General features: G+C 62.0%; 14 protein-coding genes across 38 annotated transcripts; 2 read left to right on the top strand and 12 right to left on the bottom strand.

Annotated features, from left to right (window-relative positions):
- Nucleotides 1-248: 248 nt before the first annotated feature.
- On the bottom strand, nt 249-101,512 carry NACC2 (NACC family member 2). 5 transcript variants are annotated; one of them, XM_066255709.1, is made up of 6 exons: nt 101,379-101,512; nt 34,476-35,412; nt 5,855-6,019; nt 3,313-3,418; nt 2,810-2,907; nt 249-1,572 (listed from the first exon to the last, which is right to left on the bottom strand). In XM_066255709.1, the coding sequence occupies exons 2-6, from the start codon at nt 35,350-35,352 to the stop codon at nt 1,067-1,069; spliced, it is 1,752 nt and encodes a 583-aa protein (XP_066111806.1). In that variant the 5' UTR covers nt 35,353-35,412; nt 101,379-101,512; the 3' UTR covers nt 249-1,066. The 5 variants fall into 5 exon arrangements, with proteins under 5 accessions (XP_066111806.1, XP_066111809.1, XP_066111805.1 ...); XM_066255712.1 differs by lacking the exon at nt 101,379-101,512 and adding an exon at nt 89,147-89,210; XM_066255708.1 differs by lacking the exon at nt 101,379-101,512 and adding an exon at nt 78,417-79,200.
- TMEM250 (transmembrane protein 250) lies at nt 96,829-101,517 on the bottom strand. Its single transcript, XM_066255713.1, has 2 exons — nt 101,379-101,517; nt 96,829-99,016 (listed from the first exon to the last, which is right to left on the bottom strand). The coding sequence occupies exon 2, from the start codon at nt 98,964-98,966 to the stop codon at nt 98,484-98,486; it is 483 nt and encodes a 160-aa protein (XP_066111810.1). The 5' UTR covers nt 98,967-99,016; nt 101,379-101,517; the 3' UTR covers nt 96,829-98,483.
- A 59,682-nt stretch (nt 101,518-161,199) lies between these two features.
- LHX3 (LIM homeobox 3) lies at nt 161,200-169,426 on the bottom strand. 3 transcript variants are annotated; one of them, XR_010729015.1, is made up of 7 exons: nt 167,363-167,456; nt 164,894-165,065; nt 164,117-164,319; nt 163,340-163,491; nt 163,084-163,255; nt 161,783-162,251; nt 161,200-161,470 (listed from the first exon to the last, which is right to left on the bottom strand). XR_010729015.1 is itself a non-coding variant. In XM_066255772.1 (6 exons), exons 1-6 carry the CDS (start codon nt 169,310-169,312, stop codon nt 161,833-161,835), a joined length of 1,206 nt encoding a protein of 401 aa, XP_066111869.1. In that variant the 5' UTR covers nt 169,313-169,426; the 3' UTR covers nt 161,200-161,832. The 3 variants fall into 3 exon arrangements, 2 of the variants coding, with proteins under 2 accessions (XP_066111869.1, XP_066111868.1); XM_066255772.1 differs by lacking the exon at nt 167,363-167,456 and adding an exon at nt 169,225-169,426 and having other exon boundaries at nt 161,200-162,251; XM_066255771.1 differs by having other exon boundaries at nt 161,200-162,251.
- Nucleotides 169,427-170,861: 1,435 nt separating this feature from the next.
- QSOX2 (quiescin sulfhydryl oxidase 2) lies at nt 170,862-200,019 on the bottom strand. The gene is made up of 12 exons (XM_066255749.1): nt 199,629-200,019; nt 186,526-186,626; nt 184,986-185,034; nt 183,674-183,779; nt 183,428-183,518; nt 182,056-182,201; nt 181,446-181,580; nt 181,125-181,254; nt 179,087-179,209; nt 178,144-178,294; nt 174,896-175,084; nt 170,862-173,261 (listed from the first exon to the last, which is right to left on the bottom strand). The coding sequence occupies exons 1-12, from the start codon at nt 199,963-199,965 to the stop codon at nt 172,756-172,758; spliced, it is 2,064 nt and encodes a 687-aa protein (XP_066111846.1). The 5' UTR covers nt 199,966-200,019; the 3' UTR covers nt 170,862-172,755.
- A 5,939-nt stretch (nt 200,020-205,958) lies between these two features.
- CCDC187 (coiled-coil domain containing 187) lies at nt 205,959-250,436 on the bottom strand. Its single transcript, XM_066254288.1, has 24 exons — nt 250,355-250,436; nt 243,732-244,240; nt 241,151-241,249; nt 238,472-238,564; nt 234,361-234,495; nt 232,468-233,528; nt 232,107-232,201; nt 229,376-229,965; nt 228,898-228,985; nt 225,280-225,392; nt 222,209-222,291; nt 221,698-221,811; nt 220,454-220,575; nt 220,241-220,332; nt 216,821-216,906; nt 216,038-216,165; nt 214,987-215,074; nt 213,918-214,064; nt 212,941-213,104; nt 210,014-210,180; nt 208,966-209,105; nt 208,542-208,654; nt 207,960-208,036; nt 205,959-207,457 (listed from the first exon to the last, which is right to left on the bottom strand). The coding sequence occupies exons 2-24, from the start codon at nt 244,198-244,200 to the stop codon at nt 205,959-205,961; spliced, it is 5,763 nt and encodes a 1,920-aa protein (XP_066110385.1). The 5' UTR covers nt 244,201-244,240; nt 250,355-250,436.
- Nucleotides 250,437-257,172: 6,736 nt separating this feature from the next.
- GPSM1 (G protein signaling modulator 1) lies at nt 257,173-289,581 on the top strand. 7 transcript variants are annotated; one of them, XM_066255747.1, is made up of 14 exons: nt 257,173-257,195; nt 267,953-268,174; nt 268,945-269,080; nt 269,319-269,461; nt 270,777-270,900; nt 271,105-271,220; nt 272,018-272,173; nt 273,138-273,246; nt 274,153-274,276; nt 279,454-279,524; nt 280,286-280,465; nt 285,649-285,805; nt 286,434-286,642; nt 287,101-287,973. In XM_066255747.1, exons 2-14 carry the CDS (start codon nt 267,954-267,956, stop codon nt 287,338-287,340), a joined length of 1,986 nt encoding a protein of 661 aa, XP_066111844.1. In that variant the 5' UTR covers nt 257,173-257,195; nt 267,953; the 3' UTR covers nt 287,341-287,973. The 7 variants fall into 7 exon arrangements, with proteins under 7 accessions (XP_066111844.1, XP_066111842.1, XP_066111841.1 ...); XM_066255745.1 differs by lacking the exon at nt 257,173-257,195 and adding an exon at nt 258,792-259,013; XM_066255744.1 differs by lacking the exons at nt 257,173-257,195; nt 287,101-287,973 and adding exons at nt 259,934-260,115; nt 287,980-289,581.
- Nucleotides 289,582-294,845: 5,264 nt separating this feature from the next.
- DNLZ (DNL-type zinc finger) lies at nt 294,846-297,129 on the bottom strand. The gene is made up of 3 exons (XM_066255781.1): nt 296,837-297,129; nt 296,260-296,399; nt 294,846-295,101 (listed from the first exon to the last, which is right to left on the bottom strand). The coding sequence occupies exons 1-3, from the start codon at nt 297,026-297,028 to the stop codon at nt 294,936-294,938; spliced, it is 498 nt and encodes a 165-aa protein (XP_066111878.1). The 5' UTR covers nt 297,029-297,129; the 3' UTR covers nt 294,846-294,935.
- A 123-nt stretch (nt 297,130-297,252) lies between these two features.
- CARD9 (caspase recruitment domain family member 9) lies at nt 297,253-306,613 on the bottom strand. Of its 2 annotated transcripts, none has more exons than XM_066255752.1 (13): nt 305,399-306,613; nt 303,984-304,176; nt 303,651-303,788; nt 302,763-303,067; nt 302,470-302,649; nt 302,225-302,368; nt 301,831-301,956; nt 300,217-300,408; nt 299,818-299,859; nt 299,433-299,481; nt 298,104-298,180; nt 297,612-297,688; nt 297,253-297,524 (listed from the first exon to the last, which is right to left on the bottom strand). In XM_066255752.1, exons 2-13 carry the CDS (start codon nt 304,165-304,167, stop codon nt 297,425-297,427), a joined length of 1,614 nt encoding a protein of 537 aa, XP_066111849.1. In that variant the 5' UTR covers nt 304,168-304,176; nt 305,399-306,613; the 3' UTR covers nt 297,253-297,424. The 2 variants fall into 2 exon arrangements, with proteins under 2 accessions (XP_066111849.1, XP_066111850.1); XM_066255753.1 differs by lacking the exon at nt 305,399-306,613 and adding an exon at nt 304,826-305,361.
- A 303-nt stretch (nt 306,614-306,916) lies between these two features.
- On the bottom strand, nt 306,917-327,262 carry SNAPC4 (small nuclear RNA activating complex polypeptide 4). Of its 5 annotated transcripts, none has more exons than XM_066255733.1 (24): nt 327,102-327,262; nt 326,201-326,401; nt 325,276-325,337; nt 324,285-324,449; nt 324,050-324,175; nt 323,497-323,575; nt 323,143-323,224; nt 322,256-322,360; nt 322,105-322,177; nt 321,681-321,845; nt 318,983-319,130; nt 318,305-318,411; nt 318,056-318,150; nt 315,440-315,534; nt 314,968-315,047; nt 314,272-314,733; nt 313,429-313,512; nt 313,123-313,345; nt 312,765-312,835; nt 312,317-312,403; nt 311,716-311,743; nt 309,533-311,229; nt 308,217-308,337; nt 306,917-307,347 (listed from the first exon to the last, which is right to left on the bottom strand). In XM_066255733.1, the coding sequence occupies exons 2-23, from the start codon at nt 326,328-326,330 to the stop codon at nt 308,221-308,223; spliced, it is 4,281 nt and encodes a 1,426-aa protein (XP_066111830.1). In that variant the 5' UTR covers nt 326,331-326,401; nt 327,102-327,262; the 3' UTR covers nt 306,917-307,347; nt 308,217-308,220. The 5 variants fall into 5 exon arrangements, with proteins under 5 accessions (XP_066111830.1, XP_066111829.1, XP_066111828.1 ...); XM_066255732.1 differs by having other exon boundaries at nt 326,201-326,339; nt 327,229-327,252; XM_066255731.1 differs by having other exon boundaries at nt 327,229-327,244.
- Nucleotides 327,263-329,076: 1,814 nt separating this feature from the next.
- Nucleotides 329,077-338,814, bottom strand: ENTR1 (endosome associated trafficking regulator 1). 3 transcript variants are annotated; one of them, XM_066255766.1, is made up of 10 exons: nt 338,561-338,814; nt 338,259-338,408; nt 337,524-337,592; nt 335,279-335,394; nt 334,634-335,029; nt 333,457-333,530; nt 332,882-332,993; nt 331,740-331,802; nt 331,201-331,340; nt 329,077-330,088 (listed from the first exon to the last, which is right to left on the bottom strand). In XM_066255766.1, exons 1-10 carry the CDS (start codon nt 338,628-338,630, stop codon nt 329,983-329,985), a joined length of 1,296 nt encoding a protein of 431 aa, XP_066111863.1. In that variant the 5' UTR covers nt 338,631-338,814; the 3' UTR covers nt 329,077-329,982. The 3 variants fall into 3 exon arrangements, with proteins under 3 accessions (XP_066111863.1, XP_066111864.1, XP_066111865.1); XM_066255767.1 differs by lacking the exon at nt 337,524-337,592; XM_066255768.1 differs by lacking the exons at nt 337,524-337,592; nt 338,259-338,408.
- Nucleotides 338,815-338,849: 35 nt separating this feature from the next.
- Nucleotides 338,850-349,537, top strand: PMPCA (peptidase, mitochondrial processing subunit alpha). Of its 2 annotated transcripts, XM_066255754.1 has the most exons (13): nt 338,850-338,969; nt 340,021-340,223; nt 340,580-340,659; nt 340,857-340,939; nt 343,359-343,453; nt 344,042-344,142; nt 344,520-344,783; nt 345,230-345,322; nt 345,399-345,517; nt 345,620-345,710; nt 345,823-345,885; nt 347,506-347,650; nt 348,427-349,537. In XM_066255754.1, the coding sequence occupies exons 1-13, from the start codon at nt 338,899-338,901 to the stop codon at nt 348,594-348,596; spliced, it is 1,578 nt and encodes a 525-aa protein (XP_066111851.1). In that variant the 5' UTR covers nt 338,850-338,898; the 3' UTR covers nt 348,597-349,537. The 2 variants fall into 2 exon arrangements, with proteins under 2 accessions (XP_066111851.1, XP_066111852.1); XM_066255755.1 differs by lacking the exon at nt 338,850-338,969 and having other exon boundaries at nt 340,085-340,223; nt 343,361-343,453.
- A 133-nt stretch (nt 349,538-349,670) lies between these two features.
- INPP5E (inositol polyphosphate-5-phosphatase E) lies at nt 349,671-359,760 on the bottom strand. The gene is given in 12 exon segments (XM_066255750.1): nt 349,671-351,880; nt 352,317-352,453; nt 353,083-353,198; nt 353,320-353,481; nt 353,660-353,767; nt 354,046-354,165; nt 354,265-354,389; nt 355,182-355,279; nt 356,566-356,689; nt 357,940-358,325; nt 358,327-358,979; nt 359,674-359,760. Coding segments are annotated over 11 exon segments (1,953 nt in total). The 5' UTR covers nt 358,771-358,979; nt 359,674-359,760; the 3' UTR covers nt 349,671-351,747.
- A 397-nt stretch (nt 359,761-360,157) lies between these two features.
- Nucleotides 360,158-402,554, bottom strand: SEC16A (SEC16 homolog A, endoplasmic reticulum export factor). 5 transcript variants are annotated; one of them, XM_066255724.1, is made up of 32 exons: nt 402,349-402,554; nt 394,888-397,416; nt 393,793-394,179; nt 391,567-391,703; nt 388,562-388,653; nt 382,697-382,823; nt 382,074-382,272; nt 381,787-381,949; nt 379,786-379,928; nt 379,203-379,264; nt 378,986-379,124; nt 378,373-378,618; nt 376,934-377,031; nt 376,559-376,640; nt 376,274-376,391; nt 375,723-375,834; nt 375,455-375,560; nt 374,718-374,858; nt 373,568-373,681; nt 372,337-372,529; nt 371,683-371,914; nt 371,099-371,186; nt 369,746-369,895; nt 367,009-367,089; nt 366,413-366,472; nt 366,192-366,303; nt 365,296-365,433; nt 365,021-365,115; nt 364,158-364,232; nt 363,262-363,321; nt 362,406-362,483; nt 360,158-361,607 (listed from the first exon to the last, which is right to left on the bottom strand). In XM_066255724.1, the coding sequence occupies exons 2-32, from the start codon at nt 397,345-397,347 to the stop codon at nt 361,539-361,541; spliced, it is 6,357 nt and encodes a 2,118-aa protein (XP_066111821.1). In that variant the 5' UTR covers nt 397,348-397,416; nt 402,349-402,554; the 3' UTR covers nt 360,158-361,538. The 5 variants fall into 5 exon arrangements, with proteins under 5 accessions (XP_066111821.1, XP_066111822.1, XP_066111818.1 ...); XM_066255725.1 differs by lacking the exon at nt 363,262-363,321 and having other exon boundaries at nt 366,192-366,300; nt 371,099-371,181; nt 371,684-371,914; XM_066255721.1 differs by having other exon boundaries at nt 366,192-366,300; nt 371,099-371,181; nt 371,684-371,914; nt 393,793-397,416.
- Nucleotides 402,555-410,072: 7,518 nt separating this feature from the next.
- On the bottom strand, nt 410,073-463,308 carry NOTCH1 (notch receptor 1). Its single transcript, XM_066255719.1, has 34 exons — nt 463,005-463,308; nt 461,185-461,266; nt 444,426-444,691; nt 443,746-444,084; nt 441,154-441,276; nt 439,599-439,832; nt 439,054-439,209; nt 438,531-438,716; nt 438,191-438,304; nt 437,394-437,507; nt 436,580-436,813; nt 435,560-435,670; nt 434,711-434,903; nt 432,947-433,092; nt 432,691-432,804; nt 430,804-430,923; nt 430,367-430,519; nt 428,805-429,033; nt 426,931-427,132; nt 425,882-426,035; nt 425,612-425,796; nt 425,011-425,143; nt 424,479-424,736; nt 424,287-424,399; nt 422,780-423,351; nt 421,784-422,167; nt 420,596-420,744; nt 419,623-419,839; nt 419,352-419,439; nt 419,084-419,249; nt 418,220-418,515; nt 417,017-417,164; nt 416,833-416,930; nt 410,073-413,303 (listed from the first exon to the last, which is right to left on the bottom strand). The coding sequence occupies exons 1-34, from the start codon at nt 463,063-463,065 to the stop codon at nt 411,822-411,824; spliced, it is 7,620 nt and encodes a 2,539-aa protein (XP_066111816.1). The 5' UTR covers nt 463,066-463,308; the 3' UTR covers nt 410,073-411,821.
- Between the last annotated feature and the right edge of the window lie 74,309 nt (nt 463,309-537,617).

Below are 537,617 nucleotides of genomic sequence, written 5' to 3' on the forward strand. Positions count from 1 at the left end.
TGCCCCCTGCTCCGGCCTGTGCCCACCGCCCGCCCACCTGCAGCCTCAGAGTGGGGCGCACTCACTCCCCCTCCACCAGGCTGGCCCTGAGTGGCCTCCACCTCTTCACACACTCTGGCTACACTTCCGGGGACCCCTGGCCCCCAACAGGAGGTGAGTGGGACTTGGCCTGGGGTAGGGGGGACATGATATACAGATGACCTGCCCCCTAAGCCACAGTGGCTAATTTTTTTTTTTGCTCTGATGGGTCTGAAAGTTTCCAAACCATGTAGGAAATAGATCTGAATTTAGACCAAAAAAACCCAACAACAAATGAATAAACAAACATAACCCTAAGAAAGGCTGAGGGCAGGGGCCCCCCCGGGGATGGCCCGGCAGGAGCTGGAGGGGCCAGGCTCATGCACCGAGGGGCCTCAGGGCTGAGAACAGGCACAGCCAGGACCCCCTTCTCCCCTGGCAGGGACAGCAAGGCCCCTCACGGCCCCTCACACAGCCCCCCCACGCATGCTCTGACGCACGCACACGTGGGCGCGTCCTCACACACCCGCACGCCACGGCGGACCCGGAAGGCCTGACCCTCCGTGTCTCAGGAAGAAGGGAAAGCAGAAGAGTTTGGCCCCTGGGGGGGCCCAGCCCTGGCCGTGGCCCCAGGGCGGGCAGGTGGGGTCCTCACGGGTAAGGACCTGGGGCCCCATGCCACAGAGCCCCTGGCTTCGTGCCGGCAGAGAAGCAGGAAGGGAGGAGACTCGGGCAGGGCTGGGCACCGGGGTCTGGCGGCCTCTCGCCTGCCCCCCCTCCCCGAGAAGGGGGGGGAGGAAGCTACACTTTGGGAGACTGACCTCAAGGTATCCACAGGGGCCCTGTGTCCCTCCTCGCAGCCCGGCAGCGGGGGGCCTCATCGTTTTACAGTGTCACGAATGCGTTTGTTTCCTTCGTAGATTTTAAATACAAGCAGAATAAAAATCACATTGTTTTCAGGCAACAGCAGTTCAGTAGGTAAGTGGCTTGATCACATTTTGTTTGTATTAGTAACGCATGCAAGCAGCTAGTACCGGTCCCCGGCCCCCTACAAGGTCCCCGCATAGGAGCCCTCCGGTCTCCTGGCCGCGGGCGTCTGGGGCCGGCTGGAGCTGGCGCTGCCCTGCTCGAAGGGCGGCGGGGGGCTCGGGCCGTCGGGGGGCAGCGGCTCGGGCGCCGCCACCTCTTGGATGACGGAGCCGGCCGCCCCGTCCGCCTCCTCGCCGGCTTCGAAGGCGGGGTTGGCGGCGGCGCCCAGGTCGACGCTCACGGGGTCAGTTCTCAGGGCCACGATGGCGGCGGCGTCGCCGCGCCGCTCGGCGTACAGGCGCTGCTCGAAGACCTGCGCCGCGGCGGGCGGGAACTCGGGCTCGAGGGGCACGCTGGCGGCCGAGGAGCCCATAACCGTGCGATACATCTCCACGCCCTCGGGCAGCATGGACTTGATCTTGGGCAGCCAGCGCTTCCGGACACGGCGGGCATTGGTGCACATGTCCGCCGCGATCACGTTCATCTCGCTCTCCTTGAAGCTGGGCGCGAAGTTCTGGCAGTACACTAGGAGGACAGGGGGGTGGCGGGGTGGGGGGTGGGCGTGAGGGGGCGGCCGCTGCCCGCGGAGCTCCACGGCTGCAGACCCTCTGTCTCCCAAGAGGCCCCGGAGCCAGCTGAGACGGCCCGGACAGGTCGCGGGGTCAGAGCGACCGCTCCTGGGCCTCCGGGGACAGGGGCTGGGTTCTGCTCCCACCGGCACGGAGACCATGTGGCCACCCTGAGCTCTCCAGGCCTCAGCTGGAAGACCACACCACGCTCTGAGCCAGGCTGGCCAGAACATTCAAGGAGCAGAGATGAATGATCAGGGTGGCAGGCAAGGCTGTGGCTCCGGGGTGGACAGCAGGACTCGGGGGCTCTGGCCCTCCCTGACCCCCCCCTGGCTGTGTGGCCTCGGGCCAGCCCCTCAGCATCTCCGGCCCTCACACTTCCTCACTCTGCACCACCACCACCCCCGGGATCCAGGGTCTGGTCAGACAGGCCTGACAGATACCCCTGCCCTGGCCAGAGGAGGAGTCTCAGAAGAGCCCGGCACCCACCCACCCACAGGCTGGGCAAGGAGGGCGGAGGAGGAGGCCGGTGCCCAGCCCGGGGACAGTGAGCAGCCACGGCACCAGCAGCGATAGTAACAAACCCCTTCTCCCACTTCCTCCTCCAGGAGCCACCAGGCCCAGCTCCGTAAGAACAGGGGGTCCGGAGGCAGGTGCCCCGGGCAGCGCCAACCACACCCCTGCCCAGCGTCTTCCTGGAGACCTGACGGGCACCACCCACTTAACTGACTGCCAAGGCCCCTCTTTGCTCTAAAACAGGAGATGTTTTTAAGCAAGAAACTGAGAGAGGGGTCGTGTGCCCACGGCTGCTGGAGGACGCGCACCTGTGGCTCCTTCCGAGATGGGGCTGCAGGACCCAGCGATGGCCGGGCTCCCCTCCCCACCCCCGTGCGCCCAGGAGGGGGAGGAGGCAGAAGCCACCCAGCAGATGGCAAAGGCTCAAAATAACCTCCCAGTGTAAATAAAGGGTTTTTTGTTCAAAGAGGAAAATTAGATCTATTTCACATATGAAAATAGTTCTGCAGCTGAATTCATCACGCTTGGAAACCTACCAAGAACGTTCACACCTCGAGACCTGGGTCCAGAGAGCCGCTTTGTCCTGTCTCCTGACCCGCGTGGCCCGGCCTGGGACCATGGGGCTCCTCCCGACACCCCCCCCTCATGCCCCCCCCCAGAGACGCAGGCCCCCTTACATTTCACAGCGTTGAGGACTCGGCTGTCCAGCGGCTTCCGGCTCGGGTCACTGGTGGACGAGCGGATCCCTGTGCCACAGCTGTTGGCCAGCGTGTTCCTGGCAGGGGAGTGGGGGGGAGGCAGCACAGGTGACCGCAGGGATGGGCTTTCCCGCCCGCGTGCTGGACGGAGGAGCCGAGAGCCCGTGGGCGTGGGGGTGGGGTGGGAAATACACCTGTGGCCTCCCCCGTGGACTGGTGCTCACCCCAGGGAGGGGGTGCAGGTGTGTGTGGGGGGAGCCGGCCCCAGGCCCTTTGGTGGACGGGAGAAAAGAAAGCCCCTTAGGGGAACGGGTGGCTCTGAACCCCCGAGAAGGGAGGAGGGTGGCTCTTCCTTTGTTGGGGGACCCCACGTCCTCCCCACACCTCCCCGGAGCTCGGCTGGCACTGCAGGGTGAGGTCGGACAGGCGAGGGGCCTCCAGGAGCTGACAGCTCAGGCGTCGAGGGGCCACGGGCGGCCTACCTGTCGAAGAAGGTGGCGAGGAGCCTGCGCAGAAGCACCTTGTGCTTCACGCCCGCGCACAGGTGGCAGTTCATCAGCTGGCCGCGCGTGATGTAGACGCCGGAGCCTGCGGCCGGCAGAGAGACCGTGAGGCCAGGGCCGGGCCTCCCCGGGGGCCGGCAGCCGGCAGCGGGCAGCAGGGCTGAGGGGCAGCGGAGGCCTCCTGACTCCAGCGGGCAGGACCCCGGGCCGTGTCACAGCTGCCCTGCAGGCCCCTGCCCAGGCCTGGGGCCGCACTGGGCGCTGAGGCCCAGACCCTGAGGGCGGGGGGCAGCCTCGCTGGTTCCCTTCCAGCCGCAAGGGAACTTCCCTGGCTCAGCAGGGCTCCCAGAACATTCTGTCTTGCCCTGCAGCCCCTGGTTCCCAAATATGAGAGAGAGGGTCACGGAGGTCGGGCTGGCGGTCCATCGGGCCCAGGACAGGCCTCCTCTGGGCAAGGGAGCAGCCAGCCCAGGGACAAGTGCGACCGCCGAACCCACGTCCACCCCGAGAGCCTGCCTGGCAAGGTCCGGACGCCCACCAGGCCGGGAACAAAAGACCAAGACAACAGCTGGCAGGACCCACGGGGAGCTTGGGGACGTCCTCTTACACTGGACATCACCAGGGGGGTGCCCCGACTTTGGAGAAGCAGCAGTGTGAAATCCCGGAAGGACACACACCATCTGAACTTCACAGGGCATGTGCCCAACCCCCTTATCGGGAAAGGGGACAAGGCAGGGGGACCGTCCCCAGCTGAACCATGTTTCTCCCACGAGCTAGGTTTCGAGGGGAGCTGGCAGCTGCTGGTTAAAGAGGTACAGGGGCCAGTTCTGCATGGAGACCACCCTCAGGGTAGCACTGCCCAGCAGCCCCTGGCCATGACATGCCAGGTGTCCCTGAGGTCCTCCTGTCCACCCATCTCCTATCTGCAAAGCCTCAAACTCAACCGCAGAGCAGGCCACCCTGGACCTCCTGCCTCCTTGTCGTGGGAGAGACCTATCCAGGGGGCTGGGCACGGTGGGGCCCTACAACCTAATGATGTCCAGCCAAGTGCCAGGCCAGGGAAGGCGGCTAATCCTCACCCCTCCTGAGCCCCAACACCGACAGACGGGCGTCAGGGACCTGGCAGCTCACAGAGGAACCGGTGTGGAGCCCCGAGGAGGAGGGCGGTGCCCTCCGGGTCCTGGCCAGCCTGTCTGTGGGACCCCTCGTGGACAAGGGCGGGGCCCTCCGGGTCCTGGCCAGCCTGTCTGTGGGACCCCTCGTGGACAAGGGCGGGGCCCTCCGGGTCCTGGCCAGCCTGTCTGTGGGACCCCTCGTGGACAAGGGCGGGGCCCTGCGGGTCCTGGCCAGCCTGTCTGTGGGACTCCTTGTGGGCAAGGGCGGTGCCCTCCGGGTCCTAGACCCCTCGTGGACAAGGGCGGTGCCCTCCGGGTCCTGGCCAGCCTGTCTGTGGGACCCCTCGTGGACAAGGGCGGTGCCCTCCGGGTCCCGGCCAGCCTGTCTGTGGGACCCCTCGTGGACAAGGGCGGTGCCCTGCAGGTCCCGGCCAGCCTGTCTGTGGGACCCCTCGTGGACAAGGGCGGTGCCCTGCGGGTCCTGGCCAGCCTGTCTGTGGGACCCCTCGTGGACAAGGGCGGGGCCCTCCGGGTCCCGGCCAGCCTGTCTGTGGGACCCCTCGTGGACAAGGGCGGTGCCCTGCGGGTCCCGGCCAGCCTGTCTGTGGGACCCCTCGTGGACAAGGGTGGGGCCCTGCGGGTCCTGGCCAGCCTGTCTGTGGGACCCCTCGTGGACAAGGGCGGTGCCCTCCCGGTCCTGGCCAGCCTGTCTGTGGGACCCCTCGTGGACAAGGGCAGGGATCCCAGGAAAGGGCTCCACGTCCACCAGCTAGGATGACAGTACCTCCCATGTCCCCGTTCCCCTCGAATAACCTTAAAATCTAAAAAAACAAATCCCACTGACGAGATCACTATTTCTGACGCCAGCCCTCATGGGCTCTGCCTCAGACGAGTTGTTTCTGTCCCTGCGAGAGGCCCCTCTGAGCCCCCCGCCCCCCAGCAGCAGGCACTCTGGGAGTGAGGAAGGACGGGAGTGGGGCAGGGCGGGGAGGGAGGACGGGGGCGGGGGGGGGGGGAGGACGGGGGTGGGGCGGGGAGGGCGGGGCGGAGGGGCTGGGAAACTGCATTCGGCTTGGGTTTATCTGCGACCTGAATTAAAACACAATCGCTACATTAAAACACAATCGTGGCTGCCCCCCCCTCCACTACCAATCAGAAGTGAGACCAGCCCAGGGGATTCAATTAAAATGCTAAAATAATTCAATTGAATAACTCCTCTTAATGACACATTCTTCTAAAAGGAAATTAGAGGAAATAGAAGATGCTCTTCTTTCTTTTTTCTTTTTCTGGACTGATGGGTGTGATGAGTGCATTCATTGCTCACGCCACCCCCCCTCCCCCCACCAAGGAAAAATCCTCCGAGGGCATCAGCATCGCCCACGAGGGCCGGCGGGGCGGGGCCTCACCTGCCACCAGCTCCAGCTTCTCGCCGGGGTCCCCCTCCGAGTAGAGCTTGGGGTGGCAGCGGTAGCCAATCTGGCTGATGAGGCTGGCGGGCAGGGCCACGAGGTCGCGGCGGATGAGGACGCACGAGCGGCTCTCCAGCGGCACCGGCTCCGGCTTCTCTTGCACTGTGGGCGTAGACCCGGCCGGTCAGGGGCGCTGCGTGCCTGCCGGCCCCCCCACAGGCCTGGGAACAGGCCACCAAGGCCGGGGAGGCCCCTGGGAGGCTGGGGAGGCCCCTGGGGGGCTCCCGCCGGGCAGAGGCCTGCAGACCGGGCAGAGGGGAGGGCGTAGACCTGGCCGGTCAGGGGTGCTGCGTGCCTGCCGGCCCCCCCGCAGGCCTGGGAACAGGCCACCAAGGCCGGGGAGGCCCCTGGGAGGCTGGGGAGGCCTCTGGGGGACTCCTGGGGGGCTCCCACCAGGCAGAGGCCTGCAGACCGGGCAGAGGGGAGGGCGTAGACCCGGCCGATCAGGGGCGCTGCGTGCCCGCCTGTCCCCCCCCCCCCGCAGGCCTGGGAACAGGTCGCCGAGGCCGGGGAGGCTTCTGGGAGGCCCCTAGGGGGCTCCTAGGGGGCTCCCGCCCGGCAGAGGCCTGCAGACCGGGCAGAGGCTGGGCAGAGGGGAGGGCTCGGGGCAAGGAGGTCTCCCTGAGTGGTGAGTGGGGGCCTCCCCAGCGGCTGCAGCCCAGCACCTGGCTGAGAGACAGCTCCTGGTGTGTTTGCCGAGGGGGGGGGGGATAGTCAGGGACCAGAGTGAACCAGCCCTGCAGCTATAATGGGGGGGGGGATGAGGCTCCCTCTGATGTCCCTGAGCCACAGTGGGCACAAGTGCTGCAGGCCAGACATCAAGTAGATGACCCTGCCCTCCCCGCACCCCGGCCGGGCCCTCCACAGGCCTGCCAGTGTCTTTCCCGTGGCCGGGGTGGGAGTTCCCCTCTGGTGCTCCAGGAGGCCTGCCCGGGTCTGCCGGGCACTTGCTGGACACTGACCGCAGCCCTCTGCTGCACCAGGACCTGGAGGCTGAGGGGGTGGGGCTGTGCCAGGCAGTGTGGGGAGGACCCAGCCACACCCAGTTCTCAAGTCACCCCATCTCCCCACCCAGGGGCCCCAAGTCACTCCTCTGCCTGTGCTCTGGGCGCAGCCCCTTGGCAGGGAGGCCCCGGCCCGTCTGAGCGGTCTGAGCCTTCAGGCCAGGCATGGCCCAGGTCCAGGGGGAAGGAGGAAGCCTTCCACTTTAGCAGACGCCCCCTCCCTCCCCAGCTGCAGAGCAAGAGATGGCCACTGTGTGTGTGTGGGGGGGGGCACTTCCCACCAGGATGCTGGGGACACAGCAGGGCGGTGGGGGAATCAGCAGAGAACCATGGAGAATCTTCCAAACCCAGAGTATCACCCAGAGGCTTGGGGGGCACAGGAAAAAAAAACACAAAGAAACCCGATGACATTTTAAAGCTGACTTCCTGCCTGCCCCCCCTCCCCCCCACAGCCACTGCTGCGATCAGACGGCAGGCAGGCAGACGGGCATGGGCAGAGCGCCCGCCGCACCCACCACCCGGGTCCTGTGCTTTCTCTAAACAGCACACGCTGTGTGTCGTCCCCCCCCGGCCTCCGCCCACCCGGCTCCCCGAGAGCCAGAATCCGTCAGATCCAGAGCAGGAGAAGGGCTCGCTGTTCCTGCTGAGCACGTGCCAGTGCCGCGCCAGCTAAAAATACCCAGACCCGAGGGGCGCGCCTGGAAAGGGCCCCGAATCCCTCCCCGCGCCCCAGCCCCTGCCGGACTCCTTTCTGGAACAGGAGGGGCCCCCTCGAGTTGCAGCTCGGTTCTGGAAACCCAGAGAGCTTGTGCCTGGGGCGCGGGGGTGGGACCGCCGGCATGAACCCCGGGGTTTCTGGTTTTGGCCGGGTCACTCCAGACTGACCGCAAGGGTGGGGGGAAGCCCCTGGGTGGGCACTGGGCGGGGTCGGGGGCGTCGCCACCTGCAGACAGCGATGACACTGGAAGTGCCCAGAGCACAGGTTCCCCGTGCTCTCCTGTCACCCCAGGACTGGCCACTGACTGAGGCAGGGCTGCCACCTTCACCATCAAAGGCCCCGTGTTAAGCAGCAACAGGGTCACGGCCCCAAACACCCGGCACGGGCACAGGGAGCAGCAGCACCTGAACGGCCGTGAGCCGTAACTGCGGCCACGTGGGGAAGGTGAGTCACGGTCATCAGGGCCTCGACGGGAACAGCGGCTGACCTAGGCAAACGGGACGGCAGCCTCAGGGGTGGGCAGCGGGTCGCACTGGCTGGAGAACACGCCAGTGTGGTCACAGGACACATGTGTGGACCCTCCAGGGGTTCCAGTGGGGGATCCAGAGGGGTCCCCGTGTGCCTTCAGCCCCTGCTCTCTGGCCTCAGGGACCCTGTGACCCTGCATGGGTCCAGCCAGCAACCAAGGACTAGGACCCGAGGATATTACTCTAGGGAGACGGGCCGACACAAAGGGACAGATGCTGTGTGAGCCACGCATGGGGGGGGCAGAGGAGTCAAATCCAGAGACAAGAGAGTGGAGGGTGGGGGCCGGGGCTGGGGGAGGGGGTGGGGTGAGTGTTTCACCGGGACTGAGGGTCACTTTCACCGGGACTGAGGGTCAGTTTGGAGAAGATGAGAAGGTCCCGGAGAGGACGGTGGTGGCGGCCACACAACAGTGCGAACGGGACTCTCGCGGCCGAGCCGTGCGCTTACAAAGAGGGAAGATGGTCAGTGTGATTTTTAAAGGGTGAACGGGAAGGGTGACAGGTGCCGCCGGTCTGCAGGGTCACGCTGGCCTCCACCTCGAACCTGCTCAACCTCCTGTGGCCGCTGACTCGGAACCGGAAGAAAGCCACGGACCTCCTCCCCCAGCAACACGGACCTCCTCCCCCAGCAACACGCACCTCCTCCCCCAGCAACACGCACTTCCTCCCCCAGCAACACAGACCTCCTCCCCCAGCAACACGCACCTCCTCCCCCAGCAACACGGACCTCCTCCCCCAGCAACACGCACCTCCTCCCCCAGCAACACGGACCTCCTCCCCCAGCAACACGCACCTCCTCCCCCAGCAACACGCACCTCCTCCCCCAGCAACACGCACCTCCTCCCCCAGCAACACGCACCTCCTCCCCCAGCAGCACGGACCTCCTCCCCCAGCAACACGCACCTCCTCCCCCAGCAACACGCACCTCCTCCCCCAGCAGCACGCACCACGGCCCCGGCCCACGGGGGGCACCGTGTCAGAGCCCCCCGCACGGAGAACCCCGTTCCCGTCCCCAGAGGCACAGTGCGCCCCTGGGGAACCACCCGGGTGACACCCTTGAGGCGGCACAGACAGCCCGGGACCCCTGGGAGCCTCACCCACGTGAGTGGAGGCCGAGCAGCAGAGATGGAGGAAAGGGGAACAGGGGAGGTGACACCCACGCCACCGAGGAATCTGCCACATGTTAAAATGGCAGAAGAGGAAAAGGACCCCCTTCCACCCACCCAGCCCTGAATGCTATAGAAAAATACAACTGGAAACCAACCGTGAAGACAAGGGCTGACTCACACTGCCTGACTCCCAGACGGACGCTCAGGAGAGGCAGAGGGAGACCCCGTCCCCGGCCCCGACGGAGACCCACTCGAGCCCGTGCAGCTGACGGGTGACGAAGGCTGCTCACGTCACTCAACGGAGGGGCGACAGCCCCTTCAACACACAGTGCCCCCGGTAACTGCTCCCACACACAAAATACACACAGACACGCCCTCCATCTACCTCACACCTTATACAAAAGCGAGCAGGGAGGGATGACCGGCCTGGACGTAAGTAAGAGACAAAGCAATAAAACTTTTCACCCAAATCAGAGGACAGTCTTTGTGATCTGGGGTTCAGCTAAAAGCTTCGACGTTCACCCAAGAAGCACAACCCATAAAACAACTCGTTGATAAACCGGACTTTATCAAAATGGGAAAACGTCTGTCTGGAAAGGGTGAAAAAAACAAGCTCGCCACAGACTGGAGGACAGACCTGTCAATCAAGGGTCTGATAAAGGGCTTGTATTGAAAACACGGAGCATTCCCAAAACTCAACAGGGAGAAAATAAACAGCCCAGCTTTTAAAAGTGAGCCAAAGATCTGGACAGACATGTTGCCCGAGAAGATCCAGACGGCACACAAGCCCATGTCGGCCACTAGAACAAAGCAACATCAAGCCACAGAGAGACACCATGTGGCACACAGGAGAATGGCTAAGCCTGCAAACCTGAGCACACTAAGTGTGGACAAGGATGCAGGGCAACAAAACCACCGGCCCGGCCAGTGAAAACAGGGGCTGGAATACGGCTAGTTGCTTTCTTAGAAAGTTGCACCTGCACTTCACATGTGACCAGGCAATTTCACTTCCAGGTAATAACCCTGGAGAAATGAGAAATGAAGACTGTCCACCCAGCACCTTGTACAAGAATGTCTGTGTCAGCTCTGACCACAAGTGTCCCAAATGGGAAACGGCCCCAGGCCCTACAACAGGTGACACACAGGGAGACACTCAGACAGCGGGTCACAGGTCAGCGTACGCGGGTGAACTCAGACTTACTCTGCCGCGTGCGAGCAGCCCGTCTCTACTGGCCGAGAGTGGGGTGACTCCTTTGCACGGCGATCTCCGAAAGGCATCATCACTGGCACCGAGAACAGGACCCGTGTCTGCCTGGGACAGAGGTGGATGACCGTGGGGCAGCACAGAGGAGGGCCACCCCGTGAGGACGTCCGTCGGCACTAACACAGCTGTGTCTGCCTGGGACAGAGGTGGGTGACCGTGGGGCAGCACAGAGGAGGGCCACCCCGTGAGGACGTCCGTCGGCACTAACACAGCTGTGTCTGCCTGGGACAGAGGTGGGTGACCGTGGGGCAGCACAGAGGAGGGCCACCCCGTGAGGACGAACGTCGGCACTAACACAGCTGTGTCTGCCTGGGACAGAGGTGGGTGACCGTGGGGCAGCACAGAGGAGGGCCACCCCGTGAGGACGTCCGTCGGCACTAACACAGCTGTGTCTGCCTGGGACAGAGGTGGGTGACCGTGGGGCAGCACAGAGGAGGGCCACCCCGTGAGGACGAACGTCGGCACTAACACAGCTGTGTCTGCCTGGGACAGAGGTGGGTGACCGTGGGGCAGCACAGAGGAGGGCCACCCCGTGAGGACGTCCGTCGGCACTAACACAGCTGTGTCTGCCTGGGACAGAGGTGGGTGACCGTGGGGCAGCACAGAGGAGGGCCACCCCGTGAGGACGAACGTCGGCACTAACACAGCTGTGTCTGCCTGGGACAGAGGTGGGTGACCGTGGGGCAGCACAGAGGAGGGCCACCCCGTGAGGACGTCCGTTGGCACTAACACAGCTGTGTCTGCCTGGGACAGAGGTGGGTGACCGTGGGGCAGCACAGAGGAGGGCCACCCCGTGAGGACGTCCGTCGGCACTAACACAGCTGTGTCTGCCTGGGACAGAGGTGGGTGACCGTGGGGCAGCACAGAGGAGGGCCACCCCGTGAGGACGTCCGTCGGCACTAACACAGCTGTGTCTGCCTGGGACAGAGGTGGGTGACCGTGGGGCAGCACAGAGGAGGGCCACCCCGTGAGGACGTCCGTCGGCACTAACACAGCTGTGTCTGCACCTTAGAACACAGTGGGGGGGGGGCGGCTCCCGCGGGGCGCTCAGGCCTGTGTGGCAGGGACTGGGGGGTCGTGACGGTCATCATTCTGTCCTATATGTGTCAGAAGACAGACATGCCACCACAGTAAAAGTGACACTCTGACAGGCACAAGACGCCTCCCACTTCACGGACGCCGAATTGTGGGACAAAACACATTTAGACAATGATATGTGGCCGGTCGGGTAGGAAATAACAACAGTCTGCCGGGAAACACCAGGAATAGGTGGGAACAGAAAAAATGAGGAGCTATGTGCAAACACCCACGACCCCAGGTCCCCGGGAGCTGAGGCAGGAAGGGGCCGGGCAGCTGCCTGGGGTCCCCGTGCTCGGGGAGGTACAGGGGCACCTGCCGGGGACAACGCAGGGGGAGAGCGGTCAGCCCCTGGACAGCACCCACGGAGCCTGCGGCCAAGGCCATCCCGCACCACGGGCCCCCAGGACCCGCTGACCAGCCAGCCCCCGTGAGACAGCTTAGAACACCGGAACCTCCCTCTGGGCATCTCCCCACCCAACTCAGCCGTCTCCATCCGAGCAGGTGCCACGGCCTGACCACCGCCACCCCGGCCCCAGTGGGTCACGCTGCTCTTGTCTCCTGCCCTGGTCTGGCCCTGGGGACCCTGCTAGTCCCCTAACTGGTCTCCCTGGTCTGGCCCTGGGGGACCCTGCTGGTCCCCTAACTGGTCTCCCTGGTCTAGCCCTGGGGGACCCTGCTGGTCCTCTAACTGGTCTCCCTGGTCTGGCCCTGGGGGACCCTGCTGGTCCCCTAACTGGTCTCCCTGGTCTGGCCCTGGGGGACCCTGCTGGTCCCCTAACTGGTCTCCCTGGTCTGGCCCTGGGGGACCCTGCTGATCCCCTAACTGGTCTCCCTGGTCTGGCCCTGGGGGACCCTGCTGGTCCCCTAACTGGTCTCCCTGGTCTGGCCCTGGGGGACCCTGCTGGTCCCCTAACTGGTCGCCCTGGTCTGGCCCTGGGGGACCCTGCTGGTCCCCTAACTGGTCTCCCTGGTCTGGCCCTGGGGGACCTTGCTGGCCCCCTAACTGGTCTCCAGCCCCCCCACAGTGGTCCCAGCACCTGCTCTTTGTGCTGGTCTGACCACCCTTTCTATTCTGCGTCCTCCTGTGAATTCCTCAGGCTCATCCGGTGCTGTCCTCAGGACGCACGCAGCTTCCCGTCCACCAGGGCTCTGTGCGCACTGGGAGCGTGTTCATGTAAGAAGCCACGCATGTGCGCGCTCTGCACATGGACGAAACACGCAGAGGACGCAGGCGTCCTGGGGCGCCCCTGAGAGCACCTCGGGGGACATCTTCCCACTGCACCATCTCTCCGATTCCACCCGCTCTTCAGAACGAACGGGCCTGACCTGTAAGACCCTCCCCTCCAGAGCCTCCCCGCGGGGGGCGGGGCAGCTCATGCTGGACTCACCCCCGCCAAGGACGGGAAAAGCTGCCTGGACTTGAGGGGCCCCCAGGAGAAGGGGCACCGCAGTGGGCCGAGCGGAATGGGGCCGCAGGGACCCAAGTGTGTGGGTCACGGCCCCCGAGACCGGCCCCGGGTGCGACTTCCCAACTTTGCTTCGACGGGTTAGTCGGCCACGAAGCAGCGTCTGCAGGATGAGCTTCAGAAAACACTGCCAAGACACTCAAAACAGTTAGTCTAGGATCTGGTGTCTCGCGCATCAGACAAGACAAACGCTGGGTTCGGGGACCTGCCAAGGAGGAAGCGCTTTGGGGACCCCCCCCCCCCGCAGCTGAGAGCTGGAAAGGGCTGTGCCCAGGAGCAGGGCCACCAGGAGGCTATGGTCCCCGGCCCTCCGACCGCTGTCCCCAGACCTCAGAATAGGAGCCTGCTTGGAACTCCCAAATGTTTTCCCACAAAGTCGAGCATTCAATACAACGTCACAGGGAATCAGGCCCAACCGATCAGAACCAACTTACAGAGGGTGCTAGACGGACCCTAGGTGACCCGCCCTCCACGACATCCCCAATCCGTGCGAAAGGGAGAACGTCACCAGACAGCTCGGATCCACAAGAGTTCTGGAAACACTCCTCTAGGGAGCAATTGGAAGAGCTGTGAGCTGGGCAAGAGCTCAACTCAACGCAGAAAAAGGGAGGAAATCAGAACACGAAATAGAAGTCCCTGGAGTGGGTGGGACAGGAGCCCCAGGTGAAGGGCGGGGGGTGCATGGTGACTGAGAATGCCTGAGCCGACCAGACACAAAGCCACAGGACAAGGGTCAAGAAATGAGGGCAGGGCCCTGGCCGGTTGGCTCGGTGGTAGAGCATCAGCCTGGTGAAAGGAAGTCCTGGGTTTGATTTCCGGCCAGGGCACACAGGAGAGGCGCCCATCTGCTTCTCCACCCCTCCCCCTCTCCTTCCTCTCTGTCTCTCTCTTCCCCTCCCGCAGCCAAGGCTCCATTGGAGCAAAGTTGGCCCAGGCACTGAGGATGGCTCTGTGGCCTCTGCCTCAGGCACTAGAGTGGCTTCTATTGCAGCGGAGCATTGCCCCCTGGTGGGCATTCCGGGTGGACCCTGGATGCCTCCCTACTTCTAACTTAAAAGAAATACAAATAAAAAAAAAAAAAAAGATAGGAAGGCACGTCGGGGGGAGGGGGGGAGGGCGCAGGAGACGGAATAGACACCGCCGTCTAGGAGCCGGGCTGAGGCCTGAATCTCCAGCCCGCTGACCGTAGTAACACAGACTCACCACAGAACGGGGAACAGCCAGCACAAGACGCTTAGTGACGCAGGAGCGACGAGCTCAGAGGGACAGGCTGGAACGGTGGGACGCATGGAACGGGAGGTAAAGCCCAAAACACGGGTAAGAAAACGGACTGGCCCCCGATCGTCCCGCTAAAACGGAAAGCTGTGGAAACTGGATAAGAAGATACGAAACCCAAGGGACAGCCCCGAAGGAAAGGACAAAGGAAGCTTGAAGGAGACAGAGAAGGACGGGCCAGGTCCCCACCGAGCGCGCGGGGAGCTGTCCCAGAGGGGGGCACGCAGCTTCTGCAGCAGGAGCCACCTGGGGTCACCTCGGGCCGTCACAGAGACCCAGGGACCAAGCCCACAGGAAGACAGAGCAGCGTGTAGTGCAAGCATCCCCAAACTATGGCCCGCGGGCCGCAACAGGCCCCCTGAGGCCATTTATCCGGCCCCCCACCGCACTTCTGGAAGGGGCACCTCTTTCATTGGTGCTCAGTGAGAGGAGCACTGTATGTGGCGGCCCTCCAACGGTCTGAGGGACAGTGAACTGGCCTCATGTGTAAAAAGTTTGGGGACCCCTGGTGAATACACACCCCACCGGGAACCTCAAGTGGCAGGACCAAGGGGGAACGGCAGCCCTGCACCCCAGCTCGGGTCTGCAGCACGCCACCCTCAGCCAGCCCGAGGGGTGACAAGCAGACCAGGACCACGGAGAGGGGACTGAGCTGCCGCTGAGTTCATTAGGCTGAGCAGCACAGCGTCTGTGAGCCTCCACAAATCTCAGAGCAATGACGGTGGTCCGAGTCTACCCTGCAACCACGCGGAATTCAAGTTAGAAATTGATAGCACCCTGGCCTGTCGGCTCAGTGGATAGAGCGTTGGCCTGGCATACAGATGACCCAGGCTCGATTCCTGGTCAGGGCACACAAGAGATGATCTGCTTCTCTCCCCCTCCCTCTCCTGCTTCTCTCCCTCTTCCCCTCTCACACCCAGTGGCTTGGTTGGTCCAAATGTGCCAGCCTCAGGCACTAAAAGTAGCCTGGTTGGTTCCAACATCAGCCCTACACAGAGGTTGCTGGGTGGATATCAGTTGGGATGTATGTGGGAGTCTATCTTTCCTCTTCTCACTTAAAAAAAGTAATAAAAGCCCGACCAAGTGGTGGCATAGTGGACAGAGCATTGGACTGGGACTCGGAGGACCCAGGTTCGAGACCCTGAGGTAGCCAGCTTGAGCGTGGGCTCATCTTGTTTGAGCAAGGCTCACCAGCTTAAGTCCAAGATCACTGCTCGAGCAAGGGGTTACTCGGTCTGCTGAAGGCCCACGGTCAAGGCACATATGAGAAAGCAATCAATGAACAACTAAGGTGCCGTAATGAAAAGTTGGTGCTTCTCATCTCTCTCCCTTCCTGTCTGTCTGTCTCTGTTCCTCTCTCTGACTCTGTCACCAAAAAAAAAAAAAAGTTATAAAAGAAACGTTAAAAATAAAAAGAAATCATAGCAAAAGGATGACCAGGAAATCCACAACATATCTGGAAACGAAGCAAACACAACAGCACACCACCCAGGGGTCAGAACGCAAAGGGCCGGCGCACGAGGAGATTCTGTGAGCTGAGTGATGACGATAAACTGACACGGTGCATGCTGGCTGGGCAGAATCACCACCGCCTGCGATGTGGACAGCCCCATGTGGAAACAGTGTAACAGGCCGAGAAATCCAGGACCCAAAGGAAAGAAGAGCACGCTAAACTCACACAAAGAGGTCAAGTGGAATTAAAACACGGGTCAGCATCTGTCACAGAGAAAACAACAACCCAGGCGGGTCCTTTGAGAAGACGAGCGTGATGGGAAATCCACAGCAAGTCTCAGTGCAGGCCCTGGCTGGCTGGCTCAGCGGGAGAACATCAGCTCAGCATGTGGAAGTCCCAGGTTCAATTCCTGGGGCACAGGAGAAGCGCCCATCTGCTTCTCCACCCCCTCCTGCTTCTCTCCCTCTCTCTCTCCTCCTCCCGCAGCCATGGCTCGGCTGGAGCAAGTCGGCCCCAGGCACTGAGGATGGCTCCATGGCCCACAGCTCAGGTGGTAAAATAGCTCAGTTGCTGAGCAACGGAGCAACGCCCCAGCTGGGCAGAACATCGCCCCCTGGTGGCCATGCCGGGTGGATCTCAGTCGGGCGCATGCGGGAGTCTGTCTCTCTACCTCCCCACCTCTCACTTAAAAGAAAAAGTCTCAGTGAAGAAGCAAGTGGGAAAGGCACAGCAGACGCAGCCCCAACCCTAGGGACACGCCCGAGTCTGTGACCAGGGTCAGCGCTCGCCGAAGAGGCCCCCTCGGCTTCTTTAGGCCGTTCGGGCCACACTGGCTTCTGTTGCATGTTCTTGTTTGTTTCTGCATTCTTTTTTTTCTTTTTTTTAAACAGCTCTTTGGAAACACAAGCAGCAGGCTGAGCTCCGTGGGCTGAGCAGAAACAGGCCATGGGACACACCTGCCCACGCCTTGCACGCCCGTCCCCTGGGGGACAGCAGGGAGACCTCACGAGGATATCGGGGGGACACGCACGCCAGTCCCCCGGGGGACAGCAGGGAGACCTCACGAGGATATCGGGGGGACACGCACGCCAGTCCCCCGGGGGACAGCAGGGAGACCTCACGAGGATATCGGGGGGACACGCACGCCAGTCCCCCGGGGGACAGCAGGGAGACCTCACGAGGATATCGGGGGACACGCATGCCAGTCCCCCGGGGGACAGCAGGGAGACCTCACGAGGATATCGGGGGGACACGCACGCCAGTCCCCTGGGGGACAGCGGGAAGACCTCACGAGGATATCGGGGGGACCTCACAAGGATATCGGGGGGACAGACCTGCCCACGCCTCACATACCCGTCCCCTGGGGGACAGCAGGAAGACCTCACGAGGATATCGGGGAGACACGCAGGCCACAGGACAGACCTGCTCCCGGGGGACAGCAGGGAGACCTCACGAGGATATCGGGGGGACAGCAGGAAGACCTCACGAGAATATCGGGGGGACACGCAGGCCACGGGACACACCTGCCCACGCCTCGCACCCCCGTCCCCCGGGGGACAGCAGGAAGACCTCATGAGGATATCGGGGGGACCTCACGAGGATATTGGGGGGACAGACCTGCCCACGCCTCACATGCCCGTCCCCCGGGGGACAGCAGGAAGACCTCACGAGGATATCGGGGAGACACGCAGGCCACAGGACAGACCTGCTCCCAGGGGACAGCAGGGAGACCTCACGAGGATATCGGAGGGACACGCAGGCCACGGGACACACCTGCCCACGCCTCGCACGCCCGTCCCCCGGGGGACAGCAGGGAGACCTCACGAGGATATCGGGGGGACACGCAGGCCACGGGACACACCTGCCCACGCCTCGCACGCCCGTCCCCCGGGGGACAGCAGGGAGACCTCACGAGGATATGGGGGGGGGGGGACACGCAGGCCGACGAGTCTAGAAACTAGATGAAGCCGACAAGCTCCCGGAGAACCACCACTCACCCAGGAGAACCACCACTCACCCAGGAGAACCACCACTCACCCAGGAGAACCACCACTCACCCAGGAGAATCACCACTCACCCAGGAGAATCACCACTCACCCAGGAGAACCACCACTCACCCAAACCGACCCGGGAAGGAGTGGATGTCTGCACCTGGCGAGGAGCTCAGACCCGCCCCACCTGGCTCCAGCGGGGGTGGCAGGGCGCGGGGGAGGGGGTGTATTCAAACGGTTGTGGAAGAAACAGCGTGATCTTATACACACTCTCCCGGACCCTTTTAAAAGAGAACGTGGAATAATGGTCCATCCACGTGATGAGGCCAGCCGGCCTGGACAACCACTGTGAGACCTTCGTTCCCTTACAGGGAACCCAGAGGGCGTGCCCCCCACCCCCCCACCCCCACTAACATGGTGGAAAAAAATCCTAAAGAAACCATTAGCAAATGAGCAACGTAGGACTCATCCCAAGTGGCTGGGGCCCCTCCCTGCGCCGATCTAACCCAGACCGCGGCCCCAGGCCCTGGTCTGCCCACCCACCTGCCTCCTCTCACACGGGTCTGGGGTGTGCCCACTGGCGCCCACACAGCATGTGCTGTGGTGGGGGCATTCTGCAGGGTTGTGGGTGCCAGGAACACCAGGGGCGCTGTCTGCACAGCTCCCTCAGGTCTGGGCATTTCACCTGCTTTTTCTGCCCGAAGCACATTCCGGGAAATGGACACCTCGGAGGGTGTCACACCTCAGGACTGGCATCTATAATGGGGGTGGGGGAGCCCCACACAAACTAGGAAGCTGGATCTGGAGGTTTGTAAGAAGGATACAAGTCATACCTAGGTTGAATCTGTGCCAGGGATCCAGGGGTTTCTCTCTCTCTCTCTCTTTAATGTTTATTGTATTGACTTTAGAGAGAGGGGCAGGGAGAGAGGGAGAGAGGGAGAGAGGGAGAGAGGCAGGAACATCCGGCTGTTCCTGTGTGCGCCCCGACTGGGGATCAAACCAGCAACCTCTATCTAGGCTTCGGGACGATGCTCTCACCAACTGAACTATCCAGCCAGGGCTGCAAGGGTTCCTTTCTAATTATGATTGTTTGAAAAGCAATCAATGTCGGTGAAACCACGAAGAGCAGCAGAGAAAAGCTATACGACCATGTGGGTGGAGAAAAGGCTTTTGCTAAAACTCAACACCTACCTACTTTGGGGAGAAGGAATTCCCTTAATCTGATCAAGTGTCTCACGGAAGGAGTCCTGAGCAACTATCCTCCTCACAGATGAACGAGGGAAGGCTTCTCCCGAGTCTGGGATGACGGCAGAGGGGAGATCTGGTCGGCACAGTGGAGCCAGGAAGGAAGGAAGAAAGCGAACAATAATGGGGGTAAATAAAAACTGTTACAGTTGCCAGATGAAAATCCGCAATGATAGGCAGGCAAAGAATATGCAGAACACATGAGTGAGTTTATCTAGTGGCCAGATTTCTAAATATATAATCCAGGTTTTTTTTTTAATCCTCTAATGAAAAATTTAAATACCATGTAAATCAAAACAAGAGATGAATCTCTGGGAAGAAATTGAACAGAAGCTATGCAGTGAGGTGGCCGGTTTGATTCCCCGGTCAGGGCACATACAGGAACAGATTGATGTTCCTGTCTTTCTCCCTTCCTCTCCCCCCACTACCCCGTTCTTCTCTCTCTAAAATCAATACAATAAACATTGGGAGAACAAAAAGATGGGCAGAGAGCTACAAAATATTCCTAAGAAGAGCCGGAAAAGATGACAACCAACGGAATACATCCATGCAGAGAGAGAGAGATCGGTCCACCCCAGACTCATCGGCAAGGTAGCACTCCCCCAGCCAAATCCCCGCAGGGACCGTGTGGAATTTGACCAATCCGTTCTGGACGGCATAGAAAAACGCACACACCGTCGCCAAGGCACCGGGAAGTGAGACAAGGCTGAGAGACCGCCGCCACACGGCCCTCGGGGAGGGAGGGTGCATTCCGGCAGAAGTCACGCGTGGCCGACGGCCAGTCCGTACAGAGGGGACCCCCGGCTCAGGGCCACAAGGAAAAGAGGTGGACCCCTGACTAGAAGGTGGTGGATCAATCAGAGAGCTAACGGGGAGAAGCCAGTCTACATCCCCACCTCACACGTTAAAAACCAACTCGCCCTGGCCGGTTGGCTCAGTGGTAGAGCGTCGGCCTGGCGTGCAGAAGTCCCGGGTTCGATTCCCGGCCAGGGCACACAGGAGAAGCACCCATCTGCTTCTCCACCCCTCCCCCTCTCCTTCCTCTCTGTCTCTCTCCTCCCCTCCTGCAGCCGAGGCTCCATTGGAGCAAAGATGGCCCGGGCGCTGGGGATGGCTCCTTGGCCTCTGCCCCAGGCGCTAGAGTGGCTCTGGTCGCGGCAGAGCGACACCCCAGAGGGGCAGAGCATCGCCCCCTGGTGGGCAGAGCGTGCCGGGTGGATCCCAGTCGGGCGCATGCAGGAGTCTGTCTGACTGTCTATCCCCGTTTCCAGCTTCAGAAAAATACAAAAAAATAATAAAAATAAAAATAAATAATAAATAAATTAATTAATTTTTTTAAAAAAAACAACTCCAGGTGACGGCAGAGGGAAACCCCTTCCATGGGTAAACCGGGTGCCAGCGTCTCCACGGGCAGAGGAGAGAAGCGGACGTCAGGGAGACAGGAAGGCAAGGCAGGCACCCGAGGGTGTCGCCTGCTTTTGGAAAAGGAATTTCCTTCATCTGATCACAGGTGTCTCACGGAGGAATTCCTGAGCAAATATCCTACTTCTAGATGAAACACCCTGGGTCGCGGAAGGAGACCACGGCAGTCAACTGTACAGATTCCCAGCTCTGACGGCTCCAGCGGCGAGGCCCCAGCGGCAATCAGCAGCCCTCGCCCCGAGATCTCGGCTTCTAAGCGCCTCTCCCCGCGAGAAGGAAAAGCCAGTTTGATCCTGCAGCCGGGGTGGGGGTGGGGATGGGGGTGGGGGACGGACGGATGGATGGATGGATGGACAGACGGACAGACGACGACACAGAAAGCGCGAGCCTGAACTAGCCTATTGAACGTGGGACACGCTTTCCACTGTAAGCCCCTTACGAACACGAAGTAAATAACAGAGGTCGACGAAGGAACAGCATCGAGAAGCGGGAGGTAGGGGACGCTGGCCCCAAACAAGACGGCTGGTGCATCAACACAGAAGGGACCCTCGGTCAACACTCACTGATGAGGATGCAGTCTCTTCTCCTGAAGGGAAAACAGTAACTTGACCGGGCAGAGGTCACACTCTAATCAAGTGATCAAAGGTGGGCATCGCCCCCGCGGGGCCAGGCCGGTGTCGTGTGCCTCCTGATACGACGCACTCTTTGAGCCGGACGCGGCCAAGCTCCTGCGGAATCCCAGCTGAAACGCGCCGCCCCACCGCCGTCCCCGTCACGAGACGACATCGGACAGACCCAAACACAAGGGCATTCTGCAGAGCAACTGAACCGTGCCCAAGACAGCACCGGGCCAGGGACCGGGGAGGGGGAGGGGGGAGGCTGGGGGACGGCTCTGGAAATGAAGGGACCAAAGAGGACAGCCCAGAGTGCCAGGCGTGGCTCTAGAATTCAACAGCGGGTCCAAAACAGGCAGCGCGAGGGGCCCGCAGGCGGACACCGGAGTGTTTTCACGGGGACCGCCATGCGTCACATCCCAACCCCGAGCTGGAACCCAGCCCACCGCGCGTGGCACAGGGCAGCGAGTCTGTGGAAGAGCATGTCTGTGAGAAATGTGCAGCCTCTGGGGGTCAAGGGGCAAAACAACAACAACAACAACGACAAAACCCCAATACAGGTAAAGAGAAAGACAAACAACAAAGCCAGCGCCACCAGTTCTGACTAGTGAGTGAGTGAAGGCTACACGGGATTCTCTGGACCGGGCCTGAAACATCCCTGTAATGATTGCAAATCAAAGTGCTTTTGTTTTTGTTTTTCACTTAAAGAATACCTAGAGGGGCATCACCATGATCTTCAGGCGAAGAAATTTTTTTTATATTCAGTTAGAGGAGGGGAGGCAGAGACAGACTCCCCGCATGCGCCCCAACTGGGATCCACCCGGCAAATCCACTAGGGGGCGACCCTCTGCACATCTGGGGCTCTTGCTCCACTGCTGAGCAACAGAGCTTATTTTAGTGCCTGAGGCCATGGAGCCATCCTCAGTGCCCGGGGCCAACTCACTCCAATTGAACCATGGCTGCAGGAGGAGAAGAGACATGAGGGGGGGGGGGAGAGGGAGAGAAGCGAGAGGGGGAAGAGTAGAGAAGCAGATGGGTTCTTCTCCTGTGTGCCCTGACTGGGACTCAAACCCAGGACATCCACACACCAGGCCAACACTCTACCACTGAGCAAACTGACCAGGGCCAAAGAAAGATTCCTTTTAAACAAACTGTAAAAGCCGCTACTGATAAAGAGAAAAAAAAAGCCAATAAACTTCACTGTCAAAATTATATTAAGAAAATAAGAGTTGCAGAATGGGGGGGGGGAATATTTATTACACGTGTCTGTCAAGAGGTCTGTGTGGAGTGCACAGACCTTGTGAAACACTGAAAGAAAAGACAGAAAGGTCCCTAGAAAAGTGGGAAACAGCCACTTCCCAGGGAGCCATCCTGATGCTACGGCCATTGCTCATTAAGAAAATTCAAGCCTGGCCTGACCAGGCGGTGGCGCAGTGGATAAAGCGTCGGACCGGGATACGGAAAACCCAGGTTCGAGACCCGAGGTCGCCAGCTTGAGCGAGGGCTCATCTGGTTTGAGCAAAAGCTCATCAGCTTGAGCCCAAGGTCGCTGGCTCGAGCAAGGGGTTACTCACTCTGCTGAAGGCCTGCAGTCAAGGCACATATGAGAGAGCGATCAATGAACAACTAAGGTGTTGCAATGAAAAATTGATGTTTCTTATCTCTCCTTTTCTGTCTGTCTGTCCCTATCTGTGTCTCAGTCACAAAAAAGAAAAAAAAATTTCAAGCCCTGGCATTGTCCTGGTATGTGGAAGTCCTGGGTTTGATTGCCGGCCAGGGCACACAGGAGAAGCGCCCATCTGCTTCTCCACCCCTCCCCCTCTCCTTCCTCTCTGTCTCTCTCTTCTCCTCCCGCAGCCAAGGCTCCATTGGAGCAAAGTTGGCCCGGGCACTGAGGATGGCTCTGTGGCCTCTGCCCCAAGCGCTAAAATGGCTCTGGTTGCAACAGAGCAACACCCCAGATGGGCAGAGCATCGCCCCCTGGTGGGCATGCTGGGTGGATCCCGGTCGGGCGCATGTGGGAGTCTGTCTGACTGCCTCTCTGCTTCTCACTTCAGAAAAATATGAAGAAAAGAAAATTCAAAGCAACACCAGTGAGAGACCCAGGCAGCGAGCTGTAGGTGAGCCACATGACAGTCACGATATGTCCCGCGTCTGGTCAAGAAGCAGCAGCCACGTGGAGCCCCAGGAAGGGCCGTGGAGGAGGAACGCTGGTCAGAAACAGATCGAGACACGACAAAGAACACGGCACTGGCAGGCCACGGCTTCCACCCAGCTGAAATACATGGACCGAAACGTTGTTTTCTTCCATGTAAAAATGGGGACTCAGCCCTGGCCAGTTGGCTCAGTGGTAGAGCGTCGGCCTGGCGTGCATAAGTCCCAGGTTTGATTCCCGGCCAGGGCACACAGGAGAAGTGCCCATCTGCTTCTCCACCCACCCCCCTCTCCTTCCTCTCTGTCTCTCTCTTCCCCTCCCACAGCCAAGGCTCCATTGGAGCAAAGTTGGCCCGGGCGCTGGGGATGGCTCCTTGGCCTCTGCCCCAGGCGCTAGAGTGGCTCTGTTTGCAACAGAGCGATGCCCTGGAGGGGCAGAGCATCGTCCCCTGGTGGGCAGAGCGTCGCCCCCTGGTGGGCATGCCGGATGGATCCCGGTCGGGCGCATGTGGGAGTCTGTCTGACTGTCTCTCCCCATTTCCAGCTTCGGAAAGATACAAAAAAAAAAAAAAAAAAAAGGGGGGGATTCAGTGGGGAAAATGGAAAGGATAAATAAAAACGCAGTGGAGTTACAGAAAAGACTGGCGAGCAAGAAGAGAGAGCAACAGAAACTATTCAATCCAAAACCTGGACAGGGAAAAGGCCACACATGACTAAGGAAACAGGTAGCTCAGCTGGTTAGAGCAGCTCCCTAATACGCCAAGGCTGCAGGTTCGATCCCTGGTCAGGGCACATACAGGAGTCAACCAATGAATGCACGAATAAGCGGAACAACAAGTCAGTGTTTCTCTCTCTCTCTTACAAATCGCTCAATCGGTAAAATTAATAGTAAAGAATAACAAGTAAACAGAGCCGTGGTGGCCTCAGGGACAAAAACGAGTTTAACTGGCGTTTGGGGGAAGGGACACAAAGATATTCAAAGAAATCATACGGTATAAACATTCATGTCTAAAAGGCTCAGCAAACCCGAATCAGGACCAACACAGTTGAAACTACACAAAGTCGCATCACAACCTGAGGTAGAAACAGTCCGTAAAGAAAGACACACAGCCCTGGCCGGTTGGCTCAGCGGTAGAGCGTCAGCCTAGCGTGCGGAGGACCCGGGTTCGATTCCCGGCCAGGGCACACAGGAGAAGCGCCCATTTGCTTCTCCACCCCTCCGCCGTGCTTTCCTCTCTGTCTCTCTCTTCCCCTCCCGCAGCCAAGGCTCCATTGGAGCAAAGATGGCCCGGGCGCTGGGGATGGCTCTGTGGCCTCTGCCTCAGGTGCTAGAGTGGCTCTGGTCGCAACATGGCGACGCCCAGGATGGGCAGAGCATCGCCCCCTGGTGGGCAGAGCGTTGCCACTGGTGGGCGTGCCGGGTGGATCCCGGTCAGGCGCATGCGGGAGTCTGTCTGACTGTCTCTCCCTGTTTCCAGCTTCAGAAAAATGGGAAAAAAAAAAAAAAAAAAAAGAAAGACACACAGCCAGAGAAGAACTGTCATGCCTGACCTGGGGTGGTGCAGTGGATAAAGCGTCGACCTGGAAATGCTGAGGTCGCCGGTTCGAAACCCTGGGCTTGCCTGGTCAAGGCACATATGGGAGTTGATGCTTCCTGCTCCTCCCCCTTCTCTCTCTGTCTCTCTCTCTCTTTCCCTCTCTTTCTCCTTTCTAAAATGAATAAATTTAAAAATATATATATTAAAAAAAAAAAAAAAAAAGAACTGTCATTTCTCGTGAGGACAAAAAAAAGAAGAGAAAAGCAGCCCAGAAGACGAGAACAGGGCAGACGGAAAGCAGAGAGTAACTGTCAGCCCAGAATTCTGTATCCAGCGGAAATGGCCTCCTCCTTCAAGAGGGAAGGTGACCTCTCGTCAGCGTGACGAATTAACTCCATGGAACGTGAATAATCATACTTCCGTCGGGCAGAGACCATTTTACAAAGTGCTCTGAGGACCCTTTGAGTTTCTCAGAACTTATGACGGGTCCACCACGGGGACATGGGGAAAGTCTTGGAGCAGAAGGAAGGTGACACCCGTGTCCACCACCGGGGCGTGGGGAAAGTCTTGGAGCAGGAGGAAGGTGACACCAGAGGGGCACTCCGGTCGAAACGAAGTATACAGAACAAGGTACGTCTCCGGGTAACTGGAAAGGGTTTTCTTTTCCATCGTTTTTAAAAAATCATTTATTTATTTAAAATTTTTTTTTAGAGAGAGAGAGAAACATGGACTTGCTGTCCCATGTGTTTATGTATTCATTGGTTGATTTTTGTATGTGCCCTTGACTGGGGATCAAATCTGCAATCTTGGAGTATCGGGATGACACTTCAACCAACTGAGCTAACCAGCCAGGGCTTTCTTCCATATGATAAATGTCTTCGAAAGAAAATCGGACATCCTGCCTCACCAGGCGGTGGCACAGTGGATAGGGCGTCGGACTGGGATGTGGAGGACCCAGGTTCAAAACCCCGAGGTTGCCGGCTTAAGCGTGGCGGCTCATCTGGCTTGAGCGTGGGGTCGCTGGCTTGAGCATGGGATCATAGACATGACCCCCTGGTCACTGGCTTGAGCCCAAAGGACGCTGGCTTGAAGCCCAAGGTCGCTGGCTAGAGCAAAGGGTCACTCGGTCTGCTTGTAGCCCCCCAGTCAAGGCACACATGAGAAAGCAATCAACGAAGAACTAAGGAGACTAAGGAGCTGCAATGAAGAATTGATGCTTCTCATCTCTCTCCCTTCCTGTCTGTCTGTCCTTCTCTGTCTCTGTCACACACATGCACACAAAAATTGGACATCCTAATTAAAAAAAAAAAAAGATATATCTAACCTTGACCTATACCTTACACCTTATACAAAAATTAACTCAAGATGAGCTATACACTACACAGAACCTGAGCCACAAAACATCTCGAGAGAACACAGGGAAAACCCTCTAATCTTGTTAGGTAAAGACCTAAATATGACACCAAAGAATGCTCTAGAAGAGAAACACCTGAGTGCTTAATTTCATCAAAATTTAAAAACGTCTAGCCCTGGCCAAGTGTTGGCCTGGTGTGTGGATGTCCAAGGTTCAATTCCCGGTCAGGGCACACAGGAGAAGCGCCCATCTGCTTCTCTACCCCTCCCTCTTCTTTCTCCCTCTCTTTCTCTCTCTCTCTCTCTTCTCCTCCCCTCCTGAAGCCATGGCCTGATTGGAGTGAGTTGGCCCCGGGCGCTGAGGATGGCTCCATGGCCTCTGCTTCAGGGGCTCAAAAATGGCTCTGGTTGCAAAGGAGCAACGTCCCAGATGGGCAGAGCATCGTCCCTTAGTGGGCTTGTGGGGTGGATCCCAGTCAGGGCGCATGCAGGAGTCTGTCTCTGCTTCCTCTCCTCTCATTAAAAAAAACAAACAAACTTTAAATTGGCTATAAAAGACACTATTCAGAGAACAAAAACAACTCCAGTCCGGGAGAAAATGTTTACGAATCACATGTCCAACGCAGGACATTGATCTGGAATGTACAAAGAATGCATGATACTTGACAATACTTAATACTGAAACAAAGCAACAACAAAGAAGGGCAAAGACTTAAAGAGGCCCTCGGCCAGAGCAGGTGTACAATGGCAAACCAGCACATTAGATAAGGCAGAAAGACGAAACCCCCGGAAAAGACCACCACCGTAAGAGAGGCTTAAAAACAAAAAGAGGACAAACCCAAGTGTTGGCGAGAACATGGGACAACCTGATGCTGACGTGCGGCTGGTTCTTACACAGTTAAATATACAGTCACCAGAGGACCTGCAATCCCCACTCCTAGGCTAATTTTTCCAGGGGAACGAAGGAAACAGAAGTACGTGCGTCTGGCCTGTGGTGGCGCAGTAGATGGAAGAGTCGCCGAGGTCGCCGGTTCAAAACCCCGGGCTTGCCCGGTCGAGGCGCATACGGCCAGCAATCGGGAGTTGATGTTTCTCACTCATCCCCCTTTCTCTCTCTCTCTATCTCTTCTCTCTAGAATCAATAATTACAATCTTTAAAAACAAAACAAAACTGAAGTATGTGCAACAGCCTGTACACAGGAAGCTCAGAGCAGATGAATGCATAATAACGAAGAGGGAGAAGCGAGCTCACTCTCCTTTAGCTGGCGGACGGACAAACGGGGGGGGGGGGCAGCCATACAACGGAATGCTCCTCGGCAATAAAAAAAGAACGAGCTATGAGTTCACGCTGCAACGCGAACGGGGGGCGCACGCTTTCTGGCACGAAAGGCCACATGCTGCAGTGACTCTGGTTAAGTGACAGGAACCAGAGGGGCGGAGGACAGGAGTCAGCAGGGGAGGGGGGCCGAAGACATGACTAAAAAGGGGCCGATGGGGAGGGGGGTTGGGGCTTTCATGGCGGAGGACACTGTTCTTTCTAGACCTTGATTGCGGAGGTGAGCACATGACTATGGGCGTGTGTTTAGACTCAGAGATCCGACAGACGAGATAAAAACGCCGGTCTCCGCCGCTGCAGGTGGGTTAACAACGTAAAGCAACGGCATCAGCCAAGGCCAGGAGACCCTAGGTGTACGGAGGCCATGAGCGGTTTATTAAGGCCAAAGTCGGTCAGAAATGGGTGCGTTCTACTGAGGACACAAATGTCCACCGCTGGGGCAAGACAGAGGAGAAACCCACCTCGCTCCCTGTCTGCAGTCATACCGTCCGTGATGGAAAACTTCCCGCAGTGAACAACAGAACCGTAGGCCCTGGGGTCTACCAGACACGTGAGGAACAACAAGCATCACAGTGACACCAGGTCCTTCAGAAATAAAGAAGGGCGTCAAGGTCAGCAATGTCCTGACACCAACCCCAGACGAAGATAATGTAAGAAAACCGACACTAACCTGCAGGAACACAGGTGCAAAAGTCTTTTACAAAATATCGACAAGCTGTCCAGAGACACGACTATACGATACCTAGTAACCAAGGGAGTGTGTCCCGGGAATGCACCATACGATATGTAGTAACCAAGGGAGGTGTGTCCTGGGAATGCACGATAGGATACGTAGTAACCAAGGGAGGTGTGTCCCGGGAATGCAACGAGCTTCCACGGTTGAACAGGAGCTGATGTAACACACCATCCACCCGCGAACAAAAGACACTGGATGAAATTCAAGCCTCTTTCGAGGTTTACAAAGAGAACGGGAGAATCTGTGTGGCAGCTCGGAAGTTAAACACGCACCTCTCGTAGGACCCAGCCATGTTCACGCTCAGAAAAATGTCACAGCAGCCCCTGCACACTGTGGGGTGTGTGGGGGATGGTGACAGCGGCCCCTCCCCAGAAACCACCCACTGTGTCTGTTACCACTGGCGGCACGCCCACAGCAAGGGAGAGAACTGAGCCACCAAGGGCACCTAGGACCCATACTCACAACCACGGGATGACTTTCAAGATCCGTAACCGGAAAAAGTGAAAAATAAGACTGTTTTGTAATAATTTCACTCACAAAGCAGAAAGCGGGGGCTGGGGAGGGGGTAGGCAGGGTGGTGAGGACCTAAGTCACTTTTCTTCCCCTATTCAGTGAGAAGTGGGGAGGCAGAGAGACAGACTCCCACATGCGCCCTGACTGGGATCCACCAGGCAAGCCCACCAGGGGGCAATGCTGTGCCCATCTGGGGCACTGTTCCGTTGCTCAGCAACTGAGCTCTTCTTAGTGCCTGAGTCAAAGGCCGTGGTGCCACGCTCAGCGCCCAGGGCCAACTCGCTCCAATAGAGCCATGGCTGCAGGAGGGGAAGAGAGAGATAGAGAAGCGAGAGGGGGAGGGGGAGGGGTGGAGAAGCAGATGGGCACTTCTCCTGTGTGCCCTAACTGGGAATCAAACCTGGGATTCCACACACCGGCCCGACACTCTACCACTGAGCCAACCGGCCAGGGCCACCAGGTCACTTTTAGGGCAGTGAAACATTCTGCGTCACAGCCGCGGCCAGGGCGCCGGACTGATCACAACAAACAAGCCATCGCCGGTGCGCTAGGAATCAGCACATTTTACTGAGCACAAACACTTTCGTAAACAGAAGGGAGAGAAAAGGCAGGACGGGTCCACACAGCCCCGAGTCTCGGGCGCGCTCTGCCAGTGAAAGAAGCCAGACCCTGCTTACGGGACGTCCTAGAACAAACAGCCGAAGGACCGACCGAGTGAGCAAGAGCAGACCCAGCTGCCCGGGCGGGAGGGGGGACGGCGGGGGCGTGTGTGCCTGCAGGGTGATGGGACGGTCTCCCTCTGACGGTGTCTCCCCACAGGGCTCCCACGGAACATTTTACAGCCGTCCCTTTCAGGCACCTGAATCACACCTCAATAAGCTGGTTTCAGAGCTCTCAGGGCCATCAGGGGGTTGAGGGTTCAACGTGACACGGCACAGCTTTCCGGGCACCTGTGTTATGTCAGCAGAGGCTGAGGGGACAAGGGACCCAGGGAGGCCACCCCAGGAGGCTCCCAGGGACAAGCCCCAGATAGCATGGGAGTGCCCGCTGGCCCTCAGGCCCGCCTGGGGCAGCCCCCTGGGTGCCTGGTAGGACAGACACACCAGGACTGGCACCTCCTTCACCCACAGGAGCTGCCGGGGTGTCACTGAAGGGGAAGCTGCGTCCCTGCCCCGGGCCCCACACCACCCCTTCTCCCCTTGGGTCCCACCTGAGCCAGGCCAGAGACAACCGTGTCCCTGCTCCCAGGGCCCCACACGAGGTTGGGCGGGGCTCACAGGGTGACACCCTGGCCCAGGCCAGGAGGCGTGTGGGCTGGCGGGAAGTGGGGTGGCGGGAAGTGGGGTGGCGGGAAGTGGGGTGGCGGGAAGTGGGGTGGCGGGAAGTGGGGTGGCGGGAAGTGGGGTGATTCTAGAACAGATCCCACCTTCTGATCTGTTTTCTGTGGGACCCCAGGTGACAGTCCTTGAGTTGTCAGGCTTGGGCGGGGTGGCCTCCGACAGGCATCCGATCCTGTGGGCGGGGCCGGCAGGAGGGACCACGGCTGCCGACCAGGCCCCCTCCCCTGAGCCTGGGCCGCACCCATAAGATGAGAGGGCAGCAGCACTGACCGCGTAGGCGGCACGGAAAGGAGTCCGGCCCGGGCAGAGTTCGAACACGCTCCCTGCCTCCTGCTCAGCACACAGGAGCAGAGGTGGACCAGGAACACACAGGCTCCCCATGTGCGTCCTGTGTCCGCGCTGGGACAGCCACGCCGCGGCTAAGCCTTCCCGAGGCCCCGGTACCGCAGGCCCGTTCTTAGTCCTGTCCCACGGGGCTGGAGCTCAGTGATGGACACCTGAGTCCCCCGCCCACAGAGCAGCTCACATGGGACAGTGGGTAGACCGGGGAAGCTGCCTATCCCCCGACAGGGAGGGGGAGCAAGACCACCCAGGGCCACCAGCTCACAGGCCACCCAGCTCAGCACCCCTGGGTGGTCCCACTCCCCCCCCCCAAAGGGTTATCTGGGACAGCCCATGGCTGGTGTCTAAATGGCTGGTGTCAAAATAGGGAGGTGTGCCTTTGTCTCAGACCTCCACAGGGGGCAACATCTGCCTCCCATTCAAACATCTGTGGGGAGGGGCCCCACCTGCAGTCCAACCACCACGGAAACGCTGCCCAGAGTGCAGTGTCCTGAAAAGTGGTCAGACCCAGGGGCGGGGCCCTCCCTCCCCCTCCCCCCCGCCCTCCCTCCCCCTCCCCCCGCCCTCCCTCCCCCTCCCCCTCCCCACACAGAAAAGGGAGGGCACCCAGGTGGGTGCTACACCCATGCCACCACGCATGCCTGTTGGCTCAGTTCTCCACCCACAGCCTCACTCCTGGGGGGCCCAGAGGCAGTGATCCCTGCCTCACTGCTACCCTTGCCAACCTTGGCTGGGGTGACAGGCCAGCCAGCCATGATCCAATACTTATTCAGGGCCCTGTTTGCTGTCTGTCTACTCCAATGGGAGGGCAGGGGCCACACCTATCTCGGTCAGCGCCACTCCCAGCCTGTGGGGACAGACGTGCCCCGGTGGCACAGAACCCTCAGGGCCAGACCCCTTACCACCCCGGGGTGGGCGCCTGCCCTCATGCCCCCCCACCCTGGACCAACACTGACCCCCAGGGTCCCATGGCCTCTTGAGCCCCCAGGAGGTCGATCTAGCGCAAGCTGCCCCCTCCCCAGAGGGGGCCGGGCCCGAGCCACGCCCTGCCAAGGGGGGGGGTGCTGAGATGGGGCGGGGAGTCCGACTCAGCCCCCCCCCCCCGCGAACACCCCCCATGGTCAGGGCGCTCCTGACATCAACAGATTAGAAATGACATGACCCACTGTCCTCCAGTGGGGGCCTGGGCACATCGCCGTAATGTCCCCACCAACGACGGACGGTGGGATGACATGGGACCAGGGACAGCCGGAGAAGACACACAGGTGGGAAGGGTTCTGGGCCGCTAGGGTTCAAGAAGCAATCAGCTTGATCAGCAACATTTAGTTCCTTGATTTCCTGAACGGGAGGCCGGCCACACAGGCGCTGCCCTGACTGTCCCCTATGAGGTGAGGGGGCAGATGGGGTCCCTGGTGTCCCTGCTTTCTGCAGCGGGTATCAAAGACCCCTGAGGGCCACTCAGGCCAACCTAGCCCTGGGCAGGGAAGGAAACTGAGGCCGGAGAAGAGAAAAGCCTCTCAAGTGTCCTTAGAATGTTCCAGATTCCACCAACCCAGAGAGCTCTGCCCAGCCCTCGTCGGGGACCCCAGGCTGGGGCAGCAGGCGGCTCGGCCACCAGAGGGGGCACGAGGATGTCCCCAGGCCTGGCCAGGCTGAGGCACAGAGGGAGTCCGGGTCAGGGAGGCCAGCACCCACGGGGGCCAGGTCCCTCCCTGCCCGCCTGCCCCCAGGGCCCCTCCCCCACAACACTCCTCCCAGCACGCCCAGGGCCCGGTGATGCCAGCAACGTCACTGCCAATAACCTAGATTTTAACCAAGAAATCAACCCCCCCTCCCTGCCCCACTTATGGGCTCGCTGAGGAGAAAACCCAGGCTGGATGGAGCATCCTGGGCCAGCTGGAGGCAGGACCGGAACCCACACCCCGCCCCCACCGGCCTCCCAGCCTCCTACAAGCCCGTTCTACCTCCGACATCCCCTGGGAGGTGGGGCAAGGGGGCCTGATGGCCACGGAGCTCCCTCCTGGCCCTCCAGACAGGGGTGCGCCCCTGCAGCCTCAGGCCAGCGGCCCTGGCCGCAGTGGGACTCACACCTCTGCCTGAGTCCTGGGGGTGAGGGCTTCGGTGAGAAGGTCCAGGCACTTCAAGGCCACGGGGCAGATGGGCCTTGTAGCCCTCACCCTGGCCTTTCGATGACCACCGTCCCACTGGCTCCTCAGGAATGCCAAGGACACAGGTGGGGCCACCACTGTGCAGGTGAGAGAGCGCCAGGCTCAGGAGGGGCAGGTGGGCCAGCCCCCAGCAATCAAACACGAGGGTTTGCCATTCTCCTGACTGTGCCATGGCCCCAGGCCACACTGGCTGGAGGGGGCGCTGTGCTGGGAGGACCCCGGGAGATGTGGACGGCCGTGGGCCAGGAGAGGGCAGCCCCTACCCCTGGGCCCTTGGCAGATTCTACCGACTGCTCCCCATGCACACACAGCCCCTCTCACAAAGCCCTGTCCAGCTGGCGGCGTGAAGACTGGGCGCCCTCAGGACACTGCTGTGGTCTGCTCTGGGCCGGTGTGGCCTGCCCCCCAGGGAAGGGGAGACCCCCAGGATCTGCCCAGCCTGGGGCTCCATGTGGCCCTTCCCTCACCTCCCTGGTGGCTGTGGGCCCACGGGCAGGTTCGCAGAGCTCCCTGCAAGGCCTGGGCCCTGGGGGCCCTCGGAAGCGCCAGGCCACTGCCCGCAGGTTTCCCGGTCCCGGAAACACCACAGCCTCGCCTCAGCCACGACCAGAAAACCCAAGTTCAATCGAGGTGGCTGCTGCTAGCGCCCTGCGGGTTCATGCACATAGGACAACACCCACTTCGATAAAGGAATCCCTTCTGGGGAGAGGCACCCCCCAGAGTCCCTGAGAGGGACCCGAGTTGGGCAGACCAGACACAAGCCGTCCAGTCCTTGATGGCTCCTGGGGACCCAGATGTCCCAAGGGCCAGCTCCCTCCGCCCCCTGCCTCCCAGGACCGATGAAGGAGCCCCCACGGGGGGGAGGTGTTGAGGAGGAAATGAGGGAGAAAGAGGGAGGGTTGGCCGCAGGGCACGAGGACATGGCAGGGACAGGAGGAGGAAAGAGCCCCAAACTGCCCCTCGGGGCCCCAGAGCTCTGGGACGTCACTTCCTGCTGGCACGTGTGTCCGGATTCAGTCCACTGGACACGGGCCCCGCATGCAAATCAGGGCAGGCAGCGGGCCCAGGCACACAGCCAGTTTTCGGGGAACACAGAAGACAGGGGGACACCCGATCTGGGGCCCCAACGACGGGACCCTCCGCCCAGCAAATCCTGAGCCGTCTCCAGGGACCGTGATGCAGTCTGCGACACCAGGCGTCTCAAACGAGGGCATCTCGGGTTTGTAGGTCCTGAGTGGGGGGAGCCCTCCCCTTAAGCGGGGGCAGCTCATTCAGTTCAACAGGCGCTTTCTGGCCTGTCCCTTGGTGCTGGGCCCAGGGAGGTGGCAGCAAACGGGACGGGTACAGGGGACTCTCGGGCTTTACTGAGAGGCAAGACTGGGGGGGGGGGGGGGCTAAGGTTAACGGGCCCGCTGGGGTGCTTGTGGAGCCAGGCCCTTCACCGGGGCTGTGAGCAGGTGAGTGGCTGGCTTGGGTCACACAGTACCCTGTGAGCCCTCTCTGGCAGATCCTTGGTCCACTGGGACCCTCGGTCTCTTTGTCCAATGGGAGACAGGGCCCCCTCCTATAGGTTACACTAGCTTCCAGCCGGTTTTACTCAGCTAATCACTTCCCCGCAGCCTCTCATCTCCTCTAGGATCAAGTTTAAAGTCCTTTAGCCGCGGCCCTGCCAACACTGACCTAGGAGGACCAGTCCTGCCTCAGGTCTCAGCTCCTGCTGGCTCACGGAGTCTGGGCTAGGTTAGGGGCTCCCTGCCTGGCACGCCTCCGATGCTGTGGCCTCCCCAAGGTGTCCTGACTTCCCAGCAAGCCCTGGGAGCACCACAGGGAAGGGGGCCAGGTTTGCCCCGGCGCCCACGCAGGGCCCAGAGGCCCGCCCACGCCCGCTGCGGGCGGCCGCGGCGCGTTACCTGCGTAGCTGCCGGTGGCCTTGATGTACATCTGGCCGTACTGCTCCTCCACCATGGTGTCATAGGCCTCATCGTCCTCCTCGTCCTCCTCGTTGTGGTAGGAGGTGGGGCTGTCGGTGGTGGGCAGGCTGCTGGCGCCCGGGCTGGTCCGCTCCCCCTGGGAGTAGGGCACCTGCTGGATGCTGGGGATGAGGGTGGCCAGGCTGGGCACCCCGTAGTAGGAGACCCGGGGCAGCTTGAGAGGGGCCGCGCCGGCCGCCACCGCCGCGCCCGCCGCGCCGTCCCGGGGCCCAGACTCCAGCGGGCGCTTGGCCACCAGGCCCGGGCCGGCGGCCGGCGGCAGCTCCGCGGCTTCGTGCTTCACGCGGGTCAGCAGCGGGATGGGCACGGAGGGGGACACCACGTACGGGGCCGCGGGGGCGGCCGGCTGCAGCGGGTTGCAGGGGCTCTGAGGCTCCGAGCTGGCGTCCTCCATCACGGCGGTCTGCGAGTCGCAGTGGGGCGAGCTCACCTTGAACAGGAGGTCCGTGCCGCGCTCCACGATGTGCTGGATCTGCAGGAAGCCGGCCGTGTACATGACCACGAGCTGCTCGCTGGCCGCCATGGTCAGCCGGCCCGTGTAGCAGAAGGACAGGATCTGCTGGAAGCAGGCGGGCGGCACCGTGCCCGGCAGCTCGAAGGCGCTCTTGCTGTTGCCGCTGAAGAGGTCGCGGAAGTAGAGGCTGCTGGCGGCCAGCACGGCCCGGTGGGCCTTGAAGGCCTGGCCCTTGACCACGATGGACACATCGCAGTAGAGGCCCAGCAGCCGCTGCTCGTTGAGGCAGCCCAGCACCGTGTTCCCGAAGTTGGGGATCTCAATGTGCAGCATCTGAGACATGGCGGGCGGGCTCGCGGGCACTCCGGACTCTCAGCGCGGGAGCGGCCCGAGCGGGCACATCTGTGGGACAGAGAGGGCCCGGGGGCGCCACGGTCAGCTTCCTGGATGCCCAGTGCCCACCCTGGAAGGGCCAAGCCCTGAATGACACCCAAAACACACTCTGCTCCGGTGCAGCCCCCTGCCCGTTTTCCCCAGACCCCCTCCAGCCAGAACTGACCAGAGGTCCCGGGGCAACCTCACTCACACGGGACCCTGGCTGAGCCGATGCTCAGAACGACATAGGATGCTCCAAGCCCAGAGCCCCGTGCCCAGCCAGGAGATGCCCCCCACACCACCCGTGGGCCGCCCCGTGGAGCCCCTGCTCCCCGCCGGGGGAGAGTTTGAGCCCTTGGGCCAGAGACACTCGTCTTAGCAGAAGAGAGGAGAGAGGTCTGCACCACGGCAGGGACAGGACGATGGAACGACGGAACGACGGAACGAGGCCATCAACCCACCGAGCTGGGAGGGGCGAGGGCAGGCATCCGCCGCTCGCTCTAGCACAACTCTTTCCCCAGGAAAAAGTTAGCAGCAGAGAAGCCCCTCGCTGCCCTTCCCCGGGGAGGGGCCAGAACCCAGAGCAGGAGGTGCGGCCCCCCGGGCGCCGCAGAGGGGTCTTTCCCGAGACTCCGGTTTGCTTTTCCTCTTTTTATCTTGGAGCAGCAGCGCAGGGACAGGGGACAGGGGGCAGGGGACAGGGGACAGGGGCGCCCAGGGAAGTGAGAGAGCGGAGGGAACTCCGCAGGCCGGGCTCCGCCACCTGTCCCCCACCCTCTCCTGCGGAGACAGACCTCCAAAGCCAGAGGGGCTCCCGGGTCCCGAGCCGCCTGCCCACCGACCGCTGCGAGCCCCCGGCTTCCAACAGCCACCGGTCCCCAGGGGCGCGTTCCCAGCCCAGGTGACCGGAGGGGTCATGGGGGAGGCTGGGGGCAGGGACTGGCCAGGGGCTGAGGATGCTGCTGGGCGTCCCGGAGCCGGGGACAGGGCTCCAGGTGCCGCTGGTCCCGTGCCCGATTCTGAGAAGAAGAGGGTCCGGGACGGACGGACGGACGGACGAGCCGGAGAGGGCGCAGGCTCAACTCTGCGCAGACAGAGCCGCACAAAGGGCCGCTCTGTCCCGCGGGAGGAAAGTGCCTGCGGCCGCAGAGGCGCGAGGGGGCCGGCGGAGGGAGGGGGGCGCTGCGCGAGGGCGGAGCGCCCGGACCCACCGCAGGAGTTGGGCAGGTGGGCAGCCGTGGCCGGGCGGGCGGGCGGGGGGGGGGGGACCCGCAGTGCCCCCGCTGCGGAGAAGTTGCCGGCAGACCGGGTGGGTCCGACCCAGCAGGGGTGAGGGGGGAGACCTACCTTTGGCTGCTGCCGCTGGTGGCCCCGCACTGCCCGCTCAGCCTGGCAGGGGCAGGCTCCCCCGCTCGCCCGCCTGCCCGCCTGCCCGCCCGTCCGCCCGCCCGCAGCCGCCAGCTGCTCCGGGAATGCAGCAAACAGAGCAGGAGCCCTTGGGGTGGGGAGGGCGAGAGAGCCCGGAGAGGAGGAGGAGGAGGAGGAGGAGGAGGAGGAGGAGGAGGAGGAGGAGGAAGGGGAGGGGAGGAGGGGGAGGGGGGCAGACTCTCGGCGCTGGGCTGGGAGGCCGCGGCTCAGCTGCACCCAGCCCGGCTCTCCCGGGCAGCGCTCGGCATCTCAATGAAGAGGCCGGATGCAGACGGACATCCAGGCTGCTCCTGGGAATGAATAGCGGCCTTTGATTTGGGAGCCCGAGCAAATGCCAGCTCCCGGCCCCAGCTTTTAAAAACAGTGGCGTGCCGGTGCCAGAGGAATGCACGGCTCCCCGGGTGTTGGTACGAGACAGACTTTTGATGACTCACTGCAATGCAAACAAAGATGGCAGAAATACTGTACTGAACGTGGAGAAATGCCTCCCGGTGCCGCGGCCACCGAGACAGCCTGGGAATTTATCGCGCAGTTTTGCATATGAATTGCCCAGTAAACTGCCGCCCCTGCCATCCGGCACAGCCCGGGTGTCAAAGCATTTAAACTATTCCAAACAGTCTGCAGGGCTGGCAAAGCCGCTTGGGCAGGCGGGAGGGCAGGCCGGCGGGGGCGAGGGGGCAGGGGGCCAGGGTGGGGCAGACGAGGCAGAAGTTGGGCAAAGGAGGGGAAGGGGAGATGATGAGAGAAGGAAGCAGGAACTGGAGGGACAGACCCAGGCTGGGTGAGGAGGCGGAGGCTGGTGCCCCCTCCCCCCCCAGCCCCACAGGACCCCAGTGCCCCCTCCCCCCCCAGCCCCACAGGACCCAGTGCCCCCACTTTCTGCTTCCCCTTAGGGGGTCCCAGAGCAGCAGGACCGGCTAGTCCAGCCCAATAACCCCAGTTAACTCACCCCCCCCAAACCCCACCTGGGTCAGAGTTTAAAGAAGAGCAACTCTGTGCAGCAACGAGGAACCCCTCCCCGGCCCCCTCTTCCCGAAGGGGCAGCCGGGCGCTGAGGGACCTGCCTCCACAGCAAAGAACCCACCCCCACTCAGGAGGTGCAGCGGGCTGGGCTGCCCAGGCAGGCCCTCGGCGCCCCAGCCCTGCTTTCCTGGGGAGAGGGCTGTGCTAGGTGCGTGGACACCTCCTTCCAGGCTCAAGCCACCACCTGCCGGTCAGCACGCGGGGCCCTGGGGCAAACCACTGGCCCGCCCAGCCTGCTTCCTCACCTGCCACCAACTGGGGCCCCTAGGAAGAGCGTGTGCTGCATGCAAGAAGGGGCAAGGTCCTGACCAGGGGTGGCCAAGGTCTGGTCCCCTGCAGGGAAGCATCTTTGCGTCACCTGAGGATTAACCCCGGTGGTGGCTGGGGCAGGGAGGGGGCCGGGACAGGCAGCTCGCCTCCCTCCCCCCTCCCCCGAGAGAAAGGGCCCCTGATGCCTCCCCCAGCACAGGCTGCGGGATCAGCTTCCGAGACCAGATAAAAAGCAGCTGAAGGCAGGGCAGGCAGTGGGCACCCACGTGGGGGCCACAGCCGGGAGACACACCAGCAGAGGCTCCTGGGAAGGGGCTCTGTGTGCCCCCTACACTGGGCTAGTGAGTGACAATGGGTGGGGTCACACCAGACAGGGCCTGTGACTGCGGCGGTCACAGAAACGGTCCCAGCTCAGCCACTCTGAGCACCCGGGGGCTGTGCCACTCTGAGCACCCGGGGGCTGTGCCCACCCTCGACGAGAGGGGGCTCTGACCCCCAACGTGCTGCGTGCGGCCCCAATTTCTGCACCAGCCGGGCTTCAGATCCCCTGGCCGGTCCACAGAGCCCAGACCTGGGGCTTCCTCCTCTCGGCTGGGTGATGGGAGCTGCCCTGTGTGGGCAGGTGGGCTGAGCCCAGAGGGGGTACAGGACAGGCTGGGGAGGGAGAGCCCCAGGGCACGGCACACTCGGGCCACAGCCCCCAGGGCCCCGTCCTCTCAGCCCTCAGGAAGCTGTGTCATCCACAGGAGGCCTGTGTTTGCACAGGCAGCCCAGCCAGCCGGTTTTATCCAGAACCGGGACTCCCGGCCCTGAAAAACTTCTGCAGAAGCCCATTCAGGCCCCCCAGACGGGGCTGTCCCTCTAGTGGCCTCCTTTCCTGGGGCCAAGGGAAAGCTCAGTGGCCCCAAGACAAAGGGCTAGGACCTTAGCGTCGAGTGTGAGGGCCCCACAGGCCCACCCAGCCACGAAGAGCGCCACCCTGGGAAGCAGAGCCACCCAGAGACCAAGGGACAGCCAGATCTGTGCGGGACAACCTTGGCCTGAGTTCAGGACGTGGCCGCCCCAGGACACGGCCCACCACTGCCCCAGGACACGGCCCCTCGCCTCCACGGAGCTGTGCCTGCTCTAGCCCTCCCTGGCACAGAGCCGCCACACCTTCAGGCCCCTGCTTCATTGCTTCCTCCTCCAGGAAGCCCACCAGGTGCACTCATGAGCTCAGTGGGCGTGGGTCTGCCCAATGCCTGTAGGCTCTGCTGCTCAGCAACACACAGCACAGTGTGGAGGGGCCCCTAAGGGCCCCTTCACCACCAGGAGCCTCTCAGGGAGCAAACTAGGGTCACCTGAGCCAGATGGGGTGCGGTGTCTTGTGTCATAATGCAGGAGCAGGGCACCCAGCCTTGGGCCAGGGTGCACAGAAGCCCACAAAGGTGCTGTGTGCACTGGCCTGCAGAAGGTCCCTATGGCCCAGGGCTCAGTGGCCGGGTCCTAAACGGAGAGCAGGAAGACAGCGTGAAGCCCTTGTCACCTGTCCCTTCCAACAACATGTCCTGGGTCCCACTGGACACCATCCCCATATGCCAGGTCCGGCCCCAACCATGTCACACCCACATCTTGTGGCTTCAAGCAAATGAGACAGCACCTGCGATGCTCAGGTGTTCAATGGGGGGGTCAGGTGCCCCCTCAAGCAGTTCCTGTAGGGTCCAAGAGATTGATACTATTGGTAAAACCCTTGGTGGGAGCCAGGCACCCTCTCCACCCGGTGAGCTGCTCCTGGCCACCAGTGCCCGTCACCTGCTGTGACCCAGGTGGGAGGGTGGTGATGGTCGAGGCGGGCACCCTCGGCACACCCTGCCTGCTCCCCGCCACCGGCCTCAGCCCTGTATTCCCAGGGTCCCGTGCCCCAGGGCTGGGACTGGACCACTCGCTCGGAGAAGGGGGCCATTATTCTCCTGGAAGGTGACGAGGTTGTCTGGGTCCCCTGGGGACCGAGGACAACTGGCACCGTTGCCGCTGTGTCCTCATGCCACCTGTCCGGGTGAGGCTGGCGCCCCACTGCCCGGCCCATGGGAGCCCGACGCAAGCTGGTTTTAGGTTGCTTTCTTAGAAGCCTCGGCTGGGCCAGGAACAAAGCTGAACTTTAGGAGAAAAGAATAAAATAAAGGCTTGGTTTACGCGCCCAGGGCTGTGAAAGTGGACATGCCAAGGGGCCGAGCCTGAGGCAGCCAGAGAGGCGAGGCCCGCGGGGCGAAGGACGCTGGACGCCGTCTGCCAGGAAGGCCGGCACCTCCCTCACCTCCCCCTGCCTGGGGACGGCGGTGGCCCCAGCCCCGCCAGGCACCCCTGTCCCTTTGTGCCTCTGCTTCCCAAGCGATGCCTCCTCTCCCGTTCCCCAACGCCCACCTGCTGCAGAAGCTTGGGAGGAGCCTGGGTTCCAAGATCCCTGACTCGGTTCCCTGTGGCCATCCTCAAAGCCACTGCGCCCAGAACCCTACCCCTCAGGACGCCCTTTAGAATGGCACCCCCTTTGGGAAGCCTCTGCTGACACCAGAGAGCCGAGTCCGGCACCCACACAGCCTGAGTGGGGTGGGCGCCCTCCGCAGACTCCGAGACCTCCCCCAGAATGAGAAAACGTGAGTGGCCAGGGCAGCGGAGGTGGGGGGTCTCTTCTCTGTGACCCCCCCCCCCGTCTGGACGGCAGGGACACCGGACAGCTCCCCTGGGGCTGTCCCCCGGAGCTGCCCTCTGCCCCAGGTCAGCAGCACAGCACCTACAAGAAGGGAACCGGCCACTGGCCCCAGTAGCACGCATGCGGGGGGGGGGGGTGTCCCACAGAAACCCAGCCAGACTGGCCACCGCGTCCCCCGCCCCCCGCCCACCCCGGATTCTAAACCGCTTCCTGGGGCCAGGGCCCAGCAAGGCACAGGAATGCAGCGTTTGATTCTGCGGGATAGCTACTAGCAAGGGGTAGGGAGGCGAGATACATTAAATTAAATAAAATGATTGTGCAGGATTTAATTTTACCAATCTAATAAGAGGTCTGGACCTGGGCGAAGGCACAGCCATCAAACAGTCCTGCAGTCGGGAGAGAGGAGGGCAGGTGCCCTAGAAACATCCTGGCCGGGGAGAATGGAGCCCCCACCCCACGGGGCCCACACCAACCCACCTCCCCTGCACCCAGCTGGCAGGCCCTGTCCTCAGGGCGGCTCCGAGCCTGGTCGTCCAGGCAGAAGCCAGCCTGGCTGGTACCACCCACAAGTCAGGGGGCTCGGGAGTCTGGGACGAGGCCCCCGAATGGGTGGTCACATCCCCAGAATGGGATGGGGGGGCAGCAGGCTCCTCTGTGAGTCAGCACGAACACACGTGAGGTGAGCACGGGCAGCCTCAGAACGGCCCGGGCCGCTGTGCAGGTTGTTAGAGCAGGCGGGCGGCCGGAGGGAGGGAATGGGGGAGGGGGAGGGGGGGGACTCACTTTGGACAGTGGCCTGCAGAACAATCGCATGCTTTTCCATTACAGAGCAGGCTCCGGTTACCAGCGGCCGGCAGGCTGGCAGGCCGGAGGAGAGCCTGCGCGGACACCCCGTCGCCCGCCCGCTAATGCAGAGCCCAGACCCGAGGGGAGCGGCCGGCCGGAGGTGGGCCTTTCGGGGGGTCAAGGTGCCCGTTTGCATTGCAGCTGCCCAGCTCAGCGCGGGCAGGCCAGGTCCCTGGGGGCTGGGCGAGGCCCAACAGTTCGGGCCTCAGGGTTGCATTAAACTTTTAATGCCTTATAAAGCAGAGCGGGGCCACCGCGGCCTCGGCCTCGCCGCTAATGGAGGGCCAGCTGCCCCGCACGCGGCTCCGCGGGAGGGGGGCAGGGCCTGGGCGGCTGGGAGCTCCTCCCTACGGTACCCAACAACCACCCCAACAACCAGGGAAGGCACCAACTGTGTGCCTGCCTCCCAAACCCCACCCCTCCCTGGGTGCGGGCGGGAAACCGAGGCACGGGGAAGGCGGGCTTCCTGCTGAGGCCTCGGGCCCAGACCCGCACCCCATCACCACCCTCCCCGGGCCCCTGGTTTCAACACCCAGGGCCCCGAACAAGTTTCAGTCGTCGAGAGAGCAAGGGTGGACCCCGCAGGACACGGGGGGCAACTAAGGCCCCAGGCTGCCAAGACTATGCTACAGGGACAAGAATTCCACCCCAGCCTCTGGACCTGGCTGATCTGGGGCCTCCTTGGGTGCAGGAAGAAGGCACTCAGGGTCCTCTGAAACTTCAGGGTCCTGCCTGGAGATCCCACCCGGGCTCGCTGGGCCCCCAGCCTGAGAGGCAGAGGTAAGAGGACTCCAGCGTCCGGCCAGGCACCTGGGCAGCCTCCGCCCCAGACCACAGCCTGGACCGGCTTCAAGCATAAAAGCCGGTTTTAACTGCACTAACAAATGTTTGCCTGGAAGCTTTTTTTTTTTTTTTTTTCCCAAACAGAGAAGGGCAGCATGCCAGAATCCGCAAATTCAGAAATGTGCTTATCAACCCTTCCCTGCCGCCCGGAGGAGAGAGCCACAGACCCAGGGCCCATCCTCAGAGGGACCCCAGCCTCAGCGTCGGGGGGCCCTGCTCTCCAGCGCCCCCAACCCAGCTCCGAGGGCTCAGGGCACGAGGCGGGCAGGGCTTCATCAGATCCACCAGCCACAGGACCGTGGGGCTGGGCATGAGCTGGGGGTCACCCCAACAGATGGGACAGAGGGCCTGAGCCGTGAGCTCTGATGACAGGCCAGTCTAGGGGGTCTCTGCGGCCAGAGACCGGGAGGGGAGACACAGCCTGTGGCTCCTTCTGACATGACACCACCCACCGGGCACAGCCACCTGCCACCGACTTGCCAGCCCCCCCCTCCCCCCCGCCACTCTCAAATATTTTGACTGGAGAGGTGGGTGGTGGCCCAACAAACACGGCTTGAAGCTAGAGAAACAGCCGTGCAGCCACGGAGGGCACTCAGACGACAGGGGGCAGTGGCCCACCCAGGAGCCGGCCCCCACCCAGCCCTCCCCCCCACCCGACTTCGAGCCCCGAGACCCACCAGGTCCACGCGCGCTCGCCGCAAAAAAACGGTTCCAGAAGGTTTCCCAAGAATTAAGAAGTATTTTGCACAGAGCCGACAATCCCTCACCCGTATTTGTAATTTAAATAACGTAAGCTTGAAGAGTGGCTCCCAGGGGCATCGTTTAATAACTTAAAAGCCCGCACGGGCTCCGCATGCCGCCGCACCTCCTCCTCTTCCTCAGTTACAGCTGAGAGGCAGGGTCTCCGCTGTCAACCCCCTGCGCTGGGGGGCACAGGGCGTGGGGGGGCTGGCAGGGACAGCAAGGGCCGCCCAGCCAGAGCGGGCCGCCCAGGAGCTGGACTCCCCTCCTAGGCCCACACAGCACCATGCTCTCCCCTCTGACGGGCCTGTGGGGTCCCAGGGCAGCTGAGGGGGGCAGGGGGCGGGGCCCAGGGAGCCGGTCTCAGGGTCGTGGGCAGAGGGGCGCTGGGGGGCATGCTGGGGCCGGTGCCGGCCACCCAGCTCCTTACAGACAGCCACTCTGCACGCTCACCCTCGTTAATATTCATCGCTCCCCTCATCTGCATACCCTGCCATAAATAGTCGAGGTAAGACAGAAAGCTCCCCTGCATTTCTAATTATGCTTAAAAATCTCATGTAAATCAGGCCGGCACACACACACACACACACACACACACACTAAATCAGCCGCCGGGGTGAGAAGGGGGTGCCAATTACGCAGAGACGGGGTCACAGCTCACCAGCCCCCCAACCCTGGACCGCCGGCGGCAAGGGGGCCGCTGCTGGCGAAGCCCACGTGGCTTGCAGGTGGGCAGCAGGGTCCCAGGCCACACCCACGTCGGCCCTCTAGTAAGAGACAAGTGTGGGCAGGGGACGGGAGACACCCCCAGCACTTCAGGGTGTCTTCAGCCTGTCCCACCGTCTCCCAAGGGTGTCCCTTCTTTGCCTGGGACACCCAGCTACCCACCCACACGGATGTCCGGCTCCCGGGCTCCTTGGTCTCGTGCGGGTCACCACCTGGGCAGGGACTGTCTGTCTCTGTCTTCCTGTCCAGAGGGGCATCTGGAACAACCCCCCTCCCGGTCGGGGGGCAAAGACACCTAGCTACAGTTGTAACCAGGGCCACCCGTGGCAAAGCAGCACCTGGAACTCCCTGGCCTCGTGGCTGGCACCAGTCCCACCCCCTCAAACACACCCCAAACACCCGGAACTGATCCCCCCCCCCCGCAAGGCAGCCAGGACCAGCCTGACTGCAGGTCCAGGAGTCGGACCCCCGGACCGGGCGGCACAGCCCTGCTCCTCCTGGGCGCGGTGGTGGGGCCACCTCGGGGCACCAGCAGGGGAGGCCCGGCCCGAGCGACACGGGGGTGACCCCACTCTCTGCCTCTACAGAGACGCGGAGATGCCTGCCTGCTGCCCGCATCTGCCTGGCACCGCGCCCAGACCTATTTTTAAACCCGTTTACTAGAAATCCCGCAAATTAAAGGAAATACGGATAATGCAGTAAGAATCCTGGGGGCTGAATAAAAAGCTCCACATAATTGTCCCCGCGCTGCAGCGTGAGGACGTGAACCACAAACCCAGATCTCCCCGAAGCCCTGGCGCAGGGAGGTGGTGGAGTGAAGGTGGAGGGAGTCAGGTGGGGAGGGGGGACGCGGGGGGGGGGGGAGCCCTGTGCTCGCGGGAATCTGGGAGTCGGAGGCCATAAAAGGTAATTGCTGACATGAAAAATAAAGACCAGAGAGATACAGCAGCCGACGTGACCGCCGGGGGTGCTGACGGCGTGGAAGGCAGCACCTTCTTTCTGGAAGGACTGCCCAGGCTGCGGGTGGACCCCTCCCCTCCCTCAGAGGCGACTCCTCTGTGGGGCACGGTGGAGGGGCGCCGGTCTGGGACAGGGACCCTGACTCCCACCAGCACGCGGCCACAACCCTGTCCCCAGCATCCAGCCCCACCCTGCTGTTTCCTGGGGCTCCCCAGCGAGCCCGGAGGTGGGGGGCGCAGGCACCCAGTCGCCAGAAACTGAGGCATGGGGAGGGGACCAGACCATGGATTTGCCCGGAACCAGGGGGCTCAGTGCTGGCACCACACAAGAGGACCAGGAGGACCCCCAGGACAAGCTGGTCAACCAAGGTAAAGGGGGGAAAGGCCTTCAGTGGGTCTCCGAGGGCCAGAGGATCAGGCCCAGGCCCACTCACGCGCAACCAGGCCTCAAAGGTGTAGTGGGGACAGAGGATGAGACGGCCGGAGAGGCTCCTGGATGGGAGGCCTCAGAGACGCAGCAGGGTGGGCATTACCCGTAACCCTCGGGAGCTGGAACGTGTCCTCACAGCCCTCGGGCCTCTGGGACCCCAGCCCTCCCCTGCTCGTTCCCACTGGCTGGCCAGCCCCAGACACACTGGACCACCGAGAGCGTGGGGTGGGGCTGCATGCATACATGCATGTGTGTCCCCGGATGCCCCGGCCTGAGCGTACACGGTTCATCCACTGTCCGGAGAACCGCCCTGAGGCACGCTCTCCCGGGCTCTGTCCAGTTCCCTGCAAACTTGTTCATTCTGTCCAGGGGGAGGCAAAGCTGTCTCTGTAGAAAGGACAGCCCCAAGGACCGCAGGGTCTGCCCGGCAGGACACTGGCTGGGTGGACACTGGCTGGGTTTAGGTCTAGCTGGCCCCACCAGCCACCGCCCCACCTGGGGCCCCCGGCACACGCCCACTTATGTCTGTACAGGATCTGCCTTAGCCCCTGTCCGAACGACACTGGATGGGTCCTCACACTGCTCACCCGTGGGGGCAGCTCAGACCGGCAGAGCCCTTCCCCCCAGCCCCACCCCGGGTCTCGTCGCCCCTGGTGAAAGGGGAGGCACAGATCTCGGTCTTGTTTCTGGTTGTCAGACACGTCCGTCAGTCCATTGGACTCCTCTGTAACTGGTGGTTTGGGCCACACCCCTTTTCCGTGGTGAGGACCAACACCGCCAGGCAGGTCTTTGGCCACACGGTCGGGGCACGGAGACCCGGGAGCCAGTGTGTGGGGTGGCAGGGGCTGGGGGCTGGCTGTCCAGTCTGACCACGGGGTGACCAGGGGGGTTGACAAGAGGCATCTTCACTGTCCGGATTGGCCGTGTTAGCTCATCAAGGCAACAACTCACGTCCCCTGCAAAGGAAGCTCGCTCTGGGACGTGGGGAGGCGAGGGGCGTCCTGTGCTCCTTTCCAGCCCGTGGCTGAAGCGGCAGGTTCTCTGTGGGTCCGGACCCCAGAGGAGCCCGTCCTCACACCAAGGGTGGAATGCTTCTCTGCCCCCACGGTTTCCATGACGTACAGAATCTCTTCAAAGAGCTGTGTCCTCAGGGGGGCTGAGAGATTAGAAGCAATCTTATAAACCAAATACATTAAGAATTCCTAGAACCCATAAAGAAACGACCTGACCAGGCGATGGCGCCATAGACAGAGGGCCAGACTGGGACGCAGAGGGCCCAGGTGCGAGACTCCGAGGTCGCAGGCTCGAGTGCGGGCTCATCCGGCTTCAACATGGGCTCATCTGGCTTGAGCGTGGGATCACAGACACGACCCCACAGTCGCTGGTTTGAGCCAGGGGTCACTCACTCTGCTGCAGCCCCCTCGTCAAGGCACATATGAGAACACAATCAGTGAACAATTAAAGAGCCACAAGGGCCCTGGCCGGTTGGCTCAGCGGTAGAGCGTCGGCCTAGCGTGCAGAGGACCCGGGTTCGATTCCCGGCCAGGGCACACAGGAGAAGCGCCCATTTGCTTCTCCACCCCTCCGCCGCGCTTTCCTCTCTGTCTCTCTCTTCCCCTCCCGCAGCCAAGGCTCCATTGGAGCAGAGATGGCCCGGGCGCTGGGCATGGCTCTGTGGCCTCTGCCTCAGGCGCTAGAGTGGCTCTGGTCGCAATATGGCGACGCCCAGGATGGGCAGAGCATCGCCCCCTGGGGGGCAGAGCACCGCCCCTGGTGGGCGTGCCGGGTGGATCCTGGTCGGGCGCATGCAGGAGTCTGTCTGACTGTCTCTCCCTGTTTCCAGCTTCAGAAAAATGAAAAAAAAATAAAAAAATAAAGAGCCACAAGGAAGAACTGATGCGTCTCATCTCTCTTCCTTCCTGTCTGTCTGTCCCTATCTGTCCCTTTCTCTGTCTCTCTCTCTCTGGCTCTATCACACACACACACACACACACACACACACAAAGAACATAGGGAAATAACTTCTAATATTCTAAGGAGCATTTCAGAGGGAAGGGGACTCTTTTTCAGAGAACGCATTAGCTCAGAAAGCACTTCCATAAGGCACCCCAAATCCTGCACAGCCAAGGAGATCCCGGACACACCAGGCTGCTCTGGTGACCTGGGTCAAGCGCACAGCTTGAGGGACACATATATACAGCGACAGAAAATGACCTGACGTTGGGTGACGGGCCCACACACAACACGATCAAACAGTTCACACGCTGCAGAGATGTTCACCTGGAATCTGTGTATTCTTATTGACCCATGTCCCGCTATTCAATTTAACTCTCTAAATAAATTTTTTTTTTTTAAATAACAGAACACAGCTGAAGGTCCTGCCCTGGTTTATAAATCCAGCACGACTCAGTTTCGGGCTCAGGATGTTTTTCTCGTGAGGAGAGAGCTGTCCGCCTGGACCAGGGGTCCCCAAACTACGGCCCGCGGGCCACATGCGGCCCCTTGAGGCCATTTATCCGGCCCCCGCCGCACTTCCGGAAGGGGCACCTCTTTCATTGGTGGTCAATGAAAGGAGCACATTGACCATCTCATTAGCCAAAAGCAAGCCCATTGAAATACTGGTCAGTTTCTTGATTTAAATTTACTTGTTCTTTATTTTAAATATTGTATTTGTTCCTGTTTTGTTTTTTTACTTTAAAATAAGATATGTGCAGTGTGCATAGGGATTTGTTCATAGTTTTTTTTATAGTCCGGCCCTCCAACGGTCTGAGGGACAGTGAACTGGCCCCCTGTGTAAAAAGTTTGGGGACCCCTGGTCTGGACCTTTCACTCTTCATACCGCGTCCCGAGATCAGAGAAGCAGGCTGGCACGGGGTTTCCACGATGCTCAAGATCGTGAACACATCTAGGACGATAGCGTCGCCGCCACCACCGAATACTTCTGACAAACGGCTCTCAAAATGAACCGTGTGAGGCTCGCTCTGCTGCTTGAGGAACCTGTCAGATCGTTCTAACACCTGCCATCTGAAAATAACCACTCGGCGCAGAAAACACCCACCGAACGGGGAACAGGGAGAACCTCCTCGCCTGACAGAGGAACACACGTGCCAGGCCCACAGCTGACAGCATCCTCGGGGCAGAACGAGGTGCTTCCGGGAAGAGCAGGGTCAAGACCGGACCAGCCTGCCCTGCAGTGATTCTAGCGAGGGCAGTTAGGCAAGGAAATGAAATAAAAGACATGGGGTGGGGAGGGAAAAAAGTAAAACTATCTCTATTTGGAGATATGATTTTTTTGGCCTTTATTTATTTTGTGTATGTGTATTTTTCTGAAGTGAGAAGCAGGGAGGCAGTCAGACAGACTCCCGCATGCGCCCGACCGGGATCCACCCAGCATGCCCACCAGGGACGATGCTCTGCCCACCAGGGGGCGAAGCTCTGCCCACCAGGGGGCGATGTTCTGCCCATCCTGGGCGTCGCCATGTTGCGACCAGAGCCACTCTAGCGCCTGAGGCAGAGGCCACAGAGCCATCCCCAGCGCCCGGGCCATCTTTGCTCCAATGGAGCCTTGGCTGCGGGAGGGGAAGAGAGAGACAGAGAGGAAGGAGAGGGGGAGGGTGGAGAAGCAGATGGGTGCTTCTCCTGTGTGCCCTGACCAGGAGTCGAACCCGGGACTTTCATACGCCAGGCTGACACTCTACTCCTGAGCCAACTGGCCAGGGCTTTCAGACGATATGATCTGGTATAAAGAGAAAACTCTAGTCCCTGGCTGGCTAGCAGCTCAGTCGGCGGTCATCCTGAAACGACAAGGTTACAGGTTTGATTCCCGGTCAGGGTACACACAGGAAGCAACCCATGAGTGCACAACTGAGCGAAACAACAAATGAATGCTTCCCTTCCTCCTTCCCCTCTCTCCTTTCCTCTCTCTGTCTCTCCAAAATTCAATCAATCAATAAAAAATAAAGCCCTGGCCAAATAGCCCGGTTGGTTAGTTGGTTGGAGCATTGTCCTGAAGTGCAGAGGTTGCCAGTTCGATCCCCAGTCAGGGCACATACGGGAACAGCTCGATGTTCCTATCTCTCTCTCTCTCTCTTTCTCTCCCTGCCTCTTTCACACACAAAGAAAAAGACAGAAAGAAAGAGAAAGAAAGAAAGAAAACTCTTAAAGAATCCACCAAAAAACTATGAGAACTAATAAACAAGTTCAGCGAGGTCCCAGGATACAAACTCAACATAGAAACATCAAGTGTAATTTCTACACACTTACGATGAACAAGCCAAAAATGAAATTGAGTAAACAATTCCATTTATAATGACATCAGAAAACATAAAACATAAAGAAAAAAAAATCAACCCATAAATGCTTACGAATACATTGAATAAAAGTACAGACAACTTATACAGGGGTCCCTGGATTATGACACAGCTCCGTCCCTACGACAGGGACGTCACCCGACTTTTGGGTTAAGTCGAAACATGCCCTTTCCTAAGTCCCTTACCTATCCTAACACAGTGGTAAAACCATCAGCTAGAACATGACAACATCACTCAGCGACAGAACAAGGACAAGGACACACACATTCTGTACCGGACACTGCCCTGTGTGTTCTTCCGCTGCGCGCAGCCAGACTTCGTTCGCCCACGTCATCTGTAAGTACCACGCTAATGGCGGTGGCCAAAAACACTCACGTTGCAATTTTTTTCATTTTATGGCCATGAGCGTCATAAACTCGAAACGTCTGTCGAGACTGTCGTAACCAGAGGACCCCCCCCCCCCGCTCCGAAAATACAAAAACTTCGTTGAAAGAAACTAAAGATCTAAATACAGTACTTCCCCAGGTATATGATATGCTCCCGTGTCTAAGACGCACCTTAATTTTGGGGGCTGATGTTTGGAAAAAAACAAACAAGTATTACACAAAGTTTATCAAGTCAAGTTTTATTCATCGTAAAATCCATACCACCCCTCATCACTGTCTAAACTGCCGTCCACTAGCTTGTCCTCGTCTGCGTCTGGTGACGAATCCCCGTCTTCAACGAGGGGCGCAAAAACAAGCGCGGAAAATGCGGGAAATGCAAGGGAAAAAAAACTACAACCGCTGTGTAAGACACACCCACTTGTCAGACCCCAAATTTTTCAAGAAAAAGCCTATCTTCGACGTGGGGAAAGGCGGTAAACAGAAAGACACACATACATGCTCGTGGATGAGGGGATCTACTGTTATTGTCAAGAGGGGACTGCCCCCCACATTCACCTGCAGACTCAGCGCACTCCTCATTGAAAACCCCAGCTGGCATCTTCGCGGAAACAGGCGCGCCGACCCTAAAACTCCCACGGAAACGCCAAGGGACCCAGAAGAATAGCCAAAACAATCTTGACCAAGAACGGCTTTGGAGGACTCACACCTCCTGATTTCAGAAGATGCCACGGGGCTGCAGCCATGAGGAGGGACAGGGCGGTACCGGAACCAGGACAGACCCAGATCAATGAGACAGAGGTGACAGTCTAGAAAATACACCAGTCACCTCATTTTTCAACCAGGGTGGCCCAGACCATCCAATGGGAACAGAGCAGGCAGTCTTTTCATCCGCGTGTCAGAGATCGAAGCCGGACCCCTTACCTCACACCAGACGCAAAAAGTCTTTAAAACAAATCAAGGACTTAAACGGGAAGATTAACAACGCTATGCAACTCTCGGAAGGAAACGCAGGGCAGATCTTTGTGGCTTGGGATTCGGCGATGATGCATTCTTAGACGGAGCCACAAAAGCACAAGCAACAAAAGGGGGGAAGATAAACTACCCGCCACCCAAGTGGAGAACCTTCCTGCAGCCGAGGACACACTGTCAAGAACACAAGGGACAAAGAATGAGGAAAAGTATCTCTAAGTCGTATTTCTGAGCAGAGACGTGTGTCTAGAACAGTGGTTCTCAACCTTTCTAATGCCGTGACCCAGCAATACAGTTCCTCATGTTGCGGTGACCCCAAACCAAAAATAATTTTGGTGGCTACTTCATAACTGTAATTTTGCTACAGTTATGATTCGGAATGTAAATACCGGATATGCATTGTGTATTTTCCAATGGCTTTAGGCGACCCCGCTGGGGTCGCGACCCACAGGTTGAGAACCGCTGGTCTAGAACATATATTAAAAAAAAAAAAGGGCCCTGGCCAGTTGGCTCAGCGGTAGAGCATCGGCCTGGCGTGCGGGGGACCCGGGTTCGATTCCCGGCCAGGGCACATAGGAGAAGCGCCCATTTGCTTCTCCACCACCCCCCTCCTTCCTCTCTGTCTCTCTCTTCCCCTCCCGCAGCCGAGGCTCCATTGGAGCAAAGATGGGCCGGGCGCTGGGGATGGCTCCTTGGCCTCTGCCCCAAGTGCTGGAGTGGCTCTGGTTGCGGCAGAGCGACGCCCCAGAGGGGCGGAGCATCGCCCCCTGGTGGGCAGAGCTGGGTGGATCCCGGTCGGGCGCATGCGGGAGTCTGTCTGTCTCTCCTCGTTTACAGCTTCAGACCAAAAAAAAAAAAAAGGCCCTAGTCAGTTGGGTCAGTGGTAGTGTCAGTCAGGTGTGTGGAAGTTCTGGGTTTGATTCCCGGCCATGGCACACAGGAGAAGCGCCCATCTGCTTCTCCACCCCTCCCCCTTATCTCTCTCTCTCTCTCTCCCTCTTTCCCTCCTGCGGCCATGGCTCCATTGGAGCGAGTTGTCCCTGGGCGCTGAGGATGGCTCCGTGGCCTCCACCTCAGGTGCTAAGAAGAGCTCGGTTGCTGAGCAGTGGAGCAGCGGCCCCAGATGGGCAGAGCATCGCCCCTTATTGGGCTTGCTGGATAGATACCAGTCAGGGTGCATGCTGGAGTCTGTCTCTGCCTCCCCTCCTCTCACTGAATTAAAAAAAATAAAAAATAAAAAACTCTGACAACTCAACAATAAATACAAATAACCCGATTTTAAAATGGGCAAGAGAGTGTAGAGGCATCTTTCCAAAGGAGAGACAGAAACGCTCAAAGCACAGGAACCACATGCAACATCATTAGCCCTCGGGGAAATGCAAATCACACAGTGAAATAGCACTTCACACCCACCGGAATGGCTAAAAAAAAAAAGGACAGAATAAAGGTGTCGGTGAAGGTGTGGTGGGGACAGAAGGTGGTGCAGCGGCTTTTAGAAAATAGTCTGGAGGCTCTGGACGGTTGGCTCAGTGGTAGAGCGTTGGCCCGGCGTGTGGAAGTCCCGGGTTCAATTCCCGGCCAAGGCACACAGGCAAAGCACCCATCTGCTTCTCCACCTTTCCCCCTCTCCTTTCTCTCTCTCTCTTCCCCTCCCACAGTCATGGCTTCACTGGTTGAAGTGCATGGTCCTGGGCGCTGAGGACGGCTCCGTGGAGCCTCCACCTCAAGAGTTAAAAATAGCTCAGTTGCCAGCATGGCCCCAGATGGGGGTTGCAATGTGGACCCCAGTTCAGGTGCATGTGGGAGTCTGTCTCACTGTCTCCTCTCCTTGTACTTGGAAAAAAAAAAAGGGGAAGAAGGGAAGAAAGAAAAGAGAAGGAAAGAAAAGGAAAGGAGAAGGAAAGGAGAGGAAAAGCAAACAGTCTGAGGTTCCTCAAAAGGTTAAACACAGTTTCCGTGAGACGTGGCACGTCTAGGCGTGCACCTGATGGCAATGAAGATGTAACACCAGTCCACGTTTACATGCTTGAGTGTTCAGAGCAGCACTATTCACAATGGTCAAACGTGGAAACAATCAGGCCCTGGCCGGTTGGCTCAGTGGTAGAGCATCAGCCCGGCGTGTGGAAGTCCCGGGTTTGATTCCCGGCCAGGGCACACAGGAGAAGCGCCCATCTGCTTCTCCACCCCTCCCCCTCTCCTTCCTCTCTGTCTCTCTCTTCCCCTCCCGCAGCCGAGGCTCCATTGGAGCAAAGATGGCCCGGGCGCTGGGGATGGCTCTGTGGCCTCTGCCTCAGGCGCTAGAACGGCTCTGGTCGCAACAGAGCAACGCCCCAGATGGACAGAGCATCGCCCCCTGGTGGGCGTGCCGGGTGGATCCTGGTTGGGCGCATGCGGGAGTCTGTCTGACTGCCTCCCCGCTTCTCACTTCAGAAAAATACAAAAAAAAAAAAAAAAGTGGAAACAACTCAAGAGTCCATCAATGGGACACGGATAAACAAAATGTGGTCTATCCACACAACATAATCCAGACTTTATAAAAGAATGGAGTGCTGAATCATGCGACAAGACAGCATGGATAAGCCTAAAAAAACATCATGCTACATAAAAGAAGAAAAAAGCCAGACACAAAAGGTGACATGTTATGCGATTCCATTTATACGCAGCGTCCAGAGCAGCGATTTACAGACATAAAGCAGACCAGTGGCGCCTGCAGCTGGGGACAGGGGGGTTGGGGGAAGGACGGAAGATAAAGGGTTTATAAAGCTGATCGTGGTGACGGTCACACAACCCGAGTGGACGGAGAACCACTGACCTGTACACCGGATGGGTGAGCTGGACAGTCTACGGATTATGTCTTTCTTTAAAATTTTTATTTATTGACTTCAGCGAGAGAGGGAGGAGAGGGAGAGAGAGAGACAGGAACATGGAGTTGTTTGACCAGGGATCAAACTAGCAAGTTCTATAGTTCAGACAATGCTACAATCAATTGAGCTATACAGTCAGGGCTTAAATTATATATATATATATATATATATATATTTTTTTTTAGCAAGAGAGAGACAGAGAGAGGGACAGACAGACAGGAAGGGAGAGAGGTAAGAAGCATCAATTCTTCATCGTGGCTCCTTAGTTGTTCATTGATTGCTTTCTCATATGTGCCTTGCCCAGGGGGCTCCAGTAGAGTGAGTGACCCCTTGCTCAAGCCAGTGACCTTGAGCTTCAAGCCTGAGACCTTTGGGCTCAAGCCAGGGAGCGACCATGGGGTCAGGTCTATGAGCCCACACTCACACCAGCGACCTGGGGGTTTCGAACCTGGGTCCTCAGCGTCCCAGGCCGATGCTCTATCCACTGCACCACCGCCTGGTCAGGCAGGAGGCATTTTGTTTCGAGTGAACAGTCTGGCTGTTCCAGAATCTGAAGGCGGACAAGAGAAGCTAAGCCCTCATGTGGCTGCATGGAGAAGCTAGAGGGGTGCAGAGAGGGACCTCTGCCCCCCCACCCCGGTTTCTAACACCTGTTTTAACTGGGGCAACACCTGCTTGGTTTGGGTGCGTTTCTTCATAAAGGAATTACTTTACTATTTCTTTTTTTTTTCTTTTTTTCTTTTTTTTACAGAGAGAGTGAGTCAGAGAGAGAGATGGACAGGGACAGACAGACAGGAATGGAGAGAGATGAGAAGCATCAATCATTAGTTTTTTGTTGTGAGATCTTAGTTGTTCATTGATTGCTTTCTCATATGTGCCTTGACCGCGGGCCTTCAGCAGACCGAGTAACCCCTTGCTGGACCCAGCGACCTTGGGTTCAAGCTGGTGAGCTTTTTGCTCAAACCAGATGAACCCACGCTCAAGCTGGAGACCTCGGGGTCTCAAACCTGGGTCCTCTGCATCCCAGTCCAATGCTCTATCCCCTGCGCCACCGCCTGGTCAGGCTCATAAAGGAATTACTTTAAAAGGGAGGGCCCTGTGTTGTGTTCCTATAATCTAGAGCAGGGGTCCCCAAACTTTTTTCACAGGGGGCCAGTTCACTGTGCCTCAGACCGTTGGAGGGCCGGACTATAAAAAAAACTATGAACAAATCCCTATGCACACTGCACATATCTTATTTTAAAGTAAAAAGACAAAGGCCCTGGCCGGTTGGCTCAGCGGTAGAGCGTCGGCCTAGTGTGCGGAGGACCCGGGTTCGATTCCCGGCCAGGGCACACAGGAGAAGCGCCCATTTGCTTCTCCACCCCTCCGCCGCGCTTTCCTCTCTGTCTCTCTCTTCCCCTCCCGCAGCCAAGGCTCCATTGGAGCAAAGATGGCCCGGGCGCTGGGGATGGCTCTGTGGCCTCTGCCTCAGGCGCTAGAGTGGCTCTGGTCGCAACACGGCGACACCCAGGATGGGCAGAGCATCCCCCCCTGGTGGGCGTGCCGGCTGGATCCCGGTCGGGCGCATGCGGGATTCTGTCTGACTGTCTCCCTGTTTCCAGCTTCAGAAAAAAAAAAGAAAAAAAAAAAAAAAAGTAAAAAGACAAAACTGAAATACAATATTTAAAATAAAGAACAAGTAAATTTAAATCAACAAACTGACCAGTATTTCAATGGGAACTATGCTCCTCTCACTGACCACCAATGAAAGAAGTGCCCCTTCCAGAAGTGCGGCGGGGGCCAGATAAATGGCCTCAAGGGGCCGCATGTGGCCTGCGGGCCGTAGTTTGGGGACCCCTGATAAAGCCTGGTACCTATTCCTCTGGAGCCGAGCGGGCCGGCACAGGGCTGGCAGAGATGTGCCCGGCCCCCGCGGCTGACCCTGCATCTCCCAGAGTGACCGTCCCTGCTTTACACTGACCGTCCCTCCTGGACGTTTTTCTGAAAGTTCCTCACGCCCAAAGCCGTTAAGCTTCCTTACAAAGGTGTTCCTGATTTCTAAGACTACTTAAAATACTCTCTCCTCTCTTTGATTCACGAACAGCCTGGCTAGAACCATTCGTTGTTGTCATTATCAGACGTCCACGGCTCCTCTAATCACGATCCTGACGAAAACCGGCTCCCGCTGTCTGGGGCTTCCCGGGGACCCCGTCCATCGTCAGTGCCTGTCTGCAGCTTCTGATCGGGGGTGCTGGGTTGACTTGATCTGCCCGGAGTGTCCTGTTTCTCAGCTCCGCGGGGAGCGGTGCCCCGGAGCCCGGCCTCCTGGGGTCGAGCCTGGACCAAGTGTGTGAACTGGACCAAGTTCATGGGAACTCAATCCTCACATGTCCTCGCCCTCCACGCTTGTCCCCACTCCGAGGACACGGTGATCACGTCCACAGGCGGTGGCTCTGTGTGACACCCACACAGTCCTCCAGGCTGGCACTGTCGGCTTCCTTGTGAAATGACCAATTCCATCGGGTCATCAACAGGTGGCCGCTGTCCCCTGGGGGCCAGAAAGGGCTCTGTCCACACACAGAAGGACACACGTCTCCCAGGAAGGCTCGTCTCTCAGACAGCTGTCACCCCACGGGCCGCCAGCCGAGGCCCACGCTGACGGCCATGAGAGAGAACCGGGCAGCGCGTTCTGACTGCCAGTGTTCACCCTGGAATCCTGGAAGTGGGGGAGCCTCCCTCTACTTCCTCCCCTCATCTCCAGCCCTCCACGCAGACCGGCTCTGCAAGCCACACGGAGCCTCTGGGGGCCGCGGGGTTTCGGAACACGGGCTGGCGGAGCCCCACGCCGTCTGCGGTGATGTAGCCGTCTCAGCCGTTCCCTGGACACCTGGCCTCTCACACCCTGACACGAACCAGCTGATCGTGCAGCTGAGGACTTGGTGCACTGACCCACAGACGTGACTCGGGCTCCCTGGCGCGGCCCGGAGAGCAACGGGTCACCTCTGGAGCCATCGATGGCGCTTCCTCGCGAGCGGCCCAGAGGGAAGCCGGCCAGCTGCCCCAGCTGCCCCGGGCACCCACCGCCCAGGGCTCCTGCTGCCTGGACGGGTCATTCATCAGACAGAACGCAACAAAACCTGCTTTTTGACACTTTATTTGGAGGTGACTGACAGTCACGGAGGGATGCCACCGTTAGGAGCGATGACCAACACTTGCCCAGACAGCAGAGGGCGGCTCACGCCCTTCCCTGCGTCACGGGGAGGGGGGGCCGGCTAGCAGGCCGCCAGGATGTCATGTGTGACCGGCTATCTGATATGGATCATGTCCCAGACTCGGAGACAGGTTAACGCGTAGGTTGAAGCCCAGAAAGAGATGCAGATGATCTCTGTCCAGTCGCCAAGACAACCCTGAAGGGCACGGCTTCCTGCCCCCGGTGGGGACATGAAGCAATTCCCTGACTAACTGAACAGTCTGCGTCTAGAGCTCTTTCTTCAAGGACTATAAATACTCGGTTCCTCAAACACCCCGAGCCAGCTTTCCTGTCCACACCACGGAATGTTACTCAGCCTTAAAAAGGAAGGAAGTCCTGAACTCCGGTGCCACCTGGCCAGACCTGGAGGACAGGGCTGTGGGGTCCCACTCCTACAGGGTCCCTGGAGGACTCAGACCCATGGAGACAGGGAGCAGATGGTGGGCGCAGGGGCAGGGGGAGAGGAGGGTGGGAGTGAGTGTCCAACGGGGACAGAGGGTCAGCTGGGGGAGAAGGAAAGTCCTGGACAGGACGGTCGGTCGTGGCAGAAGTTGCAGAACAGCGTGAACGGACCCAGTGCCGCTGAGCCGCGGGTGTGCTCGGACAACGTTATATTGTTACATTGCACTTGGCCACGATTTTAAAATGTTAAGGTTACACTGTATCAGACCTACATGGGAAAGGCACAGAGTTAAGCTTCAAGAACGAAAGAGACACGACCCTGACCCTCAGCAAAGTTTCCTCAAACGGCACAGATGCAGCAACGCAGCACCGCCCGACCGTGAAGGGAACTGTGGCTGAACCGTATTGTCATTAAAATCGAGAAATTCCAGGAAGCGGGGCAGGCGGGGAGGAGCTGCCTATGATATCTATTGTAAAAGGCAGTGGGTGGATGGTCAGTGGAGCTGAAGAAGTCTACAAGTCGGTCAAGAAACAGAAAAGTCAGAAAGGACGAGGGAGGGAGGGAGGGAGGTGAAGGCTCATGCGAGGAACCCAGGGAACCAACCTCTAAAGGCACGAACCCACAGGAAGGCGGGCGGGGCACTGGTCGTCCGGGAAACGCAAAGGCGTCGGTATGCCAGTCCCCAGCACACACACTCAGTCCTTCCTGGCACGGGGTATCTAGATCAGCCCTGAAGCCACGACCCAAGCGCTCAGCACAGCAGGTTAGACACTGAGGAAGCAGAAGAGTCCCCGTAGGACGCTCGCCAGAAAACCTTCTGTGACCACATCTGTCCAGGGAGGCACCTGTGCAGCTGTCAGTCACCGGACCAAGCAAAGGTGGCTAATCCCAGCCACGTACATGAGACTCAAGAACAGGAAACTCATCCAGGCACCAGAAAGCAGGCTGGGGGGTGGGCGGGGGCACCTGACCTGTGGTGGCTCAGCGGATAAAGGAACTCTGAGGTCCCCGGTTCGAAACCCTGGGCTTGCCCGGTCAAGGCACATACGAGAAGCAACTGCTACAAGTTGATGCTTCCTGCTCCTCCCCTCCTTTTTTTTCTCTCTCTCTCAAATCAACCAATAAAAATAAAAGTCAATAAACAAAACTTTAAAAAGGCTGGGGGGGGGTGGTGAGGGAGGAAGGTCAGGGGGCCACACCTTAATGTGGACTTGACCTTCCCCCTGGTCGCCTAGGTGTGTTGGTGGCATCAATATAGACAAAACCAGCCTGACCAGGCGGTGGCACAGTGGATAGAGCGTTAGACTGGGACCCGGAATATAGACAAAACCTTGCACTTGGGACCTGCAAACTCTGCTGTACGGGAAGGCAGGTCCAGAACCCAAGGACACATTTAAACGCCTGGTTATACTCCATCCCGCAAGGATGTGCTCCCTTAAAAAAAAAAAAGTTGGGCCTGACCTGTGGTGGCGCAGTGGATAAACCGTCGACCTGGAAATGCCGAGGTTGCCGGTTCGAAACCCTGGGCTTGCCTGGTCAAGGCACATATGGGAGTTGATGCTTCCAGCTCCTCCCCCCTGTCTCTCTTTCCTCTCTCTCTCTCTCCCCCTCTTTCTCTCCTCTCTAAAATGAATAAATAAAAATTAAAAAAAAAAAAAAAATTAAAAAAAAAAAAAAGTTGGGTAAATAACATTGCTCTATCACCGTATTTCCCCATGTATAAGACGTTCCCGCGTAGAAGATGCACCTTAATTTGGGGGCCTGATTTTTCAATTTTTTGAAGGAAAAAAATATCATTACATAAAGTTATTGAAATCAAGTTTTATTCATCATAAAATTCATACAACTCCTCAATGCTGTCAAAACTCCCATCCATGAGCTTGTCCTCCTCTGTGTCTGATGACGAATCACTGTCTTCAACAATGAGCACAAGGGCGAAAAAGCGGGAAATGCAAGTAAAAAAAAAATCTACAACCACTGTACAAGATGCACCCAGTTTTTAGACCCCAAATTTTTCGAAAAAGGGGTGTGTCTTATACATGGGGAAATGCGGTAATAGCTTTTTACCATAAAATGTTCAGCATTGCCTGACCTGTGGCTGGGAAGTGGGTAAAGCGTGGAACTGAAATGCTGAGGTCGCAGGTTCAAAACCCCGGGCTTGCCTGGTCAAGGCACATATGGGAGTTGATGCTTCCTGCTCCTCCCCCCTTCTCTCTCTCTCTCTCTCTCTCCTCTCTCTAAAATGAATAAATAAAATCTAAAACAAAAATGTTCAGTACTGTATCTAAGTGATCCATTCACTAGTTTCCAAAGACAATGATGGGGCCTGGGGGGCGAGCCCACCAACAGGACCCAAGTACACCCCACCCACAGTGAAGCAGCCAGGGGCTGCCCTCAGCCGGGTCCCCCAAACCTCAGTCCCTTCCGCCAGGGGCTGCCCTCAGCGAGTCCCCCAAACCTCAGTCCCTTCAGCCAGGGGCTGCCCTCAGCCGGGTCCCCCAAACCTCAGTCCCTTCAGCCAGGGGCTGCCCTCAGCCGGGTCCCCCAAACCTCAGTCCCTCAGCCAGGGGCTGCCCTCAGCCGAGTCCCCCAAACCTCAGTCCCTCAGCCAGGGGCTGACCTCAGCGAGTCCCCCAAACCTCAGTCCCTTCAACCAGGGGCTGCCCTCAGCCGGGTCCCCCAAACCTCAGTCCCTTCAGCCAGGGGCTGCCCTCAGCGAGTCCCCCAAACCTCAGTCCCTTCCGCCAGGGGCTGCCCTCAGCCGGGTCCCCCAAACCTCAGTCCCTTCAGCCAGGGGCTGCCCTCAGCCGGGTCCCCCAAACCTCAGTCCCTTCCACCAGGGGCTGCCCTCAGCCGAGTCCCCCAAACCTCAGTCCCTCAGCCAGGAGCTGCCCTCAGCGAGTCCCCCAAACCTCAGTCCCTTCAGCCAGGGGCTGCCCTCAGCCGAGTCCCCCAAACCTCAGTCCCTTCAGCCAGGGGCTGCCCTCAGCCGGGTCCCCCAAACCTCAGTCCCTTCAGCCAGGGGCTGCCCTCAGCCGAGTCCCCCAAACCTCAGTCCCTTCAGCCAGGGGCTGCCCTCAGCCGGGTCCCCCAAACCTCAGTCCCTTCAGCCAGGGGCTGCCCTCAGCTGAGTCCCCCAAACCTCAGTCCCTTCAGCCAAGGGCTGATTCCAGGAGAAAAGCAGACACGTGTTGGGGGGTGGGGTTCCCAAAGAACCCCAGGTCTTGTTTCCGTGGCCTGAAGCCCCAGGTTCTCCAGAGCTGTTCCCGTCTGTCTGGAGTTTCAACGAGCCCGGGAGAAATACTGTCAGCCCATCTTAGAAACAGAAATCGAGACTCAGGGAGGGAAGACACTGGCCCCTGGCCCGGCCCGGAACCTGGACTTGAGAGTTCACATGAGACCCGTCCTCCCTCGTCCACAGGCAGGGGACAAAGGGCTCCGGGGTTGGACACAGACACAGGCACACAGGCCAGAGAGGGCGGATGACGGCCCAGGTTCAGGGCCTGGATGTCAGCCACACAGGGGCTCAGCAAAGCCCAGCGGCGAGGGCTGGGGGCTGCCACGGAGGGCAGGTGGGTGAGTGACCGCCTCCTGGTCCTGGTCCTGGTCCTGCAGCCCTGGGGGCCAGAGCACAGCCCGCACCCCCACACACACCAGTCTCCACCTTCCCCAGCCTGCAGGGAACAGCAGGGAAGCTGCAGGGAACAGCAGGGAGGCTGCAGGGGGGGGGCGGGGACTGGGGACCAGCAAGCCTGAGGACCCTCGGCCCCTGCAGCCCAGAGAGCCAAGTGCCACGGCCCCTTGTCATTGTCACTTCACGCGGCAGTCACCAACGGCACTTCTCGCATCCCCTAACGGCTCCCACGGGAGCCCTGAAGGTAAATACGTTAATCTGACTTCAATCATGGCTTTTTAAAACAAAGTGTACACACGACTCGACTTGTTTAGGGTACGGCACCTGGGAATGACTGTCTGGGTGTCTGAGCACCGACCCAGAGCACAAGGGGAGGGGGTGGCGAGGGGGCCGAGAGGCTGCCCCGGGAATGAGGGGGAGACCGGCTCCCCGAACATGAGCTGCCGGGCGACCAGAACGTCGGGAGGCCCAGCCCCGTGGGACCCACCTGGGTGTCCCCCTTGGCCTCTAGGCAGAAGACACCCCCTCAGCACAACGCTGGACCTCGGGGGGTGCCAGGCAGGTGGCGCAGACCCTGTGGGGTCCCCAGCCCAGCGGACCCCTGGCAACCCGCCCTCCTGCCTTCTGGTCGAACTGGAGGAACGTGTGTGCGCGCGCGTGCGTGTGTGTGTGTGTGTGTGTGCGCGTGTGTGTGCGTGTGGGAGGGGGCAGAGAGTGAGGCAGGGGTGGGGGGCCAGGTCCACTCACAGGTGGAGTGGGAAAGCCCTTGGACCACCCGGAGCGGTGGATGCCCTCCTCTGTCCATGGCCCCGTGGGGCTCTTGACAGGGGACCTGCGTGGCCAGCACCCCTCCTGTGTCAGCCACTGCAGCGGCGTTTAAAAAACTCCACATCACCCAGAACACCGCGCCCCCCACCCCCAGACCGGAAGGCACAGAATTCAGCCAACAGAGAGCATGGAGTGATGCTCCTCCTTTCTTACTGGCCCAAGGAGGAGGAGGAGGACCCGGTCAGGAGTCTCCGCTTCAGACACTGGAGAGTGTGTGGGAGAGGTCACCAGCCAGACACCTGCACGGGTCAGCCTGCGGGCGGCACAAACTGGGCTTGCTGCCCCCCCCAGTTCGGTGGGCAGCACCCCGGCTTTCCAAACGGCGCGTTCTGGGTAAGAGGGCTGCGGGCAGTGAGAGGCAAACAGCCCAGGCTTCCAGACTAGCATTAGGCTGACTTTTAAAATTCAGAATGAGTAAGTGGCCACCACCCTGCTGTGCTGTTCATCTCCGAGGACAACACTCTGGGCCCCTGCGCCACACGGGGGAGGGGGGCCCCCCTGGGCTCTCCCCCTCACAAGCAGCTGAGACCTGGCCCCAAAAAAGCCATGTCACCATGTTAGCCTGACTGGGTGGGAGCCGGCGTGAACGGTGGACAGGCCTGGGATGACCAGCCCCCAACGCCAGGCCTTCCAGGAGACAGGGGGACGGCTACTCAGTCATTCCGTGGCTGCTCAGATCAAAGCCGGTGACAGGAGCGCTGAGCCCCAGGTCAGGGATCTCAGATCATCTCAGGGGAGAAAAGAAACCATATGCTCATCCGTGTTCATAAATTCCAGAACTGACCGGGGTCACAGGAAGGAGTTCCCAAGGAGGGAGAGAGCCAACAAAACTCAGAACTGAGCCGGTCAGTCGGCCACTGTGGGACCTGCCATCCCCCTCCCAGCTGCTAGAAACCCAGAGAGAAAGAGCAAAGGGGAGGGGGGTGAGCCCAGGCCAGCCCGCTCCCCAGGGGCTGAGCAGAGGGGGAAGCGGGGTGTGTGTGTGTGTGTGTGTGTGTGTGTGTGCGCGCGCGCGTGCGTGTGTGAGCATGTGAACCTGACCCGTGACCTGCACACCTCACTTCCCAGGGGGCGGAGGGCGCCAGGCCGGCTCAGGCATGGTGCTGGCACCTCCTCCCACCAGTGCGGCTGCACGGGCGGGCGCCATGCTCCCTGCCCGGCCTCCGGAAGGCGGCACCCCGGCGCGCATCCTGGGTCTTCCGCCTCCACCACGGGCTCTAACGAACTCCCTCGCGAGGCTTCTTGGAAATCAGTGACTGTAATGTAATCACAGCTGCCGGGGCCCCGAACAAGCCCGCTCTGTGTCTCCAGTTCAGTTATAATTATTACGAAAGCGCGGTGAAGCCGCCGCGAGGAGGAACAGAAACCTTGAGGGAAGCCCAGAGGGACCCGGGAAGGGGTGGCCCCGCCAGGCGTCCACGCCCTCCCGTCTTCCCGCCCCGCCCCGTCCCGGGACCCCTCCTGCAGTCCCAGGGCTCTGTCGACCGGGCTGCATCTGGCCCAGGTAAGAACGCAGTGCCAGCTGAGGGCAGGGCGAGGGGCAGCTGGTGACCACGGCTGCTCTGGGGGATCCGCTGTCTTTGCCGTGCCCCTGGAGCCCCAAGAAAGCCATCCATCTGTTCTGTGACTCAACCCCCCTGAGCCGTCTCCCTTCTAGGAAGTGAGAGGTATCAGACACTCTCCGAAGACCCTGGGTCATGGCTGACCTGCCATCGGCTTTGGGCCAGCTCCTCATGGAGCCAGACCACCCAGGAAGCCCTGAGGAGAGCAGGGCAGAGGTGGGGCTTCTCTTCAAAAGGACACAAGGGCCTGACCGGTGGTGGCGCAGTAGGTAGAGCATCAACCTGGGATGCTGAGGTCCCAGGTTCAAAACCCCCAGGTCACCGGCATGAGCGCAGGGTCACTGGCTTGAGAGTGGGATCGTCGATGTGATCCCACGGTTGCTGGCTTGAACCCAAGGTCGCCGGCTTGAGCAAGGGGTCACCCGGTCAAGGTGCGTAGAGAAGCAGTCAATGAACAACTCAAGTGCCACAACTACAAACCGATGCTTCTCATCTCTATCCCTTCCCGTCTGTCTGTCTCCCTCCCCTCCACCACCACCAAAAAAAAGGCCACAAGGGGCAGCTGACAGGACCATCCCAAGCCATGGCCTTGTGGCCTTGAGTGGTGGTGGGGCATCTGGGATATGCGTATCCACAGGTCGCCTGACTTCCTGGGGACCTCTGACCAGTGCAAATCCCGCCTTAGGGCACCCTCATCCCTCATCCAGAAAGTCCCGGGCACGGCCCCCAGAGTGGCCTGGAGCCAAGGCAGGACCACGGAACATTCCAGGCTGAAGGAGGAGCAGAAGAGACCCAAGCCTTGAACCTGGCGTACTGCTGGGCACAACCTGTGTCGTGACAGCTGGGCCTGCCTTCCCCGGAGGACACCTTCTGAGACCCTGGGGCTGGACAGAACTGTCACTGTGACTCCCCCCAGAGCAGGAGTGGCCAGCCCTGGAGAACCCCTGGCTCCTGGCGTCCATCCCAATTCCCGGTCAGGCATTCAGAGGCGAGTCTCCCAATGTGGCTGTGACCCCCCCCCCCCCACAGGCCTGGGCTTGGGCGGCTGATGCTGGTCCTGCCCTCCCTTGGGATAAGCCCCACCCCACCCATGCCAGGCAGCGGGGGGGGGAGGATGGAGGAGCAGCCCAACACCCAGAGGCCCCCCCCCAATCAAAACGAGGGACCGAACTCAAGGGGGCTGTGGGGGGGGCTTTCCATTTTCCCTCGCTATTAGGAATCTGAGGAGAGGCCCCACGACCCACATGCTGTCTCACCAGGCCTGGCCCCTGCTGACCTGCCCAGTCCCCAGCCTGATGCTCAGTCCCAGGCGAATGGCACCCCCTCCCTCCAAGGTCTGGGCTGTTTTGGACCCCAGCAGCGGTACGACGCCTCACGCCCTAACCCGCAGCCTGGACGCCGTGGCCCGTTCCGGGACCCCCTCCTCCTCCTGCTAGGTGGGGCTCCGCTCACTGTTTTCTTTACCTCATTGGTCATTTCCCCAAATTTCACGAGCTTACTGTTCTTCTCGGGGTGGGGACGGGGGGGTGAGGACACACAGGAAGGGGGGACTGAGGGCCATGTGACCCGAGTCTCTGCTATACTTTGGGGTTCAGCAGCCCCGGGAGCTCCACGGTGAACACACGCCTCTCCTCCGCAGGGCCCCTCACAGGACACGGACAGGCCGACCAAACTGGGTTATGACAATTAACACAAATTCCGCCTCCTGTCCCCAAACTTACATAACCACAGACGCTGCCTCAGGAAGATCCTCTCGCACCCGGTGGCCCCGTTTCCTGCCCTGCACCCCAGCCCTGCTCCTGGAAACAGAGCTCGCTCTACACTGCCGAGCCTGCAGGGGCCCTCACGCCACGCCCAGGGCTTGTCTGTCTGTCTGTCCGTGCGTCTGGCGGTCCACCCTGCTGGGCAAGCACAGGGCTGAGATCCACGGCCGTGTCTCTACAAGGTCGGCCCCCCGCTGTCAAACAGCCCCCTCCCTCCGGGCCCTAAAGGGTTTCTATGTGTTCCCCCACCACACTGGGGTTGGACAGGGTCTCCCCAAACTCACGTCTACCCAGAATTCAGAATCTGACCTTATTTGGAAATAGAATCTTTCAGAAGTAATTAGGTAAGGATCTCAAAATGAGATCACCCTGGATGCAGGGTGGGCCCCACATCCAGTGATGGGTGTCCTGAGGAGAAGAGGGGAATTTGGACACAGAGGGGAAGCCACCAATGTGACAACGAACGCCGAGCTGGGCGTGACGTGTTGACAAGCCAAGGGGCCCCCGGATGGCCGGCACCCCCGGGGAGCTGGGAGAGGTGGGGGTCCTGTTGTTATAGACACAAAATCAAACTCACACAAAGCATACAAAGGAAACGAACAATGATGTAGGTGTAACCGGTTTACGCCCTCTGAGATAACTCCACCCTCCAATTGCACACCAACACCAGGGGCGAATCAACGTGATGAATCTATTTTACGTCAAAGCCCGCTACGGAAGGCCCGATGACCGAGGCGTCCACGGGCGCACACCCTTTTCTGGTAACTCCATCTGTCCACCTTATCGAGCCCGTGTGTGACCTCTGTGTTTGAACTGGGATAACGTCATCCTAGGGTGCAACCAGTGGCCAAAGCACTTACGTAAGGAGCTGGGGTGGAGATCAAGTCAGCTTTTTTGTTTGTTTGTTTTCTGTGGGGTTTCTTTGTATTTTTCTGTTTGTTGTTTTTTTTGTTTGTTTGTTTTTTACAGAGAGAGTCAGAGATAGGGACAGACAGACAGGAATGGAGAGAGATGAGAAGCATCAATCATCAGTTTTTCGTTGCAACATCTTAGTTGTTCATTGATTGCTTTCTCACATGTGCCTTGACCGTGGGCTACAGCAGACGGAGTAACCCCCTTGCTCAAGCCAGCAACCTTGGGTCCAAGCTGGTGAGCTTTTGCTCAAACCAGATGAGCCCTTGCTCAAGCTGGCGACCTTGGGGTCTCGAACCTGGGTCCTCCGCATCCCAGTCCGATGCTCTATCCACTGCACCACCGCCTGGTCAGGCTCTTTGTATTTTTTTGAAGTGAGAAGCGGGGAGGCAGAGAGACAGACTCCCGCATGCGCCTGACCGGGATCCACCCGGCATGCCCACCAGGGGGCGATGCTCTGCCCATCTGGGGCGTCGCTCTGTTGCAACCAGAGCCATTCTAGCGCCTGAGGCAGAGGCCACAGAGCTATCCTCAGTGCCCGGGCCAACTTTGCTCCAATGGAGCCTCGGCTGCGGGAGGGGAAGAGAGAGACAGAGAGGAAGGAGAGGGGGAGGGGTGGAGAAGCAGATGGGCGCTTCTCCTGTGTGCCCTGGCCGGGAATCGAACCTGGGACTTCCACACGTCGGGCCGACACCTACCACTGAGCCAACCAGCCAGGATCTCAGGTCAGGTCCCTTCTGTTGCTGACAATCACTCTGATCATTCCTCCTGAGGCTACTGGAACCTGTTTATGGTTCTTCAGTTGGGGGTTTGGGAAACCTACCACTTGGCTGACCCTTGGCTGTAATCCCATTACTCCCCCTGTCCCAAACCTGTACTGTAACGAGGAGTGAAGACCTCCTGTGTTTGTGTCCTTTGTCCTGTTTCTTCCCTTGTGTGTAGATTCTGTAGAGGAACCTTACGTTGAGGGGGGGTGCTCCGAATATCGGAGCCTTTATTACCTTCCGAGCCCACGGACGTCCTTGTTCTCGCCCGGGGATGCTACCTGCGCCTTCTTCACAGACACTCCTCTCGCTGTTTTCCTAACCGTCTGTCTCCTTGAAGCTTTTAAGCTCACTCCGCGTCCCCTGGCTTGTGACCCTTATCGGGTCTAACGCTGGACAAGCCTGTCTCCGGGTGCCGCTCAGCCAGCTCCAGATGGGCGCTGTTCTCAGGGGGTGGGCTCCGAGTGCATTTAGTATTTCCACCCGTTGTTTCAACTGTGGGGTTTCCTCTTGCGTCACCTGACGGCCCGGAGCTCACCTCCTGATGGGCGGAGCGTGTCTCCCCCTCGCCCACAGAGTTGGACGAGCAGCCAATCGGTATCACTTGCTTCTCCTGGAATGATCAGCTTTCTCAATCCTGCCGGTTCAGCTCTGTTATAAGAGGCGAACTCTGAAGTTTCTTCTTGTCCATCCTCTTCCTGTTTTTACTGGCTTCCTCCTCACCGGTGAGACCTGCTTGTACCTTCTGTACTATCCTTTGAGCTGTTCCCCTCTCCCTCGATCCTGTCTGCATCAGCCTGTTCTAACGTCCGAACCAATAACCCCGTGACCTGGGCACCGGGTCATCTATCAGCGACTGGGTTGACCTTGAGGGGTGTTTTCAGATCACAGTGGATCTTTTCTGGCACAAGGACTTGGAAACGTTATCTTAGGGTTTCCTCCAGTGGTCCCCCAGGGACTCTCTGAGGTTGTATTCTATGAACGGGATTTTTTTTTCTTAAAAATTCTCCTACGGCCTGACCTGTGGTGGCGCAGTGGATAAAGTGTTGACCTGGAACACTGAGGTCACCGGTTCAAAACCCTGGGCTTCCCTGGTCAAGGCACATATGGGAGTTGATGCTTCCAGCTCCTCCCCCATCTCTCTCTCCTCTCTCTGTCTCTGTCTCCCCCTCTCTCTCCTCTCTAAAATGAATAAATAAAATAAAAATTAAAAAAAAAAATTCTCCTGCCCTGGCTGGTTGGCTCAGCGGTAGAGCATTGGCCTGGTGTGTGGAAGTCTTGGGTTCGATTCCCAGCCAGGACACACAGGAGAAGCACCCATCTGCTTCTCCACCCTTCCCTCTCTCTTTTCTTTCTATCTCTACACCCCCCGCCCCCGCAGCCAAGGCTCCACTGGAGCAAAGTTGGCCCAGGCACTGAGGATGGCTCCATGGCCTCCACCTCAGGTGCTAGAATGGCCCAGTTGCAACAGAGCTATGCCCCAGATGGGCAGAGCATTGCCCCCTGGTGGGCGTGCCGGGTGGATCCCAGTCGGGCGCATGTGGGAGTCTGTCTGCCTCCCCGCTTCTCCAGAAAAATACAAAAAAAAAAAATTCTCCTAAAGAAATTTCTAATACCTCCCATTTCTCAGCGCACTATTTCAAGTTTTCTCCTCAGCCTGTACCTTCCTAATGGACCATAACTTTTCCTGTGTGGATAAGTAAAAAGAAACCCTACTTTTACACCTGGGGGCACCTTCCTTATTCTATTCCAAGCCTGTTTCAGCCTTGGCGTTTCATCTGACTGTGAACGGAGGTTCCGTTTCAAAACAGTCAATATTCCAGACTCCAGCACGTTTCAAATGCGGTATTAAGTTACCATCTGTATTTTCTTTTTTTTTTTATAAAGGTGTTTATATTTTTTATTTTTATTTATTTATTTATTTATTTATTCATTTTAGGGGGGGAGAGAGAGAGAGAAAGAGAAAGAGAGAGAGAGAAGGGGGAGGAGCAGGAAGCATCAACTCCCATATGTGCCTTGACCAGGCAAGCCCAGGGTTTTGAACCGGCAACCTCAGCGTTTCCAGGTTGATGCTTTATCCACTGCGCCACCACAGGTCAGGCACCATCTGTATTTTCAATTTTCAAAATCGGTAATTGTCAATAATCTAGAATCCCATCCTCACCGACGACTGTCGTGTGGCAAACTAGCTCATCGGTTATAATTAAGCTCTAGAGCTGGGTTCGTTAGGTGGTTCACGTCGGACAGTGAGAGTAATTAGGAGTCCACTGAACAGGCAGAGACACTCCTAGCCAGCTCAGGGACGCAGACTTGAATCCACTCACAGCTAAGATGAGTGGCCGGCTCCGTCTAGGTCCTTGCGTCGCGGGGCCCCGACAGAACCTGCTGGGAGAGGCCGCGTGCCTTGTGGTCACTCCAAACGGTCCCGGTGGGCGATGCAGTCTGCGCTGGAGTCTCAGGTGACCAACTTGATCTCCACCACAGCTACTTACCCTTAATTTTCTCTCCGTAAGATGCACTTTTTTCCCCCAAAAGTGGAGGGGAAAATGCCCGTGCATCTTGTGCAGCAAATGTTCATTTTTTTTTTTTTTTAAGCTGCTGTAGGTTCCTGGACGACTAGAAGAGTATTTGAACGTGAAAGTCTCATTTGTTGATAACAGTGCTAACGGCTGTTAACGTTGCCGCTGAGTTTACATTGTTGAAATATTATTGTGGGGCCTTTTATTAAATATTTTAACACAGCATTTGGTTCAGAATATATTTTTTCTTATTTTCCTCCTTAAAATCCTAGGTTCAGGCCCTGGCTGGTTGGCTCAGCAGTAGAGCGTCGGCCCAGCATGTGGAAGTCCCGGGTTTGATTCCCAGCCAGGGCACACAGGAGAAGCGCCTGCTTCTCCACCCCTCCCCCTCTCCTTCCTCTCTGTCTCTCTCTTCCCCTCCTGCAGCCAAGGCTCCATTGGAGCAAAGATGGCCCGGGCGCTGAGGATGGCTCTGTGGCCTCTGCCTCAGGTGCTAGAATGGCTCTGGTCGCAACAGAGTGACGCCCCAGATGGGCAGAGCATCACCCCCTGGTGGGCGTGCCAGGTGGATCCCAGTCAGGCGCATGTGGGAGTCTGTCTGACTGCCTCCCTGCTTCTCACTTCAGAAAAATACAAAAAAGCAAACAAAACAAAAAAAACCCTAGATGCATCTTATGGAGTGAAAAATATGGTATATCTGGTTTGGCCACTTGTCCCATTGTAGGGTTACATTATCCCACTTCAAACATACATCACACATGGGCTTGATAAGGGGGGTCGATGGAGTTATCACAAAAGGGGGTCAACCGGTTGACGCTTTGGGGATCAGGCCCTACTAGGGGGCTTTTACATAAGAGGTAGTCAGTCACGTGACTTCACACCTGGTACTGGAACGCAGTTAAAACACCGGGTGTTAGTTCAAAGGGGCGTAAACAGCCGGCTAGCCCTGCCTCACCCTTCGCTCCCTTTATACATTCCGTGTTCACCTGACGTGACGTTTACCGTAACAGGTCCTCCTCCAGAGTCCCGGGAGGAACCAGCCCTGTCCACAACCTGACTCTCGATCTGTGGCCTCCAGAACTGAGACCAAATGTCTGCTGCCTTAAGCCCACCAAGTTCAAGGTCGCACTCCGCCCCCGGGACACTGATAGCGCCCCTCAGCAAGCCCACAGGTTCACCCCACCCTCCACCACCTCCTCACAGGGAAACAAACATCGCTGACAGACCCCACAGCAAGCCCCAGACCAGCGGTCACAAACTTAGGGGGGCAGCCACCCAGAAGGGGGTGGGCTTGGTGGGGGAGGGGGAAACAGGCCAGGGCAGTGGACAAAAGCAGGCAGCGACCCCTCCTAGCCTTCCAGGCAGGGGGTCTGCACCGAGTCCACAAGGCGGCTTTGGGGGGTCATTGTGGGGATGAGAAGTGGATGCACCCCGTTTCTGCGCCTGCTTCCGACTCACAGTCTGCTCACCCCACTTCACACACGGGGAAACTGAGGCCCAGGGTCCCCAGCAGCACCGGGAAGGGAGGGGTTCCAATCACAAGCTCCGAGTCCTGGCTGTGCGGGCTGTGGGCATTCAGTGGAGGATGGTGTGACGGGTCCTTGCAGGGTCCTGGGTACTGTCAGGACACCATCTGGTCCCGGCGGCCTCCCCAGAGCCATGACCGCCCCCTGGCCAGGCTGCCCCGAGAGCGCAGGACCCTTCCCTCCGCCTGGGACGGGGACAGCCCCGGGCACCAGTGCCCCTGCTCCCTGACCTTGCCGCTCATGGTGACTCGAACAGGAAGTGCAGGTGTGTGACAGGGATGGCAGTTGGCACTGGGGTGTGAGTATCTGGGGACCCACTCGGCTTCTACGGTTGCCGGTGGACACCGTTGCTGAGAACCCATGAACGGTCCTGCTCCACGGGGTCAGCGCTATTTCACCCCAAACGTGCTCTGCTGGTGGGACTGCAGCGCCTCTCAACCAGACCAACTGGGGGCTGCAGGGGACACGGCTTGCAGGAAATGATGGGTAATAAGGGAGCCAGCCACCTTCAGACCCCAACTCCCTGCCCTCTCCCCAGGGGCGGGGACTGTGGACGTGAGACACAGGTGACCCACACAGCCCCTGCTGGGCCCCTGGGGGCTGCCCCAGCCCCTACAAGCTGCAAAACCAGGCAGCAAGTCAGTCAACAGGGTCCTCTGCTGCTCTGGGGGCTCAGTCCCTTCCTCAGGGGCTGAGAGCAAGCGTGGGGAGCTCAGGAGTCCCCGGTCCAGTCCCTGCCAGAGCCCACCATGGAAGCCCCCAGGGGACAGGTGCATGGAGCACCCAGCCCTCATCCTTCTCCGGAGCTTCCGCTGGGCCCACCCTGTACTGACTGACGCCAGAACAAGGGAGGGGACAGACCCCGAGCACTCTCCAGACACACAGCCCAGGGGCCACTGGCTGATGGGCCCCAGGCACAGCACCGTCCCCCCTGTCCCCCCAGGGAGCAGCCTCATGCCCCAGCCCCACTCACATCCCCAGTCCCTGGAGAGGGTTTCCAGCGGGCAATTTGCATAATATTCTTTGCAAGTTAATATCAGCCTCTGATAATGATCTCGGCATAGCGTGGAGCTGAGGCGGCTGTTACAACACTAAGTAATCATATTTTAAATTATGTTTCCCTTTATAGAAAGGTGTTACAAAAACACACAGACACGAAATCTGTCTGTTGCAGCCCCAGTGCCAGCCGCCTGACCAGGGTCCCGGCAGTGCGAGAGCTGTGACAGCAGCACTGGGACCCGATGCGGCAGGCCACCGGCCACCCCCGTGCCCCCACCACACCCCAGGCCCGGCGACCCTTCCCAGAGGGGGCGCTACCCAGATCTGAACCACCACTTGCTCCGGCCACAGTCCAGGGCCAGTCTGTGCAGAGGAGTCCATGGGGCACCCCTTGTCCACTGCTCCGGGGTCCTGACTGCCCTGAGAGTGGGCAAGGGGGGCGCCCCCTCACCGCACCCCTAGTCCAGCCTCATGCTGGAGACCCCAGTGCCCACTTCCACGGGACACATGGGTGACACGGAGTCCTGAGGACTCCAGCAAGCAAGCCTTTAGGCTTGGCCCCCACCGGAGCTGCCATGATGCACCCCAGTTTGGGCAGGGGCTCCCGTCACCCCACTCCACCCCGGCCAACGTCTGGCCCGGGCTAGGCGCCTCTCCCCAGGACGGCAAACTCATCCTGACTCTTACGTCCCCACCCCGACGACAGCCTGTAGCATGTCCCACAGGGGACTCTGGGCCTGCCACATGTCCACACACCCCAGTGTCCCCTGAAGGAACAGTGGGGACAGGGCCCACCTGGACAGAGCAGTGGGCCCCAGTGGGAACCGGAGAGGACCAGGCGGGAGCTGGAGGGGGCTGGGCCCAGGAGCTGGGAGCGCCCCCTCCTCTGGACAGACAAGCAGCCAGCAGGCAACAGGAAAGGCCATGTGCCCCCCTCTCCTGCCTCTGCGTTTAGGAGCCAGGCCACCACTCAACCTCTATTTTCTTAAAAGCTTTCTTTTCTTTTCCCCCCCTTTTTTTATTAAAAAAAATCCAATTATAGCACAAATCTCTCAGCAGGGGTCAGTGTGGAATAAGAATAGCCCCAGTTAATGGACATGACACAGGCAAGATTAATGCCTAAAGGGTTTCAAAAGTTGTATGATGCAGATTTCATTAACATTTTAATTGTAATGTATCTTTTTAATCTTCTCTCACCCTAATGGCTTTATATCCAAAAAAAAAAAAAAAAAGAGGAAAAAAAACTGCTGACAACAACAAAATGTATCAATATACAAAAATTTAACAAAGGCGCTTAGCAGTCCAACGGAAACTAAATTAAATGAGAAAAACTATGTTAACGTTGGGATTTTCTAACAGTACAAAAGTCAGAACGCAGCAAAAACCAGTTACTTCTCCCCCCCCCTTACCCGAGTGGTGAGGGGCAAGGACGGAGCCTGGGGAGGGGGTGCTGAGGGCCGGGGCGGGTACCCCGGAAAGAACGCCCCCCTCGTCCCGTCTCTGCTCTTGATGGGTGGAGGAGATGGGGACTTCCTCCAGAGAGGCCAGCAGCTCCCACCTTCTCCCCACTGGCTGGATGCCAGAAACGACCAGCCAGAGCGGCAGAAGCCCCCGGTCCCGTAGAGATGGGGAAGGGTCTTGTCGGGGGTGTCGTCATAATGGGGGGACACCTTGCGGGGCATGGGCTGGGGCAGCATCCCGCTCCTGAGGTCCACAAGGAGGGGCCCCAGACAGCTCTGGACATCTGGACACGGCAGCCACGTATTACTGCATCCAATTTTTAAAGGTGTTGTCTCTAGAAATACACTTTTAGCCCCCCCCCCCCGTCGACCACGGGCTCAGATTTTTATTTTTCAATCAACAAACACTCCCTAGAGCATCCTGCCTGTGCCGGCTGCTGTCTCTGACCCTTCACCCCAAATCCAGCTCCCTTCGGTACCCACCCCCTCCCCCAGTTCCTGGAGGCCCTCAGGGACCCAGTGTCTGGGCCTGGGACACAGCCCAGCTCCTTGCTCACCCCAGTGACTATATATGGACACTTTCAGGCCCCTTTGGTCCCCGCCCCCAGCCCTGCTGGCTTCCCAGGCGCTGGGGAAGGTGCTGGGTGGGGCCCAGGAGCTCCCGGCCCATCCATGGCCATGTGCCCTCCTGGATGCCAGGGCCTGGGGGGGTGGGGGGGGTGTAAGATTCCTTCAGAGAGACCCAGCGCCAGCTTCTGCTCCCCGCGGGGCCAGAGAAGCCTTCTCTGAGAAGAGTATGTGCTCCCATCCTCCCTAAAGACTGAGGAGCAGCTCCCCTTACAGAAGCGTTGCCCCTCATGGGCTCCAGCTCACTTCCTGGGAGGGGGCACCCCGAGAGGGCCCCCAGGACAAGCCTAACCTTCATGGAGGCCCTGGGTGGGCGAGGCCCTGGGTGGGCGCGGCCTGCTCACCGTCAGCCTCCCAGCCCAGCCTAAGGAAGATACTAAACAGCATCACAAAGCACAGGGCAGGGCTCAGAGAGGGCGAGTCACCCACTTAAAGTCACACAGCCTTGGGCTAGATGTGACCTGGGAGAGACCCGAAGAGGTCCAGCCTAGGCTGCCTCCTGGCCTGGACACAGGTCCAGCCAGCGGCAACTGGGAGGGGGGAGAGGGGGGGCAGAGAGCCCAGGTTCCCTGGAAACGCTCCCAGGCCTGAGCAGCAGTGGGCACCTGCTGTTCCTGTCTTCATGGGTGCTGGTTCCACTCTGAGGATGGAAACCACAGGCCCCCCGGGGGCCGGCCACACTCCAAAGTTCATGTCCCAGATGCTTCCCGACTCCTCTGTGTCCACCTTGTCCCACCCTGAGGAGACCCCCTGCCACAAGGCACCAGCTTCCTCAACTTAAATGTACAAGACAAACAGCAGAAGGCCGGAGGAGGCAGCTGGGCTGCCAGCAAGCAGGCCGCTGCAGGTGACCAGGAGGAAGCCCGGGGCCAGCCCCCGAGCATAGTTTGCTAATGACCTCATCCAGGGCCAGGGCCCTGGCGAGGAGACAGACCGGCTAGCTGGTGAGGATGCCGCCGGCTTCAGAGGTGAGCAGTGCCTCCGGGCCTGGTGAGGCCAGCATCCGTCCCAGCCCGCACCCTGGGGTCCAAGGCTGGGGAGGGTGGGGAAGGACATGACCTCCGGGCTCCAGAGCAGAGAGAGGAAGAAGAAACGGGTGGGGAGGAGGCTGGGAGAGACACAGGCCTCAGCCCGAGGGGCTGTCCATCCTGGCTCGGACCATAAGTTCCAGCCTCCCCAGTGAGTGCCCAGGGCCAGGCACTCGTGTATCCACAGGGTTGATGACGATGGCTTTCACAGCTTAAGTTCCTCTTGGACCTTTACCTCTTAGGTAAAAAAAAAAGGGGGACAGCGAGGACAGAGGGGATGCCGGTAAAGCGTGCCACTCAGGAAACAGCTGCTGCTCAGAGAAGAGTGGCCAGGCAGGGCCTGGCTCCTGGACCCTGCAGGCCAGTGCCCAGGCAGGCTGGGGCAGGGAGAGGCCCCCAGGAGCCAGCCCTAATCAGACCCTGACCCCCTCGCCAGCCCCCAGCCAGAGCCCAGACCCGGCAGACGTGACAAGCTCCCACAGTGGGGCAGGCTTTGAGCAGCTCCTGCCTACCAGGAGCAGCTGCGGGTCTAGTCAGGGGCTGGTGGCACCTGACCCTGCCTTGGGAGATGTCCCCCAATAGTTCACCACAGGGTTTTGCTCCCCCCCCTCAAAGACGAGGCCTTAGAAGCCAGCCCCAAATTCCTCAGCCCTGGGCAGCCCTTGGGGACACCGCCCACAGGAAGGAGGGGGCCAGGCCAGCTCAAGCTTCCCAAGTATGCCCATTACACTGGGGTTGTGCAAAGGCCCCGGTTCTCATAAGAAGCATGCTGGGAGTCTGGAGCAAGGGGCCACGATCTGGGCTGCAGTTCACGCTGGATCCGGATGGGCTGGGCAGACATTCACCGCATTGCCCCCCACACCCAAGGCGGCTCCTTCCACCCTTAACGCCCGAGGGGACAGCACAGGCCACGGAGGGCCCAGAGCAGAGTCAGCTGGAGGGGCAGACTGGGGAGCAGGCCGCCGCAGGGAGGCGAGGACGAGACTTTGCTGACAGGGGTGGAGGTAACGAGGCCTGGGGGGGCTGAGGTCTGACCCTTATCGGTGCCCCGGGGAGGCCTGGGCTGCAGGGACTGTGTCCTGTGCAGCCAGACCCTGGCTCTGTATTCCGGGGCAGCAGAGGCTTCCGAGGAAGAGGTGCTGAGTGGAGCCTTGGGAATATTCTAGAAAGGGTCAATGCCACAGTACGTCCTCTGGCCCATGAGCTACTAGTACTGGGCCCACCCCAGCCCAGGACACAAACCTAGCAAGCAGGACCCTTAACCTGTTATACAAACAATGCATGCTCACATTCTGACTGAAAGACAGGGAGAGGTTTGAAGGATTCTGTACAAAGTCACCCACGAGCCCACCTCCCAGCAAGGACCCCTCTGAGCACAAGACTCTGACCCAGAACCTGGGGGTACCCTTCGCCAACGGCAGCCTGGTGTCCCCCACTCTCCCCTCCCCACACATCCTGCAGGAGGCCTGGCATGGCTCCTGAGTTGAGGGTGGATGGAGGCATCACGGTCAGCAAGGTACCAGACACCACGTCGAGAACCGTCCCCACCCTGGGTATGAACCCCTGACAACAGATCTCTGGCCACTGAGTGGTGACAAGTGATATCTTGCTCTACTTCTGCGCTCCTTCCTGCTGGCTCACGGAGACAGTGGGGGGCCAACCTCTCTTGGGTCTCATCTTCTGTTTCTCTGGCTCAGGCTCCTGGCTAGCTGAGGCGCCACTCAACAGCGGAACGACCCCTAGGGAAATGCCCACAGGCCTGGGGGGCACCACTGAGAGCCAGAGCAAGCGCAGTGGACCACAGGGAGAAGGGAAGGCGGTCTGTGGGAGATGGGAGTGTCCGCTGCCTGCTGCCAAGGCTCGTTTTCTTATCTGTAAAATGGGGCCAACGATGGAGGCTGCCTCTCTTGGGGTCCCTACCGACACCCCGGTGCACAGAGCTGTGCTGAGTACTACTGCAGTCCCTACTGGCATCATCTGGGTGAAACGGAGGGGGTGGGGAGGGGACCACTGCAGACCAGACAGAGGGCTGCAGGAAGCAGGAGGGGGCACAGCTGAGGGGGCGGGCACAGGGGGTGTGCTGGGGCATGTGCTCAGAAAGACAGGCTTTACCTTTACCGGGTGGTGGGGAGGGCAGGAAGCATGCTGCCTCCTGCCTCCCCCGCCCAGCCCCCACCCCCCTTCTACACACACACACACACACACACAGGATGGACTCAGTCAGCTACAACCTACAGCCAGAGGAGGCACCGCTGGGTCCCAACGGGTTCCAAGAAATACCACTAGAAAAGAGCCAAATGCCCATGTGGGCAAAAACATCACAGATCCTGAGGCAGGGACGGGGAGGGGGTGGGGAAGGTAAGAGGGAGGGGGACGATGGTGTCCGTGGGGAGGGCCTGAGCCCAGCTCCAGGGGACGAACCTACAGCAAATCCACAGGTTTAAAGGGCACCAGGAGAGAGCTGGCAACCACTAGCCCCAAAATAAAACTTCTGAGAAGCCCAGAACAGAGCCTGGAGGTGACCTCTGACCTCATGACCCCCCACACCAGTGGACAGGCGTAGGTCCCCCTGCTCTGACCCTGAGGTGTGAGCAGCAAGCTCAGAGCTCACCTCTGACCTTCCCGGAGAAGGGTTCTGGGCCCCAAGACCTCCTTATTCAGGGACACAGCTGCGGATGACAGGTGGGCGCCCCTCTCTCCCGCTGCAGCTCGTCCCAGGCTCTCTTCAGGTTGGAGGGGACGCCAAATCCTCCCTCTCCAGACTGGGGTCCGCACGACGAGGGAGCGAGGGCAGTGATGCCCACGAAGGGACCCACCGGACCCGGACGGAAAGGTGCAAGGCCCGACTGCTGCGCAGGCGAGCGGCCAGCCTCCGACCCCCGCCGGGAAGGGAGGGGTGTGTCCACTCAGCCCTGGCCCGGGGCCAAATACGCTCCGGCCTCCCCACCCCAGAGGGATGGCTCGGTCAGCCCAGGCGCGGGGCTTGGAGGAGAGCCAGGGTGGGGGGAACAAGTGTCCCGAGAAGCCCGGCGGACGAGGAGACGCCCAGGGCTGTGGTCTGCCCGGAGCGCGCGGCCCGGGGTGCCGGCTCGGTGGGGTGGGGGTGCGGCCCGGCGCCGGTCGGGGCGCCTCCCCAGGCCCCGGGCTCCGCGGCACCCTCGGCCGGGCAGGCGCGCGGCGCGAACTTGAGCTGCGGGCGGGCGGCGGGCACTGCGGCAGCGCGGCCGGCCCGCGCCGCGGAGTTTGGGGAAGTGCGGCGGCGACCCTGACGCGCGGCGCCAAGTTGGGCGTACCTGCGGGCGCCCGGCCCGGTCCGGCCTGCGGCAGCGGCGGCCGCGGCGGCAGGAAGTGCTCCGGCGTCCGCGCGCTCCGCTCACATGGACTTTCTCCGGCCTCGCCCAGCACCGGCCGCACCGCGGGGCGGGGCGCGCGGGGGAGGCGCAGCGGGCCGGTTAAAGGGACAGCGCGCCGGCCGTGCGCGCGCGCGCGCTCTCGCCAGCAGGTGGGCTCTCGGGAGGGGTGTCCGGAGGGGAGGGAACTCCCGGAAAGGGGGCGAGGGAGGCTGAGCCGGGCAACCCTGGACGCTGAGGTCCGAGGCTCAGTGGGAGGCAGCTGCGCCCCGCCGCCCCTCCTGCGCGCTGCCTGCACCAGCTCCGGGCGTCCGACCCTGCGCCGGGCACAGGGCCGGGGCTGGACGCGGAAGGGCAGAGGGCCGGGCGGCCGGGCATCCGGGCTGCCGGGCAGGTTAGGACCGCGGCGCCAACCCACACGGTCCCCGCCCCTCCGAGCCCCGCAAGGACCCGGGAAGCCTCGGAGCTCCCCCACCCCAACTCCGGGCCCTGGAGCGCCCCTCCCCGCGGCGGCCGCGTTGGCACGGAACAGCCTCCAGGATGCGGCGCCAAGTGGGGGAGCCGGGGCGGAAGGGGTGCGCGGCCTTGGCCGAAGCTGACACCAGGGAGGCCAAGAAAAGCGGGGTCCCAGGAGCGCCCTCGGGCGAACCACCGGCCCCGGAGCCCCCTGCGCAGGGCTAGGACCTGGGAGTGCGCAGACACGCTGGGTCCGCTTTCAGGCCGGGTGATTAGGGGGCGCTGCCTCATTAGTCAACAGAGGTCCAGTTTTAAAACAAGTGCGCAGAAATAGAACCGTCCACACACCGGAAGCGAACCACAGGCCTCCCCACCGTCTCCTCCACCCTCCCTACCCTGGGGCCTGGGGTCAGGACAGGCAGCGTTAGTCCTCCCAGCGCAGAGGGAGCCTGGCTCCCTCACCTTCACAAGGGTCCGTGCAGGAAAATGGGGTCACATGGAGGAAGGGGTTAAGTGAAGAGTAAGATGCTTACCTACCCTCCCAGACCATATTCTGGGCCCCGTGGGGGTCAGAGGCTAAACCCCTGCAGGACAGTTCGCCAAGGTCATTCCTAGGACAACTATCAGAAGCTTGGTCCACATATTCCTGGCCCCAGATTCATACTTAGGTCCTTGACCTTGGTTGTGGAGAGACACCCCCTCAAACCCAACTTGAGGGTCTGCACAGAAAACATCCCCCCCCACCAGCTCACCCCTGCCTTGCTCTTTGGGGGGGGTATGAACCCTCAAGGACTCTGTGGGTGCACCCCCAGAACTCCAGGGTCATGATAAACGGTTTAGCCGGCTATAATTAAGTTATAGAGCTGGATTCGTTAAGTAGTTCATAACGAAAAATGAAAGTAAGTAGGAGTCCATTGAACAGGCAAAGACACTCCCAGCAAGCTCAGTAACTTTATTTTTCCACTCACAGTGAAGACGAGGGGCCGGCTAAGTCTAGGTCTCGCTTCGGTGGGGCCCAGAAAGCACTTGCTTGGAGAGGCAGCGTGCTTTACAGCGCTGCCAAACGGTCCTGGTGGGTGACATGGAGTCGGCGTTGGGGTCTCAGGAGACTGACTTGAGTTTCACCCCCCACTACTACTTGTAACTGTCAGAGAGTTACAGTATCACACTTCAAACCTAAGTCACACGTGGGCTTGATTACGTGGACAGACGGAGTTATCGGAAACGGGAGTAAACCCATGGATGCCTTGGTGATCGGGCCTTACGTAGCGGGCTTCTACGTGAGATCTATTAACTACGGTATTTCACACGTGGCATTGGCGTGCAGTTAAAATAGACGGTATTATCTCAAAAGGACGTAAACTGGTTAACCCTAAATCACTCTTAGTTTCCTTTTTATATTTTACATTAATTTGATTTTATGTTTCCTATAACACCCAGTTCTATCTATCCAACGTGATCCCAGGACCTTCCCTGGCCGGTTAGCTCTGTCGGCTCTCTGTTAGGGAGTCGTCCTGAAACACCAAGGTGGTGTGTTCGATCCCCAGTTAGGGCCCATCGGGGAAGCGACCGATTAAATGCACAGCTAAGTGGAACAACCAATGAAGGCTTCACTCTCCCTCTCTCTAAAACCAATCAATAAAATTTTAAAAGAATTTAAGAAAAAAAAAGATGTAAACATGGTCCCAGATCCCACAGCCACTTCCAAGTCTCCTGGGGACCGTCAGATGGCGTGGCCGTGCTCCTGGCCCAGGAGGTGCGAGAGGAGAGAGACGGGTCAACTGCCCGTGCCGTGGTGCAGCGGGCTCTGCACGGGCACCAGCAGAGGCTCTGGGGCCAGGCGAGAGACGAGAGGGGCCTGGCAGTCAGCTCAGCAGCCCCAGGGACTCCCCTGTGCTATTGATGATCTCAGCAGTGCTCACTCCCCAGGGCCCCCTGGGAAATCGGCTGCCACAAACGATGCGTAAGCAGAGAGAGGTGCCGCTTCCAGCCCGGGGATCAGGCCACAAGGAGCTATCCCACTCCCCGAGGTCCTCCGGTGGCCAGGGCTGGGTCGCTGTGGCTGGCACCCACGCAGGATCCTGGAGGTATGTGTGTGACTGCCTCGCTAGCTCTGGTTATTACCGTCACTTTTATTTTCTAAATATGAATGGAATTCTTTCTCCTTTAACGAAGGACATTTGGACACTATTAACATAATTAGAAGACAACGGAGAACCAGAAACCTGCCCCCCCCCCGCGTGCGCCCCAAGGACAGCAGGCTTGAGTGCCACATCTGTGGGGCGGTGTGCCCTCCACCTGCACGTTTTTAAATGCTGACGCTAAGTTCCAAGCCTCCGCTCCGCGTTCTGTGCTTGTTATCTAATGTAATTTCCACAATGATCTCTCTTTCTATTCCAGTTTTACTGATGAGAAGAAACACACAGTTTAGGCAGGAAATGCAGCTACCTTGGGCTCACTTGCTCAGGGTTTCTGGGCAGGCAGGGTGGAGAAGACTCCAAGCTACTGAGGGGTGGGGGCCTGGAAGCTCCTTCCCTCCCTTTGAGCTGTGATTATCCAGACCTTGTGACCTTGTGGCCCTGTGACCAGTCGGCCCCTGCTGGCTGGTATGCAGACACAGCCACCGTCCTCTCCTGAGAGGTCTGATGAGCACGTCAGCCCCTGTGAGATGCCGACAAGGGTCCTCTCCATTCAGGTTCAGGGGGGCTGGCCTGGCATCTTGGTCCTGAGCTTTCGTGGACCTGAGACTTCATTTTTTTTTTTTCTTTACCCCTTTTATTCAGAGAGGACCAGCCTGGGGGCCAGAGGGAAGTCAAGAGAGAGAAATCTGCCTACCGATGAGCCACCAAGGTGGGGTGTCAGGATGGGGGCTCTGGGAGCCACACTTTGGCCTGGTCACCTGTGTGGTCCTCCCCCGGATGGCTGAGGCCTCTGGTACTGGGCAGTAGGTGGCCGAGTGCTCAGTGGAGACCTGCCAGAGAAACGCTTCTATGGAGGAGGGAATTGGAGGAAGCCTGTCCTCCACGGCTCCTGTGTCCACCCACCGGTCAACCAGGACCCTCCTGGCCACACACCCAAACTCGGCTCCTGCCACTCCCATGGTCCTGGGCTCCGTGGAGGTCAGAGGCTCCCACCCTGTGGCTGCGGTCACCAGGGCTATGTGTGCGGAGCTCGGGTGCGGGGACCCTGCACTGAACGCAAATGGGTGGGCCGGCATGCTGCTGGGCACTGGTTCTGGAAAGAGACTCCCTTCCTCCATCCAAGGCTGGTCACAGAGAAGGACCAGGGCCCACCAAGACTCACCGAGCCAGCTGCTGCCTCGACCGGTCCACGGGGGTGATTGACAACGGTCTCCAATGCGATATGGCCACCCAGAGCCTCTCACCACCTGTTAGAACTGCCCTGGGGCTTCTGTCCTTGTTGGGGAGGACAGCCGGTTAAAAACAAACCCCAACACACCTCCACTGTGGGGGGGGGCAGGCGACGGGCCCTGGAAGCCCCATTCCCCCAGGAGTCGGGCCACCCACCACTTTGGAATTCTCCTTGTCATCTTTCCCACCCCCCCAGATCCAATCTGTCCCCCCAGCCTGAGAGCTCCACCTTAAAGCCGGGTCAGGAATTTCACAGCCCCTTGCCCACTCCACCCCCATTCTCAGATTACTGCAGCAGCCCCATAACTGGACCCACCCCCTCCACATTGCCCCGTCTGGTCTGTCCTCACCCCGCACTGCTCGAGATGCTTCTGAACAAGGCAGAACACATCCTCCCCTGCTCGGACCCTTCAGTGGGGGCCCCTGACCACACGCGCCCCCTCTTGCGTGGTCCCTCTGGAGCTCCAGCACCGCTGGTTAGCTCTGCCCACATGGCTTCCGCGTGGGTCCTCCAGCTGCTGCACGCGGCGCAGGGCCTTTGCACATGCTTTTCCCACTACCTGCACCACGCCTCCTCTCTCACTTCCTTTGGGTCTCTGCCCAGAAGTCCCACTGCATCAGCTCTCCTTGACCCAACCCTGGCATGAATCCACTCTGGCATTCATAGCACCCCCGGAGACAGGGCCCCCCAGTTGTCCACAGCCCTATCCGTGGCCCAGGGGGAGCCTGGCACGGCTGCAGAATACGAAGTCTGAGAGGTGCTGTGCCCTCACTGACAGGGCCCAGACCCTCCTGCCCACCTGTCTGAGTGCTGGTGCCTCTTCCCTGTCCCCTGTGTCCAGGGAGCCTGGTCTGGAGCCCCTGTGTCCAGGGAGCCTGGTCCACAGGAAGAGACCAGGCCCTCGGCCGGGAATGCTGGCCTGAGAACAGACCCCAGCATTGCCGATGGCTGAGGGCCCGCTGCACGCCCTGCACCAGGGGCTCCCTATCCAGGGCGAGTGGGCAGGCTTGTCTGTCCTCTCCGCTCCGGTCAGCACAGAAACGAGGGCGTGGGTGTGGCCAGCCTTTACATCAGGAGACTTTCCCTCCGAAGAGCACTTTCCTGGCTCAAAAAGGACCATCGGCTTCAGGTCCCAATGCCCAGAGGCTGCCGGGGGCTTCCTCAGCCTTCCTGCTGGGCGCCAGGAGCACAGTTAGCAAAGACCCAACCTGGCCAGGCAGCTGTTGAAAAGTGGGGGGCTCCATACCCTGCCCTGCCCAGTGGGGGGCTCCATACCCTGCCCCGCCCAGTGGGGGGCTCCATACCCTGCCCCGCCCAGTGGGGAGCTCCATACCCTGCCCCGCCCAGTGGGGGGCTCCATACCCTGCCCCGCCCAGAGGGGGGCTCCATACCCTGCCCCGCCCAGAGGGGGGATCCATACCCTGCCCCGCCCAGTGGGGGGCTCCATACCCTGCCCCGCCCAGAGGGGGGCTCCATACCCTGCCCCGCCCAGTGGGGGGCTCCATACCCTGCCCCGCCCAGAGGGGGGCTCCATACCCTGCCCCGCCCAGTGGGGGGCTCCATACCCTGCCCCGCCCAGAGGGGGGGCTCCATACCCTGCCCCGCCCAGTGGGGGGCTCCATACCCTGCCCCACCCAGAGGGGAGCTCCAGATTAGGCCACGTGCCTGCAGCCCACTGGAGCCCTTTATCAGGGCCCTGCTCTGTGCCCATCAGGCGGTGCAGAGGGCTGGCCCAGGCTGGCCCCCTCCCCTGGTGGGGGTTGAGCAGGCCCCCAACCCCACCCTGGACTTTGGGCCCTAAGCAGCGGAGGGGAAGTCAGGCCCTCGGTGTAGCAGATGGGTTTTTGCAGCCCCGCTCCCAGCTCAGGGTTCAAGTTGAGGCCGCCACCTCTTGTAATACCAGAACATCCCGGTCTAACCCCACAGCCAACCCCGTCTGCCCAGGACCCCAGGGTGGCACCGGTGAGCCGTGGAGGGAGAGCCCAGGCCAGCCCGCTGGACCAGGAGAACGGAGCTGCTTGGGCCTCGTGGCACTCTGGGTCGCGTCTGAGTGACCTGCCCCAGGGTGGGGCTGCGTGGACATCACTGCCCTAGGGGTGGGGAGTGGGAAGGTGCTATCCCCTCCCATAGAACCGCCAACAAAGAGGCCAGCTGCCCGGCTTCCTGGAGGCAGGCGCCCCTCTCTCACGGGGGGGACCTTCCCACTGCCATGACTTCCTGTGATGGGATCACAGAGAATCAGTGAGAACCCCAGGCAGGGCGGCCCAGCACACACAGAGTTCCTTTGCTCCTCCTGGGGAAGTGCGGGCCACAGAGCCTCTCACTCAGGACCCTTGTGGCCACTGGCAGCTCTCTTCGGAGCCATTTCTGGGCTCCCTCTGAAGCCCTGTGTCACATGCAGGCCGGGCGCCCATCACCCCTGCAAGGCCTGCTGCCCTGGGGGGTGGCATGGCCGACGCTGGACCGGGGACCAAGCTTGTCCTGCAAGTGAATCTAGCAATAGAGCCCTGGGGTCCCAGCCCACAGCCCCCTGAAGAGGGTGGAGGGGCCCTTAGGCTTCTGGGGTTCTGATGGAAGCCGGGGCATCTTGCAGACACGGGAGGGGGGGGGCAGGGTGGTATCCAGGTCCAGGGAGGTGGAGTGGCCTCTGTCTCTCCCGTGCTCGGTGACTTCCCACCAGGCCCGAACAGCTGAGGTCGGCTCACTCCTCAGCCTTTCCACCTGCCACTCCCCTGCCTGGGCCACCTGTGCTCCCTGGGTCAGCTAGCACACTCCCATGGGCCCGCCCTCCAGGCCAGGCGGCCGACTCTGGTCCTCAGGGGGGGGCCACCCGACCCCCAGCCAGCTCTCAGCAGCACTGAGCCCCCACGTGTGGCCTCGGCTCAGCCGAACCTCTTCACTGATGAGCAGACGGTTTTTAATCAGCCCCCCAGGACCAGGAGGCAGAGATGCAACGGCCTCAGAGTCCGCGGGCCAGGCCCCCTGCCCCCATGACTCAGGGCGGCCAGGCCAGCACGCCTGCCTCCAGACGGGGCAGAGAAACGTCCAGCTCCTCCTCAGCACGACGTGGGCCCGGCCTGCCCCTTAGCCCGGGGGTGCGATGGGGAGCGGGGGGACCAGGGCGGTTCTGGGGCTTCTGCCCTAGTCGGGGAGAACAGACAGTTAAAAACAAACCCCAACAACATCATGGAAAAAACAAGAGCTGGGCATGCGACAAGATGCCACTTTCCCGAGCAGGACGGCTAGGGACACAAACCAGAACCAGGGCCGGTGCAGGCGAGGGCACGGAGCAGCTGGGTCCCTGCAGCATGTGGGGACCCCGCGTGGCCCACCTCTGGGCACACACCACAAACAAAGAACGGCAAACAGGGTCTCACAGACACATGTGCACACCCGAGGGCACAGCAGAGCTATTCACAACATCACAACGGCAGAATGTGGGCGCTGCTCCCGCCGCCCCCTCCCACCCCGTGTCCACAGGCAGAGGAGTGGGTGAACTCGCCTGCCACCGTGGTCCAGCCACACCGGGGAAGACCATTCAGCCCCCGAAAGGAAGGAAACCATGACACCTGCTCTACAGTGGCCTGACTTGGAGGACACCGTCCTGAGGGGAATGAACCGGACAGAGGAGGACAGAAAGCAGGTGGGGGCTGGGCTGAGAGAGGACACAGGAGCGGGTGTTTCCTGGGGACAGAGAGTCACTTGGGGAAGATGAGAAAGTCCCAGAGAGGACGGTGGCGGCGGCAGCCGCACAACAGTGTGAACGGACCTCACGCCGCTGAGTTGTGTGTGCTCTCAGACGTGCTGAGGACACAAAGTAAATCTTTTTTTTTTTTTTTGACAGAAAGTCAGAGAGAGGGACAGACAGACAGGAAGGGAGAGAGATGAGAAGCATCAATTCTTCGTTGCGGCTCCTTAGCTGTTCATTGATTGCTTTCTCATATGTGCCTTGACTGGGGGGCTACAGCAGAGCGAGTGACCCCTTGCTCAAGCCAGCAACTCCTTGCTCAAGCAGGTGACCTCAAGCTTCAAGCAGGTGACCTTGGGCTTTAAGCCAGCGACCTTGGGCTCAAGCCAGCGACCATGAAGTCATGTCTATCCCACGCTCAAGCCAGAGACCCCACGCTCAAGCCGGTGACCTTGGGGTTTCAAACCTGGGTCCTCTGCGTCCCAGTCTGATGCTCTATCTACTGCGCCACCGCCAGGTCAGGCTGGAAAGTAAATCTAAAGTCATGAGGGTTTGGAGAGCAAAGTGTTGGGTGCTGAGAGCAGGAGGCAGGGGACCGGGCAGGGGAACTACTACCTAGATGTTTCGGGGAACAGGCTCCCCGGAGGCGGGAAGGAGCTGCGTGCAGGGCTGGCCAGCGGGGCCTGGACTCTGCCCTGTTCGGAGCACCTGGCGAGTCTCCGCCCGTGTGCGTGGTGGACAGCTCTCCTGGCTGCCAGGTGGAGGACTTTCTATTAGACCCTCTGGTCACTCTCTGGGGGCCAGGGAGGTTTGAGGGGGGTTGGGCAAGGTCTGGAGGTGGCCGGGAGGATGGGGAAGGTGGACAGGGAGTTGGACAGGGAGTGCCTGGACTGTGGCCGGGCAGGTGGCTCATGAGGGCTGTTTCCTCAGATGGCGGGGTGGGGGGGGCTTACACCTGTTGGGACCCTCTGGGTGGAGGTGACAAGTGGCAGCTGCTGCTTCAGACTCAAGGCCCTGGGCAGTCAGACCAGACATGACTGGGTGTCAAGGGCACAGGGCTGGAGGGCCCTGCCCCAAATCTGACGGTCTGTCCCTTATCTTGTCCTAACCTCTCTGCATCTGGCCACACAGCTGACCCACTCTACTCCTCCTCCTCCTTCAAACACCTTCTTCTAGTGGCTTCCAGAGCCAGGTTGCTGTCCTGGGTCCCTCTCCTTGCTGTCCCTCCTCCTCCGCCCACCCCCGGGGCCCAACCTGAGACCCACACCAGCTGTGGGCCAGCCCAGGCACTCAGGGGACGGACAGAGGGGGACAGACGGGCAGCTCGGATCTCAGGCTCCACGGAACCCGGTCCTGAGGCAGCGTCCCAGGGTCTGCGGTCTGCGCGGGCAGGTAAGAGGTCAGTCACCACGAGCCGCTACCTGACGGTGTAGTGAGACCCGGGACCCGTGGATTCAGATCAGGGTCTGGTCCTGGGAGGCACACCGGGGGCGGGGTACCCCTGGGGTCTGCAGTGGTCACGGCTGCTAGCAGAGCCCTCTGCTCTGGGCAGGGGCCGGGCTCACCCGTGTGGTGTAAGGTGACCCAGTGTCCTTGGTGTTCTCTGTGTCCTCGGTCAGCCCATACCAGACCCTCACCCAGGTGGGGCCGGGCTCACCCCGTGTGGTGTAAGGTGACTCAGTGTCCTTGGTGTTTTCTGTGTCCTCAGTCAGCCCGTACCAGACCCTCACCCAGGTGGTGCCCTCAACACTGGATGCCACCCCATGCCCGCCCTGGCCTCCTGAGGGGAGGACGTGGTTTGTCCACTCTGCTCTCTGGACCTCACCCTGTGTCCCTGTGGGCCACCCCTGCCACCCCCTGAGCCTCTCCAAGGGCAGTTTCACCTCCTTGGTACGGGGTTGTGGGGTATCGGTAAGAAATACAGGCCAAGTGGCCATCCTACCCTGCCTGGGACGGCTCCCCAGGTGGGGTGGTGGCTCCTCTCCATGGACACCTCTCACTTTGGGGGACCCCACTCCTCTGGGAAGTGAGGGCCCAGCATCTCTGCCCCTCCGTGGGCACCCGCCCCCAAACCCAGCTCCCACGTGCTCTGCCTGCCAGGGTCGGCCCAGCTCTGCCCCTGCTCCTGGGTCACGCACGGCAGGGCTGCGCTGCCCAGGCCTGGCCCTGCGGGTCTGTGGGGATCGCGTGGGGGCGTGGCCAGCCCGCGGAGGAATCCGGCCGAGCTGCGGCTTTCAATCCTCCTTCCAGCTCGGGGAAGAACCGAGTCCTGCCCCACTGCCCAGGGCCAGCGAGGGGTCTGGCACCCGCTGTGTGCTCAGAGGGGCAGCATGGAGAAGGGGGGGCACAGGGATCTCTCCTCTCCCAGCCCGGACCCAAGTGAGGACCCTAACCCCCGCCAAAGTCCCCAGGGCTCAGAACAGCAAGGGGGGGGGGAGCCACGGAGGGTCCCAGTCACACTGCAAGTCACCAACAACGAGGACGGCCCTGAGCCAGCTGGAAGGGAGGTACCCCTGCTCATCACCCCACCTCCCAGGGGGAAGTCCCACTCCCCTGGCCTGCGTGTGTGTGGTCATGTCTCCCAGAACTGCCCCATGGCCCCATCACCCTTGGTCCCCTCACAGCTGCAGCCAAGCCTCACCAGGGACCTCCCGTGTCAGGGCAACGGACCCTCTGGGTACTTTCTATGCGGGCAGAGCCCACCAGGGAGCTGGGCACTGGAGAAGCCGGGAAGTGGGGCTTCCAGGAATGTGTCCCAGAACAATCCAGAAGGTCTTGCAGAGAACCTGGTGCCTCTCTGCACGTGTGGCGGGTGGGGGAGTGGAGGAGCATGACCAAGATACATTGGCTTCAATTCCACAGGCGGCAACACAGGGCCCGGAGCGGTGTCCGCTCAGGACACAGGGCTGGGGCCACCGCCCTGCTGCTGTAACAGCCCGACACCGGTCACCACACACCACACCCCTGACCTTGACGGTCAGGAGCCCAGGGATGCATCTCGTCCCCGGGAGCACCCTCAGGGAGGCAGGCCACAGCGAGCACGTCCACCAGAGAGGGCCCACAAGGAGAGCAGGGCGCGAGGGCACAGGGCCCAGCCCCCGCCCCCTCCACCAGCCCCCTCCCTGCCAGGCTGCTGCTCCTGGGGCAGGAAACTCACCTGGTTCCCTCCCAAGGGCGTGAGCAGCTGCAGACGCTGGAGCCGGCCTGGGCTGACCGCCCACAGGGCTGACCCTCTGCAGTCCCGCCGGGGAGGGCGCCCCGGGCCCTTCTCTCACAGCTGAAGGATGAACAGGCAGCTGGGTTTAATACTGTGTGTTCCCCACACCACACCCCCACCCCCACTTCCAGAGCCAGGGAGAGCAGGTTGCATTCCCGTCAATTCACCTAAGGACCGGGTCAACTCCTACTCAGCCCCTCAACAAACGGGCTTCAGAGAGCAGAGGTCCCTAAACTCCCCAGAGGGAGGGGTCAGCGCTGGGCCGGCCTGCTGCTCCTGCACCTGCCCGGCGCCCAGCATGGGGACGGTGCCAGCATCTCACTGCAGGGGTGTGGAGAGAGCCTGCCTTGCGGGGCAGCGTCTGGGTGGGGGGAGCGGCCTCCTCGCCGTCCTGACTCACACGGCAGCCCCACCCCCGGCAGCGACAGCGGCACTGAGGGTGGGTCCCTCCTCTAGTGGCTGCAAACTGCTGAAGGGCTGCTTTGGAGACCAAGATGTGTTCACCTGGTCCCCCGACTCCTCCCGAAACCCCTCGTCTGGGTGCGGCCCCTGCTCCCACCACTGGGCCACCTTGTCCAGCCTGAGCATCCCGGACCGGACTGACCTGGTGGGGCGGCGGGCGGAGGGCGAGCGGCCAGAGCACATCGGGCTCCAGCGCAGCCCCGCCCAGGCCAGCGGGGTCGGCTCCGCCTCCCAGGCCCTCAGGGCCTGAGCCGGGTCGGGGTGCGAGGGAGGGGTTACCTGGCGGTCCACGTGTTTCCAGCGCCCCAGCCCCTCCCACCTCAGCCCAGCCTGGGCCCGCGGGCCAGATGCACTGGTCCGAGAGAGCCCGCCGTGCCCTGGGCGGCTGTGGGGACGGGGACGCCTGCGAGCCCCGTCGTGCGCGTCTGGGCCCCGTGCACAGAGGGAAACTGGGTGAGTATTTTGGTTCCTGTGTGAGAATCAGGGCAGCACGTTCGCTGTGTGTGCCTCCTCCAGCCGCCGTCTCCCTCTGTCGTCCTAAATTTCCCTCGGTTTTTTTTTTTTTTGGGGGGTTTTTTTTTTTGCAGCTGTTTGTGCAGCTGCTGCTTCCCGCCTCCTGAGAGGCTGAGGGTCCCGCGGCTGCCCCGGGCACCTCCTCTGGGTCCGCGCCAGGGTGGGCACACAGTGTGGGGGGTGGTCAGCGTCTTTTGGGACTCAGGTGAGAGCTGGGCACCCACTGACCGGAGGTGAGGCCCGATGGGCCAGGGGGAGGCTTCAGGGACAGCAGCTGGAGACACACAGGTGAGACAAGGGGGAGGACTTCCGGGGCCCAATCCTGACCGGTGGGGCCGCCTTGCCACGATCGCTCAGGAAGCGCCCCTTCCTGTGGACACTTCTGGAGGGAGACCTCCCGCCGCTCAGAGCACGGAGCACGGAGTGACCCCCGCACGCGGTCCTGCCGAAAGTGCGCACCAGGGTCTACTGAGTGACAGGCCCTGGGAACACAAAGGGACATGCTACTGTCAGAATGTGTGTGTCTCCTCAAATTCAGGTGCTAAGTGCTGAGCCCCAAGGGGAAGGGCGAGGGGCTGGGGCCTCTGGAAGTGAGCAGGCAGTGCGGGTGCAGCCCCCGTGAACGAGGCTCCAGAGAGCCCCCTGGCCCCTGGCCCAGTAAGGACACAGTGAGAAGACGGCCACCCGCGAACCAGACACCAGATCTGCCAGCACCAGGACCTGGGACTTGCAGCCTCCAGACGGGGAAGTAACGTCTGTTGTCCCCAAGACCCCCTGGGCCACAGCAGCCCGAGAACTGAGACAGGGCCACCTCCTTCACTCACCTGTGCACTCATCGTCCGGCAGCTGTGTGTGTGCACAGTGCTCCACAGGAAGGCTGGCTCTTCCTACAGGCCAGCCCCCTGTCCCCTGTCCCTGAGGTCAAAGCCCAGGAACAGGCTGGGCCCCCTGAGGGCCTTGCTGCCCCAGCCCAGGGTATGCAGCCTGGACCCTGGCTGCCCACCCCACCCACACCCGGGGCGGGGGGAGAATGCTGGCCTTGGGCTGCGCCCCCAGAGCCCTGTGCCCTGCAGGCCTCGAGTCCAGCTGGCCCTCAACTTCCTCCTCTGTATCTCACAGGAAGGGCTGGGCGTGGAGAGAAGCGGACACCACCCGCCCGCGCAGCCGGGCGGCCAGAACAGAACCTTCTTTATGCGCCGGCTCAGACACTGCCCATCTGACCCAGATGTGGGCAAGGCAGTCGGGGCTGTGCCCTCGCCGCTCTTGGCTCCAATCAAGGGCTGTTTACTTGGCAGGAACAGGAACAGAGGACTAATGACCACGGCTGGGGGCAGGGGCGAGCGAGCCGGAGCCCCTCCGTTCTCGCCAAGAAGGAGTGCGGAGCACAGAGGGCGGGGAGCCAGGACCCACACCCTGCCCGGTCTGAACTGGAATTCAGGGGCCAGGACTGGAATCCAAGGACAATGGACAACATACATGCACACACGCATGTGCACCCCAGCTGCATGGCGGGAGGATCAAACAGAACTGTGACCCCTCACAAGATACTTTGAAAATGTACAGGTAATTCGTGCCCCCATTAAAAATTCACACATCAGCCCTGGTCAGTTGGCTCAGCAGTAGTGTCCGTCGGGCGTGTGGAAGTCCCGGGTTCGATTCCCAACCAGGGCACACAGGAGAAGCACCCATCTGCTTCTCCACCCTTCCCCTCTCCTTCCTCTCTGTCTCTCTCTTCCCCTCCTGCAGCCAAGGCTCCATTGGAGCAAAGTTGGCCCAGGCGCTGAGGATGGCTCCATGGCCTCTGCCTCAGGAACTAGAATGGCTCTGATTGCGGCAGAGTGACACCCCAGATGGGCAGAGCATTGCCCCCTGGTGGGCATGCCGGGTGGATCCCAGTGGGGCACATGCGGGAGTCTGTCTGACTGCCTCCCCACTTCTCACTTCAGGAAAAAAAAAAGAATTCACACGTCACACATCATCGTGGGAGGGCTGTCCCCGCCCTGGGCAGCAGCAGGGTGCAGAGGCCCCCTTGGTGCTGAAAAGCACACCGACCCCGTGCATGGGGGGCACCTGACAGCGGGCAGCAGCCACGGCTGCAGCGCAGCTAGGGACGAACGCACCGCTGGTGCGCTGGAAGGAGCCGGAAGCCCTCACACTCCGTCCTGTGGACCCTGGGAGCATCACGTGGTCAGAGTGACAGAAATGTTCCTACCCATCGGGGAGTGGAAGCAGTGACCAAACCCCAGGCTGTATGTGGGGCTCCCCAGGAGCACGGGCCACACCACCCTGCACACCTGGCTGTACCTGGCCCTGGGCCCAGACTGCCCGTTTCTGCATGTCCGGACCCCGGTGAGGGCAGGAGTCACCGCTCCCTGCCTGCCTGAGGAGGGGCACCCTCTGCAGGAGAGCTGACCTCTTCTGGCCCACCAGGAAGGAGGGCCTGCCACCTGGCCCGGCCTCTGGGCTCCCCGTGGATGTCACCTGTCCCCCCCATCCCAGAGCCCAGCCCCCCATGGCACAGGGGACAGACACACTTCCTCCTCCTTAGGCCACCGTGCTGCTCGCTGCTCCTGCCCCTGTGACATCCCAGCTGGGCTAGACTGACAGATTTCTCTATCAACATTCACGGGGTGGCTCAGCCAGGACTGGCCATTAATATTCTAAGAAAGCAGAGCCGGCCACTGTTCTCGCAGAACGAGTGGTCAGCACGCAGCTGACCGGAACGTGGCGTGTGGACGTCTCAGACTTGACCACAGGCTCAGGGCTCCTCCTGTCTGAGGCCTCTGCCGGCAGACCATGGACTGGTGGGGGCAGGACGAACTGCCCGGTGGGGTGCCTGTCTCCCCTCCTTACCCCCCCCCACACCATCCTCGGGGGGCTCCAGGCCTGCACGGGTCGCCACCCTTCTCCAGGGGTTTGTCCAGGTGTCCCCACCACCCAGTCTGTCCCGGGGGCACTGAGGAGGGCCCCCTCTCCAAGTCACAAGGGCACTGGCCCCTTCCTGCCCTGTGTCCACTGGGCCGCCTGCCACCGCGAGCGTCTCACTGCAGTCAAGAGAAAAGCCAGCCCATGCCAGGCCCTTTGGGCTCGGGCTCAGGCCCTGCCCCCCTCTGGACTGGGCTGCTTGCTTCCGCGGGCTGGCCCCCACCCCTTTCAGCTTGTCCCTGCTGGGTGACAAGTGACCAGGGCTGGACAGGCCAGGGACGGAGGAGCTCATCCCATGACCAGGGCTTCTGGGGTGATTGCATGGGGCCCCCAGGGGGTGGAGCGCCATCTCTGGGCTAAGGACACTCTTTCTTCTTGGGGACCCACGGTAGCCTGCTCACCCACGCACCCTCCTGTGGGGCCGCTTTGGGGGGGGCAGGCACAAGTGTGACTGCAGTGGGGGGCGGGGGGCACCTGAGAGCCCAGCAGCCCGCCCCCAGCATCAGCCTGCCGCCCCCCAGGCGGGTGGGCGGGTGCAGTGCGGGCCACACACGGAGAGCCACAGCGACCTGCCAGAGGCTCTGAGTGACACAGCTGCCCACTGCGGCGGGGGGGGGGGGGGGGGGGGGGGGGGGGGGCGGCACGGTCAGGAGCCGCTGAATCAGCGGCACCGTATGTCCCTGTGTGTCCCCATCGTCCCTCCCGGGCAAGTATGCTGGGGAAGCTGGCAGACGCTCCTCTTCGGGGGAGCTGTCGGGAGGTGTGCCAGCGCGCTGGGGGTTCTGCAGCGAGGCTCCCGCAGCCAGCGCCCCGCCCCCGCACGGAGCCCGGGGCAGCGCCAGCAGCGCCCGGGGCAGGAGGGAAGGGGCCTTCCCTGCGGCGGCCGGCGGGCGGGCGGGCTGGGGGCCGCTTCCAAACAACACCAAAAAGGGAGAGAGGGAAGGGAGGCTTCTGCGCATGGAGGGAGCACGTTCCCTGCCCAGAAAGTGCCGACTCAGCACCGGCGGCGGCCATCCACTCCCCTCGTCCAATCACAGGCTGGTAGGGAGCGACAGGGACCGCTCAAGGTCAGGGAACATCAATACCCTGCGCAGGCGGGCAGGCGGCAGCCCTGGGCGGCCCTGTCCCCCTCCGCACTGGGGTCACACTCTGGTTTGGGCCATTCCCCCCTCCCCAGGCGGTCCAGCCAGCTGCCACCACGGGGTGGGGGAGGCAGGGAGGAAGGGGGACACAGGGGGGCTGCCATCCTTGCCAGGAACCTGGACAGTACCCAGACTTTCTCAAGTCAAGCCTGTGGCTTCTAGAAAGTCCCGGAGTGCCACGCCTTCCTGCACGGCCCTGTCTGCTCCTCTCCACCCCCTGCCCAGCCTGGAGGCTGAGGCCAGCTCTGGCTTTCTGCTGAATGGTGTGCCCTCAGCACCTGCAGCAGGACGGCCCCACTCAGCTGCTCTGACCTTCCTTGGGGAGAACGCTTCCTCCACCTCCCTTCTCCACCTTCGACCCTGACCTCCCACCTCCAGCCCTGACTCCCCGTCTTGAAGACCCTGCCTCTCTCCTCCCCCCGCCCAGCCTCTCAGCCAGGTGCCCCTGATTCCCACGGCCGCCCCACCCAGCTCTCCCTCTGGTGCTGTTCCTGGCTCACACCGGCTTCCTCCTCCTCGTGGGCAGCTACCCTGCTGTGGGGTCCACGCCTGCCCGCCCTCCACCTCCCAGGTTGAAGACAGGGTCTCGGCACCCAGCTCCTGACCCCAAATCAACAACACCCACTGCCACCATCTGTCCAGGTGCTGTCCCCGCCGGGTAGCTGGCCACCTACCTGCAGGACCTCTGGGCACTCCCCCTCCTTTTCCATTTGCACCCCTGGGGCTTTCGGGGTCTCCATCTCCACCCCCTACCCCCTCCCAGCACTCGGAGTCTGTCTCTGCCTTGGCAGTGCAGCCAGGGCCATCTGAGGGGTGAGGAGGGGGCAACAGCTGAGGACAGGAGGCTTTGCCAGGACTAGCCCTGTCTCCTAAACCAGCCCCTAACCCTCTGAGCACGCAGGTCATTTCCACAGTGAGAAGTGCATCTGCTCTAATGCATCCCCGCCAATGCCTAGTCCCAGGAATCTCCCAGGAATCCGAGGGCAGAGGCTCAGCTCCATCCGGGGTGCTGCTGCTGGGGTGCCCCCTGCACCTCCCTGGGGCCCCGAGGGCCCTGGCCCCTCCTTGGGGAGATCCTTAACTGGTAACTAGAGCCCTCTCTGGGGGGGCCCAGGGTCTGGGCAGGCCCTGCCTTCCCTGACAGCCACGCTGCAGGTCATCTTTGGAGATGGTGACTGTCACACAGGGGACCTCAGGTAACTCGGCCCAGGGAAGGGGAGTCGTCTGCGGCACACACAACACTGTTACACTCCAGCAGCAGGGCCCGTCCAGTAAGGGGACCTCAAGTCACGTGCGGCCAGATCTATTCAAACTTCAGCTGCTTGGTCACAGCAGCCCCGGTTCCCGAGCTCGGGGGCCCCATGGGGCTGGGGCTGCCACACGGGACAGCACTGGCCTTGAGAGCCCCTGAGCAAGCCACCACACCCACGGGACAACCAGACAGGGCTGGGTGTGGGGAGGCCCGGAGCCGTGGGAGAGCCAGCCTGGGAGGACGGAGGCAGGGCCCCTGCCACCAGCCACCACTCGGCCCCTCAGGGACGGGGACGGGGATGGGGACGCAGGGGCAGCAGTGGGCTCCCCCGCAGGCACACACTGCGCCCACGCCCAGGCTCCCCTGCGCCCTCCGCGGGTCCCGGGTGAGGCCGGCCGGGGAGCAGTGCCCCACGGGCTCAGCGCGGCTCCGACAGAGAGAGAACAACTCCTCCGCTTCAGGGGCCGAGGCTCTGGGGAGGCTCTACCGACTCCTCTCTCAGAAGCTGGACCCCAAACGAGGCGGGTGTCCTCCTAAAACACTGAGCTCCTCAGACGTCCAGCAGCAGTGCACAGAAGCCTGCACTGCAGGGGAGCCGTGGGCCAGGCACCGGGGCCTAGAACGCCGAGGTGGCGGGTTCGAAACCCGGAGCCTGCCGGGTAGAGGCACCTGTGAGAAGCAACAGCTAACATGAACTGATGATGCTTCTCGCTCCTCCTCCCTCTAAAACAAACAACAAAACAAAAACTGCTCACGAGCTGTTTGCAACCTTCCCTCCCAAGGACACGTTCGGGCCACCGGGGCTGCCCTGAAGGACATCGCCCTGGTCATCGCCGCGCTGTCCCCTCCCTGCAGGGGCCAGGGAACCTTCTCGAGGTATTTCCTGAGGAGTCATGTGTCCCTCAGTCTCAGACTGCTCTCTGGTTCAACAAGAGCCGTGACTTTGGCTTCCTGCCTCCTGTTCCGGCACAGGGGCTTCGTCCCTGAAGTGAGTGCCCACTGCCAGCCCAGACCCAGACCCTTTTCCCATGTCCTGGTCCGTGAGGGTGTCCCCATCTTACTTAAGGACGCCACATACTTGTCTGTTGGGTTGAACTCGGTCCTCATGGGCCCCTCGGGCAGCTGACCGGTTCTCCATCATCCCCGTCCCGTCCGCAGGGCAGGCTCTGGCCACGGGACCCCCCCCCCCCGGCCTCAGGGTCAAGGTATCCCCTCTGCAGCCTGTTCCTTCTACACCCCCCCAGCATCGCCCAGTTCTACTGTTTTCAGTCATTAATAGCCTTAAAAAGAGGAATCGACTTTCTGAGCCTTAAGCAATCACTCCATCGACACGTTAAAAAAATAAGTTTAATGCAGGTGGCTCATTTCATAGAGAATTTCACAGGCACTCAAGACCCCGAGCAGCTTCCTGTTGAGCGTGTCAACTACGAGGACTGCCCCCCAGACATTCGAGGGGGCACGCGGCCAGACCCCTCCCGCCTCCCCGATGGCGTGGGCACGTGCCCGCCCCCGCCAGGGGCTTCGAAGGATCTGAGGAACATGAGTCAATTAACACAAAACAAAGCTTTTAGGAAACAGCATGATTTAGTGCAAAAAGATTCTCTGCAGCGCTGAGAAGAGGGGTCCCTGCGGTCCAGCTCCTCGCCTGCCGCCCAGCGACTCGGACAGACGACCCGTACCTTCCTGCCGGGGCCTCCCCACGGGCCCCAGGCCGACAACCATCCGACCGAACAGGCTACAAACTGGGGGCACAGGTTAGTGACACCAGGTGTTTTTTGCTTTCTCTACCTGATCTGGGCTTTCTTCCAGTGGCACACCCCTGTCCTGACAGCTCCCTGGGGGCACGGGCCCACCTGGCCAGAGTCGAAGGGGCCACCTGCCATGCCCAGGGGGTGCGGGGGCAGCTTGGGGTGGAGCAGCATTGGCCCCATGTCCTGTCCCAGGATAATTATTCAGAGCCCTCTCACTCGCCAAGGAAGTCCACAGCGGCCACTAAACCACATGGACACCCCGTCCCCAGTGCAGGAGGCCAGAGCGAGGGGTCTGGACAAGATGCTGGTCCTCTGTAGTGCGTTCGCTGTGACCAACAGCACCCGGGACCACCCGGCCAACATTCATTTCTGCTTCTTACTTCTTAGACAGCTTCTAAGGCAGGAGCAAAGGGCCAGCCGAGTCCCTCACTCAGAGGTCCAGCCCTGGGCTCCGCCCTCAACGCCAGAGGTGCTTCTAAGCAGTCTGCCCGTGTTCGTGGTGCACACTCAGTGCGCCTCCCAAGACCTCTGACGTCTGTTCCCGACACAGAAGTCTCAATTCCGCATGTCGCCTCAGAGAAAAGGAGCCCCCAGAGCCAGAGAGGAATTGTGCTACCACCCCCGAAGTCCCCGGCCGAAGGGGCTGGCGGTCCCCACAGACCTGCCCGGGAGGGGGAGGAAGCGTCTCTGGGCCGGACCCCAACCTGCGACCCTGCCGGGGCCGTGGCCTCCTGCTGGACTGCGCCTGCACAAACCATGGTGACCCCGGAGACTGGCCCAGGCCCAGGGTGGCCCAGGGCGGGTGAACAGCTTTGTGGCAGTGTGGTGAACTGGAGCCTGACGCTTCCCTAAGGCTGGGGCAGGGGCTGGGGTGCACGGGCCAGGAGGACCCCCTTCCAGATTTGCCCTTGGGCAGCAAACCTCTCCAAGAGAGACAGGGACACAGAGGGTCTCCAAGCACAGCCTGGAACCCCCGGGGCGTCAGCCAAGGGGACACTACACCTGAATGTGCACACCAGGGAGTGAGAGAAAACCAGCGCAGGGGTGGAGGGGAGCACGCAGCATCCCCTCCAGAGACGGCTCAGCCCGTTCTTCTCCCGGGCAGACCCCTGTCTGTGGGAGGGACCGTGAAGGACAAGGGCCCAGAACTAACCGTCAAGAAGAGACCCCAGCCGCAGGCCTCAATCCCACCCACCCACAGGTCACCAAGCCCGGACCAGGCTGCCGGGCGCTCACATGTCCACGAAGACCATGAAGCACCAGCCCAGGCCCCCGACCAGTAGCATGGTCACGTGGATGCCGTAGACCAGCAGCTCGTTGAGCAGGCGGAAGTCCACGCGCCGGCGGCCCAGCAGCAGCAGCAGCACCGACAGCTTGAGCTGGAAGCGCAGCAGGACGCGCACGCCCAGGTACTGCAGGCAGAAGAGCGCGGCCAGGGCGCCCCAGAGCGCCGCGGTGAACAGGCTGCAGCTGAAGTAGAGCAGGAAGCGGATGAAGCCGTACAGCCAGCGCGCCCGCACGTACACGTCGAAGTTATTGTACTTGGTGCGCGCCAGGCGGGAGGTGCGCGCCGGGCCGCAGGCCGCGTGCAGGCACGTGGTGTGCGGGCCGTGGAAGGAGCGCACCCGCCGCGGGATGGGCATGACCGGCATGAGGGCCCGGGCGGCGGCGCTAGCTCGTGGCAGAGGTGGCGTCCAGGTGGTGGTCAGCGTCATGGGCACCTAGGCCTGGGAGCCTGCAGCTGAGCACCTGGGGAGGCGCGCGCCTGCAAGGAGAGCGACAAGCAGAGGGGCAGAGTCAACCCCAGGAGCAGCGGGCTAGTGAGCGCGGCCCTGTCCCCGACATCTGCCAGTCCTGGGGAAACCAAGCCTAGGACGCTAGATCTGCCACTAGCGCTAATAAGAAGGGCACTCCAAAAGGACACACAATCAGTGGAAACCAAAAGTGCTAACAATCCCTGGGAAAAAGGGCCAGGACAGTGGTTGGGGACACCCCTGGAGCAGCAGTGGTGTTCAAATAATTGAACAACCGGTTCTCTGCCCTAGTGACCTTTTTAAATATAAAAAAAAGATACACGGAAAAGTAGTTTGTTGTTTCACGAACTTAATACTTAAATAAGAGCAATAAAAGAGGTACACAAAACTAGATTCTAAGAATGTTTTAAAGCACTAATGAAAAAATATTAAATAATACCTGACAAAAAATACTAAAACTGTTAAGATATTTCCATATTGCTGCCTTTTTTTTTTTTTAACAGAGACAGAGTCAGAGAGAGGGATAGACAGGGACAGACAGGAACAGAGAGATGAGAAGCATCAGTCATTAGTTTTTCGTTGCACGTTGCAACACCTTAGTTGTTCATTGATTGCTTTCTCATACGTGTCTTGACCGTGGGCCCTCAGCAGACCGAGTGACCCCTTGCTCGAGCCAGCGACCTTGGGCTCAAGCTGGTGAGCTTTTGCTCAAACCAGATGAGCCCTCGCTCAAGCTGGCGACCTTGGGGTCTTGAACCTGGGTCCTCCGCATCCCAGTCCGACACTCTATCCACTGTGCCACTGCCCGGTCAGGCCATATTGCTTCTTGATTGGCCTCCTCACTTCCTACTGAAGTAACAAATGCAAGGGAATTAAAATGTAGTATTTCATCAAAGGTATAATGAGTTTTATGACATGAATAAATGTTACAAGCATAGTTCCATCAAACTTTTTTTTACCTGTGGTCAGAATGAACATTACTACGGGTGCTTAGAATATGCTATTGCGCAGATGAACAATAAAAGAAAAAAAGAGTAAGGAATGTAAATTTGTGATTTCCACATGGGGCAGCGGCCCAGGCGCCCACCTTAGAGAGAACCCTGATGACACCTGCCATTTTAACAACCAGTTTGCCGAACTCAGCAAATAACAAGGTACCCGGTCTGCCAAACCAATGCGAACTGGCTGAAGCCCACCACTGCCCTGGGGGGAGTCAGTGCTGAAGCCCAGGAGGCCAACACGAGCCCTGGCTAGCCTCACCCTTCCCCAGGCTTCCCCAGTCCACTTCGCTCTCCCTGTGGCTTTGATCTGGGTGCCCAGGCCTGCCTGGACTTCTGAAGCCCCTTTCTCCAGGGTGCATAAAAGTCCCTCGATGGCACCCCACAACAGTACCGGGACGAGGAAGGGCGGTGCCCATTGGGCACACACCGAGCAGTTCGCTTCAGCACCTTGACACGCAAGTGCCGGGAACTAGACAGCTTTGCAAAACGGGCAGGCTCACAGCGCTGCGACGCAGGCTAAGGACCCGCCGTGCCTGGCAGGGTGGTTGAGAGCTGGTGGCTGGTTGTGTCGTCACAGGGCAGTGGGCCTACAGACCCGGCCGCCAGGGGGATCTGCAGCCGCGCGTGGCTCTCTCGTTTTAACCTAGTAACTGCGGCTGAACTGAAGCTTGCCTAAACAACCCGTGGGTGGAAAGAAAGACCTGATAGGAACAGAACCTGTGAAGCAGCGATAGCAAAGTTGGTTACAGGTTACCGGGACTGAAGGGCTGCAGGCGCAGCCCTGCGGGGGGTGGGGACGCTTCTCCAAGCTCCCTCTCCAGCCACTGGTCGGAGCAAATGGTCGCCCCAGTGCTTGCCGGTCTGGCCAGAGGCGGAGGAGTGAGGAGGCCCGGCGTCCACCCCTCCCCTGTCCTCGTCCAGGCCCAGCCCGGAACCTGGTCTATCCATCCAGGCTTCACACCTCCGAGAACGGCATGCAGACAGTCGCTGCCCCCCCACGTCTGGAGGGTCACTGACAGCCGCCCCTCACTCCCTTATCGCTGCGGGGACGCGGCCACCGTCCGATCATCATCACCTCGCCGCCGGGGCAAGGCAGCCGAAGACGCCCGCGCCAGGGGCTTGGGGATCGGGGCAGGTGGCCGAGGCCGAGGCACCATCTCGCTGGGGGACGCTGGGCCGCGCAGGCGGCACCGAGTCTCGGGATCAACGTGTCCCGGGCAAAAGGCAGCTCTGCCCGCTTGCCTCTGGGGGAACCGGCCACCGCGGGGGCAGGACCGACCCGCCAGGACCCCCAGGGACCCGTCCGCGCCCAGCCCGTTGCCCAGGAGACGCCTGGGGCAACCCCCGCCCGCTCGCCCGCTCGCTCGCTCACCGGGTGCCTTCTCCGCGCCGGCGTCCCGGCCTGCGGGCCCCCCTGTCCCTCCGTGCTCCGGGAGCTAGGCGGTCGCATGGTGTTGACGGTGCAGTGGCTGCAGGGCCCGGGGCTTCACACGTCCCCACCTGCCCGGAAGGGCCAGAGGCTACCGCGCCCGGCGGCCTGCGGCGTTTGGCCCAACGTGGGAGCCGTAGCGCCGTCCCTCTGCGGCCACCGTAGGACTTTTCTCACGCCCCCTCCGCCCACTTCGACACCGAGAGCACCTCCCTCGCCCCAGTTCGGGGCCGACTTTGAACACCCGGAACTCGATGTTTTCCCAGGGCGTGCGTGCGAGCGTGCGTCCGTGCGTGCGTGCGCGGCGCGCGCCCCATGACGTTTCCATCGACGTAATCACCCCCGCGTACGCCCGCTGGCGCTTCAGCCAGTCGCAGATAGGGGTCTGCGCGTGCGGTCCCGAGGTAGCTCATCTGCGCACGCGCCGCTGCAACCGAAGCGGTCGGCAGTGCGCAGGCGCGCGGTTCCGTGGGCGGGGCTAGGAGTGGCGCTCCTCCTCCTGCACCTGGAGGGGGCGGGGCGGGTGTTAGCCCTAAATGGTCTGCGACCCCACAGGGCAGCTTGCGGGGCGTTGGGGTGGGGCAGGGACCCAATCCCGCGGTGGCTCGGAGGGGCGGGCTGACGGGCACACGTCCCCAACTGTAGGAAGTCGCGCAGGGCTGGCTGACACCCACATGCTCGGGTTGCCCTAATCCCAGGAGGATGCGGACTTTTTTTATGCAGACGTTTTAAAATATTTTAATCCCTTTGCCTTGCTGGATGGCTCAGCTGGTTTGGAGCCTCCTCCTAAAGCGCAGCGGTTGCCTGTTCGATTCCTGCCTGGTTCAGGGCACATACAGGAGCAGGTCAATGTTCCTGTCTCCCCCCTCCAATCAATACAATAAACATCTTTTAAAAATAAAATATTTTAATCCCATGGAGGAGTCAGGATAGGGAGACACTTCTAGTTGGATGTAGCTAGCAAGTTCCATTTGCCTGGATTCTATCAAGTTCAGAGATTGTGGAAATAGCCGTTCCCACCTGCAGGAGCTACCTGGCTGCATGTCACCTGGTTGAGCCCTGACCCCAACCGGCTCCCACCCAGTCTCCATTGTGTAGGAAGGACCCAATATTGTTGGCACCTGTGGTTCTGGCCCTTCAGCTCCTGCCCCGCTGGTGAGGAGGGTCCAGCAGGGTCAGATGGAGAGGGGAAGCCGGGGCAAGGGGCCCGAGGCCCAAAGTTTTGAGAAGTTTCCAGAGTAGCTGTGCAGCAACAGGAGAGGATCAGAGAAGGGAGATGTTTTTAGAAGTGTGTCTTAAACAGGCATCTCCTCTGGGGACTGGGTCCCTGAGCTGGCCCTGGCTCTGCTCCCCCAGCTGGGCACTGGTGGTTTTCCCTTCCAGCCCCTGGCCCAGCCCTCTCTCCTTTTGGGACGCCCCAGGCGGGCTCCCTCCTCAGCTCTGTGAGGAAGCCGCATTGTTCTAGTCCATGACTCGCTCCTGCATACTTGCTTTTATGCCCCTCTGCCCCTCCTCCACCTGCCGAGCTCCTACTCAACCTTCAAAACCTGAATCAAATATCCCCTTTCTCTTTGGGAAGCCGCCTCCAACCGGGTACCACCCCTGGCGGGGAGGACTCTGTCTTCCCTCCCTCCACCCCCACAGCTGCGAAGATTCCTGTATGGACCCGTCTCTCCCACTAGCTCAGTTTTCTCACCACGGTAAGATCTCTGTCTGCCTTCCAGCCCACACGTGCACGAGTTTGAACAACTCCGGAAGCTTCCCAAACCAATACTTCTGGCCACACGCTCTGCGGAGGTGCTGGATGACACCCCCCTGTGGCCAGACCTCCACTGGTCAGGAGACTGAGGACAGGGCCGTGTCCTCAGGGCCAGCTCCGTGGCAGACCCCGAGGAGTCTCCCCGACACACGCTGTGTTTGGTCGCAGGCTTGCCCTGGTTCCCATCTCACTCTCCATCCTCCTGGGTGTCCTTTCCCCAGGTCAGTCCCTGGTCAGCCCAGGCCAGACACTCCCCCCCCCCTCAGTGAGCACGGAGAGGCTGGTAGCCCCTGATGCCACCTGCTGGCCAAGGTGAACACAGTGCCACAGAACCTGAACCGGCAGTGGGTACCCCATGAGGACCCAAGTAAGGCTGGGACCCCAGGAGTAAACTAGGGCGCACCCGGCCAAATCTCACCTGTCCCCGGTTCTCTGTGGCTGCTTTCGAGCTGAGTCGCCCCCGAGACCGAGACCCAATGGCTAGGAGATCTGGAAATCTCTCTCTGCTCTTTCCGGGAAGTTTGTTGACTGGCCTTAAAGGGGTATTGCTCCTGGCTGTGCCCTGCGCTCCCAGCCCCTTCCCCCACTTGCTGGTGCCAAGGCATCACCTCCAAAACAGCCCTGCAGTCACCTTGCCATCCAGAGACTTTTCTCCCCTTGGCTTTGGGCTGTCTTAGTGACCAGATCCGGAGGCTCCAGGGACCCCCCGTGATTTCCTGGACAAGGTCACAGGCAGCTGTGGGACATCCACCCCGACTTCCCGGGAAGCTCCCTTATAGCACACAGCTGCGGTGCTGGGGGGGGGGGATGCTGGTCACGGGGGTATGGGGCGCATGGAGGAGAGGGCACACAGGGAGCACATGGGGAGCAGATGGCAGTCATGTGGAGATCGTGTGTGGGGTAGTGCATGGGGGGGGGGCTGCTGGACTGATCAGTCGATGAAAGTGCCTGACTTATGCTGGGCATTCAGGCAATGGAGGTGGATGCCCTGGCCAGATAGCTCGGTTGGTTAGAGCACCCTCCTGAAGAGCAGAGGTTGCCAGTTCGATTCCCAGTCAGGGCGCCTACGGGAACAGATTGATGTTTCTGTCTATCTGTCTGTCTCCTCTCTTCTTTTGCTAAAGTCAATAAATAAATAAATAATCTTAAAAATAAAATAAAATGGACACCTGGGCTGTGGAGAGCAACAGGTGAGAGCCTGGCATCAGCCGGTGACACCCATGGCATCCACCCCACCCAGGTTCAGTCTGAACCCCAGAGACGCAGTCACACGTGTGCGCAGGGCAGGGTACAGGGACCCTCGTCTGCAGGCTCTGTGACTGATGCTGGGACTGTCCAGGGCGGCTGGAGTATAGCTTATAGTTTATAGATTTGCCCTCATTTCGGAAGTGTGTCCCTTACCTCCCCCCCTTACCCCCCAAGTTATAGGAGCCAGCTCTGGGGTTGGACAAATGGCTTCCCCTTCCAAAGTGTGCAGCCTTCCCCATGAGCCAGACAGCACCTGGACCCCACCTTCTCCCAGGGACAACAAAGAAGTCACACAGCCCAGCTTCTTAGTGACTCTGACCTCCTCCTCCCAGGTAGCAGCCCTTGCCAGTACATGGACGTGCCCTCCTAAAACCCAGACCCAGGCCACGACGGGCATGGACAGCTTGCCCTCAAGGTTAGCCCGCCCACACCCTGGCTCGGCCCCCTGTCCGCTGCCTGTCTTCTCTGTGCTAATTTCACGGAAGCCACAACTCATCCTCCTGGTGATTGAGCAGGGCTGTGCTGACAGCAGGGATGGTCTGTGGCCAAGCTGTCATCGCCCGGTGTAAGCATTCTGTCTGGCTCCCAGGAGCCTGGTCAGGCGGCTGTATATTTTTACTGCACACGCTCGGAAGACAAACACAGGCGTTTGTATGTCACTTGTTGCAATATAAATGCAAACCGGCACTTCTTTCAAAACTTTTTAATGAATCGTACACATTGCAGAAGATTTCGATGGCAAACGCAATGGCTCAAAATGTTACTTGGAGTATATTTGTCACTCCAACAACAGCACCAAAAAAAAAAAAAAAAAAAAGACATTGCTCTCAGAAATAAATTATAAATAGATGCATCTTAAAAGAGGTTTATTTTGGTCGTTAGTGGTTGATGGGCCCCCCCCAGCGCAGGATTTAAAGTTAAATTATGCAAAATCAAAAACCAACCTTATAATACTTAATCAAACATGCATAAAACTGTCAGGCCCAAATAAATTCTCTCAATTAACTTGCTCCAGAGCATGATTGCATCCGCTAATTTAATCATCCCCAGAATGATCTGGAGGCCGGAAATGATGGATGGCCATGGGGCGCACCCCACAGGGAGCAGGGGCGGTTCAGCCCCCTCCCCGTCCTCTGGTCCTCTGTCCTCCATCCTCCGTAGAGCAAGCACGGGACAGGACCTCGGAGGTCAGAGGTCAGGGACCACGCTTTTCTGGGTGGGCAGCAGTTTCCCTTCCGTCTCATGGATGTAGCATCTATCTATAGGCAGGCTGTCCTGGGAACACAGTGGCCTTCGCGTGTGTGTGACGTGGATGAACCAGGCCCCACATCACCGCCTCGCACAAATCTCACTCTGGTTTGCTGGGCTCCCAAGCCCGGTGCTCACGTCAACTGTGAGCTCTGGCTCCCTTTGTCTTTTCCAGAACAGTGAGGACAAGCACGTCCCTGGGACAGTTCCATTCGCCTGACATCTCCCTCAGAGCCCGCCTGCTCCTGCTTTGGATTTTTCAGTAAACAAGGGTTTTGACTTCAGCTGGCTTTAGTCCTTGTTTTTGTGGGAGGAGGTGCAGTGACAAGCAGTCAGGTCAGGGATGAACCTGTGCCTGACACCTGGACCTGGGGGGAGAGGAGGTCCCTGCTGTGGGGACCCCAGCGTGTGCTTCCTGGACCCCAGGTTTTGCGCACACCTGGATATGTGGGTGGTCATGACTCAGGCCACCGACCAGCAGAAGACTGTCCATCCAGTGGGACCACCCACACCCGGGCAGACAGCTGATGCCCCGAGACCCACACAGGACTTGTGCTTTCGGGACCCCTCTTTACCCCTGTCCCCATATTCTGACCGTCATCAGCACATACTCTGCCTCCCCTGCATCCCCTGAACCCTGTGGGATGTCCTGGGAGGACAGGCTGGCTCAGGCCCGGGACCCTGGACGGCAAGACGGCAGCCAGGTGGAGTGCTTTGTGCTGTTTGATTGTGAAAACAGGCAAAACAGGCACCGTGCTGCACACCAGGCTTGCCCTGACTCAGAATGAATGGTTCCCTGCCAGTGAACATTCTTCGCCTAACTTCCCTTTAAGGGCCACGTGCATCTGCCGTCCAGTGTCCTGCCACCTCGATCCCCCTCTCTGACTGGACACGTGCATCTGTGCATCTGCTGTCCAGCGTCCTGCCACCTCGTCCCCCCTCCCTGACTGGACATGTGCATCCGTGCGTCTGCTGTCCAGTGTCCTGCCACCTCGTCCTCCCTCTCTGACTGGACACGTGCATCTGTGCATCTGCTGTCCATTGTCCTGCCGCCTCGTCCCCCCTCTCTGACTGGACATGTGCATTTGCTGTCCAGTGTCCTGCCACCTCGTCCTCCCTCTCTGACTGGACACGTGCATCCGTGCATCTGCTGTCCAGTGTCCTGCCACCTCGTCCTCCCTCTCTGACTGGACACGTGCATCTGCTGTCCAGTGTCCTGCCACCTCGTCCTCCCTCTCTGATTGGACACGTTCATCTGTGCATCTGCTGTCCAGTGTCCTGCTACCTCATCCTCCCTCTCCAACTGGACACGTGCATCTGTGCATCTGCTGTCCAGTGTCCTGCCACCTCGTCCCCCCTCCCTGACTGGACACGTGCATCCGTGCGTCTGCTGTCCAGTGTCCTGCCACCTCGTCCTCCCTCTCTGACTGGACACGTGCATCTGCTGTCCAGTGTCCTGCCACCTCGTCCTCCCTCTCTGATTGGACACGTTCATCTGTGCATCTGCTGTCCAGTGTCCTGCCACCTCGTCCTCCCTCTCTGACTGGACACGTGCATTTGCTGTCCAGTGTCCTGCCACCTTGTCCTCCCTCTCTGCCTTGACACGTGCATCTGCCGTCCAGTGTCCTGCCACCTCATCCTCCCTCTCCGACTGGACACGTGCATCTGCTGTCCAGTGTCCTGCCACCTCGTCCTCCCTCTCTGACTGGACACGTGCATCTGTGCATCTGCCGTCCAGTGTCCTGCCACCTCATCCTCCCTCTCCGACTGGACACGTGCATCTGCTGTCCAGTGTCCTGCCGCCTCGTCCTCCCTCTCTGACTGGACACGTGCATCTGTGCATCTGCTGTCCAGTGTCCTGCCGCCTCGTCCTCCCTCTCTGACTGGACACGTGCATCCGTGCATCTGCTGTCCAGTGTCCTGCCACCTCATCCTCCCTCTCCGACTGGACACGTGCATCTGCTGTCCAGTGTCCTGCCACCTCGTCCTCCCTCTCTGACTGGACACGTGCATCTGTGCATCTGCCGTCCAGTGTCCTGCCACCTCATCCTCCCTCTCCGACTGGACACGTGCATCTGCTGTCCAGTGTCCTGCCACCTCGTCCTCCCTCTCTGACTGGACACGTTCATCTGTGCATCTGCTGTCCAGTGTCCTGCCAACTCATCCTCCCTCTCTGCCTTGACACGTGCATCTGCTGTCCAGTGTCCTGCCACCTCGTCCTCCCTCTCTGCCTTGACACGTGCATCTGCTGTCCAGTGTCCTGCCACCTCGTCCTCCCTCTCTGACTGGACATGTGCATCTGCCGTCCAGTGTCCTGCCACCTCATCCTCCCTCTCTGCCTTGACACGTGCATCTGCTGTCCAGTGTCCTGCCACCTCGTCCTCCCTCTCTGCCTTGACACGTGCATCTGCTGTCCAGTGTCCTGCCACCTCGTCCCCCCTCTCTGACTGGACACGTGCATCTGTGCATCTGCTGTCCAGTGTCCTGCCACCTCGTCCTCCCTCTCTGACTGGACACGTGCATCTGTGCATCTGCTGTCCAGTGTCCTGCCACCTCATCCTCCCTCTCTGACTGGACACGTGCATCCGTGCATCTGCTGTCCAGTGTCCTGCCGCCTCGTCCTCCCTCTCTGACTGGACACGTGCATCCGTGCATCTGCTGTCCAGTGTCCTGCCACCTCGTCCTCCCTCTCTGACTGGACACGTGCATCTGCTGTCCAGTGTCCTGCCACCTCGTCCCCCCTCTCTGACTGGACACGTGCATCTGTGCATCTGCTGTCCAGTGTCCTGCCACCTCGTCCTCCCTCTCCGACTGGACACGTGCATCTGCTGTCCAGTGTCCTGCCACCTCATCCTCCCTCTCTGACTGGACACATGCATCCGTGCATCTGCTGTCCAGTGTCCTGCCGCCTCGTCCTCCCTCTCTGACTGGACACGTGCATCCGTGCATCTGCTGTCCAGTGTCCTGCCACCTCGTCCCCCCTCTCTGACTGGACACGTGCATCCGTTCCAGTTTCTGTTCTAATAAATCACGCCGTGTGCACGCACAGTTCACGTCCCTCCGGATGGGTGGTCGACGTGGGCTGACTTTTCCAGCCTCCTGAGACTGGCCGTGGCAAGCCCCCCACTGCCCCTGTGCAGCAGATAACCAAGGGGGGCAAGGTTTCAGGCTGGGGGACCCCCCCACACCTGAGTTTCTGCCATTGCAACCCTCACCCCCTCTCCCTGGGACAGACACCAGCTTTGAGAACCAGCTAACGGAATCATGTCTCCTGTCATTTCCATAACAAGCCATAAAAAAAACACCCAGGCCTTGGGGAAAGAGAGCCCTCGTCATCGCTGAGGCGGGTGGGCTCCACAGACACCTGAAGGAGGTCATTTTTCAGAAGAAATGTGTGCTGTCCCATGGTTACAGTGGTGGAGACGGTGGGTGTGCATGGGCCCAGTGGCCCAAAAAGAATGCTGGATTTTTGCTGTACACACTTAAACGTACCGACAGTAAAGCTGAACCTAAGGGTTAGATGGAGACGCTATGCTCAATGATCACGTCCAGGAGAGCACAGCTGGGATGACATTTCGGCAGATGGAAGACCTCCTCCCTTTTATCCCTCCTGTCCTTGGGTCCTATGAGGCTCCCCTGCTGGCTCCAGGGAGCACCGAGGGTCTGCAGGTCCCGGACTCAGGTGCTGGGATGGATCCCGCCCAGCGCCGGTGCCTCCACGCCCACCTTCGCGTGTTGTGCTGCCCGGGCTGTTCAACGAGCTCCCTTTCCACGCGTGGTCTGGGTCTGCGGGGAGGCCTCCTGCGGCCCTTCACACCCAGTCCTGGGGAGTGGAGAGCCTGCTCCTTATAGAGGCTGCGTCCTCGGGCAGGTTCTCTGGTTAAAGGGGATCATCACAGCCCTCTGCGCTCCCTCAGGGCTGCCAACTCCGTGAACCAAAAAGACTGCATGGCCCCCGGGCCCACTATCAATTTATTTGCCGCGGAGAACGGAAGATATTGCTTGGCATCGTCCCCCTTCACCTGCGAGGACCATGGAGGTGTCAGCACTGACAGGTGTGCCTCTTACCGGAACAGGTGCACATCTTAGCGCCTGCGCAGTGTAGCAGGAGCGGTCCCTGACGCCAACCGAGCACCACTGCTGTGGGTGCCCGCGCCGCGGCACAGGGGGGCCGAGGAGAGTCCCCACGCCGCGCCTCCGCTCCGCGCCTGCGCTCGGCGTTGCTGTGTGCGCGGAGGCCGGCAGGGGGCGCCCCCGGGCCAGGATGCCGCTCCAGCCGGGGTCCCCCAGGCTCGGGCCGCAGCGTCTCCCTGAGACCGCGTGCAGGCTGGGCAGCTCTGCACCCGGGGCACGCCGGGTCGCTCCCTCTCTCTGTGCCTCAGTTTCCTCCTGGAGTCCCAGCTAATCTCAGGGACGTCAGCAAGACTGGGGGAGGGGGGCGAGGCGGGGCGCTGCTGCGGGTCGGGGTGCAGCCGCTCCGGGGGCCCAGGCTTCCTTGGAGCATCTTGGGTGCCCACTATTAGGGGTGAGCCCAGAAGGGACCTGCACCCCCTTGTATATGGGGACCCCCGGAGCACGGTGGGGGGCACACAGATATGGGGAACCCGCAGGAACTTATTGGGTAGTCTCTGTCCCGGGAGGCTCGTATCCACCCCCCACCCCACCCCCGTGGAGGCGTGTGTGGGAGGTAGGGGTGTGTGTGTGTGTGTGTGTGTGTGTATGTGTGTGTGTGGTGGGGTGTCAGGGCGGGGGGGGGGGGCCTCGAGCAGCTCCGTCTGCTGACACTAGGGGGCGGCCGTGGCCTTTTCCGCAGGCTCCCCGGACCCCAGGTTTGCGCCCGGAGATGTGGGTGGCCATGGTGGAGGTGGCAGGACTTACTCCGCAGCTCCCCGCCCACCCCCCAGTGCTAAGAGACCCCCCTCCCACCTTCACCCTCCCCACCCACCTTCACCCTCCCCACCCCCACCCCCGCGCGCGGGGCTTCCTTCCTCCTGAAGCAATGTCACCAGGTGGGCGTGGAGAGGCAGCAGGTTAGGCTGCGGCATCAGGTCCCTTCCTCAATCAATAGCAGAGAGACACAGAAATAGAGAGACGGTCAGAGACACAGACACACACAGACAGGGAGAGACAGAGACAGACACCCCGAGGGAGAGAGGCAGGGGACCCCACTTCACAGGTGAGGAGGTGGAGGATGTGGAGTTGAACCAGAAGCCGGCTTGTAGGGGGTGGGGGGAGCGGGGGGGGGTAAGGCAGGCATCTGACACCTTCTTAGGACTCAGGGCCAGGTCAGGGGTCCAGCCTTCCTGGAGGCTCCCCTGCCTGGGGCACATCGGGGAGTCGGGCGTTCATCAGGCCCCTGTTAAGGGAGCTGAGCTAGGCCAGTCCACAGGCCACTGGGATGCTGACAGAGCCCTCAGCCCAGCTGTTGCTGAGAGAGTCAGCGACCCCAAGGACAAGCTGGCGGCCTTCCAGGAGTGGCCCCTACTCCATCCTCACGACTCCAGGCTGCTGGCCACTGCTGGCCACTGCTGGCCCCAGGGTCTCCCCGGGGGTGGTCAGGGCAGGGATGGACAGGAGTCTGCAGCATCATTGAGTGGCTCACAGGGTCCTCTCCCTGGGGCTGTTGGGGGGGGTCTAGTCCCACCCCAGGCAGCCCCAGTCCTGCCCACTGTGTCCCCAGCCGCCCCAGGGTTGAGACAAACATCTATACCTGGTGGGCGAATGATTCTTCCGGGCACGAGGGGGCCTCACACCCAGGCCAGTGATGCCTGGGAAAAACAGCTCCATTAGGGGGCCACTTGGGGGGTTCAGAGAAGCAGAGAAGGCCTCTTAATAAGGAGATGGTCTGATAGGAGCATGAATAGTAACGGCAGTGGAGGCCCACCCAGAGGGTTCTGCTACACACACACACACACACACACACACACACACACACACACCTTTTTACTTCACAGTAAAACTGAGAAAAACAGAGATTTCCTGTTCACCCCTCCCCCCACTCATGCATGAGCTCCCCCCTGTCAGTGCCACCCACCACAGTGACCCATTTATTGCAATGGAGGAACCAATGCAGACGTCCGTGGTTGACTTCCGGGTCACTCGGTGTTGTATATTCCACGGGCTTGGACAAATGTCTAGTGTCCTGTGTCCACCACTGTAGCATCATTCGGAGCTGTTTCTCTGACCCTAAAGTCCCCTGTGCTCCCCCTGTCCCCCCTCCCCCCCCACCCCGGCTCTCACCCTTTCGTCTGGATTCACCCTTGGGAATCAGGCTAGACGGGGACCAGGGCTCACACTCTTTTTTGTGTGTATTTTTCTGAAGTGAGAAGCGGGGAGGCAGAGAGACAGACTCCTGCATGCGTCCGACCAGGATCCACCTGACATGCCCACTAGGGGGCGATGCTCTGCCCATCTGGGGCATCGCTCTGTTGCAATCAGAGCCATTCTAGCACCTGAGGCAGAGGCCATGGAACCATCCTCAGCGCCCGGACCAACTTTGCTCCAATGGAGCCTTGGCTGTGGGAGGGGAAGAGAGAGACAGAGAGGAAGGAGAGGGGGAGGGGTGGAGAAGCAGATGGGCGCTTCTCCTGTGTGCCCTGGCCGGGAATCAAACCCTGGACTTCCACACACTGAGCCAACCGGCCAGGGCCGGGCTCACACTCTTTAGAAGAGAAGATGCCGGGTTGGGGGCAAAGGAACACACGTCCTCAGGATGGGCCAGCTGCCAGGCCAAGCCCTGACCACTGGCTTGTCTCACAGACCCCACTGCGGGCAGTGCCCAATTCCACGTGGACACACACCTGGAAAGCGTGGCTTAGTCACATTCTGCGGGTGGCCCCTTGGTGGGCTCGTGCTTCTGGGCACAATCAGCCCCAGTGAGTTGTTCAAATGCTAAACTGAAGGGCCAGGGCAGCCAAAGCAGGGGTCCCTGGGGGCCTGGGGTGAGGAGGTGGGGGTCCTGGCAGGCTCTGGATCAGGGGAAGCCTGCAGGGCTCTGTCAGCGCTGAGTGCGCATAGCGGGGTCACCTGCTCCGGGGTCGGGAGGCTCCCATGATACCGCTGCCCGGCCGCCCCCACATTCTTGGAGGCCGGTAGACATCTGTGGGAAGAATGAAGGAATTTCTCCTTACCGGAGCCCCACCCCCTCTCCCCTGCCCCCACCTGGCTGTCAGAGATGGAGGGAGAGAGCTGGCTTCCCTGTGTGTCCACCCTTCCAACCCCAGGGCCATTTATCTGCAGACACTGTCCCCACGGCGCGGGGACTGAGCTCTCTGCAAGGGGTCCTGCCCAACCAGCCACAGAGCACTCACCCACCTCACGCAAGCTCCAGGTAACAGTTGGGGGTCTGTCCCCCCTGAGGGCGATGCCACGGTGGCCCAGCCTGGACGCGGGCATGAGGTACACACCGCATTAGCATTGCAGCAGGGCCCTGCGACTGTTGATATCAGCACTTCAGGGTTATTTATGAATTCATCTATTTGCCGGGACAAGCCTTTCTGCATTCGGTTGCCATGGTTTCCTTAAAGCCGGTATCTTATTAATTCGGCATGTGTGAGATAAATATAGATCAGACAATCACAGCCAAGGTGCTTTTTTAAAAAAAATTATTACTATTATTATGCTGTTTGGTTCTCGGCGCCCAGGTAGGACGCTCACAGCACACAGCATCACGGGGACACACATCCATCAGATTCTGGGGGCCTGGACGGGGTGTAGGGACAGCTTGTAAGCCTGAGAATGGGGAGGGGGTCAATGGGACAGAGCTGGAGGGGAGGGGAGGCTTGCAGGACCCAAGGGGCCTCAGTGCTCTGGAGGGGGTGTCCACAGCTGGACAGACAGGTAGGGAGGCGGCTCCCTCCGGAGTTAACAGCACGAGAGGGAATTGACTGAACCTGCCAGCTGAGGGGGCAGGGGTGAGGGGCAGCTTGCTGCCCAGGGGGCCGCCTGAAGCCACCGTTCCCGCTGAATCTGCCCAAGCAGCGACGACCGTGTGTGGGAAACAGTGCCCGAGTGTCCAGATGTCCTTGGGGTTCCAGCCTGGTTCAGGAGCCGGGTGGGAGGGTCCAGGAGGGGTCCCACCAGCTGGGGTTGCTTTTTGGTCGAGTTAGCTGTGTTTGTAGATTTTATTTATTTATATTTAAATGTTTATTGGTTTTGAGAGAAAGAGAGAGAGAGAGAGAGAGAGAGAGAGAGAGAGGCAGGAACATAGATCTGTTCCTGGATGTGCCCTGACCGACTAGGGATGGAACCGGCCACCTCTGTGCTTCAGGACGACGCTCTAACCCGCTGAGCTGTCTGGCCAGGACAGAGTGTGTGTAGATGTTAGCTTCTGTCTGCCATTGTCACAGTCCAGCCGCGACAAGTCTATTACGGGGTCTTCGAATGGGAAAAGGTGTGGAATTCAAATACATGATAGACAGGGACTTAAAGATATATATATATATGGGTTCAGGAGGACGCCACGGCAAACAGTCTGTACTGGTCCTGAGCCATAACGTGCCTGCTCCCGGAAGCACATCCGCTTTTATTCATAGAAAAAAATGTAGTCCATCAGCAATTCAATTAAGTTTCCAAGGCAACTCAAAGACAACCCCACCACACCATCCAAATCTACTTTACACTAATAAAAAACTAGCTTCCAGCCTCCTCTGGAGAACACGGATGAGCCAAATGAGAATCAGGTGTAGCTCTTTGTTAACTAGGCAGGTGAGGTGGGGTTTGGGCCCAGCACCTCTGTCCAGATTGCAAAAATACCCTGTTTGTTTATTCGGTCCCCAACAGATCCCCCTTTCTATTTTTTAAAACTTGAATTCGTGTGCTGTGATTCATACTATTCTGAATTCCCATGTTCCAATTTGGAGGCGGACTGGAAAACTATAAAATAAACAGCAAAATTGAAATAACCAATGCTAACAGATACTAAAACAAGTATCCTAATACAATTAAGTAATTAGAGCTTATTAGATTATCAAGCAAAGTCTTAACTAATACAACAGGGATCTATAATAAAATTCTTACAGTCTTAAATGTCCTTAACACGTTAAACATAATTTCACCAAGTCCATGTTGACACCATCACCACTTCATATTATTTGTAAATGTAACCCAACCCCACTTCAGTCTGAGAAGTGTCCCAAGGAGCAGGAGTCACACACATTCAGGAAAAGTCCACAAGGCACTGGAGTTGTGGTCACATTTCCATGCTTTTCAGCTAGAGTCCAAGTCCCAATGACCACTGCTTCTAACTGGTAACAATTCAGGTAGACTGGAAAAGCCATCTGCAGCACGTAGGAGCTTCTGTTTTCTTTAAACTGGAGAGATGAACCCAGGGTGCCTTTCCCTGCAGCTCTGCAGCCGTAGGGTGGTGAAGAGAACCTTGGGATACACTATGCTGGGTGGCAGAGGCAAATTCATCTAAATTAGGAGCAGGTCCCAGACTAAAATAGGCATGGGGCATTGAGGCAGGAGGAATAAAGGAAACACTATATATTAAACAAAGCAGCAGGAAATAAAGACTATCAACACCCACAACAGAGATCTTCGAGGGATGAATAAAAATCCAAATATTTAAGCAAGGCATAGTAAGTGGCCCTCGTGTCCACAAGAAATGAGATCAGGCCTGACCTGTGGTGGTGCAGTGGATAAAGCGTCGACCTGGAAATGCTGAGGTCGCCGGTTCAAAGCCCTGGGTTTGCCTGGTCAAGGCACATATAGGAGTTGATGCTTCCAGCTCCTCCCCCCTTCTCTCTCTCTGTCTCTCTCTCCTCTCTCTAAAAAAAAATAAATAAATTTAATTAAAAAAAAAAAAAAGAAATGAGATCAGTTTACCTGCCACTTGGAAGAAATACCCTAGGCTCATCCACGGTGATGTGAGATGGGGCCGATGGCCCTGGGCACCTTTAGCCTTCAGTGACAAGTCCCAGCAGGCGGGGCAGGGTTAGGTCACAGGTGGCCGGAGCAGGGCTGGAAGAGACTGAACCCTCCCTTGGAGGAGTGAGGGGGCAGCTTACCTTCCAGTGTTCCTTTTTCCCACAGCAAAGGTATGGCCCTGGTGGGGGCAGAGAAGCCTGGCAGGCTTTAGCTCAATGACCTTCCTTTCTACTCTTGAAGCAGGGCCCTGACGAGTCCTGTGAGGCCCCTTTGGGGCATTGGAGCCTTTAAGGGTGTGTGCCAGGAGCTGGTATTTTTCCTGATCTCTTCTGGGCTTTGTCTGCCTTTTCTTTTCCTCTTGGTCATTACAGACCTGAAAAGCCATGCTCAGAAGATCTTGCTGAGGGTTTTGAGGGTCCACATCCACCTATATAAACTTTTTCTGTACATCTGGAACTATTTAGAAAAAGACCAACAGTGTTACTAGCTGGATCAAATAAAAGAAGGTAGAAGTTTGCAAAAGAAAGAGGTTTGGTGTCTCCTGTACATCAGCATTCAAAAGAAATTCTTCAAAGTAAATAGATTTGCAGGAGTTCCAGGACATGACTCCCCCTCCCCTTTTTCTTATATATATATTATTTACAATTGACCCTTAAGCATTTGTTGAGTACACTCCACAACACCTTGACCTCAAAAACTGCAAGAAACACCCGTCTCAATGCCAACCTCCAACAAAATACAGCAAATGCACTTTCAAGCAATATTCCCACATCCATCAAAACACTTCTACCCAATCAGTCAACAGGCAATTCAAAGAGTAAAAAAAAATTACACCTTTGTTAAACAAATCCACCCTGCTTCAAGCTTTGCAGCTGCAGCATCTTTAGCTGGGAACAGTTTGGCCAAATTAGAAAGTTTAGGTTCTACATTTTATTTTATCCAAATTTCAGTGAGCATACTTTACTTGTTCCAATTAAATTTTTACATCTGTAGGAATGATGTTTTATTTTCACAATATTAGAGCCAGCATTTCCAATTTTTGCATGCAAGAACATAATTCAGGCCTTGAAAACACACATTTAGACATTAAACGGAGACCTCACATACAATCACACAAATCAAGAGTGAAACCCGGGATTTTAGAGATTAGAATGTGGCCTGCTTGATCTTACGTAGGGCTATTTTAATAGGAACGTGGTAAGGATAAATACTAAACAGAAGTCTCTCTTGAAAAATCTCAAGTCAACCCTGTGAGATTTTTGTTTAGGCACATCCAAAGAGTCTCCCCCTTCGCCCTCTTTCCAGGCATGGAACAGGAAAGAAAAAAATGATAGTTTAGAGAAAGTTAGAGAATAATGGGAAAAAGCTGTAATTTCCCCAAACTCTTACGTCTTTTTATTTACTAAAGCTCAAAGTCTAATAGCTGCTGCAACTGGCACCCTAATCATGCTGAATCATGGGCCGCTGAAAGCCTCCACCTCAATCCCAGCTGAGCGGCAGTCCTAGTTTACCAGGGTGGGGAAGGCTTCCCCGTTCACCTCCCAGCTTTGCCTTCCCCTGGGCTGCAGCCTCTGCCAGTCTGGGCCCAACCCAGCCGCCGCACTGGAAACAAGATTCACAGGCAGAAGTGTTTCCCTGACCTTCTTTCTTTCATCTGTCCTGCCTTTTATCAAAAATTCTTGGAATCCTCACCTTAAGGGCTGTGGCAAAAGCAAGACCTTGCATGTATGAAATCCCAACATCAGCGCATATTCTGATATAAACTTCTTTTTCTATCACTATTCTTTCAACTGCCGGAATCAGCCGTGAAACAAATTCTTGATATTGCTCATCAGGACCTTGCCTAATATTGCTGAATTCCTCCATTTTATTCCCCTGCATCTCGAGCCTGATCCAAAGCTTGTTGGGGTGGGGATCTCCAGGGGTCTGAGGCAAAGACTTTGGGAGCAGAGAGCTGCGGAGGCGCAGTTTAAAATGGCCAAAGCTGTGATAGTCTCATCTCCCGAGTTATTCTCAGACTCCAAGTTTTTCTCATATTTACATTCCTCTGTTTCTACCTCATTCTGTTCAAACAGCTTCTTCTCAAATAAAATCATTTGTACAAAAAGAAAAAGGTCCCTCACTTTTGATCCTACAACTCCCATATTTATTTTTCTCCCGAATTATTTCTTATTATACTTTCTCACCAAACTCTACTTAAAAGCTTTACTCTCTAAAAGCTTTATACTTACTTCGTGTGACTTTATTTTTATACTCTCCCCCCAAACTCTACTTAAAAGCTTCACTCTCTAGAAGTTATAATACTTACTCCGTGTGCACACTTCTGGGGGGTTCCATCACCTCTCCTCTTTCCCTTATTCGATGGCCACACGTATGGGCGCCAATTGTCACGGTCCAGCCACGACGAGTCTATTATGGGGTCTTCGAACAGGAAAAGGTATGGAATTGAAATAAATGATAGACACGGACATAAAGATACACACACACACACACACACATACACGGGTTCAGGAGGACGCCACAGCAAACAGGCTCTACTGTTCGTGCACCCCAAAGCACATCCACTTTTATTCATAGAAAAAAGGTGATTGCAAAAATACCGTTTATTTATTCGGTCCCCAACAGCCATTGTGCCCAGCGTGGTTCTGGGTCCCACTGTTTCCACCTCCGGTTTGCAGAAGCACCCACATGTGAAGTCACAATGACCCGAATGCAGGTCTGTCCACTGCCCACACATGTTCCGTCCACTGCTCACACAAGGCCGCTGCTGGTGCCTCCCCAGGCTCCAAGGCAAAGCCTCCCTCGTGTACCCCCAAGCTCTCGACCCTGCAGAAGCCACCCCAGGCCTGTCCCCTCGTGCCCTGCCGACCAGGCAGCCACCCCATCCTGCCTGGCCACCAGGTTACCCTTGAACCCCCCATCCTCCATTGAACACCTAAGGCTGGGAAGGTTTCTATGGAAACACAACTGCTTTGACCAACCAGACCTCTGCATCTACTGACCATGAAGACCCGGGGTTCAGGGCCAGGGGAACTTGAGGAACTTAGGCGGTCAGGGCGGGATGTGCAGGTGGAGAGGGGTTCATCCATCGCCAGCCAGAGCTCTGCAGGGAGCTCAGGTCAGAGGTCAGGCTGGATGGAAAGCCCATGCTGAGTGCCCTGGGGCTGCTGCTGTGGCTGAGGTGCCCATGACACCTGTGAAGAGAGAGTCCCAGGCAAAGGATAGGGAGGCCCCGGCACCAGCCTGCTGTGTCGCTGGCTCTGGGCCCTCTGCCCCTCTGTCAGGTGGCCCTGAGCGGGCTGTCTGCCGGGTCTGTCCAGCTGGGCTGCAAGTCGTTGGTTCTCTGCAGGGCCCAGGGCTCGCGGGCAGAAACAGGTGCAGGGCCTGGCTGCCGTGACCGTGCCACACCTGCCGCCAGCCCTCAGGTGTGGGACCCATCAATCTCCTCCCACCAGAGGCTGGTGCCGTCTCCTTGGACACCCCACCAGCTCCGGTCCTGATCACAGCATCGACAGAACCATGCTCGCCATTTAATTAAGCCTACTTTAATTAAAACCTGGGTTTCTTCATTAGACGCTGTAATAATTGATTTAATTTTCTGTGGAATTTGAGTGCCAGACACCTTTGTCGTGACAGGCGCCCAGAAATCACAGGCCTCTGGGAGTGGGGAAGTCTGCTCCCACAGTGCTGGTATCAGGTTCCACAGACACCCACTCCCCCACGGCCGCCCTCCCCCATTGCTTCCCCCGCCCCCATCGCTACCTCCGCCCCCACCGCTGCCCCCGCCCCATTGCTGCCCCTGCCCCCACCGCTGCCCCCGCCCCATCGCTGCCCCTACCCCCATCGCTGTCCTGCCCCCATTGCTGACCTCGCCCCCATCGCTGACCCCGCCCCCACAGCCACCCTCCCCCATCACTGCCCTCCCTCCATCTCTGCCCCCGCCCCCACCGCTGCCCCCGCCCCCACCGCTGCCCCCAGCCCATCGCTGACCCCGCCCCCACGGCCACCCTCCCCCATCACTGCCCTCCCTCCACCGCTGCCCCGCCTCCACTGCTGCCCCCGCCCCATCGCTGCCCCCGCCCCCATTGCTGCCCTCCCCCCACTGCTGCCCCGCCCCCATCGCTGCCTCCGCCCCATCGCTGCCCCCGCCCCATCACTGCCCCCGCCCCCATTGCTGCCTCCGCCCCATCGCTGCCCCCACCCCATTGCTGCCCCGCCCCCATTGCTGCCCTCCCCCCACCGCTGCCTCCGCCCCACCGCTGCCCCACCCCCATCGCTGCCTCGGCCCCATCGCTGCCCCCGCCCCCATTGCTGCCCTCCCCCCACCGCTGCCCCGCCCCCATCGTTGCCCTCCCATCGCTGCCCCCGCCCCCATCGCTGCCTCCGCCCCATCGCTGCCCCCGCCCCCATTGCTGCCCTCCCCCCACCGCTGCCCCGCCCCATCGCTGCCCCCGCCCCTATTGCTGCCCTCCCCCCACCGCTGCCCCGCCCCCATCGCTGCCTCCGCCCCATCGCTGCCTCCGCCCCACCGCTGCCCCGCCCCCATCGCTGCCTCGGCCCCATCGCTGCCCCCGCCCCCATTGCTGCCCTCCCCCCACCGCTGCCCCGCCCCATCGCTGCCCCCGCCCCTATTGCTGCCCTCCCCCCACCGCTGCCCCACCCCCATCGCTGCCTCCGCCCCATCGCTGCCTCCGCCCCATCGCTGCCTCCGCCCCATCGCTGCCCCGCCCCCATCGCTGCCCCGCCCTCCTTCCCACCCCCCCCACACTTCAGGTTTTGTCAACTGAAGGTTCCCACTGAGCTAGAGGCTGTAGGAGCCCCAGCCTGGGGTGGACAGGGGTCTATCTGCTCGGTGGTCCCAGAACCTCAGCTCTGCCCAGCCCCGGCCTCCCCAGCAGCATGGGAAGCTTTCTGGAGCTTTCCGGGGCGGCAGCTGTGTGGTTGCAGCCGTTCTCTGAAGCTTAGTCCTGCTCTCTCCTGTCCCAGTGAAGTGTTGTTGTTCATGCGGCTGCGTTGGCGTCCCCGCACGGGGGTGGGGGGGTGGTGACCCTGGCGCATAGCGGGCGCCCAGAGGAGGGCTGGGGGTTACCCATATGCCGGGCTTCTGTCACGTCCATGTGGGCTCTCCCCCCAAAACGCAGGGGCAGACTGGGGCGGGGGGCTGGTGCGGTTGATACCCGGCTGCAAAGCTTGCCACGCTCTGAAGGGCCGAGTCACCCAGCGCTCCCACCCCTGGAGTTCGCCGCCATGGTGTTGGGATTGGAGAGGCTCTAACCATGGCAGAGGGCTCGAGGGGCCCGGGCAGGACCCAGGGCACCGGGTTCTGAGGCTTGCCCCCTCCACCGACCCGAGGTTCCCCTTGACAGACGTCCACTGTCCACCCGTGTGCCCGGCCCCACCCCCAGGCTGAATCCTGGCCGCAGTTCATTCTGTCTGCTTTGCATCGTGATATGGACTGGCTGTGCTCTGTCCGGTACGTATTGATTTTGCTCTATTTTACTGGTTTTAGCCTAATGACTAGAAACCCCAAACAAATAAAATTTCCTTTAAAAACTCAGGGAAATCAATGATGGAGGGGCAGAATCACTATTCTAGAAGCTGAAGGGATGGTCCCCCGGGCTCTCCCTCATCATCGGTCACGGCCAGGGGCTCCCCGGGGGGCTGGGGTGTCTCGGGTGCGGGCTGGCGTGCGTGCCTGGGGCCCATCAGCCTCCCTCATAAAAGCGAGACCCCCATTTCTCACCTCTGCTGAAGCCATTTAAAAGCCCGTCTCCGGGTTGTAAAACTGAGAAACCTCAAACATGATTCATGTCCCCGCGTGTCCCAGGCGGCCTTTGCCCTGGGTGACCTGGGAGGCTGACCAGGGTGCCCGCAGAGGGTGGGGATGTCCTGGGAGGAGGGGGCCGCTGCTGGGTCTGCCCTCCCCCTGCATCTATTCCCAGGTGCCTCTGGTCACCCACCCCATGGAGGGGGGCCTGCTCACCCCGGATGCTTGGGACAACCTGCCCCACCTCGGCTTCACAGTCCAGGGGGCCTGCTTGGAGGAGGTGAGGGGTGGCAGAGCTGTGTGGGTGCGAAGCTCACTGCCCACCCTTGGAGGTGCTCGACAGCTGGACCCGCCCCACCATGACCTCGGCAACAGCTGCATCTGTGTCGCCGCCACAGGCGTCACAGCTGGGACGTGAGCAGGGGGTCATCCCAGGGGTGGCCCTTGTATTTACTGTGCCCCATGCATGGCGCTGGGCCCACCTGAGTCTCAGCCAGGGACCGAGAAAGACTAGACACACAGGCCCATGATTCCCCACCTTGGCCTCAGTCTCCCCCCGTGCCTCTGGACTGACTGAGATTGGCTTCAGGGAGCTTGTCCCCTGGAGGGGTCTGGAAACGGTCACCTGGCCCGCTCAGCAGGGCACCCTGCTCAGTCTCGAGGTGGTCAGTCTGGTGCTGAAGGGGACTGGCAGGTGGGTGTGTCCTGGCGGAATCAGTGACCAGGCCCACTGTCCCTGGACCCTGCTGCAGGACTGCAGACTGACCCGGACAGAGGCTGGAAGGGGGATGAAGTGCATAGCTCACAAGTCCACTGCCACTCACTACGCTCTGGGGTCTGTCTGTGTGGCCGGCTCTGCCGCCCAGTCCAGCCGCTTAGGAATGACTCAGGGCAGGCAGGGAGCCTCGGCCCTCAGATCTTGAGTTCTCCATCTGCAAACAGGTCTGGCTTTTGCCACGGAGTCCTGGGTTGGGGGTGAGGACTCAAGAGGGTGGACACCCCCAAAGCCCCGGCCAGGCAGGCAGCACTGGCCCTGAGGACAGGGCAGATCGTGAGGAGGACAGGAGTGCCTGCTCCCTTCCGTGAGAGGGTCTGAGGGATGATAGCCCCACTGGACGGATAGGAATACTGAGGCCCGAGGTGCTGGTTCTGTGGCTGGACCCCGCTTGACAGCTGGCTGGGGAAGTGGAGGCATCTCCTGAGGGACCAGCTTTCTTAGGACACGGCCGCTCTGGGGACAGGTGGGCTCCCCTGACCGCACACGTGGCCAAGGTTCACGGTCAGCGGAGACATTGACCAGGTGACATCCTTGGGAGTCCAGGAACTCAGGCAGAATTAAGGGACACATCACGGTGTTTCTGTAATAAGAAAATCACTGCGCCCTGGCCGGTTGGCTCAGCGGTAGAGCGTTGGCCTGGCGTGCGGGGGACCCGGGTTCGATTCCCGGCCAGGGCACATAGGAGAAGCGCCCATTTGCTTCTCCACCCCCTCCCTCCTCTCTGTCTCTCTCTTCCCCTCCCGCAGCCAAGGCTCCATTGGAGCAAAGATGGCCCGGGCGCTGGGGATGGCTCCTTGGCCTCTGCCCCAGGCGCTAGAGTGGCTCTGGTCGCGGCAGAGTGACGCCCCGGAGGGGCAGAGCATCGCCCCCTGGTGGGCGTGCCAGGTGGATCCCGGTCGGGCGCATGCGGGAGTCTGTCTGACTGTCTCTCCCCGTTTCCAGCTTCAGAAAAATACAAAAAAAAAAAAAAAAGAAAATCACTGACTGGAGGTTAACCAGGGAGATGGGGGGGGCATGCTGGGAAGGGGGCCCTTCACAGGACCGGGGGAGGGGGGGACTGCAGGTGGGGCCCAGAGCGTGAGTTGCTCCCTGGGGGACTGGGCTGGGGGGCGGAGGGGCAGGCAGGGGTGTCGTTCTCTGGGAAGAACTCCAGCACCTTGAGGCCAGAACTGGGGGGGCTCCCGCTTGGCTGGCTCGTCTACTCCCCAGCCACCTGGTCAGGGCCCTCTGGGCTGGGGGCACAAGACCTCTCCCTCATCACCCCCAAGCAGGTGCTGCCTGGCCTGGGGGTCTCTCCCATTTCCTCTCCACAGACATCACTCCTAAATCTGCGACTGAGTCCCAGAAGGCTCCGGAGCTGGGAAGGAATGCCCCTCCCCCTCAGCCCACAGGAGGGACCCCAGCCTCCTTTCACCTGGTGGGAAGCCCCCTGCTCTGGCCTCCTACCCTTGGGGCCTCCACACCAGCTGCTCCGGGTGCCAGGCCCCCGTGTGACCTAGGCCGGGCGGGGGCCACGGGAGGTAAGAGTGAGGATTTGGGCATCTGGCCACCTGGTGCGCAGCTGGGTGGCGATGGGCAGGCTTCTCCGCTCCCCAGCCTCGGTCTCCTCAGCGTAGAACAGTGATGAGGACGGAATGGAGAGAAATCCGAGGAGGGGCTTGGACAGCAGCTCACTCTGTCCCGAGAGGGGCCGCCCGGGGGTGAAGAGACCCCCTGGGTGCTGCTGAAGGGCGGCGTCCCCCGAGTCAGGGCTGGGGCGGCAGGTCCCTCGCGGGAGGGAATGTGCGTATAGGTCTGGCGTGTGCGTGCACGGATAACGTGGAGGTACCAGTGCGAGTCTGCGCGTGCGTGTGGCGGTGTGCACGCAGACACGTGTGATGCAGGGGGCCTGCGAACCGGCGTGAGTGGGTGCGTGTGCCTCTCTGAGCTGCTGCTGGGAATCAGCCCAGCAGCCCCGAGCGCAGAGCACCCGCCCCGGGCACCCCCGCCCTGCGGGCCGGGCAGCGGGCAGCGGGCACAGCTCCGGCCCCTCCCACTGCCAGCGCCCCGCCCCCCGCCAGCGCCTCCCCTTCTGCCGAGTCAGTTTAACCTGATGCCGCCAACGGGGTGCGAGCCCTCAGCTGCCAGATGTTCTCCGGGTGAATGTTCAAGCCCGTCATCAATTATTGAAGGGACGGATCCCCCTTTTCTTAAAAAAGCAGCAGCAGGGAGGCGGGCTCAGGTTACCCGCCCTGCGGGTGCCCACTTGACAGGAGTGGTGCCCGGAGGGCTGAGCCCGGTCACAGAAGGACAAGGTCAGAGTCCCAGCCCCCTCCACCCCCGTGAGCCCTGGGCGTCCTGGAAGCGTCTCTGGATCCTTGATGAGCCCCTCCCGCCCGGGGCTCCTATGTTGTCTGATCCTCACACGGGCCCAGGACACAGGCTGCACGCCGGCCCAGGACACAGGCTGCACGCCGGCCCAGGACACAGGCTGCACGCCGGCCCAGGACACAGGCTGCACGCAGCAGGAGGTCCCATTGGAGAGGCCGTGTGGCCATGCGGGTGGCCGTGGTTCCGGGAGCTGAGACGTCATCAGAGTCACACAGGAGAAGAAGAGCCAGCTGCCTCTTCAGTTTCCCCGTGCAGGAGGGCAGGGCATGGGGGGGGCGCAGTGCCACAGGGTCCCCAGGTCTCCCGGACCCCAACCTCGAGCTGACCCCCAAGCTGCTGGCCTCCGGGAGCCCGGGGGCAGCTCACGCGGGGGTGCCCCTCACACCCCCCCAACCTTGAGCAGCAGCTGCTGTCCTGGGTTTTCACAGATGAGGAAACTGAGGCCGGGGGGCTAAGGGTGTGGTAATCTGGTCAAGGCCACACGCCGGGTCGGAGGCTGGGGTCGGAGCCCACGGCCACCCACCCTCTAGGCAACCTGATCCCATGGCTGTGTCTTGGGCCAACAGGACCCCCACGCCCAGGGGGGAGACCACCCACGTCGCTCCCTGCCCAGCCCGTCATGGCTGCCCAGACAGGGCAAAAGGACACGTGTGTCCTGTTCACTGCGTGTCCAATGTCACGACATCCGATCGGGCCAGTCGGGCCTTGTCAAGACCATTTGCCGGGGCCTCTCCAAGGTGCCTGAATTATGCAGGAGGCCCAGCCCCGCGGGTGGCAGATGGCAGCGCCCATGGTAACCAGAGCCTGGGGCGGGCACGCGGTCAAGAGGGAGCCACGCTCCCAGGGGCCTCTCCTGTCCCAGAGTCCCATGTGAGGGACGCAGTCTGCAGAGCTGGGCCCCGGGGACAGCGCGGCCCTCCGCGCCTGGCTCTGCTCTCGCCCCGTGACGTTGTGCGGGCCCTGGCGGCCACCTCGTCCTCCTGGAGCTCAGAGGGGGACATGGGCACCCCCCAAAAAAGGAGGCTCCTAGCTCCGCCTTGAGAGGGCTTGGCAGGCAGGGCATGCTTGTCCGGAGCCGGGTGTCCTGGGAGAGGTGGCCACCCAGCTGGGCGGCAAAGGCTGGGCTGTGGCAGGGTACTGGGGGCCCAGATGAGTTGGGGACAGGGGACCTTATTCCCAGCTGTCTCTGGAGCCGGTGTTGTCTGCCCCCGGGGCCCCCCTCACTCCCAGCCACCAGGAGAGCCTGGTCACTCCTGCCTTCTCCTGAAACACCAAAGTCACGGACGTCCCTCTGGAGTCACCAGGGTCGAGGGCCTGTCCCCAGGGAGTGACCGCAAAGCCGTTAGGGAGAAATGCTTGGTCCTCGTGGGGTGGGAAGGGAAGGGGAGCCTGCTGAGGGGGTGGCACTGTGCCTTTCGGGTCTTTGAGGACAAGAGCAAGAACCGCCACCCCCAGGGTCCGGGGCCAGAGCCCACGGCGGGGGTGCCGGGCACAATGTGGGGAGACTCCTGCTGCCAGCACCCCCAAGGGTCCCAGCCCGACTCAGTGTCCCCCCACACACACACACACACCAGGAAGGACAGGATTGCTCCAGGAAGAGGCGACCACTCCAGCTTGGGGGCCACGGTGGATGCCAGAGCCCCCTCCCCAGAGCCCCTGCTCCTCGGGTGGGGTGGGCCCAGCTTGCGTCTCTCCAAACAATGATTTATCTCAGAATTAAGTGTATTACACAGAGAACTTGCCAGTTTCCGTCCCACCGACATGCACAGGAAATCTGGCTAATTAAATATATTATGCAGCGTAGCCTTGATTGTTGGGAACGGATCAGTTTAATCACGGTGAGAAGCGCGTGTGATAATTAACGTTACAGCTCTAAATCCCACCCCAGCATGGGGCCACGGAGGGGGAGGTGTCTCCCGTGAGACCCGGGATGCAGGACCAGAGAGAGCAGGTCACTCTAGGGTGCCGCCCGGTCCGGTCAGCCGGCTCCCTTCCCGGCAGAGAGGACTTAGTGCCCCCCCAGGGCGGCGAACAGGGCTTGGGGGGGTCCAGTTCTGTTCGTAAAACAGGGCAATGTTGGAGCCAGGCCTGCGGGGCTGCAGGGAGGGTCAGGACGCGCGCACGCGCGCGCGCGCGCACACACACACACACACACACACACACACACACACACACACGGAGGCTGGAGTGTCCCCAGCGCTGAGTCAGGGGCCAGCTCTGCTCACCACAATGTCTCTGGCCTGGCAGAGCCGACATTGGGGGTGGGAGGAAGGCCGACGGCCAAACCAACAGCTGTGGGAGGTGAGGGAGTCGTGATGAGTGATGAAGGCCGAGACCACTGCCGATCCAGTCGGCCGCCCACCGGGGAGGCGCCCCGCATCCCAGCCGCAAACCCCACCACCGCAGGGCCATCCTGGTGGGTCCTGGAGACCCCTCCCTCTCCCAGGGGCTCCTCTTGGGGCAGCAACGTTCTTCTCATCAGCTCTGGGTGAGGGTCTTTTCTGTGTCTGCAGGGCCCAGCACCAGGCGCCGGTCAGACAGCAAGCACCCTGTGGCCGTCTACGGAACAAATGAGCGGGCACGCGGATGGGTAGCGCCGTGAAGAATGAGCGCTCCCGCATTGACTCCCGGGAGAGAGGGAGAGGGGGAGGGGAGAGAGGGAGAGAGGGAGGGAGGGGAGGGAGGGGAGGGAGAGAGAGAAGGAGAGAGGGAGGGAGGGGAGGGAGGGGAGGGAGGGGAGGGAGGGGAGGGAGGGGAGGGAGGGGAGGGTCCACCCCCAGCAATACCTACCCCCTTCCCGGTCTTCCGTGGGACCCCGGGACCCAAATTCCTGTCACGTTCCCGGCCAGTGTGGTCCGGCCCTCACTTGGAGGGGCCCACCTTCCCGTCCAGGGACCACCGGTGCTCGTGCAACCTGACCCATCTGGGGGCCCTGTGGCAGGCGTGTCCCCCTCACCCCTGTACCCTGTGAGTGTTCTCAAGGAGGCCGGGTCAGGGGCCAGGCGGGGCCTGAGAGAGCGGTGGGTGTCCGGAGAATAGCCGGGCAACTGAAGGACAAACCGGGAGGGGCAGCCGCGGCTCCGTTTTAATTTCATTTCCCTGATGAAACCGGCAGAATCAATCGGGCTGACCTGTTAGCAAGGTGTCCCCATTTGCATACTTAAAAGATGCCTCCTCCGCGGGTGGGAGTGCCGGGCTGGGGCTCCGAGGAGAAGGAGAAAGACAGGACAAGCTTCAGGCTGATTGAAGCCCAGGCTCTCTTTGGCTAAAGGGAATTTAATTTCCAAGTCGCGCAGGGTTATAGATTGCGGGCCACCCCCAGGCCGCCCCGCGCCCTGGGGGTGCCTCGGGGACAGGTGTCTCTGAAGAGGCGATGAGCTCTGCTCCGTGTCATTTCCCTTCAGCGTCTCCCTCCGGACACTGGTTTTACCCGGAGTTGTTATTGATTTTTAGATGCAAGAGGTTTCCCAGCCCTCTGGAGAAAGGAGAGTTCAGTCCCCGTGAAGGTGACAGGGGGACCACCCCATAGCTTCCCCATTTCCCCAAGACTCCAGGGCAAGGGGGCAAGCCTGCTTTCAGCCCCAGCCCCGCAGAGGGCCTGGTCCTTCAGAAGTCTGGCGGGGGTGGCCGTGGTCTCCGGACTGCCCTCGGTCACCGGGACCATCCTCCATGCAGCTAAGCCACAGGAGACCCCGCTGCTTGGGGCTCAGAAACTTTGGGTGAGAGGAAGGCAGGGCAACTGCCCTCAGCTGAGCCTGCCCCGCCCCGGGGGGCTGCGCAGAGACTCTGTCCTCAAGATGCCTCACATGGGCCATGATCACACACGGACCTGAGGGAAGGCTAGCCGGGGCCAACCCCCGGGGGGACACCCTGGACACACTCTGATCACCCTGTGCCACCGTCCAAGCCCTGCAGACACAGGGCCTCTGCCCAGGTGGCCCAGCAAGACAGTCCCGGGGTCCCAGGGGCTCCTGGAAAGAGCGTAAGGCCAATGGGGGGGCCCAGGGAGGGCCCTCCCCCTCCCCTCCCCTTCCCCTCCCCTCCCCTCCCCCTCCCCCCTCCCCGGCTGGATTGATAGATGGCCACTTCAAGCGACCTGTAGGAGGGTTTCCCAACAAGGCAGGCCCCTCATGCTGAGTCGGAAGCCCCACGAGAAAGGCGAGTGCACAGCTGAGAATACCGAGCGGTCCCGGTGAGCACGGAACACGGGCCAGGGAGAAGAGGCGGGTGAGGGCACCGGCACCAGCGGTCAGACTGCCTCCCGGGGCGCTGGGCGAGGGCAGGCGTTCCTCTTGCTTCTCAACAAGTTTCTGTACTTGATAGATTTTAGCACAGTGAGCGTGTCAGGGAAGACAAAACTGCAGCCTCCAGCGCCCCGGGCAGATGGCTCCGTTGGTTATAGATAGAGCATCATCCCGAAGCCCAGGGTGGCTGGTTCAGTCCCTGGTCAGGGCCCCTACAGGAACAGATCTGTGTTTCTGCCTGCCTGTCTCTCTCTCTCTCTCTCTCTCTCTCTTTTCCTCTCTTGCTAAAATCAATAAAAAGAAAATTTAAAAATAATAGTAAGTAAAAAATAAATACGTTGCAGCCTCCAGCAAGCAAGCAGCTCCTCGGACGATCACACTGAAACCCAGCACATGGCCCGGACCTCCCTGCTGGGTGTCCCCCGGGGGGAACAAGACCGTCCCTGCACACAGGAACGCATGGGACGCGAGGGACAGCACTGTCCACGACGGCTGAAAGGTGGACACGCCGTGTGCCCGTCTACAGAGGAGGGAAAAAACCAGATGGCCCGTTTCCTCGGCCACCACACGGCGGAGCCCTGGGAGGCGTCACATCCGTGGAAGAAGCCACACACCACGGGCCACACGGCGTCTGACCCACTGATGTGAACTGTCCAGAACAGGCAAAGCCACAGACAGAAAGCAGAGCCGTGGTGGCCAGGGACGGAAATGGTCCGTGTGCTACAGCCGACGAGCCTGTCTGGACGCGTCCCCATCACCCCAAGCCCACGGTTGACGGGAGGGTCGCTCTTGGTGGTGGGTTTGGACAAATGTCTGATGTCCTGTGTCCACCATGAGAGCATCATACAGAGCAGTGTCAGTGCCTTGAAGTTCCCTGTGAGCCACCTGTTCACCCCGCCTCGGACCCTGACCCTGGCCACCCCTGACCCCTTACTGTCCCCACAGTCAGCCTTTTCCAGAACATGACATTGGTGGAATCCTACAGCATGTGGCCTTCCCCCCATCCCTAGTTTTACTGAGAGATAATCGACAGGTCCAAGGACTACAACAGGATGGCCCGATGCACGGGTGTCCGGGGAGTGGTCACCACAGTACCTGGTCCACACCATCGCCTTGCGAGGCCACCTCTTTCCTCCTGATGAGAAGAGCTCTTAAGATCTACTCTCTTAGCACCTTCAAGATACAGGGGGTCCTCGGGCTACCACCCAGCTCCGTCCCTACAACAGTGACATACACCGAACTCTGGCGTAAGTCGAAACACACCCTGGCCTAACTAAGCCCCTCACCTATCCTAACACAGTTGTCAAACCATCATCTAGGACATAAACGCACAGCTGCGCCACAGAAAAAGGAAAAGGACATCGATATACTGTGCTGGGCGCTGTCCTGTAGTGACAGTCCAAACTGGCGTCGGTAAGCGGACACACACACACACACACACACACACGCACTACACGCCAACCCCCTCACCCATACGCCTCACTGCGTATTCTTCCGCACGCAAACGAAGCGGCTCGCCCACGTCGTCCGTAAGTACGGCGCTAAGGACTAGGCCGAAATACTCACGTCTCCATTTTTTTAAGTGTTTATGGGAGTGAACGTCCTAAACTCGCAACGTCATATGTTGAGACAGACGGCCGTAACCCGAGGACCTCCTGTACATAGCATCGTTAGCCTTAACTCAGGTCACGGAGCCGTACTTGACACCCCCAGGACTCATGTATCGTATAACTGTTAAGTTTGTGCCCTTTGACAAGCCCCTCCCCGCCCATTTTGTCCCCCCACCCACCCCTGGCAACCACCAATCAGGTCTCCGGTTTCGATCCCCTCTGAGGGTGAGATCACACGGTGTTTCTCTCTCTCTGCCACCCGCTGGACCTCTTTCACTGAGCAGAAGGCCCTCGGGGTCCATCCGTGTTGTTGCGAATGGCAGGAGTTCTTCCTCGTTGAGGGCTTGAGGGTACTCCGCTGTAGCCGAGAGCGGAGTCTCCTGTATGCACTCAGCCGTTGGTGGACACGGCTTGCTTCCACGTCTTGACTACTGTGATGAACTGGGGTGCAGGTGGTCTCTTTGAGATCCTGATGTAACTCCCACCAAATAAATACCCAGAACTGGGATTGCGGGGATCACACGTCATTCTACTCTTAATTTTTTGAGGAACCTCCATACTGGTTTTTTTTTCCATAGCAGGTGCATATATCTTGCACATACACCTTTTCAAGTTTTTTTTTCAGGCAGAGGGATCACTGGGTCATGTGGATACTCTATTCTTAATGTTTTAAGGAACCACCACATTGCTTTCCACAGTGGCTGCATCAGTCTGCATTCCCATCATCAGGGCACGAGGGGTCCCTTTTCTCTGCACCCTCGCCAACACTTATTATTATTATTATTTTTAATGAGAGGAGGGCAGATAGAAAGACGGACTCCTGCTTGTGTACCGACCAGGATCCACCCAGCAACTCCCATCTGGGGCCGATGCTCGAATCAGCCGAGCTATTCTCAGTGCCTGAGGCTGAAGCTCGACCCAATCGAGCCACTGGCTGCGGAAGGGGAAGAGAGAGACAGAAGTGGGAAGGGTGGAGAAGCAGATGGTTGCTTCTCCTGTGCGCCCTGACCGGGGATCGAACCTGGGACATCCACACGCCAGGTTGACGCTCTATCCACCGAGCCAACTGGCCAGGGCCTGTTATTCTTGTCTTTTTGATAACTGCCATTCTGACAGGTGTGAGGTAGGGTGGTACCTGACAGGGTTTTCATTTGCACGTCCATGGCCCCTCCGGACAGTCTCCTTCCAGTGACCAGTCACACGGGAGGTTCCTCCAGGTCTGCTCACGGCTTCTCAGCTGGTGTTTTTTTAGCACACACGTAACATTGCGCTGTCTGCACGGACCAGGGGTTCATTTATCCAGCACCCTCCTGAGGGACAGGCCGGCCGCTCGCAGGTGTGGGCCATTGCGAACAGAGCCGCGGTGCCCAGCCGCGTGCAGGTTCCTGCGCGGACGTGAGCCTTCCACGCCGCAGCGTAAATACCGAGGAGCAAGGTGGCTGGATCGTAGGGAACGGCCTCGGGGTCTCCTGTGGCGATGAGCGTGTTCCAGCCTCGGCCGGAGTGGCCTCGCCGGATCTGTGAATCCACTCGTCACGGCCTTGTGCCGGCTTTCCACGGCGGGACGTCACTGTCCGTGAATTCTATCTCAATAAAGTTGTTTCCTTTCGGCGGGGGAAGGGGGAGCGGAGCAGCCGTCTTGGCGGATGGTAAGTCAGGGCAGCAGAGGAGGAAGCCTTCTCCTCATCCTCGCCTTCGGGGAGGGGGCACCCCAGAGACAGCGGGCCAGATGGTGTGGCCAGCTCCCGAGCCTCTGTCCCCCCTCCCAGGTCCCCACGGTGAGCAGTCCGGCCGTAATCAGTGCCGGTGACAGGCTCAGAGGCCAGATTAAAAGTGCTGAAGGGACCTTCTTGGGTCGAGGTCAATAAATCTTGCCAGGGCTGCGGCGGCTTCCCCCACCCCGTTCTGTTCAGCAATCTGTCCGGCTGCCTTTCACCAGCCCAGTTGCTCCCCATTACCTTGGGGGAAGAGCCACAAATCACTGTGACAGACCAATCAACAGGCCAGGAAATTTTTATACACGCTGCCTCTTGAAGGATGACCCTCCCTCAACGGCGTATCGGAATAAATCTCTTCACAAACTTTCCCAGAGCTTCCTCCCCCGGCCCCTGGTGGCTGGTGGCCTCGCTGGCTGGCTGGCCTCACCCCACCCCACCCCCGCTAGCTCCCCACCTGCCTGGCCGGGTGCCTGTGTCCACCCGGGGTCTCTGACGGATGCCGGCCACCTGGATCAGGGGCTGACGGAGGACGGGGACCCCTCTGACCGGGAAGGCTGTTCTGCATCCTGTCACTACCAAGGCCCCGCGGGCGGGCGGACGCCACTGGCCCCCCAGGGGATCGAACCCGGGGCCCCCAGCCCCTTGTTGTCAGCCCTCCGGTGGGGCCAGAGCACCCTGGTTCAGCAGGAAGAAAGGAGGCTTTATAAAATAATTCATAGGAAACTTAAAACACTCAGACGCCGAGAAATTGCAAATGGGGGAATATGATGGATTGTGGGTTGAAAGAAGGAGACTTCTACAGGCAAAATTGATCCCTTGGAAAATGCTTTTGTCTGCTATGAAAAATGGGCACTATCTTGCCGGGGCTCCAGAGCCATAATCCCGAAAATAATTTGCTTTTGGTTTCCTCTCCGTCTCTGCTGTGTTCCCCCCTCCCCCCTCCCTCCCCGCTCTGGAGCCCTGGGGCCAGCTGGGCCAGGACCACCCTCCCCCATTCCAGGGCGGGGCGTGGGGCACCACCGAGGCTGCCCCTCTGCTGGGGGCTCGCCCACTCTGTGTCTGGTGGTCCACTTAAGAGAGAGTCCGTGCCCACCCAGCCTCCCGCCCACTGTGGCCCCTCCAGCCCACACTGGGGGCTTGTCCCGCCGCCCGCCCGCTGTGGCCCCTCCAGCCCGCACTGGGGGCTTGTCCTGTGCTGGGGGCTTGTCCCGTGCTGGGGGCTTTTAAGAAACAAAGCAAAAACCAACCACAAGGAAACCCCATCTTTATCTTCAGGGAGAGAGGGTGCAAACAGCATACCCACCGGCTCCCCAACCTGGGCTGCACTGCCTGCCAGTTCATCTCAGCATGCCAGGGCCAGAGGGGGCCGCCCGAACCCCTCCCCTGCAGACAGGGAAACTGAGGCCTGCGGGGGGGGGGTCGGCAGGAAGTCAGACATAGAGCTACACCAGGGCGGGGGGTGGGGGGACTTGGCTTCGCCCGGAAGGCGTGGACGCAAGCGCAGGGCTCCAGCCTGGGTGGGCTCAGCCCGCAGCCGGTGGGGGCCTGTTTCTCAGACCATTGCTGAGCCTCCCAGTGACATCTCCCTCAGCTGGTACCTCACCTGGCCACCGCCCCTCACGAGGACAAGGACGTTGTCCTTCCTCCCGCCTTTAATGCTCCTCACCTGGTGGGCAGAGCCAGGAATCCACTCTCGGAGACTAATTCTCAGTGCTGAGCCCGGGCCATCCATCACAGTCACTCTCAGACTGTCAGCTTCAAAATAAAGCGGGGGGGGGGGGGGGCGGAAGGCGGATGGATCATCACTGGGAAGTCGGCAGCCGGGGTACCGGGGATTCCAGCCGGTGCCTGTGGATGACCCCCACACCTCCCAGGCTTTTCCAAGAGACCCCTGCCTCCAGTCTCCAGACCAGGGAAGAGGCAGCCATCTCGCGACACTACAGTGGGCTTGGGTTCCTGCATCCTTGCTGGACTGGTCTCGAGGTCCCGTGTGGCCTGGACATAAGGACATGCGGCTGGGCAGTCGATGCCTGAGGCCACGGAGAATGTCAGGTCCACTTGGTAGAGATGGGAGCCCCATCCCACTGCCCCCGCTCCCAGAACAAGATCTCCAGCCCACTGCCCCGGGAGAGCCTTCCTAGTGTGGTCAGTCTCCAGGGCACCGGGTGTGGGGGGGGTAAGATCTCCAGATGAGCCTGTTGCGTGGAGTGGGCTGGGACCCCTGCCACCCTCTGGGTCCCTCCTGTAAAAGAAACCACCTCCAGGGTCCAGGCACGGGGCTGCGGGGCTGCTCGGCTGCTCGGCCACAGCTCGTGTGGGGGACACCCAGACACAGGTCCCAGAGGCCCCAGGCTGGGGTGCCGGTTACCTAAAGCCAGGAGGGGCCCATGACACCCCAGGTGGGCTACGATGGTGAGGTCAGCTCAGGAGACGCTGCTGCTGCTCGCTGCACCTGGCCCCAGCCCTGAGCTGGTGGAGCGCGCCGAGCGGCGAGCTGCAGGGACAGAGAGCCTGGGCGCGTCTGGGGTCAGCCAGGAGCTGGGAGAGAGGAGCCACCCTGATGTCCACAGACGGACGTGCTGCTTCCCCGTGGGTGGGGCAGGTGCCAGGGTCTGGGCCCTGGTCTGCCGGCCCTCTGGGCCTCACTCAGGGCCCTCCCCTGGACGAGGGGCTGGCGGGAGGGGGCGGGAGGCAGGCGGCCCTCGCTGATTGTATTAGACAGACCATTATCGATCCAGCTCAGGTTGACCCCTGGTGCCTCATTTCAATAAACAGCAGTTTGAAAGAATTAGCAAGGGGCTCCGCTCCTTCCCCTCCCCCTGGTCCCCTCGTCTTCCTCCTCGGGCTTCTCAGGAAGGGAAGATTTATGAGGATTCCAGTAAGATTCTCATTTGTTCTGAGGACGCAGGGCTGGCGCACCGAGGGCACGGCAGAGTCCTGTTTACATGCCCTGACACGGGGCCGTGGCAGGGGGCTGCGGGGCAGAGGGGAGGTGTCACCACACGGGGGCTGGGTTCACCTTGGGAGAGACCGTGAGAGGCATCCCGGACCGGAGGGCACGACCCCAGGGGCCGACTCGAGGGGGGCCAGCCTGAGGCTGCGCTGGTCACATCCCCTAGGCTTCAGCTCCTCAGCAGAAAAGGCAGGGGCGACACCAGGTGTGCGGTGTGTGCGTGCATGTGTGTGTATGTGTATCTGTGTGCGTGTGCATAGCTACATCTGCGTGTGCATGTGTGTGTATGCATGTGTGTACATGTGTATCTGTGTGTGCGTGCATAGCTACACCTGCGTGTGCATCTGTGTGTGCGTGTATGTGTGTGCGTGCATGTGTGTATATGTGTATCTGTGTGCGCGTGCATAGCTACACCTGCGTGTGCATCTGTGTGTGCGTGTATGTGTGTGCGTGCATGTGTGTATGTGTATCTGTGTGCGTGTGCATAGCTACACCTGCGTGTGCATCTGTGTGTGTGTATGTGTGTGCGTGCATGTGTGTGCACGTGTGTATCTGTGTGTGTGCATAGCTACACCTGCGTGTGCATCTGTGTGTGCGTGTATGTGTGTGCACGTGTGCATCTGTGTATGCATAGCTACACCTGCGTGTGCATCTGTGTGTGCATGTGTGTGCACGTGTGCATCTGTGTGTGCATAGCTACACATGTGTGTGCATCTGTGTGTGTGCATGTGTGTACGTGTGCATCTGTGTGTGCACAGCTACACATGTGTGTGCATCTGTGTGTACATGTGCATCTGTGTGTGTGCATAGCTACACCTGCGTGTGCATCTGTGTGTGCGTGTATGTGTGTGCACGTGTGCATATCTACATCTGCAAATGCATGTATCTGTGGGCATCTGTGTGTGTACATGTGCATAGCTACACCTGCGTGTGCATGTATGTGTGTGCATCTGTGTGCGCACGTATGCATATCTACATCTGCATATGCATGTATGTGTGCGTGTATCTATGTGCAATTGTGTGTGTGCATGTGCGTATATATTTATACATCTGCATGTCACCTGTGTGTGTGCACATCCCAGCCTGTGCTGTGTGCCATAATTTTATCACATGACCAATTTTAGTTCATGTTTTTAGCCGACTGAAACAACCATTTTTCTAACTTATTCAATACTGTTTTTGAAAAGTATATATATATTTTTAATGATGGCAGAATCCTGCATGGATTGGTTGTAGCATAAAACCCTTCACAGTCTCCCCGACATTTAGACATTTGGAAGGATGCTGGTTTTTTGCTATTATAAATGATGTGGCCAACATTGGCCATGTGGGGTCCATCCCAGGGGCCTTCTTAGGCCGAAACCCTCTTCCTAATGCCCACGGAGCTCCTGGCCCAGACCTTCCCGGAGGCCCCTATCTGCTGTCATCTTCGTCCCCTCTTTGGTCACATCCACCACAGTGGCTCCTCCTCAGTGTCTGGCTGTCCTGCAGTGGACCGGGTGGCTCTGGTGGGTGTCTGCTGGCTCCGTCACCAGGGTCCAGAACAGAGCCTGGCATTCACGCTGCTGGATGATTTTAAAACCGATTCTGACCACCTCAGCCCCTTTCTTTTGCAAAGTGTCCCTGAGACACAGTTCACACGCCATACAAGCCACCCACGGAAACCATGCAACTCAGCGGGCTTGGACGTACTACATTATTAACTTTTAAAATTGTGGCAGAATACATACAACGTAAAACGGGCCACGTTAACCATTCAAGCGTACAACTCAGCGGCATTGATCGCAGGCCTTCTGTTGTGCAGCCCCCGCCTCCCCCTGTTTCCAGAATGCTCTCGTCACCGCCACCTGAGGGGAGGCCCCGTATTGAACCCCAGCTCCCCATTCCCTCCCGCGGGACCCCGGAGTCAGCATTCCCCTTTCTGTCTCTGGGAACTGGGCTGCTCTGGGGACTTCTGACCAAGGGGACTCTACAGGATGGGGTCTTTTGTGGTGGCTTCTCTCCCTGAGCAGAGCATTTCCAAGGTTCATCCACACTGTAACATGCAGCCAAATTTCATCCCTTTTTAAAAGGCCAAACGGCACAATCATTGTCTTTTTGCTGAGTGTTTGGACCCTTTACGTTTAATGCGGCTGTTGCTGTCGCCTGCAGCCTGCTTCTCTGTCTGTACCCGTCCCCTTCCCTCTCCTCATCTGCCTTCCTCTGGAGTCATCAAGGGTTTGTAGGGTTTCATCTCAGCTCCTTTGTCAGCTTATGAGTGATGGCTCCTTTTTTAGAGAGGGGGGAGGGGAGAGAGAGAGAAAAGACGAGAGAGAGATGAAAAGCACCAACTTATATTTGTGGCACCTTATTCATTGATTGCTTTCTCATATGTGCCTTGACCAGGGGGGCTCCAGCCAAGCCAGTGACTCCTTGTCAAGCCAGCGACCTTGGGCTTCAAGCCAATGACTTTTGGGCTTAAGCCAGCCACCACGGACGGGGTCATGTCTACGATCAAGCCAGTGACCCTGCACTCAAGCTGGATGAGCCTCTGCTCAAGCTGGTGACCTTGGTGGTTTCGAATCTGGGTCCTAGTGGTGACTCTTTATTTATTTATTTATTTTCATTTTTCTGAAGCTGGAAACAGGGAGAGACAGTCAGACAGACTCCCGCATGCGCCCGACAGGGATCCACCCGGCACGCCCACCAAGGGCGAAGCTCTGCCCACCAGGGGGCGATGCTCTGCCTATCCTGGGCGTTGCCATGTTGCGACCAGAGCCACTCTAGCGCCTGAGGCAGAGGCCACAGAGCCATCCCCAGCACCCTGGCCATCTTTGCTCCAATGGAGCCTTGGCTGCGGGAGGGGAAGAGAGAGACAGAGAGGAAAGCGTGGCGGAGGGGTGGAGAAGCAAATGGGTGCTTCTCCTGTGTGCCCTGGCCGGGAATCGAACCCGGGTCCTCCGCACGCTAGGTCCTAGTGGTGACTCTTTACTCTGACATGATCACAGTCTGTGTCCAGGTGATGTCACACCACGTCATGTGCGTCCAGGGACCACACACAGTGCCGCACATCCCTGCCCCCTCCCCCCTGGTCGAGTACTGTTGTTTCTTATATTTACGTACATCACAGGCTTCATACTATATACATTATTACTTTTTTCTTTTTGTCTTAAATAATCAATTAAACCCTGGCCAGGTAGCTCAGTTGGCTAGAGCATCATCCCAATACACCAAGGTTGCGGGTTCCACCCCTGGTCGGAGCACACAGAAGAAACAACCAATGGAGTTACTACTAAGTGGAACAACAAACTGATGTTTCTCTCTCTCTCTCTCTTTCCCCTCTGCTCTCTTTCTAAAACCAATCAATAAATCATTAAACAATCAATAATCGTGAGAGGTCCTTTCTTAATTAGAAAGAAAGTATTTCCCATGCACGCACACAGACCATTTCCAGAGCTCTTCATTTCTGGTGGAGCTATCTCGCTACTGGGGATAATCATTTTTCTTTTCTTTGGAAGGATTTCCTTCTAACGTTTCCTATCCTGTGGGTTCGCGGGTGAAGAATTCTTCCGGCTTTCCTACGCGTGAAAACCCTTTCTCTCGCTTCACTTCGGAGAGAGACGTGTCCGGTTGTGGAATTCAATGCTGAAGAATATTTTTTTCTTTCAGAGCTCGGGACCTGAGGCCCCACGGTCCCCCCGCCCGCCCGCCCGCCCAGTCTCTGAAGTGTCTCTGCATGTGACTTTCTCTTCCCCCCATTGGCTGCTTTTTCAATGTGTTCTTTGTCACTGGTTTCAGGGAATGTCGTGGGCTCCAGTGTCACCTGCTTCCTTTTTCTTGGGTTGGGGGTTCGTCGTGGTTCTTGGACCTGATTCTGTGGATTCCGTCAGTTTTGGGGAAGGGAAGGAGTGGCCATTATTTCTCCGCCCGTTTCCCCCTCTGTCTACTGCTGGTTTCTACCTTGAAGCCCACCCAGGATGAGGGGCAGGGGGCTCTCCCCACCCCTGCTCAAGTGTCCAGTGGGGACAGCTCGGGTGCCCAGAGGGCCCTTCCGTCAGAGCTTTCAGTCCCCAAATGCTGACAGCAGGAGCGGGGTCCCAGTCTTGGCTGTTGGGCCCCCCGAAGCCCCGCTGGGAGGGTCCAGAAAGTCAGGGCTGTGCGGCTCCCTGGGGGGCCTGCGGAGAGGCCCTTTGCAGACGGGATGGAGACGGTGTATTTCCTCCTAACGTAAAAACGACGCTACGTAATAAAGGAAGTCCGGAAAGCCAGGCGTTTCCCGGGTGACTGCAGGGAGTCGTGGAGGAGTGGGGGGGGTCTCTGGTGTACTGAGGGAGCACCCCCGGCCTGCTGTTTGGGGGCCTCACTGAACTTTGTCCCTGCAGTTGGAGGTGGGGGGTGGGGGGTGGAGCTCAGCTGGGGGCATTTAAGGCAGGGGTCCCCAACCTTTTTTGGGCCACGGACCGGTTTAATGTCAGAAAATATTTTCACGGACCAGCTTTCAGGGTGGGATGAATAAATGTATCACGTGACCGAGACAAGTGTCAAGAGTGAGTCTTAGACAGATGTAATAGAGGGAATCTGATCATTTTTTTTTAAATAAAACATCGTTCAGACTTAAATAGAAATAAAACGGAAATAATGTAAGTTATTTATTCTTTCTCTGCGGACCGGTACCAAATGGCCCACGGACCGGTACCGGTTCGGGCCCGGGGGTTGGGGACCACTGAGTTAAGGTGTGGAATGGTTCACAGCCCCATGCTGAGGGCAGGGCGATGGCCAGGGGCACAGAAGTCAGGATGCCCCGTGGGGGACGGACGGTCAAGTCAGACGAAGACGGGAGGCTGAGACAAAGTTGGGGCAGGGAAGGGGGCAGGGAAGGGGTGAGGCGATGGGGCCAGGCTGTGGGGGCTGGTGGAGGAGGGGAGCCTCCCGGGATGGGCAGAGGGCCCCGTACCACCTCCACCACCTCCTGGGCAGCCGGGCCCCGTGGGCGCTGTGGCCATTGGGATGATGGATGGCCAAGGCCACCCAGATGCAGCGGCCGCAGGGCTGCACTTGGCCTCAATTGCTCCCGGGGGCCCGATCGATGGCGGCCCGGGCGCCCAGCAGCCTGTGATGGACGACAGGGCATTGATTTTCACTTAATTGACAATTTGGTGAACCTGTTTGCAAAATCCCAGGTTGGGCCTCAGGCTAAGCTTCCAAGTGACATATGGTGGGGTCGATGCCACCTGGCTAGGGTGACAGCCAGGGGGCAGCAAAGGCCAGTCAGCCCCGGAGTGACTGGTAGGGGGGGAGCTGGGTCAGGGCTGAGCCCCCTCTCGCCCCAGGGAACTCACTGCCTCTGGAAGGGGTGTGTATGAGGCTGGAAGACCAGCTGTGATGGGCACTACCCTCTCAGGTCAGGGAACCCCGGGACAAAGAGAGTGGGGGCTCGCAGTGGTCACGAAAGCAGATAGAAACCCCCAGGCCTAGACTGGCTTTGCTCCGGGGTCAGCCTGTCAGCCCCGTCCCCAGTGCGGCCCCTGAGCCTCCCTGACCTTCAGTTTCCTTTTCTGTACAGTGAAGCCCCTGCAGGCCTATCTCCCCGCACCCCCACCTCCCTGCAGCCCATCCAGACCTGTGTGCTCCACGTGGGTGACTTCCTTCCTGCACCTGGGACCCCCCAGCCCAGCCCTTCCGCCTCAGGACCTTTGCAACTGCTGTTTCCTAGCTGGTGTACCTTCCCCCTGACCATACGCAGGGGCGGCCCCCTTGGGTTATGGAAGCCTCAGCTGAGATGTCCCCGGGACCAGTCCTGGAGGCATTTCTACGCATATGGAAGCTGGTGGGGCACTCACTTCCTCACTGGGTTTTGTTTAATCACCTCCTCCTGGCGGGGGGTGCATGTGGGTGTCCGGGCCTGTCTTTTCTCTCTGCTGGACGCTGGACTGTGAGCCACACAGACACAGGGACGCCGCCACCCGGTGTCCAGGCCTGTGGGCTCACCTGCGCTACCTGCTCGGGTCACCTGGAGGCCTCGCGAAGCCTAGGAGCGCCCCGCGCGCATGCGCACAGCCTGGGAGTGGCCACGCAGGCCCACGCAGGTTGTTACCACGACAACGGCGTGAAAAACAGGCCTCCGGCTCACCTCTGCCACCCACCCCTGAACTCATTAGCAGGTTGAGACTTGGGAATTGTAACAGGACCCCTCCGGGGTAATCCCCTCTGGGGGCCACCCAGACAAAAGCCAAACTAAGTGGACAGCGTTGCAGTGGCCAGGCCAGGCCGAGGCTGGAATTTACCCCCCAAGAGCAAACAAAGAAGGTGCCCTTCTCAGATGTAGGCTTCCGAGAGTCGGATTTCCGTCCTGTGCAATTTAATGCCACTCGGGAACCAGAGGGTGGCCCTCCCCTCCCTGGCCAACAACAGAGCTCCATCCGGGCAGCTCAGGGCTGGCAGCTAAGGTCCCTGGCAGAGCTAGCCTGCAACTGGGACGTGACCCTTCCGCCCCCACTCTGCACCTGCACTGCTCCCACCCAGCACCCACACCTGCCCCTCCGGTGGGGCACTGAGGGGTGAGCTCTGGCAGTGTGAGGGTTCCCTATTTCTGCACATGGTGCTGGGGGGGGCTCTGGAATCTGGTCCCCAGCTTGGAGCTTGTTTATGGGAGTCTGGTGGGGGCCCCTGGGAGGTGCTGGCAACCCTGGGGACCACCCCCACCCCCCACCCCCTGCAGAGAACTTCAATTGGTGGGTGTAGGGGATAAACCTTTGACATCAGCTGGACACGGCCTTGGACATGGCTGCCCCCAGCCCCAGGCCCTGAAGCTACTTGTGAACTTGAACAAGTAACCTCACTTCTGGGAGGCTTACTTTACTCATCTGTAAATGAGGCTGATGGTCCCCACTGCACAGGTCTGCCCAGATTATCCAGGGCCACAGGCTTCGCTTGATGCCTGGCGAAGTCTGGCCACGTGGCCGGTAGTTGTGACCGTTGGTGGTATTAACAGTGTCAGGGTTGCAAAGCCCCATGTGCACAGTGAGGTTTTTCAGGGGTGTAAATGGGATCTCCCCTACACACACACACATACACACACATACACACACATACAGACACACAGACACACACAAACACACACCTACACACAGACACACACAAACACACACATACACACAGACACACACACAGACACACACACACACACAGACACACACACAGACACACACACAGACACACACACGACACTGGCATGGTTAAAAAGCTAGAGAAAAGATTCCAATACCTACTTGGATACCTATACAAGAAGTACCATCCCGGCCTTGCTCCAAAGTGACCAGGTGACCCCAAGGGGCCTCAGCTGATGAACTTGCAAAGCGCGTGAGCATGGGCCAGACCTGGCTCAGAAGAGGCCCTGCCTGGCCGTGCAGCCCCCTCCCAAGGTGGTGGGTGCACAGAAGTGTCCGCACAAAGCCAGCACGTGACTGCCCGGCAGGTGGCCAGAGCTGCCCCCCACTCCGGTTTCGCCTTCAGTAGACAGGGGCTGCCTGGGCCCCCTCCAGGGACCCAGACAGGAGGCACACTGGCTGGGTGAATTAGCGATGGCCCCCAAAGCCGCCATTCCCCATTGACCAATGCCTTCATAGTGCAAACATAGCTGAAAATTCACCTCGTCCAAAGGCCCTCTCCCTCCACCTGGGTACAGGGGCACCCAGTGGACATTTGCAGACATCTCGCTGAGACCGAAATGCTTCCCGTGGGAGAACAGGAAAAACGCTGCCGTCAGCTCTGTGAGGCAGTCCCAGGTCCACCTGGCAGCTGGGTCTCCCCTGAGTGGGCTTCCCCCCGAGGCCTCCCCAATGATCCTGTGAGTGAGGGAAGCTAGGTCCGTCTCACAGAGGGGGCACGCAGCGGGCTAGGGAGGCAAAGAGGCTAGCCCAGGCGCACCGTCAGCCAGTGACAGCAGACCCAGGGGTTTTGTAGATATAATTAGTTGAGGATCTTCAGATGAGATCATCCTGGGTTAGGGTGGTCCTCAAATTCAATGACTGGTGTCCTTGTTAAAGAAGGCAGAGGGAGACGTGAGGCACAGACACAGAGGAGAAGCCATGTAAAGACAGAGCAGAGGAGGCTGGAGTGATGTGGCCACAAGCCAAGGATACCAGGAGCCACACTCTGGTGATTCCAAGTGGGTGGGCCATGGGAAGGGGTCCAGAGAGCTCAGCGTGGGCAGCTGGGCTGATGTCCTATAGGGCAGGTGAAGAAGAGTGTGTGCCAGGCAGAGGACACAGCAGGTGCAAAGGCCCTGAGGCAGGAGATTCAGAAAGGAGTCAAGTTGAAGGGGGATGGGGCTTGCATGGAAAGGGATGGAGTGGGCAGGCCTGTGGGCCCCAGGCGGTGAGGTAACAAGTGTCAGCAGACTCTGATAGAAGCCAGAGAGAACTTTCAGTAACCTTGACTCTGGGAACCAGCTCCAGACAGCCTGGCAGCCCTGGTCAAGAGGCCCCACCGGCAGGCTACGTAGCTGCAGCCGGTCTTCCTGCCCTCGTTGGGCTCACCCAGTCTCTCCAGTGAGGCAGCCGTGCTCAGGGAACTGGGGTGCAGGGGCCTGAGGATGGACCCTTCCTCGCCGGGGCAGCTCTGAGGGGACACGTCCTGAGCCTCCAGGACTTTGGACCTAATGGGCCTCCTGACCCTTGGCCGGACCCCTTCCAGCCTCTGTTTCCTCCCTGAGCTCCACCCAGATGGGGGACAAAGGCAGCTTTTGTTCCAACCGCAGGAGAATTTGGGGCTTTCAAATCAGCCTCTGGTTATGCAAGGCCGAGGCCTCCCCCTCCCCACCGCAGCTGGCCCTCCCCCTCCCCACCTCCCCCCCCAAAGAAAACCTAAATGAAATAAATAGATGGGGCTTCCGAGGGGGGCCGGGGGCGTTGGGGAGCGTTCTCCAGATGCAATCAGCCAAAAAGGCCTGAGAGTTCCCAGCCACGGGATTCATCAGCATAATGGCTGCGAGTCCGAGGAGCCCAGGGTTAGTGCTTTTGTCTTAGGTGCCAGCTCCTAAGCCCCTGGCGGGCTCAGGCCCAGCCCAGCCCGACACCTGAGCTGGGAGCAGAGCCCTGCGCTGTGCGGGCTGTGTTGACGTCGGCTCCAGCTCTCTCTGGGTTCTGCAAGGGTTCCTTTCTGTACTTGAGCCATTTCTCCAGCACTTGCCCCGGGACTCACCCTAAACCAAGGCCACGCATCTTTTCCTTCCAAAACACAGGACTCGTTTCTCCCTTTTCTGTGTGTGACGCAGATTTGCAGCTCCTTACAGGAGCGGGGTCGAGGCTGGGTGTAAAGACCTAGATGAGTTTGTGAATCACACCGCTGGCTCCATCGGTCGATGGCACCCACGCGGACCCCCCTGAGCCAGACGTCTCGGCCCTCTCGGCGGTGGGAGGGGGCACCGGCTGCGTCCCGTCCTGGGGCCAGGCTGTCCTCGGTGTCGCCTCCTACACAGTCCCCTAGGCCAGCAGGGGACGGCCTCCCTGGCTGGTTCCACGGCCGCCACGCCGTGCAGCCCAGTCTTGTTCGGTGTGTGCGGGGCCGCGCCTGCCTGTCGGGCGGCTGTGTCCTCGGCCGGGTCAGGATCCGACCCAAGGCTCTGGGAGAGGCGGGGAGGCCCTGGCAGGGCCCGAGCCCCAGCTGCCCCACTAGTGGCAAAGGCCACCCAGAAGGTCACACTCCACCCCAGTCCCAAGGCCATGCCACGGTCAGGGCCTGGGTCACACACCTAGGACCTCCAGCGCCCCCATCCGAGAAGGGCAAGCTCAGCTTTCTTCTTTGTATTTGCTTATTTATTTTTACTGATTGATTTTTATTTTTAGAGAGAGAAAGAGAGAAACACCAACTTGTGGTTCCTCTGACTCATGCCTTCCTCAGTTGACTCACGCATGTGCCCTGACCGGGGATCGAACCTGCGACCTTGGCCCATCGGGACGACACTCCAACCAGCTCCCCTTCCCCAGGGCCAGGCCCTCGGCTTTATTTAGTTATTTATTTTTATTATGATGGGGATTTCCAGGAACTTGAGACCAAGAGCCCACGTCGTGTCCCTCGGTGGCGGGGCCCAGGGGTGTGGGGGAGCGGCTGTGTGTCGGAGAGCGAGGCGGTTCCCCAAACGCAGGCCTCGATGCCTTGGGCTCCTGACACAGACACACCGTCTGTCACGTGGGTTGAACGTCCTGGAAGCTGGAGCCAAAGTCCACGTGTGCGCATGGGTGGGACCCTCGGGACCCTTGCCGCCCAGCTCAGGCCGCTGCGTCCCCTCCCTCTGGAGGAGCCCCCCCACCCCCGCACCCCCCCACCCCCACCCCCGCCCCTTGCCCCCCCACCCCCGCACCCCCCACCCCCACCCCCGGCCTGCGCCTGCTCCCCAGCCTCTTCCTGTTTGGACAGCACACGGTGACCTGAAGAGGAGTGAGGAGCACCCACCCTTTCATCAGGAAGGGGTGTAATTTATCGGCAGTGCGGAGTCACAAATCATAGGCCCGCGATTTATCGCCTCCCGGAGCGGAGTTGACCACCGAGGGGAAGGGCGGCGTTCCCACGCTCAGCGCCTTCCTTCATTAGAGCTGAAAACGGAACACACGGCCCCTCCCGCGCCAGCGCCAGCCGGCCACTGGCTCCGGCTCGGCTCGGGAGGAGAGCAGAGGGACTGACCGCTGGCCACCCAGCCGGGGGCGGGGCACACCTCCCAGGCCAGGTCCAGAGACGATGGTTTCTGGGTAGAAACAGCTTGTGAGCAGGATGCAGGCCGGTGGGCGGGGGTGTGTGCAGGGTTCCTGAAGCCTCATCCGTGCATGTGGCCACCCCTGCCCCCTGGTTCACCCCTGAATTAATCCCCCCCCACCCCAGCTCAGTGAGGAGCCCCAGACCTGGCTGGTCCTCTCGGGCCTCCTGTCTGGGGAAGACGATACCCCTTAGGAGAAAAGCTAATCCTGCCCTATCCGGCCTTAATCCCCCTCAGGAAATGCCAGCTCCCTGAGGCCCCGTTCCCAGGTTCCCAGGGCCAGCCACGGCCTCTGGGTGCGTTGCCCCGGAGGGACTGTGTGCGGTCAGACTGGGATCTGACCCCGCGGGAAGGAGGGCTCCTCATACAGAGGAACCAGGGCCCAGAACCGAGGAGTCTCGGACTGTCAGGCAATAGAACCTCTCCCGTGATAGCAGGGGAGACTGAGGACCGAGGGAAAGGAATCCACTCGGCCACAGGGGACATCCCCAGCCACGTTCAACAGACATATGGACACTGGGAGGTGATTTGCCGGCCCGAATGGGCCAAGGTCCCCCCACCCAGAGATCGTCTGAGGTCCTGAAGCTGGCCTCCGAGTCCCCAGCCCCCGGACACACAGGGCCTGCCTGGGCGGGGGGCTGGGAGTGGGGTCTGGCCGCAATGTGCTGTCCAGGCAGCGTGTTCATCTTGCTGTAGAGTCAGATCTGGTGCTGAATGAAGCTGTGTCCTTGGCCTGCACCCCTTTCCACAGAGCAGAAGTGCACCCTTCTCACACCCCCAGTTTATCTAAACAGCAACCTGCACGGTATCCCTCTGACCTCCGCCTAGCCTAGCACAGGTGTGACCTTGAGCCCCTCTGAGGATGGGATGCTGGGGGGTGGGGGGCAGGAGGTCCCTTCAGCAGGGAGCTGGGGGGAAGCGGCTTTGAAGCAGGTGGTCAAGGGGAGGCCCCCCGCTGTGGAGCAGGTGTGCACATGCCTGTGCCGTGCACCCATGTGCACACGCTGCGTGGGAGTGGCCGGGCGTTTGCGCGCACACAGGATACCTGCAGGAGGCTCACCTCCTGGGGATGGCCCTTCCTCCCTCTGGGAGTCCAGAGTCCCGAGGCCCCAGGACGGAGATAGCTTGGTGCCCCCCGAGCCCGGCGCGCCAGCTGGACCCTGGCCTGGACTAATCCTCTCCTGCCCGCCGCCTCCCGCAGACGCCCAGCTGCTCGGGGGCCCTGGCGGAGCGGCCCCCCTGGGCTCTGTGCCCTCCTCCCCTCCCCAGAGGCCTCTCTCGCTCCCGCTCGCTGGCTCACGGTGCTGGGACCACCCGCTCATCCAGCCCCGGCCCCTCCACCTCGAGCACTCTACTTAATGTCTTTCTCATAAGGAGTTTTAAATTATAAGCCTAAATGAGGTCTATAAATTTGACTTCATAAAACCCCACGCACATCATTTCCAGCTTGAAAGGGCTCTCTGAGAAATATTTCCCAGGACCCCCCGCGTCCCCCTCGGCCATATAACATCTATGCTGATATTAAAATGGCAGGTCTTCTATAAATCGTGCGTCATTAGCGCTCCTCATCGATTCCCCCCCGAAGCCTCCGGCCCGGGGAGGAGCCACGTGCGAACACCAGTCTATTCAATTGAGATTCATACCCTATTTGGGGGTCAAAGAGCGGGACCCCGTGAGCTTGGACTTCTACCCAGCCTAAAGCCGATCAATACTCGGAGATATATCGGGGGCCGCCGCACACAGATTAAGTGGCCATAAAGACGAGGTGAGGGAGGCAGGAGCCGGGGGCCAGGCTGCCTCCCCGAGGGACGAACCAGGGTCTGCAGCTCTCCGGGGACCCCCCTGGCAGGTGCCGGGCCTGGTGCGAGCGGACGTGGGGTGCAGGGCCCAAGACGCAGCACACGGAGGCTGCTGCACTCAGCTGGTGGGAGGTCACTCACCTGGCCCGCTTGACCGCCCTGGGGAAGTGGTGGGGGGGGCGCCTGGGGAGCCCAGGAGGCAGCTGAGACCCTGGTCTGGGCCCGCAGACGCCCACCACCTATAGAGCAGGAGGGGCCCCGTGAGCCTGCGCTCTTGACCAGCGGGGAGATGCAGCTGTCTCTCCCACCGTAACAAAGGACTCGGCTTCTGGCTGCAGCTGGGTGTGGGGGCCTCCGAGGCTGTTGTTCCGCCCTTGCCGTCTGTCTGGCTGCTCCCTGCCCACACTCGGGCCACGGGCCTTCCCTCCCCGGGGCCGCTCCAGGCTGGGGCTGTCTCTCCCACGCTGTCTGTCCTTCGAGGCCCAAGGCCTTGCCCCTCTTCCTGGCCCAACCCTGAGTTCCTTCCCCACCCTGCCTGGGATTCCAGGGCACTCCACCCGGCAAGCCGCCTTGGGCCTGCTGCCCCCGCCCCTGGACCCCTGTGAGGTCCCCAGGCTGGACCACACGGCCTGCGCCCCTTATTTCTAATTGCCCGCTGTGTCCCAGAAGCCAGCCCTGACTCTGGTTGGGGCGGAGGGGACGACGTCCCTGGGGAAGTGCCTGTCCCCTTTTGCGAAGGGCACCTGAGGTCAGCTCGCTGAACTTGAGGGGTCACGCGGACCCTGCGTCTCCATGGATGGAGGGCGGGTGGGCGGGCGGGTTCCCAGCTCTGTGGACACGGCTAAGGCGAGGAGTCCGTGCTGAGCCCTGTGGTGGGGTCACTGCTATAAAGATCCCACACCTCCCCCCCACGCCCCCCTCATATATCACCCGCCCCGGCCCGGCATGAGGCCTCCACCACATAATGCATGCGGTCTGCTAAGTTATTAGGGAGATAAATAATTTGAACTCCGGCCTTTTACCTTTTCCCCTGGTGGGCGGGCCGCCCCACACCCTCTGGCCGCCCAATCTGGAGGAGTAATCTCATTAGGGGCGTCCTGGCAGCCGGCGGGGGCCACCCCGTGAGGCCCACGGACAGCATTTCTCTATAGAGACGAGACGTAGGAAATGTGAAAATTTAAGCCGGAGCGAATGCAATTTAACTTTGCAGTATTTACCGGGGACACAAATCCTTTCTAATATTGGTGGATTTGGGAGGGCTGGGGGCAGGGTCGCGGGGGCCTTTAGGCACAGAGGGGGGTGGCTGGTGGCTTGCTCTCACCCCTCACCCTACAGGAGCCAGTGGCAGAATTGGAGGCAGGATGGGCAGGGCGGTCAGAGCTGCAGATGCCACACAGGGAAGCCCAGCGGGAAGGACAGGCCTGGCTGGAGTAGGCAGAGGTGGGCAGTGCAGTCAGGGGGGTGCTGACAAGGCAGCGCCAGGCCCCCAGGAGGACGTGTGGGGTCCCTGCAGTGACCTGGGCCTGCCGGCCGACTCGCTCGGGACTGGTGAGTCCTATTCACCCTGTGCCCAGCACACAGCAGGAACCCAAGGGTCTGTGCCTGAACCATGGCCCTGCGGGGGGGGCCTGCCGGGGGGGGGGCACTCAGCTCTGGTTGGCTGGTCTGTGGTGGTATCCCAGAATCCTCTGGGGCCGTATGAGTGCTGGGGCCCCGCCACCACCAAGTTCGACCCCAGACGCACTGTCTCCTGGTTCTGGAGGCCGCAGTCCAGCATCAGGGTGTCCAGGGAGCTGGCTCCTCCTACAGGCTCTCAGGGAGACCCTGCCCAGGCCTCTCTGTGGGTGGTCCTCTGCAGCAGCCGCCCCCCCCCCCCCACTGCAGGAGCCTCAGCCCAGCTACGCCTCCATTATCACATGGTGTCTCCCTGGTCTCTGCGTCCAGACCTCCTTCTCCTCCTCAGGACCCCAGGCGCAGGGCTAGAGCCCACCTCAATCCTGTCTGCCCTCCTCTTCACTAATGCCCTCTGCATGCACAGACCCGATTTCTGAATAAGGTCCCATGCACCAGTACCGGGGGTTCGGGCTTGAACATCTTATGGGGGACACAATTCAACCCACGACAGGAGAGAAGGGCTGGGGGGTCAGCAGGAGGTCTGCCGTCTCACACCCAGAAGGACACTCGGTAAACACGGAGCCCCAGTGTGACACTGGACAGTGAAGGTTTAATTTGATGACATCAATATTCTGAACTAATTTTTTTCTTTTTCTTTTTCTTTTTCTTTCTTTCTTTTTTCTTTTTTTTTTTTGCCCAGGAAAGATGTATTTAGCATAAATACTTTGGTTTCTCAAACACTCGGTGAGCTCAAAACTCTGCTTGTTTGCTGTGTTTTAAGTTTACAAGTGTGATTCTCTGATGGGGCTCAAAAAACCCTTAAAACAGTGTCAGGGAAGTTTTACAGCTCAGTTAAGCTTCCTTAAACATGTAAACTCCACAGATAACCTTAATATTTTGTTCATATTAAGGTTGTTGGACCTAACAGAGGGAAATTCCCATAGGCATATGTTGTTATTTATCTTAAAAAGCACAGTCAGGCCCTGGCTGGTTGGCTCAAGTGGTAGAGCGTCAGCCTGGCTTGCAGAAGTCCCGGGTTCGATTCCCGGCCAGGGCACACAGGAGAAGCACCCATCTGCTTCTCCACCCCTCCTCCTCTCCTTCCTCTCTATCTCTCTCTTCCCCTCCCGCAGCCAAGGCTCCACTGGAGCAAAGTTGGCCCGGGTGTTGAGGATGGCTCTGTGGCCTCTGCCTCAGGCGCTAGAATGGCTCTGGTTGCAACAGAGCTACGTCCCAGATGGGCAGAGCATTGTCCCCTAGTGGGCATGCCGGGTGGATCCTAGTTGGGCACATGTGGAGTCTGTCTCTCTATTTCCCCTCCTCTCACTAAAAATAAAAATAAATTTAAAAAGCTCAGCCAGTGCCAACATACACGTCCTCTACAAAGTTCATGAGCTATTGCCCTAAGCGTTTCAGTTAGTTTTTATTTTATTTTTTAAGATTTATTCATTTTAGAGAAGAGAGGGAGAGAGAGAGAGACAGGGGGGAGGAGCAGGAAGCATCAACTCCCACATGTGCCTTGACCAGGCAAGCCCAGGGTTTCGAACCTAAGACCTCAGCGTTCCAGGTCGAAGCTTTATCCACTGCACCACCACAGGTCAGGCCTCAGTCGGTTTTTTAAAGTAAAGACTCTAGTTGGAATCACATTCCGAGCCGAGTCGGAACGGGCCACGTTCTCTTCCCAGGACAAAGCCGGAGAGCAGCACACATCCGGAACCCCCAGAGCCCCGGCACGGACACACTTCCACCCTTCGTTTCACTCGGGGGCTTCCCAGAGCGGGAGTGTGCCCGCCTGTCAGGAGAGGAGCTGGGAGGAGGGGCGCTTTGGGGGTCACTTTTCCAAAACCCTGTGGGCCGGGGCCTTCTCACAGCTCGGTGGGCAGCTGGGTCTCCTGGCTCAGCCTCTGCCTTCCCTTGCTCCTCCCCTCAGGCCTCCCTGACCACTGGGTGGACCTCGGAGGTGGCAACGGCACTGGGCACGGGCATGTGGGAGACTCAGACAGGTAGAGTTGTGCCATCACCCACAAGAGTCTGGCCCCTTGGAAGCCGGAAGAAGGGCCCGCTTTGGTGAGTTCAGCACCTGCACCCCCAACAGCTGCCCCCGCTCAGCCTGGGCCCGTTAACCTCTCTCGTGCCTGGTGGCTGGGGAACGCAAGGGCAGACAGTTCCGTTGACAGATTCCTCAGAGGTTTCTGTGAAAGGACAGTGACAGGAGGCGGGTCTGGCCAGGCCTCTTGGGGGTGTGGGGTTCAGCCCTCCTCGACCCTCGTGGAGTGCCCGCCCACCCCGTCCCCTTTGGCCCACGCACAAAGGGCCAGATGGACCAGCAAGAGGGCCAGATGCAGGGGTGGGGATGCCGCCTCCAGGCTGGGTGCGGGCTGGCCGTACGCCTGCATCCCTGGGGACCAGCAGCGGAAAAGGCCACCACAGGATGAGGATGGTGCAGAGGTGGGGGATCCAGCCCAGGGCACCCCAAAGCCTGGATGCCGCTCAAACAGCAGCGGAGGGGTGAGTTCTTACCCAGCCTGGCCCTTCTTCACAGCCAGGACCTGTGGACGGCACAGTGTCCAGGCCATGTGTCCATCTTCTAAGTCTATGCGGGACCCTTTGGGAACCCTGGCACCCTGGCCTCAGACCTGAGGGTCTCTGTGGGGTCCCGGACCTGCTTAGCTCTCCAGGTAACCCGAATGCATAGCCAGAGAGCTGAGAGTCACAGTTCAACTGGAGACACGTGTGCTGAGCACCCAAGGTCCTCTGAGGGAGGCAGCCCCATGGCCATAGTTTAAGAAATGCCCCAATTGCCAAACCAGGGACCCCAGGGGGAGGAGGAGAGGGCTGGGGGTGAAGAGGAAGCCATAGAACTGGTTGCAGTTTCCCCAAAACCATGCTCAGAAGCCCTGGCAGGTTGGCTCAGTGGTAGAGCGTTGGCCCAGCATGTGGAAGTCCCAGGTTCGATTCCCGGCCAGGGCACACAGGAGAGGCGCCCATCTGCTCCTCCACCCCTCCCCCTCTCCTTCCTCTCTCTCTCTCTCTCTTCCCCTCCCGCAGCCCAGGCTCCACTGGAGCAAAGTTGGCCTGGGTACTGAGGATGGCTCCATGGCCTCCATCCCAGGTGCTAGAATGGCTCTGGTTGCAACAGAGCAACGCCCCAGATGGGCAGAGCATCGCCCCTGGTGGGCGTTTCAGGTGGATCCCGGTCGGGCGCATGCGGGAGTCTGTCTGACTGCCTTCCCACTTCTCACTTCGGAAAAATACAAACAACAACAACAAAAAACGTGCTCAGAGCCTCACAGAGACAGAGGGGATGCTGGACGAGGGATAGAAGTGGCCTCGGCATGGGGCAGTCTAGAAAGACTCCACTGGGCTGTTCCCTTTGGTCAGGGAGATGCTCTTGGAGAGGGAGGATGCTGACCCTTCTCTGGTGGGTCCTGGGCAGGGGGGGAGGGGCAGGCCGCGCCCTGGGGGCCTCCACAGCCTGGGGAGCTGCAGCCGCCCCTCCTCTGAGGGTGGGACCAGGTCCCCACGGAAACGGTGGGAGGGGCCCAAGCAGCCCAGAAGGCCGCCAGGAGAACACACCTGGGAGGGACGTTCAGTGACCCAGGGACGGTCCCAGTGGGACATGTTCCCCTGGAGAAGGAGCGAGTTCCAGGGCAGCTAGCTGGGTGTGAGACGCCCGCGCACCACGGCCGGGTCTGCGGCGGGCACGGCAGACCAGACAGCCTCTGGTAGAGGACTCAAGTGTATGGGCGGGGCGGGGGTGGGGAGTGGGGGCTATGTCTTCCAAATTTCCCACAATGAGCATATATATATACACACACACACACACACACACACACACACACACTCCTTTTATTTTTTTAAATTGATTTTTAGAGAGAGAAACATGGATTTGTTGTTCAACGCGGTTGGTCCCTGTATGTGTCCTGACCGAACCCACAACCTCAGCGTGTCAGCGCGACGCTCCCACCAGCTGAGCTGCCCGGCCAGGGCCAGCATAAACTACTTTTGTAAACAACAACAACAACAAAAAAAACAAGCCATGCCCCTTACCTTGGGCGATGGGACAGGAGGGGAGGGCCCCAGTGCAGGAAGACCCAGTGACCTCTGCATACAGATGGAGGCGGCACCCACCCGCCCCTTTGCCCGTTGGTGACATCATCTCCCTGGCTTGTGGTGTGTGCCACGCCTGTGTCACAGGCCCTGACAGCCTCCTCACCGGCCAGCCCAGCTCCTCCCTCCCCTCTCGCCGGGTGTCACCTGAAGGACTGGGAGAGAGCTCCGCCCACCTGAGTTATGGCCCAACCTGCAGCCTCCAAGGCCGGCCATAAACCTTTCTGCTTCGTAATCCGTCCCTGCCCCCCCCCCTCCACTCCACCCTGCCAGCCAGCCATCCAAACCCCACCCCGCCAGCTTCATTTTAACTAATAGGACACTTAGTTTAATGAGCAGAATTTGCATAAGAGGAACTTGCTAATTAAATTTTAAACCTTGTCATTCGAAAGATTAGCCAGAGCACAGAGCATGGAACAAAAGCGTCCCTCAGGGCCAGGGACAGAGGAGCTGCCACTCTGTTCCTTCCTTGAAGGTCTTGGGTGTAAACTACAGAGGGCTGACTGGCTGACGCAGCCAAAAAAGAATCTTCCGGAAGGGTTCAGACGCTCTCAGCTCCGGAGACCAAGGCAGCCTGGGGCTGCCGGGCTCACTGCCCCGAGGAGGGCGAGGAGGGGTGCTCTCACCACCCCCGCCCGCCCCCGCGTGTGTGCGTGTGTGTGCACGTGGGTGTGTGTGCACGTGTGTGCGTGTGGGTGCACGTGGGTGTGTGTGCACGTGTGTGCGTGTGGGTGCACGTGTGTGTGCACGTATGTGTGTGCGTGTGGGTGCACGTGGGTGTGTGTGCACGTGGGTGTGTGTGCACGTGGGTGTGTGTGCACGTGTGTGCACATGTGTCCGTGCGGGGCCGGATGTGTGTGGCTGGGTCCCTCCCCAGGAGCCTGGCCACCTCGGCCTCCTGTTTCGGGAAGAGGAAGTGCCAAAGGCAGGGGCCGTCTCCCTCTGCTCTGTCGATCTGTCTTCACCCCGCCTGCCATCGCCTGGGGGGCCAGCCTGGCAGCAGCACAGAGGCCTGGTGGCCGGCTGGCCTTGCCCACCCGGTCCCACGGAAGGCACAGCCAGCTCCTCAGGAACGCAGACACTGTGTGGCGGTCCCCAACACTGGCAGGTCACCCTGTCTACAGCTGGGCATTGTTCCCCAAGTCAAGAAAGAGAGTGGGAGGGGCATGGGAAGGGGGCGTGTCTCTGGGTCAGGCTGGAACATCCCAGGGCCCCCCCCCCAACCCTGACCTCTCACCTTTCTGGAGGTCAAACAAGGCCGGTGGTAAGGGTGGGCTGGCCTGGGGACAATGGCCAGGGGACCTCTTATAGAACTTTTGACTGGGGAACAAGATAGAGTGTCACTTTATGAATGACCACCTGGCACCAGGCACCCATGTGTCCTGGGGACTCCTGGGGACTAGAAAGGCACTTCCCTGCTTTGCCCGGGGGGGGGGGGGGGGGGGCTCTGTCGCTGGAGGGGTGGGGGCATCTCCCACGTCAAACTTTCTGTCCAGATCCAGACCCTGTGTCCTTAATGCCCATTCCTGTGACTTACTCACAGGGGACACCAGCAAGCCGATTGTACTCAGCTGGGGAGGGTGATCATACTGCCAGCCCTCCATCCACCCCGACAGGTCAGGACCAGGGACACCCAGCAGGGAGGCACTGTCCTTCCAGCCCTGAGCACCCAGCAGGGAGGCACCGTCCTTCCAGCCCCCGAGCCAGCAGCTCTGCAGGCCCCTGTGTGCTGGACACAGAGGGGAGGCCACCGAGGGAGGCAGGCAGGCAGAGCAGCTCCCAGGGACCTCTCTGAGGAGGGGATAGCATTTGGAGTGGCGAGGGGGGTCTTCCCCCAAGTCTACTGGCCCCAGGAAGCTGCTGTTTATCGCATGACTTCCTGTTTAATCATGTGGGCTGCGCTCACCCTCAGGGCAGCTTGCCTGGGTGGGGAGGGGGATGTGTCCCCCCCACCTTTTAAAAATGGAGATAAAGTTCACATAACATAAAACTAACCATTTTCAAATGTACAACGGCCCCTTCTATCTAGTTTTTTTTTTTTTAAGATTCTTTTATTGATTGACTTTATATAGAAGACAGAAAGAGAGAGAAAGGATGGAGGGGGGGCAGGAAGCATCAACTTGCTTCTTGTATGTGCCTTGACCAGGTAAGCCCAGGGGTTCGAACTGGTGACCTTAGCATTCCAGGTTGATGCTTTTTCCACTGCACCACCACAGGTCAGGCCCTTCTATCTAGTTTTTAAATACCTCCACCACCTGAGAAAGAAACCCCGGCCGGCCCCCTGAGCTGTGTCTCCCCTCCCCCCTCTGTCCCGGTGGGTTGACAGATTCTGGACAATTTACATAAAGTGAATCATTTTTTTGTGTGGCTTTTGTGGCTGGCTTCTTTCTCCCAGGGTCACGGGTGTTCGCGGAGTCACTCCGATGAATGGCTGAGTGACAGGCAGGCCGGGGTGTGGACGGCCGTGTTTTTAACCCATCGAGTCGTTCATTCGCGGGCACGTGGGCTGTTTCCGCTTCTGGGTCTAGTCAGTGGCGCTGCGGTGAGCACGGTGGGCAGGTATGGGTTGGGGTCCCTGTTTTGACTCCTTCGGGTCGGGGTGCAATTGCCTGGTCCTAGAGTAATTCTATCTGTCCCCCCAGTCCCCGGCAGCACCCAGGATTCTGATGTCTCCCTGCCCTCACCAAGTCTTGTTCTTATTGTCACTGTAGCCATGCTGTGTGTGTGTGTGTGTGTGTGTGTGAAGGACCCTCTTGCTGTAGTTCTGACTCTGTTATGGTAATGACCCAGGTGTGTTATTAGGAAAACGGAGTCTTGTTGACCAGGATGAGGACAACCAGGCCTCCGGGGGCGCTGAGTGACAGTCTGGTCCCAGGACTCGGGACCTCAGGCGTGAGGACAAGACGATGGCTTCCCTTCCAGCCCTTAGGAGCACCATGGGCTCATCACCTCCTGCCACTGGACCCTGTCTACCCTCTGCTGACCCACCCACTGTGGGGCAGGTACTGGGTACAGCAGGGCAGAGGTACATGAGCCAGCTCTGATGTTGGCGGGGGTCCCCCATCCCCGGCACCTGGGCCAGAGGAATCCTCAGTTGGGACCATCCATGTGGCAGCACTGAGGACAACAGCCCCCACAGGACCTCAGCACAAAAGCAGGGTTTCCCTACAGGTCAGGAAGGGCTCAGCCTACCCTCCCCCGGCCTCGGGGCAAGTCGCAGCTGACCTCACCCACTGCAGGAGGCCAAGGGGCCTTTGGCCTCTGTGACAATGGACAGGAGCCCCCCTCCCCAGGGAGGACCCTCCCCAGCCACCAGGGTTCCCATACCCTTGCCCTGGGGGGAGTAGGGGTGGGGCGTGCACATGAGTGTGAGCTGTGTGTGCAGGCGTGAGACGTGAGAGCGGGGAGCGTGCCCACGTGTGAGCGCGTGCATGTGAGTGTGAGCTGTGTGTGCAGGCGTGAGACGTGAGAGCGGGGAGCGTGCCCACGTGTGAGCGCGTGCATGTGAGTGTGAGCTGTGTGTGCAGGCGTGAGACGTGAGAGCGGGGAGCGTGCCCACGTGTGAGCGCGTGGGGATGGACACACGTGCTGGCACAGAGCGCGGGGTTCTGGCCGCGTCTCGAGGACGCGCAGTTCTGGCGTGTTCTGGAGCGGGCTCTGCCCTCGGAAGCTGAGGTTCCTGTTTGCGGCGGCGGCTTTCCCTCGTAAGCCTCACGGGAACCCGGAGGAGGCTGGGCTCCTGGTGCTTGGCAGGCTGGAGAGGTTGAGCGACTTGCCCGAGGTCACACAGCGGGGAGCCGGGACCCGGCCCACTTCCTTGAGCCCCTGCCGCCTCCTCCCCGGTGCCCAGCTCAGCCAAGTCCTGAAAGACCCCCAGGCAGGACTCAGCCAGGATCCCGGGCCCCTCCCACCCCCAGTCTCTGCTGGGGCCCAGGGACGCAGGGACGCAGGGACGCAGGGACACAGCCAAGTCCGGGGACCTCCAGCTCCTCCCGGTCAGCAACCTGACTGAGCCCTCTTACCTGGACGGTCTCTGGGGACCCCGTGCAGTGAGAGGGGGTGAAGGCTGTGTGTGTGTCTGTGTGTCACCCTCCAGGGACAACCTCCGCGCCTGCGGGAACACGCACACGAGCGCGTGCACACCCTCGCAGCCCGGCGTCCTGGAAGCAGGTCTGCAGATCCGTGGGTCTCCCCCAGGTCTGGCCTTGGGCTCCATCCGTGCGATGGCCCCCGGACATCTGCTTCTCGAATGCCGAGAGGGGCTCGGTGGTCAGGAGGGAATATTTTTATGATAAAAAATGAACCTCGCTGCATCAGCTCCCCGGAGGGATGGGTGCCGTCACTGCGGGCTGCACAGACGGATGACAATTCTGCTTATGAAGTCACTGCTTCCCCATTAATTAGGGGGGAGGGGGCGCTCCCAACCCCCTCCCTCCCCGCACACCTCGCCCACGGCCAAAAGCTTGTCAACATCTCCCACGAAGAATGAAAATGTAAATAACTTTCAGATTATTCAATGTCACCAAGGTATGGAAGAGGTCGCCATGCTGGGCACCATTTATCTCGTTGCGGATTTAAAGAGCTTTTTTTCTATTAAATTTCTTAAAATTAATGTTTTATGTGGCTCAGAGTAATTTGAACAATTATGGGCTTACAGAATTGATCATTACAGCCCCTGGGACTCAGCCTCCCGGCAGATTCCTCTTGAAAACCCAGTGATTCATCGTCTTGTTAACTCAAACGGGCAAGTCCCAGGGGTCTGGATGCCCACCCTGTCCTGGCCCCATCTGAGAGGAACGGTTCTGTGTCAGATGGTAAAGAGGGAGGTGAGGCAGAAGGGTGGGGTGGGAGTGTCCCCTGGTCTCAGGGCCAGAGGGGGTGTCTCTGATTTGGGAGGGTCCTTTGAGCTTTTACCTCAATACAAATGTTATGTTTTAAAGAAAAGAGGTCTTGCCTGACTTGTGGTGGTGCAGTGGATAAAGCGTCCACCTGGAACACTGAGATTGCAGGTTCAAAACCCTGCCCTTGCCTGGTCAAGGCACAGATGAGAGTTGATGCTTTCTGCTCCTCCCCCCTTCTTTCTCTTTCTCTCTCTCTCTCTTTTTCTCTCTCTCTCTCTCTCTCTTTCTCTCTCTCTCTCTCCCTCAGTCTCTATCTCCTCTCTAAAATGAATAAATAAATAAAAATAAAATTTAAAAATAAAATAAAGAGGTCTTTTTATATTTAAAAAAGAAAGAAGTCAAAAGTCTGACCTGTGGTGGCGCAGTGGATAAAGCGTTGACCTGGAACGCTGAGGTCGCAGGTTCGAAACCCCAGGCTTGCCAGATTAAGGCACATATGGGAGTTGATGCTTTCTGCTCCTCCCCCTTCTCTCTCTCTCTCTCTCTCTCTCTCTCTCTCTAAAACTGAATAAGTAAAAAATTTTAAAGTAATAATGAATATTAAATCATTCTTCGTATTGTTCATGTATTTATGTTTGATAATATAACACGGTCGATCGATCGATTGGGGAATTCAAAAGTTAATAAGCCCTGCCTTGTCGGGTTAGCTCAGTGGGTTAGAATGCCCTCCCCAAACACCAAGGTTTCCCTTCTTCCATCCCTGGTCAGGGCACATGGGGAAGTGACCAATGAATGCATAAATAAGGGGAACGGTAAATGAATGCTTCTCTCTCTCTCTCCCTTCCTCTCTGTCTAAAATCAATCAACCAATAAAAAGAAATAAAAAGTTAACAAGCCCTAACGTTCTAGATGCATCAGTAGCACTTAACACGCCCGGTGGGTCCCGCTTCCAAACGGGATGCCCCCTGCCCGGAGCCGGGTCCCTCCCTCTCGCCCTCCTGCCAGCCTCCCGCCCAAACGGGCAGGCGCAACGCAGCGCGCGCTCGCAGGACCCGGGCCCCAGCAGACCGTGCCCACCCGCTTCGCTGCGCCCTTCCCGGCTCGGTTCCCTGACCGGCAGCCCAGGACGCGGGCGTCGGGCGGGTTCCCTCCTGAGTGGGTACCCCTCCGCGAGGACCACCCTTCTCCCACCAGGCCCCAGCCCCTGGCCGCGAGCTAGGCACCTCCGTCCACTTGGCTCAGGGAACCCCGCATTCTAGGGGGCCACCCACGTGCGCCTAGAAGCTCCACCTGGCTAAAACGGGGTTCTTAGCGGGAAACAAGGGGTGGTCTCCAGGTTACCCCTCCAGAAGGGGCCCCGGGTCTGTGGGTGTGGGCCTTCTTCCCTTTGCCTCCCGCGGTCTGAGTTCCTCTCTGCTTGAGGTCTGCCCCACGTCCCCACGGGGCGGGGGGGACCCCAGCCGGCTCGCCCTGTCCGGGTCCAGGTCCGCCAGGCCGGGCAGGACCCCAGGGGTGGAGCCTGCGGGGGGGGGGCGGGGGCGGACACAACAATGCTGGAGCCACCGGCTTTGCCCAGACGGGGAAACCGAGGCTGGGAGGTTCTGCAGTCACAGCGGGGTGAGCTGGGTGTGGCCCGCGGAGCCCCAGCTGCCAGGCCTGCGCGCTCGGGGCGGGCCAGGGACCGGGAGCTCCGGCTGGGGTCATCCCCGCGCGGGCGCCGCAGCTGCAGCGAGCCAGGCGGGAATTGCGAACTGGCCGAGGCCCCGCGGGGACACTTAGCACTTTATTAACCTGTCAGCGCCGAGCACGTCCGCGCGGCCTGGGGGCGGGGCCGGGGATTTATAACCCCCCCTCGGGGCTGCCCGGCAGGCGGCAGGCACCAACTGCCCTCGGCAGCCCGAACACCCCTGTACCCCTAGTCCCACCCAGGCTCGCGGTCCCCTGTGTGCCTGGGGTCACACAGCGAGTGATTGGACCGCTGGGATTGGGGATCGAAGTTGGAGAGACCCCCACGAGCCTGTGCCCAGATCTCCTGCCCAGCTGACTCCAGCATCACAGCCCTTCCACCGCCCACGGTGCCAGCTCCAAGCTGCGAGCTGTGCTCTGTCCTCTTCTTATGCCCCCAGCCCTTCCTGTTCTCAGGGACCCAGGCCGAGGCCCCCGCCCCTCCCCACAGACACCACAGTCTGCTCCCTACATCTAACAGTGCCTGGAAGTTTGGTCAAAATCCGGGGACAGGCCTGACCTGTGGTGGCGCAGTGGATAAAGCGTCGACCTGGGAATGCTGAGGTCGCCGGTTCGAAACCCTGGGCTTGCCTGGTCAAGGCACATATGGGAGTTGATGCTTCCTGCTCCTCCCCCCTGTCTCTCTCTCCTTTCTCTTTCTCTCTCTCTCTCTCCTCTCTAAAATGAATGAATAAAATAAAATAAAAAAAAACCAAAATTCTTTAAAAAAAAAAAAAAATCCGGGGACAAAGGACCCAACTTACATGGGGTGGGGGTGGGGTGGGGGGGCACCCCTGGCAAAGAGCCAGCAGCTACTCCAACACAGCCTCCCTCTACCCCAGGGCGCCCCTCCTCCGCCAGTGCCCCCGCCTCGCTCAAGACAAGGACCTTCCAAACAATAGATAGCAACTGACAAATTTATTGAAGTCTTGGAAAAAGCTGATGGTCAGAGAATAAAAAATAAAAAATAAAAAAGACACAGGACAGTCACAGAACCAACAGGTCGCTTGGGGGGGGGGGGACACAGATTCGCAGGAACGACTTGGACTCACACGCGGCCAGCCTTTGTGTCCGGGGACCGTGGCCGCAGAATGTCTGGCCGAGGAGGCGGGGCCGTCCCAGAGGAGCCCCGCCCCCAGCCTTCTCCAGCTGACGCCCCGCCCTCGGGCAGTTTGGAGGCAGCTTGGGGAGGGGGCCCAGGGGCTGTTTGGCAACGGAAATGGGTGGGCTGGGTGTGGCCCGGACGCTGAGGCCTGGGGGTGGTGGTGGCTAGGATTGGGGGGAGGGATGAAAACTTAATCAGCGCTGGGAGGGAGCTCCAGTGAGAAAGGAAAGAAATAGAGCCCCACGCCCCCCCTCCCACCCCCTGTAGAGGGTGAAGAGGCTCCCGAGGAGGGTGGGGGTTGGTGTCAGGGAGGCCCCCAGAGGGAGCAGAAAGGACACAGCTGTGTCCCGCCCACTGCCGCCTTCCACCTGGACAGAGGAGGCCCAGCTCTGACCAGTGGGGGCCGGGCGCTACACAGCTCAGCAGGTACTCAGAAACGAAAGCATCAGTAGTATTTCTTTCTTTTTTTTAAGTTTGGAAATTAGAGCATCTTCCAGCCTGGTTGTGCTGATCTGGGCTGTGGAGAGGCCCCGAGTGATGGCCTGGCCTAAGTAGGGTGACATTTCATGTCTAGCATCAGCAGCAAGCCCTCAGTTAATTGGTCATAAAAGGAGAAGTCGGCTTTACAAAACAAGGCTTGCTGGGCAGCGCCCCGGGCGGGCCAGCCCTGTGTCGGAGGAGGGGGCAGTCAGTCCCTGCCCCAAGGATGAGGGCTGCGGACTGGACATTCCACAGAAACCAGCCCTCCCTCGACGCCCTCATCCTGTCCCCCGCTGGTGGCACCTGCTCCTCGCAGAGGTGCAGGGCTCCGGGCACGGAGAGCTCGGCTCCAGGCCGCCCAGCCAGGGGCGGCACTCACCGTGGGCAGGACCCTCCAGGCCCTGTGCTCAGTGGAACCGGGAGCCGCGGTCAGAACTGGGCGTGGTCCACCTCGTCCAGCCAGGAGGCAGGGCTGGCGGGGAAGTCGGGGTAGCCCCCGCTGCTCCCCGTGGACAGGTCAGAGCTAGGTCCGTTCCCTGTCAGCACCCGCATAGGTGGAGGCCCCCCCGGGGCCCCCGTGGGTACGAGGCCCAGGCCGGTATCTGGGTACACCAGGCTGGAGAGGAGGGGCTGGGGGCCAGGGAGGCCCTGCAGGGCAGCGGGGGACGGGGGAACACCGTAGGGGCTGCTAGGGCACAGCTCGCGGTATGGCTCTGGGCCCGCCAGGCCTCCGTGCTCCAGCGGGAAGCTGCCTGGGGCCCCCGAGGGCTGGCCCAAGGCCGGGGTGGGCTCCCCCAGGCTGCCGTAGGGACCGTTCGCAGGGCCCATCTCGGCCATGGATGGCTCTTCTGCAACGGAAGCAGAGGGTGGCGGTCACTGCCTGCTCTCCTCTGCGTCACCCAGCAGGTCAGCGCAAGTCTCTCTTGGGCTCCCACTGACCTCTGTCCACCCCTCCACCCCTGCTTTTGTTCAGCTCGGTCCCCGCTGGCTGGCTGTCTAAGGAGTGGGGGATTCCCTGATGGGGTGGTAACAGAAACAGCGCTGTTTGAACCCAGGGCTCCAGGGCAGTCCCCACGGCCGCCTGAGGAGGGGTGGCTCGGACACCCCCACCTGCGTTTTGCAGACCAGTTACTGGAGGCCCAGAGGGGCTGGATAAGTAAGCTAAGTTTACAGCGCAGCCCCAGTCTCTGGATGGATGGGTATTAAGGATGGTTTGGGGATCCCCTGGTGCAGGAGAATGAGATCATGGGGTCCCACAGAGGAAAGGGGGGGCCTCCCATCACCAAGCAGCCAGGACTTTTCAATCACCCCCAAATTGTGCTGCCGACTTTCTCAAAAATCACCGCAAGGGCAGGGAGCCCGAGAGTGGGTCTGCACCCCTCTCCCCATAAGAAAGCTCACTAGAGGCCGGGGGGGGGCACAGGGGTTCTGTCCCCCATCAGGGAAGAGCAGGGGTCCTGAGTAGCACAGCTACAGGGCTTAAGGAGGGGGACAAAAATCTACAAGTAAATTATCTTTTAAAAATAAAGCTAACGAGAGCACTGACGAGGAAATTCACATTTCGAGGCACCCCGAAACCAACCAACCCAAGGTTCTTCCGGACCCGCGGCTGCCCGCGCTCCGTGGGGCGGGAGTTGGGGTCCGCGAGGCGGGCGGCAGCCGCCCCTGGCCCGCGCGTACCGGTGAAGGAGACCTCGGCGTCGCTGTCCTGCGCCTCTTCCTGGACGCTGTCCTTGTCCGACTTGGAGCCGCCGCGAGCGCGCTTCATGCTGCGGAAATACTGGCCCCAGCGCTGCCGGCCCGCGTCCTTCTTGAGCCTCTTCTCCTTGGCCCGGCGGTTCTGGAACCAGACCTGGGGAGAGGGGGTGCCCGTGAGGTGCCCGGGCCCGGCCGGCGGGGTGGCCGCGGGTGCGCGCGGGCGGCGCGGGGCGCTGACCTGCACGACGCGCATGTCCAGGCCCGTCTCCGACGAGAGCTGCTCGCGCACGTGGCGCGCGGGTTTGGGCGACGTGTTGTAGGCGCTCTTGAGCGTCTCCAGCTGCTTGGCGGTTATGGTCGTGCGCGGCCGCTTGGCCGTGGCCTCCGCCTCTGCGCCGCGGGGGAGCCGTGAGGTCGGACCTGCTTCTCCCGCCGCCCGGCGCTCCGCCCGCCCGTTCCGCGCGCTGGGACTCGGGGCCCCTCAGGTCCGACCCCCCAAGGACCGACCGCCCGGGCTGCGCGGCCGGAAGGGTTTTGGGGACGCGCGGGCGCTGGGGACCGGGGAGAGCCTGGGCGCAGGCGGAGGGGGCGGCCCCGATCGCGGGCGCCTCCGGCCTCGGCCTCCCACAGGCAAGTGCCAGCTCCCTGCTCCTCTTTAAGAGTGCGAGTAGAACCGGGTTTTCACGGTCAAGGATTTAGAAAGGTAATTCAGACGAGGGGCGATAATCGCCAAATTCCGACCGGCCTTACTGCGCTCCTGAGAGCGGCGACCGCAGAGACCGCAGGTCCCGGCTTCCCCAGAGCGGGTCTGGGAACTGTTCCCGCCCGGCCCGGCCCCGAAGCCCGGGGTGTGGGTGCCCGCAGCGCCCCAGCCGGGAGGGAAGGCGCTCCAATGCGCGCCGGGTGGTGAGAGCACTTCCCCGCGGGCGCTGGCGGCGAGGACCCCTGCGCGCCCCCCAGGTCCACCGTCAGGGGCGCCTAGCCCCGCCCGGGTGACCGTCGCCCTCCCGCTGACCTCGCTGCTTGGCCGTCTCGTAGTCCGCCTTGCACACCAGCCGGCTGTCCTCCATGAGGTAGAATTCGTCGCCCGTAGCCAGCTGCCGCTTGCACACGACGCAGGCGAAGCAGTGCAGGTGGTACACGAAGTCCTGGGCGCGGCGCACCACCTGCGTGGGTGGGATGCCCAGCTGGCACGCGGCGCACTTGGTTCCGAAGCGCCTGCGGGACGCACAGGGCGCGGCTGAGCGCGGCGCCGGCGGCTCCTTCGCCGCGAGCGGGAGCGAGAGCCTAGAGCGCGCACAGCGCCGGGCGGTTCCGGGAGGGAGGCTCGCGGGCTCTGCCCCTGGTCGCCGGCCCCGAAGCAGCGGCTCTAGAGCCCTGCAGAGCACGGAGAGGCGACCCCAGGGTCCGGGGAGCGCAGTGTCCTCCGTGCGTCACCGGGAACTGAATGCCTTAGAGGCCTTAGCCCGGAAGGCGACCTTCCTCCCCCGGCATGAAAGACGTAAACAAGACCAAAACTAAGAGGGAGGAAGTCCAACGGCTCTACAAACGTGGAGTTATCCTTTTTATCGACTGCTTCCACGATTTAAGAAGAAATTAATTACATAAAATATATAATGCGTGGACGTGTGAGCCGCACCCAGCACCCACGAAGAGGCCCCGGCATGCCCTGCTTGGGTGACAGACAGGTCTTCCGGGGTTTCCTGGCTTGGTCGTTGGAGAGTCGGGGTCCCCAGCTGGTGACCCTCCCCACCCCACCCCCACCGCGTTCCCGGCCGGCAGCCAGGCTCACTTGAAGAAGTCGTCCTTGCAGTACACGCTCTCCCCGCGGCTGAAGCAGCGCTCGGCCAGCGGCGTGTGGCAGTCACTACACTTGAGGCACTTGCTGTGCCAGTGACGGTCCAGAGCCTTGAGGATGAAGCGGTCCAGGATGTGCTGGTCGCAGCCGGCACACAGCGGAATCTCTGCAAGGGAGGGGCCGCGATGGTCAGAAGCCCCGGCCAGCAGAGCTGGAAGCATCCGGACACCTTCCCACCCCAGGCCCCAGGCTGCAGGGCTGCGGAGTGGAGCAAGACCCCCTGCCTTGCACATCCTCTTCCCCAGCCAGTGTGAGGGGGCCGCCTGGCTCCCCAAGTGTAGGGAATCCCGGCATGGACGCTTAACAGCCAGCCTGCAGCTAAAACTCAGGGAAAACTGAAATAGGGTTAGAAGTGTGCCCGAGAGCAAGAAGGTGCCAAGCCATTCCATTAGACCAGATACCATTAATGACAAAACAGTCCCAGGGTATGTGTGTGCGTGGGTGTGTGTGGGGAGGTCTCCCTGCAAAACGAGGGTGCACGTTGAGTAGAATGAAAACCCAGGGGCTCTCCCAGAGGCAGAGCTGGAGAAGGAGTCCTTACGTTACCTGGAGGCCAGGCACCCGGCCCGGAGCACCCACCACCCACTCACCCTCATCACCTGCACAATTAAGCATCTGGTGGTGAGAGGGAGGCTCCTTGTGTCATCCAGCCCCATGTGTGGCCCAGTCTGCAGGTCAGCAAGGTAAAAATGAATGCTCTCCCCACCTCTGGACGGCCACGGGGGGGGTAACTTGTAAGAGGACTGGACAAATGGATCCACTGTCCTCACACTCAAGCGTGGCTGCCCGAGCACACAGTAGGCGGTTTGCCCTGCCATACAACAGCCATGTATACACCAACATCCGGATCTCTCCGGTCCTGCCACCCTGGAACCGCAGGCCTCAGGCGAACCAGGCTGGGGAAACTCAGGGGTGGCCTGCAGGAGCCCTGGGTCCACGAGGAGCCGTACCGGGTGCTCACGGGGTGAGGGCTGCCTGTTAATTCAGAAAAGATCTCCCAGAGAGAAGGGAGCCCGCGAGCAGCAGCTGGTACCTACGCAGATATGGCACCCACCTCACCGTGCTCACCTGGCTGGCCCAGGCACCCTCGGCTCCAGGCCGGCCGGCAGCGGGTGGGAAGACAGACGACCTCACTGGGGCGACAGAATCGGGATCGACCTCCCTCCCGCCACGGCGGGAAACCCGCGGAGAACGCGGTCCCGTGTGGGGCAAACCCGCGGCCCCAGGTGCGGACTGTGGGGATGCGCTGGGTGTCCCTAGCTCGCACCGTGGGTGGCATGGCAGAGCGGCGAGGACAGCTACGTGCAGCGGACGGCGGGACAGTCCCCGTGCAGCGCTATTCAGCACCGCGGCCCGGACAGCGCCCCGGCCGTGCCTGCCTTTCCCCGCAAGTCCGCCTCCGGCAAAGAAAAGCCGCTCGCTCCCGCCGCGCCCTCGCGCTCCCCGCCGAACCCCGGCGCCCCGGGCCTTACGCTGCATGGCGACTCCAGCCTCGGCGGGGCCTCCTACCCTCAGCGCCGGTGGGGCCCAGCAGCGCCGTGCGCCCGCCCGGCCGGCCGCCCGCTCGCTCCCGGCCAGCTCTCCCGAGCCGGCGCCCGCGAGCCCGCCTCCCGCCCGCCCTCCCTCCCCGCCCTCCCACCCCTTCCTCACAGCCCCTGCGGCCAACCCCTCCCAAGAACCGTCAGAAAATAAATAAATAAGTAGGGAAGGCTGAGACCCCACAGCCTGGATGTCACCCCTGCCCCACCTGCCTGGTCCTGCCAGTCCCCAGCGCGCCAGGCTGCCTCGGGCTCCATCCCGCGGGTCCTGCCTGCCCCGGAGCCCGCGGAGAAGGGTGCCGACTATTCCCAGGGAGCCAGAGCGCCGGAGGCGAGACCGGTGTCACCAGGAAGTTGCAGGCTTCACTGTGGAAGGGTCCGGCCGACCAGCCGGAGTGCGCCGACAGAGCAGGTGCGTGGGGGTGCCCACGCGAGACCAACTAGGGGTGATCTACGGATGAGGGTCCAGCTCCACCGTGGCTCCTACGCCTGACTCTTCCCAGGAAAGTGTGACGAGTCTAAAGGGGGACTGTCCTCTTGGGGATCCTCCTGCCCCGTGGCACTGGGCTCCCCGGCGGATCTCTGCACACTCGCCCGATGTCCCCAAACCGGTCCTGGGACCCGGAGGGTGCCCGGTCCGAACAGGGCAACGCCATGAAATACACACACCCGACAACGTTCCAGAGGCCCCGACGCAAACTTGCTGCTGCGGCGCCCAGGTGGGGACGAGCTGGGGCCCTCGAACCCATTCCCCCCACCCTGGGTCCCCCGGGTCCCGCGGCCAAGCCCAGAAAGGAGCGAGGACCTCTGGGTCTCCTGGGGGGTCTACCCTCTCCGGGGCAGCCGCGGGCTTCTGAGCACCCACCTCCGCGCAAGTCCGCCCTCCGCGCCAGCAGCGCGAGCAGCAGGTCGCCGCCCGCCGACTCCCGACCCGGGCCCAGCTCCCCGCGCGCCTCCATGGGTCTCTCTGCCCGGCGTCGCCGCAATTCGGCCCCAGACTTTCCCGGGGCCCAGCGAAGCCACGGCCTCAGTGGCCCCCGGTGGCGTCCGAGCGGCTCCCTGCGCTGCTGGGCGCTGCGCCCGCGGGCCGCCCTGGGGCCCCAGCCTCGGCCGCGCGGAGGGCGGAGCAGGGTGGGGGCGGGGCTGCGGCGCGGGGCGGGGCCGGGGGCTCGGAGACTCGCCGGGGCTTCCGCCCACTCTGCTCGCTTTTGCGCGGGGACGGGGACCCGCCGGAGGGCGGGGGCTGCCCGCGGGCGATAGCCCGGCTCTTCGCGTCCTGTCCCTGCGCTGCGGGCACGGTTGAGACCCGGACTCCAGCGCGGAAGCCCAACAGGCTGTGGAGTCCTGGGAGAAGAGCCAGGGAGGGAACGCGTTTACCGCCGCTTAGGCTCGGACTCAAGGTCTGGACCTGGAACTTGGTGACAACGGCTCGTCTGCACGAACGCTACCCAAGACCCAGGGAGGGTGCGTGTGGCACCCAAGGGCTAGAGAAGCCACCAGGAGCCAGATGACCTCAGCCCTCCTGGCTCTGACCAGGCTCTGGACTCCACCGCTGGAACTTCCTCTGAGTAGGTGCAGGGAAGAGCAACTGTCCAGAGGAAAACCCAGTGTCCTCTTCCGCTGGCCAGGCAGCAAGACTCCAGGTCAGGAGGGACTCAGCTGGGAAAGCCAGGGATCCGAACTCACTGCCCCTCCACCCCTCAGCACCCCAGCTCGCATAGGACGCAGCCCCTGCGCCTGGTCTCCCAACATCCTGCCCCGGTCCAAACAGGTGAGCCAGCAGGAGCCCACCCGTCCTGCATGTAGAAAGCTGCCCCTGGCCACAGGCCAGTGCCTGCCCCCCGCAGTCACCCACAGTGAGGACACAGCAGTGTGGAACCTGGAGAGGGCAGGGGCCCCAGGAAGTGCTAGGGGACTAGCCGGTTAATGCCACCCTTGCGGTCCTCCACCTGGGGGGTCCCACAGGACGGTCTGGCTTCCCCTGCTCCCTTCTGCCGCCAGTCACCAGACCTGTGCAGTCTGCTTGGATTTAAAGGTGCCTGCAGCCAGCATGCAGCCCTTCACACTGCACTGTCACCCAGAATAGGGCACGGGCGCCCCAGCCCTGGAGCCCAGTGGGTGCTGAGTGCTGAGTATCGGTTGCCTGTAGAAGCCTGCCGGGGAGGGGCCATGTCTGGTCTGCCTGGGGAAAGGGTGGGAGGGTGGGCAGAGGGTGGAGGGGGTGGCCCCACGCGCTGCGCTCGGCATCTGGCCAGCCTGCCAACAATGCTTCCATTATTTCCCAACGCCCATGGCGTCTGCGTGCCCGCTGGGGAAGGAGGTTCAGGCGGGAGAACCGGCCTAGGGGTTCAGGTGCTGAGCTGTGGGGCTGGTGGGGAGGTCCAGGCTGGGCTGTGTGGGAGCTGAGGAGCATGGGTGTCTGGAGGGACTTGGACCCAATCGGCCCAGCAGTGCCTGCGAGGCTCCTGTTCTGGGGCTCTTGGGTCCAGGCTCCCAAATCACTCACTGCACCGTGGCGGGAGCCCGGGGCCTTCCTTTCCTCCCCTTCCCTCGTGTTCCTGTTTCCCCCGACCTCCGAGGCCTGGCCTCTCAGACTCTCCTTGCTTCGCTGCCCTCTATGCATGCTGTGCATTCCTGCCAGTGTCCCTCTGCCTGCCCGTGACCCTCGTTTCCCCCCTCGGAGCGCTTCTGCTCGGCTGGAGGTCCAGGGCCTGCTGGGGCTCTTACCCCGAGTCCCGCCGAAGGTGCAGACAGCAGCGGCCGCGGGGGCCCCAGGCCTGTCTCGGCTGTGCTCGCTCTCGGTTTTTAGTAGCATTGCTGCCGCCAGGCCGGGCCGAGCCAGGCCGAGCTTGGCTGGAGAGGCTCTTCCACGATCCCCTGGCGGGTTCAGAGCACCCAAAGGCCTGCGTCCACGTCGGAGCCAGCGCGCCCGGAGCCCGTGTGTCCAGGCGCTGTCCGCGGTGCTGAAAGAGGCTTGTGCGTGCCCGCCTCCCCGCGCCCCCGCCCCCGGCCATCCTCGGTCCCCTGACCCGCCTCCTGCCTCTCCCCTCCTGCCTACGCACTTCCCCGCCCCGGGCTTGGGCCACGTCCGAGGCAGGGCTGGCTGCACGGTGAGCTCCATTCAGGCCACAGGCCTGAGGGGGCCCCTCCCACCCCACTGGCCTCGGGGCAGCCCCCCCCCAGGCTCCAGGTGTTGCTCAGAGGCCATGACTGGACGCTGGCCTGAGAAACCACCTGTATTTACAACCTCCCCAACACTCAACCTCCCGTGTATAAGGCCATAGCTCCACTGCCCAGGGCGGCGGGAAGGGCCTGTGGGGTGCCCCCCCAACAGGAGCTTCTCAGGACTCAGGGCAGGGAGTCCTAGGACCCCAGGCCTAGCAGAGGAGTCACTGACCCTTATCATGCTGGCCAGCACTACCACTGGTTGCCCCACGCTCTGCCCAGGTGGCACACCAAGGGGGCTGTCAGTTCCCTCCCTGGGAGAGGGGACCCGGGCAAAGCCAGGGAGGGGTTACCTGCCAGCCTGCCCGCAGACCGGCCGAGCCAGGGTGGCCACAGAAACTGCAGCCGACAGACAGGTCTCCCTCTGAGCTGCACACGACTACGGGCAGCCCCTGGGTTACCAACGAGATAGGTTCGGTAGGTTTGGAAATGTTTCAATGTTTATTTTACAGAAAAGTGAAAATAAATACTGTGTTAAGACAGTTTTGTCTTATGAAGTTGCATTTAATAAATGAACCTGTTCCAGCTGACCTACAGACTCACCTTCAGAACAACCCTCTCAGAACTCTCATTCCTAACGGGACGGCTTGTACTGGAGACAAGGGAGGGGCAGGAGAACCGGAACAGTTCAGAACCGAGGCAGCAGAAGTGTTGGGTCAGAGCCACAGGTGCTCAGCCCCGCAGGCTGAGGCGTTCAGGCTCCAGGGCCACGGGGCGGCCAAGGTAGCCGATGTCTGGAACCCAGCGGCTGGTGGCCAGGGCCCTAGGGCGCTGAGGGGGGCCCTGGCGAGGGGTGCCTGTGGCGTAGCCTGCCCGCATCTCCCTGCTGAGTGCCCACCTGCCGTTTAACCCTCCCCCCCGCCCGTCTCCCAGAAGCCTCTGGTCCAGCACGAGAAACGCGAGAGCTTCGGGCACGCGGCCCGGAACCTTGAGGAAGGACGCCCGCTCTGCACCCAGCCGACGCCTCAGTCTCTGCCGGCTCACTTGTCAAAAGAATTCCAGTTTTTTAAAACGTTCACATTTCTTTATTTTAAAATGTGCACATCACAGTTGACTTAAATACAAAATGTTCGCTTTCTTGGTGGGTAAGAAATTTCCCTGATGTTCCCATGTCAATCAGCTTCTTTTTCATCAAAATCCTTCCATTAAAAATAAATACATTTAAATTACCCCATTATTATATTCCTTGTCTCAATACTTACAGCTTTAGAAAATAGACCTTAAATCTTGCTCACGGGGAGCGCCCAGCTCTGAGGGGCTGCGGCGGGGACCCTCTCTGCAGCCGTCCCGGCAGCTGCCCGTGAGAGCTTTGCCCCTCCGGACACCGGACACCGTCAGTGTGCTCCTCAAGCAGCGCTGACCTCAAACTGAACTGTTACTCTGAACCTTCAAGACAACACTGTCACATGGGTCTGGATGGAGGATGGCGCACCACTCACAGAAACTTACTGGGGGGCAGAGGACACTGGATGCCACCTAACGGCAGGTCACTGAACGGCTCTAAGCATCCTCTCCTGAGCTGTGTCCATCTGCCCGTTTTCGAGCTGAAGAGAGACAACACGGTGTCTTCCACGACTGAGGCACACACGGGCCATGAACACAAGTCCACGGGTTTTACAACAGAGGCTTCTAGGGTTAAAACTGTGTCAAGCAACAAGGAGCCCCTGTGGCACAGACGTGAGGAGCGGGCTCAGACGGCAGGGCTCCCCCGCTGCCGTGGCCACACCTTCCACTCAGACGGGTGCCCGCTGATGACAGTGTGGGAGGCGCCAGCTGTGCCTTCCCTCCAGGCTGGACCAGTGATGTGGGGACAGTGGTCTTACAAACACACCCTCGCCATCAGCTGCAGCGAGTGAGCACGTCAGTCTACAACAGGCAAAGTGGAGAGAACTGCTGACCACCATCGCAGTGGGCACGGGGCACACCCCAGGGGCACATGTGCACAGGGCACAGGTACGGGGCACACACCAGGGGCACATGCGTGGGGCACAGGCGCGGGCACACACACAAAGGCACACACACGGGCACAGGCACAGGCACACACGTGGGCATAGGCACCACTCAGCTTCCGCACGAGGGTCTTGATGAAACGCCCTGGCAGTTTGCTTGTTTACATCTTCACTTACCTCCGAATGTTCTGGGTTTTTTACAAATAAATTGCTAAAATCATTATACAATCACTAAAGCCCGGGGGCGCCTGCACCAGGACCCTTCATGAAGCAGCTTCAGGCAAATGAAGTTTGGCCTCTGAGGCGCCCGCAAGACCACCTGGAAGCCCCCACCCTGGGCTCCGGGCGTCTCGTTTGACAGGAATGGGGTGGAAGGACAGGGGCTCCGGGGAGAACTGTGACCCCAGGTCGTGGGGGCTCCCCGACCTGCCCAGGGAGCACAGGCAGACAGGAGCGATCGCTCTGTCGTCACCGGAGTAACAAACAAGCAAAGGCACTGTCCCTGAAGAGCAAGACGGGCCCCACCCTCCCCTCCGACCACCAGGCCCCCTCCACGGGGCAGTGTCACTTCCTGAAAGCAGCAAAGCCACACCCTGGTGCTGCCCCGTTCGGGTCCAGGCTGCATTCAGTCTGTCCCCCTGGGCCTCCCAGTGGGGAGTGGGTGGGTTTTTCTCCAAGCCCCAAAGGAGGCCTTGCAGACGGGACGGGGTCAGTAAACACGAGGTGAAAGCGGCACAGAGCGTCCTGCTCCCCGGCCTGTGGGGGCCTGCAGAGTAAGACCACAGGGGTCACTCTGCTGCCGTCTGTCCAAGGTGCCCACCGAGGCAGCCAGGAACGCAGACAGCCCCCCGGCTCGAGCCCAGAGCTGCCGCGTTCACAAATCCCTGACCAGGAGCACGGCGCTGTGGGCTCCTCCCGGCCCTGGGCACTCTACACGGGCGGGCGGTGATGCACAAACCCCTGACCAGGAGCACGGCGCCGTGGGCTCCTCCCGGCCCTGGGCAGCTCTACACGGGCGGGTGGTGATGCACAAACCCCTGACCAGGAGCACGGCGCCGTGGGCTCCTCCCGGCCCTGGGCAGCTCTACACGGGCGGGTGGTGATGCCGGACCTTCCACCGCGTGGACCGCACCCGGAACAGGAAGAACATGACCATCAGGAACAGGGAGGAGGCCATGTAGAACAGCACACACAGGCTCATGTCCAGGCTGGAGAAGCCCATCCCCAGGGCGGGGGCGGCCTCCTCGGCCTCCCTGCGGCCCTGGGCCCCGCCCCGGGCCAGGCGCACCCTCTCGGACAGGCGAGGGGCGGAGGGCAGCACGTGGGCTGGACGCAGGCTCTGGGCTCCTTGGTCTCCTGGCCTCTCCGGGGAGGCCCGGCCGCCCTGCCGGCCCTCGGCCTGGCCGGCGCCCCCCAGGGCCGCGGCGTGCGTGTGGTCGAGGTTGCCGCTGCCGTAGTGCCGCTTGAGGAACAGCAGCACCTGGCCCTCGTTCCAGCTGTCCAGGCCCCGCACCTCCTCGTGGCAGGCTGGGCAGAGGTCGGGAGTGGGCCACGGGACCTTCGGAAACCTGGGGTCCTCGCTCAGGTGGCCTGGGGGGGGAGAGAGGCAGCAGTGGAGAGGCCCCCCGCTCCCCTCCACTGTGACCTGACCGCCCTGCAGGGGCCAGACGCCCGACTCCTGGCACCCCTGCCTCTCCCGCACAGGCTGCAGCCTGTTTCCCCAGAGCACCTCAGTAAATGCTGTTTCCTCCCCTCCACCCGGACAGGTCCCCGGCCAGACGCAACCCTGCCACCGGGCTGGCCGCACTGGCTCCTGTCTGCCCAGTCTGTGCGGCCACACTCTCACCGCCGTGTGGACCTGGAGGCGGCACCCGCCCACGCTTCCCTTAAGGCGCAGCGGAAGCTGACGGCCCCATGGCCTCCGGAACCCAGTCTCTCCCACAGAAGTTCAGGCACGGGGGCTCGTGGAGGCCTCTCCGGCAGGGTCTGTAAGAACTATTCTGGGAGGGAGCCCCGTTTTCCTACAGGAAAAGTTAAGAGCCACCTCGTGCAGATGGACGAGCACAGCTGCCCCGTGCTGCCCAGAGGCCAGAGGCAGCCGCGAGCGGGCCCGTCCACTCCCTCTCACGCAGCTAACGGTTCCTCACGAAACCAAACCGCACCACACACAGCTCTAAGCAGACGTCCCCGCCTCCCTGTGACACACGGAAACGGCCCAGCACTTGACAGGTGTGCAGGCATCGTCACACAGGCTGTGTGCTGCTCAAGAGGCCAGCAGGTGGCCCCGGCCCTGCCTTCTGGGGTTTGTGGGCCTGTGGGGCCTTGAGTGGCCTCACACAGGGACCAACGGGGACCTGCTGGAGCCGAGGACAACACTGTCCAGGCAGAAAGGTCCAGGTCTGGCTTCTGGGGCCTCCAAGGAATTTGGGTCACAGCCCGGAGGTGGAGCTGGGAGACCACGGGCCCTGAGAGAGCCACAGGCCGCAGAAATCTGTTTCTACCGCAGCGTGAGGCAGCCTCACCACAGGCTTCCGAGCTGCGTGCTGCGCCCCGGCCCCCGGGGGGAGCGCAGGGAGATGGGGGGCTGACACTGGAAGTGCAGATGTCCCTGCATCCAGGACGTCCACACTGACTGCGATGCGTCCCAGCAAATGGGCGGGGCTGTGCCCCTATGGCCAGAGCTGTGGCAGCAGCTCGAGTGCAGAGAACCAATTTTCTTTAGTGCTTCAGTTGTAATATGTTTCTATAATGCAGTGGATTAAATAAAAACCAACAGTTTAGTGGTGTTTTCTATTCGTCTCTATCAAGACTTACTTCTCAGTGGAATTATTTCTAAGCCTAATTTTAATCTGAGCTGAGTTAGGGACAGTCTGAATTACTTAACGCTGAGAACACACAGTGCCCTCGTTAGTCTTTTTAAACAAAGCCATTTTGAGGGGCTGGGCTTATCGTCTGAGAGCAGATTTTAACAACACTGAAATTCCTTTCTGAAAATTAATTATAATCCAAGTCTTCCACGGCCAATCTTACTGGGGCCTCGTAGGCCTCTCAGGGGGGCGTAAGCCCTGAGGGGGACAGTCTGACAGCAGGGACTCAGGGGCACGGCACGGTGGCCTGAAGCAGTCTGCTCGGGGCGGGCATGTGCCAGGCGGGCCGGGGCCACCACAGCCTGTGCCCACAGGAAGCAGGCGGACGGAGCAGCCTCCCGCGTGGCCTCTGCTTACCTGCCAGGCGGCTGTTTACGAGGTTATGCTTCTTCCAAAGCCAGAGAATTGCCTGGTCTGCGGTTTTCACAGAATCCATGGATTCTTTAGCCATTTCCTCAAAATGCTCGCCGCACTCCTTGCACCCGAAGAAGGTGCCGACGTACCTCCGGATGGTCTGCAGCACTGCCTGGGGGTCGCCTTCAAAACCTGCGGAGAACACGGCCACGGGGTGGGGCGGGGCCCGGGGCCAGAACGGGCCAGGTGCCCGTGCGTCTGCAGATACAGGAGGGGGCGGCGGGAGCCCAGCGACACATGGCCCCCGGGCACGAGCGGCACCACCTGCCAGGCTCTGCCCTCTCAGCCCCGAGAGCCCGTGCGCAACACTTCCTGCCTCACAAGCAACCCCAAAGGCTGGTGCTGGGGCAGCGGCAGCTGCTCCTTAAATTCGTGGTGGTTTTGCTTTGAAATCCCTGCAAAACACAAGCCCGAATGCGAACACCGCCTTAGCGTGTGCGCCCGCACGTGCTGCCAGCCCAGGCTGGTCTTCCCCGGGCAGCGGGGGCCACACGCCCCCTGCAGGAGGCTGCGGCTCTCCGAGGGGTGCGCCCCGGCGCCCCCCAGCCCGTGGACAGCCCCGCGTGGAAACACAGGCCGACGGGGCAGGAGCCGGTGAACACGCTGCGTGTTTCAGGAAGCCGCAGCCAGCACGCACTCACGCGGGACCCTGAGAAAACCGCGGGGCAGCCTGGGGCTGGGCCCAGCAGCCTCCTCACCACTACCCCGGGGGAGGGAGGGTTGGGAGCACAAGGAAAAGACCTGCGGGTCACAGATGAAGCGTCAGCATTAAAGACACTAAAGCAGCAAAATAACTGGGAAAAGAAAGAAAAAGACGTGCTCTGAGACTGAGAGCGTGTCAGCCGAGGGCGGGCCCTGAGGGCGGTCTGTGTCACAGGACAGGGGCCCTGAGCCCGTGGTGGCTCTGCTGACCACAGCAACGCGACAGGCCCGCCTGCCCGAGGGGGGACGTCGCCTCGCCCGTCACTAACCCCGGTGTTCTCGTTTCCTCCCCTCGGAGCAGGTGCGAGCTGAGCTGAGCTGACTTCCGGGCTGAGCATTTCTAGGCCAGCCTGGCAGCACCCCGTGCGCCTGGCCTCGGGCACGCACTCAGGCTGGGCCTTGCCCTGTGGCCCCCCGCTGGGGGCCGGCAGCCCCTGGCCAACATCTGCCAGCACCCCTGCCTAATCCTCCTTTCCTCTCCCCAGCAAAGCGCCGCACATGCAAACCTCCCTAATCTTTAAAGTGGACAAGAAGCACAAAGCTACCTGTGGGATTAGGGGCCGCACAGGCTTTTAGTCGCTGGGGTTTAAACGCGCACTAAGGAGAGGAAAACCTCCCAAGACATAATCCACATCTCCGTCTGACCCACTTCTGCGCAGGAGACGCTCCAGTGTCGCCATGGCTCACGCCGCCGCGGGGCGAGCTGTGGCATCTGTGCACCCGTCTGTGCCGCCCTCCCGACAGCAGCCTCGTTCCGCACCGTCCTGTGTGTCCTGTGTGTCCTGTGTGTCCTGGGGACGGCCCAGCCTGCTGCCTCATGCACACCCCCCTCCAGGGCAGGGCCCAGGAACACGAGGCCACACAGCCGCGGCCCTGGACACAGAGTGGGGCAGTCGGCTCACAGGCCGCGCTCCCACCTGACGTCTCCGTGTCCAGGCACGCCGAGGCTTCTCCTGGACACACGCTGCGCTTCCTTCTGGTGGACTCTTCCGAGTCTGCAGCCTGAAAACCCACCTCCGCCCCCACGACACCCCTGGGAAGGAGGACTCCAGCGTCCCTGAGGAGAGCGGGGGTGGGAAAGATGTCCAAAGACGACCACACACCCCTCTGCTCGGGACTCCGTGTCCCCACCTCATGCCTGGGTGGACGGGGCTGAGCTGGCCAGCAGGACGGGGCGGGAAGGATGCCGTGGGCCCCTGGCTGAGGCTCTGAGAGCTTCTTCCTAAGTGTGGTGAGGACCAGGCTGGACAGCAGGACTTGGGCCTTCTGAGTCCAGACCAACTGGCCACGCCGCCAGGTGAGCACCCGTGGGTCCGACCAAACAGCCACCCAAACTGCCAGGCCCAGAGCCTCAAGCAGTGGTTTCCAGCCACGCCTCTGGGTCAGTCTGCTACGCAGCAGAAGATCATTGTCCAGCATTTCACGACTTTACTGGAAGCACACTGGCCTGTGAGAGTCTAGACTCCAGTTTTGACTCGGGCATCAGTGGGCACAGCGGGTACAAAAGTGACAGCGAGAAACACACAGCTGCCCACGCTGCACAGCCCGCTAGACCAGGGAGCGTCCACGCAGGAGTCCAGAGTGGGCAGAAACCGGCACGGTTCTCAGTGTCTTAGAGGACACCAAATGTGGCAACTCTGAGTGGGCTGTTTTCTGGTGACTGGATCATCCAACGTGACTCTGGCAGCTCTTGCTCTGGTGGCACCTGGCCCCTGAGACGGCCCTGGGGTCCCGCTCCCCTGGGAGAGGCTGGGCCCCTGGCTGACCCAACAGTGCGGGATGTCACACGAGAAGGGTCTCTCTCGCCGGCACTCCGACGAGGTGGGTGCTGTGACGGGAGCTGCTGATGGCGAGGAGGCCTGCTGAGGGGCGGCCGGCGAGGACAAGACCCCAGCCGCCACCAGAGGGTGAGCAGGGGGGACGGTCCCCTCTCGGTCATGCCTCTGGGTGCGACTCCCACCCTGAGCAGAGACCCCCTCAGCCACAGCAGGTCTGACCCCAGACACCGTGAGACAACAAGGTGCAGTGTTTCAAACTGCTGAGTCTTAGGGTAACTTGTTACACAGCAAGAGACACACACACACCTTTCCACAGACGTTCACGTATTCTCGTCTATTTAAAGCCAAAGCGGAAGTGTCTGTGCTGTAGCCGGTCCTGAGCACGTGCTCCCCCTGCCCAGCCCCCGCGGTCAGCCAGGCCCGAGCCCCCGCGGTCAGCCAGGCCCGAGCCCCCTGCGGTCAGCCAGGCCCGAGCCCCCTGCGGTCATCCAGGCCCGAGCCCCCGCGGTCAGCCAGGCCCGAGCCCCCGCGGTCAGCCAGGCCCGAGCCCCTGCGGTCAGCCAGGCCCGTGCTGCACGTGCAGAGGTGGGAGCGTGGCTCTGGCCTCGGGCCGTGTGGGGCAGCAGGAGACCCCCGGGCGACCTGATGACACGCTGCCTCACCTCACGGAGCACCCCTCCCAGCACAGTGCGTCCTCGGCCACGCGCTCACCTGTGTCCGCCAGCGCGTCTGGGCGGGCCGCGGCCTGCACGGTTAGGGTGTGGAACAGCGTCCAGAGGGAGCAGGGGTAGCCCCGCAGCCCTGCCCGGCTCCCCTGGCAGCCGACCCACAGCACGCGGTCAGGGAGGGACACGCCCGAGATCTGGGGGGAGGGAGGGGAGGGGGTTGAGCCGCCTGAAGTAGAAGTGGGTGGCACACAGCTAAGTGAGACTAAGTCCAACAAGCTGACCCCCCCCCCCCCGGTCAGCAGAAAAACGAAGAAAGAAAACGGTGACTGTCCTCTGAGTGGTGGTGGTGACACAGGGCACACTACTGAAACTCTGACTGGCCTGTGGTGGCGCAGTGGGTAAAACGTCGACCTGGAACACAGGTCGCTGGTTCAAAACCCTGGGCTTGCCTGGTCATTGAAGCTTCTCACTGCCCCCTTCTCTCTCTCCTCTCTCTAAAAAATAATAAATTAATTTTTTTTTAAAAAATTAAAATCTAAAAGAAGGAAACTCTGAGGCCTCCAGACAGGCTCAGGCAGGGAGGGGCATGCTGGCCACGCCCCGGCCTCCGACCACGGCCTGAGGAGGGCGCGGGGTCTGCCCCCTGTGGGCACCCGGCTGCACTGCAGGCGGCTCCCCGAGCCTGCACACTCTAAGCACATCATTTTTATTTGTTTTTAGGTGTAAAATTCAGAATTCACTCAAAATATAAATTAAAAATAAAGAGAGAAGCCCTGGAGTCCATGCCCAAGAAGCCAAGGCTGCCCTGCAGGGCGGGCCCTGAGGACTCGGGGAGGCGGCAGCCCAGGGCCAGAGGGCAGGGTCCAGCTGTCATGGACACAGGGCAGTGAAAACCAGAGGGCCAGGGGGCACACCCAGGTGTGGGCGTGAGAGTGCTCCCGTGCAGGCCAGGGACAGGGCGCTGGCCGCAGCAGCCCGGGGCTCACCCGCATCTTGTTGTTGACCAGGTCCAGGACCGCGTTGTAGGGGATCCTGTCCAGCGGGAGGCTGGCCAGCCACTCCTGCAGCAGCTCCAGCAGCTTCCTGACCGGCGGCCGGCCGGGGAACAGCTGGCGAGGAAGAGGAAGGACCCACACTGAGAGACTGGAACGAGCGGGCAGTACCACTTGAACTTCTGGGCCAAAGCGGGCTGCCCGCTGGTTCACTGGGTGTCAGCACACAGGCCGTGCGCCTCCCTGGCCTGCAGAGCACGGAGCCCAGCGGCCACACCGCGGCCACAGCACAGGAGACGTGCAGAAGGAACGCGCGAGACGGCTCTGAAGACCTGAGCTCACCCGCTGCCCTATCTGGTGGCCACTCGGTCTCCGCTGTGCAGCAGCAGGAGCAACAGGCCCTGTCCCAGGCCCGCTGTGACCCCAGGTGGGGTCAGGCCCAGGCTGGGCTGTCCCAGAGGTCAGGGCGCGGAAGGGCCACGGCCGGGTCCAGACAGGCCTGCTGGGGCCAAGAGCACAAGGCTCAGCGCTGGCCCAGGAGCTGCCCACTTCCCACGGCTTTGCCCGCCACACTGTTCTGGGCCAAGAAAACGACTGAGCCAAGGGTCCAGCCCAGAGCTGAGAGCTCCTGGAAGGAGCGAAGCTCACGCTGACACACGAGCCCCCACCGCTGCACCTCCTGCTGAAGGCGCAGGGGCAGCCGGGACACCGGCCCCGCCCACAGCACACCCGAGGACGGACACGGGGTGGCACCTGCACCCTCCCTGAGGGCGCTGCCCACCCACTCCGTCCCCCAACGCCCGTTACCATCGGGCCAGTGGCTCCAGCCACACCAGTGGGTCACAGTGTTTCTACCCCATGCACCTCTGACCCGGGAAAGTGCCCTCAGACCAGCCGTGTGCAGCCTCTGGACAGACTTGTGCCCACCCAGCACCTCACGCCTGGTGTCCCCCTGGGAGAGCAGAGGCTCCGAGAGCCGCAGCCCCAGCGCTCAGCGCAGGGTCAGGGCAGGGTCAGCACAGGGTCAGGGCAGGGTCAGCACAGGGTCAGGGCAGGGTCAGCGCAGGGTCAGGGCAGGGTCAGGGGCACATCCAGCTCCACTCCCCAGCGCTCAGCTCAGGGTCAGGGGCACATCCGGCTCCACTCCCCAGCGCTCAGCTCAGGGTCAGGGGCACATCCGGCCCCACTCCCCAGCGCTCAGCTCAGGGTCAGGGGCACATCCGGCCCCACTCCCCAGCGCTCAGCTCAGGGTCAGGGGCACATCCGGCCCCACTCCCCAGCGCTCAGCTCAGGGTCAGGGGCACATCCGGCCCCACTCCCCAGCGCTCAGCTCAGGGTCAGGGGCACATCCGGCCCCACTCCCCAGCGCTCAGCTCAGGGTCAGGGGCACATCCGGCCCCACTCCCCAGCGCTCAGCTCAGGGTCAGGGGCACATCCGGCCCCACTCCCCAGCGCTCAGCTCAGGGTCAGGGGCACATCCGGCCCCACTCCCCAGCGCTCAGCTCAGGGTCAGGGGCACATCCGGCCCCACTCCCCAGCGCTCAGCTCAGGGTCAGGGGCACATCCGGCCCCACTCCCCAGCGCTCAGCTCAGGGTCAGGGGCACATCCGGCCCCACTCCCCAGCGCTCAGCTCAGGGTCAGGGGCACATCCGGCCCCACTCCCCAGCGCTCAGCTCAGGGTCAGGGGCACATCCGGCCCCACTCCCCAGCGCTCAGCTCAGGGTCAGGGGCACATCCGGCCCCACTCCCCAGCGCTCAGCTCAGGGTCAGGGGCACATCCGGCCCCACTCCCCAGCGCTCAGCTCAGGGTCAGGGGCACATCCGGCTCCACTCCCCAGCGCTCAGCGCAGGGTCAGGGGCACATCCGGCTCCACTCCCCAGCGCTCAGCTCAGGGTCGGGGCAGGGTCAGGGCAGGGTCAGCGCAGGGTCAGGGCAGGGTCAGGGCAGGGTCAGCGCAGGGTCAGGGGCACATCCGGCCCCACTCCCCAGGGACTGCGGGCCAGCCCCCACCCAGAGCCGACCCCACACACCTTGGCGACGACGGTGACGAAGTCCCTGAGCGTCTTCAGCTCGGCCCCGGCCAGGGCCCTGTGGGCGGCCAGCTCCACACGCAGCAGGTGGTGCAGCCCCGACTCCAGGTCCGCTGTGTACAGGTTAGACCTGGGCCGGACGTCGTGAAGCCAGGTGAGGACAGCCCTCTCTTGGTGTGAACTCCCCGCGGCCCAAGGAGACATCGCTAACTCGACAGCCCACGGCAGCGCAGGGCCTCCCAGGGGCTCCAGGCCGTGGCCCTCCCACCCGCCTGAGCCCACTCACTCCCCAGGAAGCTCACGTCCAAAAGGAACACGTGCCTGTCGAAGTCTCTCCACACCACGACGTCAGGGACTTCTTCTCTGTTTGGCTTTTCAGCCGGTGAGAGCAGTTTCTTCCTCACGTCCGACAACGACTTCAAATATGAGGAAAAAAACGACCGGAGAGGCTTTGCGCTGCGAGAGGCGAGAGGGCGGGTGTGGCACTGAGCAGCCCGCCCCCGTGTGTGTCCCCAGGCCGAGACCAGGCCCCTCCGTGGGGGAGAAGCCCACCTGAGAACTGTGTAGATGCAGACGGGGGCCCAGGTCTCCGGGCCAGCGGGCAGCGTGGCAACCACCAGGCAGAGGGCACAGGCTTCCGGGCGTAACCGACCCTCCCACCTACAACCTTTCCCAGCTTTTTCCAAGTCCAGTGGGGCCCCCAGTGCAGAGCTGAGCAGATTCTCAGGGTTTCTGTGGGTCTCAGCAGGGAGAGCGGACGGCAGTGGACGGGAGCCTGGAGCCCACCAGCGTCCACACTCATCTGGACAAAGGGGACGCGCTCACCACCCCACCTTCCACAGATGCAGGCCACGTCTGGCCCCGAGTGAGCTCCACCCTGCAGAGGGCCCAGCCGCCCCCACAAACAGTCCTTCAGTCAAACTACACTCACGTGTTAATTAACCCATGGGATCCATTTGGGTAAATCAAGTAACAGGAAGGAACAGAAGAAACACCCAGTTTCTCCAGAAAGGCGTGGTCCACGTCCAGCACTCTCTTCACCACAATGTTCTCGTAAGGAATCAGGTCCAAGATCACCTGGGACAGGGAGACTGCGTCACCTCCCCTGGACAGGAGGGGCCTGCTTACACACACCAGAGACAGGGTCACAGGACACACCTGTCTTCTCGGTAACCAGACCACCACTTACATCGGAGGGAGCCGGGCAGAAATGACAATCTGTTTTTGAACCTCACGGATGGCCAGGGACCCCGTGCTGCCCTGTCTGAGCCAGCACGCTCTCCGTGAAACTATCTTCATCAAACAGGTACATCCCCCCCCCAACCGCGAGCACGTGGGCCACAACCAGCCTTGAGCTTTCCCCGACAAACGCGGCCGCGCACCCCACAGAAGGTCACCAGCACGCCTGAACGGCACCACGGCCCTGGTCCCTGCCTGCATCCCAGAGCTCAGAGCTAAGAACCGAGTCCAGGCGGAGGCGGAGGCGAGGGCATGGGAGACACCTGGCCCACGAGGGCCTGAGGAACTCCTGCCGTCCTCCCCGGGCCCTCACTGAGATGCCCAAGGCAGAGCTCCAGACCACACACAGTGACGGGAGAAACCTGCCCCGTGGAGACGGGTTCTACAGACCTGGGACTTGGCAGGAAGAGTTGAGTTCAGAACACAGTAAGAGCACAAGGGTCCCTGCCCTGTGATGGCCACTGCCCACGGGGGACAAGGCTGCCTGTGACCCGCTCCTGTCCTGCCCTCGGACACGCCCCTCCACTGCCCACGGGGGACAAGGCTGCCTGTGACCCGCTCCTGTCCTGCCCTCGGACACGCCCCTCCACTGCCCACGGGGGACAAGGCTGCCTGTGACCCGCTCCTGTCCTGCCCTCGGACACGCCCCTCCACTGCCCACGGGGGACAAGGCTGCCTGTGACCCGCTCCTGTCCTGCCCTCGGACACGCCCCTCCACTGCTCACGGGGGACAAGGCTGCCTGTGACCCGCTCCTGTCCTGCCCTCGGACACGCGCCCTCCACTGCCCACGGGGGACAAGGCTGCCTGTGACCCGCTCCTGTCCTGCCCTCGGACACGCCCCTCCACTGCCCACGGGGGACAAGGCTGCCTGTGACCCGCTCCTGTCCTGCTCTCGGACACGCCCCTCCACTGCCCACGGGGGACAAGGCTGCCCGTGACCCGCTCCTGCCCTGCCCTTGGACACGCCCCTCCACTGCCTCCTCCGCACACCAGCCCACGCACTGGGCAGCCAGACTGCAGCCGTGCCCCCGCCAGGGGGCCGGACGGGGCGCAGACACTGTACCTCACGTCCCACGTACGAGCCGTTGCTCTCAAACAGAACAGCAATGTAGCGGCCGTCGCGGTTGTCAATGAGAGAAAGGACGTCGCTGGGCCTTTTAAGAGAAAGAGCAGGTTTTCAGAGCTTCCGGGAGCGGTGAGCTGGCATCAGATGCCAGGTCCATTCCCCTTAGAGCGTGTCTCCGTCCTGCAGAATTAATGCTAGGTGCCATGTGACACCACTTTTTTTTTTACACCCAGAAGTACGCACCGAATGGGGTCCAGAGCTGGGCAGGCAGGAGGTCTGTTAGCGTCCGTGTGGTTCTGCAGGAAATCGATCATGGCCTGCCTCACCGTCTGCAGCTCCCTGTCGGGCCCTGGGGGAAGCAAGCGAGTCTGCCGCACCCGCCCCAGTCCCCAGCAGGGCGCCGACCGGGGGCACGGGGCAGACGGGGAGCACGGGGCAGACGGGGCAGACGGGGCGCCGACCGGGGGCACGGGGCAGACGGGGAGCACGGGGCAGACCGGGTGCCGACCAGGGGCACGGGGCAGACGGGGAGCTCGGGGCAGACGGGGAGCACGGGGCAGACGGGGTGCCGACCAGGGGCACGGGGCAGACGGGGAGCTCGGGGCAGACGGGGAGCACGGGGCAGACAGGGCGCTGACCGGGGGCACGGGGCAGACGGGGAGCACGGGGCAAACAGGGCGCTGACCGGGGGCACGGGGCAGACGGGGAGCACGGGGCAGACAGGGCGCTGACCGGGGGCACGGGGCAGACGGGGAGCACGGGGCAGACGGGGCGCTGACCGGGGGCACGGGGCAGACGGGGAGCACGGGGCAGACGGGGCGCTGACCGGGGGCACGGGGCAGACGGGGAGCACGGGGCAGACGGGGCGCTGACCGGGAGCACGGGGCAGACGGGGAGCACGGGGCAGACGGGGCGCTGACCGGGGGCACGGGGCAGACGGGGAGCACGGGGCAGACGGGGCGCTAACCGGGGGCACGGGGCAGACGGGGAGCACGGGGCAGACGGGGCGCTGACCGGGGGCACGGGGCAGACGGGAGCACGGGGCAGACGGGGCGCTGACCGGGGGCACGGGGCAGACGGGGAGCACGGGGCAGACGGGGCGCTGACCGGGGGCACGGGGCAGACGGGGAGCACGGGGCAGACGGGGCGCTGACCGGGGGCACGGGGCAGACGGGGAGCACGGGGCGAGCCACAGGACGGCGCTGCACTGGAGGTGACGCGCGTGAGAGCTGACGGACAAGAGGGGGCGCCCCGCACACCACACAGCGGCCTCTGCTGGGAGCGCGGTCACCGGAGGGCACCATGCACTGGCCCGGTCTGGGCCTGGCATGGGGTGGGGCTCATTCTAAACACTCAGCAGAAGCACACTCGTCCAGCAGTTTTCAGTCACGGAAAGGACACCTTCCGGCTGGAACCCTGCACGTGGGACCTGCTGCAGGTCTGGGGGCCGGGGGCCGGGCACAGCCCACCCGTGAGGGTCCCAGCCCCTCAAGCCACTCTCACTTTGATGGGTTCTGAGGCAACGAAGAGTAAGAGACATTGCTTATGTCCTTACCTTTGAAGTTCTCTCCGGTTGTAAAGTCCTTTGTAAATGCTTTAAAATACTAAGAGAAAAACAGAACAAGTAAGAAACAGCCCCAGCCTGCTGTCTCTGTCACTGTCTCCAAGACAGGGCTCCCGCCAGCTGCCAGCTTCCTCCAGAACGCGGCCGCGAGCCCCGAGGACCCGGCGCAGAGCCAGAGGTCTGGGTCTCGTGGGGAAAGGGTTTTCTGCCAGATTTACGGAAGGTGGGTGGGACCCATCAGAACCTTATTTATATCTTTTGACCCAACAGGGCTAGAAGCCTTAAGACAGCGCCTCCCCCAGCCCTGGTGTTCAACGGGCCCCTAATGGTGTCACTCTGACAACACAAAGGACTCCAGGGAGGGTGACAGGCAGGAACGAGCATCTCTGAGCAGAAGAAAGGATTTTCTATATCATTAAGAACATTTTTCATGAAAAAAGCACGTTAAAGACAGTTACAAATGGAGTCAAGCGTTGCCAACACTAACAACTGAAAACAGCTCAGCATCAGGAGTGTCCAGAGGGCTCTGGAAACCGGTCAGAACCGGACAGGCGACCCGAACAGACGTGTCACAGGGGGTGTGACACGGCCATACACACAGGTGGGTCGCTGTCCCTGGTCAGCAGGACGTGTGCTAGTGCAGCCGCCCCCAGGCCTGTGCCCAGAGGGACTCGTGCCCACACAAGAGGGGACACGTGTGCGTGTCCTCACAGCAGCTGAAGCCTGAACAGCCCAGCGGCAGTGGTGGAGGGGACGGTGACACAGGCCACCACCACAGCGCAGGTGACTCGGGGGGGGGGGGGGGCAGAGCTTCCAGCCGCACTGCGCACGTGCACAGCGAGCACACCCATCAGGAGCACGAGGAGCAGGCAGACTTAGACAAGAGCCAGAGGCACGCCCCGGGCTGGGGGAGGCTGTGGGCGAGGTGCAGGGAGCCAGCAGGCGGAGGGGGCTCGGGTGCAGCCTCAGGGAGCGCAGGGGCTCAGGCTGAGGGGGGCGCTCGGAGCTGCCTGGGCGCTGCCTCTCCCGGAGCTGTGACTCTCACGATGGCCCATGTGCGGGCGTGCGCCGGTGTGACTGCACACGCACAGCCCATGTGCACAGCTCTCCACCTTGCAATCACTGACCCTCTAGTGGGCGAGGTGGGTACAAACCTGCCTGGGGCCCGCGTGCCGTGCCCGGGTGGCCAGGCTGGGCACTGTCTCAGGGGGTCCTGTGGACACCCAGACAGATCAGCACACGTGGTGCACGGAGGGCCCCACGTGGCAGTGGGCGAGGCCCCCGGCGGACAGACCGCAGACCCGGACTCTGGCAGCAGTCCTGACCGCCCTGACCCACAGAGCGTGCGGACACAACCCCCACAGCGACTGTCTCACCCCACAGGGCGGAACGAGAGAGAGAGAGAGAGAGAGAGAGAGAGAGAGAGAGAAGGAGAGACAGAGACAGAGAGAGAGAAAAGGAGAGAGAGAGACAGAGAGAGAGAGAGAGAGAGAGAGACCCCCTACACACAGGAGCAGCTGGGGGCACTCACCCGGAAGCTGGGGTAGAAGTGGATGTTGTAGGTCTGGCACACCTCGTGGTTCTTCTCCTCCGCGCAGTCCAGGGCGGCAACGCGGATGGCGGCGGCCCAGTCTGAAGAGCAGGGGCGAGACCGTCAGGGCTGAGAGTCCCTCCCCCACGGTGCGGCTGCGTCCACCACTGGTGACAATGGCAAACGGGGACTCGCTGAGCTGCCCTCGCTCTCCGCCTCCCTCTGGGGGTGGCCTGCTTGGTGTCGGGGGCGTGGACGGGCGGCTAACACAGAGTCCCCTCAGCCCCAGCTGGGCTGAGCGTCCCCGTGCGCCCACCGGAATGAGTCAACGCCTGGTGTGTGGCTTCCAGTTCTCTCCCAGGACACCTCCCACAAACGCATGAACACGCCACTGTTCTCGGGAGCACAACAGGAGCAGTTCTAATACATTCTTATGTCTTCTGTCCTTCACGTTTTTATCATGGAAATTCCCAACATCTGAGTGAAACGGAGACACCAGCGTCCACAGGGATCTGCTCGGGGCCCCTTGCCCGTCCTGATGCCTGCCCACTTCCGGCCCCCTGACGGTGTCCAGGGCTCCCCGTCTAAAGGACAAGGCTCGCCGCCCAGACTCACAACCCGTCACCCCATCAAGTCGTCAAACACGCGTTCCAACAGCAACAAGATTCCAGCCAGGATTCAGAGCTCCCTGACTCATTTCTGCTTAAACTGTTTGTTTGAATCGGGTCCCAACTGCGTCTGGTTCTTTTGGGGAGGTGACTCTCGGTGGTGTCTGTGCTCCCACCAGGTGTGGGCGCCGCCTGCCCTCCTTCCTCACCCCCGGCATGCGTCAGTTCACAAGGGCCGCAGCCGCCACGCACCTCGCTCCTCCCTGCCTCAGTGCCCCTCCCTGCCCCGCGGAAGCTTCTGTGCAGGGGGGCCTGCCCTTGGCCGCCTGGGGAGCGCGTGCCTGCTCCGCCTGTGGTCACCAGGCCCAGAGGGACTGTGCCCAACCTCCTCCAGAGGCACCTCGGGCAGTTTCCCTTTGAAAGGTTTGTTCCCTTCTCCAGGAAGTGAAGACTCACGACCCTGCAATGACCCCTTCCTGACCGCTTCCTGGCTTCCTGGCTCCCTGGCTTCCTGGCTCCCTGCCCAAGGACACAGGACCCACCGCAGTGGGTGCTGCAGAAACAGGACCAGCAGAGCACACAGGGGGCAGCCTGGCCTGGGGGGGGGGGCGCGGCCGCCCGGGGCTGGTGGGGACTCCTGAGGGTCTCACGGCTGCCTGTTCCTGCACACGCACTGGTCTAAAAACCAGGAATGGGGCTAAAGTCAGGCAGAGAGCATTTCCCCTGAGTTCTGCTATGATCTAAACCTCCGGAGGTTACAGGAAAGGGACCTGCAGGCGGAGAGGAGCCTCCGGCCCGTCCACGAGACCAGCTCCCTAACTGCTGCTCTCCACCTGCTGTACCGCTTCTGTCTAAATACACGCCTCCTCCTTCTGTGACCACATAAAAATATAACCACTATTAGCGCACTGCGAAGGGTCCGGTAAGGACACCAGACCCCCGTTTCCCGCAATCAGTGACCGGGCGTCAGGAGCCTCGGCGAAACCAATCCACATCCCACGACCACCGTAAACGGCTGGAGAGCAGTGTCACAGCCTGACTCAGGCACATCCGCCGGAGGCTCACGTGACACAGGCCCCCGGAGCACAGGTAACGCTCCCTCACAGACCACGTGGCAGACGGCACTTCCTGCAGCACCGCCAGACGCCGGCCTGTCCAAGCCTGTGGCCTCCGCACCTCCCCCCACTCCCCTCACAGCCCGTCCACGCTGGCCACTTCTCCCAGCCAGAACACACGCGTCACCGTTCATTGGGAATTTCCGTGACACATGTTCACGTCACGCTTAAAGAGAAAAAGCACCTTACACCCAGAGACGTGACGTGAGGAGATGGAGAACAGCTGCCCGGCACACACACGGCACGGCAACGCCAGGCCACTCCCGGGACGCATGCTGCACCGTGGGGCCGGTGCTGCTTGCTGTCTCTGGGGTCTCTTTCAGTGAAGAGACGCTAGGCAGACAATGAAGGCCAGCGCACTCTCCCCCGGGGTGCATGCGGAGACCGTGTCCCATGCGTGCGTGCATGTCTCCCCCGGGGTGCATGTGGAGACTGTGTCCCATGCGTGCGTGCATGTCTCCCCCGAGGCGCATGCGGAGACCGTGTCCCATGCGTGCGTGCATGTCTCCCCTGAGGCGCATGCGGAGACCGTGTCCCATGCGTGCGTGCATGTCTCCCTCGGGGTGCATGTGGAGACTGTGTCCCATGCGTGCGTGCATGTCTCCCCCGAGGCGCATGCGGAGACCGTGTCCCATGCGTGCGTGCATGTCTCCCCCGAGGCGCATGCGGAGACCGTATCCCATGCGTGCGTGCATGTCTCCCCCGAGGTGCATGCGGAGACTGTGTCCCATGCGTGCATGCATGTCTCCCCCGGGGTGCATGCGGAGACTGTGTCCCATGCGTGCGTGCATGTCTCCCCCGGGGTGCATGTGGAGACCGTGTCCCATGCGTGCGTGCATGCATGTCTCCCCCGGGGTGCATGTGGAGACTGTGTCCCATGCGTGCGTGCATGCATGTCTCCCCCGGGGTGCATGCGGAGACTGTGTCCCATGCGTGCGTGCATGTCTCCCCCGGGGTGCATGTGGAGACCGTGTCCCATGCGTGCGTGCATGTGCCCGTGCCTCCCACTTCTCAGTATCGCCTCCATGGAGTCCCAGCGTAAGAAGACTCGAACGGCCCGGCGAAGTGCATGCCCAGCGCTGGGGGTGAAATGCTGCAGACAAACTCTGACCACAGCCAGAGAAACGACGGCTGCCCCAGTGCCCCAAGCCTGACACAGCTCGTGCCTGGTGGGAACGGCGGCCCTGTAGTCACCAAGTCCGTCCCCGGTGTAGGAGAGTGAGCCAGAGCAGGAGGCCCCAGCAGAGCTGGCCTGCAGGCCTGGGTCAGTGCCCGGCTCTGGGCACACACCACACCCTGCGTGCGAAGACCCCACATCTCCCTAACGTGAACACTGAGACCACCGCCCTCCGGCTTGGAGATTTCAGATGACCTGCTCACTCGTCCAGACCCCAGCACAGGGGGGGTGGGGGGCTGCTGACCCATGATCCATCACTTGTGAATCCCGGACCACGCCCCACCCCAGCCAGACCACATGTGTCACCCACTACCGTCCCAGGCATCCCTCTCAAAATGCCACCAAAAGGACTCCTCTCCACCTTGTGCCCTCCACCTCCAGAAGTGGGGCCCCAGCTTCCCTCCCGGGGGGCACCTGCCCAGAGGGTTCAGCCGCCTTCCCCTCTCTGGGGGGCAGGTGCACAGTCTGGGTGCAGCCTCTGCAGGGTTCTTCGCCTCAAGCTCCACGACCGCCCAGCCCTGGAAGGAGGCACAGGCTGGGGCTTAACCACAACTAAGGACCTGTTCTCCCGCACGTGTGCCAACCACAGCGTTCCCGCAGAGCAGAGCGCCCACTCCGACCCCTCTGAGGTGAGGCTGGGTGGAAGCGCCAGCGTGCGGGTCCACGCACTGTCCATCCCATGCCCACGCAGGGCACGATTCTCACAAGCCACAGCCTGGCTCGGACCACACAACCCGCACCCGCGCCACAAACGGCTGGAAGACCAGCTGTGGCTGGGAGGACCCGTGCCGTGGTCAGCACGGCCCAGCTGAGCCCCCCTGGCGGGGCACCGAAGCCTCTCACCGCGCCCCACCTATGCCCTGATGGCGTCAGGCCCTCAGCTCTCTTTGGAGCAGCTGGGGGCCAGGTCACAGGACTCCCTGTTTTTCTGAGAGGTGGGGGGTATGGGGGTGGCGCAAAGCATCAACTCATTGCTCCCCTTAGCTGTGTACTCACTGATCGGTTCTTGGACACATACAACCAGGGGTTGACCCTGCAACCTTGGTGTGCCAGGACACTCTGGCCACTGAGCCACCGGTCAGGGCCAGGACGCCCTCTTCAGCCTGCTCTTCCTCCTTGCTGTTCGGGAACAAGAAGTCCATACTGGCCTGTGAGCCTGAAGCTGCCGCTCTCAGCTGCTGCCTGGCCCGTCAGAACCCTCAGGTGTCCCCCCCCGGTGTCCCCCCCGGCCCCTCAGTCCTGCTGGGCCTCTCGGGCCTTTGCACGTGCCGCCCCCACGGTGTCCCTCACGCGGCTGCTTTGCCTTATCTCCGTGACCTCACTGCCACCTGTCGGCAGCCTTCCTCCGGAGCCCTGTGTGCCCCCCACCTGCTTACTTCCCAGAACTTATCACCTGCAGTCGACCAGCCTATCCACCCGTGTCTGCTCACCACCTGGTCCTCCCCCGGGCCACAGCTCTGCTCGGGCACGCCCGCCGGACACTGCCTTCAGCACCTGCTGCAGCGCGTCCGGCAAGGGCGCACTCGGGACACGGGCCGTGGATCAAGGGCAGACGTCTGACCCGCTCTTGCGGGCAGCTCACCGGAGCACGCCAGCAGGGACAGGGCAGTGTGCAGATGCGGCTGCCTGGCTCCCGGGACGCCCGAGAGCCCACAGGGCCGTCTGTGACTGCCACACCACATCCATGCGTCCCCTGGAGCTGGGCTGCCACCCTGGTGGAGGGCACGCGGACACTCACCAGGCCTTTGTCATCTGTGAAAGGCGGTCGTCTGTGCGAGGCCACCAGACACAGACAGGGAGGGTTTCAGCTGCAGTCACTCAAGTGTCTGGACAGATGGACGGCATTCAGGGAGCACAAAAGAGAGACATCCTCTGGTCCCAAATAAAATACAAGCCATTTCAAAGGTCTGCTTCAGGGCACTGCTCATTCAGCTTGGGCCCTCTCTCCTCCTGCCTGTCCCACCATCTGGGTCCCTCCACACAAAGGAGACAGCCACTCTGACCCGGAAGCAAGTCTGCTGTCACGGGTGTGCGCCAGCCGGGAGGTCCGAGGCTGCCCGCTGGGGGCGCCCGCAGGGTGTGCGCCAGCCGGGAGGTCCGAGGCTGCCCGCTGGGGGCGCCCGCAGGGTGTGTGCCAGCCGGGAGGTCCGCCCGCTGGGGGCATCCACAAGGTGTGCGCCAGCCGGGAGGTCTGAGGCTGCCTGCTGGGGGCGCCCGCAGGGTGTGTGCCAGCCGGGAGGTCCGCCCGCTGGGGGCATCCACAAGGTGTGCGCCAGCCGGGAGGTCCGAGGCTGCCTGCTGGGGGCGCCCGCAGGGTGTGTGCCAGCCGGGAGGTCCGAGGCTGCCTGCTGGGGGCGCCTGCAGGGTGTGTGCCAGCCGGGAGGTCCGCCCGCTGGGGGCATCCACAAGGTGTGTGCCAGCCGGGAGGTCCGAGGCTGCCTGCTGGGGGCGCCCGCAGGGTGTGTGCCAGCCGGGAGGTCCGAGGCTGCCTGCTGGGGGCACCCGCAGGGTGTGTGCCAGCCGGGAGGTCCGAGGCTGCCTGCTGGGGGCGCCCGCAGGGTGTGCGCCAGCCGGGAGGTCCGAGGCTGCCCGCTGGGGGCGCCCGCAGGGTGTGTGCCAGCCGGGAGGTCCGAGGCTGCCCGCTGGGGGCATCCACAAGGTGTGCGCCAGCCGGGGGCATCTGCAGGCAGTGGCCACAGCCTTCACCTCATTTCCGCTTGCAAGCCTATTTTTAGTAACACAGGCTTAAAAAAACACTTGTGAAATAATTAAGCTTCCAAATACAGTAGACTAAAATTTATTTCAAGTTTACTTGCTGTTGGGCAAACAAGTTTGCAACACGTTTAGGTCTGCTCGCTTGTACTGGGGCAGTGCCATGCGTGCACAGCCTGTGGAAGGCTGCGGTGCCTGCTCTGAGGGCGGCAGACTGCAAACTGTGGACTGCCTTCCTGCTGGGAGGGGTGACTGCTTGCTGTTATTTGCTGGAGAAGGGTATTTCCACCAGGCCTGTTTCACTGGACAGTAGAGGGGGGGGGAGCTGAGGGGTTCGGGAGCCCTGAGATTTTGTCCCGGCCCGTTTGGCTGGGGAGTGCTGAGGCTGGTGGGGGCCTGTGAGTTCCGGTGGGTCCAGAGGGGGTCGGGACCAGAGTGAGAGGGAAGCGGTCTTCCCTGCCTGCTTGCTTGTCTGCCATTACAAGACTTAACGGAATGGCCCACCACTTCCTGGCTCCACAGTTCCTTTACCGTCTGTCCGAGTCTGACGAGAGCCTGCACGGCCACAGCCACGGCCACTGGCCTCACACTCGCCAAATAACCACAGCGCTTAACCCAGTGGTTCTCAAACTTTCTGAAGTCGGGGTGCACTTAAAACCCTACAAATAATTGTAGGCGCACTATATACAAGTTTCTGAGAAATATGTTTTAATAATTAAGTCAAATATTAAAGAAAAATATATAAAGTCCAAGCATGCTTTTATAGTAATTAAATAAAATGACAAAATTAAATTTATTCTGACATTAAAAAACATTTTTTGTTATGCTTTTTGAATTTTTAAAAAAGGGGTTAAAAAAGAAAAAAAAGACAAAAACGTTATCTTTTTATATATATAGATACATTCTTAGTAAGACTTAGAAGTCGGCAGGTCCCAGCGTGAAAGTGTTAAGTTTTCTCATTCTTGTGTTTATGAGAAACGTGAGCCTGATGTGTCCTGGCGATTTCTTCAATGTTGGGGCACCTATTTGAAAGGCAGACTCCCATTTCCTCGTCAATACGTTGAAGAATTCCTCTCTTTCTACTCTTAATTGTGTTGAGGGTAGAAAATCCTAACTCACATAAATAGGATGTTGAAAATTGTAGTAAAATGTTCAAAGCTTTTTTAGATATTGCCACATATTCTTCTTTTGTAGAAACCCAAAAGGCTTCAAGAGATAATTCCTATGTTTAATCATCAATCCACTGTCAGTGGATATAGCTTCCAGTTCTTCTTCTGTTAATGTTAAACCAAAATCACTTGAAGCTTCCATGAATGGGTTTCTAATCCAGTCATATTGTTCAGTGTTAAGTGATGGGAAATGCTATAAATTAAATTCTGCTCGTCAGCCTTCAAGTCCTATTTTATTTACACTTAACGTTTGCTCACTTCCAGAATCAGATTCTTCACTATCATGCTTCTTTTTGAGATATCTATCCATTTCATTTGGGTATATTTATCTAAAAATAATATAATGATGTGTTATTAATAAACATAATAACAATGTGTTAACAAAAAGCGTTATTTCCATAATGAAATGGTATAATAGAGTAACTATATTTATTTTTATATCTGGGCACATGCCGCGAACCAGCACAGCTAGTAATTCCAGGTCCTGAGTGGGAATGGTGTGGAATTAAGAAAATACGGGGTCGGCAGGGCCCTGTAATTGCTGCTGGCAAGAACAAAGCGTGCCCAAAAACCACATCTTGCTTTATTTATAGGCTAAAGTGAGGCCATTAGCAAATTAATGGTCTTTGATCACGTTTCCAAGGCAACCCAAGAATTTTACCTAGTGCAGAAAACCCCCACCATACACATCATCTTAACTTGACACCAAACAAAGGATAGAAGAAACCTGCCTCCAGTCTTTCTGGGAAACATGGGGGGTAGTGTAAACAATCCAGCACCACAGTGTAACAGCCTTTTGCAACCTAATCAGGCAAGTGAGGTGGGGGGTTGGGCAGACTGTCAGCTTACAACCAATTCCCCACACCTCTGTCCCCCAAGAATCTAAACTCCAAAATCCCTGTTGGTTTTTTGGTCCCCAACAGGCACATCTTTCTCTGGAATACCATAGGGCGCACCAGTGCACCCTGGCGCACACTGAGAATCACTGATTAACCTGACAGGATAAAACCTTTTACTATGACTCATCGCATTCTAATGAAAAGTCTGTCAAGTCTGAGTTACCCTCAAACACCGATTAGTCCCAGAATGACGCACAGCTCAGTTAACCTCCCAGCTTCAAAAGGCCGTACCAGACTGTTGTTCTCACGGCACTGACCGGGTTGTGGCTTCTCCATCCTCGTGCAAAAGTCAGGGGGATGTGGGGGTCCCCAATCCCACGGCCCAGTCACCTGATGGCAGGGTGGTCTCTCCCCTGATGCAGGTCCCTTCCCAGCTGAGTCAAGGTCTTTTCAGATGAGCTCCAAGTTCAAACCACAACACAGCCCAGGGTAGAACCCCAGCGCACATGCCAACAACAGCACAAGCTACCTAGAAGCGACCCCTTCAGAATCCAGGCGTGCTCGCCCGGCCTCACCCGGAGCTGAGGGCCAGGACCGGTCCTCACTGCGGCGTTCAGCCCAGCAAGGTTAGACTCAGGCTATAGGGTCCTGGTAGGCACTCCAGGGTGACTCCAGGGAAGCAAATCCTATCTTGTTGGTCGGATGCTGAAGCATCAAAACATTGTGAGACGAGAAAGCTTCCAGGAACAAGTCGGCACATCTTCAGAGCCACAGCAAGGCGGCACTTACAACCTGGCTTCCTCCACTCCGAGGCTGAGCGGTGCAGTCCTTACAGATGCGTGCAGTTCCTATAGACGCAGTGCAGTCCTTACAGACGCGTGCAGTTCCTATAGACGCAGTGCAGTCCTTACAGACGCGTGCAGTTCCTATAGACGCAGTGCAGTCCTTACAGACGCGTGCAGTTCCTATAGACGCAGTGCAGTCCTTACAGACGCGTGCAGTTCCTATAGACGCAGTGCAGTCCTTACAGACGCGTGCAGTTCCTATAGACGCAGTGCAGTCCTTACAGACGCGTGCAGTTCCTATAGACGCAGTGCAGTCCTTACAGACGCGTGCAGTTCCTATAGACGCAGTGCAGTCCTTACAGACGCGTGCAGTTCCTATAGACGCAGTGCAGTCCTTACAGACGCGTGCAGTTCCTATAGACGCAGTGCAGTCCTTACAGAAGCGTGCAGTTCCTATAGACGCAGTGCAGTCCTTACAGACGCGTGCAGTTCCTACAGACGCAGTGCAGTCCTTACAGACGCGTGCAGTTCCTATAGACGCAGTGCAGTCCTTACAGACGCGTGCAGTTCCTATAGACGCAGCTGTAACGAAGCCTGGGTCGGTTTCACAGGCGCACCTGGGCCCACAACCGGAGCACGCCCCTGCTGCCGCCGCTCACCTGCTTCCTGCCCTGCTGAGCCCTCCCTCCCGAGTCCAGGCGAGCTCCCGACGCCCTCCCGGGACTCCCCTCCCCGCACACTCCTGCAGGGCCTTCCTGCTGCCGTCAGCACCCTGTCCTTCCCCAGGCTCCATGGGGAACACTTAGTGCCCCAGGTAAACACCAAGAAGGCGACGGCCTCGCACACAGACCCCAAGTGCGGATCAGGCAGGCGATGAAGAGCTCAGAGGGAGGCAGGACTGAGCAGACACCATGCAGCAGCTAGACAGACGCCCCCATCTGGGCCCCCTTCCTGGCCTCTGCAGACACAGGGCGTAAGCCGTCGGGGCTCTGGAGTCACCAGCCCCACGGTGTCACCATCTGCGACAGGAGTGGACAGGGGAGACCAGGTGTGTGCCGTGGTGGCTGCCCACCAGCTCTCAGTGCCCCTCCAGTCTCTCCTCTACAGTTGCCGGGCCAGTTGGAGAACACCTGCCCGCGCTTCCCTGAGCACATACTTCAGAGCTCCCTCGGGGTTGGGGGTGCTGAGCCAGGCACGGAGGTCTCACCTCCCAGTCCCGGGAGCAGACCCACTGAGCTCACACCACAGCTCCGGGCTGAGGGTGTTCAGGAACGCAGCAGCTCAGTGACAGGCCTGAGCGCTGACATCTGGCCACACCCAACAGCACAACTGTTCTTTGTCAAGACACCTTCTTATACGGAAAAACACTTATTTTCAAAAGCTTGAAAATGTCAGCTAAGAGCTGAACTTCAACCCCAAATCTAGGAAAACAAAGGTCCCTAAGCTATGACCAGGGAGGCCCTGCCTCGCTGGGGAGCAGCCCCCTCCTCTGCAGACCACCCTCTGGGGCTTCCGGCTCCTCCTAAGCAAATGGAAGCGGCCAGTCAGGAGGCGATGGTGGCAGACAGCAGGGGAAGCAGATGCTCCCTGAGCTCAGTGCCCCCCACCCCCACCCCGGCAGGCTGAGGCCGGGAGCAGAGCCCGTCCCATGGCCCCCATGTCCCAGAGGCCGCTCGGGTGTAGAGAGCGGGAGGAGGGCAGCACCAGACAGGAAGCAGCACACTGCCTGGGGGCTGACTGGACAGCACAGTTCACAAGTGACCAACTGGGACCAAAGTGGTGACAAGGGAGTGATGGCTCCACTCAGACTTGTTAAAGAGAAAACCACAGGCCCCAAGAGGTGTCACTGTGCTAGAAGCCATGACATCAAACATCAAGTGGAGACTTCACACCTAACCTAGCAGCAACATCAGCCCCTCCCAGGAAGTGGTTTTAATCCTGTTTGGGACTTGCTGACCCATGCTGGTGGCCATCTGCCTGACCCGGGCCCTGCCTTCCCAGGGAGGAGGGTGTCCTTGCCTGAAACTGCACTCTGACCTTGTCTGCCCCACTCCTCAGCTATGAAACCTTCCATTCCACACACTCCAGCAGCCCTTCCGCTTGCTAGGTGGGGCGCTATGCAATCCGAGAGTCGTTTAAGAAAGCCAACCAGAGCTCCACGTCGCCTGGGTTGAACTTGGTCGTTAAACAGACTGGACCACGGGGGCAACGGGGAGCCTGGCACCAGGCGGAGGGACCACCGCTGACTTTCATGGGGAGGGGCAGGGCGAGGGTGGTTCTCCCCAATGCGTCCCACAGGGCAGTGCTGAGCCTGGCACCAGGCGGAGGGACCGCCGCTGACTTCCATGGGGAGGGGCGGGGGGAAGGTGGTTCTCCCCAATGCGTCCCACAGGGGCAACAGGGAGCCTGGCACCAGGCGGAGGGACCACCGCTGACTTTCATGGGGAGGGGCAGGCAAGGGTGGTTCTCCCCAATGCGCCCCACAGGGGCAACGGGGAGCCTGGCACCAGGCGGAGGGGCCGCTGCTGACTTCCATGGGGAGGGGCGGGGGGAAGGTGGTTCTCCCCAATGCGCCCCACAGGGCACGTGCTGAACCGAGGCACAGTAAGGGTCCCGCGGTCGGTCCCACAGGAAGCCAAGGGCGAGAGTGCAGATTCCTTCGCTGAGTAATTCCCGTGTGTGGTGGACGTCCACCAGGGGGCGTCACTGCCCCATTCCCAGTCTCCTTGGCCACCGGCCCTGCCTTGCAGGTAGGTGTCTTTGCAGGGTGTCCCTGAGAGCAGGTGACCCTCCCACTGTGGGGTTTGTGCTGACAGGATGCTGGGCCTCACGCCCAGAGTTTCTGACCCAACAGGCCGGGGCTGGTGCCTACAGAGCACATTCCTACCGAGCCCCCAGGTGGGACGCGCCCCCGTCGAGAGCTGTGCTGAGGCCGCCCGCTGGCGGTCTGGCTCTGGAAGGCTCCGCCTAGGTCCCCCAGAACCCCTCCCCCCCCTTGTCTTTGGGGCCACAGCAGCTGTCTTTCACTTTCAGGCGGATCCGCCTCTGGTCTCAGACCTCGTTTTTCCGGCCTGGACCTGGACAAAGTCCAACTCTTTCGAGATCACCTTATTTAGCTAATAGTGACACTCTCATCACACCACTCGGTATGAGTTTGACATTTCGGTTTCAGAGGAAACGTCTAAGTTCCAGGGACCATTTTCAAGACTCCTCCTATACTGGTTCAACTACCAGTTAGTAATATTTTAATCATCGTTTATGATTTCTGTGCTTCAGAAACTAAACAGAAAACAATCAAAATGTGCAAGAAAAAGTGACAGATGTCTTACGGGAACTTCCTGCATTTTAATTGTTATGTCTGTCACCGAATGACAAATGAGAACCAAAATGTTCTCTGTCTTACTAGAGCATTTGTTGGTTCTCAAGTCATAAGGCTTAGGGAAAAAACCTACTAAGAAGTTCTCCGTCCACTTCTTAGTTTCTGGCCTCAGTTGTGACCAGCGCAAAACTTCGATCTAACGACATTAGATCGGAGAACAAACCCCTTAGAATGGAAGACCCTGGACGCCCTGCATTAAGGGGAGAATGCACCTCAAAGATAAGAATTTACAATTACTCACAAAAACCCCCTAGTTAGACGCCTCTCCAGTTTCTTCGTGAATCAGCTCAGACGTGAGAAAAATAGACTACAGGGTCGGATATAAGACTTACAAACAAAGGTAGGGAGGAAGCCCAGCAATTTGTTACCCTCTTGTCCACTGAAACACATAATTAGAGGTTAGTTCCCTACCAGCCAGAGCCCGGCCAAACCTCAGTCTTGCTGGGGGACCCGCTCCTACTCCACAGCGATTTCCGTTCCAGCCCAAAGCCCCGCCAGCTCCAAAGAAGGAGGCTGCACCGCCCCCGCCCCCGCCACCACCCTCTGCCACTCGGAACAAGCCGGCAAGCAACTTCAACACTAACAATTTGCAGCATAATGACAGTGCCCAACAACAACAAGGTGTGGGAACATTGCCACTGGCTGGGTAGGTGACAAGAGTGACCAAAGGCTGCCCGTCCACGAACGAGGAACCGCCCCATGAAACGCTTGGAAAGGTCTTTTTTTTTTTTTTTTTCAGTTTCCAGAGAGACGTCTCCAGGGTGTTTGAATGTAAAAGTCGGGGGCGAGAGGGGTGGGTGGGCTCCCTTTGAGTCTCCATCCACTGTGTAGTCAGCTCCCCAAACCAGAAGAGGATGGAGAGGATTTCAAGGGGAAGCGTCTTGGGATTAGAAACGCGGATTCTCCAAGAATAGGGAGTCCAGGCGCCGAAAAGGGAATTAATTCCTGAGGACGGGGTGTGAGTCAGGAAACAGGATAAATAAAGACCGGGGAGGAGGGAGGGCGGGCCAAGGGAACTTTTCGGGGCTCAACCTCGGTGTCTGGAGAGCTGGGAGACGTTGGAAGGGCCACCCTGTCCCCCTGTCCCCAGTGCGCAGCGAGGGCAGGGGTGGGTGGGGGGACTGGAGACAGCAGCCTCCCAGGAAGGATCCCATCGGGGTCACCTGGAGGACCCGGGGCACTCACAGGCCAGCGGTGGCCGAGGACTCCGCAGGACAGGGGCCAGGGGCCTGGGAGGCGGCCCCGAGCCCGAGGGGCGAATCCCCCGGGTCGCGGCGGCCGGGCCGGCGTCGGGGGTCCCGCGCAGGGGCGCGCCTCACCTCGCACGTCCGCGGCCAGGGCCCGCCAGGTGGGCGCGTAGCCGATGCAGTGGCCGCACCACGAGGAGTAGAACTGCACGAGCCACGCGGCCGAGCTGTTGGCCGTGGCCCCGCGCACGCTGCCGCTGTCCAGCACCCACACGGCGTCCTCGCCCGCGCGGTACAGCCGCGCCGCGCCGCCCGCGCCCGGCCCCGCCGCCGCCGCCGCCACCGCCAGCAGCACGACCCACGGGGGCAGCCCTGGGGGCCGCACCGAGGCCGAGCGCCGGGTCCCGGCCGCCGTCCCCGCCGGGGCTCCCGGGCGGTGCGCCGCCAGCACCGCCCCGGCCGCCGCCATGTTGGGAGTGCCGCGGCGCGCCTGACCTTTCACCCTGGCAACCGCCGTCCCCTGCGCCGCGCGCTCCCGGCTCCGCTCCGAACGTCAGGCCCCTCCTCCAGCCCCGTCTCCGAGCTTCAGACCACGCCTATAGCTCCGCCCCCAATCGGACGGCCCCGCCTCCTAGGCTCCCCTTTAGGCTCCGCCCCCCGTCCCTCCCGTGCGCCGGGCCTTTTCTCTCCCCGCCCCCGATTGCCGGGTCACGCCCCCGACCAAGCCTAGACGAATCAGGCCCCGCCTTCGGTCCTCGGCCCCGCCTCCCACGCGCCTCTCCAGGCCCCGCCCCCACCGCCGAGTCCTCCTCCGCGGGAGCCCCCGTATCCTTCAACCTGGGATGGAGAGACAGTCTCCAGACTCAGTCAATGAAAATTCAAGACGCCCGGTTATGCGCATGTCAGATACACAGCGCATCGTTTTTCAGTCTAAGGATGTCCCACACCTGATATGCAAATCGAACGGGATATACTTAGACTGAAAAACGACGCGCTGTGATACCGACATTCGCGTGTAATGGGGCGCCCCGTGTTTTATCTGGCAGCCAGCCCGACCTGGGGCTTCAGAGGGCCCGCCACCCTGACTCGACCTTTTCACGTCAGATTCTAACTTTTTAGAAAATGGAGTTGGAACAGCCATGCCGACTCGGATCCTGATCTCTCTGCCAACCTAGGAAATAAGCTTCATGGGACTTTTAATTCATCGTGGGAGACCTGGCTTTGAAAGGGCCACTCCTAACTGCTGTGCTTATCTAGATGATCTCTTCACTGACCCCCACAGAAAAGGGAGCGAGCCGGTCACCGAGCCGATAGGAATCCGCAGGCATCTTCCACTGGTCTGAAGTTCACATTTTTATGTCCCAGACCACCTCGATCTTTGAGTGATTTTTACTTAAGTAAATGATACGACTTGAACTTAACCTACACTTATAACCGATGCCATCATCTCTCTGCTCTGAACAGGGTTCATCTGCCCCCCTCTCCCCCAGGTCCCATCTCTTCTCATTTGCTATCAGGCCTTCTCTTCACTAATGTTTATTTACTGGGTGTCTGCTTCCCGCGGAGCCCTGGAGGCAAAGCGGAAGCCCTGGGTCAGCGGTCTAGGAGAGAGGGACGGAGATGAGTGCTATAAAAAGCAGTAAAGCCTGCGGGGGTGGGGGGTGGGGGGGAGCCTTTGTACATAAGAGGTGGGACGTCTGTCAGAGAAGTGATTTGGGTAGAGAAGGTGAGAAAAGGGGTGAACAGTCCTCGCAGAGGAATTGTACGTACAAAGGCCCCGAAGTAGACGTGTTCAAGAGTAGCAAGGAGGTCAATGTGGCTGGGGGCAGAGCGAGCTAGGGGGAAAGAGGGGGAACTGGAAAAGCAGCTGAGGGCAAGACCATACCGGACCTCTTCACCTTGGCTGCAGACTGAGGCCTTGGCTGGGAAGGTGATGGTGCCCACGGGTGGATTTTGAGCTGGGATGTGGTTCTGGCCGCCAGATAGAAGAGCCGGAAGGGTAGCAGGAGAACCATGAGGGCCATTGCAGCCCCCCAAGAGGTGGTGGCACCCAGGTGAGGGGTGGACGGTGGCGCTGGTGAGGAGAGGGTCAGCCATCGGGGATTTTTTTTTTTTTTTCTTTACAGAGACAGAGAGAGAGTCAGAGAGAGGGATAGACAGGGGCAGACAGAAATGGAGAGATGAGAAGCATCAATCATCAGTTTTTTGTTGCGCATTCCAACACCTTAGTTGTTCATTGATTGCTTTCTCATATGTGCCTTAACCGCGGGCCTTCAGCAGACTGAGTAACCCCTTGCTCGAGCCAGTGACCTTGGGTCCAAGCTGGTGAGCTTTTGCTCAAACCAGATGAGCCCACGCTCAAGCTGGCAACCTTGGGGTCTCGAACCTGGGTCCTCGGCATCCCAGTCCGACGCTCTATCCACTGCGCCACCGCCTGGTCAGGCCATTGGGGACATTTTGAAGGTAGAATGTGCGGTGGATCAAATCCAGAGTGTGAGACAAACGCCCGCAGGGTTTTGGCCAGTTGCTCTTGGCTGGGATGAAAGATGGCGGGGGAGAGGGGGGGAGAGAAGAATCTTCGGGGTGAAAGTGGTGAACAAGAGTGTTTTGGATTGCTGAGGGAGGTGTCAGGCCATGGGTGGCTATGTGAATCTGGAACTGAGCGGGTAAATTGGGCTGGTTGGGCTCACATGCAGTGAGCCCGGGGGCAGGGCCAGGTATATGTGTGTATGAGAGAGAGAGAGAGAGAGAGAGAGAGAGAGAGATATCTTGTCCTGCCCCCAAGCCTGCAGTCAGGTTTTTGCAAACACTAGGAGCCTGTTCCCAGCTATGTTCACAGGGCATTAGGGAGAGGCCTTTGCTTGGGGCACAGGACAGGCTGGTTGGAGACAAACGCCAAGAAGCAGTTTGGTATTTGATGGCATAGTGTGGGGGAGGGGGCAGACAGGACCAACGACCATGGGGACAGAGGTAGGACTTGCAGGCATTCTTCCAGGACCTCGATACTGACCAGGAGCCAGTGCGGAACGGTGCAGAACGGGACTGAGTGTCCGGACCTGGGCACTCACCAGAAAGCCTTGTCCCCAGCTGCAGGTGAACCTGGCCCAGCGGGGCCACCCAGCTCCATCGGGGAGGGAGGCTGACACACTCAGGAAGCCAGACCCCCTGGGCATGGGAAGGCACCCACTAAACAGACCCCGAGAGTGTGGGAAGGCACCCACTAAACGGACCCCGAGAGTGCGTGTCTCCACTCCTCCGGGAGCGGCCCCCCTGGCCTTCATCTGTGTTTTATGAGAGTGGCTGTTACATTGGCCGCACGGAGTAAGAAATGAAAGGGTCTCCTAAAACCGGTCTGATGATCTGGGATTCCAGGCGCTGAAGGCGCGCCCCGCCCTGTTCACGGGCATTTTATGCAGGAGGGACCGTTAAGCAGGGGAAGCTGAAAGAGACAGATCACAGGAAAATTAAATGTGGGGTTTAACTGAGAAATAATCATTTTCTATGAAAGATAATGACTTCTCCGGAGGCAGGTATCAAGATTTATGGGCCCAAGAGGTTACTGGGGATAGGAGCCAAGAGGAGCCCAGGGGGACCTAGAAGGAGCAATCCTGATATTGAAGTCTTGCCGGGTCAATCTGTCTGAACGCCCGAGCCCCCGGGCCAGCGCGTGTCACGTGGGCCGGGATTAAAGATGTCCGCCGCCACCTCGGTGGACGCAGTTCCCTAACCAGTCATTCTGCAGCCCTTTTCCCTTGGACCGGGCTTTCCAGGGAGGGGGCCAGGACTCTCATTTGTCCCCCTTGACCAGCCTTCTTTCTTCAAAGGCACAGAGCCACGGGCCAGAGAGATGACTCCCGCGACACAACAGCCTGCCAGGCGCCCAGGCAAGGTCCTGTCGAGAGGCCCTGGTTCCAGCTACACAGCTCGGCCACGATGTCCTGCGCCCACCCACAGCGACGGGGCGGGGGGCCACAGAACCGGAGGCAGATCTGCAGGGTCTCTGTGGGGGAGCTTTATTGCCATGCCGCATGTGCGTGTGTAAAATACGTACTTCCTCTCTCACACGGCCTCGTAAATCCAAAAGGGTCAGCCATAAATAGAAAATAAATAAATAAAGAATTACAGACTAATTTTTCCAGAAAACGAGAAGGAAATCAATAATAATAAAAAAAATAAAATAAAATAAAATAATATAACTGTAGCTCAGAATTTGGTTTGAAGCTCTGTGCACAGAACCAACACATTCCCTACAGGATCTAAACCCCTCCTGTGCTCCAAGGAGGCGCCCAGTGACACCAACACAGTTGTCTTAGCTGGTGCCTCCATGCCCAGTGCGTCGGCATGGAACAAAGGTCAGCCTGGGATGGAGCGGCCATCCCAGAGGCTGGGGGCTGGGGCCTGGGGCCTGGGGCCTGGGGAAGGGGTCTCAGGGACTCCTCAGCAGAGCTGCAGGGTAGAGGGCACAGGTGGCCTCTCAGGGCTTTGCCAGGCCGGCTTTGCAGACCTCTTCCACTGTACAAGCCGTGGAAGTCCAGGGCCCTGGATGGGAGAAGTCAAGTCCTGGAGGAATCGGCATCAGGACCGGACGTTCCTAAGGCCACCATGCTGCTCACTGAACTCAGGACTCCCCATCGAGCAGGGAGTTTTCCAGGTCAAAAAGGGAAGTGGGAAAGGATGGATGGAAGGAGGAAGGGAGAATGGATGGATGGTGGATAGATGGATGGATGGATGGATGGATGGATGGATGAAAAGAAGGAAGAAGAAAGGAAGGAAAGAAAGAAGGAAGGGAAGAAGGGAGGGAAAGGAGGGAGGGAGGGAAAGGAAAGAAGGCAGGGAGAGAGGGAGGGAGGGAGGGAGGGAGGAAAGAAGGAAAGAAGGGAGGGAGGGAGGGAAAGGAAAGAAGGGAGAGAGGGAGGGAGGGAGGGAAGAAGGAAAGAAGGGAGGGAGAGAGGGAAAGGAAAGGAGGGAGGGAGGGAGGGAGGGAGGGAAGGAAGGAAGGAAGGAAGGGAGGGAGGGAGGGAAGGAGGGAAGAAAGGAGGGAGGGAGAATGGATGGATGGTGGATAGATGGATGGATGAAAAGAAGGAATAAGATAAAGCGTCGACCTGGAACACTGAGGTCGCCAGTTCAAAACCTTGGGCTTGCCTGGTCAAGGCACATATGGGAGTCGATGCTTCCTGCTCCTCCCCCTTCTCTCTCTCTCTCTCTCTCTCTCTCTCTTTCTCTCTCACTCCTCTCTCTCTAAAAAAAATCAATAAAAGAAGGAAGAAGAAAGGAAGGAAAGAAAAAAGGAAGGGAAAGGAAAGGAGGGAGGGAGGGAGGGAGGGAAGAAGGAAAGGGAAGGAGGGAGGGAGGGAGGGAAAGGAAAGAAGGGAGAGAGGGAGGGAGGGAGGGCAGAAGGAAAGAAGGGAGGGAGAGGGAAAGGGAAGGAGGGAGGGAGGGAGGGAAAGGAAAGAAGGGAGAGAGGGAGGGAGGGAGGGAAGAAGGAAAGAAGGGAGGGAGAGGGAAAGGAAAGGAGGGAGGGAGGGAGGGAAGGAAGGAAGGAAGGAAGGGAGGGAGGGAGGGAGGGAAGGAGGGAAGAAAGGAGGGAGGGAGAATGGATGGATGGTGGATAGATGGATGGATGAAAAGAAGGAATAAGATAAAGCGTCGACCTGGAACACTGAGGTCGCCAGTTCAAAACCTTGGGCTTGCCTGGTCAAGGCACATATGGGAGTTGATGCTTCCTGTTCCTCCCCCTTCTCTCTCTCTCTCTCTCTCTCTCTCTCTCACTCCTCTCTCTCTAAAAAAAATCAATAAAAGAAGGAAGAAGAAAGGAAGGAAAGAAAAAAGGAAGGGAAGAGGGAGGGAAAGGAAAGGAGGGAGGGAGGGAGGGAGGGAAGAAGGAAAGGGAAGGAGGGAGGGAGGGAGGGAAAGGAAAGGAGGGAGGGAGGGAGGGAGGGAGGGAGGGAGGAAAGGAGGGAGGGAGGGAGGGAGGGAGAATGGATGGTTGGTGGATGGATGGATGGATGGATGGAAGGAAGGAAGAAGGAAGGAAGGAAGGAAGGAGGGAGGGAGGGTGGGAGGGGAGGGAGGGAGGGAGGGAGGGAGGGAGGGAAGGGAGGGAGGGAGGGAGGAAAGGAGGGAGGGAGAATGGATGGATGGTGGATGGATGGATGGATGGATGGGTGGATGAAAGGAAGGAAGGAAGGAAGGAAGGAAGGATGGATGATAGATAACTGATAGATGGCTGATAGTTGGGATAAATGATAGATAGATGAACAACAACAGATACAGATGAATGACAGGGAACTCCCCGGAGCACATGCTCAAAGGGCTCTCACTGGAAGGAGCGCTCTGGTTGCATGGGGAAGACATGCAGTAGGCCATTAGCATTTTTCTCAGAAGTTTTGTCTTCCCCAAAACTGCCCAGCGGCTGCTGTGTGAGGCCAGGGACACGGCCGGCGCCTGCCTGCTCTTCCGTCAGCGGCTGCCCGATGGGGTCCGCTCTGAGAGCACAGCGAGCGTGTCGCACAGGATCTGTCTGGTGAGCTGTGTGGAGACAAGGTCCACCACCCCTGCCCTGTCTGTACCAGGAAGACCCGCCCAGCAGCCACCAGGTCCAGACCACGGGTCCCTCACACCCTCGTTCCCCCCAACAGAACTGGGTTCACCCAACTGGTCCCCGGGGCTTCCATCTGGTCCACCTGCCCCCAGGCAGAAGCTGGACTCCCGGGGCCCCAGGGACAGTGCCTCAGGTGCTCCCTCTTCAGACAAGGAGGGCGACTGGCAGATATCTATGGAGGCGTCCTCCCCCGGGGGGCCCGAGGAGCCCCCAGGAGACATGGCTTCCTCAGGTGGGGAGGGGAAGCCCTCTGAGTGGGGGCTGGGGGTGGCCCTCCTGTCTGCTGGGGGGGTGGGAGGGGGAGGAGGGGGGTGAGCGTCCCTGTGTGTGGAGGACCGGAGGTCGGCGCTGCCATAGGACAGCACCTCATCCACCGGGGACAGGATCTCAGGAAGGACACCGCTGCCCAGGGAGGGACGGGCTCCCTCCGGGACGGGGGGAACTCCTGGAGGGGCCCGCGTGGGCTTCCTGTTGGTGGGGGGGCTCGGGTCAGCACTCCTGGGCCCCTCTGGGCAGCCAGCTGAGGCCTGTGGAGGCCTGGTCTCTCCTCCTTCGCTGAAACCCACCCCTTTGGGAACTGAGGACCCCAAAGGGAAGGGAAGTGACAGGTCTAAGTCACGGCGCGAAGAAGCCCTGGACGGGAATGCCACGTCGTAGGCAGCCTCAGGGGACGTCCCACTGGCCTGGCCCGCGTCCGATCCACTGGGCAGGCTCCCACTGGGTCCAGAAACTTCCTGTCCCCCATAAGGGCCCAGGGAGAGATGTGCTGGGCAGGGCACCCCTCTGTTTTCTGGGTCGGAAGGGCCTTCAGCTGGCGAGGAGTGCCCTGTGGCCGGCTGGGCCCCCGCACCAGGCTCCAGGAGGCTGTCCTCGTCCCAGACCTCGCTGGACGCCTCTGACAGCTCTGACCCCCATCTGGGTGAGGGGCCGTCGGGGAGAGGCGCTGGCCAGCCCGCCTGCAGGAGGCCCGGCTCTGACCCGGAGGAGGAGCCGTGCAGGGGACTGGCCCCGCTGCCCGCCGACCTCTCCCCGGTCTCCGGCCCTCCGCCTTGGCACAGCCCCCTGGAGTCTCGAGCGGAGGATGCCCCGGACCAGCAGCCCAGGTCTGCGTCCGGAGTGTCCCCGGCCTCCCCCTCCGACAGGGAGATGGAGCTCTCGGAAAGCTGGACCAGAAAGGCGGACACTTTCTGGAACTCCTGGAGAGAGGAGCAGGACGGGCCGCTGACAGAAGAGGGGGCGTGGGACCCCACTGAGGACCCCGAGAAGGTTCTGGGGGCTGACTCGGATGGGGAGCCCCGGGCCAAGGGGGCGGCGAGCTGGGGCAGGGTGGGTGTCGCCTCCTTGGCTGCTGCAGGACCTACAGAGAGAGGAGAGTGTGGGGACGTCACCGCCCGTCTCACGCTCTGTTGTCCCTGCGATGTCCCCCTCGCACTGGGAACAGCAGAAGCTGTCACCCCACGGCCCCAGAACCGGAAAACCCAGACAGAGGCGGAAGAAATGTGTGGACCCTGCGATCCCCGGGGGTGAGCTGAGCCCCACCCGCCCCCACAACGAAGTGAGTCGCATCTGCGCAGACATTTCTGCGTCTCAGGGACATGTGGCTGCAAGGACAGAGTGGCCTCTTGGCCTCGTTCTGTCTCCATCTGAGACGTGGGTGTTCCAGAAAGGGAGTCTACCTGCAGCCTCACGCCTGCCGACTGGGACTCCGTGATGTGAGGCGGAGTGGGCGGTCCCCCCCCAGCCTGGCTGTGGGAGAGGCTAGCTGTGATTTAGAAGTGACCTTGGATGACCCTTACATGGGCACTGATGGTCTTGGTGCAAGGCGGGGGCCCCAGTGGGGGGGTGCGGTAGGGCATCACCTGGACATGTGGTCAGCTGGGTATCCTCCCGCCAGGAGGAGGGGTCGTAGAGGTCCTCCTGCCAACAGGTGACTGTCCTGCAAACACATGGTGGGCCAGTCCAGCGTGCCCCCGGGAGTGACCTCGTTCTCCCAGGCTCCTCCGGCTCAGGGTCTCTGTGGGGGGCCTTCAACTGCCCCAATGGGAGGTGTGGAGGTGTGCAAGGGGCCTCGTCTTTAGGGGGCTCTGGCCTCGGCCCCCACTGCGTCAGGGAGCTGGCGGGTGCCGCACGAGAGGCTCAGAGGCATGGGAGGTGCCGCACGAGAGGCTCAGAGGCATGGGAGGTGCCCTTCCTGTTGACCCCCTCCCCCACTGGCTCCGGGCTGATTCACCGAGTGACATCTTTGTTTCACATTCAGGAGGGTTTGTAGTGGCCTGAAGGTACAGAGCAGGCCAGGCCAGTGCACAGGGCACCCGGACAGAGTGAGAGTCCCCCAGCAAGGGTTCAGGGAGCAATGGGCCTAACCATCTCCCTGCCCCAGGTCCCAGCCCCTGCCTGAGGGTCCCACAGGCCCATGCAGCGACCCTTACAAAGCCTCATACCTTTGCTCCCCTGACCACTGGCTTTCCATGTTGGGGGTCTCCCCCACAGGGCTGCTGGCAAAACCCAGTCCCAATTCGGCCCCCACTTGACTTGGGCTGCCTTCAAATACCTGCTGAAAACAAACAGTTGTAGAGACGCCCGTTCAGGATGTGGCCACCTCTGCCGGCATCTGTCCCTGTTACTTAACTCTGGAGAAAGTCCCTGTGCTCTGGTGACCACTGGTAAGAAACAAAGACCGTCTCCCCACAGAGGGCGCTGGAGACCGCCATGCCCCAGACACGCCTCCGCCCAGTGGACGTCAATGACCCGACCAACAGACGGACCGCATGCCCTGTCCTGTCAGCACCCTCGTCAGAGGGACGAGGTCACCCCACCCAAAGCCACACAGCAGGGCCAACAGAGCAAGGCCAGGCCCCCACTCACGCTGGCTTCCCGGGGGCTGCAGGGTCCCCCTCCGCCCTGGGAGTGCCGGCTCCGGCCCTGGACGCTCCCTGCACGGCTGTCAGTCAGAGTCCGCATCCCCCCCTCTGCCGACAAGGGGCTGGCATTGGTCTGGGAGTCTCCTGTGAGGCAAAGGGACCACCGGTGCTGACGGGCACAGAACACAGACAACGGGAGACACGGTGTCCAGGACTTCTGAAGCCGTGTGAAAAACACCGGACAGTTCCAAAGAGCCGCAGCGCTTCCTTGTGCTCGGGGGAGGACCCGAAAGTACATGGCTCTCCGCTCCTAAAAGTGTGGCTGCAGGGAGAGTCACTGATAGGAGTCGCAGGAAAGCTTCCAGAAGGAGGCAGGGTGAGGGCAGGCCTTGGCCACGTCAAGGTCACCACAGACAAGCTGGAGGATCAATCGGCAGAGGGGGGACAAAGTGGGGGCAAGGGGGGGCTGCAGCAGGGTTTTGCCAAGAAGCCCCAGGGACTCACATCCATTGACCATCATCTCCTTACCAGGGGTCCCCAAACTACGGCCCGCAGGCCGCAATGCGGGCCCCTGAGGCCATTTATCCAGCCCCCACTGCACTTCTGGAAAGGGCACCTCTTTCATTGGTGGTCAGTGAGAGGACCACTGTATTTGGCAGCCCTCCAATGGTCTGAGGGACAGTGAACTGGCCCCCTGTGTAAAAAGTTTGGAGACCCCTGCTTAGACCTTCCTTCCAGCCCGGGCCTGGCGGGTGTGGGGACCCGGGCCTGGGGGTCTATGATGACGGGCCCCAGGCCACCAGCCCCAGAACGGAATGATCGGGCTAAAGCCTGGTTTTGTGGAGACTCTGGCAGCTGGAACACCACCCTTTTGTCCATGGCCCTCGCTAGAGGCCGAGGCGTGGGTCACTCAGGGGAACCCTGGGCTCCGGATGACCATGATGGGCGTCACCCAAGGCAGCCTCTCCAGGCCCGGTGTCCTGAGCAGAGGGCAGCCGGCGTCCAGTCACAGTGGCCAGCCGTCCTCTTGTTGCAATGCCTTGCCCGGTTACCTTGGCCCACAGGGCTGCCACTCCCCAGCAGCTCCCTCTGGGAGTCACGGTGGCCATCGGCCGTGGGGGTCTCCTCCTCTCCCCAAGCTGGCCTCAGAGGCCGCAGATGGTCCTCTGCCGCTGGAGTTGCCCTGGGGGATGTCCCGTCCTGCTGCTCCGCGACTAGGCTGTGAGGCAGGGCAGAGGGGTGGTGACTGCCCATCCAGGCCATGCCCTCCCAGGGTGCCCAGCCCAGGCCACAGCTTGTTCTATACAAGCGGAACATGTGTCACATCCAGGGGACAGCTGTGGTCGGTCGCCAAGTGGTCAGCGCACAGGCAAAAAAAAGACAGGTCCTGGCCTCTCCCTGCCCAGTGGCTCCCAAATAGGCCCCATTGTCACCAAATGAGGCCATCATTGCTGGGGGGTGACAAAGTATGGGGTACAGTGCTGGAGTATGGTGGGAGGGAGATGTCCGTCTGTCCCCCAGCACAGGGCAGGGCAGAGCACGTGTCCCATCAAGACTTAAGCATGTAGACTGACCACTGGGCCTCTAGGAGGCGTGGCGGGTCGGAGGCCTGGACACCACACACTCTGACCCCCCACCATGCTCTGGGCACACTGATGAGCAGCAAGGAGCAGCCCCCTCCTAGCCTCAAGGAGGTGGCTGGTGTCCTGACGCCTTCTGGGTTTAAGGGCAATGCCTGCAGACAGGCTCTAGGACAGTGATCCCCAACCTTTCTTGGGCCACGGGCCAGTTTAATGTCAGAAAATATTTTCATGGACCGGCCTTTAGGGTGGGACGGATAAATGTATCACGTCAAGATTGAGTCTTAGACGGAGGTAACAGAGGGAATCTGGTCATTTTTTAAAAATAAAACATCGTTCAGACTTAAATATAAATAAAACAGAAATAATGTAAGTTATTTATTCTTTCTCTGTGGACCGGTACCAAATGGCCCACGGACCGGTACCGGTCTGCGGCCCGGGGGGTTGGGGACCGCTGCTCTAGAACATTCCACCACCCTCCACCTGCAGGTTGGTGTTACTTCCATTCCTTGTCTCCCCAGGCACTTGCTACAACTGAGCCTAACTGGCTGCTCCCCCAGGATGGCTCTGAGCCTCTCCCCAGAAGTCACACTCCTGTCAGGGGTGTGGACAGGGGGTGGAGTCTGTGCTCCCTCCTCACAGCCTTGGGAGGAGGAGACTCAGGGGCTGGAGTTCTGACTCCCGGGAGCAGGACTGAGTGGGCACCTGTGTGTCCCAGATGCAGACGCCCATCTACTCCCCTCCCCGAGTATATGAGTTGAGGACAGAACAGGGGGCTGTGCCGGAGCCCCTCACCCGCCCCCCACTTCTTGAAGCTGCCATGGGGCAGAACCAGCCTGAACAAAGCAGAAGGGAAGACTCTGCTCCCACACCCCTCTAGTGGCCCCTCAAACCCTCCCTGCAAAGGGGGTCACAGGCCAGCAGCCACGGCACCCTGGGAGCTGAGCGTAGGGCCCACCACGGGCACGGGTTCACAGATGTGCCCAGGCCCTGGCCCGCTGGAGCTCCACCGGGCTGCCCCGGGCTGCCACGGGCACGGGTTCACAGGTGTGCCCAGGCCCTGACTCGCTGGAGCTCCACCGGGCTGCACTTGAACGAGCAGGAAAATGAGGGACCCCTGTTTGTCTGTGTGCCGTGATCACCAGCAACATTCAGTCTTTCTCGGGGTTGGGGGGGGGGGTTCTGAAGACCAGAAGTCTCCCCTGTGCGTCACAGCCTCTCTGTTTTCTAACTTTGCAGACACGTGGCTGGGATGGTGAGACAGCAAAGACCACCCCCCAGCATGGCAACAGCCCCACCCCCACACAGCTGACCCCTGAGCTGGCGTCCAGGCCTGCCTGCCCGCCCAGCCTTACAAGCAAGCTCTTGGCTGCCAAGAGGGGGTCGAGTCAGCCTGAGGCCTTTCAAAGACCTGGCAGTCGATAGCGATGTGAGTTATAGGTCAGGCTGTGAGAGATTTCTTTGGAAAGCGCTTACGGAGGGAGGCTGAGCGTGATGACCCCTGCCCTTCCTGGGGGAGGCATGAGCATGGCCCCCGCACGCCACAGGACAGTGACAGTGCCCCGCAGGCAGGCAGGGTCCCTGCGAAGGCCACTCCTGGGGGGGTCAGCTCCTTCTTGGGGTGGAAGCCACCTCCTGCTTCCTTACACCTCCCACTCCCCCAGCTCCAGCTTTGCTGCCTCTGGCGAGTGCTGTGATTACAGTCTGGCGGGCGGCCAGCCCTGAGGGACGAAGCTCAGAGGAGAAAGGGCCTTCTGTCCAGGGCCACTTTAATTCACGTGGAAGGGAAGGGGATGTTCCCAGAGCGCCAGGACATCGGGAAGCTCTGGATGGCAACAGCAGCTCGGCTGCCTCCCACAGCAAGGCTCCGGGGCAGGTGGCACTGGCCATCAACACCCCCGCCACCCCCGGAGGTGACTCAGCCCGGGCTGGGCCCCCCTGTCAGCCACCAGAGAGGCCCTTTTGCTGCACACCGAGGTCAGTGGCCACGTGGCCAGGCCTTTGAGAGAAGGCCAAGGCAGCACGGTCCACAGAACACAGCCCCACGCTGGCCTCAGAGGAGGCCACCCAGCAGCTTGTGGCCACGCATGCTGGCTGCTACCCTTGAGCCAGGCCAGTGACCCCACCACAGCCCAGGACGGTGGCTGCCCGGTCCCCACTGAACAGACGGGGGAACCCCGGGGCCCACCCCCTGTCGGCAGCACAGCTGGGAATGTGTAGGCAGCTTCCACAAGGCCAGGACAGCTCTGGCCTCTGCCCACACCCCCACAAGGTCAGCCAGCCAGAGCAGGGTCCCCGTAGGGCTCCTGACGTCCCTCTGCCCGAGGTGCAGTGGCTGCCAGCACAGAAAAGACTGTTACTGGCGAGACCCAGGGCCAGGGCCGCCCACAACAACTCACAGCGGGACTTGTGTCCTCTCAGGGTTTCTCCGGGGGTGGTGGCTGGTGGGGCTGCCAGTCCTCTGCGGGGTCAGGGGGCGTGAAAAGCCCAGTGCAGGGCCCCCTGGCTGCTGGTGTGTCTCAGAGCCCCTCTCCCAGGCGGCCTTGACCTCCAGGCCAGAACTCTGTGAATCAACAGCAGAGGGTGAGCCGGCACGGTCACCCCTGGCTCATCTCCTCTGCAGAAAGGGGGTGGACAGCGTGCTCCCACAAGTAGGCACCTGGCTGATACAGGGGAGCCGGATCTCACGGGAGCCCTGCACCCCAGTGCTAACAGCCCCCTAACAGGTGCAGACACTAGGCAAGAACCAGGGAACGGCAGGGCCCGCACCTGCATCTGTGTCAGGAATCAGGCAGCCCTGGGTGCCCCCTCTGGCAGACTGGCCCGGAGCAGGCAGCAGGTTTGCCTGGCGGTCATCCCGCCGTGTGCCCGCTAACCTACACCAGGTGCTTCATGGAGCCCAGTTCATTGAGACCGGCAGCATTCCCAGTTTACAGAGCAAGCCCAGGCTGGGAACAGCCGCTCCACCCGCCCCACGTTCACAACCTCCTTCATGAGACGGCAGGTAGAGACGGGGCACTGGAGCACGGATGCCCTGGGGCCCAGGGTCCCCCGAGGGGTCGTCCCCTCCAAAGAGCCCTAGCCACGTGCTTCTCGCTACCGCGGAGCCCCGCCCACTACCGCTGGGAGTCTGGCTCCTCCTCCTCCTCCTCCCCGGCTCGCTAGGGCGGCCCTGCCCAGGAGACCCCTTGGCCCCGCCCCCCCAGCAGGCGGCTTCCCCACCCGCCCTCCATCTGCACCCCTTCTTCTCCCCCGGGGTTCCTTTCCTCCTGCATGTTTTTTACAAGGGACTTGCCCATTCCCATGAAGCGGCCTGGCGACCAGCCTCTCGGGGCCACGGCCAGAGCCTCCCGCCCAGGTGAGAGAGAGCGCCCACCTGAGGCTGCCGGGTGGCGGCCTGGAGCTCCCGCTGCAGACGGGCCATGGACCTCTGCACGGAGAGGACGTCCCGGTGGTACTGCAGGAGCAGCGTCCTCTCTCGGTGCCAGAACAGGTGACTGTTCCGCAGGTATCGGATTTCCCTCTGAACCGGGCAAAGGAAGACAAGTCAGCTGTAACCCCACCCAGTACGAAGCGCACGCGGAAGAGAAACCCACTGGTGAACGAGGCTGCAGGGGCAGCCCGGCTCTGGCACTCGCTGGGGCCTCCTTTGCCCCTCCAGATGCCCCTGTCCTTCTCATCCTGCTTGGCCAGGAGACCCTGTGTACTGTGGCTCCCCTTGGGTTTGGCCAACAGGAAGCTCCAGCAGGAAGCAGGAGGGAAGGTGGAGTGCCTGTCCCTGGGGCCCCCCTAAAGTAGGGACAGAGCCAGCTGTCCCTGCCCTTCCCACACAGCTCTCCCTCTCCGGGCTCTGGGTACTGTCCCCACCTCTAGAACTCAGCCCTTTGTTCAACTGTTCCCATCGTCCTCTGTTCCTTGCTGTGTCTATGACAGCACACCCCTCAGCAAAGCCACCTTGCCCGTGCTCAGGTCTCTGCACACCTGCCCTGGGAGGGGGCAGTCCCAGGCCCCAGAGGTCAAGAACCCTGACCCTAGCCTCTACTTCCCTGTCTCCCTGACTCCAGGTTTGGAGGGGGCAGTCCCTGCCACTGGTCAGTTCCAGGCCCTCTAGCCAGGGCCCACTCTCAGGGGCGGGGGGACCATGGCAAGCTCTCAGGCAAGGCCTGTTCCGTGGGCCACCCTCACTGCCCTGTGATAACTGGTTTCCCTCCCAAACCCTCTTCATGGTTCACTGGTCAAGCCATGTCCTGCAGATAATGTCACTTGCATTTCTCTGTCTGGGTTTCCTCCTGTCACCCCCCACCCACCCACCAGGAATGCCCCATACCTGCCACCCCCCCTCCCCAGTCCAGACTGGGCTCGGGAATTTGGAAATCCCCGAGCTGAGGTCACATGACCACCTCGGCATTCACCCCCTGCCCAGTGCCCAGGCCCAGCCGGCTTACCTGCTCCTGCTCGAGGTTGCTGAGAGCCTGCTGCTGCGTCTCTGGCAAGGCCATCAGCGCCACCCTGTCCCCCTTGCTGCCCAGATCCCTGGGGGGTTGGGGGGGTAGCAAGATGGACAACCTCAAGTCTGGCAAGTGGAGGTGAAAAACCGAGCACGACCAGTCCTGACCAGCCAGGTGAACCTGGGGTTCCCCCTCCAGCTGCTGGGCACCAGGAAGAGGCGGCCATGAGCTGGGGGAGCCCTTGGGGGGGCCTGGTGCCCCAGATAAGGCTGCCACTCTTTTCACCCCCTTCACGACCCCTTTTGGGCCTGAGAGAGGAAGGGAGGGAGGTACCTCCCACGCTGGAGCCCGAGCCCAGTCACAGGGTCCTTTGAGGAAGGGGCAGTGGGTGTGGACTAGAACACCCACAGCCTGGCACACTCATAAACTGCCTGTGTGGACCTGAGCTGGATGAACCTTTCTGGAGGCCAGCGTGGCCATGTTGAGAAGCTGCCGAGCTGTGTCTCAGGGACACAGCACTTCCCCCTCCACGAGTTTACTTTACGGAAATTAAGTCTTAGATAGATGAGTATTTTAGTCGGAAGGTCCAGCCGTGGGACCTGATTAAGGCATCGGTGGGTCCCTCTGCGCTGGGCACCCTGTTCATTGTGGCCGTTATGCAGGGACACGGACGGGTGCTCCCGCTTTTTACGTGAACACTCGGGTTATAGTCTGCAGTGGATTGCGAATGCTTGGATCTCCCCTCTCCGCCCCCCGCGCCCCTCCCCCCAGGGACCTGACAAGGCAGACTGGGAAATAGGTGGAGATGATCTTGGAGGGGTGTGACTGCGGGTGGTTTTAATATTTATGTATTTACTTTTTGTTATTTTAGTGCCTCATCTGACTTTTGCACACACCTGCCTTTATTGGGATCATAAATTATTAGCTTGTTCCACTATGGCTGTCAGGGCCTGGGCGAAGCCAGGGTTCTGGGGGCGGGGCCAGGTTTTGGGGGCGGGGCCATGAACTTGGGGGCGGGGCCGGCGCTGCCGCCTGCGCCTGCGCTCACCTTCTCTGATGCTCCAGCCAGGCCAGCTCCGAGCGTATCTTCTCCTCCAGCGCTTTCTCGCGCAGGCGCAGCAGCGCGGACTGGTGCTGCACATGCAGTGCTTCCTCCCGCATGCTGTGCTCCAGCATCTGGAACGTGAAGCGGCCGAAAGCTCCGGGCTAGACGCTCATGAGCCACGTGGGCTGCACTGAGGCAGCGTCACCAACCGGACTGCGTCACCACTGTCTAGCTTCCAGGCTACTCTCTCTGGATGGGAGTGGGCGGGCTCCCGGCCACCCAGCCCAGGGGAGGAGGCCAGCGGCTCCAGGAAGCCCTCCTGGACTGCCCACCCCACTCATCCCCCAAGTCGTGCCACTTCCCGGACTATGAGCTTCTGAGGACAGGGCGAGGTCCTCGTCATCTTGGCCTCATGCCTAGCCCAATCCATCCAGTCCAGGCCTCTGTGCCCTCCTAGGTGGTTTGGGACAGGCCAGGCCACCTGCCCTGCAATGTGCTACCTGGGCACCGGAGCCAGCCCAGCCCAGAGCAGCCCGCTGAGATGCCTGCTCTCACCTACCCCCCAGGTGGGAGGAAGGGGCTTGGGCTGATGTGAATTGGAAGGGTGGGTGATGCCCATGACAGGGAGAGGGCCTTCCCCAGCTGAGGACCCACCATGGAGACGCCCTGGGTACAGATTCTAGGAGAAGCAGCTGAGGGAGGATTTGGGTCTACTGTTGGCTGCCAGCACCTCCCCTACGCCCCACTCCCATGCTCCTCCACCCCCCAGGGGGTGTCTCCCTGTACCTGGTGGATGAGGTTGTTCCAATGATAGAGGCTTGCCAGGGGCGACTGGGAGGGGGCGTGGTCCGGCCTCCGTTCCTGCTCGGGCTCTGAGGACAGAAAGCAGGCGGTGGTTGATTCAGGTAGAGGCTCCAGGGCCTTTTTCTGTAGGAGGGCCTTTGAGGTAGGATGTCTGGGGCAATTTAACGTTACCCCATGCACATAGCTTCACACCAGATCACGAGGCCAAGCCCAAAGGAATCAACTGTCTCCTTGGCCCTGATAGGAAGTCTTCTGGTGTGTGAACCACCTGGCTACTGTGTAAAGGACCAGACCCAAGGCAGAGGGGGCTCGGAGGTGACTCAGTTCAGTTGCTTCACTCCTGCAGCAGGGGAGACTGAGGCCCAGAGAGAGAGAGAGAGAATGACCCACTCGAGGTCCAGCATCAAGCAGGTACGGTGACAGCAGAGCCCAGACTCCCGGCTTAGACAGCTATCTGGCCACTGACCATGGCTGGGTGCCCTTTGGTACTGGGTGTGATGGAAAACGGACCCTATACTTCTAAAAAGGTCTTATGAGGACCTATGCTTCTGTCAAGAGAGAGTAAAGGGGATTGGATTGTGGATTTAGTGTCCCACTGAGAAACAACTTCGAAAAACAACCAAACAAAAACGTGCATATGTGTTTGCAGATACACAGACGTGTGTTCACACACTCATATATGGAAGAATGGTTTTCCGGACATACCAGGCAACACTGATGCCCGAGAAAAAACAACAACAAAAGACACAATTAGCAGAGACCTCTGATTGTCACAGCTGACTGCCTTGAGAGTGGGGAAACTGAGGCAGAGTCTGGCAAACCCCCTCCCCCCAGGTAGAGGAGTGGGGCTGAGAGTCTGGAGAGATCAAGGCAGTTAGAGCTTGTGGGATGGAGAATCGGAGAGGAGAGAGCCACACGGATCTGAGAGAGACCCCAGAGATCTGTGGCGGGTCCCCCTGGAGCCTTCCGTGGAGAACGGGCGGGTGGGTGCACAGGGGGAGACCCTGGTGCTGGGGAGCGAAGCATCCAGGGGACCTGAAGCCTGGGGGTTATGTCTGCCTCCGCCAGCCCAGCCGCAAAGCCTCACGACTCCTGGGTCCTTAGGGCAGAGTATATGGAAGCTAAAAGAAATTGTCACCAGCAGAACAAGCACCACCAGACGTGTTCAAGGAGGTCCTTCAAGGCAGAATGACGCCAAGGAGGAAATCCGGCTCCACACGGAGGAACAAATGGCAGTAGATAATGGAACACTTCTGCACACAGTCAGGTGTGTATACATATGTGCATGTGTGTGTGTGTGTGTGTTTGTATGTATAAATTTTAAAAGGTCATTGAGTGTAACAAATAATAATTGTGTCATGAAACTTATAAACTATTTAAAGTAAAGGGCATGAAGTCAATTGCGTAAAGTCCCCCAAAAGGAGAAGCAGACGTTATTGGAAGAGCCTTCTGCTCTAGGTGAAGCGATAGAATATCACTGTGAGGGAATGTACGTATTAGACATATTACTAGAAATCCCACAGCGGCCACTGAGATGACAGGTACAGCTGCGACGCCAACAACACAGATTCAATGGAATTGTGAAAGAAGACTCATTTAATCCCAAAGAGGCCAGAGGAAGAGAAGAGGGAGACAAAGGTCTGCTGACACAAAAAGAAAACACAGCGACAGAACACACTAAGCGTGAACGTGCGAGCCACCAGTTGAAAGGCAGAGCCTGTCAACAGGACAAGGTCCGACAACACACGGCCTGCAAGGACCACAGCGGCACGAGTGGGTTAGAAGGGTGGGAGGAACGGGCCGTGCTGACGCTTAGTTAAAAGAAGGTCAGGGGAGCTAGGTTCCTGCCAGGCAACGGAGACTTCAGAACTAATCATGTCGCCCGGATACAGGGTTATCCCGTAACGACATAGTGACAAAGGCGGTTGGGTCATCGGGAGCATGTGATACCCCCTCAACGTTCCTGGCCTCATTCTAGAGCTTCAAGTACACGAAGCAAAAGCTGACAGCGCTGCAGAGAGCAACGGACACAGCCACAGTGACGGGGGCCATTCCAGCACCCCCTCCCTCAATAATTGATGGGGAAAACCCACGAGGACAAAGTAGATTTGAACGGCACCCCGCCCACCCAACAGCAGCAGAAGACACCCTCCTTTCAGGAACCCCAGGGACCTCTGCCAAGACAGACCAGATTCTGGGGGGGACCCAAGTCTCGTCCCACGTAGGGTCGCCCCCAAAGGCCTCGTGACCACGGTGGAACTGAAGTAGGAGCAACGGCGTGGTGGTTGGACCGGTGCTCGCCAGGTCTGCCCCACCGGCTCAGACTGGGGCTCAGAGCTGCTGGAGCTCCGCCCCGAGCCCCTGCAGCCTGCACTACGGGACGCTCACCGGCCAGCACCCAATCCAGTGTGGGGGTGGGCCGGGTGCTCGCCAGGTCTGCCCCACCGGCTCAGACGGGGGCTCAGAGCTGCTGGCGCTCCGCCCCGAGCCCCTGCAGCCTGCACTACGGGATGCTCACCGGCCAGCACACAATCCAGTGTGGGGGCTGGGCTGGATAGTCACCGGCCAGCACTTGAGAGGGGTCAGGGACAGAGGAGGGACAGAGAAGGACATATTGGTGGGCTTGGAAAATGTGAGTCCCCCTGTTCCCAAAAGGGTTGTGACCAGCACTTTGGGGGAAGGTGGTGGGGGTCAACTGAGAGGTCTGCCGGGAGCGGGTGGGAGGAGCTGAGGTGCTCTCGGTCCCAGAGCAGAGTGGACACAGCTGGACAACACCATGCTCTTCTGCCTTACTTGGCAACGGCTTCGCCTTTGGGCCGGTCTCACCCAGCGGCTACCGAGAACTTTTTTTTTTTTTTTTTACAGAGAGAGAGAGTCAGAGAGAGGAATAGATAGAGACAGACAGACAGGAACGGAGAGATGAGAAGCATCAATCATTAGTTTTTTTGTTGCGCATTGTGACACTTTAGTTGTTCATTGACTGCTTTCTCATATGTGCCTTGACCGTGGGGCTACAGCAGACCGAGCAACCCCTTGCTCGAGCCAACGACCTTAGGTCCACGCTGGTGAGCTTTTGCTCAAACCAGATGAGCTCGCGATTAAGCTGGCGACCTCGGGGTCTCGAACCTGGGTCCTTCCGCATCCCAGTCCGACACTCTATCCACTGCGCCACCACCTGGTCAGGCTATGGAGAACTTTCTCTAACCCAGGCTTCACTGTTTGGAATCCCGGTTCCACCCTTACTGTGTGGCCTCGGGCAAGTCACTCCGTCTCCCCGGGCCTCTCTACTGTGTGCCTGCCTCAGTTTCCCCCTCGGGGTCCATGCAGGAAACTCGCTCTGCCTGCTGCCAGGCTCGGGGACAAGCACCTGGAGAATGTCTGGTTTTGAGGACACACGCTCACCTGCAGAGGCTGGCTGGCCGGCCTGACTCTCCTGTCCTTCTTCGGGGCCCCGGGAGGAGGCAGCAGCACCTCTGCTCAGGGGTGGGCGTGCCCTGCCAGGGGGAAAAGCTGCTGAGACTCAGCCCCAGCAGCACCAGCACCCCGGCCCGTCCGAGACCCAACACCTCAGCTCCTCTGTTGGGCGGGCACCGCCCTCCCCAGCCTGGGCCGTACCTTGGTCTGGCTGGCACCGCTCTCCGAGAGGTCTTTGGATCTGGGTGCCCACGTACCTGCAGCCCCTGCTGACCTGAAGCCGTGCCCGGCCCGGCCTGGGTTGCCTGTGTCTCCCTCGGCCTCTGTGAGGAGAGGTGTGTGTGTGTTTGGAGGGTGAACAGGCAGCCTCACGGCCCGTGGGTCAGGCTGGTGCCAGGAAGGAACCAGAACCCGGACGAGTGCCCGACCTCGGCAGAGTCCACGTGGGGTGGCCCCTTCCCTGCCCCCCAGAGAGGGCTGGATTGGGGAGAGGTGGCAGGTGCCCAGCAGACAGAGGGTACGGCTGGGGCTGGAGCCTCCCATGTGTGGGGGGGTTGGGCAGCCTTGGCCGCCTGCGTGAAGGCACCTGCCTGTCACCCACGCGGTTACCCAGCAGGTGCGAGGCCAGACGCAGGAAGAGGGGGAGAGAGGAGGGGAAGCTGCGGCCAGGCGTGTCTCCCTGTGCGGGGCTGAGGGCACCTACGTGTGGGCACACACAGGCGTGTCTCCCTGTGCGGGGCTGAAGGCACCTGCGTGCGTGCGGGCACACACAGACGTGTGCACCAGGCATGTACACGCCCTTGGGTCTGGCTCCTCTATGGGGACGCCTCTCTTAAGTGTGCTGTGTATGAGAACAGCCCACCAACAGTCAGTCCCCAGACCAAAGACACAGACAAGAGTCACTTCTGAGAGCGTTCTTCTCACCCAGCCAGACGACAGACGTCAGCCCCCGGGTCCTCGCCCTGCCCGCCCCTCCGCCACTACATACTCTGTACCACCACCGACCAGCCAGCGCTGCCTGTCCCATAGGGCTGACCGGTGTGGGCTCAGGGGCTGGGCAGTGCAGGCTCCGAGGTGCAGGTCCCCGTCCTGCCCGGCAGACCTGTCTGGGGTGTGAGCGTTCTGCACACCTCAGTGGGTGAGCCCCGGCGGAGAGCCCGTGGCTCAGGTGCCCACCAGTGGGAGCTCAGACGGTCACTCTCAGCCTCGGCAGGAGCTCTCGGGATGCTAGCAGGGAAAGGGTCCCATTTCTGCTTTAAATCGAGCGAGCTTTAAATCGCGCTCCTGTCCGGGGCACAGGTGGGGCCACATTTTAGGAAGCAGCGTGTCTGCCACCTCCCCAGCCTGACCTTTGGCGGGGCAGGCGGCCTCCGCCCAGTAAGAGAGCTGGGGGGGGGGGCACAGGCTCAGAGGGGCAGGCAGGGGGAGGGGCACAGCCAGCTGACCTCCGGCCAGCGTTTGAAGAGCAGCTCATCCAGGGCCTTCTGGGTCTCGCAGACCTCCAGCTCCGCCCGCTGCCGCAGAAGGGCCAGCGCCTGCCCCTGCTCCTGCTGGTCCAGCTGCAGGAGGGGCCCAAGCCTCAGGAGTCTCTGCTCCCAGCCTGCCACCCCCCCGCCCAGCCCTCCCCGGCAAGAGGGCAGGTTGTGCCACTCCTGAGAACAGGAGGGTTCCCCCAACAAAGGACGCCACTCTGGGCAGGGCCCCCCCCTCCAGCCCCTGTGTGTCCGGCGTGTCCTGGGCCAGCTGACCGCTGTGCTTTCCTCCCTCCCTCCCGCCCGGGGCCCCCCCTTGCAGAGCTGCAGCTGTAAATTCTACAGGTCCCTTGCTTTGGGGCCTCTTCTGCTCAGCTCCAGGGAGACAAAGGCTGCTCCCCGCTCCCCCCCAAACAGAGGAGACCCTACAGGGTACACGGCTGTCGTCCCCCTGATATGCTGGGGGGGAGGGCGGGACACACACCTCCAGGGACCGGAGAAAGCTCAGGGACTCCTGCTGGATGTCTGCGAGGTGTTGAGCGCACGTCCGGTGAGGCCCCCGCGGACCTGCAGAGGCCACAGAGGAGGGAGCAGCTGAGGGACCAGGTGTCCTGGGCGTCCCCAGCTCCGTCTCAGTGCTCCAACCTGCGAAGGAGCCGGGCTGACTCCCGGGGCTGGGCTGCCCCCTGACCCCAGCAGAGCCCTTCTCCACGTGCCCAGGGAGGGCAAGGGCCGCGGCCCGTGAGGAAGAGATGGGTGCTGACGCATCCTGCGTTGCCTCGACGTCCCAGGGCACCCTGGGCCTGACCCCAGACACGCTCTCTCCTCTCCCACTCGGGAGTGACCCGGGTCTGCAGAGATGACAGGCACCCTGCCACCAGACAGCCCCCCGACTTGTCACGCATTAGCCAGGTGACCTGGCCCGCGTCACGAGCCCATCGGAGCCTCCGTGGGGGACACGGGGGTTCCCTCCTGCCCGGTGGTCAGGTGACTGAATGCCCGCTCAGCCTCCGTGGCTGTCATGTTCCCGGGATGGTCACCGCTGGGGGTGCGCAGTAACACAGAGGCCCAGGTTCCGAGGAGGTCTCCGGGCTGCGGGCTTCTTCCAGAGTGCGGGCACGAGCACCTCAGCCTCCCCCCTGGGTGAGGACGTCCCCAAGGGCAGTGGACGAGCCACTCCTTCCCTTTGGTGACCTCCGAGGGCCCAGGTCGGGCCCTGCACGCCCCTGTGCTCCCCAGCCCCGTGGACGCTGCCTCTAGGGGTGAGTCTGTGGTCAGAGGAGTGGCCAGCAGGCTTCTTCCTCGCCCCGGTCTCCGTCTTCTTGGTCTGGGTCCTGGTGCAAGCCGGCAGCCGAGGGCACGGAGGACGGTCGGCTCCCTCCTGGGGCTCCCAGATGAGCCCCGCGGTCATCGCTGGCCAGGGAGCAGAAAGGGTAACATCCTCTGGACGGCGCTCTCCTTCCCAGGCCAGAGCGGGGACTGGAAGCTGACCCAGTTCCTGGGGGTTTCCGCCACGCTGGAGAAACTCGGAAGCACCACGCCCGGACGAGAAGCCGGGGCCCTGGCCACCTGACATGCACGGGCCATTCGGGGCGATGCTTGGGGCACCCCCTCCTCCTCCCGGCGACCTGGCCTCCACGGGAATGGAGACGCTTTTAGGAATTGGTTTAAAGTGTCTGAGTTGAAGGAAAAACTCCTTTGCTTTTGCTTTGTGTCCTTGGCTGAAGCCAAAGAAGGTGCCTAATCCCATCTCAGCAAGCCTGGTGGCCCAAGCTCCTGCCGACCCCCCTCTGGGCGCCCAGAGCTGTGGAAGCCCCAAGGCCCCCCGGCCCTGTGGCCCGAGGAGAGGGAGCTCCTGGTCATCTCTGGCTATGCAGCCTCCCTGACAGGTCACCAGAGAGACCGAACTGTGTGCTTCCGGGCTCTGAGCTGTGCGTGACCCAGGAGAAAGCGAGGTCCCTCTACACCTGTTTGGCTGGAGATGATCGTGCCTCTCTCAGCGCCGGGTTCCTCCTCCGTAAACGTGGGCAGGAGGATGGGGCCGACCCCCGAGGCACGGCGAGACCAGGGAGATGCCCCGTGTCGCACGCAGTGCCCGGCCCAGGCACGCCCAGGGAAAACGAGCTCGTTCACACTGTCAGCAAGGATTCCCCAGGCACCCCGAACGTGGCAGGAATGGTTCCAGGGGCCGGGGCAGTCATGAGAACCAGACTCTCAGAGACAGATGCACAAACAGGAGTTGGACGCCCACTGAGCGGGTGACAACGGCGTGAGTGGCAGCACCTGACCCAGCCCAAGTGCTATCCGGGTGGCCTCCTGGAGGAGGCGTCGTCTGACACGAGCCAGCCCAGTGTGGGCACTCTGGGTTGTGTGCACTGTTTGGTTTCCGGCTAGCTGAGACCCTGAGTTCAGCCACTCCAGGCGGGAGTGGCTCAGATTTCAAGGGATTCTTCGGGGCTGCCTGTGGCCCCAGGATAAAGAGACCCTGGTAGAGAATTTCAGTTCTCACATATCCCGAGGGTGTGAGGGCAGCAGGGGGCTTGGCCCTGTTCACACAGGAGGGACCTAGAACGTGGGTGAGCCCATTGCCCAACCCGCTCCGCCTTGCCTCACCTCCCGGAGAGGCAGCCTGGGGCAGCAGGGAGAGGGGCGGGTTTTTCTAGAAGGCTTGGCACCGGGCCTGATCAGGTTCAGCCCGTGGAAGCCGCCGGGCCCCAGCCCACAGCCCGCAGCCCGCAGCGCCGCCCACACCAGACCTCAGAGGCCGTAGGAGAGCGGCTCTCAGGCGGGTGGGGCGGCTCTGCCCTGTCTCCTTTCTCTGAAAGGCACAGCAGGTGTGGGTGGGTGCCCTGAGGCCCCACGATGGGCTGGGGCGGTGGGGCAGCCTCCAAGCGGGTCTCTCCCTTCCCCGGGGGGTCAGTGCCCAGCCAGTGCCAGGCCAGGAGGCACCTGCAGAAGAGGGGGCACCTCTACAGAAAGGGGCTGCCTTGCAGGTTCTCGCCCGCCCTTCCCCTGGTTCCTGGGTCACCCACCGAACGTTCCCCGAGGGCAGCAGTCTCTGCGAAAGCCCGCACCTTCCAGACGTGGCTTGGTGTCCACGCTTCCGGCACTGCGTCCTTTCAAACAGTGAGTGGCTGAGGATTTCCCCCTTGGGATGTGGGAAGGGGGCCCTTCTCTGCCCCTGGCTCAGATCTCCCACCCCTCGCCAGGCAGGCCCCCACCCCAGACACCATACCGCCCCCGCCCCCACCACGCAGCGGCAGATGGAAGTGCAGGGAAGGTGGGCAGCTGGTTGCACCTGGGCTGTGTGTGCCCCTCACAGCCAGCATGTCACAGCAGAGGCAGGGCGAGAGCACAGAGAAGCAGCTGGGTCCCCAATGCCTCCAAAACGCTTTAATACTGAAACGTATTGTGATGCTCTTCACGTAGAAAAGGGTCGGTCTGCACCGGCAGGACCTTGCCGGAGCCCCAGGCAGTGGAGGGAGTCCCAGTTGAACCTCCCCGGCCACCTGACCGACCAGCCAGCCCAGGGCCTGTCCGGCAGCCCGCCCTTACCGCAGCTGTGTGTGGTCCAGGGCGTGACCAGACCCGCCTCTCCGGCCAGCGGTGTCTCCTCTAGCCACAGGGAACTGCAGGTGGAATCTGGCCGGGCGGCCACCTCGAATGAGCTGGGGACATGTAAACATATGTGTGAGCAGGGTTGGGCAGGCAGGAGGCAGCTAGTGGGGGCGGGGAGGGGAGCCTGGGCCCCCGTGGCAGGAGGACAGCTGACCAGCTGGGGCCTGCGGATGCCCACACCTGTAGTGCCCCCAGCTTGGGGGGGCCCCGTCTGAGAAGCAGGGTCTCGGGGTTCTGGGGCTCTGCACTCAGACCCGTGGGAGGGCAGGCAGCTGAGGCTTGGCTTCTGCGGTCACCGTGGACACTGAGGCCAGGACCACAGTGCCCTTTGCCACAGGCCACACCTGCCCTGGGTGCCCAGCTTCTGTCCCAGTGGGCACAGCCTGTCCTTCCTGGAAGATAGCAACCTGGGGCCCATTGGAGAGACTCAAGACACCAGCCACACACCTGTGGCCATGGAGACCGGGGCGGGGGACCTGGCCCTCCTCCAGCAGCCGGCAGGGGCCCACAGGTGCTTGTCGAGCACCTGCCACGTGCCAGCTGCTGTGCCACAGCTCAAGGATTTGCAGGGAGGAGGACATGGAACAGGGCGTTCCAGAAAGAGCAAACAGCCCTGCGGCTGAGAGGAGAGATGGGGGGGGCAGGTTCCCGGATGACCTGGGACGCTGGGGTGGCAGGGGCCACTCTGGGAGCACAGGGCCATGAGGGGGGAGGAGGGACAGGGTCACTGCAGGGTCTTCCCCAGGCTCAATCTCACTCCCTCCTCCTGGTCCTGAACTTAGGATGTCAGCTTCACCCAATGACGGGGAGTCATCTCTGCAAAGCCTTCCTTAAAGGGAGCGACGGCCATCGACTGACGAGCCAGTGTCCCCCCAGCTACTAGAGCGGGGGCAGCAAACACGTCCCGTGAAGGACGGAACGGTAAACACACCCTGCGGGCCAGGCAGTCTCCATCTCTGCGCGAAGGACTCAGCCCTGCCCTTGTGGCAGGAGAGGGGCCCGTTCACTGTGCAAAGGTGAGTGTGGCTATGTGCCGATAAAGCGTTACTTCCAGAGACAGGCGGTGGGCCGCGGGGGTCTAGACTTTTTCTTTTCCTTTCCTTTCCTCTCTTTCTTTCTTTCTTTCTTTCTTTCTTTCTTTCTTTCTTTCTTTCTTTTTTTCTTTCTTTTCTTTCTTCTTTCTTTCTTTCTTTCTTTCCTTCTTTCTTTCTTTCTTTCTTTTCTTTCTTTTCTTTCTTCTTTCTTTCTTTCTTTTCTTTCTTTTCTTCTTTCTTTCTTTTCTTTCTTTCTTTTCTTCCTTCTTTCTTTCTTTTCTTTCTTCTTTCTTTCTTCTTTCTTTCTTTCTTTCTTTCCTTTCTTTCTTTCTTTCTTTCCTTCTTTCTTTTTTATTCAGTGAGATGAGGGGAGGCAGAGAGACAGACTCCTGCGTGTGCCCCACCTGTGATCCACTTGGCAAACCCAGTGGGGGAGGGGGGCGATGCCTATCTGGGGCCCTTGCTCTGTTGCTCAGCAACTGAGCTCTCCTTAGCACCTGAGGTGGAGGTCTTGGAACCATCCTCAGCCCCTGGGGCCAACTTGTTTGAACCTATCAAGCCATGGCTGCAGGAGGGGGGGGAGGGAGAGAGAGAGAGAGAGCAAGACAGAGAGAGAGAGAGAGAGAGAAGGGGAAGTGGAGGGGGGGGTGGAGAAGCAGATGGTCTCTTCTCCTGTGTGCCCTGACCAGGAATTGAACCCGGGACATCTACACACCAGGCCGACACTCTACCACTGAGCCAACCAGCCAGGGCCATCTAGACTTTCTTGGGCAGTGGTCCTCAAACTTCAGTGTGCACCAGAGCCACTTGGAGGACTTGTGAAGACACTGATCACTGCCCACCTGCAGCGTATCAGATTACGGAGGGCCAGTGGGCCAGAGACTACATTTTCAATGCGTTCCCAGGGTCCAGGGTGGAGTGGAAAAGCTGTGGGGTCTCGAGTCCAAGCCCTATACAGAATCTTGGCTTGGCTTCCCACGAGCTGTGTGACCGGGGCAAAGGCCCTTCTCTCTGAGCCTCAGTTTTCCCATCTGTAAAATGGGGGTGAGAACACCTCCCCCAGAGGTGCTAAAAAGCTGTGCGTAAGGTGCAGGGGCTGGGCACCCCCATTCCTCCCGGCCACGCCAGGTAGCGGGGCATCTCGGGGCCCAACCTGGAGTCTTTACCGCATGGCGCTGGTGACAGGCTGGCCCCACCCTACACTAAGCACCATGGTCCCAGCAGGGAAAGGACGGGGTGAAAGAGGTCATCGTCCCGCCCTGACTCAGCCGCTGGCCTCAGAGGGCAACTGTGACTCCCGTCCTGGATTTGGGCAGCGGGAGAGGTGACCACAGACACGGCCACGAAGCTGCAGCCCTTTACAGCAGTGAGTGGCGACCGCTGTTTTAGAAGGGTCAGCCCGGGCACCTTTCCTGAAATCCCCAGGAGCCAGCAACCCCCCGAGCACTGATTCCCAGGCCCCAAGGCGCTGGGTCATCGGGGCAACCTTGCGGATGACCTCCACCTCTCCCTGTGGGATCCGGCCAGGGCTTCGAAGGAGGTGGGGGGGGGCACAGTGCCAGGGTGGGAGGCTACAGGTGGCAATGCCCAGGGCTGGGGCCCTGGCGGCCACCGGCCTTCTGCCTGGAGCTCTGAGACCTTCTGGACTGAGCCCATAGGGCCTCAAGCAGCGGGACACGCAGATGGAAGGTGTCCACCTTGGAGCCCTTGGGGCTCCTACATTCGCCTCTCAGTATCCCACCCCCTCCGCTTTTCCTGGAGGTCCAGAGGGGAAGCAGGTGTGTGCAGGCAAAGGCGGGAAGCCCAGCCCGATGCTGCCCCCTACTGGCAGCAGCGGTCCAACTCCCGAGGGGAGGGGCGGGGAGGAGTTGAGTCACTGTTGCCCGGGACTTGCCCTTCCATTAGGGATGGATACATTTGAGAGTCTCCTAGGGGAGATGCTGAGCTGGCAGAGGCCACTTTGCTCAAGGCCGGCAGCTTGAAGCTCAGACCCGGGATGTGCACGGGCAGCATCCTCATTCCCCCCCCCCCCCCAGCCCCGGTCCACCAGGGCAGCCCCACGGGGAAGGGACCTCAGGCTCCTCCTCTGTGTCCCTAACGCCACGCTGCCCCCACCACAACCTCCACCCTCCCTTTTATCTCTCTGATAATAAACCCGACACCCTCCGAGGCCCCCTGATGCCAGCTGCCAAGCCAGGGCCAACGGGGCAAGTGGGTGGGTGGTGAGGGGGCCCCCATGTTCTGTCCCGGGCACTCCGAGAAGGCTCTGGCTGATGTCAACAGTGGCTAAGGCCAGAGCCCTGGGGACTCCCTGCCAGCCTGTCTCGACCTCAGGAGCCCTCCCTACCCTCGACTCTGACTTGTCACTCCTGGGGTCCTGGGGGACACGTGGCCACACACAAGGGGAAGGGGTGGCACACAGGCTCCTGGCCGTGGCCAGCGAGGGCTCTGACCTAGGGGTGCGAGAGGCAGCCCCACAGCCACGGTGTGGCCGGGACCTGCCGGGTGCTCCCGGGCTCACCTCCCTGCCATGGGGCGGAGGCCCAGGAAGGAAGCCGTGGTTCGTGGCAGGCTCTTGTCCATCTCCAAATGTTCATCCTCCACGAAACCTTTGGAGAGACGGACACCAGGACGTCACTTCCCAGGTGTTGGCACGAGTGAGGCGCTGTTGGTCAGCGGGGAGAGCGAGGGAGGGCGCCCCCACCCCCCCACACATGGCAGGAGGGGCTCTGCAGACCCACTGTCCACCGGTGCCCCCTCCTCTTTCTGGCCCATCTCTGGGAGGCAGAGCAGGGAGGGGACGGGCACACAGACAGTGACACCCGCCGCAACTGACGGGGAACTGAAATCCCCGGTGCGGGGACTGTCACCTACGCCACCTTCTGGGTGACTGCTGTGTCCCCTCAGCTGGGAGGAGAAACCAAGGGACAGGGAGCAGGTGGGACTCGCTTGGCCGGCCCCGGGGCTGGCGGTCACTGCGGCCTGGGTGCGGGCCCTACCTCGGGCCCAGCTGGCCAGGTGGCCCCTGGGGCTGACACTCCGCGGCTGCTCCCAGCTGGGCCTCCACAGCACCGGCTCACCGTCCGGGAAGCAGGCAGGAGGGAGGAGCGGCCTGGCTGGCACATCGGCCCAGTCCCAGGGAGGCCCGCCGCTCCTGTGGGGTGCCAAGGCTCCGGGCCAGGCCGGCACCGCGGGCGTGGGGGCCTCAGGCACAGCGCTGGGGCCCGAGGGCCGCGAGGCCGGGACCCGGTCACGGAGAGCGTCCATGGCCTCGGACTTGTGCAGCTTGGCGGTCAGGACGTCGATCCGCTGTCTCAGGATGTTGGCCGTGGTCTCCAGCGCCTGCAGCCGGGCCTGCTTGTAGCGGAAGTGCAGGGGGCCCCGGGTGCCCAGGCGCTCGGCCTCCTCGGGGTCCAGGTAGATGCACAGCGCGGGGGGAGGGCAGCCAGTGGTCAGGTCCTGGAGCTGCGCGGGGCCCAGGGAGGAGCAGGCCGACAGCAGCGGGGGAACCGTCGTCCAGCCTCCCGCGGGGCCTGAGGGCTCCAGAGTCTCCGCGCGGGTCAAGGCTCTGTTTAAACACAGGCAGAAGCTGCAAGGACAGAGGGCGCAGAGAGGGTCAGACCCGGCACCGGCATGTGTGTGTCTGAAACACGCGTGTGCGGGGCGGGGGCTAGGCGTGCGCACGGCGGCACTGCTAGGGTGGAGCCGGTGAGCAGGCGCAGGGTCTGCACCTGCCGGGAGCTGGTGGCGGAGCCTCACGGCTGCTGGGGCGGACAGCGGGCAGCGGGCAGCGGGCAGCGGACAGCGGGCAGCGGACAGCGGGCAGCGGCTTCCTGGAATGCGATGCCCCAAAAACACAGGCCACAAACGACACTGACCAGCCGACTGCTTCAGAGCTTAAAACTTCTGTGCGTCCAAGGACACAGCCAACAGAGCGAAAAGGCCACCTACGGCATGAGCGACCATTCCAGGGGCCATCTCTCTCATAAGGGTTAAAATCCAGAATGCAGCAAGCTACCCAGGCCTGGCAGCTCAGTGCGTTGAGCATCGCCCCCCGATATGCCAAGGTTGCGGGTCCGATGCCCAACCAGGGCACATACAAGAGTCAACCAGTGAGGGCATGGATACGCGGAACAACAGATCAATCCATGCGCCTCTCTCTCTCTCTTCCTCCCTCTCTAAAGTCAGTAAATAAAAAACTAAAATCCAGCAATATATAAAAATATATAAATATACAAATATATATATTTGAAGAACTCCTAAAACTCAACAAGAAAACCAAGTAACTCGATCAAAAAACAGGCAAAGGACTTGAGTGTCGGGGACTGAAAGTCCACATGGTCTTCGCAGTGTAGATTTTGGGGGGGACAGAGGTGTGGGGAACTGGCAGTCAGCTGACAGTCTGCCCAGCCCCCCACCTCCCTTGTTCTGTGAAGTTGCTAAAGGCTGTTTTTTTCCACACCTCCATGTTAGCTGTGGTGCCGGACAGTTTATCCTCCTCCTATTCCTCCCCCTGTCTCTCGGAAAGACTGGAGGCAAGTTCCTTTTTATCCTTTGCTTTGTGAAGTTAAGATGTTCCCTATGGTGGGGGTTTTCTGCCCTTGGTAGAATTCTTGGGTTGCCTTGGAAATGTGATCAGAGATCTCTTTGATTTGCTAATGGCCTCACTTGGCCCTATAAGTAAAGCAGGAAGCGGGTGTGGAGGGCGCTCTGTTCTTGCCATCAGCAGTGCAGAGTCCTCCCGGTCCCATCCTATTTTTTTCTCTAAGCCTGTTTTCTTAATTCCGCGCCGATCCCACTCAGGACCTGGAATTACTAGCCGCGCCTGAGAGGGCATCCCTCCAGGGTTATCCGAGCGGATGGAGGACACGCACGGGAGAAGATGCTCAACGACACAGATCACCAAGGACATGGACATGAAGCCACAGCCGGTCCCACCTCGTCCGTCCAGCTAGGCTGGCTGGCTAGCTAACTGCGAGCAGAGCAAGGACAGGAAGTTCTGGGGGGTGGAGGGCTGGAGCAGCCGGACCCGTGCACCGTGAGGGGCCCGAGCGCGCTGCTGCAGCCGCTGTGGAGAGCCACGGGGCAGATCCCCGGGAAGTAGAACGACCACGTGACCCAGCAGCCCCGCGTCTGCGTCCACAGTGCAAAGAACTGCAGGCAGTGTCTCACAGAGACATCTGCACCCCCGAGTTCACAGCAGAGCTATTCGCAAGATCACAACGCCGAAACGCAGACGCCCCCCCGCCCCCCATCCCCCGTGTCCACAGGCACAGGAGCGGATGAACCCACTGTGGTCCAGCCACACAGGGGAAGACCATTCAGCCCTCGAGAGGAACAACGTCCTGGCACAGGACACAAGGGTGGACGTGGGACACATGCTCAGCGAGGGAAGCCAGGCCCCGAAGACCACAGGCTGTAGGGTGCCCCTGACGGAGGCACAGGGATGGAGACAGGCTGGGGCGGCTGGGGAGGAGTTGGGGAGGGGCCCCGAACGGGGGCATGGGTCTCCTCTTGGGGGAGGACAGGTTTTGGAGCGAGAGAGAGGTTCTGGTCGACCCATGAACACGCTACACGCCACTGAATCTTTCACCTGAAGTGAGGACTGGACGAGGTGTGACTGTCACCTCAGTGAAGTCCGGGGCTCTGTGCAGTACAGGGCTGAGGAAGCCCCGCCCCGGCCCCGGGAGCCCCGCCCAGGACGTGCGGCCCCCACCCCTGCGCACCCACCTGCCTGGGGCCTCCTGGTCCCCCAGAACCATGCCGGAAGTCACCTTGCTCCACTGCCGCACTGGTGACCCCAGGCTCTCGGACGCTTCCAGGTCCTGCCCCAAAGGAGGAGGACACAGTCAGAGCCCCACCCCGGGGCTGGGAGGCCCTGACACCCCTGTCTCTTGGCCTCAGAGCTGGTACCTGCTTTCACAGGGCCTCAGGCCAAGCCCCTCTCCTCTTTAGGGGCGGGACAGAGACAGCAGGACCCCTCCAGAGCCCCACTGCACCCGAGGAGGCCGGCAGGCATTCGGGATCTGGGAGAAGTGGAGCTGGCCAACACCCCACCCGCACCCCGGTCAGGTCGGTGGTCGGTGCGTACCCCGGACTGTGCAGAACACGGGACAAACGTCACGATGCCAGGGGTGGTCTGGGAGACCACAGGGACGGCCTTGCAGGGGACGGCCTTGCCCAGGACGGCCTCCCTCTGCTTCCGGTAGACGTCCCGTAGCCTCTGGTCCCTCAGCTCCAGCGCCAACGAGGCCGAGGCCTTCTCCTCCAGGGCCTGCTGCCGCCGCGCTGCCGCCTTCCGGCGCATAAACTCCCGCAGGGACTCGGTGCTGTAGGGGTGGCCCAGGAACCCCCGGGGCTTCGGGCAGGGAGGTGGCGGCCGCGTCTCATTCTCCTTCCCGAGTGCCATTCGGGGACTGCTCTGGGGGGGCCTGGGCCAGGCGCCCTTCGTTCCCGAGGGAGGCAGGAGGGAGTCTCTGCCCTTGAACAGGATGCTGGTGCTCTTCGGGAAGGAGGCACTCCAGGACCTCTGGGCAGGAAGGCTTGGCCCTTCTAGAGGGTTCCATGGTCCTCCGACAGGGGCCTCCCGGTCTTCACAGGTGACCCAGGTCCCCTGCCCGGCCGAGGCACTCCAGGACCGCTGAGGGCAGTAGCTCAGCCTTTCGGGGGGGCTCCCAGGCCTCGGGAAGGCGGGGTCCCGTCCTTGAGCCGAGCAGGTCCTCTGCGGATAGGAATCCCACCTGGGCAGGGTGCTGCAGCGCTGTCCAGGGGAGAGGCTCCCAGCCCTCTCCAGGGAGGCGTGCGTCCCCTTGGTCGGGGACTGAGGACTCTTTGAGAGGGAGCTCCGCACATCCGGGGCACTCCAGGGGCCCCGCGGCCTCCTCCCTGCTGGCTCCTGTGGCCGCAGTGCGGGCGGCCGGTGCTCTGACCCCCCACGGAAGTGACTGTCTCGGGCCAGCTCCAGCCCTGCTTGGATTTGCTGGCGGAGGTCTTGAAGGATGGCCATGGCGGATTGGATGGTCACGGCCTGGTCGCAGGAAGCCAGACTGGGCGGGTGGGCAGGCACCTGTGGGTCACTGCGGACAGAGGCTGCACTGGGTGTCGGGGGGCGGACAGGGGGGCTCTCTGCAGCTCCTACTTTCTCGGCGTCTCCTGCAAAGACAGGCAGTCCCGGGGGAGCAGGACCAGCAGGGCTCAGGGAGGAGCAGGGAGCAGAGCCGGCCTCCCCACCAGAGGCACCCTGGTCCCCGACCCAGGGAGCAGCCCTCTTGGCCTCTGCACTCATCGTGAACTCCCAGAAGCCCTTGGGAGCAGGTGCCACGTCAGGGTGACTGCGGAGGGTGGGTATCTGCTGGGGGGGGCTGCCAGCACACGTCCTGCCTCTCAGGAGCCAAAAGGGTACCTCTCGGGGACAAAAGTCCTGTCCTTAGGTTTTTAAATATAATGGTTTCCCAACATCCCCCGCTTGCTGGCGGGTTCAGAGGGTGGCTAACAGGTCCGGGAGAAAGCTGCAGTTCTAACACTGGTGCCACCTCCTTCCCCAATGGCAGGGGGACTGTGCCCACCCTCAGATGTCACGTCCTTCTCCGGTGGCAGGGGGACTGTGCCCACCCTCAGATGTCACCTCCTTCTCCAGTGGCAGGGGGACTATGCCCACCCTCAGATGTCACCTCCTTCCCCGGTGGCAGGGGGACTGTGCCCACCCTCAGATGTCACCTCCTTCCCCGGTGGCAGGGGGACTGTGCCCACCCTCAGATGTCACGTCCTTCCCCAGTGGCAGGGGGACTGTGCCCACCCTCAGATGTCACCTCCTTCTCCGGTGGCAGGGGACTATGCCCACCCTCAGATGTCACCTCCTTCCCCGGTGGCAGGGGGACTGTGCCCACCCTCACATGTCACCTCCTTCCCCGGTGGCAGGGGGACTGTGCCCACCCCAGGTGTCCCAGTGGAGCAGGGTGGAGCCTGAAGTGGAGGCACAAGGTACCTAGTTGCACAGCGGGGGCCGGCTCTCTGGATGGTGCCTTTGCCGGGACCCTGGCGGGGGCCGGTGGGGGCCCAAGCAGCCCCTTCACCAGAGCTTGTCCTTTCCTCCAGGCGTAAACACCAACCAACTCAGAATCTTAAATGGAGAAAACACACACATTCGGGGCCGGGGCCTCGGAACACAGGCCCAGGTGGGGAGGCGGGCGGCTCCGTGCAGCTGTTCTGGGAGAACAGTGCTCCCAGGGGGCTGGTGGGGGGAGATCCCTCGTGTCCAGGCCCCTCTGGGCACAGAACCACACCCCCTGCCGCCAGCCAGCAAGAGGCGGGGCTGAGTCGCAGGGGGACCTGACTTCCCTGACCCTCAGTCTCCTCTTTGGAAGATGGATGTGATAAAACCCGCTTGCTCCCTGTGGCTTTGTGTGGAAAACCTCAATGCGGCCCCAACGCCTGGCACAAGCTCGGTAAACAGCAACCGGTAACAATGCTAGCAATGATAAACCAGCCACCAGCCACACAGGGCAGGTGGGAGGGGGATGTCGCCGCTGACCCTCTGCAGTGAGCTGGAGAAAACCTATCTGTTTCTAAGCAGGTGAGGCTCAGTGACAACAGGAAGGGGGGGAGTCCATGATGAAGACTCCGGGCTGGCAGGACGAGGGGACTGAGAGAGTGTCTCCCAAACACAGGCAAGCTTGCTTTAGTGAATGTTGTCACATAGTAAACATCATTTACAAAGGTTTCACTTCATAATCCCAGGTTACACGCACCGAATGCCAACAGCAGCCCCACTGTCCTCACAAGACCATCCACGGGAACCCTGGCAGAGGCAGGAGCGGCGGCCCACCTTTAGCCTGCACACATGCATGCACACACAGACACCCACACTTGCGCACACAGAGACACACATGCACATGCGCGTGCACACACAGAGATGCCTAAGAGACAAGCACATGTATATACACACAGATGCACTCACATGCACACACTGAGACAGACACACGTATGTACACAGAGACACAAGGACACACATGCATACAGAGATGCATGAGACAAGCACATGTGTATACAGACACAATCACATGCACACACTGAGACACGTATGCACAGACACATGCAGATACACATGTAAACACACATGCACACACAGAGGTGCCTAAGAGAAAGCACACATATACATACACAGATACACATGCACACACTGAGACACACATGCACACACGCATGCACACAGAGGCACACATGCATGCACACAGAGGCACATGCAGATACACATGTAAACACACATGCACACACAGAGATGCCTAAGAGAAAGCATATGTATACATACACAGATACACATGCACACACTGAGACACATGTATGCACAGAGGCACACATGCACACACACATGCACACAGAGACACACATGCACACACAGAGGCACCCACACATGAACACACAGATGCCTAAGAGACAAGCACATGTATACATACACAGACACGCTCACATGCACACACTGAGACACACACATGTACACAGAGACACAAGGACACACATGCACACACAGAGATGGACACAGACACCCACATGGCCCCTCCCCCAGGGGCCAGCTCAGGGCAGACCAAAGTGAAAACGAGAACACCCAGGCCAAAAGTTATCCCGTCCTCCCAAGAAGGGGGGTATTTCTGCCAACTAAGGGTGCCTGACAGCAGAGACCATCCAGAGGACTGACCCCCGGGGGGCAGACGACCAGATGGGGTCAGGAGCCTTGCTAGCACCCATGGCCCCCTAGACGGGCACCCTCCTAATGACCCAGACCCAGAGAGGTCGGAAGCTGGGGCTTTCCCTGGAGGCTATGCCAGCAGGAAGGACCCCAAGGCCACACACGGGCCACACCCTCACTGGAACAAGTCCCCGCCCTCTTTAAGTCACAGCCTTTGTAAAAAACATGGCCTATCTACAACACATGGCCCCCCAGGGCTAAGTCATCCACAAACCAGGCCTCAACAGGACAGGGCTGAAAGGCCACATCCCCTCCCGGACACGGGTCCCTCCATCTCCCGCACCACCACCCTCAACCCCACGGCCATGCCCCAGGGGACCCTGGAGGCCAGGAGCTTGGTTTCAGGCGTCCCAGACCTGAGTTTAAATTCTGAGTCTGGCCTGACCAGGTGGTGGCGCAGTGGATAGAGCGTCGGACTGGGATGCGGAAGGACCCAGGTTCGAGACCCCGAGGTCGCCAGCTTGAGCGCAGGCTCATCTGGCTTGAGCAAAGAGCTCACCAGCTTAGACCCAAGGTCGCTGGCTCCAGCAGGGGGTTACTCGGTCTGCTGAAGGCCCGCAGTCAAGGCACATGTGAGAAAGCAATCAATGAACAACTAAGAAGTCGCAACGTGCAACGAGAAACTGATGATTGATGCTTCTCATCTCTCTCCGTTCCTGTCTGTCTGTCCCTGTCTATCTCTGCCTCCTGTTGCTGCTATATATATAAAAAAAAAAAAAAAAAAAAAAAAAAAAAATTCTGAGTCTGCCCATCAACAGCTTTGGGCCCAGAGCACTGTCTTAACTTTTCCATCGCCTCAGTTTCCCACCTGTAAGCACCTTCCCACAGAACCACAAGGATGAAAAAGCTGTTGTAACCACTGCCCGAGCTGAGCCCGGAAGGGTCAGGATTCTGCCAGCTTGGGGCAGAGTCAAAGGCTGGACCTGCCCACCTGGCCACCTCTGGGTTTTGAAGGGACTACGGGGGGGGCACCCCACAGGGAAGGGCCCCTGTAGTCCTGGCCCCTGTAGCCGCTGGGCTGCACAGAAAAGGCCACGCCCCCTCCACCTGGTCCCTGGGCAGGGGTCCCACCGGGCGGGGGTGGGGGTGGGGCGCTGCTGGCGAGGCTCGCTGGGGGTGGGGGACCCGCCTGCCCACAGGCCCCTCCCACGCTGGGCACTACGCTTCCCCATTAGCCTGCCAGAGGGTCCAGGTCAATAAATGGGTCCTGATGGGCACATTTTTTTCTCCCGCGGAGCAGTTTAATGGCAATTAATTTTTTTACGAGAGGATTTTTAATCTGTGGAAATGGATGAAGTCCCCAGGTGCCCTGTTGGAGCCCCAGGGCTGACCTCATCTATGATAAAAAAAAAAAAAGCAAAGTGAGGGGCTATCATCTGAAATTAAATATCGGGCTTCATTTTCCTCTGGCCGGATGGATGAATATTTTATGACTATCGTGATTTAATTTTTTGTTAACTACAGCAAATTTCCAATTCATCCAATTCCCCAGTCCCGTGACTCCGACCTCTGAACTCACACTCATCCCTCCTTAGCCCAGATGTGACTTCGGCATTGACAGAAACGGATGGTCAGCACCGCCAGGGTGACATGGCGGTGACAATGATGAATGCGGCCGGTGGCACGGCCTTTGACCCGGTGTCGGGCAGAAAGCCGGTCATTTTTCAAGGGAGCCATTAAAACAAAACAAACCAAAAAGCTGAGGGTGGGGGTTGCGTGTGTGGGGGGGACGACCACGCAAGACGCTGTGATATTCTGCACGTTTTCCATGGGGCTTCTGGAAACTTCTCCACGTCTCCCCACATCCCTCACTCTCTGGTGGGAAGGGGGTGCTTCCTCCTCTTCCTCCTCCTCCTCCTCATCCCTCTCGCTCAGGGCCCGTCTCCAGCGCAGCACGGGGGCGGGGACGGGGGCGGGGGGGGGGAGGAAAGGTGACGACCTCGGCGGCACACACTAGCCACTCCCTTGTCCAGGACAGTCGTCTCATGCCACGGGGGAAACTGAGGCACAGGGATGCCCAGGAGCAGCTCGAATGTGTGAGCGCCTCTGGGACCAAACGTGGGGGTTTGTGGACATCACTTCATCACCAAGGCATGGGCGGGACCCACCGCTGCCCCGCAATGGCCAGGCCGACAGTTACCCCGGAGGAGACGCGGGCGGCGACGCATGGCAGACCCCACCCCCTTCCCGCCTGGCCGCTGTGGATCCCCGACGCCTCCGCGCCCGCACACACAGCGTTGGGGCAGCCGCCGGCCGCCAGCCAGCCTGCAGCCCGTGCCCCACCTGGTGAGCACCCACCCCCACTGCAAGCTCGCGTCCCCGAGCCCCTCTGGCCCCAGGGAACCAGCCTTACCCTTGTCCTCGGCAGCTGTTCGCGGGGGCAGCTTGCCGGTCTTCTCTCTTCTGCAAGAACTACTTTTCATGCTTTTGGGTTTTTCCCGTGGAACTGCACGCAGCCAGAGAAGAGAGTGGAGAGGGGAGAGTGAGCAGCGGTCTCACACCAGTGGAGGGGGGCTGAGCACAGGCCTCCGGAGGGCACACATGGCCGTCTGTCCCCTCTCAGCCTTCTGCGTGGGGTCGCCCTCTGGGAATCTCCCTGCAGGGCTCCGCTCACCACGCACCCTGGACTGTGCACAAATTCCCCAAGTGTCTGGCCGCCGAGAGCCCCCTGAGGGCAGGAAGAACCTCCCAACTTGGGGCTGGATTGCGGTGTTCGTGTCTGTTGAGTGAATAAATGACTGATTTGGCCCACAGGTGAACTGAGGGCAGGGCAGCTGGCCACACTGGGAGACGCAGAGAGCCAGAGTCATAGGGGCCTTCACACAGCTGGGGCCCCCCCTGGTTGGATGGTCAGGGAGACATGGAGATCCAGAGCGGACACGGGCTATCCAAGTCCCACAGGGTGGGGCGGGAGGGAAGACCAACAAGTGAGTGAGTGCAAGGGAGCGGACAGCCCTCGTCTCCTCTCCACAAGGCCAGGGTGCACGGGGCAAAGACTGGCCGGAGGGCTCTCCTGGCCTGCAGGGCAGCCGGGTCCAGCCTTGGTCCCAGTGCCCTGACCCTGCTGGCAGGCTGGATCTCAACACCCAGGCTCCCCCCCAAGAGGACAAATACTGTGGCCTCCACTCCCACGGGGGCCTGGAGGGGTCAGAGTCACAGTAGAAAGGTCAGTGCCAGGGCTTGGGGGAGGAGTGGGGAGCGAGTGCTTTTTATTTTATTTTATTTTATTTGTTCTTATTTTGGCTGAGTAGATTCCATTGTGTGGGAGTGAGTGTTTCACGGGGACAGAGAGTCACTTTGGGAAGAGGAGAAAGTCCCAGAGAGGACCGTGGCGGCAGCCGCACAATGGTGTGAACGGACCTCACGCCGCTGAGCCGTGCACCAGACATGGTGGAGGCGGCAAATTTTCTGTTACGTGTGTTTTACTACAACTTAAAAAAAAAAAAAGCCCTGTCCGGTTGGCTCAGTGGTAGAACGTCGGCCTGGCGTGCAGAAGTCCTGGGTTCGATTTTCGGCCAGGGCACACAGGAGAAGCGCCCATCTGCTTCTCCACCCCCCCCCTTCCTCTCTGTCTCTCTCTTCCCCTCCCGCAGCCGAGGCTCCATTGGAGCAAAGATGGCCCAGGCGCTGGGGATGGCTCCTTGGCCTCTGCCCCAGGCGCTAGAGTGGCTCTGGTCGCAATAGAGCGATGCCCCGGAGGGGCAGAGCATCGCCCCCTGGTGGGCAGAGCGTCGTCCCTGGTGGGCGTGCCGGGTGGATCCCGGTCGGGTGCATGTGAGAGTCTGTCTGACTGTCTCTCCCCGTTTCCAGCTTCGGAAAAATACAAAAAAAAAAAAAAAGTCCCAGGCCCTGCCCCACACCCTGCTTCCAGAGGGTTCTAAAACCAGGCAGAGGACATGTGACTGGCAGGAACTGGTGACCGAAGACAGTGGGGTGCTGAGGTCCCCACGTGACTGACGGCCAAGCCCCGAGTTTTGCCGATGGGCCCCAGCAGCCTCTGTAGGGTGGTAGCCGAGAGGATGACCAGCGGGTAAGCTAGGGCCGTGGGGCACTTGTGCGTGGAGGAGGAAAGAGACGGGCACATTCTGTGAGGAGCTGCAGGAGCCCGCGGTTCGGCCAGAGCCGGGTTCAGGGGCGGGGCTCTGCCCCTCAGCTTCCATCGGGCCTGCTCCTGCACCAGGCTCACACATCCGGCCAAGACCAGACGCACACCCGCACACGTGCTGACGGCTGCCACCCGCTGGAGTCCCAACCGGAGAGCTGACCACCCCTCGCCACCCTGGCTACCCTGGACCCCCTACTCCTGCCTCAGAGCGAGCCTGCCAAAGCCCACACCAGCCCTGGCTCCCTGCCCTCCGGCTCCCGGGAACAGCTCCCACCTGCCCCTCTGTCCTCACCCTCCTCTCTGGTGGGTGATGAGTGAGCCAGACCTCATGGTTCCCTTGGCCCCTGGGCCTTCCTCGCCCGTCTGGAAGTCTGCAGCCCCACTGCCAACCCTCAGCACCTCCTGAGCAAGGCTGGACCGTGGCACAGTGGGGCCCTCTGGGGGACAGGCAGGCAGTGCCTCCCAACTGCGAGAGGGAGCATGTGCCCAGGGCAGGCAGGACCTGGGGGACCTCTGTGGCTGGCATGTGGCCGTGCGGGAACAACCTCAGCTGTTCTGTGCAGATCTCGGCAAGGAGACACGCTCCTGCCCAGGTCCCTGCCCTCTGAGGCCCTGCCTGGATTCCTTCCCTGCTGGGAGGCCAAGGGTTAGAAGTCAAGCTCCAGAGAACAGCCTCTAGGGTCCAAATACTCGCTCTGCTCCTTCCTGGCTGGGGTCCTCTCTGACCCTCAGTGTCCTTGTCTGTGAGGTGGGATCCTAGAGCCAGTCACACAAGGTGAGAGAGGCTATGTGGCGAGTGCTGGGCCCAGAGCCGCGCTGCTCACGCTGCCCACACCAGGACCTGAGCCCTGAACCGGGGAGCCAGGATGGTCAGCCACAGAGCCACTCACCTGAGGCCTGGCATCGGGACACCACAGAGCCACTCACCTGAGGCCTGGCATCGGGACACCCCGGAGGGCTCACGCTCCTGGCCAGAGATGGTCTTGTCTTCAGCTCCACACTCAGCGGCGCTCGTGCTGCTGAAGCCTGGAGCAGAGCACACAGAGGAGGTTATCACGAGGAGAGGGGGGTTCTGGGAGAGGTCAAGGGAAAGGTCCCCACTGGGCAGTCGCTCGAGAGCCTTTCAACACAGCCTGTGACTAGACCCCAGACCCAAGTGCATCCACGGGCCAACCCAGACACACGCAGTGCTGAGCTGGCAGCCAGGTGGCTCTCCAGCCAGAGCGGGCACTGCCGTGTCCACCCGAGGCTCTGCCCAGCCAGCGGTGAGCAGGGGGCTCCGTGTGTCCCGATCTGGGCACCGCGTGTGTTTGGACAGCGCAGAATGGTAAAGGACTGTCGCTGTATTCAGGCAGAGTCCTGCTTTTGCAAAATGAAGGATGACTTAGAGCAGGGGTCCCCAAACTACTGCCCGCGGGCCGCATGCGGCCCCCTGAGGCCATTTATCCGGCCCCTGCCACACTTCTGGAAGGGGCACCTCTTTCATTGGTGGTCAGTGAGAGGAGCATAGTTCCCATTGAAATACTGGTCAGTTTGTTGATTTAAATTTACTTGTTCTTTAGTTTAAATATTGTATTTGTTCCTGTTTTGTTTTTTTACTTTAAAATAAGATATGTGGCCTGGCCTGTGGTGGCACAGTGGATAAAGCATTGACATAGAATTGCTGAGGTCACCAGTTCTAAACCCTGGGCTGCCTGGTCAAGGCACATATAACAGACAATCAGTGAACAACTAAAATGAAACAACCATGAGTTGATACTTCTCACTTTCCATCCCTCTTTCTCCTCTCTCTGTAAAATCAATAAATAAAATCTTTAAAATAAGATATGTGCAATGTGCATAGGGATTTGTTCATAGTTTTTTTTATAGTCCGGCCTTCCAACGGTCTGAGGGACAGTGAACTGGCCCCTGTGTAAAAAGTTTGGGGACCCCTGACTTAGAGGATGTCCCCAAAGCGCTGGCCAGGGCAGCTGGGGAAGGGAGGCAGGCACACAAGGAATGCCGACCACTTCGTTCCCCCTTCTGTGCTTGGCAGGGGGCGCTACTGTACACAGGCCAGGCCCCTCCCTTGAAGAAAATAGTCCAAAGGACAAATCCTGTTGGACCCCACTCATGTGGGGGAATCAGAGGAGTTACATTCACAGAGACAGAGCTGGGGGAGGGGTGGGGGTGAGTGTTTCGTGGTGACAGAGGGTCCGTTTGGGGAAGATGAGAAAGTCCCAGAGAGGACGGTGGTGGCGGCCGCACAACAGTGTGAACGGACCTCACGCCGCTGAGCCGTGCACTTAAAAATGGGTAAGATGGTAAATCTTACATGTGTATTTGACAATTTCTTTTAAATGAAGATATTATCTTTAAAATGCTTTTAAAAGAAATTGTCCTCTCTCCGGCCGGCTAGCTCAGTCAGAGCATCATCCTGAAACACCGAGGTTGTGGGTCCGATACCAGTCAGGGCACCGACGGGAAACGGCCAATCCACCCACAGCTCCGCTACAACTCAGTGGAACAGCAGGTGAATGCGTCCACTCTCTCTCTCCTTTCCTTTGTCTCTCAAGTGATAAAAATAAATAAATACAATTCTTAAAGCAAAACAAAAAATGAAAACATCCCCGTCCCTCGTCTTCTAGAAAACGGCATGCACCTGCTCACCAAGAAGAGCCCCGGGGTCCCCTCTCTACCTCTGCCCACCAGGAGAGCTGCACTGGGATGTCCCTCTGAATTCCTACCTGTGCCCCCGCCCCGCCCTGCCCCACCCTGCCCCGCCCTGCCCCCTCCACCACAGGGTGGGGACACTCCTTGTCTTTTTTTTTTTTACAGAGACAGAGAGTCAGAAAGAGGGACAGATAGGGACAGACAGGAACGGAGAGGGATAAGCATCAATCATTAGTTTTCATTGTGACAACTTAGTTGTTCATTGATTGCTTTCTCATATGTGCCTTGACCATGGACCTTCAGCAGACCGAGTAACCCCTTGCTCAAGTCAGCGACCTTGGGTTCAAGCTGGTGAGCTTCGCTCAAACCAGATGAGTCTGCGCTCAAGCTGGCGACCTCGGGGTCTCGAACCTGGGTCCTCCGCATCCCAGTCTGACACTCTATCCACTGCGCCACTCCTTGTCTTTAAGGACCTTTGAAAGCCCCTGAAAGCTTTCCGAGGCCTTCCTGACCCGAGTCCCCATACCCCTGACCACGACACGCATCTGTCTGCTGAGCCCACCCCAGCGCCCCTTCCACAAGGCGGCAGACCCCAAGCCCAGGGGACCCGGTCCCTCGCACACCTTCCTCCGCCTTCCAGCAGCCCCCAGCCCTCCCCTCACGGCCACGGCCCCTCCTAGTGCTGAGGTCCAGCTCTGGGCACCGCAGGGGAGAGGGAGGGCTGCCGCCTGACTCAGTTTCCCAGGCGGGGAGCCCCTCTCGGGGCCTCGGGGACCACCCACGTTGTGCCTGGGTGGTCTACCCAGGATCCCAGGACAGCCTTCCTGCCCCTGGCCAGGAAAAAGCCACCACTGACCTGGGTGGGCCGGGGCCGGAGGAGGGGGCTTCTTGGGCTTTTGGACCTTCCTCCGGGGGGCCGGCGTGGGGGCTTTGCGGAGGGGCGAGGCCCTGGGGGGCGTGGAGGTGGCCAGGGAGGCGCAGCTGGCCCGGCCCTGTGCCTGGGCCCGGATCCTCTCCCTCAGCTGCTCCAGCCGCGGGCTGCTGCTGTCCCCGGGACGCTGCCGGCCCCCCGGCCCCTGGGGCCTCTCCTTCCAGGGCCTGTGGGGGGGAGCGCACGGCTCGTGGCCCCCCGAGGAGCCGGACAGGCGGCCCGAGGACACCGAGCTATCCCCGTCCTTGGCTCTCCCGCCTGCTGTCCACACCGGGTGGCTGCAGGCCTTCCCCAGGGGGCCTGGCCTCTCGCTGTGGTCAGACCAGGCCGCGTAGGGAGCTTCCCGCGGGGCGCCTGGCCGCTCAGAGGGCCCGGGCCTCCTCAGGGCAGCCATGAGGTCATCCTCGGCTGCAGGTGGACGCAGCCTGTCGGCCCTTGGGAGAGAGAAGCAGAGGGTCAGGTGTGGGGACCCAGCGGAACCCTGCACAGTGCACTCCACAGTGGGGCACCCCTCCTGCTCCCCGCATTCCTGTCAGAGTGCCCACAGGCTGAGAAAGGCGTGGCGGGGGCCGGGGGCAGGGGTCAGGGGGCAGGACAGCGCCCCCTGTGCGTGGCTGTCTCGAGACTTTCTCTCTCAGGTCCCGACCACACCCCTGTGGTTAGGCACCACAATCAGCCCGACCTAGACAGGTGGGGAAACTGAGGCACGCGGCAGGGGCACTCTGGCCTCCCCAGCCCGTGCTCCTCACGGTGACTCGGACTGACGCATCTGCATCGGCAGGGACACTACCTGGGCTGGCTGCTGGCCTTCCGGGCGGCGGGCGTCCCCGGGGCCCCGAGGGAGAGGGGCCAGCGTCGCCGGCTGCCTGTGGCGTGGGGCTGTGCCATGTCCCCTAGGCAGGCGGACGTGGCCGCAGGGCCAGGCGTGAGGGTGGAGTGGCGTGAGCCGCCTGGGGGTTTTCACGGGGCAGCCTCGGGGTCTGTGGCCCAGGGTCCATTCCCGCTCCGGGCAGGGTGGCCGCGGCCCCACTCAGACGCTGGCTTGCCCTGGGCCCCCGCCCGTGATGGACTCCCTCGGGGTGGTCATGGAACTGGGTGGGTGGGCACGGTGGGCTGCTGGGCCCTGAGCTGGCTCTGGCCTGCGGGCTGCCGTTCAACGAGCTGCCTCTCAGGGGCTGAGGGGGGTGGGAGAGAATTCCATGTGGGCCAGTGACAGCATAATAACCTGTGTCACTCAGCAACCGGTGCCAAGGCCTTCACCTGCTACAGGGGGCTCCAGGCAGCGCCCCCACCTCAGTCCTCCCGGGACGGTGGGGCTGGCGGCTGCCGTGGGTGCTGAGTGAGCTGCCAAGGCTGGGGGTGCGGGTCAGCCTCGGCCTGAGCCAGAGTTGGGGCGCAGTGAGGGGCTGGGGCCAAAGGGGGGCTCCCAGGGCCGACGTCAGGAGCAGGGCTGGGCTCAAGCCCAGGCTGGTGTCGGGCTCAAGGTTCGGTCCCAAGAGTGGGGGCGTGGGGTTGAGGGGGGTCTGCCTGGAAGCCCCCACATAAAGGAACCTCTGGACAAGGGTCTGCGTACCCGGACCCTGACACTAAGACGAAAACATCAGCCACTCTCTCGAAGCCGCTGCCTCGTGCCTGCTTGGGGCCGGTCAGGGGGAAGTGGGCACGGCCTCTCAGCTCTCCCTTCTCCCTGTTGGCACCGTGCCCGCCCCGGGCCCCTTGTTCTCATAGAAATAGTCGCCAGAGCAGCCCTAGCGGGCTTCCTTCCCGTCACCTGCAACGGGCTTCCTGTCACCTTTGTCATGACCCTGGCAGGGCGGTGCGGTCAGCTACCCTGAGCTCAGCATGGTCCCCAGGACAGCTGGGCAGTGTATCCTGGGGTGACTGGATAGACCCCGCCCCCGCCCGCCCCCCTCTGGGGATTGTGAGCACCTGGTGAACTCACTCCCGTGCGGGGGCACCGAGCCGGTGGCGGGTCACGAGCAGTGGGGGGGTCACGAGCAGTGGGGGGTCACGAGCAGTGGGGGGGTCACGAGCAGTCGGGGGGTCACGAGCAGTGGGGGGTCACGAGCAGTGGGGGGGTCACGAGCAGTGGGGGGTCACGAGCAGTGGGGGTCACGAGCAGTGGGGGGGTCACGAGCAGTCGGGGGGTCACGAGCAGTGGGGGGGTCACGAGCAGTCGGGGGGTCACGAGCAGTCGGGGTCACGAGCAGTCGGGGGGTCACGAGCAGTGGGGGGTCACGAGCAGTGGGGGGTCACGAGCAGTCGGGGTCACGAGCAGTCGGGGTCACGAGCAGTGGGGGGGTCACGAGCAGTGGGGGGTCACGAGCAGTGGGGGGTCACGAGCAGTCGGGGGGTCACGAGCAGTGGGGGGGTCACGAGCAGTGGGGGGGTCACGAGCAGTCGGGGTCACGAGCAGTGGGGGGGTCACGAGCAGTCGGGGGGTCACGAGCAGTGGGGGGTCACGAGCAGTGGGGGGGTCACGAGCAGTGGGGGGTCACGAGCAGTGGGGGGGTCACGAGCAGTCGGGGTCACGAGCAGTGGGGGGGTCACGAGCAGTCGGGGGGTCACGAGCAGTGGGGGGTCACGAGCAGTGGGGGGGTCACGAGCAGTCGGGGTCACGAGCAGTGGGGGGGTCACGAGCAGTCGGGGGGTCACGAGCAGTCGGGGGGTCACGAGCAGTGGGGGGGTCACGAGCAGTGGGGGGGTCACGAGCAGTGGGGGGTCACGAGCAGTCGGGGTCACGAGCAGTGGGGGGTCACGAGCAGTCGGGGGGTCACGAGCAGTGGGGGGGTCACGAGCAGTCGGGGGGTCACGAGCAGTGGGGGGGTCACGAGCAGTCGGGGGGTCACGAGCAGTGGGGGGGTCACGAGCAGTGGGGGGGTCACGAGCAGTCGGGGGGTCACGAGCAGTGGGGGGTCACGAGCAGTCGGGGGGTCACGAGCAGTGGGGGGGTCACGAGCAGTCGGGGGGTCACGAGCAGTCGGGGGGTCACGAGCAGTCAGGGGGGCGGCTGCAATGGCAGGGGGAAGGGTCACTCTGAGCAGAAGGGGCTGGAGCCCAGAGCCAAGCTTCTCCTTCTCCTGACGGGCGGGCCCAGGTGCCTCTTCCCCACGAGCGGGGAAGCCGTGCGGGCGCCAAGCTGCCTGCAGTGGGGACACGAGAGCTATGTCGCGGACACGGCGAGCGGCTCGTTTGTTGACACGCTCGCTGGAGCAAGGTCGGGACAAGTGCGCGGCGAACGCGGAAATAAACCCCACGGGAGTCGCTGTCACCCCGTGAGTCACAACAAATCCCCCAACTTTCCTCCCGGCTGGCCGGCCGTACCCCGCCGGGTTCTCGGCGAGGCTTCCGGATGCAGCAGGACCCTCTGCTGACGTCCAGCCCACAGCAGCCCCAACGGCACCCGCCCTGCCCCCACTACCGGCCCTGCCGGGGTGATGTCGGTCTCCGGGCTGGGCTGCAGCCCTCACCCTGGGTCACCCATGGGCAGAGGCCGCGGCCTGGGCTGGACGCACGGCCCCCACGCCGGGCAGGCCTGCGCTCGCTTGTCCTGGGCAGCATCTCGGCTGAATCAGCCCAGTGGGATGTTTGCCGGGATCAGACCCCACGGCTCCCTCCGGCTCGGTGAGACAGACGCATGCGGCTCCGCTCCTGACCCTGCCAAGGTCGTGACCCTCCCGTCCTGATGCCAGTCGTGCTGAGGAAGGCCCCCTCATGCCCACTGTGTGAGTGGGTCTGGCTCCCCTTCCATCTGCCCTCCCCCCCCCAGGGCCAGGGACTGCTGGGGGGCAGGGAGGGCCTGGCAGGCAAATGCTCATGGCCGGGCATTGCACGGAGCCCCTGATGACAGTCCTAAGGGAGATGTCCAGCTCCCGTCCAGAGGCTCAGCCACCAGACCCCAGCCCAGGGTCCCAGCAGGGTCAGAAGCTAGGCATGGAGAGATGCCGGCCCCTGTGGGCGCTCCTAGGGCCATGCTCAGCCCCCACAGACTGGGACGGTCACAAGGGGTGGGCTTCTTGGCTCGAAGAACAGAGCAGCCCCCCACTCCTTCCTGGCACGTGATGGACATGGTGGTGGACAGCTCGGACTCCCAGACACACTAGGTGCCCGCCAGTAACCGTGGGCAGGTCAGTTAGCTCTCGGGTGTCACTTGGTCCATCGGGAAAGTGTGCAGAACATTAGCCCCTCACTTGGCAGAGTCCCCTGGAGGGTCAGAGACACACAGCACAGAACACGCTACCAGGGGGCCGGGCGCCGCGGGGCCGGGCACAGGCCAAGAAAGCCAGCTCCTTGGTTTTCATGCAGCCCACCCCAGGTCAGATGACCAGCCCATCCACTGCCTGACCCCACAAGTCACCTGGGTAGATTAGCCGGAAAAGGATGACTCACCAGGGTAGCAGTTTCTGCCCTCGATGCCACCGAAGCAGCCTCACCTGGGGGCCACCTGTGCCCACAGACTTCGCCCACCGCCCACTGCCCTGGGAGGAGCCTGAGGCCCGGGCTGGACGGCGGGTGTGGGTGGTGGGCGGCCGGAGGGTGAGGGTGGGGACCTCCTCCTGGGAGCTGGCAGCACTCGGCTCTCAGTACCCACACTGTTTACCTGTCACCGCCTCGTCCCTGGAGACGCCAGCCCCGAGCAGGCCCGAGCAGGCCCAGGGACAGAGTCAGCAGACCGTGAAGGAGAAAGGCCTGCCCTGCCTGCTTCCTCCCGGGGCCCCGGGGTTCGAGACCGCAGAATGCTGGGCAGCCACCACAGCCAGCACAGGGCTGGACGCTGGCATGGCCCCTGAGGGCTGCCCGCTCAGACCAGGCCTGGGGAAGCAGCGGTCCCCACACTGGCCCTGCGATAGGCCATGTCCGGACGCAAGGGCCAGAGAGGGCACAGGGGCCAGCGGGGCCGCATGGCAGCCCTCCAGAGGCTGTGCCAGGCGCGGGTCACATCTCAGGAAAGGGCATGCTGATGGCTGGCACCTGGGCACCTTGTACCCTGTAGCACAAAAGCACCCACCATCTTTCTGACACACAGGAGGTCACACGCACACGCATGCACACACACACACACGCGGGCGCACACATGCACACGCACACCAGGGTCCGCCCAGCGAGGCGAGCAGGACGGGCCGGCGGAGCTGCCCACAGGCCTCGTGGGGGGTCTGCTCAGGGTGGCGTCCCCCCCAAGCCTCTGCCGCCCCCGTTGAGCTCTGACAGCCTCTGGGTCTCGCCAGTCACTCCCCAGGGAGGCTGGCAGACTGCTCCGGGCTGGTCAGGCCCCAAGGGGAGTCGAGACCACATAGAGGTGGCAGATGCCAGGGCGGGAACAAGGGGACCCGAGGCCACCAGCCGTTTGGGAAGACGGTTGGAGGCCGGGAGGAGGGCGCGGCTGGGGAAGCCAGATGGAGGCGTGGACGGGTGGGGGGCGGCCAACGGCTGTCACAGAGCCGGGCTCCTCCATCAGAGGCGGCGATGTGGGGACGTGAAGGCATCGCGGACCACTCCCCCCCACCCCGCTCTCGGCTGAGCCCAGGCAAGCCCCTCGGTTAAGCGAGTAGGAGCCGAGATGCAGCCCAGAGAACCCTGGAGCCCCTGCCCTCGCCGGGAGCCCGGGGCCCCTGTCCACGCAGAACAGACTCACAGACATTGGACAGGTCAGCAGGGGGTGCTCACCCCCGCCCCAGGCCTGCTCCCAGCACCGGGCCGTGGAGAACAATGCCTGCAACCAGCCCCCACCTGGGGCACTCTGCGCCCAGCATGTCCCCCTGTGCAACCTGACCACAGCCCATGAGGAAGGCGCCGTCACCTGGCCCACAGACACACAGCACAGAGACCTTCCCTCCACACCATCTCCCCCAAACGAGGAGCGCCCAGAGTGGTGACACAGCCCCGGGCCCCAGCGACCCCGGGAAGGAGCCTGTGGACACCGACACCCCTTTCCTGGGGACCAACACCGTCCTCAAGGGGCTCAGAACAGTCCCGAGAGGGCCGTGGCTTTCGAAGGGCACGGCTGAGGGTCTCCCTCCACCAGCTGCCTCAACCTCTGAGTCACACTCGGTAGAAATATTCCGGAAGGACGGGACGGCCCTTCACCCAAAGGGAAGTGGCTGGAAGGGCCCGCCGTCAGTCACAGGCCTGCCGGGTGAAACCAGATGCAGACCCATACGCCCCATGAGGAGCCTGGGACAGTGTGTGCGCCCATTTTACAGATGGGGCCACTGAGGCAGAGTTCGTGAGATGGCAGCGTACTGCCGCCCACAGCAGGACCTGAGCCCACAGCAGGGCAGGCCAGTGGGGAGGGCCGGAGGGCAGCCCACTCTCCACTCAGCCTGGCTTTGACTCTGAGGAGGCCCCAAGCTATCAGAGGGGTGCCCCAGACAGGAGGAACCCTCCCCAGGGGACCACGACAGAGGAAGGGTGGTGAGTCTGCCCCCTGCCAAGTCCACGGAAGGAAGGCGGGAAGGCTAAAGCCAGGCTGGTGACCCGCCCGTGTCCCCACCCCTACCTGCTACCCCACCCTCTCGAGGCACCTGGGGCAGGCCGACCACGGTCCTCACCTGCTGGCAGCCTCCGGGCCTCCCTGCCTGTGGGAGGGCGCCGGACAGCAGCCATGGTTCCGAGGGCAGCCGCCAAGAGCCTTCTAAGTTCTCCAGAGGTAGGCAGGGAGGCTGAGCAGGAGCCCTAGAGGGAGACCCGCCCTGACGTTGCCGGGGAAACCCAGGGTTTGTTCATTAGGGCTCCGCCCCCAGGCCATCGCGGCTCCACGGAGCCTGGGAAAAATCAGCGCAAAGAGCCTCACCTGGGTGGAGGCGCCACGCACGCCTGGGCATTCCCCCCGCTAGGTGCGAGGTCGGGGGCAGGCAGGGCAGTGGAGGCTCTCGGCGTGCACCGCCCAGCACCCTGCTCCAGCTAGGGCGCAGGGGGCAAGTATGAACTTGTGGGGGTGAGAGGAGGAGGAGGAGGAAGAGAGGGAGGAGGAGGAGGAGGAAGAGAGGGAGGAAGAGGAGGAGGGGGGGGAGGAGGAGGAGGGGGAGGAGGAGGGGGGGAGGAGGAGGAGGAGGCTGTGGGAGGAGGAGGAGGAGGGTCATTGTGGGAGGAGGAGGAGGAGGGGGGAGGTGCTGGAGGAGGGGGAGGAGGGGGAGGAGGGGGAGGAGGGGGAGGAGGGGGAGGGGGAGAAGGGGGAGGGGGGAGGAGGAGGAGGAGGGGGGAGGAGGAGGAGGAGGGGGAGGGGGAGAAGGGGGAGGGGGAGGGGGGGAGGGGGAGGAGGAGGGTGAGGAGGAGGGGGAAGGGGAGGGGGAGGAGGAGGAGGAGGGGGGGAGGGGGAGGAGGAGGGGGAGGAGGAGGAGGAGGAGGAGGGGGAGGAGAAGGAGGAAGGTCTCAGGTGTGGCTCAGAGCCCTACCCCAGATGTCAGTGCTGGAAGGGCTGCTGTCCCCCTCCCAGCACAAGGCCCCTGCTTCCTCCCTCCTCCTTGGGGAACCCCAGGGGCCCCCCAAATCTCTGGGTGGCCAGGAGCCAGGGAGCCTGCAGGTGGACGGGTCCATCTGGCCCTTCTGAGAAACAGTATGTGGGGTGGTCACCCAGGACAGTTCGTCTTCAGGCCTAGAGACAGGGACTGAGGTGCCAGGCAGCCAGAGGCCCTTCGAGGGCCGGTTACACCAAACTCAAAACCAAAGTCCCGCCTGACCTGTGGTGGCGCAGTGGATAAAGCGTCGACCTGGAAATGCTGAGGTTGCCGGTTCAAAACCCTGGGCTTGCCTGGTCAAGGCACATATGGGAGTTGATGCTTCCAGCTCCTCCCCCTTTCTCTCTCTCTGTCTCTCCTCTCTCTCTCTCTCTCCCTCTCCTCTCTAAAATGAATAAATAAATAAAATTAAATTAAAAAAAAAACAAAAAAAAACCAAAGTCCCCACCCCCAGCCCCGCCCCGTGTCCTTGGACTCGGCCTGGCACCTGGCTGGGAGCACAGGAGGGTCGTGGGTGCCGGCTGCACTCTGGGCCTGGCCCCCAGCACTGCTCCTCCGGGTCTGGGTTGCTGGGCTTAGGTCCCTGCGTCCTCCCAGCTGTTACACAAGCGTCTCCACGGGGGTGGGGGTGGGGGGGTGCTCTGCCCCTAGGAGTCTAAGGGGACGGGGAGGGCAGGCAGTCTAATGAAAATCTCCAGTCCTCCCAGCACGGCTTAGCTCAATGCGGGAGCAATGCCAGCAGGGGGCACCCTCTCCCTGTCCTGGCTGGGGAGCTAGCCCCCTGGACAGGGGTGCTGGGGAGGGGGTGTCACTGGCCTCTGCCACCCCACCCCCAGATGCTGCATTCCTCCCCGTTCCCCTTAAATAAACCTCTAGAGAGGGGTAGTCAACCTTTTTATACCTACCGCCCACTTTTGTATCTCTGTTAGTAGTAAAATTTTCTAACTGCCCACCAGTTCCACAGTGATGGTGATTTATAAAGTAGGGAAGTAACTTTATAAAATTTATAAAGCAGAGTTACAGCAAGTTAAAGTATATAGTAATAATTACTTACCGAGTACTTTATGTCAGATTTTTGCTAAGTTTGGCAGAATAAATCTATATAAAACAACCTACTATAGTTAAATCTATCTTTTTATTTATACTTTGGTTGCTCTGCTACCGCCCACCATGAAAGCTGGAATGCCCACTAGTGGGCAGTAGGGACCAGGTTGACCACCACTAGGGGGCAGTAGGGACCGGGTTGACCACCACTAGGGGGCGATAGGGACCAGGCAGACCACCACTAGGGAGCGGTAGGGACCGGGTTGACCACCACTAGGGGGCGGTAGGGACCTGGTTGACCACCATTAAGTGGGCGATAGGGACCAGGTTGACCACCACTAGGGGGCGATAGGGACCAGGCAGACCACCACTAGGGGGCGGTAGGGACCGGGTTGACCACCACTAGGGGGCGGTAGGGACCGGGCTGACCACCACTAGGGGGCGGTAGGGACCGGGCAGACCACCACTAGGGGGCGGTAGGGGCCGGGCTGACCACCACTAGGGGGCGGTAGGGGCCGGGCAGACCACCACTAGGGGGCGGTAGGGGCCAGGCTGACCACCACTAGGGGGCGGCAGGGGCCGGGCTGACCACCACTACACTAGAGAGACAGGCTCGTGCCATTCTTGGTGTTCAGGACGTGTGGGTTTGGGGCAGAAGCTCTGTCTTTTGAATACTCGGGTACTCCTGCCCTCCGGAGGCAGTGGGGGACAGCAGCCCCTCGGCCCTTAGGGAATTGCTGGACATTGTCCACCTCAGACCAGAGCTGGGCACTCCAAGCAAGACCACAGTGGCGGCAGCTGTGTGCCTGAGCTGGAGAGGGGCCTGGAGCCCTGTGGGCCGGCCCGCCGGCCTTGGTCAGAGCAGCCAGGAGACACCTGGCACCTGGAATACCAGGCATTTTAAGGGCCACAGGACACAGGGCCGGGGTTCACACCGATACCCAGACACCCCTGCAGAGTGACAATTAACAGAGTTCTGCCCAAGGCCCAGCTTGGAGTGGATCCGCTGGGTCACAGACCCATCCAGTAGTCACTTCCTTGGTCTGCGAGTGAATAATTGGCTTAGATGGGTTTGTCCCCCACCTGGAACCTGGAAGTGACACATGTCAAAAGGTCATGGCCCTCACCCTCAGCCACTGACTCTACCTTAAAATCAGGCCTCCCCGGCACCCTCCAACCCCCCTCTTCGCCTTCCAGGTTGGTAGGGGGCCGGCTCTTAGGGCTCCTGTCCCTGGTTTCTGAATCAGCCCGGCTCTGAGCTTTGAACAGTCCTGCAAGGAGAGGGAAGGACCCTCGAGGGGCAGGTCCGGGGGCCCCGGGGTCCTGTGTCTGTCTGGCTGGGGAGGGAGGCCCAGTCCCATTTCTCCGTCCTTCCTGCAGCTTCCCGGTCAGCAGCCCGGGGCAGTCACGGCTCCTTCGGGAAATGTCCGTGCCTGTCCGACCCGGGAGATTTGCAGATTGCTGGGGCAGTGCCTGTCCGATCCGGGAGATTTGCAGATTGCGGGGGGCAGTGCCTAGCCCACAGATGAAATCACTGGGATCAGAGGCTTTCCGACTGAGGGCTCCCTAGGGCCTCTCAGGGATGCTCACCTTGTCTCACGGAGGCCGCTGCCCCTAGGTGAATTAGGGCCACAGACACAGGGGCCCCACACCAGAAACTATGCACCCCCTCCCAGGGTCCCTCCCTTTTCTTGCCGAGCTAACCAGGAGGTTCAGAAATTAGGGGAAGGTTCCTCTCTCCTTGTATCAAGGCAGCGGGGAAGAATCAACCTGGGAAAGGGGGTGCTGGGCCCCCCACTAGCATGCTACATGCAGCTCCGTGCTCAGCCCCCAGGCCTGGCCAGAGTAGAGGCTGCTGGCTGGGTTTAATGTAAAGCTAGTGGGGGTGGGGGTGGGGGAGGAGAGAAGGCCCCTGAGCAGGATGGGGGTTTCCACAGTAACCGTCAGCTGCCTGGGCAGGCTGGGAACAGCTGGGCAGAGGCTCAGGAAAGAGACCACCGGCGCTGGCCCTGGCCAGCAGCTCAGCTGGTCAGCGTGTCCTCCCCACACGCCAAGGTTGCGGGCGAGATCCCCAGTCAGGGCACACACGAGAATCAATCACCCAGTGGATGCCTGAATAAGTAGAACGATAAATCCATGTTTCTCTCTTCCTCTCTCTAAAATCAATTAAAAGGGGGGAGAGAGAGAGAAAGGGGCATGGGTGAGGGTGTGGCCCCACATCCTTCCAGCGCCTCAGGTCTTGTTGGCTTGGGGGTGGGCTGTGCCCCTTTCCCCAGCTCCCACTGTGCCGTGCCTGGGTCCTGCGTCCTCCGACCCTGAGCATGGCCCCTTCCTGCTGCCCACATCCTCATGGAAACGGCTGCACGTGCTCCGAGCACCCCTCCACACTCCCCCGCACGTTTCTGCGCCCCAGCAGCCCGGACCCCACACCCTCAGAGGGGCACCTGCCCCCTCCATCCAGCCCACCTGGCAGCCCCAGGCGTAGTTGAAAACGAGGGTGTCTTAGGGCAGGGCGAGGGCTGGCTGGGGCCCTGCCTCCTCCACACCTGGCAGGGGGCGAGGCTGTCAGGAGTCTGGCCTCCCCCAGAGCTGCGGGTGCAGGTTGGTAAGGGGGGTTCCTGTGGGAGTGAGTGGGCCCCATAGGGACTGGACATCTTCCGGGCTCTGCGATCACACCCCAGGACTGGCAGGTGGTGCGAAGGGGGTGAGCACCCGGGGGCCAAGCCCAGAGGGAGTGAGGATGAGGTGGGCAGGGGCACCAAAGGGTCCACGGCCCCCCCTCCAGGGCCTTCTCTTCAGCTGCTTCTCCAGGTTCCCAGCCAGAGGGCCAGCTCCTGTTCCTCAGCCTGGTGGCCCTGGAGGGACCTGGGCTCCCTCTGATACGGTGCCAGTGGGGCAGGAAACATCAGGCTCACTGCACCCCTTGACCCCACCCCCAGGCCTGTGTCTGGAGGTCCCTGCACCAACCAGCCAGAGCTCCAGCCAGACAGGAGTCAGCCCAGGTGGGGGGAGGGGTCCATAGGGGTAGGTTTTATGATGCGAGCTCTCCCTTGTGGAGTGTCTGCTCCGCCCCAGGCCCAGGGGGAGGGATTCCCGGGAAGAGACCCGTCCATCCGCCAGGCTTCCTTCTGAGAGGGGAGAGCCGCCGGCCGGCTGGCTCAGTTCTAACTTCGGCCTGGTGTGCAGAAGTCCCGGGTTCGATTCCCGGCCAGGGCACACAGGAGAAGTGCCCATCTGCTTTTCCACCCCTCCCCCTCTCCTTCCTCTCTGTCTCTCTCTTCCCCTCCCGCAGCCAAGGCTCCATTGGAGCAAAGATGGCCCGGGCGCTGGGGATGGCTCCTTGGCCTCTGCCCCAGGCACTAGAGTGGCTCTGGTTTCAATAGAGTGACACCCCGGAGGGGCAGAGCATTGCCCCCTGGTGGGCGTGCCAGGTGGATCCCGGTCGGGCACATGTAGGAGTCTGTCTGACTGTCTCTCCCCGTTTCCAGCTTCAGAAAAATTAAAAACAAAAACAAAAAAATAGACAAGCGCCAGGGGCCCCCGCTTGTGAGCGCTGGGCTGGGCCTGAAGCCGGCTCCCTGCCTGTCTCCCTTCACTGTCTGTCTGTCCTGCCCTCTCTCCCTCTTTGTCTCTCTGCCTCTTTCTATCCTTCAGTGTCACAGCCTGCCAGGCCTGGGGGTGGGACACCAATCGGATGGGCGGGCCAGGGTTGTAGTCACACGGGCCACCTGCCCGGGACAAAGGCGTGGGCGCCCGTTCCCTGTGTGCCCTGCCTCCGTCCTCCCACAGGCCCCGAGGACACGCTCTGAGTGACAGAGCTGGCAGCTGCCAGCAAGTGCCCAGGAATGCTGTGAGGCCAGGTGTCACTCGATGACACGGGTGAAGCACAGCCTCACGTGGCCTCCAGCTATTTCCTGGGCGGACGGCACCGCCCAGTGGGGCACTCGGGCCCCACGGGTGGACAGCCTCTTTCCTTTTGGGCTCCCTGCAGCACGCGCCTGTGACCTCTCTAGGCCCCACCCCCCCAGCGTCCGCCACTCTCCAGGGACTTGGAGGTCCCCAAGGAGAGGAAAGGGCTGTGGGTGATGAGGGGGCGCCTCGGGGCAATGGCGGGGGGCACATGCTCCCCAAACTGTGCAGAAGAATAAGTTCTTTTTCTCAGGGTAACGAGTTTACTGGAAACAGCGGTAAACCTGAGTTCTGTTTTTCTTAACCGGGCACGTCTCTGTCTCTCTCCTCCCTGCCCAGCTCTTCCCTCCCCAGTTTGGAATCCAGGGGGGCAGAGGTTGGCGGGGAGCCCTCAGGTCCTGGGAGCAGCAGGTGGTAGTCCCAGCCCGGCCCCCTGGGCCCTGCAGGGAAGCCTTGCTGGGAGGGGCCCCAGAGTGGAGGGAGCAGAAGGAAGGAAGGGCTGAGGGCTTAGGGGCTGCCGTGCCAGCCATCAATCAGGCCCTGACAAGGGCCCAGAGGACCACGGAGGCTGCACATCCCACTGGGCCGGTTCTTTGTCCCTGGACGGCTCCGGGCAGCCTGGCCACCTTCTCCTGGCCTCCCTCACACCTCTCTCCGGGAGCCCCATCCTTCCCATTCCCAGGGGTGCAGCCAGAGCCCTGCAACGGCCTGCTGTCATCTCCCTCCTGCCAGGCAGGCTGTCCAAGGGACAGGGGCAGGAAGGGGCACCTCAGCCACCCTGCGGCCCAGCCTGGCAACCCACTGCCCTGTCCTCCCGTCCGTCCCTACGAGAGGGGCGTGCCGAGGAGACAGGATGCCAGGGAGTGCTGCGTGGCGGCGGGCAGGGTGACAGGTGCCCTCAGGGAGGGGCGGCGCTGCTGACCTCCCGAGAACAGGGTCCTGGCCGGGCTGACGTGAACCCTTGGCACTCCGGAAGCAGCGGGTAGGTGCGTGAGGGGTGGCGGCTTCGGGACCAGGTCCAGCACCACCCCCTGCCCCCTCCATGTCCTCTCTGCTCCCCGAGCTGTTGACTGGGGCCAGGGGGACGCTCTGGACAGGAAATTGTTTTTCTTCACTCGAATGCTCCTTTGGGGATGAGGCCCGTCAGGGACGGCTGGAGACGTGCTTGGGGCCCAGACCGGGGTACAGCGTGGGGGGCTGGGGGGGAATGTGCTAGAAGAAACGTGATCAGGTGTTCAGGTATGCACAGGCAGCGAGCGAGTCCCCTCGAGGCTGGGAGAAGGGAAGACCAGCGGAGGAGACGGGAGCCGGGCGGCGTCCCGCGCTGGAGGGAGGCAGCCGGGATGGGGGGTTCGTGCCCCCCCAGGAGCGTCCGCCTCTCCCAGACCTGTCACCCTGAGCCACCCTGCTCTCTGTGGACCTGAGGCGAAGTCATTCTCACGGCTGGGTGGCCATGTGAGTAACGCATGGGGGGCCTGTCCCCTGGCACCTGCCCCTGCCTCCTCCCGCCTTGGTGGTGATCTTGCCAGGAGAGCGTCGGTCCTCCGGACAGAAGGCACGTCTCTGGGTGGTGCGGTGAGGTGTTCCCCAATCCAGCCAGGAGTGCCTGCAGGGTCCCGGCATGGTGGGGCACCACTGCATGGGCAGCACCGTCCCCCAGAGCTGGCACCCCTGAGCTCTCACTGTGTTCCGGGCTCAGTGACCGGCATGCCTGATCCTTCACCACCCCTGTAGGTAGGACAGGGCTGCGGAGCCCTACTGACAGGTGGCAGGACCGAGGCTCAGAGAGGGACAGTAACTTGTGCTGGGTCACACAGCACTGGGCGAGGAGGGGCACTCAGTCTTGCTTGGCCTCACGCAGAGTCTGAGCCATTGGCCAGCTCACCGCACCCCACCCCCAGAGGGGTTCTGGCTTCCCGGGGAAGCGCCCATATAGAGTGGATATTCTTCTAGCCCAGGGCCCCCCAGCTCCTCCTAGTCTCCCTGCTTCAAGGAAGGGAGGAGGGAAGTAGGCCTTCTCTCCCTGCGGTGACAGCGACGAGACCACCAAGCTCTCCCTCATTCCGCCATTCAGGTCACATCACTTACCTTCTTGACACCAGGCACCTGGCCACACACACACACACACACACACACGCACACGCACGCGCATATAAGATGTTCACAGCAGTGACTTCCTGGGGACACAGAGCTCAGGCCTGGCACAGGTAGGACCGTGACAGCTTCTGCCCTTCCAACAATGCCAGCTCAGGGGGCGCCCAAGGAGGCAGGCCTGGAGCAGCCGCAGACTAGGGTGGAGCTCCCTCCCACTGTACCACCCACCCTGCAGGGGCCAGTTGGCTGCCTCAGCCAAGACCGGGAGCAAGGCCTTGCCCAGCCCCTGTGGTCATGGGGGAGGGCGTGTGGGACAAGCCTCGGGCGCTGGCCCCCGGCACAGATGGTTCTCATTGTGGCCGCCTCTCTTCCATAGGAAAAACAGACGGGCCTGGCGAGAGAGCGGGCCCTTTTTATCTCGTGTTTATTTTCGATCCCTCTGCCTCGGCCTGAAGCCAGCGTCCTGCGGGCTGCCTTCTCCCCGAGGGTCTGGCTGGGAAGCCTTGTCATTTCTCTGACCCCGGGCAGCTCTCCGGGGAGGGGCTGGAATGCTCCCGAGCAGGAAGAAGAACGCAGCCTGTTTCCCACTCCCAGGCTTGTCTTGTGTCCTGCTTGGTCCGGTGGTCCCAGCCACGGTTCCGGGTCCGGAGCCTCCGGCTGCACCGAGATAGTTGAGATTGAGAAGCGAGCAGATCGGAACCAGAAGGTGAGAGCCGAATGCACCACAAGGGCCTGCTGTGTGCCGGCCCGGCCCCCGCGGTGCCCGGGAGCTGGTGCTGCCAGCCCCAGACTGGCAGGGAGATGGCCCAGAGCAGGCCAGAACCAGGGCCAGTGGCTGGGAGGCGCCACATCTCACAGGGGAAGCTGTCAGGCCGCCAGCAATTCAGAGGAGGAGGTGGCTCCGGGCTGGGACACGGGCTGGGACACTGGCAGCCCCAGCAGGACCAGGGGTGGCTCAGTCAGCATCCTTCCAAATTTCCCCGGCCACCCCCCTTTCACAGACAAAGCCGAGGTTAAGAGGGCAACCTGACCACTCAGCGTCCCAGTGGTGAGGAAGAGCAGGGAGAGGGGACTGCCACTGTCCACAGCATCTGTCTGGAGCCAGGCCACCTCCCCTCGTCCCCTCCTCCCCAACCTGTGAATTCACACGGGGACCCAAGCGGTGTTTGTGGTCTCTCTAAACGAGGAGGCGGAGAAGCTCCCCAATGCCTGCACGCCACTGCTAGTTTGAAGGAGTGAGGGGTGCGTGCGGGGGTTGCACCAGAGGAGAGGGGGGGAGGACTTCCAAACAAAGGCAGGGGGTCTTCAAATAGCCCCAAGTAGGGGGAGGAAAGGAGGGAGCGGATGGGGAGGCCAGCCAGGCCCAGCAGCAATGCCAGCGCTAGGTCCTCAGCCCTGGACCCTGGGGCGGAGTCGGGGGAGGTCAGCGGTCCACCACTGCCGGCCTATACCAGCGCCCAAGGCCCTGCCGGCCTCGCCGCGGCCCGCCCCCCACGATCTGCCTCTCCGCCCCCTCCCCTCCCCCACGGCTCGGAGGGAGGAGGGACCGGTGACATCACGGCCACGGCGGGAGGGGCGGTGCCCCGCGCACATCACTTCCTCGGCGCCTCCTCCAGCGGGGGCAGGCGGACAGACAGTGGTCAGTGGACAGTGGAGAGCGGACAGCGGACACAGGGACAGACGCCAGGCATTGCGAGCGAGGGGTTACGCGGCCCCGGCCCTCGGCCATCCTGGCCCATGGCCGGCCCGGCCCCGCTCGCCGCCGCCGACGACGATCTGCCCGGCCCGGCGCGGCGCCTCTACTCCAGGTGGGCTGGGCGGACCGCGCGCGGGGCGGCGGGCGGGCGCCGGGGACCCCGCGGGCCAGGGTGGTGGGCGGCCCGGAACAAAGGCGGCAGCCCGCGCGCAACGTGGCAGAGACGCGCCCTCCCTGCGGGCGGAGGAGGTGGGAGCGCTAGGGGGGCGTCGTGGGTGTCAGAGGAGGGCTCACGTGGGAGTGGGGTGTAGGAGTGGGGGCGCCGGGGTGGGGGTGCAGAGGGGACGCTGGGGCCTCCCGCACCCGTGAAGAGCTGGGGACTAGCAGAAGCCTGCAGACTGGGTGGCTGGGAGAGGCTGCTGCCCGCTAGACACCCCCCACCCCACTGCCCCGCACCCAGTGCCCAGAACCAGGGGGGAGAGACCTGCAGCTTCTCCTAACAGTCAGGAGGCCTGGCACAGCAGGTGTGTGAGGGGGCTGCCAGAAGTGTTCTCCCTCTCAAGCTGGGTGTCACCTCCCCACTGCCGGGGCTCAGGAACTCGGGGTGAGCAGCAGCATGGCCCCAGAGACCAGCCCTTGTCCTGGGAGCCGCTCTGCCTGGGCTGGCCAAGCCCGTGCCCAGGGCCCAGCAGGCTGCACCCTGGGGTCGGGCTGCAGAGAGACCGCTGCCAGGTGGGCGTGTGCCTGCCTGACAGGACACCGGCCTCGGGGCAGATTCATGGGCGATGGCAGGGATCTGGGCTCTGCGCCTCGCTCTGGTCAGAGATGACTGGGTGGCCCTGCCCAGGGCTGCGTGCCTGCTGGGTGACTCCAGGCCTCTCAAGGGTGTTCCACACAGTGATATACCCTGGGCCCCGCTCAGGCGAGTACAGGACCCTGTGGAAAGCAGGGAGGGGGGCTGGACTGTGCCAACCTGTGCCGTTGTCCAGCAGCGTGGGGCGGGCATGAGTGCTGGGCAGCTCCCAGAGGCAGGCCTGGCTCCCTGCGGTGGGCCTGCTGGCACCTCCCCCCCCCTCATCCCCGACTTGAAGGACATCATCATCCCAGCTCTCCCTGGTCACCCCGAAAACCCATGGCCTATGCCGCTGAACCTTGGGGGGGGGCTAGGCAAGCAGTCCATCAGCAGCAAACCTCCCCCCGCGCCCCCCATGTGCAGGATGAGGGCGTGGTGATGGGTGAGAGGCCTGGCGGCCCCTCCCCACCTTGGTCTTGTCTGTGCTGCTGGCCAGAGACACAGCCTCCATTGTGTGGTCTTTGGGATTGAGGGCTGAGCCCCCGGCCTGGCTCCTGGGCCCCATGGAGGGGGAGGGCGTGCGGGTGGGCCTGCTGGCAGCTGACGCTGGAGGCCTGAACTAAAGGGTCCCCCCCACCGCCCCCCCCCACGGGATGGAGAGCTGTGCGCCTGCATTTGTCCAGGGTCATCTGTTTGATGGAGAGGGGGTGCTTTGTCTCAAAGAACAACAGGAGTTAATCTGGCTGCCACTGGCTGTGTAAGTGTGTGTGTGTGTGTGTGTGAGAGACAGAGAGAGAGAGACAGAGAGGCCTGGGAGACCTTGCACAGCTGAGCATGGGGTCCCCATCACCCTGGTCACTCCGCGGCTTCACAGGGGAGCCCGGTGTGTGGGTGTGTGGACGGTGCCAGAGCCCAGTGGGTACACACCAGGCAGGACCCTGGCTTGGGGGACAGCTCAGAGAGGGCGCAGGGAGAGGCCCAGAGCCCGCGCTGAGCTGCACTGGGCAAGCCCGGCGGAGATTTGGGGGATGTGGGGCCACGAGCTTTCCGCACGGCCCGTGAGGAGGCCCGTGGAGGGTCGACACCCGACCGGGTAGCCATGGCCAGGGGTGAGCAGGGCAGGCCCTGGTCAGAGCTCACTCTTGAAGGCTGTCAGGAAGGAGTGGGACTTAGGGAGGCATGGTGGAAGCGTGCTGTTTGTGTAGGACCACGGGGCAGGAGAGGAGGGGCCCGATCAGCAGCGTGAGGCCACGGTCGGCTGCCCCCTCGAAGCCTGTGTGTTGGGGGAAGCCCACCGTGTTGTGCTGGCAGCGACGGAGCAGTGAGGGTGGCCACCAGGGAGTCGATAACCACTTCATTAGCTGGTGAGCCGGCAGGTGGGTGGCAGGAGCTTGGCAGACGGCGCCCAGTCTCCTGGCCACTGTGGTCTGGCCACCGGGAAAGCCGGCCCTGGGGAGCCCCTTGCAAGAAGAGGTGCACTGGGCAGGCGTGGCGTTAGAGAGCATCTCCACACAGGTGTGCCCGCCCGCCAAGGGGAGGGGCAGGCTGGTCCCACGGTGCCCGAGGCATCGGGCTGGACCCGGAGGACCGGAGATGTTCGTTAAGTATCTTTTTAGCCAGATGGCGAATCCCAGTGGGGGGGGAAGACTGCCCCCTCCCAGGGTTTGGGTGATGAGTTTGGCAGGGAGAGTCAAGCCCACAGCCCCCCGGGGGCGTAAGAGCCCCAGCCAGCCCAGCCCCAGTCTTGTGTCCTGAGAGTGGGGCTCTGGCATCCCTTGGGGGGTGGGGGTGGATGACAAGACTCTGGGTGAGCCAGCAGTGGGCAGGAGGCCGGCTCAGCAGACCGCTTCACCCGGTGCCCACGGGCACCTGGCCGGGTGATGGGCAAGTGCTCAGAGGCCTGCAGAGGTGGTGTGGAGGCAGAGACACGGGAGTGAGGCTGACCATGCTGGGCAGCGTCTTGCTGAGGACAGGACAGGTGGCCTGCTGTGCAGGTGTCTGGTGGCAGCTCTGGGAGGCAGAAGAGGGATGTGGGGTTGATGATGTGAGCGTGTGCAGAGCTTGGGGGTTCAGCTTGTTGACAGGAGCTGGGTATGGAGGGGCTGTCCTGGGAGGTGGGGTGGGGGGTGGTGTTGGACAGAGGCCTCAGGGCAGGGATGAGAGCGCCTGGCCTGGACACCCTCGGAGCAGACCCGGTGTGGGCGGGTGGCCTGAGACCACCTCCTCCACCTTGGCACCCACCACCCAGCTCCTTCCAGAGTCTCCCCTCCCAGAGCCCCCTCCCCAAAATGCACAGAGTTGGCAAGGATCTCAGCTCCGGCACCCCACTCACCCTTGGGCTGCTGCCTCTGCTGGGCCTCAGGGTGGCCTTGCAGGTGGAGCCCCCTTTCTGCTGGGCCTCAGGGTGGCCTTGCAGGTGGAGCCCCCTTTCTGCTGGGCCTCAGGGTGGCCTTGCAGGTGGAGCCCCCCTTTCTGCTCAGGTGGAGCCCCCCTTTCTGCTGGGCCTCAGGGTGGCCTTGCAGGTGGAGCCCCCTTTCTGCTGGGCCTCGGGGTGGCCTTGCAGGTGGAGCCCCCTTTCTGCTCAGGTAGAGCCCCCCTTTCTGCTGGGCCTCAGGGTGGCCTTGCAGGTGGAGCCCCCCTTTCTGCTCAGGTAGAGCCCCCCTTTCTGCTGGGCCTCGGGGTGGCCTTGCAGGTAGAGCCCCCCTTTCTGCTGGGCCTCGGGGTGGCCTTGCAGGTGGAGCCCCCTTTCTGCTCAGGTAGAGCCCCCCTTTCTGCTGGGCCTTGGGGTGGCCTTGCAGGTGGAGCTCCCCTTTCTGCTCAGGTAGAGCCCCCCTTTCTGCTGGGCCTCAGGGTGGCCTTGCAGGTGGAGCCCCCCTTTCTGCTCAGGTAGAGCCCCCCTTTCTGCTGGGCCTCGGGGTGGCCTTGCAGGTGGAGCCCCCTTTCTGCTCAGGTAGAGCCTCCCTTTCTGCTGGGCCTCGGGGTGGCCTTGCAGGTAGAGCCCCCCTTTCTGCTCAGGTGGAGCCCCCCTTTCTGCTGGGCCTCGGGGTGGCCTTGCAGGTGGAGCTCCCCTTTCTGCTCAGGTAGAGCCCCCCTTTCTGCTGGGCCTCAGGGTGGCCTTGCAGGTGGAGCCCCCCTTTCTGCTGGGCCTCGGGGTGGCCTTGCAGGTAGAGCCCCCCTTTCTGCTGGGCCTCAGGGTGGCCTTGCAGGTGGAGCCCCCCTTTCTGCTGGGCCTCGGGGTGGCCTTGCAGGTAGAGCCCCCCTTTCTGCTGGGCCTCAGGGTGGCCTTGCAGGTGGAGCCCCCTTTCTGCTGGGCCTCAGGGTGGCCTTGCAGGTGGAGCCCCCTTTCTGCTGGGCCTCAGGGTGGCCTTGCAGGTGGAGCCCCCTTTCTGCTGGGCCTCAGGGTGGCCTTGCAGGTGGGCCCCCCCCGGCTCTCTTGCTCTCCTGCTACAGGGCTGCCCCTCCCTCCCTGCTCTGTGGCTCCTAGCTGCTCAGCTTTGGGGCCCCTCCGACCCCAGTGCCCACCACTGAGAAGACAGTGGCCTGGCAGGAGGGGCTGCCCACGAGTGTGGCAGAGAGACCCTCTGGGAGGGCCTGTGGGACCCGCGGGGGCTCATGGGGCGGGGCAGCACCTTGGACGTGCGGGAAGGGAGGCCCCGCAGAGACGTCTTGATCTCTCACCCGTTCTGTCCTGATGGGACCGGACTGGAACCCAGCCAGCCCCGAGCGGCTGCGGGTGGATGTTGGCACCCACCCTGCGGCTCCAGAGAGCCCCTCCCTCCGCCCCCCTCGGTGGCCACAGGTCGCTGGAGGAGCTGTGAGCCCTGCAGGGCAGGCGGCCGAGGGGGTGGGATGGTTCAGGGAAAGAGCTGGGGTGGGGGGAGCCGTCTGGCATTCTCAGCTCCCCACCCACACTGACCCTGGGCAGCTGCCCCAGGCCCCTTAGCTGGGGCCTAGAACTCCTCTCGGAGGTCAGGGTGGGTCCCCCCGCTGTCCCCAGAGGGTTGGGAGGCACGAACAGGCTGACCCAGACCCTGCAGTGCGCCCCATCTGCTGCTGTGTGCCAGGCCCGGCTTCCGTGGGGGGGAGGGGGCGGAGCATGGTTGGGCTGGGGGCAGCGCCTCCAGGAGGAGGGGGGTGGGCCAGGTGCAGACCTTCCCCCTCACTGTCCCCAGCCCCTTCCCTCTGTCCTTCACAAACACCGACTTGGGGCTCCTTTGTGAGTGACGGCTGCGGACCGGAGCTGGCCTCGTGGTCAGGGCGAGCTAACGGTGTGCCGAAGAGTTGGGGTGGGTGCGGGGAGAGGGGGTGCTGCCGCTGCTCCCTGCTGGGTGCCGGCCCCTGGCCCCAGAGACACCCTCTGGGCCGCGCCGCCCCCCCCCGCCGGGCCTGCTGACGCGCCGATCCCCGGCTCTGAGCCGCCCTTGATCCCTTTATCCACCTCAGGCCCTGGGAGCCCCAAACGATCTGCCCAGGGACCTGGGGTGTCCTGCAGCCAAGGCCCCCAGAACCGTCAGCCCGCCACCCCGGGGCGGGGAGAGGCAGGGGAACCTTGAGCTGGGCGCAATCCTGGGACCCCACAGCCGAGGTGGGGCGAGGGCTGGCGGCCGGGAGGGAGGCCCGGAGCCCCGTGATGCCGGCTGCCGCCACGGAGGGCCCGCCCGTGGCCCTGAGCTCTGCGGAGAAGGCGGTGTGCAAGGTGGTGTACGGCGCCCCCCGCCCCCGCCCCCTGCTGCTGCCCGTGGGCCTGGAGCTGTGGCTGTACGTGCAGAAGAGGCGTGACCTGCAGAGGACGAGGTGCCCTGGAGGGGCACCTGGGAGGGGCAGGGGGCGGGGGCCGGTCCGGAGCGCAGGGTGCCAGTGGAGGTTTTGGGGGTAAGTGCAGAGGAGGGTGGGGGGCTTCCAGCCCCGGTTAGCCTGCCTGGCGCTTCTCCAGGTGAGACCCCCCCCGTGCTGCCAGGGCTCCCCCCGGTCTGCATTCACAGTGATGCCCCATCTGGTGCTCTCTACCTCTCATTTCAGGGCCCCAGTTTCCCAAGCCAGAAGCTTTTGCTCAGAGATGGGGGTCAGGGAGGGAGGCCTCTGCTAAGTCTGCCAGAGCCTGGAGGGCCTGCTCCTCTCCGAAAGTACCCACGGTTCAGCGCCCCCATCCCTCCGGACACCTGGGGGGAGAGGGCAGTGTGCCCATCGGAGGGCTGGCTGGGCAGCTAGGCAGGGACAAGCAGGCCCTGATGAAGAAGCCTCACTCAGGGCACCTCAGGGTGCCCGGGGACTCCGGTGACGTGGCACTCTCTGACGTGATCGGTGGCTGCCCAGGAAGGGGCGCATCGCCCGTGGGAGGCCCTGGCACGCAGTGGTCTGGTGTCCTGGTCCCAAGGCCGTGTCCCTGACCCCTGGCTCTTGGAGAGCTCACAGCGGCTCAGCCTGAACCTGGGGGAGGCAGGGAGGTGCTGGGTCCCAGAGTATAGCCTTCTCTCCTCCACAGAGGGGAGAATCCCTCTCTCCCCAGGGGAGACGCAGCTGGGTGAGGGGCCTAGTGAAGATGGGGGAGGGCTTCCCCAGCAAAAATCTGTGAGCGGGGGGGGGGCGCGAATTGCAGGACACAGGAAGCTGGGTGCAGCTTCTGGGGTTCACCAGCCCCACCCAGCCGGTTCGCACACTGTTGTTATCACTGGCAACATTTGACGGTGCCCGTGGTCTTGATAACGCAGCAGCAAAGTGAACGGGTGTGTGGTTTGCAAGAAAGGAGCCGTTTAGTTCAAATGGTTCAGAATCGCGGATCTAGACAACTTTCTGTTTTAAGGAGCTGGGCTGGCCTTCCCCCCAATAACTTCTGGTCATCACGCGTTTCTAACAACAGCACAGAGAAGGGGCGGGGGCGCCTTGGGGTGCACAGGGCTGCTTTGTGGGCGTCTGCAGTTGCTCTGCAGGTTTTCCGCGAACTCTGAAAATCTCAAACAGCAACGGGACTGAGACAAGGACAGTTGGGCTGGCCTGGGACCGTCTCCGGGGTCAGTGAGACCCAGCAGCTCCTTGCCCCTCCCTTCCCGCCCTTGGGGCGTGGTGTCCCCTAGCTAACCGCCCTCCTGTGCCAGGCCTTGAGCCTGGGACTCACATGACCATCGGGGGGCAGCTCGGAGAAGGCCAAGGCCCTGAGGGAGTGACCCACCGGTCCAGGGCCCCAGCGCAGGGAGGGCCAGAGCCAGGGCTGCTGCTCTGTTGACCCCAGTTCATGTGGCTCACCTGACAGCCCAGCCCCTGCCCGAAGGTGAGGAGACAAGAGGCCAGGACAGCTTCCCGGGAGGGGTGATGGCCATCGCGCAGGGCCCTGGGGCAGGAACCTGCTGCGGTTTCCCGGGATCAGGGTTCATCCCGGGACATGGTCGTGTCTGCCCCCTCCTGCAGGAGAATCACTGAAGGTGGGCGCGCGTGGTGGGTGAGGACAGCTGTTTCTCAGGCCAGTCCTGGGCCAGCAGCCTGCAGACTGCTTCTGAGCCCGGGGGCGGGGCGGCCACGAAGGGGGTGGTTGACCCTTGGCTCAGATGCAGCCGTGTTCCTCAAGAAGACAGGTGGTGAGGACAGGTGAGGGCTGAGCCCCAGTTCCTGCTGAGAGCTGGGAGGGTGCCCCTTCACCACCACCCCCCGCCGACAAGGCTGCAGGCCGAGGGAGGGGCTCAGATCACTCCCCCCCCCTGCCCGTGTGTGGCTTTGGTCAGCTCACTGACCCATTCGTTTGGAGCCTCGGTTGTTCTCACCAGGGATCAGGGCCTGCCCCAGGCCACCACGCCTTTTGGGAGAATGGAGCGTGGCCCCTAGCCTCAGGTGACCTTCACCTCCTGGGCTGGCAGCGTTTGGAGCTCCGCCATCCCATGCCGAGGGGCTCGCTGGTGTCCCGTCTTGGGACTCTGCCCCAGGCAGGCACTCCTGAGCCCTGAGGGTGAGGGGCACCATCGCTGCTGAGTGGCAGAGGTGTGCCAGCCAGAGGGGGGCACACCGCTGGGCCCGGCGCTTGCTTCCGGACGGTCATCCGATAAGAGATTTACGTCTGTGTGCGTAGGTGTGGCGCAGGCCGCCGCTGCCTGGGGGCACCCCCTGGTCCACGGTGATAACGCAGGGGACTGGGAGAGCCCGGCCGTGACCCCCTCTTCTCTCCGCTCAGGATGGAGGCCTCCTGCCTGGAGCTGGCCCTGGAGGGCGAGCGGCTCTGCAAGGCTGGGGACTTCAAGGCGGGCGTGGCTTTCTTCGAGGCCGCTGTCCAGGTGGGCACCGAGGACCTGAAGACGCTGAGTGCCATCTACAGCCAGCTGGGCAACGCCTACTTCTACCTGAAGGAGTACACCCGGGCCCTGGAGTACCACAAGCACGACCTGCTGTTGGCGCGGTGAGCTGCCGCCTGGGCGCGGGCACGGGTTCCGGGCAGGGTCTGGGTGCCCTGCCCTCGGGGAGTGGCAGGCAGAAGGCAGGCCGGGCGGCGCAGCCCCCCGGGGTCCCAGGGAACCTGGTCCAGGGGCCCTGTGTTTAAGCTGAGACGATGACAGTGTGTCTGTGTCTGCATGGGTGTGAACATGGGTGTGGCCCCGTGTCCCGTATCTGTGGGCGCACGTGTGTCGTGTGCCCCTGCCTGTCTCTGGGACTGTGTGCAGGGGGGTAGCCGACCCTCCCTGCCTCTGTGTTTCTGGGTGTCTCCAGCTCTGTCCTCCTCTGGCCTCTGAGCCGCTGCTCATGCTGTTCTCACCCCGGGACACCCTTCCCTCACTTGTCCCTGCCCCGCTGCTGCTCCGACAGGCAGCTGGTAGCCGCTCATCAGCGGCCTCAGCGGCCGGACTCCCAGCCCTCATCCTGCCCTCCGCACCCAGCCCGTGTGGTGCTGGCTGGCACCCATCAAAGATCCCCTGCAGGGGTCATCATAACACCAGCTCTCACTTCCCACAAGTCTCCCTGCCTCGGTCCGGAGTCCCCCGTGAACCCCGACAGCGGCAGGCTAGGCTGGGGCCTCCCAGCAGACCTGGCCCAGCGGAAGGGTGACCCTGAGCTGCGCACCCCGGCCGAGGGCTGGTCCTCCCTCGCCCTCGCCCTCCCTGGGCCGTGCTCCCTGCCGAGCGTGGTCCCGCCGGTTCTCAGTCTGGCCGCTCGCCCCTTCCCGCCCTCTAGGACCATCGGTGACCGCATGGGCGAGGCCAAGGCCAGTGGGAACCTGGGCAACACACTGAAGGTCCTGGGCCGCTTCGATGAGGCAATCGTGTGCTGCCAGCGGCATCTGGACATTGCCCAGGAGCAGGGGGACAAGGTAGGTGGTCAGCCCCCGGCTGCTGCCCCGCCCCGCCCCACCCCGCCCCGCCCCCTGCCTTAGTGATGCCCCCAAGTTCTTACCTTCGGGGTCCCAGGAGCCGCCCAGACGGTGGGCACCCCCCGGCTCCGCGTGCATGCCTTGGGCGCTGTCCCCACCTAGCCGTCCAACAGCCGGTTGGCTCCTTTAGGGGTTGTGGCTTTGGCGGCCCCCCCCAACTTCGCTGTGCTGCCCGCAGATTGGGGAGGCGAGGGCGTTGTACAACATCGGGAACGTGTTCCACGCCAAGGGCAAGCAGCTGTCCTGGAACGCCGCGCAGGACCCCGGGCACCTGCCGGCGGACGTGCGGGAGACGCTGCGCAAGGCCTCCGAGTTCTATGAGTGAGTGGCCGGGTGGCCGGCCCGCCCACTCCGCAGACACGCCCCGGACCCTTGCCCGCCCACTCCGCAGACACGCCCCGGACCCTTGCCCGCCCACTCCGCAGACACGCCCCGGACCCTTGCCCGCCCACTCCGCAGACACGCCCCGGACCCTTGCCCGCCCACTCCGCAGACACGCCCCGGACCCTTGCCCGCCCACTCTGCAGACACGCTCTGGAACCTTGCCCACTCACTCCGCAGACACACCCCGGGGGCAGCCCCAGGAGTGAGTGGCCGGGTGGTCGGCCCGCCCACTCCGCAGACACGCCCTGGAACCTTGCCCGCCCACTCCACAGACACCCCCCGGGGGCAGCCCCAGGAGTGAGTGGCTGGGTGGGTGGTCCGCCCACTCCGCAGACACGCCCCAGACCCTTGCCCGCCCACTCCGCAGACACGCCCCGGACCCTTGCCCGCCCACTCTGCAGACACGCCCCGGACCCTTGCCCGCCCACTCCGCAGACACGCCCCGGACCCTTGCCCGCCCACTCTGCAGACACGCTCTGGAACCTTGCCCACTCACTCCGCAGACACACCCCGGGGGCAGCCCCAGGAGTGAGTGGCCGGGTGGTCGGCCCGCCCACTCCGCAGACACGCCCTGGAACCTTGCCCGCCCACTCCACAGACACCCCCCGGGGGCAGCCCCAGGAGTGAGTGGCTGGGTGGGTGGTCCGCCCACTCCGCAGACACGCCCCAGATCCTTGCCCGCCCACTCCACAGACACGCCCTGGACCCTTGCCCGCCCACTCCGCAGACACACCCCGGACCCTTGCCCGCCCACTCCGCAGACACGCCCCGGACCCTTGCCCGCCCACTCCACAGACACGCCCCGGACCCTTGCCCGCCCACTCCACAGACGCCCCCCAGGGGCAGCCCTAGCACCACGCCTCTCCAGACCGCTGCCGGCCCCACCCCGGTCTGCTGGGACCCCACACGGCTCTGGCGTCCCCTCCCTGCGTCGTTCTGGTCTCCGCGACAGTGGAGAGAAGCGGGGAGACGTGACCAGAGCCAAGAGGGGCATTTAAAAAACACTTGGCTGGAGGAACCTGGGTGTGGGAGGACTCTCCCCGTTAGGACAGTGATTGTACCTGAAAACGACAGTTGTGGACCGGGGGGGGGGGGGAGCCCCTGACTCCAGCCTCGGGGCTCGGGCAGCACCAAGTGGCACCAGAGCTGAAGGGACCCGCTCAGTGTCCTCTCTCTGGGGTGGGAGGGGGCCGTGGGGCCCTGCCACCCTCACACTGGGAGGGACACGGCTCTGACAGACTCGGCCTTCCAGGAGGAACCTGTCCCTCGTCAAGGAGCTGGGGGACCGGGCGGCCCAGGGCCGGGCCTACGGGAACCTGGGCAACACCCACTACCTGCTGGGCAGCTTTGTGGAGGCCACGACCTTCCACAAGGAGGTGAGTGGACAGACAGTGGGCAGGCCGCAGGCGGTGGGGTGGCCCCGACGTCCGTCCGTCCCGGCTGGGCGCCTGGGTTTGGTGCTGGGTTCCCGGGACGGGACTGCCCCCTCTGGGTGCCCAGACGTCATCGTAGGGCTGGCCACCCTGGGCGGGGAGCGGGGCTGCTCGGTGACCACCAGGGCTGCGGGTGTGTGTCCTCAGCGCCTGGCCATCGCTAAGGAGTTCGGAGACAAGGCGGCTGAGCGGAGGGCCTACAGCAACCTGGGGAACGCCCACATCTTCCTGGGGCGCTTTGACGTGGCAGCCGAGTACTACAAGTGAGCAGCACCCCCCACGGCTGGGGGCAGAGGGCGGGTCCTGCGGAGGGGCCAGGCCCAGCAGGCACGCGCCCCAAGGTGGGGGGGTGAGCTCACCCCCCACGGCTGGGGGCAGAGGGCGGGTCCTGCGGAGGGGCCAGGCCCAGCAGGCACGCGCCCCAAGGTGGGGGGGTGAGCTCACCCCCCACGGCTGGGGGCAGAGGGCGGGTCCTGCGGAGGGGCCAGGCCCAGCAGGCACGCGCCCCAAGGTGGGGGGGTGAGCTCGGCCTCCCAGGCTCCCCGGGGATTCTGTGGGTGTGGACGGAGGTGCCGTAGGCAAGGCACACAGCCGGCAGCCTTGGCTGGGGGCCTCTTGGTGCCGGTTGCCGGGGGACCCCAGGGCAGGTATAACAATTCCCATATGGACTCAGGAGGGTATGGACCTCACTGGCCACTGGGGGTCCCTGACTTGTGTGAGGATGCTCACCGGGGCCATCTGTCACCTGGTCAGAGCTGCTAGGCAGAGACCGGCCCTGAGTGCCAGGTCCTGTGCTGAGAGCCCTCATCCCGATGTCGGGACCCTGAGCCGGGTGGTGCTGTCCCTTGGGCCTCCCACGGCTGGGCACGGGCTCGGGAGGGCAGAGCCTGGTGGGGACCCGGCAGAGCTGTGTGCTTTGGTCATCTGAGGATGGGGAGAGCCCCGTTGGGGTCCTGGGACTGGAGGCCTCCGCGGGTCGGGGGCCGGCTGCTTCTCCACACCCCTGTCCACCGCTCAGACACCGCCCCTCCTTGCTGGGGGCTGCCCTCCCGCTCCACAGGAAGACGCTGCAGCTGTCCCGGCAGCTCAAGGACCAGGCGGTGGAGGCGCAGGCCTGCTACAGCCTGGGCAACACGTACACACTGCTGCAGGACTACGAGCGGGCGGCCGAGTACCACCTCCGGCACCTGCTCATCGCCCAGGAGCTGGCTGACAGGTGCGTGGGGCCCCGACGTGGGGGGTGGGGGTGGGGGGCGGGCAGACCCCGAGGGGCTGACCCGCCAGCCGGTGACAGCGGCGGCCCAGGCCTGGGTCCCAGGCACGGCTCCACCACCGACCCACCGAGTGACCCCGGGGGCGGGGTGGCCCCACCCGGGCCCCAGCCGCCCCTCCATCAGTGGGCCACACTGCCCAGTCCGTGGGGCTAGGTAAGACCGGTGGATGCTGGGCTGGCTAGTCGCAGTGACCCCTGGCAGAAGCAGGTGTGTGTGGGGGGAGGACTGCACCCCAATCACCAGTTCATTGTTCCACGAAGTCCCCCCATGTCTACGTAAAGATCGGTCTCTACGGGAAGACAGACAGGAGATTCCCTAAACATGCGTGCTGGTCTTGGGTGGGCAGTGGCGGAGCAAGGGGACTCAGAGCCACGGGCCGGAGCCTCCCACGGGGGCCGCACAGGCGGCACCTTCTGAACCCGTGTCCCTCCGGGCGGCCCTGGTGCCCTGAGGTGGCGGAGAGGTTTTGGCACTGATGGTGACGATGGCCCCACGTTGTAACTACGCCCTGCCACCGAATCCAGGATGGTTAAGCTTGTGTTGGAGGCTTTTTTCACCTCAACTAAAAGATGAATGAACCGAAGGGCTGGGGTCACCACTGCCTACCCTGCCCCTCAAGAGTCAAAGGAGCCAAAGCAGTCAGGGCCTTGCTGGCCACTAGGGGGCGAGCAAGGCTATGCCAGGAACCCTGGCCGCCCAGAGTGTCCAGCCCCCTAACTCCAGTTCCATCGTGGGCCGGCCCACCGTGGAGCTGCTCACCCCCCACTCTCTCTGTCCTTTGCTCCTCCTGTCCTGTTGGGCCTCACCACCTGGAGGCCAGGGGCTTGGGATGGCTGGGGCGGTGTGGGCAGGCTGGTAGACTCGGGGGCGGGGTGCAGACGTGGACTCAGTTTCCCTCCCTGGCAGAGTGGGTGAAGGCCGGGCATGCTGGAGTCTGGGGAACGCCTACGTGTCCATGGGGAGCCCGGCGCAGGCCCTGACCTTTGCCAAGAAGCACTTGGAGATCTCCCAGGAGGTGAGCGGGCCCGGCCTGCCCCACGGCCCCCAACCACCGCGTCGGCCAGCGTTGGAGGCCCCCCGGGTGCTGCTCAGCCCGCTCCGGACTGGTCGGGGGCCTCTGTGTGCGCTGGGCTCTTTCCAGCCTGCCCCAGTGTCCCCTCCGGACTGGTCGGGGGCCTCTGTGTGCGCTGGGCTCTTTCCAGCCTGCCCCAGTGTCCCCTCCGGACTGGTTGGGGGCCTCTGTGTGCGCTGGGCTCTTTCCAGCCTGCCCCAGTGTCCCCTCCGGACTGGTCGGGGGCCTCTGTGTGTGCTGGGCTCTTTCCAGCCTGTCCCGGTGTCCTCTCTGGACTGGTCGGGGGCCTCTGTGTGCGCTGGGCTCTTTCCAGCCTGTCCCGGTGTCCTCTCTGGACTGGTCGGGGGCCTCTGTGTGCGCTGGGCTCTTTCCAGCCTGCCCCAGTGTCCTCTCTGGACTGGTCGGGGGCCTCTGTGTGCGCTGGGCTCTTTGCAGCCTGTCCCAGTGTCCTCTCCGGGCTAGTGCTCTGTGCTGCCCAGGGGCTGGGCGCCTTCTGCGGCCTGGTGGCTAATGTCTGCTGCAGCTGGGAGGTGGGAGTCGGAGGGGCAGGGGCCTGTTTTCCACCCCTAGAGTGTTCATGTGCCCTGCGGACAGGCTCACAACCAGTTCTCTTTGTCCCCAGAGGAACTGGACAGACAGGCTGGCCCTTAGGGATGCCTGTGCCCAACACCCACGTGGCCCTGGGCCTGGCTGCTCCAGCCGGCAAGCCTTCCAGGGATGTGCGTGAGGGGGTTGGGGTACATGAGGCCACACCCACCCAGGAATAGACAGACCCCCAGGCTTACCTCTGGGGCACAGTGAGGGCCTCCCAGCCCGCCTGCCCACTGACCCAGCCCTGCTCGGCCGCAGATTGGTGACCGGAACGGGGAGCTCACGGCCCGCATGAACGTGGCACAGCTGCAGCTGGCGCTGGGCCGGCTGACGAGCCCGGCAGCCACCGAGAAGCCAGACCTGGCCGGCTACGAGGCCCAAGGTGAGTTCCTGGGCGGGGAGGCAGGGCTTCCAGTGGGCAGACCGGACCGGACTAGACCGGAGGGCTGCCTGGGAATTGGGGGCCGGGGGCGCTGGCTGGTGCCGGGGCTGGGGCAGCTCTGCAGCCCATGGGGGCGGGTTCCACAGGAGGGAGCCCTGGCCCTGACACGGGAGAGTTTCTAACAGAGATGCTCGGTAGGCGAAGCACCAGGGGCTCCCCCAGGAGGGAGGAAGCCCCTCTGACTGGGGGGTGTCGGCGTGGGAGCCCTTCTCACGGTGGGGCTGGGGGCGTGACAGGCTGTCCTGGTGCCGGGGGCACAGAGGGTGGGCCCTGTCTCCCCAGAGCAGGTTGGGGATCGGGGAGACTGGAGAGTTGGGATAGAAGTGGGCACTCAGGGGACGGAGACAGCGTGGGAAACGGGGAGACAGCGTGGGAAACGGGGTGGCCCGCATGTGGGCATTCAGGCCCATTCGTCATCTCTGGGGCAGCAAAGGCCCCCTGAGCCCCCTCCGTACCCCAGGTTTATCACCCAGGGCACCCCGGCATGCAGGAAAAGGAGGAGAGGACCCCGCAGCCTAGGGCTGGGCCCAGGGGACCAGTGTGGGAGGGACCTGCTGGGAGGAGGGTGAGCTCGCGACAGCCTGAGGGGCCCGGGGAGCGTGTGCTGGGCACCAATTGGGTTCACACCACTGCAATGACCTCATCACTTACGGGCTGCTGGACGCTCCGTGCAGGTCAGCCATGTGCAGGCAAGGACAGAACGTTCCCTGCAAAGCAAATAGATTAATCAAATCAGGAGGTCCGTGGGAGGAGGGGACACCCTGAGCCGGCTTCAGGTGGCCGCAGGTGGGTGTGGGCCAGGCTCAGGGTGGGGAGGTCGCCGCCCCCTCCCCACCCACATGGTTCTTGAGTTTCCAGGGAGTCTTGTTCCAGCCTCCTGATGGCTGTGTTCCCTGGGGTGCCCACCCTGCCCCAGCCCCCAAAGCCCCCCCACACCCTCGGTCTGCCGAGATCCAGGCCAGGAAGGTTGGGGCTGGCTGGTAGTGGGTCCCCGGGGTTTCTGACGAGGGCCTGTCCTAGGAGATGAGGGGAGCAGATGTCACCCCCCACTAAGATTGTTGAGGGCTTGAGGGGAGGGGAGCCAAGGCTCCTGGGACTCAGCCTGCCCCCGCTGTGGACCCTCAGTGGCACCCTGGGAAGTGTCCGGCCAGGGTTCTCTGAGGGTGGGCAGCTCTTCCCAGAGCCCCCCGGCAAGCCCTGGCACTTGGAGGCCACCCTCTGGGAGCCCCAGCAGCAGGTGGGGGCAGGGCGGGTGGCCCAGTCTGGAAAGGCTCCCACGGAGGCGCGGCCCAGAGGAAAGGGGGGGCCGGGCCGGGTGAACGGCCGGGCTGTGCGGGAACAAGGCCGCCTCTGTCCTCTGACGCGGGCTCCTCCGCTCTGCCCGAGCCCAGACCCTCCCCGCCGGGGCCCCCAGAAGCCGCCCCAGCAGGCTTGCCAGTGCCGGGCCGCCAGCAGGCGCTGGGAACCGGCCGTCCTCCTGGGAGGGCAGTGGCCAGTGCGGGCTGCCCACAGCAGAGGAGGCGGGTCTGGGGGCCTGGCAGCCCTGGGGGCTGCAGCTCTGGGATGCGGCTGCTGGAGGCGGCGGGCGGGCGCCTCGAGTCTGGGCAGCCCTGGAGGAGACCCCCGCTCAGGTGAGCCTGGCAGGACAGGACTTCCTGCAGGTGGGGGTTCATTCATCGACTGGTCCTCTCTGGGCACGCTGAGTCCCGGGGGGGGGGCGTTGGGGGGCCTGCCCTCCGGAGGCTCCCGGGACAGGGTGGGGCAGCTGCATATCCAGAGCCGTCTGTTTGTGGTGGTGGGTGGCGGGGAAGGGGTGGGCCAGGGAGCAGCATTAACCCAGCCGTGGGGAGGGGCGCTCCAGGGAGGGAGGAGGCTGAGGGATGGGGGGTGGGCGTGGCCTGTGTGGTGGGTGTGGCACGCCCTGGGCATGGTGGTGGCTGGCCAGCTGGAGGCCAGGCCTTGGGCTCTCCTCCCCGTCTTGACGGAAACAAGGGCTGTTCCTGCAGCTGGAGGACCCAGAGCCGCTGCCGTTCAGCTGACCACTCAGCTCTCACTGCCCCCACTCTCCCCCTCGGCAAAGATGCCCCGGGAGGCTCTCTGGGTCTCCTCTCCGTTGCTGTCGGAACCCGGGTCCGTCCCAGGTGTCCTGGGTGCTCTGCCCCTGCCCTTCCCAGCGAAGGCACCTGGTCAGTGGGTCACGCTGGGTAGGGGTCCCACAACCTCCCCTTGAGGTGGGCTGCTTGGTCACGGCAGGCGCTGTCCCTGTGCTGGCTCCGGATGGCCTGGACTGTCCTCCGTCTGGGACAGACTTGCCCTGCTCTGTGGCTCCTGAGCTCACCCTCGGGTCCCTGCTCAGGGTGTCTGAGGTGCTGAACAGCAGGAGTCCCAGGACACTGCGTCCAGGCACCCCGAAGGGTTGAGATGTCCACGGCGTGATGTCCAAGGCGCAGTTTAGGCCATGGGCTCCACCATGTCCTGGCTGGCTTGACCACGTGTCTTGACCCAGCTGTGCCTCAGTGTCCCCATCCTGGGAACAGCGCCGGACAGCGCTCCCGGGGGGGGGGGTAAAGACACGGACACTTCACTGTCCACCCGTGCAGTCAGCAGCCTGCGTCCCTCTCACCCGCCCAGCGCTGTGACGCACAGAGGGGGCCGGTGGGCTGCAGGGGCCCCACCTCACTTGACGCCCATCCCCTCTCCGTCTGGCTTTGCTTAACCCTCTGGGGCTAGCCTGACTCTGTAACACCTGCCCCGTGCGGGCACACCTGCAGCCCTGGCATCCCACGTCCTGACCCTGGCTTTGCCCCTCCTTTGACCCAGGCTCTCTGACGTTGGCCAGGTGGAACCCCAGTGTCCACGGTCCTGGGAGGGCAGCCCAGAGGGGACAGCGCACGGGAAACCACACACAGGCTCCCACACTGAGGCACGCGGCAAACACTAGCTACTTGGCCATGTCCGGACTGAGCACCTACCACACGCCAAGCCCCCTGGGAGCTCCAGCCACCCAAACGGGCAAAGATGCGATAGATCCTGTGTGCCCAAGTCAATCTCGTGTCCCCGGTGCTTTGGAGGAAAGACACATGGGATGGGGGGGCAGGAAGGGGTGGTCGCAGCCAGCTTGGGCTGCGCCACAGAACACCGCACACTGGGCGGCCCTCACAGCTGACGATCTCTCCTGGCTCTGGAGGCTGGGGCATCCGAGCATAGGTACCAGCATGGTGGGGTCCTGGTGCGGGGCTCTCCTCCCAGCTTGCCGGTGGGGTGTGTGGGGTGCGGAAGAGAGAGCAAGCTCTCTGGTCTCTTCTCCTAAGGGCACTAATCCCAATACAGGGGGCCCCACCCTCATGACCTCAACTGACCTTGATCACCTGTCGAGGCCCCGCCTCCTCACACCGGTCCCTTTGGGATCTGGGTGTCCACATGTGAGACACTTGAGCAAAGACTAGGAGGAGGGGAGGGAGGGAGCCATGAACCTACATGGAAGACCAGCCGTCCGGACAGAAGGCCCCAGGCAGGAGCGAGGCTGGTGGTGGGGGCTGTGGGTGGTGTCTGGGGTAGGTCAGGTGAGGAGAGGGTAGGGGAAGGGGTTAAGAGTGGCAGGGGTGGGTCAGGGAGGGCTTTGTGGGCCCTTGTGTAAGCCCCTGGCAGGGACCACAGGGCAGGAGCAAGACCTAGCCCAGATCCTAAGGGCATCTCTGGCCCCTGCACGGAGAAGGGACTTTGGGGACAAGGCGGGGCAGGCAGGCGGGCAAGTGATGGCATTAGACTCAGGTCCCAGTGAGGTGGGATGGGGCTGGGTGGGGACAGGATGTCAGGATGCCTGTCAGACTCTGGCCGGGTGGCGCTGCTCAGGGAAGTTTCCGGACCTCACCCTCACAGGTGGGAGGGGCGGGAGGCGAGCCAGCAGTGCCCTGGCCTGAATGCCCCCAGTCAGGGCTGCCCAGCCGAGGGCGTGGGCGCTGGGGCAGCCGGCGAGGAGGGCCTGGGCAGTCTCCAGACAGAGGGTGCATTTAGCCGGGCCCAGGGGGGAGGCAGGAGGGGACCCGCCCCGGAGCTGGATGCTGCGTGCTGGGTGTTTCAGCCTCCTCCGAGGCCTCCAGGGACGCGGAAGGCCAGGCGGGGTGGAAGCGGCCAGGTGGGGCTGGGGGCCTAACAGACGAGGTGGGGAAACTGAGTTGGGCCCCCAAGGTGTCGGGGGGCAGCCGAGAGCGAGGCCCCCCGGCCGGGCCTGGCGGGCGATGGAGCAGGGTGTCCACTGGCTGTGGTGAGTCGGGGCCCTGCCCAGAGGCGGCGTCCTGGTCCTCAGCCATGGGACAGAGCTGTCCCTCCCTTCTTCCCTGTGTCCTTCAGCCTCCCACGTGGGGTCAGCTGCCCCACGCTGAGGCGGTGAGGGGTGGGCCGGGCAGCAGACAGTCCTGCGTCGGGACCCACAGGAGCTGGTCGGCGGTCTCCTCCCCAGGCTCCTGGGACAGCAGCCTCTGGGGACCCCTGCGTCCCCACTGCAGGCTGTCTCCTTTCTCGGCCTCTAGAGAGCGGGGGACAGTGTGTGGCTTCCTCAGAACGTGGAGGCCGAGGCAGGGAGAGGGCAGAGCTGCCATGCTGCCGTCCCTTCCAGCTGGTCTGTAACTGGCCTGTTCTCATGAAACCCTGGTCTGAGCGACTGACCATCTGAATTGGCTCCCTCCTGCTGGGGACTGTGTCCGGGGCAGTGGGTGTGACCCAAGCCCGGGGTCAGGACAACAAGCTGTGGCATGTGCACCAGGCCACGCAGGGGGGGAAGGGAGGTCTCTGGGTCCAGCTCCCACGCCGCCCACCACAGATGTCCACAGGACAGCTGAGCTCCACGTGGGGAACCCCTGTGTGGCCCTGGGGTGACCACAGTGGGTGGGAAGAGAGCTGAGTCCAGAGCCCGCCCAGGCCCTGCAGGGTCCCACCCTGTTGACAGCCGACTGCCTGTCCAGCGGGGGAGCGGTGCACAGCGGTCATGCAGACACTGTTTGCCTCCGTGTGGGGCAGGGAGTGCCCAGTTCCCCTGCCCCCCGGGGTGGGCGCCCTGGCCCATCGGGTGACCCGGAGGCTGGGGGTCGGCGGCCACTGACTGGACTGCTGTCTTCCAGGGGCCAGGCCCAAGAGGACACAGAGGCTGAGTGCAGAGACCTGGGACCTGCTGAGGCTTCCGCTGGAGCGGGTGAGCGGGGCTGGGCCGGCGGCTGGGGGCGCCAGGAACGTCCCGGGCACGTGGGCAGCGCGTGGGCAGCAGCTGATGAGGCTGCTCCAGTGTTTGCTGAGCTGCTGCCACTCCTGTCCACGTCCTGTCCCCGCCGTGGGAGACAGATGGGCCATCTGCCCCCGTTGGTCCCCTGAGAGGCCCCCACAAGGCCCTGTAGCATCAGCACCTGCTCCTTCCCACTCACCTCCGGGGCCCTTGCCCCGGGGGGACAAGCCACAGTCCTTCCACACTGCAGACCCCTCGGCCCCACCCAGGGTCCTGGCCACTGCTCCTGGGCTCCTGGGCACTCAGGCGGGCACTGTCCACGGGGAAGCGAAGCTTTGACCTGCTCTGCAAACCCCAAACGGGTTTGGGGCTGGGGGGGGGGCTCCAGCTCACTCTGTCCCTGCCGGGGTGGGTGCAGCGTGGGCCTGGGGAAGTGGCCGGACCTCTGAGCCTCTGGCTACTTCCGTGTAGCCTGGGTTTAGCTGCAGAAGCCTCTGGCCGGGGGGTGTCCTGCTGGGAGATGAGTCTCGGGGTCACCCACAGTCGGGTTGCTCAGCGTGGAGAGGTGGACAGGCTAAACGGGGCCCTTGCTGACCCTCATTTCCTCCCCGGGAAGAAGCATCGATGTGTCTGTGGAGTAGGGGGTGGTGACTGCATCCGCCCGGCCCCCACTTAGGGTTCTGGGATCATGGCGGCCCCGCCCACCCCTGGCCTCCCTCCCCCTCCCCCCCCAGGAGCAGAATGGAGACAGCCATCACGCAGGGGACTGGCGGGGGCTGGGCAGGGACCTGCTCCCCCTCCCCATGAGGAGCAGGAAGTACCAGGAAGGGCCGGACGGCACTGAGCGGAGGCCCCGGGAGGGCGGCCACTCCCCGCTGGACAGCGCGGACGTCCGGGTCCAGGTGCCTCGCACGGTAGGCAGCTTTCCCCTCGGGCCCCGTCAAGGGCAGCAGACGGGAGCTGCTCCAGGGGGCAGAGGTCGTGGCCCTGGCTGTCCCCAGGACCTGGCGGGCCCTGGGCCTGCTGGCAGCGCAGGGGACGTGTTTGACGGTTGCACCCAGCCTCAGCGAGGCCCAGTAAACGGGGCGACAGACAGCCTAGTAAACGTCTGCCGGGGCAGAGGCAGCTCGGGTCCTCGGGACGGGCGATACATGGGTAGACAGACCAGTAGGGGACAGAGGGATGGAGGCCAGCCCCTCGTGGCCTGACGGGTGCCCCACGGTGCCCGGGCGCACAGGGGTGGCTCAGGGTTCAGAGGCCAGCCTGGACCTCCCACCCCCCCGGGCAGAACAGAACAACCTGGTCCCAGCCTCCGGGAGTCGGGAGTCAGTCTGAAAACAGCTCCCTCCAGCGCTTAGTCAGCACGTGGCGTGGGCGTGGGGCGGGATTCTTCCACCCAGATGACTGCTTCCCGCCCTCCTTGCCACCAGCCTGGGGGTTGGGGGGTCTCTGCCAACCCCATCTGACCCAAGCACCGCCCAGCCGGCCAGGCTCTGTGTCTGTCCGTGGAGTGAGATGAGTTGGGGGTCCCCACTCAGTGGAGGGGGCGCCGGTCACCCACGGTGGGTGGGGCCAATGCTGACGCTGTGGCTGTGTTGTGGGGGGCTGGCCCCACCCCAAGCCTGGGCAGTGCAGGACCTCGCCACGGCACAGGGAGGGAGGGCTGTGTGGTCTTAGGGGCCCCGAGAACTCATGCTGGGACAGCCCCAAAGGTGGGGGCCGGGGGAGTTTTGCCGTGGGTCCAGCCAGAAGGGACCTGGGCCAGGGAGGAGCCCCAGCACCGAGGCTCTGAGGAGCCACGTGGGCTGTGGAGCAGGAAGCATCTGACCAGGGCTGGGGTGGGGGAGGGGGCAGCTGAAGCCTGGCCGTGCTCATGAGCGTCTCCACCAGGGACCACCCTTCCCAGGTGACGAGACTGTCCCCACCCACCACTGTGTGTGTGAGGAGGGCTGAGGGAGGCAGAGGGCAGAGCCTGAACCCCAGCCCCTTCCCCACAGCAGGACAAAGGGACACTTGCCTTTTTTGGTTCCCGGCACCCCCAAAATCACATCAGCCTCCCTGCACGATGGCTGGTTTTCCAGGGCAAACCTGTGCACCTGCCACCCCCGCCCCCCGCCCCCAGTCCCAGGGGCCGCAGAGCCTCAGGCCGCAGGGTGGGGGGCGGCTCCTGATGGCCTGGGCTGTCCCGGTCCAGCCAGGCTGGTGGAGGCGGGAAGTCAGCGGGGAGGCCTGCTGGCCTGTTCCTCGTGTGAATGCCGGTCCAGGCTGCGCCCCTGCGGCCGTCCGGGGAGCCCGCCTTCCGAACGGAGACGAAGGCAGGTGCTCAGGCCTGTCACGTGTAGCCCGGTTACAGAAACCCTGAGAGGGCGCACTGAGGCACCGAGCCTGCTCAGGGGGTCCAGCTAGGGCCAGCGGAGCTGGAGTCCCAAGGCCGGGGTCTGCTCCCGACCCCTGGAGCTTGATGCCCATGGAGAACAGAGCCAGTGTCATTGAAGGAGAGTCCTGTGGTAGAGGGCTGAGCCCCCTGCCCTCCCAGACCCCCTGCCCCAGCTCCCCCGACAGGAGGCAGGCAGCCTCGAGGGCTGGGCCGGGCTGCTGGCTGGCACCCCCTCCGTCCCCGGGGCTCTGAGCTCACTGCGGAAGTGACAGGGCAGGGAGGGCTCCGGTGTCCCCCGTCCTGTCCTCGCCTCTCCTGCAGGGCTCACAGCCACGCCCCCAGACACTTCTTGTGGTCGCCCTGCAGGCTGACCCCTGCTCCGGGCCCCAGGCCCGGCCAGGTTGTGAGCAAGGACACGGCTGGTCCTGAGCCAGCCAGAGGCCAAGGCTCTGCAGGCCTCCCGAGCAGGAGAGGGACAGGGACAGCCGGGCGGGCATCCTGAGGACTGGGAGGGGTCTGGGGCCAGGAGCTGGGCAGACGCGGGGGAGGTGGCCATGTGGGAGGGGGTGTCAGGCCCCACGGCCCTGTCCACGGGTGACTGAGCCCCACAGCAGGAAAGGTAGGTCCTGTCCATGCAGCAGCCCCTGCTCAGGAATTGGGCTAAAGAAAGTGGTGGCCCCTGGGTCCCCGAGGCCAGAGTGGGACAGCGCTGTCCACACGGTTCCCTTCCCCCTTGTCCCTCTGGTGTGACCGCCGCAGGTCCAGAGCCAGGGCGCTCAGTGCTGTGCTCAGGGAAATCCATCTCCGGCTGTTTACGGAGAACGCCTCTGTGTGTGTGCGTGTGCGCGCACGTGTGAGTGTGTGTGTGTGTGTGTGAATGCGCGTGCATGTGAGTGATGGAGCTTCAGCACTGGTAGGCGGGGACGGGGAGGGGCCCTCACCCGGGTCCTATTTAAGCACCCAGCTCACAGGGCCCCGTGGGTCTTGGCAGTGAGGCCGCCCTGGGTGCCACGGGCAGGGTGGTGGCACGGACACCTCGGGGTCCTGTGCAGGCTCCACGTGGCCGAGCACCCAGACTGGCGCCTGGTGGATCCAGGGAGCTCCAGACCCAGCGTGAGTGTGGGGCCCTGACGCAGTGGGGGGCAGGGAGGACCTGGGCCGGCGTGAGGCCAGACGTAGGCAGAGCCCTGCCCCTGGGGTGGGGGGCTGCACTGGTGGGCGTGCAGTCACCCCAGGGACGGCGGCCATGTGGTCGGTCCAGGGTCCGTGCCGTGGGGGTGAGTTGGAGTGTGTGCTGCTCTGCCTCCACGGACTCCCCGCCTGTCTTCAGCCCCCCGCCCTCGGTTCTGGCGGCCCTGGGTCCATGGCCACCACCGCTCTGAGGGGCTGGTTGAGCTCGCTGGGGAGGACCCGCTGCAGGCTAGGGGAGGGGCGCCCCCTTTCTCCCGGTGAGAAACCGGACTGAGGTGCTAGCAGGAGGGACTGGAGTGAGACCCAAGGAGGAGCTCTGAGACACCCCCTCCCCACCCCGGAAGTGGACGGAGCCTGAGTTTGGGGCAAAAGAGAGAGGTCAGAGCATGGGGGTAGCCCCCCCCCCAGGCCCCTGTCCTTTGGGACCCAGGTGGTGCTCTGAGCGAGGGCGTAGGGGCCTCTGAGTTGTCCTGAGCCTCACTGGGTGCCCCTCTGGTCTCCGGCCCGCGGCGCCCCACATCACACACGAGGGAAGCATCAGCCTTTGACAGGTGGCCCTGGGCTCCAGAGAGTGGAGGCTGCCAGGACCCAGCCTGTCCCAGGCCTCGGACTGGACTGGAGGGGCCTCAGGAACCTCTCTGGATGGCTGTGGAGGGACTCTCTCAGCCCAGCGCCAGCGCCGATGGGGCAGCAGGGAGAGGCCTTGGGACAAACCCCATTCTCCCCAGCCCCTCAGAGCGGTGGTGGCCATGGTCCCAGGGCCGCCAGAACCGAGGGCGGGGGGCTGAAGACAGGCGGGGAGTCCGTGGGGGCAGAGCAGCACACACTCCAACTCACCCCCACGGCACGGACCCTGGACCGACCACATGACCACGTCCCTGGGGTAACCGCACGCCCACCGGTGCGGCCCCCCACCCCAGGGGAGGCCGGAGGAGTGTTGGGGTCACACCAGTCCTGGGAGGGGCCTGGCTCCCTTTACCTGCCCCATAGTTCCCCGGGGAAAACCGGCGTGGGGTGGCACCGTGCTCACCCCACTCCTGGCTGAGCCTGGGGTTCCCCACACCCCCTGGGCCTCAAACAGCCTGGGAGCCGAGCCCACGACCTGCCGGGGGAGGGTGCCCCACAGCCCCCTGTGAGCCCCTGGCCGTGCTCTGCCTGCCGGTCTCCACGCAGCCCCTCACCAAGGGCAGTGCCCTGGCCAGGGGCTCTCCGGGCCCCACACCAGCTGTCCCTTCCCTGCACTCTGGACTCCGTGGGGGGGGGGCACGGGCCACAGGAGAGGAGCCCTGAGGGGTTCTCGAAGTGCCCCCAGCCTTGGCTCTGGGCCGGGCCTAGGCAGTGGGGGCCGGGAGGAGGACCCAGAGCCCAGAGCCCCGTTAGGGCCTCTGTCCTCCCAGCTGCTGCCTGCCCACAGCAGGGGCCCGGCTCTGAACTGCCCTCGGCCACAGGCCCCACTGTCCGGCCGCTCCTCGTGTGGACGTGTAAACCGAGGCCCCGAGTGGGTGGGCTTGCCCAAGGTCACCCTGCCAGCTGGGACTCAGCCAGGCTCAGTGGCCCGGTCTCTTGTTTCTTACCCCAACCCTCCCTCTCCCTCCAGAACTGTGGCCCCTCCGAGGACCACCTTCCTTCTTATCCTGCCCCCAGCGGTGGGCCTTGCCCAGGCCTGGCTGGGTCACCCTGGGGTCAGCCCTCCCCAACACCCCGGCTGCACCAACGGTGTCTCCCAGAATCTGTGTGGTGCAAGGGCAAACCCCCCTGACACCCAGGCTCCATACCCCCAGCCACCCAGAGTGAACCCTGGGCCTCCATGTGCCTGCCTCGGCCACATCAGCGCTCTCTCTCTAGGGCCCCAGCCCCCACACACCTGCTGTCCTCTGCATCCTTCCGCTGGTCCAGGGCCTCATAAGCATGTTGCCCAAATCCTTGCTTGGTATGAGACTGGGGTGGGACATGGGAGCCCTCACCTCCACTAAGTTGGTGTCCTTGCCTTTGGTGATATGACCTGGATGTTGGCACCTCTGGGCCCTGGCACAGACATGTATGTGTAATGGCCAGCAAGGCTCCCTGCCTGCCCAGGGCCCCATCATTCGTCCACTTGCCCCCTCGCTGGTTTGTGCAGCAGACACTGGTGAGGGAGGGCTGTGCTGGGCGCAGGGCAGAGGCAAACAGTGGGGCACACGCAGGGACTGAGCTGGGATCGGCGCCCCAAGCCTGGAGGTGGTGGTGGTGACCACTGATCTGGGGCGGGGGGCTCAGGCTCTGCAGGTGGGGTGGGTGTGGGCAGCCCTGGGGAGGGGCAGTGTCATGTCTGGGGAGAATGGTGGGGCTGGACTTGGGTGGTGCTGGGAGGGAGGGGAAGGGCCAGGCTGGGCGGTGGGTTTGGGGTCAGGGGACCAGCAGGTGGCGGATGGACGGGGATCCTCACTTCGGCCCAGGCCTACAAGCAGCCCCTCGGTGTTCAGGGGTCTGTCGGGGGCCGGGGACTGGACTCCCTTGTGACCAGTGCTGACTGCCCCGTCCTCCCACCAGAGCATCCCTCGGGCCTTGTCTTCAGACGAGGACTGCTTCTTCGACCTCCTGAGCAGGTTCCAGAGTAGCCGCATGGACGACCAGCGCTGTCCCCTGGAGGAGGGCCCGCCCGGGGCCGCGGAAGCCACGGCCGCCCCCACCCTGGAGGAGAGGATCGGTGAGCGCCCGCCCGCTGGGCCCCCTGGCCTTGAGAGGTGTGGGGCCAGGTCCCCCTGCCTCCACCACGGGGCCCCCACCCTGGAGGAGAGGATCGGTGAGCGCCCGCCCGCTGGGCCCCCTGGCCTTGAGAGGTGCGGGGCCAGGTCCCCCTGCCTCCACCATGGGGCCCCCACCCTGGAGGAGAGGATCGGTGAGCGCCCACCCGCTGGGCCCCCCGGCCTTGAGAAGTGCGGGGCCAGGTCCCCTGCCTCCACCACGGTGCCCCCCTTCAACCTCCGGAGGGCGTGATGCAGACCAGCTGCACAGTGTCCCCGTCACTGTGAGCTCCCAGCCCCGCCTTGCCGGGAGCTGCCTCCTGGGGAACGTGTCATCACCCCGCCCACCCGCCCCCCAGATCACAGGGTATCAGGAGCCTGTGTCTGGGCAGCGTGGGCTGGCGGGCTCCCCTCCCTGCCCCCCTCTCCCCTCCCGGAAGCCCCTGGGGTGGGGGGTGGGGCCCCAGGCAGGGGCAGCTGGGAGCCTGCCCCACCTCGGGCCTGACCCTCAGAGGGTCCCTGCCGCGACAGCTCAGCTGCCCCCCCCCAGGGAAACTCCCTGGCCTCACGCCGCCCCCCCCCCCCCCGCAGCCCAGCCCTCGCTGACAGCCTCCCCCCAGACCGAGGAGTTCTTCGACCTCATTGCCAGCTCTCAGAGCCGCCGGCTGGACGACCAGCGGGCCAGCGTGGGCAGCCTGCCCGGACTGCGCATCACCCACAACAACCTGGGGCACCTGCGTGGTGACGGCGACCCCCAGGAGCCCGGGGACGAGTTCTTCAACATGCTCATCAAGTGCCAGGTAGACCTGCCGCAGGGGACGGTGGGGGGTCTGCCCCCCCAGCCCTCTGGCCCCCTCGCCGTCTGCAGGGGAGGCTCCTGACAGGACGAGGGGGGCTCCGGCCCCTCGCTGCAGGCTGGGTCTGGGGGGTGACCTGCGGGGAGAGGAGAGACAGGCTGGCTGTCTCAGCGTGTGTGACCCAGCGCCCGTGGGCAGTCACCCCGGGTGTCCCCGGGTCGGCTGTTTGTACAGAGGTGGGGGTCCCCGTGGCGGTGGCTGCGGCCTGGGGGATCCGTCCAGCTTTCCACCTCTAGATGGAGAAAACCAAGGGCCAGGCGGCCCCCCAGAGTGGGGAGGGCGTAGGGGCCTTGCTGGCACCAGGGTCCGGTCAGCGTGGCAGGAGGGCTCCAGGGTCAGAGACCCCGAGGCGGCTGGAGGGAGAAGCGGGCACCTTGCAGACCTGACGTCCATCCCTACAGAGGACTAGGAAACGCAGCCCTCGGAAAGCCCCAGGGGCCTCGGGCTCCGAACCGGCCCCCGTCAAGCCCCCCCGAGCCCCCCGTCCACACACACGCAGGCTCCTGGCCCTGCTGCTCCAGACCCTGCAGAGAAGCTCGCCCGCCTCCTCGTCCCCTCCGGCCCGCCGGCGGCAGCCCCCTGACCCGGTGGGGGTCCCGGGGGAGCCCCGCAGCCCTCCGCCCCGTCCCGGGGGCTCGTGACCGCATCGCTGTCATGGTGGTCTGACAGCCCCAGCAGCTCTGCCTCCCAGATGGCTCGCCCCTCACCCAGCGGCTATTGTTCAACCAGCTCTCCTGGGTGGGCCGTTCCTGGGGTCCCAGGGCTGCCCCCAGAGCTGATTCCCAGGCGGGCTGAGGAGGTCCCGAGGGGGCCCAAAGCCTCCTGAGCTGGTGTTGTCGCTGGACGACAGCCCCTGCCCACCAGGTGGCCCTCCGAGGCCACTGACCACTGGTCTCCCAGGTGGCCCTCCGAGGCCACTGACCACTGGTCCCCCAGGCTTGCCCACAAGGCCACTGACCACTGGTCCCCCAGGCTTGCCCACGAGGCCACTGACCACTGGTCCCCCAGACTTGCCCACGAGGCCACTGAACACTGGTCCTCCAGGCTTGCCCACGAGGCCACTGAACACTGGTCCCCAGGTGGCCCTCCGAGGCCACTGACCACTGGTCCCCCAGGTGGCCCTCCGAGGCCACTGACCACTGGTCCCCCAGGCTTGCCCACGAGGCCACTGACCACTGGTCCCCCAGGCTTGCCCACGAGGCCACTGACCACTGGTCCCCAGGTGGCCCTCTGAGGCCCCCTGGGAGGGTGAGCACCGACCCATGTGTCTACGTCTGCAGTCCTCCAGGATCGATGACCAGCGCTGCCCGCCACCGGACGGGCTGCACCGCGGCCCCACCATGCCCGACGAGGACTTCTTCAGCCTCATCCAGAGGGTGCAGGCCAAGCGGATGGACGAGCAGCGGGTGGACCTGGCCGGGAGCCCGGAGCAGGAGGTGGGCGGGCCTCCTGAGTGTCGGCAGCAGTGCCAGCCGGGTGCCAGCTAAGGCCTCGCGCCCGCAGCCAGGCCCGGACGCCCTGGGGAGTGGCCCACAGTCGCCAGGAAGCCCGCGGCTCCCGAGGAGCCACACCTTCCCAAGGCTGTGGCCGAGGCCAGGCTCTGAGCACCTCCACCCTTCCCGCTGAGCCTGACTCCGGGCGCACCGCTATGGGCAGCTTCCCCCTCCCCAGGGCAGCGGGCCGAGGCCAGGGCCGCCGGCTGGCCGGCCAGCCGTGCGCAGAGGAAGGCATTCTCTGTTCTGGGCCGACCCCATGTGGTACACAGCTCCCTGCAGGCCTGCCCGCCAGGCCCTGCCCTCACCCCTCAACCCCCGCCCCACCCCTGCCCCTGGGGCCTTCAGCATGTCGGCCCCAGACCCTGGTGCTGTCCAGACCTCCTGTGCCCTCTCCCTGCCCCCCCGCCACCCCCTCCATCCTGCCCGGCCAAATGTGAAACCCTGCTGCCCCCCCAGGCCCCCAAAGGTCCTCCGCGCCTCTTCTCTGGGGGCCGCCCGCGAGGGCGTCTCTGACCTCCCAGAACTGGTCCCGGGAAGGCCAAGCGCAGGCGTGCTCGCCCCGGCCCCAGCCTCTCACCTGCACGGGGCCCCCTCCCAGGCCCTGTCCTCCCCCCCAGGCTGGAGGAGGTGGGGGAACAGGAAGCACCCCAGAAAGCCACACTGGCCCTGGCCCCTGAGCCCCTGCCCCATGCCGCTGAGCAGGCCGGGGCCCCCGGGGAAGGGTGGGGGTGAGCGGTGACGTTCCTCGGCTCCAGGCTCTGCAGCCCGGGCACAGACGGGGCTGGTTCCGGAGGGCCGGTGGGGGCCCGGTCCGCACCCTGACCGCAGCCTGACCGGGCCAGGCCAGCAGGTGGCACGCAGGCTCCTCCTGCACTGGGGCCGTGGGGGGCGGGGGGGCCCAGCAGAGCTGGGAGGGGCTCCACTCAGCCCCAGGCCCCCCAGGCAGCACCCAGCCCGCCCTCCCCCCACCAGCGAGGGATAGGACGTCCTGCCTTCCCCCACATGTGGGGGTGGGTCTGGCCCCCAAACACCCAAGTGGGCCCACGAGACTGGGCAGGGGACAGGCTGTCTGGGGCCTGGGCTGTCCGCTCACCCACCCCCACGGCTCAGCCCACCTGCGGCACCGTGCACGCCGGGAGCTCTGAGCGTGGGTGCTGGAGGGCCCCCCAGGCTGGGTGTAAGGGAGGGCGTGGGGGCCCCGAGGGCGGGGCTGGCAGCTGTGGCTCAGGCCCCAGAGCACAGGCTCCCGCCAGGCGGCCCCCTGTACTTGACTGTACATGCGTATTTATTGCCCTCACGTGTTTGCCATGTTGTGCACGGGTCCTCTCCAACCCCAGAGGTACATTTTCTGTTTTTTCTGGAAAAAATAAAAGTCTGCCAAGTGAATGCTGTCTGTTTGGGGGTTAGGGCAGGGGGTGGCAAGCACTTCTGCATGTGGGTGCTGACGGCCCTGGGCTCTGCTGTGCCCACCCACCCAGGGTGTCCTGCTCACTCCAGTGCCACCCACCCAGGGTGTCCTGCTCACTCCAGTGCCACCCACACAGGTCAGCCTGGTCCCTGGGAGGGGCTGTCCTTGTCCCAGCTGGACTCCCTCTCTCTCTCTCTCTCTCTCTCTCTCTCTCTCTCTCTCACACACACACACACACACACACACTCACTAGTCCAGGGGTCCCCAAACTTTTTACACAGGGGGCCAGTTCACTGTCCCTCAGACCGTTGGAGGGCCAGACTATAAAAAAAACTATGAACAAATCCCTATGCACACTGCACATATCTTGTTTTAAAGTAAAAAAACAAAACAGGAACAAATACAATATTTAAAATAAAGAACAAGTAAATTTAAATCAACAAACTGACAAGTATTTCAATGGGAACTATGCTCCTCTCACCGACTACCCATGAAAGAGGTGCCCCTTCCAGAAGTGCGGCGGGGGCCGGATGAATGGCCTCGGGGGCCGCAGTTTGGGGACCCCTGCTCTAGGATGTGCTTGCCTTTCTGGCCCCAAGTCCCCACCCGGGACCCAAGGGCCACCCAGAGCAAGGGAGGGGCAGTGGGCCTGTGGCGTCACCTCTGTCACCAGATACCACTGGCTGTGACACTAATGGAACAGCCTGTGAAGGAGCAGCTTGGGGACAACACCCTGAAGATGCGGACACTCCGGGACTAACAGCTGTCATAGGCGCTGCCCCCGGTGCCAGGTGGAGGTGGGGGGGGCCCCGCTGACCTCACTCCTTGTGACCCACTGTGCAAGGAGCCCCCGCTGCGCCCTCCACACCCAGGCTGACCGCTGACTGTGAAGGGTGGGGAGCCCCAGAGGGGTGAGGGGGGCACTGGGGGGAATGCTGGCGGGAGTGTGGGGTCACGGGGGAGGCCTTCACTCCTCCTGGGCTGGACAAGGGCGCCCAGGGCGCTCTCAGCAGAGCCCTTGTGCTCCAGAAACCCTGGTGCATGACGCTCTGCAGGCAGGGGATACTGGCGCACGACGCCCTGCAGGCAGGGGACACTGGCACACGACGCCCTGCAGGCGGGGGACACTGGCACACAACGCCCTGCAGGCGGGGGACATGGGCACACGACGCCCTGCAGGCGGGGGACACCGGCGCACGACGCCCTGCAGGCGGGGGACACTGGCGCAGGGACGCCCTGCAGGCGGGGGACACTGGCGCAGGGACGCCCTGCAGGCGGGGGACACTGGCGCACGACGCCCTGCAGGCGGGGGACACTGGGCGCACGGACGCCCTGCAGGCGGGGGACACTGGCGCACGGATGCCCTGCAGGCGGGGGACACTGGGCGCACGACGCCCTGCAGGCGGGGGACACTGGCGCACGGATGCCCTGCAGGCGGGGGACACTGGGCGCACGACGCCCTGCAGGCGGGGGACACTGACGCAGGGACGCCCTGCAGGCGGGGGACACTGGCGCAGGGACGCCCTGCAGGCGGGGGACACTGGCGCACGACGCCCTGCAGGCGGGGGACACTGGGCGCACGACGCCCTGCAGGCGGGGGACACTGGGCGCACGGATGCCCTGCAGGCGGGGGACACTGGGCGCACGACGCCCTGCAGGCGGGGGACACTGGCGCACGGATGCTCTGCAGGCGGGGGACACTGGGCGCACGACGCCCTGCAGGCGGGGGACACAGCACCAGCTCTCTCGGCAGCTCCCCTCAGGCCAGCGCCCTTCGGGCTCTGAGAAGTCCTGCAGGTTGTTGTTGATGTCGCCTAATAACCCAGCTGAAGGTCTTCTGACGACACAGGACTCCCTAGGAGAGGGGCCCAGGCTGGGACGGGCTGGGGGAGGGGAGGTCACTGGGCTCAGCAGGGAGGTGGGGAGGAATCAGAAGCCCCCCACAGTCTATTTGAGATATGGCTTGAAAGCAGGAGAGGCCTGGAGAGGCCACACTGTTTGAAAAGGTAGGCTGCCTGACCAGGCAGTGGCAGTGGATAGAGTGTTGGCCTGGGACACAGAGGACCCAGGTTCGAAACCCTGAGTTCACCGGCGGGCTCACCAGCTTGAGCACAGGGTCACCGGCTTGAGTGTGGTATCATAGACATGACCCCATGGTAAGCCCATGGCCACTGGCTTGAGCCCAAGGTCGCTGGTTTGAGCAAGGGGTCACTGGCTCTGCTGTAGTCCCCAGGGAAAATCAATGAACAACTAAGGTGGTGCAAGGAAGAATTGATGCTTCTCATCTCTCCCTTCCTGTCGGTCCCCCTCTCTCTCTTAAAAAAAAAAAGGTAGCTTTACTGTCACTTGCGTGTGGCGAGGCCGGATCAGGAGACAAGGAGACAATGCCACTGAAAAGACAAGGGATGGTGCCGTCGCAGGTCTCAAGAGCAAGGGGACACCAGGCCACAGGAGCCACACCAGAAGGCCGCAGGGTCAGGAGGCTGGGGGGAGGGGAACAGGCACAAGAGCCTGTGTAGTGGCTTCCAGTGGATGCAGGGGCCAGCGGGCTCAGGACCGGCTGGTGCACATAACTGCAGTGTCTCCGGGCAGGGGGGCTGCCCTGGTTGGCTGGTACCTAGCTGGGTGTGCTCACAGGCGTCTGTTAACTCTCTGGGACCTGACTAGCCCTCGGGGAGTGGGGGTGAGGGTGAGGGCAGTCCCTCCAGGGTCAGCGGGGCCCAGATGTCAAAGCATGAAAATACAAAAAGAGTCACGTTCAACACGCCTGTCCCAGCCACGGGCCTCAGTTTCCCCATCCGTGAAGGGAGGGTCTTGAGTGGCCCTCCTAGGTTCGGCAAAACCCTGGCCCCCACTCTAGGCCCGGTTCCCTGCTCCTGAATCGCAAGGCCAGCCATTCCCCCACCATGTCCGCGGGGCCCCAAGGCGCCCGGATGACGGTGCGCTGTGCAGATGGCACAGGAAGCTCTGGGTAGCAACAACAGAGTGTTGCCTGCCAAAGGGAAGGGCAGGGGTAATTGAGGCAAAGCACAGCCTGCCCAGGCCCCGGAGAACAGGCTGAGGCCCCAGAGAACAGAGCCGAGGCCCCAGAGAACAGGAGAACAGGGCTGAGGCCCCGGAGAACAGGGCTGAGATCCCGGAGAACAGGGCCGAGGCCCCGGAGAACAGGGCCGAGGTCCCGGAGAACAGGGCCGAGGCCCCGGAGAACAGGGCCCAGGCCCCGGAGAACAGGGCCGAGGTCCCGGAGAACAGGCCAAGATCCCGGAGAACAGGCCGAGGCCCCGGAGAACAGGGCCCAGGCCCCGGAGAACAGGGCTGAGGCCCCGGACCCAGAGAACAGGGCCGAGATCCCGGAGAACAGGGCTGAGGTCCCGGAGAACAGGGCCGAGGCCCCGGAGAACAGGGCCGAGGTCCCGGAGAACAGGGCCGAGGCCCCGGAGAACAGGGCCCAGGCCCCGGAGAACAGGGCCGAGGTCCCGGAGAACAGGCCAAGATCCCGGAGAACAGGCCGAGGCCCCGGAGAACAGGGCCCAGGCCCCGGAGAACAGGGCTGAGGCCCCGGACCCAGAGAACAGGGCCGAGATCCCGGAGAACAGGGCTGAGGTCCCGGAGAACAGGCCGAGATCCCGGAGAACAGGCCAAGGCCCCGGAGAACAGGCCGAGGCCCCGGAGAACAGGGCCCAGGCCCCGGAGAACAGGGCCGAGATCCTGGAGAACAGGGCTGAGGCCCCGGAGAACAGGGCTGAGGCCCTGGAGAACAGGGCTGAGATCCCGGAGAACAGAGCTGAGACCCCGGAGAACAGGGCTGAGGTCCCGGAGAACAGGGCTGAAACCCCGGAGAACAGAGCTGAGGCCCCGGAGAACAGGGCCGAGGCCCCGGAGAACAGGGCTGAGGCCCTGGACCCGGAGAACAGGGCCGAGATCCCGGAGAACAGGGCCGAGGTCCCGGAGAACAGGGCTGAGATCCCGGAGAACAGGGCCGAGGCCCCGGAGAACAGGGCTGAGATCCCGGAGAACAGGGCTGAGGTCCCGGAGAACAGGGCTGAGGCCCTGAACCCGGAGAACAGGGCTGAGGTCCCGGAGAACAGGGCTGAGGCCCCGGAGAACAGGGCTGAGGTCCCGGAGAACAGGGCTGAGGTCCCGGAGAACAGGGCTGAGATCCCGGAGAACAGGGCTGAGGTCCCGGAGAACAGGGCTGAGGTCCCGGAGAACAGGGCTGAGGCCCTGAACCCGGAGAACAGAGCTGAGGACCCGGAGAACAGGGCCGAGATCCCGGACCCGGAGAACAGGGCTAAGGCCCCGGAGAACAGGGCTGAGGCCCTGAACCCGGAGAACAGGGCTGAGGTCCCGGAGAACAGGGCCGAGATCCCGGACCCGGAGAACAGGGCTGAGGCCCCAGAGAACAGGGCCGAGAACCCGGACCCGGAGAACAGGGCTGAGGTCCCGGAGAACAGGGCCGAGAACCCGGACCCGGAGAACAGGGCTGAGGCCCCGTGTGCCGGCACAAGGCGGCAACCAGGAGCTCGGAGCCTGCCGAGATCCGAGGCCGAGGGACAGGCGGTGACTCACGGTGAAGGTCACACAGCCCAGAACCCTTCTGGAGATAAACACGCTTTCATAAACACAGGAACACTCTGAGTTCCTGTCAAACAAGGGCTGCGAGACAGACCGCACGCCCCAGGGGTAGAGGGGCCGCGGGGGGGGGGGGCGGCACTCACCCCCCCCAGCCCGTCAGGACGGCAGCCAGCGCCCCCTGCTCTTGTCACCACTGTGGCCTAGCTTGTTTGTATCCAAGGCTTGGCAGGTGGCGTGGGAGGGACCTGCAGGGCCTCCCCGTGTCTGCCCAGAGGGGAGGGACCCACAGGCTGTGCCGATCCTGCCCCACCGGCCACCCCAGGAAGCACTGGGCCTAACTGGCCACAGCTGGAGCACGGCTGAGCCCCGGTGCCTGTCCTGGGTCTGCTCTTCCCGTCCCTGCGCCTGACGCGGGGGCACTGTGGGCCTCCTCTGCAGACGGGAAGGCAGAGGCTCGGGGGGCACAAAGTGGCCTCCCAGTCAGGAGCAGCTCAGACTCCAGGTCCAGCCCCTGCCCACACAGACGTGGCCTGCACCAGGCAAGAACAAGGGCCGTTCCTCTGAGCAGGGCGACAGGGCCAGGGGTCCTACAGCTGCATGGGCAGGGGTTCCTGTGAGTCATTCTGGCTGCAGAACCAGGGAGAACAGAGGAGCCTGAGGCTCAGCATCGGCAAGAGACGGTTTATTGTCAGAAGACAGGCCCCTGCGGAGAGCGGGGCCCCAGGCTGAAGCCCCGCCTCAGGGACAGGAGGCGGGGTCAGCTAGGCTCCACCTTGCTGGGGTGGGTGGGATCCTGGTCCTCTCCCCCTTCCGAAGCAGCAGGTTTGGGGGCCCCAGCAGCCTCTAAAACCAGCTCCAGGGCCCCGTCGCCAGCCACTCGGCGCACCTCCTCCCCTCTGGCCGCCAGGATCTCTTCAATGTTCCTGAGAGAGAGGAAGGTGCCATGATAGCCTGGGCCCCTCACCAGTCCTGCACCTTGATCCCTCGAGGGCACCCAAGGCCAGGCTTGAGCCAGAAACATGGGTCCCAGCGCTGGGATGGCATCAGGGCCACTGCATTCTGCCCTCCTGGAGCCTTCTCCACGCCCCCACCCCCACCCCCAGAGGCAGCCTCTGTTAGTGCCCTATTCCCAGGGAAGAATGCTCACTCAGAAGCCCAACGGAACTGTCCAGGGCCACCTGGCCGCAAGGCTCCTGACCATCCCCCTCCCTCACTGCTCTCTACAGAGGGGTGAGGTCAACTCTGTAGGCCCAGAGTCCTGTCCACAACACCTCATGCTCACCCCCACGTCTGGCATGGTCAACCCGGCAGCACTGACAGAGGACAAGAGAGTGAGTCACTAGGATCTTTTCCCCACAGCAGGCACTCAAGAAATGTTTGTAGGATGAATGAAAAATGCATGACCAGGAGGTGGCGCAGTGGAGAGTGCCTCGGCCTGGGACACAGAGGACCCAGGTTTGAAACCTCAAGGTCGCCGGCTTGAGCATGGGGTTGCCAGCTTGAGCGTGGGATCATAGATATGACTCCATGGTCACTGGCTTGAGCTAAAAGGTCGCTGACTTGAGCAAGGGGTCACTCGGTCTGCTGTAGCTCCACTGCCCCCCCATCAAGGCACATATGAGAAAGGAATCAATGAACAACTAAGGTGTCACAACAAAGAATTGATGCTTCTCATCTCTCTCCTTTCCTGTCTGTCCCTGTTTCTTTCCCTCTTAAAAAAAAAAAAAAACCCCACAAAATGACTCTTTTTAAAGTCACTGCTTTAAGAGTCAACATAGTCTAACCCTTCAGTTTAGGGGAGGCCTGTGGGCCCGACCAGTAAGGGGGCACTGCCTGCTGTCAGTGAGGGTAGTCAGGCAGTGCAGCAGGGGCTGGTCCGGGGCAGACTGAGTAAATTAAAACGTGCCCCATGCCTGGGGCATATTTATACAAGTTATGCGTGGTTTATCTAAAATTCAACTATAACTGCTCTCCCAGTACGAATAGGGCTGGAGAAGGGGGCTGTGTAAACCTCATTAGGGGGAGGCTCCCCACCTGGGACTCGGTCCCGGCAACCCTGCGCAGGTGAGGGAAGGCCTCACCTCTTCCCATCCAAGTCGGAGAACCAGCCCAGGTTGTCCGCAATGATGTGGTGGTTCCGGCAGCCAGGGCAGGTCACAATGACCACACCCTGGTGATAAGCCAGCTTGGAGATTTGTTTGGAGGACCGGGTCCCACAGACCTGATAGAGACACAGGGAGACAGAGCGCAGGTGAGGCCACAGGCCTGGCCCCATCTCTCCAGAAAGGCCCCTCCCATTGTGAGGATTAGCTCCACCCCAGGGCAGGGCCAGCCTTCTTCCCAAGGACTTGCTCTCGGGAGGGATAAAACCCCTCTTCCCTACGAACCTGCCCCAACCCCTAAACTTTAGGATAGCCCCGCTTGTCTGCCAGAAGGCCCCGCCCCTAAGCGATAGCCCCTCCCCTCCCCCAGAAGGACCTGCCCCCTAGGAGATAGCCCCACCCTCTAAAATTCCCCAGAAGCCCCGCCCTTTGCGAGAAGGCCACGCCCCCAAGGGGACCACTCCACGTGTCCCCGCCCCACACCACCTCTGCGGGATAGCGCAGTCCAGGTGCAGGTGCGGGCGCGGGCCTGACCCCGGCCCCGCAGCGCGCCCACCTTGCAGGTGTAGACGAGCTGATAGTGCGCCGCCCTGGGCCCAGGCTCAGAGCTCAAGCGCCGCCCGCTGCAGTCCCGGGCCCGTCTTTTCCCCGCGACCTCCGGGCGGGCTCTGCATGCCCACAGCCGCCTCAGGTCGGGCCGCGCGCCGCTCACCAGCGTCGACACGCGGCACAACGCCGCTCTCCACATCCCTTCCGCGGACCCTAACTGCCCCTCCCTGCTCTCGCCCGGCGGCGTTCACATTGCGGTGCCGCCATCTTGGAAGCGGGCAACGGCGGAAGTGATCCTCCGCGGCCCCCGTAGCGGGCGCGCTGGGGCGCGCTTTGCTGCCCCCTGGCGGCGGGCGGTGCGCGCGCACCGTGGGACGCGGGGTTGGAAGGTGCGCGCGCGCGCGAGGAAAGCCATCATCGGACCCGGCGCTCGTTTATTTATTAGGCTCTGCATTTCTAACGCTGCGTAGGCGTCTGCGTTACATAAAAAGGTGGAACACGACGATGATCGACACAGCGCGTGTGCCGATAGGTGGAAACGGCGGCCGAGGAGGCAGCCGGTCTGGGGCCGGCCCGCCTTCTGCACGCCGGGCCGCTACGAGCCCTCTGTGTCCGTGTTGTCGCTGCCCGTGGTGTTCTCCCAGTCCACCTCCCCCTGTCTCGAGCCGTGCTGCATCTTCCGGAGCGCCCGCTTCCTGCAGGAGAGCCGAGGACGCAGGTGTCCGCGGGGGCCGCCCGCCCGCACCTACCCCCACCCTCGCCCGGCGCCCACGCGGGCCCACCTGCGGTAGTTCTCAAAGCTCTCTTTGAGGCGCCGCCGCTCCTTCTCCGGGGGCTCCCCGCCGCTCAGACCTGTGCCCTGCAGCAGGGGGCAGGGTCAGCCTCTGGCTCGAGCTTGCGTGGGTCCCGGGGCAGGGGCGGGACCGTGCGGGGAAGCGGGGTGTGGCTCCCTCCTTCCAGATGACAAGACAGGCCCAGCGTGCAGCCAGCGTGGGCAGGGCCCCAAGCCAGGCTGTTCCTTGCTCTGCAGGACCGACTCCCGGCAGTGGGGGGTTAGCTGTTAACGCTGCGGTGACTGCCACTGCACAGGCACTGCCCTGGCCTGGCCACCCCTCTACCCACTGCTTTGTGCAAGGGAGGGGGATCAGCTTCATGTTCCAAACGCTGCACCCTAGGAGCCTGCGGGCTGAGACCCTTGTGATCACTCCCCCCCCAAGCGTCCAGACGGAGGAATTACTCTTCCCCACACCAGGAGCACCCCACGGCTGGCTTACATTGGGGGTCAGTAAAAGCCGCTCCTTCTGCAGAGCCTCGAAGGGCTGCTCTGGGCTCTCTTCGTCAGCTGGGCCACCTGGAAAGGGACGTTGTTGTGCCTGTGGGTTCTGCCCGCCCACCAGGACCAAGCGAGGCAAGGCCAACACCCCCCTCCTCACCCCTGATGTTTCTGGCCAGGCCTGTACCATCTGCTCAGTCCTCACTTGGACCCCACAGGGACTCCCACTGTACAGAGACCGGCACTGGGGCCCACTCCTCACTCCCAGGAGGCTCTCTTGGCTGCTCCCACCCAGATGGCCCAGGCCGTCCTCAGTGGGGGCTGGGGCGCTGCGCTGGTTGGGAGCAGGACATTCCAGGCTGCTGGGACCCCTTTGAAGGGGCCAGGCCCTGAAGGGTCCCAGGGCTCAGGACCCTCACACAGCAGGTGCTCTGAGCAGCTGACTCCCCTAAACCGGCCATGACAGGGAACTATGGATTCGTCTCAGACCCATCACAGTGGGCCCAGGCCTCTGCCTGGGGCTGACACGTTCCCTCCCCTCAGCCTCAATGCTCAGGCCTACCATGGCTTCTGCGAGGGGCCACGCCACCCCTGGGTTGAGGACCCTGGGCTGGTTGGGCCTGCCGCCTCTCCCCAGTGGGGGCTCGGTGGCCTCATGCTCATTGGGCCTCAGCCGACCGCCCAACCCTCACTTCTCTATTTGCTTCCTCTTCTTCCTCTTTTGCCCCCTTCTAGAAGCTGGGGTCAGCCTGGTGCTGAGGAAGTCTTGTCTGGCTCCCCACACAACCTCTGTGGCAGCCCTTCCCTCTCTCAGCACAGGGCTCTTCCAGAGCTCTGTGCCCACCTTCACAGTGAGCCCCCCCATGTCACCGCTCTGGACCATGTCCCAGCCACCCCAACACAGGCCTGTCTCCAGGCAGACGGAGGGGTCCCGCCCCTGCCACAGGAAGCCCACCAGCGCCCTGTCACCCTCCACAACCCCTCTTTCCCTTTTCTGCCCCTACTTCTGAGCATGGCACACCTGGGCACTGGCTCCCTGCAGGAGAGGATGCTCAGGGAGGGCAGGATGCCTCCACCCTGCAGTCTTGGGGCCGGAGCGGGCACACATCCTGCAGGCCTGGGCCCCAGGTTTGAATGGGGCTCTCATTTGCCCGCCAGGGGACTTTGCAGGGGGGTCCCTCCCAGCCTCAGTGTCTCTGTACTGTGAAGATCAGCGGGACAGGGCTGGAGTGTGTTTCCCCAGGCACCAGGCACACAGGGCCAAGGTTTGAGACTGGCATCAGCTTGGGGTGATAAGGAGACTGCCGGTGGCACACGGGCTACCTCTCACCTTTGTCAGAGAGCTGGGCTTCCTCCTCCAGGTGCCGGGGGACTGAGAGCTTCCAAAGAGAAATGGGACAGCCTGTTAGGACTCTGTCTCTGTGGACCTGGCCCTGACCCGCTGTGCTGCTGTCCCCTTCACTGTCACCCTCTGCACAGCCAGGCCAGGGGTCCGGGGTGGGGGCTGCCGGGTCTGTTCAGCCCTGAGCACACAGAGGCCCTGTGGGCACCAGCAGCTCTTCCTCTGCCTGGCCGTGCACTGGGAGAATAGGGGACAGCCCAGCTCACCAGAGCCGGTGGCAGGCGGCCGAGCATCTGGAACGTCCGAGAGACATATATGGGGCTGTGGTCCCGCAGAGGCTGTGGCTGGGAGCCCACCTGGGGGTCACACTCACCTCCTGGGAGTTCCTGGGTGAGCTGTCCTCCAAGTCAGAGCTCTGTGGTCACAGAAGAGGGGCCGGTCAGGAGGCTGTGGGAGGAACTAAGCCACCTTGGGAATGGGCTGTGGTGAGGTGTGCTGAGGGGTCCCAGACCAGCCTGTCCTCCAGGGAAGTCCTTCTCTCCCCTCACCAGACCCAGAGCCACCTGCTGGGCCCTGAGCTCCTCCAGGTGGGCTCCTTGCAGAGGGAGCTCAGGAAGGCCCGGGGACCTGCCAGGGCCACCAGGGGGCAGTAGCCAGGCCAGGCCAGGTCCGAGGCTATCCGGAGGCTCCTGCTGTGGGCTCTGGGGACCTGCCTGCTCCCAGGAGGCCACCCCGTGTCCCGCCCGCGGCAGGGCCCCCGGGGCACACGCACCAGGACCAGCATCTCCAGCTGCTGCCGCTTGAGCCTGCCCTCCACGGCCAGCAGCTGGCCCTCGCGCTGGAACAGCTGCAGCTGCAGCTCGTCGGCCTTCTCGCCCAGCTCCCGCACCTGCTTGCGCAGCGTGTCCTTGTCCTGCAGGCTGCGGGCATACTGCGTGTGCAGCTCCTCCCGCGACGCCATGGCCTGCGGGGAGACCCGCGGTGGTGGGGGCCGGCCCAGCCCCCTCCTCTCCGGTCCCAGAGGTAGTGTCGGGGGTGGTAAATGTGATCAACACTTCTGGCTCCTAACCAGAAGTGTGGGCAGCTCAGAAAAGATAACGGAGGTAAAAATAAAGTAATAACCCTCCACGCTCAACCGGCAGCATCGCGGCCCCGTCACTCGCTCACTCAGCCTGCGTGCCGTGTTGACGTTCCACACACTTTGTGCCCTGTACACAGCTCTGTGGATTCTGACTGCTTGATTGACATCAAGACCGTGTTTGTGAACAGCTGTGTAATTAACATTCTTTAGAACGAAAGTACTGCACTCCTGTGCACACTTCTCACGGGGAGGCTGAGGTGTGAGATGGACTGTACTAATTAATGCACCAGGGGCAGGCAGACCCCCCTGGGGACAGAACACAGGCCAGGAGGTGCCATGTCTGTAGTGACTCGCCCAGGAGGCGCGGCTACCAGTCGAGGTGTAGGTGGGCCCACCCACGTCCCTGGTAACAGCCCCCAACAGTCAAGAACAGAACTTCACCAAGCTCACCCGTTTCCAACTTAGGACCAACCAGAGACGATCCTGCCCACTCGCCTGGCTGCCTGCCCAGCCCCCCAGCACACCCGGGGCTGTCCATGCCTCTCAGCCTGCCTGTGAGCCTCCGCCAGGTGTTAGCGGAAGTAGGGGGCTGGCCCAGCCAGGTCACCTCGCAGGGACTTCTCAGTTCTCACTCTTGTCCACGGCCTGGAGATAACCCACATTCCTATTACTCCTGAGAGACTGGGTTCCGGAAGGGGAATTGCTGGGTTAAAAGGAATGTATGGTTTACGGCTCCAGACACCTGACACGTTGCCAGCTACCCTCCAGATGCCATTGAAGGTGATGGGGCGCAATAGAGGGTGAAGCCACAGTGCTGTGTGGCACGCTGCCTCCCATCCACAGGACAGCAAGCAGCTGGCCAAGGTGCCCACGATTGTTTAGGTTTAAAAAGTTACTTGGGCCCTGGCTGGAGAGCTTGGTTGGTTAGAGCATCATGCCAAAGCACAGAGGTTGCTGGTTCGATCCCCAGTCAGGGCACATTTGGGAACAGCTCCGTGTTCCTGTCTCTCTTTCTCTCTCCCTTCCTCTTTGCAAAACAAGACAGACAGCTTCCATTGTGAAACAAAACAATGTGTACATCACTGAAAAAGCCCGGAGGTCCAGTGGAAGGTGGAGTGGATGTGCTGGCAGCAGGCTGGGCCCACGGTGGAGGTGGAACTAACCTCACTGCTGCCGACCACGTTTGCAAATGATCAACTTACTGCTTTTGCCCTTTAAAAACCACATTGGCAACCCCCCCCCCCCCCTTATTGCACTGGCGGCCCACGCCAACACGGGAATGACCCCACCACAGGTGGTCTTTACCTGGTCCCGCTCGATGGCCACCTCCTCCATCTGCTGCAGGATGGCCTCGATGCGGTCCTTGTACATCTTGGAGTCCTTCCGCAGGGCCAGGCACTGCAGCTCGAACAACTCCTTCTCCTCCGCGCACTGCGGGAGACGGCAGCTAGCTCTCGCCGCCCGCGGCCCCCATTCTGGAGCAGCCCTCGGCTTCCAGACCGACAGTCAGTGCTGATGCGCGCGCGCGCGTGTGTGTGTGTGTGTGTGTGTGTGTGTAAGGGTGTAAGGAGCCGGGCCCTTGAGGGGGCAGGTAGGGATGTGGAGCTGGGCCCAAGCACCCGTTCCAGGCCCTATGTGGACACAGGGCAGACCCTCCGCCCACCACCCGGCCCTGTGCGCAGCCGCGCCGGCGGCATACCCGGGCGCGCAGGGCCTCGGCCTGGCGCAGATCCTTGCGCAGGGTGAAGATGGTGCTGGCCTGTTTCTGGTGGTCCTGCAATGCCTGCCGCCAGTCCTCCTCCAGCACCTGGATGTAGGGGCTGCCCTTGTCCAGCTTCCCTTCCTGGGGGTGGCGGGGGTCACAGAGCGGCGGGGCTGCAGTGTGGCCGGGGGAGGTGTGCCCGTGCCACCGGCCCCAGCACCGCCCACCCCGCCGGCCCCCACCTGCACCGAGACCTCCAGCTCCTGCACCCGGGCCTGCAGCAGCGCCTTCTCCTGCTGCAGCTCCCACAGCAGCTCCTGGCTGGGCCGCTGCTCCATGGCATGCCGCAACTTCAGTGTGTGCTTCCGCTCCACCTTGCAGTCGTCCTCCGCCTTCATCAGGCTGTGCCTGAGCCGGTCCACCTGCGGGGCCGGCACCCTGTCCGTCAGCCCAGGGGCCCCGCCCCCACGGCTGGGACCCTCCCGGCTCCGCCCCCGGGACCTCCGCCCCCGTCCCACTTGGGACCCACGGGCACCTCCAGCTGCAGGTCCCGGTTCCGCATGAGCGCCGTGCCCTTCTCCTCGCTCTGGCGGGCCAGGCGCATGGCCAGGTCGTAGTTCTCGTCCTTGCAGCGTTTGAGCTCGCGGCCGCAGGCCTCGCACTCCTCCTTGAGCCGCTGCACGCGCTCCTGCTGCTTGCGCAGCAGGCTGTCCTTGACCCGCAGCTCCTTGATGAAGTCGTCCTTGGAGCTCAGCACGGCCGTTAGGTCCTGCACCTTCTTCTGCAGCTTCGTGACCTCGTTCATCAGGAGCTGCGTCAGGCCCGACTCGCCAGAAGCGTCTGTGGGCCGGGCTCTGCGTCAGACACCCACGCCGCCGGCGCCTTACCCCCCAACCCCCAGCCAGGGGGCTCTCCGCTCCCAGATAACAACGCCGAGAGGCTACTGCTCCCCGCTGAGGACAGACAGGGGCAGCCATGCCCCTCACTCTAACTTGGCTGTGATGTTGGCTGTTAGAAAGGAGGACTCAACTCCGGGGCCAGGCCAGTGTTGCTGGGACTTCGCCTTTACTGGGCTCAACAGGGGGCTGCCTCTCAGGGGTCACATGGCCTTCTGGCAGGGCAGGCTCTGGACCAGGAGTCGCCCTGTGCACCCCCACCGCCCACCTGCTCCCCACAGGAGGGGAGCCACGACAGGGCAGCCCCCACCCCCCTGTGGACCCTCCGGGGCGTCTCTCACTCATCTCCTTCACCCCCATTTAATCCACTGAGAGACCCCACAGGCGGGGGCCTGCCAGCCCTGCCTCCATGCCCACCCCAACGGCGCCCCTGCCCCCCATCCTGTCCCTGTGCCCCCCACGCCTATCCCCACCTGCTCTGTGCCCCCCCCCCCACGCCCAGCCCGACGCCGGCGTCCGGTGCTCACCAATGATCATGGAGAAGACGCGGGTGGGCTCCTTGCCCGTGACCTTCCGGTAGAGCTGCGGGTAGTAGAGCTCCAGGCTCTCCAGGAAGGCCACGTAGCCCTTGTGACCCGTGCGCTGCACGATGTCCAGCAGCACGCCTGCAACCCAGAGAGGCCTGGCTGGGCCGCGGGGACAGGGCGGGTCTGGGCTGGGGCCGGGTGCTGCCCACCCACCCACTGGCCCTCCCAGCGGCCTCCGGAGAGGCGCGGGGTGCCAGGGAGTCCCCATTCACGGGGGGCCGTTGGGGAGAGGGCAGCAACGGCCCCCTCTGGGCTGGCTCCGGCCCCACTGACCGACTTTCCGCTTGCGGGTGACGAGGCTGGGGTCGCTGAGCACCTGCTCCTCGTCGTCAGGGTTGAGCACCTTGCACTGCCGCAGGTAGGGCGTGATGCGCGAGGGGTCGATGACGGCGATGAGCTTCACCCGGAAGCTCTCCAGGGTGCTCCAGCACTCGTCCTCGTTCTCGTAGTCCGACATGGCGGGGGCCTGGAGGCAACGCTGCGCGCTGAGCTGTCCACCGCAGCCCGGCCAGAACGCCAGGCAGAGCCCAACAGGGAACTCGCCTGGGTGCAGCCCGGAGAGGCGTGCGGCCTCCCCCACCCTCCCGTCTCAGCAACCAACGAGGGGGGCGACCTGGTGCTGTGACGTGCTCCCGGGGCGGCCATGCCTGGCCCTTCCTGGCCCTTCCTGGGCCCTGCTCCCACCCCACAGCCTCCCTGGCAGGTGGGGGAGGGGGCTCCAGCCCCCAGCCAGCCAGGGCTCAGGCTGGGGCCAGAAGCACGTTGGCAAGTGTCCTTCCCACCTGCACAGCCCCATGACTTCCTCATTCCCCGATGTGGCACCCGCTCCCATCCCAGTCCTCTTCCCTCCTCGCCTTCCGGCGGCTGGTGATGCAACAGTCACCCCGGGGCTGCCCACGGCCTGGCCGGCTGCAAGTCAGGCTTGGCGATACTGCCTTTTGGGAAGGGTGACCGGATGGCTCCAGAGAGCCAGGGCCGGGCACGCGGGGACGGGCTGTGTGCGGCTGTCACCAAGAGGCCTGCCCGGTGCTCTGGTCCCGGGGGGCCAGCCATCTCTGGGCTCCTCTCCCGCCTGCCAGGGGGGCTGCTCTAGGTCACACTCTCCAGGGACTGACCTGTCAGCTCATCAGCAAGGGGACCACTAGGCTGGTACCACCGCCTGCTGTTCCCTTCTGCCAGAAGGCGGCAAACAGCTCTCTCCGGGGCCAGGCCATGGCAGGGAGCAGCCGCACGGTCACTCCTCCGGGTGGTGGGGACGGAGCCCTCAGCCCACGTGGGAAAGGCCGGGTCCGGCCCCCAGGAGCCCAGCCACACTCCTAATGCCCAGGTGCTGGCCTGCCCGGGCTTTTGAGGAGTCTCTCCAGCTTCCTGCTGTGTGTGGTCACCCCACCCAGCCCAGCCGACAGCCAAGGCGTTGAGGAAACAGCACCACGGCCGATGGGCCTTCGACCACTCCCGTCTTTCTAGCCTAAAGCCTGCAGGTCCCACACCAGACACCCTGCCGTTGGTTCTGTTGAAATGCACGAGCAGGTAGGTGCCAGTGTCCGTGAAGGGGGACAGGGCAGAAGAGTGGAGGTCACCTGTGCCCTCCTGGGACCTCTGCTCCAGGACCTGCTCCTGCCCCACGAGCCCCTAGCAGAGAGCCGCATCCTCCCAGCCACCTTTCAGGGAGGCCCAGACCAGCCTACCTCAGGGTCCCGGAGGGCGCACGGCGCGCAGCTGGACACCTGTCAGCCAGGGCCACAGATTCAACGAGGGACAGGAGGTGGCGCGCAGCTGGTGAGGGAGGGTGGAGCCCGCAGGGAGCCGGGGTACTTCCTGAAGGGGGGACAGCCCCAGGCAGCTGCCTTCCGATTGGCTCGGCTGAGGCTGGGGGCGGAGCCGGGCCGGAACGTGGAAGTGCCCGCACTCGCACTCGCACTCGGAGGAAAGCTGCCGAGAGGTCTCCGCGCCCCGGAGGCCCAGCCTCAGCGCCCCCATCGTGTGAGGTCAGCTAAGACCGTCCTCGGTCCAGTCCGCTTTGGCTCAGACACAGGCTTCCGGAGGCCTTTCGGGCAGGGGGTGCTCTGTGTGGGCCTAACCCTCACCTCCAGCAGCCCTGTGGGGGCCGGCAGCCTGGCCAGGCAGTGTGCTGTCCCCAGGGCGTTGGGCAGGGGAGGCCGCTGCAGCCTGCAGGAAGGCACAGCCCTGCCTCACGTGCTACACAGCACACGCCATCAGCCAACCCCGCAGCTCTTCCTGGAAGCGCCCCCACTTCCCACCAGGACATAGATGGTGACAGCAGGCTCCCAAGACTCGGATGGCTGTGGGAATCCCCAGACCCCTGCCTCACCAGCACAGCCGGTTGAACTGAGTTGCCGCCGGCCGGGTGGAGGTGACAGCGACAGGCCAGGCAGGATTAGCAGGACGGGCATGCTCCTGGCTCTGCCTTCCTGAGGTGTCTCACCGCCTAGCCGCTCCTCCCTGTGGGGCCCCGGTCCTCAGTCCCTGGGCTTCTCTGTCTCCTGGCCGTGGCGGCTGGCGGGCTGTTTGTGGCTGAAACCTGGGAGTCCTGGTAAAACTAGGTGCTGCTGAGGCTTGGGGGCGGCAAGGCGACCTGCCCCCAGGACAGCAGAGGCCCGACAGCCCGGGGTCCTCCAGACCCTTGGGGGTAGCTGCACTCCGGGGGTCGTGCTCTGTGCTGGGCCCCCCGCAGGAGTGGCTGGCCAGTGCAGGGCCCTTGACCACCCAGTTTCCTCACTTTGTAGAACAGCTAATAAAGGGGCACTAGTCATGGAAACGTCTTGGTTTCAGGGTACGTCATGACCGATCCAGAAAGGTATCTGATAATCCCTGCATATATGGAAATTAAATACAAACCTCCAGACCAGCCACAGGCCAGAGGAAGTCAAAGAAAACTAGAAATTAGTTGAGAGTCCTGAGTGCATAACAACACCGCTTACACAGGCAGCCCGTGGCAAGTGGGCCCACGGCAGGCGTGACGTGACGCGTGCTGTCTGGCGGGGGTGAGGCGGAGGCCGAGCCAGGACACAGCTGGGCCCACTTGCTCCAGTTCTCTGCTGGAAGCTCTCCACGACACAGCAGTGACATCACCGGGAGCCGGCCATGAGGACCGGAAGCTGGAGCGTTGGGACAGATGGGGGCTCCTGGGACAGCCCTGTGCTAAAGACAGGCCTACAGGACACAGAGAGGCGCTCGGTGGAGCTGCCTGGGTCGGCTGTGTGGTCTGGACGGTGGAGGAAGTGGTCGCCCTCGGCCCTGATGTGGCACCTTGAAGGATGGCAGCCACATTGCTTCCTGTGGAAAGGGCCTCTGCTTCTCAGGGGGTCCAAGGACCCCAGGCCCAGCTGGTCAACTCCCAGCATGTCCGGGGGGGGGCCCATCCCTCTCATGGCCCACTATCTCAGGACAAACAGCCTGTAGCTTGTTTTTTAATTCAAAAATAGAGGACATTTATTTATTCTTTCAAATATTCCAACTTGCATTAGGGGACGGTCCCCGTGACAGCGTGGTCACTATTGGCAGAGCCTCTCCGGGTCCCCGGCCACTTTCTCCTGTGGGGTGGGTGATGGGCTTGCCAAGTCCAGCAGGGTCCCACTCCTGATGGAGCCACCGTGGGCATCTGGGCAGAGCTGTCCTGGAACACAAGACACCCCAATGGTGGGGGCGCCCCGATCACAGCCAGACTCCACCTGATGCTGTGGAGGCACCATGTGGGGTGGGGGGCGTGGCGAGGACAGACCGTGAGCCAGAGGGTGGGCCGCAGTGATGACCCCTCTGTGGGCTCACCTCTCTCCCCCCCCTCGCCCCCCCTGGGACCTCACGGCCCCCGGTGCTCAGAGGAGCCTCTCCTGCCCTGGCTGGGTGGCTCAGTTGGTGAGAGTGTCGCCCTGCAGTACAGAGGCTGCCAGTTCGATCCCCGGTCAGGGCACACGCAGGAACAGACTGCTGTTCCCGTCTCTCCTTGCCCCTACTCTCAAGTGAATAAAAGGAGCCTCTCTGGCCACTGGGGACCTGCTGACCACAGCATCTGCCCCCACTTCAGTCTTGATGTCACAAACTCAACCAATTGGTGCTAAGGGCCTACTTGGGACCTGCAGTCTGGTCACCGGGGACCCAGCAGCAAAAAGCCACATGCCTGCCCTCATGGGCTCACGTTCATGGGATGGGAAGACAGTGGAGTGGGCAAACAAGGAGTGGGCAAGTAAGGGAGTGCCTCCGGACAGACGGACACTGGGACAGGCGGTGCCTCCTCAGGACAGCGGTCAGGGAGGGTGCCTCTGAGGAGCTGCCCACTGAGCAGGCAGACAGGGAGAAGAGTGCAGGACAGAGGGACCCAGGGGCGGGAGGGGGGTCGTGAGTCAGCCAGCCCCTGCCCAGGACCTCTCCAGACCTGGGCCCACCTGCCTAACACCACCACCTGCTGTGAGCTCAGGGCCACACCAGCCAGCAACCCCCCACTCGCCTGGCTGGCCTGGACCACAGCGGCCCGCCCTCACCGCTGACCTGCTCACAGCAGCCTCCTCCGCTTCCGGATGTGCCGGCCCTGCCGGGTCTTGAGCACGTCCAAGTCACTGGAATCGTCCGGGCAGGGCGGGGCGCGGTCCTCACCAGGGTCCAGGACTCCCTGAAACGGAATCCAGTGTGGGGACGGGAGAGACCTCTTTGCCAGGATGGACGAGATGGGGGGCAGTGAGAGTAGCAGGGAGTGGGTGAGGGCCCCATGGGACGGGAAGCTCTGGCTGCCGAGGCCTCAGCAGAGGAGGACCACAGGCTGGCCTGGGGACACCACCACACACTGGGGCCACGACTGGCAAGGGATGGGAGGGCGCTGCCCTCCCTGGGGCCACACGCAGGCCCCAGCTTTCTGCTGAAGCCTGCCTCACCTGGGGCTCCCACCCCTGAGCAACCCCGTGTCCCTTCTCCCCCGCCGGGTCAGCAGGACAGGGACCGAGGAACAGGTGGTGAAGAGGCCGCATACACAGTGCAGTGCAGGGGCCTGTTCCTCTCGGACCTGGGGTCCAGCACTGGACCCGCTGCTTGTCAGCCCAGAGGACAGCCCTGGGACCCAGGCAAGGCCCCTGGGGAGGGTGGCACAGCCCTCCGCCACCACCCTGCCTCCCGTGTCCTCCAGCCCACAGCCACGGCCTCCCCACACGGGGAGGAGAGGGGAGGCCACCAATGTGCCCGAGACACATCTGCAGCAGCCGGGACAACCTCCCTGACTGGGCAGTGTGAGGGGCCCAGCCCCAGACAACGGGGACAGGCGAGGCGGCCTTGCCAGTGACCCCTGTGCTGCTGCCACAGAGGACGCAGGGACACCCTCCTCACATGTTATTGTCGGCTCTCCCTGGGGAGCAGGGAGTGGTTTCGCCCACAGCTCAGAAAGCCCCGAGGTGAGTGGGGCCAGAGCCGACACCTGAGGACGGGCCCGCTGTCTGGAGGGGCAGGGGCAGAGGCGGGCCGGCCAGGAGAGGGGTGCGCACAGGTGGGCATGGAGCCCAAGCCAGCTCCCCGCAGACAGGGCAGCGGGGCAGGAGCCCCAGGAGAGGCCGGGGTCTCCCGTGTCAGAAGCGAGGTTCCTGCCTCTCTCACCACCAGTGGCCGAGGAGGCGGAGCCTCCGCAGTCTGCACGCAGCTGGCAGGCGCGGCCAGCTTCCTCCTCCTCAGGAGCCACAGCTCTCAGGCCCCGGCCACTTCCACCTGCTCCGCCCCCACCCCACCCCGCCCCCAGGCAGGCCACACACCGCAGGCAGGCGGCAGGGCGCCCAAGGGGGCACCCAGGGAAGTGGGGTGGGCGCTCCATGCCGGTGGCCACCTACCTGAAGGGGGGCTGTGGCCGCGGGCCCTGCCTGGGGACCCCCACGCGCCTGGCAGTCCAGCGGGCCGTCACTGTCCAGGAGCTCCGGCTCCTGGTCATCCTCGCTCTCGGGGTCAGCCGGCGTGGCTGCGGACACAGTGGTGGGGACGCCGGGCGGGGGCAGGGTGGCCAGGAGCGCGGGCAGGGTGAAGGCCGCCAGGAAGCGGGCCTTCAGCAGCAGGTAGGCCGGGCTGTGCTGCAGCCGCCTCCGCACCCGCCCCAGCGCGGCCTGCAGGGCCCCGGCTGCCCCGCCGGGCACCAGGGAGGCGGCCCTGTGCTCCAGTGTCTTCTTGTGCAGCAGGAGGCTGGACAGCGCCCTCAGGTTGCACAGGGCGGGGGGCTGGTAGGGCAGTCTGCTGCCCAGCGGGGGCACACACACGCCGCGCTGTCCCCGCAGCCACTCCCGCACGGCCGTCTCGCTCTCCTGGGACAGGAGGCCCAGGTCCAGGGCACCCTTCTCAGGCCCAAGCTGGGGTGGGGGTGGCCTCTCCAAGTCCAGAGGTGCCTTGGCCTCCGCTGGCTCTGAGGCGGGCACCAGTGTCCTTTCTGGGGCATTCCCCGGGTCAGCACCACTGTGTAGAGGCAGCTGGCTGGACCCGGGCACCTCTGCTTCCGGGTGGTCAGCCAGGACTTCAGCCTGGGAGGCCATCTCCCCAGCCACGTGGGCCTCTCCGGGCGAAGAGAGTCCCCCAGGAGCACGAGCCCCGTCACCGTCCACTTCTGCAGGGCTGAGGGACGGCGGGGGCATTGAGCGGGGTGTGAGGTCTGTCCCGGCGCGAGGGGCTGATCCTGAGTCTGTGCTGGCTGTGCCCTGGCCTGCCCGAGTCTCAGTCAAGGAGGGTGACAGAGCCACCACTGCTGATGGCCCTTTGGGGTCAAGGACCCCTGATGGCCTGGGAAGGCCCACAACGGGCGGCATCGACACAGGGAGCAGCCCTTGGGCCGTGAGCACCCAGGTGACAGGCAGCGGAGTGCTGGCCGCCATGTGTGGCCCACCACGGGGGGTGCCCAGAGCGGGCGTCAGGCTGAGGGGCTGGACCGGCAGCTGCCCGGGGCTGGGGGCAGCGGGGAGGAAAGGCAGGGCTTCGGGCAGGCCCTGCTTCCGGGACGAGGTGGGGGCCTGAGACTGTCCGAAACCACAGAGATGGCCGCTGACAGGCGCCGGGCTAGGGTCCAGAGTGGGGGCTCTGGCGGCAGCTGGGGGCGTCCCAGCCACGGTGGAGACGGGAGCAAAGGCCAGGGTCTGCAGAGCAGGGGGCCCCCTGCCCGTGGTCGAGGTCCAGGAGTCTGAAGCACGCGGACTGGCCGCTGTGGGGACCGCAGGCCCAGAGAGCACCGAGTCTGAGATAGCCAGCCCTGTGGCTGGGGACAGGGGGGAGGCCAGCGGTCCAGGCGGCTGGAGGACCAGAGGTGAGGCGACCAGCAGCGGGGTCGGGAGGACCACGGGGCCCTGGACTGCCCTGCTGGCCTGAGCCTCCCGTAGCCGCTTCTCCCGGAGCAGCTCGGACACGGTCTTGGGCTTGGGCCTCGGGCCGCACGGGGCCGGCGGGGACGCCCGGGAGGTGGACTCGGCCCGGCGGGGGTGCCGCCCCCTCTGCCCGCCGTGGTGGGTGCTCTTCTCTGCGGCTTCCCGGGCCGGCGCGCAGCGCAGGAGGCTCTCTGAGGAAAGACGAGCGGGCGCTGACGAGGGCCTGGCCCTGCATCCTGCCAGGGGCCCTCTGGGGGCGCTGCTGGGAGCAAGGCAGCAGGAGCCTGGTGTGCAGGCCCCCAAATCGTGAACGTCTCCAAACCACTGTCCGCCCTCCTGGTATCCTCTCTCGGGACCACAGACCCTTGTGCAACTGCTGGTGCAGCAGATGTGCAGTGGCCCCAGGAGAGGCTCCTGCCTCTCACGTCCCCTCCGCGCCAGGGAGGCCTCAGGGCTCCCCTGTGGTGCTCACAGGCCAGAGTCCAAGGAACACCCCCCACCCCACCTCGGGCCAGCCAGGCTCTTGTCCCCCTCCCGGGACGCAAGAAAGTCCCTTATCAGGGGCCTGGCGTGCTGCTCCCAGCCTGGGACAGACTGGCCTCTCTCCCCTAGAGACAAGACAGAGGGAGAGGGGGAGGGGAGGGAGGGGAAGGGGAAGGGGGGAGGGGAAGCAGTACCTGGGGGCTGCGGGGCGCTCAGGGGTGCCTGGAAGAGAAGGGGGCGAGTCAGCCCATCAGGGAGTCCCCAGGGGCCCCGCCCCCTTTCCCACCATCACCAAGAGCATGGCCCCTTCCTGCCACGGGGATAAGTCCTGCCCCTCGCACCACCCCTGCACTAGCCCAGAGGCCCGGCCTGGCCCAGACAGCACCCCTGGCCTGGCACCCACCCAGGCCCCTGGCCCCCTCCTGAGGCAGCGCTGCCTACAGGGCCCTCAGGGGGCTCCTCTGAGCTGGTCTAGCTGGTCGCAGGGAGAAGCAGGGCACCCTCTTACTGACGGACCCCACGGGCTCAGCCACCTGCACCAGGGGTGGTGGCAGTGGTGCCAGGTGCCAGGTGGGCCTGAGTGTGGGTCCTGTCTCAGCCCAGGACGTGACTGGAAGTCCTCGGAGGCTCCGGGCCCTCCCTGAGCCCGGCAGACCCTCCCAGAGCCCAAACCCATGGCACTGGGCACCTCCTGTCCCTGCCAGAGCTGCTGCTCCTCACTTCCTGCCTAGGGGTGGGAGGAGAGGGGGGCAGGGCCAGGGGAGCCCATGCCCAGCACTCACCCTCACTCCTCACCTGAGCACCAGCCTGGGGCAGGGCGGGCAGCTGGGCCTTCCTCTCTCGAACGACTTCCATGCAGCCGGCAGTGTCGATCTGGAACAGCTGAGGGGACATACAGGCACACACACATGACCCACGTGTGACACCACACGTGACGGGAGGTCCTGCCCTGCCTGGAGGGGCTGAGATGACCAAGGTGTCCGCAGCCCTGACCATAGCGCCTCTCAGGAGCACAGAGCCTGGGGCAGAGAGCCTGCTGCCCCCTCAGCTGCCAGGACACACCCCTCCCCGAGCCCCACCCTTCGGGGCTGGTTTAGCCGACGGTGGCAGGGATGCTGCCGCTAGAAGCTGTCGGTCACTGGGAGACCACGTCAGGGACCCACAGCTGTGGGAAGCTGTGCTTGCAGGAGCCCCACAAACCACCCACGTCACAGAGACAGAGAGCTCCGTGTCGGAGGCTCACCTGAATGAGGAGGGTGAACACCGGGGTGCTGGCCAAGCGGGCGTCCTGCAGCTGCGCCCTGATGCCGTCGGCTGGGGGGACAAGGGCACAGGCACAAAGTGGCTTCCAGGTCCCTCCCCTGGAGGGCCCGCGAGCCTCGGAGCCCGGTGCCAGGCAGGGAGCCCCGAAGAACCTCCAGTCCAGACAGACGCCCCTGCTGAAGGCTGGGGGGTTAGGACACTCCCCACACTGACCTGTCAGCTAAGCAGAACGACAGAGACCAAGCCCCACACCCTCCAGCAGATGCCCTTTTAGAAAGTCAGCGTCCACCTGCAGGTCCCCTGCGTGTCCCCGTCCCCCTGGAACCCAGGGACAGTACCCCGCGTGGGCGCCGCGGGGGGCCTCTGGGGAGCGCGGGGCAGGACCACGTCGCCCACCCACGGGCTCACGGCCATCAGCAGCCGGCGCTCGAGCAGCCTGCTCTGCAGAATGTGTCCCCGGTGCCGCTGCCAGAGCCGCCGCACACGGGGCTGGTCCGCGTCACCAACGGGGCCTGTCACCCGGGGGGAGCCCGGCCGGCCCGGCTGCTTCAGCTTCTCCATCTGTGGGACAGAGGTGGCGGCTGGGCGAGGCGTGCCCTGAGTGCGTGGCCGGGCAGGGGCAGGGGACACGGGCAGGCCCTCACCAGGGCACGGCGCCGGGCCGCCGTGTTGGTCTGGAGCACCCGCAGCACAGTCTCCAGAGGCACCCTCAGCAGCTGCCGCCCCCCCTGACAGAGAGACAGCACAGGGCGGGGCTGCAGGGCGAGGAGCCCACATGGAGCCCGCCCCACGGGCAGCGCAGGCCCCCTCCCGACCCCAACGCTGGTGCTGCGTGGGGGAGACACGTGCGGAGGCCCTGAGGCCTCAGGGGGCCCCCCAGCACGGGGCTCAGGGGACCGGCCCGGCGGCCCGAGTGGCCCCCCAGCACGGGGCTCAGGGGACCGGCCCGGCGGCCCGAGTGGCCCCCCAGCACGGGGCTCAGGGGACTGGCCCGGCGGCCCGAGTGGCCCCCCAGCACGGGGCTCAGGGGACCGGCCCGGCGGCCCCCCAGCACGGGGCTTGGGACCGGACCGGCAGCCCGAGTGGCCCCCCAGCACGGGGCTCAGGGGACCGGCCTGGCAGCCGAGTGGCCCCCCAGCACGGGGCTCAGGGGACCGGCCCGGCAGCCCGAGTGGCCCCCCAGCACGGGGCTCAGGGGACCGGCCCGGCGGCCCGAGTGGCCCCCCAGCACGGGGCTCAGGGGACTGGCCCGGCAGCCCGAGCTGGGGGCTGGTGCAGCCTGCGGGCAGCAGCTCCTCGCTCTTCACGTGGCTCTTACAGGGAGCCGGGTGGGGCGGTGCTGCCCCCTGCTGCCCGCCCGTCCTCACAGCGGCCAGAAGCCACTGTCCTAAGAGCAAGGAGGGGTTGCCGTGCACCCAGCGGCCTGGCTCCTGACCGCCCAGCAGCGTCCAGCCCCACACCCCGGGCGGTGCCAGGGCCACGCCCACCTCATCTGCCGGCTCCTCTGTGCTCTCAGGGTGGGCGCCCGCCCAGCGTGGGTATCCGACGCCCCTCATGCCAGCACGCTGGGTCCCAGAGAGGGCCTGTGCCCAGCCCGGCCCTTCTGCCTCCCTGCCGCCACCTTGGGCCGCACTGGAGGCGCTGGGAGGGCCGGGCGAGGCAGCCGAGCGTCCTGGGCCGCCCCCGGCCCGCGCGGCCTTCGACATGGGGACGCTCAGCCTGGCAGGGACCCACAGGTCCACGTCTGGCACGGGGTGCTGTGCCGATGGCTGCGCTTGGCCACCCTCCTGGGTGTCCGGGGCCTCCTCCGGCTCGGGCTCCGAGTCCCCGCTGCTGCTGTCCCCGCTGCTGTCCGCGCTGCTGTCCCCGCTGCTGCTGTCCCCGCTGCTGGAGCTCCAGCGCACGTTGCGAAGGCGCTGCCGCCGCCTCCTGCCCCGACCCTGCCTCCTCTGTGGGCGGAGGGGCTGCTCAGGCCTCAGCTGCCCGGGCTCGGCAACAGGGACGTGGGCGGGCGGGCAGGCTTCTGGGGCAGGCACAGGGAGCGCGGTCACTGCCAGCCCGGTCTCCGCCCGCGGCCTCCTGGAGAGACGCCCCGGCCAGAGAGCAGCCGTCCTGTCCTGTCCGTCCGGCCGGGCCCCTGCGCCCCCTCCCCGCACCCCTCCCCGCCCCGCGGGAGGCCTCACCCTGACCATGGCTTTCCACTTGCTCAGGCACTGGGAGCCCGTCCGCTGGGGGAGCTCAGAAGCGATCTTCGCCCAGTGACCTGCACCGAGGACAGGGGAGCTGCCTCACCGCCCGGCCGTCACCTGGGAAGTGGCCCTCAGCCCAGGGAGGGTCTCCTCCACAGCTGCGCCCCCCCTCAGGGCACCCCCACCCCCAGCACAGCTCTCGCCTTTGAGAAGCTTTGCCCTCCAGTGGAAAACAGCCGGCTCAGGTCCGTAAATTAAACAAGTCCGTGGACAGGCCGCCTGCACGGAGCTGGGCGTGGTGCCGGCTCTCACCCATCCCGCCCTGAGCCCCCTCCAGCGCGCACAGACTTGCCGTGGGATGAGAAAACCACCGCCCTGGTGCCCGGGAGGGGGGTGGCGGCCAGGAGGCAGACGGGAACGGAGTAGCCCGCTGGGCGCCCACATGTCTGTGCCAAGGAGGACTCACCGACACCGTGTTTCTCTATCAGTTCAATTAACTTCTCCTCTTCTTCTGAATTCCACCGTCCCTTTTTCAAGCTGAAGTGTAACCTGCTGAGATACCTAGGAACAACATGAAAACAAACGGACGTTTTAGATACGAAGGTGGCTGGGCAACCAACCCCAAAATACAGACAGATTGGACTTTATCAGAGTTAAAAAAACTCGCGTGCTTCACCATCAAGAAAGTGAAGAATGACCCATGGACCGTGAGAGCACCTGCAAACCAGGTGCCTGAGCAGGGACTTGTGTCTGGAAGTCACAAAGAACTCTGTACGAGTCAGTAACACAAATAACTCAATTTTAAAAATGCGTACAGGCCGTGAAGAGACATTTCTCCAGAGACAACAGGCAGAGGCCAGCAGCACAGAAGAGATGCCCATGTGGGCAGCCACTGGGGAAATGCCACACCCACCCACAGGGACACTCATCCCCCCACCAGGACGGCTCCCACGGGAACAGCACTAAGCATGGGCAAGGACGTGGGCGACAGAAACCCAGCCCATGCTGCCATGGGGTGGTCAGTGGTCAGTGGGGGCAGCAGCCACTGGGGAAATGCCACACCCACCCACAGGGACACTCGTCCCCCCACCAGGACGGCTCCCACGGGAACAGCACTAAGCATGGGCAAGGACGTGGGCGACAGAAACCCAGCCCATGCTGCCATGGGGTGGTCAGTGGTCAGTGGTCAGTGGGGGCAGCAGCCACTTTGGAAACAGTCCGGCAGGTTCCCGGCAGGTGAAACCATGTCACCACGTGACCCAGCCGTCGCACACCTAGCAGGGCGTGTGAGAGAAAAACAGCACGTCCGTGCACACGGCGTGTCCACCGCGCTGGCTCCCAGGCTCGTCCACACCACGGCACACGCCAGGTTCCCACGTTGTGTCTCAGGCCAAGTGACGTTGTTATCTGGGCTCTGCGGCCCCACGTCCCTTATCCGCCAACCTGCCCACAAGCATCGGGGCTGTTTCCACCCAAGTGCAGGGGTCCTGGGCCGCGTGGCCACTCTGCGTGGCTTCCGAGGAGCCGCTGGCCACTCCCACGCGGGGCCCCACACCGCGCCCCCACCCTCGGTGCGCAGGATTGCGGTGGCTCCTTGTCTCACGTGTGAAGGGGTCACTCACGGTGGTTCTAACTCAGTGGTCCCCAACCCCCGGGCCGCGGACCGGTACTGGTCCATGGGCCCTTTGGTACCGGTCCGCAGAGAAAGAATAAATAACTTACATTATTTCCGTTTTATTTATATTTAAGTCTGAACGATGTTTTATTTTTAAAAAATGACCAGATTCCCTCTGTTCCATCCGTCTAAGACTCACTCTTGACGCTTGTCTCAGTCACATGATACATTTATCCGTCCCACCCTAAAGGCCGGTCCGTGAAAATATTTTCTGACATTAAACTGGTCCGTGGCCCAAAAAAGGTTGGGGACCACTGATCTAACTTATCCTTCTGAAATGACAAGCGATGTGAGCGTCTTTTCCTGGTTGCAACGGCTGTTTGCATGTCTCCTTTGGAGAGGTGTCTACCCAGGTCCTCTGCCTGGTTTTGAACTGTTTATTTTCTTTGTTAGGGGATAAGTTTTCATTGTAGGGGAACCAAAATGTCCTAAAAGCAAGTGCTACACAGCTTGATGAATACCCTAGAAACCACAGAACTGAACAGTATAAAGGTGAGTTGTACGTTGTGTGACTTATATCGTAAGCCCTTGAGGAGTACAAACGTTCATGTGCGTCGTCCTCGTGCCTCCTGACCATCCAGAGTACGACCGATTTATTTCTAAAATGTGTAAGGTGATGTTAAAAGAAGGCAAATGTATGTTCTTGTTTCCATAAATTGGTTATGAAACAAATATGATTTTAAGTTAATAAAACTATAACTGGAACTAATTTCTTTTCTTTCTTTTTTCTTTTTTTTGTATTTTTCTGAAGTTAGAAACGGGGAGGCAGTCAGACAGACTCCCACATGCGCCCGACCGGGATCCACCCGGCACGCCCACCAGGAGGTGATGCTCTGCCCATCTGGGGCACCACTCTGTTGTAACCAGAGCCATTCTAGCACCTGAGGCAGAGGCCACAGAGCCATCCTCAGCGCCCGGGCCATCTTTGCTCCAATGGAGCCTTGGCTGCGGGAGGGGAAGAGAGAGACAGAGAGGAAGGAGAGGGGGAGGGGTGGAGAAGCAGATGGGCGCTTCTCCTGTGTGCCCTGGCTGGGAATTGAACCCGGGACTTCCACATGCCAGGCTGACGCTCTATCACTGAGCCAACCAGCCAAGGCCCATTTTTTGAAATAAAAAAATCACTCTTGGGGGTCAGTGAGCATGAAAAAAACTCGCTACTCAAAGGGTTAATAAAGCTGTTTGGATTAAAAAAATTCGGGAGAGGAATTTGGACAACAGGGCTCAGGGCTACTGTCAACCAGGGCCCATCACAAGTCGAGTCTGAATCAAGGTGTGGTTTGAAAATAACAGCGATCCTATTTCCTGACCGGGTGTCCCCTGTACCCGAAAGCCGTCCCCCGGGGCCCGACAGCCTGGGTCCTCACCTCCTCCCACCCAGGCCCGCCGCGCCCAGCACGCCTGACTCACCGGTCTCGGCACTGGGCGTCACTCCTGCCCGGCACCTCCGCCCGGATCTTATACCATTCCTGCTCCCCGTACTTGGCCACGGCTTGAAGCAGCTTCTGCAGGAAGGGACACACAGACAGATGAGCCTGGGGGGGCATGGCCCCCCACCCTGCACTCAGTCTGTGTGAGAAGGGACGTCGGGGCCTGGCAGCAGCTTGCAGGGTCCAAGGGCGCGGCCCAGGCACGTCTCCCCCCGGGCCCCACATGTACCGCGTCCTCCTCTGGGGACCAGAGGCCTTTTTTGAGGCTGGGGTCCAAGCTCTTGGTCCAGCGGTAGATGAGCTGCATGGAGTCCCTCCCTTCCATGTAGTAGACAACTGGGGGTGGAGGGGCCTCGTGAGCACTGCCCCTCCGGTCACCATGGAGTGCGGTTCTAACTGCTGGGGACAGTCACCATCCCCAGGACAGCAGGACCTGGCCTCCCCGCACCACGCTCAGGCACCACCAGCCACCCCCTGCCCCCGCCCAGTCACCATCCCCAGGAGGGCAGGACCTGGCCTCCCCACACCACGCTCAGGCACCACCAGCCACCCTCTGCCCCCGCCCAGTCACCATCCCCAGGAGGGCAGGACCTGGCCCCCCCGCACCACGCTCAGGCACCACCAGCCACCCCCTGCCCCCGCCCAGTCACCATCCCCAGGAGGGCAGGACCCGGCCTCCCCGCACCACGCTCAGGCACCACCAGCCACCCCCTGCCCCCGCCCAGTCACCATCCCCAGGAGGGCAGGACCTGGCCTCCCCGCACCACGCTCAGGCACCACCAGCCACCCCCTGCCCCCGCCCAGTCACCATCCCCAGGAGGGCAGGACCCGGCCTCCCCGCACCACGCTCAGGCACCACCAGCCACCCCCTGCCCCCGCCCCGGAGGCCCCGGGGCCGCAGACTCACTCCTCCGGTAGGGGATGTGGCTGCCCACGCGCATCTCCTGCACCAGCTGGGTCAGCATGCGGTCCTCCTCCTCTGTCCACTCCCTGCGCTTGAAGGCTCTGTTGTGCTGCTGGAACTGCTGCAGGCACTGGAAGGCACTGCGGCTGGTCTTCCCGGGACAAACCACAGCAAAGGGTGTCACCGGGCCTGCGCCCGCGCACACAGGGGCGCCCCGCACGCGGCTGGGTCGGAGGCGCCGCATGGTGACACACGCCGGTGAGCCCCGGGGGTCTACGCGCTCCTACCAGACCTGAGGGGACAGTGAGAGGGCCCCACGACAGAGATACAAGTCTACAGAAGGAAAACAGCTCTGCAAGTCGCCGTGACACGTCACCCTGTGGCCTGAAAGCCACACTGCAGACAGACACACGCGGGAACACGCGGCCGGCCAGGCCCGGAGCTCCTAGAGGCTCCTAGTGCCAGGGTCTCTCTGCAGGGGGTCCGGGCGGTGACGAGGGCGGCGGGCGGGACCTGCACCACCCACCCGGCCAGGACGGCGATGCCTTCTGCGTACGACACTGAAAGCACCATCCGTGAAAGAAACAACCGACTCCAATTAGAAACTCCTGTGTGCTGAGAGGCGACACCAAGGGGATCAGAAGACAGTGCACAGGCGGAGAAAATGCAAAACAGCGTATCTGATCAAGGACTGCTACCTACAGACAGATACAGCGTATCTGACCAAGGACTGTTACCTACAGACAGATACAGCGTATCTGATCAAGGACTGTTACCCTAAAGACAGATACAGAGAACCTTAAGAAACAATGTTTACAAAAGGGACTAAAGACCTTCAAACACCTGGATAAAGATCTGCAACAGGAAAGAAGTATGTGAGAAGCTCCCCCTCACATTGCCAGAGAAATGCCAGTTAGACTGCGACACCCCCGCACGCCTGTCAGGACCGCGGACACCCCGAGCGCAGACCACCCCGAGCGCCAAGAGGGGCCGGAGCAGCAGGAACACTCTCGCGCCCACTTTGAAAGACGGCGTGATTTCTGACAAAGCTAAACATAAACAGACCCTGAGCATGCAATCCAGCAACTGTGCTCCTGGGTATTTACCCAAAGGAGCTGAAAACTTATGTCCACGCAAACAGCGGCCCACAGGTGTTGTATTCCTAGTGGACAGATCTCAGAAGCCACCAAGAGGTCCTCCAGTAGGTGATGGACAATCCACTGTGGTCCCTCTGGACAGTGGGATATCATTCAGTGCTACGAAGACCTGAGCCATGAAGAGACAGACCTGGAGGGACCCCACACACCTCTGACTGAGAGAGGGGCCAACCTGACAAGGACGCACACACTGTGACTACAGCTCTGCGGCGTCCGGAAAAGGGAAACCACGGGGACAGTGAAACGATCAGGGGCCGGGGGTGGGGGGGGGGAGGCCGGGGAAGGGCAGGGGGGCACAGGGGATGTTAGCCGTGAAACGTCCCCACGATGTTGTCACAGCAGACACGCCGTTACACCTTGTCCAAGCCCACAGAACGCACACCATGAGTGACCCTAATGTCAGCTGTGGACTCTGGGTGATGGTGACGTGTCAGTGTGGGACCATTCTTGACTAAAAAAACCCCAAAACCAGCACCTGGTAAGGGGGTGCCGCTGAGGGGGAGGCTGTGCTCATGGGGGCAGAGGGGACACAGAAGTCTGTCCCCTCCTTCCTCTCGTTTGCTGTGAGTCTAAAACTGCTCTAAAAAAGAAAAAAAAGTCTTTGAAAATAAAACTAACAATACAAAAACATGACGTGACTTTTTGGAAGCACAATTTACCAATAAAAGCATGGAGTTGTAGACACTGAACTACAGAGCAGCTGACCACACAGCAGAATGGAGACACGAGGAGAAAACGCCTCGTTAACGATGTCACGCCAGATTTCACCCAGTTACATCAATGCTGCTCTCGGGATGAAAACTCAGTAAGACGGCAGACAAACGACCCAGCGGGCTCTGTGGACCCCGAGGCCCTCGGAGAATCAAGCACGTCTGTACTTAAGCAGCTTTGGTAGGAAGTTTAGTCGGGTGTGTTGCGATCACGTGCTTGGCCGTGAAAGCCGTAAGTTAAGAAACGGGGACTTCACAGCTCACATTCTCAGGTCACAAGTCAGTACGGTTCGAACTAAAGAGCGACGGAAAGAACCCCAAGAAACCTAACGACTTAAAAACATATCCCTACGTGAGCTAAGATGGAAAGAGGCGATGAACCTGGAATTAGGAATTCGTAAAAGGAGCGTCTCCTGCCAAGCGGGCGTCAGGAAAGCGGCCTTCGACGTCTCTGTTGTTAGAGACAGAGGCCAAGCGAAGAACTCGGTCGGCACCTCAGGACATGAGGGAAACAGCACGAGAACCGGAAGAACATAGGGAAGTGTCCTCAGCACCCCTCGGATAAACCCGCTGGGCTTGGCAGGAGCAGAGATGGGGACAGGGAAGGGACAAAATCAGCAGTGAACAAGAGCATCTGGAGGACGTGCTCTCAGAGGGGCCTCAAGGCCTGAGGGGTGTGGAGGGGTCACTCTGGAGGGCCGTCCCCTCAAAAGCAGCCAGACAACTGTGAGCCCCGGCTTTGGTGTAGCCCACAGCCCGTGAAGCCCCTGCACCCAGAAGCCCCCCGGCTGCGGAACGCACTCTGCCCAGGGGTGTTGGGGGCCTGGTCCTTACCCCCAGCTCCTCCGCAATCTCCTGCCAGTGCAGGTGGTCATGCTCGGCCGCAATGGCCTGCAGCCGGTCTAACTCCTGCCCAGTCCACTCCTGCTTGTTGATGCTGGGGTGTTCCCAGTTCTGCCAGAACTTCCGGATCTCCTCTGCACCACGGCCCCCTTCAAACTGCGCAGAGAGGCCAAGCCTGGGGGGGTGCCCCTGACAGCCGGCAACAGGCGCACGGGGAGAATGGGAGCCCGTCCCAGCACCAGGGCTCGGGCAGCCAGACACGTGGGTTTGGCTCTAAAGGCAGAGCCTCCTCTGCCACCACCCCAGCAGAGGCCTCGCACCAGCGGGAAGGCCTGTGAAGCTGCCCCTCAGTGCTGGCCACGCACCTGACCGCAGGGCACGGGGCTCGGGTGGCCACGGGGCACGCCTGACTTACGTTCACGTTGGAGATCTTCTCCCAGTCGTGGCTGTCCAGCCTGCTGCCCAGCAAGGCCTCCTCCGGGAGCTGGCTGCAGAGGGGAGCGCGGCGGTCAGCTGGGCCTGGCTCCACGGCCCCGCCCCTGCCCCGCCCGTCGGGCGCGGCTCACTTGATGTCCTGGATCTCCTTCTCCGCCTCCCGGGTCTGCTTCTCCAGGACCTGCCGCTCGGCCTCACTCGTGACCCTGCTCTGCTTCTGGTGCAGGTACTCGAGCCTGTGGGCGCGGCGGCGGGCCGGGGTTACGGGGTGGGGGGAGGGCTCTGGGCCCGCTGGGCCCTCCTGCAGATGCCGTGCCCCGTGCAGGGCGGGTCACTCCCCACCGCACAGGGGCAGGGCACCAACAGGGAGCCTGGCTCAGGCTCTGACCCTGCAGGGGAGGCCGCGACACCCCCTCTGGTGGTCACTTGGGGCCACATCAGCAGCCAGAGCGGCAGTGTGCTGGCAGACGTGAGGTGGTGACTGTGGCTGCAGCACGTGCCAAGCCCAGCGTCCCCGTGCTGGCCCTGTGCTGCACACAGGAGGGTGACAGGGTCAGGCCAGAGGCCAGTCCGGAGCTCACACACGCTCACTTCCGGAATAGTTCAGGGAGAGGACCCATCTTCCCCGCAGCCCACGGAGGGACCCAGCCACCACCACTGCAAATCCTGACCCAAACGTCAAGGCGTGAGGCGGTGTGTGGCCCCGGGGGCCCCCTGGCCAGGGATTTTGCCGTGTGATGTCACCCCCTCAGCATACACATGAAACAGGCCTCGTGAATGGTCCCCATTTCACAGGTGGAAACTGAGGCCCCGAGCAGAGAAACTGCCCGAGTCAGACAAGTGAACCTGGCTGGTGGCCGCCCCGTCTGCACACTAAACCATTATGCTGCTGCCTCCCTGAAGACAGCTCAGGGTCTGTGGCTGCTGCTGCAGAGGGGGACCCGGTGGGGGGGGCACTGGGCGTCGGCCAACACCAGGGAGCTGAGGGGGGCTGCCCCCCGCTGCCCGCGACACTCACTTCAGTAACTTGGGCTGGAGCAGGCGCTGCAGGCGGTCGCTCACCACCGACTTCCTGAGCAAGGCCTTCTCCCAGCTCTTCCCTGGGGAGAGACAGTGACTCAGGGCGGCTGGTGTGACCGCCTCCCGGGCCTTCCACCCGTCAGCCTGGCTTCCCTGTGAAGCCAGAGGAGAAGGAGGGCGAACCACCTGCCCAGCGCACAGCCAGGACGTGTCCCCACAGGGACCCCGCTCAGCCCGGGGAAGGAAGGCCATGCCCACGGCAGAGGCTCCGGACAGAGCCGTGCGGGCGTGGCGCGCGCCGGGTGAAAGCAGGGTGACAGGGCGGCCCCCGCAGCCCCCGCTGGGCTCTCACACTTGGTCACCAGGAGCTCCTCAAACGTCTTGATGCCCTGGGCGGCCTTCTCCCGCGCGTCCTCGTTGGCAGGGGGCCCCTGTCGGAGAACACAGCGTCACAGTGCACAGACTCGGGCGTGCTCACCCGGAGGGCCCCACGTGGACTCGGGACACCTCCCCTCAGCCTCTGCGAGCAGCCTGGCACACGCAGGCCGGCCCTGGACGCTGGACCCACTGCGGTGGCCCTGGAAGCAGAGGGAGGGACTGGCGACAGCAGAGGGGTCGAGGAGGAGGGGAGGGCTGCCTCCAGAGACATCGGGCCCCGCACCGCCAGGACCCTCACCCCGCCGTGCCGGCGCCCACGGCCACCTCTGAGGACATGTCCAGGGGCTTGTCTGTGATGCAGAGGTCAGCTGCCCCATTCCAGAGGAGGAAGCCTGGGCCACTGGGCCCGGGAGAGTCTCAGAATGTTGGAGAACATCTCCCTAAAGACCGAGGTGCTCACGACAGCCGTGGCAGGTTGTCGGGACGCGAGCCCCTTCCCATGGAACCTGCCCGCCTCGCCGACTCACCACGCCGGTGACCTTGTCCTTGAAGTAGGGTTTCAGGAAGTGGCCGATGTACAGGTTCAGCGGCAGGCTCTTGCCGCCCTTCACCCTGGGGCCTTTGGATCCTGCCAGGTCCCACATGACTTCTTCCTGTGGACAGACGGGGCCCCAGTGGGCGAGGCAGACTCGACCTGTGGAGCAGGGACCCGGTTCCGGGGGGCTGGGCCCTGGCGGTCTGTGGGGCTAGGCCCTGCCCCACCTGCTGCTCCCGGTTCTGGGCCAGCAGCAGGCTGAGCTCTGCCAGCTTCTCCTGGATGACCTCCTGGTAGACCATGTTCAGCTGCAGGCAGGTCTCCGGGTCTTCAGGGAGCGTCTTCTTGGGGTCGTCCTCATCGTTGCTGGCTTCACCCCACCTTTCTTCCTCCTGGTCACAGTGGGAGACTGCAGGTGAGGAAGTGGGGCCACACAGATGCTCCTCACCCTCAGGGCCCTGGCAGAGGGGGCCAGCCTCTGAGCCCGCGCCCGGCCGCTGGACAGGCGAGAGCAGCCTCACCCGTTCTTCCGCAGAGGATCCCCTCTCCCTTGTTGAAAATGCAAGAAATTAAATTTCTAGGAACTGGGGTGGGGGTGGCGTGAGGAGATGGGAACCTTCAGTTTCTACAACAGGCATTTCTGCAAAACTTGGGCTCTGTGACAGGCCCGTGGGACTTCCGTCACTGGCAAGTGACACGCAAAACTAGAAAGTGGAAGTGAGCCGAACTTGGCAGAAGGCGGTGAATCCAAACAGCCATGGGGCCAGCCGCCGCCGCTCCAACTGACCCGGAGCAAACTGGAAATTTCCCCAAATTACAGAAAGTCTCCAAATAATCACAAAACAGCGACCAGGCACCGGCTTAACCAAATGACTTCTGGCCAGGCACTGTTCTGTGCACTCACACGTGCGAGCGGACTCGGGCCGTGACTGCCACTGCCCTACAGACTGGGAAACCGAGGCACAGAGGCGGGCTGTGAGGGGCGGCACCCAGGCGGCCGGCTGCCTGCCCTCCGTACGCGCTCAGGACAAACGTGAGCACGGGACAGTCAGGAGGGACAGACACCAAGCTACTGACAGCAGTCCCTTGCAGGGGCAGTTTGAGTTCTGACGCTAAACACTTCGACGTGTCATCCTTAACAACAAACGCTCTGCTGGGCCGGCTGCAAGCGTGGTGTGTCTGCCTCGGAGGGCACAGCCAGCCCGGGCCAGGAGTTACCGAGATCGAGGGACCAGCAGCATCCGAGTCCTCATCCTCCGAGTCCTCATCGGGCAGTGGATCTGTGGGAACGCAAGCACACCGCTGTGACCACGGGGAAAACAGGTGGCTGGCGAGGGAACGCCGCAGGCAGAGGAGCCAACGGCAGGGGCAGCGCCCCCCGCGGAGAAGCGCGATGAGAGAGGGGCCGAGAGCTCAGGGAGACACACGCAGTTGGGTCTTCCCTCGCCAACAGCACCCCGAGGCTGAGCTCTGCTCACTGACCAGATGCGTGGGCATGGACCGAGGGCAGGGTCAGTGAGAAGGAGAAGGTGGAGGCCTAACATGAAGTGTCCCCTGGCATCCCGGGAACAGTGACTGTGGGGACGACCTGGGGAGAAGACAGGCAGAGGCCCTGGTGACGGGGGAGACTCTGGCGCGGTTAGAAGCTGTTAGACGTCGGGCTGCAGAGTGGAGTCCGGGGCCGGGGAGGTGTGGGCAGGCTGGGGGGGGGGGCGCCCTGACAGCTCGGCCGCTGAGGCAGGCCTCTCTGCAGGGGCACGGAGGGCAGTGGGCCGGTGGGCAGAACGTGCGCTTTGGCAGCAGGAGACTCAGAGAGAGAGCCGCCGGCCACGCCCAGCACAGAGAGCCGGAGGATAAGGTGGGGTCCTCAGCAAGGGGACTGTCTAGGCATGGCGCGGTGGACAAGCTGAGCTCTGGAAGGCTCTCCCAGGACAGCCCGATGCAGACGCCCACATGGTCCGGGGCACTCACACACACACACCGAGCAGGCAGGGAGCCCATGAAGAGAGAGGACAGTAGGACACCCTCCAGGGGCGACGGCGTTGGCCGGTTCTGGCGAGCACAGGCAGGTCCCGGCGGTCCCGCTGCGCCAGCTGCCGACGGGAGCCGCGGGCAGGCCGGGCTGCACGCCGGGGGAGCTCACCTGCGTCAGAATCCGAATCGAGACTCGACTCCGAGCCCTCCACGCTGAGACCGGAGGTGCCGGGATCCAGAATCCTCTCCAGCTCCCTGATTTCCTGTGTTATCTTCTCTCTCTCCGCGTCGACGTCCATGGCCTCTGCCTGCCTCCAAACACGGCAGGTAGACGGCAGAAACCCAGGTGTGCGGGAACCCCCTCCCTCTCCTGCGACGAGACAGCATGCAGGGACTGGGCTCCCAGAGGCCCGGCTGAGGGGCTCCAGGCGACAGCCTCCACGCCCCACGAACCCCGGCTCCTTGCTGTCAGGGGCTGAAACACCCTGCATGGGTGCTGCCTGCCCCGACGGGGTGACCAGACACCAACATGGCCCAAATGCCCGGTCCCTCTTCCCACAAGCAAGCCACGTGAGAGCTGGTCACCCAGTGCAGAAAAGGCAGGGTGCGGTGGCAGTCACCAGGGGACCAGGACGCACGTGGCCCTGGGGTCCCAGGTGTGGGCGCAGCCTGCTGTCCCGCCCCAGAGCTGGACGCCCAGCGGGTGTCTGGCGGGCGATCCCGCAGGGACCAGGGGACGGAGGACCAGGGCGCCGACAGCAGGGGACGGAGGCCGAGGACAGGGCCTGCGGCGGGCCCTGCCTTGCCCCCAGCGGTAGGACCAGCCCCTGCCGGGAGGGACACGGAGCGGACGCTGCAGAGGGGACAGCGGAGGGGGCTGGACAGAGAGGCGTGGAGAAGGAGGACCGGGCAGGGAAGACGCCAGAGGAGCACAGCGCAGACCCGGGGCCGACCACCCGCGAGAGGCACGGCGAGCCGCCCTCCGCATGCTCTCCCGCCGGGGACCGACGGGCACAGACCGGCCGCCGCTAGGACGGTCGCCGTGCCCGCACAAGGCGCCCGGTTCACACCTGGAAGCGCTGGCGGACGGGACTCAGCTGGGAGCCAGCCAGGCCCGCGGGCCGCAGCACGCACGCTCGCCGCCCTCCGTCCCCGCCCCGGGCCGGGCAGCCGCCGCCGCTCCCACCGCGCCCTCACCCGCCAGCGGCGCCGCCGTCGCGCAACACACTTCCGGCAGCCGCGGGTGAGGGCGCTACCGACCGGAAGTCCCGCCTTCGCGGCTGCGCAGCAGGTACGAGGCACCCCGGGACGGGCCTTGGGTGGCGGGAGGGTCGGTGCTGCCCCCGCGCGGCCGCTCCCCGGCACTGCCTGTGCGCGCTCATGCTGCCTGGCTGGGCGGTTCCACCGGATGCACAATGGGACCTGGCCCAGCAGCGAGGGACCCCAGCAGGTGCCTCTTGTCTCCGTGTTCTTTTTGTGTGTGTTCTGTTTTTTACAGGGACAGAGAGAACCAGAGAGAGGGGCAGATAGGGACAGACAGGAAGGGAGAGAGATGAGAAGCATCAATTCTTCATTGCGGCACCTTAGTTGTTCATTGATTGCTTTTCTCATATGTGCCTTGACCGTGGGGCTACAGCAGACCAAGTGACCCCTTGCTCAAGCCAGCGACCTTGGGCTCAAGCTGGTGAGCCTTGCTCAAACCAGAGGAGCTTGCACTCAAGCCAGCAATCCTCCACGTCCCAGTCCCACGCTCTAGCCACTGCGCCACTGCCTGGTCAGGCTCCGTTCTTATCTGTAAATTGTAATTAGGATTTTGGTTGAGCCACCAGCAAGGATAAGTGCTCAGGGCAGTCCTGGCCAGCCTAGTCTCCACACACCTGCACACCTGCCAACCTGCAGTACCCGCCCCAGGGCACAGCGGGACTGCCTACAAGTGTGTGTGTGGGGGGAGGGGGCGTGTCTTCCGAGGTGAGTGGGACCCTTGGAAAGGAAAGGGCTTCCCCTGGGGAGCAAGAGCTGGGTCTGCGTTAAAAGTGAGCGCTGGGCCCTGGCCGGGCAGCTCAGCTGGTCAGAGCGTCCTCCCCATACGCCAACGTTGCAGGTTGGATCCCCAGTCAGGGCACATACAAGAATGAACCAATGAATGCCTGAGTAAGTGGAACAAGAAATTGATGTCTCTGCCTTCCTCTCTCTAAAATCAATAAATTTTAGAAATTAAGAAAAAAATACATCAAAAGGGCAGAGCCACAGAACGGCTTGTTTCTCCTGAGCTTTCTGAGTGGTCCCCGCAGCAGCGCCCGGCCGCCCAGCAGCCAGCCGGAGGCAGAGGGGGGTGTTCACCAGTCCGTTAGCGTGACTTGTATGTCCAACACTTCAAACTAGACAGAAAGATGGGAGAATCGTGTAATGAAGCCTGTGTCTATCCCATTCTCTGTTGCAGCTGGGATATTTGGAGGTGGTAAGAGCAGGGCTACCCAGCCTGGCTTACGGGCAGGGGACGCCAGGCTGGCCGTGTCTGCTGTATATCCCCAGCCCCTGTAAAATGCTGTACCCCTCTCGCAGGCCCTCCTCTCGGCACCCTGCCCTGGCAACCCAGCCTCACCTTCACGGGTGTCCCAGAGTTATGTACACCCAGAGGGAACCTCACCCTCGCACCTTCCTACTAGACCGCCCTGTCTGGCGTCGGCAGAACCCGCTTTTTGCCGAGGGGCTAGGGCAGGTGGGTTGGGTGAGGTAGAAGGCTCTTCCCTGTGACTAAGACGAGAGGGGTCTAGCGGTTTAATCATCTTTTGAAAATTCAACCACAGGATCTCCAAGACTGCTCTCATTCTAGAACCCACTCTGTCCGATTCCAAACATGCGACGGCTCTCAGCCCAGGCAGCGGTTGGTGTGTGAGCGGCGCTGGACCCCATGGGCGGGGGCCTGACGCTTCATACAGCAGCACAACCTCCCGTTACAAGGCGCGTGGCCTGGTGTTAGAGGACAGTCACGTGACTCTCAAGCATAAAGAACTGGCTAAGTCAGAAAAAGAGGGACAGAGCATATGAATCTTAAGAATTTATTAGGAAAGCTGTTAATCTGAACAGGAGGAAAAATTTATTTTAGAAAATAACATCTACGGGAAAACAGCCCCCAAAAAGCACTGAGTACATGTTGCACCGCCCCCCTCGGTCAAAAAGCGGCTAGAAAGGCAACCTGGGAGGCCCCGTGCTAACCTGGCAAGGCTCTGGACATCCCGACTCCTGAGTTCTAAACTTCACTGTACAACAGGCCACTCGGACCACACGTGTATCAAAACCCTCCATCAGAAGTATTTTTCTAAACCTGAAGGCCCCAGAGAGGTGCATTTTGACAGCGTCACAGTATGGAACCTGGGCCAGTCTTGGTCCCTGTAAGAAGACAGCAGCGTCCCCCAGGCAGGGTGTCCATACCCAGGCCACCAGCGGCAGGGGTCACCCTGTGAAGGCTGCAGGAGTGGACTGAGCCGGAGAGGCACTGAGCAACAGCAGAAAGGCACCAGTCCCCATCCAAGGCAGTTATTTGGATATTAGCTCATTTAGTGTTTCCTTTTGTGAAATCAAGGACGACCGATTGACTGGACTTATCTTAGAATGAACGTCCTGGAGTAAGAATGTAAGACGTGTCACAAAACTTCTTTTTTCACATTCAGTAATTTAAAAAATCAGTGGCTTTTACAAAAACGTCTTCCAGGAGATTGTATAGAGTCTCTACATCAGCAGGGAATCCGCCACCAGGAAAGGAGGCTGCATAGCAACCTGGAGGCGGCTCTCACTGTGGAGCCGATGGCTGGTAATCCTGTCCTAAGGTCATGAAACAAGTATCTCATGATCAATGGTTTTACTGTGAAGGCTGCATATTTAAAGACACAACGGCATTTTCAAATCCAGTGAGTAATGATTTCAGGTTGTAAACAGCACCAAGCTGGAAGTTCAAGATGACGCCTCTTCCTCCTCCTCTTTAATTTCGGAAATTCTGTCTATAGACTTAAGGATTTCAACAACAAGGTTCAGCGTTTCAGCTCCGGACACCAGTTGCCTAAGATGAGAAGATGGTATTACAGACTGCAGTCACATGGCTCAACAGAACAGCAGGGGGACCGAGCAGAGTGCCCACAGGTACAAGCGGGGGGACTTGAGGCCCTGGCAGTAAGCCCAATGGACACCTCGCTCACTCATTGCCCGCGCTGTGGACACACCACCCAGCCCCCAATCACTGCTCACTGCCCGCGCTGTGGATACACCGCCCAGCGCCCAATCATTGCTCACTGCCCGTGCTGTGGACACACCGCCCAGCGCCCAATCATTGCTCACTGCCCGTGCTGTGGATACACCGCCCAGCCCCCAATCACTGCTCACTGCCCGCGCTGTGGACACACCGCCCAGCCCCCAATCACTGCTCACTGCCCGCGCTGTGGACACACCGCCCAGCCCCCAATCACTGCTCACTGCCCGTGCTGTGGACACACCGCCCAGCCCCCAATCACTGCTCACTGCCCGCGCTGTGGACACACCGCCCAGCCCCCAATCACTGCTCACTGCCCGCGCTGTGGACACACCGCCCAGCCCCCAATCACTGCTCACTGCCCGTGCTGTGGATACACCGCCCAGCCCCCAATCACTGCTCACTGCCCGTGCTGTGGACACACCGCCCAGCCCCCAATCACTGCTCACTGCCCGCGCTGTGGACACACCGCCCAGCCCCCAATCATTGCTCACTGCCCGTGCTGTGGACACACCGCCCAGCCCCCAATCACTGCTCACTGCCCGCGCTGTGGACACACCGCCCAGCCCCCAATCACTGCTCACTGCCCGTGCTGTGGACACACCGCCCAGCCCCCAATCACTGCTCACTGCCCGCGCTGTGGACACACCGCCCACCCCCACTCGCTCACTGTGGACGTGCCGCCCCACAAGGCCCTACCAGTGGGAGACAGATGGTGGGGACTGTTTACACGTCTGCTGTCTCCCAGGGACTCTCACGGTTCAGGATCCGTGTGGGGCCTCGGAGTCAGTGGGGGGAGCTGGGATTCACCTCAAAGCCCCCAAAGAGCAGCCGCCCCCACGCAGGCGTTGGCCCAGCACAGTGACCTCAGGTGCCCCAGGGTCCGGAACCCGGCCGCGGGCAGTGCGCTCAGAGCCGGCACTCACTTGATGGAGGCGTGTGCGCTGTTCATGACCATGTGGAGGTTCTGCAGGGCCACGTCCGTGTTCTGCCTCACCACCGAAAGGCTCGCGCTCTGGCCCGAGCGCAGGGCCTCGTTCTCCCGCTTCAGGTTGGAGGCCTGTGCCTAGGGTGGGGTGAGCAGCATTAGGCCTCTTCTGGTGACAGGGAGCGTCCACAAGCTACCCAACTGCAGCCAAGGTGGCACTTTGGGAGGACGGGTCCAGCCCCAGGCCACAAGGGTGCTCTCCCTAACTGGGGGTCCTAACCCTCCCCTTCACTCCAGCCCTTCCCCCGCAGGGACCCACCCACCTGAAGGGAAGACTCCTGCAAGCACACACCCCACCCAGGAGGCCCATGGCCAAGGGAGGGCTCTCTCTTCATCTGCACCCCAGGAGCTTGCCCGCCTGCCCCCTGCCGGCCTGCCCCCTGCCCGCCAGGGAGGGAGGAGCCCTGCCAGAGGCTCTTTTGTTTCTGGAAATCACTTCAATTCACAAGCCCATGAAACCCAAGACCTTCTACTTACCTGGAGCAAATTTATATCTTGTTTCAGTTTCAAGATGTTATTTTCTGCCTTTATAGCACGTTTCTGTCACCAAAAGCCAAAACAAAAACATAAAAGCATCACTGACGTGGTAACATGGTCACCTGGGCCCCCACCAAGTGCCAAGGGGTCCCCTGGCTGGCTCCATGAACAGGCCCAACTAGTTACACAGCCACTGCGGGACCCCTTCCTGTGGAAGCTCTGCCCGTTCACTGACGGCTTCTGGGGCCACCCGGGGGGAGGGCTCACTCGGGTCCATCCAGCGCCCCCTCCCCAGGCTGTGCACCCCCCAGGGAGGGCTCCCTCAGGGCCATCTCGACACCCCCTCCCCAGGCCGTGCACCCCCCAGGGAGGGCTCGCTCAGGGCCATCTCGACACCCCCTCCCCAGGCCGTGCACCCCCCAGGGAGGGCTCGCTCAGGGCCGTCTCGACACTCCCTCCCCAGGCCATGCACCCCCCAGGGAGGGCTCGCTCAGGGCCATCTCGACACCCGCTCCCCAGGCCGTGCACCCCCCAGGGAGGGCTCGCTCAGGGCCATCTCGACACCCCCTCCCCAGGCCGTGCACCCCCCAGGGAGGGCTCCCTCAGGGCCATCTCGACACCCCCTCCCCAGGCCGTGCACCCCCCAGGGAGGGCTCGCTCAGGGCCATCTCGACACCCCCTCCCCAGGCCGTGCACCCCCCAGGGAGGGCTCGCTCAGGGCCATCTTGACACCACCCCCACGCGTCCCAGCACCCCCTCCCCAGGCCGTGCACCCCCCAGGGAGGGCTCCCTCAGGGCCATCTCGACACCCCCTCCCCAGGCCGTGCACTCCGCAGGGAGGGCTCCCTCAGGGCCATCTCGACACCCCCTCCCCAGGCCGTGCACCCCCCAGGGAGGGCTCCCTCAGGGCCATCTCGACACCCCCCTCCCCAGGCCGTGCACCCCCCAGGGAGGGCTCCCTCAGGGCCATCTCGACACCCCCTCCCCAGGCCGTGCACTCCGCAGGGAGGGCTCCCTCAGGGCCATCTCGACACTCCCTCCCCAGGCCGTGCACCCCCCAGGGAGGGCTCGCTCAGGGCCGTCTCGGCACCCCCCCCACGCGTCCCGGCGCCCCTCCCCTGGCCGTGCACTGCCTGTCGTACAGTCATCACGTCCAGGTTCTTCTCCACCTGCTGAACCACGGATTCCAGGTCGTGGTAGTCTTTCTCCTCCTTGATCATTTTTGCTTCTAACTTCCGCTCAAGCGTCCTCACCCTTGGTAAAGAACAGACTCGTGTCACCGACGACACATGCGACTAATTCCAGGACTGCTTCCAAACGGCACGTTGCTTGGACTGACTCGGGGCAGACCACAGGAGCCCATGGTCTCGGAGGGAACCCTGTCACCGAGGCAGTCGGTCACGACGCGGCCGCTTCAGGGGGCCCTGGGTGAGCGCCGTGCACAGGACCGGGACCGGCGGGGGCGTCTGACAGCCCACCGTCTGGTCCTCTCTGGGGCGGACCTCGGGGTGTAAAGCGCACGTGGACACACACAAGAGACGTGTTGGAGGCCGAGGGCTGAGGGAGACTAGAACCCAGACTCGGCTCGAGCCCGCCCGACCGCCGCCTGCCCGGCTCACAGCCGCCCTGAGCACCCGTGAGCAGGACCGCCGCCTGCCCGGCTCACAGCTGCCCTGAGCACCCGTGAGCAGGACCGCAGCCCCAGCGAGAGACTTACATTTCAGTCTGGGTCTCGGAGAAGCTCTGGACCTCAGTCAGCTTTCTTCTTAGCTTCAAGTTCTCACCTTTCAGCTGCAGAGGAAAGAGAAACCTCGTAAGAAAACGTAGTGTCTCACTTGAACGGGGTCTCCACTTCTACAGTGTGACTCTGCGACTTGCTGATAAACGGGAAAATTCTACAGCAACAATTTTCACTATTTCTTTTCTCACAGCACACACAGTCTAACTACTGAGGGGGGGGATCAGTGTTCCTCTCTCCTTGGTACTAGCTTATGTGTGCCACGAGGGGAAAAAAGGTTGAAGATCACTGTTCTAGAGAGAACTCACAGTCCACCTGCAGAGAAACCATGAGTAAAGGCATCAACATGAGGTCTGCAGTCAGACTTCAATTTTATTCAACTCATATTGTAGATCATTGTAATATCTTTAAAATGTTCCTCTACTTGGCCCTGGCTGGTTGGCTCAGTGGTAGAGCGTCGGCCTGGTGTGCAGGAGTCCCAGGTTCAATTCCAGGCCAGGGCACAAAGGAGAGGCGCCTGTCTGCTTCTCCACCCCTCCCTCTCTCCTTCCTCTCTGTCTCTCTCTCCTCCTCCCGCAGCCAAGGCTCCATTGGAGCAAAGTTGGCCCGGGCACTGAGGATGGCTCTGTGGCCTCTGCCCCAGGTGCTAGAATGGCTCTGGTTGCAACAGAGCGATGCCCCAGATGGGCAGAGCATTGCCCCCTGGTGGGCATGCCGGGTGGATCCCAGTCGGGTGCATGCAGGAGTCTGTCTCTGCCTCCCTGCTTCTCACTTCAGAAAAATAGTAATAAAAAAATTTTTTTAAATTAAAAAAAAGTTCTACTCAGAACACTTGGCAAGACACCAAAGCCAACAGGTAGAGTGGTGGGGGGCCCTGAGGGTCCCGACTTTGTTCCAGCCCGTTCCCACCTGGCTGCGTTGCACTCCTGTTTACAGCACGTTCCCGCCCGCCAGCCTGCTCTGATCGCCCGTCACTGGTCAGCACGGGAGAGTGCTCCACGCCGAGTCACGGGAACAGGCTGCTGCACCACAGTCTCGTCCTGGGGCAAAAACCCCAAACCCTAGGCCACCAAGGACACCGGAGGCTCGATTTTCTCCGAGACGCTGCTCAGACAAAGGCCGTCTGCCGGGGCACGGACGCACAGCCCTCGCTTACCGCTTCGTAACTTATCTGCAGCGTCCGAAGGTGCCTGTCCCCCAGAGATTCTCCGTGGGCTGTCGAGTCTGTGCTGGGGCTGGCTGCTGGGGAGATGTGGCACTCGGACTCACTAGGCGTCCAGGGGGGCAGGGACTCGGGCCCCGCCAGCTCCTCCGACGGGCCGGAGAAGAAGGAGACGTATGTGCTGCAGGGCGACGTGCTGGCCGCGGCCCTGGGGGAGTGCGTCTGCTCCACAGCGGACGGCAGGTAGGCCCCGTTCCACCCGTCCTCGTCCTCGTCCAGGAGGTCGCCAGCCCCCGTTGGGTCTTCGAAAAACGGCTGCGGGTATTCCAGGCCGAACCCCATGGCTTGGGAGGGTGCGAAGTCGTAGTCGAGGGAGTGCCTCTTGGCTTCCTAGAGGACCGAGCAGGAGTCAAGGCTCCGCCCCCGCAGGCCCCAGAGGCCTCTTACTGGATGGGCAGTGTGGGCACGCAGAGGCCCCTCCCACTGTCCGTCTGTCTGTCTGTCCGTCATCCAGGGAAGGTGGGAGACAGGAAGGACCCGCCCGCAGCTGCCGCCCTCCCCACACCTGCACAGCCTCCGCCCATCAGGAGGGGGCTACTCCGTGGCCCGTCGGGTCGGGGCCGACACTCTGAGAGTTACCTTTGCATAAAGTCTGCTGTTGACTAGGTCCTCTTTCAACAGGCTGAGGTTTTTGGTTTTCAGAAACTCTTTAAAGGAGAACGGATTTACCTCTTCGAGACCTCCAAGTTGATCATCTGAAAATAATGACAAACGTCACAAGGTGGAAGTCTCACGAATGTCGGCAAAAAGGGGATTCCACTACTCATTACTTTTTCTTTTTCTTCGATTTTGAGAAAGAGAAACGTGTATCGTACTTATACTCTTACTTATGAATTCACTGCTTGACTCCTGTATGTGCCTTGACTTGGAACTGAACCCGCAACCTAGACAACTCTTTAACCAACTGAGCTACCTGGCCAGCCAGGGCTCTCCTTTCCATATCTCTTTCCAAGACACGACCCCATCTAAAATCGGGTTCACCACCCTCCTCACTGCAGCAGAACTCAAGTGACAACTAGGAGTGAGAAAGCTGGCCCATAAAACGAATAGAGTCCCTTGACCTTCCCAACCTGACTCCTTGGTTCCACAGCACTGGCACAGACACATCTGGGTGGTAGGTGCCTGCACTCCCACAGGGGTGGTCCCAGCTCCAAAGGCCCCGCCAAGCTGGGCATTAAAGCCCTGTCTCCAGCCTTCCCCATCTTGCTCCCCTCTCTTCCTTCTCCTTTGCCCACGTCCCTCCGCAACCTCCTCAGATGCCCAGCCGGCCACACTGTGGCCCTTTCCAGCCACAAGTCACGGAAGCCCAGGTGCCAACCTTGTGTCAAGCCAGCTCCTCAGATTCCAGCCCAGGCTGTCTCTCAGAGCCCAAGGGGTGACACCCCACCTTCCTGCCCACACGTCTCAGGTCGCCCCCTCCTTCCTCCTACCCTCAGGTCAAGATCAAATCTGCAGATTCCACCCCAACTGCTATGCTGGCCACAGGCACACAGGTGTGTGTATCAGATAAGGAGTGACATCCCACCTGCCCGCATGTGTCCGGGTCACACCTTCCTCCCTCCTATCCTTGGGTCAAGATCGAATCTGCAGCCTGACCAGGTGGTGGCGCAGTGGATAGAGCATTGGACTGGGATGCGGAAGACCCAGGTTCGAGACCCCGAGGTCGCCAGCTTGAGCGCGGGCTCATCTGGTTTGAGCAAAAGCCCACCAGCGTGGACCCAAGGTCAATGGTCCCAGCAAGGGGTTCCTTGGTCTGCTGAAGGCCCGCGGTCAAGGCACATATGAAAAAGCAATCAATGAACAACTAAGGTGTTGCAACGCGCAACGAAAAACTAATAATTTTTTTTTTTTGATAGAGATAGGAACAGAGAGACAGGAACGGAGAGAGATGAGAAGCATTAATTCTTCATTGCGGCATTTTAGTTGTTCATTGATTGCTTTCTCATATGTGCTTTTGACCGTGGGGCTACAGCAGACTGAGTAACCCCTTGCTCAAGCCAGAGACCTTGGGCTCAAGCTGGTGAACCTTGCTCAAACCAGATGAGCCTGCACTCAAGCTGGCGACCTCGGGGTCTCGAACCTGGATCCTTCGCATCCCAGTCCAATGCTCTATCCACTGTGCCACCGCCTGGTCAGACGAAAAACTAATAATTGATGCTTCTTATCTCTCCCTGTTCCTGTCTGTCTGTCCCTGTCTATCCCTCTCTCTGACTCACTGTCTCTGTAAAAAATAAATAAATAAATAAAATTGAAAAAAAAAGATCAAATCTGCAGATTCCAGCCCAACTGCTATGCTGGCCACAGGTACACAGGTGTGTGCGTCAGATGAGGAGTGACATCCCACCTGCCCGCATGTGTCCGGGTCACACCTTCCTTCCTCCTATCCTTGGGTCAAGATCAAATCTGCAGATTCCACCCCGACTGCTATGCTGGCCACAGGTACACAGGTGTGTGCGTCAGATGAGGAGTGACATCCCACCTTCCTGCCCGCGTGTGTCCGGGTCACACCTTCCTTCTTCCTACCCTTGGGTCAAGATCGAATCTGCAGATTCCACCCCGACTGCTATGCTGGCCACAGGCACACAGGTGTGTGCGTCAAATGAGGAGTGACCTGTCACCTTCATGCTGTCCCACATGTCTCAGGGTCACATCCTCCTTCCTCCTACCCTTAGGTCAAGATCAAATCTGTAGATTCCACCCCATCCGCTAGGCTGGCCACGGGTACACTAGGTGTGAGCGTCAGGTGGACAGCCCCACCCCCAGGTATGTGCCCAGCACTGATTGTTGGATGGAGAGAGAAACGAGAGATGACCCAATACTCTACCTCCAAAGTGTGCCTCCGGGGCTCCTAGGAGACCCTGCTCACTGCACTTCCCCTTTCCATAGACAAAATCTGCAAAAAGACACCGTCATCCCCATGGTCACGTGCAGTCATGATGACCACAGCTTTCCCCAACGTAGGGTCCCCACTGCAGTGCCTCTCACGGCTTGGGGGACCTTTAAAACACAAACCCCCTCAACACCTGCCCTGGAGATGGTCTGCCTTGCATGGGTCCTGGCCTCTGTGATCCTGAAAGAGCTCTGGGAGGTTCTGGTGCTCAGCAGGGCTGCACGTGTCCTCCGCTGTCTGTGCCACCTCCTGAATGCCATCGGCCTCTCAGGCAATGCGACCACCTAACCTAAGCTCTCCCTGCACACCCTGGACTACAGGCAGATAGGTGTCGGGTGGAAGGACAAATTCATGCTGTCCACTGCTCAACTGCAGCCGGTTTCCAATCGCCTTCCCTCCAGCAGCAGAAAGGACACTCATACTGGGACATTTGCCATCTTATTGTGGAACTGTTTGCCTAGGGGTGTGTGTGGGGGGGTGTCAGGGTCTCCCCAAGACCAGACTGTGAGCTCCCAGCGGCAGGACGCTCTCCACCTGTGTATTCCCAGTGCCGGGCGCACAGGGGCGCTCGGCGCTGACCGCAGGCTCCGGCGCGGGGCTGACGCCACCGCAGAGCTACCGACAGGTAGCGCCGGGACCGGGGCGGGTCCCCCGCGGCTCGTCTCTCACCTGAGTCTCCCACGGAAGCTAGCACCGGACTGGGCACACAGCACATAAACGTCGGCCGAATGCCGAGGAAGGGGGAGTGCGGGTCCCCGCCGTGGGGGCGCTCACAGTCTAGCTGGGGGAGACAAGACCGGCGCTCGCAGAACGCAGCAGCTGGAACAACAATGAGAGCGACTTCACCGCGCGCCGCGCCTGCGCTCGGCGCGGCCGGCGGGGCCGGAGCCGGGGGCGCCCACCTCGGGCCGCCCTCCCCGGGACCCCCGCGACCCCCTCTCCCGCCTGGCCCGCCCCGCCCGCCCGCTCACCGTCCTGAATGACGAGGCTGCGGGCCCGGGACAGCGGGGTGACGCCCGGGCGGCGCACGTAGCCCGCCATCGCCGCGGGCCCGGGGACGCCGGCCCTCCCTAACCCGGCAGCGGCGGTTCCATGGCCCCAGCTCCGTCCCCGCCGCGGCCCGACTCCTCGACCCGCGTCGCCCGCTGCTCGGCCGCCGCTCCGAGCCTCTCGCCGCGGCCTCCGCTCCGAGCGCGCCGGAAGCGAGCGCCGGAACGACTGGGGGGCGGGCCTCAGGAGGGGAAGGAGGCGGGGCGCGGGAGGCGGTGCCGCCGGAAGTGACGACAGAAGCGGTGGGCGGAGACGCAAGATGGCGGCGATGGTGCTGGCGGCGGCGCGGCTGTTGCGAGGCTCGCGCTCCTGTGGCAGCTCGCGGCCGAGGTGAGCCGAGGGCCGGCTGAGGCTCGGCTGGGGCCCGGAGGCGGCCGGCGGCTGTCGGAACGCTTGGCCTCTGGTTCCCCGGCGCCCAGTGGGCAGGCTCCGACAGCGGGACCCCATCCTTCTCATGGAGGCGACGGGGACGCTTCGTTGCCTGGTGCCCCGAGCCCCGTCCGCCTCTCCGCTCCCGCCCTCCACTCCCGTGTTCTCCCGGCCCCTTCTTGCCGCGCGCGCGCGCGACCCTTCCGCGGCCGAGCCGGCGGGGCCGGGGTTCGGTCCACACCGCGGCTGCGGCCCGGACGGCGGGGCCCTCACCCCCACCCCACCGCACCCTCGCGTATAGATACGTGACTTCGGCCTCCCCGCCGCCCTCCCGGATGGCCAGGCCTGCCTTTTTTCCTTTTTGGCACGTTCATTCAGGCCGCCGGCAGGTATGACCCGTTCCTGTGTCCGCGCGCTGCCGGGCCTGGGCCTGGGTGCGGCGGGCAGCTGCTGTCCCCCGGCGGGGGCGCCACAGCAGCAATGAGCACGTGGATTTCAGATAACCCAGCCCCGCTCAGCGGTCCAGGCTAACTCGCTTTCTGAAAGAAGGATGGGGCCGTAGTCTGTTTGGGAAGGTGACGTTTAAACCGAGAGAGAAAGGAAGGGTCCACCAACTGCAGGCGAGAACAGGCGGCGGAGGACAGGGAGGAAAGGAGCTTTGGGGTTCGCGAGCCACGTGTGTTCCAGGAAACGACCTGCCTGCCGCTGGGACTCGGACCTGGGGGGTTCGTACACGAGTTTGCCCACGGAGTTGGAGGCTGGACCCTGCAGGTCCTTCCAGGCCAGGGCTCTGCCTAGTGTCCCGTGTGCAGGAACTGCGCCGTACTGGCCTCTTCTTACAGAGGGGCCGGGTCTTGACCACTCCTCCCATCGGTAGGCGTGTAGGACAGATCCTTTTGAAAGGGGACGTGTTCACTTTTAGTGCAGACAATCACGACTAACTACACCTGAGGGTTGGTCCCCGCAGGTCCTGGCATCTCAGGCTGTAACTGGGCCGGCCTCTCTGTTCTAGGTTTGGGGGCCCAGCCTGCAGACAGTTCAGCAGTGGTGGTGCCTACCCCAACATCCCCCTCTCCACTGCCTTACCTGGAGTACCCAAGCCCGTTTTTGCCACGGTCGATGGACAGGAAAAGTTTGAGACCAGAGTGACCACGCTGGACAATGGACTTCGCGTGGCATCCCAAAATAAGTTTGGCCAGTTTTGTACTGTAGGAAGTAAGTACTGTCGGTGGTGGCGTGAGTGCATCCCTGGTGACCGTTCCTCGCAGTGAAAAGCGTGGTGCAAAGTTTGGAGACTTAGGAACCGGAATGTTGGTGGGATTTTTTCCCATCTTTATGTAACAAAATCTTCTAGCACAGATAAAAAGTTTGCCATTGCTTAAGTGTTGACTTAACGTGTGTTAGCTGCAAAACTGTCATCGCAATCAAGGGAGCAGACCTACCTGTCACCGTGTATATAGTTGAATCTGCCTATTTAGTTGTGTTCACAGTTTTAAGAGGTTTCTTTTGAACGTGTCTTTTCTTTTAAATGTTGATTTAATCTGTCAGCTTTTTTTTTTGTTTTTTGCCAGTTCTTATTAACTCAGGATCCCGATATGAAGCAAAATATCTTAGTGGAATCGCTCATTTCTTGGAAAAGTTGGCATTTTCGGTCAGTGTCCATTTTGTGAATTTTGAGAGGATAGTTGGGAAGAATCTGTATAATTTTGGCTTTTTCTAAAAATGATTATTTTAATAAATGGCACGTGTTTTGAAAGCAAAAGTAACTTTTTTCCCTAAAAAGCCATATTTCAGGGCTTGTTTTGGACTGCTGAAACCTAAGTAGGATTTCTAATTTGTTTTCCCCAGTCGACCGATCGCTTTGACAGCAAAGACGGGATCCTGCTCACCTTGGAAGAGCACGGGGGAATCTGTGACTGCCAGACCTCAAGGTACTGCAGCTGGTGCCCACGGGGACAGTGCTCATTCTTGAGGGCATCTGTGACTGCCAGACCTCAAGGTACTGCAGCTGGTGCCTACGGGGACAGTGCTCGTTCTTGGCCAAAGCATGGGGGCATCTGTGACTGCCAGACCTCAAGGTACTGCAGCTGGTGCCTACGGGGACAGTGCTCGTTCTTGGCCAAAGCATGGGGGCATCTGTGACTGCCAGACCTCAAGGTACTGCAGCTGGTGCCCACGGGGACAATGCTCGTTCTTGGCTGTAGTATCTCTGAGTCCTTCATCCGAGAGGCCGTGGAGGTCAGGACTGAGACAGGAGCCCTGGAGGCGGCAGAGCACACACACGAACACTCTTCCAGGGCCACGCAGTCCCCAGAAGCCTGCTCACCCTTTGATTTGAGCCAGGTGTAGGCTGGGCACTGGGGACACAGAGTAGGCCCCATCCCCAAGATGCTCACTTAATCAGGCTGGAGGCCACACCACAGGTAGTGGACACCAGAGCCAGGAACCAAGGTGGTGAAGAGTGTGGAGGATGAGTGACTAACGTGGTCTGGAGTCAGGAAAAGGAACCACAGAAAACTTGATATGGGGGCTGCTGCTTGAAGGACTTTGCCAGACAGAACAAAAGGAGGAGGCTCAGACCCTGGGAGCAGGAGGTGCAGAGGCTCAGCCTAGGAGAGCAGTCCCCTGGGGATGGGGAGGTCCCGCGAGGCTGGAGCACACGCGTGTGGCGCCTGGGGCAAGGCCAGGCGGTGCTCGTCTCCCGGGTGTGGAGCACACGCGTGTGGTGCCTGGGGCAAGGCCAGGCGGTGCTCGTCTCCCAGGTGTGGAGCACACGCGTGTGGTGCCTGGGGCAGGGCCAGGCGGTGCTCGTCTCCCGGGTGTGGAGCACACGCGTGTGGTGCCTGGGGCAGGGCCAGGCGGTGCTCGTCTCCCAGGTGTGGAGCACACGCGTGTGGTGCCTGGGGCAGGGCCAGGCGGTGCTCGTCTCCCGGGTGTGGAGCACACGCGTGTGGTGCCTGGGGCAAGGCCAGGCGGTGCTCGTCTCCCGGGTGTGGAGCACACGCGTGTGGTGCCTGGGGCAGGGCCAGGCGGTGCTCGTCTCCCGGGTGTGGAGCACACGCGTGTGGTGCCTGGGGCAGGGCCAGGCGGTGCTCGTCTCCCGGGTGTGGAGCACACGCGTGTGGTGCCTGGGGCAGGGCCAGGCGGTGCTCGTCTCCCGGGTGTGGAGCACACGCGTGTGGTGCCTGGGGCAGGGCCAGGCGGTGCTCGTCTCCCGGGTGTGGAGCACACGCGTGTGGTGCCTGGGGCAAGGCTAGGCGGTGCTCGTCTCCCAGCTGTGGAGCACACGCGTGTGGTGCCCATCCAGAAAGCTCTGTTCAGCAGAAAGAGATGGGTGGGCAGAGAGCACACTTTTCTAAGTGGTTGATTATCTGAAGTCGCATGCTGAAGAATTAGATAAAGAAGATAGGATAAACACCATTAGCCAAGAATTAGAATGATCACAAAGGCAATTATTCACGTTTTCAAAAAAGGTGTTTTCAGAAACCTCTAGCTCCCCACTGCCCATTAGTGAAGTTCAGACTGCCTAGTGGTAGTAGATTTTGTGTTTTTTTTTTTTTAATTAATTAATTTTTATTCATTTTAGAGAGGAGAGGGAGAGAAAGAGAGAGAGAGAGAGAGAGAGAGAGAGAAGAGGGGGAGGAGCTGGAAGCATCAAATCCCATATGTGCCTTGACCAGGCAAGCCCAGGGTTTCGAACCGGCGACCTCAGCATTTCCAGGTCGACACTTTATCCACTGCACCACCACAGGCCAGGCAGATTTTGTGTTTTTGCCTCAGATCTCTTTCTTTGACTTCTGGTCAAGCAGGCCCATGTCCGGAGCCTGATGAGCCCAGATGTTTCCAGCTTGGGCCTTCATTCCTGCTGCCGGCCCACATGGTCCCGCAGCCCCACTGAGAACGGCCCCTCCTGTGCAGAGGCTCTGTGGCCCTGGCCTCCTCCTGTCCCCATGGCAACTGTGTCTGTTCTGCACAATCTTCCCTTGACTGCGCCGTTTTGTGGTTCTGTGGTTGGCATGCCTGTGGCTGCCCTCAGTGGCTCAGTATGGCCGTCTGACCACAGTGCCTCGTGCTGTGAGCTGATGCCACCACCAGCCATCTGGGGCCAGTCGGCTCCTGCAGGAGACACACCACGGGACGCGGTGGTTCACCGTACAGAGCCAGGCTGGAGAAAACCTCAGGGCTGCCTCTCGTCCAGTCTGCCTGCACGGTCTGAGTGCAGCTGTGGTCCCCACCCTGTGAGCCGGGAACAGGGAGAGGCCCCGAGTGTGTGCTGACCGTGCCGCCCAGCGATGACGAGTCCCCGCGGGCACACGCCTGCCTGGCCTCAGCGCCGTGTTGGTTTTGTAGAGACACCACCATGTACGCTGTGTCTGCTGCTTCCTCGGGCCTGGACACGGTGGTGGGCTTGCTGGCTGACGTGGTCCTGCACCCCCGGCTCACAGGTGTGCGCACGGGCCGCGTGAGGGGCTGGGGGGGTGGCGACACGGGGAGGTGTGGCGGGCACTGCCATGGGGCAAGTGCTGCGTTGCCGGAGCCCTCCGCTCACCTGCCTGCAAGCTGGCGCAGTCTCGCTGGGCGGGAAAGTCTTGGTGCCTGGTGCCCCCGGGCACCACCCTGCACCCTCTGACCTGTCCCTGCCTAGTCCCTCCCTCTGCGTACACGTGGCAGGACTCTGAGTCTGCTGCTGCAGCCGGTCTGACTGCTGCTGTTCGTGCCGCTGGCCTGCCCGGTGCCGCAGGTCCACGTCCAGGTCTTTCTGGCTCTTGGTGCAGTTAGCTGACACAGCCTGCTCCTTGTTCCCTGTGTACTGTCACACGCTTGTCATCGTGTCCTCACACAGCGCGGGGCTAGGTCTGGGCCCAGTGCTTCCCAGAGAGGAAGCCCGGGTCCACTGCGGGGCGCTCTCCCTCTGGCTCATGTGTGTCCCTTGGCCGGCCTGCCCCAGACAGAGGCAGAGGAGACCACCGAGGACGCATACCCGGCTCTTGTGGACCTCTGTGATCGGAGCCTTGTCCTTGTGTCCTTTGCAGAGGAGGAGATTGAGATGGCTCGAATGACTGTCCAGTTTGAGTTGGAGGACCTTCACATGCGGCCTGACCCGGAACCACTTCTCACCGAAATGATTCACGAGGTGAAGTGGAGCTCACGGCTGCCGCACCTCCGCACCAGTGACCCTGCGCCCAGGCAGCTGGGGGGGGGGGGCAGCAGCTTGCCTGGCGTCCCCACAGGGCGCAGGAATTGGTGGGACATTCTCAGTTCCTGTATCTGCTGTGTGAGGGTTAAACTTCCCAGTTCTTACGGTAACAAGCTCTTGCTCAATTCGTCTCTATAGTGAGCCCCTGGTTTCCGTCCTGGAGAGGTTTCACTTTTCTAGTAAACACACGAGGCTGGTGCAGCCCGACTGGCTAAGCGGAGCCGCTGCAGGTGTCTGGAGGATGGCCGGGTGGCCCTCGTCGAGGGAAGCTGGTGTGTTCTCTTCACTCGTGTTTCTCTCGCTTCCGTTGTCAGGCCGCTTTCAAGGGAAACACAGTTGGCCTGCACCGCTTCTGCCCCACGGAGAACATAGCGAAGATTGACCGAGGGGTGCTGCACGCCTACATGAGGAACTACTACACGCCGGACCGCATGGTGCTGGCGGGGGTGGGCGTCGAGCACGAGCACCTGGTGGAGTGCGCCCGGAAGTACCTGCTGGGCGCCCGGCCCGCCTGGGGCAGCGAGGCGGCTGTGGATGTGGACCGGTCGGTCGCACAGTACACCGGGGGGCTCGTCAAGGTAAAGGGGACCAGAGACCGTGGCCTCAGGCTGTAGACAGTACACCGGGGGGCTCGTCAAGGTAAAGGGGACCAGAGACCGTGGCCTCGGGCTGTAGACAGTACACCGGGGGGCTCGTCAAGGTAAAGGGGACCAGAGACCGTGGCCTCGGGCTGTGGACAGGACACCAGGGGGCTCGTCAAGGTAAAGGGGACCAGAGACCGTGGCCTCGGGCTGTGGACAGACTCGGTGTGTGGTTTGTTTCTGTCCTTGTCCTGAGGGGTTAGAGTGACCTGTGCACTGTGGCTGTTCCCGGAGCACGTCCTGGGCTGAGCACGCCACGCGTGTCCCCCCTGAAGCCAACCCTGGGCTCGCTGGGACGTGGCTTCCCTGTGGGGTGGGCTCAGGGCAGATGGGACCCGAGACGCGGCCGAGGCTGGTTCCCCGTCGACGCTTCCTGTTTACAGGTGGAGAGAGACATGTCCAACGTCAGCCCGGGCCCTGCCCCGTTCCCTGAGCTCACGCACATCATGATCGGCCTGGAGAGCTGCTCCTTCCTGGTAAGCCCCGCCCCTGCGCACCCTGCACCCTGGACCCTGCGGTCCCCTCGGCGAGCTCTGGCCCCTCTCCCCACAGGAGGCGGACTTCATCCCCTTCGCGGTGCTGAACATGATGCTGGGCGGCGGAGGCTCCTTCTCGGCCGGGGGGCCCGGCAAGGGCATGTTCACCAGGCTCTACCTCAACGTGCTCAACAGGTGGGCCGCGCCTCCCACCACGCCGTCAGAGCCACGGGCCCCGCGGAGGGGTGTTGGGCCGTGACGTCATTTTCCCGGGGTTCTTGCCCTGTGTCCCCGCAGGCACCACTGGATGTACAACGCGACCGCCTACCACCACAGCTACGAGGACACGGGCCTCCTGTGCATCCACGCCAGCGCCGACCCCAGACAGGTGAGGCCGCCTGCTGCCTCCACGCAGCCTAGAGACGAAGCCGCTCCGTGGGCGCGGGCATTTCCCTGCTGGGCCGCGCAAACCCTCACGCTCCCCCCCCCCCCCCCCGCAGGTGCGCGAGATGGTGGAGATCATCACCAAGGAGTTCATCCTCATGGGGGGAACCGTGGACGTGGTGAGTGCAGCAGGGGGCCGTTTCCCATGCCCCACAGTGCCGGGCGGCTGGCCTCTGTCCCGATGCCCCTGTCTCAGCCAGAGCAGCGCGGCCCCTGGTTCGTGCTGCCCATGGTTGAGCTCGTCCCTGCGGGGAGCCCTCCCTGGTCTTTACCTGGCACCCTGTCCGCTTGCACCTGGCTGGCGCCGGCTGTCTGGTACCCTCAGCATCACTGAAAGCAACATTGCAGACCAGCCTGTGCGTCCTCCTCACCCACCCCGAGCCCCCCACCCCAGGCCGTGCGCGTCAGAGTCAGAGCCACAGCGTCGCAGAGCCATGTGCGTCAGAGTGGCCACTTGGGGCTCCCCTAGCTCTTCACGTTCTCAGTGCACAGCTCAGTTTTGGATCCCTTACGTGTCCAGAACCTTGTTAACTTCCTGGGCCCAAACCGGGCCTGGCCGGTACACGTAGCGGTTGTGCACACACGTGCTCTCAGACGAGCCCGGCGTGTGCCTCACTCTCAGTCTTACTTTCTGCACGGTCATGCTTCTGCAGTAATCACACAGACCCTTTCTGTGTGTGAGAGAGAAGCGCTATTTAAATGTGACAGTGTGTCTGAAAGTCACCTTTAGACCTTGAGCGTCCTGCTGGAGAAGGAGGTCTCCTGCGTACGTGGGGTCAGTTTGAGGGAAATGACATATTTGCCTAAAGTTTTGAAAATAAAATGACCTGTCCTAAATTAGGAATTATTTCACTTTAAAAACGACAGAAACTAGGCCCCAGCCGGTTGGCTCAGTGGTAGAGCGTCGGCCTGGCGTGCAGGAGTTCCAGCTTCAATTCCCGGCCAGGGCACACAGGAGAAGTGCCCATCTGCTTCTCCACCCCGCCCCCCTCCTTCCTCTCTGTCTCTCTCTTCCCCTCCCACAGCCGAGGCTCCATTGGAGCAAAGTTGGCCCGGGCGCTGGGGATGGCTCTGTGGCCTCTGTCTCAGGCGCTAGAATGGCTCTGATTGCGGCAGAGCGATGCCCCTGGTGGGCGTGCCGGGTGGATCCCAGTCGGGCGCATGCAGGAGTCTGTCTGACTGCCTCCCTGTTTCCAGATTCAGAAAAAAAAAACGACAGAAACCCAACCGCCAGTCTGTGCGGTACTTTTTTTCGAAGTCTGTCGGGTCCCAGAGTCCTGGGTCGTCTTCTCACGAGCGGCTTCCGTGCCCTCGAACCCTGGGCTGGGCTTCATGAACCGATTTGGCCAGACCCAGTGTTACGTTTCACACTTGCTCAGAAGGGCTCACAGCACAGGGTTGGTAGATGGAGCTGGTCTCAGTTTCCCAGGGAGTGCAGTGGACAGGAGGCGCCGTGGGTCTGGGGGGAGCCCCTGGTCCGCACTGAATCCATCTTCCTCACGGTTGTGACGCGTGGCCAGCCTTGGAGTCCTGGAGCTTGAGCACTTGACCTTTCACCCTTTCTGTGCTGCCTGGCACACTTTCTAAACGGGGGCCAGAGCTCAAGGGAAGCAGCATTCTTGCTTATGTCAAACATGGCAAAGGCCCCGTACAGCGCACTTCCAGCCCCGCCCAGAGGGCGCGCAGAGGAAGGGAGGGGCTGCGGTGCCCCAGGTGCAGCCCGGGCTCTGGACCCCCAGGTGGAGCTGGAGCGAGCCAAGACGCAGCTGATGTCCATGCTCATGATGAACCTGGAGTCCCGGCCGGTCATCTTTGAGGACGTGGGGAGGCAGGTGCTGGCGACCCGCTCCAGGAAGCTGCCTCACGAGCTGTGCGCGCTCATTCGTGAGTACCACGCTTGCAGTCCGATGCCAAGTGCCCTGGCCCAGGTGGCTCACCAGCGCGTGGCCTCTGCGGCTCTGGCCGGTGTCTGTGCTGAGGGTTCCGTGGCCTCCCACGAGGGACCTGAGGAGGTCTCTGAACTCCTTCCGATTGTGTGCCAGGTTTTATTTGCTTGTGAGTCTTTAGGAAACAAGTTTCTCTTAGTTTTTTCAGATCCTCAAAGGGTCTGTGATCCCCGCGGGTCAGCACTGTGTCATGATGTGAGTCACCTGGCGTGAAGCTGGCACAGCTTTGTAGTGTCCCCTGGACTTAGAATCCGGTGGGGAATCCCTCAGGCCCTTGAGTAGGACTGTGCCCCATCTCTCTGTGGCCTTGTCTTCCGTAGCGAAACAAACACTGGGTGCAGTGCCCGGGGTCTGGGTTCCGGCCTCCCTGCCCAAGGCTGGTGTGCAGGCCTTGGCCCTTGTTCCCCCTTCCCTTCGGTCCTGCCGTCCGGAGGGTGACTGTCCTGTTGGGGTGAGCATGTCCTGATGCATCTGAAAGTCCTTTTAAACCACAGACACTTCCCCATTTCCCAGGAAAACTCACTACTGTCCTTCCGCCCTGACCCACCGTGCAGTCCACAGACAGCTGCTCCTGGACCCACGGAGTCCTCAGCACCTCCTGGGTGGTGGTGGCAGCAGATTAGCCCCTGGGGTCCCCTCGCTCCGCTGAGTGAGCTGGAGACACAGAATGGGTGTGGGTGTCAGGCCTTCCCTGTCCTCTGTTCTCTGGGCCAGGTGACGTGACACCGGAGGACATCAAGCGAGTGGCCTCCAGGATGCTGCGCAGGAAGCCAGCCGTGGCTGCGCTGGGCGACCTGAGCAACCTGCCTACCTACGAGCACGTCCAGGCGGCGTTGGCCAGCAGAGACGGGCGCCTGCCCAGGATCTACCGGCTCTTCCGGTAGACGGGGGAGGGAATGTTTGCACACGTTTCTTTGGAGGTGAATTTAGTGCAAAAACTCACAAATGGTGCAGACCATGGGACGCTTCCCCAAGCGTGAACACGTTTCCTGTGGTCGGGCACAGCTCTCAGCGCCCCCCTGGCTGGACGTGCGCGCGTGAATACACGCCTGCCTGCGCCCCAGCTCCGACCAGGAGGGCTCCCCGCAGCTGCAGCTCGGAGACCAGGTCTGCGCCTCTCGGGTCTCCGCAGGCAGGGCCATCTGTCTCCTCACCAGTGTCACCAAGGCCGTAGGCCTGTGCAGGTCTCACTGGGCACCATGGCAGTGCCCGGGCAAGGCCAGGCTAGGGCACGTGGTCTGCCTCACGACGTGGCAGTGACGCCCTGGGTAAAGTGCTCCTCCGTCCACCCTCGCAGGCTGGGGGTGTGAAAAGCCCGTCTCAACTCTCCTAAGCCTCGGCACCAACGTGGCCAGGCCCCTTCCTGAGAACCCTCAGTTTGACCCCAAGTTGGGAAGCCTCTTGCCGTTTATTGAAAGGTGGGTTCCGAGTCCAGAGGTGCTGGACTGTAGTAGGTGGGAGGGGCTTCTGGGACTCAGTCAGTGGTCACGCTGTGGTCAGTGGTCACGCTCTGGTCAGTGGGGAGACTCGGGGACTGGAGGTTCAGGAGGGGAGAGGTCGTACGACTTTGGGAACAGGACAGATAGTGGTTCTCAAACATCCACAGCAGCCCTAGGTTCTGCATGGGACGGTCTGGGGACGCTGAACCCAGGGGTAGTTCCATCCACCGTAACTTGGGACAGTGCCCTGGCACATGGCCATCAGCGTTGCCAGGTGATTGGAGGAGAGGGTGGTCTCCACATCACCTTACCTGTGCCCCTAAGAAGTCCAGCCCTGCAGCACTGATTGGGGGGTTTTAGGAAGCCAAATAAACGTGTACTTGTTACTTCTGCAACCTGGTTATTCTGCCGGGGCCTGTCAGGTGCCCTACAGCACACCAGCCCAGGTGACCACTTCCCGGGCAAGTGTCGGCCTCCACTTGCCTCTGCACCTGCTGTTGGTCACATGGCCCCCTGGGGCGGTCAGGTTCAGGTAGTCCAGCGGACTTTTGTGGGTGGACTTCCCTGGTGGCTACCACTCTGGGAAAGGACCTGGCAGTGGACAGAGGAAGGGTCAGGAGTTTAGCTGCCACTGAGTGAGCGTTGAGGCCGGGGAAGCCCAGGTCCCCTGCCAAGTTCTGCAGGGCTGGAGGCGGCTTCCACCTGCCCAGCAGCCTGGCGCACCATGAGCCTGCTCGTGACCAGACAGACGTGTGCTGAGGAAGCTGGCCACCCGCCCCCTTCAGGGTCAGTGTTCCTTCAGCGGGACCTGCCTGGACCTCACCTTGTGTCTCCTCCTCCCTGCCATCCTTCCAGCTCAATCCATGTCACCCCCAGACTTCCGCCTGCTGGCCCTGTCAGCTCACATCGTGTTTCCCAGGGTGGTCCAGCTGGCGGTCACTTGCCAGCCGCAGCACCTGCACAGCCTGTCGGGTGAGGGCAGGCTCCAGAAACCACGCTCAGTGACCCGTGTCGGTCACATCAATGGTCTCTCAACCATTTATCCGGCCTCTTTTCCAGATCACTTGTATTATCTACTGAAATTCCATCCATCTAAAACCTAACGCTAGGGTGAAGTCCATCACTTCTGACCCACAGTTTTACTATGTGTGTGATGATCACCCCAGAGCAGCTTGGTCCTGGGCCAACCTGATGTTTTCAGTCACATTAAACTAACGTGTTTTGGGCCAGACCCAACACCTAGTGAGAATGGTCAAGTTGTCCTTAGTTTCAGGTCCCACTGCCACAGAAATCTTTGTGAGAGACTTCCAGTTAACCGATTCGAAACTCAATGGCACGTTCATTCACTTCAGCAGGATTTTCTATGTGCAGAGAGTCAGAGCAGCTGCTTGAAAGGAGATGGGGCGGGCTGCCCTCTGGTTCCTCCCGCCTGCGTTGGGATCGCGTCACCCTGCTTTTTAAAACTTACAGTGGAGGCCGGTGCTCTGGGGAGCTGGGTGTACTCGTCCACAGAGCTGACTTTGTTGTGGTTCGCTCACATCTCGAGTATCCACTTTCCCGTTGACACCTCAGAGCAGTGGACGGGGCGTGAACGGGACAGAAATGGGACGGCACAAAACCAGCAGGACTGAGGTGCGGGGACTCCCTTTTCTTACAAGGACACAGGACAGGTTCTATGTACAGGTGGTTTCTTTCTAGGACTCACACTCTGGCCAGAAAGTGTTTCTGATTCAATATATGCATTTATTTAAAAATATAAATATGGAAAAATAAATAATTGAAAACATTAGATGGGAGCCCCTAGTTTTTCCCACACTCAGAAGCGTATGCTTTTTAGAAAAGCCCGGGTTAGAGGGACAGCAGGCTCTGAGCAGAACTCCAGGTGTGGGGTGCTGGCCTGGGGGACGGTGAGAACTCCCTGGCTGGTGAGCGCACTGCTGTGAGCATCATCCGTGGCTGACGTGGGGGCAGAACCGAGAACGGGGAGGTGGCATCATGGCTGAAGGGCTTGTCCAGCCCTAAAACATCGGCCACAGCCCCCTCGTCCCAGCCCAGCACTGGGGACCATGGCTACTCCCCGGTCATTGTCTGGCTTCCACCTGTGGTCCTGGTCCGAACACGTGCCATGGGCCCCCCACTGAGAGCGGCCTGCTTGGTCCCAGGCCAGCTGTGCTCGGACGAGGAAGGGCAGGAGGAAAGAGACCTGGACGCTGGACGCTGGGGCGTCCACGGGTGCACAAACTCGGAGGAGGCGAGGGTCAGTGTGGGCTCTGCTGCTGGCTTCAAAGGGGAGTTCCCCTAAGTGACGATGACAGGTGTGGGCGGACAGTGTTGGGCCCAAGCTCCACCTGCCATGAGCAGGGAGCCGGGACATGTGCAGGGAGGACATGGGAGCAAGTCCTGGGTTCTGGGGTGGGGCTGTGAACTGCGGGCCCTGCCGTCCAGCCCCGAAGGGCTCTGCTAAGGAGGGAGGACGGACGGCCTCCAGCTGCGGTTGGCATCCCCAGAGGCTGAGCCCTCCCAGGGGCGTCTCCTCACCCTTCGCGGGGTTCTTGCAGTGGCCTGCGGCCCAGCTCGCTCCCTTGGGCGAGCTCCCTCAGGAAACGGTGCAGACGGCACTGGCAGGCTGTGTCTTCAGGGCCTGCTGTCTCTGGATTTCTTTGGAAATCCGCCTTTTAATTCCTATCAGGTACAGTTCACGGTCAAACTTGCCAGCAGCCAGTGGAATGCTGTGGATACAAGAGCCGTCAGGAAGGAGGGCTGAGGCCGCCCGAGGGGTGCCAGCACCCTGCCGAGTCTCAGGCTGCCGGCCCACACCCCCAGAGTGACGCTGTGAGCGTCAGAGTGACACTGTGAGCCAGGCTGGCTCTGCTGAGATGACCAGAGGTCCGGCCACCTCTGGGGGCGCACGGGCCGGGCCGGGTCCCGACCCCGTGGCGTGTCGCTCATGTGACAGCTGCTTCGGATCCGTCCATGGCTGCGACCCCTGGTGGGGCAGCCGGCACCCTGCTCCTGTCTGGGGGTGTCAGGACGCAGAGACAATGGCCTGCACCAAGGTCTGAAGATGGTACCCTCCAGGAGTAGGCCCGGGTTCTGCTTTGTCCCAGAACCACCCCCCACCCCGGCCCTGGCTGCGAGCCCCAAGAGAAGGCCAGGAACACTGACTTGTCTCTGCCTGGCCGCACTTTCACCCGGAACAGGCCATACACAGGGCGGTGGTCAGAGGTTTTGATCCCAGGACAGGAGGAGTACTTGAGTGGACAGATGTCGTCCTTGTGCCGGTTCCGGTACATGACCCGGTCCTGCAGGAAGAGTCCAGAAGTGGGGGACCCGTGACACCCAGCTCGCTGCAGGCTCTGACCTGCTCCCCCCTTCCACCAGCTGCGTGAGCTGAGTCCTGAGTCAGTCCTGCCGCGGGAACCCATCCCTGAGCCGGGGCACCCTGAACCCACTCTACTGCCAGGCGTCCAGGAGCTGGGCAGGCCAGCTGTGCCCAGGCCTTCCCCGTGCGGCCCCTAGGCAACACCTGCTCCCCTCAGCCCTGTGGGAGCCGGCAGAGGCAGCCAGGGTCAAATTCACACCCCGCCACCCACGCTGGTCCAGGGCCTGCGGTCTGGAGCCCCTCCTTTGACGAGGTGTCTCCAACAGCACGTGGCAGGAGTGATGGTCACTGCGGCGTGCTGTGCACCAGGCCTCTGAGAGTGGGGGGCTGGGTGCCCGGCTCAGGATGGCCCTGGGAGGAGGGCATTTCGGTGCAGTCACTGGCCCACACTAGGCACGCCCCGGCCATGTGTGCCGGCTCCTGGGGGGCGGGCTTCCCAGCGTGCAGCCCAGCCCTCACACCGACTTGAGTCCTAAGCCTGTGGCTCAGGGGCCCCTGCTCCGGAGCGTGAGTGCACCCCACCTTGCTAGCAGGGCCAGCTGCACTCACCGTGTAGGACGGGGTCCTCTGCTTGGACGACGTGTCGTACGAGTCCTTCCCAATGTCGAACTTGTACGACGGCAGGAAGTGGATGTCTGGCTCCTGGAAGCCCTTAAAGATGGACCCTGGGGTGGGCCCGGGCGTGTCTCAGACTGCGGGCATGGGACTCCAGCTGGTACTCTCCTGGTTGCCGCCTCCTCCCCAGGCCGTGCCCCCTCCTGGGCACCGCTCCCTCCTCAGGCTCACCTCTCTTCATCTCCCGGGCGAGCTGGTCGTGCTGCAGCAGGGCGGGCACACTCGTCCCCGGGCCCTGCTTCAGGATGGACTCCACGGCCACGCGGCCGCCGCTCAGCCGGAAGTTGAAGTCTCCAAACCAGAACACCCCGTCGAAGCGAGTGGTGACGTCCGCTGGGGCACAAGCCAGGGATCCCCTGAGCCCAGACCTCCCCGCGCCACGCCTTAGAAACGGGTCGTCCGGGTCCCCGGCCCCGATCTGTGTCTCCCCTCAACTACCCAGAGCACAAGGCAGGGGCCGCCACCTCTGGGGAGGGGAAAGCACTGTGAGCACCACCCCCCGGCCACTCACCAGCGTCGGAGCGGTAGGGGCAGGTGTCCGGCACGTTCCTGGGCAGGGCGAGGCCCTGGATGGTCTTGCTGTAGTCAAGCAGCCTCTCGCTGACCTTCCCGTCTCCCGCTGCAAGGACAAAGTGGTAGGGGCCTCTCCAGGGGCCAGGCTCCGACTCGGGGCTGGACTCCGGGTGGTGGGTGTGGGTGGTGACCCCGTGGCATGGCCTGCAGCGACCCATCCTAAAACCTCGCTCTGGAATGGAGCCCGCGAGATGAGGCCACCGTCACTCCTATCAGGGTCCCTTAGGGCCCAGAGATGCAGGTCCCATGAGGCCAAGCTCTCCCCCCGGGAGGAGCGGCGCCTCCCACGACACCCGGGTGCAGGTGTGGGTGCAGATGACTTACAGGTGAAGTGGGATGTGATGAAGAGGAAGGAGGTGCCGAAGAAGGTGAAGCCGACGCCCAGGGCCCCCTTGGTCTTGATTTGGGACACGATGCGCGTGGTCACGGTGGAGCTCTCCACCTCTGCGTGGGGGGAGGAGGCGGCAGCCGAGCTGAGTCCAGCAGCACTGGACCGAGGGCAGGGCGTGGGCGTGGGCTGGCGCGTGGGCGGGGGCCGCCTACCTGAGCAGAACCAGATGAGGTCCCGGCGGAGGAGCACGGACATGTGGAGCGCCCCGTGGGCCGCCGAGTGCAGCATCACGTAGTGCGGGCCCAGCGTCTCCTGCAGGCGCGCCTCCCACTCCCGCCTGCAGGGAGGGGGGGTGCTGAAGGCGGCCCTGGGGAGGGGTCCTGCAGAGGGGACCCGCCTCCCAGCTCCACATCCTGGGGCCCTTGAAGCATGGGGGGGGGAGGCTTTCATGGTCCCGCCTCCTCGCCTTGCAAGGAGAATGGCAGACAAGAGCAACACAAGGGACTGTGCAGATTGCTGGGCCAGAAAGGGGGGCTTCCTGGGACATCTGCAGCAACGTCACAGGCCCGTGTCATCCTGCTGCCTCGAAAGGGCTCCAGTGACATGGGGTCGGGTCCTGGCCCCAGCTGAGACTCGGTCAAGAAGCCCTGGCCCACCTGTCCGAGACCTGGGAGAAGTCCCAGACCAGGGCATGTGCTGCTGTGTGAGGAGCAGGACACCCGTCCTGTGCACGTCCGGGAGCCAGCCCCCCTCGCCAAGTGACCCTCAACAGCGCTGCAGGTGCGTGGCCAGACAGGACAGGTGAGCAGCAGCCCCCCGGGCCACAGGGTGGGTCAGCGACACCGTGGAAAGGTCTGGCTGGGAGCCCCGGGGGACTGAGTGGCCGCACTGCTCTCTGCTGTGTACCTTCTCCGACTGGCCCCGATTGGCCTCGTGTATTTTAAATACCCAGTCACCGTTTCAGAACGTGGTTTGTGTGTTCAGCTCAGGCTCAGTGGCGAGGGTGGGGGGCGGGGGCTCGGGTCACAGCAGCTGCAGTCCCCCGAAGCCCGCCTCGGCAGTGCTGTTCACGGGGACCAGGAGGGACCGAGGGGCTCAGGGAGATGCAGGGTGGGCCGGGGGCCCCTACCTGTCGGAGCAGCCCTCCTGGACACCGATGACGTACAGGTCCTGGGCGTAGTCGGCCTCGGCGGGCAGCAGGAGCTCGTCCAGGTTTGGCGGCAGCTCCTGAGGAGAGGCGGCACCTAGCAAGGGGCCGGAGGGACCCCACCTGGGGACGTCGTGGCCTCTCCCCGTCCGAGCCCGACACGGCCAAGGCTGTGCCCCCTCAAGGCTGCCGGTAAGTTGGCTGCATCCGGCCCCCGCCCAGCTGGCCACGGAGCCTGACCCTCCGTGAGTAGTCCCCCCACGCACACACCCGGGCGGGCGGGCATGCCGCTGCGGTGCAGGGGCCCCGCGGCCATCTCCCTCCGCCCTGTGGCGGCGACACCAGTTCTGAGGGCCCAGGATGAAGGCCGCGCCCCATGGACGGGCAGAGTGGCTCCCCGAGCATGCAGGGCCAGCAGCCTGGGCACCTGCCGCCCCTTCTGACTCAACAGAAGTTCCCTTCCACCTCCCAAGCCCTGCCTTGCTTTCTCCCCAGTGACTGTCACCCGGCTGTCAGTGGGGAGACGGCCACAAGGAGGGGAGGCCCATCCATCCTCCCGTCACCCAACACCGTCACGCACAGGGGACAGGAGGCACCAGGGGAGCTGCCTTGAGGACCCTGCTTGTGGCCGCGAATCTGTCCCTCACCCCGCGGGCGTCAGGACCACACACAGCCCAGAACAAGGCCCCACCCGGCCCCGGAAGTCAGGGGCCCGCGGGCAGGACTCCGGAGAGCGCGACACTGATGACAGAGACCTCGCCTTGCGAAGGGGCCCCAGGGAGACACGGGGTTGGCTGAAGAGGAAGCCGCAGGGACAGCTGTGGGGGGGGGGGCTTCCCCAGAAATCAGCGGGCAAGCCCCGGCCCGCGGCTCTGGGTCCACCGTGGAGGTCAGGATGTGACGCGCCCCTCGGACCTGGGGTGTCCGCGCTCACCTACCCGACAGATTTCCTGGGTGCCCCCACCTTGCAGGTGGGACCCAGGCAGGTGTAGGGGAGGTCGAGGGGTAGAGCCCCAGCTGGCAGGGGCCACACGAGTGTGAAACAGCCCCAGGCGGCTCTGCCTGTGCGTCAGGCCCCACGGGACCCAGGAGTGACCCCAGGGCAGATGGGGGAGCTGGGGGAGAGGGAGCCAGCGCAGTGCCAGCCACGGGAGGAGGGAGGCCATCGTGGGGGAGGGGCTGTCCCCTTGAAATGGCTCTAAATCAACCGGCTGTGAGGGAAGGCTGCCCTCCTGCCCGTCACCAGGGCAGTGGGGTGTGGGGGTGGCAGGGGGAGTTCTGGGGTGTCGGGAGCTGGGGGAGACTCGGAGGCCTTGGGAAGAACAGGCAGGAACCTCATCCCGGGAGAGGTGGACGGTCTGTTTACCTTCTGGCCCTGCATGTTCCAGGTGGCCACGAAGAGGGCCATGCTCCGGTCCGGGAAGTACCGGGCGAGCTCGTCTGCCCCCATCAAGGCCCCACTTGCCAGGAGACTCCCCTCCAGGTAGCTCCTGCGGAGAGGGGGCCCGACTGAACTCAGGGTTCAAGCAGATGGACCCAGGGAGGGCCGGCCGCCGGGACAGGCCGCTCAGGCCCCTGAAGTCAGGGGCCGCCACGGCCGGATGTGTGCTTCTGACGACCCGCCTAGCCCTGGCTGGAGCAGAGGCCTGGCGGAGGTGGCAGGAGCCGGGGTGGAGAGACGGAGGCCCGTGGGGGAACCGAGAGGGGAGGGTGGAGCTGTGGCCCCGAGGCCGAGCTCTCAGGAGAAGCCCGATTCCGTGCAGGCAGCTCAGAAGCCCCTCTGTCCCGCGTCTGGTGAAGTCGTGGACACGGGAGAGGCGAGCCAGGAGCACGTGTTTGGGAGTCACGCGCAGAGGGGACGACGTGACGATGGCACCCAGGTTCTCGCCAAGCCATAAAAATGTCAATATGGCCCGACCAGGAGTGGTGCCGTGGATAGAGCATTGGACTGGGACGCAGAGGACCCAAGTTCGAAACCACGAGCTTGCTGAGTGTGGGCTCATCTGGCTTGAGCGCAGGGTTGCCGGCTTGAGTGTGGGATCATAGACATGACCTCATGGTCACTGCTTTGAGCCTAAAGGTGGTCGCTGGCTTGAAGCCCAAGGTCACCGGCTTGAGCAAGGGGTCACTCGCTCGGCTGGAGTGCACCCCCACCCTGCCCGGTCAAGGCACATATGAGAGCAATCAATGAACAAGTAAGAAGCCGCAGCAAAGAACTGATGCTTCTCATCTCTCCCTGTCTGTCCTTATCTGTGCCTCTGTCTCTGTTATACACACACACAAAAAATGTCACTGTGGGTTCATTGTTAAAGCCCACACAGCCCAGAAACCAAGCGTTCTTCCACGATGCAAACCTCACCCTCCTAGTGAGTGACGGTGGGGGCTCAGCAAACCGGGTCCCAGAGCACCAGGGAAACCACGGGACCCCGCTGGAAGCAAAGGGAGGAAGTCAGGCCCCGCCCGCTGCCCAAGAGTGGACCCTAGAGACCCTCCGTCCATGTGGCTCAGCCCAGGGTCTGGCAATCACATGTCTAGCCGTCAGTCCTGGAGGTCCCCGCGGAGAGGTTCCAGGGAGGAGCCTGGAGACAGGGCTACGGACGGAGAGCGTGTCACTACACCTTCATGCCCTGGACCCGTCTGGATCAAATGCCATCACGAGGTCCGCATGGGGCTTGCTCTGGCACCCTAAATACCAGGCCACGGACCCCGTGCTCCCCCACCCCTCCCTGGGAGGCCCTACCTGCTCCGGACGTCCTTGGCGCGGATGGGTGCCAGGAGGCTGAAGGAGGATTTGGTCGAGCGCAGGGAACAGTCGTCACAGGCCAGGGGGCTCGGGGTCCGGCCGGGGCCCAGGCTGCTGTGGGGTCGGAAAAGCCTGGTCTGCAGGCGGAGCTTGTAGTCCACGAGATCAGCATCCACCTTGTTTGCCGTCCGCAGGGAGTCGGAGGCAACGTTCCAGTCCATGGCGGGCAGCGGGCGAGAGGGGAGCCTGCCACTGGGCGGCCTGGGGCTGCCCCCGGCCGAGGCCCCGACCCGGTGCAGGAGGTCCGAGGAGCTGCCAATCATCCTAGAGCCTCCGTTTCCCCACGAGGAGGGGCTCCCTCCCTGCATTGCCAGGGGCCCGGCCAGACCTGGGGATTTCCTGCAAGGAGGTGCTCAGGCAGGGCGGGGAGCAAGGGTGGGCCAGGGGCCCGGGGACCTGGTCCTGCAAGGAGCCCCCAGAGGGGCTGGCCCCGTTCTGGGAGGCCAGGTCCTCCCGGCTGCTTTGCAGACGCCGCCTCCTCCAGCCCTTCTCATCCAGGGACAGTGCCCGCTCCAGTCTGGGCCTCGCCGGCGGCTTGGGGGTGAAGGGTTTGGCCGTCGCCTGTGGGTCTTCATTGCTGCCGATGGCTGCTGGGCTGTTCTCAGGGCCAGGAGAGTGGTCAGTGGGCGGGGACCCTGGGCAGGGGGCCAGGTCTTTGTTGGGAAGTTGCCTCTTGACCATTCCGTCTTCGGGCTGCAGATGCCCGTGGGCCGTGGGCTGCTGGGCAGCCGGCTCGGACCGCCCCAGGCAGGCGGACTCGGAGGGCATAGTCCAGGGCCCGGTTCTCACAGAGGATGGCAGCCAAGCCAACCAGGGAGATGGCTCCGCCGGGCTGCCGGCGAGGCCCAGTGTCAGGGCCGTGCGGTCAGATGTCCCAGGTGAGGCGGAGTGAGGGTCTGCAGGGGCTTCCCGCCAGGCCTGGGGCTGTCCAGCAGCGGTGTGGCCGGCTGCTGCATGGCTGGAGTCCTCCACAGGCCCTACGGGAAAACCGCTCTTACTTCCACGAAGTCACGTCCTCGAAGGGCAGCTACGGTGCAGGGTAGCAGGGGTACAGGCCGGCAGCAGGCCCGCAGAAACGGGCACTCAGGGAGACGCTGCCGCCTGCGCCTCCTCCTAAGACCGAAGCCACCTTCCCGATGGGGGCCTGCTCCTCACAGGGGGCGCTGGGGGAGTGAGGATGCCGCCCCCTCCCCAAGGTGAAGGCCAGCGGAGGCCGGTTTCCAGGCGCCGCCTGGGCTGGGGGTCCCACCGGCGCTGGCGCGGCCGCGCGCCCCCCACGTCGCCCGCAGACCCTGCACCAAGCGCCGGCGGCTCCGAGCAGGTCCGCGGCGCAGCTGCCCAAGGCCCCGGCTCAGAGCCTGCGGTCCCGCCGGCGGCTCCGGGGCAACGACCGCAGCGGAGCTGGGCTGGAGGAGACCCGCGCTCCAGGGTCAGCCCGCGCCGGACCCCGCCCACGGGTCATCTCGCGCCCGGGGGTTGTCCGTCCCGGACCCCCGAACCCGCCCTAGGGTCCCTGCGCTCTGAAACCCGCCCAGCACCCCGGCGCCCCGCCTCGACCCAGTGCCCCTGGGGTCAACGCTCAACCCGGCCCGGACCTGAGCCCCAGGGTCACCCCCATACCCTAACTCTGCGCCCAGAGATCACCGGCCCCTCCGGGACCCGCGCCCCTACCTCTCGGCGCCGCCCGCCTCCAGCCCCGTGGGCCTCGGTGGCCGCTCCTGGCAACCGGCGGGCAGGGCGGCCAGACCCGCGCCTGCAGCGGCCCCTAGCGGCCGGAGGACCCAGCGGCAAAGCGCGGGAGGGCGAGGGGGTGGCCGTGGAGACTGCCCCTCACCCCTCACGAGCGGCCTCCCTCCTCGCGGGGCCCGCGCCGTCCCGCACCTCTCGCCTCTGCACGGGCGCCCAGTCTGGACCTGCCCTGTAAGTGGAGCCCGAACACACCTGTCCCCCTCCGCAGGCTGCCCACGTTCACCTGGGAGGCAGGATGGGCTTCAGAGCAAACCCACCCACCTCCCCTGCAGAGGGGCGCCCCTCCTCGCTGAGCCCTGGAAGAGCAGGACACGCTGCGCGCGCGGGCCACACCGCAGCACGAACAGGTGCGGCGACCTGGGTCCTGCAGGCTCGCTGGCTTCAATCAGCGGAAGCAAACAACAGGTGAGCGCTGAGAGCGCAAAATATTTTATTTAACAATTTGCAGCGTAACAATTTGCATTTAGGAAAAATAGCAGCTCCTGCCTGGAGGAAGCTTCTTGAATCAAAGTCACTAACAGAGAAGAGTGGGGGGAGGAAGCCGAGGCGCAGGAGGGTCTCCGGCCCCAGGAATGCCCCCTGAACCCAGGGACACAGGTGACGCCCCAGCGAGGCCAGGCCTTTCCCAGGCGTGGCTCCAGTCCTGCACGTCTGTGGAATATGGATGGGTCTGTCTGTCCTAGCCGATCCAGGAGCACAGGAAAGACCCTCCTCTGGGATTCAAAACACGGAGAACCACGGAAATTAGTTCCTACTGAGTTTCATAAATATTTAAATCTTTCTTCAGTCTCTTTAGACTTGACAAGAACGTGAACAGTCTTAAGAACAGTCGCTGATGCCGTAGAGCTGAGTCCAGGAAGAGAAGGTCCCTCGGCAGGCCTGTGGTCAGCTGCAGGGTCTCCATGGCGACCACTCAGCAGCTGCTGTCAGCCTCTGGAGCTTCCGTCAACAGGTTATTTTAGGCCACTTTCTCCAAGAAATGGCCAACTCCTGCAGTGAAGTCACGTAGGAGAGAGGAAGCGTCTGGGCCGGGCAGCACTCTGAAGCCACCAGAGAAGCGAGGCGGTGGCCAGCGTACAGTGCACGGCGCCCACACTGCTGCGCCGACAGCGGCTCTGAGCAGGCTGCGCACGAGGAAACCCTAATAGACCGATGTCGGCCGCGCCCCTGTGCCCGCTCAGCACTGAGGGCGGTCACATCTGGAACACGGGTCCTGTTACAAGCTCTCGTCCCTCACAGGCCCGTGGTCTTGATTGGGCACAGACAGTGCTGCAGGCGAGACACTGGGCGGTGACCTAACCGGATGTCCACACTCCCCGACACTGACTGGGAAGGCACCGTCCAGTCGCGACTCCAGGTGAGACGGCAGGGCTGGGCGCTGGCTCCCCGGGCTGCAGGGCAGGCGTCCGGAGGCGCACTGTCTCCCAATGCCTCCCAGGAGCCGTGGCTGGACCTGGAATAACGTCTCGGGGTCTGAGACGCCCTCGCTGTGGAGCTCCAGTCTCCCCTGCGGCAGAGCCCCAGCCGCACTCAGTAGCGTTCTTAGGTGACTAAGGACGTTTATCCCAAAATCCTCCTCCAGGTGGAAGGTTCTGAGTCCAAGCCCACGCTTTCCTGTAGGCTGGGGAGCTGTGGAGTATGGGCACACTTCCTGCAGACAGGGCCACGCTGTGCTCCGAGCCACTGCGTGTCCCTCTGGGAGCGGAGGGGAGGTCGCAGGCAGGCAGTCTGCATGTTGGTGGAGAGTCACGTCAGGTTCCTGATGCTGACCCACGAGAGGGCGTGGTCTACCTCAACGCTGGGTACTTCCTCTGGCCAATCCTCCTAGACTGGGAACCTCCAGAGGGCGCAGAGGCCTGGAAAGACACACAGCACTGACTGCCACCCACCTGCCCGAGGTGGTGACACCCAGGGAGGGCTCAGCACATTGGGACACACCCCTGACATCAGACACGCCTGCTCTACCCCCAGCAACTGGCCCGTGGGCATCAGATCAGGTGCAGCAGTTGGCCAGGGGCTCTGCGTGAGGCCAGTCTGCGGGCTGAGTCTGGAGAGCTGAGGAGCAGCAGGGAAGGACAGTGAGCGGAGCGAACGCAGGCACGCCTCCTATCCCGCACAAACCCCAACGGGAGAGCTGAGGGCTGGCGCAGAGGCCGAACTAGGAGATGAGGTTGGCGGGAGACCACTACCACTGAATCCTGAAGCAGAAAGGCAGACGGTGACCAGGTGGTAACGGGACAGGAGGCCAACAACAGCCTCATCTGCAGAGGCCGACACCGAGGACAGCAGGGGGTGGGGAAGGTGTGGGCGCAGGGCGGCGCAGAGCGAGGAGGCAGGCTGTGCACCAGGACCACTCGGGGTCAGAGGAGATGCTCCACCCTGAATGCCAAGGCCCCCTGCAGACCCCTGCCTCTCTCAGCCAGTCCAGACTGCAGAGGCAAGAGCCTGGAAGGGAGGAGAGGGAAAGGAGAGAGCTAGGGGACAGCTGAGACACTCCTGCCTGGAGGGCCGCACTACCAGGTGAAGGCAGCCCGGCCTGTGCAGCCCAGGAACCCACAGGGAGAATCAGCAAGATGCAGTGGCCGAGCAGGAGCCGGGTCACAGGTCGGGGGAACGGTTTCTCCCACCTCCTCCCCGAGACGGCAGCCGCTCACCTGTGAGAACTGCGTGGGGTTGTAGAAGGGCACGGCTGGTGCGGGGGCGGCCCCTGCTGGGGGGTGGTTGCTGGGAGCCTGAGAACAGGGAGAGCAGCTCGGCTCAACAAGACGGCATCGCACAGACACCGCTGCTGAGGAAGGACTTGCACTACTGTTAAGTGAGCCAAGAAGCAGGTGGAAGAGACTTCTTCCAACACTGGGTTTAATTATTTACGGTTCACAGAGAGATGATGCAAACCAAGCAGCATGCAGAGAACTCCGGAACCAGGGCATGCAGGGCACCCACGTGCAATGTTAGTGTCAGGCAGCAGTGAGGAGACACTGGTTACTAAGTGTCCAGCTACAGAACCCAGTGCTTTCATATGCAAATTAGGCCACAGGAGCCTTCCAGTGGGGCCGCCAGAGAAAGCCTGGTTCCTCGCTCCACAGAGGGACGCAGCGTTCCTTTATTTCCCTCGCTGACTGCTGTCGCTGCGACACTCTGCCCAGCCTAAAATCAACCTTCTCGCGCTGGGTCAGAAAAAGGAATTCTCTCTTTCAAACGACACCCCAGTGACGACCAACACACTCACACAGGGCGGCTACGGCCCAGGGCTGGTCATTTGGAAAACCCAATTCAGACAGAGCGCAGTTACAAAGCCCCTGCCCCCGGAACATGTGGGGTGCACACTATGTCGTCAGAGCATCTGCACAGGTAACACTCTCTGAGACACAGGAAGAAAAGGAACACTGCGTCCTTAGTCACGGGACGGCTGGGGACACCACGTCATGTTAGTGACCGACTGACACAGTCCTCAGAGAGCAAAGGCAACCCAGTTCAGCCCTGTGCTCAGGGACCGCCAGCCACAGGTACCTGGTCAAAGTGCTGGCTCACTTCACGTGACAGTGAACTCATTGAGCTACAGCGCGAAAGCTACAAAACACGGAGAACACAACACACAGAGGTCAGCGTGCGCGTCAGCCACACGGCAGGCCGGCCGGGCCGCTCCGGACAGCTTCATGAAGCCATTAGAATCCCAGCGGCAAATAGCTAGTGAGCTAAACATTCCCATTTCAATGCAGTTTTGGTTAAAAAACAACCGTTAGTGTGTGTTGTGTCATGTCCAGGCCTTGGCCCGAGTTGCTGGACCTCACGACCACAGGACACACGAGAACCGGGCATGCCAGGCTGCGGGCAGAGCTCGAGTGTGAATCCAGACCCCTCATGTGTTCATACTCCGGAGTGATTCTGTCCAAGTGAGTGTGATTTTATTTTTAGGAATACAGTAACCCTTTCGAGTTGTAGAAAGTATTCAAACTGCTTTTCCTACCCAGTAATTTTTTTTTTTTAAGTGAGAGTAGATAGATAGACTGCCGCATGTGCCTCAACAGGGATCCACTCAGCAACCCCTGTCTAGGGCTGATGCTCGAGTACGGAGCCATTTTTAGCACTTGAGGCTGACACGCTCAGACCAACTGAGCCATCCTCAGTGCCCGGGCCATGCTCAAACCAATCGAGCCACTGGCTACAGGAGGGAAAGAGAAAGAGAAGGGGGAGAGGGAGAGAGGAGAAGCAGTCGGTTGCTTCTCCTGTGTGCCCTGACCAGAAATTGAACCCGGAACAGCCATACACTGGGCTGACACTCTATCCACTGAGCAGCCAGCCAGGGCCATTAACATTCATTTTTAAAGGACAAAGCCACTGGACAGTAAGAACAAGCTTCCTAGGCCTGGACTTCGGGCAGAGAGTCCATGGTGGGCACCCCTTACCTCTCCCCCCTGGGAACTGTCCACTGGGCAGAGGGCCAGTTCAGAAGCAGGAAGCAAGGCTGCCGAATGCACAACCTGCCGGGAGAGACAGGAAATGCAACTGCCACGTCCAATGGACAAGCCTCCCGCTGGGGCAGTGACACAGACCCTTTCCCTGGCCCGGGTCACGAGCCTCCCTCTGGGGCAGTGACACAGACCCTTTCCCTGGCCCGGGTCACGAGCCTCCCGCTGGGGCAGTGACACAGACCCTTTCCCTGGCCCGGGCCACGAGCCTCCCGCTGGGGCAGTGACACAGACCCTTTCCCTGGCCCGGGTCACGAGCCTCCCGCTGGGGCAGTGACACAGACCCTTTCCCTGGTCCGGGCCACGAGCTGTGTCACCCCATGGCATGTGCCCTCAGAGAACGGGGGACAGACCCACTGTGGGCACACCCAGACCTCACCGTCTCGTGTCCCACTGCTGCCCCCTAATGGCCTTTGACTCTGTGCTACTTTCATCACATTTCTTGGAGAAGGAAACAGGCCTGGAGAAGTGACTTCCCCAAATTCCACAAGCTAATGAACAGGGAGTCGGGGCGAGTCCCCTCGATCCAACTGCAGGGATCACACCCTGAACCACTCCTTCACGGTAAGTTTCAAACATTAAAAGCTCTCCTAACCACGTGGTTTCAGTGAGACAGTGAGAACACGACACGTGTGTGGTTCTCGCCCGTGAGTCTCCAGAGGACACTCGCTAGGAGTGAGCTCTCGAGAGAAGCGGTGTTCTCCAGGGACAGGATGGACAGACTGCAGGAGAGGACTGACACTCCGGCTGGGAGGAGGCAGCTGCCACATGCCCCACCCTGTCCCATTGCACCCACTCACCTGGGGTTCTGAGGAAGGTTCTGGATGGGCCGGACCCCCGGCGGGCGCCTGCCCTTCCCTGCCAGCCCCCTCTGTGGGCGGGGCTCCCTCTGCATCTGGAAGGAGACACGCCTTACTCACTCTGAGCCTCACTGCCCCACCCGAGGACGCTCCACGCATGCACTAACAGGCGAGGGGACGTGGCCCTCCACCGCGAGGGAGGTTCAGGCCGCGGCTCCTGGGGAGGGCAGAGGTCAGGAGGCACGCTGACACAGACGGGCCGCCGCACTGCCTACCTGGGTTTGGTCCAAACAACTGCACCGGGATCGGGAGGGGGGCCAGCGGGGCAAAAAGGTCCGCGGGAGCCAGAGCCGGGTCAGCGCGCTGGGACCCCCCCGGGTTTAGGATGTCCACGTAGCGCGCTCGGGATCCGGCTGCAGCGGGAGGAGCAAGTCAGGTGGGCTGCCCACCGCCCCAGCTTCCGTGTGGCTCCTCCTCGCTGCGCAGACAGAGAGCTGGCAGGGACCCTCCAGTCCTAAGTGGCCAGCCAGCAGGGTGGCCCTCCATGGAGCACCTTCACTGGGCATCTTCCCTGGGAAAGTGCTCCCCTTCCACACACACCGCTCTGGCCCCCCCAATAGTGGGATGGGGTGGCGTCCCCCCATGAAGTCCTCGTGAACCAGGCCCCTCTGTGCTTGGTGGCTACTGCCTACTCCATGTGCTAGATTCACCAAACTCGGGCGCATCTATAGGACAAATGAGTTACCCAAACTAGCTCACTCTGATTTGTTTGTTTGGTGTTTTTTTTTTTTGTATTTTTCTGAAGTTGGAAGCGGGGAGGCAGTCAGACTCCTGCATGTGCCCGACCGGGATCCACCCGGCATGCCCACCAGGGGGCGATGCTCTGCCCTTCTGGGGTGTTGCTCTGTCACATCCAGAGCCATCCTAGTGCCTGAGGCAGAGGCCACAGAGCCATCCTCAGCGCCCTGGCCAACTCTGCTCCAATGGAGCCTCAGCTGTGGGAGGGGAAGAGAGAGACAGAGAGGAAGGAGAGGGGGAGGGGTGGAGAAGCAGATGGGCGCTTCTCCTGTGTGCCCTGGCCGGGAATCGAACCTGGACTCCTGCACGCCAGGCCGACGCTCTACCACTGAGCCAACCGGCCAGGGCCCTCACTCTGGTTTGACTCTGTTACCTGCTTTTCTAGAAAACATGTTCACAGAGGCTCTGGGGGGGCCTCCAGGCCCAGGGGCGGCAGCTTGCGGAGCCTTGGGAAGCGACATTGGCGGTGGCGGCGGGGCCTTCTTCTGCAGAGACAGCCGGCTTCAGAAGTGTGCTCACACACACAAACTGGACCCACAGGGACCGAGCCCGGGAGGGCGGGCCCCGCCCGGCACAGCGACCTCCCCTACGCACCTCCTCCTCCTCCAGCTCGCTGGTGTCCACCCAGCGGCTCCTCTCCTCATCCCAGACGATCTGCCCGGCAGAGCACAGCGTCAGCAGGCGGAGCCAAGCACAGCTGCTCCCACCCCCTGCGACACTTCAAGACTTGAGAGGACATGTATTCAGGTTCCTTCTGAAGCTGAAATACTTGAACCAACAATCCTGGACGGACACATCACTGAAACACCCACCAGGGCCTCGAGTGCTACTTTTTTTTTTTGTATTTTTCCGAAGCTGGAAACGGGAGGCAGTCAGACAGACTCTCTCATGCGCCCGACCGGGATCCACCCGGCACGCCCACCAGGGGGCGATGCTCTGCCCCTCGGGGGTGGGCGTCGCCATGTTGCGACCAGAGCCACTCTAGCGCCTGGGGCAGAGGCCAAGGAGCCATCCCCAGCGCCCAGGCCATCTTTGCTCCAGTGGAGCCTTGGCTGCGGGAGGGGAAGAGAGAGAGAGAGAGGAAGGAGGGGGGGGGGGTGGAGAAGCAGATGGGTGCTTCTCCTGTGTGCCCTGGCCGGGAATCGAACCCGGGACTTCCGCATGCGAGCGCTACATTTTGCAACACTCACCGTTTTGTTCTTGTCGTCTGGCAGGTACGCTTCTGTCCTCTTCTTCCCAGGAAGCCAGCGAGAGAACCAGGACTCGCCACTCTAAACAAAACCATGACAACCTGAGGACAGCGTGCCGAGAGCACGGCACAGGACGGTCCTGTGGGACCCGCTCAGACGAGGCCCGGAGGACTGAGACCCACAGAGACAGGGAGCAGATGGTGGGTGCAGGGCTGGGGGAGGGGTGGGAGTGAGTGTCTCATGGGGACAGAGTCACTTTGGGAAGATGAGAAAGTCCCAGAGAGGATGGTGGTGGCCGGACAGCAGTGGGAGGCACCCAGCGCCGCTGAGCCAGGTGCTCAGATGTGGCGAAGAGTCAACGTTATGTGTATTTCACCACAATAAACACAAGTCAGAACAATGCTGTGCCTTTTGAAGCCTTTTGTGTCTAAATGACGATGAAGAGCCTGACACCCTCCCCATCTGAAGAATGGCAGGCAGTCTGGGAAAGTCAGTGTGAGACCCTCACAGCAAAGCCCCTGTGTCCCCAAGCCGGAGGCCAGGCCATTGGGAGATGCCCTTGTTCGTCCAGTGCTGTCCTTCACTTCCTCTAGACACTGAGGGAGCCACGGCGGCCGCCCTCGCTCTCCCAAAGCGGCTGCTCTGACCAGCAGCAGGGGGATGAGCTGCATGGACAGGCAGACACCGTTTGGCTCCAAGACTGAAGGACCTGAGCTCGCTGCAGACACGAGCATCAGAGGCGTCTCCCGCAAACTGAACCCCATTAGAGCTGAGAACCACGTGACCCAGACGGCACTGAGGGAACAGGCACCACGGGTCAGGAGCTGACAGGGCACTCGGTCCATGAGATGGAAAGGCCTCCCGCAAGCCACTAAGAAAGCAGCTAGGCCCTGGCCGGTTGGCTCAGCGGTAGAGCGTCGGCCTAGTGTGCGGAGGACCCGGGTTCGATTCCCGGCCAGGGCACACAGGAGAAGTGCCCATTTGCTTCTCCACCCCTCCGCCGCGCTTTCCTCTCTGTCTCTCTCTTCCCCTCCCGCAGCCAAGGCTCCATTGGAGCAAAGATGGCCCGGGCGCTGGGGATGGCTCTGTGGCCTCTCCCTCAGGCGCTAGAGTGGCTCTGGTCGCAATATGGTGATGCCCAGGATGGGCAGAGCATCGCCCCCTGGTGGGTAGAGCGTCGCCCCTGGTGGGCGTGCCGGGTGAATCCCGGTTGGGCGCATGCGGGAGTCTGTCTGACTGTCTCTCCCCGTTTCCAGCTTCAGAAAAATACAAAAAAAAAAAAAAAAGAAAGCAGCTGGACACGGGAGGCACGCCCGGCAGAGGACAGGGAGCTGGCAGCAAGCACGCCCTCCTCTGGGGGAGGCCACCTGGAGCCGAGCCCTGAGCCACGGAGCAGCAGAGGGCTGCAGGGGACAGCGCCCTGCGCACAGGGACAAGATCTGGACAGCCGTGCAGCTGCGGGACTGCGGCAAGGGTCGCCCTGCGCACAGGGACAAGATCTGGACAGCCGTGCAGCTGCGGGACTGCGGCAAGGGTCGCCTGCACCTCTCCTAGGCGGTGCGTTCCATAGCTGGTCAGGGCCTGTGCCCTGGGTGCACACCCAGGAGAGAGGAGCACCCTTGCCAGCAGATGGACGGCAGCCTGTCGCAGCCGGCGCAGGACAACCTGAGTGTGCCCACCAGGAGGGGCAGTCAGCCCTACCGCAGGCACCACCACAGCCGACAGAGACAGGTGTGACAGTGGGCACAGCCAGAACCCTTCCCCTAGCTGGTGCACCCTACACACTCCACTGTGTGCTCACCGCCTTCAAAAGTCTTTGGCTTGCCCTGGCCGGTTGGCTTAGTGGTAGAGCGTCGGCCTGGCGTGCAAGGGGTCCCGGGTTCAATTCCCGGCCAGGGCATACAGGAGAAGCGCCCATCTGCTTCTCCACCCCCCCCCTCTCCTTCCTCTCTGTCTCTCTCTTCCCCTCCCGCAGCCAGGGCTCCATTGGAGCAAAGATGGCCCAGGTGCTAGAGTGGCTCTGGTCGCAGCAGAGTGACGCCCCGGAGGGGCAGAGCGTCGCCCCCTGGTGGGCAAAGCGTCGCCCCCTGGTGAGCGTGCCGGGTGGATCCCGGTCGGGTGCATGCGGGAGTCTGTCTGACTGTCTGTCCCAGTTTCCAGCTTTGGAAAAATACAAAAAGAAAAAAAAAAGAAGAAAAAAAAAAAAGAAAAGTCTTTGGCTTGCCCTGGCTGGTTGGCTCAGTGGTAGAGCGTCGGCCTGGCGTGCAGGAGTCCTGGGTTCGATTCCCGGCCAGGGCACACAGGAGAAGCGCCCATCTGCTTCTCTACCCCTCCTTCCTCTCTGTCTCTCTCTTCCCCTCCCGCAGCCAAGGCTCCATTGGAGCAAAGTTGGCCCGGGTGCTGAGGATGACTCTGTGGCCTCTGCCCCGGGCGCTAGAATGGCTCTGGTTACAACAGAGTGACGCCCCAGATGGGCAGAGCATCGCGCCCTGGTGGGCATGCCGGGTGGATCCCGGTCGGGCGCATGCGGGAGTCTGTCTGACTGCCTCCCCGTTTACAGCTTCAGAAAAGTACAAACAGTAAGTAAATAAAATTTTAAAAAAAATGCCTTTGGCTTAATGGGGAAAATACCAGTACCTCGTCCTGGATGCCTGGGTACAAGGGGTGGTGCCCACGAGAGCCGAGACCTCCCAGGCCCACGCCGGCCCCAGCCCAGGGGAGGTGGGCTGTGGGTTACCTTCTTAGGCCTCTTGGGCTCCTTCCTGGCTGCCTGTCCAGAGCTCTTCACTTCCGAGGCAGGCATCAGAGCTGCAGGCTGCAGGGCACCCGAGCTGGCTGCCCCCCACCGCAGGGGGGCCTCGGAGTCCTGTGGTGTCCTTGAGGAGCCCTGTCCAAGGCAATGCGGGAGCTCCTGGGGCACCTCCCAGAAGCCCTCAGGACCCCCCCGGGAGGCCAGACAGTGAGAGCAGAGGGAAGAAGGCGGGGACGGGTCAACTAGAGGAGACCAGCCACAGCCAGTGAGCCCCTTGATTCGGGGCCATCGCAGGGATCACAGCACCACCTGCGGCTGAGGAAACGACCCCGTGCACGCAGAGTGTACAGGACGGTCAGTGGAGCAGTGGGCATTTTAAAAGTAGAAATGTCTGCCTGACCAGGCGGTGCCACAGTGGATAGAGCGTCGGACTGGGATGTGGAGGACCCAGGTTTGAGACCCTGAGGCCTCCAGCCTGAGCGCGGGTTCATCTGGTTTGAGCAAAATTCCACCAGCTTGAGCACAAGGATGCTGGCTTGAACAAGGGTCACTCGCTCTGCTGTAGCCCCCGGTCAAGGCACATATGAGAAAGCAATCAATGAACAACTTAGGAGCCACAACAAAGAATTGATGTTTCTCATCTCTCACCCTTCCTGTCTGTCTGTCCCTATCTGTTCCTCTCTCTGTCACAAAAATAAGTAAATAAAAATAGAAATAAAAGTAGAAATATTCACCCCTGGGTTCAGAGTCTGTTTCAAGAGAGTTCCACTCTCATTTTTACTTCTCCAGGGACAGAACGTCTCAATGACAGAACTTAGTGAAATGTAACTACAGTGACCACCTGCTGACGGGCGTCCATGCCGGGCGGGGCATCAGTCAGGGCGGCTCCAGAAAGCGGCCTGTATAAAAGTGTCTGTCCCTCTTGCTTGGGGATCAGAGCAGACAGAGCTGGTACTTATACCAAACAGGTCTGATCAAATGAGTCTCAATTTCAAGAAAGTCGGGGGATGCGAGGAGACCCTCCCCTGCAGAGCAGGAGCAGGAGCTGGGTAGGGGCAGGGCATCTCAGGCAAGTTACAGCCGACAGGTAGTTCTGCCAGACAGGCGTGACTTCTTCACAAAGTAACTACTTCTGCACCATTTCATTATCTTTCCTATTCGTTTGTTTTTTTTTAAACCAACTCTTCATATTTTAAGGATCCAAACTTTCTTCAGAGGTGGCTTCTCTTTTAAGAAACGATTTGAAAAATAACTTGATATTTTCTGCATTCTCTATCTACCTGCAGCTGAAGAACAAGGAGTCTGGGTCCCTGGACAATAGAAAAGGTGGGCGAGTACCATATTATCAAACGTGCCACCAAAGTCCTCTTCTCTCCGTTCTGCCAGTGAGCTCCTCCTGTGGGGATCCTGGGGCATCAGTCCTGTCCATGGCAGAGAGGACTGGCTGTGACCTCGGCGCCCAGCACAGAGCAGAGGACGGGCTGGGGGGACATGTGCAGGAGCCACCCCCGCCAGGGCTGTCAGAACTGAACCGGGACGTCTTCCCAAACACGGGCCAGTCGTCTCTATCAAGCCCCTGCCTTGCTCTGGGCGAGCAGACAAACGCAGGGCACAGAGTGGGCCCGAGAACCACATCTGATGACAATGGAGGTGCCTGCGCAGGTCACAAGGCCCACAGCCCGGGCAGGCACGAGGCCAGTCGGTCACGCCCAAGCCGCCACACCTCCGTGCTGACAAAGCTCACGAAGGGAGAGCAGCACTGATGTTTGTTTGTGGCCCTGATGTTCTATGAACCCACCTTGGCAAAGTTAAGCAACGAAACTTGGTTCAGGTTACAAATGGGCTCAGGGCCTCCCACCAGCATCTCCCCCGACAGGAAGCCCCACGGAGCCCTGCTCTCGGGACGACGCTCAGCAGACGCACCTGGGTCCCTGGTGCTGGCCTCCCGGAGCAGGTGCCCGCTCTGCTGGAGAGAAGGGGCGCTGGGTGGCAGGCCAGACCCCGGGTCCAGGGCTGCAGGCTCAGGCCCAGAGGGCTCTGCAAAGCCAAGTGCAGACCCTGGGGGCCCCGACTCCACAGGGCCCAGCGGGGGCACTGGGAACATCGGCACGCCGGGAGGAATGGGGGCTGAGCTGCCGGGGAGCGTCGACGGAGCTGCACAGAGACCACGGAGAAGAGAGAGCCAGAGTCACTGGGGCTGTCACCGAAGCAGCTCACTGCTGGTGACTGATGGGTGCGTGGCCTTCCCACAGCCGCGTTTCTCAGAGACGGGCCACCGGGCCACCACTGACTTGGAGTAAAGTGCACACACCCTGCTCACGGCTGAGGAGAGAACATCGTCAGCAGCAACTCCGGGCATGGCTCTAACCCTAGGCTGGCCCAGCACGAACCCTCCCTCCGCCTCTGGGCTCAAGCTGGTCACCCACCCACTCCAGGCTGCTCAAAGCCACGGACCCGCTGGTGGAGTCGGCACACGGGGAGGAGAAAGAGCGGCTACAAAGTGCCCCTTTGGCTCTCCACGTGTGCAAGACACCATCCCGACCGGTGTGTGGGCCCGTCCCTGCGCACAGGCTCACCTGAGGGCAGCAGCCACACGCCCTGGCCGGAGCACTCGGCACTGGGCAAGGGCAGGGCCAGCAGTGGGTTCTCAGTGCCCAGGTCCACAGGCTGCGTGAGTCCCGGGCCGTCACACTGGCCCAGCTCGGAACTCGGCGAGCTGGGGCACTGCTGGGGGAAGGCTGCATCCTGACTCCACACCACAGCGCCCTCCTGAGGGAGAGACACGTCAGGCTGCCGCCCGCCTGAGCCTTGGGAGCCATACAGTCCTCACCCCACTGCCCGCTCCCTGGGCCTCAGGAGCCTCCCCTCTCCAGGGCAAGGCCCTTGACAAGCACACGCGCCTCCAAAACAGGCCAGCCCACGCTCACACACACACACCAGCACCAGGCCCACGCTCACACACACACACACCGGCACCAGGCCCACGCTCACACACACACACCAGCACCAGGCCCACGCTCACACACACACACCGGCACCAGGCCCACGCTCACACACACACACACCGGCACCAGGCCCACGCTCACACACACACACCAGCACCAGGCCCACGCTCACACACACACACCGGCACCAGGCCCACGCTCACACACACACACCGGCACCAGGCCCACGCTCACACACACACACACCGGCACCAGGCCCACGCTCACACACACACACACCGGCACCAGGCCCACGCTCACACACACACACCGGCACCAGGCCCACGCTCACACACACACACACCGGCACCAGGCCCACGCTCACACACACACACCGGCACCAGGCCCACGCTCACACACACACACCGGCACCAGGCCCACGCTCACACACACACACACCGGCACCAGGCCCACGCTCACACACACACACACCAGCACCAGGCCCACGCTCACACACACACACACACCGGCACCAGGCCCACGCTCACACACACACACCGGCACCAGGCCCACGCTCACACACACACACCGGCACCAGGCCCACGCTCACACACACACACCAGCACCAGGCCCACGCTCACACACACACACACACCGGCACCAGGCCCACGCTCACACACACACACCGGCACCAGGCCCACGCTCACACACACACACCGGCACCAGGCCCACGCTCACACACACACACACCAGCACCAGGCCCACGCTCACACACACACACACCGGCACCAGGCCCACGCTCACACACACACACCGGCACCAGGCCCACGCCTCACACACACACACCGGCACCAGGCCCACGCTCACACACAAGCCAGTGCACCTTGAGCTGCTTGTCCACACGCTGCAGCTGTGCCAGCCAGGCGGGCTCCACAAAGGACTCCTCCTCTGGCCTCTCCTTCAGCTGAGGGTCGAAGAGTCGCAGCTGGGACGCGACCTGGAGACAGAAGAAACAAAGGCCGTGGTCACCACCCTGTTTCCACACCTGCGGTCCCCAGGCACCAACGTGCCCCCAGGGCTGCACTGGGCAGGGTCACGCAGCGGCACCCCTTTCTCGGGTGAGAACCTGCGGTCCCCAGGCACCAACGTGCCCCCAGGGCTGCACTGGACAGGGTCACGCAGCGGCTCCCCTTTCTCAGGTGTGCTGGGACGAGCTGCACACTCGGTGCTGCAGGGCCAGCAGACAGTGAGCCCGGGAGGCTCCGCCCGCTAGAGCTGACCTCGGGGGGCCTCGGGGGTCACCCACATGGGGTCAGCAGGACCTGTATCCTCTGAGCAGAACTTGCCAGGCAGACTGGCCTTGATGGACCCAGTGCTGGACTGACCTCCCATGCACACACTCTGACCACACCGTGGGGGGGACAGTGGGCGGGCCCAAATGAAATGAGTTTGGCCTGTGTTACTAACTGCTGAAACTGTCTAAAAACCTGCACACACACAATCCCCACGATGCAAAATGGCTTAGGTGCCCCGTGAGCACATTTACAAACACAACGCTCCCGGGGCTGGGGAGACATAATGCCGTGACCACTTTGGTGCTGGGTAAATGCTGTCCACCCAGCGGTTTACGGCCCCCACAGTTCTGAGATCAGTCATGCTATCGCTCCTTCCCAGAGCAGCAAACAAGGCCTGCAGTGGGCAGCCACGACCCAGACCCAGACCCAGCTGCCAGACCCCCAGCTGCCAGACTCCGGAGGCTGATGCTAACTGCTGGACAAACTGCCTCAAGACAGACTCTGGAGACAGTTCTCACCCTGCAGCTGGCGGCTCAGCTTCTGTCCCGGGGTGAGGCGACTGAGGGGCCCCCATGCTGACGTGCAAGACACCCAACAGCCGACCCAGAACGTCTCAGGGTCCGAGCAGTTCCCGAGGTTGGGCCGAGCACCCGCCAGCCCCGGCCCTGCTCAGCCCACGCCCAGGGGCCCTGCCCGCTCGCCCCCAGCCCCGAGCCAGGCGGGCTCAGGGGGCCGCACCTGCACCAGCTGGCTGATGAGCACGGGGGAGTGCCGGCGCGGCTGCAGCAGGACGCTCCTGGCGATCGCCTCGCAGTAGTGGAAGGCCTGCGTGGCCAGCCCCATGTCCGCCAGGCGGCAGGAGTAGATGAACTTGAACACCTGAAACGGACAGAGCTTGGCCGTCCGTGGCTCCTGCCCGGCTTCCTGACCCCACCCTGCCGTCCCTCCCAGCTGAGAACTGTCGGGTGGGGGGGGTCCTGTGCCATGGTACCACCCACGCCCCACACGGGACCCCACACGGGACTAGTCCCGCTCCCTGAGGTGCTCCAGGTCAGGGAAACTACCGGGCTGCTGGGAAACTCACTTCTCTTCAACAGCCTCAGGGAGGGGCCAGGGCGCCCAGTACAGAGGCCGCAACTCGGCAAGCACATGGGACCCCTCCCCCCAGAGCCACCGTCTTATTAGCTCTGGATGGTGCAAGTGTTTACACACACACACTCACACATTCATCCACACTCACTCCTGGGCCAGAAAACAGTCCCCATCACACTAAAAGTAGTCGACATGAACAAAATAGTCAATATTTCTAACATTTAAAGTGTTAAAACCCAAGATACAAGTGAAGTCCTCAAGTCAGTACAGCTTGTTCTCAAACACCCTGGATCAAGTGTCTCCCTGACCCTTCACCGTGTTTGCACAGGGACCCCAAAGCCCGCACGAGCCGGACGCGTCGGCCGAGCGCAGGGCAAGCCCACCTGGAAGTTGGGCAGGTGGTCAGACTGCGCCCCCAGCGACTGCGCGTACTCGTAGGCCTCTGTCCTCTGGATGGCTTCGTTGGTTGCAAACTTTAAAAACGGCAAACTATTGGGGAGATGAGTTATTTTCACCTCTGAGCGCGTCACCCAGGAGCATGCCGCATCACGTGATAAAGACGTGAGGCCACCCTCCTGGTTCCATTTCTGGGTACCTGGGAGGGGGGGCATTTCCCTCCAAAGGAAAACACACAATTATGCAACTCCTAACCTGTGGTTCGATCCAATTAAGACCAGCTTTGTGGTTTTCTTTGTGTAAACCCCGAATCCAACCTGGGCCATGAGGTAGCAAAAGTGGGCGGCGTCCAAGAGGCCTTTCGAGGCTGCAGAGACATGGTGGCCACATCTCAGTAGGGGTTCTCCCAGGAACCAGTGTGAATGGAGCGTGGTGGGGAGGCCAGAGGAATGGAAGTCTGTGGCCCTCACCGCCCCGACCACAGCTGGCACGGGCAGGTCTCCCATGCCCCCCGCACAAGGCCCTCTGTGTCGGCCCCTGACCCGGGCAAGTCTCCCACGCCCCCCGCACAAGGCCCTCTGTGTCTGCCCCTGACCCACCTAGAGTGTCTCCCGGGCAAGTCTCCCACGCCCCCCGCACAAGGCCCTCTGTGTCTGCCCCTGACCCACCTAGAGTGTCTCCCGGGCAAGTCTCCCACGCCCCCCGCACAAGGCCCTCTGTGTCGGCCCCTGACCCACCTAGAGTGTCTCCCGGGCAAGTCTCCCACGCCCCCCGCACAAGGCCCTCTGTGTCTGCCCCTGACCCACCTAGAGTGTCTCCCATTGTGGCCATCGTCCTGGATTCCACGTCCATGTTGTTGTTCAAGTTGGACAAAACCATAGCCAGGTGTGGCCGCCAGTCTCCCCACTTCTCGTCTCCGCAGCACTAGTCACAAGAAAGCCATGCGGGACAAACCCTTACCCTGGGAAGGGAGTGCCACTTCAGCTCGGGGGGCTGGGCTCAGGGAGCATCACGGAAGCAGGAGTGAACCTTCCCCGGGAGCCAGTGCGGACCAAGGGCCACGGGAATGCTGAGGCGAGGCCCCCACTGACCGTGGACGCTGCAGGCATCCGCCCGGACATCAGCTGGTAGACGGTCTGCAGGGGGTCGTTGATCGGAAGGCTGTTGGCGAACCTGGGGACGCGAGAGGAAGACCTAACTCGGCTTAAAAACCAGACACGAGACACGGCCTGGCCTCATCTCAGCCTCTCTGTGACGGCCCGGACGCTCAGCCTCGGCCGCGCTCACAGCCCAGTGTGACGTCGCTGTGAAGCACGAGGACCGAGGGGCTCACTGAGATCTGACAGGGAACAGGGTGGGGCAGCGGGGCGGGTCCCCAGCTTCCTGCCACGACAGCTAGACCCCTGTGTGCCTTAGAGTTGCCGAGGCACCGCCGTTGGGCCAGCCGTTCGCCCACGAGACTCTACCTGGTCATGACTCGGGCGTGTGTCCGGCTGTCCATCTTACTTGCAAGTAGCAGGGCGTGGCCCCACAAGCCGTTCTTCATCGCAGACTCCAGAGCATCCTGCAAAACAACGTGGTGGTGCTGAGCCGAGCCGGCAGTGACGCACGTGACTGGAATCGGCGCAAGTCGCCTGCACCGCCGGAAGGGAGGAAGGATTTGACTGTGGTGAGACACACAGGCCCCCAACAGCCCCCAAAACACAGCTGTGCACAGCTCAGAAATCAAAGACAGGTTCACAGCCATTACTTTCCCAGCCCAAAGTTCCTGTGGTCACAGGCCGTGCTGCAGGCACACTGCTTTGCTTGTTTTTAGCAAGAGGAGGAGAGAGACAGACAGACTAACAGGAAGGGAGACAGATAAGAAACATCAACTTGCAGTTGCAGCACTTTAGTTGTTCATTGATGGCTTCTCATACGGGCTTTGACCAGAGGCTCCAGCTGAGCCAGTCACCCCTTGCTCAGGCTGGGTGAGCCCACGCTCAAGCCGATGACACTGGGGTCTCAAACCTGGACCTCAGCATCCCAGGCTGGCCCTCTCTCCACTGTGCCACCACCGGTCAGGCTGCTGCACTGCTTTTACAGACTGTCAGCAGCGTGATGAACAAGCAGGCTAATCAGAAACAGGATGACAGGGAGGCAGTGCCACACCCTCAAACGGTCCTTCCCTCAGGGCCCACTGAGAAGGGCCACACTGCCCAGGTTCAGAATGACATCTTCTCAACGTGGAGAAAACCTCCCTTTAGCCAAATAACGTAGGCATGACCTAGAAACCCTCTGACTGACCCGAGTTCAACGTTGACACTGAGGACTGAGGAGCCGGGGCCTGTCAGACCCTCTGCTGGGCCGGGCATGTGCCGGGCACGTGCCCACAGCACGCAGGGCGCCTTCCGCCTGGGCCCGCCGCTGCACTCCACACAGCCAGAGTGAACTTCCACAGCGCCAGCACCTGGGGTGGCTCCAGATCCCACCCTGACCTGCAGGCCTCTGCAGACGCTGTGCCTGACCCATTCCTGCTGGGAACCAGCCCCACCACAGTCCCCACCGCACTTCAGACCCTGTGCTGACCACTGTGACAGCGGTTTCCTTTCCGTCTTGAGCTCGTGTTCACCTGAGATGCGGTGCCCAGGCAGGCACAGCCTGAGCTCGGGAAGTGTGGTCACTTCGTACACGACTGAAAACTGAACCTGCAAGTCTTCGACACTGGCAACACTTAAGAGGAAACCACTGTGACACTTTCAGAGATGACACGGGCCACACAATTCCTCATGAAACCTCACCCCCCGTCAAGGCCCAGAGCTCCCGAGGGCGGGCCTCTGCCCTCCCACCCCTGCTTCCTGGCACTTAAGCCACATGCAGTGGACACCAGGACACGGCCACAGCACCTGCAGACTCGGGGACTGACCTTCTTACGGCCGTAGAGCAGCAGCTCCCGGAACCTCTCCGTCTCCTTCTCCAGAGGGCTGGCAGGGGTGGCCTGACTGTCTGTGAGGAAGGAGAGCTGGGCCTCCCCCGACTCCTCCTCCTCCACTTGCTCCAAGGCCTCGTTTGTAAAGTCGATCAGGTTGGCCTCGTTGGGCGACTTCCCCGGAAGCCACGCTGTTTTGTGGTCTTGCAACAACAGCTCCGCAATGTCTGTGCCCACCACAGTCTGCAGGGCGGCAGGATCAGAGAAAAGCGAGGGTCTTCACTATGGACAGGACTGCCCACGGGTCCTGCCCAAGTGAGGTCCCCAACAGGTCTCCGCAGGTGAGCACACAAGGCCACCACGGCACAAACGGCCGCCCCCACACGGCCAGAAGCAGGACACACAGGCCAGACGAACCGACAGGCTGACACAGCGGGCCTGAACCCTCCTTGCCCCGACTGTGCACCCTGCTTGTCTCCGACACCCCGAGTCACTGCAGGTCCCCGTGCTCAGCCCTCACAGAAACCCTGCCCAGTCCCGGGGGGGACGGGACCCAGAGTCCTGAGACTCAAGGCCAACAGGAGGTGTTTACAGGCGAAAAGACACGTACCCCGTTCTGTCTGCACAAAAGAACGATAAAGTTCCAAAGAAGATTTGCAGACTCTTTGTCAATTAAGTTTTCATTCTGCAAACATTTTGTGGCTTTGTTCTGTGCAAAATTGATAACATCCACTTTATGGGTGTCGTCCCTGAAAGAAGAAGAACGCTCGGTGAACGGCAGCAAGTGCGGCGGGAGGCCTCCCGCAGCCATGGCCGCCGAGACGTACTTGCCAAGCGGCCCTGGAAACGCACGCATCTCCTCCTGCTCCGGCACGTGCTGCAGCAGGGTCTGCGGGGAAGGGGCGAGGGGCAGAGGGAGGGCGGCTCAGGGGCAGGCCCGCGCTGCCCACCGTGCCTGCTGGCACGAGGACGGCCTGTCCGCACCAGGGAGGCAAAGTCTCCTTCACGGGGCACGGGCCCACTGGCCGGCAAGAGTAACTTTCACAATCTGTTTCTAGCAGTGAGATCCGCTCTCCACTCCGAAGCAAGGCCCCACCACACGACAGGCTGGGGGCTGCAGAGCGGAGCGCCTGCCCACAGGGGCCCCAGGTCCCCCTCCCACCCCCCAGCCATAGGATCCTGAAGCACCTCCACCCACTATCAAAGATCCCGGGTCAATGGACATCAAGTGTCCACCCTTCCAAGTCAGAAACACAAAGATGGAAGACGTGACCAGACAGAACAAAAACAGCTGTCAATCACGGAAGCGCAGACAGAAATGCGATGCCGTTTTCTAGAGACACGGGTGGGAGCACAGGGCAGGGCCGGGCAGGGCCGGGCAGGGCAGGGCCGGGCAGGGCTGGGCCTCACCTCCATGCCATGCACCTCCACCAGGGCGGGCTGCCCTTCTGAAGGCAGATTGGGGATCACTTTGATGAGCTGACCCCCGGGACCAAACCTGGCGCAGACGTGAGGCACCGAGAATTTCTCAGGGGAAGTGGGTCTTGACGGAGCTGCAGTCAAAGGAAGTGAACAAGAAATAGCCAGCTGTCAGCCCCAGACACTTTGGGACCAGATCGACGGCTCAGATGTCAAGGTGCCCACGTGGCCGGGACCAGACTTCCTACAATAAACTGACTTTCAACTGGAAGTTAATAATTGCTAAATATCCCATTAAAAAGTAGAACTCCATGCCTGACCAGGCGGTGGCGCAGTGGATAAAGCGTCGGACTGGGATGCGGAAAACCCAGGTTTGAGACCCCAAGGTCGCCAGCTTGAGCCCAACGTCGCTAGCTCAAGCAAGGGGTTCCTCAGTCTGCTGAAGGCCCGTGGTCAAGGCACATAAAAAGATAAATAAATAAAAATAAAAATAATAAAAAAAAGTAGAACTCCAGCTTGTGTAAGAAAAACGTTTCAATTGTTAAAAAGGAGAATTAGTGCTCTGGCCGCTTAGCTCAGTTGGCTGGAGCATCCTCTTGAAGGGTGGAGGCTGCCAGTTCGATCCCCGGTCAGGGCACATACAGGAATAGATTGATGTTCCTGTCTCTCTCTCTCTCTCTCTCACTAAAATCAACCAAATAAACATTTAGAAAAAAAAAAAAAGAATTATTCTTCTCTAAATCAGAAAAACTCCTTTAAAAAACCCACCCCAAAGCATGTGCCACAGGAAGCAGTGCCCTCTGGACCCTTCGTGCCTAAGCTCTCGTTTTCTCTCTTTTTACTTTAGTGAGGCAGACAGACTCCCGCAGGCACCAGGCTGGGGCCCACCGGATGCTCTGGCCCTCTAGGGCTGCTGCTCAGCTGCTCAGCAACTGAGCCATTTTTTTTTCTTTTTAGTGCCTGAGGCAGAGACCAGGGAGCCATCCTCAGTGCTCGAGGCCAACTCACTCAAACCAACAGGCTGCTGCAGGGGAAGAGAGAGAGAGACAGAGACAGAGAGAGACAGACAGACAGACACAAGGGGGACGGGAAGGGGTGGAGAAGCAGATGGGTGCTTCTCCTGTGTGCCCTGGCCGGGAATCAAATCCACGACTTCCACACACCAGGGCAACGCTCTACCACTGAGCCAACTGGCCAGGGTCTTAACTCTCATTTTCAACTTCTAAGCCGAGTAACCTGGCAAACAATAACAGTGTGTGGTACCTCCAGTCAAAAAGGAGGATTTCCCCTAATTTTACACATGATTTTAGAGAAGAAAGGAGAGAGAGAACAAGACAGAAATATCGATCTGTTCCTGTATGTGCCCTGACCGAGGATCAAACCCACAATCTTTGCATATCAGGATGATGCTCTAACCAACTGAGCTACCTGGCCAGGGTGAAAAAAGGAGTGTTTCTGTTGGAAATACTGCTTTTAGAAGGAAAGTCCACTATTACATTTTTTAACTTCACGTATATTTTTGCAGTTTTCAAGACTGGCACTTGATCACACATTTAAAGGAGACTGAGGATGTGGCACATGTGACAAGTATGACAGTTTCTCCAGGGGAATCAGAAATTTCCTCCACAAGCTGGTTACCCATGCGGCTGGCATGGGGGCAGGAGGACCATCTAAGGCCCTGGTGGTGCACCCGCACACGGAGTCACATGAGTGCACGTGACAGACGGGTAAGGCTGCTCTCTGGCCTGTGAGCCCAACCACAGCCCGAGGGATGCTGGCAGCCCACCCTGACCAGCCCTGTCACCCAGGACTGGCATGCTGTGACACGACCATCCTCACTCCGCAGGGAAGACCAGGCCAGACCATCCTCAATTCCCATCAGAGCTGCAGCCCACTGCCCGTGTCCCCCCCAGCTCCTGGAGCTACCCTGTGGCGTGACCTAGCGCCCCTGCCTCTGTGGACATGGACATGCAGAGCCCTGACCACACACACCTTGCTCCGCGGTGGGCCAGCCGGCATCAACAGGGTAGCCGTACTCCGGGAAGCCCTGGGCACTGCTGTAGGCATCGTAGGCATAGTCCCCGTGGAAGGAGCCAGGTGGAGGCGGGGCCTCATAGGGACCCACAGTCACATTGTGACTTCTGTAAGCCTGACTCTTAGAAACACAAAGCCGGCAGGTCAAGTCAGTTCCCGGGAAGGGCAGCAGGGCGGGGAGCGTGCCCTCAGCACACAGCAGGGGGCAGGAGGGTTCTGAACAGGCCCGGGGGCCAGGCGCCCACCTGCTGGGAGTGGGCGCTGAAGCTGCTGTGGTGGCTGTGCACGCTGGGCGCGCTGCGCAGGCTGTGCCCCGAGCGCTCGCTGTGCACGCTGCGCTGGTCCGCGTCCTCCCCGTACGGGTCCCGGTGGGGCTCGGGGTCATCGTCGAAACTCCCTGTGAAGCGGGGGTCGTACCTCCAAGGGTCGTCGTACCTCTCAGGCCTAGGGGAGCAGAGGCAAGAAGGGGCACTGGGGGCTGCCCCACGTCCAAGCCCCCACCAGGAGCTCCCTGCCCACCACCCTCCCACCGTGTCGAGTCCCGACTCCACAGATACTGGTCCGGCCCCCTGGAGGGGCGTCACTGCAACCCAAGTCCACGCTCCGGCCCATCTGAAGAGTCAGAGCAGGACGCTGCAAACTTGTGGTCAGCCTCAGGCTTCTCACGGACACCAGGACGCTGAGGGCGGAGCAGCCCCAGGCACGCACTCTGAGGCCCCCAGTGAGGAGCGCAGGGAGGTCGGGCTCGCTCGGTGCGCCTGCCCCTTCCTGATAGCGACGGTGAAGCCAGCCCCGCACCCGGAACCCACACAAGCACAGCTCACGGGTCAGTACGAAGCACGGCTCCGGTCCTCCCTACCTCACCCACCTGTCCGTGTAAGCGTAGCTTTCCTTCCTGTACGGCTCGTACTCCGGGTCGTACCAGTACCTGCGGTCGTAGGGGCGGGGGTCCCTGAACCTGGAGCCATAGGGGTACCGATCCCAGCGACCCGGTTCTGCAAGCAAGGGTTTCATGGGTTAATACAACACGCTCAGAGGACAGTGCCCGGCCCTCCCTGGAGAGACTTGCGGCCCCACACCTGCGGGAAAGGCTCCAGGCCCAGTGGAACCGAACTTGCCCCTGAGAGTCAGCACGACCCTGGGATGCTAACAGATAGATACCTGAGGGCCTGAGAGTCAGCACGACCCTGGGATGCTAACAGATACCTGAGGGCCTGAGAGTCAGCACGACCCTGGGATGCTAACAGATAGATACCTGAGGGCCTGAGAGTCAGCACGACCCTGGGATGCTAACAGATACCTGAGGGCCTGAGAGTCAGCACGACCCTGGGATGCTAACAGATAACCTGAGGGCCTGAGAGTCAGCACCACCCTGGGATGCTAACAGACACCTGAGGGCCTGAGAGTCAGCAGGACCCTGCGATGCTAACAGATAGATACCTGAGGGCCTGAGAGTCAGCACGACCCTGGGATGCTAACAGACACCTGAGGGCCTGGAAGTCAGCACTAACCTGGGATGCTAACAGATAGATACCTGAGGGCCTGAGAGTCAGCACGACCCTGGGATGCTAACAGATACCTGAGGGCCTGAGAGTCAGCACGACCCTGGGATGCTAACAGATAGATACCTGAGGGCCTGAGAGTCAGCACGACCCTGGGATGCTAACAGATAGATACCTGAGGGCCTGAGAGTCAGCACGACCCTGGGATGCTAACAGATACCTGAGGGCCTGAGAGTCAGCACGACCCTGGGATGCTAACAGATAGATACCTGAGGGCCTGAGAGTCAGCACGACCCTGGGATGCTAACAGATAGATACCTGAGGGCCTGAGAGTCAGCACGACCCTGGGATGCTAACAGATAACCTGAGGGCCTGAGAGTCAGCACCACCCTGGGATGCTAACAGATAGATACCTGAGGGCCTGAGAGTCAGCACGACCCTGGGATGCTAACAGACACCTGAGGGCCTGAGAGTCAGCAGGACCCTGCGATGCTAACAGATAGATACCTGAGGGCCTGAGAGTCAGCACGACCCTGGGATGCTAACAGACACCTGAGGGACTGGAAGTCAGCACTACCCTGGGATGCTAACAGATAGATACCTGAGGGCCTGAGAGTCAGCACGACCCTGGGATGCTAACAGATACCTGAGGGCCTGAGAGTCAGCACGACCCTGGGATGCTAACAGATAGATACCTGAGGGCCTGAGAGTCAGCACGACCCTGGGATGCTAACAGATACCTGAGGGCCTGAGAGTCAGCACGACCCTGGGATGCTAACAGATAACCTGAGGGCCTGAGAGTTAGCACCACCCTGGGATGCTAACAGACACCTGAGGGCCTGAGAGTCAGCAGGACCCTGGGATGCTAACAGATAGATACCTGAGGGCCTGAGAGTCAGCACGACCCTGGGATGCTAACAGACACCTGAGGGCCTGGAAGTCAGCACTACCCTGGGATGCTAACAGATAGATACCTGAGGGCCTGAGAGTCAGCACGACCCTGGGATGCTAACAGATACCTGAGGGCCTGAGAGTCAGCACGACCCTGGGATGCTAACAGATAGATACCTGAGGGCCTGAGAGTCAGCACGACCCTGGGATGCTAACAGATAGATACCTGAGGGCCTGAGAGTCAGCACGACCCTGGGATGCTAACAGATAACCTGAGGGCCTGAGAGTCAGCACCACCCTGGGATGCTAACAGATAACCTGAGGGCCTGAGAGTCAGCACCACCCTGGGATGCTAACAGACACCTGAGGGCCTGAGAGTCAGCACGACCCTGGGATGCTAACAGATACCTGAGGGCCTGAGAGTCAGCACGACCCTGGGATGCTAACAGATAACCTGAGGGCCTGAGAGTCAGCACCACCCTGGGATGCTAACAGATAGATACCTGAGGGCCTGAGAGTCAGCACGACCCTGGGATGCTAACAGACACCTGAGGGCCTGAGAGTCAGCAGGACCCTGCGATGCTAACAGATAGATACCTGAGGGCCTGAGAGTCAGCACGACCCTGGGATGCTAACAGACACCTGAGGGCCTGGAAGTCAGCACTACCCTGGGATGCTAACAGATAGATACCTGAGGGCCTGAGAGTCAGCACGACCCTGGGATGCTAACAGATACCTGAGGGCCTGAGAGTCAGCACGACCCTGGGATGCTAACAGATAGATACCTGAGGGCCTGAGAGTCAGCACGACCCTGGGATGCTAACAGATAGATACCTGAGGGCCTGAGAGTCAGCACGACCCTGGGATGCTAACAGATACCTGAGGGCCTGAGAGTCAGCACGACCCTGGGATGCTAACAGATAACCTGAGGGCCTGAGAGTTAGCACCACCCTGGGATGCTAACAGACACCTGAGGGCCTGAGAGTCAGCAGGACCCTGGGATGCTAACAGATAGATACCTGAGGGCCTGAGAGTCAGCACGACCCTGGGATGCTAACAGACACCTGAGGGCCTGGAAGTCAGCACTACCCTGGGATGCTAACAGATAGATACCTGAGGGCCTGAGAGTCAGCACGACCCTGGGATGCTAACAGATACCTGAGGGCCTGAGAGTCAGCACGACCCTGGGATGCTAACAGATAGATACCTGAGGGCCTGAGAGTCAGCACGACCCTGGGATGCTAACAGATAGATACCTGAGGGCCTGAGAGTCAGCACGACCCTGGGATGCTAACAGATAACCTGAGGGCCTGAGAGTCAGCACCACCCTGGGATGCTAACAGATAACCTGAGGGCCTGAGAGTCAGCACCACCCTGGGATGCTAACAGACACCTGAGGGCCTGAGAGTCAGCACGACCCTGGGATGCTAACAGATAGATACCTGAGGGCCTGAGAGTCAGCACGACCCTGGGATGCTAACAGATAGATACCTGAGGGCCTGGAAGTCAGCACGACCCTGGGATGCTAACAGATAGATACCTGAGGGCCTGAGAGTCAGCACGACCCTGGGATGCTAACAGATAGATACCTGAGGGCCTGAGAGTCAGCACGACCCTGGGATGCTAACAGATACCTGAGGGCCTGAGAGTCAGCACGACCCTGGGATGCTAACAGATAACCTGAGGGCCTGAGAGTTAGCACCACCCTGGGATGCTAACAGACACCTGAGGGCCTGAGAGTCAGCAGGACCCTGGGATGCTAACAGATAGATACCTGAGGGCCTGAGAGTCAGCACGACCCTGGGATGCTAACAGACACCTGAGGGCCTGGAAGTCAGCACTACCCTGGGATGCTAACAGATAGATACCTGAGGGCCTGAGAGTCAGCACGACCCTGGGATGCTAACAGATACCTGAGGGCCTGAGAGTCAGCACGACCCTGGGATGCTAACAGATAGATACCTGAGGGCCTGAGAGTCAGCACGACCCTGGGATGCTAACAGATAGATACCTGAGGGCCTGAGAGTCAGCACGACCCTGGGATGCTAACAGATAGATACCTGAGGGCCTGAGAGTCAGCACGACCCTGGGATGCTAACAGATACCTGAGGGCCTGAGAGTCAGCACGACCCTGGGATGCTAACAGATAACCTGAGGGCCTGAGAGTCAGCACCACCCTGGGATGCTAACAGATAGATACCTGAGGGCCTGAGAGTCAGCACGACCCTGGGATGCTAACAGACACCTGAGGGCCTGAGAGTCAGCAGGACCCTGCGATGCTAACAGATAGATACCTGAGGGCCTGAGAGTCAGCACGACCCTGGGATGCTAACAGACACCTGAGGGCCTGGAAGTCAGCACTACCCTGGGATGCTAACAGATAGATACCTGAGGGCCTGAGAGTCAGCACGACCCTGGGATGCTAACAGATACCTGAGGGCCTGAGAGTCAGCACGACCCTGGGATGCTAACAGATAGATACCTGAGGGCCTGAGAGTCAGCACGACCCTGGGATGCTAACAGATAGATACCTGAGGGCCTGAGAGTCAGCACGACCCTGGGATGCTAACAGATAACCTGAGGGCCTGAGAGTCAGCACCACCCTGGGATGCTAACAGATAACCTGAGGGCCTGAAAGTCAGCACCACCCTGGGATGCTAACAGACACCTGAGGGCCTGAGAGTCAGCAGGACCCTGGGATGCTAACAGATAGATACCTGAGGGCCTGAGAGTCAGCACGACCCTGGGATGCTAACAGATAGATACCTGAGGGCCTGGAAGTCAGCACGACCCTGGGATGCTAACAGATAGATACCTGAGGGCCTGAGAGTCAGCACGACCCTGGGATGCTAACAGATAGATACCTGAGGGCCTGAGAGTCAGCACGACCCTGGGAGGCTAACAGATACCTGAGGGCCCAGCTGAGTCTCACAGTGTGTTTGACACCTTTTGGCCACCTGCTGTTTTTATCTCAAAACACATGATTAAAAAGATAAGAAAAACACTGCTACATAATATCTTCTTGTTCTTGCCCACAATTACTGATTTAAATAGTTAATCCGTAAACTGTAAGTTTTATGCACATTGTCTTCCAATGTGGTCTAGAAAGGTTTAAGAAATACTCAAATCTAAAGGACAGCTTTTTAAAAAGCCAGTATCGTTAAAACAAACGATACACCATTTTTTGGCAAGTGTGCAGAGCATGTGTCCAAGGCGATACAGACACAGCAGGGGAACAGAGGACCAGGTGCAAGGTGGGCGGCCGTGCAGGGTAGGTGAGGGCTGCCGCCCCGAACCCCCGTGCACTGAGCCCGGGACACAGCTCTGCAGAGGGAGCAGCAGGGCCCGGGCACACGGCTCAGAAGCACACCCCGCCTGACAGACAGCAGGCGGCACCTGGGCAGCCAGAGGACATGTCTGTGCCCTCCAGTGCCAGGGCCATGGCACAGAGCAAGTCAGGCACGGCCAGTGCCACTATGGCGCTGCTTTCTCTGTGTCTGATCAACTTAAACAGTCACATGCGGGCAAGGCCGCTCTAGAACCACTAAGAGCTCTGCTGAGACAGCTGCTGGCCCTACACAGACACGGCAACACTGTAACTGCAGTGTGACTTCAGAGACAGCTGCTGGCCCTACACAGACACGGCAACACTGTAACTGCAGTGTGACTTCAGAGACAGCTGCTGGCCCTACACAGACACGGCAACACTGTAACAGCAGTGTGAATTCAGAGACAGCTGCTGGCCCTACACAGACACGGCAACACTGTAACTGCAGTGTGACTTCAGAGACAGCTGCTGGCCCTACACAGACACGGCAACACTGTAACAGCAGTGTGACTTCAGAGACAGCTGCTGGCCCTACACAGACACGGCAACACTGTAACAGCAGTGTGAATTCAGAGACAGCTGCTGGCCCTACACAGACACGGCAACACTGTAACTGCAGTGTGACTTCAGAGACAGCTGCTGGCCCTACACAGACACGGCAACACTGTAACAGCAGTGTGACTTCAGAGACAGCTGCTGGCCCTACACAGACACGGCAACACTGTAACAGCAGTGTGACTTCAGAGACAGCTGCTGGCCCTACACAGACACGGCAACACTGTAACAGCAGTGTGACTTCAGAGACAGCTGCTGGCCCTACACAGACACGGCAACACTGTAACAGCAGTGTGACTTCAGAATAAACAGCACACAGAATGACTGCTAGAGGCAGACTGCTTTGGTTCTCAGATGAAACAGACCACCAGAGGGACACTACCTCAGGGCCCCGCAGAGAGCTGCTCACCGGGCTGCAGTGCGTCCCTAACAGCAGCTGGCCGGGCGGCCCACCTACCTCCGTAACTGTACTGGCCGCAGTAGTTGGTGTAGTCGCTCTGGCTGCTCCATCCGCTCCTGGGACCGTAGTAACCTTCGGGAGGGCCCTGCCTGAAAACACAGGGTGGTTCCCAACAGACCCCTCCTCCAGAAACTAGCCGGTAAAGCCAGGGCTGAAGCAGGTCCTGGGGCGCTGAGCTATGAAAGTCAGTTTCACACCCGCTGCAGATTGTGCTGAGCATGCTCAGAGTGGGGCAAGCTGAGCCTGCCCTGGGGGGCCTCAGCCCCGGGGAGTTAGCTGACTGTCTCGCATTACAGAAGAGGTGGAACCTGGCAGGAAGATCAGGTATCAGACCTGGGGCAGCAACACTCTTGGACAGGCTTAATGACAATTGTTTTCTAATAGCCAAGTTTAAATAGTATTTTTTATTTTTTATTTAATTTTTTTACAGAGACAGAGAGTCAGATAGAGGGATAAATAGGGACAGAAAGACAGGAACGAAGAGAGATGAGAAGCATCAATCATCAGTTTTTCATTGTAACACCTTAGTTGTTCACTGATTGCTTTCTCTTATGTACCTTGACTGTGGGCCTTCAGCAGACTGAGTAACCCCTTGCTCAAGCCAGATGAGCCCGCGCTCAAGCTGGCGACCTCGGGGTCTCAAACCTGGATCCTCCGCATCCCAGTCAACACTCTATCCACTGTGCCACCGCCTGGTCAGGCCTTTTTGCTTTTTTAATTAAAATTTTCTTAATAAAAATAAATATATATGTGTAACTTTTTACACATAAAATATGTGTATTTTCTTTAAATAACATTTGATTTTTAATTATTTTTATTTATTCATTTTAGAGGAGAGAGAGAGAGAAAGAGAGAGAGAGAGAAGGGGGAGGAGCAGGAAGCATCAACTCCCGTATGTGCCTTGACCAGGCAAGCCCAGGGTTGGTTGGTTTTTTTTTTTTTTTTTGTATTTTTCTGAAGCTGGAAACCGGGAGAGAGAGTCAGACAGACTCCCACATGCACCCAACCGGGATCCACCCTGCATGCCCACCAGGGGGCGATGCTCTGCCCCCCCGGGGCGTCGCTCTGTTGCGACCAGAGCCACTCTAGCGCCTGAGGCAGAGGCCAAGGAGCCATCCCCAGCGCCCGGGCCATCTTTGCTCCAATAGAGCCTCGGCGGTGAGAGACAGAGAGGAAGGAGAGGGGGAGGGGTGGAGAAGCAGATGGACGCTTCTCCTGTGTGCCCTGGCATCGAACCTGGGACTTCTGTACGCCAGGCCGACGCTCTACTACTGAGCCAACCGGCCAGGGCCAAGCCCAGGGTTTTGAACCACCGACCTCAGCGTCCCAGGTCGGTGCCTGATCCACTGCGCCACCACAGGCCAGGCCAACATTTGACTTGTAAAAGGGACTTCCCTCACATCTCATTCAGCTGAGCCTGGGGCTCAGTGGGCACAGCTCCCAAGATGGAGTGCCCACGCCTCAGCCTAGCGCCCACTCCGGCTGCCCCAAGATGAGAGGCCCTGCACACACGGGGGGGAGGGGGCGCCTCCGAAAAATGACCTGATGCAGCACCGCCAGGAACACATGCCTCCTCGCCCCCAGGAACCCTGCACCCTTCGGGAAAGACAATCACAGAGGAAAGAAGGAGGGCCAGGCTCCCTCCCAGCAGCGCCCGCAGGGATGTGATCACAGCAGCAGGAGAAAGACAAGCTGACGCTAAATGGTGGGTGGAAACACGCACACATGTATGGCCACACGCACACACACACATGTATGGCCACAGGCACACATGCATACACGCCCCAACCCAGGACAGGGCAGGACATAGAGGCAGGGCTGCAGCCAAGGGGCACAGGACTGCAGACAAAGGAACACCCTCCCCATGGCCCCTAGCCTCTGCTTAGACGCTGCTCTGCATGGAGCCAGCCCTGGCCTCTGACAGGAGTCGCAGGCTGATCTGCAGGTGGGCGGGCGGAGGAAACCAGTGAGCCACACATGCCCTCCCTCCCAGGGGGTCTGAAAACAGCAGCCCGTTGCTGTCACTGAATCAGAATGCTCCCCTGGTGTCAGGCCAGCACCAGGGGCTGACTCCGAACCTTCCCACGTAAAGCAGCTAGTATGCCAGGTGACACCCAGGTCAGCACATCCCCCCATGGCACTAGACAGAGGCCAGCTGACAGCAAAGGCTCACTGTCAGCTACCAGACCCCAGAGGGCCAGCATAAGGCACCCACGACTCCAACTCCACAGCAGTGACCAGCCTCCTCTGTCCCAAGTTTAAGGAGCCACATTCCCTGTGCAGCCTGCAGCTGTGAGATTTCACTCTGCCAGGCAGAGGCTCTGGAAGGCAGGCAGAGCTGGCCACGCCAACTGTGCCGCCCCTCATTCCAACCCCACCTGCACCTGAGGGGGCCTCTGATGGCTCAAGTCTCACTGGGCTGGAGCACGGCCCTGGGGCTCTTTCCACGTGGCCGTGCTGAGCCAGGCTGTGTGAGAAAGGAGCAGGACAGAGACACCTGGGGTCTCCTGCGCAAGAGACAGTGCTGGGGGAAAGCATGGGCTTTTAGGCCAAGGGACCAGCTGAGTTCTGGCCCAAGGCCACCCAGTCTAAGCACCATGGACTCTGGGACCCGTGGTAGGGAACATTCCACAAGGTAAAAGCTGCTGCAGTCTAGGACTCTGAGCATGCAGCCGGCGAGCCTCTGGAGCGCATCACGTGCCCCGAGATGGGGCCACTGCTGGTCCAGGGAGAAACCTGCGCAAGGACAGTGGCGCCTTCCCGGTGGCCTTGCAGGGGCCTGGTGTGAGCAAAGGCTAGCTGACAGCATGGCCATAAATGCAGGGCAACGCACACACCTCAATTTAAAAATGCACCTTGCAAAAAATAAATGTATATATGCACCTTGCAAACTGTCCACACTGACAATACAGCAACACAACAGGTGTGCACACTTCCTCACACATACAGTCTTTTGAAATCAGGACAGTGCCATCAGAGCCAGCAACACAAGCATCGATCACCTGGCAGCTGGCCGGTCTGAACAGTGACTTGCTCGGGAGCTGGGCCGCTCAGGCTCAGGGCAGCGGTAGTTCTCGGGGTAGGTGGATGCTGCACTCTCGTAGGGCCTGTATCTGGGGTCGTACAGGCCATAGACGTCCTGTTGAAGACAGGTTTGTGCAGCGTTAGACACCACTGAAGAGCCAGCCCATCCAGCAAGAAGCACTGGCTCTGAGTGGGTCAGACGCCGCTCTCCCAGGGACGCTGGACACGGGGCTTCCCGTGCACAACAGAAGACCTAGAGGAAGACTGCCCGAGGCAGGCAGCTGCCCGTCCTGAAAACAACTGCCCTGCCCTGCTCAGGGGACCCCAGCCAGTCGGCAGGCACCCCAGGGGCTAGAGCAACTCGTGAGGGCTATTAGGGTTCTGCTTCCTGAGGTCTCAAATGCAGAGGTAGGTACCAGGACTCACAGCTGTGTCCTATTTGAAAGGGCCTGAAGCCACAGGCACCCTCAAGAGGACCCTTAATTCTCAGAGGCTTTCAGCCCCATTACCAACCACTGAACCAACAGCTCTGTCTCTGAGGGACAGCCACCTGCAGACCAGAAGCAGAGAGGTGGTGACCCAGGCACCAGCCAGAATCAGTCCTGTGTCTGAGAGCCCGACTCGCCTCACCTGGCAGAGGACAGAGAGTCAGGTCACACGAACTTGGCTGGTGCTGCAAGCTACAGTAACACAGAGAAAAGCAGAGGGGTGTGGGCTCCCGGAGAAGTGACACTGAACTCCCAGGAGCTGTGGTGGCGCCACACAAAGGCCCAGAGCAGGTGTGGCGCTCCACTGGCCTCCCTGGGCTCCCGGCAGAGCTGAACTTCTTGCTATGGGAATAAAGCCCATGTGGCTCCTTTGGGACCCTAGAACTCCCAGGTGTCCGTGGTAAGAAGTGTCTCTACTTACGCTCACACACAGACGCTCAGGAACCAAGACAGGGCCCAGGCCTCCCATCAGCCGGCCCACCCTGGCCTGGCCCAGCCCAGCCCAGCTCTGCCCCAGCCTCTCTGATCGCAGCTCCCCCTCCCCAGCCCTCAGCTCAGACGCCGGCCCCTGCTGTGAGTCAGCACTTCCAACCTTCCTGGTCCACAGCCCCACTGCTTCGGCTGACCCTGAATGACCCTGGGCCCAGACTGGAGGTGACAAAGAGAGAATAATCAAACATGTCCTCTTGGACCCCACTTTTTCAAACAAGTGCAGAACTGAACAGAACCTAACTGAAACAACCGTCATGAGCTTGCAGCACTGGGACAGAGGCAGAAAGACCCTTCTGTGTGGCCACTGGTCCCCACTCCACTGTGGACTCACCGGGAACCTGAGACAAGCTGCTGGAATTTCACCCTCCAGCTGTTTCATCTGGGTTAACTCTTTTTCCCTAAATGTTTTTATTCCGAAGGTGAGATGTAAAAGACTATAGTTTTCTTTTTTTAACAGAAACAGAGAGAGAGAGTCAGATGATTTTTTTTTAGAGAGACAGAGTCAGAGAAAGGAATAGTTAGGACAGACAGACAGGAATAGAGAGAGATGAGAAGCATCAATCATTAGTTTTTCGTTGTGACACCTTAGTTGTTCATTGATTGATTTCTTGTATGTGCCTTGACCGCAGGCCTTCAGCAGACCGAGTGACCCCTTGCTCAAGCCAGTGACCTTGGGTCCAAACTGGTGAGCTTTGCTCAAACCAGATGAGCCCGCGCTCAAGTTGGCGACCTCAGGGTGTCGAACCTGGGTCTTCCGCATCCCAGTCCGACGCTCTAACCACTGCGCCACCGCCTGGTCAGACTAAAAGACTACGGTTTTCCTGCTGCTTGTTAGGTAGGTTGCTGATGTCACCACCACACACAAGCTTCTTCAAGGGGCTCTCCAGTGTCCCAAAGCCTGCAACTCAGACATCGGGGTCCTGCAGACAGCCAACAGGTGTGACAGGTAGCAAAGGGCTTCTCTACCCCACAAGCTGGGAGTGCTGCGAGATGCAAACATGGAGCAGGTGTTTCCAGAGCTCGATGTGCTAAGTGCAGATGTCTGTGAGACAGGCCGTGCGTGGCTGAGCAGGGGCGGCCGGGAGCACTTTTCTCCCGGGCGGTGCAGGCTGGAGTCCTGCACAGCGGCACGCTACCGCGACCCCTGAACCGACAGAACCCCGCCAAGGAGCACGCCAGAGAGAACCGCGGGTCAAAGGGCCGCACGGTCTGAGCTCCACCTACCTGGTAGTACAGCGGGTTCGTGCCAGGCTCCGGCGGGTACGGTGAGGCGTACTGGCCCTGGTAGCTGTCGTACGGAGGTCTGTAATAATAGTAGGACGCCAAGTCCAGGGGTGGCATCCACGGCTGGCCCGGCGGCACGGCTGCCTGGCTCGAGCTGCTTGACACGACCGAGGCGCCGGAGGACTGAGGTGGCCGAGGCAGCGGCGGCCCTGGGTCAGCGGGAACCGGACTCGCAGGGGGCTGGGCTGAGCTCTGAGACTGTCCTGGCTCTGGGAGACCTTCTGGGTTTGAGGGTTCTGAAGGTGCTGCTTTGGGCCCTTGTGGGGGAGGAGCTGGCTCCTGCTGGGCTCTCTCCGGGCCTTGCTGGTCCTGAGCACCTTTTGTCACCTGTTGGTAGAAATGGTCTGGGTTATGCACCCCAGCTCCAGGAGGTCTGGGATGACTGGGAATGATCTCCTGATAAGAGGCTGGACTCTCAGAAGGGGGAAGGCTACATGTTCTTACAGGATTTTCCAAAGTCCTATTTAATGTGAAGTCTAGGGCTCCCGAAGTCTCTTCCTGATTACTGGGGAGATGTGCCTTATTACTATGAAGTCCCAAGGTGGTGTCTGTGGGCGACACCAACGTGATGCTCCCAGCAGAGCCGTTAACCAACTCCCGGGGAGCACTCTCTGCTTTGTGACTCTTCTGACTTTCTGGAAGCAAGTTCTTTGGAGGTGGATGAGATGGTGGTGGAACCAGCAAATGAGCAGGCTGAGGGCAAGCCATTTCAGAAGTACCAGAGACTTGTGGAAAACTACTTTGGGCAAGATTGTGAGACAGAGGTGAGAAGACGAGAGAGCCCGCTGGAACCCCCAACAGAGGCTTGGGTTCTCCAGAATCGCCCCCCAAGGCCTTGCCGCTCACGGCAGCTGTGTCCCCCACCCGGGTGTCTCTCCAGGACTGAGTCTTCTCGTTAGGATGTGACAAGGGCACAGGACAGTGAAGGGGCTGGGCCGGATTCCAGTTCTGATCAGGCTGAGCAATCAAGACGGGCTGACTTTGCAAAGACTCAGTAGGCGGTGAGGACAGCAGACTGGCATGACCAGAACTTGCCTGCGGCAGAAGGGCCTCCTCTTCCCCCATCTTGGGAGGGTTCTCGAGGTTCTCGGAAGCCCCGAGGCCGTCCCCGCTTTGCAGGGAGGGGAGGCAGCCCAGCTGCCGGGACAGCTGGCCGGACACCCCCTCATCTGGAGGCTGGATCACTTCAGAGGGCTGAGCTTTCCCAGGCACGTGAAGTGCAGGAGCAGCGGGGGCTAGAAGGACGTTGCCCCCGAAGTCTGGCAGCTCGTTCTGTGCCCACAGAGTCGTTGCTGGGCTCTCACACTTGACGGCTGCCTGGGCCCGGGTCGAGGGCCTCTTCTCAGGGGTTGAAAGCACAGCTTCCGAAGGCGGTCCCCCAGGGTGCGGGAGGCCATGACTGGCTTCTGCAGGTGTGGGAAGAGGCAGAGGACGGGCCTGGGGTGGGAGGAGGGTCTCCAGGTTGTCCGGGGGCTGCTCCAGGTTGCCAGGACAGGCGTCAGGCGGGGCAGCGGCTGGTCTGTGCTTCTGGTGGGCATGGGTCCCCCTCACCTCACCCACCACATTGGCACGATCGGCTTCAACTGGTTTTACACCAACTAAGTGGGATTTCACTGGCTCGAAAGAACTATTGACACTTGTCTGAAATACCCCTGTGGGTTGGGGGGGGCTTGGGGTTAAGGGCTGGGACAGACTGCTGTGGGAGCGCTGGTTCACAGCGGCCTCGTCTGTCTCGCCTCCCACGGGAGAAGAATCGATTTGCTTAAAAAAGCTCCCTGAAGCCTCGTCCTCAGGTTTCCCAACTTCCTGCTGGATGAAGGTGCCCAGGTCTTGGGGCCTGGTGGCACCAGAAACACTCCGGTGGCTCTTGCTGCTGTAGCTGGAAGACACGCTATCAGAGCGCACGGGGTGCAGCAACGCATCCGGGGCCTCGGGCTGTGAGCCCCCGCCTCCAGCATGGCCAGCCACACCGAGCCTGGGGGGCGCGGGCCCGCCAAGGGTCCCGGGTCGGAGCTGATCGCCGGGGGAGGAAGCATCCGAACTTGGGGGCTCGCTTGGCAGAACCTCTTGGTTCTGGGTGAACTCTAAGTTCTCCACATTCTCACAGTGTGAGCCGCCTGCACCTGCCCTATCACCCCACAAGTCAACAGCAGCATTCTTAGTGGTTGCGTGATCGTGCTGGGCGGGTGCCAACAGAGGAAAGAGAGGCTGCGTGTCTGCTCCCTGCTGTGTGGGCTCGCCGCGGGGGGCTCTGAGGAAGGCCTGGTGGACGCCGCCTGCTCCCCCGTGTGTGGGGGGAGGGCCCAGGCCGGCACCGGGGGAGAAACCGTCAAAGTCAGACTGGCCAGCAGATCCTATGTCTTCAGATGGGAGGGTCTCCTCATTTTCTGTCTCCCCCCCTTGGAAAAACATGGAGAGTGTGCTCGAGTCTGCATCTGGCAAGGCCCCGCTGGGCCCAGCCCCCAGCGGGTAGTGCAAGTGGCCTCCCGGGCTACTTCCCTGAGCGAAGGGGTTCACGAGGGCAGTGTCTGGCAGCTGCTCGTTATGCGCTGCTGGACCCGGCCGGAGCTCCTGGCCAGCCCGAGCGTGGGCAACTCGGAAAGTCTGCCTGAACACGTTTTCAAGATCAGAGTTACTTGCTGAGTGGTTTCCGCCCTGTAGGTAGGCGGCCTCATCTCTTCCATCGCCAGCCAGGGGTCCTGGGACAGAAGGGTCACGCTGCTCATGGCTGGGACCCTGAGGTGAGCTGGACAGAGCAGAGAAGTGGGAAAGGCTAGAGGCCGGGGGCCCCACGTTTGGAACAGGCCCTTCTAGGCCGAGCCAGTAATGCTGACCTGAGGGCTGCAGGCCTCCCTGCACCGGGCCCCACTGCCCTGCCGTCTGCTGACGGGGCTGAGAGGAGAAAGGGGAGGCGGCCGGGGCTGGGGCACCGTCGTGAGGGTTCTGCCCGCTCAGCAGTCTGTCGGGCCCCGGCAGGTTCCCGTGCGGGCGGCCCCCGTGAGAACCGTCAGGACCCACTCCTGGAATGCATTGAGCCTGAACTTCACGTTCGGAGCTGGACGCAACCTCGGCAATCCTCTTCATCTCAGGCCCAGGTGGTGCTGAAGGGGTCAGCACACTGGAAAATGGACCGGCCACCGGCCTGGGCTGTGACAGGGGTCCCGGCAGAGGCTCGCAGGGTCCCCTGGAGCCATTCCCGGGGTTTGTGTGCGGCACAGGTGCCCCAGGGCGCTGCAGAAATGCCTCTGGGGCGGGGCCTGGGAAAACCGGTGGGCTGCTCTTGGGTGCGCTGCCCAGCGAGGGGTGCTGAAGCGCCTGTCTACTGAAGGCGAACGGGTCCGTCACCGGCTGCAGAGGGCGCACCGCTGCACCCACTGGGGCACCGGTGGTGGCCTGTCTCCTGTATGGGCTGCTGGACCAGAACATGCTTGGAGGACTCCCAGCCGGAGGCGGCCCCACCACGCTGGGCGGGACAGCCTGTGGTGGCGGCTGCATGGCTGAGCTCTTGTACAGTTCGATGCCACTTGCAGAGAGAAGCAGGATCTAGGTTACCCTTATTTTGAACTGAAAAAGAAAAAAAAAGAAAAAATTGGCACAAAACCCATACAGTCAAAGTCCTGGTTGAAATCAAGAAAACTGAGAAAAAAGAAAAAGACAGTCAGTGATTTCCTGTCACGAAGTCCTGAAGGACACGTCTCCCTGACCCCCACTCCTGCCCAGAACTGCCACCCTGTCTGGGGCGTGAACACTGGACGGCAGCACAGGCACTGGCTAGGTCCTGCCTTGCTGAGTGACTTCACACAAGTCACTGCCCTTCTCTGCGACTCAGTTACATAACTGGGCTAAGGACCCATCGGAACGGCCTCTGCTGGCAGGGACAGGCAGAACCCACCAGTCTGATTCACCACCAGGGATGTGGTCACTCTTCCTGTACCGTCACCAGATCCAGAGACTCTCTACAAAGATTGTGTATCACACTTCCCATACAGGTTATTTTAAATCTCCAAAGGAGAACCAAAGTTTAAAACCAGCTCTTCCGTTTCCCTTCACGAAAGAGTGTTAACAAGGACACAGTAACACAAACTGCAAAATAAATATGTAAAATGTATCCGATCTAGAAGGCCTCTGCCCACCACGTCAAGTGTCCTGTTTTTTGCACAGACTGGTTGTACACCCACAGGAAAGCCAGGCCCTCTGAGCGCCGGGGCTGGAACGGCCAAGCCCAGGAAGCTCAAGGCCACGTAAAGCAGCTGTGAAAGGGGCCCAATGACTTGATTCAAACCTTTTCAGCAACAGGCCGAGTGCCAGGAAACCTCTCCTTGAAAACAAAAGGGCAAAAAGCCTCTTCACAGAGTTTTCTGTTGTTTGTTCTTAAATTCATTATATATAATCTACTCTTATCTTAAGACAAAAACCCAAGTTCTGTCTCTTTAGACAGCCCTTTCTGTGTTATCAGTCCTCTGTCCAGAGCACCACGCTCACCAGCAGGCGAGTTAGTGACCAGAGGAGAGTGAACATGGAGGGAGAAATGGTGGACAACGCCAGAGTTTCAGCCACATTTTTACAGACAAGCAATGTTTTTGTTCTTGAAAACCTAATAATCGGATAAAAAAATACCTGCCTGACCAGTGATGGTGCAGTGCACAGAGCACTGACCTGGGACGCTGAGGTCCCAGCTTCGAAACTCCGAGGTTGCCGGCTTGAAGGCAGGGTTGCCAGCTCGAGCGTGGGATCACTGACACGATCCCATAGTCGCTGGGGCCAAGGTCGCTGGCTTGAAGCAAGGGTCACTGGTTCAACTGGAGCCCCCCACCCGGTCAAGGCACATATGAGAAGCAATCAATGAACAACTAAAGTGCTGCAACTACAAGTTCATGCTTCTCATCTCTCTCCCTTCCTGTCTCTCCCTCTCTTAAAAAAGAAAAAAGGAAAGAAAACACAACTGTGTTTTAAGTACAGCAATTTACAAATAAAACTTCTTATCCCTACCTGAAAACCAGTGCTATAAACCCCTATTTTCACTACCACCCACACATGCTATTCTGGGCCAATTAGAAACCCTTTATGACTGACACGCACTTGGAAACTCACTTAAATTTAATGGACTGTATGTTAAAAACAACACTGGAGGCTTCATTTGGGTGAAGTTGTCATTCAAAACCAAAGAACATTTACCAAGCAGCTTTGCTTTACACAGACTGAGGGCAGAACAATCAGAGCCACTTCCCTCTACCTGTGAGACAGGCACCCAGGACGCCTCCCAGGACACAATCCTCCGTGTAAGGCTTCAGCAGAACACCCTCAACCGTTCTAAGTAGCTTAAAAAAAAAAAAAAAAAAGAGAGACAGCCTGACCCGTGGTGGCACAGTGGACAGAGCATCGCCCCGAACACTGAGGTCGCCGGTTCAAAACCCTGGGCTTGCCTGACCTGTGGTGGCGCAGTGGACAGAGCATCGCCCCGAACACTGAGGTCGCCGGTTCAAAACCCTGGGCTTGCCTGGTCAAGGCACCTATGGGAGTTGATGCTTCCTGCTCCTACCCCCTTCTCTCTCTCTCCTCTCTAAAAATAAAAAATTTTTTAAAAAAGTTTTTAAAAGAGGCCCTGGCCGGTTGGCTCAGCGGTAGAGCGTCGGCCTAGCGTGCGGAGGACCCGGGTTCGATTCCCGTCCAGGGCACATAGGAGAAGCGCCCATTTGCTTCTCCACCCCTCCGCCGCGCCTTCCTCTCTGTCTCTCTCTTCCCCTCCCTCAGCCAAGGCTCCATTGGAGCAAAGATGGCCCGGGCGCTGGGGATGGCTCTGTGGCCTCTGCCCCAGGCGCTAGAGTGGCTCTGGTCGCAACATGGCGACGCCCAGGATGGGCAGAGCATCGCCCCCTGGTGGGCAGAGCGTCGACCCCTGGTGGGCGTGCCGGGTGGATCCCGGTCGGGCGCATGCGGGAGTCTGTCTGACTGTCTCTCCCTGTTTCCAGCTTCAGAAAAATGCAAAAAAAAAAAAAAAAAAAAAAAAAATTTTTAAAAGAAAAGTGATAAAAAAAAAAAAGGACAGGGCACAAGGCCGGAGGGTGTTTGTCGGGTGTCACTGTGGAGCAGGGCAGTCCAGCTGAGTGGCTCGGGCATACCACTTCTGCAGCCGTTTCTTTATCTATAGAGAGAGAGAATCAGTATGATGATTTCTCGGGTCCCTTCCGGGTTTCAGCTTATGAAATTCTACTTGCAGTGGATTCTGAGGTGCCCTAACCACTACCATTGTTCAGTAGGGAAATCTCACCAGAATCTAAATCTCACAGGCTTATACTTAAACATTGCCCTTATAGGAACTCTCAGAATTATTTTCTCAACTCTTGAACTAAGAACTGCTGTAGAAGCAATTGCTATCACTTGCCTACAAAGTAGCATTGCCTATCCCTCCCCCACACACAACTGAGAACTTCCTAACAATATACCAATTTCATTTGAAACAATCTTTTTAATTTTCATTTTTTTAATATTTCATTTTATTTGACAGAGAGAGGAGGGTGGTGGAATGAGAAGTATCAACTCACAGTTGCTTCACTTTAGCTGTTCACCGCTTGCTCGTCCTGTGTGCCTTGGTCAGGCAAGCCCAGGGTTTCGAAGAGGCGATTTCAAACCAGCGACCTCGGCATTCCAGGTCAAGCCTCTATCCATTGTGCCACCACAGGCCAGGCTAATTTTTTTACTTTAACAATTTTAGAGAAAGAGGAAGCGAAATAGAGAGACAGAAGCATTGATTTGTTATTCTACTCATTTATGCATCCATTGTTTACTCTTGTAAATACTCTGTGACCAGGGATCGAACCTGCAACCCTGGCGCATTCAGACGACGCTCTAATCAGCTGAGCTACCCTGCCAGGGCCTTAAATTATCTTCAAGAATCTTATTCTTTTTATCTTCTTTTCTCTATTCACCAGCAGAAAAACAATGCCTATCATTTATCTCAGGACTACAGGGAATTGTATTCTGTCCCAAATCACTCTGTAGCCTCAGATCAATCCAACTTTAAAAGACTGTTTCAAAGAGACCAGCTGATCTTAAAGATACATTATTCATAACTCTAGCTCTTCAATTAAACTGCCTGTATTTAGGTGAAATATTTAAAGCACTCCTATTTTCATTATGAAATCCTGGCCACTGACCTGGGATATGGGGCAGTTAAAGTGCACTCCTCCCCTCCCAGGGCCGCTGCCTCCAGCTCTCAGTGTGTAAACCAACAGGAGCACCTGAGTCTTGCCCTGTGCCTACAATCTCCCCCCCAGGGAGGTCCCTGCCAGATTTTGGGACACTTGACCCAGACACACCCCAAACTCCAACTTTTCCAAGTACAGAGCCAAACACACTTAACCACTAAAGAAAAAGAAGGGGGAAGTCTAAACACTGCTAAAAATGACCAAGATCCAAAAGGACACTCGGGAAAGATGTTTACGGAAGCAGGAATCCCGTTCCAGGGTACACAAGGCCCTGAAGAAAACTCTCAGCACAATTGTGAGACTTGCTCAAGTCACTGCTCTTAAAGGTGAATGAGTCACAGGGAACAGGCAATAAGCTACTTTGCCTCTTGTCTTATCTTTGCTAAGATAACAGCACCCACAATCCTGAGAGGGCACAGGAGATGGGGGGTGAGGGGGACTGCAGGGAGGGTGGCTGTGCTCAAACTTAGAAAAGTGTCCCTCTAGGAACCTGCGGTCTGCGACTCTAGTCGGCAAGAACCAAATGGGGGTGGGGAGGTGGGGGTGGGAAACACCTCTCTGATCACGCACATCATAGGCATGGAGAATAAAATCTTCACAGGCAGCTCGTGCCCAAGCTCCAAGCCGTTTAAAAGGGAAGCTGCAAAAACTGACTTGAAAGGGCTGTGACGTGTCCAGGCGCTTCGCTGGGATCCTTGCATCACAGAAAGGGCAAAGCAGGTGTACCCTTCACCTCTAACCCTGGATAAACACACACAAGCGCCCGACCTCCCTCCGTTGCAACATCTCGGCCACCGCGGCCCACAGTCGCCACAGACCAGAGCCATGCTGCTGCTCCGCGGTTCCCACGGCCGGTCGGCCTGTCTCACCCCTGCACGGGCCGGGCAGAAACCTGGCAACCAACGGGGACACCACCACTTCGGAGCCTCCGAAGCCAAGGGGGCACGCTAAGAAACGTCCTAAGTGTTTGTATGTACTCTTGGGAAAGGAAAAGAGAAAAGTTGCAGGTCTGGCCCGTCTTCCAGCCACGGCAACAACGAGACCCCCCACGCCGAGCGAGGCCGCCGCAGCTGAGACAAGTGTCAACACGGCTGAGCTCACACGCGTTTGTCAAGGACCCAGCCATGCGCGCGGGGTCCGCGTCCGTCTGACGGCGGGCAACGACACAGACAGCCCGGCCGGCCCGCGCCCCCGCCCAGACCGCCGGCGGCACCCCGGAAACGCTCCGCCAGCTCCGGGCTCGGCCCGACCCGGCCCGACCGCCTCCCTCCACACTGACCCCGGCCCTCACCGGCGCGCCCCAGGGAGGCGGAGGCCCGCGCCGGCTCCCGCCCGGTCCCCTCCGCAATCCCGGGTGCCAGCGCCTTAGGGGCCGCGCGCGGAAACCGGCCCGGCGGTTAAGACGAGCGCAGACACGGCAGATACAGCAGCCGTTGCAGCCATCTTGGCACATCCGGCTCCGGTCGCCGCGGCTGCCGCGCCGCCGACGTGTCCGGCCGCGACGTCAGCGCGCGCCACGCCAGCCGGCCCCGCCCCTCGCAGCTGTTCTGTGATGCCCCGCCCCGCATACCAGCCCCGCCCCTCATCAGGTGACACTTCACTCCGCCCATCTCTCTTCAGCGTCCAGTCTTTCAGCGCGTTTCCCTTAGCTCCGCTCCTTGGCCCCGCCCATCTCTCCGTCCCGCTCTACATTAACCCCTCCCCTTGCTCGCATTTTTCCCAGAGCCCATCCTTGGCCCCGCCCCCGCCGCGTCAACTCCTTCACAGCCGCATCCTTTAGCCCCGCCCCCTCCAGCATCCAATCCGTCAATGCCCCATCTTTTGGTCCCGCCCTCTGCCCCGCCCCCCGCCTCGTCCAGTCCCTCGCCCTCTCTTGGCCCCGCCCCTGGCCCACCTTCCCGGCTGGTCGTGCGGGGGTCGCTCCCAGTCGTCGCCCGGGTGGCTCTGGCTCTTTCTTGCAGCCGTTTCTTGTTTTAGGGTATGAGAAGAGTCGCGATTCTTCAGTCAGACTCAAGGGTGGAGCCAGTCTTGAACGACCGATGCCGGCAGGTGCACCCGCCGAGAACAGCTACTCCTGAGCCGAGAACCCAAGCGGCGCCCTGGCGCAGGCGCGTTCCTCCCATTCGGTCGTTGGACTCGAAGGCTGAAAGCGGACGGGAAGCGACTGAAACTGCGCATGTGCTGACCTCCGCGGCGGATGGCGCGTGCGCATCTCGAGGCGGCCCGCTGGTTGCCTGGTTACGGCTGTTCGCGTCTCCTGTTTTCACTACTGCCCGGGAAATTGGTTTCCGTCCACACCTAGCTGTCGGGCATCAATGCCCGTCTGCCCTGCAGAGCGCGGGAAGGGGCAGGCGCCGCCGGCCCCAGTCCATAGGCTGCTGTCGAAGTCCCACTGCACGCCTGTGCGCGCCGTCGGGGGTCGTCCTGTCGGCTCCCAGCCGCGCCGCCCGCCTCGCCTCGGCCTCCTCCTTCCCGGCTCCGCGGTCACCTCCCCGGCCCCTTTGCTCTTGTTCCATGCACACATTCTGTACTGTTTTTTCCCTCCGTCGAGCACTGGGTGCGCAGTCCCCAGCCCCTCTCTCGTCTGCTCTAATACCCCTCGAGGGCCCAGCCGGGTCCCCTAAACCGCAGAGTCCCGTGGACGGAGGCTCCAACCGCTGTTGAGTGGATATTTGTGTTGAATGAGTGCGACCCCCAAGGTCCCAGCGAAAAGCTAGGCTGCTGGGCCTCTGTCTCCTGCTTCTCCCCGTCGCAGCTGCTGCCTCACCCGGGCACCCACCCAGCCGGCACCATCAGAGCCCACCCATGCAGAATATTAGAGAATAAAGGGTGCCGCCATCTGAGTCTTTCTCCCCCTCCCCCCCAGGAGCAAAGGGAGGCTAGGGCCACTCACCTGCACACCTGTCTGGCAGGGATGGGTTAGAGCAGCATCCTGCTGCACTTGACCAGCTCCTTCCAGAAGGCAGGAAGGGTGGCAAGTGTGCCTGTCTGACATCACCTGGTGGCCAAGCTCTCAGGGGCAGCCACTGCTACTGCCACAGTGGCCGAGGTGCACGACCTGGGGTGGGAAGGCACCCTGGTCACCAGTGGGACCCAGAGGCCAGGGAAGAAGGAAGGAGTGTGGTTCAGCTGTTTGTTTGCTGTGACGCTGGCCAAGGAGCAGCCACGCTGTCAGAGCCCCAGGCGGGTGTGGGGAGAGTTTCAGCCCCATCTGACGTGGCCACTCTGCTAAGCTAACATTTGCCTTGCGGAAATGGAGTTCCCCAGCCCATTTCATCCCAGGGTAGAACTCGGCCCTGGGCCCCATGCCCGTGATCCACTTCTTCCTGGTGGGTCACAGTGCTCCGCAGTCGTTTTGTCCCAACAAACCACTCCAACCACTCCACAGAGAGAGAAGAGAGAGATGTGGTCCTTAGCCCTCCTCCTGAAAGGGGGAAGCACAATTCTCCCAGGCTCAGGACGGGCTCCTCTTCACCCTGGAGTGCAAAGAGCCCAAGAGCTGGAGCCCAGACTTGCCCCTCTGGCATTCTGAGAAGCCGAGTGGTTGGCCCTGGCAGGATCTAACCCAGAAAGACAATAAGCTGCAGAAACCAGCCCACCCTGGACAAATGGACAAATGCAAGGCCGAGGAGGAGCCCTGGGGCGATGTTAAAGGAGCAGCTTGGTGCTGACTCCTATGAGGTGACTAAGGAAAGCTGTGATGCCCGAGTCGACAGGCAAGGTCCTTGGGCTTTCTTCCCCTTCTTACTCCCTCCTGCTAAGCCTCCCAGGGGAGGGCTCCTCAGGGTCTCAACTGTTGGTAGCCTTGTGTGGAGGACAGGGTTCTGTGGTCCGCGGCTGTGCCGTTGAGACTCTACCCTGCTACCTAGGTGCTCTGTGGCCTTTGTCCCGGCTTCCTTAACCTCCCTGAACATCCAGTCCGGTCACGCTGGGGTTCACGCAGGGTGAGTATGCAGCAATTTGGGGACCGGAGGGGGTGCTGTTGATATGATGGGACAACAGGCATGAACTGGAAACTGGGCAAACTGAGTGGAGGGTGACTGTGGCCGCAGAACACCCGGACCTGTGCCTGGGAGGCGTGCTGCCATGAGATCCATTGTTGTTGTGTTTTTTTTGTTTTGTTTTTACAGAGACAGAGATAGGGGCAGACAGACAGGAACGGAGAGAGATGAGAAACATCAATCATCAGTTTTTCATTGCGACACCCTAGTTGTTCATTGATTGCTTTCTAGTATGTGCCTTGACTGCGGGCCTTCAGCAGACCGAGTAACCCCTTGCTCGAGCCAGCGACCTTGGGTCCAACCAAGCTGGTGAGCCTTGCTCAAACCAAATGAGCCCGCGCTTAAGCTGGCGACCTCGGGGTCTCAAACCTGTGTCCTCCGCATCCCAGTTCGATGCTCTATCCACTGCGCCACCGCCTGGTCAAGCCATTGTTATTCTTTTTTTTTTTTAAGATTTTATTTATTTATTGTAGAGAAGGGGGGGTAGGAGCAGGAAGCATCAACTCCCATATGTGCCTTGACCAGGCAAGCCCAGGGTTTTGAACCGGCAACCTCAGTATTTCCAGGTTGACGCTTTATCCACTGCGCCACCACAGGTCAGGCGCCATTGTTATTCTTGATCAGGCAGGCTTCCTTCTCTTTGCCTGCCATGTCCACTCCTCAGTAGGAATGTAACCACCTCCCTGAAACCCCCCCCCCCAGGTTGAGTTAGAATCAACTGAAAAATTGTAGCTGAGTCAGGGGACAAAGTTGTAACTCCTCATGCAAAGTTCCATGATGGAGTTATTGTCAAATTACCCACAGCACACATGGCACAGGACTGCATGTTTGCCAGGACAATGGGCAGAAGCCGGCTGTCGTTTCCACGATTATGACAGCCAGCCTCTCCCATTGATCTGTCCATCCAAGGAGACCATCACCGAGCACCTGACGGGGCTGGCCGGAACCGTGATGAGCTAGCTCCAAGTGCAGAGTATGTGCTGGAGTGCCGTTATCAATAAGTTCTGATTGTACGTTGCAATGATAATATTTTTGATATACTGAGTTAAAATGTAGCTACTAGAAGGTTAAAGATTCCATAGTGGCTGGCATTGCATTTCTGCTGCACAGTGTGGGTCCAGATGGCAAGCACGTTGGTGTTGGAGACTGCAAGCTGACAGGGTCCTTACGGTTTCGATTTTGGGGGGACAGAGGTGTGGGGGACTAGCAGTAAGCTGACAGGCTGCCTATCCCCCCACCTCTCTTTCTTGATTAAGTTGCTAAAGGCCAAGTTCCCCACACCTCCATGTTAGCCCATCCCCCACTCCCTCGGAGAGACTGGAGGCAATTTTCTTTTTACCCTTTGTTTTTGTGAAGTTTAAGATGTTATGCAGGGTGGAGGGTTTTCCGCACTTGGGAGAATTCTTGAGTTGCCTTGGAAATGTGACTTTGTATCAGAGATCTCTTTGATTTGCTAATGACTTTGCTCTGCCCTATAAATAAAGTGGTTCAGGGGTGGAGACTTACTCTGGCCAAGCTATTAGCTGTGCAATGGGTCTTCCCAATTCCATCCTTTTTCTTTCTGTGTTAATTTTCTAATCCTCCAGGGGTCCCACCCAAGACCTGCAGAATTATTTGCCATGCAGGTTCGTGACACTTTAGGGGAGGGGGTCAGGGGCTCCCACTCAGCATCCCAGCCTGGGGCTCGTTGGCTCTCTCCTGACCACTAGCCAGCCCGAGAGCCCTCAAAGGAGCCCTCGGGCGGGGCTGCAGTCTTAGAGGCCACGCCCCCCAGCATGAAGTAACTTTATTGAGTGTGGTCTGTAGGGCAGGCCTGCTTCATGCCAAGCAGCCTGCTCAGGCCCTGACATGCATCCTCAGTCCTGGGAGCTTGGGCAGGGAGGGGGGAGCTTGCCCCAGGTGGTGGCCTGGAGAGAGGAAGGGGCAGCCTCCATGCAACGGGGATGGCTGAATGGCCCATGCAGAAGCATGTGGGGTCTCAGGGGTGGAGTGAGATGGCAGGAGAGCTGAGGCAGGCAGTGGTTGGAGAGGCAGGGGTGGGAGTCAGGTCTCCTGGGAGAAAGAAGGTTTGGATATAAGTTAGGGTGAGTGTGTCCTGTGGCTCTGTGCACTGGGCCCCTGTCGGTGGTACGGGCAACTGTAGTGTGCACCCAGGCCGAGCAGAAGAGGGTGCAGACCAGGGTGGAGGGCTAGCGTGGTGAGAAGCATCTCAGACCCCTGAGGGCCTTGTGGGAGCAAATCCACACCAGGCAAGCACTGACATGGCCAGGCTGGACAAACGTCACTGCTGTGCACATCGTCGTCAGCACGAGATGGCACTGCCTCTCCTCTGTCGCCTCTGGATGTGAGCCTGGCAGCTCGCTGTCCCAGAGGACTTTTTGAATCACTGTGCCAAGTACTAGGCATCTAAGTCGATAAATAAGTGGTGGGGATGAAGTCGAAAACGCAAGGAAGATGCTGACTATGAACCCACCAGGGACGGCAGAGGACCAGAGCGGCAGGGAGACTGCGTGCTGGCCCCGGAGACTTACCAGAAACTACGCAGACGTCTCACGGGCCAGGCCCTGCTAGGACATGGGACAGACAGCCCTGACCGCTGCCCTTGGGGAGCATGGACACCAGACAGCTGGGAATGAATGCCCAGTGAGGGCAAGGCATGGAGCCCACCTGCTGGGGCTGTGGAATGGGGGAGGTGATGGAAGAAACACAACACGTGTGGCCCAAGCAAACAGAAACTTCTGGAGTGGCAAGGGGCTGAATCTCTGAAAGCTGGACCCCCTACAGCAGCCGCAAGGGGGTTTGACTTCTGAAAGCAAGGGAGATTTTCTGGGGCTTTTCAGGCAAGACTGTCACCATCAGCATAGCCTCTCCCTGGCTTTCTGCAAGATACTAGCGAGAACCAGCAGCCCAGAAGGTAGTCTCAGGCCTCTAGGCCAGGGGCAGGCTGCTGGGGCCAGATGGGTGGGGACAGCCAAATCCTGGATGACCCTGCAGGGCAAGGACCCGACTCTCTGCAGCGCACAGCCCGCCGCCTCAGAGCAGCAGAGCTGCTCCGCCCACATCAGCCCGGGGAACAGACAGGACAGGAAGGTGAGAGTCCTGAACATCGGTGGTGACCTAAGTGACAGGCACAGGAGTCTGGGGTGGATGCTGGAGATGGGAAGGGAGAAAAAATAAGGCCCTGGGTGGAGCTGGGAAGCGTGTCTACACCTGCAGGTTGCCAAGTGCCAGGCTGGCTGGCTGTGGCATTAACTGCTGGCGGTGACGTTGGCAAGTTCCTCTCTGAGTATGTTTCCTTGTCTGAAGAGTGACAGGCAGAGTGACCTCTCTCCAGACCTCCCCGGTCCTCCAAGGGGAGGTGACCTCTCAAATAACTATGAGAACATGGAACCGGGAATCACCAGGCCCTGGCTCAAATGGGTGAACTTGGGGAAGTCTCCTACCTCTCCGTGCCTCAGCTTCCTCGGATGTCATGAGATAATAATGCTCTTGGCAGGAGATGGCCATGAGTGTGACGTGAGGTGCAGACTCACCAGGAGTGAGTCTAGAGGCTCGGCGGACCCATGGAAGGCCTCATCAGGACCACCTGTTTGCCCAAGGGGCACTGGTGGGGTGCTGCCAGCAGGGGGAGGCAGAGAGCTGCCTCTGAGTGGGCGGGCTGGGCCTGGCCGGTCATAACCTGGCGGCGGCTCTGCAGTGCTGGCCTCAGGGACACCCAGGCTCTTTCAGAATTTGACCCCAGTGCAGCCAGAGGAAAGCCTTTGGCTTTCCCCACCCCACCCCCCGCTAGAATGCACCCCCTGGGGGAGCATGCTGCATCTCTGGGCTCCCCACGGACGGATGGGCGAGCAGGTGCTCCAGAGCTGACTTCATGGAACAACACAGGAGTGTTTCGCAAGCTCCACGCTCAGGGGTTTCATGCTCCTCCGTGGAGGCTGGTAAGTGTCCCTTTATAACAAAAAGGGTGATGTTCAGCCATTCAGCCTCGCCCTGCACCCACCCCGGGAAGGGTCCCCGCGTGAATCTTCACCCAGGGGCACTCTCACGTCTGGCCGAATGACCATCCCTGTGCGGATGGACGGACCACACGGCGTTCGCCCACCGGCGGAGTGATGGGCCCCAGAAGCGGTCCAGCCTCCTGGCCAATGTCAAAGGCACTGCTTGGGAATGGGGGTGAACTTGGGCTTCTTTATTTTCACTTCTCTTGGACGTGCACTGAGGAACGGGGTTTGGGGGTGCTGAGTGTGCTCTGGGCAGAGTCCAGGCTGAGCCAGTCCCTCGGACAGGTGGGCCACGTCACCGTACTCCGTTCTCCTGGCACCTCTTGTCCCTTCCCCGTGTTGCCAGCGCCAGCGCCGTTGGGGATGGAGGGTGCTTCCAAACGCGGTGAGGAAAGCTGGGGCTCCCACTTGTGCTTGAGTAGGCCAGGGGGCAGGAGGCAGGCCAGACTGTGAATCCGGTTTGAACCCACCTACCTGCCTGCGGCTGGGCCCGGTGGAGAGGAGGAAGAAGTGGAGGGGGCGGGCTCATGCAGGGACCCGGCGAGGGCCAGGGTCTGACTGGCAGTCTTGCTCAGTATCCCCAAGTAAATGCTGCTGTTCAGCCAGCACCCTCCCGGGTCCAGAGCCCTTCCTAAGCTCACTGTGTCACCGCACGTTGCCCCCCCCCCACCCCAGATGCTTCTGTGATTGACTGCCTGTGCCCTCCAGCTAGGGTCAGGAGGCCCCTCCTGCCTGTCAGGAGTAAAGGCTGGGTACGCGGTGCCTTCACTCCTCTGGGGCCCAGGATGGGACAACCGGAGCCCAGTGTTACCCCAGTCCCTCCGATGGGGCTGCCTGTGCCGTGTCCACTGTGTCCCTGCCCTCGCTGGGGGCGACGAGGTGTCATCACTCTCCCAGCAGAAGAGGCAGAGGGACCCCAGGGAACCTGTCCCTCCTCCCTCCCTCCCTCCCTCCCAGAAAGGGGAGGAGCCTGACTTAAGCAAAATCTTGATTGGCATCAGTATCTTTTTTTTTTTTTATTGCAAATCCATTAACAAAAACAAAAAGATAAAAAAAATACATCCTTTTTACAACCTACAGTTTTTTTGCATGTCATTACGTTTTACAAAAGGTTCCTTTCTCTGTAAACTACACTCTATAGTTTATAAAACACAGTTAAGTAAGAATCAACATCTTAGGATGTGTCTGGTCATACCCACAAGGGATGGTACAACATCGCCCCCGGCGAGGCGGGAGAAGCTGCCCAGGAGGCGGGATGCCCGCCCGCACATGCGGGCGGATCCTTCCCGGGGTCACGTAGGAGCCGTGGGGGCAGCGACGGGTCCCGAGGCCCAGGCTGTTGGGTCGTGGAGTGGGACCCGTCCTGACACCCCTCAGAAGCACGACCTCCAACAGGCTGGTTCATTCAGATTTTTTAAACAAAATCCACCTTTAAAAATGTATTTACAGACATTATCTTGGCCACAGGCTTATACTTGATATCGTAAGAATCTGTTCCACCCCTCATCCGGGGCACATGATGCAACGCCCCCCCAAAGCCAGGAGGGTTGGCCCAAGAGCAGGCTCCTATGGTCCCCAAGGCCACCGCCTCAGCTGCAATCCCACCAGGCCCAGGAGCAACGGCCCCTGCACACCGAGGCCAGACACACCCAGGATTTCCCAGAACCTTGCTGTGGGTGGCTCCGGCCAAGTCTATCCACACGGGTCCCCGGGCAGAGAGGCCCCGCCCCCGGCGACACCAGTCCGCCTTCCGCTGAACCTGGAAGACTGCGCAGGTTGAGGTGCTGGGGTGTCCGGCGGCGGCGGGGGACACACGGGCAGCCCGGGGAGTCTTTGTCCAGAAAAGGGTGGGATTCCTCCTCCACGCGGGCCACGGTGGGTGCAGCACAGCCAGCAGCCCGACTTCTCACGCTACACAATGTTGACATACCGATGGGGGGGAGGGGTGTACAGGGGCAGAGGAGCTTCCGGAAGGACCGAGACCTGGCGAGACCCACGCACAACCACGTAACACTGACCCTTGAAACAAAGATCCACGATGGGCACCGAGCATGCGGGCACTGTGGGCATCCCGAGAACACACCGTCAGAAGCCTGTGTTTAAAAACCCACTTGCGAGGCCCCCAAACGTAGACACCGCACCCTTCCACTTTCCTACTGAAGATGCCAATGAATCCTTGTGCCCAAGGGGTCGAGGTTCTGCTTCCTGACGCCGGGGAGTGGGGGGCGGTCCTGGGGAAACGGCAGCCAGCCCGCCCGGGCACACCCGGGGAGAGCTTTTTGGACAACTGGCTCAAACCTCCCTCCCTTCTCTGAGCATTATTTCTTTTTGGGTTTTGGGAAAAAAAAAAGAATAAATAAACGGCATTTATAAATCCTGAATCTTTGTTTATATATATATATTTTTTACAAATACGTAACAACCTTCACGCTAAGTAGGAAAGTAATGGCCAAGAACTAGTTTACTTCCTTAGAACAGATAAAAGTTCTTCACCTGTTGCAGTAAAAAAAAAAAAAAAAACCAATAAAAACCCCAAAAAACAAAACCCGGTACACATAAATAAAAAGGCAGTGTTTTCATGTGAAATAAAAGTACATAAATAAATACTCAAAAAAAATTTCAGATGCACGTCTTATTTCGTATAAAAATGTTTCTTTTTTCTTTTTTTTTTAAAAAAAGCTCCTTTGGTCAACCCGGCGTCTGGGGGAGCAACCGGGTGAACGAAGCCCCAGCCGCCGAGGGGAGGGTGGGGGTGCAGGCGTTTACTTGAAGGCCTCAGGGATGTGGGTGATCTGGGACTGCATGCTGGTGGGCGGGCTGGAGATGCCTTCAGACCAATCGGAGATGTTGGAGTGTGGGGACGAGCTGGACCACTGGTCGGGGGACTCGGGGGACGGGGTGAGGAAGGGGTGCTCGGGCACCTGCAGCTGGTGGCTGGGAGTGTTGTCCACGGGCGAGGAGGAGCAGCTGTGCTGGGAGGGCGGCGTCAGGAACTGCGCGGTGGTCATGGGCGGGACCAGGGAGGAGGGCAGGGAGGTGGGCAGGACTTGGCTGTCCTGCGGCAGGATGGTGTGCACGGCGAGGCCGCCGGGGCCCAGCGGCTGCCCATCTGCCTGGCTCGGCTCCCCGCCCAGGAAGCTCCGGCCCAGGTGGCCGTTGGGGGCCGAGCTCACACCGAGGTGTGACTGGGGGGGTGGCGGCTGCAGGTTCTGCTGCTGCTGCTGCTGCTGGATGCTTGGCTGCTGTTGCATCTGTAAGTTTGGCTGCTGGGTCTGTACCAGGTGAGGCTGAGTGGCCAGCCGTGTGCTGGGCAGAGCCTGGTAGCTCAGCATCTGGGACAGGGCGCCGGCCGAGAGGCCGCCGTGCAGGGGGCCCATCATGCCGTGCTGGAGGGCAGGGGCCTGCGTGCTCAGCGTGCCAGGGGCCACGCTCCCGCGCAGGGGGTTGTACTGGTTCGGCACCAGGCCGTTCTGCAGCCGCGACAGCCATTCGCACTGGCCGTTCAAGCCCGCGGTCCCGCCCACGGTGAAATTCACGGCCCCGCCGCCACCGCTGCCGCCAGCACCCAGGACCGCGCCGGAGCTGGGGGCCACGGGCAGGTGGGAGAGGCGTGGCGGTCCCGGCTCGAAGGCCAGCCGGCCACCCCCGCCCAGCGCCGCCATCTCGGGCTTGGCCGCCACATTCAGGTGGCCGATGCCCAGGTGGGCATCGGGCATGCCAGGCAGGTGGCTGAGGGGCAGCGACGGGGATGGCTGGAACGGGGAGGGCAGGAGGGGCGGCGAGGCCACGTCCGACAGGTAGCCGTGGGGCGACTCGAGGGAGTCCACGGGGGACAGCACGCTGGCGCTGTCCAGCAGGCAGCCCTTGCCGTCCTGCGACTTCTTCCGCCGGGCCTTGAGGTCCCTGGTCTCCTTGCCGCCGCCCGCCAGGCCCTTGGTGCTGGGCTTGCGGGCCTTCTTGCCCTGCACGGCCGGCTTGAGGTTGCCCAGGTAGCCGTTGGGGGAGCAGAGCGGGGGCGACAGGGTGGGCGGGCCGCCCAGGGGGGCGCCGTGCAGCTGGGGGCTGCGCATCAGGCTGTGCTCGTCCAGCAGCCGCACGATGTCGTGGTGCATGCGCTCCTGCGCGATGTCCCGGGGCAGCCGGTCCATGTGGTCCGTGATGTCCCGGTTGGCGAAGTGGTCCAGCAGCACCTTGGCGGTCTCGTAGCTGCCCTCCCGGGCGGCCAGGAACAGAGGCGTCTCCTCCTGGGGACAAGGGCACAGGACAGGCAGGGTCAGCCTCACCGGTGCCCCATCCCCAGAGGGACCAGCGGTCTGACTCCGCAACCCTGCCGAGGACAGAGCTCCTGTGACCCAACCCCAGCATCCTACCATCACCTAACTCATGTGTGTGTGTGTGTGTGTGTGTGTGTGTGTGTGTGTGTGTGTGTGAGAGAGAGAGAGACAGAGAGAAGGACAGATAGGGACAGACCGGAAGAGAGAGAGAGAGAGATGAGAAGCATCAATTTTCTGTTGCAGCACCGTAGTTGTTCATTGACTGCTTTCTCATGTGCCTTGACCGGGGGGGGGGGGGGCTATAGCAGCGTGAGTGACCCCTTGCTCGAGCCAGAGACCTTGGGCTCAAGCCAGTGATCTTGGGACTTAAGCCAGCAACTGTGGGGTCAAGTCTATGATCCCACGCTCAAGCCAGCAACCTCGTGCTCAAGCTGGTGAGCTTGCATGCAAACCAGTGACCTCGGGGTTTCGAACCTGGGTCCTCTGTGTCCCAGTCTAACGCTCTATCCACTGCATCACCGCATCACCGCCTCATCAAGCCTGATCATGTCTTCTCAAAAACAAAAGCCTTAAGAAGATCTCTGACCCACCCAGAGGTCAAAGGTCATCTAAATGACCTATTATTCTATTCTAAATCAGGAGGTTTACCCTTGTGGGGATCACAGACACCACGGGAAATGTAACAAAGTGTGGCCTCTGTCCCTAAAGCTGCAAAGACACAAACACGGGCCCTGGGGATCCCCTCAAGTGTATGCGTGGGCACTGGGAGGGGAGTCCCCCATCCTGACAGTCCCGATACGTCAGCTCCTTCCCTGGGCCTTGGTTTCTCGTCTGTACAGCTGATGTGCCTGCCATGTGTCTCCTCCAGGCTGCTGCATGGGGGGTGCCCACACAAGGCCCTGGCAATGGCCTGATGCCCGATGCCCAGTCCCTGCGTCTGCGGCCCAGCCTGCCCAATGTCCCCACCAGGGACTCGGGAGCTGTGTACCACAGCACCCCCTGGTGCCCAATGCTGCTGTGTCGGCTCACCCAAGAGGGAGGAGGGGAGGGAGACCCCAGGTTGAAAAGCAATGGGGGGGGTCAGTGGAGCCAAGGGGAAGGGGTGCCCACACCTCCGGACCAAGTACGCAGAGGAGCTCAGTATGACCTCAGGACACGAGGGGGGTCAGATTGTAACTGGGAGAAAAGTTTCGTGGCTGCAGGGGAGACGATGGAACAGCGGCCCAGAGGTGTGGACTCCCCAGCGGGGAGGGCAGCCACTTCCGTTACATCGGGGGCCGCACAGCGCCCGAGCCCCCCTCGACACCAACCAGCCTGTGGCTCCACCCCCGCCCCCTCCGGTCGCCCCGCCCTGCCCGGTGAGAGCTGAGCACAGAGAGAAGGTGCAGGTCATTCCCTGTCCTAGGACGAATGCCCTGTGGCGGTAGTGGCCCTGGGTGTGGGTGCCCCGGTTCTCAGGGACACTCCACAGGCTAGAAAGTGGAGGCCCAGGAGTGTTAAGTCAATGGTTTGGGGGAGGGGGTCCCTGGTCAGAAAGGAGTGGAATGGGGGGGGGTGACCTGCAGCCTGGCCGCCCCAGGTCCCTCGCTGGGGGAGGGAGGGGGCAGTGACCTGCAGCCTGGCCGCCCCAGGTCCCACGCTGGGGGGGGGGGAGTGACCTGCAGCCTGGCCGCCCCAGATCCCTCACTGGGGGAGGGAGGGGCAGTGACCTGCAGCCTGGCAGCCCCAGGTCCCACGCTGGGGGGGAGGAGTGACCTGCAGCCTGGCCGCCCCAGGTCCCACGCTGGGGGGGGGGGAGTGACACGCTGGGGGGGGGGAGTGACCTGCAGCCTGGCCGCCCCAGGTCCCTCACTGGGGGAGGGAGGGGCAGTGACCTGCAGCCTGGCCGCCCCAGGTCCCACGCTGGGGGGGAGGAGTGACCTGCAGCCTGGCCGCCCCAGGTCCCATGCTGGGGGGGAGGAGTGACCTGCAGCCTGTCTGCCCCAGGTCCCTCGCTGGGGGGGGAGTGACCTGCAGCCTGTCCGCCCCAGGTCCCACGCTGGGGGGGGAGAGTGACCTGCAGCCTGGCCGCCCCAGGTCCCTCACTAGGGGAGGGAGGGGCAGTGACCTGCAGCCTGGCCGCCCCAGGTCCCACGCTGGGGGAGGGAAGGGCAGTGACCTGCAGCCTGGCCGCCCCAGGTCCCACGCTGGGGGAGGGAAGGGCAGTGACCTGCAGCCTGGCCGCCCCAGGTCCCACGCTGGGGGGGAGGAGTGACCTGCAGCCTGGCCGCCCCAGGTCCCTCGCTGGGGGAGGGAGGGGCAGTGACCTGCAGCCTGGCCGCCCCAGGTCCCACGCTGGGGGAGGGAAGGGCAGTGACCTGCAGCCTGGCCGCCCCAGGTCCCTCGCTGGGGGAGGGAAGGGCAGTGACCTGCAGCCTGGCCGCCCCAGGTCCCTCACTGGGGGAGGGAGGGGCAGTGACCTGCAGCCTGGCCGCCCCAGGTCCCTCGCTGGGGGGGAGGGGGCAGTGACCTGCAGCCTGGCCGCCCCAGGTCCCACGCTGGGGGGGAGGAGTGACCTGCAGCCTGGCCGCCCCAGGTCCCACGCTGGGGGGGGGAGTGACCTGCAGCCTGGCCGCCCCAGGTCCCTCACTGGGGGAGGGAGGGGCAGTGACCTGCAGCCTGGCCGCCCCAGGTCCCACGCTGGGGGGGAGGAGTGACCTGCAGCCTGGCCGCCCCAGGTCCCTCGCTGGGGGGGGGAGGGGCAGTGACCTGCAGCCTGGCCACCACAGGTCCCTCACTGGGGGAGGGAGGGGCAGTGACCTGCAGCCTGGCCGCCCCAGGTCCCTCGCTGGGGGGGGGAGGGGCAGTGACCTGCAGCCTGGCCGCCCCAGGTCCCTCGCTGGGGGGGAGGAGTGACCTGCAGCCTGGCCGCCCCAGGTCCCACGCTGGGGGGGGGAGTGACCTGCAGCCTGGCCGCCTTAGGTCCCACGCTGGGGGGGAGGAGTGACCTGCAGCCTGGCCGCCCCAGGTCCCACGCTGGGGGGGAGGAGTGACCTGCAGCCTGGCCGCCCCAGGTCCCACGCTGGGAGGGAGGAGTGACCTGCAGCCTGGCCCCCCCAGGTCCCACGCTGGGGGGGAGGAGTGACCTGCAGCCTGGCCGCCCCAGATCCCTCACTGGGGGAGGGAGGGGCAGTGACCTGCAGCCTGGCCGCCCCAGGTCCCTCGCTGGGGAGGGAGGGAGGAGTGACCTGCAGCCTGGCTGCCCCAGGTCCCACGCTGGGGGGGAGGAGTGACCTGCAGCCTGGCTGCCCCAGGTCCCATGCTGGGGGGGAGGAGTGACCTGCAGCCTGGCCGCCCCAGGTCCCACGCTGGGGGGGGGAGTGACCTGCAGCCTGGCCGCCCCAGGTCCCACGCTGGGGGGGGGAGTGACCTGCAGCCTGGCCGCCCCAGGTCCCACGCTGGGGGGGAGGAGTGACCTGCAGCCTGGCCGCCCCAGGTCCCAGGCCGGCCCCCAGCTCACCTTGTTGTTCTGCATGTCCTTGTTGGCGCCGTTCTTCAGGAGCACGACCGCAGCCTCCACGTTGTTCACGGCGGCGGCCCAGTGCAGGGCCGACTTGCCTGTGTGGGAGAGGCAGAGCGGTCAGTCGGGACAGAGCAGGCGGCAGCGGCCGGTCCCCGGCAGACCGAGCGGCGGCCCGGCGTACCCAGGTCGTCCACCGCGTTGACGTCGGCGTGGGAGTTGATGAGGTCCTCCAGCATGCCCTCCACAGCTAGGCGGGCGGTCAGGATCAGCGGGGTCGTGCCGTCGTGCATGCGGGCGTCCAGGTCTGTGGCTCGGTTCCGGATCAGGATCTGGGCGAGAGGGAACGTCTCAGGCTGGCGAGGCAGAGCCCGAGGCCTTTCTGGGGGTCTGGACAGCCGAGAGGGAGAAGGCAGGGAGGGCAGGGCTGTGCCTGCTGCTGCTGCTGGGAGAGCCAGGCAGGAGAACGGGGTGGCCCTGGCTCCAGAGGCTAGAGCCACACCCACAACCGCTGGGCTCCTGTGTCCAGTCAGGCATGCAGGACAGATGCCGCCCACCCGGGGTCACCGGCCAAAGGAGTGATCATGATTTGCTGGTGGCTGAGACAAGCTGGGTGCCAAGCAGGACTGGCCTCACTGTTGCAAAGCATCTGGGGGAACCTGTCTCTACGTGACAGAAAGGCTGCCATTGCACCAGCACGGTCAGAGCCTGCCTCCAGCGGCTCATTGACGCTGTCCTCTTTCAGCTAACCTCCACTCTCCACTTCTGACTTCCACACAGAAATGTGCTAAAACTGACGAAGTCAAAAGCTCTGTGGTGACCCCTCCGGGTCCTGCCCCATCTCACCTGCCCCTCCCACTCAGGGCAGGACTGCACAGAGCCTGGGGCCTTGCAGCTGGGGAACGGAAGGGGGGGGAGGCTTACAGAAGGAGCCTCTCCTGGGGACATTTCCCAGAGACCCAGGCACCCAAATCCCTACGTCCACCCCCATCCTGGGCTCCCCAGCGAGGCCGTGTCCCAGGTTTGCAGACAACAAGCAGCAGCCTCTAAAACCTTCACGCTGCCACAGGCTAACGCCTCTGGCCACAGCCGGGAAGGGGCCACTGCGGTGACAGGGGAGCCTGTCTCGGGTAGGAACGCGGAGGAGGCCCTGCCCCCAGGAGGCCCCTGGAGCCTCCTGCTGCACACTCTCCAGCCTGGCTTCCTGGTGAGGAGGACACGTGGGGTTTGACGCCTTCCCCAACCTTGTACCTCGCTTGGGGTGAAGACACCAGCTGTCCCTACTAAGGCTAGGCTGGGGAGCAGGGCTCCAGGGTCCCCGCAAACTGAAGGGCAGCCCAGACCGGAACGGCAGGTGAGCCGGGCAGGGGCCGCCGGAGGTGCCCACCTGGAAGACACCCTGCGCGTCGGCCGACACGGCGGCGTGCAGCGGGGTGCGCCCCATGTTGTCCTGGATGTTGGCATCGGCGCTGGCCTCCAGCAGGCGCTTGGCCGCGTCGGAGCGGGAGTAGCGGGCGGCCAGGTGCAGGGCGGTCTCGCCGGTGCGGTCTGTCTGGTTGTGCAGGCTGGCACCCTGGTAGATGAAGTCGGAGATGACCGCAGGTGCGTCCTCCTCCTCCTCACTGTGGCCCGTCTCCAGGCCCCCGCCGCTGCAGGAGGCGATCATGAGGGGCGTGAAGCCGTCTGCAGGGAGGACAGGGCAGGGGCACGGTCAGGACGGCCGGCCACCCCCCCCCCCCGGCAGCGGCTCTGGCCATGGCAGTGACGGTCCCGACTCAGTGGACAGCCCTGTGAGGACACGTGGCACGTGGCCCAGCCAGCGGTGTCCCTACACACTGGGCCTGGGGGCCACCAGATTCAATCCGAGCTTCCCAAAAGACAGAGCCAAGTCCAGCGGCCGATGAACAGACCTGTGGGCAACAGAGACTGGCGGCTCTGCGTGGGCGCCGTGAGACTGCGCAGACAACGCACCCACAGAAAAAGATGGCACGGAAATGCAGGCTGGAAACCAACACTTCAGATGTCTCCAAGGAAGCATTCTGGGAGCGGAAATCAATGTACAGTGCAGAGTGGTCCTGGGGAGTCAGCCAGGTGAGAACTGAGACCCCCGCCCCCACTCAGCTTTCAGAATACTGACTCCAGGGGTTCAGGGGAGGAAGGGAGGTGGATGACAGGGTCAGGGAAGTGCAGGCTGACGGATGAGACGGACCCCGGCCGGACAGCCCCCCCCCGCGGGCCGGTGTCCACTCACCAGGCCCCCGGACGTTGACGTCCATGCAGTCGGCGTCGGCCTCGCCCTGGGGCGGCGTGGGGGCCGTGGCGGACACCCGCAGGTCGGCGGCGTCCAGGTGTTGTTGGGTCCACTGCCGGTGGTCTGTCTGGGCATCCAAGTCCGGAAGAACCACCGGCTCCTCAAACTGAAGAAGGGGGCCAAGCAGAGAGCCAGCCCCGTCACACTGGGCAGGGGTGGGGGACAGGAGGCAGGCGCCACCCCCAGCCGGGGGAGAACCCCGACTCACCCGGAACTTCTTGGTCTCCAGGTCCTCGTCACCCCACTCGTTCTGACTGTCGTCCATGAGGGCGCCATCTGAGGAGTTCTTCAGAGGCCTGGGGGGGGGGGCGGGGAGGCGGGCAGCGAGACTGAGCGGGGTGGGGGGCCCCCAGGAAACCCCGAGGCACCAAGGGGCCGACCCACCGCGCCTGGCGGGTCTGGTCTGCGTGGGCCCCGCCGGTCCCTCCAGCCGCGCCCCCCCCCCGCCCCCCAGGGAAACCACGGCGGCGTCCGCTCACTTGAGGCCCACGGAGTCCTCGCCCAGGGGCTCCCGGCGCTTCTTCTTGCTGGCCTCGGACACCTTGAAGCCCTCGGGGAACCAGAGCTGGCCGTGCTGCCGCCGGCGCCGGCGAGAGCGCAGCACCCCCCAGACCACGACGACCAGCAGGACGATGGCGGCCACAACCACGTACATGAAGTGCATCGGCGGGGGCGGGGGCGGCTCCACCGTCTTACCTGCGGACGGCACGGGGGCCCGGGCGTCAGGGCCGCGGCTCCGCGGCAGGCCGGCAGCCAGGGGGGCAGCGGACTGGTGTTCCGCGGCCGAGAGCTTCCTCACCCCCTCTCCTCCATCCCGCCCCCCAAAATAAGGTCATTTCGAACGCAATTAATCAGAATTGCAAACTATCGCTAAAATTCTCTCTTCTGCGCCCCGCCCTGGGCGTCTGGAGGCGGTTTTACTTCCCTCTCCTTTAAGGAGGAGGATTAAGCAACTTGGAATCAACTGCACTCACACTGAGCTGTTAAGACAAAGGATTTACAGGGATTTTCAAGATACAAACTTCAACTCTTCACATGACACCGATCAATTCTTCCCTCTCTCTCCCCCTCTCTCCCCTTTTTAAAAAGCTGTAATGATTTTGAAATAATACCCAACAAAGAAAAATTGAGGGGGAGGGGCAGGGGGGAGAGAGAGAGAGAGAGAAAAAAGCTCCCACTTTCTAGCGGATGTGCGTGTCCCCCGGGCCAGCCCTACCGCCGGCAGCTGTCACTTCAGTAGGAAGGATGTGCCAGGCGGAAGGTTCTAGAACAATGCTCCCCAAACTCTGGACGGCACAGGCACCCGTGGATGGCGAGCGACGGAAAGAGCAAGCACGTTTTTGATTTTGTTTTTGGGGCGGAGGGGGGCTGGGTCGTGACCCCTGACCCCACCCAGGGGGCCAACCCGCACGACGGGCCGTCAGCTGGGCCTTGAGCGGGAGGGCCACTCACTCTGCACGGCCTCGATCTTGTAGGGGATGTTCAGGCTGCCCAGCGAGGCGAGCGCCCCCAGGAAGGCGGCCACGTCGGTGGTGCTCTGGAAGCACTGGGAGGAGGACTGCACGCACTGCCGGTTGTCGATCTCCAGGTAGACGATGGACCTGGCGGGCCGGGCACGCAGGGGTCAGGGTCCCGGCCCCAGGCCTCCCTCCTCCCCGGGCACACGGGGGGTCAGGGTCCCGGCCCCAGGCCTCCTCCCCGGGCACGCGGGGGGTCAGGGTCCCGGCCCCAGGCCTCCCTCCTCCCCGGGCACACGGGGGGTCAGGGTCCCGGCCCCAGGCCTCCTCCCCGGGCACGCGGGGGGTCAGGGTCCCGGCCCCAGGCCTCCTCCCCGGGCACGCGGGGGGTCAGGGTCCCGGCCCCAGCCCCCCCCCCCCCGCGCCCGCCCTGCTTGCGACTGCCTCCTGGGACTCGCCCTGTGTGACCCTGGTGGCATCACCCTGATGGGTCCCCGGGGAGACAGGTGCTCTCAGAACTCAAGATGAGGGGCAGCCTGGGGAGGAGGGCCCCGCCCCTCAGACTCCTCGCAGAGCGCCCGCCCGTCCTGGCTCTGCCACCCTCTGCAGTTCCCTTAGGGCAGGGGTCCCCAAACTACGGCCCGCGGGCCACATGCAGCCCCCTGAGGCCATTTATCCAGCCCCCACCGCACTTCCGGAAGGGGTACCCCTTTCACTGGTGGTCAGTGAGAGGAGCATAGTTCCCATTGAAATATTGGTCAGTTTGATTTAAATTTACTTGTTCTTTATTTTAACTATTGGATTTGTTCCTGTTTTGTTTTTTTACTTTAAAATAAGATATGTGCAGTGTGTATAGGAATTTGTTCAGTTTTTTTTATAGTCCGGCCCTCCAACGGTCTGAGGGACAGTGAACTGGCCCCCTGTGTAAAAAGTTTGGGGACCCCTGCCTTAGGGTGCTCGAAGCACCCCCTTCTCCTCCTCCCGGCAGGTCCCTCCGTGGGAGCTGACCCCAGGGTGTGGGCCTCGGGGTCAAGAGCCCCGGGTAGGAACGCTGCCCCTGGCCCGCGGCGGGTCCTGCTGGAACCTTGGTCTCTTGTCCCACCAAGCGGGGAGCACGCTGCTCTGGGGGCGGCCCCGAGTCACACAGGGCCCGGGCAGCGCGTCGCCGCTCACGCTCACTCACCCGCGGATGTCCATCGGGTCGAGCTCCCTGCGCCAGCGCCCGCCCCCGCTCCCGAGCAGGCCGTCCAGGGAGCGCTTGATGGGGTGCTTGTGCAGCTCCTCCTCCTGGCCGTAGTAAGGGTAGATCATCTGCTGGCCGCTGGCGTCGCGCTTGAAGACCACGTTGGTGTGCAGCAGGCGGCTGAGTTCCCGCAGGAAGTGGAACGAGTCGTTGCGCAGCTGCTCGGGCGGCATGAGCACCACCACCACCAGCGTGCCGGCCGCCAGCCGCTCGGGCACGTGCTCTGCGCAGTCCAGCCCGTCCCACTCGCACTCCGCGCTGTTGCAGCCCTGGTCGCAGTGGCCGTCGCTGAAGTGGTCCTTGCAGTACTGGTCATACCGGGGGCTGTGGGGGGGGCGGGACACGGGAGTGGTCTTTGCAGTACTGGTCATACGGGGGGGGGGGGCCTGCGGGGGGCGGGGGCGGGACATGGGAGTGGTCTTTGCAGTACTGGTCATACCAGGGGCTGCGGGGGCGAGGGGGGCGGGACATGGGAGTGGTCTTTGCAGTACTGGTCATACGGGGGGGGGGGCTGCGGGGGGCGGGGGGGGACACGGGAGTGGTCCTTGCAGTACTGGTCATACGGGGGGGGGACTGCGGGGGGCGGGGGTGGGACACGGGAGTGGTCCTTGAAGTACTGGTCATGGGGGGGGCTGCAGGGGGAGGGGGCGGGACATGGGAGTGGTCTTTGCAGTACTGGTCCTACCGGGGGCTGCGGGGGGGGCGGGACATGGGAGTGGTCTTCGCAGTACTGGTCATACGGGGGGGGGGGGGGACGGGACACGGGACGCTCAGGTCTCCTGGCACCTGGGGCTCGCCCTGCCCTGTCCACGACGGGAGCGCCCTCCCCTGGCCAGCGTCCGGCCCCATGCGAGCTCAGGGGCCCTCCGCCCCCAGCCTGCTCCCCCCCGGAGCCCAGGCACCGCGCCCCGGGGAGCGGCCGTCCGCCTGGCTTACTTGCACTGGCCGTCGGCGCGCTGGCAGTCGAAGCCGTCGAAGAGGCAGCCGGCCGAGTTGCACTGGCTGTCGCAGCGGCCGTTGCTGAAGTACTTCCAGCACTCCAGCGACTGCGTGCAGTTCTGCCAGGGGTCGTTGAAGTTGAGGGAGCAGTCGCCGCCGTCCCAGCCGCAGGCGTGGTTGTTGCAGCGCAGGCTGCAAACCTTGTCGCCCGCCTCCTGGCGGCACTCGGGCAGCCCGCAGGCCTCCTCGATCTGCGGCGGGGCGATGTCCAGCCCCGCGCCGCCCCGGAAGCTGTAGTCCAGGATGTGGCACAGGAGCCCGTTGAACTTGGCGGGGCACAGGCAGCGGTAGTAGGGGCTCTCGGCCGTGGGCTCGCAGGTGCCCTGGTTGTAGCAGGGGTTGCTGCCCACGCAGGGGCTGCTGGCCGGGAACTGGCACTCGGGGCCCGTGAAGGGGCCCTGGCACAGGCAGGTGGGGCTGCGCGGGCCCGAGATGCAGGTGCCGCCGTTGAGGCAGCGGAGGCTGCCGCAGGTCCGGGCGTCGTTGTCACAGGTGGCGCCCTCGAAGCCCTGCAGGAGGGGGGGGGCGGCACAGGGGGCGTCAGAGCGGCTGGCTCCCCAGACCCACGGGCCCCGGCCGGGAGAGCGACCGGCTGGCTGCCTTGCTCTGGGTGGCAGGACCAGGACCCTTCACAGAGATGCTCCGTGACAACAGAAGGCTTGGGGGTGGCCTGGGAGGGAGGACGCAGAGGGGGGGCACAGGGTGATTTTAGGGCACTGAAAACCTCCACGTGACTGTCACGTGCACCTGTCACAGGGGGCATTGTCAGAACCCAAGAACGCAGTGCCAGGCCAGGAGCAACCCTGTTGCCCCAGGGAATACTGCAGACTTGATTTAACAACAATGTATCCACATCGGCCCATCAAGAGTAACTATGTTGACAGCAACAACAGCCCACAGGAAGACAAAATGCTAACTAACAACAGGAACCTGGGAATGTGGCAGGAGGGGACATACGGGAATCTCCGCTTTCTGCACCATTTTTCTATAAATATAAAACTGCTCTAAAAAAAAAAGTTTACTGCCTGACCAGACGGTGGCGCAGTGGACAGAGCATTGGACTGGAATGTGTAGGACCCAGGTTCGAGACCCCGGGGTCGCCAGCTTGAGCGCGGGCTCATCTGGTTTGAGCAAAAAGCTCACCAGCTTAGATCCAAGGTCACTGGCTCAAGCAAGGGGTCACTCGGTCTGCTGTAGCCCCCCAGTCAAGGCACATATGAGAAAGCAATCAATGAACAACTAAGGTGTCGCAATGAAGAATTGATGCTTCTCATCTCTCTCCCTTCCTGTCTGTCCCTCTGCCTCTGTCACAAAAAAAATTGAGGACGGCGGAAACCTCCGGCAGGCGTGCATGCAGGGCCAGGACCTCCGAGCAGGTGGGGCTCAGCTGCTACCTTCTGACCAGGGGGCCCTCCCAACCCCTGCCCCGCGCAGCTGCACCCACCGCTGGGCATTTACAGATGAAGCCGCGGGCGGTGTTGGAGGCCACAGCGCAGGTGCCCCCGTTCTTGCAGGGCTTCCCTTTGCAGCCATTGATGACCGACTCACAGCGGCGCCCTGGGGACCAGAGAGGGTGTGAGGCCGGCCCAGCCCAGCCCAGCCCGGGCCGCCGCCCTGCCAGGCCCACCGCACCCACCAGTGTGGCCAGGACGACACTCGCAGTGGAAATCGTTGACACGCTGCACGCAGTTCTGGGTGCCACGGGCGTCACAGGGGTTGGACAGACACTCGTTGACGTCGCCTTCGCAGCGCTCACCCACGAAGCCAGGCAGGCAGGTGCAGCTGTAGCCGCCCACCTGGTCCACGCAGGTGCCGTTGTTAAAGCACTTGGGGCCCCGGGAGACGGGGTCGATGGGGGGGTTGCAGTCGTCCACGTTGATTTCACAGTGCACCCCTGCAGGGAGGGGCCTGGGCGCGTTAGGGACCTGTGCCGGCCGCACGCTGGGCCCTGCTCCCACCCACGGAATCCCCGGGCAAAGGGTGAGGGCCGGGACCACACAGATGACCAGGAAGCTGGCACTGGGCGGCTGCTGGGTGCCCGAGGCTGGGACAGGCTCCCTCTGTTGGCCCTGCACCCGCCTCTCGCCTCCATGAAGCTCTGGCTGGGTCCCGGACGCTGGACTGCCCACTTTCTCCCAGATGCCAGTCCTGGGTCTGACAACCCTTACCCTGTGTGCCCCGAGGGCAGGAGCACTTGTACGTATTGGTGAGGTCGATGCAGGTGCCCCCATTCTGGCATGGGTGGGACAGACACTCATTAATCTCCTCAGAGCAGTTCACCCCGTGGTAGCCGGCCACACACTGCGAGGAGACGGGCAAAGGGTGGGTGGGGGGTTATGGCTCCTCAGGCAGCAGGGGCGTGGACTGTCACCCCTGTATGCTGACAGAGCCCCACAGGCTGCCCTCTCGCCTAGTGAAGTCTTAGGTTCCCCTCACCTGGATGACCCCTGGGAAGGGCCCTACCCTGGTAAGCTAAGAGTCACTGCCCAGAGCAAGGGCCAAACCCTAGGGAGAAATGTGGGGGGTCTCAGGGTGGGTATTAGATGAGCCCCAAGGGAAAAACCCGTGGAGGCCAAACCCTGTCCAACTTCTCAATGTACACGTTCTTTCCCAACACACACACAGGACACCTCCTCCAGGCAGTCTTCCCCGATCACCCGGCTCTCACTTCATAGGGGTTAAAAGTGTCCGTCTTCCCTACTGTGCTGGCTCCCAGCCCTCGATGACCCAGCAGACACACGCCCACCCTCGCCCGGGACAGACCCCCACCTCGCAGGAGTAGCCGCCGGGGTAGTCAGTGCAGGTGGCCCCGTTCTGGCAGGGGCTGGGGGAGCACTCGTCCACCTGGTCCTCGCAGTAGCTGCCCGTGTAGCCCGGCTGGCAGCGGCAGTGGTGCGTGTTGCCCGCGTCCACGCACAGCCCCCCGTTCCGGCACAGGTGGGTCACATTGATGCCTGCGGGGGACACAGTGGGTAGCAGGTGGGCAGGGGACGTGAGGTCTGGGCTCCCCGCCTGGGCCGGGAAGGGGGTGCCGGTTACCTCGCTGCCGCGCGGCCGCCTCGCAGGACACGCTGGGCACATCGCAGTAGAGGCCGGTCCAGCCGCTGTAGCACTCGCAGCGGTACAAGACGTTGGTCTGCCAGCACTTGCCGCCGTTCTTACAGGGCGCGGAGTCGCACCAGCGCACGAGGTTCTGGGGACGGCAGGGCCGCGCTCACACTCCCCGCCCGGTCGTGCGGAACGCACGCCCCGGAAACCTCACGGCCCCAACTCTACACACAGGGGAAACTGAGGCCCCCAGGCCCCTGTCGGACGGGGGTCTCTCTCGGAGCCCTCAGCAAATCCAGACCCCTTTTCCTGGAGGAAAGCTCTTTCCTCACAGGTAAAAAAATTTTGCTGGAAGCCTTTATAATCAATGTTTCTTGTGAAAGTCTCCCAGAAAAAAATCAATTTGTCATCTTTTCATGTATTTTCTATAAAAAACATTGGCTTTTGACCCTGGCCAGTGGCTCAGTGGATAGAGCATCAGCCCAGTGTATGGATGTCCCAGGTTCAATTCCTGGTCAGGACACATAGAAGTGATCATCTGCTTCTCTTCCCCTCCCCCTCTCCCTCCTTCTTCTCCCACAGCCAGTGGCTCAAGCATGGCCTGGGTGCTGAGGATGGCTCCATTGGAGCATATCAACCTCAGGTGCTAAAAATAGCTCAGTATTTGAGCATCAGCCCTAGATGGGGTTGCAAGGAATCTGCCTATCTCTACTCCCCTCACCTAAAAAGAAAAGTGGCTTTTAACCATCTTCTGCCAAATTACCTAGTCTTTGCCCTCATTCCATAAACCTCTGCGCCCTGACCTGGATGGCAGCCGCCCTATCCAACTACTCTTGACTCCTTAGGTGGCCACACAGCTCAGGCTGGGGTAGGGCTGGCAATCCAGAACCCCCGCAGGAGCATGTGACCACGGCCACCCCTGCCCTCTGAGCCTGGCTCTTCTCTACTGGCTGGCTGCGGTGGGCCCAGCAGGGGGCTGCCACGATGTGCCGCAGGCTGGTGTCCTAGCACGGCCCCCTCCTGCCAGGCCATGAACTCACCTGGCAGTTGAGGCCGGTGTAGCCCAGCGGGCAGGTGCACTTGTAAGTGCCATAGCTGTCTTGGCAGGTGCCGCCGTGCAGGCAGGGCCGCGAGTCACACTCGTTGATGTCGTGTTGGCAGTAGCTGCCCGTGAAGCCGGGCGGACATAGGCAGGTGAAGGAGTTGATGCCGTCCACGCAGGTGCCGCCGTTGAAGCAGGAGCTGGAGGCAGGCGGGCAGCAGGGGCGAGGGTGAACCGGGGCACAGGGCGCCCTGCCCAGGCAGGCTCCTCCACGCTACGGGCACCTCCTCCTCGGCTCAGACGGCAGCCGAGGGGCCTGACAGCCTCAACAGGCCAGAAGCGGCTCGACTGACCTCCGGGAGGCCAGTGGGAGCCTCAGGAGGCCCCCACCACGGGGCCGGAGCCTCAGACCCTCAAACACCAACTCCCTCCCTTTCCTTTGCCTTCCTTCTAACTCGCCGTCACACACGGGTTAAGGGAAAAACAAAGAAGAAACCAGAGCTTGTACAGATAACGGGGGAAGACCATCATTTGTCAGAAAACAGGGATGGGGACATGGACTGCCGAGCTTCCCGGCAGCCAGGGCGAGAAGGGAAACAAGACGGGTTACAAAGTTCCCCTGGTCTGAAAGGAGGCACGTGAGCTCTGGAGATAACCAGGGCTCCTGGCTACCTCCTCGTCGACTGACAACGGCCCTCTTTGGCGCGACATGGCAGTACAACGAACAATGCCTGACTTAGCCTGGCCAGCTCTGAGCGTGACCAGGTGGACACCCGCTCGGCGGGCCACGGTGGCCGGAACGGCCGGTTTCCCTCCCTGACTCAGCCCGGCCAGCTCTGAGCGTGACCAGGTGGACACCCGCTCGGCGGGCCACGGTGGCCGGAACGGCCGGTTTCCCTGCCTGACTCAGCCCGGCCAGCTCTGAGCGTGACCAGGTGGACACCCGCTCGGCGGGCCACGGTGGCCGGGACGGCCGGTTTCCCTCCCTGACTCAGCCTGGCCAGCTCTGAGCGTGACCAGGTGGACACCCGCTCGGCGGGCCACGGTGGCCAGGACGGCCGGTTTCCCTGCCTGACTCAGCCTGGCCAGCTCTGAGCGTGACCAGGTGGACACCCGCTCGGCGGGCCACGGTGGCCGGGACGGCCGGTTTCCCTGCCTGACTCAGCCCGGCCAGCTCTGAGCGTGACCAGGTGGACACCCGCTCGGCGGGCCACGGTGGCCGGGACGGCCGGTTTCCCTGCCTGACTCAGCCCGGCCAGCTCTGAGCGTGACCAGGTGGACACCCGCTCGGTGGGCCACGGTGGCCGGGACGGCCGGTTTCCCTGCCCGACTCAGCCCGGCCAGCTCTGAGCGTGACCAGGTGGACACCCGCTCGGCGGGCCGCGGTGGCCGGGACGGCCGGTTTCCCTGCCCGACTCAGCCCGGCCAGCTCTGAGCGTGACCAGGTGGACACCCGCTCGGCGGGCCACGGTGGCCGGGACGGCCGGTTTCCCTGCCCGACTCAGCCCGGCCAGCTCTGAGCGTGACCAGGTGGACACCCGCTCGGCGGGCCACGGTGGCCGGGACGGCCGGTTTCCCTGCCTGACTCAGCCCGGCCAGCTCTGAGCGTGACCAGGTGGACACCCGCTCGGCGGGCCACGGTGGCCGGGACGGCCGGTTTCCCTGCCTGACTCAGCCCGGCCAGCTCTGAGCGTGACCAGGTGGACACCCGCTTGGCGGGCCACGGTGGCCGGGACGGCCGGTTTCCCTGCCTGACTCAGCCCGGCCAGCTCTGAGCGTGACCAGGTGGACACCCGCTCGGCGGGCCGCGGTGGCCGGGACGGCCGGTTTCCCTGCCCGACAGTGCCCCCGCCTGGGGCCGCGCCCACCCACCTCTCTGTGCAGTCGGGCGTGTTGTCCTCGCAGTGGATCCCGCGGAAGCCCGCGGGGCAGGTGCAGGTGTAGCTGGCCACGCAGTCGGTGCAGTTGCCGCCGTGGCGGCAGGGGTTGCTGGCGCACTCGTTGATGTCCTCCTCGCAGAAGGCGCCCTGGAAGCCGGGCTGGCAATCGCAGAAGGCCGTGTTGATGCCGTCTGTGCAGGTGCCCCCGTTGTGGCACGGGTCTGGGAAGGACAGGAGGGCGGGCCTGAGGTCGCTCCTCGGGGGTCGTGAGTGACAGGACTGAGGAGAGCCTGGGGGCGGGCGCTTTTGTTGGGGGAGGAGCTATTGGAACCCACTGGGGGATGTCGAGATAGGCTTTAAGCCGGGCAGTCTTTCTTGCTCCAGAGCCTTCTGGAACCACCCGGAAGCATGTCGCACGGTCCACGTAAGGTCCCAAGTGATGCTGGGTAAGCAGTTGCCACCTCCCGCCAGCACTGCCTCCGGCACCCACTGGCTCCCTCCCGGCCGTGCCCAGCTGGATGGAGCGGGCTTGCCCTCTCTGGGAGCCACAGCTGGTACAGCCGGCACCACGTCCGTGCTCCCACCCGACCCCAAGCCCCTGCCCGTCTCAGAGGGGGACGGGCTGTTGGGGACATCCGTGCTCCCACCCGACCCCAAGCCCCTGCCCGTCTCGGAGGAGGACAGGCTGTTGGGGACATGCGTGCTCCCACCCGACCCCAAGCCCCCTGCCCGTCTCAGAGGGGGACGGGCTGTCGGGGACATCCGTGCTCCCACCCAACCCCAAGCCCCCTGCCCGTCTCAGAGGGGGACGGGCTGTCGGGGACATCCGTGCTCCCACCCGACCCCAAGCCCCTGCTCGTCTCGGAGGGGGACAGGCTGTCGGGGACATCCGTGCTCCCACCCGACCCCAAGCCCCCTGCCCGGCTCGGAGGAGGACAGGCTGTCGGGGACATCCGTGCTCCCACCCGACCCCAAGCCCCCTGCCCGGCTCGGAGGGGAACAGGCTGTTGGGGACATCCGTGCTCCCACCCGACCCCAAGCCCCTGCCCGTCTCGGAGGAGGACAGGCTGTTGGGGACATGCGTGCTCCCACCCGACCCCAAGCCCTCTGCCCGGCTCAGAGGGGAACAGGCTGTTGGGGACATCCATGCTCCCACCCAACCCCAAGCCCCCTGCCCGTCTCAGAGGGGGACGGGCTGTCGGGGACATCCGTGCTCCCACCCGACCCCAAGCCCCCTGCCCGGCTCGGAGGGGGACAGGCTGTTGGGGACATCCGTGCTCCCACCCGACCCCAAGCCCCCTGCCCGGCTCGGAGGGGGACAGGCTGTTGGGGACATCCGTGCTCCCACCCGACCCCAAGCCCCCTGCCCGGCTCGGAGGGGGACAGGCTGTTGGGGACATCCGTGCTCCCACCCGACCCCAAGCTCCCTGCCCACCCGACCCCAAGCCCCTGCCCGGCTCGGAGGGGGACGGGCTGTTGGGGACATCCGTGCTCCCACCCGACCCCAAGCCCCCTGCCCGGCTCGGAGGGGGACGGGCTGTCGGGGACACGCACTCGGCCGGCAGTCGTCGATGTCCGTCTCACAGTTGCGCCCCGTGTAGCCCGCCTGGCAGTGGCAACGGTAGCCGCCGTTGGTGTTCTGGCAGGAGGCGCCGTGGCGGCAGGGGCTCTTCACGCACTCGTTGATGTCCACCTCGCAGGTCTGCCCTGGGGGGGGGGAGGCAGGAAGCATCACCTTGGCGCCCCCCCCAGGTCTCTCCCCTGTCCACCCAGGTGGTCCCAAGGGTGGGGGATGCCCAGGAAGGGCAAGGTCCACTCCTGCTTCTAGAGCCCTCTCCGCCTTGCAGGCGGCTCATCTCCAAGGACCCGGCACACGGCACGCCCTCCCTTCCATCCTGGAGCCGCCCAAGCCCCGGGACCTCCCCCCTTCCCTGTCCCAGCCCCTCCTGGAACTCGGCTGGGCCAGGGCGGCAGTGAGTAGGCGGCCTCACCCTGCCAGCCCGTGGGGCAGACGCAGGAAAAGCTCTCGTAGTCCTCGGAGGCCTTGCATTCCCCGCCATTTCTGCAAGGGCCGGGGGCGCACGGGGCCAGCACCACCTCGCACGTGGCTCCTGAGGGAGGAAGGTCGGACGCTGAGGCCCAGGAAACCCTGGCCCAGACGGTCAGTGCCCCGTGGCATCAGGCGGTCATCCATCACGGCTGCTGCCGGCGGTCTTTGCCCAGTCAGAGCACACTGGGCTGGCCCTGGGGGCCGGGGGCAAACGGGGCTGTGTGCACTGGGGGCCCCGTGGGAGCTCCTGGCTGAGTCAGGACCCGAGCTGGGGGCTGGAGACAGACCAGGTGGGTGCCTGGGCTCCCGTCGGCTGCAGGACACGGCCTGGACCTCACCCAGCCAGGAGCGCCCGCAGCAAGGACCGGCAGGCCCCTCCACAACAACCTCACAGGGCCTTCCGGCCTCTCTTGTCCGAAAGGCCGGAAGTGCCCATCACACATGGCCACTGAACAGAGGCTGTGCCAGCAGGGAGAGAGCCACCCAGCGGTGGGGGACGTGCCAGCTTCCGCCCGAGCACATCCGAGTTCTCAGGGGAGCAGCGGGTGGCCTCAGGACACCTGGGACCAGCGGGACCTGGGCCGCAGCCCTGTGCACACGGGGACAGCGTTCTCCCCGCGAAAGCCCAGAGTTTTCCTGTTTACGGGCCCACGGGGGCCGACTCCCGGGGAAGCAAGGAAGCCTTATCTTCCTCGCCGCCCATTATCTCCCTGGCCTGCCGGAGCGACTTTCCAGGGCCTTTCTTTCTCCCGGTTTCCACAGTGACCCGGGCAGGCAGGAAATTCGCCAGCGTTTCCGACAATTGTGCGAAGGGAAGCAGGAAGCAGGGGGACGGGAAGCGAGTCAGCACCAGCCGCTCCTCCCCGCCAGGCCCTCCGGCCTCCCCGAAGGACGGCGACCTATCCGAGAGGGGACTCGGGGGGCGCCCGGGGCTGTGGAGGCCCCGGGGGGGGGGCCTTCCTCCTGATTCAGGAGAGAAAACCCAGGTCCCCAGCTCTGGTCAAAGAAAACACTGCTCTGGCCTGGGGATGTCATGGGAACCACAGGCATGGCCCGTCCCCGTCCCCGTCCCCCGCCCACCCACCAGGCAGGGCCCTCTCAGGACCTCCCGGGACAGTATCCTCAGCCCGACCCCTTCTCCACCCCCCACACCCCCCACACCCCCCAGCGGAGCCCAGTGGCCCCTGTGATTGGGAACTCAGACATTTTTAACTCTTAGCCTATCTCTTCTTCTAGGGAGGGGACACTCCCTGGGGTCGCCTTGGCCGGGACCAGCACAGAGGCTGGGGCGCCCAGGGAGACGACTCCCGCCTCCGCTCCGCGGAAACAGAAGCTCCTTGTTCCCGACACAAAGAGGGCCCGCCGTCAAAGGAATCCCGCGCCCGGCCCGTGGACAGGGAGGGCGTCCTGGCCCCAGGGCCCCCGGCGGCGGTGGCAGCGTGCACCTGGGTGGTGGGGGGCCAACGGCCCAAGCACAGCCCCCCCCCCCATTGCCAAGGGCTCCACCTCCTCACCCCCTGGACAGGCTGGCCAGAGAAACAACCTGGGACATACTTATACTACAGTTTTCTCCCGGGCACCCTGTACTTTTTATATATTTTTTGTGTGTGCGTTCTCGTGGCAGCAACACCTGCAGGGTGAGGCCCGAATGCAGGACCTCGGCACGGCCGTCGAGCACAGCAGACGGGCCGGCCCCAGGAAGGCGGCCACGCCACGCACGCACGGCCCGGCCGCCACCGTGCCCTCGGCCCCCTCGGCTGCCTCCTGCTTCCTGCTTCCGGCCGCCCGGGGCCTGCGGGCCCCGCCCCACCCTCCCGGGCAGGCTCACCTGTGTAGGGCAGCGGGCAGTTGCACTTGTAGCCCGCCACGTCGTCGATGCAGGTGCCCTGGTTCAGACACGGGTTGGACGCACACTCGTTGATGTTGGTCTGGCAGTTGGGGCCTGGACAGGGAGGGCGGCAGCGGTCAGGGGCTCTGTCACCACGGCCCCCCCCCTGAGCGCACGGGCCGGTCCCCCTAGGTGCCGGCTCTGCACTGCCCCCGACCCGCTCTACGCGGCAGGCGCCTCCCCGAGGCCCACGCACCGCTGAAGCCCTCCCGGCAGGTGCACACGTAGCCGCTGGTCATGTCCTTGCAGGTGCCGCCGTTGACGCAGGGGTTCGACTCGCACTCGTTGTTGTTGACGTCACAGTTGGCCCCGCTCCACCCGGGGTCGCAGTCACACTTGTACCTGCACACAGGGGGCCACACCGCAGCCTCAGTTGGGGCGGCCGAGCCGCGTGGACCTGGGTGGGCTGGGCAACATTCCCACCTTGAAGACCCTCCTCTACGGTCTGGGTGGCATAGGGGCGCTGGCCTCCCTCTGCCTAAGACGGTGGCACGGTCTGGTTACAGGAGCAGGGCTCAGGAGCTCTCCCCACCACTTGCTGTGCGGCACTGAAAAGAGCGTTCACCCTCTCTGGGCAGAACAGGAGGGCACGGGTCCCCCGCCCACATCAACGGCCCCATCTAGACTGGAGCGGGGGCACAGAATGGGTATCGGAGCTTTTGTTTCTCTCCTACGGCCGAATACTCCTGACACCAAACGGGGTTCTCAGGGCTCCGTCTCCACCGAACAGCTCCCCATCAGAAGCCCACCCCAAGTCCCAGGTGGTCTCACACCTGCACTAGGGACCAGCCAGCCATACACAGGGGGTTCCCACCACCCCTCAAGTTTGGGAAGGTGCCAGAACTTGACTCACAGAACTCAGGGGAAAAATTTACTGCCTAGATCAGTGTGGTGTTTTTTTGGGGATTTTTTGTACAGAGACAGAGAGACAGATAGACAGGGACAGACAGACAGAAACGGAGAGAGATGAGAAGCATCAATCATCAGTTTCTCGCTGAGACACCTTAGTTGTTCATTGATTGCTTTCTCATATGTGCCTTGACCGTGGGGCTTCAGCAGACCGAGTAACCCCTTGCTCGAGCCAGCGACCTTGGGTCCAAGCTGGTGAGCTTTGCTCAAACCAGATGAGCCCATACTCAAGCTGGCGACCTTGGGGTCTCAAACCTGGGTCTTCCACATCCCAGTCCGACGCTCTATCCACTGCGCCACCGCCTGGTCAGGCTAGATCAGTGTGATTTATGATGAAAGGTTAATGTCAGGAACAGCCCAGTGGGAGACAGGTATGGGGGGGCCAGGGGTGGGGAAGAGCAAAGAGCTCCCACAGCTTGCGGGCGCCCCCACCCACCCCGCACGGCAACGTGTTCCCCAGCGGGAAGCCCTCTGAACCCCTTCAGCGAGCCGAGAAAGGCACAGGCGTGACCCGGCAACGTCACTGGCCCCGCCCCACACTTCCGCAGGTGGGGACTGCAAGGTCCCACCCTCTAATGACAGGCTTGGTTCCTGGCACCCAGCCCCCACCCTTAGGTGACTGTAGCCACCCAAGTTCAGGTGTGGTTGTACAAAAGGGGCCTGTTAGGAACAATAAAAGGCGCTCCTTGCAGCTTTATCAAGGAGGAGCTGCTGCAGGAGCCAGGACACAGACAGAAACACTGTATCCACTTCTCGTTACATCTCAATAACCAGAGACACCCTGGCCACCGATGTCTCATGAGCCAATAACTGTGGCCCGGGCAGCACAGGATTCAGACCAGGGCTGAACAGGTGCCTGCAATGGCACATTTCCGGGGCGCAGACAGTAGATCTGTCCCTCAAGGGTGGGGGACAGTCACCCACCCACCCAAGCTTGGGCTCGTATCTGGCACTTCCCTGGCATGCGGCCCCCCAAGGCCGCTGGTGCAGAGGCACAGCTCCCGGGGCTGCTGAGGAGCAGTGGACGCACCCGGCACCCCGGGCCCCGTACCCGTTGAGGCTGTCCCGGCAGGCCCCGTGGATGCAGGGGTTGCTGTTGCACTCGTTGACCTCGGACAGGCAGGTGGGGTCGTGGTAGCCCTCGGGGCAGCGGCAGGTGAAGCTGCTGACGCCGTCCTCGCAGGTGCCCCCGTTGTGGCAGGGGCTGCTGGCACACTCGTCGATGTTGATGTTGCACATGCTCCCTGCGGGCGGGGGGAGGGGGAGGGGGAGGGCTCAGCTCCCAGTCCAGGGCACCACTCCCCCCCCCAGAAGAAGGTAACGAGGAGGAGTGGTCTCGACTGGCCGGTTCTGGCTTCTCTGAGCCTCAGTTTCCTCCACTGTTAAGCCGGGGAGGATAACCAACCCCTCCACTGTGGTGTAACCCCGCTGAACAGGCATTTTATGTGACAATGTCACATGCATGAGCACAAAGCCAGCCTGCACCACCCCCTCTGAGGGGCACAGAAAGTCCGGACAACCAGGGACTCACTCGGGGGCGGACCGGAGGGTGTCCAGTGCTGGCTGGACCCCCCCTCCTCCCCTGGTCTCTGCTGCAGCCGGCTAAGGCTAGCAGCCCGGATAGCTACACCCTGGGGCCATCCCCGACCTCACCTTCGAGCAGACCCTCAGCCCCTGGGGCCATCCCCGACCTCCCCTCCGAGCAGACCCTCAGTCCCTGGGGCCATCCCCGACCTCCCCTCCGAGCAGACCCTCAGTCCCTGGGGCCAGCCCCACCTCATCTCCGAGCAGACCCTCAGCCCCTGGGGCCAGCCCTGACCTCACCGCCAAGTGCCAAGACCATGGGAAGGGCTTGCAGGGACAGAGCTCGGTGGGGTCCCTGGCCCCGAGGGCCGCTCACCTGTGTAGCCCGGCTCGCAGGCACACTCGTAGCCGTCGATCTTGTCCAGACAGGTGCCTGAGTCGCAGGGGTTGCTGGCACAGTCATCCAGGTTGATTTCACAGTTGGGCCCTGCGGGGGTGGAGGCATGCGGTGGGGTCAGCTCCTGAGCCCCCCAGCCTCCCCCCCCCCGCAGCCAGCTGAGACCCCCAGCCTCCCCCCCCGCAGCCAGCGGAGCCCCCCATCCTCCCCCCCGCAGCCAGCTGAGTCCACCAACCTCACCCCCCCGCAGCCAGCTGAGCCCCCCAGCCTCCCCCCCGCAGCCAGCGGAGCCCCCCAACCTCGCCCCCCCGCAGCCAGCTGAGCCCCCCAGCCTCCCCCCCCCGCAGCCAGCTGAGCCCCCCAACCTCCCCCCCCCCCGCAGCCAGCTGAGCCCCCAGCCTCCCCCCCGCAGCCAGCGGAGCCCCCCAACCTCCCCCCCCCCGCAGCCAGCTGAGCCCCCCAGCCTCCCCCCCGCAGCCAGCGGAGCCCCCCAACCTCGCCCCCCCGCAGCCAGCGGAGCCCCCCAACCTCGCCCCCCCGCAGCCAGCGGAGCCCCCCACCCTCGCCCCCCCGCAGCCAGCTGAGCCCCCAGCCTCCCCCCCCGCAGCCAGCTGAGCCCCCAGCCTCCCCCCCGCAGCCAGCTGAGCCCCCCAGCCTCCCCCCCGCAGCCAGCGGAGCCCCCCAGCCTCCCCCCCGCAGCCAGCGGAGCCCCCCAGCCTCCCCTCCCCGCAGCCAGCGGAGCCTCCCAGCCTCCCCCCCCCGCAGCCAGCGGAGCCCCCCAGCCTCCCCCCCCCCGCAGCCAGCGGAGCCCCCAGCCTCCCCCCCACCCCCCGCAGCCAGCGGAGCCCCCCAGCTTCCCCCCCCGCAGCCAGCTGAGCCCCCCAGCCTCCCCCCCCCGCAGCCAGCGGAGCCCCCCAGCCTCCCCCCCACCCCCCGCAGCCAGCGGAGCCCCCCAGCCTCCCCCCCACCCCCCGCAGCCAGCGGAGCCCGGCCAGGCACCTGTGGTCCCCTTGAGGCAGAGGCAGAGGTAGGCGTTGTTGCGGTCCTGGCAGGTGCCCCCGTGACGGCAGGGCTGGCTGTGGCACTCGTTGATGTTGGTCTCGCAGTGGTGCCCCGTGTAGCCCGGGCGGCACAGGCAGGTGAAGGCGGCCACGCCGTCCTGGCAGGACCCATAGTGACAGGGGTCGGGGTCACACTCGTCGATGTCCACCTCGCAGTGGGGCCCCGTGTAGCCTGCAGGGGGGGAGACGGGGCTCAGGGCGCTGTTCCCGGGGCAGCCACCCCCACCCTGGGACTCTGTACCAAACCCAGGTCGCCTGTGCCCCAGCACAGGACTGCTGGGGGTCTGTCTTTTAGTGAGAGATGCCCCCCAACGGCTGGGGTCCGAGCTGAGCATGCTCCTGGCCGCTGGCCGCTGGCCGCGAGGCCTCAAATCAAGGGTCCCTGCCACCTTCCCGGCATCGGCTCCGGCCGTCCCCTCCTCTGACCCTGCAGGCCTGCCCCCCTCTGCCCGTCTGGCCTGGCCGTCCCCTCTGACCCTGCAGGCCTGCCTCCTGCCCCCCCGTCTGGCCTGGCCGTCCCCTCCTCTGACCCTGCAGGCCTGCCCCCCGCCCCCCGTCTGGCCTGGCCCCCCGTCTGGCCTGGCCGTCCCCTCTGACCCTGCAGGCCTGCCCCCCGCCCCCCATCTGGCCTGGCCGCGGCGGCCGCTCACCCTCCGTGCAGATGCAGCTGTAGGTGTTGGGCCCGTCCTCTCCTCTGACCCTGCAGGCCTGCCCCCCGCCCCCCGTCTGGCCCGGCCGCGGCGGCCCCTCACCCTCCGTGCAGACGCAGCTGTAGGTGTTGGGCCCGTCCCGACACTTGGCACCGTTCTTGCAGGGCGTGCTGGCACACTCGTCCACGTCGTACTGGCACAGGTTCCCCGTGAAGCCTACAGCCCGGCAGGGGGGCAGCCGTCAGCACGGGCACCACGGCCCCGTGGCCGAGCCCTGCCCAGACTGAGCAGGGTGCCCCAAAGTGCGCCCCCTGCCCCCACCATGCTTCCGCGTACCCGACTTCTCCTCTCCCCCTTTCAGCTCCCAAACGTCAAGGCCTACCCCGCCGGGGTCTTCACACACGGTACCTCTCCCCAGACTGGGTGCCACGGCGACACCCGGTCAGTTTAAGAACAGGGTCCCCCCTCGGGAAGCCTCTAACCCGCAACACCTCTGTGGGAACTCTATAAGCCCTCATGTCCACCCTCACGTCCACTGCAGGCCAGCTCCCCCAGCCGTGAACCTGCAGAGAGCCAGGCCGGCTCCTCCTGCACCCAAGCCCCTCAGGGATCCGGGGAGCACACCGCTGCTCCTCCAGGGAACCACCCCACCGTAAGGAGGAGTCTCTGACCACTGGGCTTCCCCCAACCAGGACGCACACACCCAGCAAGGGCGGGCGGGGCCAGGACTGCCCTGCCTGAACACACCCCCATCCGTGCCTGAGGTGATGGACAAGAGGGGTCCCTGCCCTGAGGCCCGGGCATGGGCGTGGGCGGGGACCACCCATTGCGGAGGGTCAGGAGTGGAGGGATGGAGCCGTGGGGGCTGTGAGCAGCCCTGCGGCCGAGCCAGGACGCACCTGTGGGGCACTCGCACACGAACTCATTGATCTTGTCCAGGCAGCGGCCGTTCTGCAGGCAGGGGCTGCTGGCACACTCGTCCCTGTTCACCTCGCAGTGCACACCCTCGTAGCCTGGGGCCGGAGGCAGGAGGGCAGGACCGTGAAGGAAGGGCCTGAGCCCAGAGAGCTGTGCCCAGCACCGTCCACGCCCGCCGTGCCGCCCGCCAGCCTCCCGGGGCCGACCTCCCCTGCCCCGTTCCGGCTCCCCCCTCAGCCTCCCTCAGCCCCCCCTCAGCCTCCCTCAGCCCCCCTCAGCCCCCCTCAGCCTCCCTCAGCCTCCCCGGCCGGGTCCGCGTACCGGGCATGCAAATGCACTGGAACTCCCCGATCTGGTCCAGGCAGGTGGCATCGTTCTGACACGGGTTCGAGACACACTCGTTGACGTCGATCTCGCAGCGGGGGCCGGTGTAGCCCTGCAGACACTGGCACTCGAAGGAGCCCAGCGTGTTGATGCACCTGCCCTTGTGCTCACAGGGGTTGGCACCTGGGGAGGGGCGGGGGGACAGCGTGGTGAGGGGCCTCTCCCAGCACCCTGGCCTCCAACAGCCTGGGACCCGCCCACCTCCCCCTCAGACAGCCTGGGACCCGCCTACCTCCCCCTCAGACAGGGGCCCCTCAGAGAGCAGGGTCCGTTTCCACTCGGCCCCCAGCTGCCCCGCTCCGCCTGGCCCCGTCCCGCCTGGCCCGTGCGTACCCAGGGAGCACTCATCCACGTCCTGGCTGCAGGCCGGCCCCGTGTACCCCGAGGGGCAGGGTCCATTTCCACCCGGCCCCCAGCCGCCCCACTCCGCCTGGCCCCGTCCCGCCTGGCCCGTGCGTACCCAGGGAGCACTCATCCACGTCCTGGCTGCAGGCCGGCCCCGTGTACCCCGAGGGGCAGGTGCAGATGGCCTTGCCGTTGACGGGGTTGGTGTCACAGTTGGAGCCCTCTTTGCAGGGGTTGCTGATGCAGGCGTCGTTGAGGTGGCACAGGAGACCTGAGCGGGTGCCTGTGGTCAGCGCGCACGGCCCCCCTTTCCCAGCCCGGCTGCCCCCACCCAGACGCCTCATGGAGGGGGGTCTCCCACGGCGGCTATTCCGTGACCCCCTCCAGTGGAAGCTGACCACCAGCTGGCCTGACCCGTGGGCACCCCCCCCGGCCCTCTTCACTCGGGACAGCTCCCTTTTTTAAGGCTATCTTCGGGGGGGCCCCGGAAAGCCAGCGTGTGTCTGAGCAGAGGGGTCCGTGTGCCCGGGCTGGCCCGAGAGCCCACCACAGCGGGCAGGCGTCTCCCACTCCCGCTGCCGCCGGGCCCCAGGGAGCCGCAGAGTCCAGGGCAGACAGACACGTCCACCCGCCCCTCGGGCAGCCCTGCCCCGCCCTGACCTGTGCGGCCGTGGGGGCACTCGCAGTAGAAGGAGGCCACGCGGTCGTGGCAGGTGGCCCCGTGGAAGCAGGCGGCGCTGGCGCAGTCGTCGATGTTCTCGCTGCAGTCCTCGCCCGTCCAGCCGTTGACACAGACGCAGTTGTAGCCGCCGAGGCTGTTGTGGCAGGTCCCGCCGTTCTGACAGGCGTTGGGCATCAGCTGGCACTCGTCCATGTCCTTGGTGCAGTACTGGCCTGCGGGGCGTCCAGACTGTTGGGCTGGGCGGCCGCCGCCTCCAGACCCCCCTCAACCACCCAGGCTGAGACCCCCAACCCCCTATGGGGGCGGGTCTGCCTCCACCAGGAAGACTTCCTGGGAGGACCCCTCCACCCACCGCCAGACGGAATCACGTGTTCTCCGTCACCCTTGGCACCGCGGGGGGCATCTGTCTCCCTCCCCTGACCTGGTGCACTGGGTGTCCACCTGCCCTTCCCCCCCACCAGACGGCGCGCCCCGAAAGAGCAGGGATTGCGCCCCACTGGCCAGCGTCCCTGCCAAGCTGGGCTCACGCCTAGGGACTTGCTTCTGGCACAGGGCTGCCTGGGCCCAGGCTACACACGGCCCGAGTCTGTGCTGACTGTCCAGTGAGGTGGGGGCCCCAGACCTCAGTCGTGGGCAGAGGGGCTGCCCCCCCGAAGTCACAACCAGCCTTCCCGGCTTCACTAGGCTCCTGGGCGCCTCAGCACCGCCCCTGCCTCCTGGGCCGCAGGGTGACAGGCGGGTGGCCCTGCCCTGGGCCGCAGGGTGACAGGCGGGTGGCCCTGCCCTGGGCCGCAGGGTGACAGGCGGGTGGCCCTGTCCTGAGCACCGCCCCTGCCTCCTGGGCCGCAGGGTGACAGGCGGGTGGCCCTGCCCTGGGCCGCAGGGTGACAGGCGGGTGGCCCTGCCCTGAGCACCGCCCCTGCCTCCTGGGCCGCAGGGTGACAGGCGGGTGGCCCTGCCCTGGGCCGCAGGGTGACAGGCGGGTGGCCCTGCCCTGGGCCGCAGGGTGACAGGCGGGTGGCCCTGCCCTGGGCCGCAGGGTGACAGGCGGGTGGTGCCCCTGCCTCCTGGGCCGCAGGGTGACAGGCGGGTGGCCCTGCCCTGAGCACCGCCCCTGCCTCCTGGGCCGCAGGATGACAGGCGGGTGGCCCTGCCCTGGGCCGCAGGATGACGGGCGGGTGGCCCTGCCCTGGGCCGCAGGATGACAGGCGGGTGGCCCTGCCCTGGGCCGCAGGGTGACAGGCGGGTGGTGCCCCTGCCCTGGGCCGCAGGATGACGGGCGGGTGGCCCTGCCCTGAGCACCGCCCCTGCCTCCTGGGCCGCAGGGTGACAGGCGGGTGCCCCTGCCCTGGGCCGCAGGGTGACAGGCGGGTGGCCCTGCCCTGGGCCGCAGGGTGACAGGCGGGTGCCCCTGCCCTGGGCCGCAGGGTGACAGGCGGGTGGCCCCGCCCTGGGCCGCAGGGTGACAGGCGGGTGGCCCCGCCCTGGGCCGCAGGATGACGGGCGGGTGGTGGCCCCGCCCCGAGCGCGTGCCTGTCCACTCCGGCGGGCAGCGGCAGTTGTAGGTGTTCACGCCGTCCACGCAGGTGCCCCCGTTCTGGCAGCTGTTCCCCGGACAATCGTCGATATTTTCTTCGCAGTTCTGGCCGGTGAAGCCTAAGGCAGGAGGAGCCGGGGCCCGGGTTGGTCCTCGCCCGCGATGCCCACTGCCTCGGGGTCCACACCCCCCACTCCTGTGGCCAAGCCGCCCTCTCCCTCCAGGAAACCATCGTGTAAAGGGCGCCGGACAGACGGACTCATGCACACGGGTCTGTCGCAGCGGAAACCCTGATGTGGAGCGATGCTCCCAGCAGTGTTCCCGTAACTGGGCACTCCCTGCGGGCCAGACGCTATGCTGCAGGCGCTGGGCCACAGATATCCATCTGAGGGGGTCTGCACGGGGCTGGGGGGGGGCAGGACCGGGTGGGTGGTCCTGGGGGAGCAGAGCTGCAGCCCCTGCTCTCTCCCCGGGAACAGACGCTGTGCCCGGCTCCTCCCCCAGCCCGGGGCCTGCCTCTGCTGCAGCCTCCTTGCCAGTCAGCTATTAATCCGCTCAACTCCCACTGGTTCAATGATCAGCCCAGAGAGGTGTGTCTGGCAACAGCCAAACCTGCAGCCGGTTACTAATTAACGTCCCTCCCGGGTGCCTTTGAACTCCCCCCACCCCCCTTGCCCTTGGAGACTTTCCCCTTCCCCTTCCCCGCCCCCCCCCCAGCCAACCCAGGTGCCCTGGAGCAAAAGCAGGCGGCCAGAGAAAAAGCCAAGATGTCAATCAAGAGTGGTTTGGGCCCTGGCCGGTTGGCTCAGCGGTAGAGCGTCGGCCTAGCGTGCAGAGGACCCGGGTTTGATTCCCGGCCAGGGCACACAGGAGAAGCGCCCATTTGCTTCTCCACCCCTCCGCCGCGCTTTCCTCTCTGTCTCTCTCTTCCCCTCCCGCAGCCAAGGCTCCATTGGAGCAAAGATGACCCGGGCGCTGGGGATGGCTCTGTGGCCTCTGCCTCAGGCGCTAGAGTGGCTCTGGTCGCAACATGGCGACGCCCAGGATGGGCAGAGCATCGCCCCATGGTGGGTGTGCAGGGTGGATCCCGGTCGGGCGCATGCGGGAGTCTGTCTGACTGTCTCTCCCTGTTTCCAGCTTCAGAAAAATGCAAAAAAAAAAAAAAAAAAAGAGTGGTTTGGGGAGCACCCCAAATCGGAGTCTGGAGCCCCTGCTCTGCCACCCCTCTCTCTCTGTTGGGGGGGCCCTACATCTTGGAGGACCTCCTTCAAAAGCAGGTGCGGCTGGAGGGCTGGGCTCACCCCACCGCGCCCCAGGCAGGGCCAGTGTCCCCGGCTCCAGGTCACACAGAGGCCACCAAGAAGGCATTTGAACCGAGAGCCTGGTGACGGGCCAGGCCAGAGGGCCCAGCCCGCAGCTCCCCCGGAGAAAGCAGAGCGACCAGCCCGGGCAGGTGGGTGGCGAGGGGACCACCCAGGGATGTGCTGGAGGCGCCCGCACCTGGCGTCTGCACGCAGAGGCAGCTCTGCGGTGACGGGGACCGGTGACGGGGACCGGGGCGCGGTGGCCCAGACAGCACTTCCCCTTTGCGGCGGCCAGGCTGGGCCGGGCGGTGTGGGGGCTGGCGCAACCCGCAGGTCACTCCCGGGTCAGCTGGGCACGGCGCCTGCCCGCCAGAACCCACACCCCACCCACTCTCCCCTCTCTCTCTCTCTCTCTCTCCCCTGCCGGGGTCCCACCACCCCACCATGCTGTGCAGCTCACAGACCAAGAGGTTTGAAATCTCCTTGCGTTATTAGTTTTAGTTCATCAGCTGTAAGATTCAAGGCAAAAGAAAACTAGAATGGAAAGACCTGTGTGAACCACCCGTGTAGTGAGGCTGCTGACAGCAGAGAAGGGGGCTGTGCCCCATCACCCCTCCCCGACCCGTGAGGGACAAGTGGAGAAAGGCAAAGGGGGGGCCACCATGGGGGGCCAGCCCCCCCCCCCCCGAGAAAGGAGAAGCCTCAGGGCAGCACCAGCAGGGTGCTCCCTGCAGCAGGGAGAGTTATGCAACAGGCACGTGGCTCTAGGGACCTCAAGAGGAGGGTGACTCGTGAGTGGCTTGTGCCGGCCGCCCAGGGGGGCTCTGAGCAGGAACAAAATGCCCCAGGAGGGAATGCCCAAGGAAGTCCCCAGCCAGACTCGCCCAGGGTGCCAGGCCCCACCGAGGAGCCCCCTCCTGGGTGCCACAGGGGCCTTGGGTCCCTAGCACAGGAGTGGAGCAGCACTGAGGTCATGGGTCCAGCTGCCCAGTCACAGCAGAGCCCCCTCCCAGCCTCCTAACGATATTCCTTATTCCAGACACCCACCCCCGACGCCACGCCCAGTGTCACCTTCTAACTTGTGTTGCTCAGGAGTGCACACCCTGCCCAACCTGGCCCACCACCCCCCTCCAGAGCAGGGGCCCCGTTCCCGCACGCACACACACCCCCCGCCCACCCCCAGGCCTGCCGCTGGCAGAGGGGGCAGCAGGCGCCCGCGAGGGGAGAGTGGGGGGGGTTCTGCCCAGCTGACCCGGGAGTGACCTACTGGCCGGCGGGCAGTACCTGGCAGGCAGGCGCACTCGTGGGTGGTGTCCCCCGTGGGCCGGCAGGTGCCCCCGTTCTGGCAGGGGGAGGGGCTGCAGGGCACGTAGGGCAGCTCACAGTGGGGGCCGGTGTGGGTGGGGCGGCAGGCGCAGAGGTAGGAGCCGACCTCGTTGAGGCAGGTGCCCCCATTGCGGCAGGGCCCGGGGCCCTGGATGCACTCGTTCACGTCCTGCCGGCAGGTGGGGCCGTGGAACCCGGGCGGGCAGCGGCAGACGTACGAGGCCTCGAAGGGCACGCACTGGCCGCCGTTGGCGCACGGGTTGGAGGCACACGGGTCCGCCTGATGGCACGTCTTCCCTGGTGGAGATGAGTGAGAGGGTCACTCTGGAAGTCCCGCTCCCGTGGCCGGGGATGCCCCACCCCTACCCCCGCCCCCAGCGCCACGGAGGCGCGAGCCTGGCATGGAACCGATGGCATCATCCCGACTCCTCAGGATGAAGGTTTCCAGAAACTGAGCCGCCCACCGTCCCAGGACACCCGGAGCGCAGGCAGGCAGCCCACAGACCCGACGGGGGTCGGTCTGCCTTCAGCACATTGCACGCCATGGGCGGCTGGGGCAGGATCAGTTCACCCCTCTCGTGAGGGCTGAGGGTCCCCTAACCGGGGGTCCTCGGGGTGCCCAGCCCGCCACACCTCACCTGACCAGCCCGGCGGGCAGAGACACTTGTAGTCGGCGAGCGTGACCAGGCTGCAGGTGCCGCCGTTGCGGCAGGGGTTGGCGAGGCAGGCATTGTCTTGGGGCGTCAGGCAGAGGGGCCCGGAGAAGCCCAGGCGGCAGCTGCAGGTGTAGTCCACCACGCCGCCGCCGCGGTCCACCGCCTGGCACGTCCCGCTGTTCTTGCAGGGGGCGCTGAGGCACGGGCTGTGGGCCTGGCATCGCTGGCCCGCGAAGGCACCGGGGCAGCTGTGGCAGACACACCGGGCGGTCAGTTCCACCGGCCGCCACCCTGCCCCCACCAGGGCAGCGCCAGCAGCTGCCAGCCTCACGGAACGGTACGCTCGACAGTAATTTTATACTAAGTGACTCTCACATCCATAAAGGAAAAGAAAAATGCATCGTGTCAGTTGGGGGAACAGGCTATAGTGACCAAGGACGCTCGGCAGGACCCAGCCTGGATTTCTAAACCCACACAGGTGTCCGTCTCTGGCTGAACCGCAGCCAGCCACCAAGAAGGGGGCCACGCAGCCAGCCACCAAGAAGGGGGCCACGCCGACCAGCCACCAAGGAGGGGGCCACGCCGACCAGCCACCAAGGAGGGGGCCTCGCCGACCAGCCAGTCACAGCCGCTCCCAGCGGAAGGAGAAGCGCCCGTAAAACCCTGCCTTCTCCCTCTGGGTTTCCTATGATGCATGTGCCTCATCAGGGTAACGAAAACGTCCTCTTCCTCCTTCAGTAACTGCGACTGCGGCATCCCTGCCGTCGAGGGTCTCGGCCCCCTCTCTATCCCCAACCCCAGCACCAGACATGGCTTATTCCTCTAGGATCCAGTCTTCACAAGAGACGGCCAGGCAACCAGCCGGGATCAGAACCACCCGCTTCCCAGGTGGAGAAACCAGTGACAGGAATGCCCTTCCTGAGCTCGGTGTGGCCGGGCGGGCTGCAGGCTGTGGGCGGCCGCGTGCGCAGGTCTGTGCCCACCCCACAACACACGGTGCAGACCAGCCTCCGGTGGGTGAGCCGGGAGGGGCGTCCTGCCTCCCTCCCTCAGTGCAGGACCCCTCCCTCCTGGGCCACCTGTGGGCCCAGCTTCTAGAGCACGGGCCATAAACCGCTGGCTGCGGTCACCTTGTGGCCTTGCTCTTTCGGGAAGGCTCGGTGGAGGCTCTGGGACCAGCCAGGCATCGCCCTTCCCAGAGGCAGAGCCCCTGAGGCAGAACGTGCCCGCCCGCGGGGGCCTGGGAAGGCGACCCCCACGCTGCACCCACAGCTCGGGGCGGGCACAGGGCACGGGGGACGGGGGGTGCGGGGAGCTGGCGCGGAGCCTGGGGGTCCTGTGGGTCAACAGAGGGATCGGCTCCCTGGACACGGCCCCGTCCGCCTCCCAGAGCCCGTCCAGGAGCGGCCGCCCCTGGCACCAGCACCTGAAGCTGTGGGCACAGAAGTGCCAGCTGTCCAGTCGTCCCTCCCTCCCATTCTACCCCTGCCCACCCTCATCACGAGCAGGGTGGCCCCGGGAGAAACCCCGACCCCAGAGGGGCGATGGGGGGGGGGTGCGTTCTGGTGGGCGAGGCCCAGGTCTGAGCGTTTCTCAGTGACTGGGCTGTTCCCCTGTCCCCGCAGCCCGGGAGGCATCTGTCTCTCTGAAAGGCTTTTATCTGTCTTGTGGCTGCAGCTTGGGCTTGGGCAGGACGGAAGGGGAGGATGCAAAATGGCCACTCCGGCCGACCATCTGTTGCCAGAAGCCAAAAGTCCCAAACCAACTGGCTGAAAGAAAACAAGCTGCCCCCTCCCCCCTGAGAGGGCCCAGGGAGCTAACTCAGGCCTGAGGCCTGGCTCCCGCCCCTGCAGCTCAGGATGGGGGGGTAGGGGGAGCTGGCCGGCTTCTCCTGCTGGGCACAGGCCCCAGGGGGCAGCTCTGCTGCCCAGGCACCCAGGGCTGGGGCTCCTGCAGCAAGGCCACCCCCCCCCCCCAGGTCTGGGGAAGGCAGCCTGCCCCCACTGCGTGTGGATCCAGTTACAGGCTGCCAGGTCCTGTGGCCTGAGCTCACTGGGGCACTGGGGGGGGGGGGGGCAGAGGCAGCACCTCCCCCCAGCCCGTTCAATACCCTCCTTGTCAGCAGGAGCTGGCTGCCGCTCCCACTTGGAGAAAAGGCGCTTTTCTTTCCCAGTGGCTGAAGCAGGCGGTGGGTGCCGGACAGAGGGCACTCACTGCTCATCAAAGCAGGGGGAGAGGCTGCCAGGTCCACGCCTCCCCCTCCCCCACTCTGCACCCCTGCCACCCTGGCTCCAGGAGAGAGAAGGCTGCCCCATGCCCTACTTTTTTCTGTGGGCTAGACCTCTGTCACCGGTCCCAAGGGGACACCCTGGGGACCCCTGCCCCTTCAGCAGTCCCCTACTCAGCACCCTCCTGTGTCAGTCAGGACGTGGGATGTCCCCAGATGGACCAAGAAGCCCTGGCTGGAGACGCGCTCTGAGCCCTCCAGCTCTGGGGCCGTGTCCCAGGGAACCTGCCGCCCCCCACCCTCGCCCCAGCTCTCCTGCCACCTGTACCACGGAGGATTCTGGGAGAATCCGCCAGACCCCAGGGGGGCGGGGGGCAACACCGCCAGCCAGCCAGGCTGTACTACGCTGGGCTGGCGGCAGGAGGGAAACTACGCCCAATAAATCAGGCTTCGGCAGCACGGACAATGGACGGCCGGGGAGCAGGTGTGCCTGCGGCAAGGGACGCGGGCAGCAGCTGCTCCCAGCCCGGCACGGTGGGCCGCCAACCGCGGCAGGGGGGGCAGGAGCCGGGAGGCTGTCCCTCGGGGGGAACAGCAGCTGAGAGGGCCCATTGTCCTTCCACTCCCGCCCAGGCCTGGCGGGCACGCGGCTGCAAAGGCATGCTGCCCGTCCCCGTCCACCCCCGGCAGGCTCCAGGGCCAGGCACGGTACAGTCCGGGAGGGAGGATGCTAAGTGTGCAGGTTCTGGGCCTGGGCCCGTTCTGAGGGCCACTTCTGCCCTGACCCCCGGGCCACCTGTCTCCAAACCTGGCCAAACCGCTGGGTCTTCCCAAAGACGGGCACCTGTCGCCACCCCCTCTGCTCACAGCGATCACCCTTCCCTGAGAAGATGATGGGAAGGACAGCAAGGCCCCCGGCTCAGACGCGGCCAGGGCCACAGCGCGGGGGACCAAGCCTCCGATGGCCACTCCGTCCTCTGCGGCACCTGGGCTGGTGGGTCAGTGTAAGTGCCCAGTGGGGACAGGTGCCCAGGGGTAGCCAAGGGAAGTCACACCCAGCGCATGCCTCAAAATTCAGGGACTTCCTAGAGCGGCCCAGCGCGGGGCCCCTCCTGTGGGGGACAGCTTGCAGATCAGCCCGTCCACCGCACTGCCCGGCTCCCCCAGCAGGCGGGGGGCCAACGCGGAGTGGCCTGGCCCAGCCGTCCCTTCCTCGCTCCCCCCTCTGAAGGAGGTCACCCAGCATCTGCTCCTCCGCCTTCTCCCCCATCCCACAGGCAGCCCCGTCCCCTGGCCCGGGACCGTCCTTGGCAGGCAGCAGCAGGTGAGTGACAGGCGGGGCCGGGGTTCCAGCAGCAGGTGAGTGACAGGCGGGCCAGGGTTCCAGCAGCAGGTGAGTGACAGGTGGAGGCGGGGCCGGGGTTCCAGGAGCGAGGCACTCCGGCCCGCCCGCCGGTGGGTCAGTCGGGGCTGGGCTTCCGGCAGCCGCCTGGGCCGTCCGGAGCCGCGCCAAATGGCCGCCGTGCCCGGTGTCCCACCACCGGCCGCGCTTTGTTCCCAGCCTCAATATTTCCACTGTGAGCGCGCGCCCCTCCCCCCCAGGCCCTCCGCGCTCCACAGAAATGTGACTCCCGAGAGCATCCTGAGGCAGATGTTGCCGCGACCTTTCACCCGGGACTAATTCTAAATTGTGCTGTTTTCCTTTCTAAGCTAAGCGGCCATCTGCCACCCCCAGGGGACAGATGACAGCTTCCTCCACCCCAAACGGGCCAAGAGGGAGCCCAGAGGAGTGCGTGAGTGCAAAGCGCGCAGACTCAGTTGCGCCCTCGGGAGTTTCTGGTGGGGGGGCGGCCAGGGTCGCGGTGGATGAACCCTGTGTGTCCCCCCGCCCCACCCCTCCACCCTAGCTAGCTGGACTCCACCTGCAAGGAGGAACCAGAGACACCCAGAGGGGTGCCTTCCCAGGGCTCCACCCACGGGCAGCTGACACGCAGCTCCACCAGGAGAACTTTTGGGGGGGGGCTGCCACTTTTTGGGGGGCTACCCGCGATGCAGCACTGCCCGCCGGGGCCTCAGTTTCCCGTGGGTGCTCAGAGGGCCTTCGGGCTCCATCAGAGCGATCGCCCAGCGACCTGACCACCAAGGCTGCGGGGACGCATGCAATGCTCCGGCCTGCACCAGGGGAAACGTGTGGGGGTCTCAAGGGCTCTCCTGCCAGAGGCCCACCCTGCCTGGGGCCCAGGACCCGCAGCAGCAGGATGCCGGCTGGAAGGCATGTCTGCAGGGTCTGAGGCCTTCGTCCCAGTGGTGAGCAGGGACTGAGACTCCCCCTCAGGCAGTAAGGGACAGCCCTGTGCGTCCCTGCCCCTCACACCTGGTGCCGGGCAGTCTGCACGGGCACCTGCAGAAGGAGCCACTTGGCCGCAATTAGCCGGCCCGTCCTGGCCTCCAACTTCCTGTCCTTCATCAGCTCCGCCTGTCCCATGCAGAACGGCCCCAGGTGCAGCAGAGAAGGCAGGACTCCACCCCGCCCGCCTGCCAGTCCACAGAGTCACACCCCCCACCCACACACACACAGCACAGGTACCCACTGGGCAGTACAGGCCGGCCTGGGGCACTGCCCTGCAGCAGCCAGAGGCCCCTCCCACCTGGACACTCCCTGAGCCCCACCTGGCAGGGCTCCGCCCAAAAGCCCCTCCTCACACCGCTGCCCCTCACAGGCTTCTGCCCAGGTAGGGGTCTGGGGTCCCACCAGCTCCAGCCAAGTCACCGTCACCGGGACCCAGTGCTGGCGAGGGGCCAGGGAGCATGGATGGCCCTGGAGCCGGGTCCCGCAGGGCTAAGCAAAGACCCACTGAGGCCCCCAGCCTCCACCCAAACCACCAAGGTGGGCCTGACACCAGGGGCCACAGCCAGGCAGGCAGACCACCCGCCCCTGGGCAGCTTGGCCGGGAGCTACTGAAATCCCTGCTCTAGAAGCAGAGACCTGCTGCTATCCCAGCACCCAAACTGGGGCAGGAGAGCAGACCCCTGTGCTGGGAATGACGGGTCAGCAAGCCCATCTCTGTCCCTGGCCAAGGCTGGCCTGGGGAGGAGAGGGGCATACACTGGACACCAACCCCTCCCTGGGCACAGCCAGCCTGGAGCCCCCACATCCCAGCAGAGGCCGGCTCACGGCAGGCTGGGCGGGGGCGGGGGCGGGCTCAGGGATCTCTGCCAGCCTCCCTCCACCTCCCCCCCACACCTGGGCCCCACTGGGAACCCTGGGACAGCTCAGCTCCAGAACAATGCCCCAGGGAGATCTGAGAACCCAGGTGACGGTGCCAGGTCACTGCCCTCAGCTCCCAAAGCCCCCAGGACAAAGAGCCACAGCACAGAGGGTCCCCGTTCCTTTCAAACGTACAGGGGCCTGTGTCCAGGCACCTGTCTGAGGGAAGGGCCAGGACCCCGGCCAGGCACCCTGCCATGCCCCAAGCGCTCTGAGGGGCCTGGAAGCTCCCCATGCGGGCCCCCCTTTCCGGCCCCAACAGTCGGGTTCCGGTCCCGACTCTACTTCCCCAGGCTGCATCTTCGGATGGTTTGAAATATGCTGGAAAAAGGGTGCGCGGGAACAGGGACGTCTTCCGTCCTGCTGCGGGAAGCCCTTTGTGTGTGGGGAGGGGAGGGGAGGACCCTGTTCCCCCCACCCCGCCCCCGGAAGCCAGCTTTCCCACCGCAGGGAAACAATGCCCCCCCACCATGTGCATTGTCCCCCAGCTGCCCCACCCTCGACGTGGGAAGTGGCGAGCCTGCCCACAGCAACCCGGGCCAGCAGGCGCAGGCCTCTCAGGGACCTCAGCTGTAAGGGAGCCCCATGGGCAGTGAGGTGAGCTAGAGAAGGATGCTGCTCCCCCTTCACTGGAAGGACGTTCTCACCTGGTCCCCAAAAGACACAGCCCCAAATTGGAATGTGTGTCCTCCCCGGGGCTCTCCCGAGTGCCCCCACCACCCCAAATGGCCCTTCGTGACCCACATGGACCAGTCTGCTGAGCCCCCTACTGTGCCAGGGAGGCCACAGACCCCCCAAAACTGCCCGGGGCCTCTGCTTCCAAGCAGGGAGGGCGGAGCCCAACACTGTGAAGGATCGATGGGTGCTGAGTCCGGGCAGAGCACAGGGAAGGCTTAAGCCCAAACCCGATTGATTAACTCAGGCTCTGCCGGCCAGCCGAGCTCCACAACGGAGCCAGAAACGATTCTGTCAATCTCCTGCCTCTGCTCATCACAGAAGCAGAAGCCGCTTCTGGGGTGTGGGAGACGAGAGGACTGTCCTCCCACGGCCAAGCGGGCGGGCACTCGGGGCAGCCCGGCTCCGGGTCCAGCGTCTTGAGAATCAGGGGAAGGGGGACATCAAGGAACCCCCCCCATGCAGGTCCCAGAATGAAGAGACAGAGGCCACCCCACCCGCACATGGACGCTCTTGCTTTATCGTGTTGGAGTCTCACGCCAGCCTGCAGGTGCACACTGGGCCCGCTTTTGATGAGAAAGCCAGGTTCACCCAGGTTATGCCGATGGCACCACCTGGACCTGAATGCATCTCTTATTCACCTTCCTTGCCCCCAATGGTGGCCAGGCTCAGGGGCCACCCCCAGAGGCCACCCAGGGGCCTGCAGGAGCTCCAGGGCAGAGGGAGGGTGTACAGAGCCCAGCTGCCCTGCCCAGGTACCTGGCTCTCTCCCCTGACCACATGATCTCCCCAGACCCGCTGGGAGGGCCTAATCAGACAATGCATTCTTACATCCTCACGCGCTTGGCTGAAACACAAAACCCGGGGTGAGCGGGTGTTCTGGGTGAGAGGCCTGGGAACTGGGGAGCCTCCTGGCTGGCATCTCTGGGCCCCAGCTTCTCTGCATCCCTTCTGTCCAGCAGGAGAGTCACACCAGGGATGGACACTTGTCACCACCCTCATCCTCAGGGCCACTGGCATCTAATGGCATAGGGGACATGGGAATGGAGCCCACACTAGGCTGGCCAAAGGAGGACCGCCCCCCACCCCCCACACTGCATTCTCCCACCGCTCCCAGGACACCCCCCAACTTAGGGCAGCAGCCCCCTTTTCTCTCTGGCCTTCTCTCCCAGTTCACACCAGCGCCCCCAATCCGCCCCAGCGGACCCCCAGGCTTGCATGTGGCCTGCTGTGCTCCTGGCTGTCCACACGCCCATCCCCTGCTCTCTCCCCAGGCCCAGCCCAGCCACCAAGCTGCCCGGAGCCCAGCAAATACTAGAACACAACATCCACCTGCCCGACGAGGGAGGAGGAGCCTCCACGTCACCCCCTGGAGACGCCCGGGGGGCCGGGGCCAGCCAGCCCGGGTCGAGGACTACCCGGGGGCTTCTCCATACAGAGACAGTGAAAGGTTCTTAAGCTGGACCCTGGCCCTTGCATGACCTTGGCCCAATCCAGGGACTGGACCGGTCTCTGGAAGAGCTTTCTGAGTGAGGCCACGGAGGAGGAACCTGGACGTCCCCCAGGAGGAACAGAGAGCCGGGCACGCGGGACCCGGTCTGTCCTACGTCTGTCTGTCTATCTCACTACTTACAGCTCGTGTGAATCCACAGTCATCTCTAAACAGGACGCAGAGTTAAAAATAACAGCACGGGCAGTGAGGAAACACCTCGCCTGTCAGGAACGCAGGGGGTGCTTCCCGCGCGGGGTCACTGTCCCCCCAGGAGGAGGCGGAGCTCGGGGAGAGGTGGGGGGGGGCAGCCCGAGGTCCTGCGGCCCGTGAGTCGAAAGGAAGGGTGGCTCCACCGCCTGCACCGTGGACCGCGGCGGAGCCACCTGGGGCCTGGCGGGAACGGGGACAGGAGCGGCGTCCCAGGACGGGGCAGGCCTAGCGCAGGCCCGTTGGTCTGGAAGCCGGTCCCTTCCAGAGGCTGGCAGCCGCCCACCTGGCTCCAGCCCTTCCCCACCGCTGCCCTAGGCCCAGGTGTGCACCCCAGAGACAGCTGCTGAGCCCCTGGGCTGTGCCAGACCCTGGGACCCGGGCTCCACCACTCTAGTATTTGCTGGGCACCGGGACAGACAGCTCTACCTGGCCTGCCGCATCTGACTCTCAATCAGACAGCTGACCAGTGGGGTCGCCCCCTGGCGACCCGCCTGCATGGCGAGGGGGAGGGACCTTGCAGGCTGTCTTGGAAGGCCCTGAGGTTGGCATGTCACCAGGCCTTCTGTGGAAGGAGGAAGACTGAGACAGAGGCCCCCGGGGGGCGGAAGTGTGGCCACAGCCCCCACCTGTCCTCCCCGCCAGGCCTGAACACCCTCCTCCCGCCCCCCCCCCGCCCCCCGGCCTGAGCTCAGCACATCTTACTAAAAAGCTGTCAGGGAAAAACACACCCTCAAGACTCTGGCTTCTCCCCCCCAAGCCTCTCACTTCCAGTAACTGTTGTTTCCGCTCATCAGCAAACCAAACCGAAACTGAGAGGAAACAGTGGGAGGCAGGTCCCCGAGGCCCGAGGCCCATGACCCGTCTCCCTCGTCCCTGCCGCTCAGACAGGGACAGGTCTTTCCAACGCCGCCCACCCTTCTCTCACCACGTCCATCCTGCAGCATCCCGGGCCCTGCTGTGGCCCAAGGAGCCAGCCAGGGGCGTGCACCTCCAGCAAAGGGTCTAGACGGGTCTAGCTGCCGCTCACCCCCAAGACACAGTCCCCAGGGCAGACGCCTGTGGCTCAGCTGTGAATCACCCCGGGCCACCACCAAGATGAAGAAGACAGTGGGGGTGGGGGGGTCGGGAGGCGAGCTGCTGCCTCAGCCAGTGCCCATGCATCACCTTGGCAGAAGGACCCGTCCGAGTCTTCCCCAGCCTCCAGCCGGTGCCCCCACCCCCTCCAGGGCGGGGCGGGGATGTCTCAGACGTGTTGTGTTGCGGCCACTTCTCAAACCCTAGCCCCTCTCTCCTGGGATGAACGCACTCACACACTGAACATGACACACAGGACCTGCTTGCCTGAGGCCTCGGCTTGGGCTGGGTGAGGCCAGCCTTTGGAGCTACCTGTGTGTGTGGGGGGGGTCTGTTCAGGAAATCACCAGTGTCGACAAGGGATCCACTGACCCAGCTGAAAAGAACCCACTCGAGCACTTTCAGAGACACACGCTGACGCCCAGCCCAGTGACCACGCAGGCGGCACAAGCCAGGGACAGACTGTCACCCACTCACTCGAGCGAGGCCAGCGGGCGCCCCAGCCTCAGCCCTGGCGCTGCGGAAGTCACAGCACAACCACTGGTCTGGTGAGAATGTTTAGGACCAACCTAGGACTCGGCACAGCCTCCCACGGGTGAGAGCAGCTCCCACTCCGTGCCCACCTGTCCCCCCACACCTGTCCAGGTAGGGTCAGGTGAGCCAGCAAGTGTCCAGGCGTCAGGGTTCCCACCTTGGGGATGAGCTCTCTGAAAGGAGGGCCCAGAGCAACATTTGGGCCTGCCTTGATCCTGGGACACCCTGGTGCTTGCTGCATGAGGCCCCCAGACACTACTGCCAGCGTGGATGTCAGAGGCCAGGTCTCCCCACTGTGCCCCCCCGCAAGGCCCATGTGAAACCAGGACCCCAGGCGCTCCTTCCAGGAAGCTTCCAGGCCCAAAAGGCTGCCTCCACTGCTCAGGTGGAGGAATCGGACCCCGAACAGCAGAGGCTCAGGGGCGGGTGGGCTGCTGGCAGGAGAGGCCAGAGGCCCCTTGGAGCTGTCCACAGCACACCCAACGGGCACCCACTAGAGAAGCAGCCCTGGCCTGGCCTGTGGGGGCGCAGTGGCTAAAGCGTCGACCTGGAATGCTGAGGTCACCTGTTCAAAACCCTGGGCTTGCCCGGTCAAGGCACCTATGGGAGTTGATGTTTCCTGCTCCTCCCCCCTTCTCTCTCTCTTCTCTTTTTTCTCTCTCTATCTAAAATGAATAAATAATGCCTAAAAAAATAAATTTAAAAAGCAAAAAAGCAGCAGCAGTAGCCCACACCAAAGAAAGGGCAAGACTTAACCTAATTCACTCTGAAGTCACAATGTCCCCACCCCACCCTGAGCATGGGAGCAATGGAGGAAGGTCAGGGTACTACATCTCCCAGAATGCTCCTGTCCCATAGGCAGTGGGGGGGGACACCCGCAGCAAGAAGGGACCACTTTGGGTGAAATGCTGGGGAGCAGGGTTTCTGTTCCCAGAATTCCACAGGTCTCAGAGGCACAGAGAGCAACCTGGGATAGGGAGCCATCTAACCCCCAGCCGCTGAGGGCGAGGAGGGGGCCTGATGCTAACATTCACATGCGCAGCGGACCAGGGGGCCTGCTGTCGTGCGTCCCCAAGCTGCTCTGGAGCCCAGCAGGAGACAAGGCGCCTTCCTGAGCCCGAGGGCAGCTTGGAGGGGACCCCATCTGCGTCCAAGCCTAAAAGACCAGTTCCCTGGGTCCCAACCATCTCATGCCCTCGGGCGGGCACAGAGCCCTGTGCAGGCAAGCCAGGCCAGCCTGACTCAAGGGACGCACCATACCCCACTCCATAGGGCCCGGTGCCTGCTGGACAGGTAGGGGGCCACACAGGCCCAGAAATGAGCGCCGATTCCTCCAGGAAGCCCTCCAGACATCCACCCCACACACACACCCACTTCCTCTGGACTGCTGTCCAAGACTGTTCAAGCCCTCAGATGCTAGTGCCCTCCGTGGACCAGTCCCTGCTGGTCTCGGGCAGGCGCAGATGGGTAGAAGCCCGTGCTTTGTGTGAGGGCGAGCTCTGGACACCGGCTGAGCGGGGAGGTCAAACCCCAAGAGCCTCGAGCTGTTCGAGCTGTCCACCTACGTGAACTGTCTGGAACAAGCAACCCAGAGGCAGAAAGCAGAGGAGGGTTTGCCAGGGGCCGGGGACCAGGGGTGGGGAGAATGGGGAGTCCCTGCCTAACGGGTAAGGTGCCTGCCTGGGGTAAGGAAACATTCTGGAACCAGACAATGATGATGGTGGCCCAAGTCTATGCCCACACAAAATACCAAAGAACTGTACCCTGTAAGCAGCTAAAACGGTCAAAGGTATACGTGTAGTTTACCACTAAGAGACCGGTATGTGTCTCCATTCCCCACTCCCACCCGCACCCCCCTCCAGATCTACTCATCAACTCCTTGCATTTGGGGAAAGCAGGGCAGGGTGGGGTTCCCTGGAGGGAAAGGGGGCACCCCCCTGCTGCTGCCCTGGCCCGCCCCCTGCTCCGGAGCACCTGTCAATCACTGCCTGCTCCCCGCCAGGTGCCAACCAGCACCCCATCCCACTGCGCCCGGGGGGCCAGGTGGTGAGAGCACCACAGCCCAGAACTGGCCCCGGACTGGCAGAACCAGCCCCACCGCACGGCGGCCAGGTCCGACTCCTGTGCGCACACCTGCCTTATCCCCTCCCCTACCACCCGGACACCTGCAGGGCCCCCCATTCCCGGGCTCTGCCGGGATGCAGCCAGAAGGGAGCACAGCTAGCCGGAAGGGAGCTTTGGGGGGAGGGGCGCCTAACCTACCCCCTCAGGTTCAGAGGGGGACCCTGAGGCTCAGGGAGGAGATGCATGTCTGGGGTGGGGGTGGGGGCACATCGGACCGAAGCCAGGCTGGCTTCGCATCTAGAACCCTCCACGGCGGGGCACGGGTTAGGTCCCCCCGGCCCCCAGAGAGAGCAGAGGCGAGCCTCAGCCCTGCTGGGAACCCTCAGGCCTAAACACACCCTGGCCCAGGTCGGTCGGGATGCGCTGAAGCCACCGCTCGTTAAAACCCTCTGGAAGTCTCCGGATGTGCCCATACATGCAAGCGACAGCTGCCACGCTGGCCTCGGGTCCCCACCCCCAGGCCCAGCCTCAGTGTTGCCCACCTGTAAACTGGGCACAAGCAAGGACAGAGCCAGCCGCCACCTGGAGGGGCGGTAGCCAGGCAAACAGTGGACAGGCCTGCCGGGGGTCCTGTGAAAGCTGGCGCCTGCCCGTGGGGAGCGCCGGTCCCATTACTGAGGAAAGCAATCAGGACGCTCCGTCAACTCAACAAAACCACATCCTTTGACTATTTATAGACGAGACACGAAACAGGAAAGGTGTTCTTCTCACCCCAGGATAGACAGCACAGCCCCTCCGGCCCAGCCTGGCTGGCACTGCCCAGCGGGGGCCCGTCGGCCACCCAGCCAAAGTGTCACGAACGAGGGACTGCGGACTGTGACCCGGCACCTGGGGAGCGGAGCAGTCACTGCCTGGGACCCTCTCCCCTGTCACCCCAGCCTCTGTGGTTCCAGCACCCAGGCGGTGGCACCCCCAGCTCCTCCGTCCTGTAGAGCTGCCACCCCCCCCCCCGCCCCCACCCCCGCCCGGTCCACTGTTTGCCCTGCCCCCCTTCCTCTTCCTGCTAAGTGCGGTTTTCTTTCTCTTTCCAAAAAATATTATCGTGATCTTTTCAATGGAAAAAAAAAAAAAAAGGTTGGCTGCCGCTCAGAGGCGGGGCCTGACCCAGGAGGGTGCCTCTCTTTTGACGAAGGCGCGTTCCCTGACGTGTCCCCGACAGTGGAAGCCGGTGAGACGTTCCTAGTTACAGACGCTGCGCTGGAACGTCTGTTCTTCTAACCCCCGCGTCCGTCCGTCCTCGGAGCTGGCTCTGGACACCAACAGAGGCAGTCCAGTGGGGACCTCTCTGCTCGCAGCCCAAGGGCAAGGCCGAGCATTACTGACCTGTCCCTCCCCCAGCCTCGCCCAAGACTGCAAGTGACTCCACGGACACGGCCGGACCAGGAGCCGGACCAGGAGCCGGGGAGGCCCAACCTCCACCCCTCCTGCCTCCAAGTCTGGTGGCTTGGCCCACTGGCTTCCCACCCAAAGTCACTTCCAGAAGTCACGGTCTCAGCCCCCTTTCCTTGAGGAGTGGCTAGGCGTGCTGGCCGGACGGCAGGACGGGGCAGTGGCTGGGAACCCAGGGAAGAAAGAGGCAGGGCCGCACACCAGTCTGCGCCGGGTTCTCTGTGCCTGCTTACTTCCCGTGCCTGACCCCAGGCCTGTGGCGGTGCAGGGCTGCTGGGAGCTGCCACCCGCCGTGCTCGGCCCTGCCAGGCAGCCGGGTGCCACTGCTCTCGTCTCCCCTACCCCGACACGGGAAAGGCAACCCCAGGCAGGCACAGGCCGTCTGACCTGAGCTCGCCGTGCCAATGCTCGGAGAAGGACCCAGCACAAAGCTGGCACCCAGAGCATCTGCAGACAGGAAGCACAAGAGGGCTGCTGCCTAGAGCCATCTGGGTGGCAAACCCTGGGGCCGGGCGAGCCCTCCCGGGCCGGACCCCTGCCGAGAGCCCGCCAGACAGCAAGCATCTCTTGGGTTTTCCGAATTAGCCAACTAAATAAACATTTGAGAATGAGGATCCTGAAACCAGCCCGTCAGCTCCAATGGAGAAGACGGGCCCACCCACTGTCTGCGGCCGTTTACACAACCCCTACACGCCCCGGGTGGACGAGACCCACGTTACAGACAGCAGAGTGAGTTCGGGTGGCCCAGTCACCCAAGGCCACGGAGCTGGGGGCAGCAAAGGCAGGCATGAAACACAAGGAGGGATCAAAGCTTAAAGCCCACCATGACCACGGCCAGCCAGCAGGACTTGGCTCCCAGGGCCTGGGGCCGGGCGGCTCAGCCCGGTGCTATGACCACCTGGAGAATACCCAGTGAAATTCTGCCTTTCTCGCAGGCAGGGAAAGTCTATTCATCGTCCTGGGGGCCTCGCCTCCCAGAATGAACCCTGGCAGCCCCCAGGAGCCTTTTGGACCACGAATGTACGCTCATTGAAGGACACACAGGCCCTACAGAGCTTCCAGGAGAAAAGAGGGGAGGCCCACTTCAGTGTCCTCCTTCAGCACCAAGGGGGTTGGCAAAGAGGCCGGAGGTGGGCAGAAGGCTCCAGTGACCCCGCCTCTGCCTGCCTGCAAGCCGCCAGATTCCCTGCCCCGCCCCAGGGGCCACCACACACAGCGCGGCTGTCCAGAGGGGGCGCTCCGCTCCACGCACAGGGACCTGCAGAGAGCCCATCCTCCAGGCCGCTGGGACTTCCTAGGAAGACATCTATCTGCACATCTCTTTTTCCCATCCTGAGACTTGCAGCCACCTGACTAGCGGCTGCTGGGGAAGGTTCCTTCTTTTCTGGGTGGAAACAGATGATTCACCAGGTACTCACAGGCCTGGCATCGTGACACCCGTTTCCCACGGCCTGCCCGTGAGAGAGCCAGCAAACCTGCAGAGCCGAAGAATTTCCAGACGGCCCCAGGTCGGTGGGCTCCGGGAGGCTGTGTGCCCTGGCACCTTCGAGGAGAGAGCCGGACAAGACGGGCCCCTCTCGCACGAGCAGACCTCCCGGGGCCTCCAGAAAACAGTGCAGGGCTGGGCGAGCCAGAAGGCACAGGCCCCAGAAGTGGAGGGAGAGCTGGGCCCTTTGCCCCCAAGTGGCCGCACTCCCCCCCCCAACGGCGCTGTGACCCGGGACCTGTGTGCCTCTCCACACCTGGACCTGGCTGGGGGCCCGACCCAGGCTCTGGTCCCCGCCTCCAACGCAGCGCCTGCCGCCCGAGGCGGGGCCTCTGAGGACGCCGTTTCCGTTCCTCTTCCAAGTGGCTCTGTGGGGTGTGCACAATGGGGTCTCTGTGGGCCGCGCTCGGCCCAGCGCCAGGCCAGACCGAGGCAGGCTTCCCGCCAAGAAGGAGGGGGCGCCAGGCCCCCGGGGCAGAGAGACAAGGCCTGCACCCTGACTGATCCGTGTGGCCTGGCTTGGGCTGGCAGGGTTCCCAAGGAGCCCAGGCTTGGGGGGGGGGGTGGCAGGGGGAGGTCACACTCTTGCTCTGTTCCCCAGATGCCCGTGAGGGGTTGCAGCAGCCTGTACCCCAAGGCAGCCGCCCCTATTCTGACCCAGGCAACACAGAGTCTGTATGGGCTTCTGCCCAGGATCACCCCAACTTCCTCTGAGCTTCCTCAGGCTGTCCCTACTCGCTGTTGGCACTGAGAAGACACTGTCCCCACTTACCCCAGCACGCCCCCCCTGCCCTGCCTTCTCCAAACCCTCCGCAGAAAGCACAGGCACTCTCATTGCCCCCCACCACCACCACCACCACCACCACGAAGGAAGGCTACAGCAGGAGGAGCTGTGCATTCTGGGAAGCCACGCATAATTAATCACACAGCATTAATCCGCCTCCCCAACAATAGCCACTGCACTTCCACTGAGTCCCAGCTGTCGGTCTCTGAATGGAAGGAAACAAGATTTAGGGCATCAAGCGTCGGTCAGGCTTTCTGAAGGAGGAGCAGAAAAAGCCCCCCCCCCCAAAAGCAAAAACCAAAAACAAAACAAAAAAAAAAATGCGCATTCATTAGCATCTGACAAAGACACAATCCACTTTGTCCAATCAACTGTTCCTGGGCCTTGCTTAATTGGCTTCAGTGTGGGCAGGGGGGGAGCTAGGAGGTGGGGGGGCTGCTTGCCCACTGGCTGGGTGGGGGTTGTCAAGGGGATGGGCCCTCAGCACTTGGAATGAAGGCTCGCCGTGCCCCACGGAGGGATGGATGGATGGACGCAGGGCTGGGGAGCCACTTCTTCCTCTGCAGCCTCCAGGGGAAGGAGGGGGGGCCGGCCTCCAGCCAGCCAGCCAGCCAGCCAGCACCTCCTCAGTATTCCCCTCAGGGATGAATTCAAGTTGAAGGGCATCGGTCACAGAAGGAAAACTTCCCTGAGGCGGAGTGGGACTCCCAGGCGGGCAGATTGCAGATGTGCGTACACCCCCACCCCCTCCCACCCCCAACACACACCCATTGCACACACAGCTGAGGACCCAAGGTTTGGAAAGGCCAGGGGCCGGAAGGCCAGGGGAGCAGGTCAGAGCTGCAGATGCCAGGATGGAAACCAACCTTCCGGCAGGTACTCCCACCCCCTTCGCTCCCAACCAGAGGAAACAGGGCACCAGCCAATAAGACTGGGTCTAACTTCTCCCCTCAGCCCCACCTGAGGCCAGAGGAACAAGCGAGGGAGGGATGGCACAGGGCGGAGAAGAGTGGGGTTGACTTTGAAAAGAGGCGTAAATTTCTTGCTGAGAGGCACAGCCAGTCTGGGGGAGGACTATCACCTGCCCAGGAGAGGTGCTTTGGGGCTGGCGAGGTGGCTTGGGGGTCTCTATAAAGGGTCCACAGCCTCCCTGGCAGGTCAATTGTCTCTCTGGGGCTTTAAGATGAAACGGGGTAACCAGGAATTCCCACTTGGCACCCCGAGAGCCCAAGGAAGACCCACAAAGGAGTGCCCCAGCCTCCAGAGGCCAGACCAGCTCCACACGCAGCATAATTGCGGGTGATTAAGTAATTGCCAGACTTTGTCCAATAAAAGTAGCACGTGACCGTGCCCAGCCTTCTGGGCCATCTCCAGAAGACAATGGCCTACTGTTCTGTTCCCCGCAGGCCCTGCTGCAGAGGTAGGGGCTCTGCTACCACAAAGCAACAGGTCCCGCAGGGGCGCGGACGCGTACTCACACGCAAGCCGCAGTGCCGTTGGGGAACACTTCACACTTCCCGCCATTCAAGCAGGTCTCGCTGGGCTGGAAACATCGCAGGCCTAGGGCGGGGCAAGAGGGGAGGTCAGCCTCGGAGGCCCCAGAGCCCTTGCCCCTCCCCCCAGGAAGGGTCCACCCCCAGGGGCATGGCCCACCGTTCACCTTGGAGGCTCTGCCTTATAATAATGGGGTTGCTGGGGGGCCCGGAGGGGCCCCAGGAAACTCTCGCATGAACCCCAAGGGGCTTCCACATTCTGCCCGGAATGTTGAAATGGGGGGGGGGGAAGGGAAACAAGTTGCCTAGGTGTCAGGTGCACAGGTCCTGCTCACTGCCTGGAAGGCCCTGAGCTAACTCCTCCAAACTCCGCACCCCCCCCCCCCGCCCCCGCCCCCCGCCGTCTTCACTGGGGAGCCCGGCTGGCCCTATCCAGCCACCAGGATTGTCTTGCTGTTCAAACACGTTCTGCGAGGGGGCGGCGCTGGGGGGTGGCCACACTCCTCTCCCCCGATCGTGGGAAAATGCGACAGCTGCAAGGCCAGCCGCCCCGCCTGCCAACAAAGCGCCCGCCGGCCGAGCAATCAGAGCAGGCTATTGTCGTGCCAGGGCCGCCTCCTGGGGCAGCGGGACTGCACCCTGGGGACCTGGCCCCGCCTTCAAGGACACCCAATACCTGCTCCCTCGGGCATCTTCAGCGCTGCACCCACCCACACACACCCCAGGGAGAAAGATGAAGATGCCCCGTTCGGGAGGAATTTGACCCCACTCCCGAGAAGAGATTAAGGAATCAAGCTCCTCCTCTCCCCATCATCTTCCCAGGGCGGTGTAAATTAAGCCCCTCGCGGAAGCTGGAACAGGGCGTGACATGGAACCCTATCTTCTGGAAGCTGGGAGCTAATTCTCTCCTCCAACTTTTAGGGAAATTGAATTAGTCACCACTAGATTCCTCAGAGATTTCCCCTCCAAGTGAAGTGAAGAGGAATGAGCGCCCCCTCCCCACTCCGGAAATATTTCCAACCTTGAACTCCGCAAAGTTGAAGTCCCCCCCAGTCACAGCTGAGTCTTCCACCCCGCCCCCACCCCCAAAATTGTCCGGAACCAGGATAGGGGGCTGCGACCCGGCCTGGGAAAGGGACACTGGGCGGGCAGGGCGGCTAGGAGCCCGGGGACCCTTGGATCCTGGGTCTGCGCCCCTTGGTCCGGCTTTGCGCGAACTTCGGATAACCGGGTAGGTACACCCGGCCCACCTCGCGCCCCGCCGGACCGCGCGGCTCGGTGAAGGCGAACGCGGCGTCCCGGACCCCACACTCCGCGCCCTAACATCCGCCCCTGGCGCGGGCCAGAGACGAAGAAAAAAAGATAAATGGCCCCCAAAGCAACAGGAAGCCCAAAAAAACCGACTCGATTCAAATCGAAAAGTGGTAGGCAGTTCGCCCGCCCCGGCGGCGAGCCCCACGCGCAGCTACTGAAGGGCGCGAGCCCAGGACTGGGCCTCCGGGGGCTCCCAGCGCGCCACGCCGGGCTTCAAACCCGACTTCAAACCGGTTCCAGGAGCGGGAGCCACGAGTCTACCCAGACTGGGCAAGCGGCGCAGGGGAGGTTCAGTCCTTCTCCTCCGGCCCCCCGACTCCGGCTGTTCCCCCACCCCACCCTATCCCACCCTCCCCCGTCCCGTAGCGCCCAGTCCCCCTTTCTTCCCACCCTGGCCGCCGGCTCCTAGACACCCGGGACGCGCGCGTAGGGCGCCGCTCAAGTTTCCAAGGGTGAAGAAAGTTGCGGGCTCGCTGTGGGCGGGCGCCTACCTCGTGCGCCGAGCGCGGGCAGCAGCGCCAGGCAGAGCAGAGGCGCCAGGAGCGGCGGCATGCCTGCCCCGCCGGCTGCCCGCCGCGCCCGGTGGCGGTCTCCTGCGCCGGGCCGGTGCGGTTCGGCTACACACGCGCGCGCCTGGAGATCCCACGGGCGGCGGCGGCCCACTACTTCCCTTTCCTTCGTGGCTGGAGGGCAGCGCCTGGGCTCTCGCGGCCACTCAGCCCGGGCTCCGCGCCCCGGCTGGTCCCTTCGCTGCCCCGCGTAAGAGCCGGCACCCCGCACCCCTGCGTCCCCTCCCGCGGCCGAGGAACTAGTGAGCAGGGCAAGCGGCCGTGCGCTCCGCCCCGCCCCGCCCCGCCGGCCCCGCCCCTCGGCGCCCCGCCCCCGCCGATCCCTCCGCACCCCTCTCCCTCTCGCTGGCCGCGCCCCTCCGCGCGCCCCGGCCAGCCTTGCACCTTCTCCGGCCCGAGCGCGCGCCCCGGGCCCGAGTCCTTTCGGGTTGGGGACCGCGAAGGTGCAGGGGCTCGGGGACCGGCCCTAGGGACTACTTCTCGTTCGAAAGTTTTCAGAGAGCAAAAGTTTGGTTCTGGGCTGCGGAAGGATCCGGCGCTGACTGCGCTGGACCGGAGACAATTGGAAACCATTTGCATCTCAATAGCTGAGGAGGCGAGGGCTCTTTGGGGATATGGGAGGACTGCGGGGTGCAGTCCCCGGCGGGGAGCTGAGCTTGGAGACGTGGGGAGGAGGGGTCGGAGCCAAGTTTGGGAGACCCTGGCCCCGCAGCTCCACCCCCAGGAGCCCCGCGGTCTCAGCTTTAAGCCTGGGGAGACCGACGCTATATACCCCCGGCTTTGACTGCCCGGGCCCTTGACCTAGAGCGATGGTGGTCTCAGCCGCAGCCTCTGGGAAGGAGGCTCTGAGTGCCCCAACAGAACAACAGCCGCGGCCTGACGTATTGCTCGCCCCCACCCCCAGGACGGACACGCCTCTGAGACGCTCCTTGGTCACTTCATTGTCCTACCCTTTCCCTGGCGCCTCCCACTTGTGGTGCCCCCGCAAACCATGCGGGTCAGGCAGACCCGCTGCTAGCACCCCTGCATTCCCGAGCCTTCCCACGTGCTCCTTCCGCATGATTTATTTCTCTGCGTCGATGCCAGACTTGGGCATTCCGTGCCAAGGCGGGCTAAAGCGCCGGGCATCCAAAATGCCTGCCACGTTATAGGAAACCAGAGTTCACGGCCTGGCACTGGGGACAGACAGCCTGCCCCATTCCAACACGGGGCAGGCGATGAGCGCCGCGGCACAAGGGGCATCTACCCCGCCTGGCATCCTGGAGGCCTTCCTGGAGTAGATGGAAGCCAGAGGGGAGCCTTCATGGTGGAGAGGAGCCTAGCTAGACGAAGGGCATTCATTCCGGAGAACCCACAAGACGGCAGAAAACCTGGAGGTGATAGAGAAGCAGCCTTTGCCAGGGAGGCCCAGGAAAGTGGGCAGAGTGGGGGTGTCAGTGCCAGATTGCACACCTGACCCGGTCAGCCCTGCCTGGCTCACCTGTGGCAGGGCACTGGTGGCAGCTGGGATGCTGTTGTGAGCCCTGGAGGGACAGCCAGCCCAGGCCCTAGGCAGCTGCAGCTAGGAACCTCCCTGGCCTGCCTCCTCCCAGAAACAGGCCGCACTCCTCAGAGCCGGGGGTAACTTCTCTCTGTGATCAGTGCCCGGAGGCCGCAGAGATGTCTCCACAGTAGCAGCAAGCCTGGAGGAGCAGATCCTAACAGAAGGAAGAGGGGGCTGCTAACTCCCTCCCCTGACTTCACAGACACAGGGCTCTGCACATCACATGCCCCCTCTTCTCCCAGGGGTGGACTGGGGGCCTCCAGCCGGGCATTCCTCCGGGAGACACTGCCTGTGTGCCCTCCGTAGCAGCCCCGTGTCTCTGCCAACGAGGCCCACGCCCAAACTAAAGACTGCCCTGCCCTGGCTTGGGAGCAAGCCCTCGCCCTTCTGCCAAGGGGCAGCACTGGAGGTGGGAAGGCCACATGGGGTGGGGGCGGGCACTGGACAAGGGGAGGGGGTGTCTTCCCTGGAGCTGGGTCTGCCCAGCTGCCCAGTTCTACTCCAGACCCAGGCACTCTCGTTTAGTCCACAGGGCAGACAGGGCAAGCAGACTGCCCAGGCTTCCAACCCCTGTGCTACCTGCCACCTGGGCAGCTGGGGCCAAGGAGGAGACCTCAGGAAAGCCAGAAGTGACTGGGGCTGGGGAAGGGGCTCCTTCTTCCCCAGGCTTAGAGAGTGGGGGATGGGGCAGCCTTGGCAAGCGGGCTCCAAGATGCCTGACCTGTGGTGGCGCAGGGGATTAAACGTCAACCTGGAATGCTGAGCTCGCTGGTTTGAAACCTGGGCTTGCCCGGTCAAGGCACATATGAGAAGCAACCAATGAACAACTAAGGAGAAGCAACTATGAGTTGAGGCTTTCTGCTTCTCCCCTCTGCCCCCCCACCCCCCATGCAAGCGCCCCTCTCTCTCTCTCTTTCTTCCTAAAAAATCAATTATAATTTTTTTTTTTTTTAAATAGTGGGTTCGAAGAAGCTTTTTCACTCGCAAATTAAGCAGGAGATTTCTGGCCTCTCCTGTGGTCCCTCTTACTGAACCTTCTTCCCAGGCCCAGGGGCCTCGAGGGAGAGGAAGGACCAGGGGTCCTGATGACCTGGGGCCTGGAGACTTCCTCCTAAGGCCTGGGCAGCCCTGGATGGTGCAGGTCAAGAAGCAGAATTGGGGGGGGGGCAGCAGCATGTAGCCACTTTGGGTTTCCTGCCCTGCTTCTGTGGGGGGGCTGAGACGAGGTTCCCAGGGTGGTCCCACACACAGGCTGCTCAGGGAAGCCGCCCGCCCTGGCTGGGGACCCTGGAACCCGTGGCAGTGGGGACTGCAGGCCTGGCTTGCTGAGGACAGGGACACGTGTCCAGGGACTGCTTTCTTCCCCAGGGGCCACCTCAGGTACCGGGCATCGCCCCAGGCCCGTGCCCTGTGCGCCCCAGGCCAACTGCGCGGGGTCAGGTCCCCCTTCTCTTGCTTCCGGAGATACCGGGGTGCCATCGTCAGGGGTCAGGGTGGTGGGTGGGGCAGGCTGTGCTGACATTGACCCATTCCTGTCCCCTGAAAACGAACAAACCATCCTGGCCTCCTCTCACAGAGGTTCCAGCATGACTTGTCCATTTCTTTTGCTGTTGTTTTTTTTTTAATTAATTGATAAATGTATCACGTGACCGAGACAAGCGACGAGAGTGAGTCTCAGACGGATGTAACAGAGGGAATCTGGTCATTTTTTAAAAATAAAACATGGTTCAGACTTAAATATAATAAATAAAACGGAAATAATGTAAGTTATTTATTCTTTCTCTGCGGACCGGTACCTAAGGGCCCGTGGACTGGTACCAGTCCGTGGCCCGGGGGTTGGGGACCACTGCTCTAACCCACCAAGCGAGCCGGCCAGGGCGCTTCGTCTTCTCAGGGGGGAGAAGAGATGTCGGTGTGTTTCAAGGTCCCCAGGATTCTCGAGTGCAGCCAGGCCTGGGGCTCCGGTCCCCTCCTTCCTGCCCTGGCTCCTCATGGCACTCAGGTGTTTGTTGTCCGTGACCCTGTAGTCCGGGGGACCCTGTAGTCCGGGGCAGGGGAGGGGGTGTAGCATAACGCTTCCGATCTTTCTGGGTCAGGTCAGGCCAGCACCAGTCTTGGTCTTCAGTGGGCAGATGGGCCCCTGACGTCTGGGTGGGCCGTGTGTGCACACCTAGGGCTGGCAGGGGCAAGGCTGGTGGCTGGGCTGAGGAAGGGGTGGCCTATGAGGGTGCAGTGGCCTCCTGGGTAGGGGGGTGCTGGCTGGAGCAGCTGTGGGAAGATCCCAGGACACAGAGAGGGCTAGTGTCCCCTCCCCCTTTTGAAGCTGATTGTAAAACAGATCCTACCCGCTTGCAAAGAGAGGCCCCTGGGGAGCACAAGAGGTGGTCAGCCTCTCACCCCACCCACCATGACTGGACCCGGGCCCAGCCCCGCATGGAGCATCATGCATGCTCCCCTGGGCCTCAGTTTCCCCCTCTGCGAAGTGATGTCTGAAGTCCTCTCTGCCCTCTCCCCACTTCACACCAACCCGTCGTGTTTCTTGGAGGCTTGAGCGTTTTTTCCAGGGCGTGGTTCTAACGGCCATGTTGTTTCAGATTGGACTGGACAGGCTGGTACCCCCCCCCCGCCCCTGGTCCCCTGGGCGGGCCCCTCGGCTGGGCGCAGAGCGCCTCCAAGAGGGACTGGCGTGGGGGGGGCTCTCCTGCAAGGCTCCCCCTCGCTCTCGGAAGGAGGCTGGGGTAGCCCCTTGCCTCTCATGCAGGGACCCACTGTCGCCCAGACCCACTGAGCGCGCCCTGAGCCAGCGTCAGGCCTGATGCGGGCGGTCCCCGCAAGCGCTGCACCCCAGGCCATCTGCATCGGGTCCCTTCCCTGCTCCACTCTCTGGGTGGTTCTGCTTCTGGGCTGAGGCGACCTCAGGCCACCCCAGAGCCTATGGGGGGCCCCACACCCAACACTGGCCACGCCCTGTTTGTTGTAGTAATATAACGTATGTTATAGTAATTAAATTTATAGAAATATAAAAAATATCACAGGTATATGAAAGTAAGGAAGATATAATATTAAAATGAATTAAGGCCTGACCTGTGGTGGCGCAGTGGGTAAAGTGTCGACCTGGAAATGTTGAGGTCGCCAGTTCGAAACCCTGGGCTTGCCTGGTCAAGGCACATATGGGAGTTGATGCTTCCAGCTCCTCCCCCCTTCTCTCTCTCTCTCTCTCTCTCCCCCCCCTCCTCGAAACATGAATAAATAAAAAAAAAGAGTATCTAGTTGGTTGTTGTTTAAAAAAAAAAAAATGAATTAAGGACATTAAATAAAGTTATGCCGTCTGGATAGGAATTAATATGTGTGCAGATGTGATAAACAGAGTCTGACTTCTGCACAGGGCCCAGTTAGTGTGTGTGTGTGTGTGTGTGTGTGTGAAGTTATACATAGATAAGAAGTGGCTTGATGTCATAACTCTGTAACTTAACGTAAACAAGAAACTTCCCTAGGAACATCTTAAAAGTGGCTTGATGTGACATTTCGGTAGATTAACATAAAAAGGGCTCCCTGTGAGGAACTCCCAAAAAGGCAGTTTGAGGTGATAATCCTGTAGATTGACACCTGTTAGAAGGCGTTGGCCAGAAAAGGTACCAAAGCTGAGGGGCCCCCTGCTGAGGTGGTCGCCCAGACTCCAACCTTGATGTGGACTGTCTCCACGCCGCTCTGAGCTCTGACCAAAGCCAGCAGAGAGGAGCACGCCGACGGGGCCCCTTAAGCTGTACCCAGGCACGCCAAAAGGGTTTGTGAGTAATACACTGCCTGTGTGAGTCTTACAACTAACTTGTGTGTTGGTCTCGTGTCTTTTCTCCGGTGACAGTTAGTGTCGGTGCTGATAAGTAGCATCCTCACAGCCACCTCAAGAGTGGCCTCGAAGAGGCTGCCAGCCCTGCTGACAAGCAGGAGTGTCCCACTGCACGGGGAGGTCGAATCAGGGACGCCCGATCGAGTAGAGCTTGGGCTCCTCTGGGACAGTGTTCCCGGGGGGTGTGCAGTCCCCAAGGCAGGGACCTGTCACTGTGGGTTCCTGCCCACCCCACAGGCAGACGGACCTGAGACTAACGGAAGGGCCCCGTGGACATGGGACCCTGCCCCTGCTGGGCATCCCGTCCACCCGTGTTCCACAGCGGTCACTACTCGGGAGCCCCCGAGGCCACCTGACAGCTCGGGGCCAGGGCCGGAGTTGGCGTGAGCCCCCCTGTTGCCTGCGAGATCTACCTGCAGAGGAGGGTCAGCACCCCAGAGGCAGGCACGGAGCCCGCGCAGTGTGTTGCCCGGGCAAGTCCCCTGCAGGCCGCCTGCCTCCCCAGCAGGGAAGCTGAGAGGCCTGGCTGGCGTGGGCTCCGAGGGCCACGGAACTGGCCCATGGGGCTGACCTGGTGCTTGACTCTGGAGAGACGCTGAGGGGTGGCCAGAGGAGGACAGGCTCTGACCGAGAACACCTGTGGGTCCTTTCCTGCCAGCTGAGGGCTCAGAGACCACCTGCTTCTCCCCAGCAGCTCCTGGACTGCTCTGTGCACAGACCCCAAGAGCAGGTGGCCCTGGGCCTGGCCTCCCAAGTCCTGAGGAGGAAGGGCCCCTCTCCGGTCCCTCAGGTCCCCTCAGCGGCCCCCAGACAGAGCTTGGGCTGAGTGGGCTGGGGGTGGGTCACCTGGGCTTCAGCGGTCCCTTCTGGGTGCCCCGGGGAGATAAGACAGCCTCCGAGGAGGAAAGGCCTGGCTGGGGGACTCCAGGGTTGGTGGGGGACGGGGGGAGGTACTGAGAAATGGGCCCGGGCTGCCCAAGTAAGGGGGGCTGCGTGGAGGAGGTGTGGGCTCAGCGATGATGCTGAGTTCAGAGCTCAGATTTGACATCTCCAGGTAGAGGCTGGCTGAAGCACCCCCACCTCTCACGACAGAGAAAATGTCACCATGCCCATTTTATGGGCTGAACAGTGATGCTCCCAATAGGGTGGTGGAGCCCAGCCTGGCACCAGGGTCTGCCCGCAGCAGCCTCCAGCCCCACAGATGGATCCTGAGACCCCCTGCAGGGCCTGCTTGGGGTGGGGGGGTGGAGGGGGGCTCCAGGGAGGACCAGGAGGGCTCTGGGGAGCTTTCACCGTGCCTGGCCCTGCAGGCTGTAGCTCAGAACTTTCTCCAAAAAGAAAGAGCCTCAGGGGACGAAACTGCTGAGCCCCACCCCCTGGGCTCCCGTACAACCGAAGCCTCCACAGGCCTGAGTCACTCACGGAAAAGCCAGCCGGGCTGAGTCTCCTCCTCCTCCTCCTCTGTCTATCTCCTCCCTCCTCCTCTCTTCCTCCTCCCTCCCTTCCTCCTTTCCTACCTTCCTTCCCCCCCCCCTTTTTTTTTATCCTTTCTGGGGTTAAAAATAGCTGTAAATTTCCTTTTTGTTTAAAAAAAGAAGTCATTTTTATTTTTACAGAGAGAATAATAGACTTCCCACGGTGGCAGAATCCTGCTGCCCCAGCAGGAACTGCTCAAGAGGGTCCAGGAGCCCCTACAGATGGTTTGCTGGGCTCCCCCCCCACTACCCCCCCTGTCGCCACTCCCCCTCCCCCCACCACGTTTCCTGCCGGTCCCCCAGGTGGGGCTCACCGTCCTTGGCCTGGTCCTCCGCCTGCAGGAACTCGGAGCCCCTGGTGGGTTTCTCCCGTTTGCACCAGACACATTTAAACATGTTCAAGACTTCCGACCTCCCCCACACCCTCCCCGCCACCCCCCACGGGCCCACGGTGAAAAAGCACAAGGGCTTGGACAGTGGGGGTGGGAGGGGTGGGGGGGTTTACAGGCAGCACAGGCGCTCGGACAGCGGGGGAGGGGGTTACAGGCGCTCGGACAGCGGGGGAGGGGGTTACAGGGCGCGCGGGCGCTGGGACAGCGGGGGAGGGGGTTACAGGCGCTCGGACAGCGGGGGAGGGGGTTACAGGGCGCGCGGGCGCTCGGACAGCGGGGGAGGGGGTTACAGGGCGCGCGGGCTCCGGGACAGCGGGGGAGGGGGTTACAGGGCCCGGGCGCTCGGACAGCGGGGGAGGGGGTTACAGGGCGCGCGGGCGCTCGGACAGCGGGGGAGGGGGTTACAGGGCGCGCGGGCTCCGGGACAGCGGGGGAGGGGGTTACAGGGCCCGGGCGCTCGGACAGCGGGGGAGGGGGTTACAGGGCGCGCGGGCTCCGGGACAGCGGGGGAGGGGGTTACAGGGCGCGCGGGCGCTCGGACAGCGGGGGAGGGGGTTACAGGGCGCGCGGGCTCCGGGACAGCGGGGGAGGGGGTTACAGGGCGCGCGGGCGCTCGGACAGCGGGGGAGGGCGTTACAGGGCGCGCGGGCTCCGGGACAGCGGGGGAGGGGGTTACAGGCGCTCGGACAGCGGGGGAGGGGGTTACAGGGCGCGCGGGCGCTGGGACTGCGGGGGAGGGGGTTACAGGCGCTCGGACAGCGGGGGAGGGGGTTACAGGGTGCGGGGCTCCGGGACAGCGGGGGTGGGGGTTACAGGCAGCAGGGGCATTCGGTTCCTGCCGTTACATCAGGGCCCAAGCGTCAGTGCGCAGGTAACACAGCACATCTGTGAGCTATTTCATGTCTGGGGTTGGGGGGGCAGGGGGAAAACCCCAACAACCCTTAAGTAAGACCAGAGTTCTTCCATATTTCTGCCTTGACAGCTCAGGGAAAAAATTTGGCAAAAGCCAGAGGCGCTGCTGAGTGTTGGCGTGGGAATGTTAGTTTAGTCAGAGAGACTTGCTCTGGGCCATTTAAATAAAAACAGGCACTGGGTGGCTACTGCCTATGGGGCTCGCCAGCTGCCCGTGGGGTGCTTCTGCAGCTGGGAAGGGGGATGCTCATCATCTCCCTCCTTCATCTCTCTTTTCTCAGCCTCTCCAGCTTCCTTATCATGGTAATCGGTTTCTGGCTGGTAAACATTTGGTGAAATCATTTTTTTTTTTTTTTAAACAAGGAGCCTGACCAGGTGGTGGCACAGTGGATAGAGCGTGGGACTGGGATGTGGAGGACTGAGGTTCGAGACCCCGAGATCGCTAGCTTGAGCACGGGCTCATCTGGTTTGAGCAAGGCTCACCAGCTTGAGCCCAAGGTCGCTGGCTCGAGCAAGGGGTCACTTGGTCTGCTGTAGCCCCCGGTCAAGGCACATATGAGAAAGCAATCAATGAACAACAAAGGAGCTGCAACGAAGAATTGATCTTTCTCATCTCTCTCCCTTCCTGTGTGTCTGTCCCTATCTGTTCTCTCTGACTCTCTCTGTCTCTGCCACAAAAAAATAAAATAAATTTTTTTTAAAAAAATAAATAAAAATCAGCAAGGAAGGTCAAGTCTTGCATGTGGCCTTGTGACTGCAGAGCTCCAGCTGGAGGAGCGGACTGGGCCGCCCAGGGCCTGCCCAAGCCTGTGTCTGAGGGTGCTCTAAGCCACCCCAGGGCCTTTGCACAACATCAGTCAGGCAGACCCTCACTGAGGCATGGGAGGATAAAAACACTTGGAGCAATGTAAAAGCCAGGAGGCTGCATATGGGATTGGGTTGCATGTTCCCAGGGGCTGGTGGGAGGAGGCGGGGCTGGGAGGGAGGAGGGCTGGCGGACACGGGAACCCACGGCCACTATGCCTCCTTGTCCAGGATGCTGCTGGTGCTCGGCCAAGTGACCCTCACAGAGGACGTGTGTTCAGTGCAGCGGCGTCCTGAGCCAGGGGTGACGCCTGTGGGGGGGTGAGCACCCCCAGTGCGACCACTTCACTCCCATGGCCCTCCATCCATGAAGCTGGGGGCAGGGGAAGGGCCTCTCTGGTGTTTTCACTCTGTGGTTCCCATTGCCCGAGGGTGGGGCCAGGAAGGGGTGATGGGCCCAGAGCTCTGCTGGTGCCAGGTGAGTGTGCAGCTGGTGGTGGGGGTCGTGGGGGTAGATCCCCCTCTGCCACCACCCTCTGGGGACTTGGCTGAGCTGGGAAGTTCCTCTCTGCAGGTGGGCTTCTGCTGTGAATGAGACCCCCTTCCCCAGAATCCTCACTCCAGGAATGTCTGTCCTGCTTTCCCCAAAGCTGGGGGTCCTGAGTGTGGTTGTACTAACTGACGTCGACTCCTCACCTAGAACCAGGAGCCCGGCATTAATCAGGAGGGAAGAACCTGAAACAACACAGATGCTGGCTGCATGGGGGTGCCCCGGACTCTACCCCCACAGCCCGGGAGCTGGGACACCCCTCGCCCCTCAGTGCCCGGACCCAGGCCGCCGCAGGGGGGTCCCAGGAAACCGGAAGCTCGTGCTAGGCATCTCAGGGTGCTCTGGCCGGGCTGGCGAACGTGTCCGTAGGGCATCTTCCCCCCATCCCCCGCCCCGCGCTAAATGCTGGAGTAAGACAGTGACCAGGACTAAGTGAGGTCCTGCTGCCCTGGCCAGGCAGCTCAGGTGGTTAGAGCGTCATCCTGATACACCAAGGTTGGCAGGGTTGATCCCCGGCCAGGGCACATACGAGAATCGACCAATGAGTATATAAATACATGGAACAACAAATCGATGCTTTCTCTCTCTCTCTCCCCCCTTCCTCTCTCTCTCTCCCCATCCATTCCTCTCTCTAAAACGCAATACAGTAAAATAAATAAATAAATAAAAAGACTAGGGTCCCCCTCGGTGGCACTGTGCCCAGGAAGGCTGACATTAAATAGGTACATGGGGGTGATGGAAAGGGGCGGGTGGTGGGGTAGTGGAGTGTGGGGGTCTTTCAAATGGAAGCCAGCAGGGAAGGCTTCCTTGAGGAGGCAACGAAGCAGAGGGGGGGACCAAGACCCAAGGGAGTGAGAGAGTTGGCCTTGCAGGTGCCTGAGGAAGAACCTTCCTGCCGAGGCTCCCAGCGCTCTCTGCGGCCCTCACCCTGCATCTCTGGGACCGGGCAGGGAGCCCAAGGCCTAGGTCACTGCCCGCCCGCCCAGTGCCTTTAGTCGTCGTGAGTGGGCCCTTCCATTAGACACTGGGGCCAGTTTGACTGTTTGGGTGCTTCCCTCACCGGGCTTGACTGACTGCCTGCCAGCAGGTGACCCCTGGTGTGTCACTGGCTGTCCCCGTGGAGTGTCCAGACTTGAATAATTATGTCCCCCAAAGATGTGTTAGATGGTTCTCCCTTGCAACCTGTGACATGGGAGCCTCATTTGGGAACAGGGTTCTGCAAATGTAATCGAGATCGGGTGGGCTGTCGGCCAAGGACTGATGTTTTGAGAAGGAGGACATTTGGACACAAATGTGTGTGTGTGGGGGGGGGTGGCCACAAGCCCAGGAGCACCAACCTCCAGCCGGCCAGAGCTGGGGGGAGGGGGGAGGCGGGAGGGACCCCCATCCTCTCCCCCCCCCCCCGGAGGCTCTGGAGGGAGCGGACAGCTGGATCTCAGACTTCTCCACCGGCCCTGCCCCGGAGCTGGGAGAGAATCCGGTGCTGTCGTCTGAAGCGTCTTGAGTCTGTGGTCACTGTCACTGCGGTGGGAAGAGATGTCACAGGACCAGAGGTGTTTTAGCGCCAAGAAAGCTAGTTTTTTGGTTTTTGTTTTTTTTTTTTAATTTCACAAGCTTTGCCCCAGGCCGGGGGCGGGGGTGGTGGTGGGAAGTGGAGTGAGGTAGCAAGGGTGAGTTCACAGGGTTCAAGGGTGAAGTCGCAGAAGGTCATTTCACAAAAGGACAAGAGCCTGGTCCCTGGAGGGGAGAGGACCGAGAGCAGAGGTGCGGGCACCCCCCTGCCTCCCTGCCCACCGCCGGCACGTGGCTGCAGCCGGCCCCTCTTTAGAGGGAACCACATAATGAGATGCCTTTCTGTCTGTAAAATTATAAAGTGGGGCTTGGCTGGTCTTGTCTTCTCGGGGAGCGGCGGAGAGACGGCCGCTCCAGCTTCCTCGGGCTCTACCCGGTGGAGGCTCACGGGCTCCAGTCATGTGTCCAGCCGGGTCCCCAGCCAGATCGATCCCCTTCAGGCCACACAGAGGGCCAAGAGAGGACAGGCCCGTTCTTCCTCCGGGCCAACACTCTGCAAGAATGCGAGATGACGTGACAGGAGTGACGAAACTTGAACGTGTTCTGTCCCCAAACGCGGACTCCCAACTGGGCCAGGCCTGGGATCGGAGGCAGGAACTCTAGGCTTCCTGGAAAACTCGGTGGGGGGGGAGGGGACCAAGGTGACGTGGCCCACCGTGAAGTTCGCCTGCTTGAATCTCCACGAACCAGGTCCCCGAAGGTGCAGCCGGGTCCTCGCTGTGGTCCCCACCCCGGGGGCAGCCGGGTCCTCGCTGTGGACCCCGCCCCGGGGGCACCCGGGTCCTCGCTGCCATCCCCGCCCCGGGGGCCGTTGCCTGGGCCCTCTTGCCTGGTTCTCAGGACAGCTCAGGGTGCAAGGGGTCACACGGGCTTGCCCCGCGGAGAACCCGTCTCCCAGCCCGGTGAGCGGGCGAGACCGCAAGAGGGACACGAGGAAACAACAGTGGGCCTTTCCCTTCCTCAGTTGGCCCCGTCTTCTCTGACTGAGACGGGGATGCTGGTTCCAAAGCAGGCTCTGGATGGAGGGAGGGGACACCCCTGGAGCTGTCCCAGCTCCGCTGGCTGGCTCGCAGCTGCCGGCCCTGTCGTGTCACCGCTCGCTTCTGTGTCAGATTCCTGGCTGCGCTCAGGCCCCCCCCAGGACACCTCCGGGGGCCCCCCGCAGGGAGGGGGTTCCAGACGGAGGGCCTGCAGGACTGGGCAAGGCTGGGGTGTGTTTCTGGGCCTCTGTCTCTGCCACACGGTGACCGAGAAAGGACGCGGGGCAGGTGAGGGACTCCGACCAGCTCCCCAGCGGAGAGACGGGGTGGGGCCCTTGTCAACCCCCCCCCCGCCCCGCAGATGACCCCCCCAGCCCCATCCTCGCACTGCCCTCCACGGGGGGCCAGGCCTTGAACCAGGGCCCTTGGGCTGACGCCAATGTGGCCCCTGTCCCCAGAGCCCTCAGCAAGGAAGGTGCTGGGAGATTTAGGGAACCTCTTTTTTCTTTTCTTTTTTCTTCTTTCACTCAAGGCCAGTTTAGGAAAAACAAACATGTTGGTGTTTACCGGTGACATTCCCCCCACACATGTGAATGCAAACGCCTTTTTTTTTTTTCTTTTCCCCCTGAAGGAAACCAGCATGTCTCCACCTGACCGCAGCCTCTCCCGGGTACTGACTCTAAGCTCTTTCTTCAGAAACAAAAGACTCAGAGAGAACCTTTGACCGTCGTCTTCCTGCCGGGGAGACCCAGACACAGAAACCTCCTCCAGGAAGGGAAGCTGGTGAACTCGGTGCTGTGAGCAGGCAGCTTCAGGACCCCGTGGGAGCGAGATGCTCCCCCAACTGCATCCCTTCCTCTGGTTTCCGAGTCCTCGGGCGAGATGTTCCCCGCCCTGGGCGCCCCCCTCTCCCTCAGCTACCCGCTGACCACCCCCCACGCTGTGCCCATTCTGGCTTCCGAAATCAAATACCCAGGACCCTGTGTCCTTTGTCCAGCACGTCTCGTGTGAATTTCCCACGCACCTGTATGAACGTTGGATTTTCTCCTGTTACTCCGTCTCTGTTAGTTTCATTCGTACCCCAGCTACAACTTAGAACAGGGGTCCCCAAACTACGGCCCGCGGGCCGCATGCGGCCCCCCGAGGCCATTTATCCGGCCCCCACCGCATTTCCAGAAGGGGCACCTCTTTCATTGGTGGTCAGTGAGAGGAGCATAGTTCCCATTGAAATACTGGTCAGTTTGTTGATTTAAATTTACTTGTTTTTTTATTTTAAATATTGTATTTGTTATTGTTTTGTTTTTTTTTACTTTAAAATAAGATATGTGCAGTGTGCATAGGGATTTGTTCATAGTTTTTTTTATAGTCTGGCCCTCCAACGAACGGTCTGAGGGACAGTGAACTGGCCCCCTGTGTAAAAAGTTTGGGGACCCCTGACTTAGAAGATGGAAGGAAAGATGTTTTTTATTAAAGCTGCCCCCCCCAACCCTCCCATGATAAAAATTCAAACAGAACCATACGCCTAGAGGACACAGTGACATCACCCTCAACCCCCCTCCGAGGCCGGGGTTTATGGGAAGTGGAGGACTCGTCTTCTTTCTAGTAGAATCTGCAGGGTGGACGGCACCTGACCGGGGCACCTGCTGTAGGATGCAGCCCCGCTCACTCCTACCCCTCGCCGGCTCCTCTGAGGGCCTTCCCTCCGCACCTGGGGCCGCTGGGCCCCACCGTGACCCGTGACAGTTGTCACCAACTTCCTGCGTCTTCATTCCAGTCCCACAGACAGGGACGTGCTCCCGAGGACGGGGGCTGGGTGGGACGGTGCCGAGGCTTCCACAGAGCCTGGCGCCCTGGAGACACTCAGCCAGGGTGCGAATGAGCACGGTGGAGGGGACCAGGGGTCCACTGAGGCCTGAGAGGGAGAGGACAGCCCTCAGGGGGCACAGGGGGCTGCAGGCAGAGCCAGGACGAGTGCCCAGGCCTGTCTCCTGCCCTGGGGTCTTCCAGGAGGCCCCTGGCCAGGGCAGGCTGCTGCCTGCCGGTCACATCGGTGTGGGAATGACCATGTAGAGCTTCCTGTTGTGACCTGCTAGCTAGCCGGCCAGCACTGGGGAGGCCTGGCTGCCCAGCAGCAAGCAGCCCATGACCCCTCCGAGAGGCCCACCCTCGCTCCCGCTGTTGCCGTGGGAGCCTGAGCAAACCCCCGTGACCGGCCACCCCAGGGCAGGGAGCAGACAGACCTGCTGGCCCCAAGTGCTGTCGGCACACGCTGCTCCACCCGCTTCCTTCCCAGATGGCCGCCGCCCGGCTGAGGGTGGCACCACCTGACCCCTGGGTGCCGGAGCCCCCTTCCCACCCAGACCCCTGCAGTGGGCACCCACCCTCCAGCCGAGGCTCCTTCGCCTGCCCCTGGGCCCACTTCCTCAGCCCGAGCCCAGTGGGGCCATCTGGCCAGAGAGCCATCAAGGGGAGGGTGTCAGATCCGCTCGCTCGCTCGCTCGCTCGTCGGGAAGTGGCCCAGCCCGATGTTCTCAGTGCGCTGAGCTGTGCCCGCCCGCAGCCTTCATCCCGGGGCTGAGCAGGTGTTTCCGCGCCCAGACGCTTGGAGGACCTCACAGTTTCGCAGAGGGAATCAGGGGCTCCCAGGCACCCCACCCCACCCCCCAGCCCTCACCAGCCAAGCCACAGTTTATTTACTTTTAGAAAAAGGTTTCCATCCATCTTGGCAGGAGCCGGGCTACAGTGTGTGCCCCCCCCAAGACCACCTGGACCCTGCCCAGCTCTGCGTCCAACCTGAGAGCCAGCCGCGAACCGGCCAGACCAGCTTTGGCCCTTGTGGGGCAACTCTGCGCTCTGTTCTGAGGTCACAAAGGGTTCGGCCTCTGGCCGGGAGCCACAGAGTGGGGCTCCCCTGACTCCACGGCTTCCCCCTCCTCCTCCTCCTCCTCCTCCTCCCCCTCCTCCTCTTCCTCCTCCTCCCCTCCTCCTCTTCCTCCTCCTCCTCCTCCTCCTCCTCCCCCTCCTCCTCCTCCCCCTCCTCCTCCCCTCCTCCTCCTCCTTCTCCTCCTCCCTCCTCCTCTTCCTCCTCCTCTCCTCCTCCTCTCCTCCTCCTCCTTCTCCTCCTCCTCTCTCCTCCTCCTCCTCCCTCCTCTTCCTCCCTCCTCCTCCTCCTCCTCTCCTCCTCCCTCCTCCTCCTCCCCCTCCTCCTCTTCCTCCTCCTCCCTCTCCTCCTCTTCCTCTTCCTCCTCCTCCTCTCCTCCTCCTCCTCCTCTCCTCCTCCTCCTCCTCCTCCTCCCCCTCCTCCTCTCCTCCTCCTCCTCCTCTCTTCCTCTTCCTCCTCCTCCTCTCCTCCTCCTCCTCCTCTCCTCCTCCTCCTCCTCCTCCTCCCCCTCCTCCTCTCCTCCTCCTCCTCCTCTCTTCCTCCTCCTCCTCCCTCTCCTCCTCCTCCTCTTCCTCCTCCTCCCTCTCCTCCTCGTCCTCTTCCTCCTCCTCCTCTCTTCCTCCTCCTCCTCCTCCCCCTCCTCCTCTTCCTCCTCCTCCCTCTCCTCCTCTTCCTCCTCCTCCTCCTCCTCTCCTCCTCCTCTCCTCCTCCTCCTCCTCCTCCCCTCCTCCTCCTCCTCCTCTTCCTCCTCCTCCTCCTCCTCTGGCAAGGCCGGCTCTCCTGCGTTGACCTTCCCACCTGTCAAGTGGGGCCCGTGGCACCCCCCTCCCCCCTCAGAGAGCCAGGGGGAGACCTGCAGGGGGTGGGGGGTGGAGGCTGAGGGGTGGCTCAGACCCTGCTCCCAGCATCAGCCCGGCAGGTGGACGCCGGTCTCAGGTCAGAGGCGGTGTGGAGCAGGGACGCCTTCCCGTCACAGCAGGGGTCCTTTTGCCAGTGCAGGCCGAGGAGGCGGGGCCTCGTCTGGGGGCCTCACCTGGGAGGGGTGCCCCACTCCGGGGCAGCAGCTTCCCTTGGCACTGGGGTCTTTAATCAGCTATGGGGGGGTCCCTTGGGGCTCCTGCTTCTCCCCAGGAAGGCCAGACCTCCCAGGATTGGTAATATCCCCCCAAGTGGACTGACTCCTCCCTCACTGACAGGAGAGGCCAGGGTTTGAGACCTCAGGCTGTCACTCACCAGCTTTGTGACCACGGACGGACGAACCGCCTTGCCTTGCTGAGCCTTACTTTTCTTCTCCCCCCAAAATGGGAATCTTTCTTTCTACCCTATCACTCCACCAGGTTGGCCAGGGACTGAAAAAGGTATGGTAGGGGGTGGGTGTAAATAATGGGTGAATGATGAAAAGTTTAGACTCTTTCTGCCAGGCCCTCTGCCCTGGCAGGGCCCCAGGCCACCTTGGGAAGCATGGGCCCACGCTGCATTGGGCACATGGTAATTCACAAAGCAAGGGAGGCACTTTACAGTTTGTTTATACTCTAGCACCCGAGCCCGGGACCCTGGGCGGCTCCTCCCCAACACCATCCCCACAGTCTAGGATCTTCCTAGAGTTTGGAAGGTGGGAGGTCACCATTCTGCTCTCAAACTGAACTGACCACTTGGAAAAGTGGGTGGATCCTCCTGAGATTCCAGGCTCCAAGACCCCTGGTTTAGATTCAGACTTCGAGAGCCATTACTGGATCTACCCTGACGTGTGCGGTCACACAAAGGGACCAGGCACTGGGGTCTGGGCCCTCCGGAGCTGCGGGCTCACGGGGAAGGGCCTGTAGGCAGCCTGTCACCCCTCAGGGGCAAGCCCTTGAAGGGAGGAGACCCCGCCTCTGCTGCCTCAGCGGGGTGCGGGGACAGCTTCCTGCAGGAGGGACAGCTAAGCAGGGTTGGCCAACTGGAGAAGCAGGGAGGGAATTCAAGGCGGGGGGCGGGGGGGACAGCCACCAGGGCCTGGAGTCCGAACGTGGCTGTGGGGTGCAGTCCCCGCCCAGCCAGCTGCCCAGAACCAGGGGCCTCAGGCTGTCGATGGAATCTGAGCATCCCAGCAGAACCAGGTCAAGGCCAGCGTCTGGGGTGCAGTAAACAGGAAAATCCAGGGGGGCTGGAGCCCCAGGGGGAGAGGAAAGGGCAAGGTCACAGAGCTCTGCAAAATATTTAGAACGGGCAGGAAATGACGACTTCTTAGTGTCTCTACCCCGCGTGGCGTGGCCCAGCTGGCTCTCGGGCCGGGGGTCCCGTTGCTGGCCTGCCCCTCCCCCCACACGTGTGAACCCCGGGGGAGCCCACAGCCTGGGCCGAGATCCGGGCCCACTCCACGCCCCAGACGAAGCCTGGGCTCCCTGGCCAGGCGAGGCCCTCTGTGGTTGAGCCCTCTGTCCCTCTTCCTCCACCGTCCCTGCGCTGACGCCTCCGCAGTGACCCAGGCCCGCCTGCCTGAGCTCCCCAGCGGGGGCTCTGCCCAGGAAACTGAGGCCTGAGGAGGGGAGGGGCAGGCTCAGGTCAGCCTGGGAGTCGGTGGCGGGTCTCTGCCTCTGAGTCCGGTGGCCCGGCCTTGACCGCAGGCCGGCCCTCTCGGACAAGAGCATCTCCCTCCAGCCGTGTGAGGCCGCCCAGGACCTTCTCTGCACATCCCAGGCCCTGAGCGGGGTCCCAGGGGCCTTTGGAGTCGTCCTCCCTAAGGGAAGCCTGGCCCCGTGGGTCTCGGAGTGCGAGAACTCGTTGAAACTGGGTAAGTGAGCCACGCAGAGTTCAGTCCTGCCCACGGCAGCCCCATGCGGCCAGGGCCCCTGGGATGTGGCCGGAGCCACGGCCCCGTGGGGAGGCCCCAGCTCCGGGGGGAGCGCTCAGCAGAGGGTCCGTCTGCGTCTCAAGACGGCATCCAGGGCTCACGCCGACGTCACTGGGCATCCAGACGCACCCAGTGTTCATATTTTTGGCCCGTTCACTCTACTGGTGGGAACTTATGCTCGGGAAGTAACGTGAGGCCCAGATGGCCTGCCGCTCGGACATCACTTGAGGCCGCGTTATTTACAACGGGAACCTGGACGCCGCCCAGACGCGCGGGGAGGCCGGCTCAGGAACCCCGCACACGTCCGTCTCCCTGAACAATGTGCCGTCCGTCGGTCAAGCTGTGTCCGTGGCAGCTCCGACGACGAGGGAAATGTTTATACGGGACGGGAGGGGAGAAGGCCGGAGACGGCGTCGTCTTCGCGAGCTGTGAATTCACGGTGCACGCAGGCGGGAGAGCAAACGCACCCCCCTGCCCCCCAGCATCCGTCGGGCTCCGGGTGGTGGAGAACAGCGGTGTGGGCTCCCACCACGTTCTGGCTCTGGGTAGCCGTCCACGGTGGGACCCGCTGACGAAACTGTATGAGCCGCCACAGGTCAACGCTCACCGCTGCTCAGAGACCCTAGGCCCGGCCCCTTGGGCTGGGATCTCGGGTCTCTGCTTGGGGTCAGCATCTGCAGTGGGGGTCTCGGAGGCGAGTGGGGAGGTGTCAGTCAAAGAAGTTTGTAAATATGACGTATATGTTTGCTCGCTTATAGTTTGCATTGGGTGTGGGGGACGGGCTGTAAGCTGGCCAAGTCATTATAGCCTACGGCAGTGGGAGTCAACCTGGTCCCTACTGCCCACTAGTGGGCGTTCCAGCTTTCATGGTGGGCGGTAGCGGAGCAACCAAAGTATAAATAAAAAGATAGATGTAACTATAGTAAGTTGTTTTATAAAGATTTATTCTGCCAAACAAAAACTTAGCGAAAATCCGACATAAAGTACTCAGTAATTATTATTATATGCTTTAACTTGCTGTAACTCCGCTTTATAAATTTTATAAAGTAAAGTGACTTCCCTACTTTATAAATCACCATGACTGTGGAACCGGTGGGCGGTTAGAAAATCTTACTACTAACAGAGATACGAAAGTGGGCGGTAGGTATAACAAGGGTGACTACCCCCGGCTTAAAGTTTTTGATTTCTACACTATAAAACGGGGCAGACCGAGGGCTCAGTCTCTCTCGGTTCCTGAAATTAGCAATGCAGAGGAGAAGCAGCCGAGATGGCGGAGTGCTGAAGGAGAAGCCACTTTGTGCAGAGAGAAGGAGATGGGAAACAGAGGTGAATAAGGCTGGTGAGGTAGAAACCTTTGATCCTAGGAAAACTCGGATAAGTCAGTGGCTTTGGGAGCCCTGACTGGAAGGGGAAGTGTTTTCCCACTGTGTGTATTTCTTGCCCGCCGGGTGCAAGCTAGGATTAAAGGTAATGGCCCACCAGTTCTTGGCTCCGTTGTTTCATTACCGTCTGTCCGAATCAAATGTGAACCTGCACAGGCCAGGCGGCTGTGATGGTGGCCGTGGCTACTGGCTTTACAGAATCAGGAATGGGCAGGCCACCTCTCCGTCCTGCGGGAAGGTCACTGTGCGGGGTGGGGTGGATGGAAGTAGAGGAGGGGCAGAGTCTCGCTGGTGGGCCAGCCCCACTCTGGGACTTGCACCTCCTGAGGGTGGCCATTGGGACGCACGGAGCGAGGGGTCTCCTCGCAGCGAGGCAGACTGCAGGGGCAGCTATCACCAGCTGCCCGCACTCCCCCCACCCCCAAGACTGTGGGGTCTTAAACGAGGACACAGACTAGGTTTAGCTGGCCTCCCTGCCCCAGTGATCGGCCTGGAGTTCAGGGCACAGTGACCAGGGAGGAGTGTCAACATAAGAAACGTCCAAACCTGTGAGAATTTTTTTATGAGTTGATTCAAGCCAGACTGCTGACCACTGGCCAGTAAGCAGAATCTCCACTGGTTGAGAAAAGTGCTGCGGAAAATGGCAGCTCTGGCCTTTATCTGATGCGTCAGAATCCGAGGGGAAGATGGGAGGGGTCCCGGGACCCCCACCGCTGAGAGAGGAGGGGTACAGGAGGGGTCCCGGAGGATGGGAGGGGTCCCGGGACTCCCACTGCTGAGAGGGGAGGGGGACGGGAGGGGCCCCGGGACTCCCACTGCTGAGAGAGGAGGGGGACGGGAGAGAGCGAATCGCGGAAACCCCTGGGATTGGTCCGAGAGAAACAGACACCTGCTCACCTGGGCAGGGAACGGTCAGCACAACAACAGTAACCACGGGGACTCGGGGTCTGTGCTCCGGGACAGCGAGGTTGTGCCCTGAGGGGTCAGGAACAGAGGAGGACTCTTACATTTCAGAGGTATGTTATCAGGCATGTTGTCCTAGATGCAGCAAGACAACAGGCAGGACCAGTTAAGGAAACGTTGACCTTTGTCAGGAAGAAATACCAGGCCCGGGACGTGACTGCCTGCCTGCGGCAACTCACTTTTCGGGAAGAAGTTTTCGTTCCAGACCATCCTGGGTGGTTACTGCGGGTCAGTGTGCGAGGCGGCCAGGCCGGCCTCCCCTGAGCTTGTCCGGTTTGGCATGAGGCTCCCCCCGCCCCATAGGGGGAATGGTGTTTCTGCCCCTGGAGACTCTGAGGACAAAGATGGCGGGCTGAGCTGACCCCAAGGTGGTTGGGGGGGGCACGGACCCCAGGCCCTGCTGTAGGCCCCTCGGCAGCCACAGCCTTGAGCTCCGGACAGGCAGGGCACTCCAGCCTGTGTCCACCCTGGCCGGGCCCAGGGCTGGTGGCAGGGGTCCCCAAACTTTTTACACAGAGGGCCAGTTCACTGTCCCTCAGACCGTTGGAGGGCCACCACATACAGTGCTCCTCTCACTGACCACCAATGAAAGAGGTGCCCCTTCTGGAAGTGCGGCGGGGGCCGGATAAATGGCCTCAGGGGGTCTCATGTGGCCCGCGGGCCATAGTTTGGGGATGCCTGGCTGCTAGGGTGTAGCGGGCACTCACGAATGGAGGAGGTGGGCTGGGTAGTCAGGAATTCAACAGGGGGAGGGGGAACGCCCCCCGCCCCCCACCGAAAACCAAGTGCAGACACTTGGGGTGGGTGGGACACCAGCGTCCACATGGGGGGGGACGTGGGATCAAGGGCCCGAGCCCCAGAGGACTCCAGGGTCTGCAAAGTCGGTGTGCAGAGGAGGCCGTCCCGACGACTGTCGCCCTCAGAAACAGGCCTGGGACGCAGGGAAAAGGGAGGCCCAGGGCCTGTGTCCCCAAAGGCATCATCGGAGGCAGGAAAAGGCCAGGCCAGGCCTGGGGGGCAAGGCAGGGGAGCAGGCCGGCCTGGGGGGCTCCTGTCCCGGCTCTGTCTGGACAGCCAGCCCTCCTCCTGCCCACATCCGGGGTGGCCGAGGGCTGGAGTCTGCGTCTGACCCCTCGTGTAAACAGCTCCTGCCCCAGTCCTCTCGGCCCTCCGGCCCTTCACCCTGATGTCACCCCGGGGCCCAGCTGGAGCCCAGAAGCTGAGCCAGGGCCCTGAGCCAGGGGCTGGAAGTAAGCTGAGCCTCATACTTCCTGTCCGGTCCCCCCTCAAAGGGGAAGATGGGGCGCCCGACCACAATACAGCTTTCGTCAGAGGGTCCCTCCTCCCTGGATCGGTGTCCACAGCGAGTCCCTGTCACTCCCTGGGCCTCAGTTTCCCCATCCTCACAAGGAGAACTCGGTCTTCCCGGCGCTGGGGAGCCTGTTCCACTTACGTGTCTTTGGCCCCGGTCCCACTCCCAGGGCTGCCTCCACCAGGGAGCCGTCCTGGCTTGTTCCGATACACTGACAGTAACCAGAGGGCCAACTCCACGGAGCCAGAGTCCCCGAGCCTCACTCGGCCCTGCAGGGAGAGCAGCCACCATGCCCCTTAGAGCTGGCACGAATGTCCAGCCCTCTCTGACCACCCCCCGCCCCGCCCCCAGGAGCCAGTCAGGGGAGTCCCCAGGGGAAGAAGAAAGAGCTGTCCCCAAGCTCAGCTGCGTAGGGATCCTGGCCTCATAGATACCCTGGTCCTGGCTGGCATGCGGCCTGTCTGTCCCTTTGCTGGGACTGTGGATGCCAGGGCCCTTGAGTGCCCTGCAACCCCTCAGCCTCTCTCGATGGTTTCTGCTGCCACGGGGACAGTGCGATGTCCCACAGCAGGGGGGGCAGAGAGAGGGACAGACCCACCCACCAGGCTTCCTTGCTCCCCCCCCACACACACTCCCACCGACCTCCTTTCTCCGCAAGTTCACTAGCCTCTTCCCTGTCCTCCTGAGGCCCGCGGGCCTCCTGGCCTTTCTAGGAAACTTCCCTGGCCAGGGGCACTCTCCCTGTCCCCTCCCTGCTCCTGAAAACACAGCCCAGAACTCAGTCTGGGACAGCGGCAGTCAGGGCGGCTGGGATTCCCAGGGGTGCTGCCTCCACCGGCCTCCTGCACCCCGTTGCCCAGGCAGGGGCCGGGCAGGCATCAGAGGAGGACAGAAACGCCCGGACCACCTAACGAAGGAAGCGGGATTTTCTTAGCCGGGCGGACACGTCACTCATTCAGGATGGGAGGAGGTCTAGGTGAGGTCAGAGAAGAGGCGTTGGAAATCGCCCGTGAAGGTCTTACAACCTTTGAAGAAAAGGAGAGAGGAAGGGGCTTTTCAGATAAGCTCTGTCTTCCTCTCTCTGCGTAGCAAGCTGTCTCACGCACCTTTTCAGGGAACCGTAGGAAGCAGTTCACCCCTGCTGCTTCCCCCTGCATTCTTCCTTGCTTCCTCTCCTTAAAACCTGCTGGTATGAGCCTGACCTGTGGTGACGCAGTGGGTCAAGCATCCACCTGGAACGCTGAGGTCGCCGGTTCAAGACCCTGGGCTTGCCCGGTCCAGGCACAGATGTGAGTTGATGCTTCCTGCTCCTCTCCCCTTGTGTCACCCTTCCCCTCCCCCTTCCCTAAAATGAATAACTAAATAAAAAGTGTTTTTTTTAAAAAAACTTTCTGGTATGAAAGCCTCTCCATTAGCAAAACAATGGCCCTTCCCCAGCAGGAAGGTCATTGGCAACTTGACCACTTCTAGCTGGTGCTGCCCAGCCTTCATTGTAAACCACACGTGAGTCAACATAAAAATCCTATTTTACAAACTTATTTGGCCTGGTTCAGGAGGGTTTTCTTCCTTACAGGGACAAGCTCTTGGGCCGCCGGGACATGCATGGTCCCCTTTGAGCTGCCAGGGGTCACCCCTGGGTCTGCGGGGTGGGCTCCACCAGGGTCTGGGGCCCCACGGTGCCCCCAGCAGCCCCCTCACACCCTGCATGGCTCACAGCCTGGCAGAGACGTAGCCCTTCCCTTCTCTCAGCCTGGACAGATGCTCTCCCTCCCTCCCCTCTGCACCATCTCCCCTTCTCCTGCCCCCATGTCCCTCGCCGCCTTGGGCTGAGAGCAGACACCCTCCCAGGACAGGGACCTCCCGTCCTCGTCCCTCCCGTGGGATTACTGAGACCTCTGAAGTCAGCAGGGAGGCTGTAGGGTCCCTGGGAAAGGCCGCTGCCCGGGCCGGGGTGCACCTGCCGTGGCACAGCGCACAGCCGTCCCTCTGTGCTGGGCAGCCCCCGGTCACTCCCTCTCTCTCGGTGCCCAGCCAGTCGCCTCCCTCCCCACCCAGGCGTGAATGGCGGGGAGACCCAGAGGCTCAGCGAGGAGGAGGACGTGGGGCAGGCTGAGGGCAGGGGGACGCAGCCCTCTGCGGCTCAGGGCTCAGACAGGAATTCTTGGGATGCCTGTGCCCCACTGAGCCGCCAGGCCAGGCACTTGCTATGCAAACACTCAGGTTTTCACACACAATGGTTCCCGCCAGCGGAGCCGGCAGGCCAGACCCCTCCTCCACCTCCTCCCGGCTTCCATTGTCCTTTCCTCTGGGGAGGGGGGACAGTGTGGGAGGCCCCTGGGAGGGGGACCCAGGCCTTGACCCTTTCTCCAGGGCAGGCAGGGACTTGGGGGGGGGGCTGGGAACACAAGGAGAAGATGAATGGCCATGCAAATGAGATGCTGATAAACCCCTGGCCAGGACTCCCCAGAAAGTGAGCCCAGTGGAGCTGCCCCACCAAAGCCCAGAGGAAGGGCCCGGGCCAGCCGTCCCCACGCTCATCTCTGGGCTCAAAGCTGCCTGGGGGCGAATGGGGCAGCTAGCTCATCAGGCCTCCCTCTAGCTCAACCTCCCTCATTCTCTCCCCTCCGTCTGGGACACCCGTCTGCTAGGTGCCCCTCCACAGCATGGCCCTTGTCACAGTGGGTTGTCAGCCCACCCATGCCACCGCCCTGTGGTCTCTGCCAAGGTCGGATTTGAGAAGAAAGCCTGCTCTGTTAGGACTGAGCTCTGGGGACCAGCACAGCTGTGTTTGATGAGTGAATAAGCGACCTCACCATCCTTCCCCACTTGCTCCCACACGCCCGGAGCCCTGACCCAGACCTGGAACAGCTGGCCTGGCTGTGGGAGGACTGCAGACCCTCATTCATCCACTCTCCTTCCGTCCACCCTTGCGTCCGGAGGGGGAACACATCCACGTGTTTGCCAAGTCAACCACGAGCCAGCGTGTGTGAGGAAAGCTCCCTGCTGCCCCGTCCTGAAGGCAAGGCTACGGCTGGTCCTGCGGGTCCCTCCCTGGATGAGATTTCTCTATGTGCCCCGACTGGGGCTCGAACCTGCAACCTTGGCGTATTGGGACTATGCTCTACCCAGCTGAGCTACCCGGCCAGGGCTGTCCTCGTTTTAATCATTACAGCTTTATAACCTGTCTTAAGATTTTTTTATTTATTCATTATAGAGAGGGGAGAGAGAGTGGGGGGGGGGGGGAGGAGCAGGAAGCATCAACTCCCATATGTGCCTTGACCAGGCAAGCCCAGGGTTTTGAACAGGCAACCTCAGCGTTTCCAGGTTGACGCTTTATCCACTGCGCCACCACAGGTCAGGCTTTATAACCTGTCTTAACGTGTGGTGGGGGTATTCCCCATTTCTCACTTGGGCGGAGACCGCACGAGCCCACCCTCCGACATCCGTGAATGACTTCCTCCCTTCCTCCTTTGCAGCCTGGTTTTATTCGAGGCAGCAAAGCACTTAGAACCTGCATTTCCCAGTGTCACCGCAGAGAGAGGTGGTCACTGGACAAGGTTCTGGCCCGTGAGAGGGAAGGTGAAGTGAGGTATCGGACACTTCCAAGGACTTTCCCTGTAACAGAGGACATGCACGCTTCCTCCTTTCTCCCTCGGGCTGCCTGGAACGTGGAGGTGATGCCTGGAACTCCAGCAGCCTTCTTGGGCCATGGGGCAAACTCGGGGAGGAAACCACACAGAAGAGAGGGAAAGATCTGAGTCCTGAAGAGCATGGAGCCACCACCACCACCACCTGGGGCTGCCTGCCTCACTCCGGGCTTCTACAGAAGGGAAAGGTAAACCCTTACTGGCCTGTGGGTGTCTGTTATGTGTGATCAAACCTCACCCTGATGGAAACATACTTGTTCTTTTTCGGAATATTCTTGGCCGTTTGGTTTGTTTAGTTTTTTCTACGTGAGCCTTAGAATTAGGTTTGTTTGATTTAAAAATAAGTCTTGTTTTAAAAAAAAAAGTCTTGTCGGTTTTTGAACATGAAACATTATACTCGTGGATTTATTCATAAGAATTGATGTCTTTATTATTATAGGAGGTCTTTTTTAAGATTTTATTTATTGAAGAGAGAGGGGGAGAGATGAGAAGCATATACTCGTAGTTGTGGTGCTGTAGTTGTTCATTGATTGCTTTCTCATTCGTGCCCTGACTGGGGGGCTCCAGCCAGTGACCTTGGGCTTCAACCCAGCGACCATGGGGTCATGTCAAGCCAGTGACCTCGGGGTTTCGATCCTGAGACCTCAGCGTCCTAGGTCGATGCTCTGTCTACTGCGCCAACACCAGTCAGGCTATGACTTCTTTTTTTTTTTTCTAATCAAGAATTTTCTTGAATTTTGTCAAATGCTTTTTGGGCCTTGGTAGAGATGAATTTTTTTTTTTAAAGCTCATCAAAGGTGAATAATAATCTTTTAATTCAGGGTGCAAAAAGTACAGATGGTGTACTCAAACGAGGTAATTGGAGATTTAGTAAAGCGACTGTTTACAAAGGTGTGGGCAGGGATTAGGGACACAGGGGTGTGCAGCCCCAGGGGGGGGGTATTGGGGGGGGAGGACAGGGGTGGGGAGAGCCTGAAGAGAGAGAGGCTGCCCACAGGCTCAGAGAAGCCGGCAGAGCCTGTGACTTGGTGGCAGAGTCTGTGGGGTTGGGGGGGGCTGGAGTCACACCGCCCAGCGCCCCCCCCCCCGCTCCCCACGAGAGGCGTGAGAAGGGGAGGCCCTCATCCTTGACTGGCCCGCTGGGTTCCGTCAGCTAACGCCTTCCTAGGAGTTTTCCATCGGTTTCCAGAAGTGAAATTCGTCTGCAGTTTTCATCTGTTTTGCTGGGATTCTTTTTCGCCGCTGTTGTTGGGTTTGGTCTTTATCCTGAGCTGTTCTCATGAAATCAGATTGAAAGCTTTTTTGTGGCTCTTCTGCCCCGTGGCTGCAGCCGCTTGGGTGGGTATCTGGTGAGATGCCAGGAGCTCTTCCCCAGCTACTCGGTCGAGTTCTGCCTGTGCCCCGTGCTCCGGCGGGAGGCGGGCAAGAAGCACCAACTAACTGGTGACTTTCTTCTCGGGTCACCGATAGGTTGGGACGTGCGGTGTCTTTTAGTGTACGTTTTGGATAAAACCGGCCGCTCTAACCCAGGTTTTCCAAATCGACCTGCACGTCGCTGAGCAAAGTGGTCCCCCTGAGCTCCGCTGCACCTGCTCGGTCCCCACAGCTGTTTATTTGGGGTACCGGCCGCTTCCCCCTTTTCCAAACACCCAGCGAATGTGTGCGCCCCCCTCCCCCACCCCACGCCTGCCGGAGGGTGGCACACAGGGTCACCGCTGAGCAGCTCAGGCAAAAGTCAGTCGCTTACGAACACCAACCCGCAGGTCTTTGCTGAGAGACGTGGCGGTGCAGACGGGGAAACCGAGGCACAGAGCGGCAGCGTCATCCGTCTGCACAGGAGACTCAGCAGGAGTCAGCACAACCGACACCAGCCGAGCACCAGGTGCGGGTCCCTGGGTGACCCCACTGCACTCTGAGGAGCAGTCAGAGTCGTGGCCGTGACCCCCGAGCCCCCCCCCGGACCCCCCAGGCCCGCTCCCTTCTCAGACCTCACTCCCACGGCCCCCACCCTCCCTCTATCCCAAACAAGCCACCGCACTCGGCACTGGCTGCTCGCTTCGATCAGAACGCCCTTCCCTACACGCCTTGCCTGGCTGGTTCCCTCCCTCGCCACCTTCACACCTGGCGCTGCCCAAGGCCTCTTCCTGAGCACAGAACCCACCGGAAGCGTGATGTTTTCCCTGTGCCCTGTCCCCCCCCCCCCGCCAGGCCCATGCAGGCAGAGAGAGACCTTTGTCCTTCTCTCTCGCTCACTCCGCTTTCCCCAGTGCCCAGAATGGTGCCTGGCAGTTGGCGGGCGCCATCCTCATAGATATTTGCAGACAGGGTGAACGCAGGACCGGTGAGAGTCAAACAAAGGTGCTGGGTTGGAGGGGCAGGGGTGAAGCCAACGGCCCAGGGCCGGAGAGGCTGGAGGGGGCGGCATCTCCTGGGGTCCCTGAGGTTTCCAGACCCATCAGAATCTCCACGGTGCCTCAGGAGACACTGAAAGACAGGAGCGCACCAACCAAGCGGAAACCCACAGAGGGACCCGGGCGAGGCTGGGGGTTTTAGCGCAGCAGGTGACAGCCAGCCACTTCTGAGGGTTCCAACCTGGAGTGGGGCCGAGGGGCGCAGGGGAAGGAGGGGTGTCCGGGCAAGGCGGGTGTTCCTCCCCACGGGCTTCGGAATAATTATACCGTTACCTTGACGTGGGAGCCTTGCGGGTCCTGTGCACCTGGACGGCACCCTTCCCCTCACCCCTGCTGAGCCGGGGGGGGGGGAGGTGTGTGTGGCCACCGGGCACCCAGCCAGGGGCAGGGCCCCCTCACAGCCACGGGCCCAGCTCCGTGGGAACCCCCTCTCTCTGGGAGGCAGGGTCTGTGCTTTGCATCAAGACTGTTTTCAGAATAAGTGAAGATTCTAAAGGACTTTTTGCTCTGGCCCTTTCCAGTGGCTCAGGGGATAGAGCATCGGCCCGGCACACGGACGTCTGGGGTTCGATTCCCGGCCAGGGCACACAGGAGAAGCGACCATCTGCTTCTCTTCCTCTCCCTCTCCCCCTTCTCTTTCTCTCTCCCCCTCCTGCAGCCAGTGGCTCGATTGGCTTGAACACGGCCCCAGGCGCCGAGGATAGCTCTGTTGGAGCACAGGAGTCTCAGGTGCAAAAAATAGCTTGGTACTCAAGCATGGGCACCAGAACAGCCAGAGGGGTGGGGCGAGTTGCCTGGGTGGATCCCAGTCGGGGCGCATGCAGGAGTCTGCCACACCATCTCCCCTCCTCTCACCTGAAATAGATACATAAATAAATAACAGGTGTCATGTCCCCCAGCCCTGAAGTATATAATGTAATGTAGGGGTGGCCCCCCTCCCCGAGAGTTTCCCAGGATGGGCCCCCTGGCCAGCTGAAAACAATTAAAACTCCCCACTCAGGAAGAGTCGGTGACCTTCCCTGCCCCTGGCCTGCCTGAAGAGGTTCAGGTAGGCAGCCCGCCTGGAGAAGGGCCTGGGCTGGCAGGTACCTTAGCACATGCGCGCTCGTGAGTGAGGGGTAGCAGACAGAGGGCCCAGCAAAAACACCTCTGCCCTCGGCCCCCGGCCTGTCCCCCTGTTTCCAGGTGGCCCTGCAGAATCCGTTTACCAGACGCTGGTCCGCCTGCACCCACCTCCCCACCCTCAGTCCCGGAGGGCAGACCCGCCTGGGGCCTCAACTGTCTTCGGAATCTCCCTGCTTATGTGAATCCCCCTGTGCTCTGTGTTAACCTTTGATTTTTCTCCCCTTCATCTCCGGCATGTCATGAATTATTCAACCAACCAGAAGAACGGAGGGACGGGCGGGAGGGAGTTTTTCCCCAGCCGCCCGCCCTGCCCGCCCGCCCGGGGCGCTGACAGGACCCGCAACCCCCTCGCTCCCTCCCGCCCCGATACCAGACTCGCACCCATTCCGCATCGACACCCCCAGACACGGCTACTTATAAAGGACCCAGCCCGGGCGTTTTTCTTGGAGAAACGACTTCCTAATACAGCTGCCAGTCCCTGATGCTTAGAGGCCTGTCATGCTCAGGCCCCTCGGGCTGGGGGCTCGGAGGAGTGACTGTCATTCCCAATGAAGTTATTTTTATGCCCAAAAATGCTTGTGGGAAAATTGGGGTGTGTGTGTGTGGGGGGGGAGCAGGGTAGGCAGACGTGGAAACAGAAAGACCCCATCCCAGACGAGAGGGGGCCCTTTGCTCCCTGCGGTGAGGCCCCACTCCCATCCTCTGGACCCGGGGAGGGACAGGCTGGCCTCCCCCAGGCCTGGCCTAACGCCAGAGGAGTTTGGGAAGGAAAAGGGGGGTGGGGGTGGGGGGCTCTGTATAGCACAAACTCTGGTTCTTCTAGGGCTTGGTTCCAAGGAGGGGCTAATTATAGCCACTGAGCTGGCTGCGGGGGTGGGGGCCCTGCCCCCCCCTCATGCTGAAATAGGCCTGTTCAGACAGGCCTGCAGCTGGTCTCACCCTTTCCCAGCCCTGCTGAGCCGCGGGGACAACTTTCTGTGGCCTGGTAGTCCCCAAGGAGTCTGGGGGAGCCGGGAGGGTTGTCTGCTGAGCACACTCACCGGGCAGGGCTCCCAACCTTCTTCCCAGGCCCCAGCCTCGAACCCAGCGGACTGGAGGTGCTCCTGCTGGGGGCCCCCTCTTTCCTCCCTGTCCTTTGGTCCTGGGGGTGCCCAACTCAGCTGGCCCCCCCACCCCCTCACCCCCACCCCCGAGCCTCCAGGGTTCTCTAACGCCCGCCCCCCCCCCCCCCCGGGCAGCCTCTGCGCCTGAAGAGAGAAGGACTTCCCGCCAGGAAGGGCCAGGGGTCCTGGGCTGGGAAGCTCCTCTGTCTCCGCTTCCTTCTCTCTGTCTCTCACTCACTCCTTCCTTCAATCGATGTTTCCTGCCCCCCCCCACACAGATAAGGAAGGGAGGGAGGCGGGCAGGGAGGGGCCCCAGGGGGAGGAACCGAGTGACCGTGTCTGTGTCCCGCACCCCGCTGGCCTGCGCAGGCCTGAGACCGTCGGAGGGGCTACCCCGCCCTGTGTCAGGGGTGAGGGGTCAGACCTGTGGTGTGGCCGACGGACTCCCACCTCTGCTCTTCAGTAGGGCCTCTCCTGGGCTGGGGTGAGTCCTCGGACAGCAGGACAGGGTGTCTGAGGCCCCCCGGGAGTCCACTGCGCAGAGGGGGAAACTGACCCTGGAGCAGGATGGCAGGTCCTGAGCTGGCCCCGGGTGTGGGGCAGAGCGAGGTGTCTTGGCTTCCTGACCCTTCCAGGGCACCCTCTGGCTGGCACCCCATCCTGGCACCTGGGTCGGCTTCTGAGGTCCCTGGGACCCTGGTGCTGAACTAGATGGAGGACCTATTGAAGGCCATCCCTCCTGGCCCTGCCCGCGAGGTGCCCAGGGTCAGGGGCTTTGTCTGCAGAGGGACCCAGGCATGAGACAAGGATGAGCTGTCCCTGACTCACCAACACCTGTCATGAGGGAGGGCTCCCTACCCCCATCTCTTTCCAGCTTGTGTCCCCTGTGCCCACCTGTGCCCACCTGTGTATGCCTGTGCCCACCTGTCTATGTCTGTGCCCATTGTGCCCACCTGTGTATACCTGTGCCCACCTATGTCTGTGCCCACTGTGCCCACCTGTGCATGCCTGTGCCCATTGTGCCCACCTGTGTATACCTGTGCCCACCTATGTCTGTGCCCACTGTGCCCACCTGTGCATGCCTGTGCCCACCTGTCTATGTCTGTGCCCACTGTGCCCGCCATGCCCGCCATGCCTGCCTGTGTCTATCTGACCTTTATCTGATGGGCAGGCCGTGTCCCTCATGGGCCCAGCTAGGCCCCTGACAGTGGGAGGCAACACCAGCTCACTCCCCACCCCCAGCCCCTTCCGGCAGCCTCTCCCTGCCGCTCCTGGCAAGGGGGTGGGGGTGCCAGTCCAGGCTGGCCGGCTGGCTCCCGCCCGGATCTGTGGTGTCCCATCTCACCAAGGCCCTAGATAAGGGCCCGGCTCAAAGCTGCTTTGTTCGCCAACAAAAGGACATTTCTGCGGCACCCTGGGAGCCGGGCCACGGGCTGGCCCGCACTGGGGAGGCCCCGGCCCGGCCCCGGCACCAGCTTGGAAACCTTAGCCCGGACCTGGCTGGGCCGTGGGGGCTGGGGACACACCTGCCGCGGGCTTCCCAGGCCCTCAGGCCCACAGGCGGTGTCTCCTTTCTGCGCTCTGGCCTGGCCCTGCCCACAGCCACTGATGTCCACTGCCCAACCCCTGGCTGTGGGGCCCAGAGCCTCCCACGAACAGGACAGGGAGGGCTGGATAGAGGGGCGGCTATGCTTCCAGGAAGCTTGGCACAGCTGACAGTCACCTGCAGGGCAGGTGGGCCCACCTGCTCCTGGCCCCGGGCCTTCAGCACCCCAGTCCTGCCTCCTGGCCTCTGCTCTCGCTGCCCCCGCAGCCAGAAGCACTTTCCCACACCTTTCCGCCCACTCCCAACTCTGACTCGAGGGCCCTGGGAACTGACCACAGGGCCTGGGAAGAGGCCACGCTCGCACAGATGTCTTGTGTGGGACTAGGGGTCCGTGGAGTTTGTGGTGGGTTGAGCTGTGGCCCCCAAAGCACAAGAACAATGCAGCCAGGATCATCGAGGACTGCCAGCCACCCCCAGAGGCCCGGAGAGGCATAGGATGGTCCTTCCCCGGTGCCTTCACAGGAGCGGCCCTGCCCACACGGCAGCTTGCAGACTCTGCCCTGGGAACCGTGAGGGGACACGTGTCTGTTGTTTTAAGCCACCAGCTTGGTGGTGCTCAGTTATGGCAGCCACAGGACGCTAATAGAGTGTCCTCAGATGTCCTGGCCCACACAGGTCCAGCTCCCACATTCCCAGGCCCCCTCCCAGGCTTGTGGAGTGCCCCCTTCTCCGTCTGACCGCACTGCCCGCTTCTGAGCTGGGCACACAGCAGGGATCAGGGAAGGCCACAGCCCTGATGGCCTCTCCTCCACTCCCTGGTGGCAGCCGAGGAGGTGCTGGTCTCCAGGGAGCCTGGCTTTGTCCTCACCTGCTCCCACCGTCTCTTTGATTGGGGTCTGCTGCGGCAGCAACCCCCGCCCCTCCGACTTCCTCCCTCCTTCCCCTGCGGCCCTGGTCACAATGAGCCGCTCCTGGGGCGTCCCTGCGCTCACCCTTCCCCCAGGCTGGCCGGAGCCGGCCCTTCCTTCCACCTCACCCGCCGGTTCCCACGCTTCCCACGGCAAGGCAGGCGACCTGCGCGCGCTCCGCCTCGCGCGCGCGCACACTGTGGTCACAGGGTCACAGGCCAGGGCAGCGGGAGCAGCTGGGAGCCACCGCACCCCCGAGAAACCCAGTTCCAGGAGGGAAAACCGAGATAAGCCCAGAGAGGGCGGCAACTTACTTAAAGGCACACAGCTAAAATGGCAGGCTGGGCTCGGACTCCAGGTCCCGACTCACCTCCCTGCCACCCAGGCTCTGTCTCCAAACCCACCCCCCTCCAGGGTCCCTTCAGGACCACCATTAAACGAGGTCGCGGATGGAGCAACAGCTGGTTGCGCTACCTGAGCAGCAGTTAAAGGTTTGGGCCTGGGTGACTTCGGGCAGATACCTCCACCGATTCTTTGAGCCTCGGTCTTTGCATCCGCAGGAGGGGGTGATGGCACCAGAGGGCGGGGGCAGGATGACCATGGGCAGGGCTGGACGGCCCCTTGGAGGGTGCAGGAAAAGGTGTAGGGTGTCCTCGGGTTACGACATAGTTCCGTTCCTACAACGGCAACACAACCCAAATTTTGGTGTGAGTCGAAACACACCCTAGCCTAACACAAACGGAACCTTTGCTTTTTTTTACCAGTCCAAATCGGCCTCGGGGAGCCGACCGGGGGCCGCCGACGCCCCCCCCTCACGGGCCGCGTCACTGCGTGTTCTTCCGCCACCGCGTAACCAAACCAGTTCGCCCACGTAGTCCCTCAGCACGACGCTAACGGCGGAGGCCGAAACGCTCACATCTCCCTTTTTTAAAGTTTTTAGGAGAGTGAGTGGCGTCAACTCGAAACACCGTATGTCGAGACTGTCGTAACCTGAGGGCTCCCTGTATTTCTGGGAGGGGCAGGGAGAGAGTCTCTATTCTGGGCTCTAGGTGGCCTTCTGGGATTCCTCAGGCTCTCCGGTCCAGCACAGGTTTTCCTCCATCCATCCATCCATCCATCCATCCATCCATCCCATGTGCGTCTGCTGGGCACACGTATGCGTCAGGCCTGTGGGGACTCTGGGAACTCACCCACAAGACACACTCCGGGCAGGGGAGCCCTGCAGGGCGGCGGGGGCTGCGGCTGGGAGGGTGAAGGTGGTCACGTAAACCCACAGAGGGGACAGCATGACTTTCCAGGAGGTGAGATGCGGGCAAAGATCTGGAGGCAACTGGGTGACTCTGAGAAGGGCCAACTCTGGTGGGGCTGGAGCCCAGGTGCCCAGAGGGTGAGGGGGCGCAGGGGGAGCCCGACTGAGCGGGGGCCACTGGGCCAGAGCCCCGCACCCACCCCGTTCTGCACCCCAGGAGGCGGAGGCTCTCGGGCCAGCCAGGGCACTCACTCCCGCTGACACGGCACACACAGGTTCCCACGCACTCACCTACCTCCCACATTCTCACACTAATGGCGGAGACGGGCTGGGGCCAGGCAGGAAGTGTCCCGTAAATGTTTATCCGGTGACACACGGGCCAAGTCAAGAGCCTGGGGTGGGCTTGAGTGTCCTGGGACCCGGGGGGTCCTGTTCTCAAGGTCCCCACCCAGACCAGGGGGGCCGTGGCTGGGGAGAAGGGTGCTTTCAGATGGTGGGAGGAACGCCGCATCCCTGAGATCCCTGGGGCGGTGGCCCTGGCCCCTCTGTGCAGAGCCCGGCCGGCCGGGAGCAGTCCTGGCTCCTGCTGGCACTGACTGGAGCTGAGCAGATGCTGGTCTCCCAGAGAGCAAGCGTCCTTTCACCTCCCCATGGGGCATCACGCTGCCTCACGCGCCCGGTGCCCCACCCTGGCCTTGCCCAGGGCCCGTGGCGGATCCCTTCCCATCCTCCCCCCGGGAACAGGCCTGGTGAAGATCTGGGGGTGGGTGGGTGTGCAGAGAGGGGAGCCGGATGCCCTGTGAGCGTGGTGTTCCAACGAAGAAGCCTTCGTGTGTACATATGCACATGTGAGTGTGTGTCTGCATGCGTGTGTGCCTTTGTCCACATGCAAGTGTGTGATTGTGTGCACAGGAGCAAGACCCCGTGAGCATTAATGCACATGTGCACACATGTGTGTACATGCGTGCAAGCATGAGCACATGTACCGATGCGAGTGCGGGTGTCCTCCAGCAGTGCTGTGTGCGTACATGTGTGTGTTTATGGGTGAGTGTGCACACGGGCATGTACACGTATGTGCACGTGTATACTTGGATGTGCATTTGCGTACATGTATGCTCACACGTTTGTGCGCGTGTGTGTGCGGGACAAGAGTGGGGCCACCACCGGCTCGGCGGCCCGGGTGGGTCTCCTGGGGAACGCGGCTGGCACTGGAGTGGGCAGGACTGGCACCACACAGATGTGGTGTCCAGGAGCCCTTCACAATGACAGATGGCTCAAGCGAGGACTGTGGGTGCGGTGCCTGCCCAGCCCTTGCAACTTCCAGTGCCCACCAGGGTGCCCGCCCGTGATGAGGCAGGCTCAGGGAGGCTGAGGCACAGCAAGGTCCCCAGAAGGGGCTTGTGCCCCCCAGGCCCCGGTGGGGTCAGCTCCCCGGGGCCTCGGGGCTGCGCTCAGTCTCCCTGTCTGAGCAGTGGCCGGGGGTACTGGGCTGGTGTCTTCTCTGACGGCCTCCGCAGCCCGAGTCCCCAGCCCAGGGCAGGCCTGAGCCCGGCCAGGCCCTGCCTGCACACCAGGCCTCCCCTGACAGCCACTTCCTCCCACCCCCCACGGGCCACAGCCCCAGCATCTGGTTGGCGTTTCCAGTGAGCTGGGGGGGGGGGAGGGAGGCCCTGAGCCAGGAGGAGCCTGTCTGCGGGAACAGTGTGGGAGTCACCGCTGGGGCTGTGAGAACCGGAGCATCCGGAGGGCGGAGTCCAGCCGGCGGTGGAGGAGGGGGCGATCAGGCCGACGTCCTGCATGCAGGCAGGAGCCGGGGGCGGACGGGCCACAGGCCACTTAGTTCTCCAGGGTCTGCTGGGGAGGGGCCCAGGCTGCCGCCCCCCCCCCACGACTTCCAGGGAGCCCCTGTCGCAGGGGCCAGGTCACTAAGGGCTCCCAGCCCGTCCTCAGGGGCGGCCCCCACGTTCCGCGGGACTCACAGCTCTCGTTCCACCTCCCCAGCCTCAGTTTCCACTCCTGTCAGGTGGGGGAGATCTCTGCGGGTGCCCACCGCAGAGAGGGGTGCCGGCCCGGCCAGTTCAGAGTTGCCCTCCCCGTGGCGAGGATGCCAGGCTCCCGCGTCCGGGTCCCCTCCCCGCCCGTCTGGGTACCCGTGGGCCTGCGTCTCTCTCTCTACTGCCGAGCGGGCGCAGGGGAGACCACACAGGCCTGGCGTCTTGAGAGGGGATGCGAGTGCAAGGGTCCGACCCCAGCTCGTCTCCTGCGAGATGGGCAGGCAGGCGGGCTGGCTGCTGCCCGGCAGGTGGGTGTGAAGGCAGTGAGGGTGGGGCCCCGGGCGCGGCTCCTGCCCTCCTCAGCCCAGTGTGACCAGGCGCTGAAGAAGGCGCTGTCTGGGGGGCTGGCCTGACAGTGGCTCTAGCCCCGAGGCTGGGGGGGGGCTGGCACCTCCCTGGCTCAGCCCTTCCGGTGAAGTCATGGGAAAACCTCCAGCATGCCTTCCCCCCCACCAGCAGCCCAGGATCCCCAAAGCTGTCATCAGGGTGAGTGTGGGGTGGGGTGGGAGGGGGCGCAGGACCCCAGGGTTCCCCCACCCGGGGGCTCAGCCCAGCCCCTGGCCCCTGGTTAGAGGTCCCTCACACCCTTGTTGCGGAGGGCGGGCGGCGCGGGGTGTCCTGGTTCCCAGACTCCCGGGCCGGAGCTTGTTTATCACCAGGGCTTTGATTTGTGTGTTTCAGCACCCCCCCCCCCACAGTCCTTTCAGGAAAGCAGTTCCCCAGGCGCCAGGAGCCACCAAGCAGGAAGAGGGGACAATTAAATCCAGAGAAGAAAGAGTTAACGGAGCCCCGGCCCCCAGCCCCTCTCCCACCCTGAGCACAATTTGCCAGGAAATAAACAAGAAGAGGTTTGTTTCCATTTGTCCTCAAAAAATACAAGGATTTCCTCCCGCTGGTCTGGTCTGCCCCCTCAGGATTCCTTTGAACCCCAGAGGGGCCGGGCAAGAAGGGGCCCCTGGATCCTGGGCAGCCCCTCTTGCCCAGCTCTCAGCCATCTTGTCTTTCTCAGAACCTGCAGGGTGTGGTGGGGGCGCGTGGGCTCTTGTCTGTGCTCACCTGTGCCCAGGGGACCCCCTGGGTTCGGGCACTGCGTCCTCAGGGCGAGAGGCCACGGAGGCCAAGGTCTCAGGAGCAGCCTCGTGTGTCCACCCCGGGGCGGTCAGGAAAGGCCTCCAGAGGCCTGATGAGGATGCAGGGGCGGGGGGAGCGTGGGGGCTGAGCCTCTGCAAAGGCTCTGCGGTGGAGGGTCCTTGGTACCCCCCAGAAGCAGACGATAGGACAGTGGAAAGGTTCTGTGCAGCCAAGGACACTAGGCCGAGGGCGAGAAGGCAACCCACCCGTGGAGCGGGAGGAAGTGCTTGCAGATCACAGAGGTGACACTGAGCTGAGCGGAGAGAACAGGGCGGGACGGAGGGAGGACTGCCGTCGTCCGTGTGGAAACAGCACAGTCCTGAGCGAAGAACGACCTAAAACTAACTCCGTGTTCCACAGACTCACAACATGCACCAGCTTTGCCACACCCTGAACGCAAAGAAGTTCTAAAGTTCAAGAACCAGAAACCGAAGAGCCCGATTAAAAATGGAGAAAGGGGCCCTGGCCAGTTGGCTCAGTGGTAGAACGTCGGCCTGGCGTGCAGGAGTCCCGGGTTCGATTCCCGGCCAGGGCACACAGGAGAAGCGCCCATCTGCTTCTCCACCCCTCCCCTTCTCCTTCCTCTCTGTCTCTCTCTTCCCCTCCTGCAGCCGAGGCTCCATTGGAGCAAAGTTGGCCTGGGCGCTGAGGATGGCTCTGTGGCCTCTGCCCCAGGCGCTAGAATGGCTCTGGATGCAACAGAGCGACGCCCCAGAGGGGCAGAGCATCGCTACCTGGTGGGTATGCCAGGTGGATCCCAGTCAGGCGCATGCAGGAGTCTGTCTGACTGCCTCCCCATTTCCAACTTCAGAAAAAAGAAAAAGAAAAAAAAAGAAAGGAAAAAAATGGACAACGGAATCGAATGAACATTTCTCCGGAAGGTAGCCGAATTAATGGCCAGTAAGCACCTGAAAAGATGCTCAGCATCACAGATCATGAGGGAAGTGCAAAGCAAAACCACAGTGAGATCCCACCTCACACCCATTATCATGGTATTATTAAAACAACAACAACAAGCAAACAAACAAAAAACCTGGCCTTGGCTGGTTGGCTCAGTGGTAGAGCATTGACCCGGCATGTGGAAGTCCCAGGTTCAATTCCCAGTCAGGATACACAGGAGAAGCGCCCATCTGCTTCTCTACCCATCCCTATCACTTCTCTCTCTCCTTCTCCCGCAGCCATGGCTCCATAGGAGAGAGTTGGCCCTGGGCCCTGATGGCCTCTGCCTCAGGTGCTAAGAAGGGCTCAGTTGCTGAGCAACAGAGCAACACCCCAGATGAGCAGAGCACTGCCCCCTGGTGGGCATGCCTGATGGAACCTGGTCAGGGCTCATGCGAGAGTCTCTCTGCCTCCCCTCCTCTTTAAATGAAAAAAAATAATAATAAAATAAAATTAAAGTTAAAAATATTTTTTAAAAACCCCAGAAAAGAACAAGTGTTGATGAGGAGGATGTGGAGACAATGGAACCTTGGTCAATGCCAGGGGTGGGGGGTGGGGGGTGGGGGGCAAGGATGTGACATGGTACAGTCACTGTGGAAAGCAGTGTGGCAGTTTCTCAAAAAATTAAACACAGAATGACCGTGGGACCCTGCAGGCCACGTCTGGGTGCCCACCCGAGGGGATTGGGAGTGGGGACTTGAGCAGGTGTTCACGTTCCCACACTCACAGCAGCATTACCACAACCACTAAAACGTGGGGGCCACGTGGTGCCCGCTGACAGAGGAACAGATACGTGGAAGGTGGTCCGTGCACGCACGGGGAACATCGCTCAGCCTGGAAGAGCAAGGACCTCCCGACACCTGCTGCATCGTGGACGGACCTTGAGGACATTGTGCTCAGTGACATAAGCGTCACAGGGGACACTGCCCTCATATGAGGTCCCTAGTGGAGCCAAATGTGCAGAAACAGAGTGTGGACGGTGGGGGCCAGGGCCGGGGGAGGGGGCAGGGAGTCAGTGTCCAGTGGGGACACAGTTTGGGAAGATGAGAAAGTCCCGGAGAGGATGGTGGCAGCCACACAACAGTGTGAATGTACCTAACGCCACTGAGCCGTGCGCCCAGGCCTGGCAGAGAGACGGTCCGTGTCACGTGTATTTTAGCACAACTAAAACGAGGAAGTTCAGGGGTGATCTGGAGTCCGAGCAGGCTCTCCGGCCATGGGAGGTGGTTCAGCTAGGTGGTTCTGCAGGGGAGCAAGGCGTGAGTGGGGGGCCAGGACCGCTGGGTGAGGTGCCCTGGCACAAACTGGGGTTTTCTCCTCTGTCCAGTGGGCCTGATGGTCATGGTGAGTCCTCTCACAGGCGTGCAAAGATCCTGAGATGATGAGGTCATGCCAGGGGAGATAGCACCGACCTGGTCCTGGGGTCCCACTTCTGCGACCCCCAATCAGATCCCCAAGAGCCCGGCAGGAGACGTATCCTGGGTGGGCAAAGCCAATTCTGCTGAGGGACAGAAAGGTCCCCTCCACAGGAGGCCGAGAGGAAACGTCAGCTGCAAAGCCACACCCGGGGACCAGGTGCTTTCCCAGGTGGGCACAGCAGGGCGCCTCTCTGACCCTCAGTCTCCTCTTCGTTGTAGGCATGATGGGGTCAATAACAGCACCCAATTAACACAGGGCTTTCTGAAACCAGGCTCACCCAGTGCCTGACACACGGACCGTGAGCTCTGCAATCAAGCGGCCCCGAGAGCGTGTTCGATAAACCATGGAACGGTGCCTTCGTGAAGATCCAGCGTGACTATTAAAATGTGCGTTGCAAAAGCATGTTTAATGGTCCGGGCAAACTCCCATGATATACCGTCAGATGAAAACGCATAATTACAAAAGAAAGAAAGAAATAAAAAGCGTAATTAAATGACAGTCCCGTGCTTACCCGATGACTCTCTGGTACTTTCTGGAGGTGGGGGGTGACTCTCTCGCACCTTCTGGAGGGTGAGGCAGGCCACGCCCCCCGCCCATTCTGCTCACTCCCAGCAGAGGTGGGTGGGGACCCCCCCCCCCAGCTGTTTGACACTTGCTGTGGAATTCCTGGTTGAACAAGGGAGCGAGCAAAGGCATGGAGAGTCCTCCCAGGCTGTGCAGCGAGGTGCACAGTACGAGCCCGTAGAGAAAACGCCGGAAGGAAGGACAGACCCCAGATACTAGCGACCCTACCCTGCCCAGAGGAATCTTCTTTTATCTTCTTTTTTTTTTTTTTGCCTTCCCAAGTGCGGTGGTGAGCTGGTGGGACTTTGCCACTGGGGGAAAGGGTCGGAGGAGGTAGATATTTTTTTCGGGGCAAGGGTGGAGATGGGAGTCAAGAGTCTGCATCCTGGCGTCCTCCGGCCCTCTGCCAGGCAGGATGGACCCTCAGAGGGACAGTCCTAACCCCAAAGACCAAAGAAACCGAAGAGCCCGATTAAAAATGGAGAAAGGGGCCCTGGCTGGTTGGCTCAGTGGTAGAGAATCTGCCCGGTATGCAGAAGTCTTGGGTTCGATTCCCAGCCAGGGCACACAGGAGAAGCACCCATTTGCTTCTCCACCCCTCCCCCTCTCCTTCCTCTCTGTCTCTCCCTTCCCCTCCCGCAGCCAAGGCTCCATTGGAGCAAAGATGGCCCGGGCGCTGGGGATGGCTCCTTGGCCTCTGCCCCAGGCGCTAGAGTGGCTCTGGTGGCGACAGAGTGATGCCCCGGAGGGGCAGAGCATCGCCCCCTGGTGGGCAGAGCTTCGCCCCTGGTGGGCGTGCCTGGTGGATCCTGGTTGGGAGCATGCGGGAGTCTGTCTGACTGTCTCTCCCCGTTTCCAGCTTCAGAAAAATACAAAAAAAAAAAAAAAGACCAAGACTGAACTGGGTACCTGAAAAAAATCCCCAGGCCGTGAATGTATTTCTTTAAAGCCCAGGATGTAGGTCCAAGGAGGAGGGGCCGGCAGGCGGTGCTCAGTATCCGTCCCCTCCCCTCCTCCTCTCCCCTCCCCTCCCCTCCTCCCCTCCCCTCCCCTCCGCATCCCCCCACCTCTGCTGGCACACAGGGCACCAGCAGGGTGAGGAGGGGAAGCGAGGTCCTCTCGGCCGGCCCTCGGCAACAATAAGTGATTCTGTACTTGAGAAAGGAGAGGGTTATGAGAAAAACTTCTCGTTACAGGGTTTTACATTTGCAGGGAAAATGCCGGGGCTTTGCTGGGTCGTCAGGAGGGGCCTGCACAAAAACCCCTTTGTTCCCCCCCACACACTGCAACCCAGCGCCCGACAATCTCACAGAAAGAAATTATCTTTTCAGCAAAAGATTAAGCGGGCTGGCTCCTTTCCATGGGGCTGGGGTGGTGGACCCTGTAACTCCCCAAGTAGTCCAGGCGGGCATCCTGGAGGTGGCAGCACAGTGATCCCAGAAAGCCGGAGGGGCAGAGGAGGGGAGACCCACAGCCATGCAGAAGGAGCTGCTGTTGCCTCCGGTTACAGATGAGACTGAGGCACAGAGGCCACTGCCCCACCCCTCCAGAGGGCGTTCTCCCAAAATCCCTGCGTGAAGGTGGGGTCTTTCCTGCCTGGGAAAGGGATATAGAGAAGGGGGGGGGGCCTCGGGCCACCCAGGTGGCATCAGGCGATGAACCCCTGGGGGGGGCATCATGAAACCTGTCTGCAGCTCACCCGCCCACCTGGCCCGCGCCCAGCCTTGTCCCGAAACTGCAGTTTCGGTGTTCACTGTGTCCAAGACTGAGGTTGGGGGCCTCCCCCTGTCAGCCTCCTTTGCCAGCTCCCAGCTCAGGGCTGGCAGGGATAGGAGGGGGCGGGAAGAGGGGGCTGGGGGCTGGGCTCTGCCTGGTGGGGCAGGGTCGCTGGGAAACCGTGTGTCCCAGGAGTGGGGATCAGTCTGGACAGGCCTGGACCACCTTCAGCCCACACCTGCCTCGGGGTTGGGCCCAGCCAACGCGGGCAGGGGACCCCCTCGGGAAAGGGGGCGGCCCTGGGCTCGTCTCTGCAGCCCCCATGAGAGCAAGAGTCAGGCCTGTGCATGGGGGAGCTCCTAACCACTCTCTGCCGGAGGAAGGGGTCTCACTGTCCAGGCTGGGGAACCGAGCCCCTCTGCGGGTCTGTGTGGAGCTAGTGTGGCCCTGAGCTGGGGAGGGCGTGGCTCAGAGGGCACCACCCTCTGCCGGGGGAAGGGGTCTCACTGTCCAGGCTGGGGAACCGAAGCCCTCTGCGGGTCTGTGTGGAGCCAGTGTGGCCCTGAGCTGGGGAGGGCGTGGCTCAGAGGGCACCACCCTCTGCCCTGCCCTGCCCTGGCAGGTGATCACACTGCCTCCTGGGCCTCAGAGGAGAAGAGCAGGGGGCCCAGGCAGGAGATTGGGGGTCATAAATGCGTCAGGACTGTCAGGGGTGGAGCTGGTGGGAGAGTGTGAACCCACCCAGGGTATCCACCTGGACTTTCTTATTTGTCACCTCCTCCCCTCCCTTGCCCCACGGGCCTGTCACCTCTGGGCTCAGAAACTTCCAGAGAAAAATCTCAGGCCACTTGAACTGGGGGAGGGGGTCCAGGGGCTGGAACCCTGAGGCCACCCCATTCTAGAGGGGAAACCGAGGCCCAGAGTGGAGCTGGCCCAGAGGAAGGTGCGCAGGGAGGGAGCACCCGGTGAGAGGGGTTCCCCGCACCAGCCTCCGGCGTGGACACAGCAGCTGCACGGGCGTGGAGGGGGGCAGACCACTGTGGCCTCCCTCTCCTCCTCCTCTTCCTCCCCCTCCCCTCCTCCCCCTCCCCCTCTCCTCCTCCTCCTCCTCCTCCCTCCTCCTCCTCCTCTCTCTCCTCCTTCTCCTCCTCTTCCTCCCCCTCCTCCTCCCCCTCCTCCTCCTCCCCCTCCTCCCCCTCCTCCCCCCTCTTCCTCCTCCCCCTCCTCTTCCTCCTCCCCCTCCTCCTCCTCCTCCCCCTCCCCCTCTCCTCCTCCTCCTCCCTCCTCCTCCTCCCCCTCTCTCTCCTCCTCCCCCTCCTTACCCTCCTCACCCTCAACCTCCTCCCCCTCCTCCCCCTCCCCCTCCTCCCCCCCTCCTCCCCCTCCTCCTCCTCCCCCTCTTCCTCCTCCTCTCCCCCTCCCCCTCCTCCCCCTCCTCCCCCTCCTCCCCTCCTCCCCCCTCCTCCCCCTCCCCCTCCTCCTCCTCCTCCTCCCCTCCCCCTCCTCCTCCTCCCCCTCCTCCTCCCCCTCCCCTCCTCCCCCCCTCCTCCCCCTCCTCCTCCTCCCCCTCCCCCTCCTCCCCCTCCTCCCCATCCTCCCCCTCCTCACCCTCCTCACCCTCACCCTCCTCACCCTCCTCACCCTCCTCCTCCCCCTCCCCCTCCTCCCCCTCCTCCCCCCTCCTCCTCCCCCCCTCCCCCTCCTCCTCCCCCTCCCCCTCCTCCTCCTCCCCCTCTTCCTCCTCCTCCCCTCCCCCTCCTCCTCCTTCCCCCTCCTCCCCCTCCTCCTCGTCCCTCTGCTCTGGATGCTGCCATGGGGCCTCACCCTGTGCGCTGCCCAGGGGACAGCCTCCACACTCCCCACCCCCCACCCCCACCTCCCCATCTTCTTTCCCACCCCCCCTTGCTGTTCAGGCTGGGGCTCTGCCCAGCACCGTGCCTCCCTCCTCAGCCTATCCACAGCAGGCTGCCGAGCCTGTCCCATCCCAGCCGGGACTCAGGAGGACCCCCAAGGGGAAGGTGGCTTGGCTTCTGGGTGGTCCCCAGAACAGTGCCTGCTCCAGAGGACTGCTGGCTTCCCAGCGTCCCTGGCCTGGCCTCTGACCCCTCCCGGCACCCTCAGGTTGTGACAGTGGGGCCTGGCGCCCACAGTTGGATGTGGAGGAGGCACCCTGGGAGGGCGGGAGCCCAGGCTGGGCCCAGCGCCCCAGCAGTCGGGCAGAGGCTCCAGGGCCCAGTGCCCACCCCCTCGTCGCCAGCCTCTGGTGGGCTCAGAATGATGGTGGAGGGCCCACGTTAATGACCACTGTCCCCTCTCTGTGCCTTGACATGCAGCGCTGGGGGTCGCTTCCAAGGGGCTCGTTCAGCCACCTCAACCCTTGCAGTGGGGGACACAGTGGTGGGGGACACAGTAGTGGCCCTCTGTCTCAGCCACTGGGCCCGGTGGCCTCGCTGTGAGTGTCCAGGGCCTGCACTGTCCTCTTGCAGCCACTGAAGCAAGACCGAGTCTGCCGGCAGCTTGGAGCCTGGCCTTGCCCTGCACGCCCCCATGTCCTGGCCAGCGCGGGGGGCCTCATACAGCCCCCGCTGGGCCTCAGTGCCCCCTCTGGGAGACAGCCCAGCAGACCCCTCTCCGGGCAGGGCCGTCCCCAAACCCCAGGTCAGAGCCTCAGAACGGGGAGCCCTGGCCTCCGGCTGGGCAGGGTGGGGAGGGGGCCAGAGCCCGGGCGGTCAGGGAGTCTGCGTGTGGGCACAGGGTGCTCCCCGGGAGGAAGGTGCCCTGTGCCCCGGTGGAGACGCCTGCCCGGGCACAGCACCACCTCTGCACTTTCCACCTCCATCCCGTCCTGGCACCGTCTGTGTGCCGTGCACGCTCTGCCCGGGCAGGTCCCCTCCGCTCCTCTCCCCGCCCGGCCTCGAGCCCCTGGGGTGCCTTCAGCTGCAGCCTGGCCTCGGTAGTGTGGGGTCCTCACTATCCTGCTCCTGAGAACCTGGGGACGCCCCCCGTCCCACGCCGAGGACCAGGGCGGGCGGCAGGGAGAGGCCGCTGCCCGCCGGGTCTCCCCGACTCACTGTCTGGCTGGGGCTTCAGGGTACGGGACCCACCTCGGCCAGGCCCTGGGGGGTGGGGGAGATGGGGTCTGAGCCTCTCCCAGAGGGCCAGTGGGGACAGACCCGTGAGGGGGGCCCAAGGCCAAGGCTGAGTCGAGTCAGGGCCTGGAAGTCACTTTGGAGGGGGCGGCCCTGGGAGGCTTCCCAGAGGGGTGGTCTTGGAGGGTGCACAGGAACACCCCCAGCGGCCTTCTTGGGACCCCTTGGATTCAGGGGACGGACGCGGTGGCTGGGTGACTGGGGCCTGGCACGCTGGAGGGCCATCTTGTCCTCTGTCCGCTTCGCTGGACGCTGACAGGTGACAGTGAGGCTGCAGCGAGCGGGTCCTCAGCCTCCAGTGTCTTGTATGTCTGCGGGCAGTGATTTTTGGAGCGTGGGCAGGACTGGGAGGGGCAGTGTCCCCAGGGCCTGCACGCCGGGGGAGGCGGGCAGGGAGGCTGTTGCAGTTGGAGGTGAACACCTGCCACCAGGAGCCTGGGACCGTGGGAACCTCGTTGGCTGGGGCTCACGCAGAAAGCCCCATTCCCACAGGAGGAGGTGGGGGGTGGGGCACCCTGGGGTCCCTCGGGCCTCCAAGTGGGTTTCTTGTCCTCTGAGCTGGGGTCAGCGCTCTCCTAGAGCACACAGCTGGCGCGGGCACCGGCCTCAGGCATTCCCGGCTGACCCCACCCCACCCCTGCTCCCCGCCCCCAGGTCTGTTCTGGAGGGGAATCCTGCTGGCCACAGGCTCAGCCTCTTCCTACACCCTGGAGGACCGTGGGCAGAGGTCCGGCCCCGCCCCCAGTTGTCCTACCTCCCCCTCACCAGTGTCCTCTGGCTCAGGGTTCAGCCGATGCCAGCCGGCACACCAAACAGGGTTCCTTAGCAGCCTCCCACACCGGAGTGACAATGCTGTTTGCTTCCACCTCCTGCAGGGGGCTCCTGCCCCTCCTCGGGCCCCTCCTGAATGCCCAGCACCCACAAAGGGCCTGCGACTACCCATTTGTGACCCCCCCTTCCCTATTGGCGACCCAACACCCACAAGCCCCTCCGGCTGAGGGTCCCAGGCCCAGGAGGGCAGCAGCTGAGGAGAGGGAGTTTGGGGACAGCCAGCGCCTCTATCTATCTATAGAGTGTGGACCCTCACAGAAAACTCTGAAAGGCTGTATCTCACCCCCACTTTACAGCAGGGGTACTGAGTCTCGGGGGGGGGAGGGCTCAGCCAGCCATCTGAGGGGCAGCGACCTGGCAAGAGGCAGAGGGAGGGTTGCCCCCGGGTGCGTGTGACTCGACTGGTGGTGCCCGCAGCTGCGACCTTTAAAAGCAAGCGTCTGGACCCAGGACTCGGTCAGGGACTCAGGGCTGGGCTGTTGTGCGTTATGGAAACTGAGGCCAAGGGAAACCAAGGTTGACCCCGATCTCCAAGCTGGGGCTTGAGTCTCACGGCCGGGCTTTAACCCACACCGCAGGGCACGTGGGGGCTGAGCCCAGCTGGGCTAGCGGACAGGAGCTTGGTGCCTGCTGGTGCCGGAGGCTGCCCCCCACCTGGCGTCGCCAAGCCGGGGGGGGGGGCGGCGGTGCTGAGCCCAGCCCTGGCCCCCCAGCCGTCCCGGGAGCCTCAGGGGCCTCCAGTTCTCCCGAAGGCCTCCAGCTGCCCAGCAGCCTGGCTCTAACCCTCTCCTGGCTCCTTCCTGGGCCTCCCTCCACATCTCTGTCCCCCCTTCCCCTGGGCCTCAGTCTCCCCATCAATCAGATGGGAGGGAGCCTATTTCTTCTCTTTTTTTGGTGAGTGGAGGGGAGATAGAGAGATAGGTTCCCACATGTGCCCTGACTGGGATCCAGCCGGCAACCTCCGTCGGGGCCGACGCTCAAGTCAACCGAGCTATCCTCAGTGCCTGAGGCTGACTGACACTCAGACCAATCAAGGGAGAAGGAGAGAAGGGGGAGAGGGATGGGGAGAGGGAGGGGGAGAGAGGCAGGTAGGCACTTCTCCTCTGTGCCCTGACCGGGAATTGAACCCGGGACGTCCACACGCCGGACTGATGTTCTATCCCCTGAGCCAACCGGCCAGGGCTGAGCCCTGTTTCTTGTTGAGGGTTTGGCCTGAGGCTCATGGGGTCCACCCCCCCCGCCCCCGAGATGGCTGTGCTGGGGCAATCTGGGCCTGCAGTCCTCGGTAAGGGTGGATTCGGTTCCCTTGTGAATTTCCCCCAGAAACCCGGCGGTCCCCAAAGAGCCGAGGCAGCCGTGGGGAAGTTGGGGCCGGAGTTGCACAAGACACCGCTCAGAGGTGGAGATGGGGACAGCGGATGGGGGTGCCGTGTGGGCAGGGCGTGGGGTGGGGGGGCACCATGAGCAGGGGACCCAGGACGGGGGCGCTCGGTGTGGGGGCTGCAGTGCGGGCCGGGGACGGGGGGCCGTGGCAAGGACCATGTTATGTGTATGTGGGGGGAGTGCCCGAAAGGGGACCACTTGGCATTTGCCCACAGGACCGTCTCTCAGGGCTCCAGCCTCCTGGGCTGGGTGTCACCCTGGGGCCAGGATTTCCTGAGGGGCTGTGTGTCAGAGCCCGCGGTGGCTCCTGAACAGGAAATCCGCGTCCCTGCCGCCCCATGCCACACTCTGGGCTTTCCCAAGCACCCAGATGGGCTGCTGGGTGGGTCCTGGGAAGAGAGGAAGGAAGGGAGAGAGAACGAGCGCTGCCTTATCAGCCTCGGGCCCGGGGCCCTCCCCTGCTCAGGAACCTTCCATGGCTCCCCTGTGCTCACAAGATCCAGGTCAGCCCCCCACAGCGCAAGCCTCTGTTCTCTCTGCCACTGGAGCGCGCCCTGAACCCCTCCCTTCCGGCCAAGAGCCACCTTCTGTGGCTCACCCCTTCCATGGCCAGGGAAATGCCTCCTCCCGCAGGAAGCCAGGTCCTTCATCCCATCTGACGGGGTCCTGAGGGTCTCTCAGCAAATCGAACCCCGGGCGAGCTCTTGGAAGTCAGGGCCGGACCCCAGGCGGGACTCCTGGCTGTTTACAGCTGCTCAGAGGCCCAGGGAAGAGTGGGGGGCCCTCTCCTCCTAGGGGACCTTTAGCTGGCACTGCAGTGGCCAGGCGCAGGGACAGGGCTCTGCTGCTCCCCTGAAGCAGCCTCGGTCCTTCCCGGCCCAGGGCAGAGGTTGAGCCCCCGCCATCCCCGCAGTGAGGGGGGTCCTCACACTGAGCTGCAGCAGTCCCCAAACTCACAGTGCTCCCGCGCTGGCCTTGACAGGCCTATTCCGCTGCCCGGGGAGCTCCCCACTGTCCCTTTCCTTCCTCTGACAAACCGCTGTCCCTCTCTGAAGGGACAGCTGGGACATGTCCCCCAGGCCTCTGGGCACCGCCTCCCCCCTTCCCAGAGAGGCGGGGCCGTGTGGACGCCTGTGTCCTGCCCCTCTTGGTCCGTGCTCTCCAGACCTCCTGGCCGGACCTTGAGCCCCACAGCCGTGGTCACTGTCTCGTCAGGTCCCCAGTCCTGCAAGAATGAGCAGCTCAATGTCAGACTGTCCTCAAGTGAGGAGGGATGGGGGGGAGGGGACAGACCTGTCCCTTACAGTGACGTCCCAGTGTGGGGTGGTGACCATTGGCTGCTGCCCCCGGCTGGCCCTGTCTTGGCTGGTGTCCCAGCCCCTGACCCTGGATGCCTGAAGCTGGGGGGGGCTGAGGAGGGGGCTTCAGGTGTCCCTGGGGTAGTGCTGGTTCTAGACCCCGACCCGCCCTTGCTCCGGTCAGGAGGAATGCCAGCTGCTCCTGCCAGTGCTGCTGGGACAGGCCTGGGGTCGGGGGACGAGAAGGACGGGGCTGTCAGAAGAGGGAGACCCGTCTGGTGACTTTCCCCTCGTGAGGGGGGCAGAGGGGGTTTGGGGCTGCCTCAGGGGGCAGGAGCCCCAGCCCTGGCCCGCACCATGCGCCCAACTACTGGTCAGGATGGCTCTGCCACCACGCGCACGAACCGACACCTCCTCAGGCCTCTGGCCGCTGCCTAGTTCTGGGAGCTGGGCTCGGGTCCGGGCGGGGGGCGGTACCAGAGAGTGTGCGCGCATGCGCACGCGCCCCCGCACAGGCCGCTGGGAGGGTCCCCACTTCCCCTCCCGCCCCGTCACCAGATCATTCTCTGAATTGATGTACGAGAGGTGACCTCAGACTGTGCTGGCAGCACCAGTGCCCCTGGAACAATGGCCCAGACTTGGCATTTCGGAGCGTGGCAGCCGGAACGGGCGGGAACCTCACCCACCCCAGCCCTTTCCCCAGCCCTGGCTGCAGCATCCACCGCAGGGACCCGGCTCGGACGGCCTCTCCGGGAAAGGCGGCCGTCCCGGGATCATCTCTCCCACACGCTCTGTTCTCCCCTCCGCTGTGTCCCCTCCCCGAGCAGAGCCTGGCCAAGAGCGGATGGATGATGAAAGGATGAGTGGGTGGATGGTGGATGGTGGATGGTGGATGGTGGATGGTGGATGGTGGATGGATGGATGGATGGATGATGGATGGTGGATGGATGGTGGATGGTGGATGGTGGATGGATGGATGGATGGATGGATGATGGATGGTGGATGGATGGTGGATGGATGGATGGATGATGGATGGTGGATGGATGGATGGATGGATGGATGGTGGATGGATGTATGGATGGATGGTGGATGGATGATGGATGGATGGATGGATGATGGATGGATGGATGGACGGACGGACGGTGGATGGATGGATGGATGATGGATGGTGGATGGATGGATGGATGGATGGATGGTGGATGGTGGATGGATGGATGGATGATGGATGGATGGATGGTGGATGGAAGGATGGTGGATGGTGGATGGATGGGTTGTTGGGTGGATGGATGGATGGATGGATGGATGGTGGATGGATGGATGGATGGATGGTGGATGGATGGATGGTGGATGGAAGGATGGGTTGTTAGGTGGATGGATGGATGGATGGTGGATGGATGGATGGTGGATGGAAGGATGGGAGAATGATAACCAGGCCCTGTAGTGCCCTCTGAGCAGTGAGCGAGGGGGCATGGTCCCCAGGGTTCATGTGTGGTTTGGTCGGTGCTGAACGAGGTCAGTGCAACACAGGCCATACGATTGAAGAAAGCCTGGCAGAAGCCCCCGCCCACCCTGGGGTCTGAAAGGGGGTGAGAGGCAAAGGACAGAAGGAGTGTTAGGGCAGGGGCACCACACGGGCAGAGCCAGAGTGCAGGCAGAGGGGCTGAGGAAGGAGTAACCAGAGCTCTGGGCCTATAGCCTGGCCCTCCACCCAGTTCCGGTTGACCAGAACCCCCAGGGACAGTGCCTGTGTCCTGCTCCCCCGCATTGGCCCCACCCTGGCAGGGACAGGAGTGGGCGCTGTCAGAAGGCTCTGACTCCACACGGCCCTCGGGTGGGACCCTGGTGTCTAGGTCCGGTCCCCACCTTCCCCTGAGCCCGGTAGGGAGCAGCTGTGCGTGCCAGGATGGAGGAGACGGGCACAGCCCTGGCCCCCTGGCCCCCTCCCAGCGCCCTGCTTCCCAAGGAAGGACTCTCAAAGAGGTTTGGCCATGATTCCTGCCTAAAGCCCCAGGCTGCCCACCTCACACTTTGTCTTAGAAAATAGGAGCTTGACGTGTGGGTGGCAGGGTGCTGAGAGATGCGGGCAGCACCCCCTGAGCCCTAATGTGAGCCCGAGGGCCCCGGGGCTGACAGAACAGCAGGGAGGCCCTTCCCCTCTGCCTGGTCCCCTCTGCCTGGTCCCCTCTGCCTGGTCCCCTTCAGTGCGGCCGTGGGACGGGTGGGCAGCCCACGGGGGAGCAGGTCCATCATCTGCCCTCTCAGGGGTTGGAGGCAGGGTGGCCGAGGAGCCCAGCCCTCTGCCAGGGTCCTGTCTGGGAGCAGGGCCTGCTCCGTGCCAGGAGTCAGCAGCTGGTGTCACTCCCTGGGTGAGAGTGAAACCTCCCTCTCTAATTACACCCCTGAGCCTTCTCGCCCCCCACCTCCACCTCCCACTTCAAAGGCCCCTGGCCCCTAGGCAGGGAGGGGGAGTTTCTGGGTGTCCATGAGCCTCCTCTCCTCCTGGGGGTGGGGGCCGCACCCTTCCCTGGGGGCTCTGGCCTGGGGCCTGACTCACTGACGGCCAGGCCCTGCTGGCAGGGTGGGCACTCACCTCGGGACCCCATTCCAGCTCTCTCCTGGGCTCCTCTGATCCCAGACAGGCAGGGGTGGTCAAGCCCAGAGAGGTGGGGTTGGCAGCCCGGCTGGCTGCCCACACCCGGGTATTCCTGGTGTTTTTCTGAGTCCCACCCTGACATGCCGCCCCTGGAGGCTCTGCTCTGGGCTCCCCCCCATGCCCCTCATGTGGCAGGCCTCTCACCTGCTTGTGGCCCTTCTGAGTTTAGGTCTATCCTGAGTTTGCTTATGGCGCTGTCCTGGGCTGAGGGACTACCCTCAGGGTCCTCTGGCTAAAGACACACAGAGCTCTGGCCACCTCACGCTGGTGGAGTGGGCTGTGCTGCCCAAGGCCAGAGCAGGACCGCAGGGGACAGGTGGGCGCAGGGCAGACATGGCCACGGGCTCAGGCAGGGTGCCCAGAGGATGCCCAGGTGGGTGGCTGCTCTGGACAGGGTGGGGGTGAGGGTGGGGGGCGGACAGGAGCCCGGTTCCCAGGCTAGGAATCAAAGCTGGTGGAACTGGTGGCTAATTAGGACAGGGAGCCAGTAAGCACCTTGAGAGGCTTGGTGGGCAGGGCCAGGATGACGATGCGCCCCCGCACCCCCACCCCCATCCCGGGACCATGCAGCTGGTGGTTCCCACGGGGCCAGGGGGAGTCGATGTCAGCACTGAGCTTGGGATGGAGCCTGTAGAGCTGGGATGCTGAGCAGAACTGGCTGCATAGGGAGAATGCCAGGGCGTGAAGGCCTGCTAGGTGGCATTAATAGAGGTTGGGTGGCCCTGACCGGTTGGCTCAGCGGTAGAGCGTCGGCCTGGCATGTGGGGGACCCGGGTTCGATTCCCGGCCAGGGTACATAGGAGAAGCACCCATCTGCTTCTCCACCCCTCCCCCTCTCCTTCCTCTCTGTCTCTCTCTTCCCCTCCCGTAGCCAAGGCTCCATTGGAGCAAAGATGGCCCGGGCGCTAGGGATGGCTCCTTGGCCTCTGCCCCAGGTGCTAGAGTGGCTCTGGTCACGGCAGAGCGATGCCCCGGAGGGGCAGAGCGTCACCCCCTGGTGGGCAGAGTGTCGCCCCTGGTGGGCGTGCCAGGTGGATCCCGGTCGGGCGCATGCGGGAGTCTGTCTGACTGTCTCTCCCCATTTCCAGCTTCAGAAAAATAAAAAAAAATAAAAAAAAAATAAAAATAGAGGTTGGGTGTCCAGGACTGGGGAAGTGATTCTTCTCTACTTTGCACTGACTGGGTCTCCCAGGTCAAACCCTGCCTGTGCTCCAGGCTGGGTCCAAAGCCCACCGGCCCAGGAGGCTGCCCGACCCCTGCACTATCACGCCACCAGCGTTTTCCAAGTTGTTGCTCCTAACGGCTTTCTGTCCGTCTTAGAACTACCTGCTGTCCTTGCCTCTGTGCATGGAGACACTGGCTTCCTGTAGCCTGGGTGCCCAGGCAGGGTTCTTCCTCGGGGCCAGGCCTGCCTGAGGGGGTACATAGTCCGTGTTGGCTCAGTGAAGACAAATAACCCCTTCCCTCGAGGCTTCCTCCTCCAGGAAGGAAGAAAGGAAGGAGAGGAGGTCTGGAAGGTTCTCAGAATACCTCAGGCTTGTGAAGTGGGCCCACTGAGGCAACTCCTACCTCACCTGTCCCCTGTCTCCCCTCCACCCCCAACATAGACACTGAGGCTCAAAACCAGCTACCTCTTCCTGGTGCTCAAATAAAACTCTGAGCATTTGATCTCGATTTCAAAGGGGTCTTTGTCCCAGCCTGTGCCCGCTGGGCTGCTGATGGTCCCGGCCAGCTCCTGAGTCACCTGTCCCTCCGCCCCCCAGGAGCCTGGCCCCTGCCCCAGGCGGAGCGGGCTCCCTCTGGGCTCCTCCTCCAGGGTCCTCCCCACGGGGTTCTGTCTCTCTGGGGCCGGCTGCCCTCACTCAGCCGATCTCTGTGTCTCTTGTCCCCCCTGCCTGTGCCTCTGGAAATGTCTGTGCGCCTCCCACCCCATCTGTCTGTCTGTCTCTCTCTTTTTCTGTCTGTCTCTCTGTCTGTGGGCACAGGCCCTAGGAAGACAGAACTCGCAGGGTAGACAGAAGCCAAGGGGTCTCATTGCTCAGGGACAAATGTCAAATGGGCCGAGGCTTCCGCTCCGGGGGCGCAGCCGGTGGACAGCTGGGCGGGAGCCTCAGCAAACTGTGTGTGTGTGTGTGTGTGTGTGTGTGTGTGTGTGTGTGTGTTGGGCCTCCCTGTGTATGTGTGTGTGTGTGCGTGTTGGGCCTCCCTGTGTGTGTGTGTCTGTGTGTGTGTGTCTGTGTGTGTGTGTGTGCGTGTGTTGGGCCTCCCTGTGTGTGTGTGTGTGTGTCTGTGTGTGTGTGTGTTGGGCCTCCCTGTGTGTGTGTGTCTGTGTGTGTGTGTCTGTGTGTGTGTGCGTGTGTGTTGGGCCTCCCTGTGTGTGTGTGTGTGTGTGTGTGTCTGTTGGGCCTCCCTGTGTGTGTGTGTCTGTGTGTGTGTGTCTGTGTGTGTGTGCGTGTGTGCGTGTGTGTGTGTGTGTGTGCTGGGCCTCCCTGCCCTCCTCCCGCCCCTAGCCCCCCACAGGGTTCCTCCTGGGGCCATAAAGATTCACTGGCCGCAGTTCCTCTTGGGTTGCAGCGGGCATTCCGCCATGCCTGCGAGTCAGGCCCCAGGATGGGGCAGGCCCCACGGTCTCTGTGCTCGAAGGAGGGAGTCCTGGGGGCTCTCTTTGCCTTGGAAGGAGCCCATTCCCAGCCCCAGCGTTGGAACCCCCGCGATGCCTCCTGGGCAGGGCCGGGCAGGAGGGCACCAGTGGGCAGCCAGAGGGGCCAGGGGCCCGAGACTGCTCCGCAGCAGCTGACCAGGCCCTGCCCTGCCCTGCAGCTGCCCCTCAGTGCTGTGCCTGGGAAATACTCTGAGTGCCATGGGCTGGGGGGGGATCTGTGTGTGTGGGGGGCTGTCCCACCCTGCAAGTGTGGGCTGGGGGGGGATCTGTGTGTGGGGGGCTGTCCCACCCTGTGAGCGTGGGCTGGGGGGGATCTGTGTGTGGGGGCCTGTCCCACCCTGCAAGCGTGCCTTCTCCCCGCCAGCCTCAGCCCAGGTCACCTTCCTCTGCGGGTAATGGCCCCAAATGCCCACTCACTGCCTGCCCCTCCTTGGGCCCTCCTTCCCCTCAAGGGGGCTTTCTTTGTGGAGCTGTTGGCCTACCCACCCCGGAGTCCCTGAGCCGGGTGTCGGCCCCGGGCTGGGGCTGATGGATGGGTTAGGGTCCAGCTCCACGCCAGGAGAGCAGCCTCTCTGGGCACAGCTGGCGAGCGAGCGCGGTGGCCTGGCCTGTGAGCCGGGGCCTCTCCATTCATTGAGTCCCTTCTGAGGGAGCGTCTCCCTGGTCGGGCCTCGCGTGAGGTCCCGGGGTGCCGAGGGGACCGGGCACCCTGTCCACACAGAACTCCGAGTGTGGGCTCGGGCACGGGGGTGACGGGTCAGCGGTCCGTACCTCCAGGGAGACTGCGCCCAGGCACGCACGGGTCCTAGGTGGCCCTGGAGGGAACGGAGGGTCTGCGGTTGTCATCTCCCCGCCCCCCCTGAGGTGTGGCTCAGCCGCCCTGTCCCCCCTTCCCCCCGCCAGTCCTCCCGGGGGAATTGCAGAGGCCCGACCCTGACGGGCTGCTGAGGGCAGGCTGCCATCGAGCCTGAGCCCACCAGACCGCACAGCGGGTGTGGGGGACTTCACTGGCCCTCCTTGGGACCCAGAGGCCAGGGTGCCTGGCATGTTGGTCGGGCCATTTGCTGCTTCCTGAGGAGCAGCCAGGGTAGAGACGGCCACCTCCCGGAAGTGGACGGGCAGAGCATGCCCCCGGAACGGTCACAGCTCAGCCGAGCCCGGAGGCTCCGTGCAGGAGGCTGGCCAGAGCCCCGGGCGCTGTGATCACAGGGACAGGGACAGGGACAGCCTGGCTGCACCCCCACTCCAGAGCCCAGCACGACCCGGGGGCTGAAGTCGATCAGATTGGGCTTCAGTGCCACACCGTCAGCACCCACGTTCAGGGTCGCGGGGCCGGGTGTGAGCGGGTGGGAAGGGGCTTCCTGTGGAACAGGAAGTGTCAGGTCAAAGCAAAGCAGCGTGGGAAGCAGAGGGGCTGCGTCCCGTGGGCACCGGGGGGACCTGGGTGGCTGTGGACCACAGCTGGTGGCCACTCTTGTCTGGCCACAGGTGGCCCAGGGAGCTCTGGGGGCTCCAGAACCTGCACCCCCCCCGCCAGAATCTCACGCCTGGATGTGGTTCGGTCTCAGGCCCGACGGTCTCAGGCCCGACGATCTCAGGCCCGACGGTCTCAGGCCCGACGATCTCAGGCCCGATGGTCTCAGGCCCGACGGCCCACTCAAGCTCTGGGCAGGTCCAGCGTGCAGCTCGGTTGCTAAAGGATGGGACCAGCGCTCACAGGGCTCCTGCGATGCCCAGGAGGCCTGAGACCACCGACCACAGAGAAAGCGGCACCAGGTGGCCTGCGCCCCAAGGCCAGTGTCCACTGCGTGCAGGCAGGCCGTTCTCTGAAACCCAGCGGCTCCGGTGAAATAGGGTCTCAGCGTTCCTGCCTCCCGGGGTGGGTAGGAACAGCCCTCAGAGGCAGGGAGTGCACGCCGGTGTGCCCGTGTGTGCCCGTGTGTGCCCGTGTGTGCCCGGCACCCACACTCACACCTGCCCCCGTGCTGCCGCCCCACGAGTGGGGAGAGGAGCCGAGGTTGTCCAGGGAGTGCGGGCGAGCTGGCGGGGCAATCAGGCCCCTCAGACGCTGCCCCTGTGAACGTCAGACCAGGCAGCCCCTGGGGACGTGGGGGACAGTCCCCCAAGGGGTTAGACCAGGGGTCCCCAAACTATGGCCCGCGGGCCGCATGCGGCCCCCTGAGGCCATTTATCTGGCCCCCGCCGCACTTCCGGAAGGGGCACCTCTTTCATTGGTGGTCAGTGAGAGGAGCACATGGACCATCCCATTAGCCAAAAGCAGGCCCATAGTTCCCACTGAAATACTGGTCAGTTTGTTGATTTAAATTTACTTGTTCTTTATTTTAAATATTGTATTTATTCCCGTTTTGTTTTTTTACTTTAAAATAAGATATGTGCAGTGTGCATAGGGATTTGTTCATAGTTTTTTTTATAGTCCAGCCCTCAAACGGTCTGAGAGACAGTGAACTGGCCCCCTGTGTAAAAAATTTGGGGACCCCTGAGTTAGACACAGGGCGGTGCCACCCCAGGAGAGATGAAAAATGCACACCCACCCACACATGTGCACAGTGGCATTCCTCACAACAGCCAAGGGCTGGAGCAACCCAAGTCTCTGTCAACAGATGACGGATAAACTCAACGTGGTCCAGCCACACCGTGGAATATTACTCAGCCAGGAAAAGGAATCGGGTGAACCCTGAGGATGTCATGTGGAGCAAAATAAGCCAGGCACACAAAAGGATGACATCAAAAGTGAAGTGGTTGGCCCTGGCCGGTTGGCTCAGTGGTAGAGTGTCGGCCTGGTGTGTGGAAGTCCCAGGTTCGATTCCCAGCCAGGGCACACAGGAGAGGCACCCATTTGCTTCTCCACCCCTACCCCTCTCTTCCCCTCTCTGTTTTTCTTTTTTTTTTTTTACTGTATTTTTCTGAAGTTGGAGACAGGGAGGCAGTCAGACAGACTCCCGCATGTGCCCGACTGGGATCCACCCGGCATACCCACCAGGGGGCGATGCTCTGCCCATCTGGGGCGTCGCTCTGTTGTGACCAGAGCCATTCTAGCACCTGAGGCAGAGGCCACAGAGCCATCCTCAGCGCCCGGGGCCAACTTTGTTCCAATGGAGCCTTGGCTGCGGGAGGGGAAGAGAGAGACAGAGAGGAAGGAGAGGGGGAGGGGTGGAGAAGCAGATGGACGCTTCTCCTGTGTGCCTGGCCAGGAATCGAACCCGGGACTTCTGCACGCCAGGCCGACGCTCTACTACTGAGCCAACCAGCCAGGGCCTCTCTGTCTCTCTCTTCCCCTCCTGCAGCCAAGGCTCCATTGGAGCAAAGTTGGCCCGGGCACTGAGGATGGCTCCATGGCCTCTGCCTCAGGCGCTAGAATGGCTCTGTCCTCAATGGAGCAACACCCCAGATGGGCAAAGCATCACCCCCTGGTGGGCATGCCGGGTGGATTCTGGTTGGGCACACATGGAAGTTTGTCTCTCTGTCTCCCAGCTTCTCAGTTTTCTCAGAAAAATAAAAAAAAAAAATGGAGTGGTTACCATGGGGAGAAAGGGGAGGGATGTGGGAGAGAGGGTGGGCAGGAGGAAGGGTGCAAAGAGGGACAGGTGTTCGGTGATGGAACATGACTGGACTCTGGGCGATGGGCACACAGCATAACCCACAGTTCAAATGCTACAGAGATGTTCACCGGAAACCGAGGGGCACTCTTACGGATCAGTGTCAGCCCGTTAAATTTAATTTTCTAAGCAAACTATAAAAAATAAATAAATTTATATAAAAATAAAAAAAGAAGGGAAAAAGATGACACCAAGTGCGACGGCGCTCACACGCACCGTCTGTTTGGAAGGGATGAGTCCGCGGACACAGACAATAGACGAATGTTTCCTCAGGGCGGGGCTCGAGGAGGGCGGCCAGGCGAGGCCGATGGCTGCTGGGTACGGGGTTTCTCCTAGAGGTGACAAAGTGTCCCGAAACTGACTGAACAGCAGTGCTTGTCCATATTTGGGGAAGACACTAAAAACCGATGAATTGTATACTTCAGACGGGGCAATCCTATAGCACGTGGATTATTTCAATAAGCGGCTAAGACCAAACAACAACAAAAAGAGCTGCCCAGAGTTCCTGGCCAGGCAGGGGCTGAGGGCAGTGGGATGCCAGCAGGAGCTGCCGCCCCAGGGAGCCAGGCAGCTGTTCCCTCCCTGGCCACAGGGCTCCCTGCAGGCGCGGGGGGCCACCGGAGGCCAAATGGCCTGGAGGGGCCGGCCCAAGGCCTGGCTCCTGTTTGCTGTGGGTCTCTCCATGTTTGTTCAGGAGGCTGGGGCCCTGCTCTCGACCTGGCCAGGGCCCCCCCCCTCCCCCCATCCCTCCCAGAGGATGTTTTTCCAGGGAGCTGCTGAGCAAATGGCATTTGGACTCTGGCCTGGAAGCTTCGTGGGGACAGACCCCATGTCCCACCCGCCCTGTTTTGGAGCGGCCTGTTTCCTCCGGACACCCAGACCTGGCCAGAGCCCAGCTTTGAGGCTTCTCAGTTCTTCCGAGCCAGCGGCATCACCGGGCTGGCGGGCAGGGCGGGGGGCGGCCTCGTGGGCTGTCCTGGGCATCAGCAAGGCCTGAGTGCAGGTCCCCGCCCTCCAGCCCGTGTGGGGTGTGTTTATCACCAGGAGGGCCCTGGCAGGGGCTCAGGCAGGACCTAATGGGATCCCCTCCCCGTGGGGCCACAGTTAGGGTGAGACCAATGCCCAAGAAAGGCCAGTGTGCCAGGTGGGGGTGATCTGGGGCAGAGCGGTGGTCCAGGAGGGTGGGAGCTGGCCCAGCGAGGCATCTTGCCCCTCCCCTTGCCCCCGCCTCTCCACCCCCAGACCCCGTCCTCTAATCACAACCACACTCCCCACAGCTGGTCCCCACACACCGAGCTCTGCGCCCTCCGGGCCTGGTGGGGGGACTGCGGCAGCTTTCCCAGAAACGGGCCTGTGAGTCACCAGCCAGCCCAGGAAGTGGCTGCCTCGTGTCCAGCCCCTCCAGCTGACCACTAGGCCTCAGCTTGGACCACAGAAGACAAGAACCATTCACGCATGACCTCAGAGCTGACCGAGGTCTGTGCCCGGTCCTCACAGCGCCCTTGGCGTCGTGGTCTCGATCCCCGGACAGCAGCCTACGCCACAACCCCTCGCTGAACTGCGGAAGGGTCAGGCGCTGGGCAGGAAGGGGCATCCGTGGGGCTGGGGCAGGAGAAGGGAGGTCCCTCTGGGGGAGAGGGGTGTGGGGGAAAGAGCTTCCCAGAAGGGACAGTGTGTGGGGACTCTGAGGTCATCGGTGTGGCTGCAGCTCAGCGGAAGGGGCCAGGCTGGGCCTCACAGGCTCTGATGTCTTAGTGGCCACTGGACCAAGAGCAGGGTCTTCCTAGGCGCTCTCGGGCCAAGGGGCTTCCCAGGAAGCCAAGATGAGGCTGGAGGAGTAGCTGCGTTCCCCTAACCAAGCCAGCAGGCCTCCAACTACAGCTTTGGATCTGAGAGCCGCAGGGACCAGAGAAGGCAAGCAGGTAGCCCAAGGCCACACGGCAGGGACCAGAGAAGGCAAGCAGGTAGCCCAAGGCCACACGGCAGGGACCAGAGAAGGCAAGCGGGTAGCCCAAGGCCACACGGCAGGGACCAGAGAAGGCAAGCGGGTAGCCCAAGGCCACACGGCAGGGACCAGAGAAGGCAAGCAGGTAGCCCAAGGCCACACGGCAGGGACCAGAGAAGGCAAGCGGGTAGCCCAAGGCCACACGGCAGGGACCAGAGAAGGCAAGCGGGTAGCCCAAGGCCACACGGCAGGGACCAGAGAAGGCAAGCAGGGAGCCCAAGGCCACACAGCAGGGACCAGAGAAGGGAAGCAGGGAGCCCAAGGCCACACGGCAGGGACCAGAGAAGGCAAGCAGGGAGCCCAAGGCCACACAGCAGGGACCAGAGAAGGGAAGCAGGGAGCCCAAGGCCACACGGCAGGGACCAGAGAAGACAAGCGGGTAGCCCAAGGCCACACGGCAGGGACCAGAGAAGGCAAGCAGGGAGCCCAAGGCCACACAGCAGGGACCAGAGAAGGGAAGCAGGGAGCCCAAGGCCACACAGCAGGGACCAGAGAAGGCAAGCAGGGAGCCCAAGGCCACACAGCAGGGACCAGAGAAGGGAAGCAGGGAGCCCAAGGCCACACAGCAGGGACCAGAGAAGGGAAGCAGGGAGCCCAAGGCCACACAGCAGGGACCAGAGAAGGGAAGCAGGGAGCCCAAGGCCACACAGCAGGGACCAGAGAAGGGAAGCGGGGAGCCCAAGGCCACACAGCAGGGACCAGAGAAGACAAGCAGGTAGCCCGAGGCCACACGGCAGGGACCAGAGAAGGCAAGCGGGGAGCCCAAGGCCACACGGCAGGGACCAGAGGCAGGTTTCCGGAGTCGGAATCTCGATTCGTCAGCTTCTAGGCCCCTCCCCCATCAGTGTGCTGGGACCCTCCCGGAGCTGAAGATGGCAGCTGAGGGTCCTCTCAGAAGAAAGCAGGAAGACCGGGATCTAAGAATGGTGTCCATGTCCCAGAAAATGAGGCTTCTTGGCCCCCTGGATGCTGGTCCATGTCCAAGTCCCTGTCCTAGCCGTGTGGGGTGACACTGGCCCCTGCTGATCGTGTTATGGGCTCGCAGTGTGGGCTTCGTCCTGAGTGGGGTGACGTGCTACTTCAGGGCCAGCTCCCCCCTCTCTCCAGCAGCTGCCCAGCCTGCGACGTCAGGGGGCCGCAGGGCAGGGCGGGGGCCTTCCCTCCGCCCTGGCTTGATCCTGCCACCCCTCTGGGAACCTGGACCGATCTGGGAAGCCAGACTCAGAGTCAGCCCCCACGGGCTGTGGCACCTGGGAGAGGTTGCCTAACCTCTCTGAGCCGAGGTACCCTCCAGCGGGATGAGGCCTGTGCCTTACAGTGCTGCTCTGAGGAAGAACAGGGCCTAGGCCACGCCGGCGGTGGTGAGGGCGTAACCGCCACGCCGTAGGCGCTCAGAGCTGGAGGAACTCCAGAGGCTTCAGGAACAAAGCTCTCCTCAGGCCAGTGCGGGCCGAGGCCGGCAAGGGACCCAGCACCCAGGCACCTGTCCGCTCCCCACCTCCACCTGCCTCCAGGACTCCGTGTCTGACAGAGAGCTCTCGGTACCCCCCACCCCCACGTGCTTCCTCAGATCCCACCTGCCCGCCCTCCTCCTCCAGGGGCCTGTCCTTCCCCTGCCCAGTCCAGCCACGAGGGACCCCCCACCTCCTCTGGAGAAGGGGCTTCGCAGTTCAGCTCCAACCTGGAGACAGCTCCTGCTCCCGGCGGGAAGGGGTGAACCCACTGCTCGCTCATCCAAACCGCGCCGGGGACCTCTGTGCGCTGGCCTGGGGACTCTTTGCAGCCGGAGGAGAGGGCTGCCTGGAGCATGTGCCTCTGGGCAGTCCCTCATCTGGGGTCAGCCCAGGAGCGCCAGCTTGGGGGCACTGGCTTTTAAGTCCGGCCCCCAGTCGGGGTAGACCGGCAGGAGTCACACCTGGGTCTGCACCAGCACACCGAGTGAGGGCTGCGTGAGGCTGGGCAGCCGTCACCGGGTCGGGAACCTTGTCACCGGGTCGGGAGAGGAAGGTCACCTCGCTTCCTGTCTCCCTCCGGGAGCCTGGCCCAGTTGGGCAAGGTAAGCGCCCCCCGAGCCACTCATGACCACCCATGGGCTGGGAAGGCCAAGTGCAGCTGTCCCCTGCCATCAGGGACCGCTCGGTGCGCTCGGGGGGAAACTGAGGCAGATCAGGCCACACCGTGAACACACATCAGACTGACCCCTGCTGGCCTGGCTCACCAGCCCCGGCACAGACTTGTCCTGGGCCCTGTCTGGGACGTGGCAGGGGTGTGGGGGTGTGGTGGGGATGGAGATGTCTTCCTGCTGCCCCTGAGCGACCCCCCCACCTCCGCTGCTCTCCCCTTCCGGAGCCCCAGCCTGGGGAGCCCCTCCATCTGCTCAGCCCCCCCTTTCCCGGGGGGCCCAGGGCAGGAGTTTCTCAATCACACATCTGTTCACATGTGTCCACCCCCGGCTCTCCCGCCAGAGGGGTCAGTGATGGGGAGGATGTTGGGGGTGGGGAGGCTGTGCTTTCTCGGGTCACAGAAACACTACCTCCCTCCACATCCTCCTGAGGCCCCAGGGAGTGAGCGCTCCCAGATCCCGGCCGACAGCAAATCCCAGGCTTCTTCAGAGCCCCTTTCTCCCCTTCCCGACCTTGTGGCCCAGGGTTGGGGAGGGGGAGCACCCCCACCTCCAGCTGAGCTACCCCTCAGTGAACGAGGTGACTGCCTCTGCTCAGGCCCCCTCCCACGCTCGCCTCCAGAAAGACCAATTAAAATGAAACCGGGCCGCGTCAGGGGCCAGCTCGGGCACTTCCAGCTGTCCAAACACGCTGGGCCTGCAGGCTGACCTGGGGGGCACACTGCTGACCAAGCTGTTGTGGAGCAGCCAGGTGTGGGATTGGACCCTGGGGACTCGGGACTCCACCTCCCTGCGGCGACCTGGACTCCATCTTGCCTGGGACCCCAGGGCCAACCCGTCATGTCAGGGATGGTGACCGTTGTTGGACTTCAGGAGGTGGCCAGGGGTCTAGGCTGGGGAGACCCTCAAGGCTGCCAGGACGGTGGGGGTCTGACCACGGGGCCACCCCAGGGGTGTGGAGGGGGCGGAGGGTGAGAAGTTGGAGGAGGCGAGGCTCAGCCTGGAGGTCTGCTGGGCTCCCCAGCAGGAGGCGGGAAGGGGTGGGCCCCGTGGCTCTGAGCCCAGGATGGTCCCCAAGGTGGGGAGTCTAGGTTGTGGCTGTGGGGTGACCTCCTGAAACAGGGTCCTCACCCAGGGCAGCCGCTGGTGCAGCGGGAGATGTGGAGCATTGCGCACGGGCACAAGGTTGGAGAGAGGGTGTCTCGTCCTGAAGGGACAGGACTCGGGCAGGTGGGATGGAGTCGAAGGGGCCAGGACCAGGGCTGCACGGGCCGAAGGCCAGGGAGGGGACGGGGCAGCTGATACAGGTGCTAAAGGACAAGCCCAAGGGTTTGGGGGTGTGGTCACTGGGAGAGGCAGCCGCGGGGCCAGGTTCCCAGTCCACCGTGACGGGCCCTGCTGGGCACTGGCCTGGGAGCAGCCCTGGGTTCACCCAGGAGCCGTCTGTCCGTCAAAGACCCTTCCCAGGAGGCGGGGCGCATTGGGAGAGGTGAGCGTTGGGGGAGTCTCCAAACCGCTTCACAGAGCTGTGGGGTGGGGAGAGGGCACCCTTCCTGGCTGGGTGACTTCGGGGGAGTCTCCCAGGCTCTCTGGTCCCGAGAGACTCTCCTGCAAGTCGGAACAACACCGGCAGGTCACACAGCTGGCTGCATGGCGCAGGAGGCTGGGTGGGAACCGGTGTGGCGTCTGAGCCTGGCCCCTGGCAGTCAGCTGCCCCCAGGGGTCCCCTCACTCCAGCCTTGATGGGGACTTCCCTGCTCTGGCCTGGCCAAGGGCCGGCCGCCCCAAGGAGGGGGCTGCTTGGAGCAGGAGCAGGAGCAGGAGCCTCCTTCCGCACAAGGTGCAGAGAGACAGGGCCAGGGCCACGTGTCTCAGGGCAATAAACTCCCCACCAGCCGAAACCGGGAGAAAGGAGATGAGAGAAAGCAGGTGAAGGCCTGGGCTTGCTCAGCCCCTGAGCGAAGCGGTTATGGGAACCCCGCCCGCTTGCCTGGCCTGCTGCCCACGGGGAGAAGCCACAGAGGCCCAGGGGTCCGCTGGGCTCCTGGCCTGTCTGGGCTCCGTGGGGCGGGGCGGGGCGGGGTGGGGTGGGGCGGGGTGAGGGAGATCGCTGGGACCGCCGGTGCCCGGCCGATGCCCACAGGGAGGAGTGCGGGGGAGGCTCCACTCTGAACGAGGATCCGTTCTTCTTCAAGTAAAACCACGGCGGGCACTCAGATTTATCGTCTGATGAGTGTGTAAGACCCGCCGTAAAATGAAAAGAGAAAGAAAAAAAAGGCAGCAGGCTGTGAAATGCACCCACCCAGGGCCGCTGTGGTCCTGCGGGTCACGGGGCGTGGGGGGTAGAGCGCTGGGCTGCAGCCAGCAGCGGGGTGGGGGGGGCTCGGGATCTCCAGGCTGGGTCCGCCCCTGTTTTTTCCTTTCTTCCCGTCACTGCATCTGCCGGTTCGTCCACACTGAGCAGGTACAGCCTGGCTGACCCTCCCGCGAATGTCATCGGTCCCGCTGCAGGGCGCAGGTCCGAGCCAGGGTTCTCTCGCCGTGAGGGCCTGGAGCCTGCCCGCTATGTCGGTGCCATGAGGCCGGGCTCCTGGGCCAAAACCTTCCCCCCTGCCCTGCAGCCCGGCTTCCCTGGCTCTGTGAGTGTCCCAGACAGGCCTATGTCATCTCCTGTGCCCTTATGTGCGAGAGAAGCCATCACCCAGCTACAGGGGAAGAAACTGAGGCAATCAGCAGACGTTTAGGGAGTGCCTAATGCATGCTGAGTCCGGTGGAGAAAGAAAGACGTACCCACTAGACTCAAAGAGGCCACTGTTGGGGGCAGGAGGAGGGGGCAGGGGTGGTTGTGAGCAGGTGGGGCAGGATTTCGGTTACCTAGGAAGGTTAATACCCCTTTCAGGTGGAGCAATCCAGGAGGGCTTCCTGGAGGAGGAAGAGGAATTTCGGGGATCCTTGGAGACCAGATGCCTCTCTGGACCTCAGTTTTCTCCTCCTCTGGAGGGCTGCCAGATCTGTCCTGGTCTAGTGTTCACTGGTGAGCCCGGCAGCCTAGGGACTGAGCCCAAGGCCAACAGAAGTGCACACACATACACACACACACATACACACATATACACTCATACACACACATACATATATATGCACACACACATACACACATATACACTCATACACACATACACACACACACATACACACATACACACATACACACATATACACTCATACACACACATACATATATATGCACACATACATACACACATATACACTCATACACACATACACACATACACATATATACACACACATATACACTCATACATACTCATACACACATACATACACACATACACACATATACACAAACACACACATACATACACACATGCACACATGCACACACACACATACACACACATACACACATATACACAAACACACACATACATGCACACATGCACGCATGCACACACACATATACACACACACACATATACACACATACACACATGCACACACATACACACGTACACACACATATACACACATACACACATACACACACATACACACACATACATATATATGCACACACACATACACACATATACACTCATACACACACATACATATATATGCACACACACATACACACATATACACTCATACACACATACACACACACATACACACATACACACATACACACATATACACTCATACACACACATACATATATATGCACACATACATACACACATATACACTCATACACACATACACACATACACATATATACACACACATATACACTCATACATACTCATACACACATACATACACACATACACACATATACACAAACACACACATATATACACACATGCACACATGCACACACACATACACACACATACACACATATACACAAACACACACATACATGCACACATGCACGCATGCACACACATATACACACATACACACACATATACACACATACACACATGCACACACATACACACGTACACACATATACACACATACACACACATACACACACATACATATATATGCACACACACATACACACATATACACTCATACACACATACACACACATACACATATATACACACACATATACACTCATACACACTCATACACACATACACACACACACACACATACACACATGCACACACATGCACACACATACACACATACACACATACACACACACACACAGCCCATCTCACAGAGCCCGAGGGGCAGCTTTGGGGACCCGCCCAAGGTTTAGACAGAGCACCCAGACGTCTGCACCCTGCTCTGGGTGCAGCAGGGAGAACCGGGTCTCTGCCCACCCTCTGCCGGGCGTCACCATCGCAAAGGGGAAGCCCAGCTGGGAGCCGGGCCCTGCAAGTCAGTCCTCGGTGTCGACGACCTCGTGAGCTTGTGCAATGACCGTGGGGTCCGGAAAACGGGCTGCCTGTGGCCGCACGCAACGGGCGGCCGCGGGGTCACCCAGGAGGCAGCCCTGCAGCTGGGGGTGACCACAGGCTGTCCCCACCCAGCGGGGGCCTGAGCCCTGGACGGGGTCCGGCTGAGGCCCGCATGCGATGCCCCGGCTTCAGCACCCTGTGGGCCCCCAGGGACTAAGCCACTCGACCCCCACGGCTCCTGTCCAACCGTCCTCCCTTCCAGAGGGGCTTGCTCAAGCCCAGCCCTGGTCATGAGCCCCCACATGAGCCCTTACTGTCCCCTCCCGAGTAAGAGCAGGAGGCCTGGCCCTGGGTGGAGCCAGGCTCTGGTCACAGAGCAGCCCTGGGGGTGGGGTGGGGTGGGGTCGCAGCCTGCACTGCCCCCAAGTGCACACTGGATCAAGACTCTGCCTTCTGTACACGGAGCCATCGGGGGTCACCCGCTGGGGCCTGGGAGGCCCTGAGAGGAGCCCCCTGGCCAGTGCCCTCGCCCAGGGTCCAGCCTCAAGGGGCTCCTGTTGGAGAGGCCTGGAAGGGGTCAGGCAAGGCTCTGACAACCGCGTCTGAGGAGCTGAGGGTCCCTGCAGGCCACGGGGGTCTGGGAGTGTGGGCCCAGGCTGCCCCCTGAGTCGACGGGCCCAGAGGCCAGAAGTGCTGGACACAGGTTGGCCATCACAGTAAGGACCTGATGTCCACAGTGTCATCCCAACATACCTCCCACAGCTCCCGGCTGCAGCCCCCACCCCCGTTTTTGCCTCGACACAGTGCGGGAGAAGGAAGGCCGGAGCCCAGATGTCCCCTTCGCCCCCAAGGGGTGACAGCCCCCCTAGAGGACAGCCCTGGGGCACAGGAGGGAGGGGACTGCAGTGCCCCCCCCGCAGAACACCTGGGCCCAGGCCAGGTCAGGTCTGGGGTTGGGAGGATCTGGTCAGCGTCCGTCCGGTTATCTCGGCTCTCCTGACAGGCCGCTGGATACAGAGCCCAGAGCCCCCTGCCAGGCCGCCTATCAGAGCCACTGCAAGTGTGACTTCACCAGGCCCGGCGGGGTGGGCATGGGGCGGGGGTGCCCAAGGCATTCCCAGCTCGCCCAGTGCCCGCTATCTGGGGCGGCCCCTCCTGCCCGAGATAACTGCCCGGAGCAGAGATAGATGCTGGGAACAGCACGGCAGGGCCGGCTCCCAGCCCCAGGACGAAGGCTCGGCCAGGCCTGGCTGTGCAAAGGGCTGGGGGCCGCTGGGAGGGAGGCCCTGCGCTTTGCTGACGGCGTGTGCTGGGGGGGCTGTTTGAGCATCCCGTTGGAGAAAGAAGAAAATCAAGGCCCAGAGAGGGGAGGTAGACGGCCTGAGGCCAGAGTGTCCCCCTCCCAGGACCCCCTAACAGCCTTGGCCATCGCAGGCCTGCCGGGGTCTCTCTCCGTGGGTGAGGGAGCCACGGGGTGGAGGGGAACGCCCCCATGGGCTCTGCCTGAGACCCACTGGCTCGAGCCCCTGCTCACAGGGACGCCTCCTTTGTGCCAGGCTCAGTGCGTGTGACCTGTGGCCCGGGGAAGAGAGTGAGGCAGACACCTGCTCTGCACCCACCAGTCCCCGGGGGCCTGGCTCAGGCTTCGTGGGAGCAGAGGGAGTGAGCCTGCCTCTCTGGGGGCGGGGGGGGGGTCTGGGAGAACAGGGGCTTTCTGGGATCCCACACGCAGGGCCCTTCCGAGGCCCCCACCTGGGGCCCCCACCTGGGGCCCGCCCAGCGCCCGCGGCCAGGCTTCCTGCCCGCTCTTGCGACAGGGCTGAACGCGGTGGCAGAAACTCGAGTCTCAGACTCAGGCCCCGACCTGCCCCCTCTCACTCGAGTCACATGGCTCTGCGCCCGGGGGGGGGGGGGGAGCAGTGGGGGACGAGACCCCCGTGGCTCTGCGCCCCTCACGTGCTCAGGAGGGAGGTGGCAGCTACACAGAGTGGGGGGGTGCGGCTGGGGGGGCCCCCGTGTTCCCACCTGTGAACGAGGACATCTGCCCCCAGCTCTCATCAGAACCCCGGGGCTGGCGCCTCTGCTCGGTCCACCTCTGGGAGACTCTGGGCCACCGCCCCGTGCTGGTGGCAGCTGGCTGTGACCGTTCACTGCTCCCGGGGGACCTTGGGCTGCCCCAGGGCTGGGCCTGTCCCCGGGTCCTGCCTTCTCCAGTGCCGGACCCTCTGAGTTCAAGACCCACAGCGTGCCCGTCTCCTGGGGTTGGGGGGTTTGGCCGGGGCCTGTGGGAGGACACCCTGGGTGCTGAGGGAGATGGCGGGCTCTGTCCGGGCACGTCCCGGCCCCAGAGAGCCGGTCCAGGACCGGAGCGGGCAGAGCCGGAGAGAAGCCGCAGGTCTGGGCGGGGGCCCCTAGACTCCAGCTGGAGCCCCCAGGCCCCGTCCAGTCCTCGGACCAGCCTCCCCTCCCCCTCCTCTTCCTCCAGGCCGAGGGCAGGTGGGCAGGTGTCCTGATACCCCTGGCTTCCTGTTCCCGGCGCGGGCCACCACAGGTGGGGCCAGCCTGTGACAGGAGACTTCCTTCCTCTTTGGCAGATGGAGGAGTGGCTGACTGAGGACAAGCAGGCCCTGTGCGGACCGGCCGGCCGGGGCAGGGTCCTTGGAAGTGGGCTCAGAGAGGGAGGGGCTGACCACTCAACACACGGCCCCTGGCGGGACCGCCCTGGGCACTGTTCACGGACTAAGGGTTGTCAGGGTGGCAGCCTGTCCACGTCTCTCCAGAGCACGGGTCGGGGGAGGTCTTCCTCCAGCTTAGACCCCGGGTGACGAAGGCTGAGCCCTTGCTGGCTGGCCACCCGCGGCCCCAGCCTCACCCTCTGTGCCCCCTGGCTCTCAGCCTGGGCCTCACGTTCCCTCTGAGGAGGCCCCCACCTCCGTGTGCCCCGCTGCCTTCGCTGTCCCCGTCGGCGCCCGATCACATGGAGCTGTGCCGCTGCCTGGTCTCTGGGACACCTCTGCCCCCAGCCCCCTGCCCTGTGGTCTGCGTGCTCTGCCAGGCTGGGAGGGACCTCCAGCAGCCCACTTTGGAACTCCACAGAGATCTGTGGAAGGCGGGGAGGAGGGGGGCACAGGCTGTGGGAACCAGGACTGGGATGATGAGTTAGCTGAGGGGTCGGAAGCAGGCTGGCCTGGGAGCCTCTGGCCAGGGCCGGGGACCGCACTCTCAGCCAGCCACCAAGGCCCGTGCAGCCGCCCAGGTCCCATGCCCTCACCCCACCTTCTTGCTCCCTGCCTCACAGTGCCGATGTATGGAGAGTGGAGCCCACACTTCCTGGGGTTTACCCCTCCATCTGCACAGGGGCCTGGGTACCTCCATGACCCCAGCCTGGGCAGCACCTGCCCAGCCACCGGTGAAAGCCCTGCCCTTCCCTCGGACACTGCTCCTGCACCCACTTAGCCCCCATTCCAAGACGTTTTAATCTTCTGGTGCCAGGGCACAGGCCACCGCCTACAGGAAGACCTCCTGGAGTTCCTAGGCAGAGCTCAAGTCTCCCACAGCTTCGCAGGAGTCCTGAGGACCTTCGTGGGGCCTGGCCAGGCTCTCAGGACATTTGAGACCGGGCAAATGTAGGAGGTTTCCGGCCAGAGTCCTGATATGTGGGGGCCATCCTTGCTGACCCCCCTGGGCTCTCACATCTGCCCAGCCCGTCCCTACCAGGCCGCTTGGAGAGTGAACACAGGCACATGCCCGGGCATGGCTGCCACCATCAGCAGCCGCCATCAGCAGCTCAGAGGACAGCACTCCTGGTCCCCGGCTGGCTCATGTCCCCTCGGGGGGTCAGGGTTCAGGCAGGTGCTGACCACACCCTCCTGGCTCTGGGCCCCTCTGCCTTTCTCCTTCCTTCCCACCAGCAAACCAGGGACCTAGGCAGGACCCAGGGGCGCTCACGGGACCCAGAGGCGCTCACGGGACCCAGAGCCCAGACCATGTGCCTGGGCCCTGAGTGACCGTCAGGGAGCCTGGTGGCTCTCTGTCCTTCCCTCATATTGGAGGAGGGCCCCTTGAAGGGCCTTGAGCACTTCTCAGGCCTCTGCCCCTGTCCCCAAGGGCCCACTGGCCACACGGCCAAACTGCCCAGTTCAGCCTCCTGGGGGGAACAACCATTGAGCACCGGCTGTGTGCAGCTGCAGCTGCTTAAGGGGCAGAGCTGATGGGGGGGGGGGGCCTGCAGCCAGGGGCCAGCCCTGGAGCGGCCAGAAACGGAAGGTGAGCCTGGTCCCCGGGTCATCTCCGGGAAGGGCTGGGACAGGCCTCCTTCGGGCCGGGGCTGGGTGAGGGGTGGGCATTTGCTGGTTGCTGGTACTCACACCCGGCAACCTGCCACACCTTCCTCCTCGGCCCAGCGTTTTCTCACGCTCCTGGAGCTGGCACGGGGGGGACCCGGCCACGCTGGGACTTGTCCTCCTGATCCCGGGAAGGTGGGCGAGGCTTTCCTCTGGGCCTGGGGGCAGGGGCCCCTGCAAGTCCAGACACAGCCCGGAGTAGGGGAGCCAGGTTGCCACACTGGCTCTGCAGCTGCAGGAGGCCCGGCCCACGCGGCCAGGGCCCCAGCCACACGCCCCCCAGAGGGCAGAGGGCACCCGGTGGGGGGTGGAGGAGGCAGGGTCCCGTCCTTCCTGGAGTTGGAGCCGGGGACCTGGGCCAAGTCCCAGCCCTCCCTCTGGTACTCAGTTTCCCCCTGTGAAATCAGGGATCAGAAAGGTTCGTGGGGAGGCCCCTGTGAAATCAGGGATCAGAAAGGTTTGTGGGGACGCCCCTGTGAAATCAGGGATCAGGAAGGTTCGTGGGGACGCCCCTGTGGAATCAGGGATCAGAAAGGTTCGTGGGGCCTGACCTGGGGTGGCGCAGTGGATAAAGCGTCGACCTGGAAATGCTGAGGTCGCCGGTTCGAAACCCTGGGCTTGCCTGGTCAAGGCACATATGGGAGTTGATGCTTCCAGCTCCTCCCCCCTTCTCTCTCTCTCTGTCTCTCTCTCCTCTCTCTTCCTCTCTGTCTCTCTCTCCTCTCTAAAAATAAATAAGTAAAATTAAAAAAAAAAAAGGTTCGTGGGGACACCCCTGTGAAATCAGGGATCGGAAAGGTTCGTGGGGACGCCCCTGTGAAATCAGGGATCAGAAAGGTTCGTGGGGACGCCCCTGTGGAATCAGGGATCAGGAAGGTTCGTGGGGACGCCCCTGTGAAATCAGGGATCAGGAAGGTTCGTGGGGACGCCCCTGTGAAATCAGGGGTCAGAAAGGTTCGTGGGGATACCCCTGTGAAATCAGGGATCAGAAAGGTTCGTGGGGACACCCCTGTGGAATCAGGGATCAGAAGGCTCATGGGGACACCCCTGTGAAATCAGGGATCAGAAATGCCCGTGGGGACGCCCCTGTGAAATCAGGGGTCAGAAAGGTTCGTGGGGACGCCCCTGTGAAATCAGGGATCAGAAAGGTTTGTGGGGACGCCCCTGTGAAATCAGGGATCAGGAAGGTTCGTGGGGACACCCCTGTGAAATCAGGGATCAGAAATGCCCGTGGGGACGCCCCTGTGAAATCAGGGATCAGAAAGGTTCGTGGGGACGCCCCTGTGAAATCAGGGATCAGAAAGGTTTGTGGGGACGCCCCTGTGAAATCAGGGATCAGGAAGGTTCGTGGGGACACCCCTGTGAAATCAGGGATCAGAAATGCCCGTGGGGACGCCCCTGTGAAATCAGGGGTCAGAAAGGTTCGTGGGGACACCCCTGTGAAATCAGGGATCAGAAAGGTTTGTGGGGACGCCCCTGTGAAATCAGGGATCAGGAAGGTTCGTGGGGACACCCCTGTGGAACGATGCGGGCACGGCACTCAGCACCTGGTCAGAGCCCGGGACTGTGGTCAGCCTGGCTGACCTCGGCTTTCCCCTCTGGAGAGGGGGACGATGGGACCGGCCCCCCCAGGACTGTGGAGAGGCTCCCACAGGAAACCCACATAACGGGGGTCTTCGTCTTCCCAGGCACCGTGGCCGTGCCCTTGAAACGGGAAGTCAGGAGTTTCTAAGGACCCCTGAGCCTGATGGGCTGGTGGGGGGGACACAGGCCTGCGGCACCAGTTCCCCAGCGGCAACCTCGGGTCCCTCCAGCAGAACCAGTCAGGCTCACTCTCAAGCAAAGAGCTGGGTGCCTTCAATGGGGTCCCTGCCCCAAACCTGCCCCAGCGGCCAGCTGGTCCCTCCGGGGACGTCTGGACCTCTCCGGTGATATAGACGCTGAGCCCTGAGCAAGTCTATATCATTTGAGCTCAGGCCGGCCTGTGGGGTCTCCTCCAACCCACCGGGTCCTGGGCTGGGCCTGTGGTTTTCAAAGACAAACGGGTTCCTTTCTGGGCACCACCCTGCAGGGCTAGTGGGGACCCGGCCCATGGCGGCCCCCGGGAGGAGCAGAGGTTCCCATGGGCCCCCAGCCTGCCAGCGGCGCCACAGTGAGATAGGGGAGGTGCGGAGGCAGCTACAGGGGTGCCTTAAACAGAGTCCGTTCCGTTGTCATAGGGGGAAACTGAGGCCCGGGGAGGCGCAGTGCCCACGGCTGGGTTCACGAGCTAGGCGGGGTGCCGGGGCACAGAACCCCCCAGGGGAGAGCGCCCTCTGCAGATGTCATGGGCTGCCGTCAGGGGCTGGAGAGGCTGAGACGCGGGTCCCCCGGGGAGCAGCCCCTCGACACCGCGCCGCCCCCTGGCGAGCCCCCAGACAGGCGTGGGAATGTGACCGGCGGGAACAGGGCCTCTCCCCCGGGAGCCGGCTGCTGGGCGCCGGCCAAGAGGAAGCGAAGTTCTGCGGCAGCAGCTTGACTCGGAACCGCTGGGGGGCGGACAGACTGCCCAGACCGAGCCCAGGTGCCAGGCCCAGACCGGGCCCTGACCACGAGCCCACGCTGAGTCCTGATCCCAGAGACAGACTGAGCCGTCGCCCCAGGTGTAGACGGAGGAGCCCTGACACAGGCGCAGACGAACTCCACGCCGAGCTCGGCCTCGTCTCCGCTGGTCTACACTCCGATGTTGCTCAGCTCTGGCTCTGGGCATCCTCGGCCCACAGGTCAACGCCAGCCCCGGATGCATAAACAGAGGCCAAGCACCAAGACGAGGGAGGTGATGGCCCACTCTGCCGGGCGTCGTGTCCCCTCCTGCACCTTCCCAGGGACCTGGGCCAGAGAGAGCGGAATGGGGGTCATGGCGGGGAGAGTGCAGGGCTGGGGGGACCAAGGGGGCCAAGCAGGTGGGCCGGGGTGTAGGCAGAGGGCCCGGTTACCTGGTGGGACCCAGGGCTGGCTGAGCACCTGCCGTGTGCCAGCATCGTCACCTCCGCCATGGCGGTACGTCCAGCCAGCCGGCTTTGTGGACGAGGAACCCAGCTCGGCAGGGCCAGTGACTTGTGAGCGTGAACCGCACGTGATCCAAGCCAGTCTGACCGTAAGCCCAGCTGGTGACCGGCGGGAGACAGACCTCGGCCTGACCCCGCAGACGCCCACCTGCGGGCGGAAGCTGCCTTCGTGGGTGGGCACCTTTCTCCGGGTGCCAAGAGGTGTGGGAGACCACTGGGCTGGGAAGTCAGTGCTGGATCGGGGCTGGGGGTGGGGTGGGGGTCCACCTGGGCCTTGTGGCCCCTGCAGCCACCCCCTCTCTGGCTTTCTGACCCCCCCCCCAGGGTCAGGCTGGGAATCTGTACAGAGGTGGGGTGGGGTGGGGGTGAGAAGCTGTTGGTTCAAAGCTCTAATCTCTGTGCTCCTCTACCTCTTGTTTGCCCACTGAGAGTTCAAACGCGGGCTGGAGGTCACAGGAGCCCTGGGGAGGGGCTGGCAGTATTTGCCCGGCTACTCCCAGTCGGGTTATAAATAGCCAAGAGCCTCTCAGCATGGAGGGGACTCCCGCGGGCACCAGATGCCAGGTGTGTGCCTGCTGTGTTGACATTCCCCAGCTCAGCGTTTGGCTTCTGATAGGACCCACGAGGGTGGGGTTGGATGGGAGGGGGGGGCTCCTCCTAGGAAAACCCTGAGAAACGGCCTCCTGCCCCCCACCCCACGTCACTGTAGCCCGCACCTGGGCCGTGGGAAAGTCCCCTTGGAGGAGGGTCCTGGGACCCTGTGTCCCCAGCTGCCACCGGCACTAGCCGGGAGTGAGGACAGCAAGGCCTGGGAGGGGTCCCCCGAGTCAGAGCCCACGCGGGGCGCCCCTGCTCTGCCCACAGGGGTCGGGGAGCCCGCTGGTCAGGGTGCAGGGAGGTCCCACTATTGCAGGAATCAGAGGAAGACAGAAACGCCCGGACAACTTGAGGAAGGAAGTAGGGTTTACTTAGCCGGCGGGGCAGCCTGACCCCCAAAGAGGTGCTCCCCGAAGTTCGATTTCCTACCTCTGTATACTCTTTACAGAGCGCAGGTTTTCACGCCAGGGGCTGATGACGCCTTTGTCTAGAGGCGCACACGTCACTCACCCGACTTCAGGATGGGAGGAGGTTTAGGGGAGGTCAGAGAAGCAGTGTTGGAAATCGCCCATGAAGGGCTTCAAACTTTTAAGAAAAGGGGACAGGAAGGGGCTTTTCAGATCTCTCTTCCCCCCTGGGGTCCTCCTCCTCGCTTCTCTTCCTGCTCAGTGAATGGGAGGGGGTCTGACTTCTCCTTCCTTCTTTCTTTCAAACTTTCTAGTATGAAAACCTCTCCATTAGCAAAATAATAGCCCTTCCCAGGCCTGAAGGCAATCTGTAACTTCACTATCATTTTTTTTTTAGCTGGTGTGGCCTGGCCCTCATTGTAAATCACACACGAGTATAAAAATCATATTTTTACAAACGTATTTGGCCAACATTCTACCCCTTTTTCTTGCTTGGCTATCTACACCACAGGCGTTCCAACGCGGGGAATGAAGTACATTACAGTCACAGTACAGCTCAGACAATGACAAAGGTGTCCTTTACCAAAACTCACTGAATCCTTGGCCTAAAATATAAAATGTTCTTGAAGCTTCTTGGTTTGGGGAAGAAAGGGGGGCTTCCTCCCTTACCGCGAGCCTGGCTGTTCTCGCTGGGGGGGCTGTTGCAGGGAAGAAACCC

This window comes from Saccopteryx bilineata, chromosome 2 (genome assembly GCF_036850765.1).
Source record: "Saccopteryx bilineata isolate mSacBil1 chromosome 2, mSacBil1_pri_phased_curated, whole genome shotgun sequence".
Lineage (NCBI taxonomy): Eukaryota > Metazoa > Chordata > Mammalia > Chiroptera > Emballonuridae > Saccopteryx > Saccopteryx bilineata.

What these genes read in the sequence shown, in the direction of transcription:
- NACC2 (XM_066255709.1), bottom strand. Translation starts at nt 35,352, where the DNA reads ATGTCTCAGATGCTGCACATTGAGATCCCCAACTTCGGGAACACGGTG. An exon ending in GGCCACCGGCAGCTACGCAG is followed by an intron (nt 6,020 to 34,475) that starts GTAACGCGCCGC and finishes CTACGCCCACAG; the next exon opens with TGCAAGAGAAGCCGGAGCCG. An exon ending in GAAGCTGGAGCTGGTGGCAG is followed by an intron (nt 3,419 to 5,854) that starts GTGAGGCCCCGC and finishes TGCCGGCCGCAG; the next exon opens with GCTCCGGCGTCTACATCACG.
- TMEM250 (XM_066255713.1), bottom strand. Translation starts at nt 98,966, where the DNA reads ATGACGCTGACCACCACCTGGACGCCACCTCTGCCACGAGCTAGCGCC.
- LHX3 (XM_066255771.1), bottom strand. Translation starts at nt 167,456, where the DNA reads ATGGAGGCGCGCGGGGAGCTGGGCCCGGGTCGGGAGTCGGCGGGCGGC. An exon ending in GAGGGCGGACTTGCGCGGAG is followed by an intron (nt 165,066 to 167,362) that starts GTGGGTGCTCAG and finishes CCTCCCTTGCAG; the next exon opens with AGATTCCGCTGTGTGCCGGC. An exon ending in CGCCGAGGTCTCCTTCACCG is followed by an intron (nt 162,252 to 163,083) that starts GTACGCGCGGGC and finishes CTTCCGTTGCAG; the next exon opens with AAGAGCCATCCATGGCCGAG.
- QSOX2 (XM_066255749.1), bottom strand. Translation starts at nt 199,965, where the DNA reads ATGGCGGCGGCCGGGGCGGTGCTGGCGGCGCACCGCCCGGGAGCCCCG. An exon ending in ACTTCTACCCCAGCTTCCGG is followed by an intron (nt 185,035 to 186,525) that starts GTGAGTGCCCCC and finishes TTTTTCTCTTAG; the next exon opens with TATTTTAAAGCATTTACAAA. An exon ending in TGGTCAACAACAAGATGCGG is followed by an intron (nt 178,295 to 179,086) that starts GTGAGCCCCGGG and finishes CCCTCCCCCCAG; the next exon opens with ATCTCGGGCGTGTCCCTCCC.
- CCDC187 (XM_066254288.1), bottom strand. Translation starts at nt 244,200, where the DNA reads ATGGCTGCCCTGAGGAGGCCCGGGCCCTCTGAGCGGCCAGGCGCCCCG. An exon ending in GCGGTGCCAGCCAGACCAAG is followed by an intron (nt 220,333 to 220,453) that starts GTACGGCCCAGG and finishes TCCCCCTGGCAG; the next exon opens with GGCACGCCCACCCCTGAGCA. An exon ending in GCAACCTCGAGCAGGAGCAG is followed by an intron (nt 214,065 to 214,986) that starts GTAAGCCGGCTG and finishes TGCCCGGTTCAG; the next exon opens with AGGGAAATCCGATACCTGCG.
- GPSM1 (XM_066255748.1), top strand. Translation starts at nt 265,427, where the DNA reads ATGCCGGCTGCCGCCACGGAGGGCCCGCCCGTGGCCCTGAGCTCTGCG. An exon ending in CGTGACCTGCAGAGGACGAG is followed by an intron (nt 265,591 to 267,952) that starts GTGCCCTGGAGG and finishes CTCTCCGCTCAG; the next exon opens with GATGGAGGCCTCCTGCCTGG. An exon ending in GCCCAGGAGCTGGCTGACAG is followed by an intron (nt 272,174 to 273,137) that starts GTGCGTGGGGCC and finishes CCTCCCTGGCAG; the next exon opens with AGTGGGTGAAGGCCGGGCAT.
- DNLZ (XM_066255781.1), bottom strand. Translation starts at nt 297,028, where the DNA reads ATGTGGAGAGCGGCGTTGTGCCGCGTGTCGACGCTGGTGAGCGGCGCG. An exon ending in AGCTCGTCTACACCTGCAAG is followed by an intron (nt 296,400 to 296,836) that starts GTGGGCGCGCTG and finishes TGTCTCTATCAG; the next exon opens with GTCTGTGGGACCCGGTCCTC. An exon ending in TCCGACTTGGATGGGAAGAG is followed by an intron (nt 295,102 to 296,259) that starts GTGAGGCCTTCC and finishes CCTCTCTCTCAG; the next exon opens with GAACATTGAAGAGATCCTGG.
- CARD9 (XM_066255752.1), bottom strand. Translation starts at nt 304,167, where the DNA reads ATGTCGGACTACGAGAACGAGGACGAGTGCTGGAGCACCCTGGAGAGC. An exon ending in ACCGGGACCTGCAGCTGGAG is followed by an intron (nt 302,650 to 302,762) that starts GTGCCCGTGGGT and finishes CCGGCCCCGCAG; the next exon opens with GTGGACCGGCTCAGGCACAG. An exon ending in CCGAGGCCCTGCGCGCCCGG is followed by an intron (nt 301,957 to 302,224) that starts GTATGCCGCCGG and finishes CGTCTCCCGCAG; the next exon opens with TGCGCGGAGGAGAAGGAGTT.
- SNAPC4 (XM_066255729.1), bottom strand. Translation starts at nt 326,522, where the DNA reads ATGCAGGGTGTTTCAGCCCCTGACAGCAAGGAGCCGGGGTTCGTGGGG. An exon ending in AAGGAGATCCAGGACATCAA is followed by an intron (nt 322,178 to 322,255) that starts GTGAGCCGCGCC and finishes TCCCCTCTGCAG; the next exon opens with CCAGCTCCCGGAGGAGGCCT. An exon ending in TGTTCACCCTCCTCATTCAG is followed by an intron (nt 312,404 to 312,764) that starts GTGAGCCTCCGA and finishes ATGTCCCCTCAG; the next exon opens with CTGTTCCAGATCGACACTGC.
- ENTR1 (XM_066255766.1), bottom strand. Translation starts at nt 338,630, where the DNA reads ATGGCGGGCTACGTGCGCCGCCCGGGCGTCACCCCGCTGTCCCGGGCC. An exon ending in CAGCCTCGTCATTCAGGACG is followed by an intron (nt 338,409 to 338,560) that starts GTGAGCGGGCGG and finishes TTGTTGTTCCAG; the next exon opens with CTGCTGCGTTCTGCGAGCGC. An exon ending in AGAACCTGGACGTGATGACT is followed by an intron (nt 331,803 to 332,881) that starts GTACGACAGGCA and finishes TTTTGGTGACAG; the next exon opens with AAACGTGCTATAAAGGCAGA.
- PMPCA (XM_066255754.1), top strand. Translation starts at nt 338,899, where the DNA reads ATGGCGGCGATGGTGCTGGCGGCGGCGCGGCTGTTGCGAGGCTCGCGC. An exon ending in CCTGCACCCCCGGCTCACAG is followed by an intron (nt 343,454 to 344,041) that starts GTGTGCGCACGG and finishes TGTCCTTTGCAG; the next exon opens with AGGAGGAGATTGAGATGGCT. An exon ending in ACACCGGGGGGCTCGTCAAG is followed by an intron (nt 344,784 to 345,229) that starts GTAAAGGGGACC and finishes TCCTGTTTACAG; the next exon opens with GTGGAGAGAGACATGTCCAA.
- SEC16A (XM_066255720.1), bottom strand. Translation starts at nt 397,347, where the DNA reads ATGCAGCCGCCACCACAGGCTGTCCCGCCCAGCGTGGTGGGGCCGCCT. An exon ending in GTGTGGACAAGCAGCTCAAG is followed by an intron (nt 372,530 to 373,567) that starts GTGCACTGGCTT and finishes TCTCTCCCTCAG; the next exon opens with GAGGGCGCTGTGGTGTGGAG. An exon ending in AACCTTCCTCAGAACCCCAG is followed by an intron (nt 364,233 to 365,020) that starts GTGAGTGGGTGC and finishes CTCTCCCGGCAG; the next exon opens with GTTGTGCATTCGGCAGCCTT.
- NOTCH1 (XM_066255719.1), bottom strand. Translation starts at nt 463,065, where the DNA reads ATGCCGCCGCTCCTGGCGCCTCTGCTCTGCCTGGCGCTGCTGCCCGCG. An exon ending in CTGCCGGGAGGGCTTCAGCG is followed by an intron (nt 432,805 to 432,946) that starts GTGCGTGGGCCT and finishes CTCCCTGTCCAG; the next exon opens with GCCCCAACTGCCAGACCAAC. An exon ending in CTGCCCTCGGGGCACACAGG is followed by an intron (nt 424,737 to 425,010) that starts GTAAGGGTTGTC and finishes CCCTCCCTGCAG; the next exon opens with GGGTGCACTGTGAAATCAAC.